Consider the following 576,716-nt stretch of genomic DNA (forward strand, 5'->3'; position numbering starts at 1 on the left):
TACAGTAAGAACATATAGAAAATACTAGAGAGGTGCATGCATGTATGAAATAGGCTTGGGTTAGATAATGGAAAACAAGATGAAAAGCAGGTGGTGGACTGAGGTATTCAAAGGACTGTTTGATGAATAGTTGGCTTCTGAACTTGCCCACCAAGCCAGTGCTTTTTCAACAATGCCAACAATAATTCTCCAGCTCTCTATACAGAGTAATGCTCAGGTGAATTTTTTTAAGAACCTGAGTGTCACCTGCATTATGAACCGTATCCTTTCAGCTGCAGATGATAGTTACAGCTTTGTCTTTACCAAAACGAATAAATTCTGAAAAGTGGGCCTTTTACCTTATCCCTGAGTTACCACAGGGTGAACCAAAGTGAATTATATTTAAGCAGGAAGAAGCTGTAAAGCAGTCTTCAACCCCATATGGCTCCTAATAAGTGGAGTGTTTTCCTTTTATAGCACTGAAATTACCAAATGGTTGAATTATCCAGCTGAGATGTGTTGCAGGTGCTGTTGTTTGCTCAAACCAGATGATGATTTTTCTTCTATGCCTTCCTGACCCCAATAAATGTTGCTATCAGTGGTTGCACATTTACAGTAACTGATTGTCATTATACTGTAACATCTAATACATTCTCCTACGATTGCATCTCAAGCAAAGGTGTCAGAATTTTAATACACAGAGAGACAACAAAGGTTACGACAGCCTTTAGGGAAAATACAACATGACAGACATTTATATTAAATGTGATTGCTTGTAGTTTGAATTTCTTTGAGCTTGCCTTTCTGATTACCTTACCAGTGGTAGCAACAGGGGGTAGGGATGAACTACCATCTGATTCAAAGACCATATAAGGTCCTACAACAGGATTTCTAACAGAATACAAATCCTTATAATAAACACTTCAGTGTAATTTTGTCACCACTAATTTGGAGCAGGTAACACACACTGTGCTTGGATAATTCATTTGTGCTTTTTACAACAGTGTGCCATAAAAAACATGATAGCTACTTTTCTTCCAAGGAGATCATCCATTCTATCCTTACAACAACAAACTGTGTTAGTCTGAGCCTTGATTCACACATTACAAAGTCCTCACAACCATGATGAGAAATTTGGATCACGTGTGTCCTTTCCTTCCTGTGCCATTTTCCTCAACTGGAGCAGCCCCAAGAAGCCACTGTTTCTCCCACTGAGAAACGTATGTGTAATAGTTGATCCCTAGATCTGTTTTGGACAACAAAAATGGCACTTGGAGGGCACTGAAAACCCTTCTCCACACTAGCACTTGTTAGATAATTCCTACTACATTTACGTATTGACTACACTATTATTAAGCTTTAGGTCAACATCAGCAACACCTCAATAAGATAGTTAGTAGTGGCTTCGTACTCAGTGTATTTATCCATTTTGTTCTTCTCCAGTGGCTGATAGCAGGTTGTGATTAACAGTTCCAGAAGCTTTTTAGACTAGGGTACGTGATTCTTCCTGTGGGGGCAAAAGGCCCTGGGTTCAGTTTCTAGATAAGGCAATGCTGGGAAAGGTCGGGAGGCCATACCTTTTTGGGTGGTGGTGGTGAAGGAGTAGGGCTGTGTAAAAAAATATATATATATATCTGTAAATTTTGGGTTTGGATTTATTGCACCTGATTTTTTCCAGTAAACCCAAAATAAGCTGAATTCCCATACCGGTAAATATGGGGATTTGGCTTTTTCCAGGTTTCCCAAAAATATTCGGGTCCAATAAAGCCTATGGGGCTGTCCATGGCTCCTGGGGGCATTTTTGCATGTAGAGCCCCCATATTTGCAGCATGGCTGCAAGGGATTCTCCTTGCAGGAACCCCCAAATTTGGTGAAGATTGGGTCAGGGGGTCCAATTTTATGGGGTCTGGAAGGGGTCGCCCCCATCCGATTCTCCTTCCTAGAAAAGGTAAGCAATAGTGAAGTGGCTGTGGTCAGAATGTGAATGCCACTAGTATTTTTCAATGGAGGAGCCAGGGAAACCCACCACTTTAAACAATGGGCCATTTAAAGCAAAGGATGAAAAATCTGTAATTTGTGATACTGATTATTGAAGGGATACTTGGAATTCTGTGGATTGCCTAGCTTAGAAAACACAAAACTCTTATCAGATAGAATGGCTCTGAAAGGCCACAGCATTTCTGTGTAAGGTGAAAGTTCTCTTATGCCCTGTGCTAGTTGCAGTATAATTGTATTACCTTGAAATATCTGTGTTAGCAAATTGTTTGAGTAATACCCCTATTAGGCCTTAGTCTACCATGTTGACAACCATTTCTCTGCTAACAGCTTTGTGTAATGGAGCAAGGCTGTGTCTGATGTGGTGTTCCCATCACAGTAATTCCAATTCCAATTCATGGTGGTACACCAGCTCAAATTGTTGGCTACAACTACAGTGTTTTTTTTTTTTTTTTAGTAGTCATTGTACCCTAGTTAGAATTTGGGAGTTATCACTATTTTTTTCTGTTATAAGTTGTTGTGAGTTTTTTTAACCCCTGTTTTGTTGTTGGTGTTCTTGATTCTTGTTGTCTGTTATTTATCCATGTTAATTCATATGATGATACATTATTGTATTATTACAACTGTGTGGTGTTTAGATGAACTTAAGATCAGACCAGTGGTTCAGCTAGTTCAGCATCCTGTTTCCAACCAGCAACTTGTTTCCAACCAGGCCAAGGTTTCTCCATAATGTTGTCTCATACCACCAGTATTCAGAGTGGTTTGCTGTTTCTGAATGTGGAGGTTCCCTTTAGTCACCACAGCTAGACCTATTCTCCATGAATCAGTTTAATCCCTCTTTAAAGCCATCTCTTCTCAGGGACATTGTTACATCCTCTGGCAGTGAATTCCACAATTTAATTTAATTACTCATTAAGTAAAGAAGTACTTTTGTATATCCTGATTTTATTGGCCTTCAACTTCATTGGGTGCCCCTGAGTTGTAATATTATGCTTTTTCTTTGTAATGCTTTGTAATATTATCTGCTTTTTCTACCCAATGCATACTTTTATAGACCACTATCATGTCTGAACTGAAAATCCCCAGACTCTTTAGCCTTTCTTCATAAAAAAGGTGATCCAGACCATGTTTGTTGCCCCCTTCTGCACTTCTCCCAGCTCTACAATGTCTTTTTTTAGGATACAGCAACCAGAATTATAAACAGTATCCCAAACGAGGCCACACCATAGCTATATACAAAGGCATTACAATATTGGGTATTTTATTTTCAATCCCTTTCCTAATAATTACCAACAAGGAGTTTGCCTTTTTCACCACTGCCACACACTGAATCAAAATTTTCATTGGGCTATCCACTGTAACCTCAAGATCTCTTTCCTGCCCTGTCATGACCAGTTCAGACCCCTTTGGCATATATTTAAAGATAGGGGTTTTTTTTGTTCTGGTGAGCATCAGCTTACACTTATACACACTGAACTTCATTTGCCACATTGTTGCCCACTTACCTAATGGTGGGAAAGTTTGCCTGGCTCCTCCATAGAGAAGCATAGCGAAGTTCGCAATATAGAATCTGACTGTGGCCACTTCACTATTTCTTCTCTATGGAGGAGGATGGGGGGGGGTGACCCCTTCCAGACCTCATAAAGCTGGACCCCCCAGACCCAACATTTACGAAACTTGGGGGTTCAGGTAAGGATAGGCCCTTGCAGCTATGCTGCAAATCAGGAGGCACTACCTCCAAAAATGCCCCCCAGGAGCTTCAAAAAAACATGAATGCCTGAATTTTTTGGGGGGAAACCTGTAAATGAGCCAAATTCCCATATTTACCGGTATAAAAATTTGGCTTTTTTTCAGGTTTGCTGAAAAAATTCAGGCCGAATAAACCTGAACTCAAAATTTACCGATTTTTTTTTTTGTACACAAGCCTACTCTGCATAGAGACCCTGATATTCCTATCCATGAACTAACCAGGGCAGACCCTGCTTAGCTTTCGAGACTGGGCTATCCTGATTTTTATTCTATAAGGGACCTGTCTTCTTATCCCATGACTGCTAAGCTTCCTCAGGAGTCTTTGGTGAAGTACCTTGTCAAAAGCCTATTCTGTGTTAATTACATCAGAGTAATTCCTGATCTGATTCAAGGGTTTCAAGAGTAATCTGTGTTCTTTCATTACGGAGTTGGTAATATAGATGTTCAAATTCCATGGATTTGGAGAAAAAAATAGCCTTATCCTCAAGATATCTCTTATGTGCTGTGCTACCTGGTATAGAAAGTCCCACTAAATTGCAACAAATGTATATTTCAGTAATGAACCAGGTATCTTGTTAAGAAGAATTTACTGCCTTATTAATTCTAATCAAAATGCCAATTACAGAAACTGCATTTAAAGTGCTAATGCCACGTTCTCCTAGAGAATTTTAAACTACAGGAGTTTTACACTCTACACTTGTATCTTGAACAGCTGGAATGTGTCTGGAGACTGACAAAATGGGCGTTTGTCTAATTATTTTTTTAAAAGCTCATTTTTTTTCCAGTAGAGTAACACTTTGTTGAACTGTATATTCAGAATTGTTAATGCATTAGCATAGTAACAGATAGGCAGCTATAGCTCAGACATTCTGCTTGGTATATAGCACTCTGAAGAATTATTAAGGGAAAAAACTAATTCACTTTGCTAAATTAGAATAATTGCCAGAGGCACATGAATGCTAAAAGCCATGTAATTATGCAAAAATTTTGGATTTTATCAATATAAAACACTCTGCAGATACAATAAACACAAACATCCATAACCCAAATTCTAGGGTGGGGGAGGAGATACTTATCTCTTTGGCTGGTGCTTGGCAGTAAACATTTGTCGCATTAAGTGATCCACTGGAACTCAAGTATTTCATTTTGTCTCATGACATACTCTAAAATCAAGGCCTTGCTGTTCTTAAGTGATGTAACTGATCAGTTAGAATGTTTGGATCTTTGCTCTCAGTTAACAGATGCTGAAGCATCAGCTGGTGTTAAAATAAACCAGCGCAAATAGTAAGCCACTGAGGAATAAGGTGCTGGTTAGCCAGGGTTTAACCAATCTGCTGAGAAGATTAAAAATATTATTTGGCAGACTGTGCCCTACTTATGAGTTTTCATTGAGGGCATCCAATATTTTGTAACCTTAAAAAAAACTCCTCTCTACTTTTTCCTTTAAATGGTTTTCTAGGTAATATCTCTGCTCAATATAGACTATAAAATCCTGGCCAAACCTCTTAACCTGGTTCTAGATCAATATATTGGTCAGGACAAACTGGGTTTGTGAAAGGCAGGCAAATGTCCTGGACTATCAGGAGGTCAATCAACGCAATGGATCTGTCCAAGAAACAAGAACTTTCAGCACTTATACAGATGCAGAAAAAATGTTTGACAGGTTAAAGAGGAATTTCATGAAACAGTTCGAATGCAGGGGTTCTCAACCTGTGGTCCAAAGACCCCTGAACACATGAACACATGAAGCTGTCTTATACTGAATCAGACCCTTGGTCCATCAAAGTCAGTATTGTCTACTCAGACTGGCAGCGGCTCTCCAGAGTCTCAGGCAGGGGTCTTTCACATCACCTACTTGCCTAGTCCCTTGGAGATGCCGGGGATTGAACCTGAGACCTTCTGCATGCCAAGCAGATGCTCTACCACCGAGCCACAGCCCCTCCCTGGAGGGAGGTCTATGGATGGCTTCAAGGGGTCCATAAACCAGGCGCTTTGATTTGCTTCCTGTTTTGGAAATGGTCTTTGTGAAAAAAATTCTATTTAATGTGAAATTATCTGATTAAGGAATAGTTTCACTCCAGACTTGTTTAGGATGGCATGGGATGCTGCTGTGCATGGTTGGATAGCATACTGTTGTCATCACTGCCATGTTATGATGTCTATCTGGGGAGGGGGTCATAGCTTTCATCAGATTCTCAAAGGGGTCTGTGACCCCCAAAATATTTAGAATCACTGCTCTAAGGGCTTTTGAATTCAGCTTGCAATTTATTGAGTAGATCATCCTGTATAATAAACCATGGGCCATTTTTCTGCATGGTTTGATCTGCAGCGTAGTGTTTGACAAGGCTGACCATAATCCCTTTTATGATTTTATACTGGAATCGAAATCTTAACCATCGTGCTATGACAAGATGATGACATATTAGAAATATATGTCTAGAGGGCAATGCAAAATTAATTTTATATGCAGATGATGTGGTATTTATACTTCATCAACCTCAGACCTCTTCCCCCAAATTAGTAAGGCTTTTACAGGATTTCAAATTAATTTCTGGCTACAGCAGCGATTGAGGAAAATCAGGAACATCAGGAAAGCAAAAAGAAGAGATTACCATATTAACAGGTTCCAACCGGCCAAAAGGTTATATAAGATATCTAGGAGTCTATATTTTGATCAATATAGAGAACATACTGATAATTTGCAATGTATATTATTGAAAATAGAATCTGATCTTTAAAAGGGGCAAAGTTTAAAATTTAATGGCTGGGGGAAATAACCATGGTTAAAATAAAAATATTGCCTATACTTGCATTTGCATTTCTTAATATACCTCTCAGTTGTCCTTTGGAATAAATATTTAACCTATATTTTGGTCGTGTTCATTGACTTTGGGGGCTTCAAGTCTAAATCTAAGTGCCTTATTGTTTTGTGGGTCCACCTACCAACACCCAAACTTTTGTCTGTAAATTCTCCCCCTGCAGAGCCTCCTACCTTGCAGGGTGAGTTTTACGCATTAATTTGGTATCAGAAGGCAGAGGTCACCCTTATCCTCTGCCTGGGGCTAACTGATTGAATAAGGGCTGGTGGCAGCTTACCCGCTGAGCTCAGGAAGTCTTCCTGTGCTCAGTGTTTTGGTTAGAAGTAACTTTGGGACCACCTTTACAGAGGACTGCCCAGCGGAGGCCGGGCAGCTTTCCTCTACAGAAGGCTTCATCAGTGGAAAGCAGCAACTTTGAGTGTTTGGAATGTGCTCAGAGACAAATTAGCTGGAAAAGAACTATGCAGGCAAATTGATTTCTGCTCCTAGAGCAAAAACAAACAGACTTTCTTTTTAAATCCGCCTTTGATTTTCAGTGGTTAATAGGAGAGAATACTTTAGAGAAAAGAAGAAGAAACTTCTGCTAACTACAACAGGAGTGACTGTGCATCAGTTCTGCAAATATTCAAAGTACTGACTCATTAACAAACATGTTGTTTTGTTACATTTACTTAAAAAGCTTCCCTTCACATTTTTTTTTTCACCATAGAAATTGTCTCTCACCATCCTATTTAATGAACATTTTCCTGGATGTTTCACTGTGGAAAGTTCTTCAAGTTGCTCCACAGATACATTGCTTACCATTATTTAAAGTATTGCCCCTTTAGTGCTTCAGCCAGCATGGGAAGAAACAAGGGTTTTTTGGGCTTTTTAAAAATGAAACCAAGATGAGGCTGATCAACAAAAGTAGGGTTGCCAATTCTAGGTTGCAAAATTCCTGGGGATTTGGGGGTGGATCCAAGAGAGGGTGGGGTATGGTGAGGGGAGAGACCTCAGTGGGGTATAATACCATAGAACCCACCCTCCAAGCAGTCATTTTCTTCAGGGAAACTGTTGTAGTCTGGAGATGAGTGATAATTCTGAGAGATCTCAAGGAGCCACGGGGAGATTGGCAAGTCTACAAAGAAGCAACTCTTTTCAGAAAGCCTGCTTTGGAGTTCATTTCACTAGCTACTCAGTGTTGGTGTGATGGGAAACAGAAGGGGCTAGGAATGGTACTATAGCATGCTCTCAGGCATACATGCACGCACACATACAGTGCTCAGCAGACTTAAACAACTTGTCATGCACTCCTAAACAGAGCTACATCTTTCTAAGTTCATTGAGTTCAGCTCTGCTTAGGACTTGTCCACGAGTCTTCCATTACTTTCAACATCAGCTTCTTCGAGTACTCAAGGGGGTTTCTGGAGAGTGAGAGTAGGGTTGCCAACTAGGGTTGCCAGGTCCCCCAACCACTGGTGAGGGATGGGGGGGGGTTAGGGTTGCCAGATCCAGGATGGAAACTGCTGAAGATTTGGGGGTGGAGCCTGGGGAGGACAAGGACCTCAGTGGAGCACAATGTCATTGAGTCCACCCTGCAAAAGCACCCCTTTTCTCCAGGGGAATTGATCTCTGTAGTCTGGAGATGAGCTGTAATTCCGGGGGATCTCCAGGCCCCACTTGGAGGAGGGCATCCCTATTCCCAAGTTACTGCTGAAGGAGAAAAAAATGTCCTTCACCTTTAATTTAGTCATATTGGGATGTTATTTACCAGGTAGTGTTATTTATCTCCATACCATGAAAAGCTTCAGCTGCCCATCTCTGCATATTAAGTTTCTATTAAAGGGTCAGGACATTTTTTTTCCCTGCAGGCCTGCTGGCAATGTTAAGAAACTGTGGCCTCTTTCACCTCTCATCCTTCCTGTTTCTATCATTATTTCTTTCCCCACCTTCAGTAACTAACAAGGCTCCAAGTGTGCTAGGGGGAGGAAAACAAGACACTCTACAAATTCTGTCAGTCCCACCCTGCATACCTGAAAGTTCTAAAAAGACACAGCCCAGCCTATATGCCTGTTAAATTATTTAGATTTGAGTTGAGTGGTTGCTTTTTAGATTATTCCACAAGAAATTAAAAAGACAAAAGTTAATTTATGATGGTTTAAAGGGAAAAGAAGAGTAAGTAATGTGAACATAGTTTAAAAAATTTTTAGTACCACAGTATAAGATGGGGTTAAAGGTTGAAGACTTCTGCTTAAAAACAAAGAACATAAAGTTTAGACAAATCCAACATCAAAGAATTACACATTGCAGGTCATGTAGTCTTGATGAAAACAGTTCTAATGCCACATTCTGCTGAAAGGCGCCAACGAATGTGCCTGCACCTAACAAAGAAACCAAAGTGTTCCTAGTTTGAAAAACCATAATCATCTCTAATGCTCATTGACCATTATTGCCTCATTGTTCTGCTGGATAAAAATGGCCCTTATCGACAAGTTAGTGTAATTGAAGAACAGTGGAAGCCAAGACTTCAGTTTCAAAATGCATTTAGAATCACGCTTTTAAAAGGTTTGAAAAGTATATATATGTAGATGTGCCAGTCATTATCTCCTTTCGGGTAAGAAAAGGTATTTACATATCTTACCTGAAAGAGACAAAGCTAATCATCTTTCCCTTGTAATTTTTATTTTGCTTCTTCATCCCTCCTCCCCGTTAGATACTTTGCTTCTTTCAAAATGTTTAATGATCTGCATCTATTGTGCGAGTAATGAGATGATACTGCACAGGTGTGTGGTGTAAAACTGGGCAGAATGCTGACATTTGCATGAGCGTTTGGAAAGCAATTCCAGAACATGCACCATTGTTGTTTGCCTAAGAAAAGTGCAGAAGGCTCATCCATTAGCCGCAGCACTAATCAAGATTGGAAACTAGTTCATTACAATGAGAAGGGGTTCATATTTAGAAATCCCAAGCATTTCTGTAAAGAGGAATAGCAAGTAATAATTAGGCAGCTTTCCACACTATTGGTTAACAGCACAGTAAATGCATATTTGCCTTTCATTTGTAATGAGAATCTGTACATTTTCCTGCAACACAGAATTCCTATTGTACGGGGAAACAATTTTTTTCTGAAAAGTCTACTAAAATTGTATTGTATCAAGAAAATGGTGGCTCTTCGTCCCCCAGATCCCATGCTGCTTGCCATTGAAATTGCTGGGGGGCAAAATGAGACTCGGGGACCTATTGGATGCACTTAGTGAATCCTATCAGATACAGTTCTTCACACGCATGCACCTTGCTATTCTGTGAAAAGGATTACTGCTGTGAAAGAAACTGATGCAGGGCCACACAAAAACCTTGTTAGCAACAGTAGTGAAATTGAGGAAGACCGCTGTCCTTTGGAGGAGGCAGGTGGTGTGCCACAATGTCTTGATTTGTGCCTGAGCTGTCCTGAGACTTGAAGCCCTGCAGACCCAAACACTTGTTTCTGTTTTGCATGCAGTTCTAGTTTATGTACTGAACTAGAGAATATGTTGATTCTAACTTATGTAACTGGCATGGAGTAAAGAGAGAAGTGGGAACATAGCAAAGTTGTCTGTATTGGACATTTGCCAATGCTAATCAATTGTCCTTGGGAAAGTCTGAGATGCAGCACTCCTCTTAATGTTTGTTATGCCTTATTACAAACACTGGTGAAATTAATGACACTTAAGATAATATATAAAGCCTCAGAAACAGCAGTGAGTTTTGAACCTTAGTGTGGACTGAAACCATGGATCAGTGGCCACTTCCAGGGAGTCCATCTGTTGTCATTCTCCAGGGGTTCTGACAGCTGAAGGGGAATGAACTATTATTTTCTGGCTTTGATTCTTCTGTAAATGTGATTTCCTTCTGTAGACTACTTAAGCTACTTAATAAAATGTATTTGCCTTTAACATTTTTGGTTTCATTGCCTTTGTATCCCTTAGAGGAAAAGAACCATTGCCTTCTATTAATACAGTAACTAATACAGTAGCACTATTTTGTATTTACTTTAATTGGGAGTTTGTGCAACAGGAGGGGATGAACTCACAGTGCAAGACTAAGAACATATTCCTGGGAGAAAGCCCCACTGTAAACATGCGCTCAGTTGTGGGAGGTCCAGCTTTACACTTTACACCACCCCAAAACGTAGCTGTTTCTCTGTGTGTCCTGATGTTAGATAATGCTGGACCAGTGCACTGTTCAGTTTCCTGTATCGGATACAACTCCTGTGTTCGCTAATTCTGATCTTGACAGGTCTGATGGTCATTCCAATTTACACAAGGTTATAATTACATTGTATAACATAAATAACTCCCTTTGTATTACAGTTAAAGAATGAATTGGTTTGAAATGTCCTAGTACAACTTGTATATTTAAATGTTCTTTTTGTTATACTACTCCTGCACATCTTGCAGTGTCTGCAGGGAAAGAAACCTTTTAGAGCTGTCCTTGCCCCTTCACTGCTCTTTTCCCTTATCTCTGGCAATCTACTAGTAACTAGTCTGTCTCTGAGGTTTTTTGCTCTTTTGGCTGTGAAGACAGGAGGATTCTGGCACCTAGGAATGTTAAAAAGAAGATGCCAGTGTTTCATTATGATAGCCTAGACTGGCTTGTACATAGCATTATATGTCAGGGGAACTACTATTCTATCATTGACTTGGGATTTGTTCTTTGGGGTAAGAAGCTTTGTCCTAGGTGTATTTTTAGCTCTAAACCATGCTCTTTTTAATATTCTAGAGGAGTAACTCTGCTCAGAAAGTTGGTTCATCAAAATCCCTGCCTGCCTGTAGAAATCTACATCTGCACTACAATTCCTCTTGAGTTTCAGTAACTGGAAATATGGAAATATCTTTTCAGGTGATAAGGATGAAAGCTATCCCTTGCTATGTAGGAATTGCCATCTGTAGGTTTTCTGTACACATCTGTCTGCAAAGACAAACCTGTTCTCCTTATTTCCACATCCAAAAAATGCACTTTACTTTAGTCAAAGGTCATATCAAATTTAATTGTGCTGTGTATAGTGTTGATGAATTGGTCAAAATTAGTAAGTGATTCCTCAGTACCCTCCCAAATTAAAAAAAATATATATTGGCCAGGAACCTTTTATAAAAATAATAATAATATGTTTCCTATAGATATTGTCTTGGAAGATATATTTATTTTCCCACCTATCCATAAAGAGGTTGGCCAATTTGGTGCACCTCATTGCTGTGCCTGAGATTTGTAAATAAAAATCTTCTTGAAATTGGAAGAAATTTTTCTTAAGGCATAATTCTGCAATATGACAAAGGAAGGATATGGGAGGGTTGGGGGTTTGATCTCTTTTCTTTAATACCACCCAAAGTACGTCAAGGCCTCCTACTGTGAAATGTTGGTGTACAAGGATACCACATCCAAGCTGACAAAAAATAATTTCTCTGCATGTAGTTGAACCCTACTAATATGGTTTAAAAATCCATAGTATCTCTTAAATAAGAACTAGTCTTTTGGACAAAGGGTTTGAGAAATAAATCTAAATACTGAGCTAGAGGTTCTAAAGTGGAGCCACACCCTGAGACTATAGGTCTTCCTGGCACAGGAATGGTGCCTTTATGTATTGTTGGTAGTAAGTAAAATTGAGGCACCCTTTTCTCTGACTGTTGGAGGAAGTCATATGTAGATGAGGATGCATGAGAAACATACTGGGTTAAGAGGTGAAATATATTTGCTGACCTTTTCTTAAGGCCACAACATGTGTATACAGAATTATTTGAAGATATTATGAATATATATGTATGCAAGGTTGACTGGCCGGAGGCAGCACTCTCAGCCTGTTCTGTTCTTGTTCAATGTGTGCGCACAGATCACTTGCACACAGAGCCATGCTGTGCAATCTTAAGCCAGGGCAACTTGATTATTTCGTTAGGGAAAGGCCTCTGCTTTTGACTTAATGACCTCTCCTAATGAGCTTGCTTCAGCAGCTGCAGGGAAGCCTGATTAGGCAGCATGAGCCTGCCACTGTGTATAGCGAAGTTCATAGCACAGGCAGGGGTGTACTGCAGACTGTATAAAGAAACTGGTTTCAGGAGCTGGAGGCAATCACAACCACAATCTGGGATGGTTTTTACAGCTGTGCACAGTTCTCAGGTTAATGATCTTCCATGGGGCTACCCAGTCAGATTGAGTGTTAATGAGTGAACCTCAGCACAGAGTGAACCTCAGCACAGAGGAATACCAGGAGCACTGTGGTAGTTGTATAGCCCCCATATTGTCACGGGAGGGAAATATTTTGGGAAATATTGTGAAGAAACCACTCAGTGTTCTGTTTGGTAAGCAAGATTGCACATTGTTCTCAGGCCAGTTTCATATATGAGGCTTAAATGAAATTTGTCTGCTTTACCCAATGTGAAACTGACAATGAAAAGAATAATTTGATTTCTCTTCCATGTTCTAATTTGCGTTACTGCATTCGGATGCGGCAGGAATTGATAGAGACTCGAAAGTGGTTTTCAAATCTCTTCTGTGAAAACAGTCATATATCAAGTTTTGACCAATCTAAAAACAACAACCCTGAAACCAGAATGTTCCAAATGAAAGTTTGCTATGATGCTGCCAAGCAGATTCCTAATTTTACAACCATATAAGTGTAGTTCTGCAATAAAATAAACTATTGAGGGAAGTTCTAAAAACCATTTCTTCTGAAATTCCCCCCTTCACTACTGCCAAAGCAGTTGTGTTGGAAGATGCTTAGTGACTGAGATCCTATCTTAGGAAATGTGATTGTGTCCTTTCAGCACTATAATTCCTGTCTCTGACTGAGCCAGAAAATGAGTAAGCCTTGAATTTATGATCACTGAATTTATGGTACAACTCTGGAAACTGACAGCAGCATATAAGATAGAAGAAGAATTTGTTTTTATGTGCCGACTTTCTCTACCACTTAAGGGAGAATCATACCGGTTTACAATCACCTTCCCTTCCCCTCCCCACAACAGACACCCTGTGAGGTAGGTGGGGCTAAGAGAGCTGTGACTAGCTCAAGGTCACCCAGCTGGCTTCATGTGCAGGAGTGGGGAAACAAATTCGACTCACCAGATTAGCATCCACCACACATGTAGAGGAGTAGGGAATCAAACCTGGTTTTCCAGATCATAGTCCACTGCTCCAAACCACCGCTCTTAACCACTACACCAGGCTGGCAAGATGCAAGAGTCCTCCAGTAGGTGCAGTGTCAGAATGGGAGTATCATACTGGCACCAGTGCTATGACAATTGTTTATACTCTGCATTATACCTTGTTCGCTTCGTGCAATGCTGTGCTGCTATGCAATACCTTCAAGCATTAATGCGAATAGATCAAGTGATGCACATACATGTGTGAATTAGTCCTAAATAAGCACAGTTTTATATCATAAGGTATAAAACAGTTTTATATCATAAGGTATATAAAGGTCCCCTGTGCAAGCACCAGGTCATTCCTGACCCATGGAGTGACGTCACATCCTGACGTTTACTAGGCAGACTTTGTTTAAGGGGTGGTTTGCCAGTGCCTTCCCCAGTCATCTTCCCTTTACCCCCAGCAAGCTGGGTACTCATTTTATCGACCTCGGAAGGATGGAAGGCTGAGTCAACCTTGAGCCGGCTACCTGAAACCAACTTCCGTTGGGATCAAACTCAGGTCTTGAGTAGAGCTTGGACTGCAGTACTGCAGCTTCCACTCTGCCCCACGGGGCTCTTACCTTTTCCAAGCCCATCATTAAATTGCTGAGAACAGTCTTGAACCTTGACAGACTACTGACAAAAGAATTGAAGTCCAAATGGACTACTCCCAGAATCAGTGATCTGCATTTACCAAGCATAACTTCATAAATTTACATTTAAAATAAATTACATTGTTTAAATCCTTTTCCAGTATTCATCCCAGACAAATTTAAAGAATACTTATGTAGGATGGAAACTGACTGAGGATCCAGTCAGGGAGAGATTTGTCTGGAGTCATACAAAAGAGAAATAATGTCCAAGGGTCTGCCAAGAGACAGGAAAGCACAGCTGTATGTGTGTTTCTGAACTGGATCCATCCCAACAAAGTAATGCATATTGTACAACACTTGAACACCGCCTTTAGTATGTAATTCTTTAAGCTTACAAAGTGATCTAACTGGTATATAACACTGCTTAGCTTTAAGCAGTAAGCTGGTATCTAGTATTATATCACAATATTACAGGGTATTAAAGTTACATTGACCTTTTTTCTTTTTGTAATCTGGCTTTGGCACAGCAATCAAACAGTGAAAGATGTTTCTAATGTCATTCTAACATAACAATACAAGGGGGGGACCCTTACAAAATGGCACAATATTGCTCATCAGTGACTATCCAATGAATAATACTGTGACGAACTAAGGGTTAATGTCTGTCAGTGACTGAGTGGGCGGAGCTTAAGAGAGAAGACTCTGAGGGCACTTTCACACATGCCAAATAATGTACTTTCAATCCACTTTCAATGTACTTTAACGATGGTTTGCAAGTGGATCTTGCCATTTCACACAGTAAAATCCAGCTTCAAGGTGCATTGAAAGTGGATTGAAAGTGCATTATTCAGGATGTGTGAAAGTGCACTGCCCTGAGAGTTTTTTTTACTCTGGGTTTCGGTGTGATGGGTTGTGCCTAGTGGGACTGGGGAAAAAACCAGAAGGTGACAAGAGAGAGAGTTTGGGAGGAAAAAAGGACCCTACTCTAGTCACACAGGGGAGGAATAGTCTCTGAGGAAAGAGGTATTCCTGGCCCAAGTATTGTGAGATAATTACTTTAAGCTTTGAGAGAAAAAGGAAGGAAGGAAGGAAGGAAGGAAGGAAGGAGAATCTAAATACTTCCTAATTTTAGGCACCAGAGTATACACATGAATCTCTGTGTGCAGGTTCTGGGACTAAGCTAACCTAAAGAGTTGGAAATCTGGGTTAAGTAAAAGAGCATCTCTGCTGTACTTGCTGAGCAACGCATTATTTTTATAGAAAATGTGTACCTTTCCTTAATACTAGTTTTTCCTCCAATACCTTTCCCTGTGAAGTATAATGAAATTCTGTTATTTTATTGTTGAACTGAATAAAGCCTCTGGCGTCTCAATTATCTGAGGTAAAATGAAGTAGGAGATGGTGGAGAGATTTCCTCCCGCATCACAAATACCCACAAAGTAAATACTGTAACAATGGACGCACTATCTGGAAGAAGTATCACATTTTCCTGATACAAAATGTCGTGCTACGAGTGCTTCGAAATGCCATCACTGGAACAGAGACAGTGCCTTCAAGGAAAAACTTGCAAACTGTACACAAAAAAACCCGGACACTATATTGTTCTTGTGGCAGTGAAGCATTTGACATTCAGTGGCTGAACTGAGTATGGGAGCATGGGATGCTCATGAACTTTCCAGCTGCTTGGGGAACAAAGCTGTCAGATGTTTTGCACCCACGTTTCTGTGAATGAAGGAAATTGAAATCACACCCAAACCAATGAAAAGCTGCATTTGTGGGACAGGATAGTAATTGGAGCAGGATTCTAAGAGGTAGGCATGAAGGGAGCCCAGGGAAAAAATAGTTACGAAGCAGCTAGAAACTTGTGGCTATTGGTGAAGAAGATTGGGTGGGGGGACATCAGATGAAAAATAGCTAATGATAAGAAAGGAGACTGAAGAAATCTCACTGTGTCTAAAATTAGGGGAGGAAGGGAAGCAGATGAAAGTGTCCATGAAGACTGTTCAAGGGGCATCATGGCTAAATGAAACCGAACAAAATGGGCAGTGGCATGAGAAGTAAAGGAAGCAAAGAAGGACATAGAATTGAAGAAACCTAAAGTCAAGGATAAAGGCAAAGCCACACATAAGGCCTAAGAAAAAAAGAGCTGCTCAGCAATGGCAGAAAGAAGGAAATGGAATGTCACAGCTTGAATAATGCATGCTACAAATTTACATGAGTCAGAAAATGATGGAGATGGCTCTGTCACCCAGGTTCCTGTTTAAAACTGGCTTATACCGTATAGTTTCTACTCCTTTGATAAAGAGGTCTGTTCTAGAAAATTACAAACCAACAATCTCATATTTAAGATTTGAGAACTCTCTTTAGAATTATATTTGGCCCAGTGACTTGTAAATTATTTTATCTATTAATTCAAAAACATTGTCTTTTGTCACTTCTGCCAGCCATACTTCTTTGGCCTTTTGGAGGATGGTATACATCAGATCCTCTGCTAGGGTTGCCAGACAGAGGATGTGATGATGGTGACATAGGAATGTGCTGTTGGTCCTACAGTGTGACATGTCGTCTGGGAAAAATGCTGTAATTTAATGGTCATGCTTCATCCCTGGCTAGCTCTCTGCTTCTGATGTATTTGAAGAAAAAATTATTATCATAATCTATTATTCATTCATACTCTTTCAAACGCATTAGTGGTTGTTTATCTTTAGAAAGAAAGATCAGGTAAATATGAACACAGCTGTTTTATATGGTCCTATATGGTCTTATGTGGTCCAGCTACTTCAGTAGCATCTGTGCTAACAGGCTGTGCCTCTTTAGGTCTCAGGCAGAGAAAGCTCTTTCCCCATTCATGCTTTCTGTGATTCATTAGTGAGATATGTCAGGACTGAACTTGGGACCTTCTACATGAAAAGCATGTTCCTTTCTACTGAGTTATGACCTCTTACCCATCTAATGACTGACTAGTCAATTCCAGTTCACTTTTTCCATGGTGTAGCTGCGCAGTGATGAGATGAGGAAGTGATTGGCCAGACATAAACACATTAGCCCAATGATCAGTCATAGTATCAGTTCTGTACTACTATGTCTACCACACATTTCCCCTGTATTAGATCCTCTGCTAATACAAAATGGAACTCTTCCCATTTAAAACAATGAAAACCCAGGATTGCCATGCTATTAGTATACAGTTGTCTGTTCTACAGTATGATTTCTCTGTGTCTAAAAGATTATTCTTCTAACAACTAGGCATCTCGGATTGGTCTGAATTCTGTACTTTGCTTTATAATTTTTCTAAAGTGAAAACTGACAGTTCTGAAGTGTTTTTTATCATAAACAAACCCACCAGGTGAATTTCCAAGTGACCTCAAAACTGGTAAACATCTTGTATTAATCATGACTTCCTGAGGCGATAAACAAGCTGTAAAGCAGCCATGCGTAATGATGTCGTATAGTCAAAGCAAATGTGTCTTTCTTGTCATGAAAGCAGAATTAACCTCAGGACTGCACTTGAAACCATGACACTCTCTGAGGGGGCAGCTTCACAAAACCACATCTTTGGTTCATTTTTCAGTCTTTGGTAGCAGGAATCACTGGCTAGCACCACATGGGACTTCAAATGATTTGTAAGCAAATCTTCCCTATTGATCTAACTCATCTCAAATCACATCAGTGACTTGTTTGAAGATTTGGAAAGAGAAATTCATTTGCAATGGAGAACACTCCACTGAGGTTCAGGGATGACCTGAAGATTGGCTTAGCAAACTATTTGGAACAAAGCGGTCTATTAGGGTCATTTTGGCTTGGGTGATTTGTCAAGGGGGGTGGGGGGTGATACTGTTGGGAAGTGGGTTTTTTCCTGCTTCCCCCAAAGGATCATGGTGCTTCCATGCACCACCTGTTTTTTCCTCAACTTTTCTGTGCTCTTTCGCAAACATGCTTTGCTGCAATGTTTTGGGAAAGACCATAGCAAAGCTGGACTGCCTGCCTGTGGGAAATTTCCCCTGTCCTACTCCCACCACATGGCCCAGGCTAGCCTGATCTTGTCAGATCTCAGGAGCTAAGCAGGGTCAGCCCTGGTTAGTATTTGGATGGGAGTGGGAGACCACCAAGGAATGCCAGGGTTGCTGTGCAGAGGAAGGCACTGGCAAATCACCTCTGTTAGTCTCTTGCCATGAAAACCCCAAAAGGGGTCGCCATAAGTCGGCTGTGACTTGAAGGCACTATACACACACTCCCACCGCAGCCAATTTCCATGTCCCATTACCAATGGCAGCCGCACCCCCCCCTCACAGACCCCCAGGTTTTTTAAAAATTGGAATAGCAATATTTTTTAAACCTCAGAAAAGACCCCCCCCCAGTAGCTGTAGAGTGGATGGGGGGATCTTTCCCCGAGGCTTTTTTTTTTTTTTAACATCGATATGCCATGGGGACTGGGACAGGGAAAATTCTGGGACAGTTTCCATCTGGAAGCCCTACTGCTGCTGTGCTGCACTGGCAAGCTGCAGCAGTGCCAAGGCTTCCATAGGAAAGCATTGCTTTGTGGGGAAAGCCCTGGAATTGCTTTGCTTATGGAAGGCACTGGCAAACCACCTTTGTTAGTCTCTTGCCATGAAAACCCCAAAAGGGGTCGCCATAAGTCGGCTGAGACTTGAAGGCACTTTACACACACACACACATGATCATTCAGGAGCCAACGTAAGTAGAAGAGGATGGCCACATCATTCTTTGCATAAAACAGTCTGCTACTAACTAGTGATAAAAACGAGAGGAAAATACTAGCAAAGCTGAGGAACTTAGAAGATGGGTTATATTCATTTCTAATGGCTGTAAGGTGTTTTGAGCTGTACATTTTTTTGGTCAAAAGTGTTTTACTTTTGCAACCTTTCAGAGAGAGAGAGAGAGAGAGAGAGAGAGAGAGAGAACAAGCATATTTCATTTACTTTCTTGCCTCTTGGATCCATGTCATTGTGATTTACTTTAAGCCTGATACTTGCATACTTGTTGGCTACTACTAACCCTTTGTAGTTGTTGACTGTGATGTCCTCTTGATTCCTCCCTCTTACTAGGTGTCTGATTGGCTGTGAATAACTGAACTTTTTCTCACTATGTGTCCTCCGTCTAATACTAACTTTTCCAGATCAGCACAGTTCTTCTCATCTACTCAAAGTGATTGCCTTGACTTCTTCAGTGAATCAGAAAGCTACTAGCTGCATTTTTATTTCAGTTTTCTCCTGCTTTTTGATTTACAAGACTCCAAGGAGGCTAAATGGAAATGGGCTTACCGACTAAGAGTCTTTATACCTGAAGAACAAGGATTGCTCCACATATCATTTCACTTCTTGTTGTCTAATTAGTCACTATTTGATGAGTCTGTTCTGAAGGTGCAAACAGACTCTTTATAAATACAAAATTGCACCTGTTTAGTTTAGGAATGTGAAGATGTGAACTTAAATGAAGATGTTTAAGGATATACTTTGTATCACCCTCCTCAACAAAACAATAACTCTGAGAAGATGAATGGTGATACAACAGTTTAGTCTATGGACTTACTGGTGCATAGAAATGTACTGCTTCATTCTAGAGTAAATGATAAATTTGCATGTATGAATCAGCTTCTGTTGCCAAAAGGCTCATAAAGGTAAAGGTAAAGGTAGTCCCCTGTGCAAGCATGGGTCATTCCTGACCCATGGGGTGATGTCACATCCCGACGTTTACTAGGCAGACTTTGTTTATGGGGTGGTTTGCCAGTGCCTTCCCCAGTCATCTTCCCTTTACCCCCAGCAAGCTGGGTACTCATTTTACCAACCTCGGAAGGATGGAAGGCTGAGTCAACCTTGAGCGGGCTACCTGAAACCAACTTCCGTCGGGATCAAACTCACGTCGTGAGCACAGCTTGGACTGCAGTACTGCAGCTTACCTCTCTGCGCCACGGGACTCCTAAAAGGCTCATAATTCTGGCTATATTCAGGATTAAGGCGGGAACAGAAGTTCTGCCTAGGTCCCATAGTTGGCAGAGATGTTCCCCAAACCCCCTCCCCTGTTTTCCCACTTCTGTTTACTCAGAAGCAAGTGACAATGAGTTCCATGGGGCTTTCTAACAAGTAGGTATGCATAGGATTGCAGCCCCAAGATACATTTCTGTATGGAAAGACTATCTAAGTACCCTGAAAATATATTTCTTTCAAGTTTCATCTTTTGAAAAATCAGGATTCTGAGCTTCTCTAAATGTACACCTATATGTTGAAATAAAATCCAGAACTCAAGTAACATTAAGATGTGATAGTTTTTCTCCCTCTTATAACAGACATTTAACAGCTGCTTTGATTTGCTGTCCCTTTGGTCAGAAGACTGTATGGCATGAGTCAGGGTGATCCCAACAAGAGGGAAAAGAATTGGAAATGTAAAAACAGAATGGAAATTTCTTTTAAAAAAGTTGTTGCAGCAGGAGCCCATCAAGAATCTTGAAGCCAAAGGCACCATAATGTGCATATTTGACGTTTCAGCTCACTGCCTATCAGCCAAATGGTTGTCCAGTTTGAACAGCATACTCTTCAGCTAATTAGATTTTATGCCATGGGAAAAATAGCAAGGCATCCCTTTAATATGCGATTTGGGGTAATTTTATAAGGCTCTGCAACGTTAACTGCATTTAACAGATCATAAATGTTATTTAATTGCAAATAATTCACGTTAACTTATGGGAAAGCCCTTTTAAATTCTAAGCTTGTATGTCTTTCTCATAGGCATTCAGGCTCATTTTGACTGCACATATCAAAGGCATCCTTGCTTTCTGTACAGAGGAATTTTTTTCAAACACAGTAGCACCCTGTGTTGTTCTTAATGAGAATGTCTCTAGCTCTGTTGGGAACAAGACTGTCCATGCTGAGTCTAGGTGAGATATTTCTACAGGAGTCTATAAAGTGTTGAATGGGGAGCCTAAGACAGCTGATGGGCTTTTGCAGTCATTTCAAAGAACTGAAAGCAGAGCCAAACAGAAAGAGGAATGCCTTTATAGTGACTGACCTTTCAGAAGGACATCCTTTCAGATCTCTGCCATCCCTGTAGAAAAATATTTGTTTTTAGTCTTTTATGACTGTTTAAACATGTAAAAATACACCTGGGTACCCCATACACAACACCAGTATGTCTTACATAAAAACAAACAAATTAACAAACAAACCTGGAATCATTATCTCCCCATTTCCATACCATTTCAAGAGTAGTTTCGAAGCATGTTTGACTCCATAAACACGCATAAGATCTATTCCTATATCACTATTTTATTACAATGAACATACAGTTGTGGTTAAAGTATGCAATAGCTCATTAGACCACATTATGATGAACATACAATATACTGAAATGGGTTGAAGAGCAGATGAATATTTTGGGCCCGAGATAGCAGCTATTCTCCGATGAGGCCAGTGTTTGAAACACTGTCATACCATACCTCTGATCAGGGTGCACCTAGGTTGAATACAGCTTCTTAGAATTCTCCGTCAGGTGGCAGAATAGCTTCCATGTCTGTAAAAAGGTAAAGGTAAAGGTCCCCTGTGCAAGCACCAGGTCATTCCTAACCCATGGGGTGACGTCACATCCCGACGTTTCCTAGGCAGACTTTGTTTCTGGGGTGGTTTGCCAGTGCTTTTCCCAGTCATCTTCCTGAGTCAGAATCCCACACTATTTCTTTTGCTTGGCATAATACATGATGGTGTTCTGCTGTGAACAATCTGCTGTGAACAATTTCCATGTTGTAGTTATGAAGATCTCAAGATCACATTTCCAGAAGAGTTAGCCACTATTCTCATTTATTTATTCACTTCATTTACACCTTGCCTTTTCCCATAGTGGAGACCCAAAGCAGCTTAGGTCATTTTCCTCTCCAATGCAGTCCAAAATCTGCTTCATATACACAAATCATCTTAGGAAAAACAAGGAAGAACATGTTGAGACAGTCCTGAGGACAACCAGAGTTTTCTAGAGAAAGTGGTCGTCTTGATAAGGAAAGGATTGTAGAAGAATTAGGTCACCATGCAAAAGCTGTCACTGCCAATGGAAACAGCTTGTGCTTTTAACCAATAGGAAGTGGCTACAGACCAAATTAAGACACGGGCCAGATGTCATGAAGGTCCATTTCTGAGGGAATAGCCAGCTCCTGAGAAGCTCATTAATCATAGGTGAAAATGGGTTGCCATATCCTACATTAAAAATTGCCCTCTCATGGTTGAGAGTAATGTACCTCACAAGTTCTCTTCCTGTCATAAAATTATTTTGCATTTTCCCCTAGATACAAGACGTACATGAATATAATTCTCCAATGTGCTTGTCTGGCATTAATGAAACTGCCAAAAAACATAAGTCTCTCTTGATGAAATCCTCTGATCTGGAAAGCCCCATGATTCTATTTCAGCTAGAAGTTTGATGCCTTGAGTTTCCTCTGTACATACCATTGGTTCTGGTGATGTTATAAATGGCCATAACATGGAAATAATTGGCAGTATCTCTCTTTCCAATCACTGTGTGTCTTGTCTATGCTGCTGTCTGCCTTCTATAGCATTTTGCACATTTTCCTTGAATGATCTGTTTTCTGGAGCTGGATGCAATTTTTCCCCGTTTGTATTTGCAAAATACAAAATGCAAAAGCATTTAATGGAGGTTTAAAGGAGAAGGACCTCCCCCCCACCTCAAATGCTAGAGTGGAATCCTGCTTGCACTGTATTCACGGCATGGTTTGTCATTAATTTAGAATTTGCATTCTAAATTTACAAATATACCTAAAAGATTAGGGGTGTTCGTCTTGTGAAAGACAAAGGGTCTAGGACTAGGGCTTGCAACAAACCAAGATGCCAACTCTGTCCCAGTATTCACTATGAAAACATGATCACCATACCAAACAACACCAGCCATACCATATCAGGTTCATTCACTTGTTCATCTTTTAGTGTTACATATATGCCATCAAGTGTCAGCAATGCTCTTCCACTCTCTACCCTGGACAAACAGGTCAGTCCCTATGCAAAGGAATGAACGGGCATAAATCTGACATCAATTGTCACAACACTCAAAAATATTTTCACCTTCCAGCTCATTTCACTGCTGATCTAAGAATGGCAGTCCTCAAACAGAGAAGCTTCAAGGAGAGATTGCAACATGAAATTGCTGAACTTGAGTTCATTCACAAATTTGGAACAATTAATCCTGCCCAGGACTGAATAGGGACATAGGATTCTTATCTCACCACAGATGCTAATTTTCCGCCCCTAAGCATTTTCCTCTGCTCTAATCAAATTGATTACATTGTACCTTTGTACTCCGAGTTCCTCCTTTCAATACCCCTCCCACCTCACTCAGAGATCTCCATTCCAATGTGTATTTGATGAAGGGAGCGTTGACTCTTGAAAGCTTATACCCTGAAAATCTTGTTGGTCTGCTGCACTCAGATCTAGCTGTTCTACTGCAAACCAACACAGCTATCCTCTGAAGCAAGTTTCTATGTGATTCTCTAGACTGGGGGCTAATTCCCATTTAATCCCTCATGATTTTTGTATTTATTTAAAGCATTTATACCCTGCCTCTCTCCCTAATGGAGACCCAAATTGGCTTCCGTCATTTTCCTCTCCTCCATTTTATCCTCACAAAAACCCAGTGAGGTATTTTACACTGAGAGACTTTACACTGAGAGAGCTTCCGTGGCACAGTGGGGATTCAAAACTGTGGCCATTAACGCATGGCCACTTTCTCCCTCTTTTCTCCCAGGAATGCTTTGCACAAGCACATGTTGACCACTCCCTCTTTCGCTCCATTCCCGGGAGAACTAATTCCTCTGTTATTGCGACTTAAATGAAAGTCAACGCAACAGAGGAAGAAGCTCGCCCATGTGTGCCGGGTGCCCGGATCGACTCCCCACCGGGAGACTTCCGGGGCCCTGGCAGCAGCAGTGGCGGTGGCTCCTTTCCCTGCCAGGAGGAAGGCACTACCCGGCCCCGGCGGGGAGAGCAGCAGCAGCGTAGCCAGCGTTTGAAGCTCACCTCTGAGCAGCCTGCTGCCTGGATCCCCGCCGTCAGAGGGGAAGCGGCTGCAGTGGCCCCTTCCGGCGCCAAGGCTGCGTGCTCTACCTGGTGAAACCCTCCCCACACCCCAGTGACCCCTGCTCCATGCCTAGAAGATGCTAAAATACTCCAGGATCCCTGCCAATTTGGCAAGGAGGAAAATTCCTTTGGAATATTTGGAAATCTTGATGCTTAGGACTGAGACAACTGAGAAAGGTCAAGCTTTTGCCACAAAAAAGTCACCATGTTAATTTATATTAAATTAAGTAAGGCATTTTATGACTTCCTCCCCCATCATCTGAATCTAATAAAGAAGAGCAGATGGTGCCAACACATTCCAGCTTAGTAAAGCAGTTGGTGTTTTCCGACTACACTGGTGTGTTTTCTTGCAAGACTGAAAACAAAGGCCATACGGGGTGGGGTGTGTGTGAAGGAATGTTTCTGTAGGTGTAGAGAAATATGCAACTGCTGACAAAATAGCAGCAGCAGCAACATCAAAGCCTGTCATTTTCGGAGACAGGTTGTTGATATTTTTGCCTGTCAACATCATATGGCCCCCGTAACTTAGTATATATAATAATGAAAGGAAAGCAAAGAATCAAAGAACACCACACATTTTATGTAGCCAAACATCTATCGTCTCACAAACTCCTTTTTTTTCCCTATTCTAGCTGTCCTACATGAGGTGGACTAATGTGTAAGAACAAGATTATGGATTACAGAAATGTGAACCCCTTTCCCCACTCTAATAAAAATGAAATATTGCCATATTTGGCCAGATATGGAGCAATTAATATATTCTTATTTTTCAGATGGAGAGTTTGGCCTGTGCGAGATTCCTATTCAAATGGTGCCGTTTCAAACTATACCCTAGGTCCATGTCCAAGTGATCTTACTAGATCACAAGAGGTGTTACTCTACATGGTATTTCATTTCAGCATGGTTAAGAGCAAAGGTTTGGAGTGGTGGACTTTGATCTGGAGAACCGGGTTTGATTCCCCACTCCTCCACATGAGCGATGGAGGCTAATCTGGTGAACTGGATTTGTTTCCCCACTCCTACACACGAAGCCAGCTTGGGTGACTTTGGGCTAGTCACAATTATCTTATAGCTCTCTCAGCCCCAACTACCTCACAAGGTGTCTGTTGTGGGGAGGGGAAGGGAAGGTGATTGTTAGCTGGTTTGATTCTTCCTTAAGTGGTAGAGAAAGTCAGCATATAAAAACCAACTCTTCCTTCTTCTGCCAAATGGTGCACAATCCTATAATGCATACTTGTTCAAAAGCAGCTACAAGTGTTTTTAACTGCAAATTATTATGCTAATCACAAAACCTTATTGTTCTCAACTAAAAAACTGTCAATTTTGGGAAAGACTGAATTAAGAACTCCTGAAGTCTTTTCTCTTTTGGGCTAAGAGAAATGCTTTTTGGCAGTACAGTCCTATGAACTGTCTTAGCTCAAAGACTTCAATAGATTTAGAACTGGGCATAGGACTTTGACAAGGTCTTTACTCACTCAAAATGTGTAGTATGAAAGTGTAGTATGTAAGACATCAATTGCATCAGAGAATGATAAATGTATATAAATGTATCTGTAGTAGGGTTGCCCACCTCCAGGTGGTGGCTGGAGATCTCCCTCTATTGCAACTGATCTCCAGCCAATAGAGATCAGTTCACCTGGAGAAAATGATCACTTTGGCAATTGGACTCTATGGCATTGAAGTCCCTCCCCTCTGCAAACCCTGCCTTCCTCAGGCACCGCCCCAAACCTCCAGGTATTTCCCAACATGGAGCTGGCAACCCTAATCTGTAGGCACATGCTATATTTTCAAAGTTTTATATATATTGTTTATAAATGCCTATAATTTCCCACTATGAATAGGGTTGCCAACTATAGCTTGGGACATTCCTAGAGATTTGAGGGCAGTTCCTGGAGGGGGAGTTTGAGAAGCAGTTCAGCAGGGATGTGATGTCATTCTGGGGCTTCTGTTTCTCCTAGACTCCGTAATATGTCATAGAGTTCACTCTCTGAAGCTACCAGGGGAACTGATCTCTTTAGTATGGAGATTAGCTGTAACTCTGGATGATCTTCAGGCCCCAGCTTGAGGCTGGCAACCCTAGTATAGCCAGTGTAATGTAGAGGTTGGAGCATTGAAATAGGAGTAGTATCCAAGCCTGCCTTCTGAGATTTCAATAGTCATTGTGTGGTTCCCTAAGCAACCACAACAATTGCAGTCTGGCAAACTTTGGTTTCTGTCAGTAAAATGGAGACAGCAGGGCCCTTTCCAGGGTCATTGTGACCTCCAAGTTCACCCTTGCTCCCTGCCCTCGAGGGAGAACTTGCTGGGTCTAGGTCCAGCTGCAGCCACTGGGAAACTTGCTACCATGCAATTTGAGCAACTCATGCAGGTGTGATGGTGTCTACAACTTGCTGTCTTGCCCAGGCCCAGTGACAAACTTAGGGTTGCCAGGTCCCTCTTTGCCATCGGTGAGAGGTTTTTGAGGTGGAGTCTGAAGAGGGCAGGTTTGGGGAGGGGAGGGACTTCAATGCCATAGAGTCCAATTGCCAAAGCAACCATTTTATCCAGGTGAATTGATCTCTATCGGCTGGAAGTCAGTAGTAATAGCAGATCTCTAGTTAGTACCTGGAGGGTGGCAACCCTAAGCGAACTCCACACAACTTGTGTTACTTGGCCAGGTCTGGCAGTGGCCACCATACAACTCACCTGGGTGACTTGTTACCATACTACTTTTGCAACTTGGCCCTAGGAGAGGCTGCCAGGTGGGGAGGAAGAAGGGAAAGCTGAGAGCCAGTGTGGTACAGTGGTTAGGGTGTCAGAGTAGGGCCTGGGACAACCAGGTTCAGATCCTCACTTTGCCATGGAAACTTGTTGGGTGACCTTGAGCTAGTCACTCACTCTCTCAGCCTAATCTACTTCACAGAATTGTTGTGAGGATAGAATGGAGAAGAGAATGCTGCAAGCTGCTTTGGGCTCCAACGGGCGGGGTTGGGGAGGTTGTGTATAAATGGATCTCGTGAGATCTCAGAAGCTAAGCAGGGTCGACCCTGGCAAGTATTTGGATGGGAGACCTCCAAGGAATACCAGGGTCGTGACATGGAGACAGTCAATGGCAAACCACCTCTGAACATCTCTTGCCTTGAAAACCCCACCATAAGTCAGATGTGACTTGATGCCCCCCCTTGAAGTAAATAAATAATAAATAAAGCCGAAGACTGGGGATGCAGATAAAAGAAAGGTTGGTGAGTGGGAAGGACAGAAGAAAGAAAGGGGCGATGATATGGGGGTTCTCAGGAGGAGAGAGAAAGGAAATAGTGTGGGAAGGAAAATGAAGTCATTTCTGTGCTATTTCAGTGTTTTCAACATTATGAAGTTTAACTTTATAGCCGTGTAAGCTGCTCGTCCTATTGTAATTGTATGAAACATTTTCTCTCCATATCATTTTCCTAAAAAATTGTAGTTTCTACTTTGAACTTTAATCTTTTTCTTATCTCCCAGAATGCAAAAATTAAGACATGTGAGCTGAAGTGGCATAGGGTGTGACAAGGTACATTCCCTCCCCCCCAAAATTTTTTGGGTATATTCACAAATGTATTCGTAGAAAACAAAGGCATATATAATTATAGTTATATATATATGCCAAAATACCAAAATACAATTTTATACACTATTCTAAATGTTACAGCTTGTGTTGCTGACGTAGTAAAATAAGTTTAGTCTTGATAAGAAAGTATCATATTTCAGTGTCAATAAGTATTACACATATTTCAATTTCCTCCCAAAGATGTGTTTTTCACACACAAAAATCCTATTTCCTCCCATTACTTAAAGCTCTGTAGAAATTCTGCGTCTCTGTGTTCATTGGTGATCGTTGAATGGTACAGTTTTAGTGGGTCACACTCTATGAGTATATCCACTAAAATGGAATGTTTGAAGAAGCTCTAACTGTAAATAGGAGCATTAAGAAGAAGTTCTAGGAATTTAATGCTCACAAAAATGCCTGTCGTTTATGGAATTCAGTTTGTTTTTTATCCACTGCTATGTGCAATCTCATATTTAATATTGACTTTCCGCTATGAGCAATGTGAGTTCATCAAGGTCATGTTTGTATCAGAGCTGTCACAGTGATAATTAGAGCACTAAAAAGGCTAGCATGGCAGAGATTTTTATATTCGCATCCCACAAACAAGGCCATTTTAAATCTCTGTCTATAACATGGTGACAAATCAGTGTTATCAGGAGCGCTTAGGTAACCAAGCACCACAGTTGTTATCCGCAGAGATGTATTGGCTGCCTTTTTATGACCAAAGATACATATATGCCATCTTGATTTCCAGCCCTTGATTCAAAAGGTATGCTTACATCCCTAATAGCTTTGTGGAGACAGAAGTACTGAAGATGCAACCTACAGATACAGTGGTGGTAAGGGAAAATAATAATTACAGGGGTGCTAATTTTTTGTCCAACCAAGCTCTTACTTTCCCATTGGGCAATTGCATTTGTGCTCTTAATTCCTGTACCTCTATGTGAATTGTTATATTTTAAAAATTGCTATTCTGGAAGGGTTTGCAGACCAAGAACAAGACAACCACCAGTGCCCCTGCTAATGGCAGCATGTTAATACACATGGATACTTCAGTCAACCCCCTAACAATTGGAGCCAGAAAGAAAATCTGTTGGATTGATTGCATGTATCTTTCCAAAGCATCTGATTTGATTGCCTTCCATTGCTACTTATTGTTTTCTTTGCCTAGAAATAAGTCCTGGGTGAAGGAACTGTAATGAATATCCAAAGATTCCCTAATGGATTGGATTCCTTTCAGTGCAGGGAGCCAAGCCACCATGGCATTCTTTTAGATATGCTGATGGGCTTCCAGCACTAAAATCAATGGTGATCTCAGAATGCAAGGTATCTCTGTGCATACTTGAGTGCGTATGGCAGGTCTTCAATTCAGGGTGCGTTAGAATATTTTTTACTATCATTAACTTTTTGTGAAAGTTATATGCTGGATATATATATATATATATATATATATATATATCTCCCCCTCCCCTGTTTTCCTTTTGTACCCCCTCATTTCATATAATAAAATAAAATTGAAAAAGAAATTCAGGGTGAATATACAGCAATTACTGCAAACATTTAAACAGGTAATGTCATGTTTGTTCAGCATCATGATCTGCTTCCTAAAACATGAGCGAAATAATGAAACCAGACCTGTCTTCTTAACAATCATTATTTTTATTAATATATTTTACAAGATTGCAGTTGAAATAATTTTAAATACAAATCTTTTTTATACAGAAAGTGTAATAAAGTTAAAATAGTTCCTTGTGTAATTTATAGCATTATTGCAATGCTTACAAAATTTTGCATAGAGTGTGCAAGGATCGATGTTACTTGATTTTTTTTAAAAGCTGTATTTTTTTCTCACACAATCACACACATACATAAATAAAAAGGCCAAACAAAATGTGAATATCTCTATGAGAAAAAAAAGTGATTTACAATGTGGAACTTTGTTTTGTACTGTTTACATTATGAAGGCCTTGGGGGTCAACAAGGCAGACAAAACGTTTTACTCTCACAGATGGGCAAGTGCTACGGCATATGGGCTGCATGGTTTTGTTTTGTTTTGCCATGGTTGCAGAAGGATCAGAAACTGACAGCTTGTGTAATTGCTTGTACCAGCAAACAATGTATACTGCTGTTAGTGCTCTGTATGCACTGCACTTTAGAGGACCAACAGAAGCAATTCTCTGATTTGTCAAGCACCAGTATCCAGGCTAGGAAAGATATTAAAATGATCTATAGCTATGGTTGTCCCGAGCTGAATGGCCCAGGCTAGCCTGATCTCATTAGATCTCAGAAGTTAAGCAGGGTTGGTTCTGGCTAGTACTTGGATGGGACACCACCAAGGGATACCTATGCAGAGGAAGGCAATGGCAAACCACCTGTTAGTCACTTGTCTTGAATACCCATTCTGGGTTGCCATAAGTCAGCTGTGACTAGGTGGCACTTTACACACACACTGCTATGGTCAGGAAAGTGACTCCTCTACTACAGTCTTAAGGAAACTTGTCTGGAAGCAAGTCCCACTTCTGTGTAATCATGCTTGAGGGCTGGTCTCTGTGCCCTACAAATCAATGGGATCCAGGAACTCTTCCGCTTCAGGCTTTACAAAGATTAATGCAAAGCAGAACTCAAAAGTTCAGAGACAATACTTCTGAGTATTAAATGCATTGGACACACAACTCTGCTCAGGAGAGGAGTTGGACTATGCTGTCTAATTAGATGACACATTTAACACAAATTGGTTTGGGAGAAACCCCAAACCAACTCACAGTTAAATCCAGCACTCATCTTAAAAATAGTATGTGTGTCAGGCAAATCGGCTCCTGAGCGCACGAAGTGGCAGGAGGAGTTCCCTCCCTTCCACACCCCACACTTTTCCTAGCCAAAAAGGCCTGTGAGGGGAGGGCTGTTTGTCTTAGTACCCGTTCCTCATGCCTGCTCAGGAGACATGTAGAACTGGCGGTAAGACAAACTTTCTGAATACTTAGTATGGTCGCAGCATGCCCAGTTCTAAAACTGCTGCTCCGTATACCATTCCATGGCTGTAGTTGAGCTGGATCCCATGGATGGAATTAACTAAATATGCCAGGTTTCCACCCCAAACCCGTATTTTATTGCCTTTCTGAATGCAGGTTACAGTAAAGCACACGTCACTCTTCTGAGTGGGAACTTGTCCATGCATTGGTACTGGTGCTTGGTGACTGCAACGAACACTGAACACCATTTGCCTATTAATGTTATTTGGTGGTGTATGTGTTTAACCTTGGACACCCTTAACAGGTCATCAAAACATCAAATTGTCAACAGGAGCATCTACAGACCTGGTGACTATAAACTCAAAGGAGGACTGTGACAAAGTGTGTGCTCTCTCTCATTCAAACAAAAATGCTAATATTAGCATAAAAGCCAACTAATCTATAAGTGCAACCCCCCCTTATATGTAGAGAAAGTTAAACTGTAAAAGGAAGAAGCACAGCAGTATTTTTGCTATGAACTGTCAGAATCCAATCCTGCTGGAAAAATAGGAACTCCCCCAGTGTTTGCAAAAATGCTTTGTTTTGTTTTTAAAGACAAAAGCTGCTTGAAGATGCGACCGAGGCTGCTTTGGTATGGGAAACCCTTGGAATTGCTTTAGAGAATGGTAATGGACTTAGTACACCCCAGCAGGCTTCACAGCATTTTATCTCTTATCAGTGATTCAGCCTTTACAATTGTTGGAAATTGGGCTCTCCCTAACGGTGTCACTTGCCTCCACACTCAAAGGGGGGGGGGGAACTGACCAGATAGTCAGATAGATAGATGGGAGGTTGTTAGTAGTTGCACCTCTCCCCTCATTTCCTGCCCTTTGATGTTTAGAGTTATATTGTCAGGGACAATATCCTCTTCCCCCTCTCTCTCTTCCCCTCACCCTCTTTGACGCAAGTCGCATAGAGGCGGGCTCTTCATGAGCTCAGGCCTTGCCACTCCAAAGATGGAGTGGAAGGCAGGTAACTTCTTTTATATCTAAGGAATTAGCTAGATAGATTAGGATAGGGGACCCTGTATGTCCTTTCCTATCCAAAGTGTATTTCCACAATAAATGTATTTAGTTTGATTAGAGCAAACAACTGCTGCTTCTTTATTTTTCACACACGCACGCATGAGTCAGCTCCCGCTGTTTGCTAAGTTTAAGCTTAATGCAATCTGCTAAATTATTAGGAATATGAGACTACGCACATTCCAACAATGAGGGGGAAAAAAAAGAAACTTGCGCAGAATATATGTAGAATAAATTCCTGCAGCGACTCACAAACCTGATCTGACACAGGCTGTGCAGTGAGTTTATTCATAGAGGAAAAGATGTAAAAATAGTTCATTGGAAGAAAGATTTTTTAAAAAAATCTTTCGGTGAGAACAAATTATTTTTACTGTGGAACAGCTTTTGAGTATTTGAAAGCAGGTCACTATGCAACTGTATTTTTTTTTTTTTTGCACAAATCTTTCCTTCTATAGCCCACACAGAAAAATAAAGTTGAACAAACAGCAAGGCAGAAAATGTTACTTTAAATTACTCTTTAGCGGCCCTTTCTTTCAAAACCACAACTGATCACCATATGATAAAAGCTGCGCTTCTCAAAGAAAGATTATGAGAAGTCTCGTCTTTCTTTAGCATAGGCAGCATATTGCTGCTGAGACAGTAGCCCTAGCAAGGAAAATCGGAGGTACACAATGCACAAGATGCTAAACTACAGCAACACGCAATATTTCCATCAAAAGGCAATGCGCCTGGGCTTCCCTACCAAAATAGCTGTTCGACCACTCAGTTCCATTTCTGAAGAACTTAATGTCCCTCTGGTTTGAAGAGATCTGCATGAGGAATTTCAGAGCAGAATCTCTGGGTCCTTTCCCAGGATGTACAAGCCTACTGCCTTTCAGGCCAACTCCCCCCCCCCCCCCCGCAACAAAAGAGTTTTTGTGCAAACTGTCTACTCCTAGGATTCAAAAAGGTAGATTAAATCCAAAGAAAACAATGGGGGTTTGACTGGGTTTGCTTAAATAAACTTGAACAAGCTTTAGAGAGGGTCCATTCTCTATCCTCACAACAAAGGTATGGGGAACTCTTTGAAAGCAGGTTGAATTACTGCTGTTTTCTCATCCAGTGTCTCCAACTACAGATAAACCATAAAAATGAACCCAGAGCCTCATCAGTACTTTACAGTCCATGCAACAATCCACTGATGAAGAAGGACATGTACTCATTGAGTTCTATTAAATGGAACTGAACTATGCTAGCAAGCATCTAAATACTTTTGCATAACAGGGATGGCAGACCAGATTGAAAAATGTATTCATATGAAGATAACAATATAAATAAGCAAATACTTCTTCTCCTAACAATTTTTTACATCCTTTGCCTCTTTAGATGACTTTGTAGAATATCAAAATCCCTGACACTATGAACATATTGGCACTGTAACTGCATCCATATGCAGTGCAGGTTGTGAATTGTCTAGTGTTTAATATAGGTCTTTTATGCAGGAATGATTCCCTGCGGTCACCCCCACCAGCTTCTCCGGGGCTTCCTTTAGATTATGCATTTCCTTTCTGCCCATCAGAAGTCATCTCGCTCTCCCTGCGTGTTTTGCCCGCGTTTTCCAGATTCTGGCTAAAACAGCATCTGAAAAACATGGGGTAGAGCGAGGCGACCTCTGAGGTGCAGAAAAGGCATGCATAATCAAAAGGAAGCCCCGAAGCAGTCAGCGGGGGTGATCATGGGGAAACATCCCTGGATAAAAGGCCACAGAGTAGATCCAAGGACTCTCAAAGACATCTCAACAATGCCTGCCTTCTATTAGAAAATGAGTGATTTGAGAGCTTGGTGAAAGTCAAACCTGGAAAACAACAGAGAAAAGAATGTATTTAAAGACCACAATCAATTGAGGTAGTCATCAAGTGATAAACTTGCTTCCATTTATGGCACTGCATTAAAAGTCTGTTTTTGGATAACCATTTAACACAATCAAATCCCATCACTTGGAGTATGTGAGGTGGCTCTGATTCTGTATGAAGAAATTTACTGTAGCAAAGCTCATGCACATTCTCATCAACAGAATTCAGTCAAATAAAAAGTCTAGTCTTATCTTCTTTGACTACAACTCAGTGTTGGGAAGGAATGCTCCTTTGAAATCAATGGGATTTCAGCAGTAAAATGTGTGTTTAAATTCCATTGGTTTCAACAGGGCATACAGCCCAATGCAATTCATATTTAAACACAGAAGTAAACCCCAGTGTGCTCATTGGAACTTGCTTCCTAATTAATGTGCATCAGATGACAGCCTTAGCAGCATACAATGTTTTTCTGGACTGCACCCACCGTGTTCCTTATTTCCAAAGTGTATGGTGATAACAGTCAACTCCAAATTACATGAAATAAGGCAACAAATTCCATACCTTCATAAGTAAGAGCTCAGTCAAACCATATCCACATGGGATTCTAGCATTTTTTCTGGTAGTTACTAATTTTGTCTCTATATGATGACAGCTTTCTCAGCTTCTCATTTGAACTACTGGACTAGTTGTTACATTGCGTGATAAATCAAGCCAATCCAGAAAGTGATACAGTTAATTTTCAATAAATTTACATGACACTGGCACAAAGGCAACTGATAATAGTGACTTCCCATAATACATTCTAGCATAAAACAATTCTAGCATGTTCTGAAAGCCCTACAGGTGCAATTGGCACAGTAATTAGAAGTCTTTATAGCATTTCCTGTAGCTTAAGGTGTGTTGACATTACTAGCATAGGACCAACAAGTATTTCAGAAGAATGCTATAATGCAAGAAGTGTTATATTGCAGCTGCTTGAAGTCAGTTACAGTGTTCTCATTGACTTGGATGGATGAAGCTAAGGCCAAGAATTGGGCCCTACATCATGATAGAGAAAATCCCTGGATTGTCTATAATGGGGATTTAATCCCCCAGGCTCTCTTGCATTGATTTCAGTGCAAACAGGTTCAAAGTCCACCTTTGCTTCTACGTGGCAGCAAGAGAAGAAGGGGGGAAAAAACCCCAAACTGATATCTGAGAAAAATCCCAGTGTGGAACATTTGAGAAACTGATGTCACAGGAAACTGAATCAAGGTAGTACATGAACAATATATGCTGCTACAACGTTCGTGAAACAAAAGAAATATTTAAACCAAGACTGCTGCAGGCTTCCATGTTTAGTAAAGGTAAAAATGGCAGATTCCCATTTCACAAAGCAAATACTTTTAAGATTTAAAAATCTTTGCCAATCTGACAGCTTTAGCAAGGGACAACACATGAGCTGTCTTTTTAAGCAGCATTTTTCATGAAATTGCTTCTTACAGAAAGGAGCACAACAAAGTTTAAGACTGGAACTTATCAAGAGCAGAACAGGGACAGAAGCCACAATGGTATCTGAGTAACAAACAACTACTTAGTATAAACACCAGAGTGCTAAAATTATTCATCAAATGTACAGATCTCGGTTAGCAGAATATATTTGTTTTTGTAAAGTTCACAAATGTGTTGCCACTGCGAGTATCCTCATACCAGCAACATCTCCTCCCACATGGGAAGATACTGATGATAATAAAATCTGGCATGTTGATATATGCAAATTAAAGAAGCTAGCAACTTTTTTGAAAAGTGTAACAAATACTTACAAATAAGACCTGTGTGTTTTATGAATACTTTAACAGTGGATGTTTGTAATAAAGAGTTGTTTGTTATTGCTGTACAGTGAATCCTAACTCTTTAAATATGGTGCCGAATTTTTACTGGAACCAACCTGTTGGGAATTCAGTATGGGGAAGAGTGTAAAAACAATATTTGCTTGCAATCTTTCCAATATAATGAATGTGAACAATTTTTCACAAGCTATAAATATTCTTTAAGTAATCTTTCCCATGAAATTAGGAACTGATGAAGGTGTCTACTTACACCTGCAAAATTATGCCCTATGTTACACCAAGTTCGTACCATCCTTAGATCATGTCTATGGAACTCAGTACTGAAAGGAGTGGCTTTTCCCCACACTAAACAATTGCTTCTTAGAAATGTGGGTAAAATCACATATAGCGTAACATTCAGAGACAAACATAACCCTACCTTTCCTACTCTGATGATTTAAGCAATGTATAGTGTTCATTCTTGTGTTTTGCAAGGGGAAAGTGTGTGTGTTTGTGTGTGTGTGTGTGTGTGTGTGTGTGTGGAGAATAAGGGGGCAATACTTTCCTTTCAATATACACATTTTTACAGGTTAGAAAAGATATGCAGGCAGGCTTTTACAAAAATTGGTTTCTTCGATGTTAAAAACAAAGGTGAATCAGGCAAAGGAGAGTTTAAGTAACTGTTACCAATCTCTTTAGTGAGAAGACCCAGGTGTGCGAATTGGCAGCTGGATGGAAAAGTCTGTAAAGTTAACTCAGACCACAAAATCCACAAGTTCACCTTCTAAATGATCCTTGATGGCTGTCATGAAGTTACTTGATTGCTAACAATTTGTATCCCTCTCTGAACATAATCATGTTTGATTGCATTCAGTGCAGTTTGTAACTAAACTCTTGACTTCAAAGATGCAAAATCAAGACACAAATTAAGATAAAGACTGAGCTATCAGAAAAAAGCTATTAATTAAAAAACCCATAAACACACTGTTCATCACAATGAAACTTTTGTTTCATGGTTCTCTTTCATTATCACTAAAATTAATGGGGAACAAAAGATCAAACAACTCTGTTGCATGGCAATATGTATATTTTTGCATTGCTGAACTCATTTATCATGTTGCACACCCAGACAAGTTTTCTTTAATGAAATGGCCCTTAATGTCTGATGAGAAATCATTGTTCAGTATGAAGTGGAAAAAGAAAGCAAATACCATACTATACAAACATCTCTGAAGATTCAAATCTGGACCCAGGATGAGCCCAGACGTTCCACACGAGTTCTTCCTATATTAAAACATGACATAAATCTGCACTTGCTCCAGAAGTCCCATAGTCCTTGTGAATATCTAGTGACTCTATGTTGCTTTCCAATCTCCCATTCATCTCTGAAACATCTCTTCAACCTTCCTTCCAATGCTTCAAAGAAACTAGTATTAAGAATAAGATAAATATGATGTGCTTCTCCTTGCTGAGTGCATTGACTTAAGGCATAGGCACGTCTTCCTCTTTGAACAGAGATGGTGTATAATCCTGTGTCCCAATACAATTTTTATCCTGGGTGACCCCTTTGCATTGAAATGTCAGCTCAAGAAATCATAATTACAGGAGCCGTTCAATTAGCAAGTCCTAACAGTGTCACTAAGAGTAATGTGGAGCTAGTCATTTTGCTATCGGAAGTGCACTTCACTGGTGTCTTCAAGCCTGCTTTTTTTCAACCTGAAGCACCTAAGGGAAATGGCTTAATCCAAATGCCATTGAAATCAATGGGAGTGCCTTCCAATTGACTTCAACAGGCTTGCTGTCAAGTTCTTGGCGCTCAAGTGTTTGGTGCCCATAAAGAAATCCAAGAAAATGGCTTGAAAGAGGAACCCATACCATTCGAACTCAGCATTCTGAGGTTGCTGGAGGTGTAATAAACCTCTAATTATTTATTCATTGGATGATGTGCCTTTATAGAAATATATGGAACCTATCTCATAAATCTTGTGCCTTTCTCATGAAGTGTCATATCTTTGATGTTATTAACAATTTTGGTTTTTTACTTTGGAGAAAAACAAAAGAGTTCTAAAGTATCTCCAATGCTAATGGATTTATTGTGGCATAAGCTCTCATGCCACAACAGACTGACCAGTTTTCAAGTGCCACAGGCCTCTTTGTTGATTTTGCTACAATACACTTAGATGGCTACCTATCTGGGATTCCTGTAAACAACAGGTTTCTTGGGTTCTGTTTTGGAGAGTATCTATGCATCTGTTTTGAATGAGTAGGTTATGTCATAATTGATGCAAACCATTGAAAAAATCTGCTTGATAATAAGCACAATAAGGCAGTATCTAAAACATGGTGTTGATATTCTGTTACTCTTTATGTAGAAATCTATATGTTGAATTCACTTAATTTTTATTTTCAAATTTATATCCTACCTCTTCAGCTCAAAGGGTCCTTTAAGGCAGTTAAACTACTGCTCTTTAAATAGTTAATCCATTCCATACCAACTTCTATCAGACATGTTCCTCATTTAGGTCTTTTAAGCATCCTTAATCTAATATAGTACACATTTTTAGAAACAGGAACCTGCCTGCAATATTGACAGCAAAGAGTGAACCAGACACCTGTGGGTTTTGAGCATCCAAAGTTTGTGTGTACAGCAGGGGCCTCACCTTTCAAACAAAAGCAAACAGCTTTCCGCAGATTGACATTAGATTGCTTCAGCCCCTCTTTTTGGAGTGGAATCAAATATTAATTCCATTTTATTCTATTTGTACAGACTATATCAGGGGTGTTTTTTCCATCTGCGCTGCAAGCAGTTGGATCCTGAGGACAGCATGGCTTGCATAGTCCACATGAGAGATTAAATGTTATATCAGTTAAGATTCTTTCTCATTGCATTATTGCTTTTTTTAAGGGGCAATTTGCTTTCTCTACAGACACACCTTAGAGATGCATCATGCACTATTTGTAACCTAACACTGGTGTAAACAGAGGCAGGGACCTCAATGTACATTTCAGCAAAGCATTTATAATGTTGATGCTCTTTTGGTTACTAATCTCCAGATCTTTTTATCTTCTACTGTGATGGGTCTTCATGATGCAATAATAATAAGAGGTGCTTGTCGGATACTATTATTAAAAAGTTGTTTTACTTTTCGCTTGAGGAAATGGTAAATACTAAGAGAGCCTTATTTGTATACACTATAACTGTAGTTCTCAAAGTGCAAAATGGGCCATAATAAGTAGGGCAAGGCAGCAGCTAAGCAAACTGTAGGATCCTGCCATTTGAACATTTCTCAGGCAATGAGCTAGGTGGTGCCGCTTTCCTATTCATCCCAAGTCACTGAATTGATTGACAGGGCTAATGACCAATAGGGCAACTCATGTACAGTTCTGGTCACCACACCTAAAAAAGGATATTACAGAGCTTGACAAGGTGCAGAAAAGAGCAACCAAAATGATTAGGGGATTAGAGGAACTGTCCTATGGGGAGCGGTTAGGATGCTTAGGGCTGTTTAGCTTGGAAAGAAGGCTGCTAAGGGGAAACATGATAGAGGTCTATAAAATTATGCATGGTTTGGAGAGAGTGGACAGGGAGAAGTTTTTCTCCCTCTCCCATAATACTAGAACATGGGGTCATCTGCTAAAGCTGGAGGGTGAGAGATTCAAAACAGATAAAAGGAAGTATTTTTTCACACAACGCATAGTTAAATTGTGGAACTCCCTGCCCCAGGATGTGGTGATGGCTGCCAGCTTGGAGGGCTTTAAGAGGGGAGTGGACATGTTCATGGAGGAAAGGGGTATTCATGGCTATTAGTTGGAATGGATGCTGGTCATGCTGCATACCTGTTCTCTCTAGTATCAGAGGAGCATGCCTATTATTTTGGGTGCGGTGGAACACGGGGAGGATGGTACTGCAGCAGTCGTCTTGTTTGTGGCTTCCTAGAGGCACCTGGTTGGCCACGGTGTGAGCAGACTGCTGGACTTGATGGGCGTTGGTCTGATCTAGCAGGGCCTTTCTTATGTTCTTATGTTCATTTGCATTGGCTTTTTGTTCCCCGGTAGTTCCGCCCATTTGAATACTGTCCATGTACCCAAATATCTTTCTTGCCTGGTTTCTCTGTCTTCAGACTTGGTTGACAGTGATGGCTACAAGTTGAGCTCCCTTGTAGGCTTTTTGGCATTGTTTTAGGTTGTTTCACACATCACATTATATCTAAACAGGTGTACACGGACTCAGAAAAAAACAGGCAGGCACCTGTGTATACAACCATTTGTGAAGATAGTGTACCTGTCTAGTTTTCTGAGTGTACACATTTGGAAGCCAGAATTGTCAGAGTTGCTAGTGAATGTACACATGGTAAATAGGCATGGGTATAAAGTTGTCACATGACATGATTTCTTCCTATGCCTGTAGGTAAAATGTAGTATGTGAGGTGGCCTTTACCTAAACTAAGAGAGGCTCTAAAGCACCGTCTTTACTTTTTGGAGGCTTGCTGTGACATAGTTTGAGAACTCCTGGAAAGATCTAGATCCAATTTGAACATTGTTTATAAAAATTTTATGTGAGAACAATGAATGCTACACAAAGAGGGTCACCCTGGGACTTTTTGTACTGAAACTTCATTTTACACAAAGGATATATATATATTTTATATCTATATATATCTGTATATATATATTTATATATTCACACACGCGCGCACACACAAAAACAGTCTTTGATAGGCTTTCCGTGTTGTAGTAAAAAATAGTTGGCAGCTCTTATCTGGGAGGCCAGAAAAGGCCATTGTGCTGCCGGCTATGCCTGCCACAAACAGTCTCTCTCAAAGGCAGACACTTGAGTTTATCTGGCAGGTGGAACTAGATCCTGCTTGAGACAGGAATAACCTCCCATTGGGACACACACAGAGCTCGTAGATTTTTTGCCTGGATCCAGTAGGGGAATAGGATCCCTGAGGCAATCTAGGTAGTTTGATATTTGCAGCATCCAGCGTTATCTGAAGGAGAAGAGAAAAATAAATTAGTAGTAATATTGATTAGTTGATTTTAGACCTTCCAATGGAAATAGACCGATAAACTGATTTTATACTACACAAGTGTACCATACCAAGACAGTTTCTCTGGTGTTTTCTTACACAGAAAAAAAAATCAATTGTGTCTGTTGTATAATAGGATAGTTTAACTGACATTTCATTATTACATATAAAACTAGCCTGTTGTCAGGTGCTGGGGTTCCTCACAAACCCAGCACTCTCATTTGTGTGTCTGTCTGTGAGTGTGTGTGTGTGCGCGCGCGCGTGTGTGTATGTATATGAATCTATCACAGGGACAAAGCTACAGATTCTGTTTTTGCATTTTCTTACAAATGTGTGACATCAGATGCAGCGCCAATTCTATTCCAATGAGCAGGCAGAAAAGGAAATAGAAAGCTTGGGCTAAGTACCCCATAGCTTAAATTTACAAGCCTCTGACATGTAGCCATTAGAGTGTTTGCTTATGACTGCAGAGATCCAGATTGGGATCACTAGGTGGCTATGGCAGTTACTGTCTCTCAGCCTAACTTACATTGCAGAATTGTTGAGGATAAAACAAGGCAGGGAAACTACAGGGGAGGGGCTGTGGCTCAGTGGTAGAGCATCTGCTTTGCATGCAGAAGGTCCCAGGTTCAGTCCTTGGTATCTTCAGTTAAAAGGATCAAGTAGTAGGTGATGTAAAAGACCTCTCCTTGAGAGACTCACTGCCAGTCTGAGCAGAAAATACTGACCTAGATGGACCAATGGTAAGACTCAGTACAAGGCAGCTTAATGAATTCAAATATATTGCCATCTTCAGTTCCATGGAGGAAGGGTAAGATACAAACGTATAGATTAATAGACTCTAGTATGTTAACATTGAAGGTTCTGGGCGACATGAGCAGTATATAAGGCATACCATTACAAAGACAGAAGATTTTTTCGTTGTAAACATGTATTTGCTTAATTTTGTGCTCCTATCCCACCATCTTGCTGAGTATACTGCACAATCCAATACCAGCACCAGTGGCGGACCTACATTTTTGGGGCCCTGAAGCTTGAACTGTTACGGGGGCCCTTCGCAACCGGCAACAATAGGGCAACATCCAATAAGGTCCAAAGGGCCTTTGCTGCCCTTGCAAGGATCTCAAGGGTCAAATGGTGGAGAATAGGGGGGTGGGGTGGAGTCCTTGAAAATGGGCCATACAGTGACGAAATAAAACTACAGAACTATTAAGCCATGCACCAACAGAGGATCTGAGGATCCAGCTGCCAAACTGTAGGCTGTGAATAGATCCTGGGGAGCTCAGTGAGCCCTTACAGCTGGGGGTTCAAGCACAGCAAGCCCCCAAGAAAATTGTGAAATTTGACCAATGACAGGGACATTTTGAGGCCATATGAAGTGGATATTAGAGCATATTCTAAAGTCAATATTAAGTACTTCAACCCATCGGCTTATGATTCTATGCACTTTAAAAACTCGATTTTGTTGAGAAATTCACTCATTAAAAAAAGTTGCTTCAGGGCCCCCCTCTGGGATTAGGGGCCCTGAAGCTTAAGCTTCATTAGTTTCACAGTAGATCCGCCTCTGACCAGCACACTAAAAGAGTTGAATTACCAGTATAGTGTTCTATTTGATTTTATATTTCACTAACATTAATGTTATTGAAACAAGCTGAAAACAGGAGCAGAGCAAAGACATAAATCCACGAAAGCAGCAAACATAACCAGCCACAGCAGGGATAGTAAATTGTAGTGCTAGAATGAAGTTATTACCATTTAGCATAGTTATAGGGGAAAGGTTTTCCCCTACCAATATTTCAGTTTATACTATAAGAGCCATGCAGCTGATAACCCATATAATCTGAATTAATCTTATTTTATATTTTTGCTGCAAGTTATGGTTGAACCAAGAAGCCACTAGGACTTTGGGCCAGTTACTATCTTTCTTTTTTATTTACCTCAAGAGGCTGTTATAAAAATAAAATGGAATGTGGGGATCAGGCATTCTACTCTGAGGGTCTAAGCTAGAGTTGCCAACCTTCAGGTGGGGGCCGGAGTTCTCAGGCCATGTATACATGGCTGTTTCCTCGCCGTCATTCCACCGACTACTTTGGGGCTTTGCCTTGATTATGCATGCATTTTCCAACCATCAGAGGTCACCTCGCTCTCCCTGAGCATTTCTGCACATTTCCCCGGGTTTTCTGCATGCTGGCTAAACACGAGAGCGAGCGAGATGACATCTGACAGTCAGAAAATGCATGCATAAACAAGGCAAAGGCCCAAAGTAGTCAGCGAGTGACTGTGAGGAAACAGCCATGCATAAATGGCCTCAGAATTACAACTGGTCTCCAGACTACAGAGATTACTTCCCCTGGAGAAAATGGGTACTTTGGAGGGTGGACTCTATGGCATTATACCCTGCTGAGGCCTCTTCCCTGCTCAAACCCTGCCCTCCTCAGACTGTACCACAAAATCTCCAGGAACTTCCCAACCTGGAGCTGTCAATCCTAGTCAGGGCTGGCCCCAGTGAGTACTCCCTCAATGGCCAAAATAGGCCTGGAAAGGGCCCTCTCCTCTCCTCCTGCCTTTTATTGGCAGAACCAAGCCTGGAATCTGTGGTTGCTTAGTAACAGCCACTGAGATAATCTATTGCTTAAAGCTACAGAAACTCCTTTTATCATTTTTGGCTTTTTAAAACTCCCCAATGTATTTTTTTTAGATTTCAGATTTTTCTGCAAACCAGGGGCCTTTTCAGGTTTGTAGAAAGATCTGTCTTGCCCATTCACAGTTCCAGTTCGGGATATAAGTTTGCCAACTTTGCTGTTAGATATTTAGATAGGGAGGGTGTGGGAAAATCTTTGGCTCATAGAAACCTATGGGGAATCTTTGCGGGGCTCAGGAGGCCATCACACATCTTGCAGGCTACTTTACTGTAGATCTTGATAGATCAGAAGCTATACAAGCCTGAACAACAGTCTGAACCAACAGGATTGGGAGTTTCTGTTTGTTTCTCCCCAAGACGTCAGCTCAGTTTAATTTTATTTTTCTGGTTTTCATTTCTGGATATTTCTGTTTTATCTCCCCAATATCTGGCTGACTGGAATGGACAGTCTTATTTTTTTCCTTTTAGATTGAGCCCCAAAATATTTTTTAATTAAAGTAACATTAAAATAATATTGAGCAATCTATTTCAAAGTATTAGATAATTAAATCCATTCTATTATTATTCCCATCACAATTCAGTATCCTCCGGGATGGTACATATTTACAACACCAGAGGCATATCCTTTTGTCTCCTAGGCTAGATAGGTTGTCAATATGTATAAACTAGTTATTCCAAAAACACCTCCCTCACTTTAATGTCCCTGCTTTGCTGTCAGGTAAATAATGATAGATTCCAGTCAGAAATTAAAGCCTGACTCACGTTCTTCCCCAAGTTTTATATGGGTAAATATATCACTATTTCACTATTGTATATATTCGCGTATAAGCTGAGTTTTTCAGCCCAAAAAAAGGGCTGAAAAAGCCAGCCTTGGCTTATACGCGAGTCAATACGGTAGGGTAGGGGAGGGGGAGGAGGGAGGAGGGAGGAGGGAGGGGCAACTTACCGCTGCCGCCATCGCCACCGCCACCGCTACCGGGCCCATGTGGCTTCCCCCGGCCAGGAGCGCCCTGTGAGCGCCTCCTGCGGCCTCTGCAAGGCCATGCGGCCGCAGCCGCCAGGCGCACCCGGCTCCCCCCGCCCTGGAAGGGCCGGGGGAAGCATCCTGCGGCCCCTGGAAAAACGTGCGGCCGCCGCCTCCGGGCGCGCCTGGCTCCCCCCGCCCTGGAAGGGCCGGGGGAAGCATCCTGCGGCCTCTAGAAGGCCGCGCGGCCGCCACCGCCGGGCGCGCCTGGCTCCCCCCGCCTGGAAGGGCCGGGGGAAGCATCCTGCGGCCCATGGAAGGCTGTGCGGCCGCTGCCGCCGGGCGCGCCCGGCTCCCCTTACCCTGGAAGGGCCGGGGGAAGCCTGTTGCAGCTGCTGCAAGGCTGCGCGGCTGCCGCTGCGGGCGCGCCCGGCTCCCCCCACCCTGGAAGGGCTGGGGGAAGCATCCTGCGGCCGCTGCAAGGCCGCGCAGCCCGGCTCCCCCCACCCTGGGGGGCCCGCCGCCACCACCGCCTTCGCCGGGCCTGAAGGTAAGCCTGCGGGGGGGGGAGGGGTTATAAGCCGACCCTCGGCTTATACGCGGGTGCCTAATTTTTCCCCATTTTTGGGGAGAAATTAGGCACCTCGGCTTATACGCGGGTCGGCTTATACATGGGTATATACGGTAATAAAAATCACAAACATCAACAACAAAACCTGGCTATCAACTATGAGGTTTTTTCTGCATTATCACAAAAGTCTACTTGATTTCACTTTTTAATCTTATAATAGTCTTATAAACCCTCATCCAATGCCAATCCCATCTTTTGCATAAAAAGGGGGTATGCCAGGAAAAACCTGTTGCTAATCACATTCTTTAATTTGGAAATTAAAGGAAAGCATGTGGATCCCAATGAATAAAACAGACAGACCAAAAAGGACATCAAAATTGGCTAGTAGGCACTGTGCATATTGAGAGGGGAGATATGGATCCAATGAACTATGAATGTAACCAATTCCTGGAATGAACCTCTTTCTCCTAAAAAAAAAGCTGTAAGGAGATGAAAACGGAGTGTGATGAAGCATATGGTGCCACTTGTCCCCTTTGTGCCGTTCTGCTAGGTTTTCTGTGAATTGTGCAAGAGGGGTATATTGTGTAAAGGATAGATGGTTGTTTCATCCAATTGCTGTTTCTTGTTGTAGCTAACTGTACCACGCCTTATTTCTTTTCCCAAAGGTCCCCTGATCTGCATGACTTAACAGTTTAGGGCATACAGAGGGGATGGGTTTATTGAATAATACCCACAGAAACGTGCTGTCCTGAAGCTGTACAAAATTTTGTTTGTTTGTTTGTTGAAATGAGATTAGGATGCACATTCTGCTTTGGTCTTGCAATTATGAAGACATATTTTTAATTAAAAACTAAAATTTCAGACAATACTGGGACAATGACATTCCTTGTAGCAATCGTAACAGCACTGGTTTTGACTTCTGGGGAAAGCACTAAATTTTTTCAGGTACTAAATATGCAGTGCTGTAAAAACACAACAGCCCCATAACAAAATCAATTTATTGAGTGAAAAAGGGGTTGTGCAGACAGGAAAGGCCCTAAATGACAACAAGCACAATTAATCATATTCCTTTGAGCACTTACAATTTGATCACATTTTTTTATTGAAATAAAATGCTATGGTTCATCCAGATGAGATGGGCCATAAGTTTCTGCTTTGCCTTCAAATCCTAAATACATACAATAGTAGCCCTATCTGGTTTCCCTGTCTCCCCAACCATTAGCTAATCTGCTTTGATGTTACATAAAGAGATGGGACGTTGGCAGAAATAGTGAGAAGAACAGGGGTAGTCATTGGTTGAGGTGTTATGGTGCCACAGAATGTTCTAAGAGAAACATTTTATGGAGGATTTAAGGACAGAAGAAGATGTTGGTTAGAAGGAATGTGAAGAGACAAAGAGGACTATGTTTTACCAGTGTCCACTATTTGTTTGGAGGCATGTGATTCTCCTGGGGGCTGACATTAGGGAGAAGACAAGCAGAGATATGAGTTCACAGAGTACTTCTGTAGGTAAATGTGAATTATGTTGGTGGACTTGGATGGGGACATGCAAAGAGGGCTACCTGTATATTTGCTTAGAACAATCTTTTTCACTATTTTTGTGGACTTTCCCTTATAAGGACATACTGTCGAGCGTCCTATATTACTAGCTTTATGTGTGGTTTTGGATGCCTGAGAGCCTCTCTAATTAATGACCTGTAAAAGGAATTGTACCTTTTGTGAATAAGATCATTGACTTAGAAAGAATTTTTAGAAAGAAATGTTTATCTCAAATCATAATTAAATAATAAAAAGTACTCTATTGAAATAGCTATTTTACAAATTATGGCAAGGGCCTTAATGAATAATGATTTGGGATGTTTAACTCATGGATGCTGGTTGAGATATTGCCTCATATCTGGAGCATCTTCAGCAGTCTACAAATGTCTAACACTTTCCTTCCCTCCAAACAGAAAAGAGATGCAAAGCTTTACAGATCAATACAGGTAAATTAAGCCCTCCTCGTTGCAAAAAAATGCATGATGTAAGATGTAATTATGCTAGTCAAGTAAATCTTACTTTAAAGTGACAAGGAAAAGAGAATTTAGCAGTACTACACATTTTTACAGCTGCATAAATCTGTTTCACACAACCAGTGCTATTATCCCAGCACTTTATAACTAATGAATCATCCTGCTGCTTTGAATGGAGGGAGTGTAGTTTGCATACAATGAGTTCCATCATTCCGCCAAGGAGATCCTAAGCACAGGCTAAGCCTCGCCAGTGCCGGATTTACGTATAAGCTAAACAAGCTAAAGCTTAGGGCCCCACTCTCTTGGGCCCCCCAAAAAAATTTAAAGGAAAAAAAAACTGGATGTACATTTCCAAAATATAAGATAAAAAACAAATAAAATAAAACCCACAAACAGCAACAGTGTAACGTTATGTGCAAATGGCTTTAGATACCTATTAGGTCCATAAATTACCATATAGCATATATTCAACACAAAAAACAGCAACAATTTGTTGTTGACAAAGGACAGCTGGACATATAAAGGGCTCCATTACCTTCAATAGCTTAGGGCTTCATCAAACCTAAATCCGGCCCTCAGCCTCACCATTATTTTTTAGTTGCAATGCTAAATGAAATTGCTAAGTGAGCATCACCATCATGTTTTATCTTTGAAGTGTCCAAAGATACGATGCAAATCTGCAACAACAATCTGAAACAAAAGACCCTTGCAAGCCCGGAACATGGTTCAAGTGTAACTTTGGTCTTTGCTTTGCTTCCACTTACCTCTCCATCTTTGGATTCCAGCTTGAGCTCTGTCCTACATGTGGCTTCTAAGTTGCCAGCCTCGGCATTTAAGTGAATTCCCTTGGGTGCCTCCATCACCAAAGAGCGTGTGGGCGACTCCAGCCTGCAATGTAGAGAGGAGATGAAGTCACTTTCTGGAAACCTGTTTGCCATTTAGGATTAAGAACTTTGAATCTAATCAATCATTAGGGCCTGATGCTAAGTCCCCTATGGTCTATGGGTTGGATTCTTTCATCAGTTCAAGGAAATATATCTTTCCTCCTTTCTCCTTCTGCAGCAGCCCCTTGCATATCCTGAAGCTGGGAGGGTTGGGAGAATCCCCTGAATAAAATCTGATGTAGCACAGGCAATAAGCAGGAAGTCAGAAAAAATTATTTCCCCAAAAACTATACACACTGTTGCTTGGCTCCAAGGCTTGTTCTACTAGAGCTACAGTAGCAATTTCATCAGTTCTTCTTCCTTACTGCACCTCCCCCCGCAGTGCTGCACGACATTTCTGCTTGCAGAGGACAAGACCCCACATTTTCATTCAGACATGGTGGCATTTCACGACAACCCTGATGATCATGAAGCCACATCCATACAGAAAACGTGCCCGTTGCATGGCCAGTTCCAGGCCTTGGCAAGATTCTGTCGAGACGTGGCTGTGAAACAGATCAAAAGAAGCAAGGCAAGCAAATGGAGATTGCTGTTCTAGTTGCCATTGGTTCTAACTAGCATGCCCAGGCAAAAGGAAGAGTTGCTGTTTGCTCACCTGTCATCTCCTGCTTTCTGGCTGCTGCTCTGAGCAGCACTCACTGCTTGCTTGGACAGGCGATTAAACAGTGGAAAGCAGTATGTAGCAGCTGTTATGGATCTGCCTTATAGATCCCTATGTTTCTTTGACTGCAGCTGGGCATTCCATAAACACCCTAGCCTTCTTGGGCATCTGAGATACATGCCTCTGTAGTTTTCTTGCCACCACCATGGAGAAATTGGCTTTTAAAGAAGTCTGCAAGTCATCCCTTTAAGAATATATTTGCATGCATGTATCCATGGCCAGGATTTAATTTCAACCCTTTGGTTCTGGTCTGACCTTCTGGGGCAACAGAAAACAACTCGGCACCATCCTCTATATGATAGCCCTTCAAGTACTTGAAGATGGTTATCATATCACCTCTTCAGGCTAAACATACCCAGCTCCTTCAACCTTTCCTCATAGGACTTGGTTTCCAGACCCCTCACCATCTTTGTTGCCTTTCTCTGGACACGTTCCAGCTTGTCTACATCTTTCTTAAATTGCAGTGCCCAGAACTGAACACAATACTCTAGGCGAGGTCTAACCAGAGCAGAGTAAAATGACACCATCACTTCGTGTGATCTGGACACTATACTTCTGTTGATACAGCCCAAGATTGCATCACATTGCTGACTCATGTTCAGTGTTTGGTCTACTAAGACCCCAAGATCCTTTTCACACACACTACTGCTGAGACAAGTCTCCCTCATCCTATAATTATGCATTTGATTTTTCCTACCTAAATGCAGAACTTTACATTTAACTTTGTTGAAGTGCATTTTATTAGTTTTAGCCCAGTTCTCCAGCCGGTCACCCCCTGTTTCTATCTCTTTTCCATTTTGCTGCCAAATAGGCTCTCATACTTAAAACACACACACAAAACACTCAAAAACAGAAGCTACAAAACCACCTCAGAGAAGTCAGCGGAGAGAGCACTTTCTCTTGTCAATAGACTAGTCATACAATCTGGCCCTTTCGCCAAGAGGCTCAAGGTGGTATACATGCTTTTTTTCCTCACAAAATTGTTGTGAGGTTAAGCCTGAAAGAGACGGTGTGTGTGTGTTTATGCGGGAGTGTCCTAAAGACTATTCAGCTAGCTTCATGGTAGAATAGTGATTGGATCCCAGTTCTCCCCACTCTTGGTCAAACACTCCAACCACTCTGGCACTCTGGCTGTCCACTCCTTCTGTGAATCCTAAGTATGAGATGCCAACTCTGTATTTATAAGCAAATTTGAACAAGATGTGGAGACCAATCCACCAGTCAAAGATCTCTGGGGCATATTAACTGTTCGCTTTCTGACTCCTAACCATTCTTAATGAGGAGGATTTTGGTACTGCTCTACTTCCCTTTATAGTCTTTCATAATCATCTCCAGAATACTCCAGCTTTAAAACCGAACTGTCAGAAACATCCATGTTCCTCCCAATGAAGTACATTCACGTTATCACTGAAACAGCAATCAACAAAAAGAGCAAACTTTATTTCCCGGTTTGTTTGAAAACTTCAGAGTAATTTATTGGAGGTCAGCGTGTCTGTTTGTTCTATAGTTTCAGAGGAATTCATTCTCTTGGAGCAGTCATTACTTATCCAGATTTCTAGTTTTCATTTCCTGCATCATATGCAATCCCATTAATCACTCCAAAAACGGGGACAGCAGCTGAGATCATAATTTCCACAGCACTCCTCCCTCTGTCAGCACAGGTGCTGGGGCTTCTATTGTTTTTCCGAGGAGAGCTGAAATGGATATTGGCAAATAGTCAAAATTTTCCAGACTTTCTCATTTTGCCAATCAATTCTTTCCATTGTGAAATTAAGCATCAAAATTTAAGTTTGCATTCTGAATGTGAAATTAAGTGTTGTAAGTGTTTGATTTAAGTGCTTTACAGTGCAGTCCTCCTAAACCCTGTCTTTGAATGGTTTAGGATGACAACTAAGTCCAAATTTGATGTATCTTGAGAATATGAAGATACGAAGATATGTTGGCATAGCTGGAAATATGTTGATAACAGCATCAGGATGGTGTAATCCTGGTGTCAGAGTATGAATGGGTGGCATCAGGAGTATGCCAGAGGGACAGCAGAGGAACAGCAGACCTTAATTGGCATCCTAAGTTTTTCCAGCCCGTCATTCCCCCCCCCCCCCCCACACACACGCACCTGCATAACACCAGCAAGAACCCTGGCATATTTTTAAAAATCCTGATTGAACCCATGGAGAATTAAAATGTAAGTCCTTCCCCCTCACCTCCCACCCCACTCTCAAGAAATGGTGCAGCAGCTTGGAATGCTAAGTTTGCAATCCAGCACAGTTGTCCTAAGCACCTTACAGGAATGTTTGTGTGTTACTGGGGTTTGGTAGATAGGGATGAGTTCCATCCCCAGCTTATTAGCAGCCTCAGATGTTTTCAGACTGTAACTCACCCTGGGTGGGGGAGGGAAGAGGAATAAGAGGATGTGCACAGGTATAGTCTTGCAAGGGAGAGACTGAGGCTCTAAAGGTTTAATACTCTCCAGGATCCATGCTGGCATCTGATAAGCAATGCAGCCTACAAGAAATGTGTGTGCAGGTATGGAGACAGCGAGGAGGTTGCTGGGATGCAGATAATGATAAAGATAATAATAATACGATAACTAGCCCCATGTTGATAAAGCAGATAATGGGCCCCATGAACACAGCAGGAAGATGGCACATGGGGATTGCCAGCCAAAATAATGGGCATGTGGGGTAACTAGTGACCATGAGAGGCTCATCCCCAGTTATAACATTCAATTGGGCAAAATCTCAGTTGTGCTTGAGTTGTGGTTCTTTTCTGAGCTTCCCAGCAACATGTGGGACTTGAACCAGCAACTTTGTGTATGTTAGGCTTGTGCCTCACTGCTGCACTATGGCTTTCTCCATTGTCTTCCATGCCTTAGTATATATGGCAGCTGCAGGAATCCTGATGCCCTATAGTATGTTTTAGAGGACTGCTCTCAAGGATGTGACTTGTGGGTTCTAGTTCAGCCTCTTCCTTCTATTTTTCTGCTGTTCAGTGTGTTGCTGGCCAAAAGATGGTATCCAAACCCATGGCCTCTGACTGACAATGCATATGGTGCCTTTTCCGGGTGAGGCTGAAGGTGATAAGAATACCACATTAATGTGCTATTGTTTGTCCCTTTGTTGCTGCCCAAGGGTCTATATTTTTCTTGATCGGCAAAAGGCTGGTGCTTCTGAGACCTGCCCAGTTTAAGACATGAACCCTTGTGTGAGAGAGATTCTGGGCATTCTATTGGCATTATCTCTTCTAAGTTACATTTAAGCATGTAAATGCTTTATATGGAGTGGTATGATAAAAGGGGAAATGCAGGAGATGACTCAAACCCACATCTGCAGAGTTCCCTCAAGTATGCTTACTTCAGGGGTCCTCCTGGTGTTCCTTCCACAGTATTCCTTCCAGTGTTCCTTCCAGTGGAGGATGTGATGTTGACACATGGATGCTTATGGTATTTTCTCTTCCTTCTTTGCATTGCTCAGCTGCATAAGGAACTATTCTGATTCACTGCACTAACAGAAAAGGTCTGTATTGCTTTATCAGAGTATGCTGATATACATACAGGAGTTTATTTACTATCTTGGCAGGTTCTGAGCAATGAATTTGCAATATGCATTGCCACAACTTTGGGCTATCATTTCTTAAGCTCCTAATTATTTCTCACCAACTACAACAATTCCCATTGGGAACAAAATTAGCCACTATTAGCACCCATGTTTCACCTTAATTGGTAAAAGCCATGTCCAACAAACCTCAAGTCAAATCAATATGCTACCAACTAACTGCTACCTTAGACTAGGAATAAGATCTTTGTTTTGTTAAAATCAATGGAATTTCTATGTAGAGCAACACATCTTTGGGATTCTGATATTTATGTGTTATCTTCCAGAGAACCAATTATAACCCCTGCCCCACCCAAGAGAAAATGTAATAATTTGTCCACATTGATCAGAAGTTAATTATCCAACATGCCTTAGGTTTTAAGAAATTACAGCCATAAATGCATTCTGATGTTTGGACCTCACTGTTTGCTTACCCTAATAGGAAATGAACACATATTTTCTCCTAAAAAGGTTACTGGGTTAAGAGAGGAGGTACTTTGTAACAGAAATTTATTTTAACCTTTGCATTCCATATATTAACCCACAGCCCTTTTACACAAGTGATGACAGAGCAGTGTGATCAATCCAAAATGTCATTAATTGCCCCTCAGGTTAGGAGAGCCATAGGAAGGTCTGCATATGAGACATGATTCGGAGGAGCTCTGCTCCCTTGCGTGTGTTGATGTGCCCTAAAGGCCTTAGGAATCACATACTCATGTTAGAGCAGTGGACCAAATTGCTAACAGTGTCTATTTTTAAGTTGTATCTTTAAGCTGTGCTTGAACTCCTGCAGTTTACATTCCAGTTGGACAGAAGAAATTAATTTTCCGATAGGCTGTTTGGGAGCAGATCAAGCCTGTTTGTCAGGCTTGACAAATATACTTTGGCATATCCAAACAATACATTGCAGTGTAATCAGCAACATTTCACCCTTGTACATTCTTACCATTTTCTTATATTCATGGAGGAGAGGGGTATTCATGGTTATTAGTTAGAATGGATACTGGTCATGCTGCATACCTATTCTCTCTAGTATCAGAGGAGCATGCCTATTATTTTGGGTGTGGTGGAACACAGGCAGGATGGTGCTGCTGCACTCGTCTTGTTTGTGGCTTCCTAAAGGCACCTGGTTGGCCACTGTGTGAACAGACTGCTGGACTTGATGGGCCTTGGTCTGATCCAGCAGGGCCTTTCTTATGTTCTTACACTGCCTGAGTCTTAGTTTCCCTCCTCCTCCACAGGCCTATCCTTGCTGCTTGCTAAGCAACAAGCAAATTAATCACTCCGTAAACACCATCTTTTAAAAAGTCTTACCATTTGGTGTTTTTAGGTCATTGTTACCACTGAGGTTATGCTGTGCATGAGTATTTTTGTATAGCCTTATGGAAGTCATAGTATACCATCCCCCATCATTTAATTACCTGACCTGATCATCCAAGACCCTAATAGAGAATCAATTTTTATCTACTGAACAGATGCAAAAGTGGTTTGTATGACAGAAGGAAATGCAAGTCCATCCCTATAGCTACCGCGCAATCACAAAACTTATTGACAATTGTTCAAGGTGACAGCTGACAATAGAACAGATCCAAGGATAAGTGAGGGCAGCTGTTGAAACTGGCAATTTTATGATTGAACCTGCTCAACGTGAAGTTCACACCACCTTTATTTGTACTGTGGCCTACATCACACATCTAGTGTGAACCCACATCTATGCACCATCAATCATATGCTCCCTAAAGCCACAGAATTGCAAGTACAATCATACACAGTTGGTGACAATGCTACATAGCTTAACCTTGCTGAAAGCAGAAAGCTGGAATCCATTTTGATCATTATCTTTTTGATCCACATCTAATCCTTAGACTAGTCATTAATAGATGCCGGGGCCAATTTTTGACTGTTTCTTCTGCAACAGTCCTCCATAATTCCAGAATGAAGACTCTGTCCTAGGCTGCAAATAAGTTATAGTTAGTGTCTTATGTCAGCATTTGCCCTTATGCCTCCAATATCACAGCTGATATGTGTGGGGAGTATGTGTGTGGGGGGGAGAGGGTTGCTGATGCTGGTGGAGTATTGAGGCTGTGAGGGTTGTCAAAGGGAGCAGGAGGTCAGCACGGCAACCCCAACCAGCATCCAAAGGAGAAGCAGACACATTATTTGAATGGAAATGGCCACAACTTTATTGGTTACTGCTGATAGAGCCTTGGAGCCGCATAGGGGCAGGGATCCAGGGCATCAGCTGACTTGCCTGCCAGCTGATATGTAAGCTGCCTACTCTTCAGCCTGCCTGCTGGGGAGTTGCATGGGATGGCAGAATGTGGGACTCCACCTGGGCATAGGCCACTGCATGATTTTACTTGCCAATTGGGGTGAGGCTGCCTTGGCAGTCCCTGAGCTGGGCATGTCCCCTGCAGGTCCTACCCCCAACTCCTTACTGGGATCCCCAAAGGAGGAAAGAAATGAGCATGCAGGTTGAATTCACCTGGAAATGGATCCGCCCCATGCTGACACCACCAAGTTGTGATGAAGAACAGGGGACAAGTAAACAAAACTGTAACAATGCAAAAAGGGGGTGGGAGGGTAGGACAAGCCGCGAGGCCAACTGACCCCAAGTGGCACAGCAGGGCCAGCTATATCCTGGGCTGGAGGACCAGAGGGAGAACTCCCTCACTGAAATCTGCCAGCTCAGGCCCTGCCCCTCCAGCCTTGTCAGGCTGCAGAGGAAGGGACAAAGTGCCTGGGGAGTCCATGCGGGCCAGAGCAAGAGAAGCACCTGGAAGCCTGTGCAGCCATGAAGGCCTCCCCAGCTGCTTTTTGGCTGCACTGCTGCCTGGTGGTTCCATGACCTCATGCATCACCTCCTCTGGCTCCCCGTGAGCTCGCAAATAGGGTCTGCGGTAAGTCCAGGGCTCGCACATTTATACCCTGCCTCTCCATCTACCACCAGAGAGTGGTAGATGGTAGAGAGTGGTAGAGAGCCAGAGTGGTGTAGTGGTTAAGAATGGTGGTTTGGAGCGGTGGAGTCTGATCTGGAGAACTGGGTTTGATTCCCCACTCCTCCATGTGAGCTGCGGAGGCTAATCTGGTGAACTGGATTTGTTTTCCCACTCCTACACACGAAGCCAGCTGGGTGACCTTGGGCTAGTCATACTCCCTCAGCCCCACCTACCTCACAGGGTGTCTGTTGTGGGGAGAGGAAGGGAAGGTGATTGTAAGCCAGTTTGATTCTTCCTTAAGTGGCAGAGGAAGTTGGCATATTAAAAAAAACTCTTCTTCTTCTTCTTCACATAAATCTACCACATGACTTACAATATATAATACTGTAAACAATAAAACATCATAAACAAGATGAAAAATGCTGCACAAAGAACTGGAGAACTGGAGATTGAAACAGTTCCAAGCAGCAGTCAAAACAATTAAAATGTGAATAGACAAAATAATTTTAAGACAGTCGCAGATTAAAATGGGAATAATTATCTTTAAAACCCTAAAAAAACAACCAACATAAAAGCAGAGAAACAGGCTCCTAAAATAACAGTGGTATAAAAAGCCAAACAGTTGATAAAACTGCAAAGGATGGTGAAACTAGGGCTGTTGATTCGGTTTGTCCCAAACCGAAAAAACAACCGAATTTCCAGATTCGGCGGTTTTAAGTTTGGATGGAACCAAACTCAAAAAAGGCGGGAAAACGGGGAGCTGAATTCAGCAAGTTCGGGGTGTTCGGCGAATAAATTCAGCAAATTCGGGGTTTGGTGCAGCAGCATAACCATCAGTTAGTAAGCAGCATTCTCCTGCGGCCAATCGGTGGCCAAGCTGGGTCTTCTTCCCCACCCTTAATGTGCATCTCTGACAATGGGGGTTTGCAATTAGCAGAGCTTGCCACCCACGCCCAAAGCTCCCAGCCCCGACAAACAGCTGAGCTGCGGGGAGCAAGGGCGGGGCAGGTGCGAAGAAGATGGAACAGAAGACATCCACAGTAAGACCCATTTTGGGGCTTTTCTCTATAATTTTTCTCCTCTGTGTGTGTGTGTGTGGGGGAAGCAGAGTCTGTGTGTGAGTGGGGAGGGAGCAGTTTCTGTGGGGGAGAAGCCAAAGGGGGCTTTCGCCTGTTCTGCGGGGTGTGTGTGTGTGTGTGCCCCCTGAGTCTCTCTCTCCCTGGTTTGAGGGGGGGGGCTTCAGTTGTGTGTCCTCAGGTTTTCCCTCATTCATAAGATCGGTTAGGTCTATTTTGATGCTTGCTCAAAACTGGTTTTCAAATTATGACTTAAAGAATGCATTTGCCTGGTCCTGAGTCCGATGCAAAAGGGGAAATTCCACCCCCTCCTGCTCCTTATGCATAGCTAGCTGCCTCTGTCCCTTTGTATGGTTTGCAAACTCCCAGGTGTCAGGTGTTGCTTTGCATGGTTGCAAACATGTTGCTTTGCATGGTTTGCATGGTTGCATACGTGTTGCTTTGCATGATTTGCATGGCTGCAAATGTGTTGCTTTGCATGGTTTGCAAACTTCTTCGCACCTGCCCCGCCCTTGCTCCCCGCAGCTCAGCTGTTTGTCGGGGCTGGGAGCTTTGGGAGTGGGCGGCAAGCTCTGCTAATTGCAACCCCCCATTGTCAGAGATGCACATTAAGGAGGGGGGACCCCTTCCGGGGCCCATATCTCAGCCCCCCCTGACCCAATCTTTACAAAACTTGGGGGATCGTGCAAGAAGGGTCCCCTCAAGCTACGCTGAAAGTTTGGGACCTCTACCCCAAAAAATGTCCCCCGGAGCCGTGGAAAGGCGCGATTGTGTTTTTAATGGCTTTATTCGGCCGAATTTTTCCCTGAACTCTGGATCTCATGCCGAATTGCACGGACCCGAAGCAGGGGAGTTCGGACTTCGGCAATTCCCGAATAAAAACGGGCCAAATTTTGCCGAATCCGAATTTTACCGAATTTTTTTTTCCAACAGCCCTAGGTGAAATTAAAAGGTTGGGAAAATAAAACTTGAAAGATTATAAATTCAGCACCTTGTAGTCTTCTCTATGATGGGAGTTCCACAGCCACTACAGAGAAGGATTCATCTCTGGTAGGCTTGCTCTGTGCCTAATGGAGGTGGGAGATCTCCTGCCTCCAGCTCCCAATTCCCAGCAAGAAGGGAAGGGCAGATGCTCAGGATGTATAAAACTCAAATAGCTTAGCAACCTTTCTATGTTTCATTAGTTTCTTAGTCTGCATTCTAGTCCTGAAACTGTATTTACTCTAGAGTTATTTATTGTAGCAATAAAGTTGTTTTAGTTAAGACACATTGACTTGATTCTTATTCACAATGTTGGCCACATGCTTATGCTATGAAAACGAACCCCTAGGACACTGTACCTCCTGACAGCAACCAAGTGAATAGGGTATAATAAACAGGAGTTGGTGACATGCTATCCAAAGGAAGGCTCCAAATCCCACTTAATGTGGGTTGGAGAACAAAGGAGCAATTTCTGTTCCGACCTGTAAGCTGGTCTGCATTTCACTTGCATGAGAGCCATTTGCCTGAGAGGGGAGGGATAGTATCCTACTAGGAAGTTGGGTGGAACCATCAGAGAACTCACAGTTTTTGGTGATTCCTAGAGACAACCCCAATGGCCACCCCCATATCTCCCCCTCAATCTTTTGCTGGGCCTGGCAACTGTAGTCAAAGGGAAAGGCTAAGTGTATACATTAAGAACATACGAAAAGCCCTGCTGGATCAGACCAAGACCCATCAAGTCCAGCAGTCTGTTCACACAGTGGCCAACCAGGTGCCTCTAGGAAGCCCACAAACAAGACAATTGCAGCACCACCATCCTGCCTGTGTTCCACAGCACCTAATATAATTCTGATCCTGGAGAGAATAAGTATTATTCTAGAAGCTTCACTCATATGGCTACATTTATTCCAATCTTTACAGGTGTCACTATCAAAAGTATTTGGTTCAACAGTAGCTGGGGAAGAGACGGGGGAGGGAATGGCCTTGGGTAGGAGGGCCATGATATAAGGGACAGGATTGGTCAAGCATGGTGTAGTGGTTAAGAGTGGTGGTTTGGAGCAGTGGATTCTAATCTGAAGAACCGGGTTTGTTTCCCCACTCCTCCACATGAGTTGGGGACACTAATCTGGTGAACCGGGTTTGTTTCCCCACTCCTCCACATGAAGCCAGCTGGGTGACCTTGGGCTAATCACAGCTCTCTTAGAGCTCTCTCAGCCCCACCTATCTCACAGGGTAAGGAAGGTGATTGTAAGCTGGTTTGATTCTGCCTTAAGTGGTAGAGAAAGTCGGCATATAAAAACCAGCTCTCCTCCTCCTCCTCCAAGAAGGGATACATTCCTCATTTTGTGAAAAAGGCACTGGTCTTCAGCTAGTTAACAGAGGCCATTGTGAACATTTACCCACATCATAAATTTAGAAAGAGGATATGTCTAGAGCAGAGCAAGCTTGTCTGAGAGTTGCAAAAGCAGTTGTGACCCTCATAAAAGTAATATAATGCAAGTCATTAAGGAGAATCTTCCTTTCTTAATCGTGGCAGACAGTGCTTTGCAAACATTTCCTAAATATCATGGCCCACAATGAAATATTTATCAGGATTATTTATTGCCCGGCTCTGACATAAATCTCATTTTCAATTATGTCCTAATGAAATGCACCAATTACTGTTCGAATGGTGACATACACTTGTAATCCCATTCAACAGAGATAAATCTTACTTACACAAGCTTTGGAGCGTACTTTCTTCAACCACATTAATTATGGGTGTAAACAAAGATGCATTATTATCTTAGTATCCAGTGATAAATCCTGGAGTTTATCATAACATGTTCTTCTTTTTGACAGACTTAATCACCTCACAGTTTCCAACAGTTATGCTGCAAATCCATAATAAAACCCAGGACTCAGGTGCAGCTGAATTCTGAGCCACCCTATTCTGACCTGGTGTATGAAACCAGATGCATCTCTACAGAGGGAAGTAAGTACAGATGATTAAAAAAAAAACCTCTTTCAGTTGTAATCTCCTAAACTCTGACTAATTCCTTTTTAAAGCCTACTAATACGTTGACGTTTTTGCCCTCTGATATGTAAAGGAGGAAATACCATCACAGATGTTCACTGAGAGTGTTAATGTGCCAGAGTGACTTAATTAAAAAGGCTCAAAGACTTGAACTTCCTGAAATCTCTGCATCAGTGCTATAAAACACCTTTATGCTGAATTAGCAGTCAATTATTTTAAACCAGAAGGTATTCTCTTGACACAAGTCACAGAGGATGAGTCTTAAGGCCAAAACAAAAAATGGGCCCATGTTAAAAGTGATGCATATAGTGGCTGTTTTCCTGATTGGAGGCTCAAACTAGAGATTGCATGGGTCAGGTTGAGCCACTGGCTGGTTAACTTCAGGAAAACTGTCCCAAGACAAATCAGGCCCTGGAGTGCTTGGGAACTTTGGTTCCTCAATGTCACATTTGGCTGTGAACCAACTTGTGGCCAAACTCTTCACCATTCTGCCCACCCACTCCTCTCCTTGCTGCTCTGTCTGCCCACCCCCTCTTTACCACTCTGCCTATCCACTTCCCCCTCTGCCTGCCCACTCAGCCCCCTCCTCACTGCAGGCCCCACACAGACAGGAAACCCTTCTCACCCACCCCATATTATCTTCCTTTTTTGCCCCATGCCCATCGTGGCATGGCAACCCCCTCACTGACTGGAAAAGGCATTTGAGGAGGACACTGTTGGTGCAACCACTGCTGACATTTCAGCTTAACCTTCATATCAATCAGCCACCAAGGGGAGAGGAGGGAGAAAGGGCAACTCTGCCTCTTCTGCACCCAACCCAGCCGAAACTCGGCTCTTGGCCTCTGACTGCCATGATGGTGAGCAACTTTAATTCCCCCCCTCAGAGAAATGGAGGCAGCAGCAGTGACAGCTCCAACGGAGGTATGTTGTGTGTCTATGAATAATTGCCACTCTTTGATAATTTTACCCCCTCTTTAGTTTTCTCAAACTTTCCAATTTCCCAAGTTTGCAGGAAAATGTCCATCATCCATACATGGCCCCAGTCCATGGATTTAAGTATCCAGATGATGCTACATTGAGTATTAGATATATTAATGTGGTGAAAGCAATATTTATAATTGCATTTACAGGGCCATCCTAAACAGGCTGACACACTTCTAAGGCCACTGGATGTAACTCTGCTTAGGACAGCCCTGTTTATGACTCCAACATGTACAAAAACCATTTGTTCTTGCTATTGTTGAATTAATCTATTGATTATGTGTTTTAATTAAAGGTTGGTATAAAGTTTTTTATTCACATTCTCACTCTTTGATCTGAACAAAATTAAAACTATCCTCACTATCACTCACTTTCTGATTACCAAGGTAAAGGTAAAGAAACTCCAAATTAAGGTTATTAATTTTATTTTTGAGAAATATCTACAACAAAGGTTTGAAGACACAAGCTTTGAAGGCAAACCTAAGAAGAATTAATGTTAGTCTGGAGCTCAGCAAAGGTCGCTCGGATTGGTCGATATCTTGCTTTCCTGATTTTGTATTAAAATGGAAATATAACATGATAAACACCACCAACAAATGATTTGATGTTTACAAAACAGCTGTCAGAAAGTCGAACTCAACTTGTTTGCAATGCCCATTTACTGTCTAGTCAAGCACCTTATATGATTATCCTGACAATCTGTCTGCGATTCAAAAGAGGAGCCATTTAAGTAGTTTTGCTTTTATGTAGCAACAGCATTCAGCGTGGTGGCTGGGTGGTTAGCTGCTCTTGACGTACAGTCACCATTTGCTTGGATTATGTATGCTTCCAGGTCATCATGGATAGGCCATGTATCATTTAAAATCAACCATACTGGAGTGTATGCACTGCTTTGCACAATTTGGCCCTGCATTAGCATTTCATCATGTTGGCGAGTGCTCAGAATGTACCGGATTGAACTGCAGTTCCCAGGTGGCAGTGCAAGAATGCATAAATATTTTGTTACCAAACATGCTTGATCAAGCATGAAATCAAACATGCAGGCAAAATGAGCAAGGCTTGAATATTAGAGAAACAAACAATACAGCTTCCTACTCTGTCCAACCTTTATTATTTTTTGCCAAGTGCTGTTCTGGGTATATGGAAGGAACAGCTATGGCAAGGCAGTGCAGAACATGCATGCACAGAGTATTTGTGGACTGTACTTGCACATTCCCATTCATGAACATAGAACAATTGGCAAAATGTGGCATGGCTAGAATAGGGCTTCCCCCCCCCCCACAGTAGGCTCCAAGCATCACTTTTATTTTATTATTTTTAAACAATGCATAACAAAGATGACATACCTGGGACAGGGCAATAGGTAAAGCTTGTGAGAACATGTGTGTGCAAAGTATCTACAATTAACTTCCGAACAATTTCACACATGCAAAACAGAAGTAACATTGTGGTGGGGGGGCATGCTGATTGCAATCTGTGATTAAACAGAGGAATAGAGAGCCCACTGAACACGATGCATTTCATGGTGCAACTGAGGCTTCCACCAAATTCATTCACAATCGTAAAACTTGGTAATGAATATACAGTAGAACTGAGTACAGCTCTGTGCTGCAGGTGAATGGTGAGATTTCACATTGACTCTAACGCTGAAAATGATAAAAACAATAAAGATGACAGCCATCAAAAAGCAAGCTTAAGGCAACTCAATGGTTAATAGTTTATCTGACCCCGGCTCTCTTCCCCCAAATTGGCCTCTAGAACGTTTTCAACCTTACTGATGCAGTACAGTTCTCCCGTACCAATATAGGGCTGAGGGCTCTTGCATTGTATTGTGATCATGATCTCTTGACCATTAACTATAGCAAATCTAAAATCACTGTGTTTACCAGAAGAAGATCTAAGCAAAAATGGATGATTAATGGGAATACTATTGAACAGGTGACATGTTTCAAATATGTAGGTGCGTTTTTTTATTCACTCAAATTAAGATTGTGATTGGGAATGCACAGAGAAGTGTCTCTGCTCTGGGAAAAATTTGTATACCAAAGGAGGCCAATCTATCCCTTCAGGTATCCATATCTTTGTACAACTCTGGTATTCCTTGGAGGTCTCCCATCCAAATACTTGCCAGGGTTGATCTTTCTTAGCTTCTGAGATCTGATGAGATCAGGCTAGTCTGGGTTATCCAGGTCAGGGCAGTAGCTTTATAGGCTAGGGTTATTCTAAAACTAAATCTGAAATTAATCAAAGGATATGGGACAAAAAACATCAAGAACAAGAGATTGGTGTTGTCAAACTATTTAGCTAATTTAGTGATTCCCAAACACAGGGCAGCTTTCACTGTGGCCTGCCTCAATGTTGTTCCATATGCTTTATTAGAAGAAAGTCACTGTGGTGTACCACTCCTAGAGCATTTATGTCCTTGCTCTACTGGGGAAATTGAAATGGTTTGTCATGTACTGCTGAACTGCCCCTTCTATAATTACCTTAGATACTTATTTATTACACCTATCCTCCAAAAAATCCCAGGAAGTTCTGAGAAATGGTATACCTCCTTTCTTCTTGCAGACCTTGAATCTGAAACTCTGACAGAGTTGCCAGATTCTGTGCAGCTGCCAGAGTCTACCGAGGTACAGTGACACATATTTGCTTTTATAAAATTTCAGGCTGTAGAATAGGAGAATCTTGAGGGAGGCATGCAACTTAATATAGCTACTTATGTGGTGCAAAATATCTGTATGTAAATTCCTATTAAACATATACACTCAGATGTTGTCTATTCGCTTTAAACAGCTCTTGGCTCTCTCAGTAGCCAGCAATCTGATGACATGTTTGAAGATCAGTTCAAAGACTCTCTGACATGGTGATACAACAGTGGCATACTTGTTCTGCACAGAGTCAATTGGTAATGATTCAGCTAAATTAAGCCTTCATTAACCACTGTATTTAATCAGGCGCTGACTTGTTGCTCCTCTATTAATTAACTTCCGTAATGAGACATGAAAAATTGAATACCTGGACTGGCCAAACATTTGGTTTCAGACCCATTTTATTTCATGCAGCACCCTCGGGAAAATGAGAGGTGTCAGTGTTATTTACTAAATGTCAGTTTTCACACTTCACTAAGCCTTTTCTGTGGTTGTTGGCAGCAGCAAGCCCTTAGGATTGAAATGGCTGGTTTCCTGATCACAGATGCATACTGCTCTCAATAGCCAATCATTTTCGAGGGGAAAAGAGAAGGAAAAGGCATGAACAATGCAGGAAAGAAGAAAGACGCCACAGTGGACAATGTATAATGCATTGTTCAAAGAATGGCAAGGATTTTATATTTATAACTTCTTTATGCTGTTCCAGTTCAAAGGACAGTATTAACATTTAGTCTCTTTTTTAAACATTTCTTTGCAGAATAACATCCTGTTTTCATATGTGGGGGTTATACGTAGAGCATGGGTCAACTGGCCTTTATGGACATGATTGTTTCCAGCTGCTGCTGGTCTAGCTGCTGTCTTGCATGCTCCCTTGCCTGCCACCATGGCTGCTTGCCTCAGAGTAGTGGGTAGCTGGCCGCAAGGTAGGGAGCTCTCCATTGCAGGGCCTGGGGCAGCTGCTTCATAAACCCTGTGTCGAAGGGTCTAAACATGGCGGCAAACTCATGGACTGGATAAATAAATGGACTGGATAAATAAAATGATGGAACTAGCAGAAATGGCTAAACTGACAGCATTAATAAATCAAAAGGACAATGGAGACTTTATGGGGGAATGGGAGGTATGGAGAATGTACTGTGGAAATGAATTTAACCTAGCAAATATCCAAGGATTTGAATTAATCTAAACGTAAAGGTTTATATAAGTGTGTTATTATTCGCTTTTAAATGTTGAAGTATATGATATAATCCTAGGATAGTGAATGATTCAAATAAAAAATATATGCAAAGGGGAATATTAAGAGTACAAACGGATAGAGGAGGATGGAGGGGAAGTCAACATTTTTTCTTTTCTTTTTTGGCATTGATTAAATTAGTAATGTTTATATTTTTTAAAAATCAATACAATGCATACTGTTGTGATATTATTAAAAAATAATAAAAACTAAAAAAATAAACATGGCGGCGAACTCATGGCCTCCACAAGTGCTGTCGCCATTTTGAAGTGATTTTAAAAGGCCACAGCGGGAGCTGTCCCTCCCCATTCCTTTTTAAGTGCCAAAACGGCCACGCGCGTGCACATGTGCACACGAGAGACAACAACAACAAAGATCATTACTTTCTGTAAACGAAGCTTTACACTGTACACCCATCAACAGTTTGTACTTGCGGTCTGACTAACTTGATCTCATAAACAGCTTGAACCAACTCATATAACTGGTCCATATTGCTCAATATTGTTTACTCTTACTGGCCGTGACCTTCCAGAAGTTTTCAGGCAGAGAAAGGTCTTTTTTAACACTTGCTACCTGAGGTCTTTTAACAAGTGATGTCAGGGATTGACCTGCATGACAGGAATATGCTCCCTCATCAAACTTATGGCACTTTATTCTTCCCGGATGCATACGCACAAGCCAAGTGGCCTGATTGGAAAAAAAAGGGACCAAAGGCCTGTAAGAGGCACTGTGACCTTGCATGGGCCTCATCAGACTTGAACCCTAGAAAGGGATCGGGTGATAACAGCATGGCAGGTGGAAATCCTTGTTCCAGAAGACTTAATCCATACCCCAAGACTGATAATTGAAGTAACAGCTCTTCCTGGAAAAGCAATTGCCCTCATTTTGATTTTTAAATTCCGCAATGCTTGAGTAAAACAGCATTTTAAATCACTTCACCAGCCAGTTCCTGGGTGTAGAAGCTGTTATGTTCACTGATGAATTTCTCCCATTGCTATTCCCAGACCTGTCTTCTTTCCCAAGCAAAGTTAGCGAGTGTTTTTAGTGAATAAACCTTCTCAGTAGGAGGTGAAGTGATGCAATTAGAGCTCCAACAGGACAGGGTTGTAGTGAGGTGAGACAGAGTAAAGAGGAAAAAAAGTAGAACTGACATTGGTAATTCTCAGCAGCTCACACAGCGACTCAACCATTTATCTCAGGTCAGTATTATGTTTTGCACAGAGATTTTAGTTTTCTTTTAGAACTGGCGAACAAACAAAGAGTAGCTAGGCTGGACATCAAGTTTACATTTCTCTTATAGCCGTACTATGTATGTGGCAAAGCAGTTGAAAGACCAGCATGGCGTAGTGGCTAGAGTGTCAGACTAGGGTCTGGGAGACCCAGGTTCAAATCCCCACTGCCATGGAAGCTCGCTGAGTTGCCTTGGGCCAGTCACTCTCTCTCAGCCTAACCTACTTCACAGGGTTTTTGTAAGGATAAAATGGTGGCGAAAAGAATGATGCAAGCCACTTGGGGTCCCTATTGGGGAAAAAACGAGGTAGAAATGATGTAAATAAATAAATAAAAACATGAGTGCTACTCTCTGTCACCACCCAAATTTCTCTTGGGACGTCACAAGTTTTTCTTTTCTTTTAACAATTCTGACCTGTTATGTTCCTGTTGTATATTGTGCCACACATGGATTGGCAGTGTATAGTCATTAAGCAACATGTATACAGACTTACTGCCCTGACCTGGATGGCCCAGGCTAGCCTGATCTTGTCAGATCTCAGAAGCTAAGCAGGGTCAGCCCTGGTTAGTATTTGGATGGGAGACCACCAAGGAATACCAGGGTTGCTGTGCAGAGGAAGGCACTGGCAAACCACCTCTGTTAGTCTCTTGCCATGAAAACCCCAAAAGGGGTCGCCATAAGTTGGCTGCAACTTGACGGCACTTCACACGCACACATACAGACTTACAGAGCATTCCTGACATGCGCTGGCAGCCCACACCAAAGGCCTTTGGAGGCCAGCAAAGGCCTACGCTTGTGCAAGGGCCCACAGTGCCGGCGTCAAGGCAGCGCAAGCCAGTGTTTGTGGCCCCATCGCCAGCATGCAGGGCCAGATGCCGGTTGCTGGCCACTGCCGCAGCAGCACCAGACCCAAACGCCACCGGAGCCTGCTGCTGGTGTCCGGACGCTGACAAAGGCCACCCTGGCGTCCCTGGAGGCATTCCCGGGGCATCACGGCACCAGCTGGGGGGCAAGGCCGCCATTAGGCGGCCTCCTGAGCCGTTATGGCGTGGGAACATCCCCCTCTTTCCCGGCTGAGATACGCCACCTTTTCCTAGTATTGTCTTTGCCAGTGAATCATCTTGTCATGATCTGAACAAATTACAATGGGCTCAGTTTAGCTATTTTAGCTTCTGGGGAGAATTGAGACTTGATTTGTTCTAGAATCCACTTATTTATCTTGTTAGTGGTCCATGGAATCTGTAAAACTCTCCTTCAACACCAACTCTTTTCCTTGCTCTTAGTGTTTTCAAATACAAAGGCTATTCCAGAGTACCAGAAAGAGCTTATTTCTTTCTCTGTGCATAATAGGATGCATATTATGGCAAATATTAAATAGATGATCTACCAGTTAGAAATAATTAGCACATTATCTTGATACTTTCAGGACAATACTTTTGCAGGACAATACTCAGCTCAAACCCAACCCCTTTCTGAGTATATATTACTCTTCCTACACCCTTGACACTGAGAGACACTGTCCTTCAGTGTTACTACTCTGAAGATGCCTGCCACAGTTGCTGGCGAAACGTCAGGAAAGAAAATTCCAAGACCACGGTTACACAGCCCGGATAACCTACAAGAACCACTGTAGATTATCTGTCTAGATGGAAATTCACAGAAACCTTTTACTAGCATTGCTCAGTTTATACTCAGTGCCCACCTTTCCAAACAGTCAGTTCTGCACTGCATTCATTGCTTCTCCCCTGAGAAGGGTTTACATTGTCATTAATATGGAGGCACTGATTATAGTATTTGTAGTATATAGCATATGCTTGCTTCTGTAGAGGTGAATAGAAATATTTACATCCTAATTTTGATTTTCCCAGATGCAATGTGTGCAATCTTAGTATAGGCACTTATACTATACACTTACACAATTAGCTGTCGAAAGCCAGGAGTTTACAAATACACAGAAAAATGAAACCAGGGTCAAACTGGCGGCAACATTCAGGGTTGATATTATTTTGGCCCAGTAAAACATTAACTTGTTGCATTTTCTCCCCCCTTTCACTTTCTGCATAACATCTCAGGCTATCCATAAACACCCACGCGCTATTGCCAAGCGAGATGTTTTGTCTCACAACAATAATTTCTGAATCTATTTACCCCTGTCTTCCATTTTTTAATTAAAGGCAAAACACAAGTGTCCTATACAATTGATGTTGAGGGGTGAACAGGCGGTTTGGCAAGCCATTCCAAAAACAGGATTATTCAGACAATTCATTGCAATTCATTGAGGATATTTATAACCTGATCATTATCAGTACAATGAGAAGACAGGATTCCAAGGCCTGCTGGACAGAAGTCTGGCACTCTATTACAGTATCTTATTAAGATGAAGTTGCTTGGGTGACAGCCTTGGCATTAATTTGTCTTGTACACCATCTAGTCTCCAAACCTGAAACTTTGATTATAGTATGATGAGAACAGGACCAGGCTGATAATTTTTCCCCCCTCAGTAGCTTCAGGACTCGTTTGCTTTAAAGGGGTGTCAAGCATTACTGTCACTTTTTTTCTTACGTGAGACAGATACTCGAAACAAACAAGCATTGTGCTTTTGTTTGCTTTCTGTATAAGAACAGAAGAAGAGCCCTGCTGGATCCGACCAATGGTCCATCTAATTTAGAATCTGTTGCATAGTGGCCAACTAGTTGCCCTAGAGGGCCAACAAATAGGGCATAAATGTCCCTGATGCTGTACAGGGTCAAGAGGTTTACTGAATATGGAGGTTCCCTTTATTCATGATCGCTAATAAGCACTGATGGACCTATACTCCATGAATCTGTCTAATCTCCTTTTAAAGCCATCATGGCCGTCACCACATCCACTGGCAGTGAATTCTACAATTTAATTACTTGTTGATTAAAGAAGTAATTCCTTTTGCCTCTCTAATATCTACTGCCCATCAACTTTGCTGGGTGCTCTTGAGTTCTAGTATTATGGGAGAGGGATAAAAAGAGGATCTTTTTTATCCTCTTTCTCCATCCCATGAATAATTTGACATACCTCTATCGTGTTTCCCCCAGCCATCCTTTTTCTAAATTAAGAAGTCCCAGATTCTCTTGCCTTTTTTATAGGAAAGGTGCTCCAACTTCTTGATCACCTTGGTTGCCCTCTTCTGTACCTTTTCCTGCTCTGCAATATCCTTTTTGACATACAGTGACCAGAACTGTACATACTATTCCAAAAGAGGCCTCAACATGTCTCTATACAAGGGCAGTCCAATATTTCCTGTTTTATTTTCTATCCCTTTCCTAATAATCCTCGGCATAGACTTTATCTTTGTCACCGCGGCTGCACACTGAATTGACATTTTCATTGACATTTTTATCCTATGTGATGCAAGCCACTGTGGCTACTACTTGAATAACTCCCATCCCTTTTAATGGAGGTTGCACAGGGCATGTAGGTTTCTTCCATGATAACTGATTTCTCCCCTATTTAATCAGCCAACCAATAATTCCTGACAGCTGTTGTCCTACAAAACATCAATCTTGTTATCTTGTCTTTCAGTCTGTTTACAGTCAAGAAAAGAGCACAATGGCACTACCTTGTCCTGGTGTTATCCTAACTCCCTGCTACAGAATAAAATGGTGACGAGTGACATCAATGCAGGTGCTCTTGCAAATTTCCCTTTACTTTCATGCTTCTCAAGTTCTCAATTCACACTAATCAAATTGGCAGGCACTGGTATTTCTCTGACATTGGTTGAACACAAATAGAAAGTAAATTCAATCAGTGAAAAATGAAAAGTTCAATTGCTGTTCTGTTACAATTGCCAATCTTTAGCTGACAAAACATCTCATATTTTTTAAAAAACACTTAGTCAAGAACATAATTAATGTGTGTCTTACTGTGCATAATATCAGGCAATTGATACATCTTTAACAGGTACATAGGTGGAGTGTATGCACAACACTGCCTCAATTCCTTTGAAAAGAATGGTGCTGTACCAGAGGCTCAGGGGAAATCGGTATCTCCAAGGAATTCTACCTTCTCATATTTGCTCACATCATATGCAGCATGAACAGAGCTACACTACTTAAACGGTGACTTACCAGTCTTCCTCTCTCATTGGAGCCATTTATGCCCCCCCATATTGTAGCCCCATGGGTCACTTGATCCTCAGGTACATCATGGGGTTCAAAGAAAGGAGCTACAGAAAGAGGGAGAATCAGTGAAAAACCACCCTCCCTCTCTTCCACATGCTGGTGCCTACCATGAGTTGAAAAGGCCCTTAGGAGCCAAGCCATTATACTGGTGGCATGGGAACAATCAAAATAATGTGAGAAAGATCTTACAAGCTTGCTGCATATTCTAATAAAAGGTGGGAGGAGCAACAATTGAGCTGGATCCAAAATATTAGCTGTAAAGAAAAACTCTATGGCCATTTATGTATGGGAATTTTACCTTGGGTTCGACACTCTCTTGACCCACATTTTTCTGATCTGAATTCTCAAAATACTATATGTGGTAGTTGTTTGCTCCAAAGGAAGTCCTGGAGTATCAGTAGTAAGTTTTTGTATTGCAGAATCATCGGCAAAAATCCAGAGCATCTGAGTCCCTCCCCCTTGAAAACACTGCTTTGTAACTCGCTGTAGTGTTTATTGTTAGAAGAACGTCACCACCACCCCCGCCAGCTCCTCTCTGCCCCCAGCAAGTGGAAACTCTAAAATGCCTCCAGGTCTCCTGTGATTTCCTGGGAGTAAGCCCCATTGAATAACATGGGGTTTACTAACAAGTAGACCACTTCCAAGTCTTAACAGGGACTGGAGAAATAAGCCATGTGGCAGCTTACTTCTCTGGCTGCCCTCCCGAAATGCTAATTTATCACTAAATCACTAAATATATAAATAAAAATTAAGAGAGAGGCAGCCAAGGGAAAGATCCAGTGCTCCCCCGCTTGGGTGACTCATCACCCAAATGCAGGGGGGTGGTGGTATTTTGGCCTGCAGTGAGAGGAGGGAGATAAGAAAGTCATGCTCTGCTGATGTAAGTCCTTCCCTCAGCAAAAAAGCTCCATGGGATACAAGCCAATATGCATGTCCATGTATTTCAGTTTGATAGCCACCATTCTGTAGTGTTGGAGAAATCACACTTTAAGTTGCTTATCTAAGGTGCTCACATAAAAGGTCTTATGCATGGGCACTCCAGTCTAAACCAATGGGTTTTAAGACTGAAGTAACTTTGTATAGGATTCTGCTGAAAATGTATTTCAATTGGTTGAAAAAGAAAATAAAAGAAGAAGCAACTGTCACTTGGTAATATAATTCTGAACACATAATTCTGAACATATCTCTTCCTAGTAATAGTGACATGTATACATCATATTGTTTGAATTTAAGAGCCCTGTTTGTTGAAACTGTCATTTGAAATAGAAATGTTAATTCTAATTGCATATTATGCACTTTAAAAAAAAAAGAACTGGCATCATTTACAAGACTAGACAAAACCTCCAGAAATGCCCTGGCAGTAATTTGAGAGGATTACATCTCTTGCCTTGAAAACCCTATGGGATCACCATAAGTTGGCTGTGATTTGATGGCACTTTCTACCACCACCATTTTTCTTCTTGCTTTTTTGGTTGTTTGAAACAGGTATAGTTCCCAGTGGGCTGGGCCTTGGAGGGTTACCCAAGATTCAGCCCAAGCCCCTTTTGCCTGTTCTTATTGTGACTGTTCTGTCACAGTTCTCATTTTGTCACAGCTGCTTGCAATCAAAGGACAAAAGAATCAGCTTTAAAGAAATGGCTTTGCAAAAACCTCACAATCAAACTCTCCCAGGTGGCATAAACTCAAGCCACAGATATCTGCTCCAGCAGAGCCTGGTGATAACTCGTAGCTGGGCTTACTTGAACCATTGCAAAATGGGATTCATTTAAAATGTCTTGAGATTTTCAACTAAATTTTATAACAATGTTCAGGTCAAGATGTACAACATCACTTGCCCGAGTCATTGGCACTGACAAGTGAAGAGCAAATGCGTTTCAATACTTCACAGATGCTTATGGGGGGGGGGAGGCAATCTTTAGAGGCATAATAAAATTCTGTTTCATCCTTATTTATACTTTAGCTTGCCAGATAAACATGTGGCGGTGGCAGTCACTGAATCGTGAGGGTGGCAGCCCAGGTGTGCAGTAGCAGTCACTGCACCTATGCTTCGGTCACCCTCCTTGCAAAGACACTGTCTTATGAGGAGAGTGCTAAGAGAAGAAGAAGAGGAGGAGGAGGAGGAGGAGGAGGAGGAGGAGGAGTTGGTTTTTACATGTTGACTTTCTTTACCACTTAAGAGAGACTCAAACCGGCTTACAATCACCTTCCCTTCCCCTCCCCACAACAGACACCCTGTGAGGTAGGTGGGGCTGAGAGAGCATAGCACAATACTGCACCTGGGCCACCATCTTCATAAGGTCACACTCAGGACGTGCCAGTCTGCTTCTGGTTTGATTTTTCAACAAAATATTATACAAGACTGGAAACTGAAAAGCAAGGGTAGGCAACAAGTAGATTCAATGAATGAATGCAAATTCCTCCATTTGACTACATGTATTGAAGCATTTTTGCTTTACCCAGCCAGGAGCAGAAGTGAAATATGAGTGAAATGAAGGGGACAAAATGGTCAACACATTCATTTTTCTGTCACAAGGCTTCTCAGAGAAGAATGTATGAGTGCATGAGCCCCAAGCGGAGAGCAAGTGCTCTTCTGAGAACAGCCAGCAGAGAAAAGTAGCTTCTGGTCACTGAAGCAAGTGACTCACTTCTAAAAACACAGCAGAAGTCAAAACACTTGCATTACTAGTTGAACTAATATGGTAGAAAATTTCTTCCCAAACATGGCGGTCAAAAAAAAAAGGATGCTTAAAACCTGCGGCTGCAATGTCTGAAGTCTAGCAGTTGTTGAGCTAAACTGTCCAAATGTAGTATGGGGGGAATATTACTCTAACAGGTAGCATTCTCAGAAATTTCGTACTACAACTGTTGATTGGGACTGTGTCATCTGGATTTGGACTGATAGTGTGATCAGGATCTGTGTGATTGGCAAATGCCAAGTGTGCGGATTAGCATGCCAACATTTACAGAATCGTCTATTGGGAAATACCCTTTAAGACTGAAAGCTGGGGGTCATATATCTAGTGAATCTGTGGTTTTCCACTACCACTGTTGGGGCTCCTTAACAATGGTCAGAATGGGCTTGGGTTGCCAGGTCCAAGTTGGGAAATACCTGGAGATTTTGAGGGTGGAACCTGAGGAGGGTGAAGTTTGGGGAGGGGAGGGGCTTCAATGCTATAGAGTCCACTTTCCAAAATGGCCATTTTCTCCAGGGGAACTGATCTCTTTCACCTGGCGATCAATTGTAATAAGGGGAGATCTCCAGCTACCACCTGGAGGCTGGCAAATGCACTGAATGGGCCAAAACCTGAAGGAGGCAGTTGCACTGAAGCTTTCGTCTGAAATTGAGCTGTGCCCCAAACTTCCTAGGTTATCCACTGGGATTTATAGCGTTGTTGTTTTTTTATACTGTAATCACAATATTTGCAGTTCCAAAAGTAATGGTAGGGTTTTGAGACACGCATCACAACACTGTAGATTGTATCTTGGCTTACTTGAACCATTATAAAATAGGATTCATATTAACATGTCTGGAGATTTTCAACTAAATTTTATAGCAGAGTCCAGGTTAAGATGTACAACATCACGTACGCAAGTCATTGGCACTTACAAGTGAAGAGCAAATGCTTAGGGGGGAAAATAAAAGGCCATCTCTGGAGGCATAATAAAATTCTGTTTCATCCTTATTTATTCTTCAGCTTGCCAGATAACCATAAGTCTCATTGCTAATTGCAAAGGAGATTCAAAGGGGGGGGGGAGGATATCTGCCCACTAGGATCTGGAACATAACCATTTAGTCATTTGCAAAGGCATCAGGAGTTTTGCCCACCTGGTCTCGATTCAAGTTGTTGCGAACTGCAGATGAAATAGTCTGCATGCTCTTTTTGCTCTCTTGAATCATTTGTCCCACATATGGACTGTGCATTTCATGGGTGAGGGAAATAGCTGGGCTCCCAGAACGGATGCCCCTGTGGCACAGGAGGCTTTCATCTCTAGGTCACTGCTGGTATAAAGCCAAGCCAGGTGGGAAGTGACTGAAAATCATTACAGCTGACAGCTGTTCAGTGACCTAGAGTAGACAGGATGAGACTTCACTCCATTTCCATGCGTTTTATAGTTTGTTACCAAAAACAGTTGTGACCTAAAGTATGACCAAAGGAAGTTTTGAAAGTTAGGATTTCTTTAAAAATAAAAGATACTGTAACGTTCGGCCAGATTCCCAGAACTCAGTGTGTAAGAGAATGGCACGAATTTTATGACACTTGTTTTTAGGATTGCATTGGGTTGTTCATACTTTGTGAACAAACTCAAGTGGGTCTCTGGAGAGGTGGCTTATACATTTTTCAAATACACAAATAAAAAAAAGACTGGTGAACAGGAAAGCTTCCTCTGCTTCATTCAAATCCCAGCCCAGGCCCCGATTTATAATCCAGGGATAATCCAGACTTGGGCCAGGAAAGAGGGGGATATACATTTAATAATAATAAAAAAAATAACAGCAGTGACATGACTTACAAGGTTGTTGTAAGAAATGCTGACATATATATGTGAAACAGTTTGAACATTCTGAAGAGTTACATAAACATAAATGTATAGGTAAATAAAATAGATACATTAAATAACGGAGCCTTCTCCTCCAGTCTTAGAGATCAGTACACATGCATTTAATGAGAATTTTTCCACTAAACCAGAAGGGCTAAAGCACTCACTGTTTGAAATGTTTGTTGAGACGTTTTATTGATTCATGATCGCACCTTCCCCCCTCCCTTTGCTAGTGGAGCCATTTCGCTGTCGCTTAATCCACGTGGTTTCCAGAAACGCTTATAAGGCGATCTTTTTCCTTTCTCCGTTTCCCAGACGGCTTCCCCTGAGGAGCAGATAGCTTTAAGACGCAGTTTATTTCCCCGCCCCCCTGCCATCCACAGCCACATGTCCCCTCCCCTTTTTCTCAGTGGCCTTTTCTGAGCCTTTTTTTTAAAAATGCACTTGGAGTAACGTTGGATAGTTCCTCTACTTTTTAAAAAAGGGATCAGGATGTCAAGCATGGTGTTTAAAGCCTGCAAAGAAGTGACCCATTCTCCAGCCAGTCTCTTTTGTTTCTGTTGTTATGGAGGAGGCTGTACTTCTTGCTTTTGTTCTGGCCGCAGTAGAATGATTGTTTCATTTTCTCCCCACCCCTCCCCACCCCCGTTTTCCTCCCGGTGCCTCCCCAAGGTAAGATGGGAATGATTTCCTGCTTTGAGCAGTCTTTTGTCCCTTTTAGTATAGCTTTTTAAAAAATTACCGTATATACTCGGGTATAAGCCGACCCGAGTATAAGCCGACCCCCCAAAATTTGAGGCCAGAAAAGGGAATTTCTTATTGACCCGCGTATAAGCCGAGGGTCAATAAGAAATTCCCTTTACCGGCAATGCTGCGCTCTAAAATGCCGGCCGCCATTTTAGAGCGCAGGGCCCCTGCCCCCAGGTCGCCCTCCCGCCGGCCTCCCAGGCCCTCCCGCCCCACCCCACCCCACCCCCAGTGCCATCCAAGGGGGTGAGGGGGAAGAGCCCCTGAACCCCCTACTTACCGGGAGACGCGGCGAATCGGCGGCGTGGCCTTCCTGGGCTGGCAGGAGGCCTTTCCAGGCCCCTGCCGGCCGGAGGAAGGCACTTGGGCGCGTGGGTGGCGGTGGCACAGCTGGCAGGGGCCTCCTGCCGGCCCAGGAAGGTCCCTGCCGGCAGAAGAAAGGCGCCCAGGCGCCTGGGCGGTGGTGGAGCAACCGGCAGAGACCTCCTGCCGGCCCCTCCAGGACCCTGCCGGCAGGAGAAAGGCTCCCGGGCACCTGGGCGGCGGCAGAGCGGCCGGCAGGGACCTTCTGCCGGCCCAGGAAGGTCCCTGCCAGCAGGAGAAAGGCTCCCTGCCGCCTGGGCGGCGGCGAAGCAGCCGGCAGGAACCTCCTGCCGGCCCCTCCAGGCCCCTGCAGGCAGGAGAAAGGCTCCCGGGCGAGGCTGCGAGCGGTAAGTTCCTCCCTCCCTCCTCCCTCCTCCCCTCTCCTACCGTATTGACCCGTGTTCCTTGCTTGGTCTTGCAGTCTCCCTCGCTCAACCCTATACAAGTTCTGCCAGGCTTCCTATGCTGCTTGTCCCAATTTGTATGTGCTTGTGGACATTTTTATAGGGACAGCAGGGGGTCTGAGCGGAGATGCAGTCCCCAGGCTGCAGGCTGCCAGAGTGAAGTTTGCAAAAAATTAAAAAGGGGGGAAGGGGAGCTTGTCGCACATCCATGACATCATGAATTATGCAACGCTCCCCCGGGGAAAGTGCAGGCAGGCAGTTGTAAATACAGCAATGAATTTAGCCAAGGTGCGTGGGGGAAATCTGACTGGGCAGCCAAGCCACATAGTTCGACCACGCTAATAATTTGGAGTAAATTAATGGTGCAGTAAGCCTCCAAGTCTACTTTTCCTGAGCTTGGAGTACATGAGTACGAAAAGGGACATCCTTCTAAAATCTTTATGGGGAACAATCTTGTTTTGCACACTTCATGGAGCATATTCTTGTCTGTCAGTAGGAACCTGGTCTATCTCAGTTGTCACATGATATGGGCGATAATTGTCTTAAAATAACTCTGGCCATTTTATGAATTTTTAAAGTTATAATTTGAATATATTACAAGCTATTTCAAAGATACCCTTTCCCCTAATACCTGGCTAGTTACAACACAAAGAATTTCATTGCAATGAAGAAGCTATAATCGTTAACCTCTGACATGTTAGACGATAATACTGCATTTTACTTACCAGGTTGCAAGACTTTAATAACTCACTATTTAATATCCATTAAATTTATTACTCTTTCATTACAGGCACCAAATCTGTAATAAAAAACATTAACTTTGCATTTTGTCACTCCATTTCTTGTTTCTTAAAATGCTAATACTTTGCTGAGCAGGACACACTGGTGTTTATCCTTGCCAGGGAAATTTCAGCACCACAGGCATAAAGCAGTGGCGTTTGCTTTTCATCTTTATTATATCAAATGTAAGCAGATTTTCATTAAGTTCACTGGAAGGACACATTTTACTTTAGCTGCGGTATACTTTCATTGCCTTGGATTTCTCAGTATTGCTAACCTGCTGGGAGGTTGTTTTCCCCCTCTCCCTTTCTCTTTACAACCTCATTTGATCCTTTGCTTTGCTAGTTCAGACCTTTTTTGTTTGTTTACTTTCTTAACTCAACCCCAAGAGTCCCTTTTATGATCCGGTGAAATGTGGCTGCCCACAATTTTCATTAGAAGTAAAGAGTCACCATTTTATTTATTTATTTGCTTGGTGATCCGGAGAGACTCTTTTCAGCAGAAAGCTCCTAAAAGTGCCATTTTCACACTTTTGTTAAATAATAATATTATTTAAGAAAACTGCACTTTTAGGACCTCGCAAAAGATATACCAGGTAGGTTAAATGAGACCCTCCTGTTTTGAGACCCTGTCTAAATGTAATATATTTTAAAGTGATTTTTTTTCACAAAAGGGGAGAAAAGTCAAGGAGATGTTATAACACTTGGCAAGAGGACAACTGAAAAACTCAGAGGGTCTGGTCTGGTTTTCGGCTGCCAGAATGAAACCAACTGCCAGTAGGGCCCTGAACAGATCTGTCCTGATGTTAAAATTTCACTCATATTAGCATGGATTTCTGCATTCAAGGATAGCTCCATCCTAAATGAAGAGGAATAATCTGCCCTTTAATTTAAGCAAGTCTGCCTGCATATTTAATTCAAAGACATAGATATTATTTTAGACTACATACAAATTTTAGCATGAATGCTCTCCTGCTCTCATAAATTGTGCTTTCCTCAAAGTAACCCCATAATTTGAAAGAAATCTCCATCAACTTCTCCCTAACGTGCAGCTGTGAATAGATCAGAAACATGATTCTTTCTGCTGTAAGAACTTCTCATGACTAGACCATGGGTTCTGTCATTAGGAGCTGGAGAGAGTCACAGAAATACAGGTTTGTTTCATAGAATTTTCCTACCATGGCATGCACCAAATTACTCCCATTTTACAAGTGGACAATACTGGCTGAGGACATTCTTGGTGATCTGGAGAGACTCTTTTTGGCAGAAAGCTGGCTGCCCCTCACCTCCCACTCATCTTTGTAGCCATAGTTTTAAACATCTTAAATAGAAAAGGATAGTGTACGGTCTGTAGATTATTTCTCCACTTTAGTGATTATTTGAAGCATCAGTATTCAGTAACTGCTCATTTGGCTTGCTGGTCCCAACAATTTAATATATCTCTAGACTTTGCTTATTGCCGTGGTCCTCACTAAACACGTTAAATAAGAGAAAGCTATAACAAACAAACTATAACAATCAACAGCATATAATGTGTTTTTTGCACAGAATGTAGCTGTCAGATTGCAGATTACAGACTAAATGTTGATGTATGAAATTTCCAGGCTACTTTTATCATATTTCAAAATGGTGTAAGGAAAAATAAAACAACGTTTTTTTAAAAAAACTAGCCATACAAGGATTAAAACAGAACAGTGGCAATAAGAGTGTTAGAGTCAGGGAGTAACAGTTTAAAACAAGAAGTTTTCAGGATGTTCTGGGATATCTTTATGAGTACAGCAAGGTAGATTTCATGAGTAGGGTTGCCAGGTTCCTCTTTGCCCCCAGCGGGAGGTTTTTGAGGCAGAGCCTAAGGAGGGTGGGGTTGGGAAGGGACTTCAATGTCATAGAGTCCAATTGCCAAAGTGGCCTTTCTCCAGGTGAACTGATCTCTATTGGCTGGAGATCAGTTGTAATAGCAGGAGATCTTCAGCTAGTACCTGGAGGTTGGCAACCCTATTCATGGGGGACTGCATTGTAGAGTGCCCCGTCATGTTTGAAAGCTTGGCATGTGAAGAACTTAATAACATATACACACATAACTACCTACCATGTCAGCAAGGAGGTTCTAGCTTAGACTTTTCTCTGTCGTGCTAGTTATGTACAGACAGATATATATGGTGGACCATTCAAATATATAATTCCCAGTTTCAGTCCACAATCCAGCAATGGAAACATCCCATGATGGTCATGGCTATGTGTTTTGCTACAAAGTAAAATCTCACAGCTTTACCCATTTTCATATAGAGAGAGGAATTAAACTATTTGCAATATAAAATCTTGGTTGTGTCCAGGAATCCAAGGGAAGACAGTTAATTGCCCAAACACCTGGAATTTCTGAGAACAGGTTCAGTGGGTGAACCATGTTCAACAGCTGTGATCATTCATCAGCCAAGCTGTAATCATTCATCAGCCAAGTCTTGGATATCTTTGTCTGCCTGCTGTCCACCAAGAGCAGGGTTGCCAACCTCCAGGTAATAGCTGGAGAGCTCCTGCTACTCCAGCTCTTACATCTCCAGCTGATAGAGATCTGTTCACCTGGAGAAAATGGCTGCTTTGGCAATTAGACTCTATAGCATTGAAGTCCCTCCCCTCTCCTTCCCAAACCCCACCCTCCTCAGGCTCCGCCCCAAAAACTTCCCGCCAGTGGTGAACAGGGACCTGGAAACCCTGACCCAGAGCAGCTGCTGAGCAGCAAGTCTGTGGCTGGGCGGTAGTGATAGCGTTTCAGTTCCTTCTGCCTCACAAGCTGCTTTTTCACCTGTGCATTAGGTAAAATCTATTCTTCTCAAGGGTCAGGGATGACTGGGTCAGGTCATAGTGACACACTGACTCCCATAATGCTGTGTGAAAACATGTGCACAGAAAATAGCCTTGATGATAATGTGGACTTAAAAGACGGTAAGTTTTTTTTAAAAAACAAAACAAAAACTTTTTATCTATAATCACTGGCTGACTTATTGATTTGCTCACTGTTTATTTATAAGGTTGGCTGCTGAGAGGTAAGCAGCAGCACCAAGTCTGTAGAGATGGGGGAAACTAGGACTACCATTGGACTGTGTAAGAATGTGCATGCATGAAACACTGCTCGCAGTGGGGTTTGAATATGCAAAAATGACCCCAAAAGCTCAAGCGGTTTATGAACAGCTGGATGGCTCATTGAAAATGGTCTCCCTGCTCACACCTGGCAAGCAGAATGTGAGCTGAAACAGCTGGTGTTTGAGGATTCTTAAAAGAAACCACCATATTGTTGCTCATATGTAATGTAAGGAACTCTCTGCATTTCTTGAAAATGTTTTTCATTGGTTACATTTGTATCATACATACTTGCATTCTAGATATGTCATAACAACGGAATCAAGCATGGTCCTGTGTACTGGGAACAAGCGCAGTGTAGTGGTCAAGAGCGGTGGTTTGGAGCGGTGGACTCTGATCTGGAGTAACTGGGTTTGATTCCCCACTCCTCCACGTGAGCAGCGGAGGCTAATCTGGTGAACTGGATCTGTTTCCCCACTCCTACACATGAAGCCAGCTGGGTGACCTTGGGCTAGTCACAGCTCTCTCATCCTCACCTACCTCACAGGGTGTCTGTTGTGGGGAGGGGAAGGGAGGGTGATTGTAAGCCGGTTTGATTCTTCCTTAAGTGGTAGAGGAAGTCAGCATATAAAAACCTCCTCCGCTACTACTACTTACAGTTATATCAGCCACCTTGTTCGCCCCTTCAACCAAGAAATGTAAATTCCCAACATTAATGTTGGGGAGGAGTTTGCCCCGGCTCACTAGCATTCGAAGGAAGCACGAAGCCCCATTGGGTGTTACAATATCCAGGCAGCCAATAGAGAGGTGCTACTGTTTAGCATATACTTGTTACCACACCTCTTCTGAACAGGCTTTTGCTAGGAAGGTATTTGAGCTGTTTTGAGCCTCTCTGCTGAACAATTTGGAGCATTTGCGTGAGTCCTAACCACTGTGTCCAAGAGGGTGTCTATGAATTTGGGAGTTTTGGAGTGCAAGGGAATAGCTGTGATTTGACTGTGTCTTGATTTTGTGTTTCTTCTGTGACTGTGAGGGAGCATTTTCTCACATTGTTTTGAGGAATGGTGAAGATCCTCCCCCATGTCACCTGGCCCAGGTGCTTAGGGTGGCACAGGTAGAAATAGGGTTCAGCTGAGGCACGGGGTATCACACATGGTTCTGAACTACCTGGGATCCCCAGCTTTGCCCAGTGTTGGCACTCAGTGCATCTATAAGAATGACAGGCTGCAGCCTGGGTTGTCTATGCTGATAAACAGGTGGGTCGCCTTTGAGGCCATACCAGTTTCATGGCCTTTATATGGCAGATGCTGGTAGCTGTGGAGTTGCTAGTACATGGTTTGAGACTCCCTTGAAAGAAGGTGGTGCCCACAGCCATTTGGCCAGGAATGCCAAAGAAGGGGTCCAGCCACAGGGAGCAATCCAGTGGTCTGCCAGATGGGGAGGGGCCATGGCTCAGTAGTAGAGCATCAGCTTGGCATGGAGAATGTCCCAGGTTCAATCCCCGGCATCTAAAGTTAAAGGGACCAGGCAAGTAGGTGATGTGAAAGACCTCTGCCTGAGACCCTGGAGAGCCGCTGCTGGTCTGAGTAGACAATACTGACTTTGATGGACCAAGGGTCTGATCCAGTAGAAGGCAGCTTCATGTGTTCATGGTGATCACGGCCTTTTACTCCTATATTAAACAATGATACATTTTGTTTCTTGCATTTGTTGGCATATCAAGGAACTTGATCATGGGGTTGGTGAAGGACCATTCCATCATTTTCTGGGCAAGCGAGAGAGCAGCTGGCCCATGAAGCAGGGACACAGTTGGGCCTCTATCCCTGGCCTGCATACAGTGGCAGGACTTGTGTTGAATGTCATGGAACCAGCTCCTGTTCTCTACACCAGGTTTTGAGGGAGGGCAGTCATCCCGTAGTCTTCATCCTGCATCTGAGTGAGAATGACTCAGTGCAGACAAAAGGAATGGCTTTTACTGGACAATCTTCAGGGACTTAAAAGATTTAATTACAGGGACCATCATAGGGTGGCCAGATTTTTGGTGGAGAAGAGTTGGAGGGGAGCCCAGAAATCGACCTGCATATGGTGGGGCTACGGCCAAAGTGAATAGAGCATTTGAATGGCAGTTTTGGATGGAGGAGGGATATGTATCACTATACGATCCCATCAATCATGATGCGTCACACCTGTATAGAGATGACGGCATGCATCTCTCTCCTGAGGGATCCAGTGCCTATTTAGCTGGTCTGTGTGAGGGCCTACAGGAAATTTTTAGTCAGCATATGGGGCAAGGGGTGTTAAGCTAAGCTAACCCCCTTGTGTGGCAGAGATTGGGCGGACTGATCACAATAGCTAGGGATGATTGGCAAGCATCCTGAGACGTCTGATGTGGTGGAGGGAGTGTCTGGAACAGCCTTTCACTGGCTGTGTGGTGGGGTGAGACTGGGAAGGACTCTTGGTGCTGAGCAACATCTTTCTGAACCCAATAGTGGCTGTACAACCCATCAAGTCAGGGGGCTGGGCACCTCTCTGCACATTATGCGTAGGCTGGTCGAAAATGCTGGCTGTGTTTGAGTCAGGGGTGGGACTACCAGAAAAGGCAGCCACGGACAGGCTGTCTTAGCACATCCTGCCCATTTAAATATTTTCGCGTATTTAAATATGATGCAGATCCGTTTAATTAAATAAACTCATTAAATCCTAGCTGTTGTCTCATGTCTTCTTTAAATGGGTGCCTGGGTTTGTTCAAGAGTGAAAGATCTGTTTTCATTCTTTTGATTAAGTCATTTGATTGCTCTGTAGCTTGTGTTCTGTGTTCTACCAACCTCCCAAGAAAAGAATCCTCATTCCATGTCCTTACAAGACCCGGTTCCACTTCAGTACGAATTTTGTTGGGTTTTCTTGGAACCAGTCAATTGCTTTCAGCATATTACTTATGGTAATCAAATTTCTGCCTCCACATTTTCTACTTCACCCTCAAGTCCTGTAACGCTGTATGAAATACGTTTCTATAATAGCTGGTTGCTTCACTCTATCCAAGGACACACTGTCCTCATGTAACTGAAATGAAAATGACCGCATTATTTTACTTGCCAATGCAATTTCACGTGCATATTTATACTGTTTTTTAGCTGATGGGAGAAGCTGCTGCTGCCACTTTTCCATTTGAGATTAATAAAGTTCATCAGTTAATTTCTGCTTTTGCAGAATCGGTCAAGAAGGCTTTTCTTGACTTTTGTATGCACTGCAAAACAAACACTTCCACAAGCTAAAATTGGGAAGCTTTTCTTATCTGGAATATGCAAGTCTGAAGTGGCCTTTTAAGGAATTAGCTTGCAGAGCAGTGAACAAGTGAAACCTATCATTAGGATCACGTAGACATTACAATAGTAAAAGTCCCCTAGAATTTACCTAGAAGAATCTTTTCCAACAAGTAGATTTTAGTAGGATTATCAATGGAAACACTTCCTGAGAGAGAGAGGTAATTTCATTCCCATACAGTAGAAAAAGAGGAACAAAACCATCCACTTCTTTAGAAAGACTATTCCAAGTTTGCAGGCATCAAGACAAAAATGGTAGGGATCACCACACAATGTTGGTCTGCTTTTAACAGGAAACTACTAAAGAAGCAGCAATGACTCTGTTCACACATCATATGACACCATGGTTTAATTAAACCAGATATAGTTAGGATGATTGTCTGAATACAGGCAACTAACTATTAGGCTGGAGTAAGTATTGGGCTAGGAAAGCTGAAGGTTATTCCTTGACACTTTTTAGACCCTGGACTTGGGAGGTCAACCATAAAGTTCACTGGGTTTTCCTGGGCACGTCACTCTGTCAGCCCAACCTCCCACAAAGGCTGGTTGTGAGAACATGGAGGAAGAGAAATCCCTGTATCCCCCTTGGAAAAATATAATAAATGAAGACTTTTTCCAAATAGAAGGCAGGCTCAATAATGCGTTTTAAAGTGTAATATGAAAATTTCCTTTAGTAGTGTAGCTGGGCAGCAGGAAAAAAATGGGGTGGGTAGTGGGGAGGGTAATCGCTGGTGTCCTGACACAATAATGCCACTTCTGACATGTCACTCTACCATTCAGGGAAAATACTGTCGTCCAACCATAGAGTTTTGGCCGAATGCTAGAGCATCACTGGCAATACAGTCACACCAGAAGTGATTGTGTTGCCAGTGACATAATTACATTGCAGGCAATGGGCCCCCTAAGGTCAGTCTCCCACCAGTTGCCAGTCTCATGCTGGCAACCCTAGTCCTTACACATATTGTATTGTCAATCAACCATAATATAGAGCAAAGCTTCTTAAACTGTGGGTCGTGACCCCAAATGGGGTCACGTAATTGAATGTGGGGGTCGTGAAAAATTTGGCAACAGTAAAAGGTTTCTGATTTGTTATCAGTAAATGTTTGCTTTGTATACCTATTTTATATATACCTATATACCTGGGGTCGCATAAACATTTCTTGGGCAAAAAGGGGTCGCGAGTGGGAAAAGTTTAAGAAGCCCTGATATAATGATTTTTGTTTGAATATATTCTCTGTGATCTACATATGTTGTTAATTTTATACAATTTATTACACTAGCTCTGCCTTCTACCTGTTTGTTAGTACAACTCAGCAATTTGCAGTATGCTATACTTTGATACTAGTAAAATAACAGCAAATCATCATTCTAGGGGATCTTTCAACTTTTTTGCTGTACCCTCCAAGTAGTAAAACTCTGTTTTTACCACAGTTTAGGAGACATCTTAGAAAATCACACTGACACAATTATATTACTTTCAGAGTTGCACTGGAAGTGATGTTGCAGCAAAGAATGGACAGCGCAGAGCAAGAACCCCTAAGGAATAAATAAATAAGGCATCTCTGATTTCATGGTTTCATGGCTGTGTTCTGGTGGCCAAAATCCATTGCTCTCAAATTAAAACATGAAATGGATCTTTCTGCTGTGGTTTTATTCTAAACCACTGACATTTTACAAATGCCATGTTTGTAGCTCACATTAATTTTCTTTCTGTTTTCTGGCCTTAGAAGGATAATTACAAGACATGGCTACCTAATACTGCTCATAGGATGAAGCAACTTAAAAACTGCAGCCCTCCTTAAGGGAGACATTATTGTTAAAATAAATCAGATTCTACTAGTGCAGGGGAAATGTGTGTATTTTTCAAACATTTCAAATGTTGGGCTCCTTCCAAGGTTCCAGGCTACATGCCAAGGCAATTAACACTACTCAGTTGGTATATTGAGAATGTTGCTTAACTGCAGGGGCACAAATACACCTTTCAGCAATGGAGAACCAACATTGAGACAATCTGAACAGGATGAATGAATAAATCAGAGATAATGGTCTTCCAACAGACCCATCATCTTGCAAAAGAACCCAACTCACATTCTAATGAGGGGGGAAAGGAAGAAACTGATACCTGGACTTCAGTATTGTCTTTTAGTTACAGTTTATTTTTGCTTCTTTGTGTTGCAAAAACAAAGAGTCACTGGAAATAGGACCATATCATTAAGTTCAAAGTGCAGGCTTTTCAGAGATATACTTTTCTCCTTCACTCCATCCAAAACCCAGCTGTACAGAAAGAAAGAAAAAATCCCACTCCATCTTTCCAAACCATGTTCTAGTCATTTATGGTTTAAGCCACAAGGAATTTGCCATTGTGATTCTTATGAAAGAGAATATTCTATATATACTGAAGTGACAGTTTCTAATTTAATGTGCTTCACCCAAGACAACTAGTAAAAAGGCAATCACTTCTGACACTCAACATGTAAGGTGAAGGGTGGAACATTAAAAAAACAGCCTGTTCTTTCAAGGTGAGGTTCCATATCCTCATGAGCATAAATTTTAAACAAGTCTTATTTAGAAATCTGTTCTCATTAGTCGTTTGATTTCTGTGCTTAGATAAAACACCCATTTTTTTTACTCAAATGTTATGGAAAGAGACTGCTTTGACAAAATCACAGGAGGCTCTAGATGCTAAAGAATATAATGCCTTCTAAAATGAAACTCAGTCAGCCACAATGTCCTTTGGGTTACATCTGCACAGAATTATAGATATGAAGAACGGCTCAGTGGCAGTAACCTGTCATTAAAAGATAAAATCACTTTAAGCCATCAGGAGAAATGTAGCTACTTCTGCATGATCTGAAAGGAAAACAGCTATAATTCGTGCTATGTATAATTTAACTGAGGGCAAAGGGTTTGCATACACAAGCACACATTTACAATCACTAGGCATTACAAAATATTGCATTTTGAAATGTTAAAATTCAGATTATATTTCAGAGTAGTATCTATTTCTTCTTGCTCTCACATTGTAACGAAGTAGCTATTGATTTCTGGCAGCAGTCGACAGATGGAATGTCTGTAACGGGATCTTTGTTGTCATAACAACAATGGACTGACAGCCAAAGTTTAATTTAAATTAGACAGCGACCTCCCTGCCCAATTAGCCAACCTTCAATTTCTGAATTGCTTACTTATTGGAGTGGACTGTTCAATATAAGCAGCTGCAAATAACATTCCCTGGTGCATATTTCTCAAGAATATTTGGATTGCAACTAGATATTATATATCCCGTGCTTTTTATAAATTACAAACATTAATGGATGGAACCGGTCCCCCTCCCCTCAAGTAATGCTTTAGGCATAGTAATGTACATTATTTAGGTATAGTAACGTTTGATGTACAGCCACCAGCTGAAGACATCAAAATGAGGCTCAGCCTCAGATTTTTCACAAACAGTTTCAACTGGACACAGAAGATAGAAAGACCCCATGTGTTTGCTACAATGCCAGCTAATTCTCTTCATCTTTATTTGAATTTTTCACCTCTGGTCAGAAGACAGAATCCTTTCACATCCACATGATTACAAATATATGGTCGGCCATCAATTTGGCCAATCTTTCCATGCTTTCCAATTACTGAGAACTTTCCAGTTGCTGGAAACTTGAAAACTGGGCAAAAATTGCAGATGCAGACTATGCCAACAGGTCCAAAAGTTTTCAAAAATTAAATGATTGAATTCAACATTTTGGATAATTGACATGGCTAGTGAAAGAGAAGTGATGAAATGCAATGAGTTACTTCACTGTTCACCCAGATCCCAGTTTCTTCTTGCTCTGCAAAATAGTATCATGCCAGCAAAACAGCAGCATAAATCAAGATGCAGCAGATCTGCTTGTGAAGCACAGTAACATTTCACTTACTTAACCTATATTCTTGAACCTAGAAATGGCTGTGTGGATGATGACCCTGAGAAACAGGATGGAACTGATATTATTAAGACATGCTATATAATACTTCACTCAAATCATCTTAAGCTCACCTTTTGTTTTTGAAAATAAGGTCTCTAACTGTGCAATCCTGAAGGCGGGGGCTAAGCACTACAGGAGCCAGTGTAACCCCATACTGGTGTCCGTACTTCTTTGCACCATGATGAAGTGGCATGGACGCTAGCACAGGGGCACTTACACTGGCACAGGTAGCAAAAGCAGCTGCCGGCGCTGCTGCACAGGCAGCAAAAAAAGGTGCCGGTGCTGCTGCACAGGCAGCAAAAACCAGGAAGTGAGTGCCCATGCCAGGGACTGAGCTGACATTAGTCAGATTCAAAGCCCCTTTCAGCCTGGGAACACCCCTCTACGCTGCAGCACTGTTACACCCGCAAAATAGCTGGCATAGCCCTGTGAAACTCCATTGAGGAGTTTCATGGGTTTCGATTTTAAAATACTCTATTTGGTGTATTTTTCACCTGGGAAGACTTCAGGAATGGGCTGCACCAGCCTGTAGTGAAATTTTCATGCCAATTGCAGTACACTCTCTAGATTGGAGCCTAGCACTCCCCTTTGAAATCCCAGACTTTATCACTGGCTAATTTTATAATAATTGATACTGCTTAATGATAACAACTAACCATCTTGCTTTGTGTGTGAAACAATTCTGAAATAAACCAGAGACAGGATATTGCATGAGAGTAGTCATTACTATCAGAAAAGAAGTCAAGAAGAAAGCATGAACTCACTGGCATTGCTGACCCTACTGAGTCCTCTCCAGTCCCACTGATAAACACTGTGACAACAAGAACAGATCACCTGCTTTTATCCATAAGATTTGGTTACATAATCATAGCCAAAAAATTGGCCATCTTCTTGGAATGAAATGGTTCACCCAAGGAATTATGAAGTGTTCATGACTTGGATGATAAAAGCAGTCTACTTCAAACATTAGAGACGCAAGTGACAAAATATCATAAACTATGAAAGAACAGGTACAATGCACAAACAGCTGGAAGGCTTGGTATGAAATGGCAAACTGCCTGACCAGCTAAATTAAGAAGGGGAGGGCAGGAGGGAGGAGAAAAATTGGGTCCTGGGCTTTTGGACTCTATTATCATATTTTCTGAAAACAAAGGTCATGTTGGTGGCTAGAAGTTAAATATTTCCTGGTTTTGTTACTTCACTCGCTATTATAAAAGATATTTACACCATGAGCATAGGCTGGAATAATGTATCTCAAATGGGCAAGAGCTGTAATTTTCCTTTAGGTTTGTTCCAAGTGGATTGCTTTGTACGCAGGCTGCTGTATACAGTTATAAACCTGATTATGATAAGGCTAGTGATCAGGAATCTCACATTTTATTTAAAAAATGTCACATTGTATTACAGTCCAAGAACTGATTTACAGACCATTACTCTTCGGCTACACTCACATGAATGCACCACTAGAAATATTTCACTGCAAAAGGGGAAGGAACAAGGCTATAGGGATCATACCCACTAAAAAAAAAAAAAACCACTCGAGACTGGTTTCCCTTTTCTCTATTCCGGGCAGATATTGAATTGTTTTTATAAAGAGTAGAAGTAGTAATTAATTTAGCTGCTGAGCCTTCCTGGGAACCACAGCCCATAGCTGAAAAGGTACTCAGCAGTAAGAAAAATGTACTCTTTAGATACTTAGAGACACTTAGGTCATTTATGCATGGGAGTTTTACCTGAGGTTCATTGCTCACTGGACCCACACTTTCCTGTTGGGAGTCTGTGCACCAGCAGTCTCCAAGCTCAAATCAGGAAGTTGCCTCGCTAAAGTCTATGGGGTATTTTTACACCTTTTTGGTTTTCTGTATGGTTATTTTTTCTTTTTTCCAGCCAGGAAACCTCTGTGGAGGCGACGCGATTGTGCCACTCCTGGCCACTGCCCAACTGCCCCCCCTTCAGGAATATGAAATATGATTATTTACTCTGGTCAACCTCAATCATTTGGCATGAAGTAAACAAAAATAAATATTTCAATGGATGTTAATGAAGCTGAAGGGCATTTTTGTTTTTCCACAAGACAGTGTGTGCCTTTGTGTGCGTGAAGCTCACCTCCTCAGAAATTAGATCAAACGAATACACATATATATCATGTCAGGGTTGGTGTCACAAATTCCTCTTAATCAGTAGAGTCAACATGCTGGATTATATGAATAACTAATTAGCTTCCCTACTTACTTTCCCACAGATGCCATTGCAATATCTGTCGGCAGAATGCCATGTGTACTTGAGGGAAGGATGAGCTTTGTAATTAAGTATTAAGCCATTTCACTGGCGTGAGTCTGCCATAAAGGATGAAAGAGCTATAATTCATATTTTTAAGAGCCTGCATTTATTAGCATCTGCTTTATGTATGAGGTTAGGGGAATAATTTTTAAAAGTGAGTACTTTCTGTGCAGAGGTGTTCATATCTGTGTATAAAGATGTACAGAGAAAAAACTTCAGCTAGTGCGTGTGGTCATGCATAGAGATAAAATTGCTATTCCCCCATAGAACAACAGGTCATCTCTCTTTACAAATTACAGCAATTAAAGAGACATATGAGCAAGTGGTACAGTTTCTGTAATAACAGAGAGAAACAGTTAATGATACAAATATTGTAAATGAAAAAATACTTTAAATCTTTTTTTTTTTTTTTTTTACACAAAGACAATGTCTTGTATAGATAGCTGTTTGCTGCCACTGGAAGAACACTGCTCCTGTTGCATGGGAGGAGGGGGTGCACCTTTAATTTCCCATTTCAATGCAGACACCTACATTGTGCCCATCACTGTTTCTTGGGGTCCCCAGAAGGAGCAGTGAGTTATATCAGACGAGAGAGGCAGGAAATCCCATTATGCAGGCATCACTGTGCTCACAAAGCTTTGAACACAGAAGGTCAATGACAGCAGCTGCTCAGTCAAAAAAATATATCTCTTTTTGGCATTATGGAAAAGCCTTTTTAAAATTGAAATAAATACAGTAGAGCATTCTCCTGCCTCCCAACTTATTAGTTGCTGTTTTGTCATCCCAGGATTTCATTTGAGCATCACTGTGGCAAAGAAAGGAAACTGCATAGTGAGATAAGCATAAAACACGTGTGAGTCTTCTGGGGGAACTATATTGTAATGGTGTATTTATTTCATGAAAAGTTACCGAAGAGGAAAGGAATTCTATTTCATTGTGTTTCATTTGTAGGGTCATCTACTGCTTGTCTCTTTTACTTCTTAATTCTTCACTTTTCATAAAGAAGGCAAATAGATTATAGGAAGAAGTAGGGGTTATGGACAGCTGTGTTTCAAAGGAGCCCCCAACCACCTTGTAACTTTTTGACATATTTTCTATCCATGACAAGGTTTATGATGCACTTTTTATTGACTTGCTCCATGCTTTCCAGAGAGAGCAATCTATAACCATAATGAAACTCACTTAAATGATGCAAAAGGACACGTTTGCTGGTTTGGTTTGACAGTGGAATACAATGCGGCCACTTCAGATGCAACACAACAAACGCATGAAATATGTCTTATGCCAACCAAATTACTCTGATGAAAAGGTTAAAGGCTAGAAGCCCGGTTACAACAGCAATGCAAAGTAAAAATCTGTTCTCCAAATGATAATAAAAATAAGTGTAAGATCTTCGCAGCATGTTCTACAATGAAGCAGGTAAGGAAGTGTCCTCATGGGACAACTCTTGTGCAGTGGCAACCTCTGAGTCACCCTTTCTGTTTCCTCACATCCAATCCAATCCTATTGTGCATGCATGACTTGCTATGCTCTTTTTAAAAATTCACGAGGAAAGGAGTCTTTATCTGCTCTAACTTATGGGTGCTGTGGAGCAGTATGGTGGGGAAGGCAGCAGAAGTAAAAGGTGCCAGCAGGGAATAATGGCCTCAAACATAAGAACATAAGAGCAAAAGAAAAGCCATGCTGGATCAGACCAAGGCCCATCAAGTCCAGCAGTCTGTTTACACAGTGGCCAACCAGGTCTCTCTAGGAAGTCCATAAACAAGACGACTGCAGCAGCATCCTGCCTGTGTTCCACAGCACCTAATGTAACCCACATGCTCCTCTGAGACTGTAGAGAATAGGTATGCATCATGACTAGTATTCATTTAGTGGCATCCTTTGTTGAGCTGCCACAGAAAGTCCAGATAAATATCATATGAACAGCGTAATATCATGAGTAGAGATGCCACTGAGAAGCAGCATCCTAAGCAAATTAGATTCCCTTTATTAGGATTTAGAATTTAGCATTTCTGTGGAATCATATCATTTTTTATTCAGTGTCAGAAGGATGCAGAAACTGGAAGGTTCCCATCTGTCGATCCAACTAGAGTTATTTACTTAAGCACTTTCACAGTCAGTGACTTTTAGCCCCCCCCCCGTGCAACTTATAACATTTTCTCTCATTAAGTAGTGTACACACCTACTTAATACAGTTCTTCCTGCAAAGTGTCTGCTTTGACTATTTTTAGATGCTGTAAAAGAATATTCTGGCCTTTTTTGATGAGGGATCTCTTAATATCAGAGTGAAAGAGGCCAATGCCCTGATTTAAGCTCTGTGGGTATAAGGAAATGAAAATGTACCTTCTTTGACTCTGGACATTTCTACCAGCTGAGAATTTAGCTCTGACACATCAAAAACTAAAGAAAGAAGCAAAAGAATCCATGGTGCAGTGTTTTTTCTAGGCCAGGCCAGTAGTAAGGCCTGACTAATATGTTATACTGAAGAAACATGGTTATTCTAACTTCTAGATACCATTCTATTTTGATAAACTTTGGATGGAATTAGGCAGAATTGTGAGGATTACATTGGGACTAGAAGAAAAGAAGAGAAGGGTTGGTTATTATATCCCGATTTTCTCTACTTTTAAGGAGTCTCAAATCGGCCTTCTCTTCCTCTCTCCACAACAGACACCCTGCGAGGTAGGTGGGGCTGAGAGAGTTCTGAGAGAACTGTGACTAGCCAAGGTCACCCAGCAGGCTTCATGTGGAGGAGTGGGGAAACAAACCCGGTTCACCAGATTAGAGTCTGCTGCTTATGTGGAGGAGTGGGGAATCAAACCCAGTTCTCCAGATTAGAGTCCACCACTCTTAACCACTACACCACACTGGCTCTTGTTAGATACACAAATGCTTGCTAGATGCTTGTTAGATACACAAATAGGAGTCAAACAGGTCTAGGGTTGCCAGGTCCAGGTTGAGAAATTGGTGGAAATTTGGAGAGGGTGGGTTTGGAAGAGGGGAAGGACTTCACCAGGATATAATGCCACACAGTCCACTCTCCAAAGCAACCCTGTTCTTCAGGGAAACTAATCCCTGTCATCTGGAGATCAGTTGTAATTCCGGGAGACCCCACCTGGAGTTTGGTGACCCTAGGCATAAAAAAAAGGTAAAGGCCCCCTGTGCAAGCACCAGGTCATTCCTGACCCATGGGGTGACGTCACATCCCGATGTTTTCTAGGCAGACTTTGTTTACGGGGTGGTTTGCCAGTGCCTTCCCCAGTCATCTTCCCTTTACCCCCAGCAAGCTGGGTCCTCATTTTACCGACCTCAGAAGGATGGAAGGCTGAGTCAACCTTGAGCCGGCTACCTGAAACCAATTTCCGTTGGGATTGAATTCAGGTCGTGAGCAGAGCTTGGGACTGCAGTACGGCACCTTACCACTCTGCGCCATGGGGCTCTTTTGACCCTAGGCATAGCCAGTGTAATATAGAGGTTACAATATTGGACTAGGAGAAGTATCCAAGTTTGCCTTGCATCACCCAATGGATAGGAAAACATTGCTGCATCACCCCATCAGTGATCCTTGGCTGCCAGCCATGTAATTTTCATCTGCTCGTATATCAGAAAACAGAAAACAGAACCTTTATTGGCATTAACAGTAACAAAACAAACATGTAAAGCAGCTAGATATGGATCTAAAAAAGAATAAATACACAGTTCATCGGTAAATATTATAATAAACAATTAAATGAGGGTTCCCCTCCTTCTTTCTCCCTCCTTTAGGACCTTGGCCAGGAACTCGGCTACTTGAGTGGTAACTTCAAAGCTTTTGTCATCCAATAAATGGGCTATGTTTCCAGTAGTCATTGCAATAGTAAATTGAGGAAGGGAGCTAATTAAGCTGCATCGAAGCTGTGTGAAAAGTGGACAGTACAAGAGAATATGTTGTATTGTGTCAGGTTCTTTGCATTGACACCTACAATATCTTGCTTCACGTGGTATTCCCTTGTATCTACCACTAACAACAGCTGAAGGGAATATATTAAATCTGGCCATCAAAAATGCTCTACGGTGAGAGGGTATAGTTAAGTTAAAAAAATACTGGGCCATAGAGTTTGTTTGATAAGAAAGGCCTAAAAAACGAGGGGAGCAGATACCTTCAGCACCGGCTTTTATTATTTGGGAATCACTGTCCCATATCCTTTTTTGGATTGACCTAAAAATATATAATTCACTGGAATTGGACAAGGAATCAAGATCAATCCCGAGTGATCTGATCCTATTTAAGATAAGCCGAGACCATCTAGAAACAGTTGAGTCAGTATGTAAAACTGCCAATAAACTACTTGGGGGGGATCGAAAATGAGAGCGTAACCAGTATTTGATAGTAGTGATCCAAGCACCAGATTCTATCGTGTGTAGTCCCAGCTCAGCGCACAGAGAGAAATAACAAACAGAGTTTGTGACGCCAAGGATGCGTCTCAAAAAAACTGCCCTGAGACGCTCCACTTCTTTATTAAAACCCTGGATCCAAACTGGGATTCCATACAAAAGTTGCGGAATCACAGTGGCTTGGAAAATCTGTAAGGCGGCCGGAACAAAATGGTTACCCTTCTTATAGTAAAAACGAGTTATTGCAGCCATCTTATTTTTGGCCAAGGTTAGGGACTGATTACGGTGTGCAATCCATTTTAAATTATAATGAAAAGAGACCCCCAAATATTTGAACGTTTTCACTTGTTCGATTTCTCTTCCCTCAATTTTCCAAACTGATTGCTTCCAAGTCTTAGAAAAGATCAGGATCTTGGTCTTATCAAAATTAATAGATAGAGAATTCCGTTTACAGAATAGGATAAAAGAAGCTAATAAACGTTTAAGACCCATCTTTGAAAGGGATAGGACTGCTGCGTCATCCGCATATAACAGAATAGGGACTTTCTCAGAGCTTAGCTTAGGTGCATGACCATCAGTATTAGCTAAAAAAGCAGGGAGATCTGAAATAAATAAATTAAATAAGGATGGTGCCAGTACACAGCCTTGCTTTACGCCCTTTGTCACCGGGATTTTTTGGGTTAAAAGGCTCCCCTCATCGAATCTAACTTGACAGGTATTGGATGTATGGAGGTTACGTAATAAAAACAAAAGGCGTTGGTCAAGGCCCATATGGCATAGTTTCTCCCATAAAATCTGTCTATCGACTGTGTCAAACGCTCTTTGAAGGTCGATAAAAGCAACATATAACTTTCCTCTAGGGAACTTAAGATATTTTTCTGCCAAAAATGCAAGAACTGTGCAATGATCTGTTGTAGAATGGTTAGGTAAAAATCCAATTTGCTCTTTCCCTGGGAGATTATGAAGGGCCATCCATTCAGATAATTTCTTGAGGAGATGCTTGGCATAGAGCTTTCCTATAATAGACAAAAGACTAATTGGTCTGTAATTTTCTGGTTTACTGGGATCACCTTTCTTAAACAATGGTATTATGATAGAATTCAGCCACGAATCTGGGAGGATACCAAATTTGTCTATAAGCGTGAAGAGGTGTGCGAGTGGCGGGGCCCACCAATCGGAATTACTCCTTAGGAGCTCTGCAAGAATACCATCGGGTCCCGGGGCTTTGCCCAATTTTAAGCTAATAATATGTTCTCTCATCTCGTCACAGGTGACAGGAGGCCATTCTGGTACATCAGGGGCTATAAAAGATTCTCTGATAGAAACCCCTGGGGACTTCACATTAAAAACATTAGAATAGTACAAAAACCATGCCTGAGCATGAATTAAACTTGCAGAGTTGGCGCCAACCGAATAATTAAGTCCTGAAATTAGTGACCAGAAAGCTTTGCTATTTTTACTATTAAATGCTTGGAATAACTGCGACCATTTCTCCATAGCAAAAGCATGTTTTTTTCCGGCTAGCAAAATTTGGTACCCCTTTCTCTTTTCGCAGTACACTGAAGGGACCCAAGGTAACAGGCCTGAACGCATCAACTTAAACAGATGGCGAAGCTCTTTCTTTGCAGCAAGGCATTCAACATCAAACCAGGTGCTATTTAGGCATTTAGAGGACCTATGACTAATTGGTTGAGCAAAGTCACCAAGTCTGTCAACAATATTGTTATATATTGACAATGCCACCATTGGGGTTTCAGCATTTAGTAGTTCATTAAATAACTGCTGCCCAGTATCACTATGTATCCATTGCTGAATTTGGGTCGCAGTAGATGGAGACCATTTAATCCTCTTATACTTGCTGACAGTGTGATCCTGATCCTGGTTCGACAAAAAGGGCTTGGCAGGTTCACAACTAGTCTTAAAAGCCAGGAGCAAGGGTAGATGATCACTTTCTGATCGATTGCCAACTACATAATTGACAATGTGATCACTTAGGTCAGCTGAATGGACTGCAAAATCAACAACACTACTACCACGCGGGGAGATATAAGTGTACTGGCCAAAGGGATCATATTGTAAAGAACCATTCAGTATACATAGATTAAAATTCACACAAAGTTCCACCAAATGATGACCAGTCTGATTTATAACAGAGTCTTTTGATGACCTAGGGGCTAAAAATGGGAATGGTATGAAATCTTCAGCATCCCATTTCATAAAATTAATTAACTGCATGTTATTATGGCCCAACCTGGCGTTAAAATCCCCGGCAAGTAAAAGGGCAGCTTCAGGTCTTGAATCTAAAAGTTTGTTCAGATAGGCATTTATTGTGTTCCAAACTGATGAGGATGCAGTACTGTCAATAAAAGGGGGAATATAAATATTAACTAATATAATTGACAGTTCCTTGGTGGGTAAGAGAAATGCCTGAGCGAAAGGGGGACAAGTATCTAGTTGCCTAACTTTAAATTTACAGGAGTTTTTAACCAAACAACACAGGCCTGCTTTAGGGCGGCCCTTGATATTAGTTTTATGAGCTGGGAGGGCATATGAAGTAAAGCCATAATAAGAAATATTAGTAAGAGACCAGGTCTCCTGTAAAAAAATAATATCAAAACCCTTCAAAAAGTTTAGCAAGTCAGGATCCCTGCTTTTGCTTCCCCAGCCAGCAATGTTCCAAGATATAAAGTGACAAACTTGACCCTGAATTCTACACCCTTTTTTAGTATTAAAATTTAGTCAGTCTAGTTCAGATATTGTATTTAGGGCCCTGTTGTGTGCTGAACAAACACAGCCATTATTGGGGCATTGCAGATTATTTATCTCAGCATCACTATTCGGTGATAGGGCTGGGTGCATCTCTATCGTTCCCACATTATGGCCTCTTGAGGACTGCACTGATCCCGCTCTTGAAAGGGAGTCCCACTTCGTGTCCATTATTTCTTGTGGCCGTGAGGTAAATGACCGTTTTTGTGATCTTTGTTTTGCTAATTCCTCCTTCAGGCAGTCCAGTCTATCCATAATCCATTGTTGATCTTGATTGGATAGGTCAACAAAAGTCTCCTGAATACACTCTTCCATGTTATCAACTTCCGACAATAATTCAGGAGGGGTAGATACTAATTGAAGGTTTTGTGAGGTTGTGCTGTCCTTGGCCTCCTTCTGAATTCCAGCATCGGGCACAGCCTTCAGTTTGGTAGTATTTTCAGCCATGTAATGCTGGTTATGCATGGTCAGCCCGCTTTCCAAAATTGGCTGCGTATCCCAAGATATTAAATCATTTTGGGGGTTGTCGGTTCCCATCCTTTGGGGGGTGTCAGCTCCTATCCATTCCTCCTCCATGGAATCAAGAATGGTATTGGTCGGTGCCGGAAGCTTAACAATCAGAGGGTTAGTAATTGTATTCGTAAAGACCCTCACAGGAAAAACTCCTCTGCTCCTAAATCTTTTTTTCCATCTATGAATCAGGGAAGATATTCTAGTTGAAGCAAAGGTGAGAAGGACCCTTTGCACCTGATTAGGAGGATTGAGTTGTTGTATCTGGAGAAGGTCCACTTTAACATGATCAAACCTGAGTAATGCAGACAGGTGTGATTTAACCCTATAGAGGCCGTGCCAATCAGGTGCCTGGCCAAAAGGACTGCAGATAGTTAAACATACTTTTTCAGGGTTGAGTATTAGCTGGTTACTACTTTCAGTCAGGCTCTTTTCAGGCATCCGAAAATTGCTGCGGTGATTCCTGTCAGTACATGCTTGTTTGGGCTGTAAATCAGTAGCCCAGAGTCCGGTGTTACTTAAAGTCTTTTTGCATAAATCATATAGTCCGGCTACCTCCATCCTCAACTGCTTAATTTGTTTGGAAATATCATGGATATGACCAAATATACAGTCTACTGTTCTAGCAGTCAGAGCCAAATGACTCTCAGTGAGTGAAAGCCCATCCGAATTATTCACTACTCCAGGGGAGGGACTTTGCAACTCAGGAGGCTCAGGAGACTGTGCCCTTAAAGCTAGGATGTCATCATCGGGGGAAATTTCTTCTCCTCCTTCTTCCCTTGGAGACTCCAGAGGGGCAAAACGATTTGTTGTTTCAACATTATAAGCATAGCATCTACTCCCCCTCTTAGGGGAGAGGAAGAAATCATCAAGTTTGGATTGTTTTGAAGCTGGAACACTCGGGACGCCATCTGGATCTCTTGGGCGTTTACCAGGTGCCATAAATCCTCCTTCTAATCAGTAGTGGGAGGAACCGTATAATAATAAAACTTATCCAAGTCTTCTGTGGCTGATAGCACACAGCCTTTAAAATTTGGTGATAATAAAAAAGTTCAGCGGCTTCAGCAATTAAGAAAAAAGACAGAAGTTCTCTTAGCTAAGCCTTAGAGCCTCACCAAGTCTGCAACAACACAGAAAAAAAAACCACTAAAAATTAAAAGGAGCTATCTCGCTTCACAGCAGCAGATAGCCCTTTTGGCTTATGAAAAAAAAAGAGAACTAATGAACCAGATAAAACCTTTAAAAAGATAAAAACCTCAGAGCTCCAGGGCTGTGACCGCTGCAGCTGCTGCCATCTTGCCGGCCTGCTCGTATATCAACAATCAGCCATGGAGCCACACATCCCCTTCTCAGAGGCTAGTCAAGGAAGCTACAAAGTTTTCTCCTTAATCCTTTCCTCACCAAATCTCCCAGGAACCAAGAAGACAATCCATACAAAGAAGTTAGCTTCATCTCTCCTTCCATATGGAATGTGGCTATCTCTTTGCTATATGACATTAATGAGGATAGTTGATTTTTAAAAATACAGAAAAGCTTATGTAGTTTACATTTCAATTTAAATGGCTAATGTATATATGGTAATAGTTTACTCAGAAATGAATGGTTATTAGACAGAACTGTATTGTGTTGAAATCTGTGGCGATTTGTAAAGGTTTTACTCACAATTTGTATTGTTCCATGCTAGTTGTTTTTTTAGTACCATTATTCCACAACTTCATTTATGGCATCATTTCTCCCTTTTTTTCTGAATCAAGCATTCACTTTTGTTTCTTACTGGTTAATTACTGTGTTCTTCAGTTTCAAAGGGTAACACGGTGAATCTATTGTCACAAAGCTCTTGCTATGATTCGTTACTATTGCATAAGAACATAAGAAAAGCCATGCTGGATCAGACCAAGGCCCTTCAAGTCCAGTAGTCTCTTCCCACAGTGGTCAACCAGGTGCCTCTACGAAGCCCACTAACAAGTTGACTGCAGCAGCATTATCTTGCCTGTGTTCACAGCAGCCAATATAATACACATGCTCCTCTGATACTAGAGAGAATAGGTATGCGTCATGACTGGTTAGAGTTGCCAGTTCCAGGTTGGGAAATACCTGGAGATTATGGGGGTGGAGTCTGAGGAGGGCGGGGTTTGGAGAGGGGACTTCAATGCTATAGAGTCCAATTGCCTGAGTAGCCATTTTCTCCAGGGGAACTGATTTCTGTCATCTGGAGATCAGTTGTAATAGCGGGAGTTCTCCAGCCACCACCTGGAAGATAGCAACCCTATGACTGGTATTCATTTTGACTAGTAGCCATGAATAGCTGGGCTATCACAGCTATCATAGCTGGGCTATCATAGCCCTATCCTCCATGAACATGTCCACTCAACTGTTGAGGCACAAAGGATAGATTGCCACAGTGGGGCAAAAAATCTCAATAAAAATATAGAAGGAATGGAGACAAAGAAGGAATTTGGCCAAAAGCAACAAAACTGCATGGGTCAGTCTCTCTTTGGACTCATGTGGACTGCCTGCCTTAACTTTGGTCTCCTTCTGCATGCAATGTGGAAGAATTTTACAGGACTGGCCTCTAAATTATGTATCCATTGATCTTTTGACCTATACACTTGGATTAGGTAACATCATTACATAAAAGATATATCCAGCAATGATGCTATTTCCCCACTGATTACTATGTAACGATTGTAAGGTTACCAGCCTATGGATGGTGGTTGGAGATTTCTCGCTACTACAACTGATCTCCAGGTGACAGAGATCAGTTCACCTGGAGAAAATGGTTTGCTTTGGAAGGTTGGTTCTTTATACCCCACTGAAGTCTCCCCTCCCCAAACCCTGCCCTCCTCAGGCTCCACCCCAAAAACTCCAGGTATTTCCCAATCTAGAGCTAGCAACCCCAGAACACTGTTATGCACAAACAGGAAAAGGGTTTGGGATGAGGGATCCTTGAAATGTATTTTAGAGGCTTTACTACTCTTGAACATTATGCACCTGATATCCACACATGAATATGAATGGCAACCAATTTATACCTGCAATGCTCAGGACATATCCAAAAGTTTTTATCTACCCATCTACTGCTACTACTGCTCATAGTATCATTTATACAGATATCAACTGTATACTATAGCTGGACAAAATAAAATAATGAGGGTAGGGAGGAGGGAAAGATAGTGGTGAACGATAAAGCAGCTGTCTCCAAGCTCAAGGGGTAACAAAGCTGTCAAATAAAGCTAGAATGACTGAATCCTGTCTTTCCATCATTATTGTATTTAAGTATGTCTTTAGGCCAATTTACTGTAAAGTGTATTGCTGAACATTAATGCAGGAAAATCCAAATTGAATCCATGTCAACAAATTTAACTGTGTCCAAACCGACCTCTTACCTTTGTCCTAAATACTTGCACAAGTAAGTGTGCATGAAATGATGTCGCAGCAGCATTTCTGAGACAATTCTCAGGTTCTGATACCATAAACTATGAACTTCCATGCAAGTTCAGCATACCATATAATTAACCTCTAAAAATGTTTTAACTCTGCAAGTAATTTCTGGGAAGGGTTAATGAAATAAATAATGCAATTGGGATAATTTATGCTATCTCTCAAGATAATTCTTAGTGACAGGCATACCAAAACATCATAAGAAGTAAGCATAAGAAATTAGTAAATGGAAACATTTCATTTCCACATTCCCCCCTCCCACTACAGGATAATATTTGATTTATCCCACCCAGGTACATGAAGAATTAACATAAAATATATGCTGATAAATGAATTTGCTGATTTTCCCCCTTTTAATTTTTGACTGTTTAGAACAGTCTGCATGTGTGTTCTCTTTTTGGCTATGGAGATGGGGTCAGTGCTTAAAGAAATGCTGAAGCTTTCACCTGTGTGGAAGGTATGCCTTTACTCTTAGTTCTAAGTGTGTGCTCATCACATTAGATTTCAAACTCAAGTTAGATAGGGGTTTCTCCCAACCGCAATCCAACTCATATTTCACATTTGACCAGGACTCAAATGAATACATAAAGCTGCCTTACGCTGAAGTAGACTGTTGGTCCATCAAGGTCAGTATTATCTACTCAGACTGGCAGCAGCTCTTTAGGGTCTCAGATAGAGGTCTTCCACATAACTTACTACCAGATCCTTTTAACTGGATATGTTAGGGATTGAACCTGGGACCTTCTGCATGCCAAGCAAAGACTCTACCATTGAGCTATTGCTCATTTTCAGAAGGGTCTGGAGGGGATCCAATTAATTGCACAGCATGGTGCGGCAGCAGGAGGGGCTTCAGCCTTCTCTCCCTTCTCTCCCACTCTGCTTTTGACAGAAAACAACAGCAGCATGGGGCTTTGTCCCACTGCCAGTTTCACATGTCTGCCCACATTTCATGTATTGAGACCCTGAAGCTGCAGCTGTTCACTGGTGTGGGGAAAAATAAACAGGAATCTAGTGGCAAGACTGATGAGATTTTATTTCAGCATGTTAGAATTTACTGCTTTAGTTTATGCTGGAATAAAATTTTGTTTGCCTGTGAAGTGCTAGTAGATTGCTGTTTATTTTTTTGTTGCAACAGGCTACAATGACTGCTCTTCTGGTTTGGAAAAAAAATACCCCTGTCCCCTGCTTTTTGAAGAGCATTTCAGGCTGCAGTGGGAGAAGGAAAGCAAAAGTCCCATTCCACTGATGAAAACGCTTTCCATTAGTGCAGACTTACTACAGGATCCAAGTCTCTCTCTCTCTCTCTGCTCCTCACTGTACTAGCTCTCACTTTGCAACCTTTCTCTCCTCCTGCCCTGCAACATGATTCTTCTCTCATATGCAAGAATTACTAATGGAAATTTTGGTCTCCTAATCTTAAAAAAAAGAAAGGATTTTAAATAAAGTTAATTATGACTCATGGAAAGTACCAACTGGCAGATGAAATATGCTTACACTCTGATGTTAGTACAAGAATTCTCCTGTGCCATGTTGAACACTAAGCCAGCAAAATAGTCCAAAGGAGACCTATTGTACCAGGCTGCAATTAAAATGAAGTGCTAATATGGCAAGGCTCATTTTACAAAATAATAATTCTGACTGAACTAGTGTTGCTTTTCATCATGTGCAGTAAAGGATTATTCAAATTTAAAAAAAGATCAGAGGACAAATAACATCTCATTATTAAGCCCATTACTTTCATGATGATTAACATGACAAACATTAGCGGCTGCAAAGAAAAATGGCAGTACTGAAAGAAGAAATAGTGGCCATAAATTGGGTATACTTTATTAAACTGAACTCACAAGTAATTTTTGCTTCCTTTTTTTCAAGGATTAGACAATAAACAAGCAAGACAAGGTCATCAATAGGAGCTAACTGAAGTTGATGTTAATTTTCACAAGTTTTGCCTAATGGTACCTGGAATGTTTGAAAAATGCAACAACAATAAAATACAATGATCAGGAGATACTGATAAACAAAACAGCTTTTGATCATCTATTAGTTGTAGTGGGTGTAGTGGTTAAGAGTGGCAGACTCTAATCCAGAGAACTGGGTTCAATTCCTCACTCCTCCACAAAAAGCCTGCTGGGTGACCTTGGGCCAGTCACAGTTGCCTCTGAACTCTCTCAGCCCCACCTACCATACAAGGTGTCTGTTATGTGTGGGAGGTGGAAGGGAAGGCACTTGTAAGCCGCTCGGAGACTTCTTACGGTAAAAAGGGGTCTAAAAATTAACTCTTCTTCTGTTAGTTAATTTGTTAAATAGTAGAATGTAACAGTAAATATTATTTTTAAATTGCTCCATAGGCTATGCTAGAAATCCAGTTCAAATGTGCAAGCAGGGAAGCCCTTTTAAAATGTTCATGGAAATTTCGGGTGTGAAAACACGCCCCCCCTTCCATTCTGAAGCTTCTTGCCTTTGGAAAGGTGGATTCATGATGGATTCCAGTCCTAAGATCTTCCTGATTTTCAAAGGCAGGGGGCTTTTGCCATGGTGCGAGAATACCTTCAAACAGGCACTTTCCAATATTTTTTTCTGAGATGGAGAGTCCCACACACAGCCTGCTCCATAATGGGATGAGGGACAACAGTGGCCTCAGGCAGTGGATTTGGGGGTCTGGCAACCTCCAATGCCCCCCCCCCCCAACACCACTATCCCTACTGCCTCTTCCTTTGCCCCTGGAGCAGCAAACACTCCTTCTCAGATGTTTTAAAATGCAAAGTGGTTTACTGTACTGTTTAAAATTATCACCTGGAGGAGCCAGGAAGGAAGGCACCTTAGCTGCTCTTGGCTGAGGCAGCAGTAAGAGGGGGGAGCTCAGGTCAACCTGCCACTGGTCCCGCAACAGAACTGCACCATTTGTCATATGGACTTCTGAAAGTCTATGTGGCTCAACTGGACTTGGGAGATCTGAAGTCACATGTTTGTTCGGCCATGGATGTGGGGGTTGGTTCTGAGACACACTCATTTTCTGCTACTCCTCCTTTTATCTAAAGTGATTTCTTCTTCCACTTTCATTCCGTGTGTCCTAAAAGCAGGAATTTATTTTTTTGCATGTTGCCGGGTTAGTTAGTTTGCTTAATAATATAATAATAGGATGAATGGGGTAACAGCTGCATTGTCATATTTTCTTATGCAGGTGAAAGAGTTTTCTTCTTTTTGAGCCTCATAATATTAGGGTTTGCTTTTATCTTAGGTATTTTGGGCTGTCACCTAAGGAGTCCTTTTCTCTTTCTTATAGAAATCAAGAATAGCTTCATTTAAAGATAAAATTCATCTTAGGGGATGCAAAGCCTGAAGAATCCAACTATCATGTTTTCAGCAGAGCTATCTCTACATTTCCAAATTTGCCATAGAAGGGAAAAAGCCTGAAGGAACATCAGCCTGTGCAATCCCTGTCCTCTCCCCAACTCATGCAGTCCTAATTATTTCTTGGTTTTCAACAAACCATAGTTTGCCATTACATTCAGACCAGCAAACTGTGCTTCATTTCAAATGTAATGCAAACTGATGGTTTAGTTAAACTAACTATAGGTAATTGATGATTTGAATCTACACCACCGTGCTAACTAAGGATAGTTCAGATACCTCAAGCCAGGATAAAAAGCTGGCTTATTAACCATTGTTAGTCCTAACTGTGGTTTCACATTATTTACAAATATGGTATCTTGACTTAATCCTTATTTGCTTCCTGCTTATGCTGCATGCCTTCCTAACCCCACAAAGTCAGCAGGCGAGAGCAGCTCAGAAATGAAACCACTGTTGCCATCAGGTGGTTCTTGCTAGCATCCAGACTCTCCTGGCCCACACTCTCCATATAGCATTTAGAGGATGCTGTATTAGTGTACACAGGTATCCTCTAACAGATGCTTAGTACAGTCAGCTCTAGTAATCCTGATCATGTTTTAGGAAGGCATGTGTGTATATTTGTACTGAGCCCATGTTGTGTTCCCACATTCTTCAATGGTATTCAATGCTGTCAGTGCCAATTATCTGTTTGTGGTATATACACATGACAATCCTAGTGTACGGCAACACATGCTCATTACACTATTTCGTATAAGGATCTGTTGGGTTACAGCCCTTGGCTGCAATACAGTATGTAGTTGTTCACTAGGATTTACATAATTCATGGACTAAATTGTAGACATCTTATAATATCGAGCAAAACACCCCCCCACACACAAGTTAAGCCACAGGTTTGCCACATAAACCAGTATAGAAAGATAATGTGTTGACCAATATTTTCATCAGCACATTTTTTTTGGTGACAGTGAAGAATTCATCAACCAATAAGGATCACTGGTATAACAACTGTTCTTGTCTGTCAAACTGAAAGCTAACGTGAGATATAATATTACTTCTCCTAATTAAGAAGTCACAAACATGACATCCATCTATCTATTGTGTGTGTGTAAAGTGCCGTCAAGTTGCAGCCAACTTATGGCGACTCCTTTTGGGGTTTTCATGGCAAGAGACTAACAGAGGTGGTTTGCCAGTGCCTTCCTCTGCACAGCAGCCCTGGTATTCCTTGGTGGTCTCCCATCCAAATACTAACCAGGGCTGACCCTGCTTAGTTCTGAGATCTGACGAGATCAGGCTAGCCTGGGCCATCCATCTATCTATTATCTCAGGTTTATTACAAATACTGGCCCACTTCAGCTCTCCAAGCCACCACATGTGAAAGGAAAAGACAAGATACAAAGATGACAGCCAAGAGCTGATGCTACTGTAGTGAGAACAGGTACAACATCACCAAAAAGGTGATCCTGCATTTGTAAAGCAGCTAGTGATCCAAGACCATTTGTCAGAAAGAGGATGATAGAAAATCTGTGAAGAATGATGGTTGGGTAATCACCTGGAACTTATCGCTCTTGGTGACACACAAGACATCGGTGACGGCTGCAGTGATGAATAAGCAGAAGGAAAGAGAAAAGAGACCAACTGCACATTCATTTGAAGGAACAAACAAGACAAATGCCTAAGGCACTGATATATCAGAGATGTGAGAAGACTATACAAAACGAGAGTTCATGCTTAGCTAGACATGCACTTTAGGGGTGGTGCACAGAGAAATGTACTTTGGAATAATGAACAGACTATCTTGATGATTTAGCAGCAGATAGTGGGAAAGATGGGAAACAGCGAAACTTTAGGTAACTCACTTGAGACATTCTATAGCTTCAAAAAGAAGCTTTAATTTGTAGAGGTCCTGCTTCCATATAGTCTCTTACTTTGTCACTGGACGGTGGGGATGATTCACATAACGACCTTCTTTACACACTAGGGTTACCATTATTCATTGCAACCACCACTGCAGGCTGTTTCCAGTTTGTACAGACCAACTTTCCCTGTTCCAAGAACTATATGGAAGATGGTGTTTCAAATAATCTTCCACCAGAAATCTCCCACCCAGAAGGGGGCGGGACAAGAAAAGGTGGTTACATATGGGAGAGGCTGTACAAAACCTATAAAATCTATGTAAAACTATTTCTTTTCATATACCAACAGAACCTTGTTCAATGGCCATCATTCTTTTACTAAATATTTCAACAATAATTTACAGTCCCCAGGATTAAATTGGCTTTCTTGACATAGTGTTGCTTTCTATATAGGCTGTTGAGAGAATTACTGTTAACATCCCTGATCTTCTGGTACTGATAGAAGCAATCCAAGCATGGTGGTGGAAGAGTGAATGCTCATTCCCTCCATCAGAAACCTTAAAAAAGTGCTGACATCCATCTGCAAAGAAACCCTAATAACAAGATTTCTTCCCCTTTGAAAAAAAAAAAGGGCGGGGGGGAGAATCACCTAAAAGGGTGATTCTCTATATAGTAAATCAGCTCTGGCAAAAATCTGTGACTTGTACGTTATTTTGAGCAGATTGATGGAGATGTCTGCTCACTCATCCACCATTAGGGACTACTGCCACTACCAACAGGTGAACTGGGGGGCCATGGCATTTGTGTACAGAAAATAATACAGTTACTAGGTTCCAATACCTGTAAAAAAAGATCATTAAGTCCCTGCATCATTCTTCTGCCTATAGTCAGTTTGTAACAAGAGTGTGGCCTCTCATGGCTGAATGAAGGTCTTTCCTGTCAAAGAGTGAAGTCCTAGTATCACATTCGCCTTTCTTTATTCAGTCATAGAGATTTACTCTGAAGCTCTCCTGTTAGTGATATCTATTTAATGATATGAATATCTATTTAATGGTATGAATTTATGTTGCCTCTTTTATTCAAGGGCTGAAATACCACCAGTCAAACTGCATAATTCCACCAAAGGGCCTTTAGTTTACGTTAAACAAATGCCAAAATTTACCTTAATTCCTTGAAGGGGTCTGCCCTGATAGTGGAAGTTTCTATGGATTTAGGGAACACTGTACCTTCTGCTCCTGAAATAACAAAACAAAACACAAGTTGTAGATGTTATAAATTGCCAGCAGGGGGATGAAGCTCAGATTGCAGGTGGTACAATTTGTAGCTAATCTGTCCATAAATGAATCTAGAGCTGCTCTATCTTAATGAGTATCCAGCATAAAGGGGCTGAGGGCTTTCCCCCCAAATGCAGTTGGCCTGTTTTTCATTGCAGAAGCAAGTACAGGTTCGCAAAATGTAGAATATTTTAGACACGCAGTGTTGTTGTTTTTTAATGAGTAACTCTATCAGTATAATATATGCTGCTAGACTTGAATGCTTTTCCGATAGGGTGACAAAGGGATGGATAATACCAACATCGTATCATTGCCAAAATTCAGTAGCCCCCTCTCCCTTCACTTTCCATGCAACAATGCCACTATTGCTCATCTGTCTCAATTTTAATCCTGCCCTTCCTACAAGGAATTCAAGGGGTGTACATGGCTGCCCTTTCCCGCATTTTATCCTCGCAACATTCCTAGGATATGGGGGGCAGGTTACATGGAAAGAGAATGACTGTCCCAAGCTACCCACTGAATTTCACAGCTGAGTGGGCATTTGAATGATTTCAGGCCTCCTAGATCTTCGTGCAGCACTGTAACCACTACATCACGCTGACTCCTAGCAGTGCCAGAGGAGTATGTGTATATATATATTAGCACAGTATATCCTTAACTATTACAATACTGATTAGCAAAGTCAGATGGAGACAATATGGATCTAATTTGTGCTTTCTTTCTTTAGAACATAGATATTGGGAGGCTGCTGCACTTTGTTATGCCTGGGATCTATTTGCAACTGTTTAGTACATTGCTAGCCATATGCTGGTTTCATCAACTATTTGATGAAGCCAGCAGATGGGTAGCCATAAAAATCAGCTGTGCATGATAGCTTGGGGATATACTCTTGAAAGCACAGAGAAATGCTAACCCCTCCCATTAGGCTTTTAATCTACGCTGCCTACTACGTTGGACTGCAGCCTTAAAGTTACAGCTTCTCAATCTTTGCAAAGGTCATAAGCTTGAAAAACCTAAAATGTAGAAACCTTTCTCCAGACATTGGCTTTATACAGTCACAAGTCATACAAGGGTTGGAACCTGTGTGTATATTTTCACACCAGTTTTTTCAGTCAAACTACAAAGTTGTGTTTACTCACCTTACATAAACTTGAACATTTCTGCTCACTACTGTATTTTTTCTAGAGGAGGTCATTCCAATGCAAAGGACTACTAGTTGCTTCAACCTCGCCTATCTATAAAATACTCACTACAAAGTTCAAACATGTCTTCTCAGACTTTTACAGGGGCCATCACAACAATGGTAAAAGCTGGCACTTTACCCTCTCAGAGAGTGAAAGGCTGCAGCTATAGAACATGGTTGTGTTCCTGTAGCACAGGAACTTTTGCACTAGATCATGTTCTCTGGTGCTGCTACACATTGCATCATAAATTGGTGGAAACAGCTGTAAAGTCACGGATGGATGATGGCGACCCTGTTCGGTTTTCGAGACTAGAGATGTATAGAGGAGGTTTGCCATTGACTTCCTCTACATAGCAACCCCCATCTTCCTTGGTGGTCTCCCATCCAAGTACAGACCAGGACTGACCCTCCTTGGCTTCCAAGATCTCATGAGATCAGGCTAGCCTGGGCTATCCAGGTCAAGGCCAGCATAAAATTAGGAATAAGATATTCAGTATGGAAATGTACGTGATTGGCAATCTGCAAGGAAACCAAGAAGAGTTTTCATTGCCATTATTTCATATTTACAGGGCAGAAAGTAAGCCTTATCCAATCTGTTGACAAATCAACATCTCTTATCTCTCTGGGTATTGATAACATTTGTTCATCTGTCGTAACAACTTGAAATACAAAATAATGTTCCTTTGGTAAAGATGGGCTATATTGTTTTCAACATACAAGGCAATTGGTTTTGTGATGCCTTCCTATATTTCTACAGTGAGCAACATATGGTAGAGGACAGTTACGATATATATATTTATACCTATTGTACATTTCAGAGCAATAATCATCCTCTTCTTTTGTTATTTTTAACAGAGTTTGATTAAAACCCAAGTCCAGAAAATCTTTCTTTTGACACTCTGTAATTTATCAGCAATAAATGTTCATAAACAGTTTGACTGGAAAATCCATAAAGCTATTTCAGCTTTATTTTAAGTTCTATTCAGTGCCCCTCAAAAATGATTTCATCAATGTGTCTTCCATTTACTGGCTTTCTGCCCAATAACTTAGTTCTACACAATCAATCAGGAATTTATAAAGCATGTGACAGGATCTATCTAAAGTGTTTTGAATTACTGTAATGATTCACTCAATACCTTTATCCCCCTTACCCTTTCCTGTACTGGTGAACATTGGGGAGAATAAATTTGTCACCAAAAAACCCCTCATGTGCATTCAGTTATTGTGGTAACAATAGGAAAGATTTTGTAATATATACTGCAGAGTTTCACAGAAATATTTGTCTTTCTTTTGCATCTATATTTCCTGAAAGCAAAGCCCTTAATATTAATCTACATAAAGGAAAAATCACCATTTGATAACTCTTCTCTGCTGGTTAACTGGTTACATCCTTCGCTACTTTGTTGGAGTTCTACCAAGTATCAACAAGATTAGTTTCAACATGTCTTTTCTGAACAAGCTTTCCTAAATGCAGCTGTTTGAGTTCAACATATGCTTTTTACCACCGCTTGGAGTCTGTTGCTATTGAACAGACTCATCTGTTTCATGCAGAGCTTAAACTGAATCCTGTGTCCTACAACCTGTGGTTTACACTTTGCTGCAACTCAGCTATTACAATTCTAGAAATCAAAGCAGCAAGAGAATCACCTCGCTGAGGTCCTGCATTATTTCCTTGTGACATAAATTCAGGATTCTTTGCATGCTGGGATCAGCTCTCTGTTGCTAAGCATTACACAAAGTCCTCTCACTATGTACTGTCTTGCAAAATACAGCTTGGCAAAGTTTTACCTTGAACTATATCCCGATTAACAGCACCATCTCAGTGTCAGCAATAGTTTGAAACGTTGGGAATTAACAGTCATGCATGTAGGCGATGGCTCATACTTGCCAATCTTATCAATGGCAACTCTCTGGTTAAAACAAACAGACATGCTTTTACTTTCCCCCTGAGAACTAGGGCCAGTTCCTTGATTCTGCTTTGTGATGTTTCTGTTACAAGTGTGACTGTCCCTCGAGTCTGCCAAAGCTCAGTGCATCTTTATTTGATACCCCTTTAAGTTTAGCTATTCCCCACACTTCTTTTTTCACTGCAAGGTACATAAAAATAATTTATGATAGTGCACTGCCTCTATCTTATGGAACACCACTAGAACAAAGAAATCAAACATATAAACTAAATATATTTTACCACTTAGTATTGGAAATGGCTTCTACTAGGGGCGGGCGGGGGGGTCAATGGCAAATTTTGCTACAGATAGATGAGACTGTAGTTATGAAAACTCTCTTTTTCATGATTGTAAGCCTGCAATCTAGTCTTTTTGTAACTTAAGTTCTACGCACTACCTAACTTTAGATATTTTCTGAATTAAATAAGGACAATAAAGAGGTTACCCACCCTGAAAGAATATGACCCCAAATAAATTCATATTAATTAGCTCAATAACAGAAAATTGAACTATGTATTTTTGATCATAATGGGAGGGAAGGTGGCTTGGTGTAAGATCAGAAACTAAGAAGGGTTGATACTTGGATGGGTGAACACTAGGATTGCCATTCCCCTGCCAGGGGTGGAGGATTCCCTGCTCTGAGCTCCCTCCCCTGGGGTATTCAGCTGGCTGGCAGGGGACTTACTTGCTGCAAAGGAGGCTGGAATGAGGCCGCCGTTGAGGCAATGATGTCATTTCTAGAAGTGGTGTCATCATGTTGCTGACAGTCGCAGGATGCTCAGGTATTTGGGCAAACTCTAGGCTAAAAAATGGCTTCTTCTATAGAGTTTTTGCCCAGATACCAGAGCATTCCTGCGATTGTCGGCAACACGATAATGTCATGTCTGGAAGTGATGTCATTGTGTTGGCGCCAGCTTCTCTCCAGCAGTCATTTGCAATTAGTAAGTCTCCCACACTCTGCCAGTGGCCAGGGGGGACACGGCAACCCTAGCGAACACCAAGGAAGGTTATGCAAAGGAAGGCAATGACAAACAACCTCTGCTTCTCACTTGCCGTGAAAGTCCCTTGCTGGGGTCACAATAATTCAGTTGGAACTTGATGGCACATACATACATATTTTAGACACAGTAGTTGCTAATAATATTGAAATGCTGCAGGACACCAATGGATGTTGGCGTTAACAATATTAACTGCTATTTTTCTCATTTGGAAGTGGGTAAGTGTAGGCAGAATTACAGGACTAATACCATGTGCTCAATGCATTTCACCATATTGTTGATCCCATATTTGGCATCAACCTAATGTTGAATAAAGATAGTATTACAAGTAGGGACACATTCTGCGAATCTCATTAAAATATTAGCCATCTATTTCTCCCTACATAATTGAGTCAATGCCCCTAGAAAGTGATCATATGGTGGCTCTTGCAGATTTTGGGAATGAAAATCCAATCCAACGTGTCACAAACAATCTGTGATTCCATCCTTTAATTTCATGCTTTTAAAGCCTAGCTTGACCTCAATTTATGTTCTTGGAATGCCGCAAGGTATAAATGCAGCATCTTCCTTTTAATCTTATAAAGTCAGAAACCAGTAAGCAATATCTAAATGCTTAAACTAAGCCTAAAGATTAAGGAGGTCATAAACCACCTGCTCTTGCAGAACAGAAACCCATTATTATTGCTCTATAAACTAGATTACTTGGTCTGCTGTAATAATCCTTGATCATAGTCATTTGTTTGGGACTCAGAACATTTTACGACCTCAACAAAAGAAAGAGAGATGGCTGCAAAAACATAGAGGACATGGGATTCTCAACTTAGCTTTGAATCAATGGCATTGCAAGGTGGCTTGGCCCCCAAACTAACAGGGATCAGAAAAAAAATGGGCAGATTCCCAGGTTTTGGTATTTGGCCGAAAATAAACTCGAATATTGCTGAAACAGCTAATTTCGGGTTCATTTTCAGTTCGGGTTTACTGATATGCACAGCCCTAAGGGGGACCCAAAAAAAAGTGGCACGATATGTTACTTTATCAAGAACAGTGAGTATAGAGGATGTGGTGTATTTATTGTATACATTATAATGGAACAGTCTATTCTCCACTCTTATATTTGTGTGAGTTTGTTTAGTCTCACAGAGTGGAATCCCTGCTTGTTAGTTTATGTATGTATGTCATTAATTTTATACCCCGCCCTCCTCTAGCTGATGCTCTGCTCATTAGTTAAAATTGTAAACTGCAGTTGCTCCCATCCCTGTACCTTCTTGCTAATAAATGGATGTTGTTTTGAACACAGTCATCTTTGCTGTATGAACCTAAGCACAGGAACCTCAGCAAGTACCCTATTCCTGATGAGCAGCAAAGGGGACCATCACAGGAAAGTCCAAATCACAGAACATGACCCCATGTGGATTTCTGTGGGCACTACAATAACAATGAGTCACCAGGCACTGAGCAGATCCCAGTCTCTGTCACCACACTCCAAGTGGCTCCGGGTCCCCCACCTGCAGTCTCTGCTGGGCCCCAAGTGGCTCCCAGCCTCACCAGTGTTGCCACTGGGCCCAGCTTCTACGTGCGCCCTTTGCTGTGGGCCTGCAATGGCTCCTAGCCTCCACTGTCAAGCCTGGAGTGGCTACTTCTCCAGCTGTCAACACAGGAGATATGTATATTGTCTGTGAATGTGCAGACAATGCTCTGGTTTTGGTGGGGATTTAACCCTCCCCAATGTATTTTAATGTTTTCATATTTTTCTGCAAACCTGGGGAGTCCACCAATTTTGCAGAACTGTTTACTGTCAGTGTGGCCCTGATCTTTGGATTTACAAATGTTCACAGATGGGAGGCCACACTTCACTAAGAATATAAGATACTGTGTCCCCCATTCCCAGTTTGTCTCAGCATTCCAGTCAGAACAAAACATCTCAAAGTACTTATACTACTCTGGATGTTGAAACCTGCATCCATATTATGATAAAAGAAAACCACAAATATCTGGGCCGGGGGGGGGGGACTTAATATGAACCAACGGTATGTGGGAGAGCACAGAGGAAGGAGGACTTAAGGTGCAGTTAAAAATTTAAAAAGTAATTTACAGTGCAATCCTAAACCCAGTTACTGCAGCCCAACCCCATTAATTTCAGGGGGTTTAGACTGGAGTAACTCTGCATATGACGGCACTGATCATTAAGGAAACCAGAATATTCATCCACATTTAAAATAAAACTTCTAAAAATGTTTGAATCATAAAAATCACAACACAAGATGTCTATACTACTTGTTAAGGGATTCAAACACATTTGCTTTCAAGCCATTTCTAGGCAGCCACAACAATTAAACATTCATTATTAATTATTGTTCATGATCTTAATTGCACAACCATTCTTTTAAAACGAGCAACTAGTTTGGCTGCAAAAAAAGAAGTAACATTTAAGCAAGTACCACCAACCAGCAATTAATTACGCACATGTTTATCAACATTATCAACTTCATACCAATTGACTTTGCAATGAAAGGGGACCAAGAGGCATTTTTGATCACCTCATGAAAATCAATAAGGCCATGGAACTGATTTCAAAAAGAATTCATCATAATTCATGAAGGTACAGGACACTGCGTTTCACTATAATGTTCTGTGGTTCAGAAATATAAAGAGAATAACAAGTTTGAGCATAAGTCTAAAACCATGACCCTAAAAGGTGCAGGGGAGGCAGGAGAAGGGCACTATCACAGTTTATATTTTAACCTAGGCTGCTTGCATGTGTTCTAGCATCACATTCCTGACCACTATTATAGTAGTTCCAATGACAGCAATATCACAAGAGAGCTCATTTGACACCCCGCTCCCCAAGCTATATTTGTTTGCTACTACCAGTTCTGCAAGAAAAAGTGGCCGGTGTATCCACAACCCAAAATAGACATACACAAAGTTATCAAGGAGAACATCCTGTTCTCTGAAAGCAGATTATGTTTCAGAGGGGCTTAGAGGAAGAATGTTAAGGAAAGCTCAAGGAATGTAGACTAAATCTGCCTTGCATTTAGATTTGTAAAATGTACTGTATGTTATTTTTCTAATCCTTGTGACACCAAATCAATATTAATCTGATATTGGCTGATTCTTCTTCCTTAAACAGGATTTGAGGTTAACACAATATACAGAGATATCTAGCAGATTTGTTTGTAAAATCCATGTATGCTGCCTTAGTTTCACCCCTTTTTTTCATCTGTGGTTTGTATCAAAATGTTATTATTGCTATTTTTAAATTAAAATATTAAAAATATATCTCTGTGGCTCTTCCCTGCAACAGCTACCACAAAATTATTAAAGTACCTTCATCAAGTGTTCAGTTGTTTAAGCACAGGTAGCTTCTCCACCCCCAAACATTACCATAAAGTAAATAACTTTCTTGAAGAGAGGAATATGGGCAAAAAAGGCCCCCCGAGGGTCTTCCTGCAACTCATTAATGAGATCCTCCATGAGGAGTGGTAGTTTATTTGGATGACATTCTTATTTACTCCAAAACCATGAAGGAGCATGTTGCTTTGGTCAGAGAAGTATTGCAGCGTCTTAGAGATCATCAGCTCTATGCCAAACTTTTTAAGTGCGAGTTTCACAAGAAGCAATTAACCTTCCTAGGATGTATCGTCTCGCACCAAGGACTGACTATGGATCCAGAAAAGGTGTGAGCTGTGCTCAGTTGGGAACCACCCTCTACTCGCAAACAAGTCCAAAGATTCCTCGGGTTTGCGAATTTTTACAGGGCGTTCCTCCCTCATTTCGCTCGGATTGCTCTGCCCATCACGGATCTCCTTAAAACTAAGGGGAAGGGGGATTCGGCCACTTTACCCAATGCCTGGGTGGAGTGGACCCCCCAGTGTCAAGCCGCCTTTGATAGTCTAAAGCAGTCTAAAGGTGAGCCGCTGTCTGCGTGCTACTTCCCGGGGTTGTCCTGGTTCCGGGGAGCCCCAGGAGAACGAAGGGGAAGACCAGTCCATCCCCCCTGGTAATTTTTGACCATGCTCCAGTCCCTGCCATTGCTCGCGCCTGAGCAGCGGCCGCCTCCGCCAACAGTTGTTCCTCCGTTCGCCTTTGGTCAGCGAGCACTTAGTCCACCTCGAAGTTGGCGACTGCGGCGGCCGTCACAATTGGTTCGGCTGTTTGCTCCAAGAGTAATTGGATCTCCTTGTGTTGGCCCAACAGCGTTTGGACCTGTTGAGCCAGATCCACGGAGGAAAGACCAAACTCCTGGCTTAAAACGTTCTCAACTTCCGCTACCGTCACTGTGGCTAGTGGTAAGTCCATGAGGACCAGGACTGTCTGGGCGGCAACGCTCTGTGCTTCCCGGTGGCATACGGTGGGGTCCGGGACAGTTAGCAGAATGTCTCCCTCTCGAGCCCCCGCCATCAGGAAGCAGGATCTGAGCCCCTGGATGGGGGCGGCCGACTCCCGTCGTGGCTCGCTGAGCGTCAGCTCAGACAACAACTGAGTTAGCAAGGCAAGGTCATCCTGTGCCAACCAGGTCTCTTCAAGTAAAGTATCCAGTCCCAAAAGGTCATCTCGGGCACGTAGATCAGCGTCCTGGGTCCTCCAGGGGGTCGTCTCTGCCAGGCAACGCCACTGATCAGTCACCAGCCCAACCAGCCGGGCAGCCTCCGCGTCAGTTCGCAGCGTCTCCTCCAAGACGGCATGCAGTAAACCGGGTTCCTCAGGGAGCTCGTCTCGCACCCCAAGCCAAGGAGACGAGTACCTAGGCGAATCCTCCAGGGCTCCAGCCAAGGTCAGCAATTAAAACCGATGAAGATGACTGACTAGTGTCATAATGTGAGCTCTAGTCCTGAGGCAAACCCATAAACAGATTCCAGCAGACGGCAAGTCCACGAAAGCAGTTTTATTGATTAGACTCGACAGGTTACAGAAGCCATATTCAGAATGACACTAGTAAGGGGCTAAGGCAAGGCAGATGGCATATATGGAAAAGCAAAAGGAGATAACCAGTAACCCAGGCAACCCCCCTCCAGAGGCAGGAAGGAGTACTTAGCAATTCCCACACTAAAGGAATCTATGAAGGACTCTATGAAGTCTAAACACGGGGCACGGACTGGCCTTGGAGAGAACCGCAAAACAACACCTGGGAGCACAACCATGAACTGTCTTCATGGCCTGCTCCTGACATAGTGTGAAAAAAATTGAAACAGTATTTCGAAGAAGAAGAAGAAGAAGAAGAAGAAGAGTTGGTTTTTATATGCCGACTTTCTCTACCATTTAAGGAAGACTCAAACCGGCTTACAATCACCTTCCTCTCCCCTCCCCACAACAGACACTCTGTGAGGTAGGTGAGGCTGAGAGTGTGTGACTAGCCCAAGGTCACCCTACAGGGTTGCCATAAGTTGGCTGTGACCTGATGTCAAAAAAAGTCTTATTTATAAGAAAAATCAGGAAAACTACTTGTATATGCTGGAAGTAAAAGGAATCAAAGCTAGTGTCGGCTAAGACAATGTTAATGTTCTTTATTGGATATTCCCATTCAATTACTTCAAGGACATTGACTGGCCTTCATTTGTTGAGACACATTTGTCATAAAGGTAATAACACTGAAGAAAGTCAGGGCAAGAATAGCAGTGTCTCTCACATATTATTTAGCTATGGTTATGGTTATGTTTATTAATATAATTTGTACTGAAATTCTCTATGTGGAAGTGTTTGAGAAGAAGGGGCTGAAGGACAGAAAAGGATTAACACCCTGTTTTGGAAGTTGCTTCAGTTTAGTATTTCCAGACTGTGATGCCTTAGCTGCCCTCAGATCAAACTTATTCATTAAGCAGGTGTTTGTTGCAAGGGTCATGATTCTGTTTTTATTGAAGAAGGAACTGTCGGGTCAGGGAACCAAAGACGAATCAAAGTCTTCTGAACGAACCCGCCTCTTCCCTCATTAACTTTGGAAGATTTTCAAAGTTCAATGTTACATTTGCTTGTGATTATAAAATAAAATCCGTATTAAGAAATTAGACTTACATTAGGTGGGAAATGATGGGGGAAAGGTGGTAAATACTGACTAAGGGAACTTTAGCAAATGTGAACCATCCAAATGAAAATCTGCCTGTGGAGGACTGCATTGTGAAGACACTTCTGCGTCCAATAAATGTGATTCAGAATTGTGAGGATTTATTTGCAGAAGCATGTTTTAGCCTTGCCTAGAGCTGGCTCATCTCCCTTGGGAATGACAGATAGTACACATGAGAATGCAGTACAAGCTGTATGTTTCAATGCAGCCAGTTGTGGATGAGGAAATGGAAGCTAGTCAAGGATCTCTCCCATTTACTACCCCCTACCCTCTCCTCCAGAGCCCCGTGGCACAGAGTGGTAAGTTGCAGTACTGCAGTCCAAACTCTGCTCACGACCTGAGTTCGATCCTAGCGGAAGTTGGTTTCAGGTAGCCGGCTCAAGGTTGACTCAGATTCCATCCTTCCGAGGTCAGTAAAATTAGTACCCAGCTTGCTGGGGGTAAAGGGAAGATGACTGGGGAAGGCACTGGCAAACCACCCTGCAAACAAAGTCTGCCTAGAAAACGTCGGGATGTGACGTCATCCCATGGGTCAGGAATGACCTGGTGCTTGCAAAGGGGACCTTTACCTTAACCTTACCCTCTCCTCCCTGTTACAATACTCTGGGATTAGCTGTCATTTATGGGCTGAGCAGGAATTGGGGAGGGGAGTTCTATCTGATTTGGCTAGGATGGGAGACTTTTATCTGGTTGTTCATAATTAGGTGAGATCCTGAAAGGTTGGCTAGGCTCTACCTGGGACTTGCAGGTTTTTGTGGAATAATTTGCTTTTTCTTATCATTAGATTGGCAGGCACCCTGAGGCATCAGATGAAAGGGTAAGTACTCAAACTAGACACTCTTGCCTGAATAGGGTTGCTAACCTTCAGGTGGTAGCTGGAGATCTCCCACCATTACAACTGATCTCCAGGTGATAGAGATCAATTCCCCTGGAGAAAATGGCCGCCTTGGCCATTGGACTCTATGGCATTGAAGTCCCTCCCCTCTCTAAACCCTGCACTACTCAGGCTCCACCCCCTAAATCTCCAGGTAATTCCCAACCCAGAGCTGGCAACCCTATGCCTGAATGATTCTATGGGGCTGGAGCAGGACTAATTCTTCAGCTTTGTACATCATTTCTTGAACTCTTATATGGTATCATGTATGTGGGAGGAATGCAGATGATGGGCATAATCACACTGCACATTTGTTACCAGTAAGAAAAAGCAAAGTATAGCCTGAGGCCATTGTGAGCTTGTGTAGGATTGTCTAAATAGTGGCAAAACCACTGGGGCAGCCTTTTAGGGAACAAGTATCTTGGAGAGAGGGAGTTTAATAAACTGTGCGGCTCTGTTTGTTATTAAGAAACCCTAGTGAAGAAGAAGAGTTGGTTTTTATATGCCGACTTTCTCTACCTTTTTTTTTTTTAAAGGAGAATCAAACCGGCTTACAATTGCCTTTCCTTCCTCTCTCCACAACAGGCACCTTGTGAGGTAGGTGGAGCTGAGAGAGTTCTGTGAGAACTGTGACTAGCCCAAGGTCACCCAGCTGGCTTCATGTGGAGGAGTGGGGAATCAAACTCAGTTCTCCAGATTAGAGTCTACCACTCTTAACCACTACACTACGCTGGCTCTCCATGGTGTTTTCATTTTAGGGTATGCGAGCCAGTTTCCTTTTATTCTGAGTGAAGCAGCAAATGCCCCACAAACAAATATATGAAAAAAATATGAGGATTTTTTTCTGCCCCTTAGATATATTATGCACTGTGATCCACAGAAGGACTTGCATGAAAAATTATTTCTGGGTTTGATCCACAGTCCATCTGTGCCTACATAGCATTATTCCTTTGTTTTCTGCTGATATAAGGGAATTTCAGACATGCATTTGATTTGAAGAACAGTTGAGACTCCAATCATTCAATTTAACAAGTCTGCTTTCCCTTAAGTTTAGGCATTTGTTGACAGGTTCCAATTTTCTTCTGTACTAGGATTGACTCTGTTCCAGGAAACAGGGTACGACTCCTTTTGAGGGTGGTGGTAAGAAGGAAGAACAAGACTATCAGAAAAGGCAAAACAAGCCAGGATTTTGGCAGTGAGCTTAGCACTTATACAGTTTATTGATTGCTTGATCAGGTTGATAAACATTCACATAAATGTAATGCCCTTTCCCTCCCACATATAACAATGCAATACAAAACCTGGGTGAAAATGTTTGTGGATGCAAAGTCACTGAGACAGCTAAGAGGATTTATACAAAGATAGAGATATTAGCTCATCCTATTCATATTAAATCATGTCCTCTTCCAGATAATGCTGAAAATACCAAGGGCAATGCAAATTATTTCTTCATCTCCCTCAGGAAGAGGCAGTCCAGTTCTTATGAACACAAGGTTGGAAACATAAACAGATTGGGGAGAATATACTGTTTGTTTAAAGCAATAATTCTGTCTTATATTCATTTACTGGGGAATTAGTGTCCTAATGTTATCTGGGGCACATCAAGTTATATTAAAAGTGATTTAGTCGTTATTTTTAAATAAATACTAAAAATAATTTTAAGATAATTTTTAAATCTAAAAGAGGGGATTAATTATGTTCACACACATTAAAAAGTTATAAAAGTTATAAAAAGCTGTTCCTGTGGCCACTTTTTGGACTCAATCTCATTTTTCAGGCATCCAAGATGCCTCTCTTCATCAAGCTTTGCCTTTAAAGATAAAACCGGGATTACCTGCAATTATGACTTTTATTACCTATCCTTGAAAACTAGCCATTACTATAGAATCATCTTTTTATTTGCCTTTTCCATTCACAGTTCAAGTGTTTTAGAGATAGAGCTTCATATCACACCCAGAAATACACTGGATTTTACTCAATCTGTATTAAGGTATTGATCCCACTGGGCTCAATTCCAATAATGTTGCTGTCAACCAAATTTCTAGATCATCTCCTTATAAACTATAGACAGAGAACTAAGAGGTGCTGGATTGTTGCACTTGTGAAGAAATGCCTTTGGAGGTTTGAACTGAGCAAAGCCTTCACCTTGAATTTTAAAAAGTTGTTGTTCTCTCTTCGCAGAGTACAAGGGGAGGGAAGTCAATGGTTCACCAGCTTCACACATCAAGCCTTTAATTATGCAAATTGTGGGCCCGTCAGCTACAGTGAAATGGTCAAGTCAGACACACACACCCTTCAGGTGATATCTAGTCGGGAACAGAGATTTGGAGGGATAAAGATAGGTTTACCAGGTCCCTCTTCGCCACCAGTGGGAGGTTTTTGGGGCGGAGCCTTAGGAGTGCAGGGGTTTGGGGAGGGGAGGGGCTTCAATGCCATAGAGTCAAATTGCCAAAGCGGCCAATTTCTCCAGGTGAGCTGATCTCTATTGGCTGGAGAGGTAGTTGTGAATTTCCTGCATTGTGCGGGGGGTTGGACTAGATGACCCTGGTGATCCCTTCCAACTCTCTGATTCTATGAATAGCAAGAGATCTCCAGTGAGTACCTGGAGATTAGTATATTTCAATTTACCCACAATAGGTGCTGGAATAGTTATTCTTATACAAATTACAGCACACCTGCTTCAGATTATCAATTTTTTTTTTATGAAACCAAAATTAGTGCATGAATATCTATTAAGGTTCAAACTAAAAAAATATACAATAACTGAATCATACAGTCTGGTAATTATGAATGTTAGCGTCACATATCCACAATACTGAAATATACAATTGCAAAAACATTAAAGAAAAACAGTACTTTGTTCTGTAGTTACACGGTATCAATGTCCAAAGTTCATTCACAGTTTCAATTGGTATAGGAAAGTCTGTGCACTCCTTTTACTATTTTGGTGTAGTTTAAGAGACAGGACTATGTTCAATTTAAAAAGCAGCTTGTCTCTTCAGTACTGGGATTTGTTGTACCAAAAAGAAAGGCAGCTATGCTCTGATCTTCCCTGCAGATCCGTCCATGTTTTTTGGATCATGGCCACAATTTCTCAAAACATGTGATGATCTTTGGGAGCATTGATACTGGAATGTCAGCTGTATTGTCTTAAAAGGCTATATTAAGCATTTTACCACCGTTTAATTTCTAAAGAAACTCATGCTAATTTAAATTGCTTTACATTTAATTAAAACACTTTTGTGTAATCGTAATAATAATGTAACTCTAGTAATTAGTATCAAGTGGCATCTAGAGGGCATATTTAAAAACTAATCTGGAGAATAAATAGAGCTAATTAGCAGCTAGAATAATGCTTTATGATTATCCATTGTTTATAAGTGCTATAATGTTCACTGTGTTATTAAATGAAATTGGTAATTAATGTATCTCACAGCTATTTATCAAAGTTCTTTTATTAAAGCATATCTTAGATACAACCTTTTTTAGATTATTTGGATTTGTTTAATTGCCAAGGAAATAAAGATAAATAGCAGATCATCCACAAAACAGTACTGGAATTTTACTAGCAGCATCTACTTTTGCAGTGTTCATTCAGATGTTATTTTAGCAGTAATGGCTGGATATTCCAGACTGTTGTCTTGTTTATGGAAAGAAACCTTCACCAACTTAACACCTTTGCTTCTGTACACCTCCCACTACTTATTGTGATTGTTGCAGGAAATACCAGAATTAAACCAGTGTTTTCTTCAGCAAACATATGAAATGTGGACTAATATATGCATGTATCTAAGCATCTTTAAACTCTTAAGTAGGGTATATGCATCTTGAAAAACAAGCTAATCGGTTAAGATTTTCTAACCTTTAACCTTTTTGACTAATGAAACTATCAACCATTTAAGCTACGTATCAAATCGTAATATTTGTTACCTTTGGCTTCAGACAAGTAATGTATTGTTCTGAAATTCATGTTAAGCACACTAGCTGCACATCTAGGCACGTCTGAGTCCCAGAGAAATCAATCGAACCAAAACACATTTAATTAACCACTAGAAAGTAACGATTATCTGGAACAAGAGATGTATCTAGATCATTTACAATAACAGCATTAGCACTAACACCTTTTGCGTATTAAAGTGGAAATCTGATTAAATATCCCTTTTAAAAATTTATGATTAATGGATTAACCAATTAATGGATTAACCAATTAATTTTGTTAATCATTTGTTTAATGCAGCTTTAGTACAAGGACACAGGGAATTCAAATCTATTTGTCAGATTTCCACCTTTTATCAACCAATTCCAAAGGTGGTCTCAGAAGGGGAGCAAACCTCTCAAAAAGCCTTTCTTGGGGTTATTATGTGATGTTGGCAGAGGAGAAAGAGGGAACCCTTTCCCAAATCCTATCATGACACTAGTGTGTGTCCTATTCTTTAGAAACAACAATAACATGTATGGTAACATCTTCTACACATGAAACCCAGAAAAGGCATAATAACAACCAGTGGGTTTACCCTATGTGTTCATGTCCAGTCCCCTCTTCTCCCCAAAAGTTCAGATGATACAATGAACCAAGCTGCTATTTGTCTGAAGATGAAAAAAACTGTTCTTTGGTTGCTGTTCAGGAGCAGGCCCACCCCTTTTGCCATAATTGCCCCTGGACATATCCAGGAGTCACAGGAAGCCCACTTGGGAACGCACAGTGCTGACAACAGGGAAGCCTACCAGAACAGTGGTGATAAGGAAAAGTGCTGCCACAGCAGCAACACAGTGTGGGCCATTTAAGGCTATTACAACTGATCTCCAGCCGATAGAGTTCAGTTTACCTGGAGAAAATGGCCGCTTTGGCAATTGGACTCTATGACATTGAAGTCCCTCCCCTCCCTAAACCCTGCCTTCCTCAGGCTCCACCCCAAAAACCTCCCACCGGTGGTGAAGAGGGACCTGGCAACCCTAGTAATGCAGTAATGGATAGGGTTGCCAGGTTCCTCTCAGCAACCGGCAGGAGCTTTCCGGGACTGGGGAGAAGCGACCCAGAAATGATGTGGATGCTCTAGCAATTGCCTCTGAAAACTCTATGGTTGGGGGCTGTGCTAGAATAGAAGTGATGGGGACGCTCTAGCAATCTGCTCTTGAGAGGAGAGTTTTGGCCCTCTTCCGCCCGCCAACCAGCGACAGTTAGGAGGGCAATTGGCAAGCCTAAGTATGGATCCTTTAAGGACCCAGTCACTGCCAACAGTGCAATGGGAGGGGGAAAGAGGCTGCAGGTGTAGCCCAAGATTCCCCTGAGGTCTTATGTGACTGCTAGTTTTTTTGTGAGACTTCAGGGGAATTGACTAGGCATGTGCAGCATTCTACAATAGTTTCATAAGAGGTTCTCTCTTGGCTATGCATGAGAGACGGAGGGGAGGGGAGGGGTAACAGGAACAACCAGGTGCTGCAAGCCCCCACTCCAATTCTGAGGCTCGGAAAGCCTAAGCAGGACAGAAAAGGGTGTGATGGATAAGGTTTCTGCTGAGAAAAGGCATGGAGACCCCTGAACCCCACAGTTACATGAGTTTTCCATTTCAATGGTAGCAGCCAATCACTAACACACTTTAGGGACCAAAATATGTTTGGAACTATGTCAATGGGCTCTCCAATGCAGTACTTTAGTTTCACCTCCTGCTGCTCAGGCCAATTGGAAGGAGCTGGTGCTAAAGGACAGCATTGTGAAGGGAAACACCCATAAACATTAAGAGAAGAAAGGGGATGGGGACAAGCTCACACATCTCTGTTTCTCTCACACAAAATATATAGACTCACAGATATAGAAAGAGTGGGGGCAGCTGAGGGACACTGAGAGCCAAGGCAGTTTTGTGGTAGGGAGAACCTTTCTTGAGGAAGGAAGGCATAAAACGTTACCAGATAGGGAAGGGGAGCATGTGAGCATTCATGTTGTTTGTTCATAATGTGCCATATGCATGGTGTCATGTCTGAACAATCAGAGGGTAGAAATGCAAAACTGGTTTTGTTAAATGGCAACTTTCCCACAGAACAAACTATAGAGTTTGCAATTTAACAGCAATTTAAGGGACACAGGTCAAAGAGGGGAAAAGATGGATGTACACATAACATGAAGTTTCATCCAAAATGTGCTGATAGTTTCAAAAGCCACTGTTTAGAAGAGAATAATATATAACTGGAACACAGTCTTATAAAAAGCACGATGCATTGCAGCCCTACATAATTAGCAACATATTACAAAACCCTGCACGCTGAAAAGATCCTTAGAAACTGTACAGCCTTTTAGCTATATTGGGCTCAACAGATGGTGACTTCAAAGGTGTTGGCTGAATTAATCCTTGTAATCCTAAAAGCTTCAGCTTTAGGTTTCATTTTAAAGAAGCAAATTCAGTGCCAGTGTGATTTCCCATTTTTAAGGGTTTAGTCGTGGTCACCTCCAGCTGTCAGGAAGCCTAGGTTTATGGAAAGGGGGGATTGGTGGGTTTAAACGTTTTAAAAATTCAACATACAAGCAAATTTCAATAGTTTTCAAATATGTTAGAGGTTTTGCAAGATGTAAAGACACACGAGATAGCTTTACAAAGGTGCATCATCTTCTCTGGCTTGTGGAGCTTGGTACTCAACAAATAATATACAAATTCTGACACTCCAGCTAGCAGATACTTGCTTAGAGACAAGGAAAGTAACAGTGCACCAGAGCACAGCTGAATGTGGCACAGAGCTCTGACCCTTTAATATTCTCACCAAACCTAGATCCACCCAAAAAGAACTGTTAATGTACTTCTAATGTACTTCTTTTTAAAAATGTAGATAAGCAAACCAATTCAAGAAGCATTTGCTACTTAGAAAAAAAATGACAAGATTGTACATCTTCTGATTCCCAATGCTACAATCTTACACATGCACAAATCTTTTTTGAAACCAACAATACTTAGAGCAGCATTAACACCAATAGGGATCTTCCCTTTGACCTCAGTAAAAATTTTAATTTCTCTCCTCTTTCTGATATCATACGTAATTTGTTTTATGCTCAACATAGATGGTAGGTTGAAAAGCAAAACATGTCCTATGGCCTCCACTTTATAAACTTCTAAGGTTCGGATCTTTTAATTAGGCCTTTCTCCTCTTTTCCATCCCTTGCTGCTAGTCCTGCAAAAGCCTTTAATAATTCAAGTCAGAAAACAGCCAGCTCAGTAGCTTTTGTTACTTTAAGGCTCTAGAGCTGCAACAGAGAACAGACTTTCTGATCCAGAACATAAGAACATAAGAAAGGCCCTGCTGGATCAGACCAAGGCCCATCAAGTCCAGCAGTCTGTTCACACAGTGGCCAACCAGGTACCTCTAGGAAGCCACAAACAAGATGAGTGCAGCAGCACCATCCTGCCTGTGTTCCACCACACCCAAAATAATAGGCATGCTCCTCTGATACTAGAGAGAATAGGTATGCAGCACCACTAGTATCCATTCTAACTAATAGCCATGAATACCCCTCTCCTCCATGAATATGTCCACTCCCCTCTTAAAGCCCTCCAAGCTTTAAAGCCCATCCAGCTTTGAACAGAGAACAAAAGAATGCAAATATCATTAACAAGATTCAAAGCAGACCACATGCCCAATAACTGCTGCTCTAACCTCTCTAAGAGGACTTTTCATGCCAGGGTGCAGTATTTTACTTTGCCTGTTGTAACAAGGACATGCAAGGCAATAACAAGTCAAGATTGTTTATGTAGCAGACAGAACAGTCAGAAGACACACCAATAATACCTGGACTTTGCCAACGTTGAACACCATGATTAATTGAAACTTCTTTCTGGACTGGTTTGACTATGTCCTCATACTGAGACAACAGCAAAGAAATATGACATAGCAGCTTCTTCCCATATGGTAAGAGACAGAAAGGCTGCAGAAAGGAATTGTGCCGGTGTGTGTGTGTGTGGGGGGGGGGGACGACACAATTTGAAAAAGACTTCTCAGGGCTACTGAAAACCCTCTATAAAATACAATCAGTTCTGATGTCATTGTCTCTGTTCTCCTTTTATGTCCCTTGCTTAAGATAGATAAAACCTTGAGACACAGTCTGCTCCAAACATAAATAAATATGGAACAGGAACTGTGGAAATATTCCTTTCTTTTTACGTTTCAGAAGCTAAAAGAAGACATAAAATAAAAGTGATATGTCTTCAAAACACTGTGGTCCTCAACAGAGCAATTTAAATAAGCAACAGACAAATATATGTGACCAACATACACTGAAAGTGACACACCGGCAACAACTGGACCATTGTTCCTTTCAAAAAGCAAAAATGTAATGTTGCTGGCACAAGAGAATAACTTTAAAACATGCACTGTTCACTAAACTGCAATGAGTGGTAATAAATAACCATCCATTTCCTTTACAACTAATTTTGCGCCTTGTTGCTAAACCCAACTAACTCGGAAGGAAATGTTGTTGAATCTAACAGTGGTAAATGGCACCTGCACATCATTGATCTTCACTGTCTCAGTAGAGACTCTGGAAGCTTGACTCTTTCCTCTTTCCTCATGGTGAGGTCCTGATCCATACCATGATCCCCCAGCCAAATAACATACCAATTCCAATCACCGATTATGACAGTTTATGTTACTGAGAGAAATAAAAGGCCCGCACCAGTAACAGGAGATGAAAATAAGGCCGAGGCCAGTGCAATCTCAAGGACGAATAAGCTCTGGCAGTTATGTATATGATTCCCCTGAAGAAGCCTCTTGGGCGAAATGTGTAGGGAATTTCTATTCAGAGTAATAAATTTTTAACCCATTTTGCACCATTGCCCTTGGCCTTATTTTTTCCTCAAGTTATGTTACTGGACAGTTGCCTTTTTGAACTAGCAATTTACATAGATTGCTTTTCTTAAAGTCATTTGTATTCTTTTTTAAAAATGCTAAAAACACTCAACATAGACTTAACTTCTAACATTTAACATATCCTCAGTTTAAAAGCAAGGGACAGATTGTAGCTTCAAGCATACCAAGTACTGTAAAATATGTGATTGGGAAAATAACCTTGGCTGTGTCTTTTACACAGGTTTAAATGATACTCATTACACAAATGCCAGCAAATAACTTTGGCAAACGGCCTCTGTGTAGGAAAGTTAACTGCTGATACACAGAAGCCTGGTTTGCATTGTAAGATGAAGGAAACATCATTTAGATCTTTAAGCTATAAAGGCAGCATATCTCGTAGAATCCAAATGGCACTGGTCTAAAAGCAGTGGCTTTTCGACAGATCTTTGAGTTTACTTTTGAATGAAGGTAATGCTTTTGAGTGGAAGCCTATACAAAGCAAGGAGATATCTCGTTTCATCTCATGTCTGCTAGTGTACATCCTTAATGTCGAGATCCCGTAAACTGATTTTGATATTTGAGAGGTTGGACAAGTTCACGCTTTGTCCCTAGCTGCAGCTTTGAATTACACAGAACACCTTTCTTCATCTCCAAAAAGTTTGTCCTTTGGCTCTTTCTTTAGGTCTCAAGAGGTTCGGCACAGATAACGACCCAGTAGGAAATAAAATGTGCATACAGAAACACGGGAACTGCAGAATGGCTGCTCAGTAAACTCTTGAGTTGGAGTTCACATGGGATGGCAGCACTGCCCTTTCTGAGACCTCAGACAACACTAATGTGGGAAGAAGCCATTAGATTAGTCATTCTCACGTGACCTTGGATTTGCCAGTTGTGCGGCCACACTGCAACAGATCCCACACAGCTAAAAGCAGTGCCTGGAGAGTGACCTAGTTATGACAGTTTCAGAACAGGCCTTGTAGAAAAGTGCTGCAAATTGGGATGGTAGTGACCTCATTTCAGTCCTCATAAAAGTAGATTTAAACTGTGCTTCTGTTCATTCCTTACCCCGATAAGGAGGAGCAGAAGACCTTTCTTTCTTTTTAGGTCAGCATCTTTCACATTTTTTCTGCCAATATTTCAAATAATGCAATGAATTAGGATGCTGATTTATGGCATGCCTCTCTTCTCCTCTAGGAATTCAAGCCAGTTCTGAATGTCATGAGCAAATGAAGTTTCAAAACCCATGCATAATCAAAAACATCTGACCAACTGTTCCTGAAACCATCAGGGACGTTTTCCACAAGTACCATAAAGAAGATCAAACACCCCGAACACTTGCAAAGGAATAAATATGTATATATCGAGAGAAGCAAATATTGTCAAACACTGTTTACCTAAAACTCTTAGCCTCTCTGCTCCAACCACCACTTCATTGTCATCCGCAGAAAACAACAGTTTCCCCTTGGTGGTTTGCACTTCAAATTTTTGGCTGTGTGCTTCCACTGCTTTGGGACCTAAAGAGAGGGAGGCGGAGGAAGTTTAGTGGTGTTTTTGAATGACACAAATCAGATAAACAGACATGCAGGAAAGGAGCAATGCAAATGACTGTGCATATGATATACCTTTGAGACACTCATAGTTATGACATCACCTTTTTAGTACTTATAAAAAGACATTTAAACAAATAACAAAACTGTTCTTTTGAAGAATGTCCATGCTTTTTCTGGGATAATGGATTTTATTTATGCAAACTGTGGCACAAACTGACAGTGCTTGCACATAAACAAGGGTCTATGAAATTCTGGACCACACTCTCCAAATTTCAACCATGGTGATAAATTCCTATGGTTGGACTGCAGTATGTAAATGAAGCACAGCATGTCTCCTTGTAATAGAATTTAAAATTTTGTTGCTCACTTGGGTTGGAAAAGTATTACATATGGATAAGGGGAATGAGAAGGGAGATAGGGTTGCCATCTTCCAGATGGGGCCTGGAGATCTCCTGGTATTACAATTGATCTCCAGACTACAGAGATCAGTTTCTCTGGAGAAAATGGCTGCTTTGGAGAGTGGACTCTATAGAAATGTGTGCTGCTGAAGTCCCTCCCCTTCCGAAAACCTGCCCTCCCTAAACTCCACCCCCAAAATCTCCAGGTATTTCCCAACCCAGAGTTGGCAACCCTAAAGATATATCCACAAGGATTGGCTGTCCAAAAACATCTGGAGATAGTAACGCTCTGGCAAGTATACTGCTAATCACAATTCCCATTTAGAATATCTGGTTTCTAAGGCTTAAGGTTAATACAGTTATCACTGAAGAGATTAAGGACTAGTTGTACATCTATAATTTGCTGTGAGATATTATGTCCCTTCTATAACATTGCCCCCCCCCCAAAAAGAGAGAGAAAATTATAATATAGTTATGGAGTATGTGGTTAAGGAAGTACATGGGATCACCAGGCAAATTCTACAAGTGGCCAATGTGCAGAAGAGAGAATAATGTCCTGAATCTGTGTGTTTTGGTTAACTACACACCCTAACTTTATACAGAAAAATTGCTCACACATTATCATTTGTAGAAGAATGTTATGAGACATGGGCCATTTTGGTTGTTTCTCAGCTACATTTTGCATAGTAAATGCACAATTTGGCATTCTATATAACAATTTTGGTCAGATTTATATAACATCTGCCCATAATATACAGTATCACCAGCCTACATCATAAGTGCAAAGTTTATTTTTTCATATGTAACTTGCTCAACTATACAAGGCTGCATTTATCAAATTGTGCTCCTTACAGCAGGGTATCCTTTTAGTTCAATCATGCTCGAGAATACAGTCTGCTGGGGCTTAGACTGGCCCTTTTCTGTTGTTGCCCTACTGCTGTGTTGGCGAACCTATGGCACGCGTGCCATTTCCGGCACACGTCGCCCTCTCTGCTGGCACGCACGGCTCAGCTGGGCGGCGGGGCCCCTGCCCTCCCAGCCGCCAGCTTTGAACTGCTCTGCGCTGCCTGCAGGCAGCGTGGAGCAGTTCAAAGGCCCCGACCCCTTCCCTGGACTCTCCGCCGCCCAGCCTTTCCCCTCTCCCCCCCTCCCTGGCCGAAAACCCCTTTGCAGAGCGCAGAGGCGGCTGCCGCCCTCCAGCCCCCTTCTCCCTCTCCCTCCCCCGGCCAAAAAACCGTTTGCGGGCGCACGAGGCAGCTGTCCCCCTCCAGCCCCCTTCTCCCTTTCCCTCCCCTCCTCCCCAGCCAAAAACCGCTTTGCAGAGCGCAGAGGCAGCTGCCGCCCTCCAGCCCCCTTCTCCCTCTCCCCCTCCCTGGCCAAAAACCCCTTTGCAGGGCACACGAGGTGGCTGCCGTCTTCCAGCCTCCCTCTCCCTCCCCCAGCCAAAAACCCTTTTGCAGGGAACACGAGGCGGCGGCTGTCTTCCAGCCCCCTTCTCTCCCTCCCCCCCTCCCTGGCCAAAAACCCCTTTGCAGGGCGCACGAGGCGGCTGCCGCCCTCCAGCCACCTTCTCCCTCTCCCTCCCCCTCCCCTCCTCCCCGGCCAAATAACCCTTTGCAGGGCGCACGAGGCGGCTGTCGTCCTCCAGCCCCCTTCTCCCTCTCCCTCCCCTCCTCCCCAGCCAAAAGTCTTCCTAGATCCTGGTTTCTTCATGGAGACATATGTGTCCATGACAGCAAACAAATGCTTTCCCCAGCTACATCTAGTTAGGAAGTTGGCCCCTATCTGCAGGCCTCTGGTCTGGCCACGCTGATCCATATAATAAAATAAATAAAATCTTTCAATACTCTTGTAGCTACATTATTGGAATATGAAGTACATGGGGCTGCCCGTGAGGATGATCTGGAAGCTGCAGCTGGTGCAAAATACAGCAGTCTGTTTGTTACCTGGGACCAGCTGATGAGACCATGTCACACTTATTCTGAGGTCCCTTCACTGGCTGCTAATTAGTTTCTGGGTCCAATTCGAGGTGTTGCTGCTCATTTTTGAAGCCCCTAATAACCTGGTGCTCACATTGAAAGACCACATCTTTCTTCATGGTCCTGAGTGACAGCTCTGCTCTTCTCACCAATGTCTACTATAAATTTCTCCAGTGTCTAGGGCGCCTTATGCCAAGGTCAGGACTCAGGCTTTTCAGTGGCTGTCCATGCCTCTGGAACAGCTTCCTGAAAGTGTTCGTGGGGGGTTCCTACCCTCCTTGCTTTCATGGTGATGCAAAATAGAGCTGTTCTGGAGGGCTCTGGGAGCAATATGGGCAAAGAGGAAATCCTCTGCTGGTTGGAGCATCCGTTGTTTTTAGCCTTGTTTTAATGTTTGTTTTATTAAACTGTTCTGTATTGCTTTTTACATTGTTGTTTCCTGACTTGGGTTCTAGTATGCCTGGCAGAAAAATGTGTATATATTTTAAATAATAAAATAAAATAAATTATTTACATGCAACTTGCCAAATTCCTATTTTGTCATACAAAAGGAGCAAGCATGTTCTATTCACACAGTACATCCACATACTGAAAATTTGCATAAGTAAAACTGGGTATTGGAACTCTAAATGCAAATCAGCTCTTTGGATCCACTTCAGGGTGCCTGTTGGCCCAGAACATTCCCTAGATGAATTATCAGCATATGTCATTTCCTTCCCCATTTAGAGGAAACAAAATTCTGCACCAGGTTTAAAGGATTTCAAATGTTATGGCTGGCACTGGAAACATTTCCATATGGTGGCAGCTTTGCAGAATCTGTAACATTTGAAATCTGTCAGTTGCCCTAGTCACATGAAGATTTTCTGTCTTAGTGGCTGCCAGGCCATGGATCTGAATACTGACCATTTTTCAGATATCTGCTCCTTCCTATCCCCATGTGGAGCCACTGTGACACAAAAACAGTTTCAGCAGCTTCTGTGTGACAGCCATAGTGCTTGAAATGGCCCTGGGTGAATGACCTTAGGCTGTGAATGGAGGGAATATGATCCCAAAAGTTTTATAAGTGTCACTCTTTTTTTTTTAAATCAATCTCCCAGTTTTCCTGCTAACATCAAAGTTTTAAAATATTACCAATCCTCATTACAATGCTGTATCTCTGCAACACAAACAGATGTTCTATCTTCTGCTTGGCCTGCAGAAGCATATTTGAAAATAACCACTTTCAAACAGTCACAAAGATTTACATCTCATTGTGATGAGCCACTATTATAATTATCTGCGATAGAGAGTATGTGCTGGGTTATTTGCAAAGAGCATTATTTGAATGTAGGGTTATCACAATCCAAGTCAAAGGTTAGATAAAGGGAACAATTAAATAATGTGCATGCAAATCCTTACTGTGCTATGATTAGTGGTATTTATTTCACGTAAAAGATATCACCGGTTTGACCCTATTTCTGACCCTATCATTTTTCAAAGGCAACAAGAAATTATAACTAAAGAGTCATTTTAGTTTGCATACACAAAGGGTTTTCCAATGCTGCGCTGTTTGCTGTAGATTTGTACAGATGATTAACCGACCATCCTCAGGACCCAGAAAATGTTCTAAGAATCTCTGCGGCCCTGCAGCTGCTAGTTCACTGACTTCTAGATATTAGTGAGGTGGCCATATGCAAGCCAATGATTCATATAGAATTCCACATGTATACACTAATAGTGAAGTTGGCCAAATCTGAGGATATGAAAATCTGGTGACTGGAGAGGTCAACAGGCAAGACAGATGTTTCTACAAACCCAAAAACACCCCAGGTTTGTGGAAACATGTGAAATCTAAAAAAATACACTGGGGTGTTTTTTGTTTAAGCCCAAATGATAAAAGGAATTCCTGTAGCTTTAACAGATGGATTCCCTCAGTGGCTGTTGACAGGCAACCACAGCATTCCAGGCATGGAGTTTCTGTAAGTAAAAGGCATGGGGAGGAGGTAGGGTGCTTTCCAGGGATGCTTTAGCCTTTGAGGGAGGAGTCATCAGGGCCAGAACCAGGGGTAGGGTTGCCACCTCCAGGTTTGAAAATTCTTGGAGATTTTTGGGTAGAGTCTAGGGATGGTGGGGTTGGGGAAGGGGAAGGGCCTCAACTAGATATAATACTATAGAACTCTGAGAAGCTAGGAGCAGCTGTGTGTGGTGTGAGGATTAGTCCTCAGGAGTGAACCATAAAACGAACAAGATTTTAAGTTGTTTGATTAATACAGAATCAGCAACTGGGTCATAAGGACGTTAATTTAGCCATACCATCTAAAAGAACCAAACTTCTCTTGTGTAAATATATATTATTGTGAAGTGACTATTCTCTGTTTGTTTTTGGAATATCCTAAAACCTTTCTGAAATCCAGGTTTGCCTGCCTAAATCCTCATCCTGCCTTTCTGTTATAAATTAATTCCTGTTGTTTTGAACTTTTACCACAAGCCTCTGTGTGCCATTAAATTTCTGACAGACCTAATTTCCCTGAAAAATCCAAGTCTCCCTTCAATCCTTGAAGAAACCATCATGTGATCCTCTTGATCCAGCCAACTACTGCTCATTATTGAATTTGTCATCCCTGGGTAAGGTAGCTGAAAGAATGGTGGCGGAGCAGTCACAGGCTTTCCTGGAGGACACATCGGTTCTGGATCCATTTTAATCCGACTTCCGACCTGGCCATGGGACAGAAACTGTGCTGGTCACAGACAATATCCAAAGACAGCTGAATCAGGGTGGGTCTGCAATGATGTTGTTGCTCTATCTCTAAGCAGTGTTAGACATGGTCAGCCATGAGTTGTTGACCCATCACCTCACCAGCATTGAGGTACATGGGACAGCCCTTCAGTGGCTGACCTCATTTCTCCAAGTCCAGGGACAGAGGGTGGCATTTGGTATGTGGAGTCCCACAAGGAGTGATTCTCTCACCAATGCTCTTTAATATCTATATGTGCCTCCTCACCCAGCTAGTCAGGAATTTCAGGCTGGGATGTCATCCAGCTGTTTCTATTGATGGACGGCTGGCTGGACACTGTTCTTGAAAATCTGATCAGGCTTTTGTTGAAGTGGCTAAAGTAGCGCCGCCTGAAATTGAACCCATCAAAGACAGAGGTCCTGTGGCTGGACTGGGGAACCCAGGTTGGGGAGTTCACCTTCCCACTCTTGACAGGTTCAGCTGGAGCCAGCCACCTCCATCAAGAGCTTGGGAGTGACTACAGGTCATGAACACTGCCAGGCTGGCATTCTTTCATCTCCACCAGGTCCAGCAGCTAACCCCTTATTTGTCTCATGCCGATCAGGCCACAGTGATCCATGCAACGGCCACTTCTAGATTGGACTACTGTAACTTGCTCTATGCAGGGCTACCCTTGAGACTACTCTGGAAACTGCAACTGATCCAGAATGCAGCAGTGTGGGTCCTGACAGGGACCCCATGGAGAGCCCATATGCGACCAGTGCCCCGCCAGCTGCACTGGCTCCAGGTTGAATTCTGGATCAGGTTCATGGTCTTGGTATTAACCTTTAAAGCCCTAAACGGTCTGGGCCCACTGTATCTTTGGAACCACCTCTCCCTATATACCCCTCATAGAGCTTTATGTTCTGGTGGAGACAACCCTTTAGTGATCCCTGGCCCTAAGACTATCTGGCTGTCCTCAATCAGAGCCAGAGTCTTTTTGGCCCTGGTCCCACCCTAGTGGAACTCTCTGTCAAGTGAGACCCATACCCTGTGGGACTTGGCCCAGTTCTGCCGGACATACAAGACAGAGATGTTCCGCCAGGCTTAGGGTTGAGGTCAGCAACAAAAATACATCTAAGCTGGCCTCCCTTCCTCTCCCTCCCCCCTTCCTTTTTCCTCTCTTTTTTCCTTCTTCTCCCTCCCCTTTCCCTCCCTTCCCTTTCCCCCTTATATTTCTTTTTCTGGTTGTTCTCTGACTCCACCCCCCTTGAAGGATGACATCTCTGGATTTTTGGCCCTTCTGTTGTCATTTGGATTTTGGCTACCGTGTAGAAACATCCCCCCCTTAGTAAAATGGTTATTTATGGTGTCATCTGTATGTAAACTGTATTGTATTGAATTTAGTTCTGATTTTAAACTGTATTTTATATTTTGTACTACATGTATATATACATGATGTTAGCTGCCGAGACCAGTTTTACCGAGGGAGAGCAGGGTGTAAATATTATCATTATCATTATTTGCTTTGATCCCCACTGTGGAGAAGGGTGCATTATATATTAAGTAAATAAATGAAGCTCAAGATGGAAGGCTGATAAAATGTAGGTTAGTGAATGGCTGAGTAGAAGAGAATGCAGCAGAGAAAGGGAAGAGGATATGGGGGTTGCCAGGAGAAAAGAAAGAGAAAATAGTGTAGGGAGGGGGGAAACAGGGGAACATGAGGTGCCCCCCACAAGTACCTATGGCCAGCATCATACACCTGGACCATAGTTTTACTAGGCAGAGGCTGCTGAGGGAAGGGAGAGGGAAAGTTGAAGATTGAGGGGCAGATTATTATCATTGTTATTATGTAGATTTGCTGTTTGGTGGGAAGCAAGGAAGGAAGCATGAGAAGGGGAGAGGCTATGGGGCTTTCAGGGAAGAAAAATGTGAAATAGTGTGGGGGAATGAGATGCCTCCCACAAATCCTTGTGGGTTCTCACTCGCTGACTTCTATGAGTGAGCTTTTCTGAGTTCTTCCACTGTCATGACAACACAGTGCATGCACACTTGTATGTATGTTGCCAACTAGAAAACAACTCCCTTTGTGATTGATCCCAGTGGTTAGATATCAGTGTGAGCTGAACCTGCCTGTGACCAGACAGCTTTCCTTTCCCCAGTTTTCTGAATGAGCTCTCTGAGTACAATGATGGTGGATAAGAGGACTTTAGTGGTGTTTCTCTGATCTGATCCTTAGTGTTTCTCTCCGTGCTGTGTAAGCTGTGGATGATATTGGCAGTCTTGAGATACTGATACCTCAAAGACTATGAAATGATCTCTTCATATTGTGATTTAAGGGTACTGATGCACAAAACAATCAAACGTGCAGCAGTTTCCCCTGAGTTAGATGTGGCTGGCTCAATACATGCATCTCTGGGAGACCTATTGCTGTAGAATGACACCTATGGAAGATTCTATAATCTCTTGTGACTTTTGGGGCCGAGGTAGCTTATCTGAGCTTAAGTGTTAGCTAATATATATATCACTGTTGAGCCAGATGTAAACTATAGAAGATGTTACAGCGGATTGCATAGATAAGTAATATGAACTTTCCTTCCTCCTCACAGTGCTTACTCTATTTGTTTTCAGTCTGGGTTAGCTTTACTTCAGCTGTCATTCATTGTTGCAGGTATGCATTAGAGGATGATCCTGTGTTTCCATTCAGAAAAACACAAACATGGTTTGCTTCAGCCTACATTAAAAAACAAACAAACAAACAAAAACAAGCTATCTATAAAGCTAAAAGGGTTGATGGCAGTATTTTGTTCTCTAATGTACCACAAACAACAGGAGCTTTCTGGGTTTAAAAAGTTTATAGATTTGGCTTCTCCCCAATCAATATTTGGTTCTCCCTTTCTCAAGTTCAGCTCTCATCTTCAGAGCATATTACACCTGTTTTCCCTCAGTTGAAATTAGATGTTTAGCCAACTGAGTTTTGCTGCCAAAAATGGAAACTCCATGTCTAAATTTCCTTCTCTCCCCCAAACGTGCGGTTATGTTGTTGGAGCCCATGGAGCATACCTGCTGGCCAAAGGATTTGTCAGCAGAGCACAACTTCCTCCCTCCCCCACTGCAGCCCCAAACGCCTTCATTCATGCTGTTCATGGAGGTCCCCTGTTCCCCAAGAATAGCATTTTTCAGGAGACATTTTGGGCTGCAGCAGGAAAGGGGAGGCAAGGGAGATGTTCTACACTGATGGAAATTCTTCCAGCAGTGGAAATGGTTTGTGGGATCCAAGCCATGGCATGATGTGTCCTCTTCCCTCAATAAGAGTGGTGATTCATACCTTCATATTTACATAACACAGAGAAGTGGGAGAACTAGGTTAAGTTCATCATATTTTGCACAAACTCCATTTGTTACTATGCCCCATTCTACCGAGAAAATAAAAGATAAAGGTACTCCCCTGTGCAAGCACTGGGTTATTACTGACCCATGGGGTGATGTCACATCACAATGTTTACTAGGCAGACTATGTTTATGAGCTGGTTTGCCTTTGTCTTTCCTAGTTGTCTATACTTCACCCCCAGCAAGCTGGATACTCATTTTACCGACCTCGGAAGGATGGAAGGCTGAGTCAACCTTGAGCCGGCTATCTGAAACCAACTTCTGTCGGGATTGAACTCAGGTCATGAGCAGAACATTGCCTGCAGTGCTGCAGCTCACCACTCTGTGCAATGGGGCTCCCTACCGAGAAAGTTAGTGCTGTTAAAATCACTAATACCACTTTTATCATATGTAGTGATACCAGTACAGTGGAAATTAAAAATATAGCTCATGCAGCTGTAGAAATCAAGATGGAACACATACCTAATTACTAGACCAACACCCATGATACTTTTGTAATGCATATTTTGGTTCTAATGTAAGATGTTTATTGTGTTTTTACAGAATTGGTTGTAAGATGGATTGAGCATGGACCACCACTAAGGTGATGTCTATGACTGTATTATAGTTAGTAGAAATAATTTTATATATTTTATGGCATGCAGATTGAGAAATACTGTATCCATGATTCAGCATCATTAAAGAGCATTAGTTTGAGTTTGTAATGTACACTGCTAAATCCATACACACACCCATACTCCACTATTGCTACTTTAGGAAAATGAGAGCAACTTGAGACATCTTTAATAGTCAGTATAAACAGATAATATTTCTGACATGACAACTGCATCTAATATGTAGCAGCTTGCACAGAATCTTTTTTGTAGATGGTTTTGCAATCATGTGAGTGTGGCAAAGGAAAGCAAGTTCAGCAAGTAAGTAGCTCATCATTTAATAACTTATCACCAAGGTTGCTGTTCCTAAAAATGGCTTGATCTACTTTGCATCTTCCTTATAAACTGTGGAAAACTTACAGTTCTAGCATCACCATGTCAATGCTTTATAGTAATTATAAAAGGCAAGAGCTGTATCTCTTGAGAGCATCCTGCAGCATTCATTTCAAGTCTGGCAAGTGCACAACTTCCCACATACATACTCTCACTGTCTTTGTGTCTGTACAGCTGTGGTTGCTAAATTTTATTGTGTAATAGATGCCTTTGAATGAATGAGGGGTTTTTGCCAATAAATGGCAAATGATCAACCAGATCATCAAGTGGTTTTTTCTTCTTCCAGTATTAGAACATGGGACTTTGGGTTGAACTTATTTCCTTCCTTATGGCAACCTTTACACATGCAAGTAAAAATAATTGTTTACTGAAGCAGTTTACTTAATTATTTAGCTCTAACTGGAAGCCAGGTGTTACATAAGAAAGCCAGGCAATCCAATTTCACATAGAACGTCGTGTTTACGGATTGCCGACGCTGTCACCTGGGCACCGCTTCTCTCCCTTGTTGGAATGCATTCTTTTGTGCAGCTCCTTCTGCTGCAAAAGAAGGCATGTGCTCAAAGGCAACATGTCTGCTGGGATTTACAGAAGCATCCATTTCCCTGTCAAACATGAAGCGTAGCATTTTGAGAACATAAACGGTACTTATCAGCACAAGGGATTTTTCTTTTCTAGGATTTTTTGGAAATTTTTGAAAGGCACAGTGTTTCTTTGCTGTGAATATTAATCTGTAGAATAGTAGTTGTCATAGACAAGTTTAAAGTGTCCAGAGACAGGCTTGTTTTGTTACAGGGGAAACCTCAAAGTGATATTCTTTTCCTGACCTTGTACTTGTACAAGTGACCTTTTGTCCCGGGCTCTTCTTTCAAAGGAAAACAATTTCCTGCTTCCTTATTAGAAATACACAGCCATCCTCTTGTTCCTTCAGCTCTAATATTTTTATTCCTACAGTGCCAAGGTGGGTCATGACTTATATTGTGCTAGGTAAGTAGTGATTCTTCTCCGATGGGCTAATGATTGCTGAATACCCCACCGCAGTGCCCTTTTTTGTCTTTATCCCTTCCTCGAGCACTTCCTTCACCTTACCTGTTACAAGGCGTGTAAGAACTTTACTCTTCTCATTGAGAATGTTCACTGTAACATTCCGTGCAGATTGGAAGTACAAAGGGTTGCCCTACAATAAGAGCACAAGAGAAAATGAATGAGATGGGCATAATTGCTTCCTGCTAAAAAATGTGCTGTGCTCTCACACAAACTTGTAGGACATGTGTGTGCACTTCCATGTGTCTATCTGGGCAATTGTATCTCTTTGCTTGCAATGTTACCAATCTGCCTGAGCTGGTGAACCTTGTATTTTGATATGAACAAGGCCATGTGAATTTAACGTGGTGAAATGGATTTGCAAACATGTGATTAAAATTTTATTTCTGAAGGTCTGACCTGATCCAGTGAGTACTAAATTGCAATCTGAGACTTAGTGCTGGCCCAGAATGTATTAAATAGTTAACTGATCACACAGGGATGAACTGGTCAAAAAATGTGCATGCAAAACATTTATGGGAAAGTATCAGTTGCCTGTAGCCCAGTTTAGGCAATGTATGCTGCTGCAAATAGATTATCAGGTTGTGTTGAAGAATACTTAAATGTTACCATCAGTATTGATGAATATTTTACTTTTGTTTGATATCGTCATATGCTTTCTTGGACATTTTTTCATAGATGACCTGGCTGATCACCATGTGCATTGCTAAGTCAGAATGGACAACTCTCAGGATAACCTTGGAGGCGTTGTACTTTTGTTGCATTTTTAAGGACCAAAACCAAACACACAATGTCTAACTAACACCACAATGTCTAATCTATGTTTAAAGCTTTGTGGAACTTTTAAAATAGGCTTCACCAAAGAAAACAAACTTAGTAAAATGTATAGAACACTCTCTCTGACTTCTGGCTTTCTAGAACACAGATGCCAAAGTTGAGCTTGAAATATGAAATCATAACTTAATCCAGAATGTGCACAACAATTTGCACTCTGATTGCCCTGTCTCCATGTCCCCACTTACACTGTGTTGTGTTATTTGGGCATATATATATTATATAATATATATTATACAGTGTTGTGTTTTACAACCATGTTCCTTCCCACTCAGAAATAGAAGTAGGGCTGGAGTGGAAGTCAGAACTTGAAATGCAGGGCTGGAGCCTGAACATGCGTACCAAATTTCATCCTGATATTATACTATACCCAAGACTTACTGTGCAATCCTGAAGGGGTGTGTGGAGCTGCTTAGGAGCCAGCATGACCTCAGTGCCGACATCCATGCCACTTGCAGGGTGCTGGCGCTACCTCCCTGGCAGTGTTTTTATGACGCGAGTGCTTGTGCAGGCCTGCAAAATAGCTGGCGTAGCCCCATGAAACTCTATGGGGGAGTTTCACAGGGGTTTTAAAATGCATTTTTAACTCCCCCCCCCCATCTGTGAAGCCTCTCAGGAGGTGGCGTGGCTGCGCTGTCCCTGTCTGTCATCTATCTACCCCCCCTTCAGGAATGGGCTGCTCTTGTATCACAAACTGACATACAAACCAACAAAAATGTACAAGTTAAACCAATATTACTCACCCTAGTTTGTTTTTTCAATGCTTAGGCCGAATTTTCAAGTTTCCCCTCATAAGATATTGGGAAGTATATACTGCATTGCATTGTAATCTATTCTAAATTGTGGATTTATGGCATGGCACAGTGACCTGATCAGGCAAGTGGCCTGATCCAACATATAAATCACCCATCAGGATGAGACCTATGGATGCAAAGAGTATTTTGTGCTTCTACACCATTCAAAAACCAAATAGGTAACCACTTCTCTTGTATATGTTCCAATGAACACATGACTTGCCTTATTCGGACCTATACCATTGGCCTATCCAGCTCAGTACTATCACTCTGCTTTCACTGACTCACCAAGGTCTTAGGAAGAGGTATTCTTTATGGCAGCTACCTGGAATCTTTTTAACTGGAGACACCAGTGATGCCCACAAGGCCCTCACCCAAGGGAATCCCCTTTTTTTGTGCTGTTTGATCCCCTTTTGTACATGTGTACACCTGAGTGTGGGACCAGAAGAGACAGAAGAAGCCTGAATTAAATTGATATCAAAAAGCATTGTCATGTCAAGGAGAAAAGGAATGCAGGGCCACTCCTTTATTGGTCATATGTGTAAGCCCACTTTAAGAGGCATTCAATCAAGGGACATTTCCCCAAGGACACTGGGGCTTCCTCCCAGCTAATCTGATCATAACCAATGACTTAGATTTCCAAAACAATAAGCAATGGACCAAACCCAGAAATTTCTTTCCTATCTAAATGACTGAACAGGAAGATTCCAGCTCTGGTCCCATTAATGGCAAATACCTGGCCCATAGATGCAAACATATATGGATCTCCCCACAGGAACTTTTTTGACACCCTAAATGCAAAAGACAAAGAGACAAATGTTTCACATACTCACCCCCCCCCCCCAAGATTACATTTTTATTATTCTTATATTCCAATTCCAAGACACCACTTTACATCTACATCCCAGGCAAAAGTATATAAAAAGTTGCCGCTCAGTCCCAATTTTTGTAGCCAGTTTGGAAACACCCTGTTATACCAGCCTCACGGTTGGCCCTCTTCTCTTCTGGATCCTGAACCTCTGCTCCACTAACCAGGCACTGAACCTTCCCCCTTCTCCTGGTCAGTTTCAGCTCCTAATGCTGCCTCTTAACTGCCATGGATAACCCACCTTTCTCTCTCTTCTTGGACAGGTTTGTATGTTTTATTTCCTCTTACAGGTTTATTCCCCCTTAGGTAGGAGCCATTTTAGGGAAAAGTTTTTATTGCTGTTTCACAATATTACATTTCTGTATTTTTCTTTCATTACTACTTTACCATATTGCTTTGATTTTTTTTTAGTTTTTCTGTTACCAAATAAATACCCTTTTTGTTGATGATTCCCCCCCTTATTTCTCCAAGTGTTGATCTGAACATGTCCCTCCGTTTACATAGGCAATACGGACCCAAGTGTTTAAGTGCCCATAAGTACGTGTGTTTAAGTGCCCATAAGTACATGTGTTCAATCTGTGCAGGCAGGGGGACACATCTGCACATTACTGCCCTGACACGTGTACACAGATTTGAGTAACACCTTGTATTCTAGTACTGAGCAATGACCCTTCTACATCTTGTCTGCAAAATGGAGATGTGGCTCTGAATCCAGGACCCCGTCAGTGGGTGATCAACAATAGTAGAGGTAACAGCACAGTATCTGGTTTGTAGGCATATCATCACACAATGAAGAAAATGTGCATCGCAGCATGTGATTGTCTCTGGACTGAGGTGTTCAAACAGTGCTTTTGTTTAAGCAGTGCTTTCTAAATATTTCTTAAATATTTTAATGAAAACATGTTAATGCATGAGAATAAACCTTGGCATACTTCTTGTTGTATTGTATCTGAAAGAATATAGGCGACTTTTCAACTGACATTTTATTCTGAGCTACACATTGAGCAAAAAATAATGGTGTTTGGTACTTGAGTTTATTCCTAGTCCCCTATATGTAGTTCAATTCTTTACTTGTGACCACTGAGCAAATAAATAGAGTATCAGCACCACCAGCCTTCCCCCCAAAAAAGGCTCTGGTACCTCAAATCATTCACCAGCAGATTCTGGCATATAGTGTGCCAAGGCAGCATATTTGATCCAACCTTTGTTTTTATTTTACTTAGTCATGTTTAGCCTGCCGTTTTCCTATCAAGAACTGAATATGACTAATAATGAAACCTAAAAACAAACCCAGAACTATGTATAACTACTAGGTGGAAGCCCTTGCTTGGTGCAAAGAATTCTCAAAGAATCCACGGAGAGGAAACAGAGCCTATTCCAGAAGAAACCAAAGATATTCTGATTTTCTTTATTTCACTTTTCTACAATAACAGGGCTCTTTTAAAGGCAGATTTCTATTTAGAATCCACAAGCCTTATGACTACTATAACCATTTAAGCTTCTTGACCTGTACTACTTGCCTGGATTTAACTAGATGAGCCCTTTTCAAAAGGTCGGCAGACATTTAGACTACATTAATCCCTGATTTTTAAGGAGATATGCTCCAGTTTTCATTACAGCTTTGCATGAAATGTGAGGATAGTCTCTAAAAATAACATTAGAAAAGTAAAGGGGCTGAATCCAAATCCACATCCATAGTGGAGCCTGTGAATATTTTAAAAACACCTAATAATGGGTCTTGTGTCCAATGCCTAGTTTACCGATTCAGACCTTTACTTTTGATACTTTTCAGAGAACTATATTTGGATGGCAAAAGAGTCATATTATATTTGTCTGCAAGGAGAAAAAATTCAAGTACTTAAGAGTACTGCCCACTTAAATTCCTGTAACTCATTCCATTAAGGACTGAAGGGACCTAGCAAGGAAGATTTATTTCTCTCTTGGAGGCATTGCACAATTAAGATTCAGTGTCTTTTTGCTGAAGCACACAGGAAATCTTACATTTTATGACACACAGCCTTTTTAAAAGCTAGTTTAAAACTTTACTACAGTCAGTTGAAAGAATTTTGTGTTTTTTTCTCTCAGCAAACAAAAGTATACTTTCTCAGTGTTTTTGTCACTTACCTTAACAAAGAAAGCATAGAATGTAAAAAAAGTGTATTAGTTTTGTTCTTTTAAAAACACCATGTTTAGTAACACAGTACCTGCTATGCCTGAGCTCAGAAAAATATAAACCAATGCCACAGCATCTCCTAAATAAAGATAAAAATCTGAACCCTGGCTTTTTATCACATGTGAAGGCACCATACATGACTTTTTCTGAGCATAACTGCAATACTGCAAAAGTAAGGAAGAGCTAGAATTTCAAAGCCAAGCTATAATTACAATTCTAAATATAATATTTGAAGGTAAGGGTAATATTTACATGCGCAAGGGAATTATTCCAGGGCATTATTTTATTCATGATATATTCTCCAAAAAGAAGCAAGCAATATTGTTGGAGATGCTTGAAGTTTTGGTATAGCTATCGATTGTCAATGGTACAAGCAAGGACACAGAGTGCAGGAAAATGGCTACATCTGCTGTACCGTCTCTGGAGCAATGGTAAGGGATACTTTGGGATACCAAGGGCCACCTTCAGACCATCTTTAAGTCTCTTTCTCTCACATGCATTGGGTGTAGGGCTGCTAGACCCCAGCCCGGGGGTGAGGGATCCCCTGATTTGCCCCCCCCCACAGTCCAGCTGGCTGGCAGGGGTCTTACTGGGCTTAAAATGAGGTGTAAGCCTTGGCCCCGCTGGCACGATAATGTCACTACAGGACATGACATCATCACAATGGTGACGTCGAGGGAGACGCTCTGTATTTGGGCAAAACTCTATGGTAAAACAGCCTCTACCATAGAGTTTTTGCCAAAATACCAAAGTGTCTCCCTTGATGTCACTGATGTGATGATGTCACTTCCAGTAGTGACATTGGCAAGTTGGTGTCAGTCTCCCTCTGCAGCTGGTACGTCCCCCCCACCCCACCTCCTGCCGGTTGCTAGGAGGGACCTGGCAACCCTAATTCTCTGTGTATGTTGGAGACAAAGCTCTCCGCTGGTTAAACAATGGAAAGGAGGAGTCTGCCAATAACAAAAACAAAAAAAAAACTTCAAACGATGTAGTCTGTTGACCTTCAACCACGTTTTGAGCTTGTAAAACATCAATTTGGTCTGGTTCAGTCAATTCTTGAACTCCCCATGTTAACTCACACTTGTGATGGGCCTTCCGATATGCTTGGGCCTACTTGGGCCTTCACTTGGGCCTGCTGAAATGCTAATAGTATATCTGGAATTGTCTGGAGGTGCTAGTTAACAATAACACTGTTGACACGTAGGATATGGACAACTTGTGTGATCATGGTGGTCTTTTTTTTTGAGCTTCCATAATTATGTACCCCTCCTGTGGAAACACAACTAGTTTTGTTTGATCAGCGGTCTTGCAGATAGTTACACGGAGGCCAAGATATATCTGCACCAAGGCTCTGCCTCTTCATAATGCTAGAATCAATTATCTCAACATAAAATTATGATGGAATTCTAATCCCTGTAATATTTGCTGATGCCTTCAATAAAGCATTCCTGATGTTGTTGTTGACACATCATTATCACCTACATAAGATTTCAGCATCTGTTTTTAACACCTTAGCAACATCTGAGTATTTGCAAACACTCCGTGGATTTTCAGCAATTCTTTTCCCCACACACAACAAAATGCCTCGCAGTATTAATAAGACCAACATTATGAGGCAGCTGATGTTTCTTTGAAATGGTGATATTAACATTATGCTGAAAAATTAATAATAATGATTTGACTGTGTTAGTTTCTAAAACCCCACTATTATGGATCTGAAAATTAAACAAGCACATTTCTGTATACCAATGCTTGAGTATACCTCTTGTTTCTTCCCAGTTACAAGTATGAAAGATATTGTCAATAATTATGTATTGTAGCCATTTTACATATTCTATAGGTTTTAAAAGCTATAGTTCTTCTGAACATATTCATTTGCTCCTTAGCACAGTGATTGCCAATACTATCTGCCTGATATTTGACCTTCCATATTCTAGGGACTTAATGAAGATTGTGTGTGTGTGTTAAGTGCCATCAAATTGCTTCCAACTCATGGCAAGCTTATGAACTGATGTCTTCCAAAATGTCCTATCCTTACCAGCCCTGCCCAGATATTGCAAACTGAGGGTTGTGGCTTCCTTTACTGAGTCAATCCATCCCATGTTGGGTATTCTTCTTTTCCTGCTATCTTCAACTTTTCCTAGCGTTATATTTTTTCCAGTGACTCTTGTCTTCTCATAATGTGATCAAAGTACAATAGTCGTTAATTATTTGAGCTTCTAAGGATAGGTTAAGCTTGATTTAATCTAGAACACACTTATTTGTCTTTTTGGCAGACCACAGTATCTGTAAAACTCTTACACCATAACAAAAGTAAACAAACAAAATAAAAATATCCACTGACATATTGTTAATTGTAAACTGAATATTTGGATAAAATTACTTCAAACAACAGCATGGAATACTCCATGTACAGCTCCAAATTTATGCATGTAACTCCCTACTAGGGGCATTTTGCCTAGGGGAAATGACATAGAGGAAAAGCCAGGAGCCCTTCTTCCCTGTCACAGTTTCAAACAGATTTACGCTCCTGCAAAAATTTTAAATGACATTCCTCACAGTTGATGTGCAGCTGCAGGAAAAGTGAGTTGGGTACAGGGAACCCCAACTTACCAAAAAATGTAATGTGTAGTTTGGCTCACCGTATAGTGGGAGCTCTAATGGTTTCTTCACTTCCTGATTCTCCCTCAGGAATGCATCTAGGGTTGCCAGGTACTCCTTGACAACTGGCGGGAGTAGGGTTGGGGGTCTTATGGGTAGGGGCAAATGGAGGTCTAGGCCTTGTTGTCATCGGTGTGTTGACACCACTTCTGGAAGTGACGCCATCACATCACTGATGATGTGGTAGATGCTCTGGTATTTGAGCAAAAACTATGGTAGAAGCTGTTTTTACCACAGAGTTTTGTCCAATACCAGAGTGTCTCACATATCTTCGGTGATGTGATGACATCACTTCTGGAAGTGACATCAACATGCCAACAGTGACTGGGCCTAGGCTTCAATTTTCAGTTGGTAAGACCCCCAAAGGCTAGCTGAATGGCGCCAGGGAAGGGGCCCCAAAGAGGGTAGGTGTCTGGCAACCCTAGACGGAACTCACTCATATGACCAAGTGGCTGTAGTGAAATAACACCAACTGAAGGAGCCAACTGTGAACAATTTTAAAAGGCTAGTTGCAAACGAAGTAACAATTTATTTTACGGTTGAAATTCAGGATTGTAGCTGGCCTTCTTTATTAGGCAGAGTTTTCACATTTCGAGGTGATACTTCAAATAAATGATCAGAACAATAATTGATTTCTTTCAATTAACACAAATGTCTACAAATGTCTTTCCAATTTCCACTGTCTACCTGGATTTTCCCATCTGTGAATTGTTAGCATCAGAAACATGCAACCTAAATATGAAGATAGTTATATGTTCAGAAGCTTTTATCCATTTACCATGAGTGCTTCTTAAGGAATAACAGCCATAATTTCAAGCTTTATGGTATCGAATTTGGCAATGACAAATCATAACTTTGTGGTTAAATCAGATGTATGTTACTTTTTTTATTTCTTTCATGTATCCACTGTTGTTGTTGACTTTGACCTTCAAAGAAATTAAGATGTTATCTAGCCTTGCCTCACACCCTCAAGAGCTTTGAAGGCACGACAAGGGGTAAAAATGATATCAGCACATCAGCTGACACTCTGGAATTTTCTATGGTATGGTTTGCACCTGTGTCATTGATGTGTCATGCAACATCTTTTCCCCTTCCAGGGACAAGGATGGGCAGACTGAACCGCTGGAGGTTGCCCACCCAGCCCAGGCAAATGGCAAGCCTAATTTTGTTCAAAGGAAAACATTTTTTTCCTATGCAAAGTTGATGACTTGACAATATAAACCTTAGAAGAAAAATGAACAAATAGGCTTACTCGCCCCATGTGTAGTTGGTTAGCGCTATAGTCAAATACCACTAATATTTCCTTATTATTGTTGAAAAAGCCTTTGTAAAAGTATTCCCTAGAGTAGTTTTCTTTACATTACATTAATAGGTTCTAATCATTTTGTAAGCAACAAAGCCCCTAATTCCATTTCTCTTCCATTGTTTCCAAATGCAGATGCTTAATCTACTCTTACATTTTGGAATATCAACTAACATTCCACTGGCCAGTCCAATCTATGAGATCTACTTGTTCATCCTGTACATGTTTTTCCGAATCAAAGTCCTATCCAGCCATCTATGAAATGTACTTCTCCTTTTTCATATGTCATGGTCCATGGATATGGAAGAAAGATCACTATTTTTATTGTCGGATGTGATGTGAAATAAATGATCCATTGTTGTGAAAGAGAAAGCTCAGCAATGTTTGGAGGATGCTAGGCTAGCCAAGTTTTAAGTGAATGTAATTGAAAATGTGCTTGCTTCTTTTCCATACAACCTGGTAAATAAATTCAGTGTTCAAATGATGTAAGTAATTCAGGTAGTTTTTATCCTCACATGTTAGCTTGAAGGAATATATGTAACCATCAAGGAGCTGCAGAGATCTTATTATGAACATAACAATCAACAAAAAGCAGCCTTTGTTTTTCTTGATGCAGAAAAAGCTTTTGATATGGTTTCCTGGGACTTCATGAAAACAGTATTAGAAAAAATGAACTTTGGTGAACGATTTAGGAGAGGCATAACATCTATATATATGAAACAACAAGCAAAAATATTGGTTAATGAATCTATGTCAGATAATTGCAATATACAGAAAGGGACAAGACAAGGATGCCCATTATCTCCTTTACTTTTTATTTTGGTCCTGGAAACTCTATGCTGCAAGATAAGAGAAACGGAAGCCATCCGTGGACTACAAATAAATAAACATGAATTTAAAATGAGAGCATTTGAGGAGGACCTTCTATTGATCTTGGCGGACAAAAGACAAAAGAGACCCCCTCACCTCTACAGGAGTATATCGTATACCTTGCAGCTGTGGAGAAGTTTACATCGGGACCACAAAACGCAGCATACAAACAAGGATAAAAGAACATGAAAGATACTGCAGACTTGGCCAACCTGAGAAATCAGCAGTGGCTGAACATGGACTGACACAAACAGGACACAGGGTCTTATTCCAAGACACTGAAAGACTGGACAATTCTACCAACTATTTTGTCAGATTGCACAGAGAAGCCATTGAAATTCATAAACATCAGCACAACTTTAACAGAAAAGAGGAGAGTTTAAGAATGAATAAGGCTTGGCTTCCTGCCCTGAAAAACCTCCAGACAAAGACAACATTCAACAATAGCCATACAGATTAGCTTTGGATTACACACATTAACAGATCACTTCAGGATACAATGGTTCCATATTAACATACCATACCCTCATTAGCACATTATCTTGATACTTACAGGACAATACTTTTGCAGGACAATACTCAGCTCAAACCCAACCCCTTTCTGACTATATATTACTCTTCCTACACCCTTGACACTGAGAGACACTGTCCTTCAGTGTTACTACTCTGAAGATGCCTGCCACAGTTGCTGGCGAAACGTCAGGAAAGAAAATTCCAAGACCACGGTTACACAGCCCGGATAACCTACAAGAACTAATGATATTTAAAAATCTTACTGAAACAGAGCAAGAGAACTTTGTAACTACCACAGGATGGGAAAAAGTAAGTAAAGTCGAATACATGGGTATCTGGATCTCTACCAAGAATAAAGATTTGATTACTAATAATTATTTTAAACTATGGGAAATAATTTAAAAAGATATGTTAAGCTGGTCTAACAAAATACTTTCTTTTTTGGGACGTATTTTGACAATCCAAATGAATATATTACCGAGGATACTATTTTTATTCCAGAACTTACCTATCATTTCCCAAGTAAAATATTTTAATGCTTGGAGAAAAGATCTACTGAACTTCATCTGGCAAGGGAAAAAACCAAGAATTGCTTTTAAATATCTAGTGGACTCTAAGGATAGAGGAGGTTTTGCACTTCCTAACTTTCAATTATATGCTGAAGCGGCCGCTTTAGTATGGCTTAAAGACTGGATTGAACTTTCCAATACACCACTGCTTGACTTAGAGGGTTTCGATAATAGAAGTGGATGGCATGGCTATTTGTGGTATGATAAAATAAAAATGCCTACATCATTTCAGCAACATAGAATTAAATCTTCTTTATTTTGAACATGGCAGAAATATATACATCTTCTCGAACCAAAGACACCGATGTGGATTTCACCACAAGAAATGTTAACATTACGACCACTCAGGCCCGCACAGTTTATCACGTACCAGGATCTTTTAAAGTGGGAAGGTAATAAATGCTCACTGAAAGACTATGAGGAAGTAAAAGATCTCTTGACCTGGTTTCAATATCACTAGATTAACTCTGTTTTTGTTTAGGATTTGAAAACAGGATTTTCCAAAAATAAATCAACTTTCCAAAAACATTTACTGGATACAAATGACCACCTTATATCCAAGATGTATAAATTGCTATTGGAAATTTATTGTGAGCAAGAACGGATTAAACCTACTATGATTACCTGGGCACAGACGGTGGGCCCTGACATATTGTTGGATAAATGGGAAAGACTTTGATCACGAGATATGAAATTTATTCTTTCTCAATCATTAAGAGAAAATATTTACAAAATTATATATAGGTGGTATTTAACACCTAAAAAGATGGCAACGATTTACAAATCAATGTCCCCAAAGTGTTGGAAGTGCAATGTAGAAATAGGTTCATTTCACCATATGTGGTGGACCTGTGACAAAGCAAATATTTTTTGGGACATGATCTACAATGAAAAAAGATTGATAATACAGAACAATATACCTAAAACACCTGAGATGATGTTACTTAGTATGATACCAGATTCTATTTTGACTCAGAGATCATTTTTAATTTATGCCACCACTGCTGCAAGATTGATTTATGCAGCTAAATGGAAATCGACGGACATCCCAGATAAAAAAGACTGGATACAAAAAATGCTAGAACTGGTGGAAATGGCAAAACCTACAGCACTCATAAATAAAAAAGACAATATGCAATTTATGGGAGAATGGGAGGCATGGAGAATTTACTGTGAAAATGAACTTCAAATGGGGGAGTTTAAGGGTTACACATTGATCTAATCCAATTTTTATTGTCATAAAAGATGTTTTTATATTCAAGTATATAGATATAACAAGGTTAATTTTAAGATAGGCAATAGATATATATGATTTGATAATATGAATTTATTTTAGTTGATTAGGATATAAAAATTTATTCATATATATGAGACAATATTAGGATTAGAACCTTATACAAAAGAGTATACAAATTTATAATGAGGTAGACGGAGACGGAGGGGAAGTTTCTATATTTTATCTGAATATATTTGTATTTTCAACAATAACTTACAGTTTTTTATCTTTTTTTAATGACTTTTATTAATTGTTGAACTATGTATTCATATGTTGTGAAAATAATAAAAAACTATTATATAAAAAAGGAGCTGCAGAGATCTTCTTAGGATTGCTCCCTGTGCTAAAATAACTAGGGTTGCCAGCCAGTCTCTGGCAACTGGTGGGGCAGTCTGGTCAGGTAAAGAGGCATAAATGGAGTCACATGATACCATTACATCATTTCCAGCTAAAAAAAACAAAAGCGACATTGTGGTAATACTCTAGGAATCCTGTCAATCTCTACGGTTTTTACTATTTCTGCCTCCCTATTTCTCCCCACTGCTCATTTGCGCAGTGGTGGGCAGCAGGGAGGATCAGCATGATTCCTCCTGCTGGAAGTGGGTAACTGGCACTCCTAAAAATAACATTGACCTATTCCTAGTATATAATCAGTATTTGATAGCCATGCACTTAAGGGGAGCCCACAGAACTGGCTGCCTAACTCTCATACCCCCCAACCAATCCTACCACCCACCAGATGCAATATATAATCAATATTTAGTGTTAATGCTATATATAATCAGTATTTAGTGTTAATGCTGTTATCTTAATGCAACAGTGGCAGAATCAGCTTTATAGTACCTTTTTGTTATTTTTGTTTATTCACATTAATTATTCACAATGTTCTTGACTGTGACCTTCAAAGAAATCAGGCATGTTGTTCTAAGCTCAACCTTTTCTCTTTGCAAAACTTATACCTTGGCAATATAAGCTTTCAAAGAAGAATGAATACAATATGTGAACAGAACTGATAATGAAGGCATTAAAACAAACACACTATTGTGCTCAAGTACATACTATATTCATTTATAAAGATGATTGCTTTTAAGAAGGAGGCAATGGGTTTTAGCACAGAGATAACGTATTACCCAGTATTTTTCTTTCAGTAAACAAGGCACTTTCAGAAAGTGCAAATCTGTATAATGTAAGAATGATCAGTAAGGGTTTGATATGAACTCTCTGTAAACAACACTGTCATCTCTAAATCCTTGTGACCTTTCTCAGTACAGAATCTGTAATGGGTTGCCTAAGGCTTAATCATTATTTTCACATACTTCCAATTTTTTTTAAATAAAACTGTTTTAAATACATGCAAGGGCAATCTTTCCTCTAGACAGCAATCAGATCAACGCTTTCAGGAATACACGTGACAATTCAGGAAGGATTTGAGATCTAATCAGCCCTTCAGATAAAGTGGAGCTCATCAGTTACTCAGGGACTTATCAGTCACTAATTTTACTTCAGGGAGATGGCCTTAAACATTGGCCTGTAATGTGAGACCATGAAGTACCTGCAGAATTGGCTTGTATGCTTTCAAAATATTTGTTTGCGAACATGAAAGCAACAATGCAAATATAAGCTCCCCAATCCCCCTTGATGGAACTGGTCTCTATTTTGTGGATTTAAGTATCATTTCGGCTGTCTGGGAATTTCCTGGGCTTTTGAAGTAATGTTGACGGTTTAATTATTTATAAATGGTTATATTTCAGTTTTGAATGATTTTTACTGTTATTAACTGCATAAAGGTGTCCAGTGGAGACAACAAACAAGTGTTTTTAATGAATAACCAAATACTTTTGTACCCAATAGATTGGCTTTTGATATGTCTGCTCACTTAAAAAAAATTATCTCACATATTCTTTACATTTAATTAGATTGTTTGTGAGCAATTAAAACATAGTAATTTCCCATGATCTTTTGGGATCCACGTATGACAAATACAGGTTGGATTGACCCCTTCTTCAAAAGTCTATCACATGAACCATATTGTTTTCACTTTTGGATTATCCAAAAATAAAAAGTATGGTTTCCCAACCCTTGCTACTATAGCATGACTCTAATTCTCACTGCAATCCTGTTGTGCTGTTGCAGGATCAGAAATTTAACTTTTAAATTGTGCTAATTTAAAAGTTAACCTTGATGGCAGCAGCTACTTAGCCCTGACCTGTCCTTGTTAGCTTTCAGTTTTAATGTGGCTGCAGAGATAAGACATGTAGCAGACCTCGCAAAGTTCTAGTGGTCCTGGGGTTACAGATCCAAAGCATATCAAATGCATAGGAAGAAGAAGAAGAAGAAAAAGGAGGAGGAGGAGGAGGAGTTGGTATTTATATGCTGACTTTCTCTGCCACTTAAGGGAGAATCAAACCGGCTTACAATCACCTTCCCTTCCCCTCCCCACAACAGGCACCCTTTGAGGTAGGTGAGGCTGAGAGAGAATGACTTGCCCAAGGTCACCCAGCTGGCTTTGTGTGGAGGAGTGGGGAAACAAATCCAGTTCACCAGATTAGCTTCCACCGCTCATGTGGAGGAGAGGGGAATCAATCTCCAGAACAGACTCCACCGCTAGTACCTGGAGGTTGGCAATCCTACATGTAAAGGGTGGGAATATTGGGAACATCTCTGCCATCTTATCCAAGCTTAATTAATGTTTTAGCTTAGTGTTGCAGGTATAAAAACCTGGGAGTGGCCAGAGGCACAAACCTCTTGACATGAGGCAAAGGACTCCAGTCTGGATCATACAACCTGTGGTCTAGGATGAGCTGGACAAGTGGATCCAACCCCAGCCCCACACCAAGATGTAGTTTATTATATTTTGGTCTTTTATTGCAGCTTTGTATTATTGTATAATCCCAATCTGGAAATGATGAGAAATTGACTGGTAGCCACATGATGCTAAATTAATCCTCTTTCACTGGCTATCAAATCGATAGCTTTGAGCTTCTGTATTGGCTGATGAAGATGTATTTGGGGATGGGAAGTCAGAGCAGCATTGTATCTGAATAAGACAGGGGGATACCGTTTCATGGTCATCATTGGGATAGCAATGTGACAGTCTGACATGTGTTAGACAATAGAGTTGCCTGTTACAACCACCTCTGACAAAAGCAATAAAACTGTCAAACAAGTCTATCACAGCACAATAAATATAGCATTTATTATGTCACAGGGCTCTGTGTTATCCCCAATGCTTTTTTAACATCTATGTTAGAATACTGGAGAACGTGGATCTCCCATATTCTAGTCTGACACTCTAACCACTACATCACACTTGTTCTCTTGCATATCATACCAATTTATAAAGTGTTGCATTGACAACCTATATATTTCCAGGTTCAATCTACATATTTCATATGTACATATTTCATATTCCAGGTTCATGGCCTGTGATCCTCATATCTGCAAGACTGTTTCTCTATGTACAATCCTTTGTAGAAATTGTTTTCCTCCAAATCAAGAGTTGCATAGAGTCCCAATATACAGATAAGTTCAGCTGTATGGTTGAGAGATTTTTTTTAGTCGCAGCACCAATTTTATGTAAGGGGAGGCCCCTATGCTAGTATTCCAAGTGCCATAGCAAAGCAGAATTAGTTCAAATAGCCTTTAAAATTATCATGTATTTTTAGCCAGTTCTGTGAAATGGGCTCAAAAACTTCATATACAATTGTGCTTTCAGCCTCAATGGAGGCATTTTGCAAACAGAACAGACAGGGATTCACAGAGCATCTAGTAAAGTCAGGCCAGGCCAGACTGTTTACTGGAATGGGTCATCGGGACCATATCACTCCAGTTGTTCTATTTACACTGGTTCCTAATTAGTTTCTGGGCCCAAGTCAAGGCGTTGGTGTTCACCTTTAAAGCCTTATATGGCTTGGGGCTGGAATACCTTAAGAACCGCTTATTGCCCCAGGCAACAACTCAAAGAAGACATGCTATAACATCTTGGGTTTATCTAGCTGATTTAATTAATTAAATTGAACTGTGCTATTTAAATATGCTAACATATTTAAATAAGCCAGCTTTGCTAGGCCAGCTTGCTCATGGCTGCCTTTTTCTGGTAGACCCACCACTGTGTCCACAGACCCAGTGTCTTCTGCTGGCTTTGTTTATCATTGCCTGCACACAATGTGCGAAGAGGTGCCCAGCCCCAGCCCTTTCACATGATGCACTGCACAGCCACTACCAGGTTTGGAAAGATGTTGCTCAGCACCAAGGGCCTCTCCTTCCCAGCCGCACCCTGCCACACAGCCAGTGATATGCTGATCTGGACACTTCTTCCACCACATGAAGAAGAAGAGTTGGTTTTTATATGCTGACTTTCTCTACCACTTAACGGAGAATCAAACCAGCTTAAGGGAGAATCAAACCCTCCCCATAACAGACTCCCTGTGAGGTAGGTGGGATTGAGAGTGTGTGACTAGCCCAAGGTCACCCAGCTGGCTTTGTGTGTAGGAGTGGGAAAACAAATCCAGTTCACCAGATTAGCCTCGGCTGCTCATGTGGAGGAGTGGGGAATCAAACCCGGTTTTCCAGATCAGACTCCACTGCTCCAAACCACCATTCTTAACTACTACACCACGCTGGCTCTATGGATGTCTCAGGGTGCTTGCAGGTCATCCTACCTATTGTGATCAGCCTGCCCAAGCCTGCCAAAACTAGTTATGGCCTACACAGTTAAATGACCAGGCCCTGGCGTCAGCCTGGTAGAATGCTCTGCCTAGTAATTAGGGCTGTTGGGAAAAAAAAATTCGGAAAAGTTCAGCTTCTGCAAAATTCGGCCCGTTTAAATTCGGGACGTGCCAAAGTCCGAACTTCCCCGCTTCAGTTTCCATGAAGGCGCGCGGGGGGCACTTTAAAGAGATGTGTGCCTCCAGGCCGGGAAGCGCAGATCTCTTTGAAGAGCCCCCCGCGCGCCTTCAGGGAACCCCCGTGAAGGCACGCGCGGGGGGGGGGACAGATCTGTGCCTCCCAGCTGGAAGGCGCAGATCTGTTTAAAGGGCCCGAATTCGCCAAATTTATTCACAAACACTCCGAACTCGCCGAATTTGGCTCCCCGTTTTCCCACCTTTTTTGAGTTTGGTTCAATCCGAACCGAAAAACCGCTGAATCGGGGGAAATTCGGCTGTTTTTCGGTTCGGGACGAACCGAATCGACAGCCCTATTAGTAATACCAGGGCTGTGCGAGACCTTAAAGAGTTCCACAGGGCCTGTGAGACAGAGGCATTCCACCAAGCCTATAACTGAGGACAGCTGCAGATGTTACTAATGCTGGCCTCCCTATTGTTTCCCCTCTGTCTTCTGTATTTAGTGTATCATCTTAGAGGGGTCTGTCTGCCCGCCTGCTGTGATGCAGTGAGTCCTACATGAATTGTGTGCCATTTGTGATTTTAAAACATTTATAAGATTGTATATTTTTATTGTTTTAGATTATATATATAATGTTTATATAATATTTTACTGTTGTTACCCACCCTAAGCCTGGCCTTGGCTGGAGAGGGCAGACTATAAATTTAAATAATAAATAAATATGTAACCAACCATCACCCTGACATCATGAAGCAGGCCAAAAAACACATCCCCAATGCTAATCAGGGGTGTGTCAGACTGCTGCATTCCAAAGAACTGTCTTGGTCATAGAATCCTTGTGATTGACATGGAGTTTGAATAGAATTATGACAGTGGCAGTTAGACCTCTGACAGTTATTAACTGACAGTTAACTGAGAGAAAAGTTAACAGACAGAGCTCAGAAACAGTTGTGTACGCTGTAAGCTGTCCACTGGAGGATTTCTCCTCAGGAGTCAAAAGGATTCAAAAGGGGTTTTGGATTAGAACAGGATTCATAACCAGTTATATAAGGAAAATAGGTCTAAAGTTTATAGAGAGATTTTTAAGTGTTTTGTGGGAGAAAGCTCTGGAGAAAATGAGTGATCCCAGGCCACTTTAAGAGAGAAATCGGGGAAGAGTTTTGTTTTTCCTAACTCCTACAATTACAGCACATTCCTGAGAGGAGTGCCTGCGCCGGGCTTAGGAGGCAACTCAGCGGCGTTGCCTCCTAAGGAGGTTTTGGCACTGCTGAAACCTCTACCCGGTGCCAAAAACCCGTGCAACCCTATGAGGGTTTGAAAGCAAAAATCTGGCGTATCTTGTCAAAAACAAAAACAAAAAGTGGCTGGACGCCAGCGGGAGGCTGCGGCGGCATCTGGGCCCAGGGCTGGGGCCACCGCAGCCAGGGACGAGCATCCGGGCCTGCATGCCGGCGCTGGGGCCACTCACGCTAGCGTGTGCCTTCCGGGTGCCGGAGTTGTGGGCCCCTGCGCCGGCGGAGGTCTTAGTTGGCCTCCAAAGGCCTTTGGGTCGAGTTGCCGGCATGGCTCAGGAATGGGCTGTTATAGAAACACTATGTAAAGAAACTTAAGTTTATGAAACAAACAAGAGACTGCCAAGAGAAAACCCTCTCAGTAGGAAATAAAGATTCAAACACTTGTGTGTGAAACATCTTGATACGTTTAGAAGTACAATATAACACTTAAACATAACCATCTCAAAGTTGTCAGTCCAGTTATTCTGTTACCGTCTGCATTTCCTGTTATGAACAACTGCTAACCTGACATTTAAATCACACAAAACAGGTGAAGACATTTTTGTTTTGTTTGTCATTCCCTCATTAGCTTTATTAGGCCTCCTTCCTGTTCGTGTATTTTTATGTGTTTTGTTTAACAGATTAAATATTTTATATTTATTTGAATTTTAAGTGTTGTTTTTTAATATCTGATAAGTTGTAATTGGGTTGAAAGGTGGCATAAAACTGTTTTACACACACACACCATGTTGCAGGTGACTTATGGAAAGCGCCCAGCAAGGCGCTTTCAAGGCAAGTGAGAAAGAGAGGTGGTTTGCCATTGCCTTCCTCTGCAGAGTCTTCCTTGGTGGTTTCCCTTCCAAGTACTGACCCTGTTTAGCTTTCAAGATCTGACGAGATTGGGCTATACCATGCTGCCTTCCCTCCTCATACATACATGCATAATATGTATTGGAAATGTTGTGGAACCCAAACAACTATTTGGCAAACTTTTGGTCAGTCTTTGCATGCAGATGACTTTGCACTGTACAAACTGACTTATGTGGTGGAATTCCCCAACCATCACCAAATATTAGCCTGTTGTGCCACTGGTGTATACATGAAATTTACACACACCTTCAGTTGTGTCCTTTGCCAATTTTCTCCTCCTTTGTCGGTATGCATTCAGTCAAGGGAAAGTCTCCTTGCTGACTTTGGAAGCTGATGAGAAGAAAACTCATCTGTTCTATGAACCCAATGCCATAGCAAGGACTATTGGCTAGTCTATATTAAATCTCATATAAAATTACCTTTAAATTGTATTTTGCAATGTTTGTCAAGTAATTATAGCCTTTTCACCTCAATTTTTTAATTTTTTTGCATTAACCACATTGACACTGTCTTTGCTGAGCTTTAAACATTGAACAATGAAGACATAATACACAGGAAAAGGCCGAAATAAGTTCAGAGAAGGGCCATCCTAAAAGATTCCTGCTGACTATCACACAAGGAAGGCTGTTCATCCACATGATCATGAGAAATGGATTCTGAATACAGCTGGTCCAAAAGACCCAAATTTAATCTCAGAGACAAGATGAACCCCCCACCCAGATCATCTGAGTCAATGGCCTTTAGTGGAGTTAACAAACAATTTCAGTAACCACCAAGATCAAAGCACAAACACAACAGACTTCATTGTAGCTCTGTGCTATATCAGCACTGCTTGGAGACAGCGGATAAAACACAAATCAGGATGCTGATGAAATGCCATGTTAGATTTATAAGAACCCAGGTCTCTTCAGCTTAGAAACTGCAAGGAATGAAACTCATACAGATTTCAGTGCAGAGAATATCAGCAACAAAACTGTCAAGCTGAACCATTATATAAAAAAGCAGGTAATGATAACACCTTTTCCAGCTGGAGGGTGAAAATTCTTTACAAAATTCTGTTGTAAATCTGCTTGCTGAACATATTAGCCAGTGTCATCATGGGTTAGGTAATTTCCTGCATACTTGTTTCTCCTCCCACCCCAAATGAAATAAATTCCATTAAATGCAGCTGAACGTGTTTCAAAACAACTGTAGCCTGTAGTCGCTCAGTAAAAAAAAAAAAAAAAAAGATAAAGGTTAACACAGAAGGTACAGCTTTACAAAAGAATTGAATGTGTTTTGGTTAGCAGAAGGTCATGTTACTTCAGATGGATGGTCAAGTGATTTGAAGACATACTGTGCTTGCTTTTGAAAGATCCTAGCAGAGGATGCTGGAGGCAACATATACCAAAAGAAAGATTCAGAAAAAAAGTAGGTAAACATTTTCAGTCTGACTGTATGTGAATTAAACCCTAATTAAATGTCTGGTGGACAGTACTGGTAGGATCCTCTATGAAGGATAGGCAGACCATTCCTGAGGGTGAGGGTATTTTGGTGGTGGCCGGGAGCAGCGCACCCACACCTCCTCCTCAGAGGCTTCCCGTTGCTATAGAGGTAAAAAAGGGATTTAAAAATTAAAAAAATAGATAAAAGGAAAAGCCACCCCATTGAGAACAGCGAGGCTATGACACCAAAAAAGTTGTTGTAGGTACGCCACTGTGCGAGGGGGCATTCCTGGGGTGAACAGCGTTAGGAAGCTGCCCAATGGCAGTTCTGTCCCTGGGAACACCCCAGGAAAGCCCCCTTATGCCGGCATGGGCTTTACCTTCCTGGAAATCCCTGCCAGCATGGCTGCGCCAGCAGTGGGGACTGGTGGCTCCCAGACACCAGTGTGTTTGCCCCTGCGCTGGCGTACATGCCACCTTATTCTGTGATAAGGTGGCACCTACATTGGCGCGGGGTCACACTGGCTCCTAAGAAACTTTGCCACTACTTCAGGAATGGGTTATAAATGAGGATTAATAAATTAAAGTTCAATACAGACTAAGCAGAGGTGCTGATTGTGGGCATGAGAATCATGCTCTTATTCTGGCAGTACTCCTAGATCTGATGTTTTGGAATGCTGTGAATATCACAATGAACATGTTTGTCAGGAGAACATAATATTTGGAAGCAGTAATCAATTGTGAGCTGAGCTCTGGATCTCCACACCTCGCCGTCATCTGACTTGAACAGTGTATCACAGTGTTGTAGCTGTAAAGTAGCTGTGATGGTGAAATTCTATCACCTCCTGCTTTGCAGCTATGTTTGCACCTATGTCATAGATGGTTGGGGCATGTAAACGTCACTGCCTTGAATCCAAGGAGATAGGGCAAGTAAATATGCAAAGTCCCATAAACCAGTGAAAATAACGGACTTAGATAAACATCAAATTGATAAATATCCAATAGTAAGACTTTAAAAATATAAATAACTGGCTGACTGGTTTGCTCACTCTTTATTAAAACAATTGGTTGCTGAGCGGTGCACAGACTACATGTCCATGGGGGGTGGGCAGAGACAACTCCCATCTGGCTGTGTGAAAACCTGATGTGTGATATACTGCTAACTGCACTATAGTATAGTGTTTGAAAAGGTGGAAAGTAACTAGCCAAACAGTCAAACTGCCCAGTGCAAAGGGCTCCCTGCAACTGGAGAGCAGAATGTGAGCCAAACCAGTATGTGCTCTAGTATCCCTAGAAGCTTGGCCACTGACAGTGCAATCCTATGTGGAGTTACTCCAGTCTAAGCCCACTGAAATGAATGGCCTTAGACTGGAGTAACTCTCCTTAGGATTGCACTGTGAAAAGATGTCAACCATGACCAGAACTGTGTTCATGTGTTTGTTCAGGTTCGACGGATATGTCAGATGTTACTTTCTGGAGACTAAGGATCTGAATACCTTTCACATGCACTACTAACTGTCCTCGAAAACAGTTCAAACATTTCAGCTGGCACTGACAAGGCAGACTGTATAATGCTGGTTCTCTGAAATATTCATTAGTTATCAACATGTTTCCAAATGCTAAATTCAAAGTGCTGTTTTTTTTAAATTAGCAGCACATTCCTAAGAACACTGATTTTTAGTGGCTTAGAAGGATGTAATTCACTTAGGATGGCACTGCAAATGGTCCAGAATACTTTAAGTAGTGCCTTCTCAGCCCAATCCCTTTAGTTAGATTTAACCAGGCACCTAAAGTTTTCAATAGAAAATGTTCTTATTACAAGATAGCCTCACTACAGATAATGGTGGAGCCTCTTTCTATGAATACAGATTTTTGTCTGGATCTACTAATTTGGAATTGCTGGTTTGTAGAAACTGCAGTGATTAGGCAACCAACCAGCCTAATATGTTTTCTGATGCTTTACATTAGCTTGGATTCTAAGATGCTGTTCTGTCAATGCAGCAGCAGCTCCTCCAATGGGAAGGTTTCTCCATCTGCAGAAGAGGGGAGGGGGATTTTTGCCAATTACTCATCCTTCTGCAGGTTCCCAGTTTGGTCCCCACTGACCTGTAGGAGCACAGAAATCTGCAGTGAGGGGGAAAGGAAGGGAAGATGCCTTCCTCTAGCACGACTCCACTTGGGCTGCTAAAGATACCAGCCATTATGGTTTAATAATTAAATTTATGTTATATGTTTTAATAATTTAATTTTAAAATTTTAATGCAATGACATCATCTTTCTCCTACCAAGTGAAACCCAAGGCAGTTTACAATATCACACTCAGTGGTCATGAAAGTATAAAACTTCAATAAAACCTCTCACTGTTCAGATCTTTGTCCCTCAGTCCTACTAGCTGTAAACTGCTTTATGTGTTGCCCAGTAGAAAAATGATATATAAATCTGAAACCAAATTTTTAAAAAAGTTCAAGAACACAGCCATCTTAAATGTAAGCTTAAGATGACAACAACATGCTCAGGCATCCACACCCTTATGGAACCTGTGGGCACCCGAACAAAAAAGGCTGCCATAGTGCTTAGGACCAACCACAAAATATCTGCCATGAATTCAGTTACATAATGTTGGGAAGTTCCACAAATTGTTAGGCGGTTCCAGGCCAAACAGGCTTATATTACAGAAGCAGCTGTTGCCAGATAGGCGCTCTCTGCAGACACAAAGGTGATACCTTCAGGACTTTTCTGAAGCACCTCCTACCAGGACTAGTTCCTTGCTTTGGGGAAATAAGTAGGCACCAGAAAATATGTTGGTGGATTTCCTGGTGCTCAGAGAAACTGCACTAGGAATCACTGCATAGTTAGACTCTTTACAAGAATGTCCTTCAAGCAACAATGGGGGAAAAACACCTCTCTACAACCAGAGCTTTGTTATTGTAACTGCATTTCAGGCACTCCTGTATCACAAGCGTGTGTGTGGGGTACAGTTCTATCATTGTGTCCCATCTCTTTTTAAGAATTTACACTCTGACAAGGATTCCAAGTCCCTGCAACATCTCCTTTCTTGCAAGGCGTATGTAAATTGGCTCTTACCGAGATGCAGACATTGATGGGGAGTTTCACACTGGGTACAGCAAAAAGCGGTGTTGTTTTGAGAGAACTAGGGCTTTGTGAATGTGAAAAAGGAAAAAAACAAAGCAGAAATTACACGGAGATGTGAAAGATATAATCAAAGTTCAAAGAACAAGAGGCTGTCAATGGAACAAGAGGCTGTCAATGGAAAGACATGGCTGCTCCATCAGACAAATGAGCCTGTCTTATCCCCCAATCAACCTGATTGTTGGTAATTTTATTTATTTCTCTGCTTTCAGATATCGATGCTTTACAAGGCAAACGCACAGCACATTCGTGGGCTTTTACCACCTCAGGCTGTGATCTTGTCAGATCTAATCAATTGAGAAGGACTCAACCTGCTTAGGATTTAGATAGCAGATTTGTAAAAAGCAACTCCACTTTGGAGGAAGCGAAATGGACCCATTCAAAGAAACTTTAGCATTTCCTCTTGGATGGAACACTGACAAATCTTCCAGTTGTATGTACTGTTGCTCTTAACCTGAGATGTAGATTGAAGAAGACAGATTCTCTCTCAGCATTAAATATGAGATGGCACAGTCAATCAGAATCAAGAAGGATATCAATAACTCCTCCACCAATAGCCCCTTGCTCATAAATAGCATTATTTCTGACAGCAGTTTTGCTACAATCCCATAACTATCTGACTTTAATGGCTCAGTATAAAACTAATGCTGCTATATTGGCTCTGGGTATGCAGCCAGAAGTGATTAAAAAAAAAAAATAAGGCCAAAACCCATGATACAAAATAGTAACATATATACTTTATTACTTAGTAAAAATCCCCCAAACCCCCTACACATTTCGCCAACAGGCTTTTTCAGGGAAATCTGTAATATATAATATGCAATTTAATTACTGAGTTTACATAAATAGTGGTTATTTAGTTAAAATTATATATATATATATATATATATATATATATATATATATATATATATATATATATAATTTTACATATATGTAATATATATTTATATATAATATAATGCTTTACATAATATATAATATACATATATATATATATGTAAAGCATTGTATCAAAAGTTAGATGGGCAGCCCATTCCTGAGGGCAGCCCATTCCTGAGCCCATTTCCACAGCAGCCAGGAATGGCCCACCCATGTCGCCTCCTCAGAGGCTTCCCAGCCACTGTGGTAAAAAAAGGTATTTAAAAAACAAAAAAAGTATTTAAAAAACAAAAACAAAAAATAGAAAAAAGTAAAAGATGCCTACTGAGAACAGTGAGACCTTTTTTTGGTGTCATAGCAACGCCGCTGTGCAAGGGGGCATTCCTGGGGAAAGAGGAGTTAGGAGGCTGACTAACATCAGCTCTGCCCCTGGAAAGGCCCCAGGAACACCTCCCCTACACCACTGAGGGCATTCTCTTCTGGGATTTAGTTCCCAGAGTGGCTGTGCTGGCAGTGGGGGCTGGTGGAGCTCTGCAGCTCCTGGACACCGGCGTGTTTCCCCCGTGCTGGTGTACATGCCACTTTATTCCGTGGTAAAGTGGCTCCTATGCTAGCACAGGGTCACGCCGGCTCCTAAAGAGCTCTGCCCCCTTCAGGGTCTACAAGTGGCACAATAAAATATTAGCCACATACAAACCCACTGAAGCTTATTCCGCCCTTGAGATTGCATGAAGGAAAACCTCCCCATACATAAGAGAGATAAGATAGATTATCCAGCACCCAACAGATTTTGGCTCAAATTTAAAGAATTTTTTTGTGTCTAAATGAATGTTACAAACCTGTTAGACTTGCAGAGATTCTTCCCCTCCCCCACCAAAAAGGAAAAGATCAGTAGCAAATTGCTACTGGAAGGACCCTTCTCTCTTTTAAAGAAGCTGATGCAATTCCATAGACAAATTTAACCCTTTAGATGTCAGTGTCTGCAGTCTTAACAATCCAATCTGCATCTTTTTTCAATAGCGGCCTTTCATTTTTAAAAGTTAATTTCTGCACAGCCCAAATGATAAAGTCAGAAGGAATTCTGGGAATCTTAACTAAGTAATTTTATACACACACACACTTTATTTTGCACCAGTGGCCTTGGCCTTACTATTTTTTATCTCTTAGTGACTGATGTGACCCTTTTATTTTCTCCTATGCAGCCAGAAGCACCACATGGGCTTGCATACTCTTTCTTTCCCTCCCTTTTCCTCCTCATTCTTGCACATACATTCCTCCTGCCCAGTTGCACGGAAATATATTCTTCCCTTTCAGGCTTGGAGCTAACTATGGTTAGCATAACACATCCACCAATGTTGATGCTAACCACAGAAAACCCAAACCACAGTTTGCAGACCTGCTTGTAGTCACAACTGCAATCTGTGGTGTAGCACTAGCTGTGGCATTCGCAGCAGCATAAGATGAGAGATGCTGAGATGCTGGAATTGAGCTATGCCATGATTGTTATCTCCAAAATAATTATTAGGAGAGCTGACACTTACCCTACAGCTCTTCTGTTCATAATTTAAAGAGATAATGTGCTGATTCTTTGTGTGTGTGCTCAGTGTGCACTGGAAAGAAACCCTGCCTTTCTGGAGGAAACTCTGTTTTCTTTGCCTTGGTTAGGAATAGAGACTCTCTGATATGAAGTTTGCAAGAGACTACATCTGTTGCACACTTCCTAGCTGTAAGGCCATGGAACACAATGGGCTTTATGTCTGAGTTGGGTCATCCCATTTTTATTAGAGTAATCGCCTGCGACTTGATGGCACTTTACACACACAATATATATACATGAACCACTGTATTCTACTTTTACCTTCTAATGTTATTGGTAATGTTGTGTTTTATAGAGGAAGATTTCTTTATTTTATTAACTGTCAGCTTATTTGTGCAAAAGCAACTATATAAACCAGTACAAAAATATAAGACAAGCGGCAAACCAAACAACATGCTGTAGCAAAATATCAACTATGCCAATAAATGCATATTTTAGAGTAAGAGACATAAAATATTATTTCAAATCTTTATCCCCAAAACACCCAGTCGTAAACATTATATTTCAGATATATCACTTTCACAGTTCTCTTATTCTTCCTTCTGTCTCTTGACAAGTCTATATTTTAATGATCATTTTATTGAACTTGTAAGCCACCATAGTCAGTCAGCAGAAAGGTAATTTAAAATAAAACTGTAAAAATAAATTGTTTTGTTTGTATTGACTTTCTTTTGTCGTCTCTCCTTTCTTTTCCAGCCTGCTCTGCTTCCAATGGACTGACTATATTCTTCTGCCATGTTATAGCATCTTGGATCTACAGAATCATAGGAAGCAAAAGGATATCAAAGACCATCTACGCCATGTCACTGCATTAAGGCAGTATGCATCAAGTACAACTCTAGCCTTACAGAATGGTCCATATTACAGCAGGTGTAACTGACTTTTTATTTTATTTTAAATTTAAGCATCTACAAGCTGCTTTTCCATTTGACAAAGCCTCAAAAGCAGTGTTTAGGCAAAATCAACATATAAACAAAACAAAACAAAAAACCAAATAAACAATCAGAACAGCAATACAGCCAGATTCAAATCAAACAGAATCTAATAAAATGCCAGAACATCAATCTATCCTAAAAGCTTTAGAGAATTTAACAAAAGTCCATACCTGGAACCAAAACAAAAATAAAAGAGGCAGTTCATGAATTTATTTGGGGAGGGAACACTATACATGGCATGTCACCACTAAAAAAAATTAGTTATACACTTCTGAACACAAGCAGCAATATTGGCTTGAAGCACCAACTCTACAACATCAGGCCCATTCTGACCCAAGATATGTAAGAAAAGATTTAAGATTGTAGCTGCATTAGGAAGAAACGTTAGGCAGAGACCTGTTTTCCATCCAGGAGTGCCACAGAACAGTATCTATTGGCACTACTCAACTGGATGTAAGTGCCCTTGGGATGGAAGGTAGGTCTGGTTCAGTGGGGCAAAAAAGCATTTTTCAGGACCTGGCTCCTGCAGGGCAGGGTGAAGGATGGCTGTGGCTTGGATACAAAATTTTGGCTCACCTGCGCCAGTGTGATGCAGCACCAGATGGACCAGGTTTCACATGATGGACCAGGTTTCACATAATTCTTCCTGAATTAGGCTGTAGACATGGCCCAGTAAAGTAGATTGGGATGGATGGCTAGATTATTACACTTGGAAGGACTTGGATGACCCATCCATTCAATTTACTGTGTAACTTTAGGGCTTACTGTTTAATTAAGCATTCCTAGCCTGCTCTACCCCACTCTTCCCCCCACATCTTTCCTTGGGAGCCAGGGGTTGGGTGAGGAGAAAATGTAAGAGTCCCAGGATACATGCTGCAGCAAGCTGTTTGCATAAGGCTAAGGGTATCTGGAATATAAGTCCCACGTGAATCCCACATGGAAGTTTTTGCATTCCGTAATGGAAGAGTGGTGGGAAACAAATCTGAAAGGGAAAAAACAACACTTGTTGCCTGTAGGTTAGGGTTAACAGCTTGCCCAGCATTGGCATACACTTGTGTAAACTGGGTGAGCAGGCAATGCTACAAGCCAGTGATATAAATCAGAACAAAAGTCTTGATAACAGGACCAAAAAGGTAGCACAAAAAAGAGGGCCTATGTAAGGCAGTCTTAACCTAGCTTTCCTCATCTGGTGACTGAGTCTTCTTTGGAGACTAGCAAAGATTTGTTTTTGCTGTTGTCTTATTAAACTGAGATTGAGAGACTGAGTGGCAGACTATCTCACATTTGATAAAGGAGGCTGAGGGAAGGCTGGGATTTTTTTGTTCTGTTCGATAGCATACTTTGGTAACCTAAGGGTTAATCTCCTACTCTGCAGGAAATAAAACAGACTGTTGGTGCGGGGTTAAAATAACTTGATTCCTACCAGAAGGCTGTGTGTGGCCTCAGTTCCATATATCTGTTGTAAACTAGGTCCAACATACAACACATACCCATTTAGAAACTTTATAAATCCCCACTTTACCATTAAAAAATTCCTCAGATGAATTGCATTTCATTCATCATCTTTCATATCCCAAAGATGAGACTGTTACTGTGCATTCCTGAAGGGGGGGGGCTGAGTCAGCTTAGGAGTTGACATGACCCCGCAGTTATCCCAGGAAAATGGGCACTTACACTGCCACAGAAGGCATTCCCACCAGCCCCGGAACACCAAGCCACAGCCTGGGGCTCGGGCACCAGTGGGCCTTCTGCCAGTTTCCTCCTAGTGCAAATCCCCATGCCGACATCCCTGGAAGTGTTCCAGGGGCATTCCAGGGGGTGGAGCTGTCTTTAGGCAACTTCCAAACCCCTTTTGCCACGGGAATGCCTCCCAGGATGGCAACAGGCCCGCTTTCCCCTATGGTTATTTTGGAAAAAAGGCTTTTTTTCTCCTCCACAGTGGCACCATCCTGGCCACTGAATTCCCCGCCCCCCAGGAATGGGCTCAGTGATGCAACTCCTATAACATTCTGTTTAAGTATACCTCATCTGACAGTGCTGTGCTGCTTGGATGGTTCAGAGCTGTGAAAAGGAAGTACCGATAGGCAAATGTGACATGAAATCGGCTTGTAGACTATTGTTGGTTCACCTCTAAGAATGTAACTTATTGGAATTTATTGAAATAGCATAGGGAACAAAACAGAACCATGCGGAACACTATCACAGATGTGCCGTGGAACACAGTTAACGGCGCTTTCACACATGCCAAATAAACCACTTCCAATGTACTTTGCAGTTGGATTTTACTGTGTGAAATGGCAAAATCCACTTGCAAACTACCATTAAAGTGGATTGTAAGTGGACTGAAAGTGCATTATTCAGCATGTGTGAAAAGAGTCCCATGGAGTCCCACAACATCCTGGGATGGCTCATTAGTAGAGCACTAGGGCTGTTGGAAAAAAAAATATTCGGTATAGTTCGGATTCGGCCGAATTCGGCCCGTCTGGATTCGGGATATGCCGAAGTCTGAACTCCCCTGCTTCGGGTCCGTGCAATTCGGCGCGAATTCAAAGTTCGGGGAAAAAATTCGGCCGAATAAGGCCATTAAAAACACAACCATGCCTTTCCGCGGCTCCAGGGGAGCATTTTTGGGGGTAGAGGTCCCAAACTTTCAGCGGAGCTTCAAAGGACCCTTCTTGCAAGACCCCCCAAGTTTTGTAAAGATTGGGTCAGGGGGGGGGCTGAGATATGGGCCCTGAAAGGGGTCCCCCACCCTTAATGTTCATCTCTGAGCAGAGCTTGCCGCCCACGCACAAAGCTCCCAGCCCCGACAAACAGCTGAGCTGCAGGGAGCAAGGGTGGGGCAGGTGCGAAGAAGTTTGCAAAGCAACACAACTGCAAAGCAACACAACCATGCAAAGCAACACCTGACACCTGGGAGTTTGCAAACCATGGACAGGGACAGAGGCAGCTAGCTATGCATAATGAGCAGGAGGGGGTGGAATTTCCCCTTTTGCATCGGACCAGGGACCAGGAAAATGCATTCTTTAAGTCACCATTTGAAAACCAGTTTTGAGCAAGCATCAAAATAGACCTAACTGATCTTATGAATGAGGGAAAACCTGAGGACACACAACTGAAGCCCCCCTCAAACCAGGGAGAGAGAGACTCGAGGGGGCACACACACCCCAGGCAGAACGGGTGAAAGCCCCCTTTGGCTCCCCCCCACCCACAGAAACTGCTCCCTCCCCCCACACACACAGAGACTCTGCTTCACCCCCCCACACACACACAGGAGAAAAAATATAGATTAAAGCCCCCAAAGGGGTCTTACTGTTGCTGTCTTCTGTTCCATCAGAAGGGGCTGGGAGGACTGGGTAATCCAATATGATTCTATTTAAGCATGGGAGGTTTTGCCTTGGATTTGCCACTCTGGAGATGCATACAGGATCGGGTGATCCATTCATCCCAATAGGGAAAAGGGGAAAGCCCATATCTCGGGACCCCCTGACCAAATGTTTACAAAACTTGGGGGGTCTCTTAAGAAGGCTCGTCTAAAGCTATGATGAATGTTTGGGGTCTCTACCCCCAAAAATGTGCCCCCTGCAGCCATGAAAAGGAGCGAATGTGCACACTCACCCCCCATGAGGATTTCTCTCTCTTTCTCTCCCCGGCCAGGCCACGCAGCAGCTGATTCCTCCAGTACTCAATCCTGACTGATTGGCCTGAAGAAGACCCAGCTTGGCCACCAATTGGTCAGGGGAGAATGCTGCTTACTGATGGTTATGCTGCTGCGTCCCGAATTTGCCGAATTTATTCGTGAACTCCCGAACTCGCTGAATTCGGCTCCCCCGTTTTCCCGCCATTTTTGAGTTTGGTTCGTCCCGAACTAAAAACCGCCGAATCGGGGAAAGGCTAAGGATATCTGGAATGTAAGTCCCACATGAATCCCACATGGAAGTTTTTGCATTCCATAATGGAAGAGTGGTGGGAAACAAATCTGTAAGGGAAAAAACAACACTTGTTGCCTGTAGGTTAGGGTTAACAGCTTGCCCAGCATTGGCATACACTTGTGTAAACTGGGTGAGCAGGCAATGCTACAAGCCAGTGATATAAATCAGAACAAAAGTCTTGATAACAGGACCAAAAAGGTAACACAAAAAAGAGGGCCTATGTAAGGCTGTTTTTCAGTTCAGGCCGAACCGAATCGACAGCCCTATAGAGCACCTGCATGGCCTGCAGAAGATTGCAAATCCAATCTTTGACATCCCTGGAGACCCTGGAGAGCCTCTGTCAGCCAGATCACATTCTAGAAAGTATCTAGCAACTGGGTGGAGTGCAAGAGAGATCAAGCTGGTCCAACCTTTCATTGTTTATAAGTCTAATTGCATAGTATCCCTGTAATCTTGAACATCCCTGCACTGAACTTCTGCATTAATTTCAGTAGAGCAGTTACCACCCATCTATCTAAATAGGCATTTGTGCCTATTTTAAATCAAGGTAAACACTTGCCAAAAGTTTTAAGTATCTAATGTGGATTGTTATTTTTCAGTCCTGACCCCTTTACAACCTTTGTGCCCTTGCTGCCAACAAAATCCAGAAACAGAGAACTTGACAGTTTGTTTTAAATTCCTTTCCATTCATATTTTATCTCAGTGGACAGCCAAAGAACAATGCTGTGTTCCACTGACTCAAAGCAAAATTGACCTGCTGTGAACTGAAAGTCTCCACCCCCCAATCTTCAGGAAGTGTTTCCCCTTCTATGAATATCCATACAGTATTGACGTTGTCTTATTTGGCATGTTGGCCCAGACATCCCCCACAAAAGGTGAAAACATGTTTTCAGAGTTATGTTTCAGGTGAAGCAACTATGGAAATATAGACAAAATCCAAGGCAGGTAGCCCCACTTGGTACAGTTGATTGACTTTAATAGGTGCTGATTATGCTGCTCATATTGCATGAAATTAAAAAGCTTACAAATGTTATGAGCCATTACCCTTCCATTTAAGGAAGCTTATGACATGTTAGCAACATTTAATGAAATTCTTTTCAATATGCTATAGGAGGCCTCAATCAGAATGCACTTTGGAATGTTACTGGTGAAATTATTTTCTAGAAAGTTTGTTTACTGTAAGAGTTTCTTCTCTTTTCAGGCCTGGATATATTTTCAGTGATAAGTTAACCCTCAGAAGGAAACAATTTTTTTTCATCCTTTTGTATTTGGCCAGGATACAGTTAGTTTGGCAGTTGAACATATGGGGAAATAAATTATACTTGTGCATGGGTTCCCTTTACTACTTTATCTATTTATTTACTACTTTAACACAGGGCTCATTTATTATGGTTGGTTGTGAAAATTTGGTTGAGGTTCTCTCTTTAATATCTTCTCATAAATTACATCTGAGGGATAGGGAAATGAAGTTATACTTGTTTTTACTGATAAGGAACTAAGAGGGAATTTGTTTTGGTAGAAATACAAGATTTTTGGGTAGAATAGCAGGCTTTGACACAGCTTGAAATTCCATACGATCTGAAATCTTGAACATCCACTGTTTTGGCAGAAATTATTTCATGCTTTTATCTATCCTTTTAAATCCAGGGATATGGAATGTGGCTACTGGCTCAAGCACTCAATTAGACAAAAAACATTTCAAAACAAACTTCTCAATAATTTCCCTAAGAAATATCATTGAACAGCTCGAGCAAGATATGAGCAGTAATCGCTATACCATGGATATCGTCAAGAGATTACAAGAGAAGAGACATTTTGTGAGACTAGATGCATGTATGCTTCAAATCCCATCAGATTATGCCTGAAGATTTTTACCTACACCATGCAAAATGCTAACAATGATTTGGCATTAACTTGTGTTGCTTGTGTTTAGCTGACATTTCTTGCAACTGGAACTGTTGGCGCCTTAATGGCCTCCATCTGTCTTATTTATTTTTTTGTTCCCTGTACTTTACCCCACTGTTTACGGATGGCTAGAGGGGAAGCAGGATCATGAGATGATTGAAATGCTTGGAGCATTTCCCCGGTGTAAAGGAACAAACATCTTAGTTTTGGAACAGAGTCTTCCTAGCACTGAATAGATTCTGTAGGTGGCTGAATATGAGAAACAGTGACTTGTTAGTCAACTCCTAATCAATTAATGGCTTGTTTGCTTTTGAGTAAGGTTAATAACAGTTTTAAATAATATTTAGCCGTATCCGTTACCTATAGACAATATGTAACAAAAGAGGAAGCAACAACTGGATATGGTTTTATGGCCGACACTTTGCTTCAATTCAGTTTAACGATTTTGCACTTCAGACTATGAACCAGTATATCAGATACAATAATGTACATTGTAAACATTGAGCGTAATCCAGCCAAAGTTAGCAACTTTAACTGATTTCAATGGAAGAGTTAGCCACAAGCATATGAAACTTACTATCTTTTGCTGGATCACGTACACAGTCTAAAGTCAATAGTCTTCCAGTCTAAAGATCAAAGAGCTGTGAACAAATCCTGCTTTGATACAAATTTACAAAACAACAACACCCATTGAAAAAAGATAAACTGTCTCAAGATTGTTCTTCAGGAATATGTTTTTTAAGGGAAAACATGCAATGGATCTACAGGAGAGTTACATTTCATTTTGCTTAAAAAAATCGAGCCCATCACATCATTGTTATATACAGGTCTGCATCGTATTTAGTATTTTCTGTTTTATTTTATCATCACTGGAAGAAAAGAAGTCCTCTTCTGAAATTCATTTCTCATAGCTAAATTTTAGCGAATAGCATGAATGCCCAATGTTGCAAATAGCCAATAATCTATATGGAATTATACCAGGAGAGGCAGTATTCCCACATAGTACAAACCCAACAGTCTCCTTACATCTCAGTCCATGCCAAATTCAGATCACGCTAGTACAACTGAAACTGTTATAACCAAAAGGGCAGAAACAATATCTCACTGGATGCCGAATCTCCAGAGAGGAGAGTTTCTCCATTAAAACCTTTCCCGGGAAAATTGTATAATGTTGCAAGGCAAGTGCTTTTGCAAATTATTAATTTTCAGCATTAAAAGCTTCCTGTACTACTTGCACTGTGCTAATTGTAGCCTTAAGAAGACTAATAAAAGCAGGTATAATTATTGAAATAGAAAATGCAGGGCGGTGTAAATTATGTAACATCTATTAATTTGTCAATTGAGATCAATTTACTGAATAGCAAGAAAAAGGAGCCAGCAAGCGATGGTTTATATGCCAGTGCAGGCTTATATTTCACACATCAGCACTGCACAGGCCGTCCACTTTCTTTTTGGGTGTATTACCCGTGAATAGGGTTGCCAGGTCTCTCTTTGCCACCAACAGAAGGTTTTTTGGGGAAAGCCTGAGGAGGGCAGAGTTTTAGGAGGGAGGGACTTCATTGCCATAGAGTCCAATTGCCAAAGCATCCATTTTCTCCATGTGAACTGATCTCTATCGGCTGGAGATCAGTTGAAATAGCAGATCTCCAGCTAGTACCTGGAGATTGGCAACCCTACCTGTGAGTCTCATATGAGAACAAGGCATATTCTAGTGATGACTGAAATAATTGTGAATGTACTTTCAGAGGCATTTCTCATTTTAATCTACATGAATATCATATGAAAATGGTTGTATGTTTCCAGGAAAACACAAACACACGATTATGCACTGCAGCCATTTTAAATGAAGATCCCAGACTTTGCATAATTGGCTATGGACATGAACTAAGGAGGTATTCCTCTAAATTTTGTACTGCTTTTATTTGTGATAAACAAGGAACAAATACTCTTTATAGCCTTAGAACTGTTCCACATCATTTCATCTACAGATTAATAACATTCTTAGCCTATGGACATCAATGGATTTAGAAGGAGGTATCTCTGTTTAGGACTGCAGTGTCTGACGGCCAGGGGGCTGCCATTATCATTACGACAGAGTGAGACTTGTCCTTACTGAGATGAAACTTTGAATTTTGATTGTAACTGACTGAATGTTTCTCCATATAGAAACCAAATTTCTGTACATATAAAATCAGATTGTGTTAAGAGAGGAGAAACATTTAATTATATGAGTCACCTATAGCTATCTGAAGCAATACAACCGAGAAACAGCTTTACAACCTCCATGAGAACTAGGCCCCTGTGCTTAGATGTCTTTTTTTTAAATAAGAGAATGATCAGTGTAGTCAATTAAACATTTAATTTAGCTAGCATTACATCTTTCAGGATTAAGGAAGCCGACCTCCAATGGGGAAGCTTTATCAAGTAGTATATATGTTTCTGTTTGATGTACGAAATGAGTACCAAAGCCAGGTGGCTCGTCACAATTGTATCATTTAAGACAAGATCGGGTTTACAGATGTATCATTTAAGACAAGATCATGTGTATTTACATCATGTATTTGGTTATTTTTCCTGATATTCTTTCTGTTAAGTTCACATGGCACCTTGCTTTTGTTACTTTGAAATTTGATACAAAAAGCTATTGTGATTCTGAAGCTTGGTACAAAACCTGTTTATGCATGATATAAACTTAACAATAATAATCTTGTTTAATTGGTAAGATCAACTGGTTCATGTGCTTCATTACGCAGTGGCTTTGTACAGTCATTACGTTTGGTTTTCTCCTACCATGTACTCCCTTTACTTGTTAGACTTCCAGGTGGGGGCTAGAGTTATCTTGGAATTACAACTGATCTCCAAACTGCAGAGACCACTTTCCCTGGAGTTTTGGAGGGTGGACTCTCAGGCATTATACCATAATGAGCGCCCTCTCCTTGCAAAACTCCACTCCCAAATCTCCAGTAATTTCCCAAACCAGAGTTGGCAACTCTATTAAGGGCCTGTAGTTCTAGTTTATAAGAAGCAGTAATCAAGATTTGTTGCTACATATATCTGGTGCTGGTTTTTGTACGAAATCTGAATTTAGCAGAGGGCTCAAAGGCTATTGTGCACAGCAAAGACAACTGGTCTGTATGCTGTACTAAGCACAAAGTTACATAGAGCCTCTTTTATCTATTCAAACTAATACACTTACTTTATTATAGGAACTCAGTTTCTAGATAGGATAGGGTAGATACAGATTCCTAATCTATTCTAACTAACTGGGGTGGACCCATGTCCTGCCCTAGTGGTGGCAAAATGGAGAAGAGTGTGCCTGTGTGTGGAGGTGTGACAGTAGGAAAGAAAGGAAGTCTTTCCCTGAGAATAGCAATCTGTATGTCAAAGGGATAGTGTCAGATCATAGAGAAAGGACACCCAGTGCCTTGACTCCTCTATCTCTCTGACTCTCTAGTTTAGTCCCCCTCTGAAGTCTGAGGTTAAGAGATAATGCAAAGTCCTTCACATCCAACATCTGGAACTACTGCGATTCATGTGTGGCGGTACTCAATACAGTGATACATGTGGCATCTTCCTTGTTGAGGCACTCTGCATGACATGAACTCAGCTATGAGTGATGTCAGTTGGGATGAGATAACATCAGTTAACTGGTCTCAGTCTATCCTTAGTAATCACATGTTGAGTTGTAGGTTGGCAGTTTTAAAAGTGTCACATTTAAAAACACAATAAATGAAAACTCTTAACAGCTGTTTTCCAAAAAGGCATGTCACCAAATGACTCTGTTTTAAAATTATGGTCAAACGATAGCAATGTAGGTTGAAAACTTTAGAATTCCTATCACCATTTCCAACACATAAAATGAACAAATGTAATTTTATGTACGATTTTCAGTCAAAGTTTGTTGGTGCAGCTTATAAAAGTAAGCAGATGGTTCATGCAATAGTCCACAATAAATTACAACAGTTAGAAAGACAGTTATGTAGTGAGAACGGCAAAGAATTTGAGCTACAGATGGGCTTATAGATGACCCTTCCAGTTTTTAATAATCTCCATAATTTATGTGCAGGCAAGAAATGCAAAGATGCCTAATGTGCCTTCTTGACGAAGCACAAATTACTTCTATTTACTCAGCCTATGCTTCATGGTCCAGTTAACTTCTTAATTAAGGACAGCAAGATGTTCATGTTCCATGCAAGTGGCATAGAAAATAATGTTTAGTGTGCACTATGTTCAGCTGGGAGTTCAGGATGCTCTGCTTGCTCTTAGGGGATCTGATGCATCTATCATTCTTTTCTTTAAAACAAGTACAAAAATGCACCACCACTGTGAAGCCAGAAAATTTCAGCTACTCCCCAGTAGATGTGCCATTAAACTCATTTTAATAGTCCATTACCTGGCCAAGTATGACCAACCATGTTCAAAGGATTTCTGACAACAGTGCGTTCTCTTATTTGCAAGTTATACAGCTAAACAATGTTTGATTGCAAAACAATATTACTTTTGCAATGCTACTTGATAGATTTAATGACCAGTTAATACACTTTCAGGCATGCATCCCAGAGCTGCATGCACATATCCATTCTTGTTAAAAAGCTATGGGTTGGATTTATTTTGACATTCTTTTTCCTCCTCCAAAGCTGATTGCCCTGTTTTTTGGTTTTTTTTTTTTAAAGGCTATAGTATAACTCTTTTATATAGCCAGAAAAAATCAATAAGAGTACACAAAAAGAGCTGTAAGGCTGCTTTCAAGGATTCCATCCTCTTTGAGTAGGCTTCCTCCTACAGAGAAAGCCTTTCTCCCTTCTGTTTCAAGAACAGAAAGGTCAAGAGCAGAAAGGGAGATCCTATACCTACATTATAACCATGAACATGAAACTTACACACAAGAGGTATGATGCAGAGAGTTCTGTTAGGCCTAGGGTTCTGTTGGCATAGAATAGGGTTGCCAACCTCCAGGTGGTGGCTGGAGATCTCCCACTATTACAACTGATCTCCAGGTGACAGAGATCAGTTCACCTGGAGAAAATGGCCTCTTTGGAAAGTGGACTCTATGGCATTATACCCCATTGAAGTCCCTCCCCTCTCCAAACCCCACCCTCCCCAGACTCCACCCCCAAAATCTCTAGGTATTTCCCAACCTGGAGCTGGCAACCCCATATGTGAAATAGCTGATGCTTCCCCCCCCCCCCCAAATGGAAGCTTCTGCACTGGCACCTAAAGTTGGATTCTAAATTACTCTTGAAACTCCTCAAAGTTGTGAACGTTGTTGGTGTTATTGGGTATAAAAAGCTGGCAGTTCAGGAAAGAAGGGGGGAGCTCTGTTTTGCACACAGATTTCCAATGCAAACTTACATGTATTCTTGAGAAGGAAATCTCACTGAGATCAATGAGATTCACTCCCTAGTAAGTGTGCTTACAGGCCTTACAGTCCATGTATGTTTACTCAGAAGTAAGTGCCATTTAATCAACAGGGCTAAGTGTGCACAGGGCTGCAGTTTGACAAACGAGAGCTTACACTGCAGTATCGTTGCATAGGATTGCACTATTAGAGACAAATCAGACATGATGCATCGTTGTGACTGCCATGAGGTTTCTACCACCATTTTATAGTCATCTGCTGCGAGGGCGCTCCTGTTCCCCCCTCCACCTTTCCAAGTTCTGAAACAATCATGGGGTATATTTGTGCATGTAATCTTTCTGGCACTAGGGGGAGACAAGCGTGCCTCTGTCTGCTATAGTGTGCAGCATTTTAAAATGACTTTAAAATGATAGTGGCATCCTCATGGAGGCCATGAGTTCATCATCATGTCTAGTTTGGCCCTTATAATCCAAACAAATAGCATAACATACCAAGATGAGGAGTTATATATAACAAAGGAAAATCCTTGTTAACAAGTATCTAAATGTATCTTTTACTTAAATTTTTGCTTCATACTACAGACAGCATTTCCTCAGGTAAAGTAAAAAAGGCATGCAAACTACATTAAGCTGCCATATATTGTACACAAACCAGGCTGTGCTTCAACATGTGTAGAATAGCGTAATTCTGACTACACGAAATTGCAAATGTCTATCCTTGCAAAAATCTTCAAGGCTTCTTGTGGTATATGAAAAGGCAGGTACGGGTGTCTGCAAACAGTCCATTTCATATCAGTACTTCATCAGCCTGTTTCATATCATTAGCTAAAATCTGAGGACCATAATTTTGGAGTCCTTCTAAGGTAAGCTGCTAGTTCATAACATCCTTATGGAGAGTTACACTGCACAACAAGCTGCCAGTACATGTTGAGTTCTTATGGAATGGCAAACTTTTTGGCCCTTAGTCACATTATATATGACATGATATCATAGATCTCTTCCAAAAGTATGCCTAAACAGCCTTTAGTCAAACTTTGAGGATCCAGGTCAGTATTTAGTTGAATTAACCATATGGCCCAATATTTGCTGCTTTAAAAACAAGAAACTTAAGCCTTATGCAGACAAAATACTCAAAGAGAATAAATGTATGGAAGGAGAATGATATTGTGTCTTCTGGACAGGGTTGCCAACTCTGGGTTGGCGATTTAGGGGTAGACCCTAGGGAGGGCAGGGTTTTGGAAGGGGAGGGATCTCAGTGGAGTACAAATCCATAGAGCTCATCATCCAAAGTAGCCATTTTCTCCAGGGGAACTGATCTCTATAGTCTACCTGTTTCAAATCCTGTTTTATAGTTAAAGCAGAAATTGTGTTTGCCACAAGTACACTTGACTTACACATAGGTTTTTGTTCAGTACATATTCAGATTTTAAGAATGATCAACAGATCCTTATTAAAGCAGTAAATTGAACATGTGTGTGTCGTCAAGTCACAGCTGACTTATGGCAACCCCATAGGGTTTTCAAGGCAAGAGACATTTGGAGGTGGTTTGCCATTGCCAGCCTCTGCGTGGGCTGAGAGAGTTCTGAGAGAACTGTGACTGGCCCAAAGTCACCCAGCAGGCTTCATGTGGAGGAGTGGAGAATCAAACATATTCAAAATTAAATTGCTTGTGCAGTTCATCCATCCATATATACACAGATGTTTGTATAATAATACAATTTGTACAGCCAAATCCAATACTTGCAAGGCTCCCTTGAAATCATAAAAGGATTTGGTCCTGTGAATATTATTATGCACACAATAGTAAACTAATAGTGTAACTTTATTATAGCAGACAAAGAGATAATGAAACTTAATTTCATCTTTTACTGTGCTTTATCTACTATAAATATAACCAGGGGCTGCAATTTTACCATACGGCAAAATATCATCAAAGCTAGCAGAATGCACACAGTGCTTAATATGTCAGTGTCTGAGAGTATCCTACATATTAACACACCCTTGCCTTCTTTTACAATTTTGTATTGCTGTAGTTTCTTATTTCATAAACATTTGAGAGCTGTCACCAAAACATAAGAAAGAGAGAAAGGCCAATTAAAAAAAAAGGAGGCTGGTATGTTTCAATGCAGATTGCCAGTGTTAGGAAAAGACAAATAAAAACCGTGCAAATGTTCCCAGTTTTGCTATCTAACATATTATCAAAAATATCTATAAGGGCTGGGATCCAAAGGATCGTGCGGGGTAGGAGGGTTAGGGTCTCCTGCTCTAACAGTTCCCCCTCTTCCATGCTGGCACTTCAAAGTCCACAGGGGGTGGGAAAATGCGGCGGGGGGGGATGAACTGGCATCACCCCAGCACAAGATGTCATTTCTGCCAAAAAACTGAAAGTGATGTCCAGATGTCAGCGGCGATGTTCTGAGTTTAATCACAGAAGATTTCCTCATTAACTCTCCTTCAAAAATGTTTGCTATTGCAGAGATCAATCTGCAAACAATTTGTAAAGGTTATAACTTTTAGTAATGAAATGGGATATTGTATTGAAAGTTGCATGGACCATTCCACAAAACCCAATTTTTACAAGACAAATTGAATGCAAATTTAATGTGTTGTTAAAGTTGTTTAATTAGGTATCTAGCATCACATCAAAGTGTGAGGCTAACATTCAATCAAATTAATACTTCTGACAGGAAACAGGAACTGTGATCCACCCTGTAATGTATTAATAGCAAACTAAAGAATGCCTGGCCTATTTATTTAAAGCTACTTGGGTTAAATGAGAATGTCTAAAAATGCTCACAGACTAAAAAAACACCTGTTGCCATGAAATGTAGTTGCAATAATTCTTAAGCACTCTCAACACTTTACTAATAATTTTTTTGACTTGAATCAATCAATTCTTTATGAACTTAATTAAATTTGTAATGCTTACTCAAGTTTTCTTTCTTTGAAAAACACACCTTAGGTGTGAATTATCATTATAGCCATTAATTTACATTCATTCTAGAGGAAAGGCTAACCTTTTATTCTGAAATGCCAGCAAAAGAGAAGGCTCACTTGCTAGATGGGGCATACATACTGGCAGGGTAAACAGTTACTAGGCACAGAAATAGAATGAGATGGGGAGAACAGGCCAAAATGAAGAATCATCGTCATACCTTACCTAAGTAGGCATTTAAAACTCCAGAGTTATCTACACTCTAGAAATGTATCTTATTACATTATTTGTTTATTGCATTTCTATCACACCCTTCTTCCATCATGGAACTGAAGGCCCCTTTCAAACTGCCCTTATAAGCTGTTTGGGAAGACGGTTGCTAACAGACCCTTTTTTTTATCATTTCAGACACAATCGTTTTGGCTCTCGGCTACTAACGGATTTTTTTTTAACCTTTTCAGACAAGCCAGTTGCGTCCCGTTGGCATCCCGGGGCTCAGACATTGTTTTATGAAATCGGCTTTCTCCCGTTTTCAGTTCTTTACGCTTCTGAATCACTCCAGTGTGCTGTTTGAACTGCTTGGAGGGCTATTGAACTGAAAGGACCACTATTTCCCCTCCACCTTTTCCATGCCGCGTTCTTTTCCCAGCAGCTACAGGCATGTCAATGGTGCTACTATAGCAAATCTTAGAACATTTTTTTAAAGCTGAAAAAGAACATGGCATGGAAAAAAGTGTGTGTGTGGGAAATAGTGGCACTGTTTGAAATGGCCAGAGCACTTTAGAGATGGCACATATATGGATTGAAACAAGTTGCATAAAATGCCTGTCCCTGTATCACTTTACTTGAATTCAGGGCAACAACGGATGGCATCTGGTTTAGAATGGTAATCTCAAAGGGGCCTAAGGTAGTATATACAGAGCTCTCAGGAGCTCTCCCATTCAGGCACCAATTAGATCCATACCTGATTAGCTTCAGTAAGGTTGTTGTATCTGTTGCTTTCCAACCATACTGTGGAGTGCTTATAACAGGATCGTAACTGACATACCTCATAGCTGGACTGATTTGTCCTACATGCCTTGTACTGAGTGTAGCTGAAGTTCAGTGCATATATAATTCAGCCTCAGGACTGCTTAAATAAAAGATTGTGCGAATCTGCTAATAATTGCTTCTTCATCCAGTTCATCTAACAATTCAATGGATAGCAACATGTATGATTCCAAGTTCTCCTCAGACAGTGAATTTCTTAGCCTTGTCTTTATGATCTTTAGCTTTGAAAATGTCCTGTCACATTGGACTCGAGTAACTGATAGTATGCAGGTGACTTTATAAAGTTCATAAAGGTTATCATATGCCTTGTCATGAAGTCTGTTGGATGCCAGAATTTTGAGTACACACGATGGTCAAGTGCTAAAAATTTTAAACTTGTTGCAACTGGAATCCATATTCTCACCAACATTAAGCAATAGCTTTAATACATCAAAATTCGAAGCAAAAGAAAACAATTCCAATATTACTTGATCTTTGCTGATTTGTGGAGATGCCCCTACTCAGTCTATCAATGGATATTAGCCAAAGTTAGATAAATGGAGCCTCAATGATTAAAGGCAATACATTTCTGATAGCTGGATGCTAAGGGCAAATAATTGAACACGACTGTAACACCAATCTGTACTTGTGAGTTTCTCACAACATATGGCTGGCTATAACTGCAATCAGAGTATTGGACTAGACAGACCTTATCTGGTAAGACTTTTCTTCTGTTCAGATCCTCTGGAAATATTATATTTCTTTCACCTAAATATGCTGCTAATTCCTCCTTTTACTGACTCAACTAATTTACCAATCACCTTCCCACAGTGCAGCCAATTTAATGTATACTTTCAAGTTGACTATGTACTAGTAGTTACTGATGTATTTTAAGCATTAAGACAGACAGAAATGGGATTCTTTTTTGTTTACATTTCTAGAAACTTACTGTACTGGATCTTATTTCTTTGGCGTAGAGAGGTTTCAAGAATTCTGAATCTCCTTCTAGCTTTAAACCTTTCTCTGTAATCCTCAGGTTTCCCATTCCATCCTGAAATATACAAAAAGACCCCATTAGCTATGATTTTATAGACACTTTATTGTCAAAAAGGTATTTCTTGGCAAAGAGCACCATGTAAAATAATGGGAGGCACTGCACAATGCAATCACTTGCATTATCCTTCTGACTTATCCTTTGTGAGAAAATTGTGTTTCAAGCAATTTGAAGTGCCCTCCCCATAACCATTTATTCCGGTGAAAGCTGCCCTTTAGCTTCTGATCTAGGGGACAAAAAAAGGAGCAAGAGATGACAGGGTGGCATTTATTGTTATCACAAAACCATTTATTGTTAACACAAAACCATTCATTGTAACATGTCTAGCCTTCAACATTTATATTGATATTGTCCATTTATGACAAGCCGTCGCACAGAGCTCCCATATAGTGGTATCTATGAAATGGATGACTTGCATTTGTGGTGCACCAATAAACCACCAATAAGCACTCTGCAATCAGAATTATTTAACTTGGTTTTTAAGCACAATTAGTTAAAAAACCTTTATTAACAACTGCAACCATTCTGGGTTTTTCCCGAACAAGCAAATAATTTCAACAACATGCTGTATGGTTATACAAATTCAATTATTTCTCCAGATTTCTGCACTTAAAAAAAATATTTTTGAAATGCTGAAAAGCATCTTGCCAGAGTCAGAATGAACATTTTTACAACTTTCCCCCCTTAATCACTTCTTTTGTTTTAAACAGAATGAAAATTCATAATAGGCTAGCAGAAGTTGCCTACAGTACAACATTTTGTTTTTAATATTTGAAAATCATACAGTCTGTTATAACAGGCACTTTACAGCCCATTCCTGAGCTTTCAGCATGCAAGGACGGTGGGGAGGAGGCGCTGCTGTGGCGCCTCCTAAGCCGGCCGCTGAAAGCTTGAAAAAAAGCCTTTTACGGGCTTTTTTCTTTTTAAATGGGGTTTTTCTCCCCATTGAAAATAGTGAGGCTGTGCCTGCTAAAAAGCAGGCACAGTCTCGCTCTTCTCCCTGCCGGTGTTCCTGGGCCAAAGGGGACAGGAGGTTACCTACAGGCAGCTCTGTCCCCTGGAATGCCCTGGGAATGCCCCCCAGGATGCCGGGATGCTCCTCAGAATAGTGGGAAACCGGCGAAAGGCCCCACTGGCATCCTGGGGTGGCTCCAAGAGACCAGAGTTGGAGCCTCCCCACTGGCGTTGGGGCCACTTACGGAGGCGTAAGTAGCCCGGACACCGGAGTGGGAGCCCCCAACGTTGGCGCCGCCCCTTCCTGGCCTCCTGAGGACTTTCGTCCTCAGAAGTCAGGAATGCACTGTTAGTCTAATTGAAGATGCAATTAGTGACAAATAGGTATGTATATGGGAGGTATAGACAAAAAGACAATGATATCATCAAAGAAATACAGATGCCAAGTGACATTTCTAACAGTTGAACAATTCTTTGTTTAGGAATTTGGAGCCCTGGATAAAAACATAAATTTGAATCCCAAATTCTGCTGTAGTCACTAGGGATAAAATCCATTCTACGGTACTCTAATAGTGTCATCCTGAGCAGAGTTACACTCTTCTAAATCCACTGAGGTCAGTTACCTTTGAAGGGTGTAATTCTACTTAGAACTGCATTTCTGGTCTTATTGTTAAAACCTCTGCAAACGCTTGGCCTCTATTTATTTATTTAACAAAATTTATTTCTTGTCTTTCTGCCCTTACAAGGGCCGCCAAGGCAGCTAACAAATTAAAAGAAACATTGATATACATGATAAAATCACATTTTAAAACCATTAAAATCACCCCCCTCAAAACACTCACCATTAAAACAATTTAAAACAGAGCTAAAATACATACAAAGACATAAAAACAGCAATTAAAACATCGGTCAGGAAGGAGGGATCATTGAGGGAACACCAAATGAAACATAAAAGTCTTCACCCTCTGATGAAAGATGGCAACAGAAGGGAACAGGAAAGACTTCCTGGGGAAAAAGTTCCAGAATTTTGATGCCATGACTTCAGTTACTTTATGAGAAGACAAGTCTCACTGGAAAAGACAATATTGCTAGGAAAAGTTGAAGACAGCAGGAAAAGAGGAACATAAGAACATAAAAAGGCCCTGCTGGATCAGACCAAGGCCCATCAAGTCCAGCAGTTTGTTCACACAGTAGGGCTGTCAATTCGGTTCGTCCCGAACTGAAAAACAGCCGAATTTCCCCCGATTCGGCAGTTTTTAGTTTGGGACGAACCGAACTCAAAAAAAGGCGGGAAACGGGGGAGCCGAATTTGCCGACTTCGGGGTTCGGCAAATAAATTTGGCAGATTTGGGGTTCCCCCCCGCGCGCCTTCAGGGGGCTTCCCTGAAGGCACGCGTGGGGATCTTTAAAGAGATTTGTTCCTCCCGGCCAGGAGGCACAGATCTGTTCCACACACCCCATCTGTTCCACACACCCCAGCTGGGAGGCGCAGATTTCTTTAAACAGCCCCCCGCGTGCCTTCAGGGAAGCTCTTTAAACAGGGGGGCTCTTTAAACAGATCTGCGCCTCCCGACTGGGAGGCACAAATCTGTTCCACACACCCCCGTGCGCCTTCAGGGGGCTTCCCTGAAGGTTCACGGGGGGGGGGGCTTTAAACAGATCTGCACCTTCCAGCTGGAAGGCACAGACTGTTTAAAGAGCCCCCCGTGCGCCTTCAGGGAAGCACCGTGGATCCGAAGTGGGAGAGTTCAGACTTCGGCACGGCCTGAATTTAAAAGGGCTGAATTTTGCCAAAGCCGAACTTTCCTGAATTTTTTTTTCCACAGCCCTATCACACAGTGGCCAATTAGGTGTCTCCAGGAAGCCACAAACAAGACGACTGCAGCAGTACCATCCTGCCTGTGTTCCACCGCACCCAAAATAATAGGCATCCTCCTCTGATACTAGCGAATATGTATGCAGCATGCTAGTATCCATTCTAACTAATAGCCATGAATACCCCTCTCCTCCATGAATATGTCCACTCCCCTCTTAAAGCCCTCCAAGCTCACAGCCATCACCACATCCTGGGGCAGGGAGTTCCACAATTTAACTATGCGTTGTGTGAAAAAATACTTCCTTTTATCTGTTTTGAATCTTTCACCCTCCAGCTTTAGCAGATGACCCCGTGTTCTAGTATTATGGGAGAGGGAGAAAAACTCCCTGTCCACTCTCTCCAAACCATGCATAATTTTATAGACCTGTATCATGTCTCCCCTTAGTTCTTTCCAAGCTAAACAGCCCTAAGCGTCTTAACCGCTCCACATAGGACAGTTGCTCTAGACCCCTAATCATTTTGCTTGCTCTTTTCTGCACCTTCTCAAGCTCTGTAATATCTTTTCTAAGTGTGGTGACCAGAACTGTACACAGTATTCCAAGTGTAGTCTTACCATAGATTTGTACAAGGGCAGTATGATATCAGCAATTTCATTCTCTATTCCTCATCTAATTATGGCCAGCATGGAATTTGCCTTTTTTACAGCAGCCGCACACTGGGTTGATATCTTCATTGAGCTATCCACTACCACCCCAAGATCCCTTTCTTGGTCTTTCGCTGCCAGCACAGATCCCATCAGTGTATATGTGAAGTTGGGATTTTTTGACCCAATATGCATCACTTTACACTTGCTCACATTGAATCTCATTTGCCATTTTAATGCCCATTTTTCCAGTATGCAGAGATCCTTCTGGAGCTCTTCACTAACCAATAAAAGGTTGGTTAGTGGGGAGAGAATAAAGCAATAAAGGGGAGAGGCTATAAGGGCTTCCAGGGAAGAGAAATCATGTGAGAGGGGAAAATGAGATGCCCCTAGCAATTCGTTGTGGGTCTCCCACTTGCCGAATACTATAGCCCAGTCTTGTTCGTTAGGGTCAGGAAGAGGAAAAAGCATGAAAATGATTTATAATATTCTTGTTTTTACGTTCAAAGGGATTATGATGCTACCCTTACAAAAAACAGAGTTTAAAGTTTCTGACTGCTGAAGAATAGGCATGCCTGAGTATAGTCAAATTTTAACAAAAAAAAGTTCTAAACAACAAATCCTTGGAAAGTATTGTAATAAAACGTGAATATTTTAAATATTTTTACTAGAAGGAGGAGGAGTGAGGAAACAGTCCAGTTCACCAGATTAGTCTCTGCCACTCATGTGGAGTGGGGAATCAAACCTGGTTCTCCAGATCTGAGTCCACCACTCCAAACCTCTGCTCTTAACCACTACACCACGCTGGCTCTTTACAAAAATGCCAAAGACAATGACAACTTATAATTTATTTCAGGACAGTTATGTCCTATATAGTTGTATAAATACAGTTCTGTAGTTTCGATTGCCAACCTCCACGTACTAGCTGGGGAGCTCCTGCTATTACAATGGATCTCCAGCTGATAGAGATCAGTTCACCTGGAGAAAATGGCCACTTTGGTAACTGGACTCTATGGCATTGAGTCCAAACCCTGCCCTCCTCAGGCTTTGTCCCCAAAATTGCCAGGTATTTCTCAGCCCGGTGCTGGCAACCCTATCTGTAGTCCATTGTCCCTGTTTTACATAGAAAACTATGTAGCTTCTGTGAATGCCACAGGTCAGATAGCAAATGCCCACTGAGCACCTTCTAAAATTTTGATCTAGGCACTTTATTATTCTTTGACCAATGTTTTAGAAAACTTGTGAGCATTTCTCAAGCCTGAAATAGTTGAGAGATCATGCTGTCCTGTGTAGTCAAAGCCACAGATTACCATGTAGTCATGTTGGACTCTGAGGCGGCAATCAGAGAACAATAAAATCATGAACATCTTTGCTGGAAGAATTTGCTTCTACTTTTGCTCAACCAGCCATAGGCATTGTATGCGATGACAGGATACAAATCACATTTTTGCTAGGGGGAGGGGAAAAAAAGTAAAATAACACAATGCTACTTTCAAAACACTCCAATTTGCCATTTGATGTACAGGAAGCCCCTGCCGTTTCTGCTAAGCGTTTTCAAGCTTCCACTGATCAGACACTAAGTCAGTAATGTGTGCTCTCCCGCTTTTCCCATTCAGATTCGATCTCCTTAGCTATCACTCCTCATCATCTTTTTAGTCTAGCATTGTCAGAGGCTCACAGGCTCTAGGATTGTTCAAATGATGTGTGCATATAGTCTCCGAAGCTCATGGCACTTAGATGTGAAAAATCTTTGTGGCAAATCATATGAAGTGTTGGCTGCTGGCCTCCGGCAGATGACTGCAAATAGTCTATTTCCTTTAGAAATTGTTTAGTTATGTGTTTTCAAAATGTAATGAAACATCTGACAAACTATAATAGCAAACCAAATATATACATCAGAATTCCATGCAGGGTTCCCCCCTCCACTTTATGGTTTTTTTATGCAAGAAAACAAGCAGAGACACCAACAACCACAACAAAGAAAACTTCAGATTTTTCTTAAAATCCATCATTAGTTTTTTTGGGGGGTGGGTGGGTGGGGAGTATTCAGTTTTATTAAGGCTGACATCTGAGGCTCATTTAACCTTACATTACGTTAAAAATATAATGTGAGGGGAAATGGCACATGTATATATGTACTATCAAATAAAAAGAAGCATATTTGAAATGCCATTTCTGACACTCAGGATAATTTTCAAATTAGTAGGAAGCAAGTCTAACAGATTTAATTGCTCACACAAAAGCAAAAGCATGTAATTCCTTAACCTGCTGAGACCAAAGAAACCCTGAGGCAACTTTCTAAAAGGGTAATACTAGTTGATACAGTTTTGTAGCCTAGTTATTAAATGTTGAAAAATAGGTCGTTTGAATAGTTACCATTAGTATTATTATTAGGCCAATTTCAGGTAGGTTTTCTTCTGTTGGCAAGAAAGCAACAAAGCAAGCTTCTGCATTATCCTGGACATGCTGCATAGCCCAAAATGACATTCAGAATAAAGAAATAACCAAGGCATATCTTTTATGGCCAATGATTCTCTGAGATTTAAGTTACAATGAAAAGAGATATGACTGAGAGCAACAAAGAAATTCTCCACTTATATCCCATGCTAGACAAAGGCCAGGATCCAAAGAGTTGCATGGAATCTTCTATACCCTCACAGAGCCTTTCAGCCATCATCTGGCTATCACAACCACTTTTAATGCTGACTCTAAAGATCATAGAATCCTCTGGAAATGCATTCCATTAGATCAGCGGTTCCCAAACTGTTCTCCATGGAGCACCTGGTGCTCTGTGAAACATCTCCTAGTGCTCCATGAAGAGATTGGAAAGAAAAATACTACTGTCATTCAGTTTAGTATTTAGATGCTAGGTGAAAATGAGTGCTCCATGACGAATTTCTCTCCTGAAAAGTGCTCCATGACTCAAAAAGTTTGGGAAACACTGCATTACATGAAAGGGACTGTCACCGACTGGAATAACCTACAACCCCAATCCTATGCACATGTGGAAGTACTGTGTACTGCCTATACAGTTTCTCTAGATCTTGCATGCATACATGCATGCACACTCATATGCACGCACACACACACACACACACAAACATTACAGCTGAGACATATATGAAGGAAGAAGGTTGGTCTCCACACATTTAAATTCAACATTCAAAATGGATGTCAAAGTTAGACATGCAACTGGACAACATGATTAAACATGCTGTTAATTAAGCCAGAAAAATAATTTCAGGCAACATGGAACTCTGAAAATCACAACAAAGACACCTTGGCTAATGAAATACAAATCAAACATATTACAAAACAAACAAATGAATAAATACATATATATTATAAGTATGTATGTGTATATACAACATATATTTAATTCTCAACATGGTCAAAGCAGTGGATACTTAAATCCAGAGAAAGAAGCCATGAACAGACAAGACAGATCTTTCTACAAACCTGAAAAACACCTGTTACATTTGAAGAAATCTGGAATCTTAAAAAAAAATACACTGGGGGTTAACCCTCCTAAAATAATAGAAGCAAATAAAATAAAATAAACAAATGCCCTCAGTGGCTGTTGCTAGGCAACCATGAGAGTATTGCTAGCATTCAATCCTCGGTTTCTGTGAGCAGTAGGCTGGGGGGAAGCAGAACGGCCTTTTCCTGGCCTGTTTTGGCTTTTAAGGGAAGACTGAGGGCCAAAACTGGAAACAACCACAGGAGAACCTGCTACCATGTAACTTCAATGACTCACTCAGGACTGGCTGCTTGCTGTTGTTCAACAGTAGCCACCCCATGAAAGCCAGTGCGATGTAGTGGTTAGAGTTTCAGACTAGGTTCTACAAGACCCAGGCTTGAATCATCACTTTGCCATAAGAGCTCACCGGGTGACCTCAGGACAGTTTCACATTTTTAGCCTAACTTACCTCACAGATTGTTGTAAAGATAAAATGGAGAACAGAAGGATGTAAGCTGCTTTGAATCCCCATTGTGGAGAAAGGTGGGGTATAAATAGGGTTGCCAACCTCTAGGTGGTAGCTAGAGATCTCACGCTATTACAACTGATCTCAGGCGATAGGAATCTGTTCCTCTGGAGAAAATGGCTGCTTTGGCAATTGGACTCTATGGCACTGAAGTCCCTCCCAAATCCTGCCCTCCTCAGACTCCACCCCCCAAATCTCCAGGTATTTCCCAACCCTAGGTATAAATGAAGTAAATAAATAATAAATATAGCTGAAGATAGGGGGCAGATAAACAATAAGTTGGTTGGTGGCTTGGAAGAAAAGAAGCAAGCAAAGAAAGATGAGGCTATAGGAGTTGGCAGGAGGAAGGAAATGGGAAATAGCATGTGGAAAGGGACACAAGGGAAATGAAGTGCTTCCAGAAAGTTCTTGTGGGTTCTGCACTGCGTAACTGGGCCCAGCCCAGCAGCCAGGAAAATGCAACTGGACCATAGTTTTCTCAGATAGAGGATACCAGAGGGAGGGAAGGAAGGAAAGCTGAAGACAGGGCAGCAAATAAATGCAGGCTGGCTGGTGGGTGGGAAGGAGAGAAGGAAGCAAGAAAAAGGGAGAGGCTGTGGGGGCTTTCAGGGAAGGGAAGGTGGAAATAGTGGGGTTGGGGAAAATGAGATGCCCCCTGTAAGCCTCGGCAAGTTCCCCACTTGTTTCTATATAATTCTTACAACCAGAAATGTTTTTTTTCCCTTTCCTTCTACTGTCACAAATATCTTGGTAGCATTTCTCCTACAGTTTGTGAAGGGGTATAAAAATATGCAGAGAAAACTCTCAAGAGGATATGTATGTAGTGTTACAGAAAGATGCTAAGGAGATTCTGTTTTGGAGATGGACTAATTAGATGTCACTGCAGACATCCTATTTCTCCTGTTTGAGATGTCGACCATATTATTACCCAGAGCCTCCTGTGTTTCAGAGGGTAAGCAATTACAGTGTTTCATATAGCTCCAGAATACTGCAGAGAGAGGGGGGTGGGGAAACCAACCAAATCCTTTAGCAAAATGCAAGCGAAGATCAGCTTGGCCTTTGAGGCGTGAGAATTAATGCTATCATATAATTTTGAAATGGAGGTGGTAAGCAACCCTTCAAGAGAGATGTATACTGTGAAATGTATTGATTGTTTGAAGGGATAGCAGAATAAGAGATCAGTAATAAACAGCAAATCGCTACAGAACCAACCGAAAAATGCTGGCTTATGTATTCTGGTGGGGGTGCATTCATTTTTAGCAGAAATATAAACGGAAAGGAGTGGAAATGTGATTAGGGCTGCACCAACAGTTCAGATTACATTTCCATAGTGGTATTCTTTGCAATTTTGGAAAGAGCTTGAATTATTTTGGCTGTCTGCAAAGCTGGTGTTGAAAATATGGCTTTGGGGCCTCTTAAAAAGAAAACAAAAAAAAGTTTGCCTGGAACATATATTTCAGTAAGGTTATGTGTAACCCTACAGCCTATTGTCCTTCCATCTAGCAAAGTCATGCAAGCTGGTGTTATTCAAGAACTGTGAGGACAGTCCCCTCAAATAAGACACAATCCTACTTGCTACCTCTCAAAATGACTAAACTGAGGAAATGCATGATGATGACACAGAGCAAATAATCTAATCCATGGGCCTAATCCTAAATCTACTGGCCAGGCTAACAAAGGACTTTACAGAGGTTACTAAAAGTAGCTCCACATAAATTATTTTGGTTCCCTCAAATCTGATGACTAAGAACAGTTCCTTGTATGGAACTGTACTACCAGTGGGCACCAGGGGGGGGGATAATCTACACATTTTAGGAATCCATACAGCATCCCTAAAAATATTTTTAATTTGTAACTAAATCAATTACAGTTTATTGTTATTAAGCTATTGTGGGAGAGTCTAAAAGCACACAAAAATGTGCTTTGCCCCAGTACCCCAATAAAGACATGAAACCACAGTATGGGTACAACAATTAATTATGCTAATATTTAATTAAGGATGGTCTGTGCTAAGCATCCTGTTCATGGCTGCCTTTTCTGACCAATCAATCCTGGTTCCGAATTCAGCAAGTGCCTCATACTGGTCTTGTTTGTCATTGTCCGCACATACTGAGTACAGAGGTGCCCAGCCCCCTTCCCTAATGTGCCGTAAAGTCACTACCAAATTTACGACAATGTTGTCCAGCACCAAAGGCGCTTGTGCTGGCCAACCAGGGCGGGGTTGCTGCTGTGGCAGCGTGGTGCTAGGAAGAGGTCTGCAGCAGGCGTGGCCGCAGGCCGGGGTCTCTGAAGCCGAGGCTTCTACAGCTGGCAGCTATACTAACTTGGAATAGGTGGGGTAAGCACAGTCCAGTCAACAGTCCAAAGTTCAGTCACGGAGAAAGGCAGTCAATCAAGGCAAATGACAGAGGCAAGGTCAAACCGGTCCAAGGTCAGGCAAGGAATTCAGAAGCTTTCAAGGTCGAGGAACAGTCCAGGTCAGTATACAATGGCCAGAGTGGAGCGTAGCAGATTTGCAATGCGTTGCTTCCACAGCCTACTGACTCAGCCCTCCTTAAAAACTTGCAGCTGTCTGGGGGAGACAGCTCCTGTAATCACTTCAGTTGCTATCTCCGACGTCGGCCAGGCTCCCTCTTTGTTGTTGCAGCCTTGCCGAACGCCGGCGTTGTTCTAGCAGGATCTGGCCCATTTTCCTCTGACGAGACACAGGAGACATCTGTTCCACAGTGTCTCCCGGCTCCTTTGGCACCTTTCTGGATGTTCCAGGGTCAGGCAATATCTGGTCTTCCTTAGGCTGCTGTTCAGCCGGTGCGTTTAAAGTCTGGCCTGGCAATGAATCACCATCGGCTGTTTCCTCTGTCAGTGCAGGAGGGAGAGGCGGAATCTGACACCAGCTCTGGTCTTCATCCGTCTCTGAATCCGTTGCAGGGCAGTCCCTGACAGTGCTTCTTTCACAAGCCCCATCCCACCATGAAGCCAGTGATGGTCTGTTCAGCACATGCCCTCCATCATGCCCGATGGCTTGGGGTGCTTGCCACTGATCCCATCTATCAATGAGCAACCCACCCTATCCCTACCAAACTAGTTATGGCCTAAGCAATCAGAGAACACGCCTAATTTAGCTCTTAACACACCAACCTGAACATCACAAAGCAGATGAAAAAGGCTCCGCCCAATGGCCAATCAAGGAAGAAGCTCAAAAAATTCCTGCTTGGCCCCAAATGATAACCAGCTAACCCCGTGATATTCTAGAGAGGGTGGAGGGATTGGCAGCAGGCACCAAAAAGCTGCATCACAAGGGAGATGCAGCAGTATACAGCCTCTCCCTCCTGCCTGGATTTACTTCGTGGCCAATCCGGCTCCAAGTTTTATTCAAAGAAGAACTGGGGCAAATCAATCAGCTTGGCTTACCAGCTGGGAATGCCTCTTCTTTGATTTATGAGTCACTGTGAGATACCCTGCTCATTTTTTCTTGGACATATCATCATTCCCTATGACTCAGTTCCCTTTTTCAGCACTCTTACTTTTTGCAGTAACCATGAAAAAAAGGATTTTAAAAAATCTGGATTTGCTCAGGGCTCTGAAATTTAGCAAAAATAGTCAAATGACTTCTCGTTGAATATTTCAGATATTCTTAGACCCACAAGGGGATGGAATCAAGCCCTTTCCTTAGCTGTACTTATGAACAATTTCACCCTCTTGTCCTTTGTCACTCCAGCCGGCCAACTCAAGCAGCTGTTCCTCCACTTGGGTCCCGGGAATGATCTTTTTAGAGATCAGAAGGGGCTATAGAATCAGAAAGGAATACAGAAAAATTCCATGTTCTGTGTATACACACCACTGAACCCAATAGTCTGCCACAGCATAAAGCAGCTCATTATACAGGTTTTTTTTTTTTTTTGCAAAGCATTTGCAAAAAAATAAGCTTGCAGAGGCAAGTTGTCAAATACAAGGTTTTTTAAAAAATAAAAGACAATATGACTATACAAGAAGTTTCTTATATCCCTTCTGTTGCTGAGAGCTCCTTAAAGCAACAAACGTGACCCAGGGCCTTATTCCTCAGCACTCTCTGTGCCTTGGCCTTCATCCACCCACCTTTTATACTAACTTCACCTTAGGGTTGCCATGTGCCTCCTGGCACTCCAATGGCCAGTGGGAGAAATATTTTTTTTATTAAAAAAAAAACCCACAGTCGGAAAACCCAGAAGTAAAACCACAGTTTTTGATTATTTTTAGGCCATTTATGAATGGCCTCACAATCCCCGCTGAACTGCTTCGGGGTTTTGCTGGGATTATGCATGATTTTTCTGACCTTCAGAAGTCACTTCACTGCCACCTCCCATTTCCCCCACAGTTCCAGGATGCTGTTTTGCCATGAATTTAAAGTCCGCTTTGAGCTCAAATCTCTGCAAATCAATGCCATTTCTGTGCATAACTTTAAATTCAGGTTTCACTCCCCACACCCCTTCTCACTTGTCCCTCCCTCAACCAACCCCTCCCGTAGAAGCCATTTCAGACAGTTTCAGCAGCGAGTGTTTTAAGATCTCAGGGAACCTAAGAGCCACAGTTCCTCAGCCCAGGGGGATTTACGCTGCTTCCCCTTTTGAAGACTACGGTTGCCAGGTCCCTCTTTGCCATTGGCAGGAAATTTTGGGAACAGAGCCTGAGGAGGGAGGGGTTTGGGGATGGGAGGGACTTCAATGCCATAGAGTACAATTGCCAAAGGGTTCATTTTCTCCAAGTGAAAATAGCAGGAGAACTTCTGCTATTACCTAGAGGTTGTGCAGGAATTCAAGGCAACAATAAATACTGATTCAACTAATGAAACATCAAAGTGTATTCAGTGCATTTACAAGTGAAAGAGGACTAACAAATATATACAGATATTTACAAAAATTCAAATAGTCCACAAAGGTACACTGATCCAAGGAGAACTATATCAGCTGTTTACATGAACTCAGCAAACATGTAGATAAATAGTAGTAAGTAGGAAAAATTCAAATAGTCCACAAAGGTACACAGATCCAAGGAGAACTATATCAGCTGGTTACATGAACTCAGCAAACATGTAGATAAATAGTAGTAAGTAGGAAGACGATCGTTTCTTTCTTCTTCATCAGTTCCGTTCCTTTGTCAAAAATAAATTAATTAAAAAATCTAATAATTCTCATATATATAAAGGATCAATATTTAAAAGTCAATGTACTTACAGTCAATATAATTCAATATGCACACTATTATATCCAAACAGTATTGCTCCTTCCCTTTGGGATAGGTTCTCCAACTATATCTGCTTATAGATGCTGCATTCCATAATGAATTTCATGTATCAAAGATATAGTTGTACAGACATCATTACAAAGTTATCCATTCCCTTCCTGCTCCTCTCATACTGAGATGTGTGGATGTACTTTAAGAAGCATCTCATCCGCAGGACCAAATAAGCTGGTATTTCACTTGAACTAAAATACACACATAACCATTTGAACCCAAGGAGGGAATAGGTGTCCAAGTTTTTTTTAACACTTTCTTTAGTGACCATGTTTCATACGTTTTAAAGTTCTCATTAAATGACCATGGCTAAGATTGCCCAGAACAACCTAATTTCAGCCCAATTTAACCAGGATATCCTTCTGGAAATCTTTGGAAATAGTAACTGTGAGTGATTTAGCTCTATGCCAAGGTATTATGAAATGTTCAGATCAAGTTTATCATCTAAACCACCTCTTGTGTTATATAATGCTGCATAATGGGTAGGAATAAAAAAATTATATGTTGCTGCTGACTGCTGAGTGTCAAAAAAGGGGAAATGTGATCATAAAACCCTGATTTATGGAACTGCCATTTTATTGTTGCTGAATGAGAAAGGATTTTTATTAGTATGAAAAGGAAATCAGTTTAACAATCAATTACAGAATGCTAGTGTTAGTGTAGAGGAAGAATTTAACACCACTGCTACTACTTTGGTCTGCATAAAAAAAATGGCACCTCTTTCATATATCATGACACTGACTCATTATAAAAGCTGCCAGGCTTTATTTTGTGAAGTATGTAGCTAGTTTGCATATAAAATGCTGATGAGCCTTCCATAACATAATTTTGAATCCTGGATTGGAAGCTGCCTTATATTGAATCAGATCACCGGTCCATCAAGATCAGTATTGTCTAGTCAGATAGTTCCAGAGGGTAGCCATGTTGGTCTGTAGTAAAACAGTTAGATCCCAGTCCAATAGCACCTCAGAAACAAGATATTTCTGGTATGAGCTTTCAAGAGTCAAGGCTCCCTTAATCAGATCTGATGAAGGAACTTTGACTCTTGAAATCTCATTGTCTCTAAGTGCTACTAGTATAGAATCTCGATTGTCCATTCAGACTAGCATTAACTCTCCATGGTTTCAGGCAGAAGTCTTTCACGTTACCTACTATCTAGTCCTTTCAACTGCCAGGAACCTGGGGCCTTCTGCATGCAAAGCAGATTACCACTAAGCCACAGCTCCTCCCCATGCAGGTCTTGACATCCTGGGAATAAACTTTTCCAGGGTAAGAAAAAACTGTTGGGGTATGGAAACGCAGGCTAGCCTGATCTCATCAGATCTCAGAAGCTAAGCTGGGTCAGCCCTGGTTAGTATTTGGATGGGAGACCACCAAGGAATACCAGGGTTGCTGTGCAGAGGAAAGCACTGGCTAACCACCTCTGATAGTCTCTTGCCATGAAAACCCCAAAAGGGGTCGCCATAAGTCAGCTGCGACTTGAAGGCACTTTACACACACATGGAAACGCAAGAAAGATGTTACCGTGAGTACTAGGGTTGTGCATATCAATATACCCGAACTGAAAATAAATCCGAAATTAGCCATTTGGGCAATATTCAGGTTTTAGTTTTACTGAATGCCAAAACCTGGGGATCTCCCCGAAGCCAAATATGCAATTCACGAAAAAGCCGAATAATTATTTGGCTTTTTCAGGTTCGGCCATTCGCCTTTCCTCAGATGCATGGCTCTGTGCTTTCAACTATTTTTCTGTATTTTTTGACTGGTTTTGTTAGGGCCCCATAGTTGGGGCCCTTTTGAGGTAGGGGTCATGTAATTAGAGCCAACTTGGTCTGACCGACAGCGACCTGATCTGCATTTTAAAAAATGGGGCTCACCCAATCCTGTCCAGAGGGATATATCCTCCAACTAAAAAACAACCCCTTCTACAGCTACTTACCAGGCTTCTGAAGAATCCTCACCAGCATGGATGAGCATGAGCTGCCTTGGTCATGACTTCGGCTGGCTCCGATTTCACACACCCCCCAAAAAAAACTGCTCTGAAACTAAAGGTTGCCTCAAGTAGAGGCTTTGTTTCCCTGCACCGTGACTGTCTCTTGAAACCATAACTAAGGACTGTTTATAGGATATCATTTGCCACCAAAAGAAATGTTTTCCATGCCTTATTTTTCTTGCATTTAAGCTGTTTTCCTCAGTTTGGAAGCTAATTTGCATGGACATCATGTTATACACCCCAGATACGAAGGGAACCCCCAGACTTTGTTGCACCAGCCTGTCAATCAGCTCTTTCCACCAGTCTTTGGCAACGCTGAACTTCTGAACCTGAAAATCAATGGACAGCTCAGTTTGCAAATGCCTGGAGGATGGGGGCAACCCCTTTGCAGGCCCATAAAATTAGACCCCCTTGTCCCAATGTTCACCAAACTGTGATGTCTGTCTAAGGAGAGTCTCTTGCAGCTATGCTGCAAATTTGGTGACTCTACCTTCAAAAGTGCCCCCACAGGAGCTTTGAAAAAAAATCCCCATAGACTATAATGGACATGAAATTTTGGTAAACCCGGTTTATTCCAGGTATACTGGAAAAAAAATCAGGCCCAATAAACCCAAACCTAAAATTTCATTATTATTATTATTATTATTTTTTGCACAACACTAGTAAGTACTGTCTGCTGATCACTGGACCCTAACCCATTGTAAGAAGTCACACTCTATAAATTAAATATTGGGGGAAATTGTGCCTCTTTCAACACCATGCTAAACAGAACTGTGATATTCGCATCCAGTAGTACCTTAAAGACCAACAAGATTTTGGTGGGTGCACACTTTCAAGGTACCTGATGAAGGGAGCTCTGACTCCGGAAAGCTCAAACCTAAAAAATCTTGTTGGGCTCTAAGGTACCACTGGACGCAAATCTAGCTTTTCTACTGTAGTCGCACATGACTACCCTCTGAAAGTATCCTAAACAGAGTAACACCTTCTAAATTTATTGACTTCAAGGAATAATTCTGTTTAGGATTGTGTTTTCTGTGAATAAAGCATACCTACTTCAGTAATTTCTGAGACAACCATGTATCTTCTTACAGCCAATCATACATTACATTTTCCTGATGAGGCCCTTTCCTACATCTCATTCCTATGCATGAGTGACATGGGAATATGTAGATATATGTAAGTTATAAATGAGGTTCCTTGATCTAGGTTTATGAGGCTTGCCTCATAATCAGACTTGTTATGTGGTGATAACTTGCTATGTGGTATTTATTCCAAGCCTGATTATGAGCACTTGAGGAGCTCAGAAACACACAGTGTTTCTAATGACATTATTAGGAGTATATAGGGTTCCTGAAACATCTGACCTAAGTTGGGTTCAGAAGAAGTGCTTTTGGGTAAAGTTGAACTATTCTCTGAATCCTGCGTGCTCAACCTTTTTGCTAGCAACAGCTGGATTCCCTTTGACTCTCCTTGATTGCTTTCCACAATCATTTGTAGAGTCCTTTGGAGAAAAAAAACCTTGAGTGTTTTAGAGCACTTGCAAGGTAAGGTCAAAAAGAACAAGTGGAAACTTTGCTCCTCCACCCACCCACACATATGAACCCACAGTGCCCTTTATCTTTTCCAAAATATATGTGGTAGTGAGAGTAGAGCAGATTGTTGCAAGGGATTGTGAACTGTTTTTTTTTTAAATATATATATACTGAACTGCCTCAGTTTGAATTTTGCCCTACAATTGCCTTTCAAATGCTGTTCATAGTCTCAATTAGAAACTCAATTAGAAACTGCTTCGATTTAATTTTTAACAACACATTTGTCTTCTTGCTAGGAAGAGTGATCTCAGCCAATCACAGACCATGCTGGGGCATAATGACATGATGATAACATGTAGCCAATCAAATCTGTCTGCATGACTGCAACCAATTTAGACTGAGGAAAATATTGTAAAAATGTTTTTTGCTAAAGCTTAAATATTTTATGAATAACTATACAACCATCAGTATAGCAAAAGAATACTGTTTATTCGAAACCATCCTGTGAATGAAAGAACCTTAAAGAAGTCTCCTTTTAAAAGTTGCTCAGGATCTGTAAGAATACACCTCTGAATAACCTCTGTAGGTGCAGCAATCAATCATAGGGAAATGCAGCCCGAAATGAGTACAGATCAGCTGTGTTTGCTATCTTTTTTTCCCTTTCAGAAAATGAACTGGGTACTGCAAAAATTGCTGCTGCTTGCTTTTACATACTTTTAATGCTTTGCTGTTATGCTGACTAAATCTATTTTGAAGGGGAAGAGGGTTGCTAATAAGCCAAACGCTATGTACAGGAGAAAGTATTTCAAGAGAGTATCCTGCATATCCCCAGTATTAACGAACAGAAGTGTCTCAACACCTTTTTTCCTTAGCAGGAAAATCCCATTAAAATGCCAAAATATTGACTGCTTTAAGTTCCTGTCTTATTTTGGTAAGTAATAAAGCAGAAGAACATAGTAGGAAAACAAGGTGGCTGTTTACCCACAAGGTGGGGAGGTTTACAAATATGTAGCCTCTCCTCTGAATGCCACAGAAAACATAAAACGTACAGAGAAGCCATATTTCTTTAAAAAACAACAACACCAGTTTCCCTTGGCACTTCTGGATGCTAACCATATTAGAAACAGAATGCTGAACTGGACAGGTTCAGCGCTGGCTTGGAGATTTCTATTTTCAAAACTCATTAGCTCTTGAACACTCCTAGTCAGTTTCTAAATCTCCAGCATACAGAGACCCAGAGCTGGCTCCTCAACCATTAGGGTGAAAGCCAAAGAGATTTGGATAAATTCCATTTTGATTTGCAGACTATTCCCATCATTTTGTTCCTGGGGCTGAATCTGTTCTCATGTAAAATCAATTGGCATTTTCCCCTTGGTGCAACAGTCAGCTTAAGGCTGGATTCAGCTTCTGTTTGAGTCACTGATGGTCTTTCCATTGACTTTTACAGGAGTTATAGGAAACCATTCAATGAATATGGAATAATTCCTTAAGCAACGAGAACAGTAGGGTAAAATGTGATTTCCAGTTAATTTTCAATTATCTTGCCCCTGGCAAATTCATTTTCCAAAGGTAACCTGAATTAGCATATGAATAAATAAATCATTCTTAAACAATAATTCATTTTTAAAAGAATATTTTACTGTAGTACTTTTATGTGCAGAGAGATTCTTCAGGAAATTGTTCTCTAGTCAGGGCCCACAGGGCCATGATATTCTGCATAACGTAACTATGCAATACAACTGTAACTATTATTAAATATACCACCTATTCGGAGCATGCTTTTTGAGTCCAAAATGCTGAACTACAGACATACCCTAAGGCTGATTGTGAATTGAATGATAGTTAATAACAAAACAGGGTGGGTTGGATTCAGTGGGACAGTTCATGGAAGGAGCATATCTTTCCCGGTCTCCCCCTTGCCCAAGCAACCTGCCATTTGTCCCAAAACTCCTCCCAGAAGATAGGTAGAGCCTTGTAAGCAAAATGCACCACAGAACACTCCACAGACACTAGCTGTGAGCAGAAAGGGGAGAAAAAGATGATTTTACCTGATCCCCTATCGTCACTGCTCTGCCCTGTCCAGCAGTACAGTGGTCCCCAATCTTTTTGGTATGGTGATCCACAAGTCAAAATTTACTTGAAAAAGATAGCATTCATTGATTATTAAAAGTGCAAAAGCCTGGGTCCCACTTTCACAGACTTGGCGACCCGCTTTTGGGTCAGGACTGATAGACTGGGAAACACTGAAGTACTGTATTTTGCTTGAAGCTCTCCCAATCCTTAGTTGGGAGTGTTTGGAATGGAAAACAGGAAAGATGTGCTCTGCCATCCCCTTCTATGAACTCTTCTGCTGGATCCAACCTATATCTGCAAAATTCCTGTCTAACGGAACAACAGCAAGGATAATTTATTTTTAAATATATACCCTGCCATTTCACTTTTGCGATTTCACTTTCACTCTCCATGGCAGATCCAGATTTACCATTCATTTATTTGTGTTTGAATACTTTTTGCTGTTACAGGTGTTATAAAATAGCCTGTAGTATCTTCTTAAAAGCATTATTGCAATCTTACAACAGCAGATGTACGTGCTATGCGATATCAAGTCACTTCTGACTTATGGCAACCTTATGAATTGATTACCTCCAAAGCATCACGTCTTTAACAGCCTTGCTCAGATCTCACAAACTGAAGGCCATGACTTCCTTTATTGAGCCAATCCATCACATGTTGGGTCTTCCTCTTTTCCTACTGCCTTCAACTTTTCCTGGCAATATTGTCTTTTCCAGTGTCTCCTGTCTTCTCAGAAAGCAGATGTAAAGGTTTTAATTAAGTAAAAATAATACTTCTAATTAAATTCACCACCTGTTTAGCTTTGTTTCTTACTGAGTCAGCTCTACCTGTCCAAACTAAAACAAAAATATAAAACACCCTCCATGGCAACTGAATGAAGGAAGAATGGAATACACTTGTCTAGAAGAGGAATCTGTTGGGATGAGTTTATCAATCATGCAAACCCTTGGAGATCAAACAAGTGCATGGCAAAAATTTCAGGTTCAGATGGTCTCTTTTCTTTTTACTCATGAGTTGATACACACCAAATTCAAATTATATTTTAACACAATCTCACAAAAATACTATCAAATGCATAAAAATGATACTATATATTTTTGGAAACTTAACAAATTGAATTAGATACGGGAAAAACCATTGCTCCTGAATATTTCCTATACATATCAATAGAACTTGGTAGTCAAAAGTGCCCTCAGGTCACATCTGATTTACGGCAGTCCCATAGGATTTTCAAGGCGAGAGACAAACTGAGGTGATTTGCCATTGAGTGCCTCTGAATAGCAATGCTGGACTTCCTTGGTGGTCTCCCATCCAACTACTAACCAGGGCCAACTCTGCTTAGCTTCTGAGATCTGACAGGTTCAGGCTAGCCTGGGGCAAACCAGGTAAGTGTTTAATAAAAAATACACAAGATTGATATCTGGTGGGTTGTGCCTCATTGGCAATCCCTGCCTTGTGGGAGAGGTTGTGGTGTCTGCCCATAGCCCCATCTCTGCTTCTGCTTCAAAAAGTACAAATAGCATCATTGTCACTGGCCAGGCAGGTACAGCACTAGAACACAGAACTAAATGGCAAATAAGCAGGATCCACCATTTATATAGATCACACACACACACACCCTTTCCAAGCCAGTGAAGACCATGTAGTTGAAGGTGGAGATGCTGTGCATAGAAATACCTATATAAGCAATCTTCTTTGGCTGGAACATCTGTTAACTCTTCTTATTGGAAGATGCCCTTGTCAGTTAAATTTCTTGCTAAGTCAATGTTTTCCCTCACTAACAGCCCATTCCTGAACTGTTGGCGGCCGGGGATGGTGGGGAGGAGCTGCTGTGGCGCCTCCTAAGCCATTCCACAGCTGCCGAAAGCTCATAAAAAGCCCGCAAAGGCTTTTTTCTTCTAAAATGGGGCTTTTTGCCCCATTACAGCACAAAAATAGGTACAGGGAATAAAAAAAAGCAGGAGCAGCCTCGCTCTTCTCCCTGCTAGTGTACCTGAGGTGAAAGGGGACAAGAGGCTGCCTACAGGCAGCCCAACCCCCCCGGAACACCCCAGGAATGCCCCCGAGATGCCGGACCGCCAGCCTTTATGCTGGTGGGAAGGCCCCGTTGGTGTCCCGGGGTGGCGCTGCCATGGCAGCACCGAGAGACCGGTGTCTGGGCCTCCCCGCTGGTGTTGGGGCCACTTAGGGTGGGGGGCCTCCAACACCGGCACAGCCCCTTCCTGGCCTCCTGAGGACTTTCTTCCTCAGAAGTCAGGAATGCGCTGTAAATCTCTTACTTCTTTTTTCTTGCATTGTACAAGTAAGAAAAGCAAGCAAGTGGCAAAGCAACAGGCAATTATGAAGATTTCTGGAGTTTATCAATTATTATAATTTGTAATTATTACCTATATTAAAGATATTAGACTAAAGTATATTATGTCCAGATAATTTTTTTCTCAATTTTTAAATGCACTCCGTTACTCCTAGGTAAAGATTTTCTGTATCTCTCCTCTGGTAGACTTCTTTTGAGAAACTTAACGGTTCACTCTGGTTATCCAAAATCTTATCCAGTTTAATGATTATTATCAGCAGCAAGCAATTAGTTTAATTAATTTTGATACACCGTGGTAGAGTATCCGTCCTTGTCCATGTCTGTTTCTCCTTTTTACTTGCTGTGTAACTTAAACATTGACCCAACAGACCTTGAAATCAATGTATGTCGTTTTATACTGGAATTTGGACGTAACTTTTTTTAACAAAATTGACAGGTTATTCACAGCGCTGACAGATGTTAGGTGCATTGTCAGCAAGAATGGTACAAATTATATCCCTTCTTCACCTTGTAGCAAAAATAGTCTTGCCAGAGTATTGAAATACAGTACTTCCCTGCTATTGTAGCCTTTAGATCTCTTTCAGTTAAAGATGGATCCAATGCGACATATGAACCAAGGTAACTTTATAACAGCACTAGAGACTGATTCTCCACATTCCACCAAACTGTATAGGTTTCTTTCTTTATTCCTTCCCCCCCCCCCCACAGAGGACATGAGATGTGTTTGCTTGTTTTTTTTAAATGGAAGTTCATGTAAGGGAAGTAGGAAGGAAAGGGCTGAGGTAAACTCTTTGATACTGAATTTATTTCTCTTCTTACTGAAATTCATAGTATAACTTTTGGCAGATTTTTTTAAAAAGTGAAGTAACTGGTGCAGTGATATCTTTAAGACTGTATGAGGACATATACATATAGGCATGGCTCATACAGAGCAGCAGTTCCATACAATGGACTCCCAGGATATTTTTCTTCTTGAGGTTTAGAAGATATTAAATGTTAGCTTTTAAACCAATGAGAAAAAAGGAAAAAAATAAGCAGGCCACTGGATTTCAGGCTACACTCATCTGGTGATTCCCTCCCCCTTCATGACATTGTTACTTAACTGAGGAAGTCATGCATGACTGTTGAATTGTATGTAGTACAAGGAAATAAGAAGGGATAAATACAGGTATTAAAAATGAAAGGAGAAAAAATGGCAGTATCTCAACCTTTCACTGTCCCTGCTGTGTTTACACATGGCACACTGAAAATACTTGATTGCCGTCCAGCTTTTAAAAAAGATGGAAATGAACACATATATCAAAACAATATTCCAATGTTGTTTTCTCAGTTCTTCCAAGTATGCTGGGTTCTGACTATTTTAGATTCTAAGAGAAAAGAGAATGAATGGAACATGATGCTTATCAGTTTCCATTGCATCAATCAGTTATTTTTGGAACTGTTCATTTGGTAAGCAATTAGCTTTAAATCACATCTATTTATTCATTTAAAATAATTTTACCTCACTTTTTACCAGACAACTGGACCCAAAGCAGCTCCCCATTTCAAGGGATAATTTAAAATATATCTCCTTAAGGAACTACAAGGAAACGTTTATAGTAGTGGGGGTTCTTTTTGCAATCAGATATACAGGAAAAGCTACCTCCCAGAGTTTTCTATGAATCTAGAGCGTTGTTACTAATCAGGCTCTGGGGACAGCATAGATATGAGAGAAACAAAAGACAATGCCCTTAAACAGATAAGTATGAACATATTATTTTCTCTTAATTAGGGTTGCCATCCCACCCCCCCAACCAAGGGCAAGAGATCCCCTGGTGAGGGCAGATAGTTGGGCTTTACATTTTGTAAATAAACAAACAAATAAAGAACAAGAAAACTAAATAACTATATTGGATATCTCTGAAAAAATGTGGAAAAGATAATGTGACCAAAGCTATTGTTTTACTTTAGTAAACCTGAAAACCTCTCATAAATAAATCTTAACAAGCATATTCATAAATAAACATGTCTTTTAAATGACAATTTTACTGACAAAAAAGTTAAAAGTAGGACTAGATCCTAGTCACCAATTTTTCTGAAGGAATTCAGGCCCAAACTTGAATACTGGACTATACAATATTTTTTGTTTTGCATTTTTGTTTTCTTTAAAACATACCCAAGTGATCCTGAAAATGCAGGACAATAAAGACATTCTCCAGTACAAAGTATATCAAAATTCCTAAAGCTGATGCAGCCAAATGGTCAAGAAACTGACCTATGAATTACGATGGCTGTGGTTCAAATTTCAACCATTAGGTACTGAAATGGCTTTAGGAAAGTCATGCTTTCTCAGCCTCACTCTCATGCCAATTAGAGGAGTCTCCTTTTATTGGGGGAAATTAGCTAGGAGACTGGTGGAGCTTTGTGAGAGGTAGGCGTTGGGATCTTTAAACCTATTTTTACGCAGATGAGCGCATCAATGAAAAAGGTTCCCAATAAAGAAGCTTTTATAAATTTTAAGAGTTTTATTAAAAATAATCAAATTTGTATATACACTCTCATGAAAAAACACAAATACTAGGAAAATAAAGGTAGGAGGGGGTGGATACAAGGACCAAGGCAACTGCTATTATTGTCAGTGGATGAGATGTCTTTCTGAGAAGTAAAAGAGCTGAGATTTTATAAAGCCCCTTCTCTATTCTTGCTGCTAATAACAATTCCCAAACCTTCCAAATTAGCAAAAAATACATGATAGGATATGTAGATGAATGGATAAACATCCTTTGCCCAAACTCTAACATTTTTAGATAAAAGAAATTATTCTCTAATAATGCATGATGAAGCATAGGGTGATGGAGGGAACAAAGAATCATATGAAATGTTGTCCAAAAGAAAAGACGGGACATCAAAGTGAGGTTAGCATATGTACAAACATCCAAGTGAAGAAACTCAGAGCAGGAGGGATGATAAAGTAAGGGCTTCACAAAGCATTTTCTGTATTTCTAGCTGAAAATCATGGTATCAATCAGCTCATTTACACATATTCTTAAAATGGTATAATATAAGTTTTAATGGGATACTATAACTTTGAAGAACAATTTAGCTAGCACTTGGGCTTTATGGGTCAATATCCGTGGGTGTGTACTAAAAATTTGTAACAATTCAATTCCTCATTTAAAGTGGATGTGCTGACCCCATGCACAGCGGCAGCATTTTAATGAACAATATTTCTGCTGAATAAAGAACATTCCCTTCTAGCCAATTACATTACAAGAACAAAGAGCATTATTCATTTGCTAAACTAAAACTCTAGGCTTCAAAGCACCACCACCACACTAAGCTCACTGAAATGAATACAGTTACTCCAGTTCAATGCATTGAGGTTTAGGCAACTGATTTTCTTTCCTGACCATACTAGCCCAACACTAAAATAAGCTGTTTAAATTGGCTACTATAGGAGAAACAGATTCAGACCATCCTCAAAGCAGCATCATTCCCCATCCCATCAGCTTCCTTTGTAATGGGCAGTACTGATTTTTTTAAAGTGATCTTTTAGTACAGTTGGAGATGTTCTTGCTGATAGCAATCTGAGTTCAAACGTTCTTATTCTTTGAGCTTTAAGGGTCATTTTCCAGTCATCCAAATCAATCAAGACAACGTTTGGACCCCAAAGTGTCTCAGAGCCTGCAAACCAATTCTGAAACAGTAGAGGAGATATTGGAAAGGCTTGTAAATCTAGACTTCAGTGCCCAGCCTGGTTATTTCACATATAGAACACTAACCTTGGTACAATTATTTGTACAGTAATGCAGTCAGGACAGGAAGTGCAGCACTCAGGTATTTGTTTCTTTCATTATATTTGCAATAGTTTCCTCCCATCAGATTGCAAAGGTAAGATGTGCATAATCACCAATGGCTTGCTTATACTCGGGGGCAAAGCCTGCAGTCTTTGATGAGACTGCTTCAGAAAAGAGACTCAGTTTCAAGAGTGTGAAGCCCATGGTTTTGCATACTTATACTGTTGCCCATCATATACTGTATTTTTCAGTGTATAAAACAATGTTTTTTTCTTTAAAAAATTAGAAAAAAATAGGGGTCATCTTATACACGGAAGTTTGCCGCTCTCTTCCCCACCCATCAGCTGACAGGTGAGGAAGAGAGCGGGTGGGGAAGAGCCTGGTCATCCTGGCCGGCTGGCGGCCGGCCTTCCAATGGTCCCCGCTCTCTTCCCTGCCAGTATTTTTCTGTACATGCCCTCATGTATAAGACGACCCCTGATTTCTAAATTTTGGGTTCAAAAAAATAGGGGTTGTCTTATACATGGGGGCGTCTTATACACAGAAAATTCGGTATATAAAAAAACATAAAGCACTTGTTTCCATTTAATGTCTATGTGACTGCTTTTTGCTAGCATTTTACTATTAAGCACACTACCAGAAATAATCAACCTTGGTGGGCATTTGCCTGCATAATGGAGATTATCAAGGATTTTATAAATAAAAAATAGATTCCTGGTGTGGTTAAGAGGGGGGCTATATTATTACTTCCACTGAAGTTAGTGTACATAGCTTTGGCCTTGGTGATAGAAAAGTTCCTGTGACTAATGATCCACAAACAATTGAAGCTCCTATGTACAGAAATTGATTTACAGCCTGATCCTATGTGTACTTATAAGAAAGATCCCCTGAGTTTATTAGAATGTAAGACTATAAGTTATTATGGTGATTTATCCCCCTCCCCTTCTCATTTTCTCTATCATGGTTACTCCTTTGGATTTAAATTGTAACAACAACACAATATGGCTGTGCTCGCTTATGGACAAACTCCATTGTTTTAAACGTATTAAAATATAAGTGCAGTGTGTTGTTTTGTAAACTTAAGATTCCATCCTTACGCAGCAAGTGCCAGTGAAATTAATGATAATGTGCTTGAGTGTTCCCAGCTGTTCTCAGATACACATTTAGATGGAGAAACAAAGTATGAGAACCAGACCATAATTGCTGGATATATTCAGATTCTTTGCTATGGCAATAACTATTTTCTTTTGTACTTCTCCAAATGTAAGCACCTGAGAACTTCTACCATATATACTCGGGTATAAGCCGACCCGAGTATAAGCCGAGGCACTGAATTGGACCACAGAAAAGAGATTTTTTTATTGCCCCGAGTATAAGCCGAGGGTCAATAATGCCGCTGTCTAAAATGGCGGCCATTTTAGAGCGGGAGAAGGATCTCACCCCTGCCCTGGGTTGCCCTCCCGCCCACCCCGACCCCAGCGCCATCCTACGGGGGGAGGGGGAAGAGCCCTTGACCCCCCTACTCACCGGGAGAGGCGGTGATGCACCCGGCTAGGGGTGTGCGCCAGAGGCCCCCACAAGCATCAACAGGCCCGCTCGTCAGCTGGCGAGCGGGAGGACCGGCCCAGGCAGGCCCCGCCTGGCCGACAAGGTGCCGATGATGTTCCCTGGCCGCCCAGCAGAAGGTACAGGGCAGGGGCTCCCCGGCGGCGCGTCCAGTGCGCAGGCCGGGTGATCCAAAAACATTTATGTTTTGCTCTGTATGAGTACATTGAAATATGCTGCCTCTTTATTTAGTGCTGAAATAGAAGTATTGAACTTTACTGAAGCTTATGAACACTCCAAGAATAAACACTGTGCCTCTCAGAAGTGTGAAGGAACCTTTGTCTCCATCTTTCAGAGATGCTGTTCTCCACCAATGTTCTAGACAGCCAGTATGATATAATTGTTAGACCGTTGGTGTAGAAGTTAGGCTATACCATTTCCAATTCATGTTCTGGCATGGGAGCCTGTTCGATGATGCTGGGTCTCTCTCTCTCTCTCTGGGTCTCTTTCTCTCTCTCTGGGTCTCTCTCTCTCTCTCCGGGTCTCTCTCTCTCTCTCTCTCTCTCTCTCTCTCTCTGGGTCTCTCTCTCTCTCTCAGTTCAAAAGAGGTGACCTGCAGCATGTTGAGCAGTGCAATCCCTTGCCAATCAGTCTGCAAAAAAACTTTGCAGAGTTAGGGAGAGGGGCTTTCATGAAGCACTCTGCTCTGGATGACTTCCTTTAAACTGATAATGTGCTTGGCACACTAAAAAGTTAACGGAGGCAACAATAAGCTCATTGAAGTTCAAGAGGCTCACTGACCCCAGGTCTTTAACACACCACTTCATGCAAAGATGTTCTGTTTCGAAATCAAATCAAGATTAGCTTGCAGATAGGGATGAGTTAGGGACTGATGTTCCCAGGGCAAAGTACATATAAAGGACCCTTTGCTTACTCTTTTTTTCAGTAGAAGAAATGGGAAATATGTCCTGTGTGTGTGTGTCGGGGGGGGGGGGATCTTCTGTTACCAGTTCATTTCAAACATTATGGAAAACTTATAATAAATGTATGACAAAGAAAACTAAAAACTCATTGTCCCAATGACAAATGTGTAGGTTTTTTCTCCACAATTGCCTAAATATAGTTCTGAAGTAATGCTGATGCAATCAGCAGTCAGCCTTTAGATACCATGGGCCAGTGCCTGGAAGAATATGATTAAAAACTATAAAATTAAAAGTGGTTTGGCAACTGGATAGTCAATACAACAGCTGTATGGGAATATGACCCTAGGCTTATATTTGAGGACTGGAAGCCCAACATTCTAGCCACTACTCCATACTGTTTCAAATTATTTAAAATCTGTATAAATTATGATCACCCCTGCTAACAACATCTAAGGTGTAAGTAGGATTGCCAACCTCCAGGTACTAGCTGGAGATCTGCTATTACAATGGCTCTCCAGCCAATAGAGATCAGTTCACCTGGAGAAAATGGCGCTTTGACAATTGGACTCTATGGCAATGAAGTTCCTCTCCTCCCCAAACCCCAGCCTCCTCAGGCTACACCCCAAAAACCTCCCGCTGGTGGCAAAGAGGGACCTGGCAACCTTAGGTGTAAGTATGTGTGTGTGTGTGTGTGTGAAGTGCCCTCAAGTCGCAGCTGACTTATGGTGACCCCTTTTGGGGTTTTCATGGCAAGAGCCTAACAGAGGTGGTTTGCCAGTGCCTTCCTCTGCATAGCAACCCTGGTCTTCCTTGGTGGTCTCCCATCCAAATACTAACCAGGGCTGACCCTGCTTAGCTTCTGAGATCTGACGAGATCAGGCTATACCAGAACTCAAATGGGACCTCTGTTCTCCCAAAGCAGGATTGCTCTGTCCTGGCTACCTGAGGGAAGACAATACACCATCCAACGCTAGTTGTCTATTGCCAGGTCCCATTAGTTCACCTGTACGTTAGCTTTACCAGAAGTAGCCACTGACTGACTACCATTCTATGCCTCGGCTTGACTTTCTACCTTCTCAGCTCTGCTGATAGTAGACAGCTGCAGAGTCGCCTGGCACTCAGCGCTGCGAACAACAAAATGGTGGTGCTCTGAAGGATGCTTTCAGATACACAGAAAAATATAGGTTGTGGGAATAAATGAAGTAAATAAAGCAGAAAGATAGAAGTCACTTACACATCCATCCCATGTTGAAATCAGTGGCTTAGACTGGAGTAGTATAAGAGAAGCTTGAGTAGGAGGCTGCAGGTGTCAGAGATGATACGTATTGGCGTGGGTGTGGGCATGGTACAGAGTTACAGTGGAGCCTTGAGCACCACTATTTGGATGTGCAGTAGGGCTGCCAATTTCCAGGTGGTGGTTGGAGACCTCCTGGGATTACAACTGATCTCCAGGCAATATACCCCACTGAAGTCCCTCCTCTCCCAAAGCCTGCCCTCCTCAGGCTCCATCCCCAAAGTCTCCAGGTATTTCCCATCCTGGAATTGGCAACCCTAGTGTGCAGTACCCACTTCTAGCACAGGGAGATCTCTCCACTTCTCGGCTTAGTAGTGTTTTGTCAAGAAAGGGAAGTATTGAGCTGTCTATTATGATGCAAATCATCTGCTTTAAAATGGCAAATGCTTGCAAACTGTTAATTTAAAAGTAGCTGTGCTACGTAAAGTATGATCCCTCCACATGTTGGGAAAGCATTAACAAATTGACTCGAAAGTGAGAAGGATTATGCTGCATTAGGGTTGCCAGCTCCAGGTTCAGAAATACCTGGAGATTTTTGGGGTGGAGCCTGAGGAGGGCGGGGTTTGGGGAGGGGAGGGACTCCAATGCCATAGAGTCCAATTGCCAGATTTTGAACAACATCACATTTATAACAATAATCCATTTTTACACAACATCATAGGTTTTAGGCGTTTTATTGATGATTTGGTCTTTATTTTTTCAGCTGATATTGATTTTGATGCATTCATTACATGGCTTAATTCATGCTCTACTATCAAATTTACCGGCAGGTGTGATAACAATTCCATACCCTTCCTGGATACGTTAGTGTACCGTAATTCATGTAATCAATTGGCAGTTCGCGTTTATACTAAGCCAACTGACCGCAATGCCTTACTGCATTTTGGTTCCTATCACCCCAGACATTTGCGGGAGAATCTCCCCTACGGCCAATACATTAGACTTAAAAGGAACTGCACGACTGATCAGGATTACCAACAGGCAGCTATTAGACTCTCTGCTGCACTTTCAAAAAGAGGATACCCCGAATCTACAATCAGAACTGCACGTACTCGTGCACAAAAATTGACCAGACAGCAAATTTTATACAATAATCAAAGATCAACTAACAATGGACAAAGGTTAACCTTTGCATTCCAGCACACACATTTATCTGGACAGATTAGTTATATTATTAAAAAGCATTGGCATATGCTTTCAGGAATCGCTGGTTGTGAAAACTTGCCACGATTTGGGTACAGAAGAACTACCTCTATTAAAGATAGATTGGTACATACAGATATTACACAAAATATTGAACTAAGGAATACCAGTAAGGGTCACTTTAAATGCCATAATTGCTTGGCGTGTAGCCTCTGTTTGGAGGTTAAAGAATTTCAGCGAACTGACAAACAATTTACCTTCAAACTGCTTGACTTTACGAACTGCAACACAAAAAACTCTGTTTATTGCCTTCTCTGTCCCTGTGGTTTTTTGTACATTGGGTCTAGTATTAGACCTATTAAAAATAGAATATTGGAGCATCGGGCACACATACGCGCGAAACTCCATACTGCCCCGGTTGTAGATCATTTCATTACAGCTCGCCACTCTGAAAACGACCTTCGCTTCTTCGTTATTTGGCATCTGAAAGGCAAGCGTTATGATAGAAGAATCACAGAAAGAATCTTGAGACAGAAAGAGGCTTTTTTATCCACCTTCTTGATTCTGTCAAGCCGAGAGGCTTAAATCTTGAAAATGATCTTTCCTGTTTCATTTAATTTGAGTAGCATACGGTAATTGTCAGTAACAGTAGGTTTCCTTTTTGTAGAGTATATACGGTAACTCAGGAAGGAGATGCACTTGGGAGCTGCGTGTCAGCAGCTGTTTTGTATTTAACTTTTAGGAGGAATTATAGAATTTTACCACACTAGTATCCCATTGGGAACCTGTTGACAGTGCTGCTGCAGAATGTTGAATTGAAATGGACTTATATATGTAATTGACTTACTATAAAATGAATGTAAGTATGTTTTTCTATGTATTTATTATTAGTGGATAAATTAGTATGATACCATTTTAAATAATATATTTATATGTAGGATGCAATGTGGGGCTGAAGAAACGAAAGTGAAACGGCCGTCCCCCAGCTTTTGGATTTATATCTACTATTGGATATCTTGCTGAATTATTTTTGAAACTCAGAAGAGGACTTTTTTGCCTCCAGATATACACCAATAGATTGTTTCATACTTACCTGTATATTTGTATATAACCAATCACTTAGTTGCTAAGCTTTCATGTTGTACACCAGTCTGTTCTTTCCATCTTCATTACATATGTGTTTTTTGCAACCTGTTTATGTGCATTTGTGTACCACTTTCCCGTGCTAAGTACCTGGAGGTTGGCAACCCTATGCTGCATACAGTTCAATCCCTTTCAATGTCCTTCCTTAGTCTGCTTTCACACACATGGGATAATGCACCTTCAATTAACTCTAGCAATTGGTTGCAACTGGAAAATCCACTTGCAAATCATTGTTATTATCCAAGGTGTGTGAAAGCAGCCTAATTTATTTATTTATTATTTATTAAAACATTTATATCTCGCCTTTCCTCTTAGTTCAAGCCACTGAATGGGGGGATGCTTTTTGCATCTACACACACACACACACACACACACACACATACACACTGCTTTGATTATTTAATTATAATGTTTCTGTTCCAAAAGTGTTGCGCTCTGGAGCTTTTTTATATTTTAACTCATTGCAGTAAAATTGCAAACACAGCAATATTTTCGTCTTTGTGTTTATGATTACAAGGAAAGAAATCCCAGTATGTTGTCACAGCTTTGCATACACAGAATATATTTTGCTTTTTTTAAAAGGACAGCAGCTTATTTTCAGCTGTTTATCCATTGCCATAATAATTAGGGAATCAGTAACGTATTTTTCACATTTCAAGCAGACTTGATTTTATCTGTTTTTGTTGAATGAAAGACAGCCTGGTAAAACATAGCAATTTTGAAAAGCAATGGCTGCTATGAACAACTGTCAGATTTAAAGTCAGCCAGTGCAGCAAGAAAGCAATGTAAAATTTACAGTGAAGTATATGCAATATGTCAAATTTCACTGCTCCCTTCCAACATAAAACCTCCTAATCAGAGTATAAAAAATAAAATGATCCCTACACCACTACCAAAGCAGTTAAGTATATTTATGATCTTGCACAAAATAGGTTATCCGGGCTGTGTAACCGTGGTCTTGGTATTTTCTTTCCTGACGTTTCGCCAGTAGCTGTGGCAGGCATTTTCAGAGGAGTAACACTGAAGGACAGTGTCTCAGTGTCAAGTGTGTAGGAAGAATAATATGTAGTCAGAAGGGGGTTGGGTAATTCTTAAATTCAAGAGGGCATTCTTAAATGGGTAATAGGGCTATACTATGACGGGCTGGTTCAGAAAAATGCTTTAAAGAAGGGAAAGGGGCTGCAGACTATAATGAATTTTTTCTTTTGCAGAGTGTGACTGGCCCAAGGTTGCCCAGCAAGCTTTGATGGCACAAGTGAGGATCTGAACCTGGGCTTCCCAGGTCCCATTCCGACACCTTAGCCACTACATCATGCTGGCTATTTGTTGCTGTATGTATTATTTGCTGTATGTAATATTTGTTGCTGTATGTATTATTCTACTATGTAATTTCTGTATAGTTTTACATGCTTGCTTTGACAAATCAGCTCTGGGCCACAAATAGGGTTGGCAACTTCCAGGTACTAGCTGGAGATCTCCTGCTATTAAAACTGATCTCCAGCCGATAGAGATCAGTTCACCTGGAGAAAATGGCTGCTTTGGCTATTGGACTCTATGGCATTGAAGTCCTTCCCCTCCCCTAACCCCGCCCTCCTCAGGCTCCACCCCAAAAACCTACCGCTGGCGGCGAAGGGGGACCTGGCAACCCTAGCCACAAATATGCCTTCTCTTTACCCATTCTTCCTCCTAATCACTTTCCCTAAATTCTTCTTTTGGCCCAGCATGGAGAACTCCAGATTTTCTGAGGGTTTTAAAAAATCATTTAACTAGAACACTCCATCCTGTTTGAAACCTCAGCCCTTTCCAACATCAGTGCCTGCTTGCTGGTACAAGCATGAAGTGACTTTTGTCTACCACTACAAACAGTAAGCTAAACGCCTCTCCTTGTTTAAAGAGTGAGAAATTTTCCTACCAGACTACTCCACAGGTGTGAAATTCTTTCTTTCTTTTTTGAAAGTCAAAGTCATGGGTCAGGTAGATCAAAGCTGCTTGGTTCAAAATTACACCTATTTTGTTCTTATTGTTCTCTCATCCTGCAATCCTAGCCCTGTTGCATTGTTCACTGGTTGTTTTATGCTGTTTGAGTGCACTGCTTTATCCTGTAATCCACCTTGAGTCTCAGTGAGAAAGGGGGACAATAAAAGTAAATTAGTTTTCAAAATCTAGTTTTAAGTGTTCATAATTGGTAGTTTTTAATTCTTTCTCAGATTGGCTAAGGACCAGCCGTCTTAGCCAGTTCTGATTGCAATTTTGAATCCCTGGGTAGATTTACATAACAACTGGATCTTTTTGTTCCTAGCTTTTCTTGAGCTATTTGGAGCATGTCTAGTTTAGACAAGACTGTTTTGGCTTCCTGCTTTCCCATGGCCTCTCTGTTCTAAAGAAACAGGCAGCTGACTGCATTTTGAGAAACTGAGCTTGCCCTTGTGTGTTTTTAAGAACATGCGTCATTCTATGTTCTCTATTTTTTTATATTTTTTTGCCCTTTTTAGACGTTTCCTGTTTTGTGTCCTTTAGCCACATGTATATTTTTTATTTTCATTTTAAAATTCACCATTGTGAACTTGTTTACAATTCTGTTCTGATGATTTTCAGAGTGACCTCTTGTTACCTATGGGCTCTTGTTGCTTTTGGTGTGTGTGGAGTGCCGACAAGTCACAGCCGACTTATGGCAACCCCTTTTGGGGTTTTCATGGCAACAGCCTAACAGAGGTGGTTTTCCAGTACCTTCCTCTGCACAGCAACCCTGGTCTTCCTTGGTGGTCTCCCATCCAAATACTAACCAGAGCTGACCCTGCTTAGCTTCTGAGATCTGACGAGATCAGGCTAGCCTGGGCCATCCAGGTCAGGCCGTTGCTTTTGGTACAGTAGGCTTATTAAAAATATTTTTGCAGCTGAGACACAAATGATGAAAATGCCACTATGGTTGGTTTGTTGGTTTGACCCCTGGCTGTGGTACAGAACAGAAGTTTAGCCTAAAAAAATCTCTGCCACTTATCTTCATAATTTATACCCCACTGTCTTTTATTTATTTAAATTGATATTTATTTACCAACCCCATTTTCATAGCTAAATATTCTTCATATCTTTTTGCTACTCCACTGACCAACTCCAGTTGTCTTTAACCCCCCCCCCCCCAATAAATAACACAAGGCATATCCTCCAGCCATAGCAAATCCCAGGCGGCAGCTTTTAGAAATATTTCCATTTTAACTAACTCCCACCCCCTAATTGCTTACAATAAGACAGAGGGAAAAATTGATTCAAGGAATAAAAACCACTGCCCCACCTTCATTTTTTACTTGACTATGGCAGTAAATGATGGTAGAAAGAAAGGATTGGATTGACACAGGAGGCAGAATCAGTATTAGCCTAAAGGAACAGGATTAGATGCCCACAAAAGCTTTAAGTCCTGGCAGTTGTTCAGTTTCCTAAATGAGGCTATAGAGTACCTCTTACTGCCACATTTTGAACTAGGAAACTCTTAGAAGATACAGGTGTATGAGCTCCTCTAGATCTCACCCAATACAACCACCAATGACAGACTTTGCATTGCAGTTAAGAGTCATGTAATGTCCCATATAAGCACACAAACAAACACCACAGAACTTGTTTGCCCCTGACTTTTCCACTTCATGAGTATGAAAAAAGGGAACAAATAAGATATACCATGCAACCATTTCAGACAAGTTCATAACAGACATGAGCATATTATCTATAATACGCTTCAGAGCCAAATTTGAGAGTGTTCTTTCTCTATGTATGAGGAGCATAAATCCATTCCACAAACACGTGATCTTGAAAATCTGGACAAGCTAGTCAGCAGCTATATTTTACCTCTTGACTGGGCTAATTTTCTACTTCAGCAATCAGCTCTCTTATGCACCTTCTTTAATGAATACATGCTCCTCTGATTAAATTAACATTTTTGTCTACCTAATTAGCCTGAAAAAAACCCTATGCTGAGCTGATCCAGGAGCAGCTTCATTACTGTTCATTGGTGCATGTTTGCTACCCATCGTTGTCAACTCAATGGGCTAATGATTAGAAGAACATTTAAGTTTGGTTAATTTGGCTTTCCTTGGCAATCATTATGCCAATCTAGCCTGTGAATTGACCCTTTAGGATGGAGACAGATGCTTTAATCGTGCAGATGCATTCATTAGCCTTCATAAATCTGGTTGGCCGGGTTTGTGGTGCACAAGGATGATTTGAAACTGAAGCTGATTAAACAGCCCTTTCAACCCATTTCAGGCTCATCTTTTCTACCAGTGCAGTTGGAGCCAATGGTTAATAAGAATTATGAATACAACTATGTTTATCCTTGCTCGATGCACTTGTACAGTCACCAGAAAGCTGTGCCACTGCCTGCCTGGTAACATAAGCACAAGTTGCTTAATGCCTCATTAATGTACATCCGTTAATGAAATCAAACCAGAGAAAATGAACAGATGCGGTTGGGTAGACAGCTGCCACTAGAAACAAGGCTTACTAGAAGCTGTCTCTTGATTCAGAGCTCAGATAATTAGACAAAGCCCCTTAAGTCAATGGAACACTTAGACATCAATTATGTATCTCACCACTTGCCTGGTGTAAAAAGGCAATAAGCCCCAAGTATTCTGCCATCTAAATATCCACGGACATTTCAGATGTCACTGAATTTGGAGAATAATGCCAGGAGGGTATTATTCAAGATCCCTTGACTAAGTGAGCAGTCTTTGTCTGGAGCAAGACTCCTCATTCAACAAAAGGATATCATAGCAATCCTTTCATAAACATGGGTTATCCTTGAAGATGACAACATTTCAGCAAGATGCACAAAAGCCCAGTAAGGCAGGTTGCTATAGCTCTGCTCAAATGTTATAATGAACACATGTACCACCTGTGTACAGTTAATTTTCCTTTATACATGTGTTAAGTAATTCCTTTATACACATGTTAAGTAATTCTCATGTTACATTCAATGCATATAAAGCTCAACATGTGATCGAAACTGCACATTTATCCAGGTACTGGTCCCCAGTCCCACTTGTAAAGTGAATGCACATTTGCTCTTTCTTACGAACTGATATATGCACATACAGGCAGGATGTACATGCCTTCACTATAACATGTGAACAGGGCTTGTGATTATCCCGCTGAAGGGCTGATAGTGAAAATGTGAGGTTTTACAAAGGCCAGCTACAAACTTCATTGTGCAGATGAGACGTCAAAATTGACTTGTTAATTAATACCTGTTCTATACCAGCACTTGCCAGTGTAGCCTGTCACTGGATGTCAAGATGCTGCCCCACAAGACATAAAGATGGCTGCATTTAGATGTCCAGTACTTAATCAAGATATGCTCAAATCCAGCTTGGGCCCAGTTTATACATATGATCGCATATGTCTCCCTCCTCACAACCCTTCTTTCATAGAGCACAATAAGTGAATGGTGGTTTAAGACGAACTCTAGTTCCCTATACGATGCACGAATGCAGGCATGCACCTTAGCATGGATTAGTTCCCCCCACCCCCCATTAACTAAGATGTTAAATCCTACCTTATGATCCTGGGAGGAAAAATAACTCTGGTTAAGCTGCATGGCTGCATTTGTAAATCACAGACCGCTGGATTTAGCCTTAAGTCGTTGCTCCTGCTTTGTGCTCAGTGCAAGAAGGCGGGGGGGGTGTGTGTGTGTGTGTGTGACTGAGAAGCCAGGCAGATGTGTGAGGCCAGCACAAGGTGGTTCATGCACGTTTTCATATAATTGCAGTTAAATTGGAGATCTGAATGCAGCCAAATATTTCCAAACTGCAGAGTAATGCAAAAATGATAGCTCCCTTGATTTTGCATTTAGTCTGTCAGACCTAATGTTCACAAGCCACTTGAAACCTAAAATTTATTGACTCAAGAGGGAGCAGCACATTGTTTGCTTGTTTCTATTTTATCCCTTATCTATCCAGATGGCTCAAGTGGTCTAAAATGGTTTTATACAATAGACAAAGAAACATGCAGTAAAAGATACCATATTAAATCCACATAGTGATTGGCAGAACCACCCATGCCCACTCAGGAAATGATTCAAAATTAATCCAAACTCCAGGTACAGGTTTTCAGTTGACTGAAGCTTCAAGACAGGGATTTACCATGGGAAGATCCCCGGATAATTCATTGTCATTGTTTTCTGCTTTGTTGTATCAAGCACTATGCAAGGGTCATTTTGGCTTTCAATATTATCCTCTGAGGCATGTATCTGAAATTATGGTTTTCCTCTACAGCAATGCACCTTACATGTTGCCAGTAACCTCCCTCTCTCTGCCTGCAGTCAGACCAGAGAATGCTGGAAAAGCGACTTTGCATTAGCAAGTCTTATCATAGAAAGTCAGTCTTCTAGTGTTAGGTTTCTTATCACTGTGGTGCCTTGCAGTTGCATAGATTCCTTGAAATAAGGGTATCTAACATGGCTTGACTGTTCTGGTATCCCAGAGGATACCAGGCTAGCCTAATCTAGTCACATCTTGGAAGCTAAGCAGGGTTGGCCCTGGTTAGTACCTGAATGAGAGACCCACCAAGGAAGTCCAGGGTTTCTACAAAGAGGCAGGCAATGGAAAACCACCTCTGAATGTCTCTTGTCTTGAAAAATCCATGAGGGGTCACCATAAATTGGCTGCAACTTTACGGCACTTGACTAGCCACCACCACCACCCATAAATCTGCAAGCACAAATTATCACGTAGCCTATTTATTTTATTACATTTCTACCCCACACTCCCCAACCCAAAATGTTTCACATTTGCCTATTGCTTTACTGTAGTAGCCTACTGTGTTAATTCCCTTGGAAACATTGGCTGGCTGGCTGAATGCCTGGATTTTGGGCCAAAACAAAGTGAAAATGTGATTGATATTAATATATTCATTAACATGCTCCTGTGTTTCCACCTGGCTTCTCTTTCAAGAATCTCCACCTCTTCTCATATTCCTTGCAAATATTGACCATGAGGCCCTAATCACCTCAGCTTGTTCATAAATACCTGAATAGCCTCTGGATAAAATGAGTATTTCCCCTTTGTTCCAAGAAGGTTTCTTACATATTTTCCTTGGAAGTATTCCACTGAGATAATTTGGAGTTTGTTTTTATTGTCAGGCTTTGCTGAGCCAAACATTTTATTTAAGTAAAACAGCAAGTATGATAAATAAAAGGCTCAAAACATAACAGATGCTTGTTTGTTGACATCTGATTTAACTAATGCTCCAGCTTGAATCCTCAAAGCTCTAAGTGTCTACCTCCCAGAGTGAAACAATAAACACTTATTGACAAAAATTGTACAGAAGGGAAAAGAAACACGGTTCTTGGAAACTGTATTCATTAACTTCCTATAATGTTGTTATTTGCCCTGTATGCATGCACTGTAATGTAACACTATTGGTAATGTAACATAGGGCTGCCAACCTCCACGTTGTGCCTGGTGATCTCCCAGAATTACAACTGATCTTTGGACTAAAGACATCTGCATCTGAAAAAAGCAGCAGCAAGGAACTATTACTTGACCCCGGAGTTGACTTGGGGTGTGCAAAAGATCTAAAAGCACAGCATACTTGGAAAGCCCTTTAAAAAAAATTCTGATGATTTTCTCCCTTGGTTTTTCCAGCAGCAAAACTGGGAGGGTAAAAAAGTATTGGGGCTTGAATGGAAAAAATCATGTAAAAGAAATACCATGTTCTTCTACATTTTATTATATCAAAACTGAACACAAAAAGTGGGCTATACCATAATTATATTGGGGCTTATTCTCCACAGTGAGCATTAGTCCTATGTCCAAGGATGACAGCTGATGGTTAAGTTCAAAATCAAGTTCACCACTATTCAGTTTTGGGGTAAAGACTGCATTTTCTGTAGATCAATACTAACGGAAAGGGAGCTAAAGCCTTAACTATGCAATTATACTCTTATATAGTTTTCATATAGCTGTGAATAGATGATAAACATCTGTAAATTATCAGTGAAAAACTCTGGGACAGCTACTCAGGTAGCTGATTCATTACATTAAAAAAAATCTACCAGATATGCAATATTAAAAGAAAAATGAATATTATTTTGGCTGTTCTATAGCAAAGATATTAATCTGTCGTCCCCTAGAAGAATTTCAGTATATGACTATATTGAACTCATAACCGCTTCTTGCAGGGCGAAAGCCTTATTTTACTTTAGCTCTAACTTGGGTTACTATAGGAGGGAAAGTTTGCAAATAATGAGCTTCTGGAAGAGAATACCCTTAATGTTCCAAACTGTTCTTTTTAATGTGGTGTAAATGAAGCTTTACGTTTTATGAAATAAAAGGAACGAGGCCCTGCGCTCCAATAAAAGCCAAGAGTCAAAAAAGGCATGTAGTTCATTTTTGTATTAAAATTACCTTATTTGTTCAAACCTATAGTATTCTTGCTTGTTCATGAAATACCCACATTGAGAAATAAAAACTAGGTAGTCAAAGTTTCTGCTTTCAAAGCTCTCAAGCGACAAGAATTCAGTTCTCTTGTTTATCCAGGAATGCTTTTCCCGATGGCACTTCAGTTACCAGTTCTGCCATTTGGAAGTTCAAGGTTTCTCTTTTTCTACTTGGTCATTAAGAGTATGTCATCTTTGTGCTACCTGAATTCCAGATTTCATGGAGAACATTTGAAGGTGGGCCAAACATGAAAATGCTATTTTCCTTGCAAATTTTTTTGCATCTATATCCTTGCTAGCTGGATTGGAAGATATGATGATTCTATGCTAAGTGAAGAGCAAGGGGTGTTAAATGTACCAGTTTCAGCTCTAAGGTTGTCAATTTCTAGGTGGCGCCCAGAGATCTTCTGGAATTACAACTGATCTCTAGAAGACAGAAATCAGTTCCCCTGGAGAAAATGGTTAATTTGGAGGGCGGACTGTATGGCCTGTACAAGCCCCACCCTCCTCAGGCTCCACACCCAAGTGTCCAGGAATTTCCCGGCATTGGAAATCCTAGCTCTAATGCCAGGAATCATCTATGTAGTTGAATACTGAGCAGATCAGACCAAACACATCATGTCTAGAAAAAGTTCCATACATATGGATGTAGTTCCTCATTTAATTTGGTACTTCAGCTGAATATTCAGAGCCTACGCTTAGTGAATTTGGCCATGCCAGATGTTATACTAGACCACAGAATCAGGACAAGTACACTGAGCGGCCAGAAAGATAACGTGATCTCCCTAGTCTTCACACCAAATGAGACTGTTATATTTTCTAAATTGGCCCTCTGTAAGCCTTAAATTTGTGTTTCGCTCTTCATTATATTATAAATTGATAAGCAAGTTACAATATACATCTGCATTAAAAGCTGCAACAGAAAACTCTAAATAGTCGTTAAAAACATATGCTCTTCATCTGTGTTATGGTTGACAACCTCCAGGTGAGACCTGGCGATCTCCTGGAATTAGAACTGATCTCCAGACCACAGAGATTAGTTCCCCTGGGGAAAATGACAACTTTGGAGGGGGGACTCTATGGTATCAGATCCCTACTGAGCTCTCTCCTCTCCCCAGACACCACCCTCCCCAGGCTCCACCCCCAAATCTCTAGGAATTTCTCAACCCAGAGTTGACAACCCTAATAATAGTTGATGGAAAACCTGCTTTAAAAGGCAAAAAACAGTTCATATGGTACATTCTCATACAGACTTAGGAAGTTGAGGGTTCATGCCAAGTGATTTTCAGAACATTTCTATGCAGTTACTCCGGGTTAAGTTGGTTTAAATCAATGGACTTGCTGGAATAATTCCGTTTAAGATGGCACTGTTCATAAACTATTATTCAAGGTCATCGGAACAATATACAAACTGTAGCAGTATTGATATCTATAAAGCTAGACTACTTTTTTATAGTAGTTACCAATACTGGAATTGTTAGGGTACATGAGCATGCATCTTTTCATGTTTAGGATTCAGTTCTTTACATTCAGCTGGAAGTACAGAAGTACATTTTGTATTTCTAGACTTTTCAGCCCCTGTGCAAAAAAAAAAAAAAAAAAGGTATGGAAAAAATACAAATTTCTCAGGTAATACTGGTTCCTGTCTGAAGTGCAGACAGCAGGGAACCAGCAAGGGCTGAAAATTCTAGAAACATAAAATGTACTCCGGCATTAATCAGACATTGCAATGCCCTTAGAAAGCAGAGACCAAATGGAGAAGGGAAAGATGTAGCAGTCATTATATTAGCACTGTTGGAGACTGAGTCTGAAAAAGTACGCTATGTACAGAATCAATAGAAGCCAAAGTTGGTACTTTGTGGTTTGTGTACATGACGAGAGAGACTGCCATAGCCACCTACCCAGGCTATTAGAAGAAGATGAAAAACCTTCTTTTATAGGTTGACTTTTGCTGTAATACCAATATCTTGTTAATGCTTCAGCAGTTCTCAGAATAATTTGGTATTAGGAATACACCACAGCAAAGGATGGGAGATTATCACCACTAAAACACCTGTGCACAGCCAGTGCAACATCATTTACAGTATAAATCTAATTCCCAAGTGTAGCCCTAACTTGCTTATACCTAAATCCATGGGTTGGGGCCACACTTACCCCAGACGTTTCTGCACAGAGTCTGGGGGACCCTCTAGGTCTGCAGAAAAATCTGACATTAAAAAAACATTGTGGGGTTTCAACTCCCCCCCCCCCAAATAAAAAGGCATTCTCTGCGGTTGTCTCAAATGGTGCAGCCCAGAGGTGCCATGGGCTCGGCTGCAGTGGCAGAAGTGCAGCAGGCCTGGTGAGGGAGTGAGGCTGGGGGGGGGGGGAGAGAAGGAGGCCTTGCCGTGCTCACCTGGAGTTGCTCCGGGAAAGCTGGGGGGGGGCTGAGCCTTGCCTCATCCAGAGCCGCTCCAGGCAAGCTGGCAATAGTGGGGTTGTGGGGGGAAGGCCTTGCTGTCCCCACCCAGAGTGGCTCCAGCCAAGCTGGCGAGAGCAGGGCTGTGGGGGAGGGAAGCCTCGGTGCTCCCACCTGAAGCAGTCTGGGTGAGCAACTGAGAACGAGGCTGGGGGGGGGGAGAGTCTCTTTGCTGGGTTAGGAGCAGAAAGAGAGAGATGGGGCAGGGAGAAGAAAGAGTTCTGGAACAGCAGGGCAGAAAGAGAAAGAGAGAGCTGGGGTGGGGAGGTAGAAAGAGAAAGAGAGCTGGGATAGGGTGGCAGAAAGAGAGAAAAATAAGAGAAGGAGTAGCAGGATGGAGAAAGAGTGACAGGTAGGGAAGTAGGGGGACAGGGGAGGAAACAAAGGTGGGGGTAATGTCCCCTCCCAGAAAGTTTCATGCAGGTCCACGCTTGTATATTCTAGCAGCAAAGTCGGCCATATTTTTGGATACTTAAATCTGGTGACTGGGGCTGTGAGTGGGCAAGACAGATATTTCTACAAATATGAAAAGGGACTCAAGTTTGCAGAAAAATCTGGGATAGCTTCTCCCAAAAGTTTCTTGCTGGTCCCTACTTGGATTTACTAATTGTAAACTGACACCTGCCACATAATGCTAACAATAATATGCTAATTATCCTAAATACATTAAACCAATTATGCAAATTACCTTTGGGCCTCCAAATCCGTCAACCTGATCAGTTTTCATACGGAAGCATGAACATATCACTAGCAATGTATATTTTAGTTTTAGCTTTTTATGTTCCAGCAGTCCGACTCCACTAACAGGTGCAATGTGTTATGATCACAAGTTCTTCAACCTTATGTAAGTTCCCATGCATTACGTAAATTAGAAAGGTAGTGACATATTTATATTGTAATTAAAATGTTAAGCCTTCCCTCAGGCACTACCCTTTCCAGTTACTGTATTTTTCGCTCCATAAGACACACTTTTTTCCTCCTCAAAAGTGAGGGGAAATGTTTGTGCGTCTTATGGAGCGAATGTGTGTGAATCCGGCCCCCGGGGAGAAGGGCAAAGCTGCGAGAGGCCCTGGGAGCCATGGCCAACCCTGGCCGCGGCAGCCCAGCGCAGAGCTGGGGCCCCTGGGAGCCGGCTAGGAAGCCGCCAGCCAGCTGGGGGGCGGGAGGCCCCTCCCAGCAGCCGCCCAGCGCAGCGGGAGCCGGGCGCGGAGCTCACACGCCCCAGGAGCTGGCTTTAAAGCTGCCAGCCAGCTGGAGGCTGGGAGGCCCCTCCCAGAAGCCGCCCAGCGCAGCGGGAGATGGGCGCGGAGCCCACGCGTCCCAGGAGCCGGCTTTAAAGCCGCCAGCCAGCTGGGGGCCGGGAGGCCCCTCCCAGCAGCTGCTCAGCGCAGTGGGAGCCGGGGGCGGAGCCCACGCGCCCCAGGAGCCAGCTTTAAAGCTGCCAGCCAGCTGGGGGGCGGGAGGCCCCTCCCAGCTACCCAGCGCAGCCTCGGGACCGGGAAGCGCTGGGGAGCAGTTTAAACCCCTGGGAAGGGGGGCGGTGGGTCTTTAAACTGCTCTGCGCTGTGCTTCCCGGTCTCGAGGCTCAGCTGTTGGGCAGGTCCCCGTCCAACAGCTGAGCCTCGGGACCGGGAAGTGCGGGGGGAGGTTAAACTGCTCTGTGCTGCCTAGGCAGGCAGCACAGAGCAGTTTAAAGTCCCCCCCACCGGGCTTCCAGGGAGTCCCTAGAAGCCAGGCGGGGGATGGGGTCTTGAAAGTGCTCTGCGCTGCCTGGGATGGCAATGCGGAGGAGTTTAAAGACCACCCGCTGGGCTTCCAGGGAGTCCCTAGAAGTCGGGCGGAGGGGGGGGTCTTGAAAGTGCTCTGCACTGCCTGGGATAGCAGCGTGGAGGAGTTTAAAGACACCCCCCCCCCCCGGCCAGGCTTCCAGGGAGTCCCTAAAAGCCAGGCGGGGGGGTCTTGAAAGTGCTCTGCGCTGCCTGGGATGGCAGTGCGGAGGAGTTTAAAGACCTCCCCACCGGGCTTTCAGGGGCAGTACACCATTTGATTCAGAATATATTTTTTCTTGTTTTCCTCCTCTAAAAACTAGGTGCGTCTTATGGTCAGGTGCGTCTTATGGAGCGAAAAATACGGCACTTTATCTAAAAGTGCATTAATCTTATGGGTTGCCATAAATCAGAAGTGATTTGGTGGCACACAGAGCTGCACATTAAAGACATTTGGTCCTATATCTAAAGCAGAGGGTTACATTGTAGTGGATCAGATTTCCATATGGTACAACCAAATAATTATATTTTCAAGGGTTTTTAAGACCTTTTATTGCAATTAGCTCTTGCGGGTTAACTGTTGGCTAACACAAAGAGCTAGAGTTGACAGCCTCCAGGTGGTACCTGGAGATCTCCTGGAATGACAACTGAGCTCCAGAGATCAATTCCCCTGGTAAAAATGGATGCTTTGGAGGCTGGATTCTATGGCTTTATACCCTGCTGACATCCCTGTCCTCACCACGCTCCACCCCCCAAAATCTCCCAGAATTTCCCAACCCAGATTTGGCAACTATTAGAGAGCTGATAGTTATAAATATATTGTGCTAAATCCTATACACAGTTTTCTCAAAATGTTCATGTTGTTCAGTGGACTAACGTCCAAACAAGTATGCCAAGGATGAAGCCTTTGTTAAATTGAATTTTATTCTGTTTTAGTGGAATATTCAAATAACAGTTTCTGTACTCCTTTTAATTTACTGTTATCCAATTCAAGATAGATACTTAATGGGGAGGAGGGGAAACAGACAGCAATCTCTCAGTTATGTGGAAATTCAGATGGATCATTAGTAATCAAATTGTGCATTACTTTTTGTGAAGCTGCTCTTCCCTCAGCACTCATGTTAAGCAGATAACCTAGGCTGAAGCACTGAGATTCAGTAGTTTCCTTACATGTGCTAGTTTAGAAATTAGGTATAGACAAAGACAGTGAGTTGTAATGAGTAGATTATGTTTAAGATGTTGATATATATCAAATAACCTGTGAAGGTACAATTCTCCAAGTGCCAGTTTACAGAACATTAAAAACATTATTTGAAATCATTGCAGACATAACTGGTAGCTCAAGGCTCACTGGAGGAGTAGGAAATTTCTTCTCAGTGCTGACCCTCAGTGCTATCCAAGACATTATAACCCTGTGAAACCAAAAACTATCTGAACATCTGACTATCTGATAGCAGTGGAGTTAATGTTCTTATGCTGATTGTGAGATATTGGGTTTAATTTGTACGTTCTTCACAAATTCTGCTTATTTAAACATAAGCCAAGGGGACAAAAACTCTTCATAATGTCCTTTACAGACCCTTTATGGAAACCTTTCTCTCACAGAATAACCCTTAGTAAATCAGGTGATAGAGAAAAATCTCATTGACTTGAACAATGTAGAGAGCTAGTTGCATTACATACATGGCCCAGCAGAGAACTCCCTTTAGCTGTCTGTGAGATATTATCTTTCTGAATCACTAGTGGCCAGAGAAAAATATGGCTGCTATGGGGCTAGACTGAATAGTGAACAACTGGGTATTCTGTTTGCCCCAATGAACCTTAGCATTTTACCACTCCCATTTATTTTTTTGGCGGGACACAGACAACATTAAAAAACATTGCTGCGAAGACCTGTCATTACATCAAAGGTTTATACATTTTCATCAACTGGCAGGAAGAAGGCGATAATGTTGGCATGTATATTTGCAGGCACTGCATTTCTTCATTTTGATATTTAGATTGACGCTGACAGCAATTTTCATTATACATAAAATACACAAAGTGTATATATCACTCCTCCCTTAGTTTCAATCTCGTTTTGTGATCACTTATCAATTCCCAGGACACTTGCGTCACTCCTGCATGGCAATGCAATTTGGGCTTTATCTATTTGTCTATCACATTCTTCATTCGTATATCTCAGGAAAGCACACATGTTGGCTATCTCTGCATATCTATACTGTGAAATAGGTTATGCTGAGACATTTGCAAAAAGTCATCTATTACTGCTATACCATACAACAATCCATTAACCAATATTCACATCCTAAATAAAGCCACAAAATGACTGATGTAAATTTTCTCATTGCATTTGGTCTGACAAGCACTAGTGGAACAGCATGTACTGAAAAAAAATTATACAACTGGTAAGCACAATTCAAAAGATTCTCTTTCTCTTGGTTTAACTGTTATGTTAATCAGTTTCATTAGGAAGAACAATTAACTTAACATTAAAGAGAACAATTTGCACAGAATACTGAAGTAATTTTTCTTTAGTACATGTCAGCTATATTACTAGACATGAGTTACAGAAATGGCAATACAGTTTGTGTTCATGCTAATACAATAAAGTATCATTTACGGGCTGAAGACAGAATTATGGGCTGAAGATAGAATAAGAGGTACATTTGAAATTTCAGCATGTTAGAATGCTTTAATTTTTGTAATTCAATGTCTATGAATACTTAATTATGTGGGCAGCTGCCCTGAGCCCGGCCTGACCAGGAGAGGGCTGGGTTATAAATAAAAGATTATTGTTGTTGTTGTTATACTGTTTTGCCACTAGACTTAGGCTGCTTTCAACATGCATGGGTGTCTATTAAAAAACAAGCAAACCCAAAACATGCACTTTATTTGTCTGGAAGGATGGTGTTTGTATTTTCTCCACCAATGAGTATCAATAAGTTTCTGTGTTGCATGGTATACATTGCTTTAAACTGCTGCAGCAATGAAAGTTGTTCAGCCATACAGTGGTGAAGTGGTCAGCGGTCTATGAAACCTCTAGTGAAGATGAGTATTACTGCTGATGAAAGCAAGGCACTGGTGTTCCTGTAAGCTGAACTGCCACAGATGATTCCTCTTACAGCACAGCTAAGGGCTAAAACGAACTGTATAATGAGAGATCTATTGTTGTTGTTGTTAAACAGTGCCAGTGGAGTATCCTGCTTAATATCTTTTGGGTCATGATGCAGGGAGAATACAACCCTTCCCCACTGCAGTTCTATCACTCAAAACCAAGCCTTTCAGATGCTGTTATAGCCCCCCTCCTTTTTTTGCCATCAAGTCACATCTGACTTATGGTTACCCCTGGTGAGGTTTTCAAGGCAAGAGACGTTCAGAGGTGGTTTGCCATTGCCTGCCTATGTGTCATGACCCTGGTATTCCTTGGTGGTCTCTCATCCAAATACTTGCCAGGGTTGACCCTGCTTAGCTTCTGATGAGATCAGGCTAGCCTGGGCTATCCAGGTCCCCATACCCCACTATTTTAATGGGGTTTTACATCAAGAGCCTCTGGGGTTCTACATACCTCTCCCTAATACTTAGGTTGCCAAAGGCTGTAGCAAAAATGCTTTTTTTAACATATATTTCAGTTGTTTTTTAATGGGGCAAGAGAACTAATTGGCAAGAGAACTGTTTGTTTTTTTAACTATCTGGCAACATTAATACATTTGCTGCAATTAATACAGCATTCTGTATTATACATGTACATGTAATCAGGGGATAGAAACAAGCTGCTAGACAAATGTGCTTATCTGTAACATACCAGTGATGGGCATTTACTGTGAGGATATATAACATATAAAGTACTATGCATTGTAATCATGCTATGGTGGCATATCACAGACATAACTCTAGTCTACTAACAACAGGTCCAGCTTTCTATGATTATACTGCCGTACTAGCAGAACAACACACCTCTCTCACAATACTTAGAGATATTTTATGTTCATCAAGATTATTTAATTAGTAAATGTATACATCATCTATCCAGAGAAGTGATTAATGTAGCTCAGAACATAATATCAAGAAACATAAAACATCAATAGTAATCAAACATAAAAACTAGCCAGGGAATAAAACAGCATAAAATAGCAGCTGTAAAAAGATATTCATAAAATAGTCTTCAGATTAGACAGTGACGATCAAAACAGTTTACAAAGATGGAAACCATGGGTAAGAAGAAATGTTTTAGCCTGGTGCCTAAAAGGGTATAAGGCAGGTGCCAGGTAAGCCCCAAGGGGAAGGGGATTTCATAGGCAAGGTGCTACCGCTGAAAAGGCACCCATCCTGATCGGTAAATTGCATCAGATCTCAGAGCTAAGCAGTGTTGGCCCTGGCTAGTATTTGGATGGGAGACCTCCAAGGAATACCAGGGTTATGATGCAGGAGCAGGCAATGGCAAACCACCTCTGAACATCTCTTGCCTAGATTTTTCATAAGTCAGCTGTGATTTGACAGCAAAAAGGAAGGAAGGAAGGAAGGAAGGAAGGAAGGAAGGAAGGAAGGAAGGAAGGAAGGAAGGAAGGAAGGAAGGAAAAAGAAACAATGGGAGAGTTGAGTTGGTTTTAGTCAGTAAACCACAGAGCAGAAGGGGTAAAAGCTCCTCCTTATATACTATAGCCCAAACACAAACAGAAGCCTCAGTATGGCTGCTATTGCCCTTTAAAAATCATTAAGAAATGTTCATGGATCTCCCAGTCACAATTGTTTTGGCCCTGATACAAGCTCAGGGTACCTTTGAAGGATGCTGTTCTTCAGGACAGCTGACAACATCAATACAGACTGTAGTGTACTTGCAAGTTTGGTAACATAATTTTGCTCCCTGAACAGGGAACACTCATCATGCTTATCTGAACCAGTCTGGAATTGTTTGAAAATTATGGCCAGTAAAGCCCATTAATAAATTTCAACTTCTGTCTTGCAGAACTGCTTCTATTTCCTGACAACAGGCACACAGCAAACATAACACTTGTTATGACAAGTATTGCTGAACATACTTAGCAGTTTTTTCTGTTGCTAAATTGTTATAGTGGTAAAAAACATAACCTAGTAACAAACAATAGTGAACAGAACTAAACACAGATATATTGCAAAACTCCATAGTGTTCACTTCAATAGTCATCTATTCTATTAAATTTAATTAAACTAGCATTACTTTTTAAAGGATAGTTTCGTTTTCTTTGGACAGCTTTGATTTCCACAGTGGTAAGCATCATGGCATTTCATATTGACATTCATGTTGATGGTCTAAGCTTCCTATGACAAGGACCAGATGTTTTCAAATGTCCAATTGCAGTGTAATTAAAACAACAACAACACATGAATCAAGAGCCAGAATGGCTTTGAAATCTTTCATAACTGGGAAATACTACTTAAAGGGTAAGCTATAATTCAACTATATTAGAGGGTACCACTATTGCAAGCCATTTGTTTTACCTACATCAATGATTCCCTTAACTATTGTTGCATGTGCAAACCGCTTTCTGGTTGTTAATGAGTTGAACAGCTCAGTCAAGAATTCTTGCCAAATTCCACAAATCTTGAGTCAAATCCAGCCATAACATTTATAGTTGAGAGGTGAAGATCGACATGTACAAGGTAGGGCTCATCTTGTTTTGTTGCAGGTTTGACTATTCTTTCCCCCCTCAAAATTAACGAACAACAAAACCTGATATATTAGAACACATCATGACAGACGGGGTGAAGTGTGGGGGCTGGCATTATTTTAAAATTCTGTGATCCTATTCTTAATGCATTGTTTACTGGATATGTTTGCTGTTCGATTGAACGTATAAACTACCTTGAGTCTCAGCAAAAAAGGACAGCTAAAAATTAAGTAAACAAACACACTAAAGATGGGAGAAGAAGCACCATAGAGCTTTCTGAGTGCTTCTGCAAGAATGTTCCTGTGACCTGGCATTTGTCGGGGATATTGTGTGGAGGAGGAGGAGGAGAAGGAAGAGGAGTTGGTTTTTATATGCCAACTTTCTCTACCACTTAAAGGAGACTCAAACTGGCTTACAATCACCTTCCCTTCCCCTCCCCACAACAGACACCCTGTAAGGTAGGCGGAGCTGAGAGAGCTCTAACAGAGCTGTAACTTGCCCAAGGTCACCCAGCTGTCTTCGTGTGTAGGAGTGGGGAAACAAATCCAGTTCACCAGATTAGCCTCCGCCGCTCATGTGGAGGAGTGGGGAATCAAACCCGGTTCTCCAGATCAGACTCCACCGCTCCAAACCACTGCTCTTAACCACTACACTACTCTGGCTCAGTTCAGAAAACACATGAACAAACTTTGGACTCAAGTACATTTTTAGAGCAATCCGGGGGGGGGGAGGTGGCGTGACCCACTTACACCAGCGCAGCAGTGAGAGACACGGGCACCACCGCAGCCTTGGTGGCAGTGTTCCTCCAGCACAAGGGCTCGCACTGGCACCAAAGGGGGCATTCCCAGGGGCAGGGATGACTTTAGCTAGCTCCCTAAGCCCTTTTGCCCAGGAATGCCCATTTTTGCTGGCGTGAACTTACAGCATACATCAGCAGTTCCACAGCGGTTTGGGGAATTTTCCTGTGTGGCTTGCTCATCTCAGTGCAGCAAACCACTCAGAAGGAAGCCCAGCTTTTCTCCTCTACTGCAGACCATCGTGGCTACTCCCCTGAAACTGCAGTTAAGCGGATCATTGTATTTTGCATACAAATTGGAATTTACAGCTAAATATTACTTGAGCATACTGTAATGGTTCAAAGGATTTTTTTTTAATGATAGTTTTTTTATGAACCAGGGATGTGATAGTGAATTGGACAACGCTGATTAACTAAATAGTTCTCGCCATATTTGTAATCCACCATTTATACTCCAGTAAGACAGAGTATAAATGAAACAAAGAAATCAATCAATGCAAGGGGGAAAGGAGGATGGGGTAGGGGGACAGGTCCATTATTTTGTCCATAGCTTTGATGATCCAATTGTTACAATTATATTTATTAACTTCTGAGAGCTCAACATTTTTAAATCTTCTTCTTCCTTCAAATAAGGGAGGATGAAATTGGAAACAATTTTTGAGGAATAAGGTGATTTGTGTAGGTGGGAGAAGTAAAGCAAATTGGACTGGGTTCAGTCTGTTTAACGAGTGAAATCCCGTTCTGGCATTAACCTTGGCATACATTGAAAAGTAGTTTAAGGTTGCTTTCACCCACATATTTTCCATTCAGTCTGGCTTGATATTAAACCTTAATGTCCATTCATCAGAGTTGAGGCCAGAATGTTTATGGGGGGAAAGGAATGGTTTTATGAGTGCTTGCTAAAGGTATGATTCATCAGCTAGGTGCAAACATTTTTAAAAGATGGTAATGATATACTGCTACATATTCCATACTTCTACATATTCCATTTGACCTCTGTGCAATTTAAATTCAAACGTAACATAATGCAACTTTCACTTATATTTTATATATTTGTTTATTGCTTTATAGAATTCTACACTCCTTGGGAAGCTGAACTCTTACAAGGGCAAGGTGACATTAGAGAACAAGTGGTAAAAGAAGAAAAAGAGTTGAACACATGAACACATGAAGCTGCCTTATACTGAATCAGACCCTTGGTCCATCAAAGTCAGTACTGTCTACTCAGACCAGCAGCGGCTCTCTAGGGTCTCAGGTAGAGGTCTTTCACATCACCTACTTGCCTAGTCCCTTTAACTGGGGGTGCCAGGGATTGAACCTGGGACCTTCTGCATGCCAAGCAGATGCTCTACCACTGAGCCACAGCCCCTCCCCACCTTCATTCAGAGAGGCTCTGGCTCTCATTCTCTGAAACTTGAGCAGCCTGAGTTTCAAAGCAGGTTTCACTGAAATGAATTGGCTTAATAAAGAATAAGTTTGAAGTTTGTATCTGGGATTCTACTTGACTGACATGACAAAATTAAGAATGCATTTAGGATTTTATGACCGTTACATATAAGAAATATTATATCATATATATATATGATACTACATCTTGCTATAACTCATTGCAATGATTTTTTTAGGATGTTAAAAATGACCTTTTTCATTTCTTTTCTGAGTTGTCATTGTGAGCTTTTTCATTTCATTGATTTTTGTTCCTGGTTTCCCCATTTCCTATGTTTTCCCTTCAAGCTAAGCTGTGAATTTGGGGGCTCTACCTCCAAAAATGCCCTCCCGGGAGAATTTTAAAAGTACCTACCTTTTTAGTCACTAATGGTCACCCATCTGTTTCCTTCCTCATGGTTGATTGCAAGATTGCTGTTCATCATGGGAAATTGAGTTTTTGCACACTTGTAATAGTTGCTTCCTTTCCCCCAGTCGAACGAGAAAAGCCTAATAATTGTTCAGCTTTTTCTAGGAATCGCCTATTCGGCTCGGCTGATTCAAGGTTTTTTTCCTGGTAAACCCGAGCCCGAAATGGCAATTTTCTGCTTTATTTTCGGCTTGGGTTTACTGATATGCACAGCCCTAGCCTACACAGTCAGACTAGGCCTAATTAAAAAACTTTTTAATCCCTCCAACCTGAACATAATTAAACAGGAGAAAAAAGGCTCCACCCCATTGCCAATCAGGGAAGATGCACCCAAATCCTGTTTGGCCCCAAGTGGTGACCAGCTAATCCCATGATATTCTAGGCAGGGAGGGAGGGTCAACAGCATGTAGCAAAAGCTGGAGCCCAATGGCAGGTCATCAATATATAGCCTCACCCTTCTGCCTTCATATTAGATGGCTACTTTGTGTTTTTTAGCTAATCCAGCCTTGTGCTTCATTTGAAGGGGGACTGAGGCAAATCAATCCCAAGCTCAACAGCCATGAATGTTTCTTTTGACATTAATGTTAATGTTAGTAACATTAATATTAAAAAGGATTAAGTATAACACCAATCTTTGGTGCACCTCACATCCCAACTAGCATATCTGGCATTGTCAATAGCTTTCCTCTGCATGCAACCCATAAGGACTTAAACAACTTACAGGGCATTCTAAGCAGAGTTATATCACAGATTCGGCCACATTGAGAATTAGATACGTTGATATGCAGTCACTGGGATAGCCAAAAGAAAAGAAAAAAACACTGTTGGCAATGGCAGGCTATGGGGTTTTTTGTACCTCAGATCCTCATAAATACACTGAAGCGATCACCATAATATGTACATCTTGTTACGGATCATACCTTTAATTACAATTGACTGAAAATGTCCCATTCTTCAGGCAGAATGTTCAGTATTAAAAATAGTGGGGTATTCCAGGACATGATCTCTTTCTTATCCATCCCCTATGATTTATACTGAAAAATCCAGACTAAAGACGAGTTCTGAGGAAAATGAAAGCTTCCTCACTCCTTTGCAACATTTCAGTTGCTTCTAAAAAGAGGCATTACACTACTGCTATTTTTGATTTTTTTCCCTGATGGACAAACACAACAACCTATAATTTTTGTCTTTAAAAGACAATGTTCCTTTTAGCACCTCAACAGCATAAAAGTCACTCATAGGAGCCCATTTTCCTCAATTCAGATACTCAGGAGTTTGGGTAACCTTTAAGAAAAATGTCCTTTAAATGTATATCTCTTTAGCTATAAAATGCTTAATGAGTAACAATTTAAAGCAGAAAAGAATTTAACCAAGTTAGACACCTTGTAATAGGCTTTTTGACTAGAGCCATTATGAACATTTTTGGTTCAATTTAGACATAATTTATCATTCTGAGTGTAATTCGCCTGAAAAGCAAGCAGATGCTTCTGCTCTTCTCTTTCTTTTACACGTTAAAAATCCATTCAAATTTTCAGCCAGCTAAAATTGCCCGAGGTTATAAATGACAGATACTTTCCTGTTAAGCATTTATCCTTGACTACAAGGACCAAAACCCTTCGAGCTAAAGTCTTCTAAAAATAAAGGTAAGCTAGATAGCAACACAGATCATTTTTATTTTGATTGCTGATAGGAAAGGGGGAAAAAATCAGTACTGGCTTCTCTGCTTTCTATTTCTCCACTACCTGTATAAATTTAGCTGATATTAATTTATGTGAAAGTAATTTTAAAGACCAAATTGTCAGTCAGAAAAATAAAAAAGACAGTAGAAGCGTATCATGTCAATACCTTGTGTAATACTATTGTGGTCTGCCTTAATTCTAATACAGAGCTATTCCTAATCAAAACAAGTAACAGATTCCCAAACTGTATTATTTTTAAAAGATATCGTCTGTTGAGATACATCAAGACCAATACATGATAATGAAGCTCAATATTCTGTTATTCACTGAGCATTCTGTACTCAAGCTTCATGTGTTTCTGCATAGTTTACAATGAAGAAGGCACACATGATTAAAGCCACACACCACCTAATCTCTCACTCCCTTTTGTTCAAATTGAAATATTGTCCAGATTTGTTCTTCATAGTGACTAGGCTTGAAATTTTATACATTTTCCTAGTTGGGAATATGATTGTACCTTCCCTGTACTGTGCAGATGAAGGAACTACTGTACTTACCGAGTGAGCATTACAGAAACATAGTGAGCATTACAGAAACCTGGTGGAGGGGAGATAACCAGTGGGATACAGTCATCCCTGGTTACAAACTGTATAGAAATGACAGGGAAGGGCGTATTGGAGGGGGTGTTGCTATGTATATCAAGGAAGGCATAGTGTCTAATAAGCTAGAGACCATAAAAAGGGCAGACTCGTCCACAGAATCCTCATGGGTGACGATTCCAGGCCCCAAAGGAGATTTAGTACTGGGGACGTTCTACCGGCCCCCTGACCAAATGCCTCAGGGTGATCTTAAGATGGAGAATGAAATTAGGGAAGCATGTAAAGGTAACAAAGTAGTAATAATGGGAGACTTCAACTTCCCTCATATTGATTGGATAAATGTATGTTCCAGACAAGCCAAAGAAATAAAAATTTTAGACATCCTAAATGAATGTGCCCTCGAACAGTTGGTCATAGACCCAACCAGAGGGGAAGCAATCCTGGATTTAATACTCTGTGGTGCTGCCGGTGACTTAGTGCGGGATGTGGATGTAGTTGAGCCAGTTGGCAATAGTGATCGCAATGGCATCAAATTTAATTTAGATGTAAGTGGGAAAGTGACTGGGAAATCTCATACAATTACCTTTGACTTTAAAAGAGGGAACTTCTCTAAAATGAGAAAACTGGTAAAGAGGAAGTTGAAAGGAACAGTTAAGAGGGTTAAATCTCTTGAAAAGGCTTGGGGGTTACTCAAGTCCACATTACTAGAGGCTCAGCTAGCTTGTATACCGCAGGTCAGGAAAGGTAGTAATAAGTCCAAGAGGTCACCACCATGGCTAATGGGTAAGGTGAAGGAAGCAATTAGAGAAAAAAAGTCTTCCTTCAGAGACTGGAAGGTTTGCCCAAATGAGGCGAACAGAAGCAAACACAAACTTGCACAAAGGAAATGCAAGCAGATAATTAGAGACGCAAAAAATGATTTTGAGGGGCTTATTGCTAAACACATCAAAACAAACAATAAGAAATTCTTTAAGTATATTAGGAGTAGGAAACCAGCTAGGGAAGCGGTTGGACCACTGGATGACAATGGGAGTAAAGGAACTATAAGGGAGGATAAAGCGATTGCTGAAAAACTAAATGAATTCTTCTCATCTGTCTTCACTGTTGAAGATACAGGGCAGATTCCTTCTCCTGAACAGAGATTTTGGAGAGGGGAAAATGAGGAACTGAGGCAAATAGTGGTAACAAGGCAGGAAGTCCTAGAACGTCTAGAGTCTAGACACACTGCAAACTAACAAGTCACAGGGACCAGACGGTATTCATCCTAGAGTTCTTCAAGAACTCAGATGGGAAACTGCTGAACTTCTAACAAATATATGTAATATGTCCCTTCGATCAGCCTCTGTACCAGAGGACTGGAGAATGGCCAATGTAACACCCATTTATAAAAAAGGTTCCAGGGGGGACCCAGGAAATTACAGGCCAGTTAGCTTAACGTCTGTTCCGGGTAAATTAGTGGAAAGCATTATTAAAGATAGAATTGTCAGGCATACAGAAGGACAAGGTCTGCTGGGCAAAACCCAACATGGCTTCTGTAAGGGTAGGTCCTGTCTCACTAACCTATTAGAGTTTTTTGAAAGTGTCAATAAGCATGTGGGCAGGAATGAGCCTGTGGACAAGTCCTCTTATGGATTGAGAGCTGGCTGAAAAATAGGAAGCAGAGAGTAGGAATCAATGGTCAGTTCTCCCAATGGCGGGATATGAGCAGTGGGCTGCCTCAGGGATCTGTGTTGGGACCGGAGCTTTTCAACCTGTTCATCAATGACCTGGAGTTGGGGTTAAACAGTGAAGTAGCCAAGTTTGCAGATGACACCAAATTATTTAGGGTGGTTAAAACAAAAGCGGACTGTGAAGAGCTCCAGAAGGATCTCTACGTACTGGAAGAATGGGCATTAAAATGGCAAACGAGATTCAATGTGAGCAAGTGTAAAGTGATGCATATTGGGGCAAAAAATCCCAACTTCACATATATACTGATGGGATCTGTGCTGGCAGCGACAGACCAAGAAAGGGATCTTGGGGTGGTGGTGGATAGCTCAATGAAGATGTCAAAACAGTGTGCGGCTGCTGTAAAAAAGGCAAATTCCATGCTGGCCATAATTAGACGAGGAATAGAGAATAAAACTGCTAATATCATACTGCCCTTGTACAAATCTATGGTGAGACCACACTTGGAATACTGCGTGCAGTTCTGGTCACCACACCTAAAAAAGGATATTACAGAGCTTGAGAAGGTGCAGAAAAGAGCAACCAAAATGATTAAGGGACTAGAGCAACTGTCCTATGGAGAACGGTTAGGATGCTTAGGGCTGTTTAGCTTGGAAAGAAGGCGGCTAAGAGGAGACATGATAGAGGTCTTTAAAATTATGCATGGTTTGGAGAGAGTGGACAGGGAGACGTTTTTTCCCCTCTCCCATAATACTAGAATACGGGGTCATCTGCTAAAGCTGGAGGGTGAAAGATTCAAAACAGATAAAAGGAAGTATTTTTTCACACAACAAATAGTTAAATTGTGGAACTCCCTGCCCCAGGATGTGGTGATGGCTGCCAGCTTGGAGGGCTTTAAGAGGGGAGTGGCCATATTCATGGAGGAGAGGGGTATTCATGGCTATTAGTAAGAATGGATACTAGTCATGCTGCATACCTATTCTCTCTAGTATCAGAGGAGCATGCCTATTATTTTGGGTGCGGTGGAACACAGGCAGGATCGTGCTGCTGCACTCGTCTTGTTTGTGGCTTCCTAAAGGCACCTGGTTGGCCACCTTGTGAACAGACTGCTGGACTTGATGGGCCTTGGTCTGATCCAGCAGGGCCTTTCTTATGTTCTTTAGAGCTGCAGAAAATTTCAGCAATGCCCAAATGCCTGTACAAAATATGGGCATCATGGTGTACTTATGTAAGAGCCAATATTAAGCTAGAACACTATTATTATTCATATTTTTTATCCTACTATTTCCCCAAGTAACTTAAGGTGCAGTAATGTTTCTCCTTTCTGTTTTATCATCAATATTTTAATTTTCAATATGGCCAAATCTGGGATAAATACAGAGACTGGAGATATGGACAGACAAAAGAGACCTTTCTACCAACCTGAGAAAAGTCCTAGGTTTGCAGAAAAATCTGAAATCTAAAAAAATAAAAAACAGGAAACATTGTGAGTTTTTTTACAAAACCCCAAACTAATAGAAGCAACATGACCCGTTCTACCTATGAGAGTAAATTATTCTTGTTTGAGTTTTGTTTTATAGTGTCAGATGCAAAGGCCTCAGTTATATGTAATTATAAGAGAGGTTGATGCTTGTTTTGTGCTAAGGTGCACTTCATTTCCACAGAAAAAGTTTTTAATTAATTCAGATCATTACAGAATACTATTACCTTTACTATATTACTGTAAACCAACAATAATGAGCCACTGGTTCTTGTAGGTTATCCGGACTGTGTGACCGTGGTCTTGGTATTTTCTTTCCTGACGTTTCGCCAGCAGCTGTGGCAGGCATCTTCAGAGGAGTAACACTGAAGGAGACACTGTCCTTCAGTGTTACTCCTCTGAAGATGCCTGCCACAGCTGCTGGCGAAACATCAGGAAAGAAAATACCAAGACCACGGTCACACAGCCCGGATAACCTACAAGAACCAATTAACTCTGACCGTGAAAGCCTTCGACAAAATAATGAGCCAGCTCCTAAAGTCTGGCTGGATTCAGCTTTTAAATAACCATGCAGATGACCTAAGGTCCCTTCATAAATACTTTTGTTATGGCTAACAAATTAAAATCCATCTTGGGTTAAGACGACTCAGGCTAATCCTATGGCCTTTAAATGGCCATAGGATTAGCCCATGGAAGAGAATCTCCCATGACACTATTAATTTATTTAAAGGGTGCCCAAGATAGATAGAGTCTGAATCATGGGGTAGTGAAATCACAGGAAATGTTCAGGTAAGACAGGGTCCCAACCATACCCAGCATCATCAGTCTTCAGGAAGGTGTGGTGCTTATATAACAACATTCCATATGATCCTCCCTTCCCATGTGAGTGTCATTACTTTATACATTACCAGAATGCCAGGGAATGAAGCCATGTACAGCAGCAACCATACTGTTTGAATATGATGTAAGATCATATTTAAAATGAGGTCCTTAACGGTATCACAACAGAGCTCACAGACCACCAATGTAGCCTGAACCTCCACTGATGCAGTTTATTGTGCTTTTTGGATTTTTATATTATGACTGTAAATCATGGTTTCACAATACTTGACAGAATTCAATTCTTAAACTTCTGGTACAAACAGAAATTTCTTTCCTTTTCTTTTTTTAGGAAAAAAGAGAATAAAATGGCATCAGTGAAGGCTATTTTTAATTAATACTTTGGTGCCTGAGTTCCTAGCCAGGCACTTATTTAAACAGATATGACCTTTCACTGTGCTATTTTGAGTTGATATTGAAGTTACTTCCTTCTTGCTCTCCACTCCCCTTATGAATTCCTGAACTGAAAATAAATTTGAAACAGTCAGGAATTTTCAGTTCGATTTTAAACATAATATTATCTATTATGCTTCCAGATAATATCAAATGCATTTTCATGTGAATAATTCTTGTGCAAAACAGTAAAGAATGAGGTCTGCAAAATGTCTCAAGATTACCATTTTTTTTTTTACACTTTATGATTTCACTGTCCTGATCTGGATAGTCCAGGCTAGCCTGATCTCGATAGATCTCAGAAGCTAAGCAGGGTCAGCCCTGACTAGTATTTGGATGGGAGACCTCCAAGGAATACCAGGGTCATGATGTGGAAGCAGGCACTGGCAAACCACCTCTGAATGTCGGCAGGTATGACTTTGACAGCAAAAAAATAATTAAAAAAAAATTCACATAATTCAATGGAGTTAATTCCCACCAACATAAATGGAATCGGAATACAGACTCATCTCTCTCTCTTCCCATCATCTTCTCTTTTGCATGTAACTGGATTAATCTCTCAATGCTAAATTGGCAACACTGCATGGAATTTAACAATTTCCCTAACCTTTTTATGTAATTTGACATCAGGATCTTCAAACTGAACAACAAAGGCTTATTTATCCCAACTCCCATCTTCCAACCCATTCTCACATAGTATAGACTGTTATTCTTTTGCAATAAAGCATTTTTATTTATTACACAGACTCTCTTTGAACAGTATGACCAAGAGAAACAATAATAAACAATCCAAATCGGAGAAAAGAGAGCACTTAACATGGAAAGCAGCAGTCATCATGGGCTCTCACTCAATGCAAAGCTGTGCAGAAGGTGGAGCCTGGGGAAGGTGGAGTTTTTTATGAGTAGCTTTATTTTTTCCATATAGGGGTAATACAAAGGGGAAAAGAGGGAAATGAGGGTTTCAACAATACAATTGAAAGGGACAAAAAGTGAAAAACAGATTACATTGCCATGCTTATTCAACGCAGTTATACAATCAAAATGGCTTCCCAGCTTGAAAAAGAAAACTTTAACTGCTAATAATAGAACCTAAAACTAATCACATCATCAAACATACTTTATAGCTACAAAATCAAAATAATTTTCCAAATATAAAATTAGATAAAATTTCACACTATAATCACTATAGTCAATTGGCTTCTAGGCACTTATTTTTTATTATAATTAAACCTCAATATATTGATAGAATAATTTCCATTTTACATAAAATTGCTCATAATTCTTATCACCATTTGCCATATTGGTCACTTTAGCTATAATTGAATATTACAATAACTTTTCTTTCCATTCTTCTATATCTGGAAGAAGAGCCTGCTTCCATTTCTAGTGGCTGTTGTAGCACATTTAAATAGATCTTTCAGTTGCAAGGGTAATTCTGATGACATGATGCCTAACAGCATATTTTTTGGATTTAGGGGAAATTTTTGTTGGAGCATCTTTTGAAGTTCGTGATGCATATCCTTCCAATACCACTGCAACTTTGGACAGGTCCACCATACATGAAAATATCCATATAATGTGTTACATTTCCAGCAGACCGCTTGATTTGTATTATTTGTATTGTACATCTTTTTTAGCACTTTTGGAGTAAAATGACATCTGTAAAACACCTTGTACCAATTTTCTTGTATATTCTGACTTGCTGTAAACTTTAATTCTTTGGTACATAGCAATTCCCACTTTTCCCATTGTAATAATTTCTCTGAAGTTCTGCATCCACTTAATCATGTTAGTCTTTACTTGTTCCATTTCTGTATCATATTTTAAACGTAGCTTATAAATCCTTCCAAGCAGATGATCTTGATATTCAGTTATTATGGTTTTGAATTCTGTTCGTACCCTTAGGGCACCAGTTTTGAAACAATCTTCCTTCAATCTTGATCTCAGCTGTAAGTATGTTAACCAGTTTAGATCCTTGTTCTCTTTTGTCAAAGTTGATAGTTGTTTAATTTCCCCGGACTCATCAATCAAATCTTGATCTGTTAGATACTTACAAGTCTTCCAGACAGATTGATCATAATAAGCTTCCAAGGGAGACATTATTGTGGGTGGAGATGGACTTACCCTTTTTTGTAATTGTTACAAACTTTTATGAGCGCAGGCTTTACATCACTGTAATTAATGTATTTTTGTTTGATGAATCTGTTCTTGTTAAAGGCATAAGAAAACTGGTACCTTTTAACATTTTTAGTGTTGTTGTTTATATATAATAAAATGTATTATACATAAAAATAATGTTGTTTATATATAATAAAAGAAGTTAAACCAAAGGTTGTAGCTTTTAGCTAAAATCTAGGCTTGGATCCACCAGAAATTATATCTGGGGATTTCAACCCCAGATAACAATTTTCTCGCCTTTCCCTCTCACTGCGGCCCAAAATTCCCTTTGAAATATTGATCCTGGGACTCTCCCATCCCTCAGGAGCAGAAATTGGGGTGCCTTTTGGACTGTACCTGGAGGAAAGTCACCATCTAAAGGCAGAAATCCTTCTGTCCATGCAACACTCCATTGGATGCAAGCCCTAGTCAGAGCAAACAGTGCATACCTCCAAATTTGCAGGAGGCTTTGAAGTGATTTGTGGGAGCAGACATTAAATGACCAATACGGTATTTCTCCAAATCTTTCTTTCTTACTACATTGTGCAAACCATAACATTGATTTTTATGTCTTTTTACGAACACTAAAATAAAACATGAATGTAATTCCCTGATATGAAAATGGGCCCCTACAGAATACCTGCCAGAAGACATTAACGAATTAAGTATTCAAAAAAAGATAAGCACATTTTTTGCACTTCCTCTGTGGTACAGGACTTTTCTCTCTCTCTTGAAATGTTACCTCCTCCCTATCCCCTTAAAATGTTAAGGAACCAGAAAAGGTAGTCTGAAGGCATTTTTCAAAACACCTTTCATGTAGGCTTCAACACATTTCACATCTCAAAACTGTCACGATCTATTCCAGATATTTTTTATGTGAACTGTGTACTTAAAAATGTGCAAGTGATGCAGCAGTGTGTATAAATATTATAAATTAAACATATTCATTCTTCTAGCAATTAACAACTGAACACACACACACACACACACACACACACACACACACACACATATATATATGAGAGAGAGAGATGGCAGTTCTTTAAAAGAGGAAATGCTTTTTTAAAACTCCTCTTCTGACATTAAGATTCATCCATTGTGGGAGATCTTTTGGAAGCAAATGTTTTGGCTTTTGTTTTTTACTTAACATTAAAAGCAACTAAATGGACTTTTTGAGAAAGTTATACAGGCAATGTACTTCTCATAGTGATTTACTTCAGTAATTCCTCCATACTTTTTGAAAATACTCTTAAAAGCACCCTCACAACACTGGTCCTATTGTGACAGGGAAATGTCCAGATTTAGTTCTCCATTCCCAAGTAAATCTGCTGCTTGTTATGAAAATTCATAGCTCAGCTCCTATTAGATGCTAGAAACAAAAGGAACTATGAAGAAGAACAGCAGGGCAAAGGCTTCCTGAAAGGCAGGTGGCGGGGCAGAAGGAGACTGGGAGCCAGGGGAGAAGTAACATCCAATGATGCAGTTTAAAGAAGCATTGCTGTTTCCTCTTGGCATAAAGGATTCTGAGGAGATTTCCCTTGACCCTTGCAACCAAAAGGTAAAAGCCTCCTACACCAATTCTTAAATTGATCTTTTCCATTGTTTGGAACAAAGCAGGACAGTCAATGGCTATTTGCCTTTTAATCTTTCTAACTTCCTCAGTGATGTGAACTCAACCTGACAATAAACAACAACCAATTCAATCAGTTCTTCTGAAAGCTGTTTCCATCTGGTGCTAGGCACTTTAGCCAGTAGAAGAGTGGGCCGATTATGATTCCAACCCACTCCCCACCCCAGACTCTTGCTTCACTCTCACATTGTTTCTGAATGCTTTCTGACTCCCAAGAATAGGATTTCACATGCAGTGGCTTGAAGCAGAAGTTGGGAAAGTTATCTTTACGTGAGAGGAGCCCCACTTGTCGTGCTTTGGATCCAGTCCCTTCACTAATAATTCTCTCTGAAGTCTGAGAGCAGTTATTACCTTCTGTACGTTTTGTTCATTCCACTACAAGTGGGACAGAAAAATGGGAAGAGAAAGACAAGAGTATTTTCAGCAGTGAGCAAACATCATTTACCTTTTGGCTTTATGATGGTGGGGTTGTTTGGAATAAACAAAATTATAGACCCACGGGATAGCAGCACTGAATTGGAAAGTATTTTGCCTTACAATCTTAATTATCCTTGGTTGCCCTTAGGGGTATCACCACTTATTAAAATCCAATTAGCCCTCAGTGATGTCATCAATTATCCAAATCAGATGTCCACGGAATATCATTGTATCATCATCACATCTACTAAGTGATTCCCAAGTGTCTAATCATATCCATTTAAGAATATCCCAGGAAGAGAACTCCCCTTCCCCAAATTTCTGAAGCAGTAGAAAAACTGGCTAACATGCATAATGTACTACTCAGGAAAAGAATAGTACAGTTCAAACATGCCAATTACCACTTTAAAAAACTGAATTAGGGAAAAACAGGCTCAATGGGTAAGAGAGACAAGCACAAATGCAAAAACATCTGGTGTGGTGCGTAGGGTCAGGACATGGGAGACTAGAGTTTAAATTCCACTCTGCCACGAAGTTCACTAGGTGACCTTGGGCCAGTCTCCATCTAATGCACCTCACAGGGTTGCTACGGGAATAAAATAAAAAAGCAATAACCATGTATGCAGCCCTGAGCTCCATGGAAAGGTGAAAGAAATTTTTTTACTGGATAGACACCTTGTGTCAGTTCAAATATTCAGAGCCTCATCTATATTAATGTTAATGTGATTAAATAAATAAGAAACGTGATATATTATTCTGAGGTTTTGAGGGCTAGACAGTTTTATGAGATGGACTAGTGTGTCTACTGTAACGGCCACAAGAAAACTTAGCTAAGCAGAATGGCACTGTTATTACAAATGTGGTGACTACAGGAGAGGATGATGATAATCAGTATCTGCCTACCAGGGTCAAAATGTCAGACAAGAGAAGCCATGGGCTGAAATTAAAGTAGCCAAAAGTAGCAAAAAAGTATATGTGAAATTTTTCATTTGATCTACCTATTACTTATTAAAGGGCTTGCCATGCAATCCTAAGGGGGCGGAGTCACATAGGAGCAGGCATGACCCCTAAGTCAGCGGCCATGCCACTTGCGCTGTGCAAAGTGGCATGGACCCCAGAGCAGGGTGACTTACACCGGCACCCAGGAACAGCATAGCGGTGCAAGCCTAGGGCGCTGCCGCTGCCTCCCTGGCAGCACTGCCCTGGCGTAAGGGGTCACACTAGCATTCAGAGGGCGTTCCCAAGGCATTCCCAAGGGCGGAGCTGACATCAGTCAGCCTCAAAACCCCTTTGGGCCTGGGAACACCTCTCTATGCAGAGGTGGAGCTATGCCAGCAAAATATCTGGCATAGCCCTATGAAACCCAATGGGGGGTTTCATAGTTGTTGTTTTTAAAATCATTTTAAAAATTTCCCAGTGGGGGAGCCTCTCAGGAAACATCATGGCTATGCTTTACCTGGCCGTAGGGCTGTCGATTCGGTTCGGCCCAAACTGAAAAACAGCCGAATTTCCCCTGATTCGGCGGTTTTTCGTTCGGTACGAACCGAACTAAAAAATGGCGGGAAACCGGGGGAGCCGAATTCAGCGAGTTCGGGAGTTCACAAATAAATTCGGCAAATTCGGGGCATCAGTAAGCAGCATAACCGTCAGTAAGCAGCATTCTCCTTCCCCGGCCAATCGGTGGCCAAGCTGGGTCTTCTGGCCAATCAGTCAGGATTGAGTACTGGAGGAATCAGCTGCTGCGCGGCCAGGCCAGGGAGAGAGAGAGAGTGAGAGAGATCCTCATGGGGGGGTGCTTGTGCACATTTGCTCCTTTCCATGGCTGCAGGGGGCACATTTTTGGGGGTAGAGACTCCAATCTTTCAGCGGAGCTTCAGACGAGCCTTCTTAAGAGACCCCCCAAGTTTTGTAAACATTGGGTCAGGGGGTCCCGAGATATGGGCTCCACCCCTTTTCCCTCCCCCCTTTTCCATTTCCGTGGCTGCAGGGGGTGCTTTTTTGGGGGTGCAGCCCCCAAACTTTCAGCATAGCTTCAGACGAGCCTTCTTAAGAAACCCCCCAAGTTTTGTAAAGATGGGTTCAGTAGGGGCAGAAATATGGGCTCCCCCTTTTCTCTTTCCGTGGCTGCAGGGGGTGCATTTTTGGGGGTGCAGCCCCCAAACATTCAGCATAGCTTCAGACGAGCCTTCTTAAGAGACCCCCCAAGTTTTGTAAACATTGGGTCAGGGGGTCCCGAGATATGAGCTTTTCCCTTTTCCCTATTGGGATGAATGGATCACCCGATACTCTATGCATCTCCAGAGCGGCAAAACCATCCGTGCTTAAATGGAATCATATTGGATTACCCAGTCCTCCCAGCCTCTCCTGATGGAACAGAAGACAGCCACAGTAAGACCCCTTTGGGGGCTTTAATCTATAATTTTTCTCCTGTGTGTGTGTGTGTGTGGAGGAAGCAGAGTCTGTGTGTGTGGGGAGGGAGCAGTTTCTGTGGGTGGGGGAGGGAAGCCAAAGGGGGATTTCGCCTATTCTGCCTGGGGTGTGTGTGCCCCCTCGAGTCTCTCTCTCCCTGGTTTGAGGGGGGGCTTCAGTTGTGTGTCCTCAGGTTTTCCCTCATTCATAAGATCGGTTAGGTCTATTTTGATGCTTGCTCAAAACTGGTTTTCAAATGGTTACTTAAAGAATGCATTTGCCTGGTCCCGGATCCGATGCAAAAGGGGAAATTCCACCCCCCTCCTGCTCATTATGCATAGCTGGCTGCCTCTGTCCCTTTCCATGGTTTGCAAACTCCCAGGTGTCAGGTGTTGCTTTGCATGGTTGCAAAGGTGTTGCTTTGCAGTTGTGGGTGTTGCTTTGCAGTTGTGTTGCTTTGCAGTGTTGCTTTGCAGTTCTGTTGCTTTGCAAACTTCTTAGCACCTGCCCTGCCCTTGCTCTCAGCTGTTTGTCGGGGCTGGGAGCTTTGTGCGTGGGCGGCAAGCTCTGCTCAGAGATGCACATTAAGGGTGGGGGAACCCCTTTGGGGGCCCATAACTCAGCCCCCCCTGACCCAATCTTTACAAAACTTGGGGGGTCTTGCAAGAAGGGTCCTTTGAAGCTCCACTGAAAGTTTGGGACCTCTAACCCCAAAAATGCCCCCCTGGAGCCGCGGAAAGGCACAGTTGTGTTTTTAATGGCTTTATTCGGCCAATTTTTTCCCCCGAACTTTGAATTCGCGCCAAATTGCACGGACCCGAAGCGGTGGAGTTCGGACTTCGGCATATCCCGCATCCAGACGGGCTGAATTCGGCCGAATCCGAACTATACCGAATTTTTTTTTTCAACAGCTCTACCTGGCCGTCATCTATCCCTCGCCCCCAGGAATGGCTGTAAAATAATCAGGAGTTGTTGTGCAAACAGAAATTCCATAAGAGATACAGCAAGAGGATTAAGAGATTGAATCAAGTGAATTCCAGGTTACATAATTTGGATGAAGGAGTAGGTAAAAAGGTAAAGGTCCCCTGTGCAAGCACCAGGTCATTCCTGACCCATGGGTGACGTCACATCCTGACATTTACTAGGCAGACTTTTGTTTATGGGGTGGTTTGCCTTTGCCTTCCGTAGTCATCTACACTTTACCCCCAGCAAGCCCCATAGCGCAGAGTGATAAACTGCAGTACTGCAGTCAAAAGCTCTGCTCATGACCTGAGTTCGATCCCAACGGAAGTTGGTTTCAGGTAGCCGGCTCAAGGTTGACTCAGCCTTCCATCCTTCCGAGGTCGGTAAAATGAGTACCCAGCTTGCTGGGGGTAAAGGGAAGATGACTGGGGAAGGCACTGGCAAACCACCCCGTAAACAAAGTCTGCCTAGTAAACGTCGGGATGTGACGTCACCCCATGGGTAAGGAATGACCCAGTGTTTGCACAGGAGACCTTTACCTTTAAGCTGGGTACTCATTTTACCAACCTCGGAAGCATGGAAGGCTGAATCAACCTTGAGCCAGCTACCTGAAACCAACTTCTGTTGGGATTGAACTCAGGTTGTGAGCAGAGCTTGGACTGCAGTACTGCAGCTTACCACTCTGCACCACAGAGCTTCTGAAGGAGTAGACAGGATTCTTATCAATTTTATAGATTATACTAAATTGTGAGGGGTAGTAAATATGGTAGAAGACAGAGCCAGGATACAGGACAATCTTGACAGGCTGGAAAACTCAGCTAAAACTAATAAAATGAATTTCAATGGAAATAAAGGTAAAGTTCCGCATAGACGTAGGAAAAATCAAATACATAATTGTAGGATGGGGGAAACTTGTCTTGGCAGTAGTATGTGTGAAAAAGATGTAGGATCTTAGTAGACCATACATTGAACATGAATCAGCAGTGTGATGTGGTAGCTAAAAAAAGCAAATGCAATTTTGGACTGTATCAACAGAAGTATTGTGGCCTGATCACACACTATTTAAGAAGGATGTAGACAAGCTGGAACATTGCCAGAGGAGTGCAACTAAGATGGCTAGGGGTCTGGAGACTAAGTCCAAGGAGGAAAGGTTGAAGGAGCTTGGTATGTTTAGCCTGGAGAGGACACAACTGACAGGTGATATAGAATCACAGAATCATAGAGTTGGAAGGGACCACCAGGGTCATCTAGTACAACCCCCTGCACAATGCAGGAAATTAACAACGACCTCCCCCCACATCCCCAGTGACCCCAACCCTTCCCTCGCCATGCAGGATCCCACAATCAAAGCACTCCCGACAGGTGGCCATCGAGCCTCTACATAAAGACCTCCAAAGGTCTTTAATACTGATAACCATCTTCAAGTACCTGAAGGGATGTCATATAGAGGATGGTGCCAAGTTTTCTGTTGCTCCAGAAGGTCAGACCAGACCCAATGGGTTGAAATTAAATCAAAAGTTTTTGGCTAAACATTAGGAAGAAAGTTCTGACAGAGTGGTCCTTGGTGGAACAGGCTTCCTCAGGAGATGGTAGGCTCTCCTTCTTTGGAGGCTTTTAAGCAGAAGCTAGATGGCCATCTGTCAGCAATGCTGATTCTGTGAACTTAGGCAGATCATAAGAGGGAGGGCAGGATAATGTCGATCACCACTTTGGAGTCAGGATGCAGTTTTCCTCCAGGCCAGATCAGCCAGGGATCCTCGAGGGATTTTTGGTTATATTCTGGGCATGGAGCAGGGGTCTCTGGGGTGTGTGGGGGATAGTTGTGAATTTCCTGCATTGTGCAGGGGGTTTGACTAGATGTCCTTGGTGGTCCCTTCCAACTCTATGATTCTGTGATTCTAATAATACAGAACTACTGACTGTAGTGTAGATGTTCTCATGTTTCCAGTAAGGAACATATTTAAATAAAGATGATAAATAAAGTGTGTTGTGCAACTGAATGGATACACGGATAGTTATTCTTTTGAAAACCATCAACAACAAAAAAAGGGAGAAAAAGAAATTAATTTCCAGGCTGGTTTGATGTCAGTACACTGGAAGAGCACTATTTATGGGAGGAAAAAAAGAAAAAAGAGACTAGCATTTACAGGGCCATCATAAGTAAAGTTACACACTCCTAAGTACGTTAAAGTAACTGGGGTTAGAAGGGTGCAACTCTACTGTGGATGCACTGTTAGTACCTGAGGTTCAGATGGCATTATATACTGCGAAAGTTGTTCTCTTGACATCTATTTACTGGGGAAAGGGGGCATAAAGTGAGCCAAAGGCATTTGATCCCTTCAGCAATTATGGTGATGACATCGTTCATAGCATGAGCTAATTTTAGCCAATTGATTCCAGCTGTTATGAAAAGGGAGGAAAAACTTTAAGCCAAAAGACAGGAGCCATTTTTTCCTGATTGATCGTGCCAGCACAATGAAATAATTTTTTATACTTAAAGTGGTCTAAGAGAAATCATTAATGGGGGGGGGGGGCACTGCCTGCATGATCATATTTTATTCAGAAGGACTTTTAAATGAGAAGTATAATTAAAACAAACCCCATTACTTTAAATAATTACAGAATATGACCTGGATGAAATTTTTAATCTTCCATCTATCTTTACTACTGTTATTCAACTCATTTTTTGCATATTTAAATTGTGACAGGTAGCTCGCACAGAAGAGGGAGTTATTGTATTAAAAATAGCTTTCCCTAATCAACTTTTTAAAAGCTACTTTTTACCAATAAAATAAAGCAAGGTGACAATGCCAGTTGGCATTTTAATACTGCAAGTCAGCATTCTCTTTTTAAACTATTTAAATATGCATTTTGTGCAATAATGCAAAAAGTTACAGATGAATCCTATATGCTTTTTACTTAGAGGCAATTCCCAGTGAGTTCAATGTGGCTTGCTCCCTTGCTCAGGACTACAAATATAGCTTATTTATTTGCAAACAGCATGCAAGACTTAAATGATTAATTTCAATATTTATTTACTTAAGTCTTATACTAAGGCTGTGCAATAGGATATCCCCAATCGAAATTAAACCCAAAATCAGCTATTTCATGTCAGCTCAGGGGCATGTGAAATGACCCAAAACATTCCTGAAATTCTTGGAGTAACAAAAAATTATCTTCTAGAATTTTGGGAGTGTTTTGGTTTGGGGGATGCACAGGAGTATGGAGAGAGAGAAAGGAACCTGGCCTGCCAATTAGCAAAGCCTTGCAGCCAGCTAACCATCCACAATTTTCTGATTTCGGCCAGAAAAGTCCCCCTTCCCCCAGCTGTTAGCCAACAAACATCTGACGCTTGGGTACCTGGGAGGCCAGGCCTCTGGGTCCATTATTTCTTATGGGAAGAAATGGCCTCTAGTGGACCTAGGAAATAATGGCCCTATTATTTCCAATAACAGTAGACTTGGCCTCTCAACTGTATGTCAGCTGTTAGTTGGCACAACCGGTTAGGCGGAAGATGCTGACTAACAGCTATTTGGTGGGCCAAACTTCCTCTCTCTCCCTCCCTTCCTGCTCCAGCTTTCTCATGGGGGAAATAGTTGAGAATTGCAAAAATTATTCCAGATTTTCATTACCCCCCAAAAAATCCTAAAAAGGTAACAATGGTCTGGAAACCATAGGACAGGAATTCTCAACATGGCGCCCATGAGCTCCATGATGCCCACCAACACCTTTCCTGGTGCCTTCCAAATGTTTTTAGAAAGTGGGTGGGGCTAGGTGGGACATTTGCCCAACAAGGCTTCAGATTGGTCGTGCAGATTTTTTAAAACGTTGCTTTGTCAGCAGCTGCCACCACAGAATAAAGATCTTCACTTCATGACTGCAGGTAAGCCATAGAAGCCATTTTGTGGCTGGCTCCGCCTCATGTGGCAGCCAGTTTGTGGCAGTTGTTTTGTGGCTGTGCCCACCACACTGTGTCAGAATTCCAAAGGTGCCCACAGGATCAAAAAGACTAGGGACACTGGCTTTAGGACAATGAAAAGCACTCCCTTCTTTAAATTCGGAACCAAAATGAATACAAAAACCTAGAGTACAGTTGCCTCACAGCTTCATCCTACTTAGCCTCCTCTTGTAACCACCACACAGGTCTACCCAGAATCCTACTCCCGTCTGTTCAACGGACTTACTCCCAGGATAGTGTTAGGACAATACTGTAAGTGCATTAATTTAGGTCTCATGATAACTTTTTAGTAGGAAAACCTCAGTCCTCATTATAAGATCCTATTTATTTTACTCCCAAGAAAGTGGTACTGAAAAATAAAGAACATAAGTGTGTGTGTGTTTTGTACCCATTCCATACTGAAATAAATAGGACATGTATTAAACATGAAACATTAAAAAACAATTTCAGTTCACTATATGCTTTACTGAGCCATACAGTGAACACACAGTGCAATTAAGATTTTTTTCCTGGTGCTAAGAAACTCTATCACTGTTAAAATACTGCATTAGTAAGAAGAAAACTAGGACTTTGGTGTCTAATGGTGTGTTAGACCAATGTAATGTGTCCCTACACTGCTCTATCACATTTAATGGGATTCTGAGCCACAGAAATTGCCTGTGCCTCAGCAGTGCTTGTAAACTCATATGTATGGCATGCATCTGCCCATATCCCTAAGGATGCCAACTATTCCTGATTTGATACTGAGCCTCTTAACTATATGTGGGTTGATAAAGCCTAATGGAGCAAGGCTTACAAAAACATAAACTGCAAGTACTCATTTTTTAAAAACAAAATAATTTTGTAGGTTCCACAGTCATGGGGAAAGTCTTGAAAATAAGAAGCTATCCTATATGAAAAACTCACAAGTGGAATGATGTATGATGAGAAGAACCAAATGATTCTAATTTAATAATATGGCTCAGATACAGTCACAAACTTCTCCCTACCCCATGTCTTTTTCCCAGCACTGAACTCCACAGAAGGTGGAAAAATGCAACAATTCTATGCTGTTTCACAATTTTAAACTTTCTGCCAGGCTAAAAGCCACACACAATTATTCCAGGAAAAGTGAACAATACTGAAAGTGCTGCATGCTCCCAAGTGCAACCATTTCAGTATTCCTCGTCCCTCCCGAGGGTTACCCCAACAAGCTTGCTCACAGTATTTTAATTTTGCAAGTTATCTTTCCTGAAGAAGATGATGCTTCTTTATTCAGGAAAAAAGAGAATCTTCAACTTTTTCTAAATCAAGCCTTCTCCCAAAAATCACGTCAGAATGCAAACCTTTTTAAAACCCAACAATAATTAATACTACATTTCTAAAATATTTATTTTTGTTATGAACTCTGTGCTCATGTCTTCTTGTCCAATGTAATTAGCTGAGTTTTGGAGCACCTCTGAGCCTTGCATAGGGTTGCCAACCTCCAGGTACTAGCTGGAGATCTCCTGCTATTACAACTGATCTCCAGCCAATAGAGAGCAGTTCATCTGGAGAAAATGGCCGCTTTTGCAATTGGACGTTATGGCATTTAAGTCCCTCCCCTCCCCAAACCCCGCCCTTTTCAGGGTCTACCCCAAAACCACCTGCCAGTTGCGAAGAGGGACCTGGCAACCCTAGCCTTGCATGACCCATAGCAGCCATAGACCATAGAACAGTAGCTGGTGAACTTTTCAACTCATCCAAGCAGTCAAAGTAGCTTGTAGCCAAGAACATGGTGTTTCACTCTTGGAGATCCCAACATCACAGCCATGGTGAAGCCAAAGGGGCTGTTGCACAAGTTTGTAGTATTTAGACCATAGTATGTATGGGATTGCCATGGGTTCGGGGAGGGAGAATGTCACACGGTACTGGAACAAACCTTTGGGTAGTGACCCAAATATACAATTTACATACTTATTGGGTTGAAAGAAAGAAAAATATATTTTTCTTTAACCGCTAAACACCGAAGAGTGATTACTAGGAAAAATGCAACTTCTTATGACAATCATATTATTACAGAGAACAAGTAGGTTCTAACATTGTATGTTTATTTCATTGCCCAACATTGATCACTCAGTCTAGATGTTTATTCTATGTTACAGTAGTTTACAGTGGTTTTATCTCTTAGGCAAGGATGAAATAGAATTCATTATTTAAACAATCTTCTAAGAAGGCTTGCACAATGAAATTGCTGGGTTGGATCTGGCTTTCAGCAGAAGGAAAGGAAATAATATAATACAGCTGTTCATAAGATTTTTTACAAGATTTAAAAACAAAAATCCTGCCCATAAACCATCCAATAGCAGCTGCTTTGACACATTTATTATAGGTTCATATTTCCTAGCAGTTTTTGGTCCCGAAGAAGTTTCACAATATGATCTGACTACTGTTTTATGCAAAGCGGAAAGGCATGTAGAGTAGATTTTAAAAACAAACTGATTTAAGGCATAAAGGGAATAATACTGCCTCTGTCCAATACATTCTCTTCTATTAGATTCAGAGAGTATACTTCCTCATTTAAACAAGTAACCTTGTTTCTTCTGTCTTTCAGATTAGATTTTGAGTTGCAAAAATACTTACAGGACACTGTTGTTTTTGTGCGTTTTTTTACACTAACCTTATTCTATGTGTTAGGCAGATTTTAGCTCCCATTACAACGGAGATGATTTTTCCCCATACGGACCAAGAAAATCTAAATTCCAGTTATGACACAATAAAAGTTACACCACCATCCTAAGCAGAGTTACATGATTCTAACACAACTGTCATAAGTGGGCTCCGAAAACTATTACTCTGCTTAGGACTGCACTCACAGTCTTTCATTGTTCCAGTTATTGGGATTTTTGAGTGATGAAAGAAGCAAGGAGCAAACATCCATATAATAAAAGAAAACAACACTTTCCCCTATTTTTCATTAAGTTACTTTGAATGATATCAAAGAGGATTCCATAGATACATGATGGGCTTACCATGTTGCACACTTGAGTGCTGCATATATTTACAATAAAGCCTGAACAAATGCCCACTGCTGTCTCTTACCCCAGCCAAAATGTAGGTAGCCTTGGTATTCTATACTTACAATTGTGAAGTTCATAACTTTGAGAATCCAGATGGTCATGGCAAGGTTCACCAGAATTAAAATCATTAGGAGTAGCACAAAGAAATAGAGGCACCTCTTCCGCCAGCCATAAATCCCCACTTTGTACACATGTGGTCCTTCTGAGCTCTGCATGGTGCTCCTGTGTGCGTACTGTTCCTGAGACATCTGGAACATAAAGGAATACATTAAGCTGCAGGATAAACCCAAACAAATGGAAGGCCATGCTCTTGTTGTGGAGCATTTTAAAAAATACCTGCTGTACAAAGCTGTATCCTGTGGTTTGCTGCTGCATTGCTCCTCTGATTATTTTATATAGCAATGAATCATAATGGAAGTCTATTATATACATTTTCAAAGACACACACACACACACACGAAGTTCCCATGAAGGCTGGTCTCAAATGGTTCTCTTAGCAGCTCCAGGTTTTTGCAAGGCAGGCACTCTAGGGCCCTCAAAATCCAAAGGGGAAAATTTTGCATGCATTTTGTAAAAGATGTTGAGTTCAGCACTTCGTTTTGAAGATGCAATATTACTTCTCTGAGGCTTTAATTCACAAAAAAAAATCATCTCAAATAAAATTATTCTTAGGTGCTGCCAAAGAAAGGGCACAGAAGGGTAGCACTTGGGATTCTTTCCCTGAAGCAAGCTTAATATACAATGTTACTCTAGTTGCTCACACACAATAAAATAACTGCCAAGAGATGCAGGTACCTTGCTGTTCTTAAAAAACATCCTTATTTAGCAAAGCAAACCTATATTTATCTCAGAGTATTGGTGCTGTTGCAGAACAGATGCACAGAAGTTAAAAAAAAAAAAAAAAGACCTCATGATCTTTGCTCCATGAAACATAACGTAGCATAGAGTGGCCAGGAGTCCAAACACTGTTTGAACCCTAAGGTGCCAAAATATTGTCGAAGGCTTTCACGGTCAGAGTTCATTGGTTCTCGTAGGTTATCCGGGCTGTGTGACCGTGGTCTTGGTATTTTCTTTCCTGACGTTTCGCCAGCAGCTGTGGCCGGCATCTTCAGAGGAGTAACACTGAAGGACAGTGTCTCTCAGTGTCAAGTGTGTAGGAAGAGTAATATATAGTCAGAAAGGGGTTGGGTTTGAGCTGAATCCCAACCCCTTTCTGACTATATATTACTCTTCCTACACACTTGACACTGAGAGACACTGTCCTTCAGTGTTACTCCTCTGAAGATGCCGGCCACAGCTGCTGGCGAAACGTCAGGAAAGAAAATACCAAGACCACGGTTACACAGCCCGGATAACCTACGAGAACCTAAGGTGCCAGTTTGTCAGTGCAGCAGATCCTCCTCTGTTGGGACAGCATTGGTATTAACGTGCTATACATTTCATACATCAAAGGGCAGCTTCACCCACAGGCTTGAATACTATCCCTTCTTTTCCCGTGGTCTTCTTTATCACTGTGGATTAATTCCTTCACAATGGACAAGGTTACCATCTCCAGGTTGGGAAATAACTGGAGATTTTGGGGGTGAAGCCTGACGAGGGTGGGGTTTGGGGAAGGGAGGGACCTCAGAAGGGTAAAATGCCATAGAGTCCACCTTCCAAAGCGGCCATTTTCTCCAGGCAAACTGATCTCTGTCGCCTGGAGATCAGTTGTAATAGTGGGAGATCTCCAGCTACCTGCTGGAGGTTGGCACCCCTGGCATTAGGCATGGGGCCTGCTCGTACAAGGCCATTTGGGTCGCCAACCTCCAGGTACTAGCTGGAGATCTCCTGCTATTACAACTGATCTCCAGCCAATACAGATCAGTTCCCCTGGAGAAAATGGTTGCTTTGGCAATTGGACTCTATGGCATTGAATTCCCTCCCCTCCCCAAACTCCGCCCTCCTCAGGTCCAACCCCAAAAAATCTCCAGGTATTTCCCAACTTGGAGCTGGCAACCCTAAAGACCATCCTTTTTCAGGGAGCTTAAAGGTGCCTAGAGCTTATGTTCTACAATGTAAGACCTGCTACAGATGAGTGATTTCAGATACAGCCAAGCTGAAATTAAATCCAAAATTGGCTGTTTCAGTTCATATCGGGAATATCTGAAACAATTAAACACTCCCAAAATTCTAGTAGTAATGATAATTTATCTCCCAGAATTTTGGAGGTGTTTCAGGAGCTGCACAAGTGGAGAGGGAGAAAGAGGAAGTGCCTCTGCCAAACAGCTCTTTGGTGGTGAGCCAAAGAGCCATTATTTTCTATGGGAAGATTGTGTATCCTCCTATAAGAAAATAATAGGCCTTTAAAATTTAAAAGGCCAATGCACCACCAGAAAGCTGAGTGGCATTCTAAATAATGGGCAGTAACCCTGGTCTTCAGAGTCCAGGGGTCAGGTACGATTGAAAATATTACCTTAAAAGTCTGGAGGCCTGGTCTACCACCCAATGAAAAAATGTCCCTTTAAATTTTAAAAATATCATCATTTTGAATGTCCACAGCTGCAATGAAAATAGTGTCTTTTTAAAAGTTTAAAGAGAGATTATTTTTAATGTTAGGTAGACCTTGTATGGCAGGTCTACTGCCCAGGGAAAACAATGGATAGTAGACCCAGGCTCCAGAGACCAGGTATATTGCTCATTATTTACAGCACCTTCCAGCTGTTTGAAGACACTCTTTAAATTTTATAGGGCCTCCAGAGTTTGGCAGAGAGGTCTTCCTGCAGAAAATGATGGCCCTTTAAAATGCACAGGACCGGGATGCCACCAAACTACTGTTTACCAGGGTGCGATTCTGCAGAATGTGGAGAGAAATGATCCCAAAATTATTATTTTTAATTTCAGGTCTTTTTTAAAATTAAGGACATGAATTTTGGGCACCAAAATTCCAGAACTGAAAACTGTGCCTGAAAAAAAAAGTTACAAAAATAGTATCAAAGTTCCCAAAATATTGGCATGCTAAAAATCATGCCCTTAAAAATAAAATTAAAAAACACCTGATATTAAAAAAAAAGTTTTGAAGTGAACACTGCTAACTTGCTCCACAATGGACAAAGAGGAGCGCAAGTGGAAATAAGAAAAAACAACCCAAGCCATGATTCCCCCCCACACACACACAAATTGTATACATAAATACTAAGGCACCATGTAGCAGATAACCCACCATTTCAATAATATAATCAGTGAGATTCACCGTGATAATATAATGCAGGAAAATTATGTTGGTCTAAGGACAAACATACTGCTCACTTTTCAGTCAATGCAGGGCAGATTATTGCATAGTAAATAACTAGCAAGTGGAGAGTAGCCTTTAATATATAGAGTATGCCCACAGAAATTGATCTGAACATATAACACCATGATCTGGTATATGCTGTGCATGTTTCCCCACTGACCCCAGTTTGCAGCTGTATGTAAAGTGGTTCTGACACTTGGTCTTTAATAAAGATAGGGAATTGTGTAATAGTGGGCAAAATCAGCTATATTGGAATTGCTTCTACACTACATACTTCCACTGGTTTAATGTTACTCTCACTGTCCGAGGAGCCCTGGGAACCATAGTACGTGGAGACAGACATAGGGTTTAAAAAAATTAAACTAATAATTCTCAGGATTCTTTGTGGACAGAAATTATAACAAAAGTATTATAAAACGTACGTGTATGTGCTGCAGTTAAGCTCTCAGACTCCAGGAAGGAGAAGAGAACGATACCTTATAGTCATTTGCATATTGTAGCTGATTTGATTGTACATTAATTCAGAGCTGCCTGCTTAAGAGGATCTTATTTCTACTAAATAGTATTTAGTGACTGACCTACAGGCTGATCTGATCCGTTTATAGCAATTCCCTCACCTACACTCACTCATGGGAGCAGATCTGTAGGAACAAAGTTAGGCTGTCTGAAACTCCTGCATGATGATCTGTTTAAATTAATTAACCACTCTAGTGGTAGATATGCAGTCCAAAAGCACTGAAAAATATCTTCCACTGATCTGATTCCACTACAAGTAGCAGAAACAAGTTCTTATTTGGGAGGAATGTCAATAAAAGTATAACCTAAATGATACATATCCAGTCAAGCAACACATTACTGGGGTGGGGCTGTTTACAGGGGAAAAAAACATTGCAGCATAATTGCAGAGATTTTTGTCAATGTACAGAAGAGAAGCTTGGGGTGGGGGATCTATGTTGCCGTTTGTTCAGTTTTGTCAAGCGCTATTCCGCAAGCTCATCAATGGCACAGCAGCAATAAGCTCGACAAAATTACAACAGGGATCCCCAAGTGGGCTCGTACCTGATGTCTGAACCAGATCACAGCTCATGCATTTCACTGCTATGCTACCTGTTAAGTGCGAGCCGATATGGTTGACTGAGCTGATGGCAAGTGCTGAATGTCAGGAAATGTTGAATTCATTCCACTGCAGCAGTGAGAGTGGAACAGAGTTATCAGAGCAAAATCTCAAAATAAAGGGTACATTAGAGCTGTGACATCTAAAACAAATGACATCCATTCTGTTCTCTGGAGGTGTGAAGTGTAGAAATAAGGGCATCCATTAATTTTTATGGGACTGTGATTTCTGGAAAAAGGGATAACCTTTTGAAACTACAGGGCACTTGTCAGCCTACACAAGAAATGGGATGAATGCCTAATTCACATTACCTAGGGCAAATCTGAGATTTTTGAACTTTTCTTCAGACTATATTCATAAGCAGAGTAAGCAGAACTCTAACCAGCATCTACGGAAATATTTTAGAGCCCCATTGACCGGACTACTGGAGCTGAACAGAGTCTTGTTTCTGTGTTTGCTCCTATTGAAAGTAATCCTACATAACCCATCTCTATCTATAATAACTGTCAGGCATTTTTTGAGTTTGTATGCTCTGAGTTTTTATGCAATTTTGTGCTATGGGTTTTTCATGGATCAATTTTATGTTTTATGATTTTATCTTGTTTTATTTTGTGAGCCGCAACTGGCTCCTCCATAGAGATACAATGTATCTCTTTAAAGCCCGGCTCCTCCATTGAGATACATAGTGAAGTTCCCTCTAAAGAATCTGAATACAGTCAGCCACTTCACTATTTTCTATGGAGGAGGTTGGGGGCAACCCCTTCCGGACCCCATAAAATTGGACCCCCTGACCCCATCTTCACCAAACTTGGAGGTTCTTGCAAGGATAGTCCCTTGCAGCTCCGCTGCAAATTTGGGGGCTCTACCTGCAAAAATGCCCCCCAGGAGTTACAGAAAGTTGAAAAAGGCAAATTCAGCTTTGCCTTTCTCCCCAGGCTTTGCCATTCAGTAAACCCGAACCAGAAATTAACCGAAATGGCTTTTTTCCGGTATTTTTTCAGTTTGGGTTTATCAATATGCACACCCCTATCTACTAGCACATCTGAATTACTTAAGTTTTTAAAATGTATCTAACCCATTTCATTGGAGATATCTGTAACATTTACCCTGTTATCAGAACATAATTGCAATTTCTTGTAAGGGTGTGGTTAGGTAATTATAGAATATGGGATTAATGATTTTATGGCATTTCCTTTACATGGTAATGCATATTTCAAATATGAAGTTACAGTCTGCTTTCAGGCCCCTCTCTGCTGAGCCAGTGAGCCCTGGAATTCTGCCCTGACAACAACCACTGGTTCATGGAGACAGTACACAATAACATTTCTTAGAAACTACACCATTGCTTTTCCATGCAAATAGAGAATGACAGCTAATGAATCAGTTCATACAGCTTTAGTTCCAGGCAACTCCCCAGATAATATCTGTGCACTCCCCAGATAATATTTCCCTGGCCCCCTTCCACCTCTCCTTCTTTAATACAGAGTACAGAAGAAAATGCCTTGCCCAACTTAGGCAAAGAATCTGCAACACACACAAAAAGAGTTATATCAGATCAGTGCAGACAATGAAAACAAAACTGCTCTGCTGTAAACACTAGCGAAAAAAACTGCAAGAGCCCAGAAAAACCGATTTAAGTGGCATGATTAAAGTCTGTAAGAACACAGTCTGAGCTTGATCCTATGCACAATTTGCCTCATGCATCTAGCCTCCAATTCTCCAAGAGGGAACAAATAATGATGGTTATTTCATTGAGAGGTGCTATACATACAAAAAGCCTAAAAAGCATTGTTAGACCAAAAAAAAAAAAAAAAAAAGAATGATGGCAAGGCTGCTCTTTTAAAATGGAAGGGGGGTGTCAGGCATTACATCCTTTCTATTTTATTCACATTTCAGTAACTGAGAAGAAAGCAAATCAACCAAAGCCTATGTTATCTTTAAAGTATGTGTAAACCTTTATCCTGAGAGGGTTTTCTCCCTTTCCCTAGAAATATACGTATAATAAATAAATATAAATATAATCATAACTCTGATATGCACATAAAAGTCCAGCATTTATTATTAGCAACAAACAGCACTAAGTGATGATTTGATGAGATGTTGGTGGGTGAAGGGTGAAAGCCGGAACAAAAAGCAGTAAAAGATATGACAGGAAATGTTCAGAGAAAGAGTCCTCTCTTTTCAGAGGTTAAACATGCAGATAGCATTCTCTAACTTTCACCAGATTTAAACCCTTTTAACCTCATTTATTGACTTCCAGGGCCTGAAGAGTTTCAGAGCCATCCCAACCGTACAAGCAATCCATGCTATTGTTAGGGCCGGCAATATTTTTAGAGATATTAATGAACCGACCTACAATCTTTGTGGCATGTCTCAGAATATCCTACTCTGTCACAAGGCAAATAGTGCCTAAGGGATTCTGGGCCACATTCCCTGCATCATGCAGTAAGAGGTAGCCACATTTAGTCTGCAATAGCAAAATACAACAGAAGTCCAGTGGTACTTCAAAGTGACAACACTCATTACAATATGAGCTTCCATGAGTCACAGCTCGCAGCTTGTATCTTAGGAAGTGAGCTGTGACGCAAGAAATCTCATATTGAAATACATTTTGTTAGTCTTTAAGGTGATACTGGACTTTTGCTTTATTTTTAAAATATGTTTTGGATAGGGATGCCAGCCTTCAGGCAGGGCCTGGGGATCCCATGGAATTACAGCTCATTTCCAGACTGCCGAGATCAGTTCCCCTAGAGAAAACGGATGCTTTGGAGGGTGAATTCTCTGCTGAGGTGCAGAGTTCTCTGCTGAGGTGCCTGTCCTCCCAACGCTCCATCCACAAATCTCCAGGAGTTTCCCCAACCTGGATCTGGCAACCTTACCCCCCATCCCCCACTGATGGCCAGGGGGGACCTGGCAACCCTAGTTTTGGACCAGCCCTCTTAAGTATAAACACCAGTATTTACTACAGTAGAATATAATCTCTGTTGGGAGCGACTGCTGCTAAATCCTCTTAAATTAGTTGATAAAACTGAGAAAGTAATCTTAAATAGGTATACTCGGCAATCTACTCAGGTCTATTCAATAGGGCTTACTCCCAGAAAGAGAATTGCACTGTTTGATGCTTACTGACATGAAAGTTAGGAATGCTTCCATGCAAATGCAATTCTATATAGTGAAGACATGAGCAATCGTGTTATTGCCACATAAGCTAAAATTGACTATGGCTTCCCAATATGTACATACACAATGAAATGGCACAAGCTGAACAATCATGTTGTTTACATATACCATATCCATGAAAGTACTTTCACTGCTAATCTGGTGAACTGGATTTGTTTCCCCACTGCTACACACAAAGCTAGCTGGGTGGCCTAGGGCAAGTTACAGTGCTATTAAGAACTCGCTCAGCCCCACTTGCCTCACAGGGGGAGGGGAGGGGAAGAGAAGGGAAGGTTTGAGTCTCCCTGAAGAGGTAGAGAAAGTTGGCATATATAAATCCAACTCTTCTTCTTAGCCAGATACCTCGGCGTGTTCTCACCAGGTCATAAAGGTGATGGATGAACCACATTTAAAGCAGCTTTACATCTGACTAGAGACGAAGTACAACATACCCCTTATTTCTGTACTCAACAAGACCTTGTCAAATCAATGTGATTTTTGTCTTTGCTGAGATTTTCAAATTTGCACAAGCACCCTACTGCCAAGTATTAGCCTCAACTCTCTGCTCCACCTGAAGCTGCTTTTGTATGAGACTGTCCTAGCTGACACAAGTTCAACACATTTGAAGGTATCAGAAATGAGAAATATCAGTTTCCATGAAACAGACCATTTCCCATTAGTTATTTCAAAAGTATTTTGTCTTTCAGCTCTCTTGTTTTTATCAGTTTTTACTTTCACGGAAAGAGCATCTGCTTGATTTCCTGTTTCATGAGATTAAAATGATTTCGGTCCTAATATTATTTCTAGGCCCACAGAGAAAGATTTAACGGAATGAATAATGACTTAAAACATCTTTAATAAGAAGAACTAAAACATCTTGTAGTAGCCACAAAGCCTTGCTTTAAAACAAACTCCGCAATGTATCAATTCCTTGCCAATCACTACAGTCCTAATTTCCCTCAGAAAGAGCAACAAATCTGCTGCTAAATTCTGGAAGTCAAATTTTTCACTAAAGGATAAAATTCCAGAATAAAGAATTCCAGAATTAAAGGATAAAGAATTCCAGAATTAAAGGATAAAGAATTCCAGAATTAAGTAGGAGACACGAACAGCCCCCCCCCAAAAAAAAAATCTTGTACTGTATGTTAAATACAATGAAGAGGACAAACGGTACAGCTAACTCAATGGTAATAACAAAGGCACAATAGGAAGAAATTTTGTAGTCAACTAGCTGCTAGCAACACCAAACTTATTTTGAATTGTAAAGTGAAACTACTGTTTCTTAGGTCCAAACTAGATGTGATAGCATTAGGGTTGTCAGGTCTCTCTTTGCCACCAGCTGGAGGTTTTTGGGATGGAGCCTGAGGAGGGCGGGGTTTGGGGAGGGGAGGGGAGGGACTTCAATGCCATAGTGTCGTATAGCCAAAGTGGCCATTTTCTCCAGGGTAACTTATCTCCATCGGCTGGAGATCAGTTGTAATAGCAAAAGATCTCCAGCTAGTACCTGGAGGTTGGCAACCCTGGACAGCATCCTCGTGGCCACCACAAGGACGCTACAGCCATTTTAAAGTCATTTTAAAATACCACACATGCTCTTGATCACATCCCTGTGCCTTTTCAAATGCTGTAGCTGCAGGACAGGGGACTTGATAAGGCATGGGAGAAGAAGAGCGCCCTCAGGCCCTTGCAGCATTTTTAGATGATTTAAAAATGGCGACAGTATCCTTGTGGAGGCCACAAGGATGAAATCGTGTCTAGTTTGGCCATAAGACGCCGAATTCCAGTACTTCCCAGTATAGCAAGCTAGGAGGGTCCACACAGTCCATGAATGAACACGTCTGTTGATAAGGAGAGACATTCTTGAGTGCAGATGTTTCCTGAAACATGTTTATTTGTGATGCTGATGAAATTTGTAACTACTTGATTTGACATATGAACATACCTAGGCTGCCTCCACACATTGCTGGATATTACGCTATTGTTGAAAAATAGCAACTCACAATTGGATTTTCCTATGTGGACAAGACATTCCAGTTGTGTTCTGCTTTAGCAGAACAATAGTGTAATAACCAATGATATGGGAATACAATCCTAGTTAAACTCCCATATATGAAAGGATGAACTTCATTCCACCTAAACAGTTTGACATTAGCTTGCAATGTGAAACTAAACACTGCTGTAATGCAGAATGTACTGCTGGTTTAAATCTATTTTTAGTCCAAGTTGTGGACAGCAACTGCAGCTCCAAATGAATTACGCAAACAACCCAAGGCAATTTTTAAGTCCAGCTATGATCCAGAGTCCTGGGGAGGTGGGGAGTGGGAGGAGAAGCAGTACGATCCCTAAGAGAGTGTGACCAAGTTTTGGGAAGCTTCTTAACCAAACACCACTTGGCTTATTTGAAAGCTTTATTTTTTTTCCTCTGGTCCCCCCTCCCAACTTTTATTTCTTTAAATGTTGTTGTTTTTAGTGATTTATTAAAAAGTATATCCCTTCAGTGTGAAACTATTTGACACAGCTACAATTAATACCCATGACTCAGGCTGAAAATGTGCTTAAACTGACAACATATTCTGCACATGTGCAGAACCTCATTTTCTGTGGTGAGGTATTTGCAACCCTGAACTGAAAGCAAGTCTTTTCTTTAACATTCATTACCAATGCATGCAATTGGCAATCCAGTTACAATTTGAGACAGGAAGACTTGCTTATCCTTTTTATACAAACATACAGATATTTACATGTATGGTAAACCTCAAATGTGTGCCTATTTGGAGCTCTAGATAGAATGCAGACACATATGCCACAGATCCGGCACCAGATGCTTCTTCCTGTCACATCTATGCACAAGGACAAGCATATGTTCCATATGCACTGGCTCTATGTGGTGGTACAGACACAACAAAAGGGCCTATCTTTGTAACTGTCTCTGAGAGACTGAAACTAACCCACTGGAATGCATCCAATTTCTCTTGCCTAGACTGTACCCACCTACCTCCACTCCTACTTCTAAAAAGTTTCACATTCAGGCTTCAGTCAGGAACTCTCATTAAGGGAGAGAAACATGATTGCCCTTAATCTTGAGATTCCACTGCAGATGGATCCCATAACTGCAGAACAGGGATTAACTCTGGAGAAGGGAAAGGCTGGGATCAGAATGGGGTTTCTGCATCTCCTGCCTACTAAAAAGACTCCTCTGTTATGTCGGCATCAGTGTTCTGTGTTGGAAAGCTGAGAACACAATTTTAATGTCCTTCTCTAGGATTTCATGAACACACACACAACTCCCTCTTCTTCACTCCAAGCTTAACTGATTGAAATGTACTAATATTTGCTTTATAAAAACAAAGGAATGATAATTTAACTGTGATTCCTTCTAGAGAACTCAGCGTAGAGATTAGAATTTTACAATCAAGTGGTACATAATGCTAATACAGAAGTGTCAGTAGCTGAGATCATTATCCCAAAACCCCTTAATTTGCTGTCAGAGTTACCCAATATTTCATCAGCTGCATTTTCCCCTGGCTTTTTAGACCTTGCCCAGTATTCTGTTTCTCATGCATTAGTGCCAATTTGAAGTTTAAGATTTATCCGAGCTGAGACATCTTCACTGAAAAGCCCAGCAATCAGTTTAGGCACATGCCATGCAGCCCACTGGATTACTGTACCAGTTTTAACAGGTTCATGTGTTGCCTTTATTTTGTTGCACTTATATGTGTCTAGGTGGAAACAAGAACGTTAACTGTTAAAAGTGATGGACTAGTATCTGGGGGAACTGGGTTCGAATCCCCACTAATGCCAGGGAGCTCACTGGGTGATCTTGGGCCAGTCACATTCTTTCAGCCTAAATTATCTCACATCATAGGGTTGTTGAGAGGATAACATGGAGGAGAGGGAAACTATGTAAGCTGCTTTGGGTCCCACTTGGGGAGAAAGGCAGACAACAAATGAATTAATAAAATAAAATACTTTTACTTTCTTCTACAAGCAGGACTCAGGGCAGCTTACAATAAGAGTCACTCTAAACAAACATTACCAAACAGTAAACAGTACTAAAAATCTCAAGTGAGTCATGGTCCTCTCCCCCAGACAAAAGTTCTTTCAGGGCCCCAGGCACAGAAGAAGATGGGACTGAGTAGCTAGTCTCCTTGGCTACTGCTTTCTCCCCTCTCTGGCTATTTGGATTCCTTTCTTCCTTTTCTACACTTTCTTCCTTTACTGAAATGTCCCTGTACCATGCAAATACACAGTACAGTAACACTATGGCCATAAGCAGCAAACATAATCTGTTTATGTCTTTCAAAAGGCCCAGGGAGTGGCTCTTCTTAACTAATCTATACCAGTAACATGTCTCTTAAAAGCCCAGTGGCACACTGGTAAAGACGAAGCAGTTAAAAATTATCCCAGATTACTTACGGATCTTAGAATTCAGCGCACATTTAACCCAGGACTACCCAACCCTTCTGTAAAAGAAACCTCTAAAGTCAGTGACATCAAGGGAGGAGGGAGACACACAAGCAGGGAGGGCAGAGTTCAAGTAGAACAGTGCTAGAGTGAAGAGATGAGAGGGTAAGAAGGTGATTGTATGGAAGATGTAACCAAATGTAGAGGAAAACAGCAAAGAAACAGAACAGCAAATGTTATTGTAACCCATGCCATTTTCAAGTTTAGGGTTGCCAGGTCCCCCTTTGCCACAAGCGGCAAGTGTTTGGGGCGGAGCCTGAGGAGGGCAGGGTTTGGGGAGGGGAGGGACTACAATACCATATAGTCCAATTGCCAAAGTGGCCATTTTCTCCAGGCGGACGGATCTCTATCGGCTGGAGATCCGTTGTAATAGCAGGAGATCTCCTGCTACTACCTGGAAGTTGGCAGCCCTATTCATGTTGCATTTTATTTCCATTGCAAGGTTTGGACTTTAGGGCCTAGGGAGCAGCTCATGGAGCATGAGTGGTTAGTAAATGTGTTCACATGTTAACCAACTGCAAGAGCCCCACCCCCCTCAGTCAGTCTGGCCTGGAGCAGGAGAGGGAAGGCCCAGAGCTTGACTGAGGGAATTGCTAATTTCCTTACAGGCCTAAGCCAGAGAAAGCTCTGCAGCAGCCGCAGAAGTCACAGAAGAGCAGATGGGGAAGAAGCAGCCCTGCTCTTTCACTTAACATTTTGTACTCCCCCAACCTTTGTATTACAGGGCACTGTTTGTTATTTGCCATTGTTCTGAGTCTCCTTCTTGTCTCCTTCAGTTGTGCTATGTTCACAGCCATTATGATTTAGTTTTACTTCTAGTTGTAAAGTTGTTGTGTTTATATTAAATGTTTATTACCTTGAATGTTGTTTTTTCCTGTTTGAAGCAATTTCACATTTGTTTACCAAGCCACAAGGGTGCTGGCGTTTTATTGATTTTGAATCACCCCAAGGGTTACCAACCTCCAGGTACTAGCTGGAGATCTCCTGCTACGACAACTGCTATCTCCAGCCGATAGAGATTAGTTCACCTGGAGAAAACGGCCACCTCAGCAATTGGACCCTATGGCATTGAAGTCCCTCCCCTCCCCAAACCCAGCCTCCTCAGGGTCCACCCCAAAAATCTGCCACTGGTGGGAAAGAGGGACCTGACAACCCTAATCCCCCCAACTTTCCATTAGAGATCTATGTAGCCAGGGGTCTGCTGGGTTACACTATCATAATCAACAGGTGTTTGTTTGAGGTGAGTAGACACTTCCCATGTTACATGCAGGCCTTTTCTCTTTTACCTTTGAATGTTATCTGCCTCTGTAACCAAGAAATAAATTAAAGCCAGTACCTGACCAAAATAATTTAAGATCAGAATCTTTGTTTATCTACAATTGAAGTTAGCAATGGATAGACACTCTCATGTCCTCCCATATCTTGTCCACTGTTTTCCTTTCTTTTCCATAGTGCAGCAGAAAAGGTCTCATATACATACGTTGGGAGAGGGACAGGATTCAAGGAACACTTAGATTCAGGAAGGTATGTTCCTTGGGTTTGCTCCAGTACAATATTTCTGCTTCTGCTAGAGCTTTTGCATGAGTGGAAATACAAGGAAAAGACTGTGGTTGCTGCTTCCACAAAGTAAGATTTATTGTATCCCCACTTGCATTCCTTCTTGCACAAGATCTTGGCAACCAATTTCTGGGCATGATGATATATAGGGAAGAAAGCACTAGGCGTTGCACAAGATCTTGAGCAAACAGAACTGTGCTAAGTTCATTTATATTACTGCTTGCACATTCCTGGATCCAAGCCATTATGTCCAAGCTGGATGGTTAATACTGAACTTGCAAGTTCCTATGATGTCCAGTGTGTTCAGATGCACTTAACACATGCAGGAATTCCCAAGGCACCTTGCACTACAGCCAGGGCTGTGTATGTTCCTGCCTGAGATTTTTTATTATTATTTTTATTTAATATCAGAGTTGGAAGGAACAACCATGATCATCTGCACAACCCCCTGCCAAAGCAGGACTACAGCTATAATATCCCCGACAAATAGGTATCCAATTGATACTTTTAAACCTCCAGTGACAGAGAATCTACTACTTCACGAGGGAGACTGTTCCAGTGTTGAACATATATCAGAAAGTTCTTCCTCCATTGCTGTAGTTTATATCCATTAGTCTGAGTCCTGGCATCCAGTGCAACTGAAAATATATCTGCCCTATCCTCTGCATGGCATTTTCTTAAGTATGGGGAAATGGCAATGATGTAACCTTGGAAGAGTTTCTTCAACATAGTGATGCCCAGCTCCTTCAACCTCTACATATAGTCTCCAAACCCCTCACCAGCTTTGTTGCCCTGTGCTGGACTCCTTCCAGCCTACTGACATCCTTCCTAAACTGTGGCACCAAAAAACTGAACACAGTACTCCAGGTGAGGTGTAACTAAAGCAGTGTACAGTGGTACCAATACCTCGTCTGACTTCAACATTACACTTCTGCTAATGCAGCCTAAAATCATATTAGCTTTTTTACCACCACATCACACTGCTGGCTCATATTAAGCTAATGATTCACTAGAAACTCCAAGTCCTTTTTACAGATGGTACTACCCAGCCACGTTTTACCCATCTGATGGGGAACCATGAACTATCGCCCTTTGGGTATCATCTACAAACCGGGCTTTAATCTATCTAACAGTAATGGGGTCTAGTCCCTATCTCACCAACTTCTCATTAATAGCATCATGGGCTACCATGTCAAAAGCATTACTAAAATCCCAACAGACTACATCTGCAGCATTCCCCTGATCCACCAAACTAGTAACTGTTTTGAAAAAGAGATCATATTGGTCTGACATCATTTATTCCTAAGAAATCTGTGCTAAGATTTAATAATCACATTGTGCCTCTCCAAATATGGAAAGACTTTTTCCAATATCCTGGTAAGTCCCCCATCCTCCAACATTTTCCAAAAAACAGCAAGAGAGCTTCTAAGACTCCTTCAGCGCCCTAGGAAGCACTTCATCAGGTTCTGAGGACATTGTATGGATTTAAAGCATCCCCAACCATTGGACTAGAATTTGGAACTAGGTCACTTGCAACTTCTTTGCTTTGTTCTTTGCCTTCAGGTATTGCCTTGGCTTGTTGCTGGCTTAGTCATCTAAGTACACAAGATTCTTAAATAATAACCCTGGTGCTAGAAAAAGCTCAGTAACATTTATAGATTTTTAATACATATGACAGTGAACAGAAGAGTAGAAAAAGAGAAGACAGGAAGAAAATAAATATAATGTGTGACTGAAAGTTTATTGAACAGGTGTACAGTGTTAAAGTGAAAATTTTTACTTTGCTTTTGTAATCTTTTCTGTGCTGTTCCTCTGAGGGATCACTCAGTTCTGGACATTCTGAGGGCGACCTGAGTTTTACACCATCCTTCTTCCCTCCCATCTTCCCATCCCTAGTGATCGCTGCTCACTACATTCTAGGGTTGCCAACCTCCAGGTGGTGGCTGGAGATCTCCCTCTATTACAACTGATTTCCATGCGACAGAGATCAGTTCCCCTGGAGAAAATGGCTGCTTTGGCAATTGGACTCTATAGCATTGAAGTCCCTCCCCTCTCCAAACCCCACCCTCCTCAGGCTCCACTCCTAAAATCTCCAGGTATTTCCCAACCTGCAGCTGGCAACCCTACTACAGTCTGATGTTTCTCCTAGCACCAACCCTGGGACACTTTACAAAACGCATGCCAAGGATAGATCACACCAAGCTTTCTACCATCCTCAGTTCCTATGTGGTTGGATTACTGTCCATAGTTCAGGTTCCTGAAAGTACTTAGTGCCAATGCACAATGAGCATCTTTTTTTAGTAAATGCAGGAGTTATACTATTTTCAGTCATGTGCTTAAGAGAAAAGAGAACTTCCTTGTCTTTCCTCCCTGCTTTTGCCAGGGGGCACCTTCAATCTAAACCCAGAGATGAAAAAGAATGCTAGCATGTTTTATTCCATTTATTGAGTAGTCAAAACCTTTCTATTATATCTGTCTGCTTTGTACTTGATCTCTCATGAAACCTCTGCCCCATCTCCATAGTGGATAACAATTTTGTTTTAGTTATGATGGAGCTATTCAGTATTTGAAGCAAAAAAGAAGAAACAGTCTTCACTTGTTAATGCTACATATCTGGAACTTTCTACCCCAATGCATAGTTCTACTAATTTATCTTTTTATTTATTATTATTTTTCTCTGTAAAAGGTGTGTGTGTGTGTGGGAGAACACTCAGGACACAAAGACATCTGAAATGTATCCTAAAAAATAAATGTCTTTGTGCTAGTCTGAGGCTAGACCAATAGAAAAGGGGTGGGGAAGCAGTTTGAAGATGCAAGATCCTTCTGATTCTTTTTCATGTCAGCAAACCTCCTGGTAGTCCCTTTCAGACACTAAACAGACATGCCAGGTCATTAGGACTAAACTTTATTGCCCAGCATTACAGCATTAGGAAATAAGATGCATAGTTCTTCTAACCAATGCATAGTTCTACTAACTTATATTTTTATTTATTATTCTTTTTCTCTGTAAAAGGTGTGTGGGGGAGAACACTCAAGACACAAAGGCATCTGAAATGTATCCTAAAAAATAAATGTCTCTGTGCTAGTCTGAGGGTAGACAAATAGAAAAAGGATTCAGTACTTTCTGAAAAAAGAGATGCTTTCCACTCTTTAAAATAAAGGATTATAGAATCATTCATTTAGCAGAAAAGAAAAGAAAAACTTCACCAGAGGAGAAGTAACACTGAAGTATATTATGAACTAAAGCACATTACAAATAGTTAACACAGTTTTTCTCAGAGTTTTTACTACAGTTTTTGCAACACAGAGAGAAATAAACATGCTAAGACGAAATGTACACTGCAAACTACTTAGCAACAGCCTTATTCTTCTTTCATTTAAATAACCGCATATATCAGTATATCGCATTTGCTACAGTTATGGTGAACAGATAGCATTCACAATATCCTCTAAGTTAAATGGACCAGGGGAAGGTTTCTCTTGTCTTCACACAGCCTCAGCGAAACTTCAAAGCTAAACTTCCTTATGCACAGTGTCCACAGTACAGCAAAAAGTTGGAAAAGTAGTGTGTTTATGTAGAGAGAGTGCCAAAAGTAGCACCTCTTTCTAAGTCCAGTGAAAAGTCAAAAAGGCAGCAACCCCAGCAGGTAATCCTTTCTCAAGCAGACCGAGCAACAGATTTCCAACTTCCTCCTGCTGAAACAATTGACTGAACACAAAACAGTCCCTGCAGCCATAGAACAAAGGGACAGCAATGCCAAGAGAGAAGCATGGAGAAAGAACAATAGCTTCTTACCTTTCTTTCCTCAGAAGCCGGATGAAAAGACCAGGGTATGCAGGGGAAGGGGTGGGGAGACGAAGACGCAGGGCTGCTTTCAGAACAGCACGAGGAGGCCTACCCTGTCTTCAGAAGCTGCCCCTGTCAGATTTTCCACCAGCAGAACTGCAGCCAAGTCCCTGCCCATGCCTGAAGAATTTCCTGAACAGCATTCCCGTTCTTTTTCGAACTGCTTTGAAACCACACTCTGTCTTTTACTTCAATAAAGGCTTTGTCAGGTCAAGTTACAGCTACTGGTTGGCTCCAGATATCAATTGGCAACACATGTGTTTTGCATTACAGAGCCCCCTTCCCCACATACAAACACGCCCCTGCACAAAACACAGGGACTCTGTGTTGCGTTTAGCATTGGAAACTATAAGGAGAATCATTTCAGTAACAAATGTGGATGTTATTAATATTTGCTCTTCAAGGGCAGGAGGTTCCTCTGCCCCCCTTTTGCCTTGCATCAAAGACCCTGAGCTAACCTCAACCGCTGTTAAGTCAACTTTCACAGTTTTTCCTTATCAAGACAGGAGAGGAATTCTGATTTCTGTTTGGGGCACTCTTCCTTTACCAATGTTTCTGCCTTGTTTTAATTTCAGTTGCAAAGAAGGAAGGCTTATTTTTAGAATCTCTCAGAACATTGCTGCTATATCCTAATCCTGACATGCAGGGCTGTAAACTGCAGGTGCTAAAAATACTACAATTATATCTGAGCTCTCTCACTCTTCTCTACCCTGACAGTCCCACATAGAAATCTTGAAAACATTTTCTCATTGCGTATGAAAAGTGGTTGTTTTGGCTGAAAAGGGGCTGGGGGAGGAGTTTAGGAATGCAAGTTGTTGTATCTGTTGTCAGGAATGGGTCCCAACTCTTGATATTTTTCACTTCCAGATGATACCATAGATCAAGATAACGTCTGCTGCTTAAAATGGCATGTGTTTGCACAGCAGAAGCAGATACAGAAATATGCATAAATCTGTCCTTCCTTCCCCTATCTCCTCAATAGTCAATCAGTCCCAAAGGGGGGAGGGGAACGACAGCAGTGGCAGAGTTGTCAAGGTAACAATGCAGAAAAAATATAATTTAGGATAAAGAATGTGGTTTTTTTTTTTTTTTGCTTTAAATGCTTAAAATGTGGGACATTTAGCTGTTTCTTAAACATTCCCTAGCATGCTATCAAAAAAAAGTTTTAAAATACATTAAATATAATTGGCCTGCCCCTAACTTTCTCCATGAACTCTTGTGCTCCTCAAAATTGCTCTCTCTTCTCCCCACTTATTCTTTGTGTAGCAAGCTACCTTGGTTTAGTATACATAAGTAGGATCCCACAAAGAATTACAGAAATTATGGGGGGGGGGGATCTCCTTTATTTCCTCCTGCCCGTGGATGGCTTGTTCAGATGTACAAATCTGCACAGAGGGGCAGCACTTCTAAGTGAAATACAGAAATGTGTCAAATGCATGCTCATTTCTGTTTGAAGTCAGTTCTACCAGGAGAATAACATCTCCTAACTGAAAGGGTGGGTGGGAAAAGAGGATCACCCTACTCTGTTTGAAATCAGTTCTGCTCTCTTTTATTTAACTTCCTATATTGTTTCTTATTTCTAGCTTTTAATCTCTCCCCAATCCTACTTCCTCCAACTACCATCATCATACATTATTGTACGTTCTTTAAGAAGAAAGTCCCATCAGTTTCCTCTCTTGATATATCTTCTATCTTTGCCTCTTTCTCTTCTCAGCAACTTGAATATGTGATCAAGCTTTTTTTTAACCCCTCTTTACTTTGCCTTTCACCCGTTTCAACCAATGTTGTTACTAACCACTTGTCTGCCACCAAGTCTTAGCACACTGAATGTTTCATGTCCAGTACTGTTTCAAGTCAGGAAAATGGTGTGGAGGGAAGGCTTAATCCCTGTCTCCCCTTGTGACATGGTCCCAGTCTGAATCAGACCCCCATAGGGTTGCCAAACTTGTGTAGGCAAATGGCTGGATATTTTAGGGGTGGCGCCAGAGGAAGGTGGAGTTTTGGGGAAACTGTGGTCACTTCTGGGTGACAATTACCACAGAGACAGGGAGAATGCCTAGAACTGCATACAGGATTTGATATTTGGGAGGGTCAGCGTTGGTACTGTTGCTCAATCTCTCAGCAGCGTTTGACATGATCAACCATAGTTTGTTATGCTGTCGGATTACATGGGACTGTTCTTCAATGGCTGACCTCATTCCTCCAAGGCCAGGGGCAGAGGGTGGCATTTGGGAAGATTATTTCAACACATTACCCTTTGGTATGTGGAGTTCTGCAAGGGGCAATTCTCTCCCCAATGTTCTTCAACATCTATATGTGCCCCCTCGCCCAGCTAGTCAGGAATTTTGGACTGGGATTCCATCACTATGCAGATGACACCCAACTGTATCTGTTGATGGCTGGCCAGCTGGACAATGTCCCATAAAATCTGCCTATGTGCTTGGAGGCTGTGGTGAAGTGGTTAAAGCAGGAGCCACCTGAAATTGAACCAATCAAAGATAGAGGTCCTGGGGCTTGGTCAGGGAGGTCCAGGCAGGGGAGTTCAGCTTCCCACTCTTGTCAGGACTCAGCTGGTGCTGGCTCCCTCCTTCAAGAGTTTGGGAGGGATCCTGGATGCCTTTCTTTCTTTGGAGGCCCAGGTCTCAAATATTGCTGGGACAGCATTTTTCATCTCCGCCAAGCCCAGCCGCTGATCCTCTACCTGTCCTACACTGATCTAGCCAAAGTGATCCACGTAACAGTCACCTCTAGACTGGACTACTGTAACTCGCTCTATGCAGGGCTTCCCTTGAAGCTGCTCTGGAAATTGCAGCTGGTCCAGAATTCAGAAGTGCTGGTGCTCACAGGGGCCCCATGGAGAGCTAGAGTTGCCAGATACAGGTTGGGAAATACCTGGAGATTTTGGGGGTGGAGTCTGAGAAGAGGAGGGTTTGGAGAGGGAAAAAACTTCAGTGACATAGAGTCCAATTTCCACAGTGGCCATTTTCTCCAGGTGACCTGATCTCTACTGGCTGGAGATCAGTTGTAATATCAGGAGATCTCCTGCCACCACCTGGAGGTTGGCAACCCTATGGAGAGCACATATACAACCTGTGTTCCACCAGCTGCACTGGCTCCAGATTGAGTACCGGATCAGGTTCAGGGTTTTGGTATTAACTTCCAAAGCCCTAAACGATCTCATACTGTGCTAGGCCAGGTCATCTCGGGTTACTGCTGGCTACTTGAGAGCAGGCTGTTAGTAGTCTTGAGAGCAGGCTGTTAGTAGTTCAGGAATGCAGGAATACGGGGGAGGTGCCGCTAGGAGCTGGAAACCAAGATAAAGTCGGCGCGCAGAGGCAAAGTCAAAAGTCCGGTCCACAGGGTCAGAAGTCCGTTTATCAATGTCTAGTAGCATCAGCAACAAAAGTCAGAGATCCTTTTGCAACAATTGCTTTCGCAACGTCTGTCTGTTCCAAGCATGGTTTTAAGCTGTTTCTCTTTGCCTTAATTCTCATCCTCAGACAACTCACAGTCTTGGAGCCATTTTCTTAGTGTCTGTAGGCTCGCACTTCTCCTTTTACTTTGCAACTCCATTCTCCCTTTTTGCCTGTGCTGTTGATGGCTTCAGGTGAGCTGGGTGGGTCCTGCTTCTGTGGAGTTACAGCTGCATCTGGTTGTGCCGAAGGAGGTGATTCTGTGTTTTCTTCCAAATCCTCAGCAGGGCTGGTGTTTACTCCTACCTGTTGTCCTTCACCCTGCCCTGCATTCTCAGCTGCCTGAGATGTAATGCCCGTTATTTCTCCCTGCTCAGGCTCTTCCTCTGATGATGCTTCGCCTGTTGAAGTCTGGGCCATGACACATACCTATAAGACTGCCTCTCCCAATATACCCCTCAGACAGCATTACAGTCTTCTGGTAGCAACCTTTTGGTAATCCCTGGCCTTAAGATTGTCCAGCTGTCCTCAACCAGGGCCAGGACATTTTCAGTCCTGGTCTTGGCCTGGTGGAACTCTCTGTCTAGTGAGATCCATGCCCTGCAGGACTTGGTCCAGATCTGCAGGTCCTATAAGATGGAAATCTTCTTTTGCCAGGCCTACAGTTGAGGGCAGCAACAGTATTACATATTTGCTGGCCTCCTTCTCCTCCTCCCTCCTTCCTTCCCCTTCTCTTCTTTTTCCTTCCTTCCTTTCTTCTTTCCCTTTCATGTCTCTTTCTTTGTTTTTTTTCACTGAAGAAATGAAACCACTGCTAGCTGGTTATCTCCCATTGTCATTTTTGGCCTATCACAATGAGGGAATATCTTCCCGTCTAGGTGAGGTAGGGAAGTAAGACCACATTTTAGGTTGTCAGCTGTATATAGGGTATCTACCTGTGAGTTAGATTATCTGAAAACCACTGATCTTGTGCAAACAGAAGTTTTAGAGGTAGGGGAAGCATGTTCCGTGGCAGAGACGAGCATACATAGCTCATTCATATGATCCAAGTCCATGGATTTTACAGCACAACATATCAAGATTGATACCAAGTAAGACAATTTTGTGGTTTGTGTCATGTCAGATAAAGATTTATATTGAGTGTTTAACTTACATGACAGGAATGCTACATTCACCATGTGGACAGTGAGCTCACACATGGATAAAAAATATTTCTGCATGATTCCCCCCCCCCCCGATATTGGGAGTTCTGTCCAAACTTTCTGCCATGCTATCCCTTCTGTAACAACCGTACAGTTGTTCTTAAAAATAAAAAAGAATGCCAGTGACAACAGGGGACCCATCAAAGTCAGTATTGTCTACTTGGAAGTCTTTCATATCACCTACAACTTGATATTTTAACTGGATGCCAGGTATTGAACTAGGCACCTTCTGCATGCAAAGCATAGGATCTCCCACTGAGCCATGCCCCTAATAATGCCCCGTCCCAGTTATCATAACATCAGCCCTGACAAATTGGTCCAAACATTTCAAGAAGTCTGAGGACTTCTTGATTAATATGCTATAGTGGATCTTAAACACAAGGCATCATTTCAAGCATGTCTAATCCATATTCTCACTCTTCCTGCTACATAAAATACTTTAGAAACACATACAATCACAAGTGTAACTCTTGTGAATTACCACACAGCAAAGACCAGATACATATATACACATAAATTATACATAAATGTTGTTCTTGGGCTTCAAGGCTACAGGTTACTAATGTGTACATACTACTGTATTGTGGGAAGAATAAAATCTCTATAGATTTTTTCCAGCTTTTATAAGTCTCCCGACAGCAATGGTTATTTGTGCAGATAATTATGTCAACATTAACCCCAGATTATCATTCTCAGTTCTTATAGTTACATATCAATGAAAGTTGAATAATGTCTGCCTACCCTGAAACATAAAAGTACTGTTAAACTGAGGTACTCTGATGCATGAAAATATTGCTGGCAATCGTAGATGAAGGAAGAAAACAGCTAAGGCAAAAATGGCTTAGCTGAAAATATTTGTTGTTGCTCAATGAAAAAAATAGTTCGCAATGTAGTTTATATTCATGTATCTTTAACAACCAATGAACTGTTGAGATGTCTGACAGTTTTAATATAAATATAGACAATCCATTATGCAATTACCAAAGGCAACGTTAATATCATAGACCCATTAAGTATAATATACTTACCAGCATGTCCTTAGCTCATAGTAAAATGGGACCATGTTTGCAGCAACTGAACACTCATCAGTGCTGTTATAATCCTTGAGCTCCCCCCCTCCAGGGGGGAGTTATTAACTTAATTAATTTATCAGCCACCTTTTTTTCTTTATGGAGCTCAATGCAGCTTAACATATAAACTGTCTGGTCTGACTAGGGCTGGCAGCTCCAGGTTGGGAAATACTTGGAGATTTATGGGGGGTGGAGCCTGAGTAGGGCGGGGTTCAGTGAGGGGAGGGACTTCAATGAGGTATAATGCCATTCAGTCCACCTTCCAAAGCAGCCATTTTTTCCAGGTGAGCTGATCTCTGTCACCTGGAGAACAGCTGCAATAGCGGGAGATCTCCAGCCACCACCTAGAATCATTTCTAATTCTTTAGACATGCGTCTGGATCCATTCCCTCCCACTCATTTTTTGCTCGATGTATCTGACATTATTTTGGAAAACAACATATTTAGATATGGCATTGATTTTTACATTCAAATCAAAGGGGTTGCCATGGGTGCCTCTTGCGCCCCGGCGATTGCCAATCTCTATATGGTAAATTTTGAACGAAAATACATGTACAATGATAATCCTTTTAAGGATGATATTTTTCTGTACAAACGTTTTGTAGATGACCTTCTGTTTTTATTTAAATCTTCTGACTCCTTTTACAAATTTATTCAATGGATCAATACCTTAGATCCCCATCTTCAGTTTTCTGGTACTTGTAATTCTACACAGATTCAATTTCTTGATTTGGAATTATATGTTGATGACAATAGATCCCTTGCCTTTAGACCTTATAAGAAGCCCATGTCCCGCAACTCTGGTTTACATTATTTGTCTTTCCATCCACTGCATCTTAGAAACAATTTGCCTTTCAGTCAGTTCATCCGTCTTAAGCGCAATTCTACCACACATTCGGACTTTGAACATGCCGCAGCTAATCTTAAAAGAGATCTTTCCGAGAGAGGCTACCCTGACCATGTTATAGCCAATGCCAAGCTGAAGACTGATATGAGGGACAGCAAATCCATGTTAGAAAACTCCAGAACTAACATTGAAAAGAGAGTTTTTTGTTCCCTAACTTACAGTCGGCACTCTAATGCCATTCAGCAAATAATTAAGAAGCATTGGCATATGCTTACATCTATTCCAGGTTGTTCTGCTCCACCTCTTTTTGGCTTAAAAAGGAATGTCTCTTTAAGAGACAAGCTAGTTCGCTCCGACATTGTATCCAGACGCTTGCCTCCTGTAACTATTGGTCATTTCCCCTGCGGCTCGTGCTCAATGTGCCCATTGAGTCTTCCTGTAAAGGAGTTTACATCAACCACCTCGGATTTTAAATTTAAAATCACACATTTCTCGAATTGCTCCACGAGCTGCGTGGTTTATTGCGTCACTTGCAAATGTGGTCTACTCTACTTAGGCAGCACATTACGCGCAGTCAAACTGCGTATTGGTGAGCATAAATCCAGGATTAGGTCCCGTAATTTTGAGGCACCCCTGACTTCCCATTTCATCGAAAAGCAACATAATGAAAATGATCTTAGATTTTTTGTTATTTGGATTTATAAAGGTAACAGCTTTGATATGGAAAATGTGCAAAAAATCTTACTGAGACAGGAAAGCAAGTTCATTTATTTATTCAAGTCATATTTTCCTTTTGGTCTCAATAATGAATTAGACCTATCGTGTTATTTGTAAGTAAGTAATAAGTATTTTCAGAATCCATCCTTTGCCACTCATCCCTCTGTTCTAGCTGAATATATTAGATAGCACTTCTTATGCAACTTTAACTGTAGCCATTTTGAGCAGCCTTCTGGTGCATTTAGACTGAATACTTGTATTAAACTATTATTGCATCTACTAAGGTATGTTTCATTTTATAAGCTTTTAATATATATTTAAAGACAATGGTAGTTTAGTATATAAAATTTTTTTTTATTAATTATTATTACATTTTATAGATAAATGATATATATTAAGAAGATATTAGCTGATGAAGCTGCAATTACGCAGTGAAAACGCTCGTGAACATCCGGACGGCGTTATTGTGGACCTTCTCCCCTTTGTTCCACTTGGGGTTATTATCTGAAGAAACTACCTTGAGATAAGACTTTCACTTACTCTGATAGAGACCTACCTTGAAAGAGACTTTCCAATTCTCCCTTGTGGATTCACTTGTATATATTCTCTTTGATGTTTGCACTTGTTTGTAGATGTTTACGTTCACAATACATGTTTGCATAGTTTGCTTGTGTAATTATTTATTTTGTTTGGTGAGCCTGGTACTAGAGTTTTCCTAACCACCTAGAGGTTGGCAACCCTAAGTCTGACTCAGAGCTTGTTCGTACATGTTGTTTTTTTTGCTTCTGAGTAGCTATCTCATATTCCATCCTCTTTGCAAATTCATCCTTGCTTTCCCATGTTTTCTGGATGCAGTCCTCACTGCAGAATGGCAGCTTTCCCAGAAATCCATTTTATTTACATACACCTGCATTCATTCAGGCACAGTTACATACACCTGCATTCATTCAGGCACAGTCGCTGCTATGTGAATGGGACTGGAGGATCCTTGAACTTGCATGGTATTAAAGGTTTACTACTGTCTGCCTTGGGGCTGATAAAATTACTCAGATATACTTTTACTCGGATGTCTGTTCAACAATGTGTCATGTGATAAAGGTGTCTGTTGTACCATCTGGTCTTAGTGATATGAATCATTTCAGTCTGGTCATCCTGAACTCTATGAGACCCACAGTTTGTGATGTGGACCCCTTGCCAGTCAATTCTAGTAAAATCTTTCAAGGAGTCACCTTAGATTACTGTAAATTCCTCACTGATTAAGGCAATTTTCCTTAAAGTATTGAAGGAGGAAGTAACGAAACCTCTGTTGAAAGAATCTATACTTGATTCTCAAGTGCTGGCTAATTATAGGCCAGCTTCCGTGGTTCTAGCTTGATAATGCTTCATTGTTTGTCATTATGGACCTATTGATCACTCATTACTCCTGATCTGGAAGTTGGATATAAGGCCCTGAAGTGGTTTGAGTCTTTTGCAACTGACCAGACACAGAACGTGATGGCATGGTAAAAGGATCATTACCATGGGACTTGCTGCAGGATGTAACAAAAGGGTTGGGTTCTCTGTAGACCAAAGAGACATGATAGAGGTTTATAAAACCATGCATGGAGTAAAGAGAGTGGACAGAAAGAACTTTTTCTCCCTCTCCCAAAATACCAGAACTTGGGAGCATCCTGTGAAGTTGATGGGCGGAAGATTCAGGATGGACAAAAGGAAATACTTCTTTACTCAATAAGTGATTAAAATGGGGAATTTGCTGCCAAAGGATATAGAGATGGCCATAGACACAGAGGGCTTTAGAAGGGGATTAAATTCATGGAAGATATACCTAGTAGCCCTTATTACTAAAAGGAAACTCCACATTCAGAGGTAGTAAACCTCTGAATACCATTGCCAGGAGGCAACATCAGAGAAAAGCCTCTATGCCCTGCTGCTGGCCTTTCCGAGTAACTGGTTGGCCACTGTGTAAAACATAATTCTGGACTAGATGGGCCACTGGTCTGATCCAGCAAGGCTCTTCTTATGTTCTCATATGTTTTTTATTATATACATGAGCACCCCTGATTAGAACACTGGAAGTTTCTAAGTACTTGCTGACTGCTAGGGTTGGCAACCAGCCTGGCAACTGGCAGGAGATGGGGGAGGAACAGAGATGGGGAGATGGAGGAAGTGGGGACTTATGGGGTGTAATTGCTGGCCCTGGTGTGATGATGCCATCTCCTGTGTGAACCAGAAATGATGCCATCATGCAGGGGGCGGAGGTGGGTACACCCTAGCATTTCCCCAAAACTCTGTGGTTTAATCATAGAATTTTGGGCAAATGTGAATCACCCAACATGGTGACATCACTGCCAGGTTGCACCAGAAGAAGCAGCATCATTCCACCCTCCATGACACCTGCCATTTTCTACCAGCTGTCCAACTGAGCAGCAGCAGTATGATGGGAGTTTTCCCACCACCAATGGACAATTGGCAACCTTACTGACTGTCCTGGTCAATTGATTAAGAGTGAATTAACCAAAATTGAATCCTGGCAGGATGGAGGTGATGCTGGTTAGCAAGGTAACTGACATGGAGTGGGTTTTGCTCTCTAAGTTGGATGGATTCAGCTTTCTTTATCAGATATGATAAAGAGTTTGGGAGTTCTGTTGGACCTAACTTTATTACTGAGAAGCAGGTGTCTATGAAAGCAAAACATTTACATCTTTCGAACTGAATTTAGTTTATACGTTTTCCCACAATCTGGGGACTGTCAATTTGACCATGCTGATCCATGGAACTGTAACTTTGTGGCCTGATTATTGCAATACACCTTTAAAAATATTTATTTACAATAAAAGATATATGCAATAGGTTTAAGCCGCCATGTCTACCGGAGCCATAAAAACCATGTAAAATTAAGAACTCAATTTCTCACACTTTGCTGCAAGATCCATTTTCTGCACAACTCTCAGTCCTCAGTATATCTGTGCTATAGAGAATATGTGCTATAGAGAACTGTGCTAACTGTGCTATAGAGAATATGATAGGTAAAACTTCAAAATGGAGCAAGGGTCAGACAATGGGTATTTCTCTACAAACCTGAAGGAAGTCCCATGATTGCAGAAAAATCTGAAATCTAAACAAACAAACAAAACCATCAGTGGATTAAAACTCTCCAAAGTAACAGAAATAACTCCTGTAACTTTAAGAAAAGAAAGTCCATTGAACTCTCGGCTGGGGGTTGCAAGGCAACTAAAATTATAAGGCCAAGCCTTGGTTTCTGGGTGAGGCAGGAGTAGAGGGGAAGATCAGAATAGCCCTAGAAGATTCCCCCCTCCTCTGACATGTCCTCAATGGGGGAGGATTCACCAGGGACAGGCCCAGTGGCAACCATCAGAGATTCACTACATCAGCCAGTCATGAATTTTGGGGCTTTGTTGTTGTTATTATTTGTTTGCTTCCAGTTCCTAACAAAGACCAATCAGACTATGATAATAATTTAACAGTAAGCTCTGTGACTTATAGGGAATCTGTCTCTCCCGTATGACTGATATAATTTCCAGCTCTTGTTTCCTGGTGCCTGTTTACATATCCTCCAAATATGGGAAAATCTGCCTTCCCTATCTCACAAAACCAGCACTTACTATACTCAGTTCCACCCCCAGTTCAACAAATCTTTGCTAGCCTGAAAGAGTCTAGTTGCCATCAATAGATTTTTATCAGATTTTCCTTATAAGAGAGGTTCTGCTGGTTCCAAGTAGCAAAACAACTAAATTTTCCACAAAAAATAATGATGGAGTGATTAAGATGATAGTGCAGTATAAGTAAATACAGGCTGGAGACCACATCACGTGATTGGACTTTAGACCATGAATAAGTGAAATCATGAATCACCATGTGACTGGTGAGGACCCACTGTAAACTATTTGGGGTATAATTTTCAAGCTCATATTACTATTATATTCAGTTTTGTAGGAGAGTCACACACCATATAGTGGGTGTCACTACCGATGAAGAAGAGAAACTGGTTTGTGATACACACAGCCTCTGTGTTTCTTAAAGGACTTAAGGGAAAAAAAACAAATGTGGGGGGAAATGGTTTTCTATAATACAGATGTGATATTGAGAATTTCTAATTTTGTCTTTTATCCCACTGCTCTACTTTTACCTCTCCTCTTCATTCATTGACAATACAAGTTAAATACCCAGAGGTGCCCTACAAGTGTTATCTTGTTTGCATTTGGACATTTTAGAATAACCTCCCTACATACAGAGAGAGAAACATAAGCTTTTATTATTTTTGTTAAAATACTTGCACCCCACCTTTCTCTTGGTTCAAAGCTGCTTACAGGTACTAATTAAAATGTTACAGATTAAAGCCAAATAGAATGCAAAACTCCAAATACCTCTCTCCTCCCTTTAAAGATGCCTGTATTCATACCTAGGGTTGCCAACCTCTAAGCGGTGGCTGGAGATCTCCTGCTATTGCATCTGATCTCCAGGTGACACAGATCACTTCCCCTGGAGAAAACGGCCGCTTTGGTATTTGGACTCTATGACATTGAAGTCCCTCCCCTCCCCAAACCCCACTCTCCTCAGACTCTGCCCCAAAAATCTCCAGGTATTTCCCAACCCAAAGTTGGCAACCCTGTTCATACTCTATCAAAAGCCCTGGCAAACAACAAGCCTTGAAGCTTGCTTCTCAGGCTAAATAATGGTACAGTTGCAGATTAACTCTCACCCAGGTACAAAGAGCTCCATTCAAGCCCAGTAGCACCTTAGAGACCCACAAAATTTTCAGGGTAAACACCTTCAAGAGGCAAAACACCTTTAATCAGATATCTGAAGAAGAGAACTTTTACTCTCAAAAGCTTATACCCTGAAAATTTTGATGTTCTGCCCCGTGGCACAGAGTGGTAAACTGCAGTACTGCAGTCAAAAGCTCTGCTCATGCCCTGAATTCGATCCCGCTGGAAGTCGGTTTCAGGTAGCCAGCTCAAGGTTGACTCAGCCTTCCATCCTTCCGAGGTCATTAAAATGAGTACCCAGCTTGCTGGGGGTAAAGGGAAGATGATGACTAGGGAAGGCACTGGCAAACCACCCCGTAAAACAAAGCCTGCCTAGGAAACGTTAGGATGTGACGTCACCCCATGGGTCAGGAATGACCCGGTGCTTGCACAAGGGACCTTTACCTTTTTAAGGTGCTACTGGGCTTGATTTTAGCTGTTCTACTGCAGACCAACACGGCTACTCTCTGAAACTACTCAGGTACAAAGGAGCCTGTGAACAGCAAAGGTATTTCGTTTTTGTCCTCTTCACTTTTTAGTCCTATTAGGAAAGAAACACGGATTGTTTCAACCACTGACATGTTCTTTTGTTTGAATTCAAGGGGGTATAATGCCGTCTGACACATCGGAGCTGAGCCCATATGTAGCACATCAGAGAGTGATTTTAATAAGCCAATTAGCAAGGTCCTTGAAGTACAGTATGCAACCAGGCAAGTCAAGCAGGCATTCTGTTAGCTCAAAAATGTCACTTGGATGCGAGGCACCATTTTAATGAGCTGAAGGGGTAAGGTAGTAGGATCATCAGATAATAATACAGGAGCCACAATTTTCACTAGGTATCAGTTTGAGATTAGCCAACATGACTGCAGCAATATACATCTTATTTTGAATAAAATGGAGTTAAGTTGAGGACTTTCTAAACCAGCAACGTGCAAGTCATAACTCTTGACATGAGAGTGGAAGAAAAGGAAAGGGGCAACATGTGCTTGAGATATGAGGCTCTTCACATCGCAAAGAATCAGTAAACTGGGCTGTATCAAACAAGTGCTTCTATCAGAAACCTCTCAGGAACTCTGTTAAACAGCAATACTAGCAGTCTCTTCCATTTTGTCCTGCTTCTACTCTCCATATTGAATAGGCAAGCCAGTTCTGGTTCAAAATGCCTTCTTGATGTCTCACTAGTCTAGCCAAGATAATTACATAAGGCAATCCGCTGAAGTAACTGAGCATTAATTAACATCCATTCTTAGTTACCAAACCATACCAAATATAAAATGAGGCTTTTAAATGTAGAAAAGAGATCATGACATTATAAAATATTGTAGTACTATCCTGACATATCACAGACATTACTCCAGCTTTTCAGGCCTACTTGTGTATCACAGATTTATACTGTCCTTTTGACCAAATGCTATTAATTGCAATGTATAAAATCCTCCCTAAAGCATCAACCATTGGAATGAAAATGTTTGTACTGTATTGTAAGAAAGGGGTGAGAAATTTCTACTTCCCACAAAAGTAGGTGTTAACATTTGTGTGTCTGTGGACATTGTCCTATTGCAATCCCTTCTGCTTCCCTGTCTTTGTAATTTTCAGCTGAGTTCTAATACCAATCAACACCCCCTGACCTGGATGGCCCAGGCAAGCCTGATCTCATCAGATCTCAGGGCAGGTTTGGCCCTGGTTACTACTTGGACGGGAGACCACCAAGGAATACCAGGGTCATTATGCAGAGGAAGACAATGGCAATCCACCTCTGTTAGTCTCTTGCCTTGAAAACTACTGGGTTGCCATAAATCGGCTGCGACTTGATGGCACTTTACACACAGTAATTAACACAGGCAGTGCAAGAGATTAAGTAGGTAGCACCACCTATTTCCCCATACCCACTATTTTAATGCGGTTTTACATCAAGAGCCTTTGGGGTTAATTAAACATCCTTCTCCCTAGTACTTGGGTTGCCAAAAGTAGTAGCAAAATCCCTTTTCTACCACATATTTCAGGCACTTTTAAAAATAGGGGACATTACTAATTGGCAAGATAATTGATTGTTTTTTTAACTATCTGGCAACATTAATACATTTGCTGCAATTAATACAGCATTCTGTATTGTACATGTACATGTAATCAGGGGATAAAAACAAGCTGCTAGACAAATGTTTTTATCTGTAACATACCAGTGATGGGCATTTACTGTGAGGATACATAACATATAAAGTACTATGCATTGTAATCATGCTATGGTGGCATATCACAGACATAACTCTAGTCTACTAACAACAGGTCCAGCTTTCTATGGTTATATTGCAATACTAGCAGAACCTCTCTCACTCTACATGTTATTACTGATATTTTATGTTCATAAATATTATTTATTTAATTAGTAAATTTATACATCATTTCTCCAGAGAGCTGATTAATGTAGCTTAGAATATAATAACAAGAAACATAAAATTACAATAATAACCAGACATAAAAACTAGCCAGGGAATAAAACTGCATAAAAAAGCAGCTGTTAAAAGATATTCATAAAATGGTCCAGATTAGAACGTGGGCATTAAGAGCCCATTCCTGAAGGAAGGGGCAAAGCTCCGCAGGAGCTGGGGTGACACCATGCTGGCGTAGGTGCCACCTTATCATGGAATAAGGTGGCACCTATGCTGGCATGGGGGCAAACACGCCGGCATCCAGGCGCTGCTGGCCCCCACCGCCAGCGCAGCCACACTGGGCGGCCCAACAGTTTACAAAGATGGAAACCATGGGTACAAATATATGTTTTAGCCTGGTGCCTAAAAGAGCATTAGGTAGGTGCCAGGTAGAGTTGCCAACCTCCAGGTGGTGGCTGGAGATCTCCTGCTATTACAACTGATCTCCATGCGACAGAGATCAGTTCACCTGGAGAAAATGGCTGCCTTAGAAGGTGGTCTCTATGGCATTATACACCATTGAAGTGCTGCCCCTCCCCAAATCCCACGCTCCTCAGACTCCACCCTCAAAATCTCCAGGTATTTCTCAACCTGGATCTGACAACCCTAGTGCCACGTGAACCCCAATGGGAAAGGTATTCTAAAGGTAAGGTGCTACCACTGTAAAGGCCCCATCTCTGGTCAATGCCAACCTCCTCTGAAAGCAGGTGACACAGAAAGCAGAGCTTAAGAAACGGATTTTAACTGAACACTATGGAAGGAGGTGGTCTATCAAGTACCCTGTCCTTAAGAACCAGGGGTGATACAATATCTATACCCAGTCCTTGACAATAGCCTGTCTGAAGCACTCAGATAAAGGCATTTTTAGTTAACATAAAAGGCTCATACGAAGGAATTTAGAAACCCCATTGGTTTTTCAAGGATGTCTGTCAGAGGCTGCCTGACAACAGATTCAGACTCTGACGGAGACCAGATCCAGGGACAGAGTCCTCCTTCCCCACCCACACTGACAGATAAAACAGCTGATGACGATGTATTGCCAAGACATACCTTAAGGTCACCGGCTACAGAGCAGCCTAAAGAAGAGCAGACGCCGTCCGACCCAGAAACATCAAGGAAGCTGCCCAGGGAGCCGGGAGACCATGAGGAACAGATGTCTCCTTGGACTCGTCGAAGGAAAATGGGCCGGGTCCTGGCAGAACAACACCGGCGTTCAGCCAGGTTGGAACAACAAAGAAGGAACCGGGACAGTCATGAAGATAGTGAGTGAGTCTTTACAGAAGCTGCCTCCCCCAGACAGCTGCAAGTATTTAGGAGGGCTGAGTCAGCAGAAGCTGTGGAAGCAACACGTGGCGAACCTGCGGCACTCCACTCTGGCTGACGCTGTATCGACTCGGACTGCTTTCTCGACCCTGAATTCTTCTGGACTCCCTGCCTGACCTTGGACCGGCCCGACCTTGACTCTGTCTTTCACCCTGACTGACCTTGGACTGTTACTGGACTGCGTTATTACTCCCATTCCCAATTAATACAGCTGCCAGCTGTAGAAGCCTCGGCTTCAGAAACCCCAGCCTGTTGCCCTGCCTGCTGCAGGCCTCTTCAGAGCACCGTGCTGCTACAGGCGCACCCCGCCCTAGTGGGCCAGCACAATGTCATCAGGAATGACACAGGCTTTCCAAATATTAGAAATGGACTTTAATAGATGTCAAATAGCTATTTTCAAATTTTGGAGTTCAATACATCAGTTTGCCAATCCCAGTCTTAGTCAGAGGAAAGTTCTCATTGCTAATGCCAATGCCAATATAATTGGGAATGTTCCCCAAATTACAACTTAAAAATCCATAAGGAAGGCTCAGTGTACTACACAAAGAGGACTATGCGGTTCCAAGCAAATAAATAAATAAGTGTACTTGCTGGGAAGTTGTGTGCATAGACCTGAGGCTCAATATATTATTGAAACTTTCACTTATGTTTCATCTTGATAAAAAGGCACTGATTATTCTGGTAGATTGGGAAGAACAGGGTAGGGCACTTGCCTGCAATTTTCTCTCTTCTTCACTGCAACAATTCTTTATTATAGATCTCAAAGATGAGATGAACTTTCATTCCTTAATATACTGTTCGAGATAAATGACAGATTCATTTTTCAGGCTAGATTATATCCCTTCCATACCAGACTGTGTTACCAAAATATTTCTTTTTATTTATTTATACAATATGAAGATTTACAACCACTTTAACAAACAAGGAAATATTTAGTTTCATTCATTCCCCCTTAAAGATATTTAACATTTCCTTCATGTAAAGCAAGTGGTCTTCCCAATTATATTTTGGAATTATAATTTTATTTTTATTACATTTTGAAGTAGTCTGATGTAGTGAAAGGTTTACAGGACTCTTTAGCAAAAGCATTTGCAAGTGTTTAAATTACAAGGCAGGGTTTTAAATCTTTCAGTAAATCTATCTTTCAGTAACAGAAACAATAACAATTTGTCTTTTGAGCACACAATTTTTTTTGTTAGTGCATGATAACAAAGAAAAAGTATATGGTGTAACTTGAAAGTTGCCCTACTTTTTACTACTACATACATACGGTGAACTCTGATCTGGAGAACCGGGTTTGATTCCCCACTCCTCCACATGAGTGGCGGATGCTAATCTGGTGAACCAGGTTGGTTTCCCCACTCCTACACATGAAGCCATTGCGGCCCCGGGGCGCAGGAGGATGCTCACCAACACACGGGGCTTCCTGTGGTTGGACCTGGAGACGCGGGCGCTGCCGGAGATCTGGGGCGAGGCGGACGTGCAGAGTGCAATGGACGGCAACTTCCGCAACAGCCATGTGTACCGCGACGTGGCCTGCCGTCTGGCCGAGCTGGGCTTCGAGCACACCCCGGAGCAGTGCCGCATCCGCATCAAGGGCCTCAAGCTCCAGTACTACCAGGCCGGGAAGGGCTGTGGAGGAACGGGCACGCCTGCAAGGCCTGCAAGTACCACGACAAGATGGACTGCATCCTCAGCTGCAGGCCAGGAGGGGGAGGCCTCCTCGACAGACACGACAACAATGCCGCCGCCGAGCAACCTCTCACCCCCGGGGTGGGGGCAGCGACCCCTCCTTCAGCTGACCTGTTGCGCAGCAGCCGCAAAGCAGACCCGGAGGAGCCAAGCCTGGAAGGAGAGGATGACGAGGAGGACGAGGACGGCGGTGAGTTGGGGTCCCCCCGGCGGGGCGGCTTCCACCACAATCCCTGGGAATGCTCCTCGTATACCAGGCATGCCATCAAAGTGGAGTGTCTGTCCTTCGCCATCCCACTGCCTGCCGCAGAGGGTGAGTTGAAACATTGGGGGGGTAACCTCATCCCCCCCCAAAAAAAACCACGCACACCGACCTCTTGATTTGCACCTTTGAATCTGTGTACAATCACATAGCCCTGACCTGGATGGCCCAGGCTAGCCTGATCTCGTCCGATCTCAGAAGCTAAGCAGGGTTCAGCCCTGGTTAGTATTTGGATGGGAGACCACCAAGAAATACCAGGGTTGCTGTGCAGAGGAAGGCACTGCCAAACCACCTGTTAGTCTTTTGCCATGAAACCCCCCCCCAAAAAAAAGGGGTCGCCATAAGTCGGCTGCGACTTGACGGCACTTTACACACACACGCACACATGAAGCCAGCTAGGTGACCTTGAGCTAGTCACAGTTCGCTCAGAACTCTCTCAGCCCCACCTACCTTCACAAGGTGTCTGTTGTGGGGAGGGGAAGGGAAGATGAATGTAAGCTGGTTTGATTCTTCCTCAAGTGGTAGTGAGAGCTGGCATATAAAAACCAACTCTTCTTCTTCTGTGGTAATTGGCTGGAAAGTACAGTTTCCTGTACCTGCATGCTTTACCCTTTGGGGAATGCATAGGTTCGTGTTGGGGCATGTGATCTGTACAAGGAAACTGATGTGCGAGTTACGTCAAGTCTCCATATGCCATGGTCCCAATAGCTTCCCTTACTACTATAAAATATTTTACCTCCCATATTCTAATATAGTTATTATTTATTTATTTCATTTATACCCCACCTTTCTCCACAATAGGGACTCAAAGCAGCTTGCATGTTTCTCCTCTCTTCCATTTTATCCTCACAACAGTGCTGTGAGGTAAGCTAGGCTGAGAATGTGTTACTGGTTCAAAGTCACTCAGTGAGCGTCCATCGCAGAGTGGGGATTTGAACCTGGGTTTACCAGATCCTAGTCTGAAACTCTAAAACCTACACCACACAGGCTTTTGTGGGGTGGCTGTTGTTGAACCACAGCAAGAAATCAGTCCTGGGCGAGTCATGAAAACTGGGTGGTAGCAAATCGCCTGGTGGTTGCTGTTGGGTCTGGCTCCAATGAGTTCTCCCTCAAACAAGAGTTTGACAGACACTCAAGCCTAACCATACTGTTGTGGTTGCCTTAAAGTTACAGGCTCTGCTTCTATTATTTGGTGGGCTTTTAACTCCCAATTTTATTTTATTATTTTATTTTTTAGATTTTTGATTTTTTTGCAAACCTGGGGTGTTTTTCTGGTTTGTAGAAAGATCTATCTTGTTCACAGCTCCAGTCTCCCCATTTAAGTATCATTAGATTTGGCTGGGTTGAGAATTAGATATATTGATTACAGATTACATTATGCAAAACTTAAATTGTATAATCTATACAGAATGCAGATTTTGATTTTTATTAGAATTTGGAATCCTTTGGCCGGGGCCTTTAGGACTCCAGACACACCAAAGAGGAAGAGAAGATCTTACATAATTCCCATAGACAACAAAGGGCGGGGGGGACTCAACCATACAAGTACAGGGAGCTAAAAGGTTGAGCTGGAAATTATAAAATCTTATAAAATAATTATATTTATTATATTTATAAAATAATTATATTTATAAAATAATTATATTTATTAAGTGTACACAATAGATATGATTAAAAAAACTAGGCCTGGAGTTAGGGTTGCCAACCTCCAGGTACTAGCTGGAGGTCTCCTATTACAACTGATCTCCAACTGATAGAGATCAGTTCACCTGGAGAAAATGGCCGCTTTGGCCATTGGACTCTATGGCATTGAAGTCCCTCCCCTCCTCAAACCCTGCCCTCCTCAAGCTCCGCCCCAAAAATCTCCCGCCAGTGGCCAAGAGGGAACTGGCAACCCTACCTGGAGTACAGGCTACATGTAAAACCACCAGTGTGAACTGTTACAGAAATATTCCACACAGTTGATGATATACATAATATAAATGACAAATAGACCATATACGTTTTGGCCTCTTGGGCCTTCGTCAGTGATCATATATATAAAACTTGATTATTAAAAACACATCCAGAAATTAGAAACCCTTATATCTTGTGTGGCCAGTGGTAAAGTAGTAGCGCCATTCATAGGTCTTTAAGCATGGTAACTTACTCACACAAGTATCTGCTGTAAAATTATCAATGTGTCCAGATGTGTATCACACCTACAAAACTGAAGGGTTTCTTATTTCCGGATATGTTTCTAGGCCTAGTGTTTTTATCATATCTATGGTGTACACTTAATACATATTTTATAAGATTTTATAATTTCCAGGTCAACCTTTGAAGCTCCCTCCCACATAATTCCCTACTACCACATTGCCATTCTGGCTGATTGGTGGTGGTGGTGTCATTAAATCCTTGGTGGTGTCAGGGAATCCTTGGCAAAAGAACTGAGCCAAACTGTATATTTCCATGACAATGTTCCTGTTCACGGATCTGTGAACCAGTTTCTCAAGGAAGAAACTAACCATCTAAATCACGCACTGCTAGCAAACGGCTACTCCAAGAATGAAATCAGAAGGGCCATTGAACCAAACAAAAATCAGAAAACTCAAGAAAAACAGTCTCCCATAGGAAAGGTATTCTTGCCATTTATTAAAGGAGTCACTGATAGGATGGAGAAACTTTTGAAAAAACATAACCTACAAACAGTGTTTAAACCCACCAAGAAAATACAACAAATGCTACGATCAGCAAAAGACAAAAGAGACCCCCTCACCTCTGCAGGAGTATATCGTATACCTTGCAGCTGTGGAGAAGTTTACATCGGGACCACAAAACGCAGCATACAAACAAGGATAAAAGAACATGAAAGATACTGCAGACTTGGCCAACCTGAGAAATCAGCAGTGGCTGAACATGGACTGACACAAACAGGACACAGGGTCTTATTCCAAGACACTGAAAGACTGGACAATTCTACCAACTATTTTGTCAGATTGCACAGAGAAGCCATTGAAATTCATAAACATCAGCACAACTTTAACAGAAAAGAGGAGAGTTTAAGAATGAATAAGGCTTGGCTTCCTGCCCTGAAAAACCTCCAGACAAAGACAACATTCAACAATAGCCATACAGATTAGTTTTGGATTACACACATTAACAGATCACTTCAGGATACAATGGTTCCATATTAACATACCATACCCTCATTAGCACATTATCTTGATACTTACAGGACAATACTTTTGCAGGACAATACTCAGCTCAAACCCAACCCCTTTCTGACTATATATTACTCTTCCTACACCCTTGACACTGAGAGACACTGTCCTTCAGTGTTACTACTCTGAAGATGCCTGCCACAGTTGCTGGCGAAACGTCAGGAAAGAAAATTCCAAGACCACGGTTACACAGCCCGGATAACCTACAAGAACCAATGAACTCTGACCGTGAAAGCCTTCGACAATGTATCCTTATGTTCTGATATTCCATATTTTGAGTTAAACTTTGGAAAAACTGAATTAACCTGAACATTGATGAGAGCTCAGGGTGGAAGAAGGCAGTGTTCTGTCTAACCACAGTGGGTATAGTAGTGACCGAACACAGAGACCATATAATTATATAAACAGAACTATGCAATTCAATATACCGTGAGGGAAAAAAGTATTTGATCCCCTGCTAAATTTGCCAGTTTGCCCTCTGATGAAGAAATGACCAGTCCATAATTTTAATGGTAGGTTTATTGTAGCTGTGAGAGACAGAATAACAACAGGAACAACCCCAGAAACCCAGAAGACAAAAGTCAGGGATTGATGTGCATTATAATGAGTGAAGTAAGTATTTGATCCCCTATCAACCAGCCAGATTAGGGTTAGAGTTAGGGTTAGGGTTCTGCTGTCGACAGAAGCAATCAATCCATCAGATTCCAAACTAGCCACCATGACCAAGACCAAAGAGCTGTCCAAGGATGTCAGGGACAAGATTGTAGACCTGCACAAGGCTGGACTGGGCTACAAGACTATTGCCAAGCAGCTTGGTGAGAAGGTGACAACCCTAACCCTAACCCTAACTGTCAACCTCCCTCAGTCTGGGGCTCCATGCAAGATCTCATCTTGTGGAGTTGCAATGATCATGAGAACGGTGATGAAGCAGCCCAGAACTACATGGGGGGAACTTGTCAATGATCTCAGGGCAGCTGGGACCATAGTCACCATGAAAACAGTTGGTAACACACTACCCCGTGAAGGACTGAGATCTTGCAGAGCCCGCAAGGTCCCCTTGCTCAAGACAGCACATGTACAGGCCCGTCTGCTGTTTGCCAATGCACATCTGAATGACCCAGAGGAGAACTGGGTGAAAGTGTTGTGGTCAGATGAGACCAAAATCGAGCTCTTTGGCATCAACTCAACTCGCCGTGTTTGGAGGAGGAGGAATGCTGCTTATGACCCCAAGAACACCATCCCCACCATCAAACATGGAGGGGGACATATTATGCTTTGGGGATGTTTTTCTGCTAAGGGGACAGGACACCTTCACCGCATCAAAGGGACGATGGACGGGACCATGTATCGTCAAATCTTGGGTGAGCACCTCCTTCCCTCAGCCAGGGCATTGAAAATGGGTCGAGGATGGGTATGCCAGCATGACAATGACCCAAAACACACGGCCAAGGCAACAAAGGAGTGGCTCAAGAAGAAGCACATTAAGGTCCTGGAGTGGCCTAGCCAGTCTCCAGACTTAATCCCATCGAAAATCTGTGGAGGGAGCTGAAGGTTCGAGTAGCTACACATCAGCCTTGAAATCGTACTGACTTGGAGAGGATCTGCAAAGAGGAGTGTGTTAGCATACGGGCCTGCCCCCCCCCTCCCGGACGGGATCTGGCAACCCTCTGTGCTGACACTTGACTACTCCGCTGGCCGCGCGCCCGCCCCAAATGCTATGGGATGGCCGCTGCGCGCTCCATCAGCGCTCCTGCGAGCGCCGTGCAGCTAGCAGTTAGGAAGCAGATGCAGGGGCAGCCTCCGGTGAACCAGAGGGAAGCCATGTTCCTGTATAGGCTCTATTCCAGCTGCAGCCATGTCAAGAGAAGCAGAATGTCAGGAAATCAGTGTCAAGCACCCCCCCCTTGCAACATCCACCGCTTAATGGATCATCAGCAGCCATCCAGATATCCTGATGACTCATTCCTCCACCTCAACAGCAGCGACCCCAGGACATTTGCACAGATCGCACCCATTGTTCCTGAATGCTAATCTCGTCAGCAGAGAAGTTCCAGTTGCAAAAGCCATTGGAATTAGAATAGATTTCAAAATTCTCACTACTCCACCCCAAGCCACAGATTAAGTCTGTTGTCACCTTTTGTCACCTGGGAACCTAGGAGGGGTGAAACCCTTCTCCCTGCCCCCAGAAAAACAGTATAACTGGGATGCTCCCAGCCCATTCACTCTCTCTCCCTTGGGCCTTCCCCTCCATACTGCCTGGCACTCTGCCAGAGGGGGTGTTCATGCTTGGACACCTAGCCCCCCCTGTCCCCTTTTTATCCCCCAAAGCTGCATGGAATTCAGGACGGACAACTACTCTGAAGAGAGGTGCAGTATATTTCCTCCTCTGCCAGCCACATGGCAAAAGTCTCTTTATTCCTCTCTTTGATTCCTAGACTCTGTATGTTGTGTGATGTGTATGTGTAGTTTTGTATGTTATGTGTGAACAAATAATCTGAGTAAATTCCTTTTAACCTAATTCCATTGCTTCTGCCTCTTTACTGGTCATGGTATGGACTCTGGTAGATAAAGGTTGAATCCCAGCTCAAGTTATGCCCATTGCCGGTTATTGATACGCTAATTCCCCCATATAACAATTCATAACCGGCCGTTTTGGCTAACAAGTGGGACAAAATACCTCCTGAGATGTGTGCAAACCTGGTGGCCACCTACAAGAAACATCTGACCTCTGTAATTGCCAACAAGGATTTTGCCACCAAGTACTAAGTCATCTTTTGCAAAGGGATCAAATACTTAATTCACTCATTATAATGCACATCAATCTCTGACTTTTGTCTTCTGGGTTTCTGGGGTTTTTCCTGTTGTTATTCTGTCTCTCACAGCTACAATAGACCTACCATTAAAATTATGGACTGGTCATTTCTTCGTCAGAGGGCAAACGGGCAAATTCAGCAGGGGATCAAGTACTTTTTCCCCTCCCTGTAGAACTTAATGCAATGCTTTCTATATAATACATTCATACAATTTTCATTAGAAAGGAAACTAAGGGGCCTAACGCACTCAGTATATATTATGTTTAATAAAAACGTCAGGGAGAGAGACTGAGGGATAGAGAGAACACGCGCACACGCACACACACGAGTCAGGGCTCTCCTGCCGGCACAAAGTTTCTCCCCGCCTGTTCCTCTCTTTCTCCCGCTGCCGAGGTTGAGCGTGCCTCCCTGCTCTCAATTTTTTTTATGTGCTTGTCCCAACTAAAAAAATGCAAGATCGTTGGACCAACGCCCGAAAAGATGGCAGCTCTGTGATTAGCATTGTGCAAGGAACGGCTCATTTTGGGTTTTTTTTTGGGGGGGGGGATGCCTGCATAGGTTGTGATTAGGTTTCCCTGCCGTGCAAATGAGGCAATTCTTAATGGCGTACAGCACTCCTTCGGATCAATGATATTGCGCATGCGTGAAACAAAGAAAGGGGAGGGGAGGCAGGGAAGCATCAGCGACATAGACATGACGCAGTGCTTCCCCACGCTCCTCCTCTCAACTTTTTGGACTATTACTTTGGAGGTGCGATATGACGATAAACCATCTTGGGAGCAGTCTTAAAAGGCACGGTACGATCGGAAATGAAGAATACGCATCCAAAAAACACGATGATAATATGCTGTAAATTGTTGGTGTGTTAGGCCCCTAATTTTAGGAATATTGGAGTGCTTTGTGATCTGTGATGCTCATTTCACTCAGTACTGAAAAGGAAACAGGAAAAAGAAAAAAATGGATCCTGATCCTGCTATTCCAGAGCTTTTCAAAGCAAGAAGAAGAAGAAGAAGAAGAAGAGAGTCCGTTTTTTATGTGCCGACTTTCTTTTACCACTTAAGGAAGAATCAAACCAGTTTACAATCACCTTCCCTTTCCCTCCCCACAACAGACACCCTCAGGTAGGTGGGGCTGAGAGAGCTCTAAGAGAGCTGTGACTAGACCAAGGTCACCCAGCTGGCTTCATGTGTAGGAGTGGGGAAACCAACTCGGTTCCCCAGAGTAGAATCAGCTGCTCATGTGGAGGAGTGGGGAATTAAACCTGGCTCTCCAGATTAGAGTCCACCACTCCAAACCAATGCTCTTAACCACTACACCATGCTGGCTCTCAAGCAAGAAATAAACCAGTTTTCTTAGTGAAGTTGCTGTACAAATATAATCCCTCCCACTGTGTGTGTTAACTGGACTAGGAGTAGGACTTTCAGCAGTCCCAATGTAAGTGCTCTTTGGAGTCTGATCTTATAGCCAGGTAGCACTTAGTGAAAAGCCATTTTTGAGAACTGATGCTTTTACATACACACACAGTCATGAGAAGCTGGGGAGGACATGTACTATTTTTTTCCACTCTGTGTTCATATATTGTGCTGTAAATCATAATTTTATGGGTAAGTTTCCTTAAAACCCATCCAGAACTGAACACTTTGAACTGGGAATGAATACTCAGAACATTTTTTGTACAGTGATGCTAGATGATGCTAGATGATGATATTGGTGAATACCGATATATACTCAGATGATTGGCTTCTGTGTTGTTGTACCAGGTGATGAGGAGGCATTTAATATTTCTTTGCATGAAAAAATTTTGTTCCCACGTTCTCAGGACATTATAGCTGGTCAATTGCAAGCATAGAGGTAAAATGCCACACTGTAATTGGCCATCTATGTTTACATTTAATTCACCATTTTCTTTTGTTTAGAATACTGGTGCTTTTTTGGAATCCTATCTGTCTCGTTCTTACCTTATTCATATTTTCTGTTTCCTTTACAGTTTTGCTGTGGTCTGCTGTTATTAATGGTAGGTAAACTGTGGTGCAGGTCTTTTAGTGTTTCTTTACTGGGCTTCTGTCACACTTTATATACATACTGAGACACTGGAGATTAACAGGCTGTGAACAGGTATAAAAATAGAACACTGGTTGTAATGCAGGTCATTAAAATTCATAGGATGTCACAGGATTTGGTTCCTGTGCTTTCTGGACAGGCCTGTTCACCTTTGAAAGATTTGCTGAGGCAATTCCACAACAGAGTAATAAAAATAGGCTAGCGAAAGAAGCTACAGGGCAAGGAGATCTGGAGAGAGACAATGAATCTGTGGAAGTTTGCTAGAAAATTTAAATTCTCTACCTAGTGCTCCTTCCTTTTAAAGGCCACTGGTGCCTGTGTTATTTCTGCCAGAGAAGTATAACATTCAGTTTTTCTTAGATGTAGCAATAATTCTATAGGAACAGTGGGTCTGTGGTGGGCCAGCATTGTTTAAGTTAAGTTAACTATGATATATTTTTGAGGCAATAAATACTCAGAAAAATAGCTAAGCAAGAATACCTACCTTGAGAACTGACCAGAACTATTTCTGATAAGTTTTTCTTTTCTTTTTTTTGTCGTTATGAGATATTGTGTGAAATACTGGAATTTGGAGGGGGTTTATATTACTGCCTGTAAATAGTAACACAACCGCATGAAACTATTTTTGTTTTAAATGTGATGGTTCTGCTCAGATGTAATGCCAAACCATGATTTGGTGCCATGGCAATAAGTTTTGTACTCGTGTGTTTTCTCTGCTGCTCCCATCATTCACTCAATTAAATCAATGGCTTCCGCTAGCACCATTTCTTAGCTTACCATTTCATCCTGTCAGGAGCCTAATGGGAACTCCAACACCAGCCCAGCCTGGGCAGGAGGGAGGGACTACAACTCCTTGATGGGGATGAGAGGAGGACCAAGGATTACCTAGAGCTCCAGAGGCAAAGCCGGTGGTAGAGGCAGTTGCAGGGCCAGGCCTCCTCAGGACAGCGGAAGTGGGTGAGGAGCTGGCAACACTTTAGTTTCAAGACCTGGGAGGCCAGAAACCGAAACCTCTGTGGCCTGAGGGGATCAGGCCAGGGAGAAAGCCAGATCAAAGTTCACCACAAGGAGGTGCAGACTGATCCCAAGCCATTTCAAGGGATGGGAGGCGTCACTTGGGATTGGCTGGTTCCCCAAGAACCAGAAGGGGGAGGGACTTGTAGGGACCCTGAGGAGCTATTTAAGCTCCTCTGGTTTAGAGCCAAGAGGAACAAAGTCAGAGCTGGTCCTCTCTTAGGGTTGCCAGGTCCTTCTTCACCACCGGCGGGAGGTTTTTGGGGCGGAGCCTGAGGAGAGTGGGATTTGGGGAGGGGAGGGATTTCGAAACCATAGAGTCCAATTGCCAAACTGGCCATTTTCTCCAGGGGAACTAATCTCTGTTGGCTGGAGATCAGTTGTAATAGCAGGAGATCTCCAGTCACCTCCTTGAGGTTGGCAACCCTATCCTCTCTCTACACAGCTAGCACAGAGGAGAGGAGATGATCTTGATGGAGGAGGTGGACCAGTCTGAACCCTCTACAGGGGGAGAGGGTGAACTCAGTATGCCCTCTGGTGGCCTCAGGTTTGAGGAGGTGGACATGCAACACTTTCATTCCATGACCCACCAGCCACAGATCATTGGACGGCCTTCCCTTTGTACCGCTAGTGCTGGCCCACCTCCTCACACATCCAAATAAGTTCATGCTTGCTCGCCAAACTAGAATTAGAAACTATAATTAGCAATAATGTATTGTTTGGAGGGCAATCAAAACTATGGTTCACACTAAATAGGAAGCCTGAGGTCCTATATTTTTTCCTCAGCACACACTTCTCTTCCATTGCCAGGCACATTTTTCTCCTGCCAAGCTCTTTACAGCTCATTAAAAGACAATGGCCTAGCAAAAGTGAAAGTGCTTAAGGCTAAAGGAAATGGACTCTATGCCAGAGGAGCCCTTGGCAAGAAGTGCACATGGAGAAAAGGTAGAGGATACAAGTCAGTATAATTAATTTAATCAAAGCACAATAGAAAAGAGAAGGAATGAGTTCATGACCTCAAGGTCTGTTTCTGTTGCACTAAACTGTGACTTGGCCCCAACACCTGAGGAGTTTATTCATAACCATGGCTGGCTCTACAATCAGGTTAGGTGATTAGACTGGAAAAACTACTGTTCCAACTTCAAGATTTACCTAGTTCAAAAATAAACAGCTAGAAGGAAAACACTGGACAGTAGCCCTGTTCACAAGTTACAGTGAACACACATACAATCTGTTCACAGTGTACACTTGATTGTGCTTTATATGTACATTGAGTAATTCTCATCACAGCCAAATGTGTGACACAAATCCAACATTTATCCACTTACTGGTACTTGGGTTCATTTGCAAAGTGAACGTTTGTCGGATGTGTGCACGCACTGGGCAGGATGTACATGTGTTCACTGTGACATATGAATAGGGCTTCTGACTTAACTGTATTGCAGGAGAGCAAGTTGCACAGGAATGTGAATTTAGAACTGGATGCGCCCCAACAGATTAAGACATTTTATAATTTTACAAACACACACACACAAATATATGCAAAAACACAAGAGAAGGACTCCATTAACATGTTAATCAAAATTGTACCCCAAAGCAAATAATCCATTGTTTTATCTCCCCCAAAGCAACTAATCCATTGTTTTATCTCCCCCTGATGGGAGTCAGATGTATGGCTGTTTCACACAAATTCTAAATAGGCCCCCTCCAGTCTGTATTTTCCTCTTGCTCCTCTCTCCCTCACATCAGAATTTCTGGTCAGGGAGCAGGTTATTGGCTAGGAACATACTATAGAAAAGTTTTACTCAGTGCAATTAACCCATTTGCCCTAATTTTTACAAAAGACATATGTGAGGGAGGAGATTACAGGTAGAAAGAATGTTCTTTAATCTGTAGTTTCAGAGAGACAGGACTTGGTGAATGAAGACTTTCAGCGTAACAGAACTAGTGAAGTACTTCAGATTCAGACACCTTTATTGGCATAGTAAAATAGCAATAGTGAAGTACTTACTGGAACAAGAGCTTGGTAAGAGAGCATTATGTGTAATGAAGGAAGTGGATGCAGCCCAAATTCTTTTCAGGAAGTGGAAGCTTCTGTAAAAGTAAAGGTCTCCTGTGCAAGCACCGGATCATTCCTGACCCATGGGTGACATCACATCCTGACGTTTACTAGGCAGACTTTTGTTTACGGGGTGGTTTGCCAGTGCCTTCCCCAGTCATCTTCCCTTTACCCCCAGCAAGCTGGGTACTCATTTTACCAACTTTGGAAGGATAGAAGGCTGAGTCAACCTTGAGCGGGCTACCTGAAACGGACTTCCAGCGGTATCAAACTCAGGTCGCGAGCAGAGCTTGGACTGCAGTACTGCAGCTTACCACTCTGCGCCACGGGGCTCCTGGTAGCTTCTGAAAAGAGTCTAAATGCCTTAAAAGGGTTTAGTGGCCCAGAAAGGAAGTAGTGGTACCAGAGTTTAGTAGGAACTGTAGAAACTGTTTGAAAAGTAATACATAGTGCTTCTGATACTATGTTTAGCCACTCATGGAATACACCACATAAAATAGTTTTGCATGTGTGTCTAAAATTTTCTGGATTATCTGATCTTAGTTTAACATACTGACCATATTCCACAATGATGCACATGACAAAGGCCAAATTACCCAAGTTAAAATGGGACCTAAGTCTCAGTATCTGTTGTGGGAATTTACACCTTGTGGGATTTTAACATTCCTGGGGGAGGGGAGGGGAAAATTTATTGAATGTGGTAGAGAGCCAGCATGGTGTAGTAGTTAAGAGCAGTGGTTTGGAGCCTAATCTGGAGTCTAATCTGGAGAACCGGGTTTGATTCCCCACTCCTCCACATGAGCGGCTGAGGTGAATCTGGTGAACTGGATTCATTTCCCCACTCCTACACACGAAGCCAGCTGGGTGACCTTGGGCTAGTCACAGCTCTCTCATTCCCACCTACCTCACAGGGTGTCTGTTGTGGGGTGGGGGAAGGAAAGGTGATTGTAAGTCGGTTTGATTCTTCCTTAAGTGGTAGAGAAAGTCGGCATATAAAAACCAACTCTTCTTCTTCTAGTCAATACTGGTCTTGGCACATTTTTGGCAAACTTTTCTCAACACTGACCTTTCAAATTGGGGTATTCTTCACGGAGATTTGCTGCTGTTTCGATGCTGATTTGCGTCGGAGGCAAATGTTGGTTATTCACTGCAGATCCGTGTTTTCCCCCACTGAGCAAAATAAGCCGGGTTAAAAGAGAGGCAATCCAAACCACTTCTGAGCCGTACTTTCCAGTAGAAGAGCGTTTTGTTGCTTGGATGCCCATGAAAAAATGTTTGCTTTGCTCCCCGGGACGTCTCCTTTCTCCTCCCCCAAGAACGGTGATTGGCTGGGGGAGTTGCCACTCTAACAGCATCGCACCAGCAGGAGGGAGACCCAAAGCAGAGTGGCTGCCCCTCTTCAGAAGGGTGATGGGGGTTTTGGCTTGGATTTGCCGCTCTCAGGATGCCCCCCTCCCCAACACACACACACATAGGATCGCACCGGCTGGAGAGAGACCCAGAGCAGACTGGCTGCCCCTCTTCAGAAGGGTGATGGGGGTTTTGGCTTGGATTTGCCGCTCTCAGGATACCCCCCCCCAACACACACACACATAGGATCGCACCGGCTGGAGGGAGACCCAGAGCAGACTGGCTGCCCCTCTTCAGAAGGGTGATGGGAGTTTTGGCTTTGATTTGCCGCTTTTAAGTTCCCCCCACACACACAACACACACACACATAGGATCGCACCAGCTGGAGGGAGACCCAGAGCAGACTGGCTGCCCCTCTTCAGAAGGATGATGGGGGTTTTGGCTTGGATTTGCCGCTCTCAGGATGCCCCCCCCAAACACACACACACATAGGATCGCCCCGGCTGGAGGGAGACCCAGAGCAGACTGGCTGCCCCTCTTCAGAAGGGTGATGGGAGTTTTGGCTTGGATTTGCTGCTCTCAGGATGCCCCCCCCCCAAACACACACACACAGGATCATGGGAAGAGTGGGCGGGATTAGGCGGATTTGGAGCGGTGAGTCATGAGCGGCAGCAGACGTAAGCAGCGCAGAGAAGTGCGCTGTTTCTCCCGTGAAAAATTGAAAATGCCTCGGGATGGGGGGAGAATCTGCGCCGCCATGAAAAAGCTATTTAAATCGGTTTATTGTTTGCTTCGATTCGAAACCGAAGCAAAATCCACCGTGAAGAATACCCCTTTAAACAGTACAAAAGCCAAGAGCAAGAGAACTTGATAGGATGATATCCACACACAATTCTCACTCCTAGGGGAAAAAGGTTTACTGAAGTATTGGTCCCTTTTATATCTATCAAGAGAAGCTTGTATGTCACATGAATAAAAATACTTTGGGATGTGTATTTGATTATTGGTGCTACTCACAGCAGGAATGATGGGGGAGATGGCAGGCACATAAATGTACCTATTTCCATCTACAAAATGTTGAAGGGTATTAAAATCCACTCATTCGGTTCAAAGATTGAAATCACAAAGCTGCTCTGAATAGTCACTGATTAAGAAATTAGAGCAGTGCTTGGAGTTGAAGGGAGAGAAATCACACTGGGCTTGAAGCTTGGCAACGTGCTGTGAAAGGAGTTTCCAGGATATCTCAATCTTTCACTACTTCTTCATCTTGGCATTGTCTCCAGCTTGTCAATGGGATTCTAAACCTATCTAGCACCACAGGTGAATTCTCTGCAAGCACAAATAGTATGCCTAATGCAAAGAGTTCATTTTCTGTCTGTTACCCAGCCAGATAGTAGTTTGTGAAAAACAAAGGGGAAATGCTGGAGTTAAGTCTGCTTCCAAATTCAGAGTCCCCCCTCCCCATCATTTTCCCACTGGTTACAACATGGTGGAACTTGAATATGAGTAGAAGTTATTGGTCTCTCTCTATTTTATTTCTGTCTGCCTCTTGCCACACACATCCATACTATTTATGGTCTACTGGGCCTAATAGGTATTGCTCTTCAGCTCTGGGAGGGATTCTTAAGTCATAAGACCAGCACTTCACTAACCAACCGTGACTAAGTCTCTGTGTAAGTTACAACTTCACTGAAATTGTGAATCCTGCTGCTAGCATAAAGGGACCGAAGGAAAGAGGCTGTTAGAAGGAAGTTTTGTACTGCCTCATTGCCTCAGATAATCTTTTCTGGGCCCAAACATTCAAATCCCTATGTACACATCCAGAAACCTTTGCTGAAGCTGCCAACATTTTCCTGGAAGGAGCTAAAAAGTGGTGAAAGTGGATGTATGGAGCCAGGAGAGGTCAGCTGGAAATTCTGGTGGTAGTACCTCAATAGCTGGCTCCTTGAGATCAGCTCTTGAGTTGCTGGTTTGGAGTCTGAAGGAATTATTACAGTGCAGGGGTCTCACTGACTTTCCTGTTCGTCCTCAGGTGACATTCCTGGTTCCCCAGGCTTTTCTGCTAAGGTTTCCAAGTCTGAGTTGATGGACTGCCCAGCATGGTTATGACAGCTGTGTGTGTGTGAGTGTGTGTGTGTGTAGCATATAAATTTAAAAAATAAATAAACAGTTTGCACACCTGAGTTTGTCAGACATGTTCTTTACAATACCAGGGGACACCAAGAACCATGCTGAGGCCTACTCATCTTGCATGGTTCAAGATTTCATGGCTGTCGTGATAATTATCTGTTTCAATATATTGTAAATATATACTGAGAATTTCTGTTCTGGACTGGATGAAGATGATCTAGGACTGGAGGAACTTCCAGTGGTTCCTTTTTTGGGTACAGATCACTATTAAATGAAGCTTAGACTTATAATTTTCTCTGTCTTCCATAGAGGTAGGAAACCTTTTAGGATTGTCCACCTTTGGAATGATGGATCCTGAGATTCCTGAGGGCTTCCTGCTTGCTTGTTTGTTATTCCAGTTGATATAGCTGGGAATCCTGCTGAATTTCTGGTTGACTTCTGAAATGGTCAAGAGCACTAGTAGAGCTCATGCTTTGAATGCATAGGGTCCGATGTATAATTCCTAGTACTTCCATTAAAGAAGCTGGAATAACAGCACTGAGCAGTCAACAATAATATGACACAATACAATGGAGTATCAATTGTTCTATGTATTGGGTTGAACTCAAGGTGACCTTGGCTGAAGAAAATGTACAGGTAGGTAGGAAATATCTGTTCAGCAAGCAGAACTTATATTGGGCTTTTTAGAATATGACATTATTCAGAGTTCTTAAAAACAAAAAAAATCTGTAATATAGGAACCTCACGTCTCATTTTTTAAGATTAGTCTTCATTGGAAAAGTAATGTCTAAAATTTGAGAGACATACACAGCAACTTCAAGGGCAAGACTTCCTATGCCCCTAAGAATTCATCTAATTCCATATTACATTGTGCCAAAAATGATGTCATACGCATCTCTGAATACCTTTAGTTAAATTTGTGTCATGCTCGTCTGTCCTGTTATACTTCTTTTCAAATGACGGTCACCTCTAGGCTGGATTACTGTAACTCGTTCTACATAGGGCTGCCCTTGAGACTTATCTGATGGCTTCAGCTAGTACAGAATGCAGCGGTGAAAGCTCCTTACAGGGACCTCGCCTAGAGATCATATACAGCCAGTGCTTCTTCAACTGCACTGGCTCCAGCTAGAGTATCAGATCAGACTTAAGGAGCTGGTTTTTACCTTTAAAGCCTTACACAGTCTGGGACCCTCATATCTTCGGGAGAACCTTTCCTGGTACACCCCCGAAGGGCCAATCTGCTCTTTTAATAATTTAATTCTGTATTGTCAGCCAGTATTTCAGTTGCATCTTCATATGGATATATAAAACTGCCTTAGGCTGAGTCAGACCATTAGTCCATCTAGCTCAATATTGTCTATTCAAAGGTTGGCTCCAGATAGAAGTTTTTTTTTGGAGGGGGGGGGGGTCCTGCACAATATCCTTATACAATTGTCAACCTTTGTGGCATGTTTTCCCAAACCTGTTTTGGTACAATTTTTCCACAATGGTCATACTGAAAATGAGTTCGGGATCTATGCATGGGAAGGTAATATTTCCATACATCCAGCAGCACATCCAGTGCCATTTTCCATCATACCTATCATTCACCCTCTGCTACCAGTGAGCTTTTAACCATTTTAGTAGTAGTAGATACAGTGTTGTTACAGTGTAACTATGCTATAGTGATACACTGCCTACAAATCTGTGTAGAAAACTGGCCAAAAGAGCTCTGGTGGTGAAGGGAAAAGAATGGGAGGAGTAAGGTTGTCATCTAGACAAATGGAAGCCTGACTGGAAAGGAACAGAAAGGAAAAGCACTACCTTCCCTTGCAAACATTCCCATTGCCCGAAGAATGCAACACCAAACCAATAAGTGCACATGTATGCATATGCAAATGCACACTGTAAAGGAAAGATGTGTTATGTTTGCTCCATTTGCAGTTCTCCCCCTTTTGCAATTGTCCCCCTTTAACATTTAAGAAGTATCTTTAAGATTAATTAAATTAAAGATATTCTGTAATTATATTTTATTTAGAAATCATTTTACAACACTGTATTGTTTTTATAACGTTAACGTTTACCCCATCCCTTTTTTTCCTTTCCTGTACCCCTCAACTATATAAATAAAAATAATTAAAAAAAAACAAAAAACATTTAAGAAGTAAACACACAATTTTTACTTTCTCCTAGGCCTTTCCCCTCCCCAAACTGTTTTGCATAATAATAGATATTTTTGGTCAGGATGGTAAAAATACAAAGGGACTATGAGGAGATCCTAAAGGACCTCTCCAGATGATTTGAATGGGCAACACAATGTCAGATAAAATTCAATATAAAGTGGTGTACATTAGAAGAAGAAAACGTTTCACACACATGCTGATGGGGCCTGAACTGACAGCACCCATGGGGGTATGGTTGATAGTTCACTCAAAATGTTTAATCAAAGTGCAGCAGAGCTACATAAAAAGGCAAATTCTGTACAGAAGATCAATAAGAAGTGATTGAGAATAAAACTGCCAGAATAGTAATACAGAAGTCCCTTATGGAACCACATTTGGAATCCTGATTATAGTTCTAGATGTCATATCTCAAAAAGGATATTAGAGAGGTTTTTTTTTAAGGTAACCAAAATGACCACAAGGTTGAAACACCTTGCCCTTCCCTAAGAGACAAGGCTAAAGCATCCGGAGCTTTTTAGTTTAAAAAAAAAAAATGACTAAGGGATGACAAGTTGAAAAAAAAAATAAGACTGATATATAGAAAGTGTGCAGAAATAATCTTTTTCTTCCTCTCCCACTAGAACTCAAGATCCCTCTAGGAACCTGATTAGTAACAGATTTCAGGACAGAAGGAATTATTACTTCAGATAATGGGCAGTGGACTTGCAGAACGCACTGCCCTGAGATGTGGTGATGGCCCACTGGCTTAGATGGATTTAAAGCAGTTAGATTTATGGAAGATCACTGTCTGTTAGCCATGATAGTTGAATGGCGCATACAGGTTCAGAGGAAGAAAGTTCAACTGTCAGATGCTGGGGAACAGTCAGCAGATTAGAACTGTCATCCATGTGCCCTGATTGTGAGCTTCTCCATGGTATCTGATTGTCCACTATTGGAAGCAGGATGCTGGACTAGATGGATCGTTGCTATGGTCCACCGTGGTTACCCTTATGTTCTTATGATCACTGTATTTAGGCTTCTTCAACAGAAGGAAGATACATTTGTTGCTTAACATTTTCTTTCTGACATTTTCAATGGCTTATTTATTTACTTCATTTAGACCCTACCTTTATCCCCAATGGATACTTGAATGGCTTTTCATCATTCTCCTTGCCTCCATTTTATCTTCACAACAACCCTGTGAGGTAGATTGGGTTGAGAGTATGTCTAGCCCAAGATCACAGAACAACTTCATGGCAGAGTGGGGATTTGACCCTGGATGCCCCAAATACTAGTCTAACATTCTAGCCACTACACCACACAGGCACTCACACTGGCTTATATTGGGGAAAGAACATAAGATTTGGATTCTGAATGAACGCACAACATTTATGGCAGTGAACTGTAAAAAAAAATATATCTTCAGAACCATGTTTTTTGGAAAGATGATTCAAACAAAGATGATAGAAACAAAGTGAGCATGCTGGCCAAATGTCAGATTAACATAATTTTATGTATTTACTCTCTTAGTATATTTGCAAAAGATAATGGAAATGAAAATTTCAAAGGTCAGAAGCTATGATCTCTAACCTATTTCAAAAGAGGATCAGGGAAAAGGACAAATATCTTGAAAAATTGTCATAATGTTTTTGTAATAAAATTCACTGGATGATTATTGTCACACACCATAAATTACAGGTAACCCAGAAAAGTATTTTCATTTCATGGTTGTTTGCCACTTGGAATCGAAATATACCTTCTATTCCAAGAAAATCCTGGCATTCCTAAGAACAAGCAGATTTCCATTCCATTATTGTACTAAAGTTTCCTACTGTGCTGTATTCAAATAGAAGAATTTCTAAAATTAATTCTGGAATTGGAACATGTGCAAATTGTTTCAGCTCACTTCATGCATTACATTTGCCCTGCCACAATGTTGAAGTACACTGGTTAAAAAAAAAAAAAAAAAAACCCTCCCAAACACACAAAACTTTGATGTCTGATTGAACTGTTTTCAGCAGCAGTGCTGCTCCTGATAGTCATGAATGCTTTGAGGGCTCATAAAGGAGGAGTGAACAGGAAATTGCTTTTGCCCCAGTATAAATAAAGACTGGAGAAATGTCATGGGTTTAACTAGTTTCTTTAAATCAGCTGATCTATATCATCTATTAAATTATGCTTATACTTTAATTGAGGGTGGGCTGCACTAGGCAGCCTAGCCATGGCTGCCTTTTTCTGGCTAAATCCACTCTGGCTCCAAACTTGGCCAGCGGCTACTGGAGGTCTTGTTCATCCTAGCCTGCACATAAAGTGTTGAGAGATGCCCAACACCCTACCCCAATGCGTGTTAAGCTGCTACCAGGTTCAGAGAGATGTTGCTCAGCACCAAAGGCTGAGCACTTCACAAGCTCCATCCCACCGTAAAACCAGTGCTGGTCTAATCAGGACATGCCCTCCATCATGCCCAATGGCTCAGGGTGTCCACCGCTTATCCCTGCCTAGCCTAAGCAACTCGCCCTATCTCTGCTAAACTAGTTATGGCCTAAACAGTCAGAGATCAGGCCTAAGTGCTGTTGTTGTTGTTGTTGTTGTTATGACTACTACTACAATCACCACTGACCTAAACATCACGAAGCAGGCGAAAAAAGGCTTTGCCCCCCTTGCCAATCAGGGGAAACCCCCCCCCCCAATCCCTGCTTGGTCCCAAACAGCAAACAGCTAATACCATGATATTGCAAGGTAGGTGGGTGGGTGGGTCAACAGCAGGCAGCAAAAAGCTGCTACACAAGGGTGGGGCAGCAATAAATAGCCCCCATTGGGAGGCTCCCCCACTGGATGGCTGCTTTTCTCCCCAGCCAATGTGGCCTTGAGCTTCATTTGAAGCTGGACTGAGACAAATCAATCCATGGCTCAACGGCCATGAATGCCTCTTCTTGTGCAAACATGTGCACCCTTCTGCTTGCAAAAAGGAGAGTTTGGATCCAAATCAAAGAGTTTTTCCTCAAAATTACAGATGTGCTATTCAGGCAACTAATTAGTCACTTTCCAGCCACTGTACCCTGGCTGTACGAAAAAGAGCTCTTGTGCTAGATGTCTAATGATGTTGAAAATGTGCTTTGTGAACATGCTGGTGGAAGGTATAACAAAGGGTTGTCAGTCACTGTTATAAATGCTTTATTGACCTATTAGATGCAGACAACTTTTCACATTTTACTAATACATCTATTATTTACTGGCCTAGTGCAAACTATTTACAGATGTTTAGAAAGGTAAATGCATTGTAGAATATGGCTGCTTTGAAAATCAAATTCATGTTAACTGGCTGTTGAAAGTCAGTGTTTTACTACAAATCTGATACACTGAAAAGACATATAATATCATCTATGGAGAACTTGGGGCAGGCAGGAAGATATAATATATTCGCTTATTATGCAACACACTTTTCTTATCCAAGCCTGAAATGCTTTGCATGCTAGTTTATTCAAACCCACAACATTCTGTTGCAAATTGCAACCCTCCCCACCTACTATATACAGCAGACAGAATTAATATGCTATCTAAGAATACACCTGTCTCTCACAGATATGCCTGGTGTAAAGGTTGTAATGGTATTTTATCTCAGTCTAGCTCTCTCTTTCTGTTGGTAATAGGTATTAGCGGATAACTCCCAAGAGTCTTCAAATCCTCTGGGATGCTCTATATTCTTCAAGCTATCACTTATCTCAGCTCAGGTCCCTCAATGAGTTAACCACCATTTTCTTGATGTAGTTTTTTTGTGACACAAATCATTTCTGGAAAAACACCCAACCTTGCAGCTCTCCATCACAAAACATAAATTGGTTCAGAAATATTTTTGGAAGCAGAGATGAACCATTCTTTCCTAATAATTTTGATTGGGAGAGAGGAATAAAATATCCCACTAGTCATAAATGATTCAAAAATTCATCTTTTTATAGCTTCACAAGAATATGTAAATTCAAAGAACACTGGAAAATCTTGTAATAATCATCACAGATTATACAAATTAGACATGAACAGAACCCCCAAATTAGTTTGCAGAATAAATTTGCCAGAAAGAATTTATCAATCTAGATTCCATTGACTCTTTGTAATGTGTGCCAGGATAACATCCATGTTCTGGATGCCCCAATTTGGGAGAGAAATATATTCAGTGAGTTCTAGAGACTTTTGTAGTGGTGCATGTCCAGAAGTGTATAGAACCATGACAGTCAAGATAAATTATGTCCACAGCATTCCCCTGCAAGTCCTCAGCAAGGACTGCACGACTGTACATAATAACATTATGTGCATAATGATGGCACATAATGTATACACACACACGACCCCAAGCTCACCTCTTCCTCCCTCCTGGCATCAGGCTCACCTCTCTTCCTCCCTCCCCCACATCAGGTTTGCCTCTCTTCCTCCTCCTTGGCCCCAGGGATTCCCTGGCTTACCTTCACCCCAAGGCTAACTTCCACCCCAGCCTTGTTTCCCCCCCAGATGTGATCTGACCCACTACTCACTGCCTAGGAGGTGGGACCCACTTCTGCAGCTGCCAGGTTGCAGCACACGAAGGCAGCCCTGGGCCTGGAGGACAGCCACACAGTTTGGGGATGCTCCTCGCCTCAATGCACTGGGGCCTGCCTGGGGGCCACGCTGCGAGACTGTGCTGGCCATGCGACTTCTCCCTGTGTGCATGTGCGTGTAGTAGCTTCGGCTCAGAGTTACCCTTGGCGCCTTGTGCCTGCCTCCTCATTGTGTTGCTACTGCTGGCTGCCAATCCCAGCAGCAGCAAGTTGTGCTGGCCGGCGAGCAAAAGCGACATCATGTGCTCTCTGAGTGCAATGTGCACAGCAGCCGGGTGGGCAGCTGTGTCTACAGCTTCTGACTGGGTGTTGTGCTGTGGCAGCTGCCCCCCTCCAACAACCCTAGATCCAGCCCTGTACCAAGAACGTCCCCTGAAAATAATTATTTCTAATATCTCAGATGAAATAAAATAGTGGTATTACTGTTTTGCAAATACTTTGCTAAGAAGATGCCTGGGTTTCTAAGATCTATGAATTGGTGAATGCTTCACTCTGTGTTTTTAAGATGTAATCATAAAATATAAACAAGTATGCACATGAATGAATTTTCAACTGTGCATTATTCAAGCATGCATATCAGGGAGAGAATTGTGTTTTATTAACTGTTTCGTAAGTTACTTCGTTGTTGAAGTTTGGAAGTGTGTTCCATTAGGGAGACCATAGTCTGATGCTGGGCAGACTAGCCCCTATGTACTGAAGGAAAATTCGACTACTGGAGGAATATCAACCACAAACTTTGAGATGTGTGGGCAAATTTTGTGTTGCTATATATAAGGCCGGAAAGGATGCAATTTATAAATAGATAAAATCTGATTGATAAACATTTTAAAAGCTAGCATATTTGCCTCTTTAGATATGGGATTTTTAGATATATTTTACTTTGTGGATTCTCTAACTGATTGATACTGTTTTTATTGTAAATTTATGTTACTCCTGATTAGATCTGTTCTTTTTTTTGGTCAACTGACTGTAAAATAAATGATTGATACTGAAGGAAAAAGCAGAATGGAAAAAAGGAAGAAAGATGGAGGAGAAAGTAGAGCATGGGCAGAGTGGGGAGAACATGATGTTAAGAATCTTTCTTTGTGTTGTCTTCTTGCCAGCATTAAGTATAAAAAAATGTGCATACATACAGTGGCAAGCATATCTAAATCCATATAATGAGTGGTGAATCTAGGGTTGCCATCTACAGGTAGGGCCTAGACATCTCCTGGAATTATCCAGACAGAAGAGATCAGTTTCCTTGGAGAAGATGGTTGCTATGGCGTTAAACCCTCCTGCGGTCCCTCCCTAGGCTCCACCCCTAAATCTCCAGGAAATTCCCAACCCAGAGCTGGCAACCCTACAAGTATCCTTTGTAAGCCTAACAGTTGGTATTTGGGAGCAAGTTCAACAACCAAAGAAAACTTTGCTGCTGCAAGTGTTGTTTTGAAACTTTCTTTATGAAAGTTTATTTCAAACACAGTAAGAAAGGCATAAAAGAGCTCAGGAGCTACTCCTGCTATGGGAGATATGCCAGATGCATATCCAGCTTTCCCTGACTATAGGGCCAGACTGTGGGAATCAGACTGTAGGGTTTTAAACAGTGAAAGGCTTACATTATGCCACTCATTAAAAATAAACACATAACCTACCCTTGTGTTTTGCAAGTTTCTCAAGCCTTCGTCATTACAGTAGATTCCTAAAGCATTGGCATAGTATCAAAACCCATATTTTCATAAAACAAAAGGAACTGCCTAGATAGAGTTATGCCAACAGATCATCTTGGGTCATACTGTCTGTCTAAATCAGTGATACTCAGTGGTGTGGGAGTCATGTGTGTCTCTTTAACATGACAGCTGTGGCTTTTCTGAGCCCCCCCCCCTTCAGTATGGTAATTGCCTCACATTCCAGGAAAGTGGGCACGACCATTGACCAGTATGGATTGTATTTGGCAGGTGGCTTGCACATTAAAATAGTAACCACTGGAGGGACTGGAGTACAGGTAAGCTGCAAGCTTTCCTGAGCAGCAGGTCTTGTGCCAGGATTGGAAGTAAAGGGCGCATCCTCTCCACCACCACCATACTTGCAGACTCTGCAACATCATCCCAGCAGCTGGGTGTCATTTTTAATCCTTGCTGTTCTGAAGGTGCCTTGGGAATTTTACACTCTTACCTGAGCTGCTGCTCTTCATGTGGAAGAGAGAGTGAGAAGGCAGAGAGGGAAGCCCACAGAGTACCACTTGGACCAAATTAATGCTGGCTAAAGTCTTGAATTCTCTGGTAGTGATCTCTTTCAGCCTTTGCTATCTGAGATCCCTTGGTGGTTTTCAATGTCCTACCCTCAGAAAATTATTTGCAAGATATTAGCTATTGATCCTAACATATGATCTTAAGCCAAGTTATACTCTTCTAAACTCATTGACTTCAGTTATTTTGGTAAGGTATAACTTTGTTCGCCCTGACTTGAATGGCTCAATCTTGTCACATCTCAGAAGCTAAGCAGCTATGGCCCTGGAGGCCACCCAGGAAGTCCAAGGCTCCTATTCAGAGGAAGGCAATAATAAACAACCTCTATCTCTTGCCTTGAAAACCCTGTGGGATTGTCATAAACCGACTGTGACTTGATGACACTTTCAACCACCACCTCAGTTTAGGATTACACTGATGTGTAACTGGTTAATTAGCATGCAAGTGTTTCCCCCCTCTATCTGTCTTTGAAGTTTTACTAAAAGCATTGATAGGTTATCCATAGGAGCTGTTACTGCTCTCTAGCTCACAAGGTAATTTTTTTATCCTGGCAGCAGACTCTAATTACATAAATTATTTTAGCATCATCTTTATTATTAGATGTGCTCTGTAATATTATTTATGTAGTGCTATATTTTTTTAAAAAAACCCCCACATCAGACAGCAACTCAGTGATGAATCAGAATAGTGAATAGCAAAATAGGTGTAATGCATTAGCACACAAAATTGGTATGAGGCTTGGTTAGTTAAATGATTAATTAGAGGGCAAGTGCTACTTCTGAAATATTGTTAAGAGCTTTGGTAGATTATGCTTAGCAGTTATGTGAGCTCTTCTGCTAATTTTTATTCCAGAAGCAGAGTCTGAATATAATACAAGTTATGGCATAACAGTAATTATTATCATCATCTTCATCATATCTACTCTCTAAAATTATTTATGAAGTACTATGAATGTGGGGGGAGCCTGTTATACAGCAGCTGAGTGCTGGAACTGAATTGCGAGTCCCTTGTATTTTCTAATTAAGAATGCTGTTGAAATGCTACTTAGCGATATCCCTTAGTAGAAATAGTTTAAACTGGAAGATTAATTATATGTTTCATGTTGATACTGATTGAGATATGTGAGGCATCTCAATGGACTCTGTATTTATGCGGCATTCGGAATTGGAAAACTGCCAGAACTCTTCACAAAGTTTCACTCTGCTTGAACCATATTGTTTTCTACAGCTGATGCTTCCAAGGTCTACAATTCTACTGCTAGCGAAACTAGAGAATGCTACAATGCTGTGATGTGGAATGTTTTCCCCAAGTCACTGGCACACAGGACAGTGAAAACCAGTTTGCTGAAATCTACTCACTGAATACACATGAAGTTGGATAAACTGTAATCAGTTAATCTCACTTGTTGGGATTAAGATTCAGTAAGAGAGAATTTTCCTATTTATTTCATTTATTTGTTTAAGTTTTTTTATCCTGCTTTCCCAAGTGTCCAAAGTAGTGTCCAAAGTAGCCACCAATACAATTAAAGCACTAATAGAAAAATAAAACTAATTAGAATAAATTAATATCGTAATGCCAAAATAACAGCAACAATGGCATCAGTGTCAACAATAAAGGCTTTTAATGTAGTCAGTTTCATACAAGCATGAAATGTATTTTATTTACAAAATTAATATCCTGCTTTTCTGCCCTTGCATGGTACACTAAGGGAGCTAACAATTTAAAACATACATGATAAAATCACATTTTAAAACTGTTAAAATCAATCCCCGCAAACACACAATATTAAAACAAATGGAAAACAGAGCTAAAATGAATACAAAATACATAAAAACAGTAATTTTAAGCATTGGTCAGGAAGGAAGGATCAGTGAGGGAATGCCAAACAAGTCTTTATCCACTGACAGACAATGGCAACAAAAGGGGACAGACAAATCTCCCTGGGGAGAGAGTCTCAGAGCTTTGATACCATAACCAAAAGGCCCTCTCCGGGGTTGCCACCTGCTCAACTCAGAAAAGTGGGGGCACCTGAAGCAGAGCCTCTGAAAATGACTATAGCAGCTGGGCAAACTCATAATTGTTTAGGAGGTATGTTGGCCCCAAACTGTATAGGGCAGTGAAGGTCATGACCAGCACCTTGAGTTGTACCTGGAAACAAATTGGGAGCCAGTGTAGATGGGCCAAGACAAGAGTGATATGGTCCCCATGACCCATTCCATTTACCATCCTGGATGCAGCATACTGTGCCAGTTGAAGTTTCTAAACACGTTTAAAGGACAGCTTCATGTAGAACACATTGCAGTAGAACACACTGCAGTAATCTACCGTATTTTTCGCTCCATAGGACGCACCGCTCCATAAGACGCACCTAGTTTTTAGAGGAGGAAAAGAAGAAAAAATCTTGTTTTCCTCCTCTAAAAACGCGGGCAGGGAGCGGGCGCGCGGGCGCGCCAAGCGCTCAGAGCGGGCGGGGAGGAGGCGGGCGGGCGCTCCAAGAGCTCAGAGCGAGCTGGGAGGAGCCGGGCGGGAGAGGCGCGCCAAGCGCTCAGAGCGGGCGGGGAGGAGGCGGGCGGGCGCGCCAAGCCGCCCCCCTCCGCTTCCCAGCTGGGAGGCGAGCAAGCGCACAGAGCGGGCTGGGCAGGCGCACAGAGCCGGCTGGGTACGCTGGAACGGCGCGAGGCAGCTTTCCCCGGCTGCCTCCCAGCGCGCCCAGCCGGCTCTGTGCGCACATTCGCTCTATAAGACGCACCCACATTTCCCCTCACTTTTGAGAAGGAAAAAAGTGCGTCTTATGGAGCGAAAAATACGGTAATCTAGATGTAACCAGGGCTTGCACCACAGTGGCCAGACCCTTTCTGGTCAGGAAAGGCCATGGCTGGCTAACCAGCTGAAGCTGGTAAAAGACACTCCTGGCCCACAGCTGCCACCTGCTCATCCAGCAGAAGGCCTGAGTCCAAGAGCACCTCCAGACTACAGACCTATTCCTTCAAGGGGGAGTGTAACTCCATCCAGAACAGGAGACACCTTAAATCCTGGGTGAGCACTTCCTTAGCACACCAGTAGCAATCCCAGTTGTGGGGATTAAGCTTCAATTAATTAGCCCACATCCACTCCAAAACTGTCTCCAGACACTGGTTCATGGTTTCAGAATCAAATATCTGTAAACTGAAGCGTGGTATGTGTGTGTTATATTTAATTCAATTTCTCTGAGTTTGTGTGGAGAAACCTCACAGTGGATTAGGCCAGAAAGAACCTATGGCTGGAGAAACACTAACATCTTGTAACTATGTACAGTTCAAGTTACATAACCTCCACATAACTCCATATAAGGGACAAGCCAATCCAAACAAGTACTGTTTATTTATTTAGGGATTTTTGATGTCACCTCTCCTGGGAAACCAATCTGAGGCAATTTACAAAATACTATAATAAAAAAGGGCATGAGCTTTCGTGAGCCATAGCTCACTTCTTCAGCTGTGGCTCACGAAAGCTCATACCCTACCAGAAAATATTTTTGTTAGTCTTTAAGGTGCTACTGGACTCTTGCCCTTTTCTACTACTGCAGACAGACTAACATGGCGACCCACTGTGAACTATAATAAAAAACAAACATAAATTATTAACTGAAATCCAGCCTTTAAAAATCCAAGCCATAAATTTAAAAAAAATGTTGAGTGGCTTGAAGTGAGTTTAACAATTTCAAACTAAAAGCACCTTATAAAATTATTTTAAAAGATCAACTCTTTAATTAAAAACCTAGTTTACAGAAATACTTTGGCCTGGCATCTAAAATAAAGTAACATGGGTGCTAGCCAAGCCTCAAGGAGAAGGGTATCCCATAAATGAGGTTGTAGTGTTGCTAGGTTTCTGGCTGTAATGGTAACCCCCCCACTGGAAACCCTCATTGCAATTAAAAAAAAAAAAACTACTGGTATTACACAGCACTATGTCACTTCTAGGGAAAACCAGAAGTGATGTCATGTTGTTCTAGGAATCATCAGAAACTCCCAGCACAACATGACATCACTGCTGGTTTTCCCTAGAAGTGATGTCACACACAGAACATGCAATACTGGGGAGCCTCCCATGTTCCCACCCTCCAAGCTCCTGGCATTTGCCAGGCATGGCCTGGCAATTCTAATGAGGTGCCACTACTAAAAAAAGCCCTGACTCTGGTTGCCACCTCCCTCACATCTGAAGGCGTGGGCACTGAGAGCAGGTCTTGTGAGGCAGATCTTACTGGCAGGCTGGCAGGACGATATGGGAGAATATGGCCTTTCATGAGATTGGGAACGTATCTCTGAACAGTATGTGGGGATACATCTCTGAACACCCTGTCAAAGAGCTCCCCAACCTGTCTCCACCAGTTGGAGGCTGCTTTGGTTTGGTCAAAAGTTTTCCAAAAGACAAAACCTTGAACTCCAGGCTTTCGCCCCAAGTCCAAGGAGTAGCTGCCACCAGCCCTTTCAAAAGGTTGAGCTCCAGGGGGAAGATAAGGGCAATCCTCTCCCAACTCACTCCAAAATTGAGTGTAACGCTTACCCTGCAAGGTAGAGACCTGCCAGGGAAAGATTACACTCCCAAAATGTCTTAGGTTTTTGGTAGATGGTTTTTACACTCACACAAAGGCACTTAGAATTTAGGCTTGGAATCCCAAAATCACAGACACAAGCCATTTAAAGGCTAACAATTTATTTATAAGATTCAAGCTGGTTTACAGGAAAGAAAAAGTCATGAAGTGTTAAGCAAGAAAATAATAAACTATTTAGCATAACTAGCTAATACATTCAAAAACCTTTTTTGGTTCAAAAGGATTGGCAAAGGTTTCTTGCATCAGGTTTATAGTTACCAACTTCCAAAGATGCTTCCAGCATTCAAGAGTTTCAAAAGGGTGTCCAAAGGTTTCTCCAAGCAGGTCAGCTTGACCAGAGTTTCCCCGTAGGGCCAAAATCAAATGGGTTGTGATGCAGCCAGCACAGCCTTCCTGCTGTGCACCCCAAAGCATGCATATTTTCTCAAGGGTTGGTTTGTCCTTATATTCGTTTTCTCAGTGGCATGAGCTCATAGAGGCCAATTGAGAAAACGCAAGCACTTAGCTGTTAATTAATCACTTGGTCAGAATTGCTGACTCATTCAGAGATGTGTTCAGGTGAGGAAGCCTGCAGAACTACCTGCACCTGGACATTGTCATGATGGCTGACCATTTAATTACCATGGCAATGCACGGCCTTGCATTCCAAAAAGGGGAAAGGTTAACTAGCACCAGTTGGGGCTTACTCCCTCCACAGAAGCAGTTTTCAAAAGGAAACTTATTTTTCTGGTCTAAAATCCCAATAACACAAAATTCACAGGCTTCTCAGGCCTGAACCAAAAAAATCATGAAATCCAAGAAATTGAGAGACCTCAACTTCTTGACACACCCCTCTTCTACATCTCCTACATTCAGCATCAGTGCCATAAACAGGCATAGAATATCTGTCCCTATAAAATGAAAGCATCAACTCACTTACTTCTCTCTAGTTGTTCATTACTTTACAGTTTAATTCTCTTTAGGATTAAATTAACTTTATCAGACTGCAACACAACAAGGAAATAATAAATGCATTAAGGAAGTAGTCTTGAATACTTTTTGCTCCTGAGAACAGCTTTTATGATGAAGTGAATAAGTCAGTTTAACTTGTTACCCAGAATATGTTTTTCCCCCAGTAACAGTGTGTGTGTGTGTGTGGGGGGGGGGGGATTGTACTTCCATTTCAACTCAGATCTAATAAAGCATCAAGAAACTTATATCAGCAAAGTGTAGTTGACTGGAGAACTCCTCAGAAGTGAATGGCAAAATAGATAAATAGCTAAAAACATCATAAAGTATTTATAGTTTAAGAAACTATAATCTGTTGTTTTATTGCATGTCTTGCACTGAATATACTTTACATGAAAATTACAATAAGTGAATCTTTTGCCTCATTTCAAGCTGCTTCAATTCTTAAAGTAGTTTGGAAATTGAATTAGCGGTGAAACAATTGTTATTGCTTTCTCAGTCATTCTTTACGTTTATTGTATATAATTACTGGTAATGTTTTATTATATATTATTACTGGAGATATATAAAATATGCATGGCATGATATATCTATACAATGTATAGTCTCAGTTGTTTGGTACATATGGGTATATGGAAGGAGGACTCGGAACATGCCCTAACCTCCACAAATTCAAAATCCTGTTTCTGTAGAGGCCTACGTACAAACTGTACTATGTGGGGAAGGTTCTTTCATGCATAAGGAGCCCATGTGATTTTAGTTGTACATGAGCAGATCTGTGCAAACATGATCTTAAAGTATAGTGGTTAGAAATAGGGGCAGCAGGAGGGATCCTGATCCCTCCTCCATTAATTTAATCAGCATCTGCCTGAAAGTCCTGGTGACAGGGCTGAACAAAAACAACAATCCAATATCTGCATGCATGCCGCTCAGGGTGAGGCACAAAGCAGCTGTTGCTGTACAAAACAACATGATTGCTAGCAAGGTAAGTATTCTTTAACTGAATCACTTTTTTGGTATATGATGGGTGCAACATTGCCATTGTGCATTGCAGCGAAATATTTGCATTTTCCAAGTGATTGGTTTGCTAAACACAGTAAATCTTTTCCAGTTCAATGATATGGTTTCATCTTATTTTATAGTGGATGAGGAAATACTGGACCTTCTGTATGAAAAAGTCTTGAAAGAGCCACAGTTCAGTAGGACTACTGAAATATTTTCTCCAAAATATCTGCAGGATGTATTTAGAGAGACTATAAAACTCTTAGAAATTACTGTCATTTCTCTTTCAAGAGAAAAATACTTTTATGAAGTATAATGATCCATGTTGTCAATGGAAAAAGAAATAATATATGGCATGGAAGGGTCCAATAAAAAGGTCACAGGAAAGTTTGAAAATCAGAAACAACATGCCGGGGACTCTCAAGGACTTGCAGGAAGCGTACCCTCTCCCCCACTATTTTCTCTTTCCCTTCCCTGATAGCCCCCATACCCTTTTCTGCTTCCTTCTCCTATTCCCATACATCAGCCAATCTACCTTTATCTGTTCCCCTTTCTTCAGCTTTCTCTGCCCCCCCCCATCAACCTCTTCCCAGGAAGCCTGGCCCAGTGGGAGATTGGGGTAAGGGGCGGAATGGAGGGGCAGCTGTGGGTAACGGCATGATGCCATTTCCAAGAAACCCCAGAAGTGCTGCCAGACCTCTCTAGGAATTGCACAAAACTCAATGGTATGCTAGTGACATCATGTTGTATCCAACTGTGGGAGTTTTTGGTTGTTGTTTTTTCAAGTACTTTCTCTCACCAGCTACTAGAGAGCCAGTGGCCAAAGCTAGGGATGTTCAAACTCCTGGGGGTTCAGATTACATTGTAATCACCAGATGAGTATATCTCATGATTTGCCAGCTGATCTGATCGACTGATCGAGGAGCCATTCACTGGAGTTTGTGGGGGGCGGTGGCTGTACAACAGCACCTTCACACACTCTTCACTTCACACTTTCAGGCATACATGTTGTCTTACATCCTGATGCCACTACTGCACAGACATAATTATTTTCCTTGCAACCATGTTTAAATCTTTCTTCTTAAGTGGATTAGTTTTAAAGTAGATTCTACCTTTTGTTGTTCTCTTTATAATTAATTCTAAATATAGAATAACAGCATGGTTTTATTGCTTACAATTCAGCTGTTTCGCAAACGAGTTCAGCATAGAAGTTACCCATAAAACCCAGACTTGATTTGGAAAAGCAAGGGAATGGGTTTAATATGGTCTATGCAAGTAAAATGAATCTGGATCCTTCATCTGAGTAGATCTGTATAAAGATTTACTGGGGTGGGGGATGATCTCACCCACCCTCCAGCCACCATCTCAACGGCTATGTTTGGAAGAAGGGGACAAGGACACCGATTTTCCAAACACTAGGTCATACCACATGGTTAACCTTCTTTCTCAATTTTATACTTTTCTACACATAATACTAACAAACTTTGCTAGTAGAAGTTGCAGACTGCAAATTTATGCATGACACTTGAGAATTCTCAAGAAAAACATGGGAATGAGTCTAATTTATCCTCTGCAAGCAGAATGAGGATGCAGTCCTTTTGGGGTGTAAGTTCACTGAATAAAAGAGGACTTGCAACTGAGTAGACCTTCTTAAGTGTGGTCTGGAGGGGGGGGCAAAACAGCCTAAGAAAAGTCCCCTCCTCCTAGCCACAATCCTATTCTTCTTGGTTGGAGTAAGCCTGGGTTCCCGCCTAAACGGGAGCCATTTTGCTGCCCCGGGCGGAGAAGGAAAAGCCGAGAGCGGAGGTGGGAGGGAGATCGGGTTGGCCGACTGACATGTGTGTTCGCGCGTACACGTCAGGCTCGTGCCTGGCCCGATCTGCCCGGTAACGGCCTCCTCATTGGTTGATGCCAGGAGGCTCTGAACCAATGAGGGCTGAGGGCGGGAGCTGGGTCAGGGGCGTGGCTAGCCCCACCCTAAAATTATATAAGGGGGAGTGGGGCCCACCCACGGCTCACTCCGTTTTTCTTGCGAACCTGCCCACCCTAATTTGTTTTACGTTATTAATGTCACAACTTGGGGCAGTTTGGCATGGAGATGTGTCACGTTGGGGGAAGCGCATGGTTATGGGGTCGCTTCCCAGGTTCGGGAATCCCAGTTTGGGGTTTTGGGAGAGGCTTCCAGGACATGCCCTTCTGCAGGGCAGTTTGTCCGCCTCTTCCCATGTGGTGGGGGATAACACATAGTGGCGTTCGTCCTAGTGTTTTCCTGGACTGCCATCCCGGTTGCTCACAGCGGGAGCGCTGTGGGCAGGTGCTATGTCAGGGCCTTGGGGGAAAAGGCCTTGGCAACTGACACATCACACATGCTGTGCCACAAGGGGTCGCAGCTGTTTGCCAATTCCAAGTTGTGGCCCAATTTATTCCAATTCATTCCAATTATTACAGTTAAATATTAATAATGTTGTTGTTTAATAAAGTTGTGTTTTAATAAAATGTTAACTAAGAAAGTATCTTCAACTTTATAAAGAGTGTCGGTATTCCTTATCCAATTAGCCCTGGGTCAGCAAGGGGACATGACACCAACCTTCCAACCACTAGGTCAAATCACCCAGTTAGCTTTCTCTTTCAATTGTCTACGTTTCTATGTATAATACTAATAAACTTTGATAATAAAAGCTGCACACTGCATTTCTATGCGGGCTTACTTGAGAACAATTCTCATGAAAAAATGTGAATGAGTCTAATATGATCTCTGCAAATGGAATGAGGACTGAAATATGGTGAACAACAGGATATGTCACCTTTGTTTTAACTTAAGAACATTTTTAATTTAGTTCACTCATTCACCCACTGGCTTGGCCTTCGTTTAGTTGGCCTCTCAATTAGCTATCTCAGCAATCCACTTACATACAGGAGCTCTGCAGGGCCAAAAGTAAAGGATGTGGAAAGCAAAAAACCCACCGTCTACAGGCTTCTTGTATACATTACAACAAGGATGTAATCCTTTTTCCTGGGGGTAAACTCTGGCACAGAGTGGTAAGCTGCAGTACTGCAGTCCAAGCTCTCCTCACGACCTGAGTTTGATCCCAACGGAAGTTGGTTTCAGGTAGCCGGCTCAAGGTTGACTCAGCCTTCCATCCTTCTGAGGTCGGTAAAATGAATACCCAGCTTCCTGGGGGTAAAGGGAAGATAACTGGGGAAGGCACTGGCAAACCACCACGTAAACAAAGTCTGCCTAGTAAACGTTGGGATGTGGCATCACCCCATGGGTCAGGAATGACCCGGTGCTTGCACAGGGGACCTTTACCTTTACCTTTTTAAACTAATTGAATAAAAAGGGGCTTGCATGTTAGTAGACTAGCTCAGGGGTGGTCTGGGAGGCCAAATCCACCCTGGAAAAGCACACATTACAATCCTGGGGACCGTTATTCCAGTCTGGGTCTGTCATTTCAGATCTTGGGGTATGAGAGTTCAGTCCTAAATTGGTTTACTCAGATATCCCATTTCATTCATTAAGACAGAATCTTCTGAGCTTCCACCTGTATTTCTACATATGGAATACTTATAAAAGTAAAAAGGTTTAATTGTAATTGCCTGTGGAATTGTTTGGCAGCCTTCTTTCCCTTCCCTTTTATACTGTACTGCTTACTGGATGTGTTATACTGTGTGCATCTTCTAATACTAAAATCCAGTTCATTGGCTCATTGTTCTCTGTATTTCAGCATCTTCTAATTGTAAAAACTCGTAGTGACATACTGTTTCTTTGTTCTTTAACCTGCATAATCTAGTTTTATTGTATTGTTCATGGCATGTACTATACTGTTTTTATTGCACTGGCTTTTGTAACCCTGCAATCTACATTGAGTCTCAGTGAGGAAGGTGGCTGGCAAATGTAAGCAAAGAAAGTTTGGAAGTCAGCCGATTTGGCTTCTAGGCAGGCTTGAACTGCAGCACTTCTTTTTAAGACATGAACCACTGATTGTCAAGACTAATGCTGAACAGCTTGTCTTTTTTTGTGTGCTGTCAAGTCACAATTGACTTATGGCGACCAGCTTTTCTAATATATAATACATTATAGTTAAATAGGGGAGACATTTCTTAATTTTTTTAAAAATAACATCTTGCAAAGATGCTACGGCATGAATTTCAGTACAGCTCTGAAGCTAAACTTGGAAGGCAATTGCAACTGAAATCCAGGATTTAGTACCAGCGTCTTGCATAAGGCTGCCAACCTATAGGAACTAGCTGGAGATCTCCTGCTATTACAACTGATCTCCAGTTGATAGAGATCAGTTCCCCTAGAGAAAATGGCCGCTTTGGCAATTGGTCTCTATAGAATTAAGTCCCTCCCCTCCCCAAACTCTGCCCTCCTCAGGCTCCGCCCCAAAAACCTCCCACCAGTGGCAAAGAAGGACCTGGCAACCCTAGTCTTAACAGCAATTCGCACAAGACACAAAGCTCAAGTGCTGAGCAAAATGATACATTTCTTGAGGGGAGGGCGAGAATCAGATGCAATATGTTCTCCTTATGCCACTTGATTACAGCATGTTAAAAGATAATTTGACTTTTAACTACTTCATTTTTATTGTCATTTATTCAGAAGCCAGAAGTTCTTTCAGAGATGTGCAAATGCCTGCATAACATCCTGATAGGGACAGAAATATGTCTTCATGTCTCCTATAGCCTCTGGGCTTAGCCTGTATTCATTCTTATCACCCTCCTGTTGTTATTCTTCTATCAGCTAGTGCGACATGGATGGGGAAAAGAGAGCAATAATTTAAACATTGTTATTGGGATTCTTCTCACTTGAAAATGTGTTGATAACCTTGTTTTCAAAATATGATGCTTATTTTCTTGAGCTTCCTAACACTGACATCCTAAGCAAGTCTACTCAGAAACTTAATGGAGTGTACTTAGGAATGCACTATAATGCTGGTGAATGGCTCAACTGCAACGTTATGTTAGAAGAGGGCATCTTCTCAAATCATGACTCTGCTAGTCTCAGGTTAGGCAAACATTCATTATCCAAAATGCAATTAATCTCTGTAGTTCTTCTCAAATTAGCATAACCCCATTTAAATTAAACTTAAACTTTCCCCTTACCTACATTGTTTGAAGATCCTCAACACATGAAGTTTTTGTGCTATACTATACAGTTTTTGGTGCTGTATCAGAGTAACATATTATGAAATTGTTATTTTTGTTTTCACATATTTAGTAATACTTGGCACTAATACAGCATGTTTTTGACTGTTCAAACATACTTTAGTAACCATTATAATAATTCTGTTAGAGCCAGTACTGTTATCCTATTATTGCAGACAGGGGGCTGAAGCCAAAAAGAGGCCATTAACAGTGCAATCCTAAACCCCATCTCTGAATAGCTTAGGATGGCAAATAAGACCTACCCCAGTTTAGTCAGAAAAACAGAGTTTCACTTACCTGTAACTGTTGTTCATTTGGTGGATCTTCTATGCAGGCACACATTGGGGACTGCGCAGGCGCAGGCCAGCCACGGATAAGATTTGTCAGCTTCTAGCAAAATCTAAGAGAGTGCTCCCCCTACCCTTGGGGCATGCAATCTTCCCGCCCCTCGGTCACATGACCCAAGGGAGAGGGAGCACTCTTCCCTCCAGTTCTCCAACCTGCCGCCACGGAACCAACTACTGGTCTAGCGGAGAGGTCCCATAGCGAGGAAGGAGGGAGGGATGTGTGCCTGCATAGAAGATCCACCAGATGAACAACAGTTACAGGTAAGTGAAACTCTGTTTTTCATCTGTTTGGCTTCTATGCAGTCCCACATTGGGAGAGTAGTGAGCTCGCTTACCAGGACGGTGGGTGTGGGGCAGCCACTGAAATAAGGACTGCAGTACAGCACGTCCCACGGCTGCATCTCTCGCAGAGTCCACATCCACATACGCTCTGGTAGAGTGTGCTTTAATCATAGGAGGGCATTCTTGGTGAACAAGATCGTAGGCCAATTTGATGGTAGACGTGATCCACCTCGACAGAGTCTGAGGAGAAGCACGATGACCTTTACGGTGTACCCCGAAGCAAACAAAAAGGTTATCGTCCTTACGAAAGTTCTGAGACCTCTTAATGTAAAAAAGGAGGGCTCTTCGGACATCGAGGGAGTGTAACGCCCTATCAGCATCTGAGGATGGGTGAGGGGGAAAAAACGGGAGGAAGGCTGCTACTACCTTGAGTAAAAAAGAAATCTTTGGCTTCAGTACCACCCTATCTGAGTGGAACTTAGTATAAGGAGGTGAGTGTGAGAGTGCTGATAAGTCACTCACTCTCCTTGCTGAGGTAATTGCGACCAAAAAGGCCACCTTGAACAATAGCAGAGCCATTTCACAGGTGGCCAATGGCTCAAAGGGAGGTCTCATTAGTTGAGAAAGTACTAAGGAAAGACTCCACTGAGGAACGGGTGGAGTGACGGGAGGATACAAATTAGTGAGACCTCGCAAAAACCTTTTGTAAAGGGGACGAGAAAAGACTAAAAAGGAGTCAATATCTGGGTGAAAAGCCAAAATTGTGGCTAAATAAACTTTAATGGATGAATTAGATAAACCATCATCTTTGAGGGTTAGCAGATAATCAAACACAACAGACAGTGGGCAAGTAATTGGCAAAACGTCTTTGAATTTAGCCCAATCAGAAAAATGTCTCCATTTTGCGTCATAAGATCGTCTCGTGGAGGACTTTAAGGAGTTCAATAAGACCCTAGCGACCCTGTCAGACCACTGCCCTGTGGCCGCACCCTCCAGGCAGCGAGTTGTAGGTCTGGGGGGGGGGGAGAAGGATATAGTTCCCTTGCACAAGTGATATGAGCACTGCGAACCACGTCCTCCTGGGCCAAAAGGGAGTGACAATGATGGCATCTGTCTTGTAGTGGTTAAACTTGGCTAGGACCTTGTGAAGTAGAGGGAATGGGGGAAAGAGATAAAAGAGAGCCCCGTTCCAAATCGTCTGAAAGGCATCCCCCAATGAGCCCGGGCTGGTTCCCTCCCTCGAATAAAACCTGCGACACACGGCGTTGAGGTGTGTTGCAAAAAGGTCTACTTGTGGGTAACCCCACTGTCGGAATATTTGGTGAAGACAGTTGCCGCTTAAGGAGAGGTTGTGCGTTTGATTGGGAAGGCGACTCAGAGCGTCCGCTAATGTATTGCTCTTGCCTGCGATGTGAATTGCTACGAGAGTAGCAGGATGAGCTATGGCCCATTCCCAAATGTCGCTGGCCTCTTTGGAGAGTGAAACGGACCCTGTGCCGCCCTGCTTGTTTATATAATACTGGGCGGTGGAGCTGTCCGTAGCGATCTGAATGTGATGTCCGTCCAGGTGCCCTGCAAATGAAGACAGAGCGAGACGGATGGCACGAAGCTCTAATAAATTTATGTGCAACCGGGATACTAAATGTGACCACGTACCCCATGATGTAAGGTTACCACAATGAGCACCCCATCCAGGAAGGGAAGCATCTGTGAACAGGTACCTCTCAGGGGAAGGACAATGAAAGGGGATGCCTCAGAGGATGTTGATGTCATACGCCCACCACTGTAGGGAAGCAATGACATATCTGGGGATGGATAGGTGTTTGTACTGGGAGTCAACATTGAGCCTGAACGCCCGGAGGAACCAGTTTTGGAGCGGGCGCATACGAAGTTGTGCAAACTCCACCACAGTTGTGGTGGAGGCCATGAAGCCTAACAACTGCTGTATATGGTAGGCTGTCTGAAAGCGTTTCTTAGTGAACTTGGCCACCAATTTTTGGATGGTGCGACCACTTTGAACAGGGAGGAAGGCCCTGGTTTGTTCGGCATCCAAACGCGCTCCAATGAAGGTATGTACCTGTGCAGGGACAAGTTTGGACTTGGAGAAATTAACTAAAAGACCCAGATTATTAAGGACTGCAAGGACTAAATCCACTTGCATGGCCAACTGTGCTTGAGAAGGACCCACGATTAACCAATCGTCAAGGTAGGGAAATATTACACAACCCTTCAGGGCAAGGTGAGCTACCACAACCACAAGGCACTTTGTAAAGGTCTTGGGGGCCGTAGATAACCCAAAGGGTAACACATTGTACTGGTAACATTTTCCGTTACATTCAAACCTCATGTATTGGCGACACTCTGTGTGAATCACGATGTGGAAGTAAGCATCACGGAGATCTAGCACCGCAAACCACATGTGCCTGTCCAGGAGGGGAAGCACTTCTGGGAGTGAGAGCATACGAAATTTTCTGGTCTTAATAAAGGCATTAAGGTCCTAAAGATCCAGGATAGGGTGCTTCCCCCCCTTTTTATCCACAAGAAAAAAGTGGGAGTAAAACCCGTGGTTCTGGTCAGCAGATGGAATCTCTGAAATGGCCCCCTTAGAGAGGAGATTGTCAACCTCTTGTACAAGTAGGTCAGGGGCCGGTGACAGAAAGCGAGCCAGAGGCCTATGTGGAGGTAACGTAAGAAACTCTATGAAGTAACTGACATCTATTATTTTCAGAACCCATATATCACTGGTAATTGCAAACCACGCATGGAAGAAATCAGACAGGCGATCATGAAAAACAACGGACACATCTAGTCATGCCTGTTTTGGTTTGTTGAAACAGCCCGGAGACCGTCTGGGGCCTTTGCGGACCCTAGGTTTGTTTTGGAACTTCCTTTCGTTCTGAGGGCGAGGAAAGGAAGGGCGGTATGAAGGTTGTGTGAAAGACCCTTGAAAACAGTATGGGCAGGAAGGTTGGTTGGTTTGTCGGCCAAAATAACACCGCTTGAAATCAGGCGCCTGAGGGGCAATCCCTAGAGACTTTGCATTTGTCTTATTCTTTTTCAAGTGATCCAGGAAGGTATCTGTTTGGGCGCTAAATAGGGACGTCCCTTCAAATGGAAGGTCTTCGATACGTGCCCTACTATCATAGGGGAGCGCAGATTGACGCAACCAAGCGTGTCTGTGGATGACTATGGCGGAAGCAATGGCTTTACTGGCAAGTCCGCCACATGGCGTGCTGCCGTGAGCTGCTGCCTTGCTAAAGACATACCCTCGGACTGAATGGCTACCGCCAAAGGGCGCTGGTCGTCAGGAAGGATGGAAATTTGAGGGGATACACGATCCCAAAGGGAGTACTGATATCTGGCCATGACCACAAGGAAGTTGGAAATGCGGAGGCCTACCACACTAGAGGTATACATTTTTCTAGCAAGGAGATCTAGTTTGCAACCCTCTCTATCCTGTGGAGAGGAATGTGCTCCTGACCTATATTTACCAGGCAAAGCCTCCACTATAACGGAATTAGAGGGGGATGCTGGTGGAGGAATTCTCCACCTTCTCTGCGAATCTTATATAGATTCTCTACTCTTTTGGTGGAAGAGGGGACTGAGGCAGGCTTAGCCCAGTTGGTACGGACATGTGGATTAATTGTTCCGAGTGTAAGCGAACGTCCCCCATAGGAGAAACTGGTTTAGAGTCCCCAACAGTGTCCTCGGGTGAGGGAACTGAAGCGTGGGATTCCTCATCCTCATCAGGAGAGAAAGAGGTGTCATACTCAGATGGATCAGTGTCCCTTGACATAGAAGGAGACCTGGGTAGAGGAGGCTTGCGAAGCGATGCTTGCCTTGGACGGACGGAATCCTTGGAATGATCATCAGGATGGCGAGACGGCGTGTGTCGACGCCAAGAGCCTCCAGAAGGCGGATGTGAACGGGAGTGCCGGTGACGACGACGGTCGACCGAAGAGCCCGAATAGACGGAAGGAGTAGGATATCGGCATCGAGAAACATCTTGGCACCGATGAGAGGGAGTCTGGCTCCTAGAGGAGTAACAGCGCCTCTGAATGGTCGGACTGCGTGAACGAAGTGAACGGCTATGTCTGGTGGTTGGCTGTTTGGATGATGAACGGCGAGGTTGAACATCTGGACCATGTGAACAAAGTGAATGGCTATGTCTGGTGACTGACAGTTTAGATGATGAACGGTGTTGTTGAATGGCTGGAGTACGTGAGCGGGATGAACGGCTATGACCAGAAGAAGACTGTCTGGATGAAGACCGATGAGATTGGGAGTGGCGAGAGGTACATCGGCGCCGACAAATGGATCGGCTCCAACAATAGGATCGGCCCCGACAAGACAAACAGCTCCGACGAGAGGAACGGCTCCGACGATGGGATCGGCTCCAACGATGGGATCGGCTCTGACGAGAAGAACAGCTCCGACAAGTAGATGGGCTCCAATGAGAGGATGACCGGCTTCTGTGGGAAGCGGATCGACTCTGACGATCGGATCGACATCAAGAAGAGGATCGGCTCTGACAGGTAGTGTGGCGATGGCACGAGTTCGACCGACGCCAACTGGATCTGGACGAAGCTGGAGTTCGAGCGTGGCATTGAGAAGTCGATCGACATCGAGGCCGTTGGCCAGATTCCTAATGGGACAAACCTTTCGGAGACTCTGCTTGGTTCTTTTCGACAAACTGCTGGGAGTCTTGTTGAGCACTCACAGGAGGGGGTGGTTGATCGGGACTGACTTGGAGCTTTGCAGGTTCTGCCCGAGGCCCTTTATCATCAGGCCATGGGGACTTTGTAAGCACCAGAGGCACATCTTTATAGAGATGAAGGAGGTGCTGTTTGAACTCAGCCAAGTCTTCCTGGGCCCTGCTCGGACATGGAACCGAGGGGGTAGCCAGGGAATGAGGAGGCGAATCCTCGATGGTAACAGGCTGCTGCGCAGCTACTTTGGAGACGAGCGACACCGATGGGTGAGTCGCTTTGGTTTGAGATCGGCGTCGAGGAGAAGCCGAGGTTGATCGGCGTCGAAGAGACTTCAGCGAATGCAAAGGTGATCGTCGCCGAGGCGATCTGGAGCGGGACGCATGGCGCGAAGAACTGCGGCCGCGGCCACCTTGCGAACACGGAGCAATAAACTTTGCCAGATGAACAATGACCGACGAGGGCTTCTTAGAAGGGCCACCCAACTTGGATTTTTTTGTTGGGGGACCCGGGTCGGATTGCGGCTTACCAGTCGAAGGACCAGGCTCAGCAGATTGACCTTGTGGACGAAGAGACTCCTTATAAAGATGACAGAGCAGGCGAGTCGACCGAACCCTCAAGGCCTTGTTGGTGAGTTTTAGAAGTTGCAGGAATATGGCCTTCCCCCAAACAAAGGAGGCATTCAAGGTGAGGATCAGTCTTCGCCATCTTGGTACCACAAGAGGTACATTTCTTGAAAAGTGGCGCTTTCTTGGACTCCACGGCTAGAGACAAAGCTAACACGTTTTCTCTCTGTGGTGGCAGAAAGAGAACTGGAGGGAAGAGTGCTCCCTCCCCCTTGGGTCATGTTACCGAGGGGCAGGAAGATTGCATGCCCCAAGGGGAGAGGGAGCACTCTCTTAGATTTTGCTAGAAGCTGACAAATCTTATCCGTGGCTGGCCTGCGCCTGTGCAGTCCCCAATGTGTGCCTGCATAGAAGCCACACAGATGAAACATGCTGTGGGTGCAGCAGGGCTTCATTGGCTTCCTAAGCATCTTTAACCCCAGTTATGCCCTTGGCTTAATGCTAGCAAATAGCATCCTATAGAAGCTTATGCTCCCCTCCACCAGCACAGCTTCAGATTCCATGGCTGCAGCCATAATTCCCCACCCCAGGACATCAATAGTTCAGACAACAGGGTGTACAACATGGTGCTATAACTCTCTGGTATGTGCACATCATCATCATCATCATGCCTTCCCCACTGGGACTAAAGGCAGATTACAAGTATGTTTTAAAAAACCTTCTAATGAGTAAGCGGATTACAAGATATAACATTTGGATCTAACAACAAAGATTCCAAGTAAGACAAAATAATATGGTTGGGCAGGGATTGTTGAACCCTTATAGGTACTTCAGATCAGGACAAGCACCCAATTAACCTTGAATTTGCTCAATTTACAGGAAAAAAAAGATGTATTAACAGTAGAAATGGGATCACAATGATATGAAATAAGCAATTAATTATGGCAGTTGCATAGGTCTTTATTATTATGTAAAGCAGAAGTATTCCTACAGCGAGTTCTATCTTATGTATCACCAAAAAAATAACCTAATTTCTTGGTTCCTCCAGGAAAAATAATATCTGCAGTTCTCATGGTAAATCTAGGGAGCATGAGATTTAAGATTTGCCTGTCATTGAGCAAGTACACTCAGTACACTGGCCTAAGAATTACACCATTTAATTCTAATATAAGAATTAGCAGGCCAACATTCTTGTTTTGCTTCATTTAAGATGTCATTGGCAGCAATTGTTCGCTTCTTCTATCTTTAACTTCAAGAATTTTAAGCCCAAAGTATTGGCTCACATGTTAAAGTCCCTAACAACCATCAATTGATCTTGGTTCAGTTCACATTGTCAGAAATATAATTGTCAAAATAAATAAATCATTAAACTCATCTCTACTGTTAGCATTTCTGGCATGAACATTCCGAGGCACCATCTGATGCTGGATCAAGGACAAATCCATTAGGCTGTCTTTGAAGCATAAAGTGGCAATTGTGTCCGTGGCTTTGTCAGAGTATCTGTTGATTTGTTTCCAGAATTAATGTTTCATAATTGACTTTTTGCCGCACTTAAGTCATCCCTATAATATCTACAGCCTTAAAACACTCTCATCTGTTCAAGGAGCCAGGAAAGCAGAGTGGGAGGAAGATCCTTGCTTCAAGCTGAAACATCTAAGCTGTGTGTTTTTATTCCAGCTCTTCCTGTCCAAGTATAAACTTGGGTGAGGCCAGAAGCATGCACAAAGGGCTCTTGACCTGTGTCTTTGAACAAGACCACTCGATTCAAAACTGGCCCAAGTTATAGTCGGTTACTTTCAGTTTGCTTTATTTAAATTAAATTTTGTTTCAATTGTATTTTTTCTATTGTATTTTCATTGTATATTATGTTATAAGATGCTTTGGGTCACTTCAGGGAGAAAAGTGGAGAATAAATACACTAAGTAGAATTTCTGGTCCTTCTAGGATGAGCTGGAGGACCGAGATTATCCTAGTATGGCATAGTACAAAAAGAGCAAGCATTCTAGTTATTAAGAGAAAGCTGTTAAGAGAAAGATTAAGTTGCTGTTAGCACTGCTGTTGCTATTAAGTTTGCCTTGTGTTATTCATGTGATCCAATAATTCCTGTTAAGTTTACACATTTGTAAATAAATAAATGATTATAAGGGCATGATACGTTTCCAGTGCTCTCTCCTGCAAAGGAAACTGACCTTATAAAAGCTGTCTCCCACTTCCCAGTAAAGGGAGAGCATGAAGCAAGATGGATAACTTGCTTATATGCTAAGTTCCTCTAGACAATTTGAAATTTAGGCTCCTTCAATTTATAACATTGACTGACCTGTTGCAGTTTGTGTTTACCCTCCTTAGCCCAAACTGTGCCTGGCACATACTACTGGCTTATAAAGCAGAAGTTGTCTCACCCTCTGCCAGCACATGCATAAAGCATCTGTTTGTGAGAAACCTAGAAAGGCAGCAGGTCTCAGATAACCACACTTGATCGTGAAACTGTTCAGCATGACACAATCTGGAGACAACTGCAGTGCTACAAGACAGGGTATATTCCTTTACCAAAGCTTGCTGTTTAAAATGTTGCTCAGAGATAGTTTCATAGCGCACAGCAGGTTTTCCAAAAGAAAGCAACAGTTTCTTTAGTTGAATTTCTACAAAGCACTGAAAAAGCAATTATGATACAATTTTAACATATAATTCACCCTTACTTTCTATATGGCATCTGCTAGTCTTCCCAGATAACTATAAATGCTCTTTTTAACACATTTTGGGGGAGTTAAATTATAAATGTTTGCTTCTCTATTATGACAATAGGCTGAATTAATTAAAATATTTTTGTTCTTCCTTTTAGTACTTTCAGTCCAATGCACACTGACAATATTAACATGTTTCCAGTTTAAGCACCTCTACAGACAATAAACTGCATCCTTTTTCCAAACAATACAAGGTGAATTCTGTATCACTGTTTGCTTAATGAGTTTATTTCTGAGAAGAGAACCATAAGCAATTGTTCCTACTTATTTACTTTGCATATAAGCTTCAGTAAGATCATTGCACTATTTGAAACAGAGCTAATTAAATTGTGAGGCTTTTCATGGTACTATACCACTTCAGAACACATATGGATTGTTGGTTTGGGGTGGGGACACCTAACATGAGAAGGAAAAAGTGAGATTGGAAGGACGCTTGAATTGGTATGGGGGACACAGGGCATGGAAATGATTTCTTAGTGGACTAAGTGGTTCAAGGTGCTGTCAAGGGGTTAAAAGAGCTGGAGCTGCTTACCCAAGTGCAACCATGTATTCTTTCTCACACATCTACTTAACCTGTGACCTATACATTTTTATCTTGTTATCATATACGAAAGCACAAGGGAAGGGTGCTCTTGCCGTCACAAAGAGGTGATGAAAAGAGATTCCTTTCACTCATCACCCATGTTTCTGATCATATGCTACTTCATTCCTGCACATCAGTATTACTACCTTTCACATATTGAACTACAGATGCTTAGTTATATTTATTACTTATTTATATTTATTACTACTTCACAGGTGCTCAGGTTTCCCGCCTTCTTCATGTTACGATGTTATAAAGAGAAATAAGCGAGTACAAAGACACTCAGTGAGCTTCATGGCCAAACTGGGATTTTATCCCTGGGGCAGCTGATGCCCAAGGAGCCAATGTAGCTAACTGGAGCTCCAAATTGGTTTGGGTGATGCAGGAGAATGCACCTCACCCACACCTGTGGTTCTACCATTAAGCTGGGCCTCTAAATAGACTTGAGGCACTGTTTCTGCAGCCTGCCTTGAACCTGATGGGATGAGAGGAGGTGGGGTTCCCCTGCACCTGTGATGCTACTACCATTCTCAACTGCAAGGTGAGCACTACAGCTGCTGCTTCTGAAATGGCAGGAATGGCACAGAAGGAAGACTCCAGAATAAGTTGCGGCTTCTGCAGCCTGCCTAGCACTTGTTGCGGATGGCCTTAGGGCAGCTAAATGACTTGAGGTACCGTACCACACTGGCTCTTACATGCAGAATAATAGAATCATAGAATTGGAAAGGGGCCATACAGGCCATCTAGTCCAACCTTCCTGTTCAATGCAGGATCAGCCTAGAGCAGGGGTGGGGAATGTCAGGCCCGGGGCCATTTAAGGCCCGCAAAATAATTTGGTCTGGCCCTTCGAGGGTCCTGGCAGATCTCTAGCTCAGAAGGATCTAAGATTGGCGATCCGCCCCCTCCCACAGACAGGAATACCCTTTCCCCCCCTTGCAGAAGAGTCATTAGCTATGGAGCTGCTAGGGCCACCCAAGAAACTGTGTTAACCCTTTCCCACCTGGGCCATGGAGAAACATATTCCCTCTGTACTACAAGAGGGCTGGGGTCGTAAGTGGCGACAATAGAGGGGTTAAAGGGGGAAGGGCCAGAATGCGCGGGGTGGGGAGTGAGTTCTTAGCCAGTGTGTCCTCATTTCACCCCTGCAGGTGGAGGTAGCAGGAGCCAGCTGTAGACTTCGGCCCTGACCATGCGGAGCAGGAGCAACTCCAGCATGTGGCTGGACGGCTATGCCTGGCTGGTGCAACAGACCACCCTGTGCCACCAGGTGGGTGAGTGTGCCACCGGTTGGATGCCTGCCTGCTTGCCTGCATGCAGGGAGGTCATCTGGGGCAGCTGCCTGCTTGGGGCTTGGTCGGCTAATTTTTAAGTTGATAATTTTGTATGGCCTGCGAATGATGTTATAAATATCCAAATGGCCCTTGGCGGAAAAAAGGTTCCCCACCCCTGGCCTAGAGCATCCCTGAAAAGTGTTTGTCCAGCTGTTGCTTGAAAACTGCTAGAGAGGCTGCCAGAAACATGGATAATGTCTTAATCATGTGGGATGCAGTAAACCATGTACCACATTCAGTATGGATCGATGTCAAACAGAACATGATAACATACTAACACAGTGTAATGAATACAAATCAGATGGATGGAAAGAACATTTCAAGTCTTTGCAAGATCACTTGTATATATGTGCAACCCTAATGAACTCTGATGTCTGAGTGGCACTGTAATGCAAAGCAACTTCCAGAGAATAAACACAGACATGCTATAAACCTCCTATCAAGCCAGGGTCCTTGTTGATTTATACAAAGGAAAATATTTTTCTTTTACATAAAAAAAATCAGATGTGAGCTTCCACAATGCCAAAGAATAAAAGAATCTAGACTTAACTTTAACAATATATTGGAATTAATTCTATTCTAATGGATTAGTGAATTTCTTATCAGAATATTTTTAATGTTATACTAGCAATGGTAGACAATTTGTGCAGGCACGTTCCACCTTCACTGAAGAACCAACTTCATAATAGTCTTTGGAATCTCAATCCAAATGGGTTACTATTAAAAATATAAACCAGACAAACTCCCAAGGTATATGCTGTATCTCTGAAGCACAGATCAAAACCCTGAAGAAAAATTGCAGATAAAAAGTCCTGAAATATATATACATAAAGTCAAAGCTTTGCTAAGCAAATAACAAAACAAGAAACTCTTCCAAAAACCTTAAATCACATTGACAGTTACAATCTGTGTGAAGCGTCTAAAAAAATGAAGTATTTCGGCAAAAAAACAACCTGCCTAGATTCAAGTAAAACAAAAAAATGCACTAGCCTGTGTTTCCTTCAAATACATTGATTCAATTTTACAAATAATAAAAAAAAACAGAAAAATGTGACTGTTCAACAGGAAAAAGGGGAACACTTTACATTCAAATGTTATGGGGACCAAATTTAAGGATCATTTAACCTGTGGGAGTTTTTGTAGTAGAACTCAAATAACTTCTTCACCTTATAGGATTTATGGCCCTATAACATTCTAAAGTAGATTGTGTGTGTGTGTGTGTGTGTCAAGTGCTGTCAAATCACTTCCGACTCATGGCGACCCTATGAATGACAGTCCTCCAAAATGTCCTATCTTTGACAGCCCTGCTCAGATCCTGCAAATTGAAGGCCGTGGCTTCCTTTATTGAGTCAATCCATCTCTTGTTGGGTCTTCCTCTTTTCCTGCTGCCCTCAACTTTTCCTAGCATAACTGTCTTTTCCAGTGACTCTTGTCGTCTCATGTCGTGACCAAAATACGACAGCCTCAGTTTAGTCATTTTAGCTTCTAGGGTCAGTTCAGGCTTCATTTGATCTAGAACCCACTTATTTGTCTTTTTGGCAGTCCAAGGTATCTGCAAAACTCTCCTCCAACACCACATTTCAAAGGAATCTATTTTCTTCCTATCAGCTTTCTTCACTGTCCAGCTTTCACACCCATACATAGTAATAGGGAATACGATGGCATGAATTAATCTAGTCTTGGTGACCAGTGACACATCCTTACACTTCAAAATATTTTCTAGCTCCTTCATGGCTGCCCAGTCTCAATCTCCTTCTGATTTCTTGGCTGCAGTCTCCCTTTTGGTTGATGGTGGAGCCAAGGAATAGAAAGTCTTGAACAATTTCAATTTCCTCATTGTCAACCTTAAAGTTGTGTAATTCTCCTGTAGTCATTAGTTTTGTTTTTTTGATGTTCAGCTGTAGTCCTGCTTTGGCACTTTCTCTTTTAACTTTTAGCAGTAGTCGTTTCAAATCTTCACTATTTTCTGCCAATAATGTAGTGTCATCAGCATATCTCAAATTATTAATGTTCCACCCTCCAATTTTCACCCCACCTTCATCTAAATCTAATCCTGCTTTCCTAATTATATGTTCTGCATATAGATTGAAGAGATAGGGAGATAAAATACATCCTTGTCTGACACCTTTGCCAATTGGAAACCATTCCGTTTCTCCATATTCTGTTTTAACTGTGGCCTCTTGTCCAGAGTACAGGTTGCGCATTAAAACGATCAGATGTAGTGGCACACCCATTTCCTTTAAAACCAGCCATAGCTTTTCATGATCCACACAGTCAAAAGCTTTGCTGTAATCTATGAAACACAAGCTGATTTTCTTCTGAAATTCTCTCGTATGCTCCAGTAACCAGCGTATATTTGCAATATGATCTCTAGTGCCTCTTCCTTTTCTGAACCAGCTTGAACATCAGGCATTTCTTGTTCCATATATGGTAACAGCCTTTGCTGTAAGATTTTGAGCATCGCTTTACTTGCATGAGAAATTAATGTGATGGTCCGATAGTTGCTTCAATCTTTGATGTCTCCTTTCTTGGGAATTGGAATGTAAATGGATCGTTTCCAGTCTGTGGGCCATTGTTTTGTTTTCCATATCTGTTGGCATATTCTTGTTAAGATTTTGATGGACTCTGTTTCTGTGGCTTGGAATAGCTCTATTGATATCCCATCAGCTCCTGGTGATTTGTTTCTCCCGATTGCTCTCAATTATACTATGCTGAAATATGGGAAAGGACTCTGTTATGATGAATGGCCATATAATTTCAAGGATGTCTTGGAAATGTTTTTTCACAATAAAACCCCCCAAGATTTCTCCTCATATTTCATGGGCATGCGAGATCAAGGGAATTCAATATTCCACGTTGTAGTCAGAGGCTATGCTCTGTTTATTCTGAGAATTTTCCAGGGTTGGAGAGGCAAAATTGACTAAGCCCTAGTGGTTATATGATGGCCATTATATGATCAATGTTGCCCCCAAAATGATTCACAGTATTTGGGATAAGTTCAAAAGTGCTAGTGCAAGGAAATAACATTATGTATTTAATGGTTGGTTCATACAATGCCTTTTGTTTTCCATATAAGGAACCCAAACATTCTGTGAATGTATGCTTGCTTCGAGAAATGTAATTGTGAAATGACTTTTTATGGATAGACAATCCCATTATTATGGTGGCATTTGCTGTTCTCTGTACACATTCACTTTCATCATTTCATTTTAGTCCATGGCCTTTCATGGACATACAAAAGATACGTCTGGGAGGTCTGTGATAAAACACAGGATTTGTTTGTTTGTTCCCAGGAGTGCAGAAGATGCTTTCTTTTATTGAGGTTTGAAGTAGAAAGAGTCAATAGATTGAGGCTGATATCTCATTCTTAGCACGGGTTTTGCTAACTGATTCACCAAGCTCTTTTTCACATCGTTATATAGACACATTAACATAGTATCTGATGCCACAAATACTTTAATGCATCCTTGCAACATCCTCTTGAAGTAATGAAGTGTTTATAGGGAGGCAGAGAAAACTAAATGACTTGTCCAAAATAATCAGTGAGGCTGTGAAACAGCTGTGTGAGAATTGGAGATGTTGCCTAGACTATTTGCTGTGTGTACAGCAATACTGTACAGAAGATATTGTCAAAGGCTTTCACAGTCAGAGTTCATCGGTTCTTGTAGGTTATCCGGGCTGTGTGACCGTGGTCTTGGTATTTTCTTTCCTGACGTTTCGCCAGCAGCTGTGGCAGGCATCTTCAGAGGAGTAACACTGAAGGAAAGAAAATACCAAGGCCACGGTCACACAGCCCGGATAACCTACAAGAACTCTACAGAAGAGTTTAGGATCCACTAACACTGAGCTTTCCCTGCAGCAATGATCATTCTTCATTGGGTTCTACTTTGGGATATTCTCATCCACATTTGCTCATTTTTCTAGCACACACTGTGCTAGTAGCCATGTTGCAAAGCATGAGTACATCATTGTGGAAGGAAGAACCAGAGATGGGCAACAATCCTGAGCTTGAGATTTGGCAACAGTCCAGTCAAATTTGTGTTTGCTCAGAAGTCCCACTGACAAAGTGGATGAGAGTGAGGACATATGGGATTTTAATGGCTTGAACAACAAAGAGAGAATCAAGAAGAGGTGTTTGTCCAAGTTTCTTTGGAAAAGGTAGTTGGAGACAGTGTTGTGGAAAGCTTTCTAAAAAAGAGGGAGATTCTATGAAAAGGAAGGGGGGAGATGTCAGTGATATGGGCTGTAGAGTCAGTGAGGAAGTTTTGATTGGGAATGGAGTCACTTCTGGATCCACAGCTCCTCAATTCAAAGTCTTATAATGGGATAAGAAATATCACTGCCTGGGAGTTACTACCAACAGGGCATAGACTGATCAACAACCCAGTATAAGGCAGATACATGTGTTTGCATGGTGTAAACCGTGTATCTGAACCCACTTCTGAAAGTATTAAGGGGCATGAAAGAAAAAGGGGGAGTAGAAAAGGTTGGCAACAGAAGGAGTAAGAATTATCTATCCAAGGGATAGAGGAGATAATTATCTCATAGACTATTGATTAGGTAGCCTACCTGATAGGTGTGTGAGTGTTGAAGTCTACTAGCCAAACTGCAAGCTTCTAATACATGTCACAACATAGGAAATTGTTCCTCCAAGAGTATATTATTTAGGAGTAATAGAAAGGGAATATAAGCATCTGGAACACTAAATAATAATCAACCAAGTGGGAAATGAACATTACTTCTCTTCCTGGTAATGAAGTAGAAATGACTAGAGATTAAGGCTATAGTCATATGCATAATTCCCCAAGAGTAACTGTTGCTGAATTTAGTGCGATAAACTTCAGAGTTTATCAGGTAAACTTCAGAGTAAACATGCATTCATCCTTCAAATAGGGACTGATTTCAGAGGGATAGGTCACAAGCAGGCTTACCAGATTGCCTGCAAAGGCAATCTCTCAACCCCAGCTCCTGGCCCGCAGAGTGACTCTTTACTCTAGTGGGAGCAAAACCATTTGAGGTTGGGGGAAGTGACATCACAACACTCTAGGAATTTCCAAAATCTCTATTTTGTTTGCCACAGAAGTTGGGGGAATTCCTAGAGAATTACAACATTGCTCTACCCCTTTTGCTTCTGCTGGAGTAAAGAGGTTGGCTGGTCACTACTGTAGATATTAATAAGAAATGAAATATTTAGTTTCCTTTCTGGTATACCAAAATAAGAAACATTGTATGATATCCAAAATCACAGACATTTTCACATGTCAAAAGGGTGAAAATTCTATATTATTCAGTATAGGGAGTATAGAGGTGGGAGTCCTGGGTTTGAACTCCTATATTATTCAGTATAGGAGATCCATTTTATGCCCAGATTATGTCATGAAGAATATTTCAGCACTCTTACAATCTTATACGGTTGGATCCAACCAGTTTTTTTCACTGTGGGGGAAAGGTATGAGAGTCCTCTTTGACTAGTAAGAAGGGTATGCTGTGGATATGGGATCATTATGGGAAAAGGTCATGTGGGATGGCAATTCTAGTAAGGGGGATAACTGAGTGACATGAGTGAAATGTTGGCACAATTGAACTCATACTTTTTAGAATATATTCAGCATCAGCATCAGCAAAGTCATCGTCTTATATTCTAATAGCCAAGTCGGCCAAATATTTGGACCCTTAAATCTATTGACTGGATTTGTGAACAGGCAAGGCAGATCTTTCTGCAAACCTGAAAAGGGCCCCAGGTTTGCAAAAAAAATGTAAAATCTAAAAAACCCCAAAAACATTGGGAAGTAAAAAAAAAAAAAAAAACGCTCACAATTATAAAAGGAGAGCCTGTAGCTTTAAGCAAAAGATTCCCTCAGTGGCTGTTGCTAGGCAACCACAGAGTTCCAAGACTTGGTTCTGTCAGTAAAAGCAAGGAGGAGGAAGCAGAGCCCTTTCAAGGCCTATTTTGGCCTTTGAGGGAGGGCACATTGGAGCCAGGCCTGACTAGGATTGCCAGCTCCAAGTTGGGAAAATCCTGGAGACTTTGTCGTAGAGTCTGAGGAGGGCAGGGTTTGAGGAGGGGAGAGACCTCAGCCAAATATAATGACATAGAATCCACCCTTCAAAGCATTTATATTCTCCAGGGAGACAGATCTTTGTTGTCTGGTGTTCAGCTGCAATTCTGGAAGATCTCCAGGTCCTACGTGGAGGTTGGTAACCCAAGGCTTGGAAGTAACCTCTGAGTAACTTGATACCACCCAACTTGCATGACTCAACTAGGCTTGCTGCCTGTCACTCTTCAACAGCAGCCACCCTATGAAAGCCAGTATGGTGTAGTAGTTAGAGCTGGGAGTCCTGGGTTTGAATTCCCATCATGCTGTGGAAGCTCACTGGGTGATTTTGGATCAGTCACATACTTTCAGCCAAACCTATATCACAAAGTTTTTATGTGGGTAAAAAAGATAATAATGTAAGCTGTTTCTGTCCCCGCTGTGGAGAATCATGGGGTATAAATGAAGCAAATAAATAATACATATAGGTGAAGATGGAAGGCAGATAAAAGGTAGGTTGGTGAATGGCTGAGAAAGAGAGAATGAGGTGGGGAAAGGGGAGAGGATATGAGGGTTGCCAGGAGGAGGGAAAGAAGAAATATTATGGGGAGGGGAATAGAGGGGAAAGTGAAGTGCCACAAGTCCTCGAGGATTCCTTACCAAGCAGGTGGGCCTGGCCCAGCAGCTGTCACCACAGAACTAATCAGCCACAGTTTGTTATGGTAAGCTAACCGCCCTAGGCTACCCTGGTAGACCCAGCAAGGTGTTCAGGACTGGAGCTAGTGTGCCAGGATGGAACACTGCTGTATAGCCAGAAACAAACAAGATGGCATCCATCTTGTTTGTGTCAATGCTGCAGAAGCAGACTGGGCAATGCTCAGACTTGTTTTACCCCATTTTCCCCTGAAAGGAGCACTGAAGACAAAGAAACAGAGGACTTTTAGCATTCCTATAGCTATCCTGCAGTAGACCAGACACACCTCGCCAAATCTCATCAACTCCATTCAGATGGACACAGCAATCTCCTCAAATAGCCAGCCAAGCCTTCTGACTCACCCTGCCAGAATATTTGCAGTTTCACCTTCATTTCCAATTCTATAGCCCTATGCTCCAGTACTCAGCCACAAGTATCCAAACACTATTTCTGATCTGCCTTACCTCCTGGCTGTATTCTACTGCACCTTCCTAATCCAATCTAGAACAATCAAGTCTTTGTCACTGGCAATGACCAGCCATTCCCAGACACTGGGTGTTTATGCATGAGTACTTTCACTCACATTCCCACCCACCCACCCCGGTCTGTCTCAGTTGTTCCTTGGAGTTATGCATGAGTTTTCCACCCATTAGTAATGACCTCACTGCAAGCCCTCACAATGTCCAGGTCTTCCCATTCCTCTGTTAACCCGACTCTTCCATCTTCCCTGAGCAAAGCCCGGGTGGAATCCCCATGCAGAAAGCGAAGTGTGGGACACACAAGCTACATTTAGGGGTATAAATATATTCCCAACAGCCACAGAACATTGCTGGCACTTTTCCTGGATCCAAAGTGTAAGCCACGATACTTGTGTGTATCTTTTTCCTTTTTTTGCAAGTAGGGCAGATTGCTACTTGTCTCCACGCAGCTGCCTCTATCTGGACCTCTCTCTTCCGAAGGTAAGTATAATTCCCCCAGGGTACCTTCAATCCTTGTGTCCAACCCCTCAAACATTTACTTTCTGAGTTCTGTATGAATTGGGAATTTTGTGTGTATGTGCAAACTAATTTGACTATTTTAATAAAATCCATAAAACTCACAAAAAAGCTTCTTTATTGGGAACCTTTTCCACTGGTGTGCTCATCTGGCATACAAATTGATTTAAAGATCCCCATGCCAACCACTTGCAAAGCCCTGCCAGCCTCCAGCTAATTTTCCCCAATAAAAGGAGACCCCTCTGATTGCCATAACAAGTTTTCCTAGTGTGACAGTACCCCAGAGATCTCCCGGTAATAATTGGCTTCCAGACTGCCAGGGAAGGAATTTCTGCCTAGCTACAAGCCTGCTCTGTGCACTGGGTAACTGGGCTAAGAGTCATGGAGTGTCAGAGTGAACGATAAACAACGATAGGAGAAACTGGATGAAACTGCAACTGTACTGAGTCGCCTTTCTGTCTGTAATACAATCAGATATGCATAACTTGTTGATGTATCATCATAACTTGAATTTGGATAAATATCCCTTCCCCAGTATAATCGGGACTCAGAGATTTCTGCCCATTAGGGCCTCTGAGTCAGCAGCTGCAAATGAACTGTTTTCTTGATAACGATCTTGGGTCTCCCTCTCCCCCACGAACCCCTGTTTTACTGCAACACTAGGTAGAGGCTGTTGTGGGGGAGGGGAGGGAAAGCTTAAAACAGAGCTGCAGATTAAGGTAGGTTGGCTGTTGGGTGTGAAGGAGATAGGGTTGCCAACTCCAGGTTAGGAAATACCTGGGTATTTGGGAAGTGGAGCCTAAGGAGGGGAGGGACCTCAGAAGGGTATAATGCCATAGACTCCACCTTCAGAGCAGCCATTTCCTCCAGGGGGACTAGGTTAGCCAGCCTCGAGGTGGGGGCTGGAGATCATCCAAAATTACAAATGATCTCCAGATGACAGAGACCTATTCCCCTGGAGAAATGGTGGGGTGGGTGGACTGTATGGCATTAAACCCTGCTGAGGCACTTCCCTCATCCTTCCAAGGCTCCACCCCCAAATTTCCAGGAATTTCCTAACCTGGAGCTAGCAACCCTAAGGGGGAACTGTTGCTGGTAGCTAGAAGATTTATTTTGATTCCAGGTGATCTGCAGGCCCACCTGAAGGTTGGCAACCATAGAAGGAAAGGAGGGAGCAGGAAAAGGGGAGAGGCTATGGGAACTTTCAGGAAATTGAAAGAGAAAACAGTGAGGGAAGGAGAAATGAGAATCCTCCTGCAAATCATTTTAGATTCCCACTTGTTACACCTAAAGTCTGAGTTAAATTTAATGCTGGTTTTTTTTTAAGTCCATATTCTTCCAAGCAATTTAAAACAGTATATGCAGGAGCCCCCTTTATTCTCTAAACAACTTTTGAGGTAGGTTAGGCTGAAAGATAAGGATTGGTACAAGGTCACCCATTGAGATTTATAGCTAAGAACTGGGATGCAGATTTCATAAATATCCTTGTCATCCATTTCACAATCTGTGTCTAATTATCACCAATAATTTCAATGTTATGTTTAACTTGATATGTATTGTTGCCACATGAGACTGCTTCTCCACAAATAACACATACAGGAAGTCCTCCAGGTGAAGACCCAGAAGTGACGTTCTGTTGTATGATGCTCTAGGAATTTTCTCAATCTCTGTGATCTTTACCATAGAGATTAAAACATATGTTTTATTCTGTAAACTGTCATAGGCAGGCTCCCTGAAGAGGCAGCATATTTTTACTAAATAAATAAATAATGTATATATGTGTATATACTTCTGCACATAGAGTATACTTAAAAGTGATGAAATAGGCTCTATCTTACAATGATCATGCCACAAGACTCTGTTTGGCTGCAACAGATTAAGATGGCTTATGCTAGTGGAATACAAAATGGAAGTATATGTATGAAAGATAATATACAACGTCATTGTGTTAACTTGATTTCTGTACACTTTTCCTTCCTTTGATTCTTAAGACTAACAAGCCTGAACAGAACACCACTAGTTTCAGTCTTCACAGCAGCACGGGCTTCAACTGTACCCTTCTAAAGGTTCAATGTTGCATCTATCAGCTTTCATTAAAAAAACAACAACCAGTACTTAAAAAGTGTACTTAAAGTACTGGCATAACTTTTAACATTTGAGCTGTCCTACTGAGGTCTAACTAAAAACCCAGACAGTAATCCATGGAGCCACCAAAGCAGATGAAAGACATTACCCTTGCAAAACACCTTCAGAGCACGGCTTCTGACACCAAAATGCATATTAAAACCAGCCATTTGGACAAGTGACTGACAGTTGATAAAATTAGCTGTAATAGCATTTTTGGTCTTGTTACATTGATTCTGAAAAACTGCTTAAAAGAAAAAAATGTGTAATGTACAGTGAGAAATCCCTTGCGAAGTGCTCTGAATTTCTGGAAGGAAGAGTATGACTGGAAAGTTATTCTTATAGAGCTAATTCATCTCATAAGTCTGATCATTTCTTCCTTACTTTCCTCGTCTGGTTTTGAAACATTAGCACGCCATTCCTTACCTTTATGATCATGCCATACTTTGCTTTGCTGTAAGGCATTTTTATACAATTAAAGGTTACCTATAAAGTTGAAATGCAAAGACTAAAGTCCTTGGTTCACTCAGAAGCTCTTCTACAAGGATTTGACAGTAACCACAGGTAAGGTGAGTGCATGGAATTCCAGAAGATGAATGCTGGTATAAATAAATAAGTTCAAAGTCAAAAACCTTTAATGGCATAAAAATAAATAAGCTAAGAAAATAAACGAACATAAAAAGCCATGCTGGATCAGACCAAGGGCCATCAAGTCCAGCAGTCTGTTCATACAGAGGCCAACCAGGTGCCCATAGTAAGCACACAAACAAGACAACTGCAGCAGCATCCTATCTGTATTTCACAGCACCCAGTATAATAGGTATGCTCCTCTGATACTGGAGAGCATAGGTATGCGTCATGACAAATATGTTGACTAGTAGCCATGGATAGCCCTATCCTTCATGAAGATGTCCATTCCCCCTCTTAAAGCCTTCCAAGTTGGCAGCCATCACCACATCCTGGAGCAGGGAGTTCCACAATTTAACTGTGTTGTGTGAAGAAATACTTCCTTTTATCTGTTTTGAATCTCTCACCCTCCAGCTTCAGCAGATGACCCAGCATTCTAGTATTATGAGAAAGGGAGAAAAGCTTCTCCCTGTCCACTCTCTCAATACCACATATAATTTTATAGATTTCTATCATGTCTCCCCTTAACCGCCTTCTTTCCAAGCTAAATAGCCCTAAGTGTTTTAACCACTCCTCATAGGGCAGTTTCTCTACCCCCCCCCCAATTATTTGGTTGCTCTTTTCTACACCGTCTCAAACTCTGCAATATCCTTTTTTAGGTGTGGTGACCAGAATTGTACGCAGTATTGCAAGTAGGGCTGTCGATTCGGTTTGTCCCAAACCGAAAAACAGCCGAATTTCCCCCAATTTTGCGGTTTTTAGTTCGGATGGAACCGAACTAAAAAAAAGCAGGAAAACAGGAAGCCGAATTCAGTGAGTTCAGGGTGTTCGGCAAATCTCATTTGCCATTTTAATGCCCATTCTTCTAATTTGTAGAGATCCTTTTGGAGCTCTTCACAGTCTGATTTTGTTTTAACCACTCTAAATAATTTAGTGTAATCTGCAAACTTGGCCACCTCACTGTTCACCCCCAACTCCAGGTCACTGATGAACAGGTTAAAAAGCAATGGTCCCAACACAGATCCCTGAGGGACCCCACTGCTCACATCCTTCCATTTTGAGAACTGACCATTTATTCCTACTCTCTGCTTCCTATTTTTCAGCCAGCTGTTAATCCATAAGAGGACTTGTCCTCTTATCCCATTACTATGAAGTTTGCTTAGCAGTCTTTGGTGGGGGACTTTCTCAAATGCTTTCTGGAAATCCAGGCTGTTACCACACTAGGTATTCCCAGCAATGTATCAAGAGTTTGGAAATGTTATAAAAAATACTTTTCACACTTTCTATGTATTCCCTCCGATGTATTAAGAGTTTGAAAGTGTTATAAAAAATACTGTTCGCACTTTGTTTGGCCCCTTCAGCTGTGAAGATGTCTTCCAACCATTTTTTAGCCATGGCATCCAAAAACCCTTTTAAAGTGATGTTTTTAATAACATTTTCAAACTCTTAATACATCGCTGGGAATACCTAGTGTGGTAACAGCCCCAAATACACAATGTCCACAGGCTCATTCCTGTCCACATGCTTACTGACACTTTCAAAAAACTCTAAATGGTAGTGAGACAGGACCTACCTTTATAGAAGCCATGCTGGGTTTTGCTCAGCAGGCCTTGCCCTTATATATGCTTGACAATTCTGTCTTTAATAATGCTTTCCATTAATTTACCTGGAACAGACGGTAAGCTAACTGGCCTGTAATTTCCTGGGTCTCCCCTGGAACCTTTTCTATAAATAGGTGTTACATTGGCCATTCTCCAGTCCTCTGGTACAGAGGCTGATCTAAGGTACATGTTACATATCATTGTTAGGAGTTCAGCAATTTCCCATTTGAGTTCTTGAAGAACTCTAGGATGATACCATTTGGTCCCTGTGACTTGTTAGTTTGCAGTTTGTCTAGAGACGTTCTAGGACTTCCTGCCTTGTTACCACTATTTGCCCCAGTTCCTCATTCTCCCCTCCCCAAAACATCTGTTAGTTAATGTTCTAAACTACCAGCCTTTGAGACCATCCTTATATTCTTCGTGCAATCAAGACACCATAAGACATGAGCACCTTTATTAAACATTGTAACATCAACAATGAACCAAAAACAAATGTAGCTTCCTTAAAGATGCGTATCTGCTGCAACCATCGCCAATAAAGTAGTGACAAATGTCTTCTTTCGTACATTCCCAAATTTAGCCATTCTCCAAGGACCCCTTTGAAACCTTAATTTAAAATGATATTTCCAAGCAAGCAGCTTATCAACAATACAAAACCTTCTAAAAATAGAAGCAGCTTAGAATCTTTATGGCTGACTGCAGTTTCATGGTGAATTTTCATAAGTCTATAAAAAGTCTAAAGAAAATGTGCACTTATCGGAGTCAGGTCCACTGCACTATGTTGCTCAGCAGTTTGTTCTCCTGTGGCCTCATTAACAGATCTTTCACAAGCTAAGCAGCAAAGCAATGTCCCAGATTTTCACTATCTAGCTCTGACATTTATAAAGTGTTTTCAGTCCTGACAAGATCAAAAACTCAGCATTCTTTCAAATTTCCTAATAACTCCCAAATATCCCCAGCTCATGCAGGAAGGCAAAATGGTGCTCTTATTAGATAAGAACTTGGGAATCATGGGATTTTCCACTTCGTCATCAATTGACAGTCATTTGATTTCCACAGTACTTTGTTTTTGGAGCTTACTAATTGCTTTATTTGGTGGATAAAAATTATTTACAATTACTCGCATAGGTTCTTTCAGCTCTGTTGCCCGTATATAGCTCATGGGTTTGTTCATTTTCAGGCTTCCAAGCAAAAGGCTGTGGGGTTAGCTCTTACATTGCAGATTATAGCAGACGTTTTGAAAAGCATTCTTAACCCCTCATGCACATGAGAGCAGAGAAAAGCACTAGTATGTGTTGGGTACAATAAGAAGGGATGTGCTATGGATATGAGCTATAAGATTGCCTTACAGTGAATCAGACCACCAGTTCATGTGTTTCAGTATTTCCTATTTTTGCTGACAATGCCCCTTTGAAGTCTCATAGCTTTCCTAGTGCTGCTACTCGAAATGCTTTAGCAAAAATGCTGGAGAGTAAACATTACTCTACCCATATGGCCTATACACAAAACATGTACTCATTAGTATTTCTGCTTTGCTGTAAAAAGGTAAAGGTAGACCCTTGTGCGAGCACTGGGTTATTACTGACCCATGGGGTGACATCACATCATGATGTTTACTAGGCAGACAATGTTTAAGGGGTGGTTTGCCAGTGCCTTTGAGTATTCATTTTACTGACCTCAGAAGGATGGAAGAACAAGTCAACCTTGAGCCATCTACCTGAAACTGTCGGGATCAAACTCAGATTGTGAGCACAGCTTTGACTGCAGTACTGCAGTTTACCACTGTGCACCACAAGGCTTTGTTGTAGCTGTATGTTTTCATATATATCAGTTTTTTTGGGGGGGGGGAGGGATGAGTAACTAGTGTTTTTTTAAACATTTTAAATGTTACTGAACAGCAACATTTAGAAATGATGATTCAGAAAGCCATTAGATAGATAGATATATCATTAGTGGGAAAGCATCTTTAACTAGTTTTATGGATACCACTTAATATTTTATGTACTGCATTAAGGCCATTAAACAAAAAGATGAATATCGTAGTTTTACCTTAAGAGAATCTTGAGTAGTTAGCACAGAAGAAAAAATATCCTACCAATATACCTTTGTGCTCATTCCTTAACATGTATAACAATAATTTTACTTACAAACCAATCCTGAAATTCTTGCACAAAAGTAAATGCTCAGCACTATTCAAAAACAGGATATTCACATTCTTCCTAAATTCTCAAAAGGTTAGATCTGTCAACATTTTACCTTATGTATAAAGCCCTGACCACTGATCTCCATAAGCATGAACATCTTAAAAATGTGGTGGAGTTCTGACTCACAAAAGCTAATTCTGAAATAAATTTTGTTAGTCACTGGGCTTCTCTTTAATTTTTAAAAATATTAATATGCAGAGACTCTATATGTGTTCATTTCACACTTTCCATTTTAAACACACTTGAATAGATTACTTTGTGTACATTCACAACAGGCTACAATTCTTAGTTATCCTCCAGTCAGTGGGTCTGCAATTAGTATCACAGTATCACTAAACAGTATCATAATGTATACAAAGCACCAAGCATTACTCTGCTTCTGCTATGGTACTTTCTGCAGCCTGAAAAAGTTGCTCCTAAGTGCTGAGAGATCCTCAAGAGTGTATTTCATGATGGGTTGCAGTGGAAGGGGGTTTCCATAGGCAAAAAACGACCTTCAGATTCAGGCAACAGACTTCGGCACAACTTGTATGAAATGACTTCAGAGTTAAGGAGCAGTCTTCACTGGGTATGCTATTTAAATCTCAGTTTCAGTTAGACTGCAGTACCCTTTAGTGAGGGCAGAAAGTGAAGCAGAAGAAGATTAGTGCGCAGTTCTCTATTACTCTCTGTGAAAATTCTCTGAGATGACAGTAGCAAACAATATAAGATCAAATACATCTAAAATTTGGCCTTAACAAGTTAGCATGAATCAAAAAGGGCAAGAGTCCAGTAGCACCTTAAAGACTAACAAAAATATTTTCTGGTAGGGTATGAGCTTTCATGAGCCACAGCTCACTTCTTCAGATACCCTGAAGAAGTGAGCTGTGGCTCACGAAAGCTCATACCCTACCAGAAAATATTTTTGTTAGTCTTTAAGGTGCTACTGGACTCTTGCCCTTTTTGACTACTGCAAACAGACTAACACGGCTACCCACTGTGAATTAAGTTAGCATGAGGCATGCAAGAATTTGGAAAGACCGTATATGGATATCAGATTTTTAAATCTCACATGAACTTCAGACTAAGAACTCAGTATGTAGTTCAAAGAGTTGTTGACTCCCCTGCCTTCTTTCCCCTGAGATGTTTTCAGTGATAATGGATAAGCCAAGAGTTCCTTTAATTCAGGTCCTTTTCCTATCCTGGGAGAAGTGTTTATCCTTGAATTTAATAGATAGCATAGGATAATGGTTCTCAAGCCTTAGCAGCTATTTGTGTGTGCGTGCGTGCGTCTGTATTTTCAAGCCTATTGATGATTATTGAAATCTGATGGGAAAAAAATATGGGTTGATGAAAAGCTACTTTTTATTTAAAACCAAATGTACCGTTAAAATTATTACTTATTTCGTTAATATTTGACAAAGATTTATAGATATGTTTGGGTGAGGAATTATTTATCATTATCATTAAATCTAAAAATCAGAAAATTTAATTAAAAACCTTATTAATTAGAGTGGATATCTACAAGTAACTGAGCCCCACTCATCTGAGGAGAAGAGAACTCTTTAAGACTCAGAGATATCCTGCTCTGTTCTAAAGTAACTCCACAAACTTTAGATTTTGGTGTGAAGCAGAAGGTTCTGTTCTATATTTGACACCAGGGTGAACAGAACTTAAACTGTGATGTCCACTAGTAGGCCAGAGACCAATTTCAGGTGGGCCATCTATTGCTGGATAGTTGCTGGCACTTCTTAAAGGAGAATAAATACTCAGGATCACTTAACACAGACTACTTGTGCAAGTAAAGGTATCTACATGTTCATTCACCGCAGTTCACTGCAGTCACTCACTGCAGTCACTCTGTTGCTCACAGTGCCCCCTCCCAATTTCTGCCTATGACTTCAGGAGTATTCATGCTGCCCACCTTCCTTTACCTGCTCAGTCTCTCATTGTCATTCACTGCAGCTACTGCAAGTAGTACCACCAGCTGCAATATCCTGGTGGTAGGGATGGATTGTGGAGCTTGCTACCCACATGCACATAATTTTACATACTGCCACAGCCATACAAATGGCCACTAGTGTTCTTGCTACTGGCAAGTCAGTGTATGCAATATGTGCACATTCATAGCAAAGTGCCAATGTGTGATTGCCACTCAGTTGACACTGCGCAGGCAGCAAGTACAGGAGGAAAGCAAGGTGGACTGCTGTGATAATTGATGCCTGAGTGGAGAGCCACTACTGAAGCTTAAGTGTAGGACGGGAACCCACTTGAACACATGAAGCTGCCTTATACTGAATCAGACTCTTGGTTCATCAATCAGTATTGTCTACTCAGACCAGCAGTGGCTCTCCAGGGTCTCAGGTAGAGGTCTTTCACATCACCTACTTGCCTAGCCCGTCTAACTGGAGATGCCATGGATTGAATCTGGAACCTTCTGCATGCCAAGCAGAGCCTCTACCACTGAGCCATGGCCCCTCCAAGAGCCTTGGAAGTCCCAATGTGGGAGAACGTTGGGATTGCTGGTGACACAATATGGGGGAACCTGGTTGCTGCCGCTGTCTACTGTGGCAGGGGCAGTCAGTGTTCTAAATTTGAGTGGCTCCCCCTCACTGTTCCTCAGATTCCCTGGAGGATCCCAAGGGCCTGCAGATCCCCCTCTGAGAACTGCTGGCATGATGGAATGCAGCTGTTGGCAGGTATTCGATATAGAGCATGGATGCAGCAAAAAAGATAAGGCTCATGAGTGAACAACTTCAGAAGATTTAAGGTAAATGCAGTCCCCTATGCAAGCACTGTCTCCATTATAAACTCTTGGCAAGCTGCATTCTAGTAGTAACTAATGTTGCAAAAGCTGCCCATCCTGGCCTTATGGCAACCAGATATAGCCTACATGTTCTGGGTGTAATGTGCATTCTGCTTGTCTTTAAAAAAACCGAGTAGGGCAAGTAATTTTGATTGCCCATTCCCATTGCAGCCCCCCATCACATCCCAGACTTTTCCCATGGTCCTAGACTCTCAGGAGCAGCTTTTACAGGAATGCAGGGGGTTGCAGTGGGAAGGTGGTAAAGGTCTACTCTGCTATTTTGGTTGTTGAGTGGTTGGCTGGATATGATGCTGCAATATTCATGCTCTAATGTAAGCTGGAAACAAATTGTTTTGCTTTGCTTCCATTCTCAGAATGCTTGGCCTGCGTTCCCTTGCACTCAGTAAGGGAATACAGAGGATTTGCTTTGAAAAGGGCATTCTTTTCCATCTGCAACATTCTAGGAAACTATTCTGTTCAACAATTTAGTTACACTCTAAAATTCATTCTTACTGCTGCTTTCCAGCTATAATTTGAGGCAAACTATTGCTGCACCGGTGCAAACTTAACCTTACGTTACATGAATGTAGGGAAATAGTGAAGTAGAGTGCCAGCCATAAATCTGTAGTAAACCAAAGATACCAACAGATTTTAATACACATATTTATAATTAATAGAAATAAAAGGAAAAGGAAAGGAATTAACAGAACACTTGTGAACGCAAAAAAAGACAAACTTGAGAATTTCTTTCAGCAGGACTGTACAGACAACATACGCTCACAACTTTCACTTGAGTAAACTTTCCTTACTCTTCCTTATACACTCTTTTAACATTTCCATGTGCACAACAGCCCTTCTGCAAGTGGAAGCACTCAAATTACTCTTCACTGTCTGCTTCACTAAGTGAAAGCAATAGTATCCCCACTAACTTTTCGACTTGCGCATGATATAGTACAAGGTGTTTGTGACATAATTTAAAAAATAAATTCAATCAAATTATGCAAACCATCTGTTTTACACTCTATTGCTTCATATGCACATTGTTTATTCATTAACAATCATATTAAAGCACTATTATATTGTTGCAGATGTTGTGCTGGTGATTGCAAGCAGAATTGCACTTAGTATGTGTTTCTTTCCACTCCTGCGTTGCTGGATCCAAACATCTAGTTTGGATTCTATGGGACATTTCCACTGTCATAAAGCATTTCCATAAGAACATAAGAAAGGCCCTGCTGGATCAGACCAAGGCCCATCAAGTCCAGCAGTCTGTTCACACAGTGGCCAACCAGGTGCCTTTAGGAAGCCACAAACAAGACGAGTGCAGCAGCACCATCCTGCCTGTGTTCCACTGCACCCAAACTAATAGGCATGCTCCTCTGATACTAGAGAGAATAGGTATGCAGCATGACCAGTATCCATTCTAACTAATAGCCATGAATATCCCTCTCCTCCATGAATATGTCCACTCCCCTCTTAAAGCCCTCCAAGCTGGCAGCCATCACCACATCCTGAGGCAGGGAGTTCCACAATTTAACTATGCGTTGTGTGAAAAAATATTTCCTTTTATCTGTTTTGAATCTCTCACTCTCCAGCTTTAGCAGATGACCCCGTGTTCTAGTATTTTGGGAGAGGGAGAAAAACTTCTCCCTGTCCCAACTCTCTCTAAACCATGCATAATTTTATAGACCTCTATCATGTCTCCCCTTTCCAAGCTAAACAGCTGTCAGCTAGGGCTTTCCGTCGACCCCGGATAACAAGATGGTTCCTCGCCAGAACAAAATGGAGTTTTAGTTCGCTCCGTCCTTCCCCGTTTGCATTCTGTCCCCCGCCCGGCATCTGCACCACAATGGAGACCCGCCAGGATAATCGCTAGTATTATACCAGGTCCCGCGGGACAATGCCTGGGAGCCCTGGAGATCGTCTAGCTATTTCACGCGTTAATTTCTTGTATGCGTTTTCAATGAGTAGTTACTGGCAGTTACCTCCCGTATTGTTTCCTTGTATCTGAACTATCAAGACAGCTCTGCCGCACCTTGTCCTTTTGTGTTATACCCTGAACTTAATCAATCCTATTGTATGTACCCTATAAATGTACCAGTGTTTCCCCACGTCTGTATTCTAGCCTTAAGTTTCTATGGACCTACTGAACTTGCTGACTTTCTTAATAAAACTTTTAAACTCATGACTATGTCTGGAGTGAAGTTCCCTATGAGAGAAACACAACGAGGTACTTAAGTCTGACAACAGCCCTAAGCGTCCTAACCGCTCCCCATAGGACAGTTGCTCTAGTCCAGTGGTTCCCAACCTTTTTTTGACCAGGGACTACTAGGACTTTTTTGTTCGGTGCAGGGACCCCAAGGTTCAAAATAAAAACTCCGAGAATTTGAAAATAAACTTTAATCATAACTGTTAGTTAAACATTAAACTTAGAATAATATTTGAATATATATTTTATAATAGAGAACTTTTAATTGAAAATATTAATTTATTATGGGTTTATAACTTTGTTTTGCGGACCTTAATTTAGTTCTCGCGGACCCCTGGGGGTCCACGGACCCCCGGTTGGGAACCAGTGCTCTAGTCCCTTAATCATTTTGGTTGCTCTTTTCTGCACCTTCTCAAGCTCTGTAATATCCTTTTTTAGGTGTGGTGACCAGAACTGTATACAGTATTCCAAGTGTGGTCTCACCATAGATTTGTACAAGGGCAGTATGATATCAGCAGTTTTATTCTCTATTCCTCGTCTAATTATGGTCAGCATGGAATTTGCCTTTTTTTACAGCAGCCGCACACTGGGTTGACATCTTCATTGAGCTATCCACCACCACCCCAAGATCCCTTTCTTGGTCTGTTGCTGCCAGCACAGATCCCATCAGTGTATATGTGAAGTTGGGATTTTTTGCCCCAATATGCATCACTTTACACTTGCTCACATTGAATCTCATTTGCCATTTTAATGCCCATTCTTCCAGTACACAGAGATCCTTCTGGAGCTCTTTACAGTCCGATTTTGTTTTAACCACCCTAAATAATTTGGTGTCATCTGCAAACTTGGCTACTTCACTGTTTAACCCCAACTCCAGGTCATTGATGAACAGGTTGAAAAGCACCGGTCCCAACTCAGATCCCTGAGGCACCCATCAGCAGTGTGTATGGTTGCCAGCCTCCATATGGGGCCTGGAGATCTCCTGGAATTACAACTGATCTCCGGATCAGTACTCCTGGACAAAATGGCAGCTTTGGAGGGTGGCCTCTATGGCATTATACCACACTGAGGTCCCCTGTCCTTCTTAAACCCAATCCTTCCCAGGCTCCATGCCCAAATCTCCAGGAATTTTCCAATCCAGAATTGGCAACCCTAGTTGTGTGGACTTTCCTTATTTCTCTTTTCCTGCTGTAGCCCAGGATGTCCCCCAAAATGCTCCTGCTGAGGGACAGGGGATTACCAGGAACAGTATGAACTGTGAGTCGCAGGTCTGCTCTAAGAGGAGGACATTGGCAAAAATCATACACACTCCCTTTCCATTTGTGGAAATCTTCTATGTGATCTAACCCTATAAGGTAAAGGTAAAGGTCCTCTGTGCAAGCACCGGGTCATTCCTGACCCATGGGGTGACGCCACATCCCGACATTTACTAGGCAGACTTTGTTTGCGGGGTGGTTTGCCAGTGCCTTCCCCAGTCATACTCATTTTACCGACCTCAGAAGGATGGAAGGCTGAGTCAACCTCGAGCCGGCTACCTGAAACCCACTTCCGTTGGGATCTAACGCAGGTCGTGAGCAGAGCTTGGACTGCAGTACTGCAGCTTACCTCTCTGCGCCACGGGGCTCCTCCCTATAAACTCACACATATATAAAAGAAATAATTCTATTCATTTTAATTCATCAGACTTCTTTTACATTGTTTTGTTTAACACAAACTTTCCTCACTTCCTCTCTCTGCTGTAGCCCAAGATGCTCTCCAAAATGTTGTTTCATGGGGACAGAGGATCACCAAGAACAGCATGAAGAATAAGTCACAGGTCTGCTCTAATTTCTGATCATCAGAAATAATTGTCATATGACCAGCAGATGTAAATTAGAGTTTGTTGCTACTTTTATTTCTACCAAGATCACATGTGCTGGTGTGACTTACTAAAATGAAACCCCTTGTTCCTTGTAATCAGTGAAACCATATCAAGAACAGAATGCAAGATCTTGTTTACACAGCTAAGTAGTGATTAATGCATGGCATATGGAACCATGCATCAGCACTAATGAATAGTTCTCTGTATGGCAACTGGTAATGGGTTTGCAAAACAGACAACCTGGCACTTGTTAGAAGAACAGGATAAAAGATCAAAACAGAATATTAACCAACTGGCTAGCAACTTCAAAATAGCAACATTCAAAATTAGAATGAATACAGCATGCAAATACAGGTTCAAACAGGGCAAACACTGTCTGGATAACTTTCTCAACAGATGCACTGGATGGTGGGTAAGGTTTTTGCTTTTTCTTGGCCCACAGTGTGGAGCTAAAGCTGGATATTTAACAAAAAAATTTTCGGAATAGTTTGAAAAATTCTTTAAAGGACTGCACACATGTTCCCATTGTAAAGCAGAACTGGTTTTCTGATTCTGAATATGATAGTGCTTTCCCCTTTTACATCATCATATCAAAAACTCAGAAAGCTCTGCCACTCTGTCCAGCAAGGAAAAGCCGTGTGGAAAAGAAGACTCCCTCACCCCTCCTACCACAGGCAGGTACAAATCTGCTTTAGCATCTGACAGCATGGATTTCTGAGACCCAGGTGTAAATTCTCACTCTGCCGTGAAAGCCTTGCTGAGTGACCTTTGCGCCAGTCACTTTCTCAAAGCCTAACCTATCTCCCAGGGTTGTTGTAGGGTTGCCAACAGCCAGGTACTAGCTGGAGATCTCCTGCTAATTCAACTGATCTCCAGCCAATAGAGATCAGATCACCTGGAGAAAAATGGCTGCTTTGACAATTGGACTCTATGGCATTGAAGTCCCTCCCCTCCCCAAACCTCGCCCTCTTCAGGCTCCACAACCAAAATCTCCCGCCGGTGGCGAAGAGGGACCTGGCAACCCTAGGTTGTTGTGAGGATAAAATGGAGGAGAATGTTGTACACCACTTTGGGGGGAAATGTGGGGCATAAATGAAGTATTTCCCCCACAAAAAATTGCAAATCAAAACACTTTTGTTTCTTGGGTGTTTTTTTATGCAGATATCCACTTTCCTTTCACTTTCCCTTCCTGAGCTAGTAATATTGAAGACTGTAACAGATGGAATGGGCCTACAATTCCTTGTAAATGACTGTACATTTCTGATTAACAGCCAAGAGCTCTTCCAGCACAGCCATGAAACCAATTCACTTGTAAAAAGTGAGAAATCAGCCTGACTGGCAGGTTCAATCCTCATCCTTTTTGGTATTCTTCCTAATTACTCTCCTCCAACATTGTTCTCATAAAATCCTTGTGGTGAAGGCAGGGGGGAAAAAGAGTTGGCTGTTTTCCATGGTGCCTTTTACTGTTTTGGGCACTAACAATGAATCATGGAACAATAATTACTAGGCAATGAAATGAGATCAGTAATATTTTCAGGTCCTGCCTTCATGGAAAGGCACAACAAATCACACCCAAATATACATACAAACCCTTCCCTCCTGGTATTAGCTCTTTTTTATCTTACAAATATCTTTGAACTTCAGGGAGTGCAATATATTCAGTGCAACAACACTACATGTTAGAGAAAAAGATCTGATGAAATCTGCGGGGAAGATGAAGTATGCCAGGGGTCCCCAACCTTTTACAGCCTGCAGCCTCCTACAATTTTCAGATTTTTCAGCAAACCTGGGAAATCCTCCAATTTTGGAGGAAAATCTCCTTTCTCTCAGTGTGGGCCCAGTCCATGGATTTACATATCTACAGATCTGCCCACACTTCAGAAATTGATATATAGATAAATAGAGAGAAAGCAGAGGTAACCGTTTGTTTGTTTATTTGCTTTGTTTATAGTCCACCTTTCTCACTGAATTCAGGGAAAATCCAAAATCAAGCCTTGGGTTCTTGGTGGCTCTCCTAACTCCTTAAAAATTTACAGTGTACCAGAATGGCTTTTTATCATCTTCGCTGTGTTCGGCAATTAGCCCCCTACCTGTCTCACTCCAACTTGGCCACAGTGATCTATGCAACGTCACTTCCAGGCTGGGTTATGTAGGGCTGTCCCTGAGACTCCTCTTGAAGCTTCATTGGCACAGAATGCAGCTGTGAAGGTCCTAAGAAGGATTCCTTGGAGAGTTTCTGTCCAACCTATTCTATCTCAGCTGCATTGGTAGCCGATATGCTTCTGGATCAGGTTCAAGGTGCTGGTTCTAACCTTTAAAACCCTTAATGGTCTGAGACCCTCATATTTGTGGGACTGCCTCTCCCGCTATGTCCCCCCAAGGATGCTTCGTTCTAGTTCTTCAAATTTACTTGAAGTCCCTGGCCCAAGAGTAGTCCGATTGTCCTCAACCAGAGCCAAGGCCTTTTCAGCTGTAACCCCTGTCTGGTGGAACTCTCTGTCTGAGGAGACCAGGGCCCTGAAAGATCTGGTCCAGTTCCGTAGGGCCTGCAAGTCCAAGATGTTCTGCCAGACACATGGTTGAGGACTTTCGGCTGCTCTATTACATCCACCTGTTACCAGGCAAAGACCCTATCTTTTATTTGCTCCCCTTGGTCCCTGTCCCCATTTACTTTGTGGAGGCTCAGTTATTCTCGGGAGTCAGCTCTGCTGGGAGCATAGGGTGCCATCTTATTATTTGATTTAATGGATTTTAATCTATTTTAATTGTTTCTTTTTTTAAATCTATGTTTGACTTGTTGTTACCCACCTCGAGCCCCACTTTGTACAGAGGGAGGGGTGGAATATATACAAACAAACAAATAAATAAAAATATATCTGTTGCTCCTGTCCCAACAACAACCTTTACTATGGAGAAAATGTCACTGATTTCCATTGAACATAGTTCCAAGTATGTGAACTTAGGGGGGGAAGAAGAAGAAGGGGAAGAAGAAGGGGAAGAAGAAGAAGAAGAGTTGGTTTTTATATGCCAACTTTCTCTACCACTTAAGAAAGAATCAAACTGGCTTACAATCACCTTCTCCTCCCCACAAAATACCCTGTGAGGTAGCTGGGACTGAGAGAGTTCTAAGAGAGCTGTGACTAGCTCAAAGTCACCCAGCTGGCTTCATGTGCAGGAATGGGGAAACCAACCCAGTTCACCAGATTAGTGTCCGCCACGCATGTGGAGTAGTGGGAAATCAAACCCAGTTCTCCAGATTAGTCCACCACTCCAACCACTGCTCTTAACCACTACACCACACTGTCTCTTATCTCTTAGAACACCTCATGGCTCTAAAACATAATGGCTTTACAGTCCAACTCTAAGAAGAGTTACACATTTCTAAGTGGGTTTAGGATTATGTAATTCTCCGTAGATTCACACTGTTAAATGTAATTATAAGCATATGTGATGATAAAATAGTAGCTTCTGGCTCTTCAGCACTTTAGAAAATGTACAGGTTGGTGAAATGAGAATTGAGCTGTTGTAAAACATGGCCTGAGCAAATAGTTTCTCATCAGGGATAGCCAACTTCAATCAATTAAATTCATATTGCAGCACTTCAGAATAGATTTACCTAATGCCCCACACAGAGGGAATGTATAATAATACAAGTTAGTACCTCCTCTCCATTTCAACAATGTTTTTGTGTTCATAAAAATCAACAAAGCATAAATTAGGACGAAGAAATTTCAGGCACATTTTTTTTCTTCCTGTAGTTTACTTATGGCCTGTTTCAATTTGTATTTTTTGTCCTTCTTTTTACTATGCTATTTTACAAAACTAATTTGACATCATATTCTCTTATTCTCTTAATATTCTTAGTTGGTAAATGATATTTCTAGGTTTTAATCAGACTGCAGAATTATTTTTTTTCATGTACTGCAATCATTATACCTAATGTATGTGATGTGATCTTTGTATATCTATTTTAACCCAGGCACTTTGCTTTGAATTTGTAGAAATGCCCACTATGATTATTTCTCCTGTTCTGTGCACAACCCCATTTATTCTACTTATCTCAAGACTAAAGCTTAGCATGCGTTTGATATTTCCTGGAATGAGATATTTAAAGTGTGGCCCATCTTGTCTAGGTCTGAAACTTGCCTTTCATGGCTGATAGTATCAAGTGTAAGATCCCCATCTCAAAAAGGCATTCCTGGACCCATATGACCTAAACAATTATCACTCCATGGCCTATATTCCTTGGAAAGGTGGTAGATATGCATTTCAATCAAGGTACAGGCCTGGGTTTGTTGTAGAAATGGCCTTTATTGCCCTGCCTGAGGATTTGCACTGGGAGTCTGACAAAGGCCTGCCAGTTAGGATCCTGTTCTCAGGTCTGTACCCCATGTGCAGAGATGAGGTGGATGGGGACAAGAAAAAGGGTCTTTCAGTGGTGGTATGTTGCACCTGAAATGTGCTTCCCCTTGAATGTCTCCTGGCACCAACCTTTCTCTCCTTTATATACCAGGCCCAAACAATCCTTCTTACCTAAGGTTGCCAGGTCCCTCTTCGACAATGGTGGGAGGTTTTTGGAGCGGAGCCTGAGGAGGGCGGGGTTTGGGAGGGGAGGGACTTCATTGCCATAGAGTCCAATGGCCAAAGTGTCCTTTTCCCCCTGGTGAACTGATCTCTATTGGCTGAAGATCAGTTGTAATAGCAGGAGATCTCCAGCCACTACCTGGTGGTTGGCAACCCTATTCTTACCTACACTTTAAACCAAGGGGGTTCCATCTAAATTATACAGCCTCGTCTCCAGCCTATGATGACAGAAGAGACAGATCTTACTTATACTGGCAGCACATGTCCCATTTCCTTCATTTTTCATGTCCATCAGAACTATAGGTAAACAATTCTATTTTGTAATTTTATTTATTGCTATTATTTCATGAGGAGAAAAACAGTATCAGGGAATACACTGAGAACATTTTCACTTGTAGGGTCTTTAAGTGTTTTAATCCCCAATGTTTTCTGTTTTGAGAAGCTAGAAAATGGAATTGGTTTAATAAGTTTCTTGTTTTCCCTCCCAGTTGATAAACTACAGGCAGGATTTCAAATATTAAGGTTGAACACACAGCCACTTTTCTCCTAGGTTTGCCAAACTGGGATTAGGAAATTCCTGGAGATTTGGGGATGGAGCCTGGGGTGGGTGGAATTTGAGGCGGGGAGGAAGTTCAGCAAGGATGTAATGTTATAGACACCACTCTCTGAAGCTTCCATGTTCTCCATAGAAACTGATCTCTGTAGTCTGGAGATCAGTTGTGTAATGCCTGAAATCATTATATTCTAGGGGAAATGTATTAGAAATGGATTCTTTGATTTGAAATATATTCTTTGTAATCAATAAAGTATAATCTGCACTTATGAATATGCCAGACTCAGCATATAAGAGTTGGCATCCATTATAAAGTCACACCAAGCACACATATGTTAAAGGCCTTGAGTATAAGAGGCCCAGCTTTGCTTGTTAGAAGTTAATTAGAGAAGCTATAGAAGATCTTAGTATGCTCTCATAAGCTGGGGGCCCCCTTCCCTCTTCGGGCCAGCTAGGAACACTCCCTTAGTTAGCCTTGGCAAGTGCGAGGATCCAAGATAAGAACTTCAGTAGCTTAGGATCAAAACATAGCAGCACCTGACACTGGAAACTCTTCTTGCTCATTAGTGGACATTTCTCTGCAACTTTCTCTGCAACGCCTTCAATGCTGTTATAGGCTATTCTAATTTAGAGGTCCCAAGTATTGGGCAGTTGGGTCTTACGTGTGTATGACGCCTCTTTGATGTGTGTGGAAATTGCTCAGCGCTTTAGGCAATTTTCACCAGGCTTTTTGTGTATTGGCCAATAAAAACAAACTGCTTTGAATCATCAACTTCTGACTGTTTTATTGTGAATGAATATTGATACGATGAGACAGGCATATCATTGTAATTCCAGAACTCTAGGCCACACCTGGAGGTTGACATCCCTACTCCAGAACCAGTCACAGAAGGGTCCTCCACATACAGTTCCTAATGGCAAAGAGGGAGGAGGCAGTAGCAACCATTGGAAAGGCAGCGCTCTCTGCCTAAGGCTAAGCTCCTGTCACTCTGGAGTCCCAAGCGATCACTTTTGTCACTTGTGTACAAATCTAGCACTGGAATTATTTACTTATTTATTTAATATCTTGCTTTTCTCCCCTAGGAATACCAGCTAACCATACAGAGGGGAAAAACATAACAGAAGCTAATAGAAAAAGCAGAAGAGTTCACAGTGCCAAGCAAATTTTCTCTTTATGCTAGCTGATCTTCTGCCCAGTTCTAGGTTAAGAACAGTAAGATGAAAGTCCTTTAGTTCACCCTTATGGATAGGGTTGCCAACCTCCAGGTGGTAGCTGTTACAACTGATCTCCAGATGACTGAGATCAGTTCGCCTGGAGAAAATGGCCGCTTTGGCAAATGGACTCTATGGCATTGAAGTCCCTCCTCTCTCCAAACCCCATCCTCCTCAGACTCCAGCCCCAAAATCTCCAGGTATTTCCCCACTCAGAGCTGGCAACCCTACCTATGGACATACCTGGGCCTTAAGTACCTGTATGCACAGAGGAGAACAAACTCAGCAAGATGTTATTCAGCTACAGCCAGCAAGCAGGATCTTCCCAAATTCTCCCCTGCCTGGAGGCAGGCTGCTTGAACTGGAGAAAGGCTATATGATATGAGAAATTTTTTTTTGTGGGGGGGATATGAAAAGTAATAATAGTTCCTTTAAGTTTTGTGTTTCATTGTTTATATGTTACTGTCTCTTTAAGACATAACCAAGGGACACTCTAGGAAAAGGGAACAAAGAAGAAGAAGGGTTGGCTTTTATATGCCGACTTGCTCTAGATTTTAGAGAATCAAACTGGTTTACAATCTCCTTCCCTTCCTCTCCCCACATCAGGCAACTTGTGAGGTAGGTGGGGCTGACAGAGTTCAGAGAACTGTGACTAGCACAAGGTCACCCAGCTGGCTTCATGTGTAGGAGTGGTGAAACTAACCCAGTTTACCAGATTAGAGTCTGCCGCTCATGTGAAGAAGCGGGAAATCAAACCCGGTTCTCCAGATTATAGTCCACCCCTCTTAACCAGTACACCACACTGGCAGACTCCAGGACTGAAGTAATTTTACTCTGAAGTTGTAGCTCATGTTTGATGTATTCTTAAGAAATAAAAGTTTATTGCATTTCCTTCTTTTTCCCCTGATTGGTGAGTAACATATGTGCTCAACTGAGAAAAGTGGTGGAATATAACCCCATGACTTTGAGTATAAAAGGAAAATTAAAGACTGTAACAAAATAACTAACAGGCTGGTCCCATTGTCCCATTATACCAAGTGCCTGCTAATTGAAGTTAATGCTTACACAATGTAGCACTGATCCTATGCACTCCCAAAAGTAAAATCAGCAGCAGAACAAAGCCATTAGAAATAAAATTAACGGATGTACTGTTCATACTTAGCCTGTGCAGGGAAGAAGAAGGGCTGTTTTTTATGTCCCGCTTTTCTCTACTGTTGAGTTTCAAAGCAGCTTACAATTGCCTTCCCTTCTCCTCCCCACACAATGTCACCCTTTCCCTGCTCCTTTCCCTCCTTCCCACCCACCAACCAAGCTACCTTTTATCTGCTCCCCATCTTCAGCTGTATTTATTTATTTACTTCATTTACAGCACAGTTTTCTCCACAATAGGAACCCACAGCAGCTTATATCACTATCCTTTCTTCCAGTTTATCCTTGTAACAACACTGTTTTATCTTCACAACTAGGATTGTGCATATCAATAAACCCAAACCAAAAATAAACCCAAAATTAGCTGTTTCAGCAATATTCGGGTTTCAGTTTTACCAGATACCAAAACCTGGGAATAAAGCTGAAGCTGAATAGCCGATCACCGAATCAGCTGAATAGGTTTTTTTTTTTTTTTTTTTTTGCTTATCCCAGGCTTTTCCCTATGGGAATTTTTTTGGAGGTAGATTTCCCAAAATTTCAGGGTAGCTTCAAGGGACTCTCCTTGCATGAACCCTGAAGTTTGGTGAATGAATGAATTTACAACAGTAGCCAGGACAACTCATCCAATTACAACCTGGAGTAAGATATCTCTTGTTTAAAAAGAATCTGCGCCCCTCTCTATGAGACGGACCAAATATCTATTATGGAGAGACAACACCTCAGAACAAAAACTTAGTAATGAGTTGCGTAGGTTTACATGAAGCACTACCAAGTGCAAAACTAGACAGGGGTAGAAGGGCCACAACACAAGTACCATTCCCCTACTCCCCATGCTCAACCCCTCCACTTCACCCTCCTATGTCTCCAAAATGACCAATAATAATAATAGCAATGACAATAAAGGCAGAAATGCAGACGAATTTTGACGGGCATGGACACGAAACAAATTGTACAACTTTCCCCAATCTGCCCCTTCCCTCATTTTCCCTTATTTTTCTCTCCCTTTATGTACCCATTTTACAAATGAATATATATATATATATATATATATATATATATATATATATATATATATATATATATATATATATATATATATATATATATATATCAGAATTTAAAATTTAATTTTCTGGAAAACCCACATCAGTGGTCATCATCCAATGTCCCTTGTCTCTACATTTTCTTTCTTTCTGCATTCAGCACATCCTTCTCCCCACAGCCTATTTCTGATTTTATTTCTATATATAATCCTGCCCAGGACTCTAGCTTTGAGCCTGCCTAGATTTCCATGGGAGCAAGGACAACATCAACAACAAACAGCCCATTGCTGAGGGGGAAGGGCTGCACCCTGGGGACACCTCTTGGGATCCAGGCACTGCCAATCCCAGACCCCAGCAACACCTGGGAGTTCCCTACCTCACCCAATGCCAATGCTGTACCCGTTGGATTGCCAATGTTTATATGTGGACTACAGCTCACCCAGAAATAGAACAATCCTCTGGACAACTGAGACCACTATCCTTAGATGTCCATTCTGGAAGGTAACTTCATTGGCCACAGAGCTCTTCTGGTCCCTTCCCCTCCCCAAACCTCGCTTCCATCCTCAGAATTGTGCTGCCCATGGATTCAGAAAATAAACATCTCACAGTGTACGACTGAACAACAAAAACAAATATTTCCAACTAAGTTTTGGTGATTTGACAGCACTGGCACAGAAACATCATGTAAAATGGTTGTCTAGGCTTTATCAAGTACAGGGACAGTGACTTGGTAAGAATAACTGGCCCAGTTAATCTATGAGAATGGGAAGTATTTGTCAGGTTAATAAATTACATTAAAAAGACTAAATATTAATAAAGAATATTATTTAAAAGACTAAATAGTATTAAAAGAATGGATGGAATGCACCCTGTATGCAAAAAGACGGGTCATTCAACTGCTAGGGAACCATGCATTGGATCCAGTGCAATTTTTTTTCTTGCACTAAAGCTCTTGCTCAAGCAGAAATGCAAGGGGGAAAACATTGTAGCCTCTTGTGCTAAATTAATCTCGTTGTATCCTCACTTGTGTTTCCAATTGTGTTTCCACTTGTGCAAGAGCTTGTGCAAAAAATTTTCAGTCTGCTGTACTATGAGATCTTTTAAACTACTTATTTATTTAAAATTTATAGCCCTCCTTTCCTCTTGGCTCAAGGCATGTAGAAGCACCAGAGAGTGCACCAGGGAACTTCTGCATGCAAAGCAGATGCTCTATCATTCAGCCATGGCCCTACGGCAGTTCAGCTGCAATAACAATCTATCCATTTCTGAATAGGTTCTGTCCTTCTGTACAATTCCACAAGTGATGAAAGCAATATAAAAGATGAAATGCAGGATCTATTAAAAAAGAAACACTCTAAAACCTGCCACCAACAAGCATGACATTTAAACCAATACACACTGTAACCTGCCAAGGTGGCTATATTTGATAACAAGCAAATAAATGCATTCCATGTATCTCCTCTCACAATGTATGCACACAGTATTAAACAGTAACTGAAACAGCCGCAATGTTCAGAAATATGAGATACGTGCCATAAGGTGAAATATGTGCTTGCACTAAAAAAGTGTGACAAAAACCTAAGAGGACAAGCCACCACAACTACCTTACAATGTGATATTTATAAACTAAGAAAGGTGTCTATTGAATCTGATTTGGTATATACACCCAGGGAAAAGAACAAGCGTGCGTTCATGATGAACATTTCAAAAAGGATAAATTTATTAATTTGAGTCTTCAGTCCCTACTTTAAAAAACGCCTTCCCTATAACCGCACCTAATATCCTAATGTTGGAAGCTGTGTTGTATATGTTCTGTTAAAGCCTTTACTTACATTAACAGCCCATTCCTGACTTCTAAGGACAAAAGTCAATGGGGCAAAAAGCCCCATTTTTAAAAAAAAGCCTTTAAAAGCCGTTTTTCGAGCTTTCGGTGGCTGGGAAATGGGTTAGGAGGTGCCACAGTGGTGCCTCCTCCCCACCGTCCCTGGCCGCCAACAGCTCAGGAATGGGCTGTAATTCGTTATAAAACCTAAATTATATAACTGTATGAATTTCTTTGGCTTTCTACTATTTTAGTATGTTGAACAACTGTATATTGTATAAAGAGTGATTTCATTGTATGTACAGACATATACCACACATTACATTAACATTGGAGTCTTCCACAGAGGGATGGGATTTCATGGTTTCTCCACTGCTGGTGCAGCTGCAGATTAAGTGCAGCAGCAGTGGGGCTTCCACATGGGAGGTTTCTCAACAGTGACTGGGACCTTGTATTTGGCCCAGTTCCCCAGAAGTGGCCACACCCCAAACCCTGTGTCAACCAGGCTTTTGCAATTAAAACCAACCTGGTACTAGAATATTGTTACATTGTCATATATTGGACCTCTGCAAGGGAAGGGGTTAGAAACTTACTTTTTAAAATTAAAACTGGGAATTCAGAGAACCTGCTGCACCTGTCATTATAATGGTATAATGATATACTAGTGCCATTTTTAAAAATAATATAAGCCCCCCCCCCCAAGGTTAGGGGAAAAGGCTGCTATGTAAGCTGGAAACTCAAATTTCCCCCCACATACATACAACAGCCATCCCAGTTTTTCTGTGGTCTTTCCCAAAACTTGGGAGCAAAGCAGATTTGGAAAAAAAAAATCAGAGAAGAAATCCCTGGATGTGCACAAATGCACCATGATGCCATAGGGAAGCAAAACAAAAACTGCTTCCCAATAGGGCTGTTGAAAAAAAAAAGTCGATAAGATTCGGATTCGGTAAAATTTGGCCCGCTTTTATTCGGGAAATGCTGAAGCCTGAACTCCCCCTATTCAGATCCGTGGAATTCGGCATGAAATTCTGCGTTCCTGAATAAATTCGGCCGAATAAAGCTGGCTGATCGGATCAGTTTAAAGACCCACCCGCCCGCCTTCTCGGGGCTCCCAGGAAAGCGGGCGGGTGGGTCTTTAAACTGATCCGATCAGTTTACAGACCCACCTGCCAGCTTTCCTGGGAGCCCCGAGAAGAGGGGGTGCCTCTTTAAACAGATCCCCGCTGTCAGCCTTTAAACTGATCGGATCAGTTTAAAGACCCACCTGCCAGCTTTCCTGGGAGCCCCGAGAAGAGGGGGTGCCTCTTTAAACAGATCCCCGCTGTCAGCCTTGGCAGCGCGGATCTGTTTAAAGAGCCAATCGCCTACCTTTTCAAGGCTCTTTCCAAAAGGCGGGAAAAGGCAGATTGGGGACACTGAATTTGCCCAAATTTATTCGGCCTGCCTCCGATCTCGCTGAGTTCGGCTTGTCGTTTTCCCGCCTTTTTTTTTACTTCGGTTCTGTCCGAACGGTAAACTGCCGAATCGGGGCAAATTTGGCTGTTTTTCAGTTTGGATGGAACCGAATCGACAGCCCTACTTCCCAAAAGCATTGAAATCAAGGCATAACTCATATGGAAGACACCATAGTTACACATAACTAACCTATTTCTGTTTTAGTTAGAATGTATTTCAGTGTTCAGATTTCTTGATTTGAAGAATTACTAATAGTTTCTAGACTTCAGAACTGAAAAGTCATCCTTTTTTCCTAGCTGCCATATTGAAATCTGTGAATTTTCCTAGATGGCTCCACATCCAAAACTGAACATATAATTGATATCTATATCTCTACAAAGGAAACCTCTTAATCATGATGCCAATTTCTTATTGCTAATCTGGTTAGTACCCCAGATATTTTGTAAGCACAGGATCCTATGAATGCTCAGACATTTTATTATACATTAGATTCACATTCTGTACTCTGATATTAACTAGCAGTGCCAATGGGTTCCAGCCAATGCCTGTCAACCTTTCTACCCAACCAGTACTAAGCTCACCTTGGAGTAGAACTCACACTTGTGCAGTCACATCACTGTCTAAATTGTCAGTGGGAAAAGTTCGGAACATTTAACAATTCCCTAAGGAAATCAGTTTTAAATATAAAAATTGCCAAGAAGCACACAGACTACTTTCCATTTTTATCAGAGATGAGTTAATGCAGGAAAGCACCCTTTAACTTCACCTGCATAATAAGTGCAGTACTAGGAGTCTTCATTTTGAGCAAGTGCAGCAGCTCTTCGGAATGTCAGCTCCTAATTTCTAGGGTTCAATTTTTTTTAAAAAAATGATCTTCTCTTTAAGAAGTCATACATTAAGACAGACATGTCAATTTGCCGGGGTAAGTGAAGTCTCTTGCCAGAGTATTACTATTAAGATTCAATTCGGCACTAAAATTATCCCATCAGGCAAACTAAATCTTTAGCAGAAGAGAGCAAGGGGCAAAGGGAGGAGAAACACAACCTGGAATCAAACATGACAACAGGCAGTCAAGGTCACAGAAGGTGATCACCTGTTAGATATGCAACCCTCTCAGGGCAATGTGGTGATAGTTTTCCAGTATATAAATGAAGACCACACTGTTGTGTACATGTATTTGGAAATAACTCACTGGGGGGGTGAGTAGAAATTAACTCTGAGCAAATGTATAGTTCATAGTAGTATTTTACCTTTTCAGACGTAAACCCCACCTTTCACCCATGAAGGCCCTCTTAAGCCCTACTTAAGCCCTACTTTTTTTTGCCATCTATGTTCATCTTTCTCTTTCAGTCCATTCCTGACCTCAAAGGATGAAAATCCTTTGAAGGCAAAAAAGGGGCTGCGCTGGCAGCTGTCCCACTTATGCCATCCAGGTGGGCTCGGATGCCGGCGGGGGTACCTAGACGGTGGTCTCCCGGTGCTGCCACGGCAGTGCCACCCAGGGATGCCACCTGGGCCTTCAGCCAGCATCCTGGGGGCATTCCTGGGGCATGCCGGGGAGTGGAGCTGCCAGTAGGCAGCTTCCTGTCCCTTTTCAGCCCTGCATGCCAGCGGGGAGAACAGCGTTGCTGCACCTGCTTTTTTGATGGTGCAGCCTTGTTCTCAATAGGGCAAAATGCAAAAAAAATTAAAAAATTAAAAAGACTCCAAAAGGCTTTTTAAAACCTTTCGGTGACTGGAAAATGGCTTTGGAGGTGCTACGGCAGAGCCTCGGCCATGCCTTCCCTGGCCACCGAAGGCTCCTCTAGACTGCCTCTTCCCTTACACTCTATCACAACAACTTTTCAGAGTTTTCTGCAGGTGCCAACCTGCAAATTGGCGAAATCAGCAACTGCCCGTACACATGCCATACACATGTGGAATGGCCTGCTTGAGGAGGTCAGGAAGGCTCCCATGCTCCTGGCTTTCTACAAATATGCAAAACTGAATGATTAAAGAGGGCTTTTCTATACAGGCAATGGAGTCGTACTGTACCAAATGTTTCACAAAGTTACTTGGGTAACCTATTAGGGACTGTGGTCTATACTACTTTGTATAGCTTGCTGAGACTTGCTTTCTGCTATGTAATTTCTGCATATTATAATTTGTGCATATAGAAAGGGGGGGGGCTTGTTGAAGCCATCCCATCTGTGAAAAATGTAATAAGATGGACAAAATCAATACTTTTCTCACAGCCAACTTAATGACTCTAGAGTGAACAAAAATTATACTTTTGCTGTATTATAGGTATCAGATCTCTTTTACAAAAAAAATAGTATTTTACTTTTAATTTACAAGGTCTAGGTTAATGCTGTAAAAATTCCAATGAAAGCATAGCCTGTGGCTCAGACTAATTGTCAGTACTGAGCAACCACCACCTTTAACCTATTATAGATTTATTACTCCATGTGCACAGCATTCATGACAAGGAACACTTGAGTTAACAGTTAGCAGCCAGCAATTCTTCCTGGGCAGAAAGCAGTCAGAATATATGTCTACCCAGTACTTCCTTCAGGAAATGGCTCACTTGTTTAAAGATAATAACAGAAAATGGTAATAATTAACAATCTTTAAAAAAACCCTGTTACCTAAAGAAGTATGATTTGAGGGCCATTTCCAAAAAAGTAAATTGCAAAACTCTATCACAAGGATCTCTGCCTACATACTCTGGTTATAAAAGGTGAGCTAAATCCAGGTATAATCAACACATACTTACCTATACCAGCTTCGCATAGACTTCATTTTCCAGGGTAACACACTGGCTATGTTCACAAAGTCCAATAAATGTGTGGGGGCTGTGGGTAGGGACAATGATTAGGCATGCTGAGAACTTCACTGCACATTTGCTCATCTGCTGATCATACCTGTTTGAAATTGAAATATGTGAGGTGCATTCCTGATCAGATTGCATCAATGTTCCCTGGTGATGTTCATCATGAACACAGCACCATGCTGAACAGCCTGGTGTGGTGGTTAGATTGTTGGACTAGAGTCTGGGAGACCCAGGTTTGAATCTCTGCTCTGTCATGTAAGGTTGCTTGAGTGATTTTGGGCCAGTCACATAGTCTCAGCCTAAACTGTCTTACAGGGTTATAGCCTTGAGGATTAAATGGAGGCAGGGAGAAAGGCTTTGGGTCCCCATGGTGGAAAAAGATGAGATATAAATTAAGTTAATAAATAAACCACACAATCATTCATATTTTCCTCCTTCTTAGCACATGTGCAGTCAGTGGCATCTTGTCATGAAATGATGGCAAAAAGTGACTGAAAGATTAGCCAGGTTCATGAGCAGACAGCAAAAAAGATACCTAGTACTGTTAACTCAAGAATCTTAAACAATCTCTCCCCCCCCCCCATTTTACTGCATGTGCTTTAAAAAAAAAACTGGAGACAATGGTAACAAAAAAGTCTAATTGTCCAAGAAAACAGAGTAAATTATGCATACAAACTCATTTGACTGCATTGAAATAGCTCATCAAACAACCGGCTCCTGCTCAAGACTAACAAGCACGATGTGAACTAAACCAGCTTGTATTCAAGCATGCCTAACCCAGATCACCCTTCCACACGTTGATTGAATCTAGATTTAAAATTTCTGCTCTGGGCTTCCGACTTGCAATGTTGTCGATTTGTTCTATCCTGCTTTGTTCAAGCTCTCCTTTGTTCTTTATTTGGAATACCATTTTTCCCACTTCAATCACTTACCATTCAACATTGTTGATCCTCAGCCCTGAACAGGCCATGACCCAAATTCTGCCAATATGCTTCAGCCATGACCTAAAGGACCAACAGCTGTAGCTCAGCAACTTCTGTTCTGAGCAAGATATTAATCTCAAGTTGGCTTGAGTCAGGATGAATTAGTTTTGTGGTTCTGCTTTAGACTGTGAATTTGCCCTGAGAATGAAGGATATATCAAACAGCCTCTGGCATTTCAGTTCATTTTCAGCTGCTTCTGAAAACAAGATCAATTTTTCAGCAGATGTTCATCCATTTTCAGACTGTTTCAGAAGCGCTCAACAGGAGTCATATTTCATGCCAACCACTGTGGCTTGATGATGTCAAAATGTTCACTGCCAGTGCATGTGGGAAGGGGCATGGCTCAGTAGAAGAGCACATGCTTCAAATGCTGGTGTCATCTTCTGTTTGAATGAGTGGTAGAGAGAGAGGTAGAAGAGAAGAAGCTAGCAGCAGTCATGCACACAGTGAAGGTATATCTTTGCTCCCAAGTCTCACAGGAAAACAAATATGATAATAAGGAAGCTACAAGGGGAAAGTTTTATTTTTCAGCTGAGGTGCCAAATATTGAGGTTAATCCCCAAAATCATGGTGCATCCCCATGGAACTCTATGGGGAGTTCCACGGGGCGGGGGTTGTTGTTGCTAAAAATAACTTTTAATTCATTTCTTGGCTTGCTGCACTGGCAACAAGCTGCTCTGGAGGTGGCACATTCCCTTCAGGAATGGGCTGTAAGAAGAAGAAACTATGAGAGTGAACAAATAATTATCAAACATATCCCTCAACTGGGTTAGAGACGCCAACAGAAGTGTTGTTGCTTAGTCTGTGTGATTTATATATGGTCCAATAATACATTGTTTGGGGGGTGATACAGAATATGATACACAGCTGGCAGAAGCGTATCAAATTTAATTTGCTTTGTGTTCTATCTATAACTAAAGGACTGCTTCTCATAATGTTGAAATATTTTCAATGTAACCTCATCATCCTGGGTTGAGCTGAATATTCAACCTTTTAAAATACAGTTGTTACTATAGTTTTATGAGTGCCATCAGGTTTCTTTATTTGTTTTAGTATTTGCATAATTCTTACATTTTGCGGATCATGTACGATTCAGGCCATTTCTGCACCATTCACTTACAGCATATTATCCTTGTACATTTTGCGGAGCATGTACGATTCAGGCCATTTCTGCACCATTCGCTTACAGCATATTATCCTTGTGGTCGATCTTTGAGGGTTGGCTATGAATTCAGAATTTCTGTCCACATTTCACCACTTTTTCCATTTTATATCTTCTTCCCAAGAACTTTTTTTCTGTTTTATACCTTCTTCCCAAGAACGTATCCTATTCATGTCATTGTATGGCATGAGAACCATTCAAGAGAATACTGAACTGGTTGCTGCCACTGGAAAATTCTGCCAGCTCGCAGCTTGGGACATGGCGCTGGTAGCTCATGCTGCCAATCAAAAGGTCCCCACAGCCTCCTCAGACTGCTCGCTCTCTTGTTGTCCCCCTCTCTCCCTGTCTCATGTGTGTGGCACCCTTCTTGGAGATCCTTGCTGCCACTTTAAGAGGTAAAGAAGCAGAGACATTTGGAGTGGGGGAGCAGAGCAGGAAGCCATGTGCACATGTTTGCTTTCAGTTTACACAAGTGGGGACCTCTCTTTCCGCTCATGGGTAGTCAGCCTAGTTACACAACACACTTATGGGAAATGAGTTGTTAGGAAAAAGTTAAATTGGGACCCTCACAAAAATCAATGGGGTTAGTTCAATGTTCCAACATTCCTTTGGTAGTCCAAATACAGATAAGGAAAAAACCCAAAGAAAATATTAGCGAAAGGAAAGGGGAAGGGAGGGAAGACAGGAGGAGACAGGTAATGCAGTGAGTGTTGCCAATGGAAGGGCAGAGAAAGGAAGCATCCCCAAGGATGTCCGCACCCCAAGGATGATCGTCTTTAAAATGGAATAAAGAAACACACAGTCATATAAGCGTTTGTCGAAGAAATTGACATTAAATGCTTGGAAAACGTTCCCAAGTCCAAACGAAGGGAAAATAGTGTGGACACAAAAAGATAAGATGTTTCATTAAATCTTACAAATAATTAGTGCGGAAATGACCTTAGTGGGTTGGTAAAACCCAAGATCAAAAATTGAGCGCCTGCAGCAATCGCAATAAGCTGAACTCAGCCAGGTTAACTGCTTTCCCCCCCTAATGTACATTCTTCCTTCTCCTTACAAAGTCCATGTTTTAAGGGTTTGGCTAATTATAATAGTTTATTATGATTGCTCATCACTGGCTAACTCAACCATATTAGCAATATTGAAAAAAGGTTTGTATAGCCTAAACTCTTATTGATTATCAGTGACACAAATTAGTACTGACCCCTATTTGCATTAACTAGGTCTTCAGGGCCAAACAACAAGAGACAGCAACCATGGGTCCATCCTGTCGCCACTGATGCCATTTTAGAAGCATTTGTAGTGCTTTCACAATTGCTGCAATGTCCCAATCCGGATCAAGCATATGGTGTCATGGCCCCAGGAGCTCTTGTCCCCCACCCACACCTTTTCAAGTGCTGAAACAGCCTATTTCTGCACCTGAAAAGGCACCGGGGGGGACACAGGGGATAAGAGCTCAATGGGTCCACCACGCCACATGCCCGATCCAGATTGAGGCTTCATAATGATTGTTAAAGAACTATAAACACTTCTACAATGGGGTGAGCGGCCATGGGATGGGGTCAGCGGCCATGCGGTCACCGTCACTTATAGTTTGACTCTGAGAATTCTTGTCCCTTTAGTAGCTACAAAGCATTCGAAGCTAAAGCAGTCACTCTAACACACACACCACCATCATTCTGCCCACATCCTCTACCACTTGGGGTACACTTTGCCCCAAGGCAGATGGGAGAAGGTTAACAAAAGGGCAGTATCAGAATGAGATGGGAAGACAACTTGTGAACTATACTATAACTGAGCATCTGAAATACTTACACGAGTGTGTTTTAATGAAAATCAGTGAATGAAACAACAACCCTGTGAAGTAATGAAAGAATTTTAACTTGAGCAGTTCAGCAAGATTCAAGAAAAGGGCCATTATATTTGAAATAATTTCTTGGCAATCCTCTTATACCTCTAAAACTGGTGATGTTTGCTTGTCTCCCAGCCAATATATATATTGAATAATGTTTAATATTGAATAAGTGCCTGTGGGGGGAGGGAAGGAACAAAGCTACCACCAAAACTCTGGCCAATGAGTTCTTGAGTTATCCGTTATACAGCAGCAGCCAGAAGGGCCTCTGCTGGCACTCTTCCCAGCAATTCTAAAGGAAGCATTACTGTCAGCAACCCCACAAAGAAATGCTAGCACACTGCTGGCTTCCTGGCCCCTTATCTTTAGCAAATATGAAAGATAACCTACATTTATTCTAAAATGTATTTATAACTTTTTCATCCCACCTTTCACTATAAGAGATCCAACTGTTTTTTTTGTTAATATTTGCCACTTTTGCTCCCTTTAAAAAAAGGAGATTCTTCTGAAACTTTATATTTGTAAGTAAAACAATGAGAAAATATCCTGTTACCATTTCAATGCATTGTTGTTTTTATGCTAGCCTCCCATTATAGTTTGCCTGACCACCTCAAATAGATGACTGTGAAAAAGAAGGAAAAGATTAGCTGCATTTTGTCCTAGAGTTGTTGGATTGGATGTAGACTAAATTTCCCATCAATGGAACAGAACCACCCTGCCTTTCTTGTCTCACTACAGCCTTCTCATCTCCCATTAAATGCTGTTCCTGGCATGGGGGGAAGGGGTTGCGGCAGGAGGGGGGAATCAGTGGAAATTATCAGAGTTGTCTGGATCTAACCTATTGTACTGACATCTGTATAGTATTTAAGAATAAATACAGGCTACAGCTATAAAAAATGAAAATAATAAGCTTTTCATGTTGGGAGCTACTGTATATTAATTATAAGCAATGTACAAGCAGACAATTTCCTAAACAATGTAAGCTAGGATTGGGCACAATATTCAAGTGAATATTTTGGTGATGAAAAGGGAGGGAGGTTTCTGGGGCCCCAAACCTGTTCCCCCAAAGAAACCTTATCTATACATTTTTCACTACTAATAGCTTTTGGGCACTTTTTTTTCCAAAGAATTAAACCAATCCGGGATTACATAATGAATGCAACGATGTCCCAGTGTTCTGTAGCTATATTTGCTATGTGACCATGTCACCAACACAATTTCCATTGAGGATAATGGTTCCTGAACTCATTACAAATGTGCAGTTTTGCCTCTTGGCAACTGCAGCTACTCCCATCACTCCTCCTGCAAACAAATAAACAAATAACCAAAGCAGTTTGCTTTTAACAGCTTTTTATGTGAAACATAGACACGCACATCTGTGCAGTTGCACACATACACTTTTGTTCTGCACCACATGTCACCACAGGGGAAAAGATAGAGTGTAGGGGGGCGGGAGAACCATTCTTGGATGACAACCCAGTCTTTGTCTGCACCATAATTTACAGAAGACACATTTTGAAATTAGACACATGTGTGCACACACCAAACCACAACTTTGGCCAGAGTAAATGAACTGAAATTTAACGGAACCACACTGATTGAAAAGAGTTAGGGTTGTTCAGCTGCATTTTTACATACTCATTCAGGTGTAATCTTGTACTTACTTACACTTGTAATCTTATACTTGTTCATTGCAATCTAATATTTTAGAACAGATTTGGGAAACTTACAAAAAGCTTCTACAATTCACACAAACAAATCCATATGTAAAGTGCAACATCTCTAGGGTTGCCAACTTCCGGGTACTAAGTGGAGATCTCCCGCTATTACAGCTTATCTCCAGCCGATAGAGAACAGTACACCTAGAGAAAATGGCCGCTTTGGCAATTGGACTCTATGGCATTGAAGTCCCTCCCCTCCCCAAACCCCGCCCTCCTCAGGCTTCACCCCAAAAACATCTCGCCAGTGGCAAAGAGGGACCTGGCAACCCTAAACATCTCCTATAGGCTACTATATCTTTAGCCTTCCAACAGACAACTAATAGTTACTTCTCTAATAACATCCTATTAATATTTAGTGCTCCAATAACAGTATGATGACGGGACAGGTAATTAGGCAGCTTGCAAGGAGTCTCAGATCCATAAAGGATTGGCAATTATTTTAGTTATCCTTAAAACAGCAGGTTCATTCAGGAATACAACCATTCACTTATGTAATTAAATTTTAGAGCCTATACAGTGCCTGTCAAGCATTTTAATAATGTTTTACCATCAGTTGCCAGCTTTGTGGCTCATTATGGGGCAAATGAGAAGTTATCCTGAAAGTTTTCTCACTCAAAAATAACTCCTAATTGTTCAGCCTAATGTGACATGTTAGCTCCTTAAAAAGCCTTGAACCCCATAAAAAAATCAGAAGCACAAACACAAACTTACACTATCAGAAAAGTGGCACCAGCACCAGAGCATCTGGAGCTGGTTTTTCAGAATACTTATTGAAACAGGCTGATGGCAGAAAACAATCAGGTGATGAGTGGAGGAAAATTTTGTGCCACAAGAGCAAAATTAATTTTTATTACACCGCCAGGTCAAACATTTAACAATGCATGCCACAAAAATCACTCCAATGTGAAATTAGAATTGGCCAATTTCCATTCAACCCCTATGAACTGTTTTTGCTGCATCTACTCTGTCAGTTAAAACTCTAAAAATAAGACATTGATGTCTAGGAGGATATTTGTAGATGGTCAAAACGTATGTAGCATAGAGAATTATAATCAAGAACAAAGTTGCCTCTAGTTGGATTTATTTCATGCTCCATGTTAGTTTTAGACTTAAGTTCCTTATTTTCAAGAATATCAACTCAGTTCTGCTGATGCTATCATATTTTTTGCACAGAGATATTTGTTATCGGAGATTGTGCTTTAGTATATGTCAAGGTGATGGATTCAGTGAAAGCTCTGTCAGGACAGGTTGGTAAAATGGGCCGCAGAAGTGGTGCCACCACAAGACTTGATATGTTAGCAGCAAATCTGCTGATCTTGCAACTTGGTAAACAAAATATATATTAAAAAAATAACAGTCCACTTTGGTATCATACATATATTGTTGACAAGTGCTTGAGAAGATTAGTATATTATTACACAAAAAAAATCATATCTCTTTAGCAGTGAAGTAAATACTCAGGTAATTATGTCATCATCAAGCAAAACTTTAATGTTCTAAATCATAATGAGTAAAGTTGGTAAATTGGTAATTCAAAACATGGATATTAATCTACTTTGTGCAATCTGCGTAGGGTCCATATATTGTTTGATTTTGCGTAGTGTAATCATTCACCTCCTACATATGCCTGTCTAGAATGGAAAATCCAGGAGACAAACTATTATAATACTCTTTTATCCAATGGTATGTGGATTCACATCTTGATTGTTGAGTTTGAAAAGTTTAATGAATCTTCTGTCCTTAAAGGTCCTGAATACCTCATTTTAAGAAATGGTTATTGACTATTCATGCCACTATAGTGTTGGTTCCTGTAAAGTGGATCAAATTTTGGGAGTCAAGAAATCAGAAGGAAACTGAGACTGGGAAGGGCAGCCATGAAGGAACTAGAAAAGATTCTGAAGGGTAAGAATGTGTCACTGGCCACCAAGATTAAGTTAATTCATGCCATCAACCTGGTATTCTGAGACAGGTGAGATGAGGGCTATCTGCTGAAACATGATGGACGGATCATGATAGGGTTGCCAGGTCCACCCTGACTGCTGGTGGGGGTGGGGTGGGGGGGTAGGCTTGCCAGCTCCAAAATGGGAAACTCCTGGAGAGTTGGGGATGGAATCTAGGGAAGACAGGGACCTCAGTGGGATACAATGACACAGAGTCCACCCTCCAAAGCATCCATTTTCTCCAGGAGAACTGATCTCTGTAGTCTGGAGATGAGCTGTAATTCTGGGGGATACCCAGGTCCTACCTGGAGGCTGGCATCCTGAGAGCATGATCTTGTAAGGTTAAGACTATATGAGGCTACTACCATATTTACTAAAAGGGAAGACAACTCTGAATTAAAAAAAAAAACCTTTGAAATGTAGCAGTATAAACATAGTTTTATTATACACAATAAATATAGACTAGAGAAGAGAATAAGTACTTTTACTTTTTACACCTCTTTGCATTGTAACTCTTCATATGTCATTGGATAGCACTGCTTCAAATTTAAAAAGACAAGAGACTGGCTTTTTACCCCTTCTCCAGTTGAACTACTAGGCAAAGCTGAGATAATGACTGACCTATGAGGAGTGCAATCCTAAACAGAATTACAGATGGGGAATGCATTTTTAAACTGCCTCCCTGCTTCACAATGCTTTCTGTAAGTTTTGTAGACTCACTTTTCCAAGAAACTATGGGCATTAATGCACGGCCATTTTGTCCGGCAAATTTCAAAAGTTAACATGCATGGCTGTCTCCGGCCTGCGTGACTGACTCGGCCACTTCTAGGACTTCCCTGTGCCTTTTTATTTCTGTTTTGTTACGACTTTAACATAAGTCGCTCAGCAATCGCGAGAGTTTTCCGGAGCGTTTAGGCATCAGGGTCAACTCTCCGCAGGAAGAAGCCACTGGTCGACCCGACGGCAGCAGCAGCAGTTCCTTTCCCCTCCCCGACCATGCACCCCTCTCCCCCCCGCTCCTGTGTCTCCCCCCAGCACCAGCCAGGGGTTTCAGCGCACCTTACAGGAGCCTGCTGCCCGGAGACCCATCGTCAGATGCGAAGGTGTGGCGGCGGCTTCTTCTGGCACCAATGGTGCACACTTCCACCCACTGCCTCTACCCTTCACCTTTGACTTATAACTGCCAGTGGCTGGAAGTGTGGATGGAAGTGTGCACTGTTGGTACCAGAAGAAGCTGCTGCCGCCATTACACCTCCACCTCTGAGGATGGGGCTCTGGGCAGCAGGCTCCTGTAAGGTAGGCTGAAACCCCTGGCTGGTGCTGGGGGGAGACGCGGGAATGGGGGGGGGAGAGGGAGAGAGGAGTGCATGATCAGGGAGGGGAAAGGAGCTGCTGCTGCTGCCAGGGCTGTGCAGTGGCTTCTCCTGGTGGGGAAGGCACCCCTTCTTTAGGTTTTGTTTGTCCCTGTTCCCATGCATTCGATTTTATAAATGCGGGATGACAAAACATGAGATAGAACAGGGTACAAAACATGAGATAGAACAGAGACAAACAAATGGGTACATGGTCATGCATTAATGGCTGATGTTACATCAACAATCCAGCAGGAATTACTGCCTCCTTTCCTATCTAAAATGTCCACAAACTCTGCTAAGCTAATAGCTAATGTTGTGCTAGATTGCTATAAAGCCTGCAGGTTTGGGGTGTGTGTGTGTGTGGGGGGGGTTTCTTCCTTGGAAAAAAAGCCTCTAGCCTGAAGCACAAGAGAAGAAGCAACAACTGGTGTGGAGTAAACGTCTGAGCCATCAACATCTGTATCTGTTCTTCTTTCCTGACCCTTGGACTGCTTTTGTCTGTGTGGTCCCTTTCAGGTTACTGTTGTAAACTGGCTGTTATCCATTGCTGGCCCAATTCCAAGTCAAGTGATACAGGGACGGGCATACAGTTCATTTCAATCTGTGTATGAGCTGTCTCTAAAGTGCTCTGAAGCGCGCTGGCCATTTCAAACAGTGCTGTGATATAGCACATGTTATATTAACACTAACAGCCCATTCCTGAAAATGTGGCGTGCGGAGTCGGTGGGGAAGAGGTGTGATGGCCGCCTCCTAAGACGTTTCGGCCCAATTTTCAGGAATGGGCTGTTAGCCTGTTTCCTATTTCTGCAATCCTAATCCTATGACATTGATTATTAGTTGTCTTCTCAGGCTGTTGATTGTACTGACTTACATAATGTAATCCACAAGAAAGGAGGGCAATACACAAAGTCTACCAAAAATGTGGTAGATTGAGAAGTTGGAGAGATGCTCATATCCCCCTTAGCAACTCTTTCTGCCTTCAGAAGTGTTCATAGATCTAAGACAAATCCAGATTGAACAGATATCTGTATCTATGATTTCAATGCACATGAAAACCAAGATGTGATAATAAAATTCAAAGAAAGCATAGAGTTGTGCTACATATAACACACAACCTAGGAACTGTGATGCTACTGCTCAGTTTTTCCAAAATATAACCAACTTAAAATGTCGCTGAATAGCTTCAAGCGAAAAAACCACAAGCTATACCCAGGAACCAATCTTCCAAAAGCAATTAACTACAATGAAATTTGTAAAACATATCAAATGAACCCTACAAATTCCTTCACTAAAGCTTGCAATGTAAATGTATTTCATAAGTATGATTTTTTAAAAACAAATCAATCCTGTGTATTACCCAAATAGGTTTCATTAAAAAAAATAAAACCTATTGGAATGGGGGGGGAAGTACTTAGCTTCAGATTGATTTGGAAATAATACTGTACATAAGAAACTTACCATTCTGATAAAAAACAGGAGAGAGAGAACAAAACTGACACGAAGGAGGGGAGAATGATGTAAGCCACTTTGGGTCCTCATTGGGAAGAGAGGTAAGATATAAATGGAGTAAATAAACAAACTAATAAACATTATAACAATTATGAGATATATTAAGAGACATTACGAACAATCAGCAACATTGTATTGCAAAGACGAGCTCCTTCACTTAATAATTTTCAAGGTAGCATAATATCTTCTGCAAAGTTCTGGACTTTTCATTAAGTGTTCTTGTCCACAAGACAATTAATCAGAAGGGGAAGCATTGTGTGATGTGGAGGGCCAATTCTCATTCCACCAACCAATGGACAATGCAAACTTTACTGAATGTGAATGGTACATACTTGTACAATTACAGTTGGGTCTCATTAAAAATAACTCAGAAGTGCCCTCCAAGCCCTTCATGTTGTCTATCCCAAGTTTCTTTAAAAATATGCAACTAATTCTATTTATACATACACTTAATGATTGACTAGGCAAGCAGTATAATTCCCCTCAACCCACTGAATGCCCCTAAGCCCTTAGAAACAACTCTTAAAAAGAAAAAGAAAAAAAGGACCAGGCTACAACCTTCAGTTTCATACCCGGATTTATCAAATTCTGCATGTACTTAAAAGAACCAATTAGCAAATTATCAACCCATGAAAGATCTAGGAAATATGCCTGGTCAAAATTCATGACTGTTCATGGTATATGAAACATAATTGTTCTTCATAGCACTTGAAAGTGTAAGTTATGCAACCAAGAATGGGAGACAAAACCCAACATATTGTAAAATCTTCTTAATATTTTTCACCCTTGAAATAATGATTTTCAAAAGCTGCTTGAACTCCATGCAATAGACTTCTAAATCTAGCAAGCACTATTTAACCTGAGGCAACCTGAACTTTGTAAAATTAAGGTAATCCACAGTATATCTATGATACCAAAAATAAGGTTTATAAGCTTTCAATTATAAATACAGATGAACAGGAAAATACCATATCATCAAGGACTCCATATTATATTAATACTTACATTTAGAACAAAATGGATCACGAATCCTGCACACTATAAATTCATGATCTCTCATTTTAACAGAAGCAATATCAAATTAGCAGGTGCAATTAAAGTTTTCCCATTCAACCTCCTCAGGAATCCGGAGTAACAGCCCCCTCACATCTTGGGAAAGCTCTGCTGGCTGGCACTTTGTGGACATAATGGTGGTGGACAAGTTAATTTATTTCACTGCCATCACTACCACAAAGTAGGCATAATCATGTGCTCATGTTCAGTCACATGCATTTTGAGTTTTCTTCTATTTGTACTCTAACCATCTGCACAGCTGCTTAATTGACCCAAGCTGCTCAATAAACCAAGGGGAATTCTGGGAGAGAAAAGACTGCTTGAGAGCAATTGTGTCCTCTGTCCAGGTCATCTCTGCATTCCACAGGTCAACCACAGCTGTGCTGATGAGAAAATCCCCAGAGACATCAGGAAACCCTTTGAATCCATTGGGCTGCTTGGATCAATCACCCTAACCAACACCCCACCCTTTCAGAGGTTCCGAGTGCACATACTGGCACATATGGGTCCTGCAACCCTGAGAATAAACTTTGCATGGCTGGAAAGGACTGCTGGGGAGAGGGAAACATAACAAAGAACCATAACCATTGGCACCTTACACAGATGGATGGTAGGATCCAACCATTTTGTAAGTTCATATATAGGGGTCAGAAAATGATTTGGGTGAGAGCACAGCCATCACAAAGCATTGTTAGATCATGCATGCTTAAGTTATTCCTGATCTGGACAGTGTATCCGCCTTTCCTATTAATGAACACCAGATCAGGCAGGCAGAAGGTCACACACAGTAAATAAATGGTTTAAATACTTAAAGAAAATAGCAAACAACAGATGTGGATGGGAGTGGGAGTATGAAAGAAAGGCATATAAGAAAACTCATGCTTTTTTTTTTTTTGCTCAACTGAAAATATTGCTCAAATTCAATGGAATTGTTCAAATTCAAGAGAACGCTTTATTAAACATTCAGTTTTGCTTATTGTAACTTGTTGACAGCTTGCAAACTGAATTGTCCAAATTATCAAGTATCTCTACCAATAAGGTATTAATAAATCTAGCCATAGATTTTTACTGGTGAGATGTAATCAACAAGGCTGAGGTTCTTTAATTGGTAAGTAGTGCCCTTCACAACTCTAAAGATTGGTCAAAGGAGTCTAGAAGAAACATCCTATAAGGAAATCAATATGTTAACCTAGAGAAGAGAAGACTGGAGGGATCATGCTTTCCAAATGCCTGAAGCCAAAAAATGTTCTCCCATGTTCGTTGCTCGAGCAAGTGATTGTAAATCTAATGGGCTTAAATTACATGGCAATTAATATTAGCTGAATTGGGAGAAACTAAGCAGTTCCATAGTAAAAACAATTACCAAGGGGTGGGTGACCCTTAATGAACACATGAAGCTGCCTTATACTGAATCAGACCCTTGGTCCATCAAAGTCAGTATTGTCTACTCAGACCGGCAGCGGCTCTCCAGGCTCTCCAGGGTCCAGGTAGCGGTCTTTCACATTACCTACTTGCCTAAGTCCCTTTAACTGGAGATGTAGGGATTGAACCTGGGACCTTCTGCAAGCCAAGCAGATACTCTACCACTGAGCCACTGCCCTTCCCTGATGATTTTATTGAAAGTCTGGACAATCATCTGTTGGAAATGCTCTATCTGTGGGTTGCACTAAATAACCTATATGTATCTTCCAACTCTGACTCTACAATGTCTTCCCTTAGTCACTACCTAGTACAGTGACAGCAACAAAGAAGAGTAACCTAACGATCTGCCTGAACCAACGCTCATAATCAAATGGCCATACACAAGACAACAAACCAATGCCACCAATTCAGAGTGACATAAAAATGTTCTAAATAAATGCATAATATAGAAGGGGGAAGCAACCCAGCCTATAAACCATTTCCAAACAAGAGCCTTCACCAGTAGTAGTAGGAATTCAGTAAATGTCAGAAATAAATGGGACTCTTACCTCCCTTCCCAAAGCAAAATCCTAAATTTCCAAAGCAAAAGCCTAAACATGCTAATACATTGCCTCATTCGTGGTGACCCAACACTGGTAAATCAGTGCCAGGGCAAAACTCCAGGGGTTTAGAGCTAGTCATCGGGGTGATCTTGTGGAGCTATTCTTCCACAGTACACTGGACATCTTTATGATCTTGTTGCTCCCTTGCTGCTAGATTATTTCACAGCAGCAACAAGAGCTGGAGGTGGGAGGCTTTGGGGTTTTTTGTAGCCCTATTGCAGCCCTCTCTGATGATTGAACTGCCACTTCCGTTTATAGAAAGCTTTGAGAAGTCTGCTGTGAATTGATGATGATGACGCACCCATGCATCTCATTATTTAGGAGAAAGGCATATGTGCATCTTGTAATACCGTATATACCCGTGTATAAGCCGACCCGCGTATAAGCCGAGGTGCCTAATTTCTCCCCAAAAATGGGGAAAAATTAGGCACCCGCGTATAAGCCAAGGGTCGGCTTATAACCCCTCCCCCCCCCAAGACTTACCTTCTGGGCTCCTGGCGGCGGGAAGCGGCGGATCCGGCGGGGGCGGCGGAGCGCCCTCCCCGCGGCCGCAGCAGGCCTCTGTAGGCCGCTCCCGGCAGGGAGAAGGCGGTGGGGGCGGCGGAGCGCCCTCCCCGCGGCCGCAGCAGGCCTCTGTAGGCCTCTCCCGGCCGGGAGAAGGCGGCGGGGGCGGCGGAGCGCCCTCCCCGCGGCCGCAGCAGGCCTCTGAAGGCCGCTCCCGGCCGGGAGAAGGCGGCGGGGGCGGCGGAGCGCCCTCCCCGCGGCCGCAGCAGGCCTCTGAAGGCTGCTCCCGGCCGGGAAAAGGCGGCGGGGGCGGCGGAGCGCCCTCCCTGCGGCCGCAGGAGGGCTCTGGAGGCCGCTCCCGGCCTGGAAAAGATGGCGGTGGTAAGTTCCCCCCTCCCTCCTCCCTCCTCCTTCCCCCCTCTACCGTATTGACCCGCGTATAAGCCGAGGCCGGCTTTTTCAGCCCTTTTTTGGGGCTGAAAAACTTGGCTTATACGCGAGTATATACGGTAATCCATTTATTATTTAACAGAGTTACATCAGTTTTTGAGAAGCAAATGTTAACTTACTCTCTGGAAATAAGCTGGCCTAAGCCAAAGCTGGAGAATTGTCATACAGCGCAAGTTCTTCTGTATCTGTTCGTATAAGCTGCTTGCTTATGCTGCACAATTCCCTGTTCCCCAGAAACGATTAAACACAATGTGCTTTTTTTCTTATCTCTTCCTGCCCAGCCAAGTCAAAAAGGTGTAGCTCTGTATCATGCCTGATATGCCAGTCAAGTCTTTCATACTTAAAATCACAGCATGTAATGAAACAGTACAAGATTTCATTCAAGGTCAGAAAGGAAATACAGACCGATTTAACAGGTTGTGACTGTGCTATTCTCTGATCTTCTCACTTATAAACATTCAAAAATGTCCAGAAATTCCATCTTTCAGGCTACAGATGGTTGTTTGTACCAAGATCACATAAGCTACTATACACCAATCAAATTAGCAGATAATTCCATACAAGCACTGGACATTCAGGAAATAATATATAAATAATACAAATGCTTCAACAGCAGTGATTGGCTAATGAGAAACTCCTAGCTATGAGCTACTTTAGATTAAACAAAAGCATAGGGGAAAATACAAAAAGGAGAGAAACCTACCATGGCAAGCTTGACAGTTTGGAGTTTTGAATGCAGATTCTTTCAGAGCAACATTGGAGTAAAGGCAAATTCTTCAGGTTGCCACCAACAAGAAGTCAGTATTAATTTCCACACAGATTCAGCCGTCTACATGTACATACGTCTATCCCTGAGGATCGCTATACTGTCCTTCAGTTCCTTCAGAGACATAGCAGGAAAAAAAGAGAAAAGAAAGAGAAGGTGTGGCATTAAATTCTAGGGTCACTTGTTTGGCTGATTCAGAATAGAACATAAGACAACATCTGATGGGAATAAAATGTCACACAGGGACAAAAAGCCTCTGACAATCCATCATGTGTGGCAACTTTTGAGGGCAATCTTTGAATTCAAGAACTGTAGAGCAGAACTATTCATGCTTTGTGGTGCTTTCGCTGTTACACTAAATTAGGACATGAACACAAAGTAGAATGCACCTGATTGTAATATGCGTTGGTTAACTGTAAGCAGACATTACTACAAAAACTTTAAAGGGGACATTCAAAGCAAAATGCTATCTGTTGCTCAAGGTACAGGATTTAAAATAAAAACCCCAACAAAATAACAAATCCCAAGTGCATGACTCTTTGCACCTCTGCAGTAGGCTTCATTCCCTGGTTCAGAAACTCATAAATGTGTGTAACAAAAATAATTTGACTGGAGTGAAGTTAACTACTGCACGTTTTGTCAGTTTCCCCACTATACTAGGCTTAGAATTTAGGCTTGGGTATAAAACCCACCCATGTCTGTGGCTGATAATTGAGGGAAGAAGTAAACAAAGACAACCCCCTCTTTTGAAACAGAACAAGAATGAAGCTGGGAATAAATAACACAAACTGAGAGAAATATTAACAGGTACCAGGGAGATTTGGGATTTTATTTTCTAAAATGTTCATGACCAGGAAAAAAAAAAAAAAACCTCTTTCCAGGTAGGTTTTTATACTGTTAAACTCTTGAGCAAACTGTTACAAAGTATAGCGAATACACTGCTGAAATTCTGTAAATCATTCAATTTCGAGATGGTACAGCATAAAGCAGGGGTCCTCAAACTACGGCCCGCGGGCCGGATCCGGCCCGTCAGGGTCCTGAACCCGGCCCGTCAGGGTCCTGAACCCGGCCCCTTTAAAAGAGTGCAGCCGCAAGGTAATGTTGGGAGGAAGTGACCACCGGTCACTTCCTCCCAGCTCCCTACACACGGGAGGGAAGAGGGAAGAGAGACAAGCCGCGAGGATGCAGGTCCAGCCGCCCCCCTGCTCTGTGCCGCCCCGGGGCTGCTGGGCCGCCACTCCCGGTGGGCGGGATGCAGGCGGGCGCTTGCCAGGTGCTGCGGCGCCAGGTTGGGGCATGCCGACAGCGGCGGCTGCTGCTGGGCATGGGCGAGCACGGCGGCAGAGGGCCGGGCGGGCTGGGGTGCGCTGCACAAGAGCTTCAGCTTCCGCCTGCGGCAGGGCCAGGAGCTGCCACGCTTGGGCTCAGGGCTTCTGCGCATGGCCGCACCTGCAGCGAGGGAGCCGCTGCTGCCGCCGCCTGCCTGCACGCCTTCCCCAGCAAGCGCGACCTGCTCTGCCCGATGGCCCGGACGCCGGGCCCCAGCGGCAGGGTGGCCTCTAGTGACTGCTGGCCGGCCGGCTCCGGCGCCAGGGGCGCACCTCGCCCAAGGCCTTTGTCCTTGCCGAGCCCCGCAAAGCCCGCCGAGCGCCTCCCCCCAGGGGGGAAAACACTTTTCAGGTCAGGAAAGGCCTCGCCCTGCGGAGCTTTCCCCCTCTCGGCCTGTTGGGGGGGGGGGAAACACTTTTCAGACTCCCGTTTCCAGCCCTCAACGTGCCTGGGGAGCGGTTTTGCGAGGGGGTGGGGTGGGCTGGAGCATTCGGATCTTTGAGGAGAGGGAGGGAGAGTTGTGTTCGTGCGCATGCATGCGGACTGTGTTTTGACGATGCTTCCTGGCGTGCCTTCACAACTGCCTTGCAGGGTTGGTTATATGGTTTCTGAAAAGGGAGCTGAAGTTGCAGGGGGAGACCGACTTGCCCAGAATCCTGAGGTGGAATTCACCCCCTCCCCTTGGTCTGAGTTCACACCCATCTTCAGATGCGAACCTCAGAGGGCAGCCTGTGTGCCCGCATCCTGCTTGTCCCATGCCATGCCATGCCATGGGAGGCATCTGAAGGAACTCCTTTCTGTGCCAGTCCTGCCCCAGGCCCCTTGTGCCAGAAAGAGCGACCTCGCCCCCTCCTCCTACTCCAGGATCGGTGCCAGGGCAAAGGGGCCGCCATGAGTAGCTTGTTGTTAACTGACTTCTCGCGGTCCTCAGGAACTCCCTGCCTTCTTTCTGGGAAAGCAGGATGGGGGGGGGGCAGCTGGTGTCTTGGACTGACCCCTTGGATAACCGCTCTGACAGCCATGCTGGGCCTGGGGGTTGCCCTCCTGGGGCAGGGGTAGAGCAAGCCGGAGGGTCGCGTTACGCCACCTTCTCTGGGATGGTCCGTCAGAGTCAGCCTCGTCCACTCAGACTGGCAGCTGCTCTCTGGGGTCTCAGGCCTCAGAGGTCTTTCTTGTCACCTCCTCCCTGCCCTTTTAGCCAAAGATGCTGCCAGGGGTTAGCCCTGGGACCCTCAGCACGCCCAGCCGAAACTCCTCCGCTAAGCCTCTGCGGAGATTTCAGAGATTGGTATCTGAAGAAGGGAGCTGTGACTCACGAAAGCTCATTCCCTGCCAGAAATTCTGTTGGTCTCTCAGGTACTGCTGGATTTTTGCTCTTTTATAGGGCTACAGAGATTTCAGGGTGGCGCCCCTGGTCCCCCTCAGTACTGCCTACTCAGGCTGGCGGTGGCTCTCCAGGGTCTTGGGCAGAGGTCTTCCACATCAAAGATTCAAAACACATTCAAAGATTCCACATTCAAAGATTCAAAACAGATAAAAGGAAGTATTTTTTCTCACAACGCATAGTTAAATGGTGGAACTCCCTGCCCCAGGATGTGATGATGGCTGCCAGCTTGGAGGGCTTTAAGAGGGGAGTGGACATATTCATGGAGGAGAGGGGTATTCATGGCTATTAGTTAGAATGGACTTGTATCACTTGCTATGACTAGCAGTGACAAATATGGAACCGGATATTGACCATCTCATTATCCAAAAGCAGGCCCATACTTCCCATTGAAATATTATAAGTTTATGTTGATTAAAATGGTTCTTCATTTTAAATATTACATTGTTTCTCTTATTTTTTGTGCACTACAAATAAAATATGTGCAGTGTGAACAGGAATTTGTTCATATTTTTTTCAAACTATAGTCCGGCCCCCAACAGTGTTTGAGGGACAATGAACTGGCCCCCTGCTTAAAAAGTTTGAGGACCCCTGGCATAAAGGGACTAAATGAACAATCTGATCCCTGCCGTCTACTTAACCAGCTCTGCTTTTATGCTAACACTTTTATGAAACTCTGCTCTCCAACTCCCAAATTATAATGGTTAAAAACCAAAACTGTCAAAACTTAATTGCCTCTTTGCTTCCCAGCCCACATCTTGCATTGGTTGTTGGAGTCCCACACTCATTGGCTGTTATATTGCTAGAGTCCCCCCGCCCCTTTTCTCCTCTGTCTATCAATATACAGTTCTTGTGAAACTTCTTGGAGACAAGGACAAGAGGCAACATTGTACATGAAAAATAAAAAATAAACCCTAGAAGAGTATCTGTGTAAGAGGCAGAAATGTAAGGAGAAGGTAAGCAGGACACAGATTTCAGAAAAGGAGGAGCCTGGCTATGTGATTGCTAAAAACTAATTTGTCCCATGTATCAAATACTTCTGAGGTAGAGTTCTGAAAGCCACTATCTTTTTTTTAAAGTGCAACAAATGAATTGTTACTTGTTGCAGTGATAGTACATGTCCCCTGTGCTTAATTTACAAAAAAAAAAGATGCTGAAGGTCAGGTTTTTCTGAAAACATAATAAGCAACATTATTATCTCTTCTCCAAACAAACCTGGAATTCTTCCTAACAAGCAAGATTGATCTTTGGATCAATGTCATCCAAAAATAGTCCTGGTCATTTAGTATATTAGTTAAATTAAGAAAATCAAACACTGTTGCAGATCCTAATGTCTGTATCCAATAATCTAGTATGAAGGAGAATAGAAAGTGTAGATTCATATTTACAATAACAGGTAAGTTATGGTCAGGGCTGCCTCCAGGTATTTTGCTTAGGGGTGTGCACCAATGTCTTTTTGGTATTTTTCAGATTTTGGTTTAATAGACCCGAAGATTTTCAGAAAATCCAAAAGAAGCTGAATCTCCATACCAATATGGCGTGTCCCCCAGTATTTGGTGCTTTTATTGGACCTTAAATGGAGAAAAAAATGGGGGCCAATAAAATTGAACTCACCAAACTTGAGAGTTCGTGTAAGAAGTGTCACCAGCAGCTATGCCGCACATTTTGTGCCTCTACCTCCAAAAACAGCCCCCCAGAGCAAAAACTCCCCCCAAAAGTGCAATCAAGCAATTTTAGACCAGAGAATCAAGCTGAGACAAATTTTCCCACCATTCTTGCAATGGTAGGAAATTTTCCAGCAACATTGCACTCTTTGGGGAGTTTTTGCAGGGATCTGAGGGGGCTGTTTTTGGAGGTAGAAGTACCAACTTTGCAGCATAGCTGCTGGTGACTCTCCTTTCAAGAAACCCCAAGTTTGGTAAAGATTGAATCAGAAGGAGGAGAAGGAGAAGAAGGAGAAGACTTGGCTTTTATATGCCCACATTCTCTACCACTTAAAGAAGAATCAAACCAGCTTACAATCACCTTCCCTTCCCCTCTCCCCCTCCTCACAACAGACACCCTGTGAGGTAGGTGGGGCTGAGAGAGCTCTAAGAGAGCTGTGACTAGCCCAAAGTCACCCAGCTGGCTTCATGTGTAGGAGTGGGGAAACCAACCTGGTTCACCAGATTAGTATCAGATTAGTGGGGAATCAAACCCAGTTCTCAAGATTACAGTCCACTGCTCCAAACCACCGCTCTTAACCACTACACCACGCTGGCTCTTGAACTTGGGTGTTCTTCTAAGAAGAGACACCTGCACCTACACTACCAATTTGGTGGCTCTACCTTAAAAAAGCCCCCCCCCCCCCGAGCTCCACAGAGATTTTCCACAGGGTTTAATAAACCCAAAAAGCCAGGAAAAAGCTGAACAATTTTGGATTTTTCCGGATTCAGCTTTTTCGACTCCATTGAAATGGTGCCCTTTATTTTTCGGCCAAATAATATTATAAGCAAAAAAAGAAAAAGAAAAAAAATCTGAAATGTCCCCCCCCCCCCCGGCTTTTTTTCAGTTTGGCATATCTGAATGTGCACCCCTAATTTTGCTGCCTTAGGCAGGTCTGGGTGGCATGAGTTTGGGATGCAATGAGTGTCTGTCAGCTTTTTCGCCCACATCACAGGTGGCTGGTAGAATGGCAATATCCAGTGACACTTCCACCAAAGTGACCAGAAGTGGTAGATTATCATTCCTGACCCTCAGCAGAGGCAGGCAGCTTTAGGTGACATCCCCCCCACCCATGATATCAGCCAGCACCTATGGAGCTCTTCTTGGACCCAGATAACATGACTGATTTGGGAGGTGACATTCAATACGAGGCGCAACCATAACCTCTCCCCACACAGCACTCTACTCACTTGATGACCAAAGAAGCTACTTTGGGTTTTTGTGTGGTGAATCAGCCCTGGTTGTGCCAGAAATCTACTAGATACTACTTTCTGTATTACCACTGCCTAAGAAATATTCTTTATAGTTCTGAGTAACAATTAATTAACTATTTGTACCTTGACAATTTCAATTCCCCCCAAAAGATTGCCAGGTTTCCTGTTATAGTGGGAGATCTCTCTCACAGCCCCCCCCCCCCAGTTGGCCAGTGGGGGAGAGAATAAAAAAAATTGCTGTCAAGTTGACAGTGTGATGTCATTACTGGGTCAAACATGGAAATGACATCATACAACTCTAGGTAACCATAGAGTTTCTGCTAAATCCAAAAAATGATGTTACACCATCGATGCAATGGCATCCCTTGTGTCCTCCCCTCCCAATCTTTTGCTGGGTGACAGCCACCCATAAGCAGCTCCCTGGTCATCAAATGTTACCTTGCTTGTGTATAAAATAGCACATTAAATAACCTCAGCTGCCTTCCCCAGATTTACACTTATTTTGATTACATTTTCTATGCTTTGTGTACATCTAATAACAATTGTGAACAACAAAAGGGCAACAGGTTGCACAGTGCATTCCTAAGAAGATCACAACCTTCTAAGTCCATTAAGTCAATTGACTTCAATTAACTTAGGTGGTGTAAGCCTGTTTAGGACTACACTGTCAGCTGCTGCTAATGGACATATTTTTTTGCAGTGGGAATGTTTAGATGTAAACTATGATAAGAGTGTTTAGATGTAAACTATGATAAGCAGTGTGCTTTAATTGCTGCACCCCAGCTCTTAAATAAAGGAAGAAAACCACCTATCAACCCATCCATTACAATAACAAGCAGCAGCAAACTGGAAAGTGCTAATTGTCAATTCAGTGTAAAAATATGCTCAGTAAAAAACAAAAGTTTGGTCCTGTTACTCATCAGTAAGGCACATAGGTGCATATTTTCCATCATATATTCCATACCACTCTCTCAAAATCATTAGAGCACCATGCCTATTTTCTTTATATCTATACCAATGAATAAGGTTGCCAGGTACCCACTGGCAGAGGATGGGGAGGTAAGGTTGCCAGATCCAGGTTGGGAAACTCCTGCAGATTTGGGGATGGAGCTTGGGGATGACAGGGACCTCAACAGGGGACAATGCCACAGAGTTAGGGTTGATAAGTCCCTCCTGGCAACTGGTGGGAGCTTCAGGGAGGCGGGTTTGGGGGGCGGTGATCTGCATCCCCTGCATGATGACATCACTTCCTGCTTCACACAGAAGCACTGGAATCACACGAGTGGGACGCTCTACCATTTGCTTCAAATTCTATGGTTTCCATAGAAGTTTTGGGAAGAGTGCTAGAGTGTCTCCCCGGTGTGATGCCAGCACTTCCACATCAAGCTAGAAGTGACGTCATCACAAAGGAAACACAGATTGCTCCCCCACTGGCCTGCTTCCACCTGCCAATCAGCTGAGTGTCAGTGGACCTGGAAACAAATGAGGCTCAGTGCTGCAATGGTAATAGAAAAGATCCACAATAGCACTCACAACTATAATAATAAAGTAAGGATTTATAAAGTGAAAAGGGTGCAAAAAAGTGAATATATATATATACATAAATACAAGGGTACAATAAGATACAAATTATCAAAGGAATCCAGCACAGATAGAAATTCAATTGAAGAATATAAGCATCCTGTAAGCCAGGTAAGTCAATGTATATTGTCCACAATATGTTGTTATTTCTTCTCTGTATATAACAGGCTGGACGGTAAACAGTGATGGCGAAGCCACAACGAGGAAGTATCAGGACGTGTCGTCTAGATCAAAAGCACATTTCGCACTTGGCTTCATCAGCAACATGTATCTAAGAGAATTCATAATAGTCATGATAAATAAAGTCTCAAACAGGACAAAAGCCTTCCTTGTGTAGGTCTCTCAAGGGCTAGGATAGTGGCAGTGGGAGTGTCAGTGGACAGCAGCATGAATTGGCAGGTGATTGCCCACCATTAGCAGGCAGCTGGGAACCTTACATAGAGTCCACCCTCTGAAGCATTTGTTTTCTCCAGGGAAACTGCTCTCTGACATCTGGAGATGGACTGTAATTCCAGGGAATCCCCAGACTGGCATCCCTATCAAAGGATCATAGATTCAGAAGGCTTTATTAAGGACTGACCAACAAAAAAGCTCATGAGCAAAGTAAGTACACAACTAGTTCTACATTCCTCCCTATTTCTTTCTTTGAGTTTTCTTCCCATTGCAAGTTAGACTGGCAACAGGAGAAAAGAAAAACAGGATCTATAAAATAAAGGATTTAGATATGACTGAAGCCTAAAGCTAGTCTGTAAAATCAGCTTTGTTGGGGAACTGTGATCTACGTATGCATTGCAAAATGCATAATGTCTTACAAGATTAAAAAAGGGTCTTGCATAGTGCATTCTGAAAATACTTTGAATTGTGTCTAATTATTTATATATCACAAGACAAATTAAAGACATTTTTCCTACCATTCCTCTACCGATGACTTTGGAACATAAGGAGTGAAAAGAAAGCTATGAATCTAATAAGATGCTGCAGTTATGTTTTTTTTAATGTAATTTAAGTTCAGCTCAAGCATGTCTAGATACAGTGAAATAAAGACACAGGTTATTAAGTGCTCATTACTTGATTTTCTTAACAGGATTTTCCTGCATATGCCCTCCCAAGAGGTGGAACATGTTTCGTTAGTGTTTAATTGCAAATACTTCTGAATGAAAAATTGTAGAAGTTGTTTCTCAAAAATATAAAACAAAACTTGTCACCAATAGAAACAGTTAACCTATCAAATGACTTTATAAGACCTCACACTTTAGGGAAATATTAGTAATCACATGAACTGTGCTGGTTTCAAAAGTATGGTAATACAGAGCAACTTCACAAATTATATATTTTGGTGAACACTTAAGCTGTCTTAAATTTGTGCCTAAATATGTTAATTAACTTTAACGTCACCTTTAGCATTTGTTTTACTTAGGTTTTCTGTACATATATAGTCAGATTCAGTTCCCTTTGCTTAAATGAGCTCCAACCAAACAATATTCAGAAACCACTTCCATCTTGTAGAGGAGAGGAGAGCTTGTCCCCCACTGAGAAAAAAAACAGGCTGGGAGTAGCTGGATTTTCCCATATAACCCATTTTCAGACAGATTTTATTTTTCCTGTGCCACCATTGAGGTGATATTGCAGTGTGCTGTTTTATACATAGATCACTTTGAGGCCACATACTGTGGAGAAAGTGGCATAGACATTTTATACATAAAATACTGATCCCAGCGACTATCATGCTGTAGGTTTCTACTTTACTGTATTTATGTGGCCCCTTTGCAAAAATGCTATACCCTTTAACGGGTTGCATACAGTGTTTTAATGAGCGTTTACATGGAAGTGGCACTGTGTTGGCTTTCCATACGCACATCCTAACTACCACATAGCTGGATATTGTATTAGAATGGCACTCGTTCTTTTTCTGTTTTGTTCTTTTGTTTGTCTAGCAAAGGGGTAGTTGTAACAAACTATCTGGATCCCTGGTTTGGGTATGTAGATGCTAAACTTCAGAGGCTAGGATTGGAAAATACCCTTTTGTTAACTATGTCTTTTTCTACAGCCTGCTCTCTAGTGAAAAAAATATTGTTCCAGTGGGACCGAAACAGCACTGCTCTCCATGCCCGCCATATGTGCTCTCCTGCTTTTTTGGGGTTTACATATTCAGATTCTCATTATCCGTATATTGATTTCTTAACCATCCCAGTTTACAGAAGAGCTTTCTTTTTAGCAAGATTCAGTGTATTACCCACAGCTGTTCTGAGCAGGCGCTATTCTAAAAAGCCCTACTCTGTTAGGGTTCCCAAGCTCCAGGTATTAGCTGAAGATTTCCTGCTATTACAACTGATCTCCAGCCGACAGAGATCAGTTCACCAAAAGAAAATGGCTGCTTTGGCAATTGGACTCTATGGCATTGAAGTCCCTCCCCTTCCCAAACCCTGCCCTCCTCAGGCTCCACCCCAAAAATCTCCCACCAGTGGTAAAGAGGGATCTGACAACTCTATACTCTGAGCATATATGTGAATGTGGAACTGGTTCTATCAAAACCATGGAGCATATGTTATTTTACTGTTGAAGATATAGGCACTTATTTTACTGTTGAAGAACACAGCTGATCAGTCCATTAATTCCTGATATACACATGCCTGTAGCTAATAAGCTACAATTTCTGCTAGGTGGTTGTGATCCAGCTATCACAATTCCAGTAGTGAAATTTATTTTGGGTTTATTTGCGTTTAAGAGACAGTAGGATAATTTAAAGAACATATATACAATTAAATAAATTATATAAAATAAAATAACTTTAAAATTTCTGCCCAGCAGTTCAGTGTGGTTAGCTCACAGCCTATTGGCTAGGAGCAGTACCATTAAAGGAAGGAAAAGGCTAGTTGGTTTGTGCTATCAGAGGGTACAAGCATGTTTCAGCAAGGAGCCCTGGAGTCAGTGGTTTGGGAAATCAACTGTTGCTCTCCTGTTTACTTTGCTATGATGATCTGTACAGGGGTTTCATGTTCTCTTTTTGGGATCTTAGCTGTGCCTTGACTGGACTAAGTATGTATGGTGGACTGGTAACATGAGGTTTTTCAGCCATTGCAATGCACTGATTGGTGCTTTCCTGTATAGATAATGTAGAAGCACCATCAGCAATAAGGTTGCCTCAGCAAATGCTGGGAAATTTTGAGGGAAGTGCCTGGGAAGGGTGGAGTTTGGAACAGATGTGACACTACTTCCCAGTGACATCTAGGAATTTTCCTTCTATAGAAAAGACCATAGAGACATGAGGAAATTCCTAGACCATCAGTTTTACAGTGACTTTTTATAATGCGCCTCAGTTTTTCAAGGGTGGAAGAGTGGGGCCAAGGGTAGAGGTTTACGCACCATAGGCAAGCAAACTGCAAGCCTAATAATCAAGTGAGTTCATGATTAGTGGGTGATAGTAGGATTACCTAAGATACCATGGCCATATCTGGTAGTATGATTATGATGGTTTTTGTTTCTATAGTGATTGTTGCTCTGTTGCTGATCATGAATAAACCCCAGCAGCATTAGGCCTTATACAGTAGCTGCTTGGCACAGCAGGACCATAGAATCACTGTCTCAGTTACCTATACTGTGAATTGGTTCCTTTGGAAATAATACATTTCAGGATCTTTGCAACTGCTTATTTACAAAGCTGAAACAGTATCTCCACTCTCAAGCAAAGAAACTTAATTCTGGTAATTATAATAATGAGGCCCACATGTCCTAGGAGAGGTGATGCCTGGCCCACCCAAGCCCCCACATAGGTGATGATCCCAGCACTTATAAGTGGTGGCTTGGAAAGAGGAAGCTGGCTCAGCAGACAGGCTCCCCTCTCCCTCCCTTTCTTTTCGAGGCTGGGGTGGGGCAGGCAAAATGCCTGCCTGTTCTGCCCTCTTTTGGGGGTGGGGCCAGGGCAGGCCCGGGGTTAGGGCCCCTTTTCATGGCAATTTTCCCATCCCAGTCCTCCCAATTATATGGAACTTCATGGGCATGGGGAAAAGAGAAAGAGCATTAAGAAGGTCACAAAGAAACAATACCTCTCACTGATCATAATGTAAAGAGCTGATCAGAACTACCGGGTAAAAAGTCCTGAACACTCTTTGATGGACAAAATCTGAGCCTAAATTCCTAGGGAAAGAAATGTTTTATCAGACAAATATAGCATTAAATCCATCAAGACTAGACAAACTACCAGTCATGTTTGCCTGCAGTGCATGGCCAGTGAGTGTCCTTTGACTGGGCAGAGTAAATCATGAAGGGTTGGTATATATTACATACACAGAACATGTTCGTGTTTTTGACAACTGAAAATTATACCCTCCTTTCCCCTATTGTGTGGTACTTTTTCAATTTTTTTTCTGTTCTTTTTTTTATAAAATTGCTGCCTGTGGCCAAGTGATGAAATAATGTGATGTCAAAGTGATTACACACACTGTATACAGATGGAATTTTCACCTGTGAGCATTTCTAGGACAACAAAATTACTTTTAAAAGTCCTGGAAAACCTCTAATTATCTTAAGACTTTTTTTGTAGTTATGTGCATTTTTTGCACATGCTCATAGTCATTAACTTGGAAGCCATGGGGGATTTCTTCTGACAGGATGATGATTTTAGCCATTTTTTCTCCTCCCACTGAAGACGTCTGACTTCCCCTCCCATGCTGTTTCTGGGAGCCCCCTTCCCCACAGGAGTAACATTGCAGGGGTATTTTGGGTTGCAGTAGGGGGGAAGATGTAATGAAGTTCTGCTCCCTTAGATCTGCAGAAATCTGCAGTGCAGATGTTTCCCAGTTCTACTACTGCTTGGGTACCATTTTTATTTAACATGACAAAGGTTTCAATATCATACTATTTCATATTATACTGGGTGTTCCAAGTTTGAATTGAACACCCCATTTAAAAACTCTCCATATGTAGCAAACTAGCCTGCCAGGTAAAAAGACTAAGAGGTTTGCTGCCTGGCATCCAGTTTTCTACACACATGGGAAGCAATCAGTCATGAATATGTTTGCAATTGATAAACAAGGGTGGGACATGAGAATTAGGATTTCCATAATTACTTCCCCTCTACCTTCTTGCCTTGCTGTCCCATGCTATGATTCAGACTTAGAATCATGGAGTTGGAAAGGGCCATACAGGCCATCTAGTCCAACCCCCTGCTTAATGCAAGATCAGCCTAGAACATCCCTGACAAGTGTTTGTCCAGCCTCTGCTTAAAGACTGCCATTGAGGGGGAGCTCACCACCTCCCTAGGTAGCTGATTCCACTGTCGAACAACTCTTACTGTAAATCATTTTTCCCTAATATTCAGCCAGTACCTTTCCGCCTGCAATTTAAACCCATTATTGTGAGTCCTATCCTGTGCTGCCAACAGGAACAGCTCCCTGCCCTCTTCTAATTGACAGCCCTTCAAATATTTAAAGAGAGTAATCATGACCCCCTCAACCTCCTCTTCTTCAGATTAAACATTACCAACTCCCTCAGCCTTTCCTCATAGGGCTTGGTCTCCAGGTTTCTGATCATCCTTGTTGCTCTCCTCTGCACCCGCTCGATTCTATCCACATCCTTTTTGAAGTGAGGCATCCAGAACTGCACACAATATTCCAGGTACTGCCTGACCAATGCTATATACAGCAGACTTACGACATCTTGCGATTTGGATGTGTAGTGGAAATTGCGGAAGACAATTGTACTCACGAGGAGGTAGGTGGTGCTCAATACAGCCCTTCTCCATGTGAGAGCAATCTCAGGGAGTTTGTCACACTGCACTGTAAATAATGAGCACCTGGTGGTGGGGAAATAAATCTGGCTTCACTCACTACTGAAGAGAGGAGAAGAGGGCTCCAGATAAGAAGCCAGAGACAGAGAGTGAAGGAGCGTCTGCAGAACAAGGACGGGCTGCCAGACAGGACGAAGTTGCTTGCTTGCCTCCCAGGAGACGACTTCCCATCTTCCAAAGGTTATTAGCCTGGATACAGGGTTATTTTTGTTTAATATAGCTGCATACCTTTTTCTCCCCAATACCTGCCTGTTGGAATCCATTTTTTCTGAACCATGGGTAATACAGGATGTTACACCTCTGTTGAAGTACCCTAAGATCACATTAGCTTTTTTTCCCTCTGCATCCCACTGGCTGTTCATATTTAACTTACAGTCCACCCATACCCCAAGATCTTGTTCACACACACTGCTACCAAGAAGTGTATCCCCCATCCAGTATGCATGTCCCTCATTTTTGTTACCCAGATGGAGAACTCGGCACCTATTCTTGTTGAATTAAATATTGTTCACAGTACAGTACAAATTTATTGTATATAGCCAAAAGCCATTACAATCAAATAAACATAAATAAATACAGCTTCTACAAATAAAATCAAGGGCAAATATATATTGCCTTCAAATTACATTTAGTTATCCAATTTAAGTACAATACTGGCTTGAATTTTTCTTGCTGGTAAGGCATCTTGTTCACATCTGCCCACTTTTCCAGTATGTTCAGATCTCGTTGAATTCTGTCTTCTGGTGTGTTCGTTGCTCCTCCCAATTTGGTGTCAACTGCAAATTTAATGAGTAGTCCCTCCACACCCTCATCCAGATCATTTATAAAAATATTGAAAAATACAGGGCCCAGAACTGAACCCTGTGACACCCCACTGGATACCTCCCTCCATTCAGATGCCATTGTCAACTACTCTTTGAGTACAGTTTTCTAACCAGTTCCCTATCCACCTAACTATCCCAGGGTCCAGTCCACAGTCCTCTAGTTTATCCATCAGAATATCATGGGGAACCCTGTCAAAAGCCTTACTTAAATCTACGTAAACAATAACAACTGTATTCCCTCAATCCAGTAAACTCATCACTCGATCCAAGAAGGAAACAAGGTTGGTCTTGCAGAACCTGTTGGGGATAAATCCATACTGACTTCCCCAGATACCAAGTTGTCTTTCAGATGCTCACACATTGATCTCTGTAATATCTGCTCCAGTATCTTCCTGGGACAGAGGTCAAACTGACTGGCCTGTAGTTTCCTGGGTCATCCCTCCTCTCTTTTTTGAAAATTGGGATCACGTTCACCCTACTCCAGTCTTGGGTACATCTCCTGTCCTCCAAGAGGTCTGAAAGATGATGGACAAAGGCTCTGCAGGCTCTCTAGAAAGTTGGCCACTGGGTTAAACGTAGTTCTTTGAAACTACAATTCAATTACATCTTGTAAAATATAAGTGAATGAATATTCAGTCAGTGTAGAAAGCAGCTGCTATACTACTTAGAAAGGTGAGGGCACACAAAATAAGAAAAGTGATATCTTTGTTTGGACCAAATTCTGTTGATTGGAGAACACGCAAGCTTATGCAGAACCCAGTGCTCCGCAGAAGTAAGGAACAGTCATGTGTGCAAAATATTGTCGAAGGCTTTCTTGGTCAGAGTTCATTGGTTCTTGTAGGTTATCCGGGCTGTGTAACCGTGATCTTGATATTTTCTTTCCTGACGTTTCGCCAGCAGCTGTGGCTGGCATCTTGACACTGTCCTTCAGTGTTACTCCTCTGAAGATGCCTGCCACAGCTGCTGGCGAAACGTCAGGAAAGAAAATACCAAGACCACGGTTACACAGCCCGAATAACCTACAAGAACCAGTAATGTGTGAATTTAGAGGCCACAAAACAGTCCCAAGAGGTAAACATAGTGGGGCTTTTGAATTTTTGACTGAATTCAGATATCATACTCTGCAATTATGGTCCAATCAGATGCAAATACAGTTGGTTGCTGTGCTCATGTGTGGCCCATCATTCCTCCCACCTCTTTCCTTAGCTGACTGCAAACTTCCCAATTGGTTCAACTTTCAATGTGCTGTGACATCCAAATGCAACCAGCTCAGCGAATTTGTTCACTCCACATAAATGAAGATTGTAAACTGGGATTAAACTAAGGGGCTCTGCTTGATAAACCATACAAAACACTGTGGCATCATTGGCATAAATGGAAGACCAGCACAAAGGAAAATGGGATTTGAAGCATGTGGTTCAGCTCTCGCTTCCACTAGAAGACAGTGTCAGCATCACAGGTATTGACAAAATTGGCGTGAAAATCTATTGTAAGAATTGGTGAGATAATGTATATGGTGCATTCAGTACTTAGTAAAATCTCTATATAAATATTATCATTGTCATCACCATGGTGCGAATTCTTAATATACAGAACAAACATGTCATGCTATGAGCAGTTGTATAGCCTGATCAGCCCATCATATCATCATATATCTAATAGTCAAGTGTATGCCAATCTGTATGTAAATATTTATGTAAATATGTAAATATTTAAAATCCATGTATTGAACCTACTCTGAACAAAAAATAGATAGTTCTGCAAACTTGGCAGACTCCTCAGGTTTGCAGAAAAATCTAAAATAAATGTTTAAAAATATATTGGGGGGTTAAAAAGCATTGGTTGGGTACATGCAATGTAGCTACCTTCTGTCTTGTGGCAGAGCCTGGTACTGGCATCTCACACTGAGAGCTGTGCTGGATTTGGCAGTGACTAAAGGTGGAGTCTGGGAGCTGCACCAGGACCAGTGTGGTAGACTCCAGGAGCTGTACTGGGCCCAGTGGCAGCAGACTCCAGGTGCCATACCAGGCCGCAGCGGTGGCAGACTCCAGAAACCACACCAGCCCTGGGTGTCAGTGGTGTCTGGGAATCATGTTGGGCCCAGGGGTGGTTGTGGCAATGACTGGGAGCCATGCAGGGGCTGCTTCGGTGATGGCAGAACAGTAGGGAGCTGCATCTCAACTCAGCGGACAAGTGGGGGGAGGAAGGGATTCCCTCCATGATTCTTACGGGGCCCCATTTGTCTTACATTCTAATAGTCAAGTGTGGACCCATCTGAGGATACTTATATCTGTGGACAGGGTCCACATTGACAGAATGGAGATATGTCTCCAAACTTGGGGGACATCCCAGGTTTGAAGAAAATACTTAAAATGCTAAAAATATACTGGGGGGTTATATCCCCCCAACATAAAGAGTGTTGTCTATGCACGTGTGGACGAAACACCAATCTTCTGTCCTGTGGTGGAGCCTGGCAGTAGTGGTGCCCACGGAGAGCTGTGTTGGGTGTGGCGGCAGCTGCAGGCAGAGTCTGGGGGTTGCTCCTGGCCTGGCTGCAACACTGATTGAGTCCAGGAGCTGCACCAGACCCAGCTGTCACAGTGGTGGACTCTGGGAGCCACACCAGGCCTGGCCATGGTGATGTCTGGGCCTGGCTGCTGCTGCAGCAGTGACCAGGAGCCATGTGGGGGCCGGTTCAGTGACAGGGTAATGGCACGGAGCTGTGCTGGACTGAGCAGATAAGTGGCGCGAGGAAGGGATTCCATCTACGTATCTTGTGGGGCCCCAATTGTCTGCTGTTCCCGGCTCAGCTATGGCATTGACATCGTCCAGGAGCTGTGCCAAGCCTGGAGCTATTAAGTAACACTTCAGCCATTTCTGAGAGATTTCCTATGAGGAGATTTCCTCTTAGAGGAGAGGCTGTTAATCAAATGTAACTTTCAAAGAAAGGGTAATATTCATGATATATTGCTCAAACCAGGAACAGTTCTGTGTTTTCATATTAAAAGATCTACAGGCAGACACTAATTCATGGTATCCATAGTGACACTGTAACTCTTGAACTGGTAGCTATGACATGCATTGAAGTGAGAGAATTGTTGTGAAACATTTAGTGTCTATGTCTGACCACAACAAGAGTTCCCAAGTCAGCCTTCTAATTAACAATGAATTGCAATTTCAAAAATTCATGGTCTACAATGACTGAGGGCAGTGTTTCCATTAATATTTTAGCTTTCATTCTGCATGAGCAGGGTAGCTACAATGTTCAACGTATTTATGCAAGCATACTGAAAACCATAAAATCATGTTATTAATAGCTACAGAACAATTAATGTTACCTTAATATGCAATGAAAAAATAATTTGCACATTGACAGAACACCATTTGCCCATGTCTTTAACTATAACAAATACTCCATTCCCATTTGTATCTTGTGGGCAATTGCATTCTTGAATTGACTAGACAATTTGGAAAATTCAACATCTCTGCGCTGCAACAAAATAGAATGAAACGGACATTTTCATTATTATTTTAAAATGCATACAGATGTTTGCAACATTATAGTGCAACAAAACAACAGATCTGTTAAGTTATAAAACAGAAGAGAAAAAGTACACACTGCGCTGCTTACAGTTTCTGGAGACCACTGTAGGATTTGTCATGTGATTTTTATTTTTCTTCTCATACACATGATGAAAAGCTTATCAGGAGAAAAAAAAGCCACTCTGACATTGCATTGTACATGCTTTTTACAGCATGATGATTAAAGAGTTTTTGACTTAGAACACCATAAACCATGGGCAGAAGCTACAAGTATTTCTGATATGGACTGGAGTGACACAGAACATCCAAAGGGGACCACCAAAAGCATCCAGAGCTGGCGTCATGTCACTTGAGCATGGACGGGCGTTTGCCCTCTCCCATGCATCAACAAGGCCGAGGGGAGCCTAGCAGAGTGGATGGGGAAAGGCCAATGGGCTCGGGTTGCATGAGGGGCAGGGAGGCCAGAAACACATGAGTGCCACAACTGGACCACCCCCATGCTGGGGGGGGGGATGCCAGCCCCTCTGGCCCAAACTTTGCCCCTGTAACCGTCATGTCCTGTTATCGCAAGGGAGGGTGCCCACTGATGGAGTAGCTGGAAAGGAGAACGAAGGTATGGCTGTGCAGACAGAACAGGACTGCTGCAAAATGGCAGGGAGCCAGGTGAGCCAGAGCCTGTGGGGGCTGGGCCAGTGGTGCCAGTACCACTAACCCTGCTCCCAAGGCAGCCATGCTGGACCACAGGTTGTACCATCACCCAGCGCAAGCATTCAGCGGGCAGCCCTCGGGCTGCAGCTGACGCCTCATGTGCCGTTGCCACTTTCCCCCAACAGATGCTGCATCCAACACTGTTTGCAAAGCTGAGTAAATGGGACTGTTGTGGATACATTCAGCATGCAAGAGAGCCACCATGGTTGGTGTCGGACAAGCCGCTGCAAAAGAGACACCATGCCAAGCTTCCATAGAGCTGAGCTAGGCTGGTCAGCAGCTAAGACAAGGCAGTGGTTTGGAAATTGATACCTACTTAATAAAGATTCCTTGCACCCAACTGCTACATCCTCATGTCTCGGTTAGGGAAAGGGAGAGGGGCTGGAGGGATGGCGTTAGGGGTGGGGGTGAACAAGGAAGGTCCTGGCAGGTGGCAAGCCACTTGAGGGGGCATACAGCACCCACTCTACAGTAGTCCGGGGGGGCACCAGGCAACAAACCGGGGATTGTGCATGCTCCCACCAACCAGAAGTTCCCTTTCTGATAAGGAGGGGATCTGTGGTCAAGCTTCAAGGGACCTGGGCCACCCACAAGGTGGGGAAGTTGCAGCCAGGCAGGGGGACGTCAGAGAGTGCCAGGGCACCCTCCTGCTGGCAGTGGCGAATGAGATGGCTGCCCCAATCCCTGGACAGCTGGACAAGATGGAGAGGTGGGTGGGGCCATTGAGATGGGCCCATGGGTGAGTCAACAACATTCGCCCACCTGGGAGGTATCACCACCCCCATAGCAGCTGCGGCTCGGTGCCAGAAGCCGCCGAAAGGAGCGACTGCCAAGGGCTGGCCCCCGTCGGACAGGATCCTCTCCCTCCCAGTGGCCCCTCCTGACATTTGCATATACTGATGGACTGCCGAGGAAGGGCTGGAGTAGCCGGTATTGCCACAGCAGCACATGACAGCCCATAAAAATGTCCACATCTGTCCAGCCGCCCTGCCTGGGGGAAGTTGCCCAGGAGGTTGGTCTGGCCAGCTTGTGTGGGATGGGCACCAGGCTAGGGGCTCAGGGCATGCTTGGAGTGCAATTCCTGAGACCATTCTGGGTGGCTGGTTTCTTTCCAATGTTTGTGATTGGTGCGTTGGGCTGGCAAGGACGACCTGGGAAACTCTTGCAGGGAGCAGGAGTTCCAAGCTCAGAAAATGCTGATGTCCCTTCCCGTCATCAGGGAACCCCTTCACATGTTAATGACAGACCTTTCCACAGTACCCTGGCATGGGCACCACACCACCTTCTGTGGGGAAGGGGGCCTGTTAGTAGCTCGGGTGGGGAGGGTGGGTCTGCCTTTTTCCGGGAGCGTGCAAACCCTTTCCCCGGGAGCGTGCTCCCCATTTCAACGCGGCTCCTTTCTGGGCCTGCTGATCACTGTGCGATAGGGCAGGTTTGTCAAAGAGCTCCAACCAGCCTCCACCAGTTGGGCTGCTTTGGTTTGGCCAAAAGTTTCCAAAAGACAAAACATTAAACTCCAGGTCTCCACCCCAAGTTTAATGAGTAGCTGCCACCAGCCCTTTACTAAAGGTTGAGCTCCAGGGAAAGGATAAGGGCAATCCCCTCCCAACTCACTTCAAAATTTAAGTGCAACACTTACCCTGCAAGGTAGAGGCCTTGCTAGGGGAAAATTACACTCCCAAAAATGTCTTAGGTTTTTGAGAGGTGGTTTCACATTCACACATATACAAGGCACTTAAGATTCAGGCTTGGAATCCCAAAATCAAAAGACACCATCCATTTAAAGGCTAACAGTTTATTTATAAGATTTAGGCTGGTTTACAGAAAAGAAAAAAAGGTTTCATGAAGTGATAGGCAATAAAATAATAAACCATTTAGCATAGCTAACTAACACATTCAAAAGCCTTTTTGATTCAAAAGGATTGGCAAAGGTTTCTTGCATCAGGTTTATAGTTACCAACTTCCAAAGATGCTTCCAGCATTCAAGAGTTTCAAAAGGTTGTCCAAAGGTTTCTCCAAAAGGTCAGCTTGACCAGAGTTTCCCCCTCAAGGGCCAAAATCAAATGGGTTGTGATGCCGCCTGCACAGCCTTCTTGCTGTGCCCACAACGAGCATGATTTTCTCAGGACTGCGCTGTCTCTATATTCGTTTTCTCAAAGGCATGAGCTTATAGAAGCCCAATCAGAAAACGAAAGTGATTTGTGCTTATTGCTTGGTCAGAATGCTGCCTCACTCATTAATGATTTCAGGTGGTGAAGCCTGCAGAACCCCCTACATCTGAATGTCATTACAAACATTAAGATGAGGGCTGACTGATTAGTTACTGTAACAATGGACAGCCTTGCATTCCAGAAAGGGGAGAGGAGACTTTAACTAGTAACAGCTGGATGCCTATCCGGCTCTCTCCCCAAAAGCAGCTTTCAAAGTGTAACCATTTTACTGCTCCAAGGCCCCAACAGCACAAAACTCATAGGCCTCCAGGCCTAAACCAAGGAAATAATAAGACCCAAGAATTTGAGGGACCTCAACTTCTTGACAAGGTTCCTCTCTGGAGTTGGGTTTAACTGTCACAGGGGTCTGGGTGCCTCTGTCTGGTATCTCATTCCCCCCTTGGGTCTTGGACCATTCCCTGGCTTACTCATCATCTTTTTCAGGGGGCAGACAGCGGCTGAGAGCTCATCTGCCTACTCCCACTCCTCCCTGCCCTGTGGCTGGCTTCACTGGCTCTCTCCTCCCCTCTTCCTCCACCCCCCCCCCCGATCGATGGTGGCTGGCCTGTCGATGAGGGCACCTGCCCTGCCTGCTCCATGCCAGCACTGCTGCACTCTGCCATTTCAGGTCCACAGACTGGATTTTTGCACTGCCGTCCTGGAGCTGGCCATGGCACAGCAAAGCACTTAGGATGCGGCTCAGCTGTGCAGTTGCTGTGCCATCCCCAGCTACGGTGCAGCTGCCCCGCCCTCTGGATTGCACTGCCCATCACAGTTGATTGTAACGAACTGACAGAAACCCCTATTGACAAAAGCGATAGTGATTTTAAAGTTAAAATGTACCTAAAGTAAATTGATTAAAGCTTATACTATCCCATTTCAACAGTTTTTGAAAGATATTTCTAATCAGCTGTCATAAACCCTATTTTTGAAATGAGTTATAGCACAGCATTTTCTTGACTTATTTCCCACCATGTCTCATGAGGAAATTTATTACTTTAGTTAGGACCACTTCTGATTTTGAACACTGTGATGCCATAACCCAGCCAAATGGTGAATTCAGATAAGAGATCAAACATGTATATCTGATGGTTTTTTTTTTGTCTGCTTTGGTTCATCCATACAGTCCTCTTGACTGTTGCGACATTCAGATGTCATCTGGTTCCTCTTATGATGCATCAAATAATGTATTATATTGGGCAGCAGAATTCACTGTGATGTGAAAGTACACTCAGCCACCTCTTTACAGAAGAAAAAACTTCAAAATATCATCCAGGAAAACTGAAGAGCAACTCTTGGCCAAAGCAAATTTGCCATTTATTTCTCCTACATGGTCAAACCAGTAGTGCTTCACCACCAAAACACACAACCAAAGTTAGCCACAAGTTTTTTTTTCATAGCAAGTTACTTTCATACTTTATTGTGACATCCTTGTGTCCAGCATCATGTGAGATCTTTCCACCAAATGCAAAACTTTTGACAAAATTATGGTAGATATGACTAAGGTCTCCAGGTGCCTGTTGAAGGCAGGGGAATTCCCACTTTGTTCTCTGTTTCCCACCATTGCTCCAGTGAGTAGCAGGAGAAAAATGGGGAGACAATACCACTGCCACCATGACCAAATCTCTGTTGTAGTTACCATCGTGTTTAGGGAATTCCTAGAGCAGCACATGGGGGATGGAGTGTGTGATGTCACTTCCAGGTAAAGACCTGGAAGTGACATCACACAGTCCATCCCCCATGTGCTGCTCTAGGAATTAAAGTGTACAAGGTCCTGGAATCCCACCCAGTTCAATGTTACTGCCTAAATTGACTAGGCAGCTGTGTTTACAAGAGTCCAATTCTACTAAAATTCTGTAATGAGTTATTTTTCAAAAGTTGTTAGTAGAAAAAATACATCACATTTCCCAGTTTCTTGCAAATTATCTCAGCACTCACCCTGACAGCCAACAACTGAAGTACACTTTATGCGTAAGGCCAGGATTGTTGCATTAAAATATGGAGAAATTTAATATAACCAACACTGGAACTGATTGTAAGGCTATACATTCCTGATAGATCAGAAAAGTGCTTCAAGCTGCAGAGCACAAATGCCATTAAGGATATCAAACATTTTATGTTTAATTGAGCAGAAATCACAGGAAGCAATTTCATCCCAACAAATAGCAGCATGCAAGTGCCATTATTGTTTGTGGAACATTGTTGCTTCAAAGACCACATCTAAAGCATGTGAGATACAGGCAATTGGTACACTTCCAGATTTGGACTTGCTGATATGTTCAGAGGGGAAATTCTGGTGAGTCTTTATCTGAAAAGGTACAAATAATATCTTCTGACTTAGTGATTCCCATCACACGATCAAATCTCAGCTTAACCAGAATCACTAGGTGGCCTCCAACAAGCTAATACCTCTTACTCTCAGGCTCTCTTCTGTAATATGTAGATAATATTACTAGCTTACTCCACAGGAGTACTGTTAGTATAACTGAGATAATATATGCAAAGTGCTTCAACACTTCAGAATATGAAGAAGTATTATTACTGAAATACAGTCTTATGTGCAAAGAGATATGTATGAGAACTGTTACTTAACACTGGCCCGCTCTACCAGAATATTTCTGGGGGTGGAAGGATTACCATGCATTGAGTGTGACCACACATGTCCAAGTACAGCCCAAAATGCACCCTGAAATTTTGATCCTGGAGAATGGAGCAGCATTGCAGGGGAGGTGAATTTTGGGTTGCTGTAAGATGGGGAGGTGAAAAAGTCATACTCTAGAGATGGAAATCATTCAATCCATGGAAATTTGTGGTAGATCTAAGCTACTGTCTTCTGTCTTGATATCCAGAGCATGATTGTCCATCCATGCCCACAGACTACACAAGAAATAATGATACAGAATAATATTGCTTCATTTTACCATTTTATGTTTACACATAAGTTCGCAACATCTTCTAAAAACACAGTAACTGAACCATCAAAACACATCATTAAAATGAAAATGATCCATAAAAAGTTAAGCTTTAAACAATCCAAAAAATGTCCCTTAGATCTTCCAGTGGCAAATCCGCTAATCGCCCACATCCAAGTTTTATTTGGTCAAAGTGATGTTACTAGCCAGAAAGCTTTCCCAGTGCCAGCAATTTATACTATTTCTCTATTGCTTTTGAGATCGACCAAGTACTCTTGAAAAGGCAGATGGAACTCAAGAAATGGAAATTATGAACTAATGAGGGAGGCATCCAAATTTCATAAAACCAATATAAGAAGGTAATTTTGCATTGATATTTGCAAGCTTGACTGTTTCTTAACATACATCCACACTGACTCCCTCAATTTAATCTATTCCATAAGTCTATCTAAAGGCCACACTGTACTAAGCGGCTTTTGGAAAGGATCTTAATCACTAGCAACAGAATTGGCAAGGTAGCTTCTATTCACAAAGACAAGCCTGCATGGTAAACATTATGCACAAGAAGGGGCAGCAAACAAAAGGTAATTGTGCAGTATGTGTTATTGATCTTTGGAAAAAGCTATATAACAGCTAAGTATAAATAAATAATAATCATATTAGTGTCGGCTCTCTGGGACAAAGGCTGTCATTTATTATACGTTGGAACAGTGCCTTGCACAATGAGGCCCAAACTAATTTCAACCTTCAGGAAATGCTTCAATTTAAATGCTAAATAAATCATCATGATTACAATCATTCCCATCAAGTTGCCACCAGACCACTGAACAAAACGGCTCAGACAGATCTCATTGGTAGACTATGACTGCGATGGTTTTCAAAAAAGGAATGAAACAGCGTTGTCTATGAATAATATTATGGCACAATCCTAAACAGAGTTATACCCTTCTAAGTGCATGGAAGTCAATGCATTTAGAAAAGTGTAACTCGTTTTAGGATTGCATTGTTAGTCACCCAAGGTACATGTAGGTGTAATCCACAATCTGTATAGCTCAAAAGTAAGCTCTTTAACTGGAATAAAATGTCAAAGTAAACTATACCAGGGTACATATTATTTTATGTTTTTCTCATGGAGGCTACTTTTAACAACCTCAGTACAGTGTCTTATGAAAGGCTGCACAATATATATTGTTGTTCTTCAGATGACTATTTGAACTACCAAACTTGCAAAATCATTAAATTCTGTTTTGAGATCACTGAAATAATACCATTAGTGATGGGTTCAGAACAAGTATCAATTTTTGGGTTTGACACAGGATGTGATGGGAGTATTTTGGAAAACAAAGCAGGAAATAGTTGTGGCCAGGTAATCACAGATGTCAACATTAGCCCACTAACCTGGCAGAAGAGGAAAGAACAATTTATGTAGGGTATTTCAAGAACAGAGCTGGTAAATTATCATACGGGGTTTTGAGAAGATGGCTGTTGGCACCAGGAAAGTAATCTGTCTGGTGACTACTGCAAGGCTTGTTTGAATGAATATTGAAACATTTGTGTAATATTTTTTCAATAAGGTTGTGACATTCACAGGAGCAACATACATCAAATATAAACATTATATGGCACCTTCTTAAATCAATGGCACATATGTTACTTTCATTCATTTTAATACAGAAAACAATTGTTTAAGAACACATATGTCAACAGTGGTACTTCAATGATTCCTACATTCAGTTAATCATTCATATTCTTAAATTCAAAGGGAAGGAAGAACACATTTAATAAAGATATATTTTTCAAAAGCATCAAATCATTGCATCCTCAGAAATAAATTCTTATACATGACCATTGATTAAAAAGAACATCAAACAGCATGCATTCTCACATTCCTTCAACCAGCATGTAGGTGGGGCCATTGGTTCTTTTCCCAAGAGACAGAGAACAGGATCAATGTACTTATGAAAACAACATGGTTGGGTGGCAGTTCATTCCATACAGAATGAAGTTTCCCTAAATTTTAACTCCACTAGTACTTAAGATTTCCAGTTATCTCACATCTGCTACAAAGGTACAAATATTTTTTTTAGAAGATCTTGTGGGTACGTACTTATTTATTTTTATTCAGTAGGTCTTTCTACCAGACATCAGTTTGCTCAAGAAGCAATCCATACATTTGCAGATAACAATTTTGCTGCCATTCTAAGGACACCAGTCCACAGTTTCTCTCCCATAGCAGTGTCAGTGTGTGTTCTTGAATCAGAATCTTAAATATTCAATCATAATTTAAAAGTTTCAGATATGCAATACGTTCATGTTCTAAACATATTTAAAATCTTAAAATCATTTAGAAAAAAGCTCAATGCAGAAGTCTTCACCCTCAATAAATACTGATGAAATCACATTATCCACTGAAAAACAAACAAAAAAAACATAGTATGAACTTGCATTTCTTAACTTTCTTTCCAAACAACATCTATAACTTAATGAGGTTTAAATCTCTGTCAAACACATTTTTCAGGAAGTCAACTATCCCACCTTGTACTTTACCACCCCCAATGCTATTAACCTTTTCCTTCTTGAATACTCTCTTGTCATCAATTTACTGTCTCACAGATTGCATTTTATATACTTTAGCTTTGACCCCGCTTAAATTTTGCTTTCACTAATGGATTTAAAGGCCAGTTCCCTAACCTTTCTGTACAGTTCATAATCCTTGAGGCCTTTTTATCATAATTTTAAAGCTACGCCCATAATTACTCTAATACTGGAAGATCAAAATAAATTAACAAAGAAGGCTTGCTCACCATAAGATTTTGTGGCTGTCAGATAATTACCTATGCTCTCTCAGAAGGTCAGAAGTGCAAAATTTTCGGCTCAGGATCTACTTTGACTTGCTTCAGGTCACCCAACTAATTGAACTCAAGAAGGCTTTGAAGAGTTCAGGCTGGTTTAGTGCAATAAGAGCCCATCCTAGCATTTGTCATACAGCTACAGGATGATTTATTTGCTAATGCTGCCTTTTGTTGTTGCATCACTGTTGATGGAATTATCTATGCCTACATATGCATCAGCAGAAACTAATGAGTTGCTAGTTTAAATTACAAGTTTAGAAATAGAATCAGTTAGGTAAATAATGGCAAGAACTCTAGCATGTTCCCTTATGCATGTGCAGACCAGGCTAATTCTTATGGAGGGTCTCCACCAGAGCAGATGGGGGAACTAATATTTTTCTGCATATCTAGAGTTTCCCTGGATACGCAGAACCTTCCCTCCTTTTTGTGCCTGGTCTTGATTTATGGCTCTTATTATCTGAAAGGGGGCTAGAATATTCTTAAACTGAAAGACAAGATACATACATTTTTAATTATAATTATAGGGTAATTGCCAATATCTAGGTACAATACGAAGCTGTGCAGTTGGTTTGGATTCTGTTGTTATGTGTTGTATTTCCTGCAGGTAGTTTTTGTTTCATAAATCACAGGACTTAGATGTCCACATAATAGAAATGGTCATGAGTTTGAAACATTAGTTTAAAATGTTATGGTATTTTAAAGTATTCCTTAAATCCCTATAAAAAATTAAGCTTCCTGTACCTTTAACATCCAGAGAGCGAGCGAGAGAGCAACTGTTGGGATCAATCTGCTACAACACTGAAAACACAAGATAGTCTTTACAAATGGTTCTGTTTTACCAAAGGGTAGGAAAGGAACTAAAAGTTTTTGCAGTCATGCACCAGTTAACAGGAGGAAAGTGCCATCAACAGAGAGTAATTGCTCTCAGAGCTGATAAAAGGGGTGCCAACAGCATCTGGACTGCAATATTCAGCTTTTTCCAACACTTTTTGATTGCTGTCAAAGCTTGGATTTTGAAATGCGACTGTAATCAACTGAAGGCAGAAGTACTACTGGAAGACCAGGGAAAGGGGAATGTATGTAGAAGCAAGGGAAATTTTGTTCATTTTAGTTTATGTAATTAAATTGTATGATATCTCCTGCTGCAAACAAATAATAAAGATAGAGATCACAATCCTGATCAACCTATGCATGTGCAGTTCTTCAGAGAAGCCAAATGGAACCTTCCTTTCTCAGTCCTTGCTGTATGCTAGATGAACTGCTATGATGTATCAAGGGATTCAGAAAACTGGTGATTGTTCAGTTAATGAGCCATGCTGCTAAATGCAGGTGGCCAATGTTTGTGCGATGGATGGGCCCTGTAGGAGAAGGTCATGTTCCTGTGGAAATAGGATGTACCTTTTGTGGGACATGGATAGTAGTGATGGAAACCGGGTTTGTCTCACCCAAAAGGGTGTCATTAGAATAGCTGTAATGCAGGTTTGTTTCATCCAAAAGGGTGCCATTAGAATAGCTGTAATGTTTTCCTTTCTCATTTTGTAAAGCACTCTGAGCGGTAGAGGAAGAAATACGTATAGGAAGTTTCCTGCTCACCTGGAAAGCATCTCCCAGAGTCTTCTGCACCTTGGAAACAAAATAATTTGTATATTTTGTTCAGACTGTTGGCAAATAAGTCTATTGTTGGAAAATTCCAGTGATGGAAAATTGGGGATAGGAAACTGCCATTTGTGGGGTGATAGTGGAGTTCGGTTGAGGAAGTCTGCTATGTGTATGGCCTGAATTGTGGCATTGTTGTCTACAATTGTTGTGGTGGTGGTGAGGTGGCAGAATGTTAGTGAGGATATGGGACCCTGTTTGTTTATGTAAAACATGGCTGTAAGATTGTCTGTAGCTATTTGGATATTCTTGCCCAACATGTGGGACTGAAGGGCCCCAAGGCCATCGTATATGAGTTTGAGTTTCAGCACACTGATGGGATAGCATTTTTCTTGGATTGACCATGTCCCCACTGGCTGCTGTTTGGCTAGTATGGGTGACCCAGCCTAGCAAGGAGGCATCCGTAGTAACTGTGATATTGAAGAAGTTAAGTATACCAAGGCATGAGTACTGTGGTCTCTTCACTGGTGGACTCAAAACACCTACCTTTTTGTAGGGGTCCCTTTTCACTCTACCCTACCAAAGGTACGTGTTTTGAGTCCACCAGTGAAGGACTGCTGTACTCATGCCTTGGTATACTTAACTTCTTCAACTGGTGACGGTACAAGGGATTGAAAATCCTGACAAACCACAGTTGTAAGGGACGCATACATAGTCCTGCCTGCAACAACACCGCCCTTAGCCCTAGCACCCTCTGAATTATTATGGCTGGTTGCAAGCACGTTCTTTGACAGCGGAGTATGAGTATTCTGATCACCAGCACCCTTTCTGAGGTAGGAAGACTGTAGCCAGGTTGGAATCTATTGTGGTGCCCAGGGAGTGTACCCTCTGTGAGAGTTCTAGCTTTGATTTCTTTGCACTGACCTGAAGGTTCAATGCCCTGAGCACTTGTAATGTTAGGTGAAGGTCTGCTTGCATTTATGGTTTGGTATTGAATATGATTAACCATTCATCAGGGTACAGGTGTACCTCACACCCCAGCCTACCACTGCTACCACTTTGGGCAATACTCTGAGCACCTGAATGTGAGGACCTTGTATTAGAAATGATGGGAACCACATTGAAAGTGGAGGTATATCTTGTAGTCCAGTGTTATCTGTAAGTGTAAATATGCATCAAGCAAAATAGTTACAAACCATGTGCCCAGACACAACAGAGGAAGGACATTAGGAATTGATAGCATTCTGAACTTTTTTTTATTAACAGGAACTTGTTTACGTCTCTCAGGTCAAGTATGGGCCTCATTCCCCCTCCTTTTTTTCTTTCTGACCAGAAAGTGTCTGGAGTAGAACCCAGAGTGTTGATCTTTAACCAACACTTCTACTGTTGCCCTCTTGTCAAGAAGAACGTGGTCCTCTGCTAAGAGTTCTAGAGATGGGGTAGGGGATTTGGATGAAGGGACAGCAGAGGGCAGGAGAGAGGTGAATTCCATTGCATAGCCTTTTGTCATGATGCCTATGACCCATTGGTCTTGCCAGGTGAGCCAACTGGGGTCATGTACTCTGTTGGATGCTGTGTCAAACACAGACTGTTGTTGTCCAAAACCTTGTCAGGAAGGTTTGGGTGACTGAGGTTTTGCTTTGCCTCTGGGGGGTGGGAAATGTTTTTTCTCTGCTGAGTAAATAATTGAACCAGTGTTTAAAGGCCTCTGAAAATGGTAGGGAATGTGTGATGGAAGTCATCTTTCTCTAGATAATGAGTAGTATGGTCCATAATATGGTCTTGGTCTTGGGTTGGGAGGTACAGAAGGGATAACCTCCAAGGTTGTTGAGGACTTCATCTGTACTGGTGTTGCAAAGGTCTGTACTATCAAATGGTAGGTGTTTGATCCTGGTCTGTGTTTCATGAGGGAGTGCAGTGGCTCTTAACCAGGAGTGGTGATGTTCTGCGAAGGAGATGGTGCAGTTGTGAGCTATGGAGTCAGCAGAATTTTTTGCTGAAGAGATTTGGAGTTTGTTTGGGGACTTTTGCCAGGTTGCACTTATCTTCTGGTAGCATCTTCATATAGGGTGTGATGCCACCCCAAAGGAAAAGTTGGCAGCAGGCCATTATGTACTGGTAGTTGGCAATCTTGAATCTGACAGCAGATGAGGTACAGATTTTTCTGCCTACCCCACCAAGTGTACGGCCTTCTTTGTCAATCAGCGCAGAGTTCTGGGAGCCCTTGTTATTCTCCTGGGTGGTAGTCAACAACTAAGGAGTTAACAGTCGGGTGTTGAAAGAGGAAGGGGCATCTTTCCTGCTTGGTTCTGTATTGATTTTCAATATGCTGAGTGGAAGGCAACATGGATGCTGGATGTAACCAAGGTCCAGATGTGATTTCTAATAGGCCTTCCATGACTGGGAAAGTGACAGTGCTCTATTCCCTGGCTGCATTGCCTGCAACACTAGATCCATAGCTCTAGGAGGAGTACAGGACATGTTGATTTCGAGGGACTGAGCTATCCAAATAAACTGCTCACTGTATATACAAAGGTCCTTGGTCAGGGAATATATAGCTGGTTTGGGCATCATGACCTCCTAGCACCCTCAAGGACAATAAGCCAAGAAGTACATTCCGTCCAATTAGCAGAATGAAATCATGGTTAGCAGAGCCTGTGAAGTGGGAGCAGGACTTAGCTGCAGATGGGTCTAGTCACGTCATCAAACTCCTCTGATCCCCCATGGTCACGTGGCTAGTAACAGGGTTATATGGTCAATTGACATCACTGGCCATGCATCTGATTGGTCAAGTAAGATCATGCCAACTCAACACCTGAGCACATAGGCCAGAGCCTTCATTCTAGTTTTGTTCCTTGATTCCTAATCATAAATCCCAGATCCTGATTCTGGTCCTTCCTTGAACCTGTCTTGTGGGTGAGTCTTGCTGTCTTGAAATCTGATTGCTCCTAGAAAGAAGTGGATTCTGAAAGCTGAAAGATATCAGTCTGTATGGTAGCATCTGGTATTGAACCAATGCTATTATTGTGTAGTTAGTCATTTTGAATTAGAGTATTTATTTTTATCCTGACTGTTCAATGTTTCTTTTATTCATATTCCTTGATTGACTCAATAAAGGAAGCCACGACCCTCAGTTTGCAAGACCTGAGTAAGACTATTAACGATAGGACATTTTGGAGGTCATTAATCCATAAGGTCGCCATAAATTTGAAGTGACTTGATGGGACAACACACACACACACACACACACCAGTCTCTTGGTTTATAGTGGTATCCTGAACTCAGGTAAGTATGAAATCTGCTCTGTATGCAATGAACCATACTCTCACACCCACTAGATTTCTGCAACTGTTTTTAAAATATCTTGGAAACCACTCAGGAAGAAGTATCCTCTGATGCTGAAGTTATTGGTGTGTACACTGATGGAGGATATGTTTAAAAGTAAAGATATCACACTGTAAAACAGATGTCTTATTTAGCAATCACTGAACATATACATGACAGACTGTAGACATTTTCCTTTTGTATCATGAGACCCATCCATGCTGTTCACACTACAAATGGTTCTCATATTGTGTTTCCTCAGCTGTTGCAGCTCAGTCTTTCTGCCTTTTGCATTCATGACTGGTCAGATTCTGTCTCTTACCTTCTGGAGCTGAAAGGCATTATTCATTGGATGGAGAAAACAGTGGACATTAGGGATAAGGAGGCTTGATTTTGTTTTGTTTTTAAATCTGTTCCCCCTGCTCTATGTACTAAAACAAATTTGGTCAATGAATGCTATGCATCTGTCTCATTCCTGTAAGTGAAAGGCAGCTGTCATTTGGCAAGTCACTTCTCACCCCAAAGTCGTGGAAAAGATAGTGTTGATAGTGGTTCTGCCAGCCTTGGAACTAAGCCTTAGGAAACTGACAGGAGCCCACTATTCATTTTCCCATCTGCTATCCAAAATGGCAGGGGATTTCAGTAACTCAGAAACCTTGCTAATATAGGTTGGCAGCAAAAGTACTCAAATGATACAAAGGCAAGAAACAGAGCTAAATGCTGGTCACACAATTTTCTTTGTAATATGAGGTATATGAAAAGACAAGAGAAAATTAATAAAAGAGTAAACATTTACCCAAGTAACAAGTGTAAATATATCTGTAAAGCTGTTGTTGCCTAAAGCAGGCAGGCAGGAGTCCCAAAGCAGCTTTCATCCTATATCTCAAAATCCCAAATGCTCCTTAAGCCAAATTCAAGCTGGTGCTGTTTATACCTAGTCCCCATACCCATGGGACTAATATTAGTTCTGTCTCTCCTTGTCAGTGGGCACAGCTCAAGGAAATGACTTGTAATAAATAAAGACATTTCTAATGTGTGGAAAAACTTAATGAGAGACTGAAGAGATCTGTGACAGATTCTCACAATGAAACTGAATCTAGTAATAACATTAAAATTATTGACGCAACCTAAGTGACAGGAGTTCATTGACTTCTGTGCCCCATTTTAAATAGATGGCCTCCTGTGGCACTTCTTGATAAAAAGGCATTAGTTTTAGGATTCATCTTTTTTAATTAAGTTCTATTGTATTTGCTCTGTTGTATTTTGTGCCCTGCAAAGGTTTTCTAAAGGATTATATGCAAGGAAGTAAAAAGAATTAGCCAATGTGCTTAGTCTATATTGAAAGTAGAATAAAACTAGTAAAAAAAAATATATCAAAAATAATCCCAAAGACTCAATAAAAAGTAACACTTTTGTTTCTACCTTAAAAAAAATCAATAACATTTCTTATGGTTCCCCCCTTTTAAACCAGAAATGCAAAATTACAAGATTGAGCTCAGACTGTATTTCCCCCCCTAGAAAGATGTGTAACTTCCATTCCAAAGAGATAATCCTGCCACATAGAGGAGCATCCAGAAAGGTGGGCCATTCTGTTTAAAGTCATTTGGTTGATGCTGAAGTTCACAATAAAAGGTATTTTTCTAGTAGCTGGCAAGGTTTATTCAGCCAACAAAGTTTAGAAGAAGAAAAGATGTTTTTATACCCCACTTTTCTCTACCGTAAGGAGTCTCAAAGTGGCTTACAATCACATTCCCTTCCCCTCACCACAACAGATACCTTGTGAGGTTGGTGTGGCTTAGAGAGTTCTGAGAGAACTGTGACTGGCCCAAGGTCACCCAGCAGGCTTCATATGGAGGACTGGGGAATCAAATCTAGTTCTCCAGCTTAGAGTCCACTACTCTTAACCACTACACCATGCTGGCTCTTCTTTAGAGAAGGAGATGCCTCTACAGCTTTGGGAAGAAGTAAAAAATATAGCAAAAGGGAATTCACCGGCTGAACTTAAAACAAAGATGCACACAGCGAGAACAGGAACTGTTGCAGGCAGACATGGAATAAGGGGAGCTTGGGATAAGGGGACACTGGGATAATCAAGGTCCACTATTAATTTTACAGCCAATCAGCATTTGCAGCAACCAAGAGCACATAATACCTTAGGTAGCTCCATTTTGCTGGGAAGAAATTTGATGGGATGCAGAAGATTCAGGCCTCCCCTGTCTGCACATCCCTGATTGCTAGAGGGGGCCACCCTGGTTCTAAGCCTGAGGCAGTCAAAGTGTATACGGCCCTGGTTCCTACTTGCCAATAATTTGTTAGTGCTTGGGTGTGTGTGAGTGTGCCAGCCCCCCAAACCACAAAGGTGTGCCAGCCTCCCAAGCCACAAGGATAATGGCACTGCCCAGGGGGTTCCTGTTCCAACCCCATGAAGGTATCATGGCCCTCCCACTTCACCATTTTAACTGATGCTCCAGGGCACTCTCCTAACCTTCATATATACCACTCAACTAACATTATCTACACTGCTCTTGCCACTGGAGGGGGGGGTGACACACACCAGCTCACCGCTTGTTGACCTAGAAAGATATCCTAGCCTTCATCTGGAAGGCGGACCCCATCATCCCTGTATAGGTGTGGCAGGAAATGCTTAATTTCCAGGTGTGTTATCTAAGCATCTCCCATGAAGATCACCCACCACTGCACTTCTCCATTTACTTTGGCATGGGCCCTCTCAATCTGTCCTGGGTAACAGGCACTGTTCTACACCCTCCTTTGAGCATGTCTGATCAGGTCAACAAGATGCCAGGAAGGAACACCCATAGGTATTCTCTGTCAGCCAGGGCCTGCAAACTTAAGGACTTCCCAGTACACTTCCCGAAATCTTTCTCTCCAATGTGAATCACTATGCTGTGGGGAATGGAAGAGGGCCTCAGTTACTGGTGGAGCTGTTGGTCTGAGCCATAAGATTCAGGTAGGCAACTCATGCCCACCTGTGAGCAAGTTTCCAGGGGCTGCCCTATGGCTGCCAAGAAGACAATACAGTGTGCAGATGATAACGTGGTTCTGCACACCCCACTCTGCTGTACCTGGAGAGACTTTTAGCCACCAGAATGTACCTATGATCTTCCTGACACCTGGCAGCCTGGGTCTGTGGCTGACTTACAGACAGCAACCATCTGACACCTGAGTTAGAACCTTTGGAGAAACTGGAGCACTCCTGTTAGCCCCCACCCCACCCGCCAGCCTATTCCTGGACCCACTCATCCAGCATCCTCTGGATCCTAAAGTCCCCTGTGTTGTAGTCTCTCCCATTCGCCTTTGTGTAAAAAGGCCAGTGCTAACAGGTTGAGTCCCAGTCATGCAGACTGAGTATTTTCATGTAGCTACACACAATATTGCAGTAGGTGCTCTACAGTGAGAAGCCAGATCTGGCACAAATGCAGAGTCTCCCTAAAACTAGGAATTCCTTGAACGCCATGGCCTAGCTATGTCTGGTGCATGGGCTAGGAAACCCTCTATGGCCCTGCAAGCCTTACTCCTCCCCAACAAGGTGCCACAACCTTTCTCAGGTGATTCCTCTGCAAGAAGATCTAGGAACGGTCTGTCTGTGAATGAGATAAGATATCAACAATACTGCTGCCCAATCCAGGGACATGCTGGACAGTGAACAGAAGGTTAAAATGCAGACAATGAAGGACAAATGCCCTACCCAGTGTCCTGATCCAAACTGACCTTATTGCCATAAAGCTGATGATGTGCATTATGCCTCTGTTGTTGTACCATAAATGCATGGACTATTTCACTGAGATCTCCAGCCAAACATAAACTGCCTGCTATAGGGAAGAAGTACAGAAAGGTAAAGTCTCACCCATTCCTTGGGCTATTTCTGTGCATATGTCAGATAGGCTCTCCGTCGGCCCCGGATAGAAACAAGATGGTTTCCCCCCACGGACAAAATGGAGTACTTTTGCACTCCGTCCCTCCCCTTTTGCACCTGGTCTCCTGCCCAAGATCTGCAGCTAAATGGAGACCCGCCCCGGTAATGGCCGATCTGATACCGGGTCCTGCAGAACAATACTGGGAGCCTGGGAAGACCAGCCACTTAACGCACGCATTTAACTCCGAATACTTTTGCTCAAGTCATTACCGGTAGTTAACTTCGGTATTGTGTCTTTGTTTCCAATAATCCAATCAACCCCATTGTATCCACCCTATATATGTTTCAATATTCCCCCATACCTGTATGCTAGCCTTAAGTCTTTTGACCTGCTGAAATCGCTGTTCTTCTGAAATAAACTTTTACCTCGCTGCATCGTCTGGAGGAAAGTTATTGCCAGGAATGCATTGACTTGCTGAGGCCTGACAGCATACCACCTGCCCCTGAAATATACCACAAAAACATGGCTGCTACATTGGACCTGCAGCTCTTCCTCCAGAAGGAGCTCCTCCCTACAAAATGATTCCTCATTGTACTGCCAGGAAAATGATCCATGTTCCCTCACAGCACTTATGACCCTAATCCTGTCTTTGGGAGCATTTATACCCACCATGCACTTGCACAGGCAGTGCACAAAGCCCTGCCCAGGAGTGGTAAGTCTGCATGCAAAGTTCAAGTGAACAACCAGGGATTGGAGTTCCTGCAACATAGCCTTCCTCACCCTGCCCTGGAGCAATCATGCCTAATTTGGCAGTGGCATCTAACTAGGAAGAAAAGAATTGCTATGGACATTGCAAAATACTTCTGTAACAACCATTTTTCTTCAGCTTCATTTTTGTGAGAAAACAGAACTATCTTATCCATAGAGGCAGGCAATAGTGAACCACCTCTGAACATCCCTTTGCCTTGAAAACTATGGGGTCACCATAGTCGGCTGCCACTTGACGTCACTTTCCACCACACCTTATCCATGGAATACAACAAGGAACTACACAGAAATCTACAAGATACGCTCATCCTATTCAAGCCTGAGTCCCAAACCTTGAAGAAACTTCAGAAAGATAGCTGCTGTATTAATTATTCTGTTGAAATTATTATATTAATTATACTGTTCAGATCATGAGAGATCAACAAAGAAATATACAACAACTAGGTTAAACCAATGCACATTTTGTGGAAAATAGAGAAGCGAATGGATCAAACAGTCATTTTCTTGCTACCGTTCTCAACAACAGATACAAGCTAGATGCCTAAACTCCAAAGAAGATGCTATAGCCATGACAAGGACATAATAACTTTCAGGGCTAGAGGGAAATGGATAAAATAACACACATTTGTAAAGGATGTTCTGAATCAGTGGATGTCATTAGATAGGTACCTCGTACAGGAGTTCCTCCAGTTGATAAGCTAGGTTTTCACAGCAGTAGCTTCCTCTGCAGGCACCAAGATAATTTTCTCAGTGTTTGGCATTATGCATTCCAAGCTCAGAAATCAACTGGGAGAGGGGGAAAACTGGAAAGTGTGTTTCCATCTATGAATAAAAATGCCACTGGAAGTAGAAAAGATGAAATCTAGTTCAATGGCTTTTACTATGTTGATGACTTGGAAACTCAGGAAACTGCTGCATATATGAACCATTGGTTTATGTAACATTTATTGTTCAGTTTAATAAAATAGATTATGTGTTATTTTGTGTGCAATTGAATTCTAGCTAACAGGCTTAAAATATTGCAGCTTGACACAGGTAAGAAGAAAAATTACCTATCTGATAAGCTATTATGAACTATTCTTTAAATAATTAGGAAAAATTAAATTATCTAAACATTATGCAAAGTGCACCCACTTAAATGGTGTTAATGTTCTATTTATTTATAAATTAACATGTTTCCTTTATCAGATTTGAACATCTCCTATGTGAAAAGGAATTAATGGGAAGCTTGATTTAAATCAATTTAATTTTAATCAATCAATCAATCAAATTGGGATCCTAAATTATATTTAAAGAACTGGTTGAACACATAGAGTTGCCTTATACTGAATCAGATCACTGGTCTATCAATATTGTCTTTCAGTATCAATACTGTCTACTCTAAATGGCAGTGGGTCTCCAGGGACCCACATCACCTACCTCCTTACCCTTTTCACTGGAGATGCCAGCGATTGAACCTGGATCTGCCTAAAGTAGAGTCTCTGCCACTGACCCACAGTCCTTTCCTATGGATCTAGCCCAGTGATGGCGAACCTTTTAGAGCCCGAGTGCCCAAACTGCAACCCAAAACCCACTTATTTATCCCAAAGTGCCAACAGGGCAATTTAACCTGAATACTGAGGTTCAAAGCCACAGCGGGGAGTCCAGGGAAGGGGGGGACGGGGAGGGCAGTCGGGGAGGTGGAGAGCGGGGAAAGGATCCCTTGAGGGGAGGAAGGGAAAAGGAAGCCGCGAGCCGGCCCCACGGGCTGCCACCGCAGCGCTCTGAACGTGGTGCCGCCCATCGAGAACGGTGGCTTAGAAAGTTGGGGGGAAGAAGAGAAAGCCGACACCACCGCGCACACCTCCTGGCCTGGAAGGGGAAGCGCGCGAGGGAAAAGGAAGGCCGAGAAGGGGGCCGGCCCATCGAGGAGGAGCCAAAAACTCCCAGAGGCCCCCCCCCCGAAAAAACCCAAACCCAACGGAAAAAAGGGGGCAGGCAAAGGCAGGCGGGCTTCCCTTCTCGTCCTCCTCGCGCCGTACGTGCTTGTGGTACCACGGTGTCGGCATCGCAGGCTGGGGCGCCGGGCCGGCGGGCGGAAGAGCCGCCCCGCCACAAGCCATCTGCCTCTGGCCGCCCCTCTCTGCCTCAGCAGCAGTGCCGCCGCCCCACCCAGGCGCCGCTCTGGACCCGCCGCCGCCACCGGCCGCTCATGCTTGGCCCCGAGGGCTGCCCTGCAACTTGCGTCGAGGCCACGAGGAGGGGCGGAGGAGGGGGACGGGCAGCCAACTTTGTCGCGGGGCGGGGGCAACTCAGCGGGCATAGCAGTGCGGTTGGCAGGGCAGCCCTCGGGGCCAAGCATGAGCGGCCGGTGGCGGCGGCGGGTCCAGAGCGGCGCCTGGGTGGGGCGGCGGCGCTGCTGCTGCTGCTGAGGCGGAGAGGGGCGGCCGGAGGCAGATGGCTTGCGGCGGGGCGGCTCTTCTGCCAGCCGGCCCGGCGCCCCAGCCTGCGCCGCCGCTGTGGTACCACAAGCACGAACGGCGCGAGGAGGACGAGAAGGGAAGCCCGCCTGCCTTTGCCTGCCCCCTTTTTTCCGTTGGGTTTGGTTTTTTTCGGGGGGGCCTCTGTGTGAGTTTTTGGCAAGCATGAGCGAGCGGCGCCTGGGTGGGGCGGTGGTGCTGCTGCTGAGGCGGAGCGGGCGGCGGGAGGCATATGGTGTCGAGGCCGCGAGGAGGGGGCGGTCGAGGGGGATGGGCGGGGGGGCGGCGGCTCCACGCGTGCCCATAGAGAGGGCTCGGCGTGCCGCTTGTGGCACGCGTGCCATAGGTTCGCCAACACGGATCTAGCCAGTGTAGCCCATATCAGTGTCTTCTAGAGTCCAAATACTTTCCTTTCTCTCTTTCTCTTGTTGCTGGGGCAACAAGTGAGGGGGGTGTTGAAGCAGCTCAATAGCTTGAGTTGATCCCGGGTGCTACAGAATCAAGTGGGATTTCTACATTCAGATTTCATGACAAACCACAGGTAATACAAAGCACTGGTACCAAGTACTATGCCACATAGCTGTAACCCCATTGATCTCATGACTACATTGTCACAGGGCAAGAACTTGGCAATAATGGGGGGAATCTTGGAGGAGGACTTAACCTTAATCCTAAACCTTTTCAACCTATGTCTTGACCCCAATGATCTCATAATATTAAACCAGAAAAAGGTAGTAAATACAAATATCTCTAGTTCAACAGAAGTGAAGATCAACCACCCACCTACTAGCTCCTGTAATACCAACACATCCACATGCAGCTTAGGATTCCAAACCAACCTATTACAGCATAATTAAGCAGTGTATCAGCAGCACATGCAAGCAGTAGACCAATATCTATGACGACAGGCCTCCCTGCCAACACTGATACAGTTAATGAGCTGGAGGTTTCTTGGCCATCTTCTGGTCCAATATTGAAACACTTCAGTCAACTCTCCCAGGCCAATGTTGACAGGATCCTGAGCCCACCGCATGCCTCCTGGACCCATGCCCATCCTGGCTGGTTAAGGCTAGTGGAGATGTGGTGTGGGCTGCCCTGGGAGAGATCATTAACCTGTTTTTCTAGATGGGGGTCTTCCCAGGGAGTTTGAAAGAGGCAGTGGGGCGTCCACTCTTAAAAAGACCATCTTTAAAGCCAAGTGATCTGGCCAACTACTGCCCAGTGTCCAATCTATAGTTCCTGGGTAAGGTAGTTGAGGCCCTGACCTGGATGGCCCAGGCTAGCCTGATCTCGTCAGATCTCAGAAGCTAAGCAGGGTCAGCCCTGGTTAGTATTTGGATGGGAGACCACCAAGGAAGACCAGGGTTGCTGTGCAGAGGAAGGCACTGGCAAACCACCTCTGTTAGTCTCTTGCCAGTTGCCATGAAAACACCCAAAAAAGGGGTCGCCATAAGTCGGCTGCGACTTGACGGCACTTCACACACACACAAGGTAGTTGAGAGAGCAGCAGTTGCACAGCTCCAGGGATTCCTGGATGACACGCCGGCTTTGGACCCATTTCAGTCTGGCTTCCACCCCAGCTGTCTACATTTTTAAGGACTGAGTCTTCCACTACAAGAAGCCCCCCTCCCCTCAGAGGCATATCCTTGGTATGAGAGAATATCTGTTCATCCACCAAGGAAGGGGTCTCTTTTAAGGTACCACATTCCCTTACCTCAGAGAGATGACCTACTTCACCAAGGGCTTCATCATCTGTGACTGGCAGGAAGCCGTCACCCCGGGACTGGGATGCAACTGTTGTATCCCGGGAGTCCTTACCCACCACTCTCTCTACCTGTCTCAGCTCTTCTAGTTGAGCTACCTTGATCTCAAGGAAATGAACTTGCTCCTTGAGAGCCAGGAGCTCCTTTCACCAAGCACACACCCATGACTTCTGTCCAGTGAGATACATGCGACACTCCATGCAACACACTGAATAGCCCCCCATCCCCTACTGGCTTACTCCTCATAACATAATCATTGGGGAGAGAGAGGAAAAAAAGTTTTAACTTCTGTTTCATGTTTATTACACTCATACAGATTAACATTCCATTCCCATACATATAAAGAGTGGAGAGGGGGGAAAGTACTCCCCTCTTTTCTGTTCATGATGTTAGTATTAACAAAGGTTTGCTGCTATATGTTTGGAGCACAGAACTGCTCCAAAAGTAAAATAAATTCAAATGCATTTTTATAAGGCAAAATGATTCCAGTTTCACAGGACTTCAAGCTTACTTGGAACCCCTGTATTTTATTTTGTACCCGCCTTCTCTACCCCATGCATAGTTTTACAAATCTCTATCATGTGCCCATTTAAATTAAAACATTCCAAAGCTTTTGCTCAAAGGGAAGATGCTCAAATCCCTTCATCATTTTAGTTCCCTTTTTTCTGTACCTTTTCCAGTGCCTACAATAGCCTTTATGAGATATGGTGACCAGAATTGTTCCAAACAGTATTCCAAATGTTTTCACACTACAAGGGCATGACAACCCTGTTTTGTTGTTGTTGTTGATTTCCAGTCAAGAGCCTTTGGTGGGGGACTCTGTCAAAAGAGTTCTGGAAGCCCAGGTACATAATGTCTACCAGATCACTTGTCTATGAATCTGTTAACCTCATCCAGACTCAATATACTGAAAGACTGAGACCAAATTTCATTCACACTCCTAATTTCCAAGTCCTAACTGGTTCATTGCCAGTGCAATACCCTTTTAAATATATCCATGCACCTTCTATTTCGCAACAGGTTAAATGCAGGGTTGATAACTTCCTGAAGATAAAAAAAAATCCTGTCCCTTTAACAGGGGCTTAAGGTAAAGTTAAACTGTGCAATCACATTGCAACTGACTCATGGTGACCCCATTAAGTCCCACCTCATGGGGTTTTCAAGGCAAGAGGTGGTTTGCCATTGCCTTCCTCTGAAGTATCTTCCTTGGTTGTCTCCCATCCAAGTACAGATGCTGCTTAGCTTCTGAGCTCTAATGAAATCAGGATAGTCTGGGCAATTAGGGCTGAAGAGCTTCAACTGCCCATTTCTACACATTAACTCTCTATTACCGTGACTGGATGCTTTTCTTCAGGCATGCTGGCAAACCTAGTCAGACATAACTGGAAGACACATGAATATTTACTAAAACACATTCTGTGTCAAAATATCTTCTCACAGGAATAGGGGTTCATGCAACAATGTACGAATAGGAAAAGCCCTTCTTCTCCCAAGTACTCAGGGAGCTAGAATGCATTTCTCCATCCTTTCTCCCAGTCATACTGAAATAGAAGAAACTATACTTTCTTGATAAAGAAGCTGTGTGTTTGTTTCTTTATTCTCTTTCATTGGGAAGCACTATAAATCAGGTGTGACTACCTTTATTTTTACACCCACAGCGCAAGAACAGAAGATAGATTACATGCTTCCTTGCTTCTGGTACCTCCTCCTTTGACAAGGGTAGCTCCCACACTGGACCATTCTGGCTGTTAACAGAATTATCCTCTCTACACTGCTGTGCTTTAACAATGTTTTCAAAGCAAACACTTGCATTACCGAAAATCACTTGAGTGTGTGTGTTTCCCTAGACTTTCCCTCCCACGGTTCTGCAATTAAATTAAATAAAATTACCATGGCACTCTCTTTAGTGTTAGCTATAACAAAATATGTCCTCTACAGATTGGCTGGAGAGGGAAACCCGAGACACACACTCACTCTGGACTGCAGTAGCAGGTGTTCAATAGCATAATGAGCCTCCTGCCAGCTGAAAGAAAACAGGTAACATGGTACCAGCGATCATTTTAAGTGAAGCTTATGTTATTCACACAGTCTTAGAACAGCAGCTGCAATGAGCAACACCCGCCCTGCTGTCAACATCTTTGTGAAATGATAGCAAACTAATTTAATTTTCCAATGCCAAAGGAACTTTCTCAGGGAATAACTCTGACTGCACTGAGATCTAGCTTTTCTGAGACTTGCAAACTTGTCTCTCACTTGCACCACCAAAATTTAAACCTACAAAGCTGGTCTTCACTGAGGCTGAACTCTAGTCCACATGCTAATGAAAGAAATGTGTGCACAGTAGTTCCTCTCCCCCTCCCTTGGTATGAAATGCTTGCAGGGCAGATGGATAGGCCAAGGTGGTTATCTTCACAGAAAACACATAAATGCTAAGGAAAACAATTTGGAAAGTAGCATAATTAGGTATACAGACTATCAATATCACAGTGTGTTCTAGCACATACTTATTGTAATATTTTGCACCAGAAAGTTCATTCAGAATATTGCCACATTTTAAATGCTGACATTTGTCTCAGGATCATTACCAATTTCTGGCTAACCTGATAGTTCTCCTCCAGATTGAATGGGAATCCATTTTACTTATGCTAAAGACTGAGAGCCAAATTTTAGTGGAGTGGGGGGAATTACCAAATGTTACTAGGAGTATCCCAACTAAACCAAATTTATAAAAAGCCTATGGATAGGGTAAAGGATATTAGCCACTATTTGGAGTAATGAAGTAGCCACTAACAAAGTTCCCTCAGAGATTTATTTCAGTTCCCAACTTTCAAGATATCCAGCTACAGCCAGGGCTGGAACTACTATCACATTAGACCATCAATCCCTAATGTAGCGCCCATGGGTACTATGGTGCCTTCGAACACCTATCTTGGCACCCACCAATTTCTTTTTTTAAAGTGGGCAGGGCCAGGTAGGGCTCTTGCCCAGCAAGGCTTCTGATTGGCCATTGGAGATTGGACTGGCTGTGCAGATTTTTAAAAACATTGCTTTGGCAGCAGCTGCCACCACAGCACAAGGATCTTCACTGTGTAATTAATGGTAAGCGGGGGTAGCCATTTTGTGGCTGGCTCAGCCTCCTTCAGTAGTGATTTTGTGGCTGCACCCACCATGCTGTGTCAGATTCCAAAGGTGCCCAAAGGCTGAAAAAGTTGGATACCCTTTTATTAGACTCTCTTCAAACACTCTGGCCTTTCTATAATTGTTACCTATGTCTGCAGTAGGCAAGGAGGCAAAGAATAAAAACCTTTACATGGCAGCAATATCAGTGCTATGGTTGCCAGCTGCCTGGAGAAAAAACGCCCTGATCTTTGATAACCAGCATGATGTAGTGGTTACAGTGTTGGGCCAGGATCTGTGAAACCCACCTTCAAATCCTCACTTACCTGGTGACCTTTGGCCAGTCACACAGTCTCAGCCTAACTGATCTCAAGGGGATAAAATGGAAGAGGAGAGAAAGCCACCTTGGATCCCCACTGGATAGGATAACCATCTTGAAGGGCTATCATATACAGTATGGTGCAGATTTGTTTTCTGTTGCCCCAGAAGGTCGGACCAGAACCAATGGGTTGAAATTAAATCAAAAGAGTTTCTGTCTAGAGTAGACATTAGGAAGAATTTTCTAACAGAGAGGTTCCTCAGTGGAACAGGCTTCCTTGGGAGGTGGTAAGCTCTCCTTCCCTGGAGGTTTTTTGCAGAGGCTAGATGGCCATCTGTCAGCAATGCTGACCTTAGGCAGATCATGAGAGGGAGGACATCTTCTGGGCATGGAGTGGAGTCACTGGGGGTGTGGGGGGAAGTAGTTGTGCATTTTCTGCATTGTGCAGGGGGTTGTACTAGATGACCCTGGTGGTCTCTTCCAACTCTATGATTCTATGGAAAGAAAATTGGGATATAAATGAAGTAAATAATTAAGAGAGGCCAAATGGGATGTTATCTTCCAGGCAATGTTAATCACCTCCATGCCATGAAAAGCTTTAGCTGGCCATTTCCACACATTTAGCATCTATTAAAGGGATAGTGTTGGTTTTTTTTTTTACTCCAGACCTGCTGGCAACCAGGCAAAATGAATGAAATCACAGAGCAGCACTATACACCTAAGACACAACTCTAATCTACACCTCCTCCCCAATTTGTGCCCCCCAAGTATTACTTCCTTTTATGGAACTCTAAACCTCCATTGTGATCAAACAAGTGAGAATGGTGGTAATTGAAGCATTTACAGCTATTGCAGCTGTATTGACTGAAAAATGTTTTTTACTGTTTTATGTTTCATCTCACATGGGTGCCCCCAGTCATCCACCACACCCATTTTCATGGATTGATTGTGCTCCTGTTGTCACACTTAGCAGCTGGGAAAAGTCACTGCCTATTGTTATTTCACACATGAGGAGTAATATTTTCAGTTTCTATATCTTTTGAAATAATAGCCTCAAGGGTTATTAAAATAGCATGAACAATGCTAGACCTAAAAGCAATTCTTTTACTGCCATTCCACAATCGTATTCACAGCTTTCTACAGGTTTACTTACTCTGCAGTGCCATTCCATTTGTCAGATATGGTGATGGCTTCCAACCATAAGTATGAAGTGGCAAAAAACTCTCATAAAATTTGTAACAATTGCTATAAAATAAGACTAAAGGGAAACAGAGAAAATGAGTAATTTCCCCCCCTTGTTATTAATGTTTCTTTCCACAAACAAACTGTAGTTTAGGTTATGGGGATGCTATAGTTTTTACATAGCAAGTAGTTGCACACACAAACACACCAAAAGCTCTCATGAGACACACAATGAACTAAGCTTCTACTAAAACACCATCGCAATTATATTTAAAGAGTTCCTAGAATAATGTTAAAATACACATGAGTTCTACGCAGGTGGAAACTGAATTGAAAGCTGCATAATTTTTCACTGTTAAATATCACTCTCATTTCTGGAAAGTTATATTAGTGCCAAAAAAGTAATTACCTTGACAGAAGGTATGTCTGGGTGTTTGGCAAAAGATCCAACACTGTTGAAAGCAATTTTCACACAAAACTATATTCTTGTTTCTGCCATAACTTTCCAATTCTTTTTTCTTTTCTTTTTTAAACTGGCTGTTCTTATTCACCACCAACTTAATATCCAGGAGAAACATTTAGGCATGGCAACAAAATCAATACTATTCATATGCAACATGCTAGACTGGGATTCATCCAATGAAAGGCACTAAAGATTTACATTAATCTAATGCTAGTTTCTGATGGTGATTATGTCTTTTCTCTAGCGCTTATTAAGGGCAGAAGTGAGACACCCTGGCAGCCAATCCTAATGGGGGGGGGGGAGAGAACCAGCTTAGGAGCCAGAATGAGCCCAGCGCCAGTGTTAGTGCCACTTGTGTCGGCTAAACTGGCCCTAATGCTGCCCCGGGGCCACTTTGGTTGGCTCCAGGGAGCAGCACGGCAGCGCAAGCCATAGGTGCTGGCACAGACTCACCAGCAGTGTTTTCCCGGTACAAGGACTTGCACTGACATCAAAAGGGGCCTTCCCGAGGGTGGAGCTGGCTTTAGTCAGCTTCTAAAGCCCTTTCAGCCCAGGAACACCTCCATTACCTGGTGCCGAGTTACACCTGCAAAAAGGCAGGCGTAGTCCCGTGAAACTCTATGAGGGGTTTCACAGGGTTTTGTTAAAATTACCCTTTTGTCTTCCTTGTTCAGGCTGGAGAGCCACTCAGGAGGCGGCATGGCTGCAACATCCCCATGAGCTTCTTAACAACCCCCCCTTGGGATTGTGCAGTTAGTGGTGTGAGTGTCCCTGTACACAGAAAGAGGGCAGGGCAATCCTACAGTTCAACTACAAAGGCTGCCTCTATGCCAGAGTTTATTCCCCTGATGTAGCTAGTTGGGATTCTGTGCTTTCCCATTAACAATGCTAGAACAACAATATTAACAGTATAAAAATAACAACATTAACAGTTTAAAAATAGACAATGTAATGATGACAGCCACTTTCACAATGATGACAGCTAGTTTCCCTGGCAACTTTGTTCCCATCTACCAATCACAGAGTCAATTACAGTGACACCCCTCCCTCCATGTTATTCATGCATCAAAAGTAACAGTTGATCTGTGATGATTGTGAAATGGTAACTCAGTGGGAATGAATTCTGCAGTAGAAGGTTAGGTTTCTCCAAAACCAGGAAAATGGGAATACAGCTAACTAGGGTTACCAACTACCAGGTGGTACCTGGAGATCTACTGCTATTAAAATTGATTTTCAGATAACCAAAATTAGTTCCCCTGGAAAGAGTGGCTGCTTTGGAGGGTGGACTCTATGGTATTATGGTTCTATGGCTGAAGTCCCTCCCTTCTCCAAACCCCACCCTTTCCCAGCTTCACCCCCAAAATCTCCAGGTATTTCCCAACCCAGAGCTGGCAACCCTACAGCTAACACAAGTAAACATTCCATTATGGCAACTGCAACTGTAGAAGAAAAAGAGAGAAGCAGCTGGAATACAGCAAATACTTCCCATTCCATTTGACCAGGTTTCTGAGGATGCAGCATGTAAATAAATTCCATGCAGCAACCTACTCATTACAGAAGCAGATAACAGAACTGGTCTTGATGTGCCCTTTATAATCAAGGTCTAATTCATATGACACTTCACCATCTGCCCTGCTTCTAGCCCCATGCATGCAATTGTCCCAGCCATGACCAGGAAATGATACATGCCACATGATACATGCCACATATCAAACTTTTGAGCAGCGGAGAAGAACATTATCTGCTAATCTTCATTAGAACAGCAACACCTCTGAAACAGTTGAAGTTTTTACTGAACACCATCAGCAATATATTTTAAAAGCAGCAGAGAAACAGGGAAGCCAACTTTTTTTAGATTTGGCAGGACACCTGTGTATGAGGAAGTGACACAACTGACAACAACTCTTATCCCCAGCTTCAAGCAAGATAGTCTTGTACCAGTTATATTACTGTTTGTCATCATTTAAAACCCATCATGACTGGCACACATCGTCAAGGGCTTTGGCATTTATGAGACAATTATGCCAATAGAAGCACTGTATTTTGCAGACTTTCACTATTTAAAGTTGAATGCAATTATAGACTCCTCAGCTAAGAATGTTTTAGTCAGCTAAGAATCATTTAGTCTTGAAATATATACAAGTTGTTTGTAGTAGCAACAGAAATGATGTTGTCCTTGAAATGCTAGGCTGTGTGTAGAATTTTCCTCTGTTACAAGCCTTACGGTAGAAACTTGGCAAGCCTGGGCATGTCTGACCCTGTAACCCTATTTGGAATACAATTTTCCTGGAATCCAAACTGTAGCTGCAAAGATACTAGTTAAGGTGTAAAATGAAGACATAAACCGGCTGTTAAACAGCAAGAGGTTATGATCAGCAAGAGACCAGGAAGAGGATCTCCTTATATGGTGACCAGGAAGAGGATCTCCTTATATGGTGTCCATACGGAATCCAGCAAAGGTTGCTCTCCTACAGAATAAAGCAGTGGGGCACAACTGCACAAATACAGAATAATCTGGAAGGGAGGCTGTAGTTGTGTGCACATTCAGAACAAATCTGGAAAATTGGGTCTCAAAAAACATATAAAAGGAGGAGCTTTCTGACCAAGAGTTAGAGTTCCTAGCAGGTTGATACCTGATTGCCTGGATGGATCTCTCCATCCTTTGCATGGGATGTGGGCTCTCAGACCTTGCTTCTTGCATGGATTGAAGCTCTTAGACCTTCCATATGGGTTAATACTTTCTTGCCTAAAAAGTCTAAGTATTCAGTCCTTGCATGGTCTGGATACTTACAGATTTCTCCAACATTTACAAGTCTTCCAGTGAGACTGAGGAATTCCTTAACTGAGGATTCCTTCCAGATAGCCAGCCCTTGATAGGACTGGGTGTCTAGGCTGATTGCCTACAAACCTCTCCATCTTTTAAGTAAGATGGAGAGTCTTAGAACCCATTAACCTTTGTGTGGATTCAAAGAGCTTAGATCTCTCCATCCTTTGTATGGAGGCATTGAGATCTCATTGATTCTAGCAGGGATTAATGAGTTTTCACTAAGATCTATCTAGCCTTTGCATAGGCATCTCAGTCCTTACAGACATGGACTCATGGGTCTCTCCAGCTCTTCTATGAGCTGAAGATACTTGGAGTTTCATGTTCTTGGCATGGAGTCAGAGATCTCTCTAACAACCAGAGAGGCTTCTGAACTCAGTTCTTACACAGACTAAGGTCTTACACAGAACTCTTTAACATTTACACAGCTTTAATCTTTCACATAACTACACATAGCTTTAAGCTTTACATAGCTTTCTGGTTCTGACAAAACTAATAACGGCATGCACACACATAGATCTCCCTGATCTTAGCATAAGATCAGAGGCCTTTCATAGGCTAAAAACACTCAGAGATTTCTCTAAATCTTTGCATACACCAAAGATACTTAAAGACTAAAATAACACATAGAAGACCTTAAAGGTCTATTCATCCTTAACATGGATTGGGAACTTTTTCAGATCTCTCTAGTCCTGCTGTACTGGGGAGGTTCACAAATGACATGATTGGGTAAAGTATGCCTGCTTATTACTATGATATTCTAGATACTTTGAATTAAGATACTTTTAACTAAATCAGATTTTATGTACTGAACTAACCTTTTTTACAAGATTTCTGTAGCTGTTATATTTTTGGAATGAAATATTATTACTGTTTTAAGGTTTGACACTCTCAAATAGTGTTATATTGTTTTAAGATTGCTTGCAACATGAACATGTTTGAGACTCAATGTCTGAACTTGTGCAACATTTAAAGACTTTGTAACCATCTACATGCATATACATTATGTAAAATAAACTGTACATACATTTATGTCCTTTTCATAATTTATTGGAGCACTTCAAGAGAAAGCTTACTTCGGTAAGAAGCAGTTGAATCCTGCTTATTAGGTGTCTAACTGAATAAGATAACATACTTCTTCTCAGGAAGGGGTCAATTCTAAGAGTATAGGCACTGAAACGCACTGACCAGCAACAACATATACCTGAAGGATCACCTCTCCTGACGTGAGCCTGTGTGACAATGCAGCTCAGCACAGCAGCACTTGGTTGTTATCCCAAACTTTGCAAGGGTGTTTTCCATTGCCTTCCTGCTTTGGAACTGTTTCAGCACCATGGAACGGTTTTCCAAAAGAAAATGGCAAGGCCTGGTCTCTAACAAAATTTCACAAAGGATGTAGAACAGAATTTTTAAAGAGTCTCCTGATGGTTGTTGTAGGCTACTTGGTTCTTTGGGGATGGGATTTCTTCTAGATGTAATTTGTAGGATTTTCATTGGCAGTTTTAATACTTTGACGTTCTAAAGTTTAGATGTTTAGGTAGTTTTCAGTCTTTTAACCACCTTGACTCCCAGTTGTCTGGAAGAAATGCAGGTTTATAGAAGAAAAGGAAGCATGGGAGTACAAATACGAAGAATACCAAAATATAATTTTGACTGATTGCTCAAAAGGAGTTAATAAATACTTGAAAAAGAATGCAGCTGTCATCCATTCATCAACTTAGCTACCCATTCTCTTCATGACAATTTCCCAGATATTTGGAAATTCCCAGAGTAGTCATACCCACCCAATGTTCACCAATATAACGTAGGACATCACATAGGAATTCTGTTTCATTTTATGCAGGGATGCTGTAAATTTCTCATTGACCGGCTTAGCAATTCAATTTACCTTGTGAGGTGATCAGGAATATCTTCAGATTGCATCAAGCAACTCAAACAGCTGCCAAAAAACATACAGCTGCTTGTTGGTCAGAAGCTGATGCATGTCGATTGGGGGATCAGCTGGGAGTTAGGTTCTGATCCATCATCACCCCTCAGCAAAATAGCTACCCATGAAGTTGCAAAAAAGAGTGGAAAAAGAGATCTTTCTCTTCCCTCCATAGCAAGCTGGATAGGGACAGAAGCAAAGTTTTTCTTCTTTTTCCTAATCCAAGCAAACTGCTTGGGGTGGGGAGAAGCAATCTATTTCTTTCTCCCCAGCCCAAACTGAGAACTTGGACTGCAGAGAACAAGAGGGATCCTCTCCTTTTCTCTGCAGCCCAAGTTGGAAGGGAAATCAGCTGTGCTTCTGATCAGCCTGCCTCCCACATAGAATCACAGAATCAAAGAACTGGAAGGGGTCATACAGGCCATCTACTCCTACCCCTGTTCAATGCTGGATCACCCTAAAGCATACCTGACAAGTATTCATCCAGCCTCTGCTTGAAGACTGTCAGTGACACACACACACACACACACAGTGATATACATATACACATACTAAATTTGCTGTATTTCAGCAAGTCTGGGAGGCAGCAAAATTTCCAGGTTGGGAGATTAGAAGAACCTGCTGATCCAGATGATCAACTGGGAGTGGACTCCTGATTTCCCCCTAAAAAATATTCTGGTTACAGAGCAAAATTTCCACAGCTGGAGATCAGAAGCCAATTCCCAGATGATCCTTCGATTAGCCTGCTCCTGCAAGAAGACACAAAGAGATTGCAAACTGCCAAATAACCTGTGGATTGATTGGCTTCCTGATCATCACTAGTGAACAGGAAGTGAGCTTAACTGGCAGGTGTTCTAGCAACTCCTATGTTTCTTCTACTTTGTATGCTCATGTATTTGTTGGTTTATGGGGAAAAGGGATCCTCTTATTGCACATAGCAAACTTACCCAACATTCTCTTATATTTTTCTTGTTGCATTGCTCTCAAATATTGTAAACTTGCACTATTGTTTATCTTATACAATTTTCTCTGATTTGGTAATCCAGTTTTTATTACATTGTTTGTTGTACATATTATTCCAGGGGTACCCAAGTGGCACTTGCTGACACCTTTTCAGGTACCTGCCAAGTGTTTTTAGAAAGTGAGTGGGGCCAGGTGGGGCTTTTTGAGTTTTTGATATTTATCGCATAATACAGACAGTGGCTTCATGTAAAGTGATTTTCAAAAAATACAGTAGGATTTCATTCTGACGAAACACAGTTGGGCTTCATGGCTAAAATGCTTAATACACCTAACTGGAACTTCTGCTTGAAATTTGATGTATTTTTATAATTCAAGTGGAAGTTCACAAAAACAGAACCACTCTTCTACTGTATACGCGTGCAAGGAGCTCTCTACTAATATTCAACACCAAAAACAAAGTACAAATTTGTGAATTCACAAGAAGTGAAAATATTTGGAATTGAATATAGCAGGGGACCACTCATTAATAATTCTGAGACCACACCAAATATTTTTTTTGGCAGTTATCACAAATGTCAGATACTTGGTATGATCTATATCTCCTCCTGCACACAAACTAAAATTCTCTTCCACAATCAGATATGTTTCTTGCACACGTGAAACTTTCACTGCCCATGGAAAGTAAAGGGGACTAGCCTCTGAACACACTAAAATCACTAGCTCCTTGCTACTATGTCTAGATCATTTGATCATCTGAAAAAGCAGTAAGGACACTTTTACCAATAACACATTAACAAAATGTTAGTGTAAGTAACAAATGCTAAACGCATTCAAGCAGAAAATGGGTTGGCATACAAAGAATAACAAATTAATATTTCAATTCTGTCATCATAAAAGTATATCAGTGGCTAGATTTGGGAGTACTGCAGTGTACTGTTTGTTTATAGTTCTAATTCCATTATGGAATCGGTATATTCCTCCCACAGAGTAATCTCTATCACATCTCACCATGGCAGTAATGTGCATTTTAAATGACACTAGAGGACCATATGATAAAGAAGATACCTCAAATAAAACTATGCCAAAAGATTCAGTGAACCACTCACAGATGGTAAACACAAGGCTACAAATATGAGATATTCCAATTCTGTATTCTCCTGCTCCCATTCACTTTCTGCTTAATTGGTTTAGGGAGCTGGCTAGTCATCCAGCAGCAGTGTTAGCCAGTCAACTGTTGTACATATTAGGGGCTCATCTATTTATCCACCATAGTGTTTGCAGGAAAGCAAATTCTTGGCACTTGTAAAAAGATGAACTTCTGTTCCCCCAAGCTTAACAAAGAAATTCTTCAAATGTTAAGGGGAACATCACCTGAAGTTTTCAAGTTGGTTAAATCCTCAAAGCACAGTTATTTCCACCAATGATACAAGGCTAGAAAAAGGAATTAAATATAACTACATTTTTATAACTCCCTACAAGGAGTTCGAAGTTGGACATGGCTCTGCACTCCTCCATTTAATTTTTAGGCAAAGAGTGAATGGTTCAAGGTCACCAAGTGAGTTTAATGTCTGACTGGGAAACTGAACCCAGATCTCCCCAGTCTTAGGCTGTTTATGTTTGGAAATTAGCAGAGTGTCCCAGGCTGCAGTGCCCCCCATTTTTTTTAATTTCTTCATGCTGAACTGTCATTCCAGATGTCACTGTGAAGCAGGCGCATACCTGCTGCGCATTTCTTAAGAGCCCCTTTAACGCAACCTTTTGTATTTGCTCTGTCCCTGCATCGAAGCATTCACTGAAGGAAGCATGCAGAATCACAGCTGCAGCTTAGCTATGCAAACGACTGTTGCTAATGGCTATGCAAATGAAGGAACGAAGGAGCAGGCAAGTGGGGGGATGGAATTTGTTTGACTTTCTCCTCTTGCATCAGGACCATGAATAATCATTTTAAAGGCTGGATTTAAAAAATCAGCATTGAGCGAGGAGCAGAATTGACCCCACATAAATGGCCTTAGTCTGGCACTATAATCCATCCTAATGGCTACAGTTCAATTATGTGAGTTGCGCTTCTGGTACTTTCCCTCCAGGCTTCCCTTTCAGCCCTCAACTGCATGATGTTTACAAAGCAGTTTAGGATTCAGTAGGGGAAAAAAACTGCTGAAAATAAACCTGACATGAAAAACTAGATATTGAATAGTACATGCTTACACTGTGCTGGAATCAAATGGCTGATAATATTTCTGAAATGAGTAATAGAGAGTGCAATACCATGATTTGAAGGTACCTAGCCTAAAGCAAACAAATATTCTCAGTGCCTTTGAAATCGAATGCTATATACCCCAATCTTCATTAACCTAAATTCTATCAGAATTCTATCAAAATCAAATTTATGATGAAAATTGGTGCTACAGAAAACAAATATTTGCCTTGACAGGTTAAAAAGGTCTGCAATCATCCTGAAAAAGGGAGGTAGCTAAAGCAGCTATTTTAATTAAGTAAAATTTGAATTATCAAATTAATTTTCACTTTACATTTCAGCACTGCACTGTGTGTTTATATATCTTTTGATTTAAAACATATTTAGACAGCTGCCTGAAGAGTACATGCTGATCTATCTTCAATAAAATGATTTTAATATTCAATTGACATTTAACTTGCAATCACTTTTTATTAACTGTATGTGATCATTATCACAACACTAAGATTTTCTAAGTTTACTGCTGCCATGCAGAGCAGTAAATTTATGGAAGCTATTCTAGCTATCAAGTCTTTCTGCATTTTATGTGCTTCTACTGTAATTATAGCACAGTGCCTTCAAGCACAGCATTTCATAGTGAGCAAAAGGAAAAAGAATATGGTATGGATACAACTAAGATTGTACCAATATCATATGCCTATTTCTTTATGAGTGAATCTCATGGGCATCACCAGGACCAGAATTCCCACTGTTTTGTATGATAATAATCAGTTCCATTGAGAAATAAAAAACCTTGATCTATGTGTTAACTATTGAAGAAGAGTTGATTTTTATATGCTGACTTTCTCTACTACTTAAGGAAGAATCAAACTGACTTACAATCATCTTCCCTTCCCCTCCCCACAACAGACACCCTGTGAGGTAGGTGGGGCTGAGAGAGTTCTAAGAGAACTGTGATTAGCCCAAGGTCACCCAAAGATGTTTTAGTCCCCAGATTCTTAAGGGACCCATCATCACGACATTATTTTGATTCCAGTTCATGAGAGCTGCTTGTCAGTCTGATCCAAGGATCCCATGTTGTTCTTGTAAAATCCAATATTAATTGAGCATTGATATAGAAGTTGTTGAGTATTTGAAATACATGTCAGGCATTATTTCAGTTATCTATACAAGGACCCAGAGGGGTCATCAGAATTATTCCCAAGCAGGTGGAAGACAAAAACTAAAAGATGGTGCCTTTCCTAAGATCACCTGCATTGAAGTCCAGTTCATATATATTTGGAAATGTCACACTGGAATTCATTGGGGCTGATTTCTTACATGATTGTGCTGCATGTTGTTACCCAGTTGGGGTCCCCTTGCATCCTCCTAACATTGAGACCCACTATGTATGTGTCCCAAGATCTCCTGGCCCAGATGTCAGTGGTGTTAGCCAAATTGCTTGGTTATGAATATTTATATGGGGGAATTAGCAAATCAATAACCGGCAATGGGCATAACCGCAGGATCTAACCTGTGTCTATGGGAGTCCATTCCGAGGTTCAAAGAATAAGGAGGAAGCAATGGTTTCTTTTGGAAAGATTTACTTAACAATATGTGCACAAGCAATCCAACAACATGTACACAACACACAGTCAGAGCCTAGGAAATAAAGGTAGTAGAATAGAGACGTTCGCCAATGTGGCTGTTTCCCTTTGAAGAGGGGCATCCAGTAGCGGATGTCCATGGTTCCGTGCGGCTAGAATACAAGAAAAGCGGGGAAAGGGATTCCCGGGGCTCAGCCAGTGAGACAGGAGGGTATCGTGGATGGGCTGCGCAAAACCCACACCAGCAGAGTGACAGCGAGGGGGAAAGGAAGGTAGCTTATGGCTGAGAGTGACCCCAGTTATACTCTTTTTGGGGTGGGGGATAATGGGATTATCCCTTCGTGGTTCCCATGGTGAACAAAAGTTGAATGAAACCTTAATGGTCGGCTGCTAAGGTGTGACGGGGGGCAATTGAGACAGGCTAACTTAAACCTATGGCTTGCGCAATTCCGGGAGGGTTAGGAGACAATCGCTGATGGATTTATCTGGCTGGATACAAAGGCGCGAACAGCTGCGTTCGGGCGAGTCACTTTAGCAATGCCAGTGGAGCGATCTTTCGTTGTTGATATCACGGAGGCTTCTGATGAGCCGTTAATCATGCAGGGGGGGGGAGGACTGCGTGTCTGGTTGTTCCTTGCGAAATGGCCTCTGCTGGAAACTTGAACGGGGTCACAGGAAAATGGATTCCCTCTGGTTCAGTGGAGGGGCCTGCCTGCCCGTGGTTCCTCTGTTGCATGTTTCGTGGGATGGTGCAGGAGCCCTTTCCATAGCGTTTGGGACTTGCCGCACATCTGGAACGGTGGCGACATGTGTCTGTTTGGGGTTGCCATGTATCTAGTCCGGGAGATGGCAAGCACAGGGTAACAGTGGTGCTGGAATAAAATATGTCATCTTTGGCCAGTCTGCTCTATTACTACCAAGTCTTCCCATAGCCTCCCCACCTGGTTAAGGATTTCCTTTCTCTCCTGTCTAAGTCTTTCCCCACATACCCCGCTGCGCCTTTTAGTCCCTTTGGTGCAACCCCTCATTTATCTACTTCCTTCCAGATGGTTTGCTCTAGACTAGCCATTTGGGTTGGACAACAGTATCTATTATTGGGAATTTAGCTTAAAAATAATACATCACCATAATAGGATTGTGCAAATGTGAATGATTCTGTTGAATTGTTAATTACCATGGTATTATTGCAACAACTCACTATCTGGCACACTTGTCTTGACTTCGCCCCTCTGTTTTATGTGTCTTGGATAGTGTAATGAAGTTACTTGCTATTTAAGTGTTTGTTTCCCTTTGATTTTTTCTTCTCAAGGGTTTATTGTGCTAAACTTGGACCCATGTATACAGCAGACTCCAACAATCCTGGCTTAACCCGGAACTTATATTTTTTGAGGTTTAACATGTAGAGAACATGACAAGCCTGGCATGGGGATGGATTCTTGTAACAATGTTATTTCTCAGCTGAAGAAAGCTTTTATTTGCAAGCAACATATTATCTTAAAATATCCAGTTATACAAACAGAACTCATTACCAACTAAGCTCACTCAGGACTGCAAAAAACCAGAATCTTTTAAAGGGAAATTTGACTGGGAGCACAATAGAGGACAAATCCATCATAGTCAACAGAGGACCAACAGTAACCTGAATAAATTAGTTACTGTGTGTGTATATTTGACTCTATGTATGTTTGACTCTATGTAAACTAACAAACTTCCCTGAACAGGAAGTACAGACATCAAATGCAGCGGACATTATATAAGAATAAAAATAATAACTTAATGAAATAAATTTAATTTTATCACTTTACTATTGTAATTTAAAACTTCATTCTTTTTTAGATTTTGCCTGCAAATACCCTTTACTGGGAAGAGCTATATGGGGTACAACCAATTTATCATGTTATAAAAGGTACTGTAACCAAAACTACTGAACAAAATGGAAAGCAATAAAAACCACTAATTGTCAAATATGCCTGTCCCAAACCCAGACATGAGGTACTAGTGTCCTCGGCAAGTGGGCAATGGAGCTGGTAGTGGCTTATTGGAGCTGGTAGTGGTTGTTGCTCGTTTCAGTGGCTCCAAGCAACTGCTGCCACTGCCCACTTATCCACCGTTCCCAGTGCAGCAGCTTCTTACTGCTCTCTTGCTTGCTTTATTTTCTCTACTCTCCGTGCAGAGGAAGAGAAGTTACGCGTTGTTGGCAACATGTGTGTGCATGTGCTAGCTCAATCACAGGAGGATCGACCAATAGGGTTGCCAACCTCTAGGTGGTATGGAAAAACTCACAGTACTGATAATAAAAGTTGCTAGAAAAAAGGAAACCAGTACCACTCAATATATACAAATTCTATTCGATACTAAGTGCAAACATGAAAAAATTAATCAAAACATGACAAATGCAACAATAAACATATTATATACAAGGTGTGTCCATCAGCAGTAAACTGCAAACTGTGTAATACAAGCATAATAGCTATCTCCAAAGAACTAAACGCTTGTCCAATGTACAAAAGGAAGAAGAACACGATCTTCTTATCCACAAGTGGACAGTTGCTCCAAGGTAGGTAGCAAGAAGGTCCAAAGTGAACGGCAAAAAGGAAACGCTATTCCGGATATTCTGTAGCGCTTTCACCAAAGCATAGCTTCATCAGCCTAACAATTCACATGAATATTTTTTAAAATTGTTTTTATACAAAAATATTTTATAAATTGCCTTTTTTAGAGTAATCTGTTATAATAATGGCTTACCTCAGTTCTAAAGGAACTCACGTATTTGGGAGGTTTACAATCTTGTTAGTTAGCCATGCCACAACAGAGTAGGAAAATAATTCTTTAAAATATTGATTTTTAATATTTCAGAAATAAGTTTTTTTGCAATTTTTAAATATTTTTGATATTGTTTTAAGCTCCCACAAAAGGATTGGGCTGCTAATATTTCAAAGTCATCCTTAGACTGTAGAGATCAGCGTCAGATACATATAGTGCTAATTGGGTCATATGATGTTAAGTGAGGACTAATTCAAGAGAATTTAAAGGTACAGTGAATATATGGTTGCCTTTAAAGGAAACTTACAGAAAACAAGACAAATCAAATTTGTTATTCAAACCGTTTGGAGCTAGAGTATGAAAGAGATGAATGAAGCACATTTCATTCTGAAGGAGTACTTTTTGTATGTTTTTAAAGTCATGTGGGTCTCTATAAAGCATAGAGTCTCTATAAAGTCTCTATAAACCCATAACACGAAAAATCTCATGTCATTTTCAGAATGTTTCTGCTCAACAAAATGGCTTGTTAAGGGGGCGTCAAAATTACGAGCCCGTAACCTCGAACTACGCTCCCCTATGCGAAGTCTAATCTGGCATACCGTACTTCCAATGTAGAGTTTCGCACATTTGCAAGTGATCGCGTAAATAATGAGGCTCGTGGCACAGTTGGAGAAGTGCCGCAGTTGAAACTTAAAATTAGATGTAGCAGAGCGAAACTCTTTTACGGGGAGACTTAATGGACAAACCGAACACTTCCCACATTTAAAATGGCCAAAAGCCGAAGCGTGTTGTTTGGGTTTTAACTTGTCTGAGTGGAAAAGGAAGTCTCGGAAAGAGCGAGTTTTACGCATGCCAAAAACGGGTGGAACGCTGCAGCCTGGGATGTTTTGAATGATATGCCAATGCCTCCTAATGGCATGTTGGATCTCATGGGAATGTTTACTATAAGTTAAAGAACAAAAAATGTTATTGTTTGTCTTAGTAGGTTTTTTTGAAAAAAGTGTAGAGCGATCCCTTTCGTTAGCCTTTTGACGGGCATTGAATATAACCTGAGGAGGATAGCCACATCTAATGAGGGCAGTAGTCATTGTATCAGATACTACTTCAAAATCAAAATTTTCATGAGAAAATGGCCGCTTTGGCAACTGGACTCTATGGAATTGAAGTCCCTCCCCTCCCCAAACCCCACCCTCCTCAGGCTCCACCCCGAAAACCTCCTGCCAGTGGTGAAGAAAGGCCTGGCAACCCTATCAACCAGGCAAGAATGGGAGCACAAGGTAGGCTTGAGCCTTCTTGAAACATCAGGGCTTCTCAAAGCCATTATGGTTCAGTTGTTAGAGCTATGGACTAGAACAAGGGTTCAAATCCTTACGTGCCAAGAAACTTATACTTTCACTCTAACCTACCTTACAAGGTTGTTGTGAGGATGTGTGTGGAGGAGGAGAGAATTATGTACACTGCTATGAGATCCTTGGAGGAATAGAAATGCACTTTAAAAAATGCCCAACAGGAAGCCTGATGTTGTCTTAGGCTTCCAGAAAAGCAGCTATTCTACTTGTTGACTGTCATAATAAACACAAAGGCTACTTTACTTTGGATTTCTTGAGAGCTCCCATTTTGAAGTATGATGAAAACTAGAATATCTTGTTATTTTAAGTAAAGCTGTGAAAGCACATGCATTTGTTCTTAACAAGATTTGATCACATCACTCTATGGCATTTTTAACTTTGTTAGAAACCTCTTAGTAATGCATGTGTTAGATAGATGTTCAGCTTTACAAGTTGGAAAAGATCAATCACAGTTCCATTAGAAGAAAGAATATAAATGCTGTGCCAAAATAAAAATAGAGAATTCTTTGCAGCATTTAAAATGATGCTGTCAAACAGAAGCATGTTGAATGCTCCCACTAATGTACAATATTCAGTGCAACTGAAATTAAAATGTGAATGCATTACAAAGTCACACTGAAAAACCTGTAAGGAACAAGATTTCAGTACATGAAAATATTCCATTCTTTTAATTGCTTCTTGTAAAAAAGCCACCCTATTTATAAATTTGCACCAGTTGAAATGAAGGTGTAGCAACTCAAGTTTTAAAACAACTTTGTAATTTAGTTTAGATTTTCTGACAGAAAAAAAGTATTTTCCACAAACAAATTAATATAAAATATTTTTCATATACCTTTTGCACTGAAACTGTAAAGCTCTGTGATATCAATAGTTTTGACCATCTCTCTATCTACTCACTCCTTTCACCTCTGCATATATTTCTACATTAAAGTCATTTTTAATTCAAATTGTTACTCAACACCACAATATAATTAATTTTTCAGCGTTTATGCTCATATTGTCTGTTCAATATCACCAGTGTCCAAACAAGGACACAATTTTTAAGGTGACATCAGACCTGTCATAATATGTCTCGTAAAGGACTGTGTGGCAGATGGAATTGGACTAACGAGTTAAAATGTGCATTATTCCAGCACTGCAAATCTGCAGCCAACATGCCATCATATTAGTTGTTCCTCTGTTTAAAAAAACAAAAACAAAAAATGCAAAAGATGGAGAGGGATATAGCAGTGGTTTGGCCACCTCTAGTAGCAGGGTCAACTCTCCGAAAGTGGGGGGAAAGAAGAAAAAACACTTTAACAGCATGTCTCTGATTTGCTTTCCTGCAGGTGAAGATTCAAGAAGGAGACCTCAGGGTATGGCTAGTCCGCTCCACTCTGCTCAGTCAGCTGTCCCAACCCGCCCCCTGGAGTTGTGCATTGAACCCAGCCAGCCCTTCCAAGTTCCACCTGTGACACCCCCCCACACACACACACACTTAGATGCATGTCATATCAGGGGAGCCTCAATCCCCCATGGATGTGGCAACTGGAGTTTTCAGACCTTGCTATGATTTGCAGTTCAAGTCTGTGTTGGTACCTCTGTGTGTCTGACTGTTTGGTTCTGACTGAATGTCAGGGGTTCCACACCTCTCTCTGCCCCACTCCCTCCCTACCCCATCTGTGACTCCCCCGACGGCTGCCCAATGACATGTTCAAGAGGGAGGGCTCTTGGGTGCCTTGGGTGGCTGTGGATGGACAGCATAACAGTTTCAGTAAAGCTCATGAGTGTAATTGTTTCAGATAGGTACAGAACTTTCTCTAAAGTCCTTTAAATAGACCTAGACACGAAGGCTTATTTTCTCTCTTGCCATTTAGGCTAATAACTTCTACAAAGCTTAACCTCCTAACTTGCCACTAAGGCTAATAGCTTCCAGAAAGAAGATTTCTCTCTCACTCCACACTCTTCACCCACTCAACTCTCTTCTTACACACACACTGAACAAACTCTCTCCCTCCAAACCAGTCAACTCCACCCCCAAGGGTACAGCTACCATCCGTTCATAGCACACTTCAACCACCTAACCAGCCCCTCTCTTTGTCACTCTAGAGCAGTGGTTCCCAAACGTTTTGGGCCACCGCCCCCTTGCTTCCACAGACTCAACCCCAGCACCTCCTACCCTGTCCAACAACACAGTTGAAGGGGCCCGCCTCTAGTGCCCTCTGCTGCCCCCTTGCATCTTAGTGTCCCCCTAGGTAATCCCACCATCCCCAGGGGGTGGTACTGCCCACTTTGGGAACCACTGCTCTAGAGGCCTACATTTTAACCCACAGCAACATACATATAGAACTCCACATTAAACACACACAAAATACATAGCAAAACACCACAAACATCTAGCCTCATCTAATGTAAAGTAGGCCACTAGAATTCCCAGTTTAAAACAGGATACTAAAGTTCAACGATGGAGGATTATGAGAAGCAACCTAGTGAATCCATGCATGCATCCTGATTCACACAGAGTATACTATCCATGCAGTGACACTAGCAGTATGTCTGATATACATATTTCATGACAATTGTGATCATTTTCACAGATTCAAATACATAATTTTTATATCATTCCAAAACTACTCTAGCATATTTGAAATGAATTTTAAAATTAAATTTCACATATCTTGAGTGGGGAAAAACTAAATTCCACATGCATTGAACAGGCTTTACGTTAAATTCAGAATCACAGTTTTAGATTCAGCAGTCAGAGTTAACAACTGCAATTTGATTCAGCAAAGTAAGACAATTCACAGCAGCAGTGAAATCTAATATCCCAGGGCTTCAATATAATATTTAATCCCCAAACCTACAGTTGCCATTTTTGTAACAGTACTATATACGAACTTTAATTGCACTGAGCCATAGAGTATTTTTCTGGCTCAATATGAAGTGCCAAGGAACCAATCTAGAAGTGTTTCCTTGTGGAAAAGCCACTTGATTAGATCTTTCATGATAAAAGAGCAAACTTCAACCTTCATATGCCTTCCCTCAGCCAAATTTTAATCCCCAGGATTTTCCATGATGAATGTGGTAGCTTCGTAGGAAAAGAATAGCCATAATGGAAGTGGATTGTTTTGAATGTTAAACAAGATTTTAATTTTTCATTACAACAGAAAGATCATACTATGCCAAAGAAAAGAAGAAAGCAAAAATTGTTCCCCAACCCCAAGCATCATATGAGGTTAAGCTACGGTATATGTCAAAATGACTGAAAATCACACACATAAATACAGCACAATAAAAGTACATCAATCCCCATTTTAGCTATTTTAACGTTATACCAACTTAACCTATTGCACTATTTCAGGAAATTAGCAGTGTTGTAACCACACAAATGTCTATTACAGAATCTCAGTACATTCCCTCAGGGTCTGTGCAAAGTTATTCTGTTCTGTGACTCTCCTTATTCTTTAGAAACTGCTGATCTGAAGTGACAGACAAGGGTCTCCTTGGCCATATCATGCAACAGAATCAAGCAAACAAAATCAATGTACAAATATTTTTACTCCAAACTGACGTCTGTCTTCCATCACAAAAACAATGGATTCATCCAGCAACATAATACAAAGGAAGTCAGAAGGAAAGAAAGCAGACATCAGATAAACTAGAATTTGGCCATTATAATTATTTAAAGGTAAAGGTAGTCCCCTGTGCAAGCACTGGGTGAGAGCCAGCATGATGGAGTGGTTAAGAGCTGTGGACTCCAATCTGGAGAACAGGGTTTGATTCCCCACTCCTCCACATGAGTGGCAGACTCTAATCTGGTGAACTAGGTATGATTCCCCATCCTCCACATGAAGCCTGCTGAGTGACCTTGGACTAGCCGCAGTTCTCTCTGAATTCTCTCAGCCCCACCTATCTTACAGGTGTCTGTTGTGGGGGGGAGGAAGGCAATTGTAAGCCACTTTGAGACTCCTTAAAGGTAAAGAAAAGCACAGTATAGAAACAACTCTTCTTCTTCATTACTGACTCAACAGGTGATGTCACATCACGACATTTACTATGCAGACTATGTTTTACAGGGTGGTTTGCCATTGCCTTCCCCAGTCATCTACTCTTTACCACCAGCAAGCTGGGTACTCATTTTACCGACCTCAGAAAGATGGAAGACTGAGTCAACCTCAAGCCACCTACCTGAAACATAAGAACATAAGAAAGGCCCTGCTGGATCAGACCAAGGCCCATCAAGTCCAGCAGTTTGTTCACACAGTGGCCAACCAGGTGCCTCTAGGAAGCCACAAACAAGACGACTGCAGCAGCACCATCCTGCCTGTGTTCCACAGCACCCAATATAATAGGCATGCTCCTCTGATACTAAAGAGAATAGGTATGCAGCATAACTAGTATCCATTTTAACTAATAGCCATGAATTTGCAACTTCCATTGAGATCGAACTCAGGTCCTGAGCAGACTGCAGTACTGCAATGTACCATAATGCACCACGAGGCTCTTATAATTATTGTCCTACAATCTATTTAGAGCCAGACCAATTTGAACTTTGAATGCTAGATGATTATTGTTAATCCGGAACTATTTTGGCCTTGCATTGACCTATTTACAGCCTCCATGTTTGAACACGTTTGGATTTCAGACTTTGACTCTGTATAGTTTGCCAACAGAAATTGTGACTTTTGCTGAGACGGCAGTGATACAGCACTGAGTGATTACTGTGTATTTCATAAGGAACCTCTAACAGCAAGCAGCTGTAAACACTGGGAAAGCACCTCTTAATATTGAGAGAAGTGGGGCAATTTGTCTCAAGCTTGTCCAAATGGATTTTTGCAACAGAAGACCCCTCCCATCAGAGAACCTCAATTGTGTTTATCTCTACATGATAATTATGGGATGAGGAAAAGCATGGATTGCTTGATTTTTGATCTTATTTTGTGCGATTGTAATTGGAACAATCTGTGGATTCAGCCAAAAGAGCCTAGAAACTGGGGTGTCAACTGAAATATTAACTTTGCCAACTGAGCTAAGCAGCTGCTAAGATGACATGAGAATCAGATTGTACAGGACTGAGTTCCACACATAAGGAGGTGTCACGGTCTCTGACATAATTATGGTATTTTGTGTACATGTGCAGAATTAATTCCATGTAGAGCTTGAACACAACATACAAACTGAACCACAAACTGCAGAGGTTTGTGTAATGAAAAGCCTGGCAACAGCTTGCAAAATGCAAATATCCTTAGAACAGGCTGACTGAATTCTCTCAAGGTCTGAATTCTTTCAAGAGCTAACTAACTTACCCTGGTCTTGTCCTTGAAGGGAGAAGAACAGAGTCATTCTTCACTATCTGCCAGAAAGGTGTATCTGAAATTACCCTTCCTGATTCAGCTGCCAGCTGTCAGCTGCTCATATCTCAAGAGCAAAAAAGTCCGGCTATCCTCAAACCTTGAGAAGGTCTACTCAAAGACTTCAAGGCTATAAGTGCAGTAAGCTTCTTGCTTTCTATAACCTTGCTGAAGGCTATGTTTCCTTCTGACCAGATGGTTACATGTTACAATGTGAGCAATAATTGTGTTTTATGATTTATATAGTTATATATTGTATTGTAGATTTCTAAATAGTCTCATTTAATGCATATTGTACTGAAGATGAGAATGGTATGAAAATTGAGTATATGGAGTGATCATGGAGCTCAGAAATTATTGTTTATACTTTAAGCAAAATAGACTGAAAGGAAAGGAAGCCCATATTTGGTCATGGGGAGAAGCTAATAACCTGAACAGCTGCAACTGTACATTATTGCACTGCTCATGTTATCTGAAAGTGGGGAGGAAGATATCCCTCCTGATGGTAAAATCAACACTCTTAATGAGTCTGAAACAGTAGAAATACAGCCACAGTAAGCCCAGAGAATCAGAACCTTCCAAAGGCTCTCAAGAAAAGGCTGACTGGAAAACCTCAGAAATGATGTTGTTAAGCATTATACCAGATTATATTATAACACAATGAACCTTTTTACTCTATGCCACCACAGCTGCGAGAATGGTCAATGCAGCTAAATGGAAAATGACTGAAATACCGGACAAAACTGATTGGATTCATAAAGTGTTTGAACTAGCAGAAATGGCAAAATTGACTGCGTTAGTAAATCAAAAAGACAATGATGAATTTGTTAAGGAATGGGAGGCGTGGATTGTTTATCGTAAAAATGAACTTAATGTGCAAAATGTTAAAGGCTATGACTTAGACTAATTTAACTTGTTATAAGTTAAGTTAATTTTCATGGTTTTTTTCTTTCCTTTTTAATAACTGTAGAAGGTTTTATATTTTTTTTATAAAGAATTAGAAAATAATTGCTAAGAGGACTATGAAGATAAGTTAGAAATAGAAGAAGGAAGAGGGGAAGTAGGGGAAGATGATTGTTACATATATGTTAGATTTAATTGAGAATTAGAAAAGATTGAAAGGCAATGTTAATTGATTGTATAGAATGTATGAAAAAACAATTAAAAAAAATTTTAAAAAAAAAGAAAAGAAAAGGCTGACTGGTATGTATGGCTTAAATACATTACTCTAGACTTTATGAATTAGATACTTTGAACTGAATCAGAATAATTTGACTGTTATATTTTAGAAGTTGGATTTTGAAACTGAATAGTATGTAAGACTTGCTTGCTTTTACTTCATACATTGTAAATATATACATTGTACTTTGACAAGAATTTTTATAGAAGTGTTAAAGACTTGATAATCTGCATTTACACATATTTTACTAGAAGTATATCAATAAAAAGACTTGCTTTTTAAAAGTAGGTAAAGTTGTTGAGTCCTGCTTACTCGATGACTGGCTGAATAAGATAACTTCACTTCTCAGCAAGTGATACATTTTAAGAGCCTGTCATCTGAACAGCACGACCCGCTTCAGAGGAACCGATACACCCTAGCTGTTTGAACATATAATCATGTTATACAGGAGTACTTTTCCTTGAACCGTAGCCTGAAAATCATCATTGGAAAGCCCCAGAATGCAATGTTGTTTGTTGACCAAGCATAAAGAATTACATACACCTGCAACTCTGACAATCAAGACCACCAGTCTCATGATCGATAAGAACAGCTTGGACTGGCATATTGTTTTGGGATACTGGGAAGATGTTATGGGTATGGGGTTTTGCAGTCCTCTGGGTGCCAAAGTAAATAATGAATGAGGTATGCCTCTGTCTCCACCTCTGAGGAGTGAGGTGCCATCATGGTATCACCCTTGTCCAAGGGAAATGTCAAAAAGGTCAGGAGGAAGGCAGGTTTAGGAAGAGCTTTTCATTTTTTTAGGCCAGAATAAACATTTTCTATTTTGGGTATGCCTGCTTTGAGGATGTCTTGAGGCCTCCAAAGGCCTATGTTCATCCTGTCTCTTTCTTCCTGGATCCCTGCATAGATAGCCATGAAACTGCATCAGCTTGCTTGCTAGGAAACTGAGCTAAAGCTAGAAGGGCAGAAGGGTGGTAGGGTGGCAATTAATGGTTTAACATTTAGATTGGCTAACATGCGTTGCTGTTATGTTTGCAGCCTATTGTTTAAAGTGTTTTTATAATGCCCCATGGTTTATCCATGCTTTTTCATATGTATTCCCATATCATGCATCGGATTCAGTTTCCAGTTTGTAATTTGCTTTTATGCCTTTGCATTATGCCTTTCAACAAACTGCTCAGTTAATAATCGTTAACACTTTGGAATTTGTGTCTTACTACGGACAGGTGTGTACCTATCGGGTGATAAGAACACATTGGAATAGAGACCTCCTGCTTAAGGGGACTGAATTAATAATTACTGGCCCTACTCTTCTTTTGGGAAAACACAGTTAATCAAAAGGACAGATACAATAATTTGTGATATTGAAAACTAGGATATCTCAGCTTCAAATTCCTAAGTGTAAATGCAATAGAAATATGGGGAATAATCAATGTGTTTCATGCATGGGATAGTCATCTGTAACAAAAATAGGCAATATGCAGATACCATTTGCCAGTGCAAACAGTAGAATCAGATCCTCAGAGTTGGTGACTGGTGATTTCTGCTCCTCACCCCCATCCACCTGCCTTTTTGTTTGGGGGTTTTCTCTTCTGAAAAACCAATAAATGAGAAAATACTATTTTGGAAGATCTATTTATATCTCACTTTGTTCCAGCTTGGTACATTTAATTCATGAAAGGCAAAACTCAAGATTATCTCTGAAAATACCATTGAAACGTTCTCTAACAGACCATTCCCCATTTCAGAGTGCAAGCAGAGAAACTGAAATTCACATAATTTACAAAAGAAACGAAAATGGTGTATGTTGACTTTGAAGGTTTCAGCAAAGGCAAGGAAAGGCAAGGAAAGTCTGTTAGTGGTTCATTTTTTTCTGTAATATAATTTAGGATTTTTTTAAAGTATTGGACTTTACACTTCCTTTTGTTTGAATGCTTAGTTTCATGCCTGCACAGTAATCCATATTTTAAATACCATTTTTGATTAGCCTATATGAAAACATATGTAAATATGTGGGTTTTGGTCTCTACTATTGTTGGTAAGCTCTTTAGTACATTTCTAATTGAAATTCCATCTTAGACTAAAGTGTCCCCAATATATTGAAGCACAGATTTAGAGAATGCATAGATAAGAGCCAGCATGGGGTAGTGGTTACGGTTTCAGACTAGGACCTGGGAAACTCAGGATTTAATCTCCCCAAAGCACCATGGAAGCTTGCTGGGTAACCTTGGGCCAGTCACACACACTCAGCCCAAACCCTGGCTAGTATTTGGATCAGAGACTTCCATGGAATACCAGGGTCGTGACGAGGAGGCAGACAATGGCAAACCACATCCAGATGCCTCTTGTCTAGAAACCCCTACAGGGTCACCATAAGTCAACTGTGACTTGATGGCACTTTCTACTACCATAGATTAATATTTCTGAGAGCAGTACTAGTGTTTTTCTCCTTGCAGCTAACTTGGTACAGCTAACACAGCACTAGCTCCAATCCAGAATTTCATTGCTGTGCTCCTCCATACTAATTCACTGACAGCGCCATCCTGAGCAAACTTACACCTTTTGGAGGCCATTTAGTTCAATGTTTTTAGAAGGGCGTTCCTCTGCTTAGGAAGGCACTGTAAGAGTTCTCACCCAAGGTATTTAAAGAGTCTGAGTCTTCTTTTATTCGCTGAAAGACTTGATCAATATCATCTTCAATAGACTAGGTTTGCCCTCCTCCTATATTACTTTGGAGAAGCACAGCTTGGAGCTAAAGAATTAGAAATGAAACTGACCTTTGGAAGAGCAAGAAAAATTGCAATAAAAATTACTACAGAAGATGACATTCTGGCCTATTTGCCTTAAAATTCCTTTCTGGGATTCAGTCCACAAAGGCTGCAGTGTCCAGCCACAATACTTATCCCTGCTGAAGGGATTTACAAATATGGGATTTATGAATACACATGTACAATGAGGGGAAATTATCTGTAGTGTACAAGCTTCCTTCAGACAACAGGCTGGTACAGTACCCACACCCCACACATATACACATTCACACAGGAGACAAAGATCTTTTTGTATGAACTAAACGGGAAATCCAAAAGGCTCTTGGCCTTGTGCCCTTGAGTGAGCCAGTTCAGTCAGCTACTGAAACTCCTATGGCATCATATTCAATGTTTTTTGTTGTTGTTGGCTATTTGTATAATTATATTTGGGGGGTTATGAGCCACTTTGAGACTCTACTGGGGGGGAAGCACTATATATATATATATATTAAAGATCTAGTATGTACTGTTCAGAAAGGCAATCCCTGTTTGCCTCAAGACCCCAAGTGCTTAGGTTCCTCAAGAGAACATCAGCATATGAATGCCTAAATTATTATTATTAATTGGTTCTCGTAGGTTATACGGGCTGTGTAACCGTGGTCTTGGTATTTTCTTTCCTGATGTTTCGCCAGCAGCTGTGGCAGGCATCTTCAGAGGAGTAACACTGAAGGACAGTGTCTCTCAGTGTCAAGTGTGTAGGAAGAGTAATATATAGTCAGAAAGGGGTTGGGTTGAGCTGAATCATTGTCCTGCAAAAAGTATCCAAGGTAATGTGCTAATCATTGTCCTGTAAGTATCAAAATAATGTGCTAATGACGGTGTGGTATGTTAATATGGAACCATTGTATCCTGAAGTGATCTGTTAATGTGTGAAATCCAAAGCTAATCTGCATGGCTATTGTGGACTGTAGTCTTTGTTAGTCTGGAGGTTTTCAGGACAGGAAGCCAAGCCTTATTCATTCTTAAACTCTCTTCTTTTCTGTTAAAGTTGTGCTGATGTTTATGAATTTCAGTGGCTTCTCTGTGCAATCTGACAAAATAGTTGGTAGAATTGTCCAGTCTTTCAGTGTCTTGGAATAAGACCCTGTGTCCTGTTTGTGTCAGTCCATGTTCAGCCACTGCTGATTTCTCAGGTTGGCCAAGTCTGCAGTATCTTTCATGTTCTTTTATCCTTGTTTGTATGCTGCGCTTTGTTGTCCCGATGTAAACTTGTCCACAGCTGCAAGGTATACGATATACTCCTGCAGAGGTGAGGGGGTCTCTTTTGTCTTTTGCTGATCGTAGCATCTGTTGTATTTTCTTGGTGGGTTTAAACACTGTTTGTAGGTTATGTTTTTTCAAAAGTTTCTCCATCCTATCAGTGACTCCTTTAATAAATGGCAAGAATACCTTTCCTATGGGAGAACTATGACATATAGAGGAGAACAAACAGATCCAAACTTAACTGCTGACTTTGGTTAGGTAAGTATTTTGAACAAACATGAAGCTTCCTTATACTGAATCAGATCTTTGGTCCATCAAGGTCAGTATTGTCCGCTCAGACTGGCAGCAGCCCTTAGGCAGAGGCCATTCACATCACCTCCTACCGGATCCTTTCACCTAGAGATGCTGGGGATTAAACCTGGGGCTTTCTGCATGTCAAGCAGAAGTTCTGCTACTGAGCCATCTAATCTTATCATGCCCCCTCAATGTCTTTTAGTTTGCCCAGTCCTCTTTATATACTTCAAGCTGTGCCTTTCTCATAATCATAACCTCATTTCCTTTTATCCTGTTCTTAATGTAGCCAACAGTGTGAAAAGGTGAAAGAAACTTCAAATGCCCCCCATGAACCTTTTTTCTGTCTGCTTCTGAGGTAGGTATTTCACTCCAGATTTATATTATTGAGTTCTGCTGTCTCTCACTCTCTTTCCATCCAATATTATTTTTGATGGGAAGACACCTACAGGGAGCTTTTGTCCTGCAGAGCTTGCCATTTCCCAGAGGTGTGGACTCCTATTTCACACTGTAGCACTCTTTCCTACTGAATTATCATCCTGATTGTATGTAAGAATGCTTATGGAATTGCCCCCTGCTGAATTGCTCCCTTAGAACAGCTCTCGCAATTTCAGAATGTCCGAATTCACAATTCCTTCCATTTTTGTTAATTGGGGGGGGGGGGTTGATGGCTTCCAGAAAAGGAACACAAAAAGTAACTAACTGTGTTCATGTAATGATTTTTGTCCCTGCAAAGTATATATTTATTTATATATTTGTGTGTTTATTTTAACTCTGTGTTGAAGTACTAGTGTGCTTGTGCAGGCAGGTAACATTTTCCCCAGGAACAATAATCATAGAGTTGGAAGGGACCACCAGGGTCATCTAGTCCAACCCCCTGCAAAATGCAGGAAATTCACAACTACCTCCCCCACACACACTCCCAGTGACCCTTCCTCCACACCCAGAAGATGGCAAAAAAGACCTTCCAGGATCTCTGGCCAATTTGGCCTGGAGGAAAATTGCTTCCTGATCCTAAAGTGGCAATCAGCACTACCCTGGGCATGCTAGAAAGGGCCATGAGAGAGAAACGCTTATGCTTTCCCTCTCATGATCTACCTAAGGTCATAAAATCAGCATTGCTGACAGATGGCCATCTAGCCTCTGCTTAAAAACCTCCAGGGAAGGAGAGCGCACCACCTCTCGAGCAAGCCTGTTCCACTGAGGAACCGCTCTGTTAGAAAGTGCTTCCTAATGTCTAGAAGGAAACTCTTTCAATTTAATTTCAACCCGCTAGTTCTGGTCCGACCTTCTGTGGCAACAGAAAACAACTCAGTCCTCTATTCTCTTTTTGGCTCTGGCTGATAAAAAGGTGGCTGCTTGGCCAGCCATTCAACTCCTCTCTGAAGATCACACTGAAGCCTGTCTGATGCTGCTCTTCTCACTATGAGAGGCCTTCAAAGACAGCCCATTTGTAAAAGGGTGTGAAAGGGTGAAGGCATTCTTACCATTGCTACATTTTGGCTGGTGCCTTCCATGAAAGGGTAAAAGTACACAATGTTATAGGGCTGTCAAAAAAAAAATTCAGTACAGTTCGGATTCGGCCGAATTTGACCCTTGTGGGGTCGGTACGTGCCGAAGTCCGAACTCCCCCGCTTCGGATCCCCGGTAATTCGGGGGGATCTGGAGTTCGGGGGAAAATTCGGCCGAAGCGCGCCTTCAGGGATTCCCTGAAGGCGCGCTGGGGCCCTTTAAACTGATCTGAGCCTCCCAGCTGGGAGGCGCAGATGAGTTTAAATGACAGCCCGCCTCCCTTCAGGGGAGCCTGCTGAAGGGAGGCAGGCTGCCCTTTAAACTGATCTGAGCCTCCCAGCTGGGAGGTGCAGATCAGTTTAAAGGGCAGCCCGCGCCTTTCAGCGGGCTCCCCTGAAGGGGGGGCCGAATTGGCCGAATTTATTCGCGAACTCCCGAACTCGCTGAATTCGCCCCCCCCCCCCCGGTTGCCCACCAGATTTGAGTTCGGATCCGTCCGAACTGAAAATCACCGAATCAGGGGAAATTCGGTTGATTTTCAGTTCGGACTGAACCGAATTGACAGCCCTACAATGTTATGACTGGTGAGTAGCAGGGGTGTTATAATGAATGCAGTGGAAGCAGCTACATTTGGTTGAACCAGTTTTTCTGCTGATTAAAAAGGAAGTAGTGGTCCCTTTAACCACCATAAAGGCTTTACTGGGAATCATGGGACCTTCCTGTACAAAAACCATGTGGAATAAGAGCTGGAGCAGGGAGGGGAATTGGAAGAGACTTAGTTAAGAAAGCTGGCTAGATCCAAGCCATTACCTATTGTTTCTAAAGATAATAGTTGGGCAGTTGAGTTTGTGGTGGGATTATAGAAGATTGTGATAATGGTATACTGGCACTGGTCCTGGTCTAGTTTATACACTTGTCAAAATAACGTGCAGCTGAACACAAAACTATGAATTTCCTCTAGAAGTTATAACTTGAAGGTATATGTTGCTATTTAGTTTTTTCTGATTCGACATAGTACAGTTTTTGACATAATCTCCTTCAATATATTACTATGAAAATCTGACGAACCTACAAGGAAGAGACCCTGGCAGCTCTTCTTTTGCGTGGAGAGTTCCAAGTCTTAGAAGAAATGATGTACCTCAAGATATTCCTTCACATATAATCACTTTCAGTGTCATGCTAAGAACACATTTTTGGGAGTAAATTACACTGAATAGACATAAGTAGGCTTTTGAGTAGACCAGCTAAGCAGTACTCTTTTAAAGTGAAATCCTAAACAACCCAATGACTTCTATAGATTTAGAGGGGTATAACTCTGTTTAGGATTTTATCTGCTTGACACTTGATGAAACATTATTTGGGACAATGAATACTCTAGATGATTACAGAGGTGGTCTGATCTATATTCACTACTGCTGCAGTCCTGGAATTTACTAGATTACTGGGGATTATGGGAATTTTAGGGGGTGTTGGATGCTGTAAATCAATTTGGGAGGTCACAACACTATGATTCTCACCAGCCTCAGCTGGAACTGATTCTAGGGAAGATTGGGAAGAATATTTTACAAGAAAGACAGCCCATCCACTGTTTAAAACGCCATTCTTTCCAGCAAGTAACTTCACCCTTTGAAAAGGTAAGGTGAGTCACTTAGGGAGGAGGAGAACTGGCAAAAAAGGGACAGTCTTCTGCCCATGCATACATTTCCAAGCATCCCATCAAATGCTCACAAATGCACAAACCTTTTCAACTAACATGAATCCTTACAAAGATGCAAGTTATTTCAGGCCAAGCGCAGGAGTGTTTGTAAATCTCTAATGAGGAATATGTTAAAAGGCTTCCATACATGCACACCAAAGAGGCTACACATTTCTGAAACCTGAGGAAACACCATTGTATCCTACAGAAAAACAGTAAGTCCTGCAAAAGAAACTACAAGTAAATGTCTATATATGGATCTGGAACCCACAAGAACTACGTGGCTTCTGTTGAAATAGATTTGTTGTATGCAATATAACAAACACCTCTGTCCTTTTTGTAAGTAAGATTCAGTCTGAACAACTCTGCTCCTCAGGGAACTAGCGCTTTAGTGTGAATTGCTACCACTCAGAAGTAATGGAGTAAGATTGTTCATGCCATTACTTTAAATGGTTTGAGGCCATCCAGTCCCCAATTTCATTAGCTGCGTTTATATACAGACCTTCATTTAAAGCTCTTGAATGCAGAGGGGTGTAAATGCTAGGATGTCTCTTCCCCTTGCCATAAATGCAATAAAAACAGTGCCTAAGCTCTGCAAAAGGCTAAAATGTTTCAATTTTCAGTGAGGGAGGAAAGATATTAGTGAACGCTAAATAGGTTTTCAGGGCTGACTTTATTTTCTCTGCCACACACCTTCTCTACCACACACAGTTGTGGGTGAGCAGGAGTGGTTTACCAAAGGCAGAATTATTTCAGCATCAATGACAGGTCATCTGTGTGTGCTCTGTGGGGATTTCAGAAGCTGGAAGACATGGATCTAAATCCCGATCCAGGCTTCTGAGCTGAGCGCCTTTTTATCACTGCCTATAAGCAGACTGCTGAACCTTGAAAATATACCTTGTTAGATAGAGCAGAAGAATAGTAGAGACTGACACCTGAGTTAGGGACCGCCAAAGTCTATTTCTTGAACAAGCCAAGCTGCTTGTCAATTTTAACAATGTGTTATATACAGAGTCAGTTGCTATGATCAATAGTTCACCAAATAAAAGCTCTATGAATCTACTTGGTATGAAGCCTGAACCAGAAGTAATGGGCTAGATCACAGACTAGTTGGGGAGGGGGGATCTGAAAACAGTTCTTTACGATGGGGAATATCTGCAAAAGGAACAAATAGGGAAACCTGTAAAATTACAATATGTATTGCCTTATATTTAGTATATTGATACAAACCATCATTGCGAATGTTTACTTTTATTTTTGAGTCACTGCAGCCAGTTGATATTATCCACACAAATCTGTTAAGAAAACAGATAGAACAGAGTCTCAAGAGCTGAAGTATAAAGCTGGCATAAGCTTTTGGCTCATTAAATTTGTCCACACAGAAATAATATTTATGGTTTGGGTTTTTTTATGTTTCATGTAAAATATATAAAAAGTGTCTTTCTGCTAAAAATATTGCAATTTTCTTCCATCTAAAATTGAGACATTATAAATGCTATGCCATAGATCACATGGCCTAATTTGTAATAATGATATCTAAATTACGTTTTAATTACATTTATCAGCATCATGAGATGCATATAATAGACTTTAGATAACTATAGAACTCTTACATATACAGACATATATGTCTTATTATCCAGCTGCAAAAGTGGTCCTGAAGCTAAGAACAGAGTACTTATAAACATTCCTGAGATTATAAAATCAAAGATGATCTAGTATATCTCCCTAGTCATCAGCCAGAACTGCTACTTAGATGGAAATAAAGGAGGTTTCAGACTAAAATGGCAATTTCCACCAATTCCTGCTTCCTGTTACAGACTGGGGAGTCATTAAATTTTTTATTACTTTATAGAAGTAAAAATGGCATAAATTAAAATAGAACACAACATATACACCAAAGCGGAGACTTTGGACATAATGTCAAATCCTATGCTCATTAGACCAAGCAAGTAAATTACACTGTTTCAGGGACTATAAATTGAAGAATTATTAAAAAAGAAACCTACCTATATTTGGAGGGGATTCCCCCCCTTTATGACATTTCATTCTCTCCAAACAAGAAATTAAAGTGTGATAACTTAGAATACAGACCTCAGTCATGTCATTCCTCAGGGTTCCCTAGCCCCCAGGAGCAGCATTTTGTAAAGATCAGTAGGCTACAATGGGAGGGAGGAGGCAGGAAATTTCCATTCTGCCACTAGAAAATTTGCTCTGCACCCAACTGATAATCTACGTATTCATTAAACGTAATAAAGAGAGAGGCATGGTTCCCATACTTACAGCTGCAACTCAGTGAATATCCTTCTATTCATTTCCATTCTTAGGAAGTACAAGCAGGGAACCTGCAAGGACTTGGGAGGATCACTTCATTTCCCCCTGTTTTCCCTACACCTTTTCTTCTTTCTCGCCTCCTGGCAGCCCTCATATCCTCTTCCCTTTCTTGGCTTCTTTCTGTCCTTGCCACTCACCAGCCCACCTTTCTTTTATCTGCCCCCCACCCCAGTCCTCAACTTCATTTATTGTTTATTCACATCAAGTATACCCTGTATTTCTGTCTAGTGGGGACCCAAGCAGCTTACATCTTTCTCATCTCCTCCACTTTATCCTCACAACAACATTGTGAAACAGAATAGGCTGAGAGAGAGTGACCTGCCCAAGGTTACCCAGTGGGCTTCCATGACAATGGGGATTTGAATCTGGGTGTCCTAGATGATTCTAACCACTACATCACAGGGGCTTTCAGTTACTCTTTCTTCCTTCCCCCGACAACCTCTGTTGGAAAAATTGTGCAGTACCAAGTTGCTCAGGTGAGTTCTGGGGTAGCCACTAACTGCACCTGGCCCAGTTACACAAGATGTATGGAGGCTGTTGCTGGCCCCAGGCAAGTTGTGTGGCATCATCATAACCACTTCCGCTCCTGGGTGAATTGCACTAATTGCATGGTAGAAAATTGCCCCATGGATGCTGTTGGGCCTAGTCCCAATTAGTCCTCCTTCCAGGACAGGAGAGAGGGGAGCCAGGGTGGACAGTGAAGCCTAAATAGCCCTGGAAAGTGTCTTGCCCCCTCCCCCTGCCTTTTACTGACAGAAACCAACATTTGAAGGCTGACAATGCTATAGTAGCTGCCTAGAAACCCCCACAATGGCCACTGAGATGTCAGATGGCATCTGTTTCTTAAAGATACAAGAACTACTTCTCTTATTTTAGGTTTTTTTATCCCTCCAAGGTATTTTTTTTAAGATTTCAGATTTTTCTGCATTCCTGGGGCTTTTCTCAGGTTTGTAGAATGGTATGTTTTGCCTGTTAATGTCTCAAATCTCTGGATTTAAGTATCAGGATAGGGTCATATTGAGAATTAGATATTTTGATATAATCTGTTTTCCCCTCCCTTCCATTTAAATTATGAATCTGTTGTTTGTTAATAGCTAATCTCTAATTTCAGTAAATGTAGTTATTGCTGCCATTTATCTCTAAATTGATTCTGAGGTTCTCATATGAATACACATCTGAAAGTTTATTGCCTGTAGTATAATATTTATCTTAGTTTGTACCAGTTTCTGTACATTAATGTTTTTATTTAATTACTTTAATATTTATACCTTGTATTACATCTGTTTCTTTTTTTGATTTGTAGGATTTCAGTTTAAGCGAGAAAATTGTTTAAAATTCTATGACACTGTTTCAAGTCTCTACAAATATGTCAAGGGCACAATTAAATGTTACTATAAAAATATGGAGTGCTGCCAAAAAAAAGTCAAGTCCATGTTTCCCCTTTCCCCTCCCTAGTGTCTAGTACAACTTGTCCTTCATTCTCATAGTATTTATATCATGTGTTTTTTCACTTCTGACCAGCTAATGTTGATCACACAGTATAAAGATGTCAACGTGATGTAAGCTGTACCAGTAGTTATAAAGGGGGAGGATCCTGGTTCAAATTGCCACTTTTGTCAACAGCTTCATGCAACATTTAGTTCTACCAAGGAAACCAGCCTTAGGATGGTCTATCATAATATTAGTATCTATAAGTCTCTGTTCACCTTATCCCCAAGAGTCTGTGGATAGAGATATACACACATATCATTCCTTTAAAACTTACAAAGCAATTAATGCTGTCTTCAGTATTCATAATTGTGACAGCAAATAAATACATAAAATAGCATTTCATGTTATTTGGATTAATCTGGAAGTTTAGTTTATTCTCCAAGGTGACCAGACATAATCATCAGTCTTCTGGGGATGCTATTGGCAGTGCTTGTCAAGACATTCATTTGTCATACATTGCCTCATCCAATGGTCCTTGAATTGTACATATGCATGAAAACAGAGCAGTAATTCAAACATAATTCTTCAGTTCATGGCAGCTGTGAAGTACATAATCACAAATAGCCTAGGCTAGTTCATTTGAAGCACCAAAGTCTAGTGTGTATGCAGCATAAAACTCAACAAGTGACTTTCAATAAGAGTTGCACTTTTGATAACAGATGATTTAAAGCTTGAATGAGAATTCTGGGGTACCTATCAATGACTTTGTATATCACAATGCATTATTTCATATCATGTTGGCAGCATGAAAATCCTTATTACTCCCCCTCTTAAGAACATAAGAACATAAGAAGCCCTGCTGGATCAGACCAAGGCCCATCAAGTCCAGCAGTCTGTTCACACAGTGGCCAACCAGGTGCCTCTAGGAAGCCACAAACAAGATGACTGCAGCAGCACCATCCTGCCTGTGTTGCACCGCACCCAAAATTATAGGCATGCTCCTCTGATACTAGAGAGAATAGGTATGCAGCATGACTAGTATCCATTCTAACTAATAGCCATGAATACCCCTCTCTTCCTTTTCTTTCACCCCCCTGCAAACCTGTGATCCATATTGATGTTAAAATCATTGGGATTTTGAGACAAGGGCCATTACAATTTGTGAAAGGTGAAGCTAGAACCACCTCTACAATGGAACTACAAACTTCTATACGAGGGCCCCTGAACAAATCTTTCTGAATCCCAAAACAAGCGATGCCATCAATCCCTATAATAGTGTCCCATGTGAACCAGAAGAGCACTGAAACAAGACTATGGAGAGAGCAGGAAGTGTTTCTTGTGGGACCCATAAAATATTCAGGCAATGCAAGGTGGCTTTGTGAGATGTTAGTTAACTAACACCCAGAGAACATCACCTTGGTTCCTGTCATTAATTACTCTCAGTAAAACAGAAAAGAGATCTATTTCAGTTGACATTTGGCAAGAACAATATATTTGGTACAAACAAAGGAGACAAGTAGGATAGCAGGGGGAGCCCATAGAATTGGAAACCTTGGTGCAATTTGCTTGAAACTTTTGGAGAGAGGGTTTTTAGTGGACAGGCAGTCCTAGATCCCCTGCAATTTTGGTGTCATGTGTTTGATAAACAGCTGCTCCAGCCCATCCCCCAAAGTCTTCCACAGGGAATAATGAACACAAATAGTGCTGGAATCCCCTAAAAAACCTAAACCCAAATCCCAATATGGTACTTGTATCTCAAATACCCCAGAATAGCTGTATTTATGCTCTTCCCAAAAACTGAATATGAAAAATGTCCCCTTTTTAGGTGTAGCCCTACTTGGTTAAATCTGTGCCATGGTAACAAAAAACATTAGACTACGGTACACAAGTCTGCCCTTGAACTCAACTCAGAGACTCCAGCTAGCTCAGTTATTATCAGGAGCTAGATAGGGCATGCACATCACACCCATTTTGCAGTCACTCCATTGGTTGCCCTTCAGTTACCCAGTTCAATTCATCAGCTATCACAAAGGCCTACATGGCCTTGAACCTTCTCCTCCTATGCTCCACAACAGCTTCTCTCATCTTATCATGGCCTTCTGCAGCTGCCACCCTACAAATAGGCAAGATCAATAAGCACCCATACACATGCATTCTCTCTTGGTGTTTCCCACATTTCTGTCATTCCATAAACTGTGTAAAACAGAACTGTTCAGGATGGTATTTTTACAAAGTTAAAAATTCAGAAAGGGGCTTATAAATGGAAAGGGACAGTGAATTATACCTCTATGTATAAGATATATTAACTGTTTTCTGTATGTATTATCCTGCTGTCACTGCATTCTTTTCTACTGAGGTAATGCCTTTTTTCTACGTTCTATCTGCATTCAGAACATGTCTAATATTCTATGCTTGTTTCAGATTTCTGTCATCCTAGTGCAAGTACATTGCCTCATCCTACTGATCACATTGACTTATGCAATGCCTGTTGAGTCGCAGAGAGAAAGGCGGTCTGTAAAATTAGTAAATAAATAAATCCATGAGAGAGAGAGAGAGAGAGAGAGAGAGCAACAGCAGGTGACAGCAGCAGCAGCTGTTCCTTCTTACTTCCAATAGCTGCTTACTCTCACCTCCTCTGGGAAGCCCTTTCTCCTGGCCATCACTGCTGGCAGACAACACTGCCACCTGCCCTCTCACTCTGGATGGTGAATGCAGAGGATTCACTGCTACAGGCAGCATTGCATTCTAATGCCAAGAAACCAGGCAGCAAAGCAAGTGATTGATGGCAGCAAACTGACTTTGAAGAACAGGAACAGCCACCACTTACAACAGCAAAGTTCGTGAGTGAGGCACAAGGTATTTTCTGTAGCTTCTCTGGACACTGTGAACAAGAATACTGTTTACAGGATATTCATGTGGGAAAAAATATTTTTATGCACTTTATTAAAAGGCTGAAAAAAGTGATAGATGCTTAAGAGCATAAGAAAGTTATCAAATGAAGACTAATAATGGAATGAGGGCACTGATTACAAACAGTTGTGCTAAGATTGAGGGAAGGGGGCCTAGAATTGCCCATATTAGATGCCTTTAACAACCCTCAAATATGGTCTAGGTGAACATATATTTATTGATTAAAGATAAAGCTCTATTAATTTACTACTCTTAATGTTGGATGAACAAACACCAAGTAAAAACATTAACATCTCATGACGATGCCATAAATAGATAGCACCAGATAAATACCAGCACTAATAACACCAGTGAATCCTATAGATACTTTAGAACACAAGCAAAAACCCACCTCAGGCATTTTGATAATAGAATGGTATGTGTGTGTAAAGTATTGTCAAGTCACAGCTGACTTATGCTGACCCCAGCAAGGGGTTTTGAAGGCAAGTGAGAAGCAGAGGAGTTTACCATTGCCTTCCTCTGCAGAATCTTCCTTGGCGGTCTCCCAAGTACTGACCTGCTTAGCTTCCAAGATCTGATGAGATCGGGCTATACCATGTTGCCTTCCCTCCCAGAGAGAATGGTACAGAAATGTATTAATTAGTTAAATAAACACATCTTACTTCACTTTCCGTTCTTTCCACTTACATGCATACTAGCAAATTATTGGTTTATGCATCTTCAGGTCACTACTAATCATTTCAAAGGCACCACTGGCTTTGAGCTTAAAACCACATATTTATATTAAAAAAAACTAATTAGATTAATACTATAGTCATAGTCATGATTGGAAATTAGGATATTGCTTCATGGATATTAGAATTAGGGTTGCCAACTCTGTGTTGGGAAATTCTTGGAGATCTAGGCATGGAGCCTGAGGAAGGCAAGGTTTGAACAGAGGAGGCACCTCAGAGGAGTATAATGCCATAGACTCTACTCTCAAAAGCAGCCGTTTTTCCCCCCTAAGGGAACTGATCTCTGTTGTCTGGAGATCAGTTGTAATTCCAGGAGAACTCCTGGAGGCTGGCAACCCTGAATAGAATGGATATAAGCAAAATTTTGGTGCTGTAACAGATTAATTATACTGCTCTCATATACTTTGTTAAAAATATATAAGAAACTATATGTGTAACAATATAAACAGAATATCTGAAATGGTAACTTGTTAATGATCTCCTATTGTGGCAGTGATTTACGATCTTTAATCATAACAGAAAAGGGAATCTTAAATATATGTACAATTTGTGATGATGTGGGCATCATGCTGTAATCAATTATTCACATATCCAAGATATTAAATAAAAACTAACTACCTAATACCACAGTAAGTACACAAGTAAAGCCTACTGGATCAGACCAATGTTTCATCTAGTCCAACATACTGTTTCACACAGTGGCCAACCAGTTGCCCTGAAGAGCTAACAAACAGGGCACTGTTAGCCGAATTGCACCTTAATATGGGGAAATTAGCTGAGCAATCGGCAACTATGTATTTTTATAGCAGGATCGCACTCAGCTATACCAGAATCCATTTAATGAGACCTTGAATAAAGACAGACAATGGATTCCAAATTAAACAATGTTTATGTCTTTTTCATTCAATTCAGTGATGCACACAACATACAGAGAAATCTAAGCAATAAGAGAGGAGTACAGAGACATGTGCCATAAGGCAGGTAGGAATATTTTTACGGGAATATATGATACCTTCCTGTAGTCCAGAGTTCCATAGGATCAAGATGAATAAATGGGGGGGGGATGGGGAATAAATAGAGGGCAGGGATAGCCCCCTGCGTACTCTAGCATGGATGCTCACTCCGGCAGAGTGGCAGGCTGTATGAAATGGGAAGCCCTAAGGTCAGAGAGAGAGCTAATTGGCTGGGGGCACCCCAGATATACTGTTTTTCTGGGGGCGGGGAGAGGGGGTTCACCCCTCCTAAGTTCCCAGGTGACAAAGGACTAAGCTGTGGCTACCGGGGTGGGGTAGTGAGAATTTGGAAATCTATTCTGATTCCGATGGCTTTTGCAACCCGGAGGAACTAGAAATTCTCTGCTGACGAGATTAACATACTGGAACAATGAGTGCGATCTGTCCTGAGATCGCTGCTGCTGAGCTGGAGGAACGACTCATCTTGATATCAGGATCGCTGCTGACGACCCATTAAGCTGTGGATGTTGCAAGAGGGGGGGGGGTGTTTGGCACTGACTACGTGACATCTGCTTCTCATGACATGGCTGCGGCTGGAACAGAGACTGTACAGGAACATGGCTTCTCTCAGGTTCACCGGAGGCTGCTCCTGCATCTGCTTCCTGGCTGCTAACTGCACGGCGCTTGCAGGAGTGGCCGAGTCCGTTACAACGGAGCGCGCAGCGACCGTCCCGTAGCGTTTGGGGCGGGCGCGCAGCCAGCACAGTAGTCAAGTGCCTGCATAGCGGGTTGCCAGGTCCCATCCGAGAGGTCTGGGCAGGCCCGTATGCTATCAGCACAGAGGCAAAGGCCTTCCCCTGATGTTGTCTCCTAGCACTGGTAATCAGAGCTTTGCTGCCTCTGTATATGAATGTTCCCTTTACTGACCATGGCTTGTACCCATCAATGGACCTATCCTCCTTGAATCGGTTGCCATAAGTCAGCTGCGACTTGATGGCACTTTGCACACATACACACATACCAATACATTTTGCTGCTCACAAAATCTTGGTAATCCTATAGTTTGACATTGGAGATCATCTAAAGAAATAATGCAGTACTTTTTCATTACATTCTAATTTAACATAAGAATGTTTGAAGTCCAGGATGGTATTTATAATAACCCCATATAATGTGACACATATGTACAACTCCTTGTTCTAGAGATGTCAAATGGAAAAATATGTAGGACATGTTCAATACCTAGCAGATTATGGAGCACCACTAATAAGGGCATTAGTAAAATAACTAGTCTGAAGCCTTACTTTGTTGCTGCCCTGTTGAAAAGAGTATTGAACTATTTCTGCCCAGAAGAACAGAAGATCTATGCTATCATCATGTATTCTAATAGACAAGTGTGGACCCATCTGTTGATACTTCAATCCATGAATAAGTGCCACATTGACAGAAGAGAGATTTTCCTGCACCCTTGGGGGACCCCAGGCTTGCAGAAAAATCCTAAAACTAAAAAAGGGGGTTACAAAACCAAAACCAGATAACATTTCACTATGCAAGCACAGAGAACTGCAGGCAGATATGCAAGGAGGAAAAGGACAGGAAGGGAAAAGAGACAGTTGCAGGAGGAGGTGGAGGCAGTGAAAATGGCAGCAGTAGCAGTAGCAGCAGCAACCAGGCTTCATCTTCTCCTCCCCTCCCTGTTGGGTCTGGGTAGGATTTGCAAGTATTGCCCCAACCCAAAAAATCCAATCCATAATCTGTGTGAGGGTCTCTCTTCCCTCTGCCCTTTCTTCTCTTTTCTATCTGGAAATAGATACTAAAGGGAATCAGTGGCACCCTTGTTTTTCCTTCTCCTCTGGTCATATATTCCTTGGTTATGGTCATCATTCCATCTACCCGTCATCCCATCCCCATCTCCTAAAAGTACTAATTACAGTACTAATGAAAACAGACCACAACAGAATCCACATTTTATTGTTGATCCCTATTTGTATATTCTAACTCTCACCTCAGCCAAATCTGAGAATACTTAAATCCAGAGATTGGAGCCATGAACAAACAAGACAAATCTTTGTACAGACCTGAAAAACACTCAAGATTTGCAAGAAAATCTGAAATCTTTTTTTAAAAAATAGGGGAGGAGTTAAAAACTCCAAAATGATAAAAGGATTCTCTGTTGCTTATCCATGACCATTTTAGCTCTAAGATCCTTTCTCTCACTCAGAGACTTTAGCAGACAGGGTAGCCCAGCCTCCCCTTTATAACATGCCCTCACTCAAACACTTCACAGAGTCATTGGGGTTGGGAGCTCAAACAGTATTTCATTCACATGCTGCCACCATTTATTCATAACCTATAATACATGTGTGGAGAGCAAGATGTTAACTTGGTGTGTGTTTCCCTGAGACACAAAGCCCCCAGGGTTAAACAAACAAGGGGTTAATTTTTATATTTATGGTATGAACATAACACTGAAGAAAGTAAGGTAGAGGCAACAACATTTCTTTTCCCTTGAACTTTCGAACTGTTTCCCTATTCCAGTATCTTGGATCATGTGTTACAATTTGACTCTTTTTAGTCAGCTAGCTTTCTTTACTGGGTTACTGGGAGGATAAAATGGAGGAGAGGAGAATGGTATACGCTGCTTTGGTCCCCACTGTGGAGAAAATTGGGGTATAAACGAAGTAAGTATGTCTTGGGACAGGTTACCACCCCGGCCTCCCAGGTCCTCTGTCCATAACCCCACTCATTGGTGCAGAGCAAAGGGGAGTTGACAAGAGCGAAGCCCAGGCAAGCAGGGAGGACAGACCTGGGGTAGCTTGCCGCTTAGCGTTGTTTATGTTTATTCTTTCGGATGGTTCCTAGTTAACATTCCTATAAATCTTATCTTTTTAGCCTGGTGTTGTTTCCTTTTTAGGAGGACACGCCAGCCGAAACACCTTCTCTCCCTCCAGGAGCCTCTGGGAGAGAGGGGTGGGACACCGCTCTTTCAGCTGCAGCTGTGACATGAGCAACACTCCGGGCCCCGGCCCTAGCCTGAACGCTGCCGAAAGAAGAGACTCGCCCTGCCAAACAGCTGATCGTCGGGAGGGCGTGGGTGGGGCATGTGCGAGTGGCCAGGCCGGCTGCCATGTGAGGGGAGGAGGCACATTCTCCCACCCCTTTTATGGACTTCTGGGGGGAGGGTTGGGGTGGAGCTTGGGCAGGGCCTCTCTGGCATGGAGGAGATATAAGGCTAGGAGGAAGGCAGCAGGCTGTCTGCAGGCTTCAGACCCAAGAACCTGGCAACATCTGAAGGAGAGGAAAACTCAGACTCTCCCTCGGACTGGTCTGAGGCTGAGGAAGCTCCCTTGGCCTGGCCCCTCCCCAGGACAGAGGCCCCCACAATTGCAGAGGCACACAAGACTCATGACAAAGTAAATAAATATAACTGAAGATGGGAGGCAGATAAAAGGTTGGTTAGTGATTGGCTAGGGTAGCCTGCTCCAGGTAGGGAAATACCTGGAGATTTTGGTGGTGGAACCTGAGAAGGGCAGTGTTTGGGGAGGGACTTAAATGGGGTACAATGCCTTAGTGTTCACCTTCCAATGTGGCCATTTTGTCCAGCTGAACTGATCTCTAATGCTTGGAGATGACTTGTAATTCCAGGAAATCTCCAGACATTACCTGGAGGTTGGCCACCCTATGAATGCCTGCAAAGGAAAGAATGAGGAAGGGGAAAGGGAGAGGATATGGGGAGCGCCAGATGGAGAGAAAGTGTGGGGAGGGAGATGACCCCCCCCAAAGTCCCAGGTTCTAGCTTGTATTTCTTACTTGTTTGCACTTTTTATTTCAAGCAGCCTAGTGAAAACGTAACACAATTAATGTTTGATCTTTCAGCAGTAACTAAACTACTCCTGGTCAAGTATAAGCCACCTCATAAATAAACAAGACAAACAGCAGTACTCCAAGCAGCAAACTGAGTGGTGAAAGTGCCAGTGTAAACATATCTATGGGGTCTCCACACAATTTCAATATATTTTGTTCTGAAAGGCAAGAGGTAGTTGGCCATGTTCAGATGTCAAGACAAAACTGTGAGAGACATCATCATGATTTGTTTGCCATGCTGGAGAATTCTCTTTGTCCTCCCCTTGTGCACTGAGTGATTTAGAATGGCAACCTTGAATCAAACTCACATTTGCCATGATGCCCAAATGTAGGCAAATTCTACCTGGTTTCAAGGAGGAGGAGGAGAGGCTTTTATATGCTGACTTTCTCTACCACTTAAGGCAGAATCAAACCAGCTTACAATCGCCTTCCCTTCCCCTCCCCACAACAGACACCCTGTGAGGTAGGTGGGGTGGAGAGAGTGTGACTGGCCCAAGGTCACCCAGCTGGCTTCATGAGGAGGAGTGAGTCCACCGCTCCAAACCACCGCTCTTAACCACTACGCCATGCTGGCTCACGGTTTAAAACTGCAATTAAACTACGGGTAGAATCCCAGTTTGAGGAGGGAAAAACAAACTGCAATTTCCCCCGGAATCTATATGCAGGTGTCATAGCAAACGGGACTTTAATTCAAAGCTTTCTAAAGCTGAAACAGTTCCTCCATAATTTGTGTATGGAGAAGGGAGGAAGCATGCAAGGATGGCAAATAAATGCCTGTCACAAGGTAAGAGGCTTACCGTATATGCTCGCGTATAAGCCGAGTTTTTCAGCCCAAAAAAAGGGCTGAAAAAAGCCAACTCGGCTTATACGCGGGTCAATACGGTAGGCGAGGGGAGGGGGGAGGAGGGATAGAGGGAGGGGGAACTTACCGCCGCTGCCGCCGCCATCCCGCACGCCTTCTCTGCGGCCTGGGAGAGGCCTGCAGGGCCTGCCTGAGTGCAGGCAGGCCCCGCCGCCCCCCCGCCGCCCCCCCGCGCCTTCTCTGCGGCCTGGGAGAGGCCTGCAGGGCCTGCCTGAGTGCAGGCAGGCCCCCCCCGCCCCCCCCGCCGCACCCCCCCCCCCGCGCCTTTTCTGCGGCCTGGGAGAGGCCTGCAGGGCCTGCAGGGCCTGCCTAGTTTTCCTGGCTATCTGTGGCACACATGACCATGTCTAAAATTAGAAATAAGAGTTCTATAAGAAAGAGTCTAAAAGAGGCCAAATATTAACCCTAAAGCAATTCTGTACTCAAAATTTGTCCATAGACACATCACAAAATAGATGATTAAATGACTCACTAATGGAACATATTGCCTTATTGAGGATGCCAAGAACAAGAAATGTTGATTATTACAAAAAAGGAACATGTGATCACAGTGGACAAAAACGGTATCAAAGGTATGATACACTAATAGGCTTCATACACATCCTGAAAAAATCATTTTTTAAAAAGTAAAGACATGATGTCAAACAAATGACAAGGTATCCTGACAGTCTCATTTATGGAGCAACAGACACAAAAATAAAACAGTGTGAGGTAAGAAAATTAAGGCTAATCAAGTACAACCACTGGAAGTTTTAAAAATTATCCACTGGACTATTATGACATCTTGTTTCTGTAGGAAAAGTCTCCCCCCGCCCCGGTGTGTGTGTAGAAAGCCAATACTGGTGCAAGCACAGTTTACAGTTGTTTTAGATCACTGTACTGAATGAAAGCTAGTGGAAACTTTGAGAGGATCAAGACAATTAGTAGAATTAACTTGGATTTGAGATTGACACCTTTGAGATTTCAGGATTCAGCAGAAAGCAGAACTTATTCCCTTTCTTTATAACAACTTCAGAATGCCTTGAGAGCAACATTTCAAGATTATCGTCACTTGGAAATGATAGGTTTCACCAAGTTCCAGGTTTCCTGAAACCAAAAGAAAGCAAACTAATTGTCCATCCATTCATGGCACCCAGATCATGCAACTAGCTCAGAATACTTAATTGGATGCAATGAAACTTCCATAAGGAAATGTTTGGGGCCCCACTGTTAAGGGGGGAAAATGTGAATGCACAGGTTTTACAATAAAGACCTAGCTACATTGTTCTCTGTCCAAATTCATGTGCAATGGATAGGAAAAAGAAGCCACACTGCAGACAGGCACGGGTAATTTCCTATTGTAATGGAAGCTTTAAACAACCTCAACTACATATTCCATAATTTCTTTGGATCCTGGCAAATTGCAGCTATTTGTTCAAAACAAAATGAAAAGGCCCATGATATAATGGAGCAATTTGAGCAGTGAAGAATACAACACCTGTAATTCAATTTCATGGCAGCTGGTTTCACAACATGTTTCCATAGCACAGTTATAATATAGGAAACTTCTGTGAGTGTAACTATTCTTCCTTTAGTAAGCCAGGCTCTTGAGACACAAGTGAGCTTTAAATGGACAAAGATTATAAACAATAAGCAATCTGCATCTTACTTCCACTTCCCTCAGTTCCAAGCTCTGGGGGTTTTTGGGGGGTGGGGGCTGTCCCTGTGAAAACTGTTTATCTACTTAAATTCAGAAATGTCTATAGGAAGTGCTAAAAAGCAAATCACTACTGAACAGATTCAAGTAGGATTCTGAGTAGACCTGCTTAGGATTGCTCTCAGATAAGTTTGTGCTGTGTAAACAAACAATGATACAAACCAATGTTTCTTTATAACAATACCACACTTATGTTCACTGACATGGGGGAAAACATGCATGAAGAGCACCAAAAAGTAAACAAAAGCAACTGAGTTATTTGGAGTAGTGTAATGGAATACTATGATAGCTCAGGCAACCATGTAGATTCTCCAAAAGGCATAAAGTCTGTAACTGCTGTTCCAGTTAAAGTCAATAACTGCTGATAGACTTCTTCAACTGTAAAAATTGAACACATCTTATTACCAGTATAGAGCGATCCTTCAAGGATAACTGCTGCTGCACTTCAGAGGAGTCATAGGCTAGACAGAATTCCCTTTTGTCCAAACCTGGCAAGGGGGAGAGGAGAAAAATGCAGTATAACACTTCTTCCAAACTACAAATTCGAAGCACCAATATAGCTTCACATAGTTACTAGACTGGGATGGAACTTCCAGCAGTAAACTTCAAAAAGGAATCAGAGAGTAAAATATTGGATTCAAATAACTCCATCGAATTTCATGTCACGTTTTCTCTCTCATCATGAAAGGCCACTGCTCATTCTGAAGATTTTTTTTTAAACACCCTATGTGGTTTTGGATTACAAGAGTGCACCTACTTCACATTTTATTTGCTAGTAGATATTCGCAGGATTGTGGCCTTTAAACTAGCGGTCCAAGGGTCAAAGCAAATAAGATGTTAGGAAGCCTGTAATCACATTGTCTATATTTCAATAAGCAGCTACCGTGGGGTACAGGGAGAGTGTTCAGCCCTTTCCCCTGTGCAATATTCTCAAATGTCTATTTGCCCTACAACTTTTGTTGGTTCAAAAGTAAAATCCAAAAATATTATCCAAGAAATACCTTTATTAGGACTCACCTATTGACACCTAACAGCGTGCAAGCTTTTGAGTCTCCCAGGACTCTTCAACAGGACAGATATTACAAAATTTAAAAAAGGGGGGAATCAGGTATTTCATGCGATTGGGTTTTCCCTATGTATGCTTAACATACATCATCAGTGAGTTGCACTGTGACTTTCAGAAATCCATGGGATTTCTGGGTAAGTTATGGGTATGTCTGTTGGCATTGCCACAGGCTTGACCTGTGGCAACTGATACGGTATTGCATCTGCTGCAAACTCAGCATGAAATCATGACTATTTTATACTGCTGTTAATCCTGGTGCAGTGATTGCCTAACCTAGTAACAAAACATGATCAACCTGCAAATGTACAACCTGTATTGCCTTAAAAACAACCAGGGAGCTTGGTCTTAAATTCATTCTGGTCAGCAGTCAGCATTGTTATAACAAAACTGAAGCACCTACTAAAATTGTGTTAGGTTATTATCACAGGATACCAGTGGTTCACAGACTAGATTGAGGCTGTCTTCCACACATGGGTTGCGAGACCAGGAGAGAAAAGAAGGAACAGGGTGAGGTGGGAGAGGAAACTCTGTGAGGTTCGATGAAAAATCTCAGGATACCTTCATGGCCTTTCATAGCCATTTTGCAGTTTATTTTTCAATAATTCTATAGATGTATTAAAATAAAAAATGAAGAATAAACCATAAAATTAGTCAATGTTAACTTATGTCAGATCCCTGTATTTTACGTTGGGCGAAAGGAAAGCTGCATGCAGTTACTGTATGCGGGTCCTAAAAGCTATAGTTAGTTTATAAATGAGTCCCACTTCAAAAGCCATAAGAAAAATTGGCTCAAACAATACAAAGAGATTACTTTAATGAAAGCTTCATAATACTAGCACTAGGCTGGGAACTCTGAGGCTAACCCTCAGGAGTCCCTGTGTCTGTTGGATAATTACCTAACAGAAAAAATATTTTTAAAATTTCAGCATCCTTCATTTTAACTGTATTATGAAATGTGTATAATTAAGCCCATTTCTAAAGATCAACACATAGAGAAAATAAATTAAAGTCAAATATTGTTTCATCCCACAGCACTTGATTTGGCTCATTCCAAGCCAACAGTGTAATCTGCTTGAGAGTCACACAGACCCCTTCAGGCCTAAGAAAAACAGATCCCTAATCTCAATAGGATACTACTGGCTTTTTAATGTGAAGTTCCACAGTTTAAAACCATCCGTGTTTCCCCCCCACCATAACCTATTAATTAGCTTCATGCTGCACTCCATTAGAAAGGTGAGACTCCAGAACAGCAATGTTCTCAGAGTGCTTATAAAACCCTTATAAAACCCATACATGAAAAAAAAGTCAGCTTCATAGCCGCCTTTTAAATGAAAAGGATCTACTACTTGTAAATGATTAATAACAGCATATTAACCTGCACAGAAATAATTATCACACCAAATGGCAAGGCCTTCATTTTCTGATCAGCAGTAGGACAAGTGAGGGAAAAGATGAGTTTTGAATCAATATCATTAAATTGTCATGGTTATTTATTTATTTAATTTGTTTAAACCCCACTTTTCTCTCCAATGGGGATCCAAAGCAGCTTACATCATTCTCCTCTCCTCCATTTTATCCTCACAACAACCCTGTGAGGTAGGTCAGGCTGAGACTGTGTGACTGGCCCACAGTCACCCGGCGAGTTTTCATGTTACGAGTGAGGATCCAAACCTGGATCTCTCAAATACTAGTCCAGCACTCTTAACCACTACACCATGTTGGCACTCTCATGTTTTTGGACCACTGGGACAGAGTGGATGTAAACTCAGTTTCATTAAGGGATGCTTGTATAAAATATCCATTTTTGTCAAGTGAAGCCTCTCTCTTGATTATTTTGTCCACCGTTCATAATTCAAAATGAGCAATAGTGTGAAGAGCATTGTATCTGTGCAGTGGCAACGTTCAGCATGGCAGATGCAGCAAAACCAAAAAAGAAAGGGGAAGAAAAAAACTTCAGCCCAGAAAAATCAGGTAACTAAGAAGGTTAACAAAAAGTCTAATAACAGGATAGACATTAATGGGTTACAAAATGTTAAATTACTATTCTGCTTTAATGCATTACAAATGATAATGGATTCGACTGGATTCCAGAGTGTTCTGTGGGATCTGATTCCCTCTGGAGGTTCCTTAGATGAGCTGGTGAAGGACTGACAAGGCCATCTCTCTGAATCAACTGATGGAATCGCTCCCCAACACCCTCTTCATCCCATCTCAACCAGGTCCCATAGTATACTGCAGAGCTTTGGCCTAAGAAATGGGAGCTTAGATGACAAGAGCGAGTTTGGTGGAGGGCTCGCAATGAAGCCACAAGAATATCTTATAGGACGCTTATGAAAGCCTATGAGGTGGCAATGAAGGCCGCAAAGAAAAACTGCTATGCAGCCTCCATTGTGTCCCCTAGCTCTTGCCCAGTTCAATTGTTTAGAATAATTAGGTCACTCATATCCCTCTTGGAGGGACAGCCCAATTCTAATTTGGTTATTAGTTGTGAGGCTTTAGTGAACTATTTTGCAAATAAAATCTTGTCGCTCTGCCATAACTTCCCTGCCAACGTCAACTCAGTTAATGAACTAGAGGCCCCTTGGCGCTCTTCAGGTCCAACATTGGACCACCTCTCCCAGGCTGATGTTGACAGGATCCTGATGGCTGTGAGGCCCACCACATGTCTCCTGTATCTGTGCCCATCCTGGCTGTTTTTAAAGCCAGTGGGGATGCAGTGCATGCTCCCCAGGGAAAAATCATTAACCTGTCCTTTAGTAGAGGGGTCTTTGAGGGGGGCTTGAAGGAGGCAGTGGTGCGTCCTCTCTTAAAAAATATATATACCTTTAGATCTTAGTGATCTGGCCAACTACTGCCCAGTGTCTAATCTATCCTTCCTGGGTAAGGTAATTGAGAGAGCAGCACTGGAACACCTTCAGGCATTCCTGGAGGACACATCAGCTTTAGACCCATTTCAGTCTGGCTTCCACCCTGGTCATGGGATGGAGACAGCTCTGGTCGACCTCAAAGATGATTTCCACTGATAGCTGGATCGAGGTGGGTTGAGGCTGCTGATTTTATTAGATCTTTCACATTTGACACGGCTGATTTTTGGGATCTGGGGTACAGCCCTTCAATAGCTGCGTTCCTTTCTCCATAGTCAGGGACAGAGGATTGCACTTGGGGAGAAGGTATCACTGTGGCACCCTTTGGTGTGTGGGGTTCCACAGGGAGCAATCCTCTCCCCTATGTTGTTTAACATCTGTATGTGCCCCTTCACCCAGCTAGTCTGGAGTTTATGGCTGGACTTTCACCAGTATGCTGATGACACCCAGGTTTACCTCTTAATAAATGGCCAGCTGGATACCACCCTAGACACACCGGCCATGTGCTTGGAGGCTGTGATGAAATGGTTGAGACAGAGCCAACTGAAACTAAATACATCAAAGATGGAGGTCCTGTGACTGGGTTGGTGAGGACTAGAGGTTGTGTGCCAGCTTCTGGTTCTTGATGGCATGCAACTGACACCTGCACCTGCCATCAAGAGTCTGAATGTGATTATGGATATCTCCTTATCAATGGAGTCAAAGGTCACAGCCATAGCCAAGGTGGGCTTTTACAATCTCCGCCACGCTAGACAGCTGGCCCAGTCCTAGCCACAAGGATCCATGTGACGGTCACCTCCAAGCTAGATTACTGTAACTCACTCTGTGTAGGGCTGCCCTTGAGACTGATCTGGAAACTCCAGCTGGTTCAGAATACAGCAGTGAGGGTCCTTACTAGGACCCAGCTGAGAGCACATATGCAGCCAGTGCTCTGATAATTGCACTGGCTCCAGGTGGAGTACCAGATCAGGTTCAAGGTACTGGTTTTAACCTTTAAAGCCCTAAACAGTCTGGGACCATTGTGTCTTTGGGACCATCTCTCCCGGTATACCCCCCACCCCCAGAGAGCATTATGCTCAGCAAATATCAACTTGCTGGTTGTCTTCAACCCAAGAAGTGTCCAGTTGTCTCCTGGCCCCGGCCTGGTGGAACTTTCTCTCTAATGAGACCAGGGTCTGTCTAGCACAGTTCTGCAGGGCCTGTAAGACTGAGATGTTCCGCCAGGCCTACGGTTGAGGGCAGCAATGGTTTCCATCATAGCTGGCCTCCCTTCTCCCTTTCTTTCATCCCATTTGAGCTTTCTAATGGGACCCTGGCTGCCAACTCGATTTTAGTATCTGAAATTTAGTTTGTTTATTTATTTATTATATTTCTACCCTGCTCTCCCCAACCCAAAGGTCAGGCTCAGAGCGGCTTACACAGTCTAAAAACACAATAAAACAATAAAACAGTTTTAATTGGAACTGAATTTATTTTTGTATATTTATCGCTGTTTAATGGAAGTTAGCCTCTCTGAGCCCAGCTTCAGCTGGGATAGAGAGTGGGATAAGTCTAAAAATAAATAAATAAATTGGTTTTAATTGCATTTATTATTATTTATTATTTGTAATGCATTAAAGCTTTGTTAACTTAACATTTTGTAACCTGTTAGTATTTATCCTGTTATTAGGCTGTTTGTCAACCTTTTTGGTTACCCAGCATAGTGGATGGCTCTCAATCACTATGTCCTAGAACATTATGGAATGCCTTTTTAAAAAACAGCTATGTTGGATCGAGTTACACATTACAAGGATATATTCTAGAGTTCCATGCCTCCCAGACATGTAGGGGTTGTAACAAGTTGGAGTGGCAGGAGCAGGCACGAACATGTTTTTGGCAGGAAAACCTTCACTGAGCCCAGTTCAACTGTCCTCATGGTGGTAACTTGAATTGGTTTGAAGATTAACAGGACTATTTCCCACACCATGGAGGCCAAAGAAAGACAAGTATTCCCTACGCAGAATGGGGTAACCTGTTGATTTTGGATGCCTACGTACAGATAACCAACTAGACACTGGGGAGTAGAGTTTTTTTATTGGTGAGCACACAGACTCCAACCTTTCCAAACAGTAATGACAACTTTTGCCTTGTATGATCAGACCTAGCCTCAGGAACAACACAATCAAGAGATACTTTCACCACATTTTCCTAGCGGGGATAGGTGATTATTGTTTCATTAACTGCACTGTCTTTGTTAACAAGCAAATCAGTACCAAGAAGAGATGGAAATAGAGAAGGAAAAGAACTGGAACAGAATTCAGAAAACAATGCTCTTTCTAAGATTCATTCATCACTATTTTGTGTGTGCACAAGCTCTATCGTGCAGCTATTGACCATTACTTATTATTGCCTTTACTCTTTTCTGACAGGCAGTCCTATAGCAAGACCAGCAGCAATAACAGTGCACACTCAGTTCTTAGGTTTGCCAGCTCTCTTATCTAAGGAAGCACTTATACATTTGAAACTGCTTAATGGGAAGTTATGATAGCTAAAGCCATTCCTAATGTAGGACTGCAGTGACAAGGAAATATATACATCACACCCTGCTGCTTTCAAAGGTGCAGAGCCCTGTTAGACCATGAAGGTTAGTAACCCTATTCATTTGTCTTAGTTCCTTCACTCATTCCATTACTGCTCAAGAAGAAGAAGATGAAGAAGACAAAGATGATGAAGATGACGATGAAGAAGACAACGAAGAAGAAGAGTTGTTTGTTATATGCCAACTTTCTCTACCACTTAAGGAAGAATCAAAGCGGCTTACAATCAACTTCCCTTCCCCTCCCCACAACAGATACCCTGTGAGGTGGGTGGGGCTGAGAAAGTATGACTAGCCCAAGGTCACCCAGCTAGCTTCATGTGGAAGAGCAGGGAAACAAATCCATTTCACCATATTAGCCTACACCACTCATGTGGAGGAGTGGGGAATCAAACCCGGTTCTCCAGATCAGAGTCCACAGCTCAAACCACTGCTCTTAACCACTACACCATTCTGCTACTGTTTCTGCTGTCCTCTTAATGCTAATGAGGCTTATCCAGTTGGGATTTTCTCTTGCTCTTGCTCACTTCTTATTCTTCTTGTCTGGATTAATGTAGAAGAGGGCACAGAGGCTTCTCAATCACCACACCTCTCTTGGCAACTGCATCCTATCCACTCTGGATACTTGAAATCCCACAAGATTCCTTAGAACTCAGAGCCCCCACATCCAATTACTGCTGGTGAAATCATCCACAGAGTCCAGTTTCATAATGTAGAGGTGAAAAGATGGGGAAATGAACAACAAAGACCTCTGGGATAATAAGAAGCAGGCTTCTCCAATAACCAAATAAAAAGAAGTGATATAGAGATAGCAAGGTAGGAACAGTACAAGACAGCAGCCAGCCAGAAGCAAGTCAGAGGCAGACAGTTAGAAAAATTGTGTTATTGATCCATTTCCTCGGATTGATTTCGGCACAGAACTGTCAGATATACCCAAGTTGTGTTTCATCCTGTACCCTCTGCTGTTGATTGTATCCAGACCTTCAACCTGCCACTTCATGCATAACAACATGTGTACCCAACAGTTGGATTCATTGAAGACACAGATAGACTACATATGTTCCATGATATGCTCTTCTGTCTTCTTCAGTGGTTATTAAAGTATTTTTATGTGGAATAGGAGGTGAGGTTTCTATTCTTGCTTCAGCCTGCTGCTAGTCTGACATTCAGCTAGTAAACTTTGCCTTAATTCCTCATTTATTCATGACAGGACTTGTATATCAGTCTCCTGTTTTCCATCATTACTCTGTGTTCAGTCATCCCACTCAATTATTGAGACTACAGAAACATCCCTGTAAACTGTGATGCATCTTCCCCTTTCTCTCCATTGCACAGAGCTCCTTCCCCTTACAGGAGAATTGTTTTGCTAATCAGGCTTGACACAGGTTCTTTAAGTACAGTGCTTCTCAAGTGAACTGTGCAACTGTTTGGGTGGGGTGCAAGGAAAGCCCCTCCTTCCTTCCCTATGTGTTTTATGATCCAAAAGGTGAGTATTTTCAGGCTATATGTGATATAAGTAGATTGAAATTCCCATCTGCAGTGATCCCTGTAGTGTATGAGTTGTAGGTTCCTGTTGTCTGTTCCAAAAATGTTTATATTTATAAAGATACAGTTTTCTGTTCAAGTCTTCTATGTTGTATGTGAAGCAGGTGTGCCAACATGGAGGCATGTGACGGATGCTATATGTGGACTGGATACATCCAAGCATGGCTTATGTAGAGTAGAAAATCTCCAGGAGTTCCAAGTGGAGCTGGCAATACAAACCTATGCCGCGATCATTGAGCTATTTCCACACTCCACTTCCACAACCTTCCACACTCTCCCTGGTTTTCCCATCTGAAATGATGAGAGTTACAACAAAGTCTGTGCAATTCCTGATAAAATTTCCCTACAGCCAAGTTTCTATTTATTTTTTTGTTTGATTGATGTATTGATTTCACCCCACCCTTTCCTGGCACATCTAAAGTCTTAAAAAAAATTAAACAGAACTATGGCATTGACCATGGTTATGACTCAAGCTGAGAATAAAGTAAAACTAGATCCAATATGCCACACACAAACGTTTCTGTCATTTCACAGCAACAACAGAATTACCATACAGATCTCAGGATCAGTCTACTTTAGTGCACAAATGACTGCCCAGCCTCAAGTCCTTAGCTCAATATCATTGTTTCATTTATGAAGTCAGTATTCCGCCTATTGATGGTGTGTTTCTAAACAAACTCCAAATGAGTCTGTCAAGACCAAAAATTCAATCTGAAGAAATGTCCTAAATACACTTATCCTAGGGCCATCCTGATGCTTATTTCAGAATGACAGCTGGCACCTGTGGCCTTCTGTGAAATACTTTCTGACACTGATGGAGTGGGACAGGTGGCCAGGCTGGCAGAATGTGCCACATTTGATTGATAAAGTGCTCTAAGTGTCACAGGCTTATAGACTGTCATTAACATTCAACAATTCCTCTGTGCGGGAGGCACAAAGACCAGCATAGCGTACAGACAACAGTAACAAAATGGGCAGTTGAGGGGGGGAGGATGCCACAGCAGAGTACTCTCTCATTTCCCCAGCAACTCTGCTTTGTACTAAAGGGGAATAAATAATATCTCATCATCTTTTTCTGTAGCTCACATTGTCCTAATTTTGGATAAACAAGCTTAAACTATATGGAGTCAGTCCATTATCTACATATGTCACTACAATAGGATGTTAATGTACTATATTATTTACTACCCCAACTACTCTGTTACCCACTACCAATCTTGCCACCTAGAACAGTAGTGGGGAAATGGTTTTAAAAATATGAAAAGTTTGCTTTCTAGTAGTGAATTAGGGAGCTCGGTCTGGCAATATTTATTTCAAAATGTTCATTTTAAAAATCCTAAATCCAAATCCCTCTCCTTGATTTTTCATAATAGTTTAAACTTTTTTTCTTTACGAACTTGTAAACAACTGATGTTGCAAAGCTGAAGGCACCACTTGCTAAAGACACCCAACAGTTTTGGGATTCTACATTGACCATGCATAGGACAATGGCTTAACCTGCACTAGACTCTGTAAAATGTTACACAAATTTTGTTTTACATAGTTGGCTGCTGGACAGAATAGAAAAAATGATCAATATATGTGCAACTAACAGAAATGTGAAAGCATGTTTTTGTAATCAGCTGGGCTATATGTTAATTAGAAGTGTAGACATGCAAAAGGGTAAGTCTTGGATGAAGCATTTTCCAGTGGCCTCACTCTACCCAGAAATCCCACAAGGAACTAATAGATGTCTCAGAGGAATCTCTCCTCTGCTGGTCCCCTTTCCCACCTCAAGGGTGTAGCCACCAAGTAGCTGATTATCAGACACACAGCTGTGAAAAGGACAGCCACCACCATCAGTTGGGTAGACGGTGGATCTTCAAACGGTGCAACCACACCCCCATGGGGCCTGGTGGATGCCGAGTTTGGTGGTAGGGGATGCCAAAGAGAGGTTTTTTTTTTCTGGTGTCATCCTTGATGCCCCCCAACAAATTCTAAGCAGTTACACCCTCCTAAATCCAATGAAGTCAATATAAACCTCAGTATTTTGAGGTGGTCAGACCTCAGTATTTTGAGGAAATGTTCTCTATTTCTTAAGTTTAAAAAAATCTCATTTTTCAGTTCCTCTTTTTAATGAACTATATATTTAAAATTTTCATTTTGCAACTAGAAATTATTTGAAATATTAATTGTCTATGACTAATGTTCATGGCTAATCATTTTACAAACAGAAAATAAATGTTTTTATTTCAGAACTTTCTAAGGCAGTGATAAAAATAGAAGAAAATTTAATACAATCATAGTGGTGATTAATTTATGACAAAGTATTGCAAAATCTGCTGCAGCATTTACTGTAAGATATTAGTATTAAGTCAAAATACCCAGATAATAACAGGTACACAAAACAAGGCTCACTCTCCTCCACAGTTCTCAGCTCCATGAATTTTCACTCTGATTTGGAGTGAAATGAACATTTTCTACTAGATTCGTAGGGGGTTCAGGCCCCACTCTTTTTTAAGCCGATCCCTCCGGGGTTGGGGACCTCCGACCTCGAGGGTTTGGGAGTCAATGAACTTCTAGGGGACGATGCTCCTTTCGAGGTCGATGGAGTCGACAACCCACCATTTTGCAGGTTTAGAGCTCAATTTCTTCGAATGTCCGATGACGAAGAGGAATCCGTCTCCTTTCAGGAGGTTCCATAGGGGGTCCAGACCCCACTCTCTTTGAACTCAAAGAGTTCAATATAACTTCTAGTTGCAAAATGAAAATTTTAAATATATAGTTCATTAAAAAGAGGAACTGCAAAATGAGATTTTTTTAAACTTAAGAAATAGAGAACATTTCCTCAAAATACTGAGATCTGACCACCACAAAATACTGAGGTTTATATTGACTTTGAACTCAAAGAGAGACTCTTAGTTGACTGAGGCAGAGGCAAAGAAATAGAAGAGGGAGACTGTGATTTTTTGGCTTCCAAGTCCTGAATTCCAGGAAAGTTCATGCCCCGCTCCCACAGGGCAGTCTTAAGCCTCAAATCCTTAGGTGTTAATAGGGCCCACCAAGCTGAGGGGAAGTGGCCCTCACTTAGGCACATGAGGCAGTCCTCATGTTCATCCAATTTAGTTATCTTGTTCCTACAACTCTTACATTTCTTGAAGAGAGCCATCCTGGGTCCAAGACAAGCAGAGAAACAGAAAAATGTAGAAAAAGGTGACTCAACGCTGAGAGAAAAAACTCTCTGAAAACAGACGAAGCTACCAAGTGTCCTCTAACCGCGGCGGCAGAAAGAGAACTGAGGGAAGGATGCTCCCCACCCCTCTGTCATGTGTCCAAAAGGGCGGGAAGGACTGTTGCTGGAGGGGAGGGGGAGCAATCCTTGTTGCTGGGCTAAAAAAGAAGCTTTCTAAGCGTTCCGTGGTAGGCCTGCACACAAGCAGTTCCCATGTGGGACTGCAAAGAGGACACGGTGATGAACTGAGTGTTCTGACTAACAGCCTTAGCCTGAAGACATATCTCCAAAAGTAGAGTTCATTATCTCCACACAAGTTTTAGACATGTGGCACAAAGGAACACATCTCTTTTCCCAATCCCAATAAATACATCCCTTCCCAATCTCTAAACTACAATTATTTTTGTTTGCTATCGGACAAACAGTTTGAGCACAAGAGTACTTTGTGCCTTTTGGAAGCCATATGTCATTATGCAAATGAACTTTTAAAGTCCTTGTGTATATATGTTACCCCCGCCCCCCTTCTCCCCATCATTCCTTCCATTATGAGTTCCTAAGAGACTGAATACCTCCTGTTCTCAGGAAACAACATTTTATTCTGACATTAATATTGGATGAAATAGCATATTGGTTTAAACTCTTGCCTACAACCTAGGACTATCACCCTTGCCTACAACCCAAGAGTGGCCATGGCTTAGTGGTAGAGCATGTGCCTGATATGCAGAAGGTCCCAGGTTCAATCCCTGACAGCTCCAGTTAAAAGGACTTGGCAGTAGGTGATATGAAAGATGGCCACCAAAGATCCTGGAGAGCCACTGCCAGTTTGAGTAGACAATACTGACCCTGATGAACCAATGGTCTCATTCAGTATAAGACAACTTCCTGTGTTCATGTGACTACAAACCAGGATTAAACTGTAGTTTGGAAGCCTAGTTTGTTGGCCACAGAACCTAGCTTAGTTTGCCATTTTGTCCAGTTTAGGATGTTGCAACAAACTACTGGAATCAGGAAGTCTTCAACGTCTGAGCTACTCATAACGACAGGAGGAAACAGGAATATACAAGCCTGCAAACTTCCAAGATTTGTTCATGATTTGCCATTACAAATTATTAGAGTCTAAACCTTCAGTACTAGTAAAGGTTGGAGACATTTTTGTTTTGCTTTGCAGAAGACAGGAGATTAAACATGCATGAGATGATACAACAAATGTAACATATGAGATGAGAAAGCTTTTAAGAAATCACGTTATGACCTATTCCATACAACCAACACAATTCTAAACTAACTTTGATTGCCTTTTGCTCCATCTCCATAATGGCAGCACAGCAAAATTAGGCATACTGGCAATGGGAGACCATTTTCCTCTTCCATTTTCACAAAAGTTCCCTTGTAGTAGAAATAATTACAATTACTACGGCAGTATATATAGGGGAAATGTGCATGTAAGGCATGACTGACTTTTCAAAGGACCAAAAATGCTCAAAGTTCCCCATTTAGAATACCTATCTTGATACTGGGCATTGCCTTTAATCTCCCTGTTTTCAAGAATCTGACATATCGTCTACAATTCTAGGGTTTGCAACAAGGGTTTTCCCTCAAAGGTTAGTTCCTAGTAGCAAGCCTTAAATTTTAATGCCTCAATAGATCTGTAACTCCCCTAAGCAGCATCACTAACATTCTAAATCTGAAAAGAAGACTGCTGAACTTATTCCAGCATCAGCTAGGATTGGTTCACCACAACCTTCTTGCTCTTTTAGATCTAACTGAACTGGGTGGTTCTGTTATTCTCTGCATCTAAATTCATTGGTTATATGGCTGCTATTTGACATGTCTTAATCAGAATTTCTACATAGTGTCTGACAGTTTCCATTTGCATCTGGTTAAGAAACATACTCAGCTTGAAGACCATTAAGGTTGCTAACTCTGGGTTTGGAAATACCTGGAGATATAGGATAGAAGCCTGGGAGAATGGTGTTTAGGAAGGGGAGGGACCTTGGTAAGGTATAATGCCATGCAATCCACCTTCCAAAGCAGCCATTTTCTCCAGAAATAGTGAAATAAAACTTTAAAAAAGTAATAAATAAGTGACTTATGTAGTCTGGAGATCAGTTGTAATTCTGGGAGATCTCTAGCCTCCACCAGGAGTTTGGCAACCCTAAAGACCATGACGTGTAAGGTAAAGTAAATTTATTTGTATATGGTCATAAGCCTTTACAAAACATCAACAAATATAATGCATTACAGTGTAGGTAAACATAGTAAAATAATAAAATGTATAAAAAGAATTTACAATATGAACAACCTTATAATTATACATTTTAATAAAACAATAAGTTCGTCATCCACAAATAAAATCATTTTTGGAAATCTGTTCTTGGAAGTATCAGCTTTGGCCCTTATTTTTCTTGCTGCCAAGGCATACAATGATGTTCTATGGAATAGATAGATAGATAGATAGATAGATAGATAGATAGATAGATAGATAGATAGATAGATAGATAGATATATTCATCAGAATCTGATAGCTAGAATATAACTTTCTCCTTCTCAGAATGGAAATTTACACCAGATAATATCCCACGAGAAACTTAGTCCATGCAGTGTGATGAATAAAGAAAATCTCTACACATTTGCAGCTAACAATCCAGATAACATTGCACTGAAGGATTTTGTTACTCTATTTGAACTAAAATTTTACAATTTTCTCTAAGTTCTATTTCCTAAAAGCAAGTCACTGGGTTCCAACCCACAGTGGAAAGTTTCCTCTCAACTTACTCTCTTACTTCACAGGGTTGTTATGATGAGAAAACAGAAAAGGGGAACTGTGTGTATCGCACTGAGGTCCTTGGAGGGATGCAGGATAAAATTCAAATCAATAAACAAGTAAATAAATCAAAGATTTGGCTGCCTCCAAACTAACAAGATTTTTTAGTCACCAGAAATCCTAGTTTCATATGGGGCTTCATCAGGAAAGTTGTCAGCAGCCTCCTACTTCTGGAATTCTGCTCATTTGACTATTAACATAACCCAAGAGTATGTGACTTGTTCCCTTATCTCCATTTTATTGAAAATCGTAGAACCATACAAGATTCCCACATATGCTAAAGGAAGCATACAAAGAACACTTACTTTGAAACAACTCACTGAAATAAATATTTTTTAGAAATATTATTTTCTATTAATTCTCTATGCTGGAACTCCTACTTCCAAAAATGTATCCTAGAATGCTTATGAATTCCACTTTTCATCTGGCTTACTCTTACGGCATCTTTTTGAAAGGTCTCACTTATGTATCCTTCTCTGTCTGTAATCTTTACCCATAAGAAACAACTTTCTACTTCCTGCTGGGGCAGCTGGGCTGAGCGCCATGTTTCCTGGACTCTCCAGGAAAAATCCCAGAAATGTTCAAATTGGGGTGCTAAACAGCACCTCAACCCGGTCCTAAACAGTGGACTTGGGAAGCAGGAATTCCCTGCAGCCACTTATGCGGTTTGACCTCCAGAACTCTCCGAGGGAGGCTTTCAAGCCCCTCGGAAGTTTTGATGCCGGTCCCGAGGGCAAGAGGGAAAGTCATCGCCGGAACATTTCATGGGTAATCAAGGTTCAGTCCTCCCCCTTCAATCACCATCTAAGAAAATTATCATCACCGTAACCTTATCATCCAACATCTGAGTAAGTTGCAAGAATTCTTTTATCTTTACCTTGAAATTGAAGCTCTGGAAGATCGTAATAATAATCAATGCAATCTGCATCTCTCTGTCCAGAATATAAGTGACTTTGTTTGTTTAAAAAGAGTATAGTTGAATGGCAGGAGCCTTATCTACTCGATCTCCACTTTGGCATAACAAATGGGACGGTTGACAGACACTCTAGCTACCAATTAGAAGCCGAGGTGTTAAAAGGGGTGGGAGCGAATGGGCTAAATTCCTCTGGAGATGACGTCTTTCCGATTCATCATAGAAAACCATCGAGATTGAAAGGGAAAGATCATACAGGAAACTAAATCGCAGGGCTTGAAGTGCGCCTTTATTGTGCAACATGCAACATATTCCTACTACTGGAAAACAAGACGGCCGAAGGTCCGCGATTTAATTAATGCCCAGCCCACCCCTTTCTTTTACAATCGAGCAGAGTGTCAATAAAACTTGATGGCCCTTTACAACAGCACTAATTGTTTTACAGCGGAGAGAAGAATTTGCAGCCATTTAATCCCAGGACCTGTATAATTGATGAATAGAACCACTACAAGGTTTTGGACCCTGCCAACATATTTAAAACAGCATTTCTTGGTATTGGTGAATTGTCAGAACTATTTTCAGAAATAAACATGGGAAAGGCCGACGAGAAAATACAGGAAATGTTAACAAAACACATGGATGCCTTTACTAAACAATATGAGCAACAATCTCAATGTCTGGCTCAGTTAACCAACATATTGACTAGTCTAACTCAAACTACCAACCAGACTAGTCAGAAATTGGACATTTTGGCAAGCGAAATTACAAATATGAAATCTCAAATATCTACAATGAAAACTGATATGGGAAAAATGGATACTTCAATTAAAAAGGCAATTGAAGAACAGGAAGATATTAAAAATAAACAGATACTTCAAGGTAATCAAATTCAAGCTATACATTTCCAACAACAAAAAGTTATGGACTACTGGCTATTATGGAGTTAAAATTAAGACAATCGAACGTACGTCTTCGCAATTTTCCAGAAGCAATGGGATGTACCAGAATAACTATCATAAAATCATTGGCTGACCTGATTCATATAAGTGAACAAGATCTGGATTATGCAATAAACAAAGTATATAGAATTCCTTTACCCACCAGTTTGGAGAAGACAAAGGCAAGAGATATTATGATTTCCTTTTATGTTATAAGGATGAAAGATTATATTATGTAAACCCTCTATGATAATCCTTTGTCAGTGAATGGAAATCCTCTTATCATTCTTAAGGATATCCCACGACACTTGATGATGAAGAGAAATATGTACAAAGAATTTACTGGGACATTGAAGAAGAATGGAATAAGATTCTCCTGGATCTTCCCACAGGGACTCACTTTTACCTACAAAGAGGTCAGATTTACTATCTCTTCACAGGAGGAGGTAAAAAACTTTTTGAAGAATTATGAAAAAGATCTAGCTGGCCTTAACCAGGAGCCACAACATCAACAAGAAGAGGAGAAAAAGGAGTTGGTCTCGACATCTGGACAAAAAAGACAGGACATCAAAAATAACAGAAGTGTTGGAAAAACAAAAATTCACAGCAAGAACAAAACTAAAAGGAAACATGCAGTTTATGGGTGATAGAGAGAAACAAAGGGCTAAACAGGGATTTAAATGATGACTAGGGAATTTTGTATTTACTGATCTAATCCTTTTACCTTAAGAACGGTTTTGAAATAAAATCTGTTACTATATATGAAATCAATAATAAACACGTACTAATTGTAAATGAATAATTTAGAATTAACTTAGTAATCAAGCTTGATGTATTTTTCTGGATTAGAACTTATTTGCAAAAGAATAGATAAATTTATAGCAAGATGGAGGAAGGTGAGGGGGAAGTCTCTTATTTGAATATCTTTTCATTAATAGATGAAAATGCTTTTCGATGACGCTGTTAAAGTTTTTTATTGTATGATTTATGAAATGAATGTGTTGTTGAAAAGTACCAGACAGTAAAATATTTTAAAAATAATAAAAAAATTATGAAAAAAAAGAAACAACTTTCTAGTTGAATTAAATGAACAAGTTCTATTTCATAAATTGCAAGACGAAAGTTTCATATGAAGAAGGAGCTTGTGGAAGTTTTATCTCTGCGAGTAATTTAGATGATTTTTATCTGAAAGATTAAATTTTTGTTTACAGGGACTTGCATTTTTTCCACTTAATTTTAAAACTGCATCCCATGACAATTATCATCTCCAGGTTCATTTTATTTTTCAACACAACTCTTTGATAGTAGCAGGACCTGTATGATACCTAGAGGCACAGTTGAAGTCTTGAAAGTAGTTGGGAGTATCTTCAATCAATACATAAAGCTGCACAGCCATCAACAAGTGGGAATATATATAAATGGCATCTTTTCCTACTTGCCAGAGTATGACTTTCTCATGGTTTACCATGAGACAGATGGGACAATTACTAGAACATAGGTAGACAAACACCTGTGACAGTCCAATCAATCACAACCTATCTGAAGGCTTATTCTGTAGCAGTGATGGCAACAAAGAATGTTTACTTTCATACCATCATTGTATAAACATTCTTATGTGACTATGGATTGCAGGGTGAGCAGTAAAGAAGCCAAGGTTGCAGATGAAACCAAAATATTCAGGATTGTAAAAACTCAGCTGGAGTGTGAAGAACTATAGGAGGATCTCTCTAAATTGGTTAACTGGGCAACCACGGGTTCTAAAAGGAACATAGGCTGATCCAGATCCAGAAAATACATTTCAAACTTGGTCACAGGCTTCTCCACTAGGAAAGAAAGATTTGAACTGGATTATAGTTATACAATCAAAATGATTTGGGGATGATTTTTTGCAATGAAGGTCATGCCACATCCTCTACAACTCTACTTCTCTTTGCCACCAGATCCAATTATAGTAGTTAGATCCCTATGTACCAGTTTGAATTCAGTGAGTGAATAAACTGAAACTTAATCCAGATTTCCCTAAAATGGTCTACTCAGTTGCAAGTTCCCTTTTATTCAATGAGCGTACTCCCAGTAAGAAGGGTTGCATCCTCATTCTACTTGCACAGACCATATTAGACCCATTCCCATGTTTTCTTGAGAATCATTCTCAAGTAAGAATGCATACAATTGTTGTCTGCAGTGTTTATAAGTATAGTGTATTAGTATTATGTGTAGAAAACAAAAGTACAAAATTGAGTGAGAAGGCTAACCACTAGATATTATTACCTAGTGGTCAGAGGGTTGTTGTCTGTCTCTTTCTTCCTACCAAGGAAGATGGGATTGTGGCTGGGGAGGAGTGGGATCTTCCCAGGAATGTTTTGGCCTCCCAGTCCATCTTTAACCAGGTCTACTCAGATGAAGGACCCAGCCTCATTCTTCTTCCAGAGATGATATTAAACTCGCATTCATGTTCTTCCAAATACAGTTTTGGATTTATGGGTAACTGTAACCTCTGTGCAGAGCTCCTTTGTAACCTCTGTGCTGAGCTCTGTGCTGAGCTCCTTTGCAGAACAGCTGAATTGTAAACAATAAAACCATGCTGGCTGGCTATGCTCAGAATTCATTAACGATAACAAAAGGTAGGATCTGCTCATTCATTTTGGAAGACATTCATTTTGGAAATAGATTTAAATATGGTTGCATAGAAAATAATTAAATCTGACAGTAAATGTAAGGAGACAACATGTATGCCTCAAAGCTGAGTGTGTGTGAGCGCTGTTGTGCGGTGGTGAACGCTTGCCTATCTGATCAATGATAAATAAGTGACATTCACATCTCATGATTACAAACTCAGAAGAATTCAAGCATCCCTAGACTAGATATGTATTCCACCCATTTCAGATGATGCAATGACTACACTGTTCGTTGGATGCCAAGAACTTTGCTATTTGTTTTGCATGCACTGGTAATTTCTTGACTTTGTTACTGTAATGCAATCTAAGTAGGGATTACCTGGAAAATTACACAAGGATAATAGCTGGTCCAAACTGCAGTAGCCTAGTTATTATTTGGGGCCAGGCGCAGTGACCATATTAACATATCTAATAGTCAACATCGCCCCATCTGTAAATACTTAAATCTGTGGACTGGGCCCAAAGAGACAGAAAACAGATTTTTCTGCAAACTTGGGAGAACCAGAGCTGCAGGCAGACAGGAGAGGAGGAGTTGCAGCTCACTCCTCCCCCCCAACCTCTATGGCAACCAAGTTGGAGGCAGGAGAGTGGCAAGATGTGGAAGGAAAAAGAGTTGTGGCTCATCTTTGGGAGAGGAACAGGAATTATGGCTTCCCCCCCAGGGGAGGAGGAGATGAGGCAGCCATAGTGGAAGCCACTGCTGCAACCTTCCCACAGTGAAGCTGCAGGAGGGTGGAGGAAGAGGAGTTGCAGCTTGCCACTCTCTGTTGCACAGCTACCAACTAAGTTGAAGATATCTGGGATGTCTTCACCTGACCTCAGAAACTAGTATCTAGCACTGATGCCCTACAATTGGTTCCACTGCTTTTGAAGCTAAGGTTGCTATCTACTCACAATATTTGTTCCTGCTTTGTGGAAACTCTGTCAGATAACCAACTTTAGCCCTTTGAGAAAGTCAGTAAGAACCTTTGCTAGGCCTTTTAAGCTGTTCATTCCTAGTTGTCCATGTCTTATAGTGACTCTTGAGGGCCTATATGTGTTCTATGGTTGTCTCACTGCTAAAGTTAAAACTATGTTGTGCTTTGAAAGTGTCTAGTTGATAAGTAGTCGTCAAAGCCCAGGGCCCCTTACCTCTAGGGAAGAAGGGGTGGAGCGGGGGCATTGCCCTAAAGAGGGCTGCAGCCACATGGCAGAGCTGGGAGGAGAACCAGGTAGGTGCCAACAGCAAGGGAGAAGCAGTCAGAAGGAAGGCGCACCAGTACTAGCTCCCTTTGGAGAAAAGGACTCCTCTGGTGTTATGGCCTCCTTGAGAGAAAGGGCTTGTTTGGGAGCAGGAGCAAGGAAATAGGAACTAGGAGTGGCCAGGTGAAGAGGAATAAAAGGCCCCAGCTGAAAGTAAGGGGACAAGTGACTGAAGGCTGGGAGAGGGCTGTGGGCAGACAGTCTTGAGGCCTTTGCAGACAAGAAGGTACCAAGCTTGAAGGAACTGCAGAAGTTGGCATTTCTGGCTCTGAGGGCAGGCAGGAGAAACTTTGAATGCTATTCCCTGGCTTAACCTTGCAGGAAGAGTGCCGTGGCCAGGTTAAGAGCTTAAGGATCTGTGAGAAAGACACAGGTAAAGAAAGCAGCCCTAGCAATGAGGTGTAAATTGATGGAGGTGAGCAGTCATGAGCTGGCTGGGCCACAGGGTAATGGCTGATTTCAGGAGTTGGCAATGTAAGCAAACCAAGCCATTAAAGTACAAGTTTCAAAGTTCTGATGTATTGCCTTATCTCTGACAATATGGAAACGATGGCCCCTTCCCAAGGGGACACAGCCCCTAGTGGATTCACAGCAGTATGTAAAAAATGAACAAAAACAATAATACATGTTAATAAAGGAGCATTAAGAAGAAGCTTGCAATAACTACAGCATCCCTGTGCTTTTGTGATCTGTGCATTTAGACTTACAAAAATTCCAAACACAATATTGATTGTTATAATATGTAAACTGCTAAATAATCTGTGCTGTCTTTATTCTGTATCTTTATTGATCATCCTTATTTTATACAAACCGTGAGAGCAGCAATGCACCACTGTAAAGTCATCCTAATTCTATAAGTTCTGCAACCTAAAATCCAGGTGTTTTTTTAAAAAGAAAAGAAAAGAAAAACTCTAGAGTAAGAAACACTCTCAGTTTTCTGACCACATGAAGCTGCCTTATACTGAAATCAGACCATTGGTCTAACAAGGTCAGTATTGCCCATGCTGACTATCAGTGGCTGTCCAGGATCACAGGTAGAGGTCTTTCATACTACCTACTGCCTGATTCTTAGATATCAAGGATTGAATGTGAGACCTTCTAGATGCAAAGATGCTCTACCACTGAGCCATGGCCCCCACCACTTCTTATCAATTTATTAGCATACTGTTTTAATGGATCTTCAAAAAGGAATTAAAATGAAGAGATATAGGCATATTTGATACAAAATTATTTTTTATTTGATTTATACTCAGAGGATCTTAAAATACTACACACTGAGAAAATGCACTGTTCTTATTTTGACCTTCAACATTGCTTTGAAAGCAACTATTATGCCATTAAAACCTCAACACAATTTCCCTGTCTTCTGTAAGCACTGTACTTTAGGTAAATGCCCATTTCATTCTAGGCATTTCATTGACATATAAAACATTCCACATATGATTTTTTCCATTAATTAACATTTTAACTAAGTCATGGAGTTGTTTTTAAAGTGGGAATGCCTAAGAAGCCAGCCTCTAATGAAAATAAGCAAAGCTGTATTTGTAAACAAAACAGAAGACTGAATCACATATAAATAGAATGGGCTTTTGTGGCTTTGGTAGTAAAGTACCATACTCTCTAATAACACCAATATTATTTACAATAAGAGTAGACATTGGATATGGGCAGTCCAATCCTGAGAACTGCTGGGTGAAGCTGTCTATTGGTGCAACAGTAGGCTGTTCTCTAAGGGAATACAGAACAGGCTGAGGAACAGACAGATCCTGGGCTGTGGCTCAGTGGTAGAGCATCTGCTTGGCATGCAGAAGGCCCCAGGTTCAATCCCCGGCTTCTCCAGTTAAAGGTACTAGGAAAATAGGTGATGTGGAAAACTTCAGCCTGAGACCCTGGAGAGTCACTACCATTCTGAGTAGACAATAATTTAAAGATGTCATTGAGTTAATTGGAGTTATTTTTCTTCCAACTAGCCAGGATCCTAAACCCATGGTTTAATCCAAGCTTAGAATTCCATTGGTGGAGGGCTAATTTCAATAAATCTACAAGCCTGCACTCATTCCAATTGGTTGGAAGAAATAAGAAATAAGGAGGAATAAGTTTCCCACTGAAACTAATGGGAAGAACATCTGAATACAGTAACAATTTTGAATACACATTAAGTGTCATTAATCCAAACAAAAATTGTAATGAACAAAAAGAATCTAAACCTGAATAAAATTTCTGTACACATTCCTAACATGTCTATCAATTATTCAACTGAGTGTGGGTCAGAGGAGTAATTCATGTAGAACGAGAGTGTAGCATTTGCAACCAGAACTTAATGCCATGTTGCTATATTTTCCAGCAGCAGTTCCCATTCCTGGAAATTCAGTATTTTAACTGAACAGCAAATTGCTTCTTTAGGAATGCGAACACCAAAGGAAACTCCAGCTGTATATATTTCCCTTTGTCCTTCCATACATTAAGCATGCACTTCACACTCAACACATCTCACTCAACAGTGCAATCCTAAGGGGAGGGGTAGTTTTTCCGCAGCCAGGGATGGTGCAGCTGGGCTGCCTCCTGATCGGCTTGCTGCATCAAAGCAAGCAAGCCGCACAGGCAAATCCCCCTCCCCCCGGTGGAACTATTGTATGCAGTTCCATGGAGCTATGCCACCATTTTTGCTGGCATAAATTCATGCTAGCAAAAAATGGGCATTCCTGGGACCAAAGGGCTTAGGGAGCTGACTAAAGTCAGCCCCATCCCCGGGAACACCTGTGTTGATGCTGGCATGAGTTTTTGTACTGGAGGAGCACTGCTGCTGAGGCAGCAATGGCGCACATGCCTTGTGCTGCTGTGCCACTCCCTGGCACTGGCATAAGTGGCCCAGCACTGGTGTTAGTGCCCATTAAGATGGCACAAATGGCACTTGCACCAGCACAGGGGTAACGCTGCCTCCAAAGGCCTTTTGCTTCCCCCCTTAGGACTGCACTGTTAGAGTCTCCTTGACACTGTTATCCCAATGTTTCTATGACACAAAGTTCTCTCACAGACTTTAAAGCAACTCATAGCAAATGAGCAGAATCTCTCTTTTTCTTTTAGAGAAAGAGAAGGAGTCGGATGTAATGTTTATGATGCCAGACAGGGATGAGAGGTGCCCAGTTTCATATCCACACTTGGCTGCAAAACTCACTGGGTGACCTTGGACCAATAGTTCTCTCTTGGACTAAACTAGCTTACAGAATTGTTGTGAATATAAAATGGAGAACAGAGAGAATTATGCTGCCCTGAGCTCTCTGGAGGAAGAGCAGGATAAAAATGTAGTAATACATGAAGAAGTCTAAACTCTGAACCAAAATAAAATTAATAGCAAGTATCCTTTTCCAGGCTTGTACTCTATTTCATACTTATTTAATATATTGTCATAGAAGTTACTGTATTTTATATATTTAGGCACAAGCTCTACTCGTAATACTACATGGCATGGATTTTAGAGTTATGAACAAAAAGCAAAGCCTTTTGGGGACATATCAATGGTCTATTTAGCCTACCATCCCTCCCCCCTCCCCCCAAAAAGCATAACAAAGTACACGACGGTAGCAAGTAAGATACCGTATTTTTCGCTCCATAAGACGCACTTTTTTCCTCCACAAAAGTGAGGGGAAATGTCTGTGCGTCTTATGGAGCGAATGTGTGTGAATCCGGCCCCCGGGGAGAAGAGCAAAGCTGCCGAGAGGCCCTGGGAGCCACGGACGACCCCCAGCCATGGCAGCCCAGCGCAGAGCCGGCGCACCCTGGGAGCCGGCTTTAAAGCCGCCGGCCAGCTGGGGGGTGGGAGGCCCCTCCCAGCCGCCCAGCACAGCGGCAGCGGGGCGTGGATCCAGGCTGCCCCGGGAGCTGGCTGGGACGCCACCAGACAGCTGGGGGGCAGGAGGCCCCTCCCAGCGCAGCAGCAGTGGGGCACGGAGCCGGGCTGCCCCAGGAGCTGGCTGGGCCGCCGCCAGCCAGCTGGGGGGCGGGAGGCACCTCCCAGCAGCCGCCCAGAGCAGTGGGAGCCGGGCGAGGAGCCCATGCGCCCTGGGAGCCGGCTTTAAAGCCGCCAGCCAGCTGGGGGGCGGGAGGCCCCTCCCAGCCACCCAGCGCAGCAGCAGCAGGGCACGGAGCGCCGTCCACATGCTCGGGGATTCAGGGTGCTTCCCCAGGCGTAACGTCCCCCCCTCGTGCAGACGGGGCATTCAGGCACCAGCCGCCGCACAAGTCCCCAGGGTGGGTCTCCGCCGGTGCCCCTCTTGGGTGGCTGGGAGTCCGGCCAACCCCTTTCAGACCCCAGGGTCCCAAGCTGCTTCCCAGGGCAGAGATGCAGGGACAGTACACCATTTGATTCAGAATACCGGTATATTTTTTCTTGTTTTCCTCCTCTAAAAACTAGGTGCATCTTATGGTCAGGTGCATCTTATTGAGCAAAAAATATGGTATTCATGAAGAAAGACATGACCCTAAAATAATCTAGTACAGGGTGCTGGCATAAATAATCATACAGTTTGGGAAAGAGTTCAAAAGGGTGCTTGAACAACGAAACATTTGCACATATTCTTATTATACTTCACCACAAGGTCCCCAAATTGCCCTTGAGATCCATTGAGTTCAAAGTGTGGTTTGAGGATTTGAACAAGTTAAAGGAAAATTGCCAGAGATGCCTATGTATCATTTCTATCTAAGCTGCTCTCACATCAGCCCCCCTCTCAATAACTTTTAAAATTAAGGAAAGTATAAGGGGCAGTTAAATGGAAAGAAATCACTAGCATTTGGTGACATCTGGGTATTTCAGTGGTGGAAGAGCATCTATTAAGCTACTCAGAGGGTACTCTACATTTCAGCCTTCTTCTCTACAAGCAATGTCATGGGGAATGTTACATCAATGAAAGAGCACAAAGGACTTCTGCTAGGGCAGCGGAGTGGAGCAGTCGCCTCCCCCGGAGCTCCGGGAAGGGGAACCAAAAACGTCGTAAATAAGGGAGCTATCGTGAGCCCCCCGATTCCTAAACAGTGGAACGGGTAACAGGAAATCTCCTGCAGCCTCGCTGTGCGGTTAACTCCTGGAATCTCTGAGATTTACGACTTGGAGACCCAGTAGCAGTTCCGCCCGCTAAGGAGTACTACATCGCCAAAGACGCTTCTTGGAATTTTAATTGGCTTCACTCCCCCCTACCTATCTACATCTGGCAACTATATAAGTAACTATACCTGCTCTTCTGACATCTGAGTAAGTTTGAAAGACCTCTTTTGTTTTACCTGGATCTGGAAGTCCCAGGAAATTCTTATGCTTATCTGTTTAATTTGTCTCTCCCCACTCAACCTTTAAATGACTTTTTAAAACCAAGAAAGCATCAATAACTTGCCAGGAGCTTTATCAACAGATGGAACAATTCATGGATTTGATGAACACTTCATTTCAAGGTCTTATTCAGAAACTGGACATTATTTTAGAAGAAACCAAAGAAATAAAAGCCTCATTCACCTCAATGAGATCAGAGGAAGCACCAAAAGACTTTCTGGCTGACAAGAGAGACAAAGAACAAAGGGATCTTGTAAATGACATGGAGAATTTTACAAAGCAACCTGCAGCAACTCACTGGATAATAATGGACTGGAAAGAGTCTGAGTTTCATTTTCACCATCTGGATTTGTTTGATGATCTTCTCAAAGTGACCGATTTTGACATGTGCTACCTGGATATATCTGATGGATTTTATAACAGCGGCTTGGAGGATTTGAGGAACAGAAAAACTGAGTCGGTCAGGATTCCCCTCTTTGAATTTGGGATAGAAGACAATGCAACATGGATCTACTATGCTCCATCTGCAGAAAAGAATTTACCAACAATTTCCAAGGATGCCTTGCGTCAACTACTTCAAATGTGGAAAAGACAGAAACGCTGGAAATTCAGGATAAAGGGACTAATTTAAAAGAGTCTGGTTTTTTCCTGCTGGTTAAAATTGACAAGTAACTGATTAAATGGATTGGTTATAATGGAAATGGAATTACATAAAATATTAATCTACTAGAAATGTCATGCAATAAATGTTAGGGAGAAATGGAGGATTTACAAATTAACTAATTTTCACTAGAAATAATTATATGCTTCTTACTATACTAATCCATCTTTTACTAGGGAGATTTAATATTTTTCTTCCTTTTTAAAATTTTTTTATTCTTTTTTCTTCTTCTTATGTGATGTTATTAATTAATTTCTTTTCTTTTTTCTTTTTTTGGCTTTGTTATAGAAAATATAATAATTAATGATTAATGATTATTAACAATGGTATTAGGGTTAGAAATTTATGCAAAAGAGATTACAAGTCTATTACAGAATGGAGGGAGAAGCAGGGGAAGTCAATTTTTTTCTATTCATTATATGTTATTGTTAAACCTTTTTATTAATAATTTTGGAAAATAATAAAAAAATTATTAGAAAAAGAAAAAGAAAGAGCACAAAGGACCCAAAATTATTATTGTAGTCAATGAAAATCATTGCCAACTTTGTCATTTAAATGTTGTATTTAGAGATGCCCTTTCCAAAACATAATGCTGCAAATATTTATCAAGTCAGAATCACTTACTAGAAACAACTGTATGCTCAATGGCGATAGAAGAAGAAGAGTTGGTTTTTATATGCCGACTTTCTCTACCACTTAAGGAAGAATCAAACCGGCTTACCATCACCTTCCCTTCCTCTCTCCACAACAGACACCCTGCAAGGTAGGTGGGGCTGAGAGTGTCACTAGCCCAAGGTTACCCAGCTAGCTTCATGTGGAGGAGTCGGAAAATAAATCTGGGTAATCTTGGGCCACTCACATACTCTCAGCCTACCCTGCCTCACAGGGCTGTTGTGAAGAGGAAGAGAGGAAAACAAGCCACTTTGAGTCCCCATTGGGGAAAAAGATGAGGTATCAACAATGTAAATAAATTAATTAATACACAACTTGAGCCAGTGTGGTGTAGTGGTCAGTGTGTTGTAGTAGGATCTGGGAGTCAATAGTTCTTGTTCCAAATCAATGCACATTCAAATTAGTTAAATTAGTTCTGCTTTTCTCTGAATTTTTATAGAAAAAAATGGGGTTAAGGAGTGCTTTGCAGCATTATTATTTAAAGGAGTTTTAAATCGCTACTGGAACAGTAACAATACTGAAGGCCAAAGACATCATTCATTGCAGAATTCTACCACCCACAGATGTATTTTACCATGCGAAATAGCTAAGGGAAAAAGAAAGACTGGCATTACTGCTTGTTTAAACAAAAAAGACACCAGCTACACAAACAACATGACAAAATGCTGAATAACCCAGATACCATTACTAAGTACAGAGTAACTTATCAGATGGTTACTTATTTAAACACAGCATTTGTATTCTGTTGCACTGTCCATTTCTCATATTTAAAAACATTAACCCCAATTATCCTGTTTAAATGGGAGAATTTGGAAGGCCCGGTAACATCCAGGAATTGTGTTTTGGCAAAAGATAAGGTTGTTGTTTCCCCCCCTGAAAGCCTCATGGTTGGTAAACTACTCTTGTTTTAATTAGAAACACACATGAATTTTTCGGTTGGACAGGGCCACATGATGCACTCCTAACTAATTAGGGGTAGGTGCAGAGCATGCGGTTTATAAAATAAGAGACCAACGTTTGAAAATAAAGGTGATAACATTTTCCTCACCTGGCTAAGGCAGAGGATGCCTCCCCCACCATCACACTCACATTATTAAAAGAAAGGATGACACGAAAATTAAAATTACTGTATACAAAGTACATATGACAATTATCATTAGGTGAATATGAAAACTGGATTCGATTTAAGCAACATAAAGCATCAATATAAGGTAGTGGAGGCTGCACTCTAGTGTGTCTTTTTAGGGACTCTGCCAATATGAAGACCCAGAAAGCATACAGCTAATCATTTCACATTCCGTTGCAGACAAAATTTGTATTCCACAGAGGAGACATAAAGCTGATCTAGAGATTATACAAGGAACCTTAATTGAGCAGACTCTTCAGAGCCAACCCGTAAAAGCTCTGTGATGACTGACAGCCACAAGAGAAGATTCCAAGCAGCTTTTTGGGAAACAAGTCACTGATTCATATTTAGCAACCTTATTCAAAAGCTATGTGTAAACATATTTTCTTAACTGTCAAGGTTCAATTTTATTGGTATTCCTTTTGGTCAATCTGATACATCATGTAGGTTTTCAGTGTGAGATTACTTTAAATGGAAGCACAATTTTGTTTAAGAGAAGATACGTATTTTTAATCACCAAGAAAACATATAATTTCTCACAGAGCTTCCATCATCATAAGCTACTCTGATAAATTTTCCAACTCCTCTCTCATTCATAAACTTATTTTTAACAACAAATTAGATCCAGAAGAAAGCTCTGACCACCAGAACTTTGTTGAATGAAATGTCAGTAATAACCAAGTACAATGTGCTAAAAGTGAATTGCAAAACCTTTCTAAGAATCTCTCCCTGAGTGACTCCACATGGAGGGTATTTCCCATGGTGCTTATGTGACCAGTGTGATAGTTTGTTCATTCACATTTCACATGGTAGATGCGAATGTAGTTTCTCCTTGTGATTAGCTGTGGTGTCTCTTTCACACAAGAAGGGAATCACATCCATTCCCCCTAGGTGCGTGGTCATGAATCTCATCATGAATACCCACCCCCTTTTTTGTTTTGTTTTTTGCACATGCATATCACTGCCCAGGAATAGCACTAAAATCTATTTAGCTAAATCAGTCATGTAAGTGTGGGGGATTCTTCTTGGTAATGCTAATTACTTCCAGAGACTGGTAATGTAGACATCTGCATTTTAAAGAAGAATTGCCTACCTCTACTGCTTGTGGTAAGGAGTGGGGACTTCAGGGAATTTACAACGCTTCTTTCCTATGCTAACTGGGAAGGGAAATGGGGTGAGTGCCCCTTATCTCTGCACAAGCACAGTGATAAGATGCATCCATCTCTTCATTAATGAATGTGTGTGCAGGTGTGCTGTCAATCACAACTGACTTTGGAGACCCCATAGGGTTTTCAATGCAAGAGATTATTGGAGGGGGGTGGTTGCCATTAGGGCTGTCAAAAAAAAAAATTCGGTACAGTTCGGATTCGGCCGAATTTGGCCCTTGTGGCTTCGGTACGTGCCGAAGTCCGAACTCCCCCACTTCGGATCCGTTCAATTCGGCGGGAATTCAAAGTTCGGGAAAAAAATTCGGCCGAATAAAGCCATTAAAAACACAACCGCGCCTTTCCGCGGCTCTGGGGGGGGGCATTTTTGGGCTTAGAGGTCCCAAACTTTCAGCAGAGCTTCAAAGGACGTATATTGAAAGACTCCCCAAGTTTTGTAAAGATTGGGTCAGGGGGGGCTGAGATATGGGCCCTGAAAGGGGTCCCCCCCACCCTTAATGTGGATCTCTCCGCAGAGCTTGCCGCCCACGCACAAAGCTCCCGGCCCGACAAACAGCTGATGAGAGCAAGGGCGGGGCAGGTGCTAAGAACTTTGCAAAGCAACACAACTGCAGAGCAACCCCTTTGCAAATATGCAAAGGGCGGGGCAGGTGTGAAGAATTTTGCAAAACAATACAACTGCAAAGCAACACAAGCACGCAATGCAAAACCTTTGCAACAGTGCATAGCAACACCTGACACCTGGGAGTTTGCATACCATGGAAAGGGACAGAGGCAGCTAGCTATGCATAATGAGCAGGAGGGGGTGGAATGTCTCCTTTTGCATTGGACTTGGGACCAGGCAGATGCATTCTTTAAGTCACCATTTGAAAACCAGTTTTGAGCAAGCATCAATAACCTAACTGATCTTATGAATGAGGAAAAACCTGAAGAATAAAAATGAAGCCCCCCCTCAAACCAGGGAGAGACTGGAGGGGGAACACACACCCCAGGCAGAACCGGCAAAAGCCCCCTTTGGCTCCCCCCCCCCACCCACAGAAACTGCTCCCTCCCCACACACACACACAGACTCTGCTTCCCCCCCACACACACACAGAAAAGAAAAAATATAGATTAAAGCCCCCAAAGGGGTCTTACTGTGGCTGTCTTCTGTTCCAGCAGGAGGGGCTGGGAGGCTGGGTAATCCAATATGATTCCATTTGTATCCAATAGAAGATCCATATGTATGCATCTCTCGAGGGTGATCCATTCATCCCAATAGGGGAAAGGGGAAAGCCCATATCTCGGGGGGCCCTGACCCAATGTTTACAAAACTTGGGTGGTCTCTTAAAAAGCCTTGACTGAAGCTCCGCCGAAAGTCTGGGATCGGCACACCCAAAAATGCGCCCCCTGCAGCCATGGAAAGAGAAAAGGGGGGGAGCCAATATTTCAGCCCCCACTGAACCCATCTTTACAAAACTTGGGTGGTCTCTTAAGAGGGATTCTCTGAAGCTATGACAAAAGTTTGGGGGCTGAACCCCCAAAAAAGCGCCCCCTGCAGCCACGAAAATGGAAAAGGGGGGAGAGGAAAAAGGGGTGGAGCCCATATCTCGGGGGGCCCTGACCCAATGTTTACAAAACTTGGGGGGTATCTTAAGAAGCCTAGTCTGATGCTCCGCTGAAAGTTTGGGGTCGGCACACCCAAAAATGCGCCCCCTGCAGCCATGGAAAGAAAAAAGGGGGGAGCCCATATCTCGGGACCCCCTGACCCAATGTTTACAAAACTTGGGTGGTCTCTTAAAAAAACCTGTCTGAATATCCCCTGAAAGTTTGGGGTCGGTACCCCAAAAAATGCGCCCCCTGCAGCCACGGAAAGGAGCGAATGTGCACAAGCACCCCCTCACACACACATGAGGATTTCCCTCTCTCTCTCTCTTTCCCCGGCCGGCCGCACATCAGCTGATTCCTCCAGCACTCAATCCTGACTGATTGGCCAGAAGAAGACCCAGCTTGGCCACCGATTGGCCGGGGGAGGAGAATGCTGCTTACTGACGGTTATGCTGCTTACTGACGGCCGAATTGGCCGAATTTATTCGCCGAACTCCCGAACTCGCTGAATTCGGCCCCCCCGGTTGCCCGCCAGTTTTGAGTTCGGATCCGTCGGAACTAAAAACCGCCGAATCAAGGGAAATTCGGCTGATTTTCAGTTCGGGCCGAACCGAATTGACAGCCCTAGTTGCCATTGCCTGCCTCTGCATAGGCTGAGAGAGTTCTGAGAGCACTATGACTGTCCCAGGGTCATCCAGCAGGCTTCATGTGGAGGAGTGGGGAATTGAACCCAGTTCTCCAGATTAGAGTTTGCCACTCTTAATCATGCTGGGTCTTGTCATTAATGAATATTGACACTGTACATTTTCCTAAAAGATTGGTATGGTGCTGTAATACAGTACATACATACATACACACACACACACACACACACATTCCTAACTCCCATTTACATGGCTGCTGCTGTTGATGCTGGCTTGGTAGGTATTGGTGGTCAAGCACACAGCAGATGGGAGGAAGGAAGTCTCACTCGCCTTGCTCACTCTACTGGTACTTCAAATGCTGTTTCAGTCAGCATCCAAGGCAATACCACAAGCACCCTAGGGAATGTGCTTGATGTGGGGGGGAGCGCTATATTTTTCAAAATGCCCTCAGTGATGCCTCAGATGTTATCAGAACAGTATTTGAGGTGCTGGGGAGATAGACACTGCAATGCTAAATAGTTACACCCTTTTAAGCCCACTGGCTTTAACAGACTTCTAGGACCCTCTGGCAGGCTGGGCAGGTTATTGCAGTCAGAAAGTAGACTGGGGGAGCAGAGAAATCAACAACCATAATGCATGCTTTCTGGTGGAAGATGTTGCTGAGATTAATATTCCAAACTAAAGGGCTGCAAACTTTGGAGATGAAAACCAGGACCCTCAAGTTGCACCTGGTTGGCCACTGTGTGAACAGATTGATGGACTTGATGGACCTTGGTCTGATCCAGCATGGCTTTTGTTATGTTCTTTATGTCACTGACTCAGAAGAGGCCTCCCAAATGTAGTATGTAGAGCCATTGCTACTCCAAGTTTGAAAACAGTGTCTCAGCCTGCATCCACCCTAGTCTCTTTTCAGAGAAGCCAGGACTACACAAACATAGCTGTAGCACAAGGCTCAGTCTGAGCAGGAGCAACTATGAGGTAACCGCACTGATCAGCCCATCTTATTGTACATGGGCTCAGCTTCCCTCTTCTCATGAACTCATCCCAATGGAACCTTCTCAGGGTCAGGTAGAACTAAGAATCATGGACCTTCTCCTTGCTTCTGAAGCACTCTTCTGGAACAGCAATCACTGTAAATCTGCCTCCTTGCCTGCCCATCCACCCCTATTGTCATGGGATGGGTGCTACTGAGCTAGACACCTGGTCTATCATGCATTGGTGCCTATGCTTTTTAACTCATATGCTGGGACTGGGAGTGAGGATGACCTCACCAATGCTGAACCCAATCACTCACCAAGCTAAAAATTAGCTGTAAAAATGTTAGTGCCATGCACTTCCATTTGTACTTGTGACAGGGATAGGCCAGTGGGAGAACCCACTTACCTGATGTGAGAGGGTCCACCTCATGGGGAAAGCTCTGAGGCACTGCTGAAAGGAAAAGGGTGGACAAACCCCTCTGGGAAGGAGGCAGTGTGGGCTAAGAACCTTGGAGACAGGCCGTGGCAGCAGTGATTAGTAGCAGCTGGGAGTGGGTGGGATGGCAGGTCAGCTAAGCCAAGCTGCTCCTTAAGGCAAGGCTTAAAAGCAGCAGTCAGATGCTGATAGGGGTGGCTGATGGAGTAGTGAAGGGAACTTGTGACTGTATGTATGCACTGTATGTATGAAAGTCTGAATAAATGGCTGATAGAACTGACTTAAGAGTCCGACATGTGCTTGGGAGAATAGGACCGATGGAATCTAGACCCTTTCTATAAGCCCCAGTGCTAAAGGTTGCCTGGGAGACGCTCAGTACTGCCACAGTAGTTTGTAATAAAAGGAGGCATGGGGGGGGATAAATTGTAAGAACAGTGGAAAAACCGCACTGCTATACGATTCATGTTTACTTGGAGGTAGATCCTACTGACAACCTAATTCTATATATGTTCAGTTGCTATGGTATCCAACTGCCCGGACACCACATTACTGGCAGAAAATAGTGAAGACTTGAAACAACTATTGGTGAAAGTTAAAGCAGAAAGTGCCAAAGTAGGATTACAGCTGAACTTCAAGAAGACAAAAGCAATGACTACTGGGGAATTACACAACTTTAAGGCTGACAATAAAGAAATGAAGTCCCTACACTGGCATTCTGGGAGGCATTCCCGGGGCATTCCAAGAGGCAGAGTTTCCCTTAGGCAGCTTCCAAACCCCTTTCACCCCAGGAACCTCCTGGGATGCTGATGGTCCTGCACCACCTTTTTTTGGTGGCATGGATCTGCTTTCTCCTATGAGAAAGCTTCTCAGCTGTGCTGTGCCGGCCACTGCGGTTCACACACACACCCCAGGAATGGGCTGAAACAGTCCTAAAATATTGTCAGCTTTTCACTTTAGCTCAGGTAAATGCACTACATTTGGAAGAAACAGTCAGCCATTGTGCTGGAGGTCCTTTACCCCGGGGATCCTGTCCATGTAAAAGAGCAGACATTGAATCACTAATTCATTTTTTCTTTAGTTATGGTTTATATTCCACTCAAAGGGCTTGCTTTATAGCACCTCTTGTTGCTAAGCTTCCTGTCTGCTTGCCTGATGTTTACCTTATATTTCTCTTGGCTGGTAGTGATAAGGGAGTTACACTCTCTGTTGTTAAATTTATTATTTCTGTTCTTAAAATTAGGAGCTTGTATGTATCATCTAAACCCAGGGATTGAACAATTTTAAAATTTATTTATTCGTTTTTAAATATTTAATAATGTGGGGCTTGTTTTTTGATTCACCCAAGTGCTTTGGCATACAGGTGCCCAAATTTCTGAACAGGAACGGGACAGGTTTTCAAGGCAAGTGATTAAGCAGAGGTGGTTTGCCATTGCCATCTCCCATCTAAATAGCCACCCTGCTTAGCTTCTGAGATCTGACTAGATTGGGCTATACTACACCATTCCACATCCTACCTCTATTAGTTACTCAGAGGTAAATCCACTGTGTTCAGTGTGTGATCTATTTTAGAAAAATGTATTCTCTCTGAAGTTTGGTTTCATAGAAGTGTGATAAACACTTGGTATAAGTTATTATTGAATGATAATTCTGTGCTTTACTAGTGAAATAATATATTACATATTATAATCTAAAGCCTTGCCCCCCTTGGATAAGACCATTAAGTCCCTAAGTATATAATGAGGTCAATAATTGCCTAACTGTACCATGATAGGGAGGCATGACAACTCCAGAAATCATTTTGTTACTACGCCTTTGACATACATTTCAAACATGGGAACACTACGAACTTTAAGTAGGTCATAGTTCTAAAACTCTACCATAGTGATATTTGGAAAATATATTCCAACAGGATATATTTTTCAGCTTTTTCAGCTTACCCTATGCTATCATCTTTAATAAGGAATATTAGCCTAAAAACTTACATTCAAAGTTAGGTGCTTAGGAAGCACTTCTCTGTATATTCAATATGCTCCCTACATAAAAACAAATGAGATTAAGAAATTAGTCACAAAATTGTTCTACCATTGATCTTTTAATAAGGGGTTATTACAGCAGGATAAATGAGACTGCATTCTTCATAGAGTTTTTTTGCATGCTGATTGATACTAGGCAGAGAAATTTCCATGCTGATCCAGGTATATGTAAACAGGAAAGGGGATTCTTTTAACTTTTGTTGCCATTAAGAATGCAACAAGGTATAGTTAATATAAACTGGAATTACAAATCTTTCTCTGCTGACATAGGCCAAGTAAATATCCTGATGCTGGGGCTGCCACAGTGCAAATGAATGACCGCTCCCCCCGCCAAAAAACAACAACACCCAACTATGCAAGGATCACTTGGATTCCATGTACAATTGCACTTCATTTTCCCCTCTATTTGGCTAAGCAGGCAATAGCAAAAGCAGGTGCTGGCTCAGAAAATGAAATGAAAATTTTAATTTCCAAGGAGATCCAAATCTCTTACTTCATGGTGAGAACTGAGTCTTACCATATGCTTCTGCAAGAAACAAGTACTGGCATTTTTGCAATGTGAGCCCAGAAAAGAGACAGATTCCTGTCCGTGATGGCAGATTGCTGATATGATTTTTCTTTGGTAAATATCCAGCTTTTCATAATTTAGCATCAGCTGTTTGTACTTATGCCTTTTCTGCTCTTGAGCGCCAGAAACACTTTAGGGTAGCTTGACAGCAGGTGTGAACTCAGCAGTGAACAGAACCAGATCCCAAATTAGCAGCACTTGGCTAGCCAAAGCCTTTAATACACTAATCATAAACTGAATACTCCCATGAAGCAGCCTGAATTATCTATGGTGACCTCTGGATACGTGAAGCTTCTTGAATTCCAGTTTACATTTCATTAAAACTTAGGAGGTCATCAGAAGTTTCAAGCATGGAATGGGCAGATTGCTGTACACTAGACCCCTTTTCAGTAGATTATCAAAAGGGACCCTACATATGTATAAACTACACACACATTGGTGCTGTATACACTGCATGCAAAAAAAGTCAAGATACCAATTCATGCAACAAGTCTACATACAGAGTCTGTATCAGTGTACAGCCAGTTCTAACAATCCACCAAATATACATAGGCTGGGATCAGACAGTCCCTTCCCACCCTCACCCCCCGGGTCTTGATCAATATAGCCCATGTAATTGTCCAAAAAGGGCTTAATTTATTTACAGTGAGCAAGAATGGACTTCTTAAAAAGCTTGTTATGAAAAGAGAAGATAACATTCTTTCCTCGCCCCCCCGCCCCGACAATCCTCTTTTTCTTTTCTTATCCAGATTCAATCAAGAAGTTCTATGTGCCAAGGCAGCCTTACACTGAAAACCATAAGTGTGGATATGGGCTTTCTACACTTTTGCTTTGAATGGGATAAACATTTAGATAGCCAATGTTCCATGAGCACTACATTGTGGCTAGACAACATAGAGAAGTACTCAGATTGAGCAGAAGATCTGCAGTGGGTCTACACAGAATTGCTTCCACGGAGCCAGTTACAAAGGCAACTGCAAACCAGAAGGTGTAAGGTTTGAGGCTACTATTGTAAGCCCTTTCCCAGCAGTGTTTTACAGAGTGAAAAAGGTGTGCCTGTGAGCTCATACCATCCTGTCAGCCTCACAAGCATCATGGAATTTTGACATGGGCTAAGCAAGACACATTTGTCCCCTAAACTCAAGGTACTCAAACCTGCTGGTTTTCAGGAACACATTCTCTCTAGACCTGTTTCAGCACCCAGTTCATCCATACATAGGATGTCTCCAGCTCATAACATCAAAAGAATAGTCTGTATGAACTCTGCTATACATTGTAACAAGAGAGAGAGATTTCTTGAAAACAAAAGTTAAAGGACACTGCTAATAATTTCACACACTAAGCAGAATGGTAACAGGAATCTGCTTCTTCAGAGTACATAGTATGCATAGATTCTATAACATACTTAGCATTTATTTTTCCATGACATTTGTGGGTGGTAATAACACTACCATATTTCCCATATACGTGGGCTCTCAAATCATGCAATCAAGTAAGAATCCAGCTCAGAGGTAGAAATCCAGGCTGACCAACTTGGAAAAAGATCTATTAGCCAGAGAAACCTTTGTTGGCAACTGCAACCAACTACAATGGTTGTAGATGGGAAATGATGTTTAGACCACATAGCTAGTATAATGGCATGCCTGGACTTTTTAATAAAAATGTAGTTTAAAGATATGGTGAGATTCACAGTATTATAAGAAATAACCTAAAAAAGAATACAGATTTATGATCCTGGTCACTAAAGTACTTGCATGCTTACATCAAATCAATACATTATCTGCATATTAAAAATTGGAATTTTAGTTACATTCCAGTGTTGGTGCAGGCATTATTTACAACCTATGGACATCTCCAGTCTAAAGTAACAGATATACTTGGTTAACTATGGCTGGTCATTACTTAAAAGCTTGACAACAAGTTGACATACAAACCTTTAAAATTGGTTAATATCTTTGAACAGCTTTAACCTGTGAACAGCTTTAACAATTGGTTCTTGTAGGTTATCCGGGCTGTGTAACCATGGTCTTGGAATTTTCTTTCCTGACGTTTCGCCAGCAACTGTGGCAGGCATCTTCAGAGGATTAACACTGAAGGACAGTGTCTCTCAATGTCAAGTGTGTAGCTTTAACAATATTTGTGAACCTATCAAATACTTTTAATTATGTTGATTCCAAGCCTACTTTTTCCAATAATATGCAAAATATATTGGACAGATAAAGACAAACTTAAACACACATAATTGGAATTAAGGGCTCCATAAGACTCAAATGTTCTAAAAGATAGAGTGTAAATTAAAATTAATTCTCATTGTTTTCTCTCTAGCATTCTCCAGTGGAATAAGAAAACAGATGCAGGATCATCAAGAAGTACTTATTTCAAATGGTAATGGTCCACAAAAATTTTACAAGACTCTAATACAACTGTCTAAATATATATCCTTTATGTAGTGCAGTGCGGCATACCAGTGTAGTCAATGCTGGCTTTTGAAAATATGGTCTATTAGTTTAATTAAGTCTATTGTTTAATTATAACAACTAACCAACAAATAAATGGGAAAAATGGGCTTATGTAACTACTAGCACCTAAAAAACAGACATGATGTTTTATAAGTCTGAGACTGAGAGAGCAAGCTAAATAGGTATATTCAGAATCCTACTCAAGTCTACTCAATTGGGCTTACTTCCAGAAAAGTGTGTTCAGGATTGCAGTGTAAGAACCTGAGGTATAAAATTCCTGATACTAAATGCACACATTACTTAAGAGTAAGCAAGAAATAGAGCCTGGGGTATAATAATCCCTATTTATAGGTGGGAATAGTATATTTATATTTATTCTTTAAAGATGAACAAATAATTATAGAAGTGTAAAATTATATCATTAAATATAAACTTGGTGGTTTCCATTATTTATTTATTTATTTACTTACTTACTTAATTTACAGCCTACCTTTCTCCCTAATGGGAACCCAATGTGGCTTGCATTATTCTCCTCTCCTCCATTTTATCCTCACAACAACCCTGTGAGGTAGGTTAAGCAAAGAGTGCATGACTAACCTAAGGTCACCCAAAGAATTACCATGGCAGAGTGGAGATTCAAACTGGGGCTCCCAGATCCTCATCCAACACTCTAACCACTACACCACACCGGTTCTCCTATTATGCAACATAGATATTTCAGCAGCTAAATACCTATTCCAGTGTCACAGTGTTTACCCAGAAAAAAACAGGACCAATAAACCTGAACCCAATCCTCCCTCCCTGCAAAAAATGTGTGTGTGTGCTAAGTGCCGTCAAGTAGCTTCCAACTCATGGCAACCCTATGAATGAAAGTCCTCCAAAATGTCCTATCTTTGACAGCCTTGCTCAGATCTTGCAAATCGAAGGCTGTGGCTTCCTTTATTGAGTCAATCCATCTCTCCTTCCCCCCTCCCAAAAAAAATCACAGCCCTAATTGAGAGCTTCTTTTCAGAAGAGGCTTCTTGCCTGTGACCTGCTTACTTTTGGGGTAAGGAATCCTTATGGATTCATGTAATTGCTCTCCTTTAATTATCTATGTAACAATGATGGATGGATGGTATAATGCGTGAACACAATAATTATGTTTTAATAAAAAGAGCTTAGAATGGAAGCAGATATTCTCTAATAGTATTTACTTGTGTACTATACCGAGAACCAACCTATAGCATTACTGAGGTGTACCTCTGGCTAGGGTTAAATGATCTGGTATAGGAAAGCTAACTAGGCACCTAGAGTTTCTTAAGTGCACGCCTGTAGTTGAATCAGGCCTGACCAGAGTTATCCAAAACCCTAGGTACCACACAATTTCAACAAGAACCATTAAAATGAGCTTTTCTATGCAAATAAATGCCTAGAAAAAGACATTGCACAGAGTATAAAACAATTGGGACTTATCTGTTTTGCTGAATGTATAGTTCAGAACAGTGTAAAGAACTCCAGCAGTTGCACAGCCTGTGGTTACCCTTCATATACTATTTGTCCTCTAATTCTGACAGGAATATATGTTTGTAGAGAGAAAACATGTTATTTAGAAGTAACATTAAAAGAGAAATCTTTTATGGGTGACAATTTGAATGACTGTTAAAAGCAGGTTTTCTAAGATGGTTGGAGACGTGGTTTTTTTAAATTAATGCATAGGCATTACACCAATATTTACCTGTAGTGTAAAAGTCAGAGAAAGAGAAAGCAAGTATTGCTGAAAAGGTTGTGTGTTCTACGTCATTTTTAGCCCACTTTTCCTTAATGAGTTCAGGTTGTTTATGTGGTTACCCCTTCCACCTTTTTATTTTCTCAATAACCCAGTGAAGGAGATTAGACTAAGAGAGAGTGACTGGCCCAAAAGTTACCCATGGCTGAATGGGGATTTGAAGCCAGGTATCTCCAGTGCTAGACCAGCACTCTAACTCACTATTAGGGTATTGTGATTTTCACATCTAATAATTCTGAGAATAGAACTTTCCGGGTTACAATGCAACAACCAATTGTCCTGAGCAATCCCCAAGGTTCCTAGTACACATCTAAGGTTCTATCTAGAGACAGTGTTGCCAACTGCTGAAAGGCATAATTGTGGGCAAGTGGCAGAACCCTGACAGAATGAGGCACAACTTTGAGTGGCACCAACTGAAGACTATGGCCAGTAACCATGGAAAAACCTTCCTTCCTTCCTTCCTTCCTTCCTTCCTTCCTTCCTTCCTTCCTTCCTTCCTTCCAAAAAGCCTGCACATGGTCCAAATCGAAATTGGCCACCAGAAGACTATTTGAAGGGATTAAAACTAATCCCTTTCAATTGCCTTGTTTGAGATAATTTGGATCATGCTTATGTGAAGGTACCCAAAACTGAAAATGTTTTTTTTTTCTACAGAACAATCAGTGAGTGACAGCTGATCCCAAATTGACTCCCTCCCTGGCTATTTGAAAAGATGGACCAGGGAACTTCCTCCTACACCTATACATATTCTGGCCTCAATATAGCATTCATCTGTCTTGCTCCAAGGCATGTTGCCACCCCCATGTGTTGTCTTTACATAGCATGGGAGAAAATTGTACCAATTAGAATGCATGCACAATTTTTTTTATTATTAAATTTATATCCCGCCCTCCCCAGGAATCTGGGCTTAGGGCGGCTCACACAATCACGTAAGTACTATAAATCACAGTAAAATCTCATTAAAATAACTGTTAAAAACCAGCCCCATCAATTTAATAAACAATAACATCAGTGCATATTAGACAGTGCCCATAATTATGGCATATAGGACATAGTAAGGCCTGCGGGCAGTCAGAACTCCCCATGAAATACTAACAAATTCTGGGGTGTAGGGTAGGGAAGCCAGTTTTTGATGGAAAAAGAAACCGTAGCTGTCGTCAACCATAGGCCTGGTGGAATAGCTTTGTCTTGCAGGTCCTACAGCAAATAAATTCTAAAAAGAGCTGCCTGACCAGTTAAGAGCCTCAAATACCAATGTTATTAATGTTAACTTAAATTTCCTTTGGGTCAACCAGTCTTTAGTCCCAAATTCCGACCTCACCTATACATTACAGGCCAAGTGGCAACTTTGACTAGAGATTATTTTAAAAAATCTGAAGAAAAACACAATGACACTTCCAGCACTAACAATGGGTATATTTCACAGTGGGTAGTAGTGTTAGTCTGTCTGCAGTAGTAGAAAAGGGCAAGAGTCCAGTAGCACCTTAAAGACTAACAAAAACATTTTCTGGTAGGGTATGAGCTTTCGTGAGCCACAGCTCACTTCTTCAGATACATGGGTATATTTGACATACTTTCCCTTTTCTGAAGATACTGATTACTGGAAAAGCTCAGTTTAAAATCTGCAGTATCACTTCATTAATATTTACTGCACCTACTTTGCTAGCAACCACTTGCTGAAGATTAATCATTAGGCTACAGCTTTTGCTGGCAGTTTAAAAAGTCTTAGCATCATGTTAAACACTACAGGTATTAAAATTAATGTAGGAACATAGGACCTAATCAGTAGTTCCCCCATTACCACTCAAATCTGATTCTCATTCTTTCAGTATTCTCCTACAACATGTTATTTTTTCCATACTGTACATCTGCCCCTTGTAATTTTCCACTCTGCTCAATTTCTTATCTGAATTTTTTAAACTTAAACCCTACTTATTTTATTGGTTGTTTGCTTTACTGTGCATGTTCCTTTAAATAAGTATAGAAATAATAATCTCTAGTTTAAAATAAGCATAAGTGGGGTGCAGATGCTCTTCCTGCTATGACTTCTACATATTCCACCCCCCAAAAAAACCCAGTGAACCCAGTGAAGCCCCATGCGCATACTTCACAACTTGAGTCAGATAAATTAATGTTGTATTATACCATCCATCCAGAGTATAAAAGGGTTAAGAAATGGATGTGCAGAAATGCAAAAGGGGGGCGGGGAAGTTAAGGGCCTCTAATTCAATTTATAAAACAAGTGGAAGAATCCTTCCAAGGAAATCTGATTAATGTGGAATAGTGAAAGAGAATGGAAAGCACTAAATCAGGAGCTACTAAATGAGGTTCTACAGGCATATTCAGCTGGTGGAACAGTACTTCAAGTATCAAAAAGTTAGGAAATCAACAAAACAATACTATCCAGAGTTACTCGAGTTTAACACAATTGCACTGTAAGCAATTTAGTGCTCAGGAAGAAAACTTTTGTAATATGTATCCTCCTTATATTAGTAGCATATGTTCCATGGGGTAAGTATTTTACCCTCAATCTGAATACACCTGGGTAAAACCAGTGAGGTATAGTGGTTAAGAGTGGTGGACTCTAATCTGGAGTACCAGGTTTGGTTCCCCACTCCTCCAAATGAAGGCTGCTGGGTGACCTTGGATCGGTCACAGTTCTCTCAGAACTCTCTCAGTTCACATGGAGGCCAGCAATGGCATACCACCTCCAAATGTCTCTTGCCTTGAAAACCCTACAGGGTTGCCATACGTCAGCTGTGACTTGATGGCACTTTCCACCACCAAAGTAATGGATTTAACCCAAAGCATACAGCTTTTCTCATGTGTTTTAATCCCAAAGCTCCAGCAGAAACAGAGCTGAGCTGAAAGGAGGATGCTTTTCATAAAAGCATTCATTGCCCCCCTACTCCCACCCCAGTAATTACTAGAAGATAATGTGAAAAGGGGTAAAACAGTTCACCTGTGCTCAGTGAAGGCAATGATGATTCAGAAAGCATTGCCCTCACTATAAATCAGATCTGTGACATCCTAGTTTAAAATAAAAAACAGAACTGAAGCTGTCAATTGGGCTGCAAAAGAAAACTGCAAAAGAAGTGAATAAAGAGGGACTTGAGCGATACATATTTATGAGAGACCATTTGGTGGAGCTCCAGCCATCACTGTCCCCAGCAACAACAACAACAAAAACAACAGCTTGCTACCCCTGCATACATGGTGGTGATACTGGTATCTCAGTCACAGTACTTAAGAACGTAGCAGCTGGCCTGTGGCACCTTTGGATCTCAGATACTGTGGTGGACAAGATCTAAAGGGGGAATGGATATTAGTCAGTAATCTGTGATGAAGCATTGTGCAGCAGAATTTGATCACACTCTTCTATCGTTGTAAAAAGCAATTCCCTATCCTGGACCTTCAATTATTGATATTAATTGCTTTTGAAAAAGTTTCACAGATAATCAGAATAAAAACAGTAAAATTGAATGTGGACCTAAACAGGAAAAAATGTTCATGAACTAACTTATGAAAATTTCCCCGGGGGGGGGGGGAGAAAGAGGGCTGCAGGGAGGGGAAGAGAGTGATATATTTACCCAATTAAAAACGTTACTAGACATCGTGCAACATACAAAAAGACATGAGACTCCCAGAAGTGGCTTCTGCCTCTCTTTAAAATTGAGTAGATGGGCAGCACCAACCAAGACAAGACTACGGTACCTCTAGTCCAGTAAAATCTGACTGCACATCGATCAGGAATGAGATCATATGGCTTTATCAACTAGCCATCTGTGAAGAAAGCTCAAATATCCAATTTTTGCTTGAAGATAAAAACCCCGCTATTTCCTACGATGTAGCTAAATTTTGCTGGAAGGCCACTACTAAAAGCAATGTTCAAAATAAAAAGGGTTATATTATTAGTGATTCATCAGAAGATGAGTGACAGGTGAAGTAATGTACAATGTACAATGTTTATTTGGTACCTTATTATGCTGATAATGTCTTTAATCAGTTTATTTTAGGCCATGTTATTTTATTTTTTATTTTCCTTTTTCCTTCTATTGTTAATTAATGTTATATAGATACCTATATTGTTTTGGTATTTTATGCTGGCCAATGGCCGTAACAATAAATTACTACTTACTACTAGCCATCAGATTTTGATTATGTACTCCCCACACACCTCCACACACAAAGAGCATACGATAAAACCACTTTGCCAAAGATTTAACCCAACGGGAACATTGCTGTTTTCTTAATGCCCAATGGAATCCTCTTGCTGTTCCTGGAGAACTTGACTTTTGCAAAGAAGTGCAAAAGCAGGTGAATATCAGGTAAAGTGTTCTGCCCTTTCAAAATAATTCATTCCTATTTTAAAATAATTTTCATCCTATACAAGAAATTGTATTTGCATCTGAATTATATTCTGAATTGGATAACAAGCTATGGCTGGCAGAACAGACTGACCTTTTAGAAATGTTCAGAATATTTCCAGCAAACAGTAGTAGAAAACATATCTTAACAGCCAGACAGTCTTTGGTCCCAACAATGTTAACGCATGATAACTGCTCTGAACCTTAAAAAGAAATTAAAATGTTATATTCTTTCCTGTTTCCCCAACTGATTAACTCTTTTGAGCCTTATGTTCAATACACTGATTCATATGTGCACTCTTGCACCTCTTTTGAAAAAAAAACACTCGTTGTTTATGGTTTTCTACTTACATTAGCATGAAGTACGCTACAACAAATAGAGCATAATAAATCTATAGTTCTAATAGCAAGTCTATTATACATTAATACCTTCATAAACTGCAACAAAATATTTATTAAATAAAGCTGATCTCATAATACATTTTGTTTTAAGTATTTAGCAGATACAAATATGTTGGGCCACCTCTTTCCCTTGGGTGACCTCTGTTCTATGTAGTCTATTCAACACATGGGTTCAATAGGTCAAGTTAGTTTTCTGCTTTAACTTGTGAAGAGACCTCACATGTGGTTTTCTTTGGTTCTTTGCTCCAACTGCATCAGGTTGGGGTATTTTTGGCACATATTCACACACACACCTTGGTGGTTGCTTCGATTATTCTTTGGTGTTTTTCTGGTTTTGAGGGGGGGAGCTCTTCTATGCCGATTTATTTTATGCTGATTCTACGCATGCATCAGTCATCGTGCGTAATTCTGTCTTCAGGGTTTTATTCCACCGCCCACACCCGCATATCCACACCCACCCAACCTTCCCCCTGCTGAATAAATGTTTCCTCCTTTCCCCTGATCCTCCCTCCCTCACTTAAAAAAATATTTTACTTCTTTTGTTTGTTTCTAAAGCAATGAAAATAGCAATAGAATGCTCAGGAGAGAGTGATTGGAGTAGCCCATTATTTGTGAATGCCCTCTATTACCTTTTCAGATATTTTCTATTTTCAGATATTTGCAGTGTATTCTGCAGCAAGTATAAACATTACCGCAAGCCTCCCAAAAGGAGCTGAATGTATTTTGCTATCCCCTCCATGATTTTTAATTTTTTTCTGTTGGCCATACTACCAATCAATCACTTATTCAGACTCATTCAGCAACAAAGAAACCATGTGATACTTTGTATTTTCTGTAAATTGAACTTTAGACCCATTCCAGTCAGGTTTCCGCCCTGGTCATGGGGCGGAGACAGCTCTGGTCTCCCTCACAGATGACCTCAGATGACAGCTCGATCGTGGTGGGTCAGAGCTTATGATATTATTAGATCTCTCAACAGCCTTCAACATGGTCGATCATGACCTTTTAGACCACCACCTCGCTGGCGTTGGAATCCAGGACATATAGCCCTTCAATGGCTGCGCCCCTTTCACCAGGGCCAGAGTGGCACTTGGGAGGAGGTATCGCAGAGGCACCCTTTGGTGTGTGGGGTTTCACAGCGTGCAATCCTCTCCCCTATGTAATTTAACATCTTTATGTGCCCCATTGCACAGCTTGTCCGGAGTTTCGGACAAGCTGAAGCAAAGAACTGAAGTAAAGCATTAGTGTCAACATGATACACTAAATGATGCAAAACTACACAATAGGATCCAACCCACAGCAAACTATACAGTTTGCAATAATGTATCCAAGTAAATTTATGACACCTTTTGTACAGTGCTATTCTATTGCCTGCATAAAAAAGCCCTCTTGAATAATTCACTTTTGCACAGTTTGTAAAAAGCCAGGAGAGTGGAAGCCTTCCTGACCTCCCCAGGAAGACCATTCCACAAGATGAGAGCCACAATGTAGAAAGCTTGTACAAGCAGTTGATGATTCTGCCCATTTGCAGGTTGGCACCTGCAGAAGGCCCTGCTCCAACGAGCGAAGCTCTCATGGCAGAGCGTAGGGGGAGAGGCAGTCTCGCAGATATGAGGGCCCAAGGCCATTAAGGGCTTTATATGTAATAGCCAGTACTTTAAATTGATGGTAATTGATGGGCAGCCTGTGGAGTGACTGTAGAAAGAGAGTAATATGCATGTTCCATGTAGCTCCCAATAATAGCCGAGCTGTGGCATTCTGCACCAATGTATAGTGCATTATAGTAGTCTAGTCTTGATGTCTCTGAGGCATGTATCCATGTGGCCAGATCAGCCTTCTCAAGGTAAGCGGCCAGTTTTCAAGCTAGGTTGAGTTGGAAGACAGCCTTTTTTGCAGCTACATTAACTTGCTTCTTGGACAAAAATGTTGGGTCCAGTACAACGCTGAGGCTCTTTTTTTTTTTTTTTTTTTTTTTTTTTTTTAATTTTTTATTGAATTTTACAATATAAAAAAAAAGAAAAGAAAAAAGAAACAAGAAAAAAAAGAAAAAAAAATACATATATAGATATAAAAGGGTATTCACATAACATATTGAATACATTTCATTTTTTAATACATTCATCAAAAGAAAAATACCCTTTCCCCCCACCCACCAAAAGTGACCCATCACCATGACTTCCATAGAAGTGTCCGGTAGCTTTATTTATTTATCTAAATTCTAATATTGCTTAAAGAATAATTTTCTATAGCTCACTAAATAACAAAGTAAAATCCATTTTTGCCAACTTATCCCAATATGAGGTAGCCTTAAACCATGTTAACTTAAATTCTTCCAAATCATTTCCATGCAGAATTTCTGTTAATCTGGCCATCCTCATATATAACCACACTTTCTCTCTCCATTCTGTAATTGAGGGTTTACTTGTTTGTTTCCATACTCTCGCTATCACAATCCTTGCAGCAGCAAAACTATATTGACAAATAATCCTATCCCGATCATGAATATCGTTTGTGGGTATTCCCAATAAACAAAATAATGGTTTTCTTTTCACTTTACTATTAATCAAATTATTTGTTTCTTTTATTATTTTTTTCCAAAATTTTTTGATTTTTTTACAAGTCCACCAGACATGCATATAAGTTCCTCTTTCTTTTCCACATTTCCAACAGATTCCTTTATCTTGACTGTTCATTTTAGATATCATAAATGGGGTTATATGCCATCTATAAAACATTTTATAGAGATTTTCTCTAATTTCATTAGTTATTGTAAATTTAAACTCCCTCTTCCATAAATTTTCCCATTTATCCAGGTCTATATTGAATCCTAAATCCTGCATCCATTTGATCATGACTGGTTTAATTCTTTCTTGTTCTAAATTAATAGTCATCAATAATTTATACATCCTACCAATCAATCCTTTATTTCCTTTATCTAATATCTTTTCTAACTCGGATTTATTTTTACTGAATCCAAGTTTACTATCTTTATTAAAAATATCTTGTAGTTTATAATATAAAAACCAGTCTTTTATATTTAATTCTTCCCTGCTTTTTAAAGCCCATTTACTCTCCTTCCATTCAATAATACCCCTATATATCTCTATATCTAAGTTTAATTGTTTTCCCCTCTTCATATAAGCTTCTATTGGATTAATCCACCCCGGGGTCGTATTTTCTAAAGTCTTCTTATATTTTGTCCAAATTTGAAATAACCCAGCTCTAATAATATGAATTTTAAAATCTCTGTTTACCTTTTCCTTTTCATACCACAGATATGCATGCCAGCCATATCGAAGATTATACCCTTCTAACTCTAATAATCGATAATTTTCTAATTTAATCCAGGTTTTTAACCAGAGAAAGCAGGAAGCCTCATAATATTGTTGCAAGTCAGGTAAACCTAATCCTCCTGTTTCTCTTAATTGAATCAAATTTTTATACGCTATTCTATGTTTTCCTTTTCCCCACAAAATTTTTTGAATATCCTTCTTCCAAATTTTAAAAACTTTGAACCCCTTAATAATCGGTAAATTTTGAAATAAAAAAAGCATCCTGGGTAATACCATCATTTTAATCACCGTTACTCTACCCCACAATGATAAGGGTATTTTTTCCCAATTTGTCAAATCGGTATTTATTTGTTGCCATGTTTTTTCATAATTATTTTTAAATAGGTTAAAATTGTTAGGAGTTAACCATATTCCCAGATATTTTACTTTATGTTCTATACCAAAACCTGTTACTCTCGCTAATTCCTGCTGCTGCAAGAGTGTAATATTTTTGACCAATATTTTAGTTTTATTTTTGTTTATTTTAAAGCCTGCAAGTTTTCCGTAAACCTCAATCATTTTGCTCCATTCAGCTATCTGAGTAATAGGATCAGTTAAAAAACACACTAAATCATCTGCATATGCCTTAACTTTATAATGATTTCTCCCTATTTTATAACCTACAATCTCTGCATTCATTCTAATTTTTCTCATCAATACCTCTAAAATAATAATAAACAACAGTGGTGAAAGGGGGCACCCTTGTCTGGTGCCCTTTTGTATTTCAAATTGTGATGATAATTCTCCATTAATTATTAGCTTAGCAGTTTGACAAGTATAAATATTTCCAATAACCTTTTGAAATTTATCACCAAAACCCATATATTCTAACACTTTCCTCATAAAATTCCAATTTACATTGTCAAACGCTTTTTCTGCATCTAAAAATATCATTGCAAAAGGTGTATTATCAAATTCTGCATATTCTAGTAAGTCTAACACAACTCTAACATTTTGATTGATTAACCTCCCCGGAAGGAATCCTGCTTGGTCTTCATGTATAATACTATTAAGAATTTTCTTCAATCTATTTGCTAAAATCATCACAAACATTTTATAATCATTGTTTAATAATGATATTGGTCTATAGTTTTTAACTTCCATTAAATCAGCGTTTGGTTTAGGTATTAAAACTATATTTGCTTTCTTCCAGGTATTTGGAATGGATCCTCCCTGTATACAATTATTCATAACTCTCAATAAATTTGGTGATAGTTGATCCATAAAAGTTTTGTAATAAAGATTTGTGAAGCCATCTTCTCCTGGTGCTTTGTTTAATTTACTTTTCTTTATTACTGATTTTAACTCCTCTAATGTTATTTCTGCATCTAATAATTCTTTCTGTTCCTGTGAGATTTTATCCCATACAAATTGTGTTAAATATTTTTCTATCTCTTTTTCTAAAACTATTCCCTGTGTATAAAGATTAGAATAATAATCTATAAAAGTTTCTGTAATTTTTTGTTTATCTAATAAAATTTTTCCATCCTTCCTTATTTTCAATATTGGCTTTCTCCTCTCTTTATGTTTAAGTTGCCATGCTAACATTTTGCCTGGTTTATTTGAATGTTCAAAAAATCTTTGTCTATTATATAATATTTTTCTTTCTATATCGGTAGTTAATAAAATCTCATATTGTTGTTGCCAAGTTTTTATTTTATCAATCTGTTCTTGTTTAAGTAATTTGGTTTGTGCTTTTCTTAACTGTATTTCCGCCTGTTTAATTTCCTCCAGTATTTTTTTCTTTTTTGACTCTCTTTCTCTAAACCACCGCGAGTTTTGTTGTATTAAAATGCCTCTTATCACTGCTTTCCCCGCATCCCAGACAACATCTTCAGATGTGCCTTTATTTATGTTATCTTGAAAATAATGTTGTATTTCTACTTTTATTTTGTCTGTAATTTTCTTATTTTTTAATAAATATTCATTAATATGCCAAGATTTGTTTTTCTTAATTCCCAAATTCATTTGCAACAACAGTGCATTATGATCTGAAAGAACCTTCGGTAAAATTTCAAGGTCATCTAGTTTGCATATAATATCTTTAGATAGCCAAATCATATCTATTCTAGAGTGAGAGTTATGTCTTGAAGAGTAAAAAGTATATCCCTTTTTATTACCTTTTTTCATTCTCCACGCATCAAACATTTCCCATTGTTCTGTTAAATGATCAAAAATACCAGGTATTTTACCTTCAAATTTCCCCTGTTTTTTTTTTGCTGATCTGTCTAAACGAGGATCTGTTACTCCATTAAAATCACCCATCCATAACATATTTTCCGTAGCATATTCAGCCAATGTCGATATTAGATCCATATAAAATAATTTTTGGTTATTATTAGGTGCATATATACCGACTAATACTATTTTTTGGTAACCACACAGAACCTCTACCATCAAAATCCTCCCTTCCCTGTCTTTATACAACATCTTTGGTTCAAATATTAAAGGAATGTACATAGCTATTCCATTAACCTTTTTCTTATCATTACATGAAGTAAACAGTTTACCTAATTTATTTTGTTCTAATCTTAAAACCTCTTTTGTTAAAATATGTGTCTCCTGTAAACAAAAAATGTTAGCTTTTGATTTCTGTAGATGATAGAATATTTTTCTCCTCTTATTTGGAGAGTTTAAACCATTAACATTCCATGATAGTATCTTCATCATTTGTTGGTTAGTAACTCAAATTTTCCCCCAGGTATAATACCCCTTCCCCCCCTCCTCCCCCAATAGTATCCCCATCTCCTTCTCATAAATCCTCAGACCCTAATTCAGTCTGTGTCCTCTTCTTCCGTCAGAGATTTTCCTCCTGAAGCTTCTGCAGCCTTCTCATTCTCTGTAAGATTCTTTTCAACCAGTTCTTTAATTGGTTGTTGTGGTGGTTTACTTAATTCTCCTTCATATCTCCGAAAGAACTGATCAACTTTAGCCATGTCAGTAAGTTTGAACCTCTTTGTTTTGAATATAAATGAGACTCCTTGAGGGTATTCCCATCTATGTTGTATTCCATTATATCTCAGCCTTGCCACCAATTCTGCAAACTCCTTTCTTTTTCTCAGTAGTCTCCCTGGTATCTCCTTCATTAGTCTCACTGGTTGACCTTCTATTGTTAAAGGATTGTTGTAATGTTTATTTAGTATCAGGTCCCGGTGAGATCTTGAAAAAAGCTGTACCAAGCAATCCCTTGGAACTTTGTTTCTGGCTGCATAAGCAGAGTTGACTCTATAAGCTGTAATTATCATCCCTTCCACTATTGCTTCTTCTTCTTGCAAAAAATCAGCCAGGAGCACTTTCAAATATTCTTTCAGGTCAGAACCTTCAGTCCGTTCTTTAAATCCGCGAATACGAATCCAGCTCTCCTTTATCCGCATTTCTAACATCGCCACATTATCCTCTTGCCGTTCTTCACGTTCCTGGCGGGCCTCCAGTACAAGTTCCATAGTATCAACCTTTTTTCTGGTTTCTTTATTTTCCTTTGCTTGTTTTTGCTGTTTCGCCTCCAACTTGTCTTGCTTCACAGTCAAAGCTGAGATAGAGTCCTGCAATGTTGAGATAGCTGCAGTATTCTGGTTAAGACCTTGCTTTACATAGTCCATATCTTGCTTCATTGAGACAACTTCAGATTTTACTTCTGTCACTTCTTTTTTGACTTCAACCACTTCAGTTTTAACTGATGTCACTTCCTGAAGTGTTTTTGTTAGCAGCTCTTGCAAAGAATTCAGCGTGGCATCAGCTTTCTTAGTCATTTTTGCCAAAGAAGTTGATCCTGTTACTGGGGAGGAATCTGGAGAAATAGCTGGACTAGTGAGAGATGGTCTTCTTTTTGTTTGCATAGATAATTGAGTCTGAAGGGTCTTGGGGTCTTTAATAAGTACTTTAGGGTGCTTTTCTGAGTCCTTTTTATTTTTTCCTTCTTTATCTCCCATTGAAGGGCTCAAAAATGCAACATTTGTAATCCAAAGGAGAGGAGAGGGGGGGGGGAGAGATGACAGTCTCACAACATCAGTTCAAAGAATCTCAGTAATGGAGCATTTAACTGGTAAAGTCAATCTTGAAGAGCCAGCTCAGTGATCATAAATCTGCTGGATATCTCTTAAAACTGTCAGAGTCAACAGAGCAGGAAATTCAACTGCGCCACAGTCTGGCAAAAAGCCAAGTTTCTTTTTGTATTCGTTAGCAAGTATAGAAAAAAAAAAAAAAAAAAAAAAAAACGCTGAGGCTCTTAACTGAGTTGGTAAGGGTCAGCTTAATCCCAATAGAAAGTGGGGAGCGTAATGCCCTTCAACACCTCCACCTTCCCAACCAGCATTTGTCCTGTCTTTCCAGGGTTTAGTTTCAATTTGTTCATGCTTAGCTACTTAACTCCATAAGCCAAGAAGCGGTTTAGGACCTCTACCTCATCACCAACAGATTTGGATAAGGAAATATATAGCTGAGTGTTGTCAGCATATTGATGATCACCAGCCTCAAAGCTATGAACTATTTGGCCTAAGGGCTAAATAAATAACATAAAGATTGAAGAGCATGGGGGATAGGATTGCACGCTGTGGAACCCCATAGGATAGGTCCCACACTGACGATAACTGGTCTACAATGGCAATTTGTTGAGTCTAATCCATGTAGAATGATTTGAACCAGTCCAATGCACAACCCTTTGTGAATACTTCTGAAGTCCCACAGAATGATGAGTCTGGGTGTCTCCAGCACTACATTCAAGACCACCTCTGTTCAGACATGCCCACTGGAGAATTAGGTGACCAGTAAACAAGCAGAATCCTTAGTCCCTAATTTGAGGAGCATACAGTCAATGCCAGTGATGGTTTGCATTGGAAGTCTGTGGAAACTGACGATCTCACAGAAGATAATGGTTGCATTGTTGATGCAGCACTGAATAACTAGATGGTGTTAGTAGTACAAGTAGTATAAGCAGTGCACAACAAAGATCCTATGGTAACTTGTCATCCTGTAGTTTGTGGCTTATTTTTTTTAATATAATCCAATATCTGCTTCCAAAATCATAATACCTCAGACTTCACTTTACTAAGCCTGGCTAACATCTTCAACATCTGGCACAATTTAATAAGATGAGTGAAATACCAATGACTTTTTTATCTTTTGTAGATTGTATTTGCTGTTGATATAAATAATTACTTTTAGAATCTTACTCTATATCCAAAACCATGTTTCTTCAGGAATGACATATCTGAGATCTGTCCTCCATTCCATTCTTTTGTAAAATTGTTTATTGTAACTAAGACTTGTTACAGATTATCCAATAAGACTTTAATTAACTTTAATGTTTAAACAGAAAATATTATTATTTGAAAAAATATAGTTGATATTTTAAGCAATGTCTAATCTGGAAATACTGAAAGTGTACTGGTCTCTTAGCAGCCATTTTTAATTAAATCCTCATACAAAGTGATTGTCACATTACCTCACATTAATTCTGTCAGTTCTACTTAATTTTATTTTTCCAATGTGTAACCTGAAAAGACAGTGTAGGATTCATTGGCCTCCTATATTTCATCCATATTTTATAAATTGCTTGATGCATGGGTTATTAACAGTTTCATTTTTTTTCTTCATGCAATGCCTGGAGCATTCAGCTCCTAAATCTCTCAGCTCGACTACAGTAAGAATAAATCCAAACTAGACCACTGGGTGATAGCTAGAACCATATAGCTAGAACCAGAACAAAATGGGGGGCTTCCTTTTCCCCAAAGGCTTTTTAAAAAATCCATTGGAAAAACGTGGAGATATATACAACTGTGAAATATATTGTCTTTTGGAATCAGCTATACACTTTTAAATCAAAGCTTTTATTCACTCCAAATATGTTGTATGAAGACTTTTTTTGTAAGACAATGTACAGCAGTAAAGAATAATATAGAAATACACAATATTTTCCAACAAATATTTATTGTTTAAACATGACTAATTTGAACACAATATGCTACAATGTGTATGATGATTATTGCAATGTTCAGCATTTTCAATGTTATGAAATATAATTCAGTACCCAAATACTAGTGCTATTGTGACTATATGAGACTGTTTCTATCTAAGCAACAGACTTGCTTTTACTTAGTATAAAATTTGGTTTTCACTTTCTAACTTTCCCCCCTTTCTCTTACATTGGAAAAACCAACATGTGCTATGATAGCACAGGGTGCAATAGTTTCCAGCATGTTCTCTCTCTAGCATTGGGTGTACTGACAGTTTTTCTAGTAGAAAATCAAGCCATTTATAGTTTTAAATTTCGTAACTATGCCAAATACCACAAAATATATAAGCTACTTACCTTCTAGATTATGCACATTATGTTGTTAAAGTAGCAAAATAAGTTTACGGCTGATAAGAAAGCAATTATTGCACATATTTCAATGTTCCCAAATCCCCCACCAAATAGTAAAGCACAGTCGTCGTCCCCACCCCACCCCCCAAAAAAATTGCTTCAACATTTCTGGAAATTTTGCATCTTTAGTTCAGATACAACGCAACATAATGTGTGAAACCTCCATATTTGGAAATGGTGCCTTTTCTGTGATTCCAGTTTTCATCGAGAACGTAGATATTCATGCACCAGGGTGTTATCTTTCTTGATGTACAATAATTCCCCAATTAATTTCCCCCTTCCTTCCTTGAGGTCACCATCAAAACAACTTTCATTTCCCCCAGCAACAGAACACTTGTCCCTTTTTTGGAGCCTTTTAGAGTCTAAGCAGATCTCAACAACATTACCAGTCCAGTGAGAGCCCTTGGATAAAAAGAGCTGTCTGCTTAAGCTCCTCAATTTATCAGAGCCTGAAGACATGAAAGGATGAATGGATGAAGTCAGCAAAGCTGAATTGCGGGGCGGGGGGAGAGAGAAAATAAAACCATTAGCTAAACTACACACACTAGTCTTGAATTCTCAATTAAAGAATATGAAAAAGAAGCCACCCTGATGAGGCAGTACACAGTTGACATACTCCTTTAAAATGTTACCACTCTATCAAACATGGAACAAACAATATGACAGATGAGCAAACGTTTTCAAACGTAGCTTTCATCCTAGTAATTATCACTTACCCTTATGAAACAGCTTCAAAATAAGGTAGCATTTTAACACCAGAGATCCAGATCTCCCAAAAGCAAAACAAAAGTAAATGCATGGATGAAGACACACATCAACTAAGATGTTAGCTCTACTGAAAACATCAGTGGCAATTCCTATAACCCAGATGTTTACCTGAAAATCTATTTATGCTATTATAATTTTTTTTAATTGAAATATTTGATATTTACCAATTGCCAATGTATCTTATTCTCAGCATGGGTCCATGTATTTAAATCTATGATTGCTGCCATGTAGAGAGAAATGAAATCTTATAAACATGGGGGGAAATCCAGGTTCGCAGAAAAATCCAAAAAGTTAAAAAAACCTGAGGCAGGTTAAATCCCCTTAAAACAGAGGAGAACCACACATTGTGGGCAGGAAGGCAGTGGAAGAGGGAGCTGCTGCTGCCCCTCCCCACTACTGTGTGAGCTGCGGAGAAGGCAGTGATGCAGGTCAGTGGGGAGGAGCAGCAGATTTTAGTACTAATAAAAGACAAGTTCTTCTCTCCCCCCTCCAACCACCACACATATAAATACTTAGAATGGTCAAAGTGAAATCCAGCTCTCTTGCCAGAACCTAGCATGCTAACCCTGTAGATAAGATGGGATATTTCAGACTTCTGATGCAGATGACAATATCACTATCTAAAATCAAAGTGTTTTAAGATCTTAACCTTAAAATCAAAGTGTTATCAAATATCCCACATCACTCCTTGCACATTGGCTTAGTCCTGACTTCCAAACAGCAGGTGTGAGTAAAAATAAAATAAAAAGATTGCTTAAAGGAAAAAGAAGCTAAAGCAAACCATGGCTGTATACCATGTTTTTATTTGTTCTGCAATCAAGATACTGTTGGCTCACAAATGCACTTTATACCAACATGAGAGAATTATTTTAAATGTTACTTTAAATTTTCATAAGGAGGCAGAGCTATTGGAAGTGCATTACAACAGTGCTTCAACATTCACTAGTAAGGTCATAACTTAGGTTGTGACGCAAACTGCTATGATTTAAAAATATAAATAAGGCTGAAGCAGGCCTGCTCAGAAGTAAGTCTCAAGTTTATCTACTGGGGCTTACTCCAAGGAAAATGTTTTTAGGATTGCAGCCATATGTACTTACATCAGTGGATTTGTATTTGTTCAGTGTATTCGTACACACCCCAGTGTGGTGCAGCAAGTAACAGTGATCAGCTCCCTCTCCCAAGAGGAGCCACGTTGCAACTGGAACTAGTTAGTAGCCCCTGGAGTTCAAGCAATCAAAAAAGGAGATACCATAAGCCCAAGGCAGGCCTTTGCTCAGGGGTGGTCTTAGTTTTGAGGTCCAGACAGAATTTGAGGATGGGGGCCCAGAATCACCCATGGTCCCACTTTCCCAAAGGAAGGGACAGAAAAAGAGTTTGAGGTCAAAAAGAGCCATGGTTATGGGAAGAGTGATGTGGTAGGAACCTACTTGTATTCTTTGCCTGAGTTGCTTTTACCTTGACCTTGTGGAAAGAAGATGGCCTCCTTCCATTGTGGCCAGGGGGCCTCAAGCAGAAAGCACATCCTGCACACTTTTCACTGCAAGGTGAATCAGCTATCCAGTGGTAGCAGAGCGGTGGTGAACTCATGTCCTACCCTTCAGGCTCCCCCACCCATCAGGTGGACCTTCACTGCACAGGGCAAGGGACTTCCAGGAGATGGGCAGAAATACATTTTGTAATACACATTTTAGGACAACATCTTGGTAAAATATAAGATGCCAAAGATAAAGTCACTTTAGGTTTTGGAGTCATCCAGAAAAAATATTTCCAAAGGAGTTTAAACCCTGACTTTAATAACTGCAGTATAGTAAATTAAATGCCCTCGCTATGTGTCTTTATTTGGAATCAGAATACATAAACAAGAAGGACATTTTAGGGTAGTGGAGCAATAAATCCTAAGTATTGAAGATTGAGAACCTGAGAAGACTATAGCAGAAATATTGTAATATATTATTTGAATAGGAGCACAGATGAAAGTATGAAAAAAAGTGGGAGGGACCAGATTCACTGATAGCACACTGCAATTTTTTCATTGCTGTTTTAAACTATACTGTGGGGAAAATAAGTGGGAGTATTTATAAGGATACAAAAGAGTGGCTAACTGATTAGATGTTCCACAGTGTTCATGCACTAACAGATGTGCAAGACGATTAACAAATGACACAAACTTGCAATGGATTTATTACAAAACACAGCATGTGACTTAGCTCAATGTTTAGGGTTTTTAAAAAATCCATGTAGATATACTAGAGCCAAGTATAACACCCTCAACTTTTTTCACAACTTGGATGAGGCTGTACTATCCTATCTTCTTGCTCTCATCAGGGAATAAAACACAGAATTCTCTGCTTCAGTCCCTGTTACCATTAATTTATCTCAGCAGGTACACCAACTCATGACATACTTTAAAATGAAATATTTATAGTATGTACAACATATAAAACTAAACAACCTTGAAAGATTATTATAGATTGTGCTCTGTACTTCATGATATGTCATTTAGATGTTGTTACCTGCCTTGAGCCGGCTGTGAAAAATAAATAAATAAAGCCTGACATTTCCAGAAAGAATGTTGAAGGCAAAGCTTCTCACATGTGCACTCCCCTTGGGTTATCAAAGAGTTTTGCATAATGCAAATTGCAGAGTTTGGACAGTTCAATTTGTCTGTTTGAATTAATTCAGAGTAGATGGGTTCTCTTGGAGAGGTACATAGGTAGGTAGGTAAAAACTAGGAAACTGTTAGACAAAAGAAATGGAAATGGAAAGATAAAAACTGGTCAAAGCAAGAAAATTGTACTCATTTTTCTTCTAGGAGCTTGGAATAAATAAGCAGAAGAGGCATCCCATGGCCTCTAACAGAACTAATCTCCATTAAATTCTGCAACCTTCACTGCGTTATAGGGGCAGGTTTTCACAAAGATGTACTGCTTCTTAACAACATTTTTATGTATTTAGGCACAAATAGGTTTTACTGCAACACCACAGGCACCATGTTCGCTCTTCTTTCCATGTCTCTTTCACCCACTGTATTATTAAAGAAAACATATAAAAAACTTGGACAGTAAGGTTACAATGTTACAGTAGAGTGCTGTAGGACAAACAATCGTTTAGAAGGAAAGCTTCCTGTATTATTATCAGACTGAATCCTTTAAAAGGGAAAATGTAGGAATAAATTAGGCATATGAAACATACAAAGAACCACAGTATGCACACAACCTTGCACCATAATCCTGAACCCAGATCTTCAGTAATTCACTTGATTTCCGCATCACTTATTTCTATGAATCATAGCGTAAAGTTTACAGCGACACATGAGCAACTCTAAATAAGCAATTTCATTATTATGACCTAAAAATATTCTAGTCCATGACCCTGCTTTTTTGTGCAATCCTCCCTTCCGAAAAAGATCAGAAGCAGACTGATGAAGTAGTAGCTGGTGACAACAAAAAGCCAAGAAAAGGCTAATTGAAGCTCAGCCATTGATCAGTGACTTTACAATATTGGCTATTACAGGCAGCATTACCATTAATTTTACTTATATATTTATATCCCATTTAACCAACATGGATTATTTTAGTAAAGTGACAGGTTCTTCCCTCAGATTTACAACTGAAAAAGGCAACACACATAAGGAAAATGTAGGAGAGGGAGATCACTTTGACAGATATAATGTACAAGTTGTGGACCTGCAGGATTCATTGAGGGAGGAAAATCCCACCCATCCCCCACCAGCCACACATTTCTCTCTTCTCTACTCACCATCACTTTTCTGTCTTACTTCTCAATCCCTGATTTTTCTCCCTTGTCTCCCCATTTCCTGATCGCCACTGTCTCTCCCTTTCCACAAGATTGCTGCTTTCTCTCCATTACCATTTCCCTCTAATTTCTTCCTTTTCCCTTTTCTTCTTTCTTCTCTGTCCCACTTTCTCTCTTCTCGTGTTCCTTCCGTCACCACTTTCTCTCCCATTCTCTCCCCATCAAATCTCCCATTGTGCCTGAGTTGTACTTGAGTTGTATAGATCAATGCTTCTGTTATGTCTTGGTTGCTAGGCCACCCAGCAATGCCAAGAGTGATATCATGAGACTTGGTCATTATTTTCCAATGCCATTTCTGCGGGTGCCACTGTGGGATAAGGGGCAGATCACATTGTAGGTGATGGCTCCTCTCCTGGTGACCTGATGCCCAGTGATTTCTCCTCCCCTGCCCACTGAGACTCTGCAAGCTCCTTCTCCTTTTCACACAGTTTTGCTGCCTCAGAAGTTGCTAAGCCGATGCAGAAGGGCTGATGGCATGAGCTGAAGTGCCCCTCCCCCCACAGACAGTATCACTACTTCACTGCCTCAGAGGCTGCTAAGGAGAAGCAGCAATGGCAGAGCTGACAGCTGTGGTGGTTATTCTGCATGTGCAGAGAGGTTACTTTCAGTAACTTTTTAGATCTTTCCGCAAACCTAAAGCATCCCCAAAGATTGCAGAAAAATCTCCCTTCAGTGTCTGCATATGGGGCCTGGTTCACTATTAAAATATATGGATATATAGTTGGAACACTCTGATCTTGCTTGGATGAGGAAATCATGCCCATGTCCTTTCCTTTGTACATATTTGGTCAACTTCATGGGAAGAACAGATAGCAGTACAGTTACTTAAACAGTTGATATGCTTATGAATGAATAGGAATTAAAGATTGTTAAATACAGATTAAGACAACTGTTAGTACTCCGAACAGTTATAAGAACTATAAGCATTTTATACCCTATACTCTTTCATATTTAGACATCAAGCCACTGAATGAGATCATAGCACTGAAGGTTTTTATTTATTTTATATTGTACTTCATTTATACCCAACTTTTCTCCCCAACGGGGGCCCAAAGTGACTTACAATATTCGTTCCTTCCCATTTTATCCTCACAACAACCCTGTAAGGAAGGTAGGCTGAGAATGTGTGACTGGTCCAAGGTCATCCAGCAAGTTTTCATGGCAGGGTAGGATTCGAACCTAGGTCTCCCAGATCCTAGTCCAACATTCTAAGCACTACCCCTTATTGTCATCACCATGCTAGCAACACCTAGCTTTGTACTGCTTTGTCTAGACCTTCAAATATTGTTTCAGCTGTACTGAACCAGTGTTTTGAGGCTGCAGTCAAGTGGGTAAGAGAGAACAAGCTAAAATCCAGACATGATTGAGGACATGCTGGTGGGGAAGGATGACAACTTGGTTGGGACTAATCTGTTATTTTGAACAGGGTTATTTTGAACCTCTATCTAGAAAAGAGGTTTAGGTTGTTGTTGGATTCAGTCTTACTAATGGAAAAACACGACAGTGTTATTAGCAACAACATTTTCTTCCATTTACTCCTACTAGTTTTCCTACCTGGACTCATTCAGCCAAATTACATGGATCCATGCTACTTTTAACTTCTAGGCTGGACTGTGCAATATTCTGTACACTGGTTTGTCCTTAAAGATGATTTGAAAGCTTCAATTAGTACAAAATGCAGCAGCCAGGCTTGTTCCCTTCAACATATAAAACCTGCCCAACAACATTCCCATTGGTTGATTGATTAGTTCTGGGTTAAATTTAAGATGTTGGTTCTTACTGCTAAAGACCTTAATTATCTGGGACTGAATGACTCTGTGTGCCAGTTATACTGCCCTGGTCAACTTCTTCTCATGCGCTCTCTCTCAGATTGATCTTTTCTTCCTTGGTTGGCTCTCGGGTGTTTTTGGTCATTAGGCTGATTTTGTAGAACAATCTAGTAGGCAGGCAAATAAAAACAATTAGCTAAATAATTAGCAGGCAAATAAAAACAACTTGAAAGTCTTGAGTGGCATCGATAGCTTCCAGTTGGCGGCCGCGGTGTGAAGGGGAGGAGGAGTACTTCTTTGCTTTCAATTTCCCTGTTATCTTGGAAGAGCCCTCCAGGCACGTACTCAGGAAGTGACCTTTTTGGGACTTGGAAATCAAAGAGGAGGGTTGAGCCGGATGTGCCTCACTCAGTGCAGCAACAAAACAGATCCTACCTTCTTGAATTAGAGTGAGAGTTACGGAAGGCTCACAACCTCGTATCTTCCTGTTCTGCCTAGCAACAGCACCAAAGCCAATAGACTCTTTTCATAACTCAGTAGCTTTCTAACACTGGACTGCCTGCTTATATATATTTTTAGTCGGGGAAAAGGAGAAAAAGCCACAGAGAATCATGGAAATTAATTATCAAAAGATACAGGAAATGCTGGCTAAGCAAAATGAATTAATAAATGAACTAGTAAAGAAGAATTTTGAACAGGTCTCCAAGCAACAAGAACAATCAGCTACACAAATGACTTTAATTATTACCCAGAAATTTGTTGGCATCATAAATGAGATCAAGGAAATAAAAGACCAAATAATACAAATGAAAGCTGGCATGAACAAGATGGAACTTTCAATTAAAAACAATATGGAAGATTTGAAAGGACTTAAAAAAGACATGAAATCCCAAGCACAACAAATTGAAGCAATACAACTCCAGGAACAAAAAATGAAAGATCAATTAGCCATTTTGGATTTACAACAAAGAGAATTTAATTTACGCATACGCAATTTACCGGAAAGACTTGGGGGCACTAGAGAAGATATCATCAGAGCACTGGCTGCAATATTTCATTTAAATGTACAAGAATTGAATGATGCAATAAACAAGATATATAGAATTCCTTTATCAACACGGGTACAGAAAACAAAAGCCAGAGAGATCTTGATCTCTTTCTTTGACATCAGGATGAAAAATACTATCATGAAATTCCAACTGGAGAATCAACTGAGTGTCGATAATATACCGCTGATATACCACGGTTACACAGCCCGGATAACCTACGAGAACCAATGAACTCTGACCGTGAAAGCCTTCGACAATATACCGCTGATAATTCTCAAAGACATCCCACGTCACCTGATGGAAAAGAGAGCCATATATAAAGACTTTGCTGAATTGCTAAGAAACAAAGGAATAAAGTACAGCTGGCTGTTACCACAAGGCCTTACCTTTACTTACAAACAAATTAAACATGCTATTAATTCACTGGAAGATGTTGAAATTTTTTTGACAAGAAATAGTGAGCTGTCAACTCAAATTGTTGGAATACAAGAAGAAGATTCAGCAGCCCACGGAGCTCAGGGTATTGACTGTTCCAGACAGGAGACCACCTCAAAAAAGCAAGTGAATGGCGATAGAAATTCCCGACAGAAAAAAAGTATAAGAAGAAGGGCTGAGAAAGTTGGAAGAATACTAATTTGACTTTTAACATGGGAAAAGTGGGGGTGGAGGAAAATATTGTTAATATGATCTTTTATTTGGGATATATAAGGTATTTTTTTGTTTTTCTAAGATCTATACAAACTATTTAGAGATGAACAATAGGAGGAACTATGTTAAATGAGATTTGTATCTTTTTATTTTTTAAATGTTTCTATTTCTCTTTCCTTCTTATTATTAACATTATATCTATTGTTTACTGAAAGTTATCAGAAGGGGAAAGTATAATATGAATATGATGACTTATAATGAATTAGAATGTAAGAATGCAAAGGAGATTCTAGATATTTTAGAGAGGGAGGAAGGCGGAGGGGAAGTCAATTATTATTAATCATATATAAATATTGAAGACATACACCTAATAATTTTTTTAAATTTTTTATTATTTTGTATTGATACAGAGGATGTATGGTCAAATGATATGTAAGTTATTATTGAAAAATAATAAAAATATATTTAAAAAAAGAAAAGAAAATATCTACTTACAAATGAAGTGAAAAGATGTCATTTTGTAGTTAAAGAGTCTGACTTGTCAGACCTTCAGACAATCAAATACAGAGTTTTTTAAATCATTTGTAAACATACTTAGCAATGAGGAACATTGATCAAGGGTAACAACCTGTGTTTGTTTTAATTTTACTAATCTCATAGTGCAGTTGACTTCAAGACTTGGTTATCACTTCACATCACCACCATATATAATAAAATGAATTCTTCACCTTGCAACTTTGTCCATGAAACTGAGAAATTGTTTCTATATCCGTGATGGAACTTGAATGGCTTAAAGTGCCACCAATGTATGCTGATGATATTAGTTGTACATACTGAAAATTCAGTTAAGCAACTAGTGGAATAATTTAGGTAGCAGGATGGTATTTGGCCCATGTCTCTTGCTTGCTGTTACCCCAACATAAGGAATTCTAAAGTATTTAGTATATCACCACCTACTCAGAAGCAAGGGGTTCACATGGGTCAGTTTATGTGATGCACTGAAGGAATTATATGTTCAACTGACAGAAAGCAACAAGATAGCATATAGATCTAAATGTCTGAATATATCATTATAAGTATCATGTAATTAAAAACACAGGTTCAAATTTTGCCACTGCTATAATATGCTAGGCTACTATTGAGAACTCCAGCAGAGTTAACATATGGAATTTCCCCAGGCCTGGTCTTAGAACTGCACAAAGAGCTTTACAATTTACTGCATTTTTATTTATTACAAAACATTGCTCAGTGGCAGAAAGAAGAAAACATAAAGCACAATAAGTAAAAGGTCAAAGGCATAAGCTTACTCAATTCTCCTTTGGCTTCTCTTATGCAGCACCATACTCATTGTACAGTTGGGCATTTCAGGAGGTTTAACACTTGACATTTCCTCTGAAATGTCAGGTGCATTATTGTGAATCTCTTCTTGGTGTTAAATTTCTAGCATTGTCCAGCGCTGTCTATTCTTTTCCCTCTCAAATCCTAGTATTGGGCAATAGGATAGGCATATTACTACTACCCTCCTTCTGTAGAAGGTGCTCACATAAGATATTATGTTTTTCTGCTCTTTGAACTAGAAAGGCTAGTTTTTCCACTTTCCAAAGAAAAGTGGCCAGATTAACTCCTTTTTCTGTAGTATACTGCAGCCTTTTCTCATCTCTGTATTTTTTTCCCTTCATTTTTGTCATTAGACAAGCATTATGGATATTTTAATATAGGAGTTCTAACATGCTGATGGTCTTATAGTACAAACACTTATCTTTAGATTGTTTAGCAAAATACAGTTGTTTTTGTTTTAAACATATGACGTTACCTTATATTGTTCTAGCCTATAGGTTCGTCTAGCTCAGTATTGTCTACGTTGGCTGACAGTGCTCTCCAGGGACTCATACAGATTTACCAGGGACTGAACTTGTCATCTTCTGTGTAAATGGTGTGTTCCAATTCTCCTACACAGGACTGCCACTTCTCAGCCCAGTGATTCTCTCTGGGCCTTTAAAAAATATGTCAGCAGGAGAATAGGCAGCTGCTGTGCTTTGCACCCTGTTCCTCCATGTGCCAGCCACTCCCTGCCTACATTTGCAGGTAAAATGGAGGGGTCCTGAAAAATTCCCTAAGTTTTCAATGTTTATGTTAACTATCATAACCATGACATTTCTGGGTATTATATGTAGTGCAAGTTACAACTGAATTTAATCTAAAGTGAAATGTAAAGAAACATTGGGCAGTCCTTCTCAAGAAAAGCATCTATAGGCAGATCAAAATAAATTTAGAGTCAAGTTTTTTAGAGAATAAAAAGACAAGATACAACTATACTATGCCATAAACCAAAATAATCAAAAGATCAGCACATATCTTCAGACATCTTCCACCAGATCTCATGTCTTCAGATCACATGTCCTCAGATCACCTTTACAGAGCCCACCTAGTAGCTCATTGAATCCTACAGAGCTGCAATTGTGTCTTGCTTCTTTCAGGAAAGACCTGATGGCAATGCTAGTGTGCATGATGCAAGGATACAACCTTATATATATAGAAGTGTCTTATAACATACCTGTGATCCAATGAGGCTACAAATGGAAATAGATACCCTTTCAAAAATATTGTCTAGAGAAGGAAAAATTCTCTTGATGCCTAGAATCATGATAAGGAAGCTTAATTTCACTGTTCTCCTTAAATTAACTGCCGTTTTCAAAAAGCCAACAGACAGGATATTGCTTTCCCTAGCAGCGTAGGGCCTTCATGTTGGCCAGGCTGAATATATTTCCTCCAGCTATGGTTAGTGGCAGATATAAGAAAGTACCACGCGAGAAAAGGCTCTGTAGTTGTCATCTTAAAGAACCAGACTCTGTCCATCATATCCTCTTGTGCTGTCTCTTGAACTAATATACTTTATATTCTATATACAGAGGCAATTTCACAGACTGCAACAGGACTTTCTCAATTAGATTCTACTTCTTTTCACCTACCAATAATCAATATAGTCTGATTAAAACTCTTGATTAAAAAGTACAACACAATAAAACAATGGACAGTTAGTTGTAACAATGTTTAAATGATATATACTGGTACATTGTTTCAAAAGTTAAAGCCACCAACTAGAACCCATTGTCACCACTACCCTATGGCAGCACTCAAGGTTACCATAGCATTTAAAGGCTATGTTCTTTGTGGTGCAATCTAACTTCACAGGACTTTCTACAATTGTAGTCCAGAAGGCCACTGTGAATGTTAGGAGAATCTCATCAAGATTAGAATAATGTGGAAATAGTTACAGCTACTGTCCACAATGCTATCATGTGAAAACAGTTTTCAATGTTTACCATTAGTTTTCAATGTCTGCATCCAAACCCAAAGCTTTTCAAGTTCATGCCAGGATAAATCCAAAAAACAAATGTATTTGATACTACGTATCAACCATACTTGTTCTATAGACCACAAATATGTTCTTAATCTCACTAACAAAATGCAACATGCATGGTATTCATCATAGACAGATGAATGCAGTGAAAATAAATTAATCTTTCAAGTAGCCTAAATTCTATGTGAAGAAGAAGGAAGCTATAAAATCTTTCTGTTCAATTCTTAGCAAAAGAAAATCAGCTGCAACTCCTTTAATTTAGATTTGATCAAAATAATTGAAATAGGTATTTTTAATGTATTAGTAGTATTTGAAACAAATAACAAATAAACCCGGGTTGTGGAATGCTGTGGTATAGCCCGATCTCATCAGATCTTGGAAACTAAGCAGTGTCAGTACTTGGATGGAAGACTCTGAAGAGGAAGCCAATGACATATCACCTCACATGCCTTGAAAACCCTTGCTGGGGTTGCCATAAGTTGTTCGTGACCTGACAGCACCTGCATACATAACAAATAAACGAACTACATGTAATAGACTATAAATATACATTCTATAACTCTGAAATAATTCCAACAAAAACTTTAATGACTTCCAATTCTTTTCCAGTCTGGAAATCCAGTACATCTATCTCAGCCTTTACCAGCAGAAAATAACAGTTCACAGTAAGAATCAAGCAAAGCTGAAGGCAGAAGGAAGGCCTGATTTCCATATGCAAAATATCTAATTTCCATTACAAAACATAAACCATATTGTTTCAATGAGAAAAATGTTTTCAGCCAACAACAAATGAGAAACTATTCTTCTAGTGCTCTTTTCAGAGCCTGTGTTGTGTAGCAAGTTGGGCAGTATGCCAAGTAAAGCCATCTCTCAACATGTGAGGATGTCAAGGATAAAAGAGAGGCAGCAATTCCACAGAGACAGGGAATAATTCAGAGAAGGGTCCTTCTCTCATCCTCAGGGAACACTAGTTCTGCACTCACAAAAATAGGATGTCAGAAGAATATTTGTTTCTTCAAAGACCCCTTGCTGCTGTATCAAGGAAGATTATATGAAATGTAGGAAGTTATTTGAATGCTTTTTAAAAGATCTTTAAGCTATCACCAAAGACAGCCTCTATAGTGAAACATTTTTTCCCACATGAGTGAATGGAAGATAAAATATAGGCCAGGCCATTATGTGTGTGGGTGGGTCGGTGGGGTAAGCATGTTTGGAGGAAACACAATACTCTACAATCACAATGATTTGGTTTGCCAACTATTGTAATTAAAATAAAATCCTAAAAGATGAATTTATTAATTAATAAAGCATGTTACTATGAGCAAGAGGTAATTGGAGCCAGCACCATGGACAATGAAAGTTATACTACCTTCAACAGAACAAGGGGGAGAGGAAATATGGGATACCGTAATAGACAGTAACTGAAAACACACAAATATCAAAACAGTTCACTGGAATCAGTCTTGGTGCATGAGTGTCTTAGCTTTAATAATAACTCTAAGCAAATCAGAAGCAAGCCAGAAGAGAGTTCATATTGAGTATCAATTAGAACATATTCAGATTTTTTTTCATTCTACACACGTGTTCAGAAAATATTGCCAAATGGGCAACCCAGATGAGGTTTTTGTTTATATATCAAACAATGCAGGAGGTGACATGGGACAAGAGATAGTAACTGACTGCCACTGCTGAGTGGCAGCTGGGGTCAAAAGAGGTGTCCAGTGTCCTTAACAGCAGGTCCTTTGTTGGGTCCTTTTTTGCCATTTTTTCCTCTGCTTAAATAGCAGCCAGTGTCCAAGCTTAGGGACTACATGTGAGCATATTACCTTTAAATTCTCCACGTTTTCCTTATTTGGGAAAGAAGATTTTTTCTCCTTCCTTTCTTTTGGTTCCCTGCTCAGTTATTCTTTGCTTGCCTTCTTGTCCCCCCAGCAGCCTTTATTCTTCTGAGTAGACCTTCATTTTTTTCTACCTATTTTATCCATCTTTTTTCTGTGCATTTTCTTCTATCCTTCCTTGATTGCTATTCTGTTCCTCTAGCACACACGATAGTGCCATCTGATGTGACAAATTCTTGAAAGCGTTGTTTTCCCATATCAACTTTGTTGCCTTCTTTTGGTTTCAGTCTGCTGTCTATGTAAATGGATGGCATCCTGAGAACAAATTTACTAGAGATTTCATGGGCAGGAAACCTTAGCTCACCCTGAAATATTGCCAATGGGTAGAAGAAGCTAGCTGTTTGAGGCAAAGTTTGCAATTTTTCTGCATCTTCTCCCAACTTCATCAATTTCTTTCCTTTTACTTTTCTCCATGTCTTTTTACTGAGAAACATATTTTATTTATTCAAGTTTTCAAGGTTCCAGTTTATTGCAAAGGGCCAAAGGCCATTACAAAAATTAGGCTAACAGCATATTCCTGAGCTCTAAGGGCAAAAGCCCTTAGGAGGCCAGGAAGGCGCAGCATTGGCATTCGGGACCCCCACGCCGGTGTCCAAGCAACTTACACCAGCGTAAGTGGCCCGAACGCTGGCAGAAACGCCTGGACACTGGTCACCGAGCGCTGCTGTGGCAGTGCTGCCCCGGGATGCCAACGGGGCCTTCCACCGGCATCCCACTGTTGTCAAAGCCTGCACCAGCATCCCAGGAGGCATTCGAGGGTGTTCTGGTGTCCTGGAAGATGTTCCCAGGGCATTCCAGCGCCAGGCTGGGGGAGCCTCCAAAGCCCTTTCGGGCCAGGAACACTCTTTTATTTTTGAGATACGCCACCTTTTTAGGTGGCGTATCTCCTGTGCAACCCTATGAAGGGCGTAGGGAGGTTTCAGTGAGGCCGAAACCTCCTTTGGAGGCAGCACAGCCGCCTATGACTGGCACAGGCATTCCTCTCAGGAATGCGCTGTAAAAACACTACAAATTAATATGATAATCTTTGATAACATTTACATTTTAGTACCACATTAGAACTGAACTTATCAAAATATTGAACATAAAACATTAGAAGTAGCCTAAAATTTAACTAACAAAAACCTCAACTGCTCATGAAATCGCAGCTTTTAACACTTGCCTGAATAGAGCTCACATTTGTGAATGGAGAATCCCACATCTTACCATGTCAACCACTTATAAATGGAATATGCAGTTCAGTTCTGATCTCTAACAATACTTTGGGTCAGCCTAGCCTGAATTTTCTTTGCCTCTAGAGCAAAGAGTGACTTTATGTGAGACGGCTGGCTCAGCATCTGTGAGGAGAAATAGAACGTTCTCTTTCACTGTCTAACTTAGCCAAGATTGTTTACTTGTGTATTACTATCTCTTAAACAAATCTCAAATATTGCATACCGTATATACTCGCGTATAAGCCGAGTTTTTCAGCCCAAAAAAAGGGCTGAAAAAGCCGGCCTCGGCTTATACGCGGGTCAATATGGTAGAGGAGGGAAGGAGGGAGGGAAGGAGGGAGGAGGGAACTTACCACCGCCGCCATCGCTGCCGGGCGCACCCAGCTCCCCTTGCCCAGGAGCGCCCTGGAAGGGCCTCCTGTGGCCGAGGGAAGGCTGCGCCTCCGCCGCCGCTGGGCGCACCCGGCTCCCCTTGCCCAGGAGCGCCCTGGAGGGGCCTCCTGTGGCCGAGGGAAGGCCGCACCTCCACCGCCGCCGGGCGCACCCGGCTCCCCTTGGCCAGGAGTGCCCGCCGCCACAGCCTTCGCCGGGCCTGGAGCGGCCTAGGAGCGGCCTGCAGGGCCTCCTGGGCCGCGGGGGGGGGGGGGCCGCCACCGCCTGCCTGCGCACCTGGAAAAGGTAAGCCTGTGGGGGGGAGGGGTTATAAGCCGACCCTCGGCTTATACGCGGGTGCCTAATTTTTCCCCATTTTTGGGGAGAAATTAGGCACCTCGGCTTATACGCGGGTTGGCTTATACACGGGTATATACGGTAATAAAATTTGTATAACTTAAAAATCTGTTCACTAATCTGTTGCAAAATTCAAATATCTTACTGAAGCTCTGCAGCCAGAGGATTGCCATAGTTGCTTCTTTCTATGGCTTTACCAAGTAAATCAGCTTAAGCTTTCTTGCAGACATATTTGGGAACAGTTTGTGTAATTCTATAGAAAGGCATAGTTGGGATGGATTGTTAAAAGTTTACTTACACTTAATTTTATTTATTTATTTTTGGTGCAAAAATGGAAAGGATTACTTGGAAGGGGGGAATGGAAAAGCTCTTAGACAAAGCAAAGGAGGCGTGTGCGTATGTGAAAGGAACTATAAACACCATCTCTTCTTGAGGACACAAGCCACCTGTGGACTAGTGTATTTAAATGGCAACAGAAAGTGTGATCCCAAAGACTTAAAAGCCCACATTAACACAAGTGAGGGGATAATTTACTGTCTATCACAAGAGGAGGTAAGAAGAGCATTAAGCTGTATCCTAGAAACAAATGAATAGTAAAATAAATCAAGAAATCATTATATAAATGTGTATCTAGATGTCGAATTTGTTACATATTTCTGAACAGGATAGTACTTACAAAGCCATTGCTAGAGATATATTCATACAGTGGAAGGGCAGAGCTGAGGTTAAACATTTTATATACTTTCTAAAAAGGAGCATTATAAGCTGGGACAGAGAGGCATCTATCTCTAACATGACACACAAATAAAGCTGAATTTATAAGCAGTGCACTACTACTTTCATTAAGTATTTTTTTCTGCCAAGAAAGCCTGGTGACTGAAAGAGAGGACATGAAATGGTGTTGTGGGAATTAAAGGTTTCCCTTCCCTCTTCTACCATTTTTAAAAACTACTTGTCCTAAATCAACATTCCACAGCACTCACCTCTGATGGTTATCAGATGCTCAGTGTGCATCAGTAGCAAAAGTTTCTTCTGGATGAAAGGTTTCCATGATTAACTTGCTAAATGTCATTGCCTGTTGTAGTGTGAATGCAGACTTGTTCATCACATAGTAACAGGGTGAATAAAAATCAATGAATTATTTTTAATGAAAAATGGATTTTAAAAATTTAAATAGGATTTTTTTAAAAATAAAAAGCTTTTTGAGAAAAGAGCTATCTAAAGATAGTTATTCATCATGAAATAAGGATTCATTTTTAATTATGTAGCATGTAGGGGTGGGCAAAAAAAATTTTTTGGTACATTTTGGGTTTATTGGGCCCAATTTTTCCAATAAACCTGAAATAAGCCGAATACCCATAACAGTAAATATACAAATTTGGCTTATTTTTGGTTTTCTCGAAAAAATTAGACCCCATAGGCTCTATGGGGATTATTTCGAAGCTCCAGGGGAGGGCATTTTTTGGAGGTACAGCCCCCAAATTCACAGCAAAGCTTGAAGGGACTCTCCTTGCATGACCCCCAAAGTTTGGTGAAGATTAGGTCAGAGGGTCCGATTTTATGGGGTCCTGAAGGGGTCGCCCTCTTCCTCCATAGAGAATCATTGCGAAGTTTCCTTATAGGAAGTCTGTAGAAGCTCCCCCCGCCTTTTTTCCCTATGCCTTCTGAATTCCAAGCTGCAGAGTTTGATGGCTGCAAAGTCATTAGTATGAGAAATTGTAATTGATGGGCATATTACGGGATGTGATAAGAGATCTTGGAAAATCAGAGGCTGTCTCCAAAAAAAAAAGTATTACAGCGAGAGGTTAGCATGTCGCTTCGTGCTCATCGTGTTTGCTCGACTCAGTTCTTTAGTATTCCTCCCACACATTGCTTGCCTGCTTATACCTATATCTTGACAACTCCTCATTTCTTAAGAGCTTTTTTTTCTTGCTAGACTAAATGCTAACCCTTCTATGGTTATACAAGGTAGATACATGAACCTACCATATTCGGAAAGGACCTGCCCATGTTCTTCTGGTTCTATTGATTCTCTAGCACACATGCTCCTGGAGTGTCATTTTTATGAGGATCTAAGATCAAGTTATATTATTCCTCTTCTAACAAATTGGGCTAATATCTCTGTGCCTGACTTAATACCCTATTTATTAAGTGACAGTGATCCTAAGGTTACATAGCCAGTGGCAAAATTAATCTCAGTTCTTGTAGCTCTTAAACAACAGATTTACAGCCCATTCCTGAGAATTGGGCCAAAACTCTTTAGGAGGTGGTGTAAATGTGTGTAATCACAAGTTTACAAGCATTCACGACGGCGGTGAGGCCAGTCCTGGCGACGGCCGAGCGCCACGGGACTGCGCCTCCCCCCTCCGCCGGCGCGGCCTCTCTGTGGCGCCGGCACCAGAGTGGAGAGGCCACGCCGGTGCAGGGGGGCGTTCCGGGGGCGAGCCGGGGGGAGGAGCCACCGCTTGATTGGCTTCCTCCTATTTAGCAGGCACAGCCTCTCTGTTTTCAATGGGGTGAAAAGCCCCAGTTAAACAAAACAAAAAGCCACGAAATGGCTTTTTTTGTTTGTTTAACAGCGTCAGGGAAATGGCTTATGAAGAGGTGCCGCTGCGCCTCTTCCCTGCATCCTCATACAACTCAGCTCAGGAATGGACTGTTAGAATTATGTTCCTCACGATTTATGAATCACGATTTATGAACCAAGGAGCCTCTAAGGGAGAAAGGAAAGAACTCAAAAAGGCGGACTGGTTCTAGCCTCTTCTTTTTCCTCCCTGATAAAGTTACAGTGGGAATGGTTTTGTGATTTGATGTGTAGAAGAAGCCTGTCTTGCAGAGAAGTGGACATTCTTAGAAACAGCAGACATGCTTTAGAGACCAGGAGATACTTTTGTGGGGAACATAAAGAGACATGTAAATCCACTGAAGCACATATTACACTTTCTTTATGCTCAGATGCTATCAAGCCGCTTGACCTCATTAGCTTGTAGGACCTGCTTTTACTGTCACCACCTTTATGAACATAAGAAAAAAGAATAAGAAAGCCAACACAGACTGAATTTATAGTGGTAAATTTTCTACAGTAAACAGAGAGAGACAGGCAGAGGCAGCAGACAAACAGAGCAATAACTTAACAGAAAAGCATATGGAGATGAAAGTTTAGAAGGTGTTGAACTAATGACAAATACTACTTGTATAATTAAATATTATTGTTTTGTTGGGAGCTGAGAAACTGTCTTTTTCACTGTCTCTGAGTGAGTGATTCTTAGCAACTCTCTAGGATTCTCGGTAACATGCCAGGATGTATTATCTTTTATTGTAGTAAGAAGCTATAAACTCACCTACTTTTTATTTCTAAAGTCTAAAGAGAAAGAATGACTGATCACTACTGAGAGCTGAGCCCAGCCTGTGGCAGACAGCTTTTAGTACTGCCTTCCATGCCTCACAGCCCATCCCTAACTCAAATCCCTAGAGTTTTTAACCAATGGGAGGCTGTGGAGGATTTGTCAGAAAGCGACAGAGACAGGGAGAGAGAAGTGAGTGGGAAAACCAAAAGCAACAGAAAAATTGCTCAGATAGAGCACAAACTTCAATTGGTACAGAATACTGTAGCCAGGGTGTTAACTGGAGCAAGTCACAGGGAGCATAGCACTCCAGTCATGGCCCATCTACACTGGCCCATCTACAATTTGTTTCCAGTCACAATTCAAGATGCTGATTTTGACTTTCAAAGCCCTATATGGCATAGAACCAGCATACCTGAAGGGCTGCCTACTCCCTTGTGAACCTGCCCAACCACTATGGTCATCTTCAAAGGCCTGTTTTGGGTACCCTGACTTCCGAGATTATGTGGGTGGCAACACGGGAGAGGGTCTTTTTGGTTGTAGCATCAAAGCTTTGGAACTGTCTCCCCAGGGAAATGTGTCTGTCCCCTTCTGCTGCTTGCTTCCAATTGGTGAAGACTTTTTTTGTTTCTTCTGGTGTTCCCTCAGTGATCCCTCTTTCGTGAACAATGTTTTAATTGCTTTTAAAATGTATTTTATACAGATTTTAGCTCTGTTTTTAATTATTTTAATGATGTGTGTTTGGGGGGGGGGGAGGTGATCTTAATGGTTTTAAAATTTGATTTTACCCTATATGTTTTACTTTGTTAGTGGCATTGGTGGCAGAAGAGAAGAAGAATAGGATATAATTTTTGTAAAATAAAAAAGAATGTTTTCCAGCACAATTATTTTCATATTTAGCCTTACTAACTGCTCACAAACATGCCATGGCCCAAACTGCTTGCTCCCTTCTAACAGGGGTGTGGTGGTTGGGGGTGGGGTGGGGGAATTGAGGCAGCACCCTGCTGTCACACAGCCACATATTTAAATATTTCAAAAATAGTGGGACAGCAATTACGTTATGTAAGAAGTGAAAATTGTTTCTGAAGTGAAAATTGTTTCTGAATGAATAAGGCTTTAATCGGTAACACAATGTGCAAGGGAATAACCAAATGATAAGCTTGGAATACACTCCTAATCTTCATGCTTACTAATTAAGTCTCCTCTCCTTCTATTCAGGTCAGATCTAATAGTACAAAATAAATTTCCATAAACTGAAATGTGCCTTTTCTCTTTCTATCATTTCGCTGTGCAGCCACAACTTCTAAGAACTTATCTGGAAATTATGTGTGACTCTTCATTGCACTGAAATCAATAAACCACACTGTCAGTTGCAAACACCTAAATTACCAAAGGCAAGAAAACAAGCGTCTGAAGATTTTCTGAACTGTGAGGATAAGCTCAGCACTGCCTTTAGACCTTTACAGATCAGAACAGACCTTATGTCCCCCCTTGCCTATAAAAGCTGGCTACATTATATCAACGCTCACATAAAATGCAAAAATACAGAGCTTAAAGAAGACATTTTTCTCCTTGGTTGGTTTTACCACTAGATGGCCCTAGTTATTTATTTAATTCCTTTATACTCTACCTTTCTCCCCAATGTGGACCCAAGCAGCTTATGTTGTTCGTCTCATCTTTGTTTTACCCTCATAACAACTCTGTCTGGTAGGTTAAGCTGAGTGTGTGACTGACCTGAAGTCACTTGGGTCTCCCAGATCCTAGTCTGCACTCGAACCACTACGCCACACTGGCTGTCCAATTAAGCAAGAGAGTTAAGAAACTTTCTTTTCCTCAGCTCCACCCACCTCCATCTGCAATATGGAGATAACATTGTTCACTAAGTTTGCTGAATAGTTCTCAGCAAATATATTTGCCAGGTAAGCTGCTACGATTATTCATGACTCACATCTCGGATTTGATTTTCTCACCTTCACTGTCCACCACCCAATTCAGGCCTCATGCTGGGCAGCTTTGTGGCTACGCATCAGCTGTGGAACAAGAGTTTCATTTCCTTCTATACATAAATTTCTCCTCAGGGTCATGGTGGAGTCAGATAATTAAAGAACAGGGAGCACTCCGTTTGCCACTCCATGCGCCACATTAGGAAGCATCATTTAAATGGCCAACACTGAACCCAATGCCTGCCTCAGAAAACTCTAAATAGTAAAGCAGTTTCTTTCTTGAAAAAGGTACTAAATGTTATCACATTCGTTCACAGATTCATTGTTTGTTGCAGACACTAAAAGCAACCTAGCCAACAAACTCTTTCTGCTCGAACTGCTGCTCATCAAACAATGAGCTCAATGATCGCCATATTCTATATCACCACCACCCAAACCAATGGTTGCTTGAGCATAAATAACACTCAGCTGCTCTACAGGATTTTTTTTTAAGGAATACAGAAAAACAGCATGAATTTTGAACATGTGAAAGCATTACAATATACCAAAACTTGGGGGGAAAGACAATGCCTTCCATGGCATGTGGTTACTAATGCAGAATGAAGCAGACTCATTTAAAACCAACGTTAAAACAGTTGCCGTAGATCTTATTTATTTATTTAAAATATTAGCCACCTTTCTACCTTGCAGCTGTCAAGGCAACTAACAATGCAAATAAAACAAGTTATAAAACATAAAAGATGACAGTTTAAAATCTCAATTAGGACTGCAGATTAATTAAAAAAAACTAAGATAGTCAGATGCAATCCTAAATAAAACTCTCGTCTGCTGCCTCTTGAACATCGGAAGTGAGGGGGCAAGACACACCTCATTGGGGAGGTTGTTCCACAGTTGTGGGGCTGCTACTGAAAAGGCCCACTCTCATGTGCCCACCAGACAAGCTTCTTTGATTGGTGAGAGAATTACGATTGCCTTTCCATGTGATATTTTTACAGGCAGGAACACATGAGAGAAGGTGGACCTTCAGAAACTACGGTCTCAAGCCATGTAGGGCTTTAAAAGACAAAACTAACACCTGGAATTGGGCATATAGATGCCTAGATGTTTCTAGGTGCAATTTAAAATGCTCATCTTAACCTTTAAGATATTTCATGACCTGAAAGTCATATATTTAAAACACCTCCTCTCCCTATAGATTCTCCCCCCCAACCCCCCGCACACACTTAGACTCACACTTTAGGTCAAATGAATGTATGAGTCTGCCTGATACTGAACAAGACTACTGGTTTATCAAATTATCGATATTATAAACTCTGACTAGCAGTAGCTTTCTGATGCTTCAAGATAAAAAATTTCATATCACCTGTTATCTGATTCTTATAACAAGACATGAAGTGGATTGAACCTGGGACTTGGCACACAAAGCATATGCTGTATCACTGAACAACAGCTCTTCCCACAACCTTTTTTTGTGGAGGTACATTTGTCTTCTGTGAGATCATCAGCCTTTTAAGTGGTTGCATCTGTCCTATAGAAAAGTCCTCCAGAGAAGGTGCAAAGAACACCTTTTCTGGCTAGATATCGTAAGCTGTGAAAGGCCACATTATTTCATAGAATCATAGAGTTGGAAGGGACCACAAGGGTCATCTAGTCCAACCCCCTGCACAATGCAGGAAATTCATAACTACCTCCCCCCATACCCAGATGACAAAAAAACAAAAAACCCTCCAGGATCCTTGGCCAATATGGCCTGGAGGAAAATTGCTTCCTGATCCCAAAGTGGCGATCAGCATTACCCTGGGCATGTAAGAAAAGGCCACAAGAGCCAAACACTGATGCAAACCTTTCTGCCCTACCTCTTATGATCTGCTTAATTTCACAGAATCAGCTTTGCTGACAGATGGTCATCTAGTCTCTGCTTTAAAACCTCCAAAGAAGGAGAGCCCACCACCTCCCAAGGAAACCTGTTCCACTGAGGAACTGCTCCGTCAGAAAGTTCTTCTTAATGTTTAGCTGAAAACTCTTGTAATTTAATTTCAACCCATTGGTTCTGGTCCAACCTTCTGGGGCAACAGAAAACAACACCGCACCATCCTCTATATGATAGCCCTTCAAGTACTTGAAGATGGTTATCATATCACCTCTCAGTTGTCTCCTCTCCAGGCTAAACATACCCAGCTCCTTCAACCTTTCCTCATAGGACTTGGTCTCCAGACCCCTCACCATCTTTGTTGCCCTCCTAAGGACATGTTCCAACTTGTTTACATCCTTTTTAAATTCTGGTACCCAAAATTGAACACAATACTCTAGGTGAGGTCTAACCAGATCAGAGTAAAATGACACCATCACTTCGCGTGATCTGGACACTATACTTCTGTTGATACAACCCAAAATCACATTTGCCTTTTTAACTACAGCATCACACTGCTGATTCGTGTTAGTATATGGTCTACTAAGACCCCTAGATCATTTTCACATGCACTACTGCCAAGACAAATCTCCCCCATCCTATAATTGTGCATTTAATTTTTCCTATCTAAATGCAGAACTTTACATTTATCTCTGTTGAAATTCATTTTATTAGTTTTAGCCCAGTTTTCCAGCCTGTCAAGATCATCCTGCATCCTGGCTCTGTCTTCTACCATACTTGCTACCCCTCCCAATTTAGTATCATCAGCAAATTTAATAAGCATCCCCTTTATTCCTTCATCAAAATAATTTATAAAGATATTGAACAACACAGGGCCCAGGACAGACCCCTGAGGCACTCCACTTGTCACTCCTCTCCAAGAGGATGAGGAACCATTAACAAGTACTCTTTGGGTGTGATCTGTCAACCAGTTACAGATCCACCTAGCAGTAATAGGATCTAAACCACATTTTACCAACTCGTCAACAAGAATATTATGTGGAACCTTATCAAAAGCCTTACTGAAATCAAGATAATCTATGTCCACAGGATTATCTCCTTTCTCAAAAAAGGAGATAAGGTTAAAAATATTGTCGAAGGCTTTCACGGTCAAAGTTCATTGGTTCTTGTAGGTTATCCGGGCTGTGTGACCGTGGTCTTGGTATTTTCTTTCCTAATGTTTCGCCAGCAGCTGTGGCAGGCATTTTCAGAGGAGTAACACTGTCCTTCAGTTATTCCTCTGAAGATGCCTGCCACAGCTGCTGGCAAAACGTCAGGAAAGAAAATACTAAGACCACGGTCACACAGCCCGGATAACCTACAAGAACCAGAGATAAGGTTAGTCTGACATGACTTGTTCTTGAGAATCCCATGCTGGCTCATAGTAATCACAGCCATCCTTTCTAAATGCTCAAGGACTGATTGTTTATTTTGTTCTAAAATTTTTCCAGGTATAGAAGTCAAACTGACGGGTCGGTAGTTACCCAGATCCTCCTTTTTCCCCTTCTTGAGGATAAGGACAACATTTGCCCGCCTCCAGTCTTCTGGCACCTGACCTGTTCTCCAAAAATAATGGACAGAGACTCAGAAATTGCATCCGCAAGTTCTTTCAGTACCCTTAGATGCAATTCATCTGGCCCTGAGGACTCACTTTCATTTTAAGAAACTAGGTGATTATGTACTACCCATGCTGATCCAAGGCTGCAACTCCCTTCCCTCATCATGTGTTCTTTTTTTTTGCCATGTTGAGCACTGTTTCCCTCTCAAGAAAAGACTGAGGTAACGTAGGAATTGAGCAGTTCTGCCCTCTCACCTGTTACAATTTCACTTTCGTGTCCCCACAATGAGCCTACCATGTCCTTGTTCAATGAACTGGCTGAACTTCTGAGCTCCTTTAAGTTTGTTCTTGATTCTGCCACAAGTAGCTGTGTTCCTACCACAGCACAAATGAGCTGACTGAGCTTATCAGTCTGTGATTCCTATTTGGGTGATTGTTGTAGTCTTGTGTATTGTATAATTTAGGTAAATGTAATACCCAGTGCAAACACCAGATACTGATCCATGGAGTGATGTCACATCACAACGTTTACTAGGCAGACTATATTTACAGGGTAGTTTGCCATTGCCATCCCCAGTCATCTACACCTGAGCCCCAGTGAGCTGGGTACTCATTTTTCTGACCTCAGAAGGTTGGAAGGCTGAGTCAACCTTGAGCCGGCTACCTGAAAGTGACTTCTGTTGGGATTGAACTAAGATTGTGAGCAGAGCTTTGACTGCAGTACTGCAGTTTACCACTCTGCACTACCAAGCTACCTATTGTATAATTGTTTAATTTAGTTTTATTTAAAACCTTTTAATACCATTTTCCACCCATCTTCGTGTCCCCAAGGCAGGAATTACTAGGTATTACTGTTGCATTTTATGATTGTACTTCATGTTTTTGATTATAAACCACTTAGAATGAAGATAGGTAGGCTATGTATTTCTTGTATATAAACAAGAATAAAATCAGTATTCGTATTCTGTGTAGTTTACAAGAGCCACTTGTGACACCTGTATGAAATTAATAGGAAATATGTAGTTGAACTCATATTTTTTGAAGAAGGCTCACTAGGAACCATTTTAAACACACACACATCTGCAACGGGCATATAGAAGAGCAGAGTCAGAGCTGTGATGTAAATCCAAAATAGAGAGACACTGACTGTGCAAGAAGGAAAACTGAAGAGACAGCTTCCCTCCCAAAGCGATATTTTAATTCCAAAGGAAACTTCACTAATCCCTGGGAAGATTTATTACCTGTATAGAAAACAAGACTGCAATTGGCCTATACAATAATCTACTGGTTTCCTCAGGGGCAATTTAGAGTTTAAAATGATGGAGGACTAAACTTAAAAAACAAAAAGTCAGCTGGAACTTTGATCTTACCTTTCATTTGATTTAAAGACTCCATAAGGCAAGAAATAAAAGTGCAGCAATAAGGGAAAATCTACTGCAGAAGCACAGGTCATGCTAAGCATTCCCCTAGGCTATAAACTATTTTGCCAAACTGTTTATGTGAGACACCTTTTCAAGTATACCTTGTCAAGGCCTACCATCCCTTGATTGCAAAGCACCTTCTGTTTTGGAAAAAAAAGGAAGTGAATAGATAGAAATTATTGTCTTGCTTTCTCAAAGCAGAGGGTAACCCTCTTGAAAAAGGTTCTCACCCAGAATGCAAGACTAGCACTGTCAATGTCCAGGTGGGGCCTGGCGATCTCCTGGAATTACAACTGCTCTTCAGAGATGTTCCCCTGGAGAAAATGGCTGCTCGGGAGGGTGGACTGAACAGTATTGTACACCACTGAGGTAGTGAAAATCATCCAAAAGTCAAGTTGCTGTTAAACATATACAGCATTTTCTAAAAGCAGAAATAAGTTTGCTAAAAAGGTTTTTTTCCATATAGCCCAGCTGTGTCTGATGCAGCAGGATCATGACACAGGCAAATGGGTTTCAGTGCAGGCCAACAATGGGCCAACACAGAAAAGCTTTAAAGAGAGATGACAATTTACACTACCCTGGGCTCATTGAAAGAAGGATAAAAAGGTTATATATAGGATATACAGATAAATGAAGTAAAGTCATATAAGACTTTACAGATAACATGTAGATATACTCTGTAGCTAAGGTTATTGTAAAGATTAAACATTATTAATCATGCAAACAGTTCATGCATGATGCCCTATAGTTTTATGAATCTGTGTTTACCAGGATCTGCCTTGAGATAAATCAAAATTACGTTACCTGAGATATTACAGATGAAAAATTGTGATTTGCCCAAAGAGACTGTGATTTGCCAAAAGCTATCCAGAAAAAAGGGAAATCAACATGGCTTCTTCAAATGGAAAGAACTCTAGGATTTTTTTGAGCAGGTTAACAAGCCTGAGGATAAGGGTACCTCGGTAGACGTTACATACTTGGACTTCCAAAAGGCTTTTGGCAAGATATCTCACCAAAAACTCTGAGTAAGTTTACCAGCCATGGGATAAGATGACATGTCCTCTTAGAAATTAGCAGTTGGTTAAAAAAAAGAAAAGAAAAAGAAATTAACAGTTGGTTAAATGACAGGATGCAGACAGTAGAGATAATGGGACAGTTCTCACAATGGACCCTTATGGGGTCCCACAAGGATCAGCATTGGAACTATTTAATTTGTAAATGATTTAGAATAATTTGTAAATGATTTAGAATAGGGTGTGTGCAGTGTAGAAGGCAAGGTTATACATGATATCAAATTATTCAGGATGGTGAAAATCAAGGCAGATTGTGACAAGCTGCAGGCAAATCTCTCTAAACTGGGTAAGAGTGCAACAACATGGCAAATGAAATACAGTGAGGGTAAGTGTAAGGAGATGCATACTGGAACAAACCCCTCTGATTTAAAATATATAATGATGGGGCCTGAATTGGCTGAGACTGAGACTGAAGGAGATCTTCTGGTGTGAGTAGAAAGCTCAATGAAAATATTGACCCAGCGGGCAGCAGCACTAAAAAAGGCAAACTCCATTCTATGAACTATTAGGGAGATTGAAAATAAACTTGCCACTATTGTAATGGAGCAAAAAACAAGAAACAATTGGTATTGTGGGAGAATTAATTTTAATTCACTCTGAAACCACTACGTGCTTCACATACACTTCATTAGGGGTATCTGAAAGAAATGCAAGAATACTCCCATGTAAGAAGTAGGTTCATAACTTAGGGATGCTGCTGGATCCTGGTCTACCTGGATCCATGAGGAGGTGCAGTTCTCCTCTGTGGCATGTAATACCTTTTATCAGTTTTGGCTAGTGTACCAGCTATGGCCACTTCTAAAAAAGCATGGTCTGGCTACAGGTAAATCATATTCTGATCACATACATATTAGGTTACTGTAATATGCTCTAGGTGGGGCTGCCTTTTAAAACTGTCCAGAAATTTCAATTAATTCCCAATGCGGCTGCCAGGTTGTTGTCAGGAGTTAATTGCAGAGAATATATCACCCCTATGCTGAAAGATGTGCACAGGCTATCCATCTGTTTCCAGGCACAATTCAATGTGCTGGTTCATCTATATATCTAATTCCCAAATCTGCCCCTTGCCTGCGGATACTTAAATCTGCAGATAGGGGGCAGACTGACCCCCAACAGGTTCTTCTGCAGACTTGGGGGACTCCCTAGGTCTGCAGAAATATCTGAAACAAAAATCTGAAACAAAGTATATTGGGGGGTTTAAATCCATTCAGGTGAGGAGGACTCCAGCTGCCTTGTTGGGCCTGGGTCAGCAGAGTCGGCGACAATGGGGGGGGGGAGAGGAAAGCTGCAGTGGGCTCTGCAGTCTTGGAAGCCTTGCTGGGCCTGGGTCATCCGCGGCAGTGGTGATGGGGGGGGGGTTTAGATGGGAATCCCTCACCCACAAGTTTTGTGGGCCCCCACTTGTTAAAGCTCTAAAATGGCACAGGGCCAGGATACCTGAAAGGCCATCTCTTCCCATACTCTCTAGCCTCCCAGTTAAGGTCAGCCTCCCAAGCCCTGTGTCCCTGCTTCCAGAGATGTGGTGGATGATTACTAGAGACAGGGAATTTTCAGTGGTAACGCTTCACCTTTGAAATGCCCTCTCCCTTGAAGCTTACCTGGCATCTACTAGACTCCCTTTCAGGTGCTTGGTGGGAATATTTATTTTTATCCAGACTTTTAACTATGGGATTTTATATTTTGTCCTTTTTTGGGGTCTGTTTTTTGTTTGATTTTTGTTTTATGAATATTTCATGTTGTTTTTATGTCCCTGTCTTGTTTTTAAATGGTGTTTTGTTACTATATTGATAATTTATTATTGTCATGATGTTATGGTTTTTTTCCCCCCTAAACCACCTCAAGCTGGACTCTGGAAAGGTGGCACAAACATTTACTAATTATTTCTTGTAAACTGAGGTAAGCATACTGGCCAGCAGTACTCTATTTTTAATAATATACAGTATCACCCACAACACTAATATGCAAATTGTAGAATATCTTCAGGGGCTTTGTGTTATAATCACTGGTACAGTCTCCAGAGAGACTAGGGATACATAGCTTCCATAACTTATCCCAAAGATCTTATGTCACCCTAAAAAATGTCATAAAATCTCCTGTAGGTCTACTCACCAAACCAAATGACTTGCTCGAAAACTAACAATCTAGAAGCTCTCTTTCCAACATAAATATTCATTGTTTGGGGTCTTGCCTTAACTGGATTCACTGTTAGCATGTTAATTAAGATCCTACTTATTCCTAGGGACCTCTTTTTAAACCATGTGATAATATAACTGTACTGCGAATTCTCCTTCTCCCCCTTTTCACTTGTAAACTCACAATCATAGATAAGAAAGATCATTTTCTGCGTACAAAAGTGGAAGTGCTTATTTTTTCATTAAAGTCAACTATTGTAATTGTGATCTAGAGTTGTCACAATAGTCAACTGACAAAATACCAATTGACCAAATATTAATTAACTGCCTTTTATTTATTTAACTCTCAAATAACCCATGAAGCCAAGAACACTATTGTGAAACAGGCACAGCACCTAAATTTACTGAGTGAATGAATTTATTGTGGAATAACCATTCATGACTCAGAGCTAAAAAAAATGGCAGTTTACTTTTTATTTCATTATAATGTCATGTGTTAGCAAGGGAAGGAGTGAGGGCTAGTTGTCTCATAATCTGAAGCAGGCGGGACTATCCTTAGCAGTACAGCAAATCCTTTGCTGGCCACTTGCAATAACTGCAGGCTTCTGTTAGCAAGAACAGGCCCAGACTTTATGGCATAGCAGATGTTTTACACAGCAGCACCCTAGGATCTATATGCCTGAAAGCTTCTCTCTTATTCTTATAATTGACTTTGAACTTTAAATCACCAATTTTGAAAACAGATAGGTATTTACTTACAAATAATCAGTACACAGGCAGAACTGTTGCATTTATTATGTGTGAGAAGCAAGCTTTCTATAGAGCAAGGGAAACTGATTGGTACTTAACACTGGCATGAACTGCTGAAATTGAAATTACACAGACCACAAAGACAAGCACAAAACATAAGCAAAATGTTAAATGCACTTATTCTTCCTCTTCTAGGCAGAAATTAAGTGCATCATATTTTCAGCTCAAAAACTACCTGCATTTACAGAACTCGTTAGAATTGATTGTAAAGGGCCAATCTGAACATTCTTTGACCATGTCCAGAGGAGTATTCACATTGTCCTGGTATAACAGAGAAGTTGTATAATCCGCTTTTGAATTTTGAAATGATAAACCCTATCTCTGGAGTAGCATCCCACCAGTATACAGAGAATATGTTTAGCCCACACATTGTTTCCAACATGATACAGGCATTTTCCCAAGTGGTGCAGAATGCTACCAAGCTCATTGCCATAAAAAGATGGGCACAATATTCCGTTATTGCATCAGGAGGACAAAGATCATGTGACCTTTATGTCTTCCCACAGTCTATCAAAATACATGTAAAGTTTCTCATTTCTGTATCAGTTTTCACCTACAGGTAATTAGCAAAATGCCCTGACCTGGATAGCCCCAGGCTAGCCTGGTCTTGACAGATCTCAGAAGCTAATCAGGATCAGCCCTGGCTACTATTTGGATAGAAGACCTCAAAGGACTACCAGAGTCATGACACAGAGGCAGGCAATGGCAAACCTCCTCTGGATATCTCTTGCCTTGAAAACCCTATGGGGTTGCAATAAGTCAGCTGTGACTTGATGGGGGGAAATTTTCAAAACTACATTTACAGTATAAAACCCTACATTGCTGGAGCTGTTAAGTGTCTGTTTAAGAGAGTATATTTCTTTAAAGTGGCTACTTAGAATCAGTGCTGTAAGGTGATAATCAGCATTAGGAGTGTGCATTCAGATATTTTTGAGCTGAAATTATACCCAAAATTTCAAAATTCCTGAAACCGATATTCTGAAATGTTGGGGTTTTTTTCCATTTTATTTCAGTTTGAGTAGGCCTGGAATCCAGATGTGTGGGTAGACCTGGAAATCAGGCTTACCAATAGTATTTTCACACCTGAAAAGTTACCTGGAAAGGATTTCCCAAAATGATATCACACCCAAAATTTCAGGATAACAGTAATCACGGTAACCTTTATGTCTTCACACAGTGAAGAGTGCCATCAACCTCCATAAGGTTTTCAAGGCAAGAGACATTAAGAGGTGGTTTGCCATTGCCTGGCTCTGTACAGCAACTGTGTACTGCCAACCCTGCTTAGCTTCCAAGATCTAATCAGATCAGGCTAGCTTGAGCCACTCAGGTCACACAACAATAATGATAACCTTTCTGAAATATGGGAATTAAATCAAAGTGTAAAATTTGAATTACACAACCCTAATCAACATTGTCTTTATTTCACAGTTTCTGCAGAAATGTAGAGAGCTCTGGAAGCTCTCTACAAAGTTCTTTTAGCACTCTCGGGTACATACTATCTGGCCCAGGGGATTTGTACTCATCCAATGCAGCCAGGTGCTTCTCAACTACCTCCCTGTTCATGTCAACCAGCAGCCCGGATGCTGTGTCTTGCCTACTATCATGTCTAGATGAGCCCATTCTCTTTTTCAGGGAGAAAACTGAGGCAAAACATGCATTGAGCCTTTCTGTTTTCTCTCTGGCATCTGTCAGAATTTCTCCATTTTCACCCAACAGTGGCCCTATGGCCTCTTTTCCCTTGTGTTTGTTCTTCACATATCTGAATAATTTTTTCTTGTTGTAGTGAGCCTCCCTGGCTAGCATCAGCTCATTATGACCTTTGGCCTCTCTGATGGCTGACCTACAGTGCCTAGCAACATGTAGATACTCTTCTTTAGAGGTATGTCCTTGCCTCCATTTCTTGAACATTTCCTTTTTCTCCCTTAGCTCATCATAGAGTTCCTTTGGATTCAGTGGAGCTTGCCACACGTTTTACTCTAGATATGGTAGATGTAACATTTCTTCAGTTTAAAAAATACATTTTTAGCAATGAAGAAGTCTATCTACTGACTTCTGGGTCAGGTAGGTACAATCCACAGCAAAACAGGACACAAAGCTTACCAGTCTATTACAGCAATCCTAAGCAAGTCTATTCAGAATAGGGGTATGTATTCAGGTATGCCCAAACCAAAAATACCCCTGAAAACTACTTTTTTGGGTCAGTCTGGGTATACCAAAAGTGACTGAAAACACTTTGGAAATTCCTGGAGGAACAGTAATTGTGTTTTGGGTTTCAGAGCAGGGAGGGAGAAAAGAGGAAACGTGTGGCCAACAGCTGCTTGGTGGTGTCTGCTTCTTTTAAATTTGAAAGGGTTATTTTCTAGAAGAGCAGTCCCGGTGCCAGAGTTAGAAAATAATAACCCAGTACTGTACTGTAGGGAGGAGTACCTTAGGAAGGAATAGAGCCATGGAGGAAATTATCCACCACTTAGTAACTTTGCCTCATGTCAGTGAGGGCACCCAGTCGGACCCGGGATGAGTAAGCTCCGTGCTCTTTCCCCCCCCCTTCCGTTCCCATGGGAAAAGGGACAAAGGCTGGGAACTGTAACACCTCCCCTTCAAAGCCTTCCCGCTGTAAATCTGAGATCGACCTTCCTAGTGTCATTCTTAACACCTTGTGGAAGCTTCAAAGAAACTTGATGTTTTTGCATTTCAAAGTCTACTTGTAATTAATTCTTTGTATGTTCTATATATGCTGTATTTGTCTTTCTATGGCCATTCTGTCGTTGAATCTTTTCAAGGATACTGATCTCGTATACTTCTCTGAAACAAACTTTAAACTCTCTGTAAAACGTCTGGAGTGAAGTTTATGATACTGGAATGCTACGAGGTACTGAAATCCTGACACCTCATCATCCCTTCAAACATTTCTCCAAATAGAAGCATGGCACCATTGCTCTCCATACACCAGGCCATTCTTAAAGACAGCAAAAAATAAATGGCAACTCTATAGATACTTGAAATCCAACAGGAGGAACTCCATGACCAACCTGAGGGTCCCAAGTAGTTCCACTCTGTAAGCACCAGCTAGGGACAATTCATTAGATTTCAATACAAATCTACAGTCTATGTCCACCAGATCCTGAGGACAGATGCACAAAGTTATAATGGGAATACAAAGAAATATGTGTGGACATGTATGGGGGGAAAGGAAGAGCTCTCAACTAGTTCAAGTGATCCTGGAAAAGTTTTGTTCAGCAAAAGAAAAAACTTAAGGGAGCTGACACTGTGATAGCTGAAAGCAGTATTGTGTACCCACTTCCTACCTTAATAACTGCTTAAATGTGCATTTTTATTTGGAATGCTCTGAAAACAATTTCAACAAATACTTCAGCATTTCAGAATTTCATGACTTAATTGTGATAAGATGATCAGTGAGGCATATGTTCTCAATACCTGGTGGTGCTGGAAACAGCTGTCAAATCACACCCAACTTATGGCAACCCCTCATAGGGGTTTCAAGGCAAGAGACAGAGATTTTCCATCGCCTGCCTCTACTTAGCAAACCTGCACTTCCTTGGTGGTCTCCCATCCAAGTACTAACCAGGGTTGATCCTGCTTAGCTTCTGAGATATGATGAGATCAGGTTGGCCTGGTCTCTAAATCCCTAGCAGTAGTAAAATGGAAATGTTTTAAATACAAGCATTAATACATGTTGTTTATATCCTTACCTTTTATTAACTGGCAGATAAAAAGGAGGTATGAGTTGTGTCAGAAGATTTTCTTGATACTTACCCATGCTATGTAACACTCCTCAGCAAACTAACCATCACGTTACAATTAATGTTCTTCACAATTACTTATAATTATGGAATAAAACACTAGCTCTTAACACATCAGTAATGAAGATGTCCAACAACTGGAATAAATATCTGTTTGAAAGGCAGCTACCTCTATCTTTTCTTGAAAATAAAAGAAAAACTGCAAAACTAACTTCCCAGAACCAGCGCATATCTAACTGGAGAACAATATGCTGCAAAGCATATTTCTGAGAGGACAAAAACTCCTGATACCTGCTGTGGAGTCTCAGCAAGACTTTTTCTACCTTAATCTTGCAAAAGAGATAACATTAAATAGAGTCTTCTACAGAGTATCACTAGCCGCCTTAAAACACTAGCAAGAAATCACAGTTGTTTGTATGTGGGACGTGGTATGGATGATATAAAGGCAATTCAAGGGAGGATATAAAGCTGAGTAGTCCCAGGGCTCATCAAAGGAAAAACAGCACTCACGGAACAGATGACAATGCTATAAGCTGGTGGAAGGAAATAATAATGCATCCCTTTAGTGGGAATGTACTTTGCTGCCTCAAGACTAAATCAAGACTAGCAGAGCAATCCTGCAAGAGTAGTGGTGCAGCAGTTAGAGCGTTGGACTAGGATTTACTGGTAATTCCTTAATACACACTAAAAGTGAATAGAGTTTATCACTGAAATGCAGATAGTGAAAAAGGAATTATTTAGGGAATAATTCCCACAAGTCATGTGATGTTTATTTTTGAACCAAATCTTTGTATCCTCTCCCTGCCCTTATTTTAAAGAACATTTAAACAAAAAAATAAACCCTGGAAGAACAATATCTTTCAGACAACCATTGTCCAACTAAATATAGTGTTTCAGACATGCCTTTCTATACAGGGACCCCAAGGAGAGCCAACATACAACCAGTGTGCTCCGCCACCTGCACTAGCTCCAGATTGAGTACCAGATCAGGCTCAAGGTTTAGTATTAACTTTTAAAGCCCTAAACAGTCTGGGATCATTGTATCTTTGGGACCGCCTCTCCCTACATACCCTTCAGAGGGAAATGATGTCTTAGGTCATGTACACATGGTTGCTTTAACCTCCTTTATTCCCCGTTTCAGCCACGATCAAAGTAACGGGTTGGGGAAACTGTATGCATTGGCTGGAATGATCAGGGACGAAACTGTGTGCTAATGGAGGCATGAATACAGAAAAGCAGTCACCCAAGTTCAAATCAAATCCCACCCCTTTAAATGCTGCTCTGTAATTGGCTGACTTCGCAGTACTCACCCTGAGAGAAGAGTTCCTTCCTCCCAGACCCAACTGCCGCATAAAAAAGCATTTTAAGAACAAAAAACGAAGCAAACTGAAAGAAGGGGGGGGAATCTAAGCCTCATTTTTAAAAAGCCTTTCTTTTGCTCAGAAAGAGCTCCAAGGTAGCAGGAAGCACTTGAATCCCTGCCTCAATACACACTGCTTTGTGATTGGCTGTGAGAGAAGCCAATCTTCTGTGCTTCCCCTGTTTGGATATCTGCATGCTGCCTTGAAGAGGGGTTTGGAAAAGGGTGGGGCGAAGCTCAACCCGAGAACAGAGTATGCATGCTCTGTGACTCCGGAATAAGCCAGGATGAACGGTTGAATTCGGGCCAGAAGAGGAACGGGAAAAGCTGGGTTCATTTTGCATTGAAACAGTGTTGAGCTTCCAAGGAATGAGGTAACGTGCATACTGAAAAATTTGATCCTGGCTGAAACAGGGAATAAAGGAGGGTAAAGCAACCATGCATAAATGACCTTAGTGATCCCTGGCCCTAAAATCATCCCGCTATCCTCAACTAGAGCCAGAGCCTTTTCAGCCCTGACCCCAGCCTGGTGGAGGGCTGTCTAGTGAGAGCCATGCCCTGTGAGACTTGGTTCAGTCCACAGGGCCTGTAAGACAGAGATGTTCCACCAGGCCAGTGGTCAGCAAACTCATTAGTCAACAGAGCCAAATATCAACAGTACAACGATTGAGATTTCTTTTGAGAGCCAAATTTCTTAAACTTAAACTATATAGGTAGATACACTGTTAACTTAATAAACCTTAATGAAAGTTTTAAGTCTGAATTAATGACAAATACCTAATAAAGAGGGAAATCTTAGTATGGTTGGAGATTCCCCCCCTTCTGTAAGGAAATATCAAAGCAAAATGGGAGGGGAGACACAAATCTAAATGACATTGAGGGGGTGAAAGAGGAATACCGTGATCCTAGATATGGGCGGGGGAGAGAAGCAATAAAACCCCTTTCTTTTGGGGGGGAGATAAAAATCAATGCAAAATTTATGGGGGGGGGCTGACTGACAAGGGGGTGGAGGGAGGCCAGGCCAGGCCAGCCCCCTAGCCAGGGCGGACTCTGCCCCCTACCCACCATACCTTCGCCATGCCTGTATAGCCCTAACGTGGAACCCAGGGGAGGGTTGCACTGGCCAGGACTCCGCTCCCCGAAGGCCCGACCTGTGAGGATGAGGACTGATAGCATACGGGCCTGCCCAAACCTTCTGGACTGGAGCTGGCAACCCGCTATGCAGGCACTCGACTACTGTTCTGGCCATGCGCCCGCCCCAAATGCTACGGGACGGTTGCTGCGCGCTCCGTTGTAACGGACTCGGCCGCTCCTGCGAGCACAGTGCAGCTAGCAGCTAGGAAGCAGATGCAAGGGCAGCCTCCGGTGAACCTGAGAGAAGCCATGTTCCTGTGCAACCTCTGTTCCAGCCGCAGCCATGTCATGGAAAGCAGACAGTCACGTAGTCAGTGCCAGACACACACACCCTATTGCAACACCCACAGCTTAATGGGCCGTCAACAGTGATCCTGATATCAAGATGAGTTGTTCCTCCAGCTATGCAGCAGCGATCCCAGGACGTTTGCACAGATCGCACCCATTGTTCCAGAATGTTAATCTCATCAGCAGAGAATTTCCAGTTCCTCCCGGGTTGCAAAAGCCATCGGAATTAGAATAGATTTCCAAATTCTCACTACCCCACCCGGTAGCCACAGATTAATCCTTTTGTCGCCTTTTGTCACCTGGGAACCTAGAAGGGGTGAACCCCCTCTCCCCACCCCCAGAAAAACAGTATATCTGGGGTGCCCCCAGCCCATTATGACACCATAGGTCTTTCCTGGCACCTTTGCCGCTACTCTGTTGGTTTGGTTTTGCACAGCCTCACCACGCTCCCTCCCGCCTTGCTGGTCAAGTCTACAGGAACCCCTGCCCCCATCTCGGCTTTAACTTTCACTCTGTCTTAGTCTACGTGAACTTGGACAACATCTCATTTAGATACGGTAAATATACCCCACCAACGATCTCCTGCCACGTTGGCATCTGTGCTTGTACTCCTCTCTTGATATTCCTAGATTCTCTGTATGTTTGTGTGCATCACTGAATTGAATGAAAAAGACATAAACACTATTTAATTTGGAAACCATTGTCTTTCTTTATTCAAGGTCTCATTAAACGGATTCTGGTATAGATGAGTGCGACCCCGCTTTATAAATACATAGTTACCGATTGCTTAAGCTAATTCCCCATATTATTAGAGCAATTCGGCTAACAGGACGCTGCCCTTGACGCCACCACTGCCGCCTCGGTCACACTCAAGACCCGCCACCCCGCGCGAGCACTTCTCTTAGGGCCGCCCGCCTGCCTCCGCTTCTTCCAACTCCAGAACCAGCACTATGCATGCGGGGAGGGAAAAAGGCATGCTGGGGTGGCTGGAAAATGTAGTTCTGAGCTGTAAGGGGGTGTGTATGGGGAAAGGCTATGGAGAGCGGGGTTGACACCCAGGGTGCTAGATAGAGCGCGGGGGGGGGGACTGGGAATCTACCATGGGGTGGCAGGGAGGGTCCTGTTTCCTTAACTCTTGAAGGGCAAAAATTCCCTACAAATGTTAAAAAAACAACACCCTTAAAATCTCCTTGAGAGAGAGAAAGAGATTTCGGCAACCTGTGGCAGAGCCGCATCTAAGGAGTCAAAGAACCGAATGCGGCTTGGGAGCCGCAGTTTGCCGACCACTGCACCAGGCCAATGGGTAATATTGCATTTTAATCTGGCCTCCCTTCCCCCTTACTTTCCCCTCTTCCCTTCCCCCCTTTTGTTTTTCCCTCCCTTTGTGATTCCCTTGTCTGTTGTCTTCTCTGTCTCCATCTCTTTGATTTAGGTTGTTGGCCACCATTGTCAATTTTGGGTTTACTACCATCTCAATGGAATATTTCTTCCAAAGATGAAATTGTTTAAGTAAGGTGCCATCTGCAGTTACCATGTATTAGGACAGTTTTATAATTATAACCATGTTTTTAAAATTTTGTATTGATATAGATTATGATGTTAGCTGCCCTAAGACCGGCTTGCCAGGGGAGGGCAAGATATTTATTAAATAAATAAATAAATAAATAAATAAATAAATAAATAAATATTTAAAAACTCATCAAGCAAATATTATCTAAGGAAAGGAGTGCAAATGATTGAAGTTTGGGCCACATAAATAATATTATTGGCCCCGAAATAATACTACCGAATATACTCGCGTATAAGCCGAGTTTTTCAGCCCAAAAAAGGGCTGAAAAAAGCCAACTCGGGTCAATACGGTAGGGAAGGGAGGGGGAAGGGAGGGGGAGGGAAGGGAAGGGGAACTTACCACCGCCGGCAGCCCGCACGCCTTCCCTGCGGCCTGGGAGCGGTCAGCGGGGCCTTCCTGCGCGCAGGCAGGCCCCACGCCCCCCCCCCCCGCCGCCGGCCCCCGCGCCTTCCCTGCGGCCTGGGAGCGGCCAGCGGGGCCTTCCTGCGCGCAGGGAGGAGGTAGTTGTGAGTGACCTGCGTTGTGCAGGGGGGTTGGACTAGATGACCCTGGTGGTTCCTCCCAACTCTATGATTCTATGATCTGAATGAACTCAAAGAAAGGTAGTACATTTCAAAGATGCCTAGCCTTCAATAGGCATTCAGAGACAGGTAGCGTGTGAAAGTTCAGTTTTGCATTCCCTGGTATCTTATGTGGTAGGTAACCAGGGTTGCCAAGCCCCCACCAGGGATGGGGGACCTGCCACTTTTGGCCCCTTCCCCCAGTGCCATTCAGCCAGCTGGTGGGGGACTTACCAGTGGTAAATTTAGCCCTTGGTCTGGTTATCATCGACGTGATGATGTCCCTTCTGGAAGTGATATCATAACGTCGCCTATGTCATAGGAGATGCTCTGGTATTTGGGCAAAATTCTATGGTAAAAACTCTATGGCTTCTAACAGAGTTTTTGCCCAAAATACCAGAGTGTCTCCCATGGCATCGGCAACGTGATGGTGTCACTTCTGCAAGTGATATCCCTCCCACTGCAGCTGGTAAGTCTCCTACCCAGCCCCAGCCCCTACTGGTTGCCAAGGGGGCCTGGCAACCCTATAGGTAAATCTAGCTTTCCATTACCAGTTTCAGTTGATACCAGAAAACTGAAGACTTATGATACTTCTGTAATATCTATTTACTTACAAGTTTCATACTTGGGCAGGGAGTGCTAGTCTCAAACCATCACCAGTCCAAAAGCAACATCAACACATTCAAGTCCCCAGAGTTGGACCTATCAGCTGGTTTCAAAACTGTTCTTTTTTATGGCCAAATTCAAACTGTTCTTTTTAGCTCTTCTCTCATACAAATATTCAGAACTATTCACAACACTCATTCTGGCAGTAGGCACTACTTGAATATTAGATATTTGGAATAACTGATAGACAGTTTCATGACCTATCAGTAACATCATGAATAATAAAGCCACACCAAGCCTACAGAAAGAGCTACCATTCTGACTCTGGGCACCATGGCAAACAGGGTCTTCCTAGGTTGTCTCAGACATGGGTCTGGTACACAGGAGCTGTAGCCCAAGCACAAGGGTTGGAGCCTTGAAAACTGATTGATCCAGCAAGATTCCCCTTCCAGTTTAAGAGGGAAGCAGCCCCACCTGCTCTAAAGGCAGCAGATGGTACTCATCTTGCCAGGGCTTAAGTGGGAACAGAATATTGCCAATGATTAAGTCCACTGGAGCTATGATCTGAAGCCAGATCATAGAGAGAATGGTCTGCAAGAGAATATTCTGCAAGCCTGGCACTGATTCTCTGCTGTTTCGGTATGAGCCCACTATTTCTGCGGCTCTTGCTGGGTGGCAGCACAGCCTGGAGAACTGACTGGTGGTGCTGGACTTGGCACTGCCCGCTGTCAATGGATATTGAACATCTACTGGGTCTCCTGGTGGTGAGGTCTCTTGACCCACAGCACTCACACCAGTCTCTTGGCATACAGCCTCGGGAGACAGAGGCTCTGGGTATTCCAGTGGCAATGTTCTGCCTACTGGCTCTTGGGGGGGGGGTCTGGGGGTGACACCTCCACCCCCACACTTACCTCAGGAGACTGCATATCCAAGGCATGCTGTGCCAGCAAGCCCGACAGCTGGGGAAAGGGCAGATGCCTGTAAGATTGCTGCAGGGCATGGCACTGGTAGATCCTGCTTGGGAGTCAGCCAGCTTGAAGAAGGCTAGCCACGTCTCAGCAGCAGGCCCATCAGCACTGACCTTCTTAGAGGCAGCCAGCAGAGCAGCAAGAGGCAGATCAAGCCATTCCTCACAGGAGCTGGCAGAGCACAGATTCAGTTCAGCTGGAGGAATGGGCGCGACCTACAAAGCTGGAGTTCACTGATCAAGGCCCGCTGGAGGCAGGCTTGGCAGGAGATTGAGTAATGGATGGGGAAGCCTATGGGGAAGCTGGCTGAAGCCCTACCAGGGGAAAAGGGAGGTGGGGCAAGGGGAGGAAGAAGGAAATAAAAGGGATCTCAAATGGCCAAGTGAGGTGGACTGCTCCCAGACATGAGGCTGTGAAGTCTGGTAAAGCACAGGGAGCAAAGGAACAAGGTGGTGCAACCCCCTTTGTCTCCCAATCTGAGGCCTTTAGGGATAGTGCATTGTTGGGCATCACGACAGGCACTCCCACAGACAAGGGGGTGACCGCAGGGCTTCACAGGGGGGTGGTCTTGGAAGTCTGGTGCTTTCAGTCGGAGATAAAACTTGTGGTGCTGAGGTTTTCCCAGGCCCCAATACACTTCAGACAGTGTTCCTGTCTTTTCCTCGTGAAAAGTCGTGAAAGCTACTGTTTATAAAACAGCATAGCCTAGATTCACAATGGGCTTTTTCTCACTGTAGCCTGAAATGCCTCCTGAAATGCTCTTCTTGTGGGTCCCCTAAACTTGAGAAGCAGCATTTGGGGGGAATTTTGAGCTATAGCAGGATGGTGCAAGCAAGAAAATCATGCTCCATGGACAGAAATTCTTCCTTGGTGGATCCAAACCCATATCTTTAGCTATTCAGCAATGATGAAGCAACCACCATTACAGCACAGCAGCAAGACCGCCAAGTTTTCTACAAAGTGGAATTAGTCATCATTCCCTTTATATTTATAGTGTACCAACCACTGACTTACTCCTTTTGTCTGAAAATATTTAAGAGTGTTAACAATTTAAAGCTTCTGTGCCGTTACTGAGAGGTGACAAAGAAAATCCACTTAAGTTGGAATTCAGATCATAGGCCAAGCAAGAAATAGGGAAATTATAAAGCCTGACACATTTTGACTATTCTTTGAGGTCACAGATTTTCATATGCCTCTCATTTAACCACATTTTCTTCTCCTATTTATATATGAAGAGGCTAATTCTTCCCATTTTACATGTTCTTAAACCATCACAACCCAGAGAGGAATAGGACATCTTCATTCTGATCTGCCTTTCCGCCTGAAAAGCTCACTTTGTGTGCTAACATTTACTTTCATCTGTCCACCAAATGAAAAGAGTTTGCACTGGAAACACTACTCTTATCAATCCAGATGCTCTGTAGAATTTTCTTCTGCTCTGTAGAATCTCATTCTGCCACATTTTAAGTGGATTTCCATGTTCACTTAATCAGGAAGGTGTAAGGAGCAAATATGTCAACACAATAACATCACAGTAAGTGAGCAACATAAAGTGCTTCTAAACTACTGACCCACAGTTTCGATAGCTGGTTCTAAGTTAATTCCCGTTATTTAAAATGGGATTTATTAACATAACTTCAGCTAGATTGGAGCCATATTGGCTTTACTTTTCAATTTGAAAAGGGGTAAAACAGAGTTGCACTTAACTATAACTGCTGTTCATTGAGTATCTTCTGTGCAGGCTTGCATGGGACTGCGCAGGCTGCTGCGGAGGAAGATTTGCAAGCTTCTAGAAGCTTCAGAGCACTTAGAATGCTCCCCCCACCCCCGTCTGGAGCTGAAGGCAGGCTGGTTTCCTGCCCAAATGGTCAGATGATGGAGGCAGGGGGTGCACTCCTCCCTCAGTTCTCTCTTTGCTGCCATGGATGGGGGGACGTGTTTCTATAAGCACTGAAGAATTGACCTCAGAACTGTTCAGCCATTGTGTGTGTGTGTGTGTGTTAAGTGCCATCAAGTCACTTCTGACTCATGGCGACCCTATGAATCAATGTCCTCCAAAGTGTTCTATCCTTAACAGCCTTGCTCAGATCTTGCAAATTGAGGGCTGTGGCTTCCTTTATAGAGTCAATCCATCTCTTGTTGGATCTTCCTCTTTTCCTGCTACCTTCAGCTTTTCCAAGCATGATTGTGTTTTCCAGTGATTCTTGTCTTCTCATAATGGGTCCAAAGTACGACAGCCTCAGTTTAGTCATTTTAGCTTCTAGGGTCAGCTCAGGCTTGATTTGATCTATAACCCACCGATTTGTTTTTTTGGCGGTCCTGGGTATCCGTAACACTCTCCTCCAACACCACATTTCAAAGGAATCTACTTTCTTTCTATCAGCTTTCTTCATTGTCCAGCTCTCAGACCCATACATAGTAATAGGGAATAATAGGGGAGATTATTCCTCTATGATGGCTTTATTCAAGAAATGTGGAAAATATGGGATGAAGATGGCTACCAATGATGATCATGACGACTGCCTCAACTGTTTGGGAGAGTCCCACATCATGCCAAAACCTCACTACGAAGGCTTGGCAAGTCAGGGCCTTTTGCCTCAAGGCTTCCTTGTGGGAGAAAGTCCTCATGGCTGTGGACCAACCAAAAGCCTCAAAGTCTCAGGAGCAGTCAGATACCCCTTCTGTTTCTTTCACTCCCATGGAGTCAGTATCAATTCCACCGCTTTTGCCCAAAAAGCGAACTCAGAGAAGGCTGACAAAAAAGGCGATTAAAAAGTCAAGAAAATCCCGAAAGATCAGTCTTCTAAGCCTGATGAAGGGCTGTATGGTTATAGTTATAGTTTTAAAGGCAAGGTTTAAGAAAGTTTCTTTTCAAATTCAAAAGAGAAAAAATTGTGGTGTTACAGTTTTATGGCTCTTCCATGCCAGGGCATTTAGCCTACATGAGATAAAAAATCAGTTTCAGATTTACAGTGCATACCCATAACTCACAGGTCCCCAGCACAGTGCTCACGGGTGCCATGGTGCCCACTGACACCTTTTCTGGTGCCTTCCAAGTGGTTTTTAGGAAGCATGTGGAAGCCAGGTAGGGGTTTTGCCCTGCAAGGCTTCTGACTGGCTGTGCAGATTTTTTAAAATGTTGCTTTGGCAGGAACTGCAACCACAGCACAAGGATCTGAACTGTATTAGTGAAGTGGCTGCCTCCATCTTCTGTAGCAGCCATTTTATGGCAGCCATTTTGTCCTGCGCCCACCATGCTGTATTAGAAGTCAAAATGTGCCCTCAGGCTCAAAAAGGCAGGGGACCCCTGCCATAACTCTTCATAACAGCAGCAACCATTTGGAGACTGTCAGGAATGGAAAATTAGGTACTGTAGAGAATATCTGAAGCTAGAGGTCTTTGAGGAACTGTCAGATTTAGATATTTTAAAAAATACATTCATCCATTGGGAGGGGCTGAGGCTCAGTGGCAGAGCATCTGCTTGGCATGCAGAAGGTCCCAGGTTCAATCCCCAGCATCTGGGGACTAGGCAAGTAGGTGATGTGAAAGACCTCAGCCTGAGACCCTGGAGAGCTGCTGCCGGTCTGAGTAGACAATACTGACTTTGATGGACCAAGGGCCTGATTCAGTATAAGGCAGCTTCATGTATTCATGTATCAGCCATTAAAGAATAGGGATACCATGTTTTTCTCAGTGGTTCACAACTTTACCATGGCATTGCCAAATCCTTTGATTGTCAAAAGCACTGTATATGTTTATGTTTTGCACTGAATGGTAGGGGAAAGAACAGCTGAAAGCCCCTCTCCCAACTATATACATTCTTTCTGCTGTCTGAACTGGCCTGGAGATTATGTACTTAGGTTGTGTGTGGAATTAGAAAAAAAAAAAAGCAGGATTCCCAGCCATGCTGACAAGCCACTATTCTGCTCTCTCCTCTTGCCACATTCTTTCAATGGACACAACTGAATATGAGGGAAAGCCTAAAATGGAGAGGTGATCAGTGAAAGAGAAACTAAATGGTTATGATTTCAATTGTTTTATTTTTGGCTTCCTTGCAACTCACTTTTTAGTTACTACTCAGCTCACATTTTTTCAATTATCTTTGGTGATTAGTTTTCTGTAATGCTACACTGGTCAATTACAGCTACTTTCTCCTTTAACAAATAGGTTTGCTTCTTCACTTTGAAATTTCCAATAACATCTTCACAACAGGTCACAGAGCCTAGTTTTACCTTCTGAATTGTCTGATGATAAAGGAAAATTTTTTAACATTTTTATTGCCAATGAGAAACAAAATTTTAAGCTGCTTTGGTGAAACTATTAGAGCAAACAACTGGATATAATGTGGCCATTTTAAAATTCTACTGCACCAAAGGAGCCTTTTTAATTGATCCCACCCTGAAATTGTATCAGAGCTGGGCCATAGCCAAACTTCTATATGGATTAGAAATTTGGGGCTGTAATGATGTATGAATCAATAATCTAGAGACTGTTCAAAACCAGCTGCTTTGATGCAGAGACTAACTTGGCCCTCCTTCAGTAAGGGCTCAGGTATCTGTTGCTTTAATTAATTTTGGTGCAAGCAGACAAAAATCCCAGCGTCTCATCTCTCAAGGCAATGTTTCACCCTTATCCAGAATGATAGTATCTGGGTCTGTCTGGAGACACTCTCCCTGGTAGGCATTTTGGGCATCTTGGACTCCAACTGGAATAATATTCTACAGGAAGCAGCAGAGGAAGATCTAGAGGAAAAAACTGCATTGACTATACCATATTAGGAAAAAATATATGGTTAATCACTGCTTTGGGGGTTAGTTTGTTCACCTTTAGCCATTTGACCAAGACTGCCAAACACTGGCCCAGGACAGAAACAGGTGCCTCAGGTGGCTTCGACAAAGAGACATACAAAAACTTGAGTTAGCCATTTTGCAAGAGGAGGGGAGAGGCAGAGAACTTTACAAGGAGTTTTGCATTACAAAGTTGTAGAAACAGACCCAAATGTCAACCTTTTATCCATTACGAGCATTACATGCAGCTTGACATCCATGTACCAAGACTGCCCAAGCAAACTATTCTCCTTTTACTCCAACATGAAAGTGTTTAACATAGATCAAAAGATGGACTAGAATTGCCAGCTTTAACACTTCAGTGCAAATGACAACACTGAACACCCACACACTATTTAGAAACATTTCAACCCATGAGTAGAACTGATCAAAAGTGTTTGTAGTTTGCGCTAAATGCATGCAACCATTTAACACGCTTTTCAACTGAATCATTTTGCAAAATGGTGAGGAGAGTCTTACCGCTATACTGTTGCCTGGATTTCTGATCAGGTGCAGAGTATGGTAAGATTTTCTTTACCCCTTTGCAAGACACTACATAAGACTGAATTATTACGAACACTAAGGAAAGTATGTAATAACTTGCCAAATGATTGTTTGTATTTATAGGTTTCTTCAGAGAGGCTCTCTCTGATTGGCAAAACTCACCATATGGCTGAAGAAAAACTTACTTCAATTGTTTGGTGTCTAGAACCCATCAAGTTGACTTTTAAAACACTTACGTTTTAAAACACTATTGGTTTCATTTCTTTTTTATTCTGTTGTCCTTGACGTTTTTGATGTCTGGATTACTCTACTGTTTCATTGCTCCTTCTACATTTACTACCATTGACATTGGATTTTAGTGTGATACAAGTGGGGAGCTTGCAAGGACTTGCAGAAGACATCTCATTTCCCCCTCCCCCACTATTTCCTCATTCCTCCCACAACCTTTCCCCCTTTCCTGGTTCCTTCTCTCCTTCCCACTCACCAGCCAACCCAGCTTTATCAATTCCCCCCTTCCCAGTTTTCAGCTAACCTCTCCCGAATTACTGTTATTGGGCAATTAAGGTAATTGAGGCATAACACCCCCTCCCCAGTTTTCAGCTTTCCCTGCTTCCTTCTCCCTCCTTCTCTCTGTACAGTGCTGACTACTGAGATGAGCCTAGTTGTGCAGCCCAGAACCCACAAGGACTCATGGAATCACCTCATTTCCCCTTGTATCCAACTCCCCATACAATTTCCTCTTTTCTTCTCCTGGCAACGCGCATATCCAAGATCCTATTAAGAAACTCTAACCACTATTCCATACTAGCTTTCATGGGGTAGCTGCTATTGAGTGAGTCATGCAAGTTGCATGGTAGTCAAAACAACCCTGGAAATGACCCTGCCTCTCCCACTGCCTTTTATTAACAGAAACCAAGCCTGGAGGGCTGGCAATACTGTTGTGGTTCTCTAGCAATGGCCACTGAGGGCATTTGTTTCTTAAAGTTTTTTAAGGTTTCAAATTTTCAGCAAAACTGTGGTATTTTTCAGGTTTGTAGAAATACCCAGAGATGTTGCTATGTTGAGAACTGGATATATTGATAAAACATTTTAAGTTTATTGTAAACCACTCTACATACTGTTGCATTAACAGAAGGTTGAGGTAGAAATTTTTAATAATTGAAATAAATACTCTTCACATCATGGTCAATTTACATTTCAGGTAGTCATGCTGGCTACACATCTCACTAAGACAAAGGAAAATAATATTTCAATTATATACATTCCTCCCACAATCTCCCATCACCATTCTCCTGCACTTTGACTCAGTGGGGTATGAGGAAAAATTAAACTTACATTAGCAACCACTGAACTTTGATAACTATATAGGTCATAGGCTGTGTGTGTGTGTGTGTATAAAAACATTCACATTTGCTGAAGAATAAGAAGTGCTTGAAATGCCTGTACATGATGTAGCCATCACCTTCTAGATTATACATGACGTGTCTAGATTATATATGACACGAAATACAATGACAGATGTCATAATGTTTTACTAAATATCCAGATCTTTTTAAAAATCGCTTAGATGCTAATTACTTCCTACAGATGTTTTGAATAAGATGCAAGTGTGCTACTTTCAATTCAGATGAGGTCATAATCACCTGACTAAACAGAAGGTACAGTCTAAATATAATGAACATGATCCAGCTGCAACCCAACCTATCTTAAACTCATTCATTTCAATGTGAGACTTAGGGTCCTCTAACATTTACGTTGCAGAATGGGAGCCATTAAAAGGGAGTCAGAAGCCCCAGGGGATCCTCTGCTGCAATTCTTTCCCATTCTAGTGTTGCCCCAGTTTTCAGGAGGGCAGCACTGACATATCGTGGATTACTTGGACTGGAGCTTCTTCCATTACTTGTGAGTATAGGAAGGAATACCACAGTGGCTCTTGCACAATGTAGGTAATGGGAGAAGGGACTCTTAAGCAGATTTTTAATTACCTCCCAATTAGATAAATTGGACTTATTATTGTCGTGCGAAGTGTGAATTTGTTTAACTGAGTTTAGCTCAGGGGTGGGGAACGTCAGGCCCGGGGGCCGTATAAGGCCCACAAAATCATTTGGTCTGGCCTTTTGTGGGTCCTGGCAGATCTCAAGCTCAGAAGGATCTAAGCCCCTCCTCAACCCCTCTGCATACATGAAAACCCAGTCCAAGGTTGGGGTTTTCAGCCTAGCCTTTTCTCAGATATTAAAAACAAACAAACCAGCACACGTAATTCTGACATGGGAAATACCAAACACACCTCATGCTCCTTTGCAGCCTGATAAAGTACAGCCCAAGAAAAGCTTTATTTGGCTGTTATGTTGCTAGAAGATAAAATTACTAAACTGAAGGTACTGTACTGTAGTCACTAGAAAAGACTCACTGGAAAACGCAATAATGCTAGGAAATGTTGAAGACAATAGGAAAAGAGGAAGACCCACCATGAGATGGACTGACTCAATAAAGCAGGGGTGGGGAACCTTTTTACTGTCAAGGGACATTTGTACATTTATAACATCATTCGGGGGCCATACCAAGTGTATATCTCCCGGCGGGGGGGAGAGGTTGGGGTTGCCAGGTGTCCAGCCACCACCTGGAGGTTTGCAATCCAAAGGAATAAAATACCCCACCTCTACAATAAAGGAAGCCATGGCCCTCAGTTTGCATGATCTGAGCAAGGCTGTTAACGAGAGTACATTTTGGAGGTAATTGACTCATAACCAAAAGCAACTTGATGACACATAATGCCCACAAACAGGCGCTCCATTCTTGTCTCCTCCCTTTCCCAAGCTGTAAAATCAGGCTCTTTGGGGAAGGCCAAGCCTATCAGATGAGGGGACAGCTCTACTTGTGGCCTTTGGCAAAGCCAAGAATAACACAGCCCCCAGTTGTAAAGTGGTAAGGGGAAAAAGAAGACCATCCTCTTCCCCTCTGCCCCATTCAACTCCAGGCTGCTCCAGGGCTTGCAAAGCCCCAGCAGAGCACAAGGCAGGGGGGCAAGAAAGAGGGGTGCCTCAGGCATTCTAAACCATTAACCATCACCAAAACTCTTAATCCCCTGTGAATGCTTGGAATGCATCCTAAACCCCCACCCAGAAGTCTTGCGTGCCCAAAGCCTACCACAGCCACTGTCAATGCATGGTCCTTGAAAGGGGGTGGGGAGACAAGGAATTGGAAGGAGGGAGATTAGCGAGAGCAAGGAAAGTTACCTGGGGGGGGGTCTATGTCTCCCACTGCATAGAACTTGACATCTTTTAACATCTCAGGGAATTTTAGCTCCCCCTCTTCTTCACTCACCATAGTCTCACCCAATGAACAGCCGCAGCTTCAGCCTTACCAAGGGCTATGACTCCCCTCTGAGGCCTGGGGTCTCCCTCCCCCCCCCCGCACCAGCAGCAGCCTAATCAGGGAAACAGGTGTGCATGCTGCAGAATGAGCTGTTTCTGCTGGGCAACCTCCTAGCAGCAGCCTAATCAGGGGGACAGGGCACACATGCTGCCGAATGAGCCATTTCTTCCATGTAATTCACCCTCCCTCACCTCCTAGCAGCAGCCTAATTGGGGGAATGGGGCATGTGCGCTGCAGAACAAGCCATCCCTTCTGTGCAACTGAGCCTCCCTCACCTCCTAGCAGCAGCCTCATTGGGCGAATGGAGCACTCACACTGCAGAACAAGCCATCTCTGCTGGGCAACTGAGCCTCCCCCACCTCCTAGCAGCAGCCTAATCGGGAAAACAGGCACGCATGCTGCAGAATGAGCCATCACTTCCCCCACCTTCTGCCGCTGCCCCCTTTTTGCCTGCTGCTGGAGGCATCTGCCCCCCTTGGCCTCCTAGATCTGGCCCTGGCTATCAGTACCTTGTGTTTGTTGTCTCTAGCTAACTCTGCATTGCTTTCCTTTTCTACAAGCTGCCACCTAACTATCTGTGCTTGCTGCTTAAGTAGCCAAATAATGGAATAAAGCTTTTTTAGAAACTAAAGTGATTTATCTTTGGGAGAGTGGAAATTCCTTCCATTAACATCTCCAGCCCACTTGCACTCATATATTGCACGAAAACCACTTAAAGATTGACAGCCTGGCACCATCTCTAATTCAGAGGGAAACCCAGACAGAAGGGGGGAGCAGCTGAGAAGAATATGACCAACCTCCTCTCACATGCATGCACACCTAGATAAGGTGGGCCAGAAACCATCTCTCTTCCAGCATTATACTAGGAACTTCTGTGTGGTGGTGGCTGCTACCCTGGTACTGATCAAGTCTGGATAGAGGGACTCCACAATGGAGATTCCACCCCCCGCCCATTAACTGCCTTCTCGGTGATTTGGTTCAGATGTCTATCCAACAGGGGCAGGTGAAAGGGAGTAGGGTTGCTAGGCTCATAACAATTTATGGCTTAAGTTAGTTTTAAACGTTCTAACAGGGCTTGCTTTACAAAATAATTTACTCATCACAAATTTAGTACCTACTTCTGAATTTCTCTCCCTTCAATTGAGAGGAAGAGGCAGAGGCTCTCCACTTATTTGAATAAAATTTCTAAAGGCATCTAAGGCTGTAATCATAGACTAGAATTAAGCCCCCATGAGCTCAAACTGGGCATGCCTTTGAGTAAATATGTATGAAATTGGGCTACAGATGGCTTAGGAACCAAACTCACTGACACTTTT

General features: G+C 41.7%; 1 protein-coding gene across 3 annotated transcripts; it reads right to left on the reverse strand.

Annotated features, from left to right (window-relative positions):
* Positions 1-40,258: 40,258 nt before the first annotated feature.
* On the reverse strand, positions 40,259-473,767 carry SGCD (sarcoglycan delta). Of its 3 annotated transcripts, XM_056859944.1 has the most exons (9): positions 473,683-473,767; positions 385,891-386,067; positions 253,966-254,151; positions 181,175-181,276; positions 138,274-138,361; positions 127,586-127,705; positions 106,195-106,267; positions 47,574-47,697; positions 40,259-40,582 (listed from the first exon to the last, which is right to left on the reverse strand). In XM_056859944.1, the coding sequence occupies exons 2-9, from the start codon at positions 385,891-385,893 to the stop codon at positions 40,409-40,411; spliced, it is 870 nt and encodes a 289-aa protein (XP_056715922.1). In that variant the 5' UTR covers positions 385,894-386,067; positions 473,683-473,767; the 3' UTR covers positions 40,259-40,408. The 3 variants fall into 3 exon arrangements, with proteins under 3 accessions (XP_056715922.1, XP_056715923.1, XP_056715917.1); XM_056859945.1 differs by lacking the exons at positions 385,891-386,067; positions 473,683-473,767 and adding an exon at positions 271,265-271,293; XM_056859939.1 differs by lacking the exons at positions 385,891-386,067; positions 473,683-473,767 and having other exon boundaries at positions 253,966-254,160.
* Positions 473,768-576,716: the final 102,949 nt, after the last annotated feature.

The sequence above is a fragment of the Euleptes europaea genome, chromosome 1 (assembly GCF_029931775.1).
Source record: "Euleptes europaea isolate rEulEur1 chromosome 1, rEulEur1.hap1, whole genome shotgun sequence".
NCBI lineage: Eukaryota > Metazoa > Chordata > Lepidosauria > Squamata > Sphaerodactylidae > Euleptes > Euleptes europaea.

Excerpts from the sequence above, each read along its gene's own strand:
- SGCD (XM_056859939.1), bottom strand. The coding sequence starts at position 254,160 with ATGTTCCAGATGTCTCAGGAACAGTACGCACACAGGAGCACCATGCAG. Across the intron at positions 47,698-106,194 it reads GACCCCTTCAAGGAATTAAG|GCTGGAGTCGCCCACACGCT; the intron begins GTAAATTTTGGC and ends TCTACATTGCAG. Across the intron at positions 40,583-47,573 it reads TGGAATCCAAAGATGGAGAG|ATAACGCTGGATGCTGCAAA; the intron begins GTAAGTGGAAGC and ends CTTCTCCTTCAG.